This window comes from Aptenodytes patagonicus, chromosome 7 (assembly GCF_965638725.1).
Source record: "Aptenodytes patagonicus chromosome 7, bAptPat1.pri.cur, whole genome shotgun sequence".
Taxonomy (NCBI): domain Eukaryota; kingdom Metazoa; phylum Chordata; class Aves; order Sphenisciformes; family Spheniscidae; genus Aptenodytes; species Aptenodytes patagonicus.
The window spans coordinates 33,288,900-33,771,563 of record NC_134955.1 but is presented as its reverse complement, the minus strand read 5'-3'; the positions used below and the strand labels follow the sequence as shown (position 1 = coordinate 33,771,563).

Genomic DNA, 482,664 nt, shown 5'->3' with positions numbered 1-482,664 from the left:
GGTCAGCTGAAGAAGGAAGCGGATGAAAAGCACGTGGTGGATACAGCACAAGCAACAGAACAGCACGGCAGCTCCCCAGGCTGGGCTTTACCCAGGGGTGGGTGAGCTGGCACAGGTAAAATAAGAGCTCAACAGACTTTATATGTCCAAATTAAAACAGCGATGATAGCCGTGAGAGCTGCACTTTAAGCCTCCCCAGACAGCATTTGGGGGATTTTGTAATTTTTCTTTCAGTGTTACACGCGTGTGCTCTGGGCTCCCCGGCTGGTGGGCAGTGGCAGCAGTAGCTGCTCTTGGTGGCTGTTGGCACGGCCGGAGGACAGAAGGACTAGCAAGCTTGTCGGGAGCCCGGCCTCAGGGTTTCTTGCCCATCTTTTTCACGCCTTTCCCCAAAGCCATGGTGAAGAGAAGGTGGGTAATGAGGCAGGAGGTCAGATGCTTGTTGGCTTCAAACCCAACACCTTTCACCCACGGGGAGCTCCCACCAGCAAAGCTCCTGCTGCTCCTCTGAGAAGGATCCTCCTTCTCTGCCTTACATGTATACACATTTATATAGAGATATAGATATCTGATAAACATTTTGTATGAAAATAAATACATCATCTGTGTGTTAAGGACCATCATCACTCTCATCTAGTCACCTGCTATAATGTTACATCTCTTTTTTGTCCATGACAACCTTGTTCCCATTGCTTTTTTCCTAACCCACGGACACTTCTTCCCTGCCTCCTGGGGCAGCAGAAAGCACTGCAGCAGGTAGAGACATACCTTTTGGCAGCCCCTCTCTTACTTGCCGCCTCCCAAGGTTTGGCTTATTATAGGGAACTTTATGAAGAAAATGCTTCCCTTTACAGCACCTGTTTCTTGATAGAAGAAATTCTCTCACCTCTGTGCCTGGCAAGATCATGGAGCAGATCCTCCTGGAAACTATGCTAAGGCACATGGAAAATAAGGAGGTGATTGATGACAGCCAACATAGCTTCACTAAGGGCAAATCGTGCCTGAACAAATTTGGTGGCCTTCTACAACGGGGTTACAGCATTGGTGAATAAGGGAAGGCCAACAGACATCATCTACCTGGACTTGTGCAAAGCATTTGACATTGTCCCGCACGACATCCTTGTCTCTAAATTGGAGAGACATGGATTTGACGGATGGACCACTCAGTGGATAAGAAATGGGCTGGATGGTCACACTCAAAGTGTTGCGGTCAATGGCTCGATGTCCAAGTGGAGACTAGTGACGACTGGCGCCCCTCAGGGGTTGGTATTGGGACTGGCGCTGTTTAACATCTTTGTCGGCGACTTGGACAGTGTGATTGAGTGCACCCTCAGCAACTTTGCCGATGACACCAAGATGTGTGGTGCGGTCGACATGCTGGAGGGAAGGGATGCCATCCAGAGGGACCTGGACAGGCTTGAGAGGTGGGCCCGTGCGAAACTCTTGAAGTTCAGGGCCAAGTGCAAGGTCCTGCACATGGGTTGGGGCAATCCCAAGCACAAATACAGACTGGGCAGAGAATGGATTGAGAGCAGCCCTGAGGAGAAGGACTTGGGGGTGTTGGTTGATGAGAAGCTCAACGTGACCCGGCAATGTGTGTTTACAGCCCAGAAAGCCAACTGCATCCTGGGCTGCATCAAAAGAAGCGTGACCAGCAGGTCAAGGGAGGTGATTCTGCCCCTCTACTCCACTCTCATGAGACACCACCTGGAGTACTGCATCCAGCTCTGGGGCCCCCAACATAAGAAGGACCATGGACCTGTTGGAGCGAGTCCAGAGGAGGGCCACGGAGGTAATCAGAGGGCTGGAGCACCTCTCCTATGAAGACAGGCTGAGAGAGTTGGGTTGTTCAGCCTGGAGAAGAGAAGGCTCTGGGGAGACCTTATAGCAGCCTTCCAGTACCTGAAGGGGGCCTACAAGAAAGCTGGAGAGGGACTTTTTATGAGGGCATGTAGTGATAGGACAAGGGGTAATGGCTTTAAACTGAAAGAGGGTAGATTTAGGCTAGATATAAGGAAGAAATTTTTTACGCTGAGGGTGGTGAAACACTGGCACAGGTTGCCCAGAGAGGTGGTGGATGCCCCATCCCTGGAAACATTCCAGGTCAGGTTGGACGGGGCTCTGAGCAACCTGATCTAGTTGAAGATGTCCCTGTCCATGGCAGGGGGGTTGGAACTAGATGATCTTTAAGGTCCCTTCCAACCAAACCATTCTATGATTCTATGATCTTCATCTTGAAAGCACTTTACAAAGAGTAAAGTTTTAACATCCTCTTCCAGGGCTCTCAATTAAGAAATATGTTTCTAGATAGCACTGTTTATATAGATATAGGTATAGTTTTTATTTATTTTTATTACCAACCCAACATTTCAATTTGCAGCCATTGATGTAATTCATGACATATTCTTGTGGTGTTTTTTTTTTTTTTCCCTTAAAAAGAAATGAACTTCAAATGAAAAGGATGCCTTTTTGTCTGTCTGGTGTTCCTAAAAGGTACTCAAGAAGACACAGTGGCAGTTTTTAAGCCCGTACCTTTCAATGGCCTGAAGACCACCAGTGAGATGTGGGCGCTGTGAAAACTGGGGTAGCAAACAAGTGAAAGGGTAGCCACGCCACAGCTCGGGATGGGATGGTGCTGGGAACAAACGGGCACGCCATCCGGGGTTTCCTGAATTCATTTCCACCTCCGAGTAGGAAGACTGCACAGCAAACCCATCACCATCCCAAGGAGCCGGTACCGCGTTCCCTGGCCCCCTCGCTCCCCCCAGGGCAGACTATTCCTGGGTAGCCATTTATTTCTTTATCGGTTGTAAATTAACATAATTTTCTCTCCCTGCAGTACGACAAGCTCGAAGTTAATTATACAAAGAGAAATGCCATAGTCAAAATATACATGATACATATTATATTAGAGGGTTGGGGTTTGTTTGGTTTTTTTTTCCTCCTTTTTTTCTTAGCCGAGGCAGGTGATTGAGATGCTACATGCTCCAGCCTTTGTCACTGAATGTGTGTGTGTGTCTGTGTTTGTATTAAAAATATATCAGTCTTGTGATGTTCTTAAAAAAGAAAGAAATGGAAGGCGGCGAGGGCGGAAACGAGTAATAGTGAAAAAGTTCTTTGACTGTGTCACAGTCTTTTGTGGCTTCAAAAAATACACATGTTCAATTCCAGCACTGACGGCAGCTTGAAGCTTTAGAGTAGATTTTTAACATTTTTCTGTTTTAGTAGTAAAAAAGAAAAAAAAAAAAAAAAGCAGTGTGCCTCCCCCAAACCAAAAAGCAACAAGCAAACGAAAGAAAAAAAAAAATCAAATTCCTGATCAGACTTCTGCAATTCCCAACCAGTGAAAATAAGAAAGTATCTCCTTACAATGGAGGGGTGCTCAGGAGGAAAGCAGACAAGCCCCTATGGGAGAGGTGACCTTTGGAGATGGCTGAAACGTCTTAATCTCATTGAATGGGGCCAGCGGCTGGGTTTATTGTGTTTTGTTTTATTTCAACACTTGCCATTGTTGCTTTCTTTTGTATCATTTTGGGTGGGTTTAGTTTGTTTGTTTTTTTCCCTCTGTGATGGTTTTGCCCTTCTTGGCACCCAGCCATCCAACCATCTGGGCAGCGGCGGCCCCTGATGGACAGCTGTCCCCTCCGGTGAAACCGTGCTTCCAGGACCGGTGTCCAGTGAGGTAACGGAGAAGGGGATCCCTCCCCCGGCAGCACCGTCCCTCCACCGCCTAAAACCCCTTGATGTAGCAATAGGCCTCCAGGGTGGCGAAGAGGATGTACAGCAGCCAGAGGCTAATGAAGAGCAACGTCGTGGCCAGTTTGCACCCCCGGGGGCCGCCCAGCTCCCCCCCGATGTGGGGCCGCCGGCGGTAGAGGAGGACACTGATGCAGATGAAGGCGAAGATGGTGAAGAGGGTGACGGAGAAGGCCAGGGTGCCTGCTGACACCTGGAACTCCTGCCCCTGTGACGCCCAGTAGATCGCCGCCACTGACCATGCCAGCCCGATGCCCAGGAAGACGTTGACGGCGTTGCTGCCCGTGACGTTGCTGATGGAGGCGTCAGCGTACACGTCCTGGATGGCCGCAGCTTTGCTGGCGAATGTGTCTGGGGTTGGGGGAGGAGGGAAGGAGAAATTACTGGGAGTCCAACAGGAGAAACGGGCAACCCTTCATGTCTGGAGGACAAGGGAGCCTCAGGTGTGGCACTGGCTAGGTTGGGACATGGATCTCTCCTGGTGCACAATCCCCCTCCCGGGTCCAGGGACCCCATGTTGCCACCAAGTGGGGTGCAGACCTTGCCTGGGGACAGGGCACTGTGGAGCCCCTTGCCAGCCTGAACCCCATCCCCATGATGGAGCTGCTCCCGTGGGACAGGAGAACCACCAGAGGACTTTCCTCCCACCCCATCCCCTCTCTGTGGCTACCCCACCTGGTACGGAAGTGCCGAAGGCAACAAAGACGACGGCGGTCACTGAGTCCTTGAGGCCGATGGTGCAGCCAAAGTGGGAGGCAAGGTCGCCAATGACGGCTGTGAGCATGCCAATGATGAGGATGGAGACGACGAAGCAGGCCCAGCCGTTGCAGTACTCAGTGGGGGGCACGCAGGCAAACAGCACCTTCCAGAAGACGGTCAGGAAGTGCATCACATAGTCGAAGCAGGACGGCAGGCGCTCCTCACCGGACTCATCCTCGTCCTCATCACCTGCTGCACACAACGTGGAAGAAGAGATCCAGCGCTCATGATGGGTCAGGTCAAGATTACGGGGGTGGGCTGCAGCCTGTGCTTGGCCCCTCTCTCAGGGCTCCAGGGATGCTGCTCACCTGGGACAAGGTGGTGTGGTGCTGGCCACAACAGTGGGCTCAGGGCACCCCAGGTCCCTCAGTGATGGGTGAGGCTTGGCAAGAGGGGTGCCTCCCAGGACACCCCAGAGCCTGCAGGGCTGGGGAGTGGCAGAGCGGTGCATTGTGCCCACAGAGGGGCAGCCCCATCCCATCCCTGTTCCCATCCACAGGCAGTCACATAGTATGTAGTCAGCCTGAGGAGATCACTGTTGAGGAGCACCATGAAGTCACACAGCCAAGTGATGTTTTGGGGGGGTAAAATAGCAGAAAGTGATAGAACTGGGAAACTGGAGTGACCTTGTGGTTCTCCCGCACCAGAGGACAGGCTGGTCACCAGCAGCGCCCCAGTAAGAAACTTCTCATCTGTGTGAGGGTATCAACAACAGCGCTGCAGCCCCTTGGAGGGGTTCCCTCCTTAGCGTGGTGGGCCAGGTCAGCCCCAAGGCTGGAAGCACTGCTGGTCTTTGTGCAGATACAGGATTGATGGAAATAAATTGGTAAAAGAGAAAGCAGGTAGGGAGCACTGAGCAAATGGCACAGGAAGGAGAGAGATGGAGGAAGAGAGAAGCAGGCCTGCTTGCTACAAGGACGGAAGTACTGTTTCCACAGAAGCAGTTTCTCTTGATTGCTAGAAAGAAGAAAACTGAATACCCTGCACCTCTTCTTTCATGTCAGAAGAAGCCCTTGTGGCCACTGGTGACAGCTCCCACTCAGCTGCCTGCCTGCCTGCTTCCCACACTACGGCTGGGTGGAAAACAGGCCTTCAGGAAAGATGCCAGACCACCAAGGAAAGGTTCAGAAAGATGCCTGAGTGTCATTAATGGCATGGACATGTCTAAAATGTCTGCTCCACGGCTGCCTGGCTCTGGAAGCGGTGAGCTCTCTCAAGCTCCCTGGGCAACAGCTGGCAGGTCTTTAGACCTTTCCCTCCACCAGCTGCTGCCTCATGGGGCAAGACCTCCTGTCCATATGTGGTAACCTTCCCTACTCCCAGAGTCTCTACTGGCCGTGGCAGACAGGACATCTTCCAGCAGCAGGAGCTACCTGAACAGGACAGCACTGGGCTCACCAGGAGCCAGCAGCCCAGCCAGGATGGGATTTTGCTGCCTGTACGCTGCTCATCAGACCACTGAAGCAGCAGGAGCACCGCCAGCAGAAGTCAAGTCTTTGAAAACTGGCGTCCTGGATGGCTCCACACCAAAAGATGGATCTCCTGGGCTCCCAGCTAATGCATCTGCAAAAGCCCAATATATTTGGAGCAGAGGAGCTCTTTGGACTGGCTTTGCTGATGACCACCACACACGCAACAGCCGAGCATCACTGACCAGGCAGACGCTGTCTCCTGAGCCCAGACAGATCTCATCCCAGGCTGCATGAACCCTGGGGATGCTGGTGTGGGTTTTCTGATGTCCCCCTCACCTGCGCTGACGGTAATGGCCTCCATGAACTGGTCCCTCCAGGAATGTGTCCCTACAACCAAAGCCAGGTTTGTCTTCTTAATCAGCTTGTCCACGGTGCTCTGTTGTGGGAATAAAGATGCACAGCAATTAAACTGGCTGCTAGCAGGCAAAGCTGATCTTGCAGTACACTGTGGTCTCACAGACCCTTCCCAAACTGTTTAGGTGCCACAAGCGCTCTCCTACCAGTCAGATGAGGCCATGACTGGAGTTGAGCCCACCTTCTCCCCGGACAGGCTGACCCAAACCTCAGCAGAGCCTGCTTCATTGCCACCCCTTACTCCAGAGGAGGCTCCTTCCTTTGCCCCTGTCTCACCAGAGATAGCTTTGCTCCTGCCTTCTCCTGCACACTGGCTTCTTCTGCTTCCAGCAGGGCTCCCTTGTCTCCCTCCCTTCACCTCCGCCTACCAGCAGCTACATCCCCTAGCACTTCTTGTAGGCTTCCCCCATACTTTATTGCATTGCATACTCCTTTTCATCTTCCAGCAGCCCTTTCCCTGCACATGTGGCCACCCCCAGCCTCCTCAGTTCTGCTTTCCATGGCTGTTCTTCAGTGCCACACAGCTTTCCCCTCCTGGAGGACACCTGGGACAACTACTGACCTTGAACTCATAGGACTCCTCAATGATGACTTCTAGTTTGGGATGCTCGCCAAGTATTGGTTTGCCCATCTCTGCAATTCTCTTGGCTTCCTCCTCTTCAACCGTCAGCTTCCTCTCAGCCACCTCTGTGGAAGCAAGGTCAACACCAAGCTGTAGACAGCAGCCCTGGAGCACCAGGCCACCACAGGGGCTTGTCTGCAGGGTCTGAGCATGAGCTTGTGCAGCCCCTTCACAGGTTGCTAAGCTCACGCAGTGATTTGGGGGGCAGTGGTGGGGTGTTGGACCACAGAAACAAAGGACCAAGATTTCTGAATATCAGTTGGTCACCAAGAACATACACAACATGGTTTTAATTTATTAAAAAAAAAAAAAAACCCTGAATATTTCTTCAGCCTGCATTGGTGCTCTTGGATGACATACGCCCTCCCATCATCCCTGCAGCAGCCACATCTCTGGGGAGAGTACCTCCCCCGAGGTACCGATTCATTCTGCCATTTGGCACAAGTGTCCTTTAAGACAGCTTTAACGCCCTGGCCTGTTTCCTGGTTTGAATGAACAAGAGACAGGATCTTTTTATTCCCCTTTGATTAGAAAATCACTGTTGGCACTCTGTGTTACTCAGTGCTTGATCTAACGCTCAGATAGACACACAAGTCATAACCACACACGCAAACACGTACTTGTTCCTAGCATTTGGAAAAAGGAGCAGGAAGAAGTAAGTCAGGAGCCAAGTGGGTTTTTGCTTTCCTGTTACTGGATGTTTAGTTTCTGCTGGAGGACCAGGAGCCCAGGTGAGCAAATGCCACCATGGGGCAGGAGGGGTGCCCCGTGGGACTGCCCGGGAGGTGCAGCATGCTGAGACGACTCTGTGTTGGGATCACCTTGCTGATGCCCCAGTAAACCCAGCGAGGTGCCCGGGGAGGTTCTGGTTGCCCAGGTGGGAAGGAGCACCCCAACCAGGAGGAAGGGTGCCCTGGCACTGTCCCCAGCCCTAACTCAGGTCTCTTCTCCCACCCATACACCCAAGTGCAGGCACGTGCCAGTGGGCTCTCTGAAAAGCCTTGTCATCTCAAGAAAGAAGCTGGGTTTCCCCTGCTTTCCTGTGCCTGACCAGTCAGGGTGTACCAGCTGCAGCACGGGGCCCAGCTGAGCCTGGGAGTGAGAGCTGGAGCACTGCAGAACCTGGGTGTGTGTGTGTGTGTGTGTGTGTGTATCACAAACGTAGAGCATCTTGTTCCTGCTGAGCAGTGGGTCAGATGTTACCCAAGGTTTCCTGTAGAGTTTACAAACACCCCAGGTAATGCCTCAGATGTAATTAATCCCATGTGGGCTCCAGCAGATCTCATACTCTGTACCAAAAATCACACAGAAATTATAAAGTCCCAGTGAAATCTAGTTATAAATTCTGCCTTCTCTTCATCAACACAGCTAGATTGATTGCAAAGACTGTAAGCCTTGCAAGTCTTGCAGAGTTTATACAATACATAACAGCTTCTGTGGCAGGTGACATTATTATAACCAATGACAGAAGCAGAAGCAGCTACATCCATCATTTGAAATCAATGACGTACATCAAAACCATCACTGCCTAGCTCAAAGACAGTGTACTCTGGATTTGGGAATCCCCAAAAGTTTACAAATACTGAGACAGGGGAGAACAGCACCTGGAGAAGAAGGCGGGCAGTGCGGCTGGGCAATGCAGGATGCCAGGGGGGTAAAGGGGGCAACCGCAGGCAAAGGCCAAGCAAGCACAGAGGGGAGGAGGCAGCTGAGCTGTGGAAGTGCGGAAACAGGGGTGAAACTGGACAAAATGTTCTGCATTATGCTGCGCTTGGAGACATGAACATGATCATCAAGAACAAGATTCAAGTTACTTATATTCACTTGAGCAGGGAGTTAGATGAAATCTACATCGTCTTTTCCAAGACAGAGATCGAGAAAGTCCAGTCTCTGCCTCTACCTGGAAGTGTATGAAGATGACAAGCTGTATCCATCGTTGAAAATGCAGGTGCTTACACATCAGTTGCCGTACCATGTACATGGCTCGCTTCTGTCTGAGCTCCCCCATAACCTGAAGCTCAGGGGAAGAGGCACCCTCAGCTCTGCAAGGCCCAGCTTGCCATATGAGCTGAATGTGTGCTGACATGTGCTGACAGTACTGAGCTGAGCAAAAGCACAGCAGCCATCCCAGCAGGGTTGCAAACCCCGGACTCGGGGATAGTCTGGCTCACTACAACCTTCGCAGGGAAGTAACTACATCAGAAAAGCTGCGGTCGCAGCTGGTGGCGTGGTCACAGCTGGTGGCACGGTCCCTTGGGCTGTCGCCTACTGGCTGCAGTTGCATAGCACAGAAAGCAAATGTCTGGAATCAGAAGAGCTGCCCTGAAGATGGGGAATATTGAGCAGAATTTCCTCAGTTCAACAACTGCAGGAGAAACGCAACGAAGCCTCAGTCCCCACTTTAACTGATTTGACGAAAGCCTTTGGCATGGTAAGACAATACGGAGCCTCATGCAGATATTAGCTATCTAGGCAAGGCTGAGCTGCAGGCAGGTCTGTAAGCACACACAGTGCAGAATGCCTTCTCCTCCCTGTAGGGAGCGGTATCCAACATGGCTTTATCCCAGAACCTGGCAAGTTGCTCATGCTGGTTTATGTACCTATGCCAGGCAGGACAGCGTGAGACCCGATACCCTCCTCTGAGGAGGGACACCTGCTCCATCTCTTCCGACTGTTTGCCAGGTCCAAGGCTGTCGAGCAGGCTGCATGGGAACCCCCGTGTCCATGGCCAGGGGCAGGACTTTTGACTGCTGGCAGGTGGCTTAATTGTCTCTTCAAGCCACTTGTGGATCACCTGCTGATTTGATGAGCATGGCAATCACTTGCCAGGCAGCTCTTAGTGTAAATCAAGTGACACGTCCATGTCCAGGAGTGGACAGATTGCTCTAAACCCAGGGGCTGGACCCAGGGTGAGTGTGGGACCGGGCACTCCACCAAAGTGAAGGCACTGTGGGGCTTGCGCTATTTCAGAGGGTACCTTGTCAGTGGAAGAAGTGCCACCAGAGGCACCTTCAAGCCCTAGGTAGGCCACTCACAGTGAAGGGACAAGCTGGCCAGCGATGGAGACCTGCAGTGGGCTGACAGCACATCCACCAAGACATGAATAATGGAGGCCCTGCTGTCACCACCAGCTCCTTTGCAGTGAATATGGTGAACTGGGGCGCAGAGAGAAGAAATATGGTTGCCGAAGAAGGCACGTCAAGGGTGTCCTATGGGGGCAGCTGATTGAACACCACTGCCAGGCTAAGTCTTTCAATGTCAGCTGCAAGCAAACCACAGGAGAACAGGCATAGGCAGCATCTCCAAATGGGTACCTCACAGAAATGTTAATAGAGGAAGCTTGCAGATAATGAAAAAAAGGAGGTAATTCCTTCATGCCTCATTAAAAAGCAGCCACATTTGTGAATGTGCAACAGGAAAGCAAAGTGCAGAAACCTAACAAACTTCAAAGGTGCAGCTGAAAACATTGAACCTGCCATTGTATTTTCACTGTGCCTCTATCCTAATGTAGGAGAGAGAGTTTGAGTCACATACCAATATTGTGCTGGATCTTGCTCAATGCACTCATGCAAACGATCCATAGGTGCCACATACCAGGCTGCTGATTGCCCTCTGAAGGTAAAGCAGTGCCATATGTGGTAGGAAGGACAAGCTTAAGAGTCCAGTTGATGTGTCTCTTGCCCCAGTCTATACTTGCCATACAATTAAGGGGCGAGTTAAGCCCCTCCAAAGAGCAATACAAAGCACGTACATGAATCTGCCACTTCTCCTCACCTACCATTTAGGACACTTGAGCACCCTGTAGCATGAATCAGTGCCAACCTCTGCAAAACACCAGACGCCAACCTTAACCTGCTCCAGGCCTGCTGGGTTTATCTGTTCCCATGGGATGCTGAGACTGAGTTGAGCCCTGTGTGTACAGATCCAACAGCTGAGAGGGAATAAACGCTTGCAACATCCCAATGGCAGAACACATTCCTGATGCTCCTACCTTTCAGGGAAGCACTTCAGCCAGCAGCACAGTGCACCAGCCTGCCTTCCAAGGCACAGGAGGCCACTGTCTCTGCAGCAAGCGTGGGGCATGCTCCCACACGGGCTATGGTAGCCACAGGCCCCCATCTCCTGAGGGACCGGGTGTAGGGATGGGGGTCTTGGAGGTCTCCTCCAAGAAGCAGGGACAGGTGAGGTGTGTCACACATCACCCTGGTGCGTTAGCTTGCAAAGAAGACTATCAAGGGCTGTGATAAATAAAACATGGGGGGCAGGGGGGAGAGACAGACTTCTAATTTGGAAGGTCAAGTCTGTCAAGGTGAACGCTGCTAAGCTGCAGCTTAATTATTAACTAGCCTGATTTCTGTTTGTATGACCATCAGTACCTACTTTTCAATGCGGATTGCAACCTGGACTCCCTGCTGTCAACCCTAATTAAGCCTGTTAAGGTCTGTCTACGTCCAGCAAGAAAAGGAGCTTGTCAGGACCTCCTGGGCTGCCTCCACCTCCTCCCTGGGAAGGGGAAGGTGGGAAGAGAAAGGTCCCCTAAACCCTGCCTGCTCTGGCACATAGGTGTGTGCTACCATTGAGTGCTAGGAACCTATCTGGGCTACAGGAGCATGCACAGACTGCTAAGGCTAGCCAAGCTGGGGCTGCTGTGCCAGGTGCTGCACCAAGGTACTCTGCTCCTTGTGCCAGGGAGCCCACGGGTTGAGGAGATGCTACAAGCAGGGGAGACAAACAGGTCTGGTAAGATCAAAGGCTGGGTGGGAGGAATGAGAATGAAGTCCACTTTTGCCCAGGCTGTAGCAATGGCCACCGCTGACACCCGCTAGACGCTGGACCCAACACTTGCTTGCAGGAAGTGAGGAGAGGGTTTTGGTTAAACCACTCCATGTTCTCACTTACTCTGCCTCATTCAGGGTCAGTTCAGACCCTTAAAGGTAGGACAGACGAGGGGGGGGGGCAGCAGCTCCTACTTACGGTCCTGCCACTGCCGTGCTCTGCAGCCCTACTGGGCATGTCCCTGCCATGCTCACTCAGCTCTCTCACCGGCAGAACGACTTACGCCTGCAGGGCCATCCTGGGACTCAATCTGCAGCTATTTGCAAAGCGCTTTCCAACTACACATGATAGGCAGTTTCTTGGGCTCAAAATACTGTAAGCAGATCCCCTCCTCCTCTTATTTTTTCCAGGGGAAAGGGAACACTGAGCAGTGTTCCCACATCATGCATTGCTCCTGGAAGGTAGGTACTCCACCAGTGCTTGCTAGCTCAACCTCCTTAAAACCGGAGGGACCAAATGGGAACTGGACATTGTCTGTGGCCCTCTGGACACATCATAAATCAAAGCTCATTTCCATGGGGTAATCTGGCCACTACACCTTCTGAGCTGAAACAGTCAATGGGAAGGCCCTGTAACAGTTAGAGGGGTAGCTACCCATCTCCTCGGTAATGCTGCAAGACTACCAAACAGCCACGGACCAGTTTGTATTCCCTGTCACTTGCTGAATAGATTGGATTAAAACCAACAATGTATTCATGAAAGATTGCTATGAAGGCCATTTCACACCCCTCGAGCTATCTCATCTCCATCCATTTCTAGAGCGGGCATGTATCTGCGTGAAGGTCACCCCTTCTGGGGACTGCGCTGCTAGGAAGAAATTAAAACGACAATTAAAATGAGATTTTTTTTGTTGTGGCTCAAGAAAATATGATCCTGGCTAAACAAAGTAAACAGCGAGCATGAATGAGTTCCTCTCTCCAGAGTGCTGTCAAGCCGTCAGTCACAACTGGGGAAGACTGCTGGCTAAAAGACACTCTGGCTTTTGAGGTTAGCATATGGATATGCCCTTTACTGAAACACATGCACATGCACAAGCACCGGCAGCCTGGGGTGCTTTCTAAAATGGGAGGAATCTGCTTACTTAGCCCTGGAGGCTATTTTTGAGGCGTGATACATCCATATACATGCCCTAGCGTCCTTACTGCTAACTGGGAAACACTGCACATTCATGAGAGGGAGGCTAAGGCACAGGGCTGGGAACTGCGCATTATTCCACTGCTGGCTCTGCCTTGAGATTGCTGTTGACATGACCGTCCCCAACAGGCCAGTTCAACTGGTGTCTCTGCTCCCCAGTCTTTCCCACTGCAAAGTGGACCCATGAGTTTTAACGCATAAGTAAAGAAACATATTTAGAAATATTTTCTTTGATCTGACTGAATATGTGGAAATGAGGGTAGAGAAGTATCTACCAGTTAGATAATTCCTCATCCCTTTAAAGATCTGAACCTCCTGAGCCCAAAAACTTGCAAGCCAAGGCTCTGCTCAGGCTTTCGGTGACTTTTGCAAAGGCTGGAAAGACCACCAGAGCAGCTTGCCCACTGCTGGCAATGGCAGGGACAACTGGAGTAGCTATGCACTTTGGTATTTACCTGTAAAAACAGTATAGGGAGCCAATACAAAAGGTTACACATCAGAGCAGTTAAAAAACCCAGCTTTGACTCTCAAGTCACTCCACAGCCACCCTGTACTACTGTGGCCCTCTGCAGCCCCAACAGCTGGCACTGGACACTTGGCCATGCAAGCCTTTCAAAAGCTTTGCACAGCCTTGCAAGTCTGACTCAGAGAGCCCATTTGGAGGAAACAAACGCTGAGCTGAACCTGTGCCAAAGGCTCTCCCCTGCCTAGTTACTTTGCCTTGTCTAAAATTCACAGCCCTGTTTTCCCAGGAAAGGCTCTGCAAGGCGGGGGTGAGGGCAGAGCCAGCGTCTCCCATTTACCCCCAGGGAAGGGCTGCTGGGACAAGAGAGGCGTTTTCACTTGGGCTTATCCATCTGGGCATCCCAGGGCTTCTGCAAAGAGATGGGGCCACCGCAGTGAGTGGGGGCCGTGCTGCTGCTGGTCCTGCAGGAGCCGCCGAAGAGGTGCTACAGGAGGGCGAACGCCCCAGGGCTGCGGAGGAGAGGCAGGGTGCCCAGCGGTCCCAGGGACGCAGCCCCAGGGAAAGGGGTGCTGCCCGGGAAAAGCTGTGCAAGCTGCTCTGGGAGAGAGGGGATAAGGAGCGGGACCGACAGATTCCACTGAAATGTTCAATAATGCAGTTTTTTTACAAAGATTCCTGTGCATCTGTGTAATCTAAATCTAACATGACACGGACTAAATGAGGACGTCACTTCTCTCCCTGTGGATTAGCCGTGATCGCTGCTGAGTGACACTCCAGCACGTGCCTCTGCGGCGAGAGGGGCTCTGCTCACCGGCCGGCCGCTAGCTTGAAGCACGCGCAGGGGCTGAGCACCGCAAGCTTGAACCACGGGCCAAGCACGCCACGTACACACAGAGGGCACCCCGGGGCAGCCCGGCAAGGGGGGCACCCCAGGAACCCCCCCGCCCAGACAGAGAGGAGGCTTTTCTTTATTAACTGGAAAGCAATTTTCCATATCTGGTGACAAAGTTCTCCAGTAACAGCTGCCAAAAGCCATCAGGCCGGATCACAACAGAGGGAGGAAAGTTATGTTATTTTAATAGAAATTATTTGGTTCCCAGGGTTCTGATCAAATTAGGCAGCTACTGAATTAAAGCAATGAAATTACTGAGAAGGAGGCTGTGCTCAACTTATTTTCTGTCCTCCCGGACCTGAAGAAGTAACAAAAAGGGAAACATCCAAACCACTCAGAGGAGTTTTCCGTAAACACCCTAAGCTGATATTTGGGGAGCTGGGGACTTCTGCCTGCCATGAGCAGTTTCCTAATTAGCCCAATATCCGATGGGCTCAGGCCATCCCCTGCACAGCAGATTTGGCATCCTCCGAAAAGGAGCAGAGATTGAAGATTGCGCGGCAGATGCTGCTCCTTTGATCTGCAGCACAGCTCAGGCATGATGAACACTTTCGTTTTCAGCTCTGCTTGCAAATCTGTCAGACTGGAGCTCCTCTCTGCACCCTGTGTGCCTGCCCTTATCTTTTGACAAATGTTTCTTTAGTGCAAATTCAACGGTAATCATATCTGAAACTGAAGGAATAAGAAAAGTACAGGAGTTGTACATCACACCGCAGTGGGATCAAGAGAGACTGGCACAACGGGGATTTCGGGCAAGGAAGCGGGGGCTCAGTATTAAGGGGACAGGAGATGAAGAGTGCAGAGCCAGAGCTGAGGGTGAGGACGGAAATGGTGCTGATGCTTATCGTGCCCTGGTAGCACTGCCCTGGCACTGAGTGCACCCCTGGGACCCCCCAAGGGCGGGAGGTGGAGAGCACCCAAGTTCATGCACTGAGGGGTGATGCATGGCCTGATCCTGCATGGGAAGGGGACACCTGCACAGCCCTGCACCCTCACCCACCCCAGACAACACCACCCCGCACCCCAGGAGTGCCACCCCCTGCAGAAAAGCCCCGTGCTCCCCGGTGCATCAGCACAACCCAAGCCCCAGAGCTGCCCGAGGAGAGGGTCGAGTCACAGCCCCAGACCAGCCAGAGCTGCATGTTCTGCTTTGCAACCCTGTCCGGGTCACTTCCCAAAACCCCAGGGAAAAATCTGGAATATGGGGAAGGCTCTTAGAAGTCAGTCAGTCACTGTCATGTTCTTAATGCATTGCTCTTAACCAGTTCCTGCTGGACGTGAACACCATGAGCTGGGGTTGTCGACAACACAGCAAACAGAAACATGAGAGGCTGACCAAAGGGGACAAAAACAGAGCCAGAGCAAGCAGAGGAAAGGAGAAAAAGCACTTACCTTGGGTGAGCAGCAGGGCTGTGGGGAGAGAAGAACACGAGAAAGACAGGAAGAGAGAAGAAAAGAGGGAAAAAGTTAATATCCCAGGGGAAAAGCGGTTTTGCAGATGGCAGCTGTCAGTGAGCAATGGATGTGGTGCAAGGCAGCGTGCGAGCTAGCTGGGGCTGCACGCTGGGAGCAGGCTGGGGAGTAGACCCTGTGGCAGCGAGACAGGGAGGAGGCTGGCAAGCACCGGGGCACTGGCCCCCCAAAGTCACCCCCCCACCCACCCAAGCGAAGGCAGAGAGGTGGGATGCAGGCGGGGAGCAGCACAGAGGGGAAGGGAAAAGTGGAGGGGACAGTTACGCTTGCCATTGGGGCCTGACGTGACCCAAACTGACCTGAAGGCACAGGGGGTGCCCCTGCTTCAGCCGGGAGTGTGTGGTTGTGGCAGGGCTTGGTACAACTGGGGAGGCCCTTGTAAACCCGTGGGTGGCTGAGAAGAGAGGGTGGCCATGGGCAGCTCACTAAGAGCATCATCAGGGGAAGGTGTTGATAAAAGGGGTGCTGGCCTCCAGTGTGAAACAGGGCAGGGGGTAACGTGGCCGTGTATCATCCCCTGGGATGCCCTGGCTCGCCTCCACCTATCTTGCGCCTCACAGGTGCTGAGGAGCACAGACACACGTAAAGCATCACTGCTTTGAGTCCTCCTGGGTCTCTTTGCTCCCAATTGCAGGTCTGCCCGACAGTGCTGCATGGGCACATGCCGTGCAATATCATCGCTGCAAGATGCAACTGCCGCCTGGGAAATGTGACTGTGTGGTCCTGTGAGATTAGAGGTGGGGGAAATGGAGGAGAAGGGGGCAAAGGTCGTTGCAAGGGATGACCTTACCCTGACTTTACAGGCACAGCCCAGCCCTCTTGCTGCCTTGGGCAGTGACCTCCTGGCCCGCCCCTGCCTTGATTTACCCATTCCCTGGAGCTGTCACAAAGAAACATCTGGCTGGATCTCTCTTAGGTGTTATCCCTAGAAAGCCACAGCCTGCATCCAAGTTTCAAACTAACTCCAGGAAAGTCCGTATACCAAAAATTCCAAACCCTCTTTAAGAGGGGCCAAGCACCAGCTCTGTGCCTTAGCTTTGACTTCTACCTGTCCTTCAAACAGCAAACTGGTCCCTGAAGACTTGGTTGCATGCGATGACGGTCTTGTAATTACTAACACATTATCATGCACTTTTAGTCTCAGAAGCTTAAAACTCTGTACAAAGACTGAGTCAGTATTAACAGCCCCATTTGACAGATGGTGAAGCAAGCAAAGAGAGGCTAAAGGGAACATTTTGTAAACTCAGAAGTGGGCTGGAGTCCAAAAGTGCTAATTTACCCAGGCTTGCCGGTTCAGTTCTCTGAAAAGCAGGCACTTTTATACAGAGGCACCTAATTGTATCTGTGCTGGTTTGAAAGTGATTTCCTAAGCAATTCGTCAAAGGTCACACAGCGCAGAGCTGGGGGCAGAGCTGGGGAAAGTAATCCTGAGTCCTGGCTCCCAGTCGCATCTCTGCTCCGTTGGGCAGCACCCACGGGCACAGCTTTCCCAACAGCATGTGGAGAGGCATCGGCCCAGTCAAGATCTTCATCCACCTATCCATCTCCCTGGCTGGAAATACCTTGGGCACTCAGGGAGATCTCCCTTGTCTGTGCAGACAGGTAGAGGCACAGTGAAAGGGGAAGGGGCAATGAAGAGGCTCCTTATTGAGCATACCTCGTGTTTCAGGGTCAATTCCTTTTGAGAGTCAAAAACCTTTGGGGGAACCATTCGTGAATATGTTCTGCAGCACGCACAGTGCCACAGAGCCCCAAGAAGCACACAACCTGCTCTGCCCGCACAACCTCCTGTCCTCCACACAGCTCTGCCTGGAAGTCTCCAGCAGGCCTGTCACTGCTCCTTGTAGCGCCAATCTTGAGTCTCCTTGTAGCTCCATCCTGCTGCAGCTCCATGCTAACCTGTGGCCTCCTTACTATTCCATGGTCTTCTGGTTCTCCAGACAATGTGGAGAAATTTAATTTGCCTTTGCAATTACAAGCATTAGTACAATGGGTCGATTCGGTGTTCAAATTTAATATAACGAAATATTACTGTGCCCCTAAGCTACTGTGGTTATTAAAAAAAATCGTTGGTTCCTCATGTTTTTTAAAACTGTTATTCTAGTGCTCTGGGATTTGAATTTATTTTTTTCCCTGTTTGCTTTTGAGCCTGCAAAAGAACTATTTTTCTCCCTTTCACTTATGATATGATACATGAGTATTTGAAGAAGCCTATAAAGCTATGAATGAAACATCAAGAATACAGCATGCAGAAAGCCAAGGGATTATTTTGTCTTTATATTTCTGAGTGAATGCTGTGCATGCAAGCAAGAAAATGATTTCATGGACTAAAGCTTCCTTCCTGCACATGCATCTGCTAATGTGCCCTTAGCTGTGACCTGTAATGTTTCCTGACAGTCCATCTGGGGATGCTGTACGTGTACCAGCCCCGCCAATGGCCCCTGTGCTGTTCCCATCCCACAAGCCTCCCTCCGCTGCCCCCAGCCTGAGCTGCATCCCTCCATTGCTCACCAGGGCACCTCTCTTCCTCCTGCACTCCTCTACTGCACGTCACGCTCCTCATGGGGCCAAGCCAGGCCACCTCATTGCTGTTGGCATCTCAGGTAGTCTCAGAGGCTTGACATGTGTATTCTTACAGGGAGCTGCTAAAATCAACTCTGCAGTCAAATCCAAAATAGCAGTCCCAAGTACCCCTCACCTAACCCTTTCACGGCATAAGCGCAGACACACACCTGTGCCCCCAGACAGGGTAGGTGACCCAAAGGCTTCAGCTCTAGATCCCAGTTCCTCCTTTACTGGGATTTCTCTGCCCTGCAGGCCTGGGTTTTACTAGGCAAAGTCAAAATTGTGTGCATGAACACTGCTTCCCCTGCCACCCCTGAAACTGAACAATTTAGACCTCAATTTAGCTGCTAAAAAAGCTGATTACTAACAACCGTTTTCAGCTGCATGTTTTCAATGTACTTTGGGGTGAAATCCTGCTGTGATGTGCATGTTGGTGCCGGGTACAGATCAGGAATTGAAGTCATAGAATCACAGAATCATAGAATAGTTTGGGTTGGAAGGGACCTCTAAAGGTCATCTAGTCCAGCCCCCCTGCCGTGGGCAGGGACATCTTCAACTAAATCAGGTTGCTCAGAGCCCCGTCCAACCTGGCCTTGAATGTTTCCAGGGATGGGGCATCCACCACCTCTCTGGGCAACCTGTGCCAGTGTTTCACCACTCTCAGCGTAAAAAATTTCTTCCTTATATCTAGTCTAAATCTACCCCCCTTTAGTTTAAAGCCATTCCCCCTTGTCCTGTCGCAACAGGCCCTGCTAAAAAGTTTGCCGCCATCTTTTTTATAAGCCCCCTTTAAGTACTGATAGGCCGCAACAAGGTCTCCCCGAAGCCTTCTCTTCTCTAGGCTGAACAACCCCAACTCTCTCAAGCCTTTCTTTATAGGAGAGGTATTCTATCCCCCTGATCATTTTCGTGGCCCTCTTCTGGACCTGCTCCAACAGGTCCATGTCTTTCTTATGCTGAGGGCTCCAGAGCTGGATGCAGTACTCCAGGTGGGGTCTCACCAGAGCAGAACAGAGGGGCAGAATCACCTCCCTCGACCTGCTGGCCACGCTTCTTTTGGTGCAGCCCAGGATACGATTGACCTTCTGGGCTGCGAGCGCACATTGCCGGCTCATGTCCAGCTTTTCATCCACCAGTACCCCCAAGTCCTTCTCGGCAGGGCTGCTCTCAATCCCTTCATCCCCCAGCCTGTATTGATACCAGGGGTTGCCCCAACCCCGGTGCAGGACCTTCCACTTGGCCTTGTTAAACCTCATGAGGTTCACATGGGCCCACTTCTTGAGCTTGTCCAGGTCCCTCTGGATGGCATCCCGTCCCTCTGGTGTGTCGACCGCACCACTCAGCTTGGTGTCATCTGCAAACTTGCTGAGGGCGCACTCGATCCCACTGTCTATGTCATTGATGAAGATACTGAACAGTACCGGTCCCAATATGGACCCCTGTGGGACGCCACTAGTCACCAATCTCCATCTGGACATTGAGCCGTTGACCACTACCCTCTGGATGCGACCGTCTAACCAATTCCTCACCCACCGAACAGTCCACCCGTCAAATCCATACCTCTCCAGTTTAGAGAGAAGGATGTTGGGGGGGACCGTGTCAAAGGCCTTACAGAGGTCCAGATAGATGACATCTGTAGCTCTTCCTGTGTCCACTGATGTAGTCACTCCATCATAGAAGGCCACTAGGTTGGTCAGGCAGGACTTGCCCTTGGTGAAGCCATGCTGGCTGTCTCGAATCACCTCCCTGTCCTCCATGTGCCTTAGCATAGCTTCCAGGAGGATCTGCTCCATGATCTTCCAGGCACAGAGGTGAGACTGACTGGCCTGCAGTTCCCCGGGTCTTCCTTTTTTCCCTTTTTAAAAATGGGGGTTATGTTCCCCCTTTTCCAGTCAGTGGGAACTTCTCCGGACTGCCATGACTTCTCAAATACGATGGATAGTGGCTTAGCAACTTCATCCGCCAGTTCCTTTAGGACCTGCGATGGATCTCATCGGGTCCCATGGACTTGTGCATCTTCAGGTGCCTTAGATGGTCTCGAACCTGATGTTCTCCCACAGTGCACAGCTCTTCATTCTCCCAGTAAGTCCCTCCTGCTTTAACTCTAGCGAGGCCAAAGAAGGTTAAACCAAGAGGAACTGGGCTTGGGATGGGAGCAGACCAGAAATCAGGCAATCCTGTAAATCCCGTGCTAAATGTGTGTCCCAGCCTTTTTCTAAACAGTGAAATACCTTTTTCTGCTGTTTACCTCAGAGAGAGATTTGACCACGCTGCATGCTTTATTCTGGACTCATTCTTCATTAACATAAACCTTTTCTAATCAATATCCCTAAAGACTCCAGGAAGCCACTGTGTAGATAAGAGGATCCTTGTTAAAGGCCTGGGATTTACAGAGTGAGCTGAAATGAGGAAGAGGAGGCTGGATTTTGAGGAGACCCTCAGTCACACAACAGGGCAGTCACAGGCAGAAAAAGGCATGGAGAACACATTGCCTGCACCCCATGTGCACCCAAAGGAGCTCAGTGACCATGCAAACCGTGGGCTCAGTTCCCCCAGGTAGGGATCCCCCATCTTCCAGATATAACTGTCCACAGGCTCTGCCTCCAGATTTGCTCACTGAGGTGAGCAAACTGTTTCCCTAATAGACTGTGGAGAGCTATAAACATTTTTTTTTAATAGGCTAAACAAGGCAGAGATTTTGCAGCATTAACCTGAATGCTGTTATTACTGAAGTCAATAGCAAAGCTCTTGCAGACTCCAAAAGACTTCTCTCCGTCAGGAGAATCAGCAGCATTCAGCTTAATCACAGAGCTGCAAGCAAATTATTAAACCTTCGGGAAGGAGGTAACAGCAATCTAACATTTCTTTGCTACTCCCGTCAGCAGCTGATGGAAGGAGTTTCTCAGCATCTGCCCACATTTCAGAAAACTGCAGCACGTGTTGCTCACCTATTGATGCAGCTTATCTTATCCAGGCATGGACCTTTGTACCGAGTCACATCATTTCATCAATATTTTGATATAGATAACTTGCTGGATCAATCCATGCTAGGAATCATTCTTCCTTTGCAGTTTAATCCTTACCCTGCGACTCCCAGCCACATCTGGGGCACAAAGCTTTCCCATCAGGGATGCTGACACTTGATTAAAAGGAGATGTGTTATGAGATTTGTCCACACCAGTTGACTCTGTGCTGGGAGGGCTGAGAGGACTTCAGACAAAATCTTCCCAAGCCAGGTCATGCCAGCAAGCTGTTTAATAGTGCTTGCTAGCCATCTGTGCTCCAGTTTCCAGTGAAGTCGTATCTTGTGGGAGACATGCTTTCTGAAGCAAAATTTTGCATGAAGAATGTTGGTCCCTTTTACAAAGCATAACCCTCAAGACTCAGCCTTCACACACCAGCCCTGACCTTCCACCACTGCCACGAGCAGACTCCCAATTACCCTCATGAAACATAATTTTCCAAATGCTATTTTCACCATTACCTGCTACCGAAGTAGCCTCACTTGCCATTTGGGCTCCATCAACACCAAGGTTAACCACAATTTAAGCAGAAGACCGATTTTATCCAGGGAAAGCAAAGCAAGCTCTTCTCCTGTAATCCAGGACTGCAGACAAAGTGTGAAAGCTAATGCGTGAAGAAAGTATTTCTCCAAAATCCTGCTGGGCTGAGAGCAGCAAAATCCTTGGTCCGAGTTGTGAGCTGACACGATACCAGAGCTGCTATAAGAGCAAGAGTCAAATCAACAGACAGCATCTTGTCATAAAGGAAAAGACTCGTTTCACTGCAGGAACACTTAAAAAAGGTGCTGAAAAAAGGATGGCCAGAAAGGTGGCTCAGGGTGCTGGGAGGTTTCAAAGCCCTGCAGTGCCCAGTAGACAGGGATTCAGTTTACGTGACCGCACATACAGAGGAAAGGTGAGACAAGAAGGATTCAGAGATTAATTTCTTAAAAACAGAGAAGACAAAAAAATCAGGAAACCTGGGAAATGTCCAGAAGGATACAGAAAAGCAACATTTACTGTCTTTGCCAAGCAAAGAATGGGAGTCTCCCTCTGATTTCTTTTTACTCATTCGCTTCGATATAACTGGCTTGCGGCAAACGCCATCTTTGCTAGTGTTCTTTGCATCTGATATGCCACTACTGAGTCAGTATCGGTCTTCATCACAGACCGGGCTGGCAAGATACCCATCTCAGATCTATTCTCATCTCTTTGAATTATTGGAGCACATCAACAAAAAGAGCTGCTAAAGTAAAACTACTTGATGTGATTTGTTTGGATGATCAGAAAGGCTTTGAAAAACTCCAGCTGCAGAAAGCAGTTGGTGAAAAAGAATAAATGGGCTGCAAGACAAAGTTTGGTATTGCAGATGTAACATTTACATAGGGGGAAACTAAAGAACAGGAGTAAGTGGTGCACTCTCCTTATGGCAAGGGTTAACAACTGAGTGCCCCAAGGCTCAAAGCAGCACGGGACTGATATAATTGGGGATGAACAGTGAAGAGCAGCATCTGCAGATGATGCAAAATGTTTCAGTCAAAAGGCTGTTTCAGTGGCTGTTACGCGTTGTGCAAGCCCAGAGCAACCCAAAGACAGGAATTCATGTTTGGACCACAGAGGTACCTTCCTGAGTAGAGATGTTTTTCCCCGGTAAGGCGCTCGCAGGTGCAAACAGCAAGAGCAATAGGATGAATTTTCTGTTGAGCTCTGGCCCTCACAGAGACCCTCCTGGAGATACACAGCCTCACCTAATTGTGCAGCCCAAGACAAGGTCATTCCCCTCTACCCCACAGCTCTGGTCAGGGCAAGCAGACATTCCTTTAACTGGTAGCGACTGCTTTGTACCGGCACATGTATGGGACAGCGCAGCCAGTAATGCAAATCAACCATATGGTAGCAAACCCTGCTCCCGCCTGCTATCCTCTTTCGCTGCCTGTCTATCAGAAACCGCTGCCACCGCAGCCAGCAGCAGTGTGGATACCCTCAGGGACAGCACAGGGGATTTTAATAGCATGGGGCTCCAGACCAAGTTCTGCATCCAAAATAAACCGTCCAAACTCTGCCCCAGGCTGGTTTGAGAAGCACACATCTATTCCCCTGATCACCAGCCCTGCCGTTAGCTCTGCCTGCCCTTCAGGGCACCACTTTTCATCACTGATTTCATCACTGCTACCTAGCTTGTGTCCTTAAGGTGAGGTCCTGGGGTGAGTGCAGGCCCTCGCAGGAAGCTGTGATAGTGCAGGCATGACTGCGATAGACTGGCTGTCTCTGAGCAATCCGGATCACAGATTACTTCCAAACACAACTGCCAGTCAGCTGTGGCACCCAACACTGCCCTGCTCCCAACAGGGTCAGAAGAGATGTTTGGAAGACACCATGAAGAGCCATCTGAGAACATCCGATACTCCTACAGCACCTTGGGCACCAGCTCAGTGTGACAGAGCTAACTGGGGAGTAACAACAAAATGAGGACACACCGTCAAGAAAACCATGTCTTTTGCGGTGCTGGAAACAAATGCGTGGGTAGCCAAAACCCAGAGAGACTCTTCATCAAAAGCAACCCAGCCTGAACCTCCCAGGAGAGGCAGGAGCTGTGCTTTGCCCTCGCCATGTGAGTCACGTGGGGACCCATTCATCACTGCAACAAAACCAAGTGAAGTCCCAGCTAGGCAGCTGTGGTTTGGGATTTTCCCCCCGGCTATGGGTGCGGGGCAATGGCAGCATCCGTGCAGCGCTGCGGGGGCCCGTTTGCACCGAGGCAGCTGTGCTGACCTTGCAGCCCACAGGGCTGTATTGGTTCTGCATGTGCTTTGCAATAAATAAACCATCCGAACTCTGCCCCTGCAACGGCGCGATGACGGCAGGAACACGTGTGCGGGAGTCAGCGTGAGTGTCCCTTCCTGACACTGTACGGCAGGTCGCATGCCTCCCCAAGCGTGTGCGAGCCCATGCGCATCCCAGGCTGCCTCCTCTCCGCTGGGAGCCAGCTGCTCACACCTGTGCCCTGTGAAGCTGCTGGCAACAGCATCTGCTGTTGATCAGTCCCGATGCTCTGCATGGGAAAGCCTCGCGTAGCTCCTTATTCTTCATCCCAGGCACACGGTACGCTCGTCGGAGATGCCACGGCGTGAAGCACTACGGAGCTGAGGATCTTTCCAGATGCCCTGGAATTAGTGTAGCGACTGTGCCACCTTGTGCCAGCAACATTTACAAATGCATTTTAATCTTCTGCCTTTTAGATTTTAAAACCATGGTGCTCTCGCTCTGACTTTTCTCTAATGAGGGCAACCAGGGCTCAGCATCTCCTCCTTGGCATGGTCCGTCAGTTCCTCTGGGTAAAGAGGGTCCATCTGAGGGTGTGCCCTCACCTCCGGCGGGGGAAGCGGCTGGTCTGCAGGCTCTGTGCTGCAGATCATTTAGTCCGGCTCCGATCTCCTCTCTGCCTGTTGCAAACCAGACAGTCCCACTGACTCCACCTGAGCTGGTGTAAATGAGACACCCACAATGCGGCAAACTGGCATCATGGTCCTAATAATAACGAGGACATTTTACAACTGAACCACCTTAAGGGCTATTTGGATTTTTTTCAAACACGTGTTCTTATTCAGCCAGATGCAACGTGGCCTATACGGGAAAAAGAAATGCAGGACTTCACAAAAATCAGCCTGATCCCGAGTCTGTATCCTGAAGCTCACTGGTTTAGAAAAGGACACATGGCTCAGAGAGCAGACAACTGAGCAGAAACTTCAGTGCGATGCTCCAAACTACCAAGTGCATAAGCAGAAGAGAGCCAGAGGCAGGTGATTTTCCTCCTGTACCTGGTGAGATGGTGGTGGGAGCCCCGTGGATGGGGAAGGGGCACATGCAGAGAGGAGACCCCGGGGTGATTCTAGGGCTGAAGACTTTGCTGACACAGATTCAAAGGGCTTAATCTCCTTAAACTTCCAAGAAGAAATCTGAGTGTAATATGGCTATAGTGAGCAGGTACCTACACAGAAGGTACAGTACACTATATAGTTCTTTCATCTGATGGAGAAAAGTAGGAAAATAACTAGCGGTTTCACCTGAGGCCAGACAACTTCTACCTAGAAGCCGTGCTCACATCTATACCCTGGAGGGCAATTAACTGCTAGGACATACCCCCATGGGATATGGCAGGTTGGTCACTGCTTCCACTCAAGGGCAGTTGGACTTCAGTGAAACCTGAGGGCCTGTGCTTGGCACACAGTGAAACCTAATGTCCCTCATTGCCTGCAGGCTGCAGGAGATGGTCTAATGGCATTAAACTATGAATCCTCTTTGAGTTTACATTTTACAAATCCACGGATGCTATATGACATTGTCATGCTAATGCAAGCTGTGTCTATCCTGATCATCCTGCAGAGCCGTGCATGGGAGCTCGGACTGGCCAGAGGGCAGCTGCTGTGCTGGCCAGATAAGAGACAGGAGACGTTTCAGCAAGGGAAAGCTGTGCGATGCATGGGCAACTGCCAGGTGTTCCCATCACCTGCAGCAGCACATGGGAGCAGAAATAAGCCCGTGGGCACACACGTCTGTCTCTACGTGTGTGGAGACACCCAGAAGGTGGATTTGAATTCCCTTCTGTAAAGTGCTTCTGTTTAAAGCTTGGCCCTCCCGGGCCACCCCAAAGCTGGTGAAGCCAATGGCAAGCTTCACTCAGTGACAAAGGGGTCAAACACGTACAGGACAAGGACAAAGACACATCTAGGCAAGGCACGGCCATAAATCGGGGTTTATTCCCACTATAATCCTGCTCTGCTGGGAGATCCTGGGCCTCACTGCTGATGAAGCAGGACCTCAGCAGAGCTCCACACGCTCTACACAACAGGCTGTGATTGTTTGCGACACATTAAGAGCGTTTTCAGATGAAATACATGGAAAACCATTTTTAAAAATAAAAGCAAAACGAGATACCTCACACCTTCCCCCTTCTCCCATGGGCTTTTCACTGCGCCTCATAGGGACCCAAGAGCACCAAGGCAATGCCACTGGCAGGCAACAACAGAGGGAAGGACAGGGGGGCAGACAGGAGGAGCCAAAGGGGCAGCCGTGCATTACGCCCTTCTCTTGCCTTTCACATTCCCCAAGGTCCTGGCAAAGGAGCAGGAGAGGGGAGAACAGCAAAGGTGTGTTCAGAACAAAACCAGATCAAGACAAGGAAACCCAATCAAAATAATACAGCCTCCGAGGCTCAAGCATTGCACAAAAGGAGGATCAGAAGTAAGCTGGGCTCTAAAAGGCAGAGATGACACCGAAACAGAGTGAGGGCGAGAATACAAGAGGGCAGAGAATTGATCCATCTACAGGAGGAGGAGAAAAGGAAGGAGGGGAAGGAGGGGAAAGAGGATTATATTTTCTGGATTTGGGGTTTGGAGACTCGATTCTGATTTTTTTCTTTTTTTCATTTTTTTTCATAAAGGATCTCACACCTGATATTCCTCGTTCCATCCATTTCGGTTCACCAAGGGCAATGAAGAAATTCTCCTGCCTTTCGTATTCCTCCTCATCTACTATCTTAACCCTTATGGTCTTCCTGTAGGGACAACAAGAGAGACAACTGTGTACAGCGGGTCGGCTGGCCAGAGGCGAGGCGGCGGCAGCAGCAGCGGCGGTGCGGGCTCCTGGCACACAGCCCCTTCCCCGGCAGGGCGGTGCGCGTCGGCCTGCCTGTTGGACACGGGGCATCCGTCGCAGCTGCTCCCTGGGGAGCGGGAGGGTGTTAGGGGGAGAGGAGGCTGGCAAGGGGGTGAGGAGGGAGGGGAAAGGGGGAGGAGGACCTTGCTGATGGTTAGTGGAAGGCGACTTCTGCAGCACATTTTTTTCAGTGTCACATGGTAATGGAAAAGGTATCGGCTGCCTGGAAATCACCAGGGACCACCCTGGGGTACCCACTGCATTTTAGCTGGAAAATCAATTGCTTCTGCAACCCTCACAATTAATAAAAAATCTGCAGGGACTCTGGGCTGGGAGCCTGAGGAGAAGAGAGAGATGGGCACTCACAGACACATTCCCCAGTGGGGTAGAGGTGGGTCTCTGCCAGCAGGCTACAGCTCTGTCAGCTGCAAAGGAGGCTGATAGTTCTAATTTCCATTTTTAAAATGGCACATCTTATTGCTTTTTCTCCTCGGTAGCATCTGCCTCTTCCCCCTGACCTGTTCCCCAAGCAGCTTTCCCGGGAGCAGACAGCTTTGCTGGGACCTCGCGGGGGACACAATGGGACTAAAATGCCTCCGGGGCTCAAATGGAAATACCCTGGGCACCGGAGCGGGGCTGGCCCCTTCTCCCTGCTGCCAGCTCGCCTGGCTCCCTCCAGCATCCCTGCAATGCACACAGCTCCTGTCAGCCCTCAGGTGAACCAAAGCGGGGCGTCAGCTCCTCCCTGACCTCATCTCCTGCTCCCAGAGCTGCTCTGCAGCAACCGGACCGGGAGCTGCACAGCCTTTGCCGAGTCCTTCTCAGAAGCTATAGGAGCTGTTTCTCTGCCAGGCCTCAATTCCTGTCTTTTTCTAACACAGGTCTGACTGGGACACCCCGTAGGACCAGGGCTGGGCGATGATCTCCTGAGATGCTGGATGTGTTTCTAGCCAGCATCTTCCCGCTGACACTACAAAATTTGCTTGGACTCTCCAGTGGGAATGGCAGAAGGTCCCTCTCAAGCCGCCACAGAAATATGGACATGTGGGACTGCTCTCCATCATTCTTTCTCTGCCCCCCCTTGCCACTTTGCCTCCCCCTGGCCCCAGCATCACTCTCCCTCCATGGGTACCATGTGACACGGTGTGTGCGCACAGCAGTGTTTAGGGCAGAGCGGTTGGAGACAGAGAGACATCAGAGGAAAAGGAGAAGAGGAGGAAGGAGATGGAAGAGAAGAGGAAAGAATAACGTTAATGTTAGTCTGCAGGGCCAGTACTACACCTTTCTGTAAACTCATATCCACCATGCGGGGGCTCATCAGCTCAATGAAGAAATTCTTGTTTTTTTCATACTCCTCATCATCAATTACCTTGATGTGAACTGTTTTGCTGTGGACGGAAAAATAGTAAGTGTCATAAAGGGGAGAAGGGAACAGAGAAGCAACAGTGGAGGAAGGTAAAGAGTTGAATGGGGACATTAGAGAGTCAAAGTTTTCTCACCCACTGGACAAGTTCAACATGGCCCTTGAGAAAGGCTAAAGCCTCACTCCTGCAAGTGACAATGGCCAATTTTCTGTTTAACCCAAAGGCATGATGACAGGCCACACTGTGCAAAGCAAAGTTAGATAAAAATAGCTCTGATCCCCCAGCAAACCAGCGAGGGGCTCACAAGCTGCCAGCACGGTGGCTCACAGCTCAGTGTGCGGGCAATGAGGTCTGATGGCCAGCAGGCTTCCCTCACCCTGCTACCCACCCCCCCCCCACACACACACACATGCAAAAGCAGACGCACAAGCACACACACCCCACAGGCACCGTCCTGCTGCCTCCCTGCTGGCAACACCCACCTGCCAGGCAGACACCCACTCACCGCACGGGCCATGGGGAAACCCTGCAACCTGCAGCTCTGATATAATTCACATCAGAGAGAACCCTAGGTGATGTGACTTCATCAGCTGCTGAAGGGACAGCTTCATCAGCCTGCTCTGAGAGGTGCTAGCTGCTGGAGCAGCCGAGCAGCACATCCTCTGTCTCTCCTTAGGCAAATTTCTTACGAGTTCTTGGAGCATTTTGTAGGAAAAGAAGAGAAAAGCTCACTGTGCCATGGTTTCTTTCACAGCAAATACATGCCTTATGCAGCGGTCACCGTCCCTCAGCTTTTGCACGCAAACAGAACAAGGGAAATGAGTTGAAGGCTCTGCCAATGCGCCACCTCCTTCCAGCCAGGGCTGCACTGGCTGTCGCGGGCTGAAAACGACCCCTGTGTTCCCCTCGCTTTCTTGGTGGCTGCAAGTCTTCATGCAGTCTCATCCCTCACTCATGACAGAAGGGATTGGTGCTTTTATTCCGGGCTGATCTCACACCCTCTTAAATGCAACATTATCTGCACGTGCACTGATAAGCACATACAATTATATGCTTGTATAAAGGCAACCACTCTAAAGGCACATGCGCTTGCCATCTTGGGGCTCCTGGACTTCTAGTCAGCCCCAATTCCAAGCTGGAACTGTATTTTTTAAATGAAAAGTCAGTTCCACTTAAAAAGCATTTCTCTTACCCCAAAACAACCCCCAAGAGCCACCAGGCCAGCTGCCCCTCCTGCCGGTGAATGACCCCCACTTCCCACAGCTCTGTGCCCACACGTGGCCCCGCGGCTACGGCCTGCCCTTGCTCTTTGCTCATCCTCGATGTTCAGATCAGTCCCTGGTGCATTTTGTGCACAACCAGTCTTTGCTGGGGATGGAAAGGAGGAGAAAAGCAGGACTGGCAATCACAGAGTCTAGAAAAATAGCCCCAAGCTTCAAATCCCTATGTGCCTCAGCCGATAGCCCTTGGCATTAAATATACCCAGTATCTTTGATCCTACAGCGCTGCAGAGAATGAGCAGTCCATCCCGGCATCCTGGGGATGCTGCGATCCCCATCCTGGGGATGCTGCTACTGCCAGCAGCCCCCTGAAAATCACCATTTCACAACGGAGAATAGGATGGTTGATTAATTGTCATTGCTGCAGCTTGCATTCCTACTGATATCACTAATGACCACAAAATTATCCAGCCCTCCTCCAATTTGACTCTCAAGTCATAACTGCTCCTGCACTCTGACTAGGGAAATCCCATTCCCTTTGCTGGCTCTTGTTTTTGGCTTGGTCCCAAACCCCGTCTTTCAAATGATGGTATACGGGATAGGGGGAAGAGTTTGGACAATCTCTGCTATATCCATCAGTGCAGGAATATGCAAGAAAAATCACCTCTAATTCTTCTTTCTAAGATAAGTCAGCTTTATTTTTGCCGGTGCTTGTTCTACCCATACCCTGCGCTAATGCCAGCAAGCCTCCTTTCCCTTCTCCAGACCCTTTCAATCTCTGCTAATCCAGCCTGAAGGACGTAGGATTTTTAAATTATGTATCTGGTGTCAATGTTGGTGCTTGGCTAAGTCTTCATCACGACGATTTTGTTGCATCTTCTTTGGAGATGTTGACTGAATTTGGCTTTTGAACCAGATGTTGTCTGGGCCTCTGGTACTTTGCAAAGCTTGTTCAATTTGCTGAGTTAAACCTACAGCTGATTCATAGCTCTGATCTTTTCCTTGCTCATATACTACAAAACAGAAGGTGGGATTTTCAAAAGCAGCCAGTGCTTCCTGAACATGGGTTGCTTTTAAAAATCCTATTCATAATTACCATTGCTTATGGTTTTTCCATTCTAGGAGCTCCAAATTACTCAGTATTGCTTGTCTGCAAAAATTTGGAAAAAAACCCACAGACCTTGTTTGCTGGGGGCCAGCGTAGGTATCACGACAAAGCTATTCTAAGGCTTTATGCAATGAATATTATGCATGCACATGATTTGAGTTTGCTTTCATACAGCAACTTTCTTGTCCTTTCTTTCTTTCTTTTTTTTTATGAGGTGGCTCTCCTGTCTCCATGAGTGGTGTGTGCGCACACCAGAGCAGAGGAGAAATGCTCGTTTAATGAGGACGTGTGCCTGCCAGATGATCTCCCCGGCCATGTGCTGTTTTATGTAAAGCCTGATTTCACGCGAGCCCCTCATCTGTGCGATGAATACTCAGAGCTGTGGACTCAAGGAATAATGACTCACTGCGTGCACATTTTGTTAAGTACAGAGAGCTCTATACAGCCTACTAAGTAGTCCCACAGCAGTGAGATTTCCTTAGAGTAGTCTTTTTTTAATGTTTAAAAAAAAATGTCAAGAAAGAGGAAGAAAACGTGGTGGGGATCCATAGGGAGGATGCACGGTAAAATGCTGGCTTTGCAAAGCAAGTCCCCTTGGGACAGGAAACCGAGAGAGCAAACTCTCTGGACTCAGCTCTGCGGCAAACTGGACCATTACCACACACTCAAGGCTCAGGTGGCTTTTCAAAAAAGAGTGTCTGAATTTGGTGACCAATCCAGTAAATTCCTGGTTTCCTCCTTCGCTACGAGCCATAGGAAGAAAAGGACCTTTTACCTGGCTCTGAAACAGGTGAGGGGAAGAACTTCCACAGACCAAAGCTGTAGGTGCCCTGCACGGACACAGGCAGGACCTTGCACCCCTCACCCAACCTGACTGAATCCCAAAAGAGGAGGAGGTGCCTGACCTCCCCAGCTTTGCTGAGAGGTGTTGAGTGCTCGCTCGGCAGGTCCACCGCACCGTGAAAGCTTTGGGGACCCAGCGCAGGAGCCCAGAGGTGTGGGCTGTGTGGTGTGGGGACCCTGGCACCATCCGTGGCTGGGTGGTGTGGGATGGAGAGCTCCAGCCAAACTGCAGCTGCTGCCCGCTCTTGCTCCAGAGTCAGCGCGTTGCCAGACCTCCCCGTGCAAGGAGAAAAGGAGCACGGCAGTGACACTGGGAGGTGGGTGAGGGCTCACAGACCCAGTGCCAGATAACGGGGAGCAGTTAACTTTTCGCTGGGGTTCTGCAGCAGAGGGAAGAGCAGCATCCCCACTCCCAGGTTGCTCTGCAGCCTGCAAGGATGGGGATGCAGGGCTGGGCTTGCTCCCTTGCGGGGAAGTGCCCTTCTCTCAGCTGGCTGGCTGCTCCAGTGACTGTCACTGCAGAAAGGTCAGTGCTGACGGAGGGCGGTTGCGGTGGCCTGTCAGGCCACCCCTCCCAGCTCACCGCGGCTGGTGGGGGCTGCCCTTTCCCGGGCTCTGCAGCTTCCCTAGCCACCGCGAGCAGCTCGCTCCTCTCCAGGGCTATGAAAGCAACCGTAACTACAACTGCATCCTGAGCTATCGTAAATCGTCTGGAGTCCAAAGCACAGATTGCTCCCACGCAATCTCATCTCTCACCTGCAGCCACACTGAGAGCTACCTCCTCGGAAGGCATGGAGAGCAGAGGAGATGGATGGGGAGAAGGACTGGAGCATAACACCGCCCCGGGAAGACATCACGTTAATGCGAGAGATGCGACAGGAGGACACTGAGAGGCAGAGAGTGCCCGGGAGCAGGAGGCTTGGGAACATTTTGCTGCAAGAACATCCTGACAGCTTCTTGAAATTAATGGAGGCAGAGGCCGGCATGAGGGGGGCTGGTGGCACAGCAGCCCTGACGGGCACGCTCACCACGATGGGAAGCAAGGGATCTGAAGCCCACCTTGCTCAGCCGAGCAGCTTTCATTCCCCAGCCTCTGGCCGCTCCGTGTGGGGAAAGGAGGACACTTTCCAGCCTTCCCATTTCTCTCGGACATCTTCCTCATGGCCAAGACGTACCTCAGACAGCTCGAAAGTGGAGAACAACAGAGGCCATCCAAAAGACTCTCCTGGCAATCAACTGCCTTCATTAAATGCCACTGGGAGCTGGCAGTGAGGAGTCACTCTGCAAACCCCAAAGCCCCACGTCCAGCACCAAGCCACAGCATAGTCCAATCTCAAGCCCCGCATGAGTACATTGGTGGGAAGAGCTCTTTAATTCAGGCCTTGGTGGTGTTTTCAGGAGACTGAGCAATGCTTTCAGTTTGGGCTGTGATGCAACAGGGCAAGCCGAGAGCCAGCGTTCCCGGGGATCACCTGCCATACAGAAGTCAGGATAGCTGCTCGCTCTCTCCTTTTTCTCTGGGGTCATTGCAAGCTGCCACCAACAGCCCTCAGCTGATGGCAGTCCGGGCTCTCCTTTCAACATGCACTTAGAAACAATCACTGGTTTTAAAAGTTAGGGATGGGAAAGCTCCTCTCGGGAGCAACATTAAGTATGAGATTTCCCGGGTAAGCAACAGAAGATGAAATGAATAGACATCGATCTTCTCCTAAAGGACTTTGTGCACATGTTGTTGCTAAATTCCCGGTCTGGGAAGTACAGAGGATAATCTATAAAATCATTTTATTTGACAACACGTCCGCTTCCAACACATAAGGCAACAACTGGATGGTTATTTAATTAATGTGCTAGAAAATATTGAGTATCTCTCTGTGTGGAGACTCTCATTTGCAGGAATTATTGCCAAGGAGGTTAAGAGGATGTGTCTGCGTGACTTTGGAATGTGAAATAAGGCTCAGCTCTAAAAACAGCATCAGGAGATGTCACATAGTGTATACCACTGAAACAGGCAGGGCTGTGCAAGGGCAGGATTTACAGTCCCCGGAGGGATGCTGTTAGCCTGGATGGAAAGCATCCAGGACAGCAAGGTAAACATCCCTGGGACAGTGAGAAGTACTAGGAGATCTTTAGTAACTCATTAATGTGAATCATTAGCACATACACCTTGGGTCAAGCCACAGCGTTCTTGACACATCTTGATATACCCAAATCCTCATCTGATTTGCTGTGGGTGCAGGTCCCTGCAGCATGAATTTCAAAGTGCGTGGTGCCAGTCTGACTCTTCCCCAGAGCTCTGCACTGGGCTGGGATTTCAACATGAAACTACAAATAGGACCTATTTGCTCTGCCAGATGATCTCGTTGAGAAGTCCTACTGCAGAAATGCTGACTAGGTAAGATGTCAACATCTGAGGCAAACCAGAGGGGATTAAATAAGGCTATGCATAGTGGAGAGCTGTCGTTGCCCAGCTCACTGGGAGGCAGATATTTAACAGAGCAACGTGACAGCACTGGCAGACAAGGTGAAGAAGCCAGCAAAAGGAGCCCTGATATGATGCGCACGGTCACATGGAGTTGCGCATCAAGTAACCCAGGGTGGGACAAGCTGAGCCATTTTGAAGCAAAGGATTAGGCTGTCACATAGCACAGACAAAGACGGGAGGTGTTTGAGGAGGAGAATCATTAGATCCCAAAGCAGATTCACTAAACTCACCAAGGAGATGATGAGTGATCTTAATTTCAACAGGAAACCATGGTAATTTAGGAACCTATCCAAAGTATGACCAAGACAGACAGGTTGCACATTGAGCTTAAGCTCATGCTCATGCAAGAAGATTTTTGGCTCCCACGGGGATTACGGAGGGAGGAACAGGTTTTGAAGCATCCAGCTGCAGCCTCTGGTCATGGTCACAGTTTGTTCTAGCAGCCAGGTCAGAATTGAAGGTGCCTTTAAGGTCAGAGCAGACGTTGGTACCAATTACCTAAGCAGATGTCAACAGGATAGATGAACTGTCACGATAGAGTTTCAAGCAGGTCATTGATGTGCAAGTTGCTGATGTATGAGTTACAGAAGAACTGGTGCTAGTACAGGAGCTGGAGACAAGCCATTGCGGGCCAATTTCCAGGAACTGGCTGTGTCATTCATGAGGCCGTTGGAAGAGAAGCTGTGCAAGTGCCATCCCACTCTGTGCAGCAAGCGCATGGGGAACAGCCTGGACCACTTCACTACCAGACCAGTTGGCTGTAAAGTGTCATAGACAGAAGCACCCCCAGAAATGGGATTTTTTCTCTCTTGTCTTCAAGTTGACCTATGGGATAACCAGATGATAACTAGTTATCATCTTATCTTTAAAATGGGGTTCTCTGCACTGCTAATCACTATTCTACACTTAGAATACCTATGTATTTCTCCAGGCAAGCCTGAAGCCATCCAAGCAAGTCACTTGATACTTCTGTGCTTCAGTTTCTATATCCATGCAGTGGCTGTGATCCTTATTTCTCACAGGGATTTGATAGGGGACAGTCCCTACTTGCTTTGAACTCCTAAGGTGGAAGATGTTGCAGTGATGCAGCCATAAGGAGGGTGAGGGAAGAGAGCAGAGCGAGCTTGAAGTGGTGGTGGAAGCGCCACTTATTCACATGAGTATCAACTTATTCTGCTTCATCTGATTTGGTTCTCATTTGAAGGGAGCTGTGCCTTTCTCTAGAGCACCTCCTCTTCCTTGCTGAAGTTCCTTTATGCCATTAGGGAGCCAAAAGACCTTAGAAAACAGGGCTGGAAGCAACTGCACTCAGCTATCACCCTGTCTCTGGGCAGGGCCAGTCCCACCAAGCCATTCCTGGCAGGTAGGTGGTTGCCCAACTGTTTTTTGAAAGCTTCATGGTAGAGATGGTTTCTTTCCCCATATTTCAACTCTTAACCCCTAGAAAGTCCTTCGTAACATCCACCCAGACTGACAAGGTGTAACTTGCTTGGGAGGGGAAGGGGAAGAAGCCTTTGGCGCTGCCTCCCGGCACACGTAGCAAGGAGGGCTCCCTATGCCCCTGCTGTCCCTCCCCACACAGGCAGGGGCTGGGACCTGTCCAGGCGATGTAGAGTCCTTCTGCGTGCCCCTACCCCTGCCATGCGTGCAGCACACGGGGCACCTCCGCTCCGTTCCTGCGAGGGCCAGGGCCAGAAACATCCATCTCCACTACAGCAGGTCACAGGGAGGGGGGAAAAGGTCGGCTGAGAAAGACACTGTGCAAGAAGTGGCCATAGCCTGAGGCGGAGACCAGGGCCCCAGTCCGAAACCCTGCACGCCCCTCCATGCCCATCTCCCTGGGACTGTGTGGGACCCTGCTCGGGATCGCCAGCAGCTCAGGAGCTCTGCCTGGCTGTCTGTCGGTGGTGCAGTTTGGTCACGTCACACCAGGTCTTCATAAGGGATAAAGGAGGAAATATTGACACAGAAAGGCAATTTCCCTTTGTCTATTCCCCATGTAATCTTGGCTAATTAGTAAATTGGCTCATGTTTCAATTAGAACTATTGAAAATGCTTTAGTAGCTGACACATGATAATTAAAGGGACATAGCCAAGACTAAAGCCGTATTTTTTAAAGTCTTTACTTGTATCGGAAAACTTCAAAGTGTTACCAGTAAAAGATGTATAGGGATAGCTGGTAAAAAAATAAATTTAAAAAAAATTGCCTTCCTCCATCCTGGATGGCAAAACTAAGCACTTTGTGCTTGTGGTCAGCTTCACTTTTTAATTTGTGCTCGTTTTCTGCCACAGCAGCCCAGCCCTCACGTCCCACTGCCATGCAACCCTGCAAAGAGACATGTAATGCTGCCGACTTCGCATGACAGCATTTCACACCTACTTTGTACCAGTGCAAACAACTGTACCAGCAATGAGAAATCAGAGCTGCTAAGTTGCAGGCAGGTGAGGCCATTAAGCACTGTCACGCCTTGCAAAAAAATCCTTAAGTATGTGGTACTTTATTCAGGGCAACTCAAGAGATGTGGTATATCCACGTCTCAGCCACGGGAATCAGCACCGGAGCTAGTAAATGGCAAATGTCTCACATTCAACTTGGAAGCCCTGATGAGCTGGAAAAGGCACAAAAAAATGCTCAGGGAGTCTCCTTAATGCAGTCAGCCCTGCCAGGCAAGCAGGTTTCCAATGCATTCGGTATTTCACTTTGTTCAAACATGATAAAATGCTCTAATACAGAGAGTTCTTGAGGCAAAGACACCACAATTTGGTTTTAAGAATTTCTGCAAAGAGGGGAAAACCACAGTTTGTTAAATCCCCTTTCTCTCAGCTGAGTCCATGCTGCTGATCAGCTGAGTTGAGATATTTAAGGTGGGTTGTACAAGCATAATAGCCCAGCTCCACAGGTTTTTTCCTTTATTCATCTTAATAAGGCTATTTTTTTTTTCTGTTAAACATTTTCAGGTTCAGCTATAATCTTTGTTTAAGTTCCTCTTAAAAAAGAAATCTAGGGGATCTGTGCATCACCTTCCAGACTGTTGGCTCCAAATACTGAAGCTGTGTGTACAGACACAAGCGGGCCCTTGCCTGACCTGCTGCAGGTCAGCTTTTTCTTGCTGACCCTACGAGACTTGATGCTTCAGGGCCAGGGGACAGCAGACAAAGCCTCGACAGCCTGTGGAGCTATTTGTTGAGGTCTGTACAATAAGCACTTGTCTTGTACAAGTAATAATTCAACTTGACAGCCCATGAAACCAGACAGTTCTGGTGGGTATCAGCCTGGTGTAGGTGCAAAGCAGTGCCAGGGCCCTGGGCATGGACGTTTCTCTCCTCCCTATCTTGGGCAGGTTCCCAGGGGAACAGCTTAACTGAGAAAATGCTGTGCCCTTTTTCTCTCAGAAAGGAATTTTAAAAGGAGCAAAACCTCAGCCACAACCCCACCGTAGGCACACAGTACAAAATTTAAGAAAAAGTAGAGGATGGAAAAAGAAGGAAGGAAGAGAATTTATTTCTTACTAAAGGTCTTTGAATTTTCCTGCTTCCAGCTTAGTCTAACACACCGCAACAAAAGCCTATGATGTTAAAACCATCATGGATGTTGATGGCCAAACGAAGTATTGGAGACGCTTTTGTTTGCTCTAGAGAATGGCTCCAAAACTTGACCGGGTGCAGGGGTGGGAGCACCCTGGACAGCAGAGGGTAGGCTGGACTACCTCAAAGCCCCTTGAGATGTCCTGAGCAAACATGAAACTGGCATTCAGCTGGAAGTGACCCCCCGTCCCACCACAGTGCTCCCGAATCCCACCTGCAAGACACTCTTTGCTGGCTGGTATTAGCAGCCCAGTGCTTCAAGCCGTTGCCCCTGGTTTTAGACTTTTCGCTGAAGGCATGGAGATTTGGAAGCTATATTTAGATGTCTTCTCTATTCTCCAGCAACAAGGTTGCCATGGAGATGCTGGCATGGACGAGAAGGTAGGGGCAGAGGGGGAGGGGAAGTTGAAGAATGAGAAGTGCCAGATTCAAAACAACCTTCACCAGCCCAGGAAGGCTTTAAATTCCTTGTAGGGCAAAAATTGCCAGAGGTTGTTAGCTGAAATGAGCCCCCGGCACTGCCCGATAGCGTGGCCCTGCCACGCATTGCTCAGTGCTTTGTCACGGCAGGTTTGAAGAGAGTCAAGTGGCTGGCCTTTGGGCACTGTTCTTTTGGGAGAACATGCTCCCATCGACCTGAGCTCGCTGCCCCGGAGTGTGCGCTGAGCACCAATCCCTGCCTCAGCTCATCACTCCTGTGAGTGCTGATAACCACCTGCACCCTCAGGTCATCCACCCCTTGACATCCTGAGGACAACCACCCATGTCCTTCTCTCTGGTCACAGCTCTGGAGGGCTGCATGCCACCTGCTGCTGGCTGTAGCTCAGCCGAGCTCTATGCAACTTCTTTGATCTCTTTTCAGAATTCAGTTCTCTGAACTCCCAATGGATTTGCAAAATCTTCTGATGTGGCGTGCCCAAAACCGAACCTGCACTGCCACATTGCATCCCAGCAGAGACACACTAGCCGCTGCTGCCTGAGTGCCAAAAGCAGCCCTCTGGGAGCTCCACTCAAGTCCTACTGCTGCCGTGCTGCTTCACAAACTCATATTGACTCTGTACTTGGCCAGCTCCTGGCATAGCTGGGGTGGCTTTGTCTCAGACAGGGAGCCACAGCTGGGGACAGAGCTGCCCAAGCCTCCCCCGCAGGGTGAGCAAGGACACGCTGGCACACTGGGGATGAGCCACCCAGCACAGGAGAGGAGGCTGATGGCCATGGAGACCTCAGCTTGCTGATCCTACTGCCACAGGAGCCAGGCTGTGGTGGGAGTGAAGGTGGCCACTGCCAGCAGGGATTAGAGACCCTTAATCTCCCCCATGACATATTCACATCCCCCAGGCTGGCATCAGCCACAGGCCCAGCCCAGATGTGCACTGCCAGCAGAGATTCGCACCTACTGCCCACAACACTGCTCTTTCCAGCACAGACAACATAGGTGGAGACCAAGGGCTCCTCTTAACATGGCTGTTCCCAAGGCTTGCTGTCCTACACTTGATGCACTTGCAATGAAATTTGGCTTTCCAAGAAAGATCAGAATAGTCCTCCTACTTCCCAGCGTGGGAGCTGGCATGTCTCAACCTCCCACACCTGCCTAGACCTCCTTCCTGGCTCCTGCACGTGACAGCATCCCCAGATTTCAGTGCCCAAAGCACATCAAAAACAGTGGGGAGTGAAGCAAACTTTCCCATTGCCAACCCCTCCGGACATCACCCTCCCTTGCCCTGCTCTTCCCACACACACACACACACACTGACGGTGCTTTCAGCTCAGCAGGGCTGTGTTCAGCCCAGCCACTGGAGTTGCACTACATTCAGCGGAGCAGCAAGGCAGCAATCTGTAGGAAATTAATGAGCTGCAAACAATGCTGTGCAGCTGCCAGCCTGAAATGAGCCCGCTCTGCACGCTGCAGATACAATTATTATATATGAACAAAAGGAGCTGGAGTTGGAGCCGGCGTGCTTTCGCTCTGGTCACAGCCTTCTTGTGACCAAGATAAGGGACAGCATGCTGAATTGCCACAGCAACATCAAAGTTGCATATCCAATCATTTATACAGAGCCAAGATATTGCATCTTTATCCAAGGCCCTGTGCATTTGTTTGGGCTCACTGATTTCTTCTCTTCTGTAGCACTGAAAATAAGGTAGAGGATACTCCGTTACATCATTTCATTTCACTCTTTGGGGCTGTTTTAATTCCATTTCTAACTGAATAAAAACACACTGGGAAAACCAAACAGGGCCATTCGTTAGCTTCCAGGAGCTAATGCCTCGGGAGGAGCTGCAGGTTCCCGGGAGAAGGCCAGCCCTGCTGGGCTTGTACTTCCAGAATCCAGAGCTTTGGACCATAAAAAAGCCACCTCCTTATTCATAAACTGAACAAAAATCATGTCATCAGCCAGCTTTGCAGCAAAGAAGGGTGCTTCAGAAGGGTTAAGTCTAGGAGCAGGGCAACCTTAAAGCCTCGTTTAATTCCGTCAGTGACCCAGCTTCAACTCCCAAAGAGCCGGGCTGCCGGGCGCCCTCCTGCCTCCCCACAGCTGGTCCCCTCGCAGGACAGCCCGGCTCAGCCAGAGACAGGAACAAGTGCTGCATGCTGGCATGACCACATCAAACAGACCAAACAGACCACAGCCTGTGCAGCCCTCACCCGCCCAAGTGGGTCTCTTTTAATCAACATAGTCCTCTATCATCTTACTGCTATAATTTCCACCCTAACACTTAGTTCCATCTCAGCCTTCACATGTGGATCCAGCTTTGTGGGAAGTGCTTCTGGCAAACAACCAATCCACATCAGAGACGGCTTGAACTCCTCCTGGGGTCCCTGGTTGACAGACAGGAGTCTCCTCATGCCCTCTCTACCCTGTGGCAAGAGTTAGCGCCAAGGCCCTTCACCCATCCTAAAAGCTTGCCCTACCCTCATCCCAACAAGCTCCTCAGCTCTTGTTCCCCTTCTTGCTGTCTAAGCCCTCCTATTACAACTCCCTCAATACCTCAGACCTTAATAAATGATGCTCTGTCTTCTCCCTTCCAAGTTTTGATAGCACCACTGAAGAACTGTTTGACTTGACCCGTCCTGACAAAGCCAGCCACGATCCTGATGCACTTTGGCGTATATCCCATCAAACTCCCACTGAATGTTGGGTTTGCAGGCTGGTCTCACACACTTCTCTCCATCTGGTTAGAACCATAACCTGATAATAAAAAATAACCATCCTCCCAGCCCTGGTCTTCCACCTAGCGTGGTAGCGGGTACAGCACCCTTCAGCCCAGCATCAGTAAACATGTCCTCAGGGGTTTAGTAACATGACACAACTGCTCTGAAGGCTAAAACCTCATGCAGACCTCTACAGTGAATACCTTGTGGCTTCAGAGGAGGGGCTGTTGTTTAATGAGCTCCTCCTTTGTCCTCCTAGCTCTCTCACCTTAAAAATGTAACTCCCTGACTCCATCATGAGTCTTTCCCATTATAGGACCTACAAGACTTTTTAGGACTTGAAATCCCAAGATAAAGAGCTTCTGAAGAAAAAGGAAAAGGTGCGCTTGATTTTTTTTGAGCCGATTTTGATTTTTTTCTGAAAGGAGGTCCCATCCCAGCTCTCTGCCCAGCCAGTACATAATTGGGTTGCAATCCCATTGGTGCCTGAGCATCGCTCCCTCCCCGTCCCCTGCTCCAGCCTCCGCTTTCTTCCAGCTTGCTTCACATATGCCCTGCAGTGAGTGTCAGCGGTCTTACAAGGAAACTGCTATACACCGGGGAGACTGTCAGGAGCGGGAGCCTTCTGCTCTGTCTGTCTGTTTACCGGGGTGTCTGTCTGTGTTTATCAGTGGCTTATTCTATTTTTCAGATACTGTTCCCAGCTCTGCTCCTTGCCATCACGCTCCCCCCCCAGAAAGGCACTGGTGTAAAATGTATGCTGAGAAATAAACTCTCTCTAAATGCTAAAAGCCCCCCAAACTGATGCCGATTGCCCACAAACTGGATCTGAACATGCGCCTCGTTGGTCTGACGTTCTTCCCTGGCTTCACACCCGTGGGTAGGCTGCACTTATCTTTGCTCTCCAGAAGCAGAGAGGATATCAAAGACTTGTTTGGCTTCATAGGCAGCAATCAGCTGGAGCAGCCGGGAATGAAACACAGGAGCGAGAGCCCCCCCAGTCACTCCCCAGGCACTTGCCCGGCCTCCCCACTGCCAGGGAACACCCCTCACACCTGGGGCTGCTGCCGGAGCGGCGCAGCGCTGGCTCCACGCCAGAGCACAGCAGCCTATTTCTGTCCCGTGACCCATTTGCAGCAGCATTGCTGGCGCACAGAGGCTGCAAGAGCACAAGAAGTGCCCCGGGCCTGCCAAGTCCCTACCCCACACGTGCCCTCCTGCATGGGTGGGCGCCACCAAGCAGTGAGCTCAATGGCTTGGGTCTTTGAATCCAGAGTCGGGGCCTGAGCAAGAGCCAGAGGAAGACATTTAGGGCTTTCTGAAGTAGTCTAGCAGCCCCCTTCAACTCAAGCTGTGCAAGACTCAAAATCATGGCACTAGACTAGGAGAAATGAGGCTGCCTGGGCAAAATACCACTTGCCCTACTCTCATAGCAAGACTGAAGGTGAGTTGCACATCCTACAATAGTAGAGGAGAGCCTGTGAACACCTGCAAACCACAGGCACTGACTTTTTCATGGTCCTAATGTTGAGAAGGGTCTGCAGAGCCAGCCTTGAAGCTGGAAATAACTCCCCATGGAGGACTTAGAGATGGTCTGCTGCAGAGAGAGCCTGCAGCTGCAAAAGCTGGCTTTGTCAGCCACACTCGCCTACAGAGAACCAGGTCACATCCCATTTCCAGCAAATTAGAAATAATCCTTTTTTTTGTTGTTGGTGGTTTTTTTTAATGTTTATTTACCAGTTGGTGCCTCCTGCAGAGACAGACATTTGGAGATCTGTGACTGTGGAAAAAGGAGAAAAAAAAGCTTCTGATGATGCTGCCATCCCTTTAAAAAGCAATGATAGTAACAGTCCCTACTAGCCCTTGGAGCTTCACATATGACTCTGCTCTGACGGAGTGTGACTGTACAGGATGGCAGCATTGGGCTCTATTTTAATTTTAGCCCAACTGCTCCAGATCAAATTTTCACAGCCTCCAAAGAAAGAGATGGCTTTTATTAGAGACAAGAGTTACTAGTTTACAGTCAAGCTGGACTCTTTCCTTCTCATGCGTCAGCACAAGTAACAACAGTTTTGCAGGCTAGATGAGGCTCTCCTGGCCATCTGTGAGACCCACTGAAGACTGAAAGATTGCCCAGGTGTAATTCAGGATAAAATCTGGTTTTTGGAGCATTTAGCACTGCTGGGATTCAGTGCTCAGAGAGAGAGAGAGAGGGCCCAGCCCCATGTTTTGAGCCAAGAAATCTTGATAGTGCTGAGACACTAAAACCTCCTCTTTTTTTGTCTTCCACTGCCAGCAAATCTGATTTGAATTGACCAGGAGTGAATATGTGGGGTGTGTTGGGTTTTTTTTTTTGTTGTTGTTTACAGTGAGTGCAGATTTCAGATCTTTCAGTGCCTTGTGTTCCTCAAACAGGGAGATGGGCTCAAATTCAGTCCTTCCAAAAATGGAATTTTTGCAAGATTGCACCCAAGATTGGATTCACCCTGAGCACCCGTGACACCATCTAGTTCCATTTCCTTTTTTTGGGGGGCTATGCACTTATATGTGGCATCGCTTTCCAAAAAAATATTCATGACTAGGAGTGCAGTGCTGCCCTTCAGCTCAGCTCAGATGAGTTTCTTCCTACTCAGGGAAGGGCAGGTGAAGGTTTTGCTCAAGTCAAGAGAGTTTTTTTATTTTTAGTCTAATCTAAAGAGACCCCCATTCTTTGGAGCCCCTGGTGCTCTGCAGAACTATGCCACCACCCAAAAGCTTGCTTGGCCATTAAGACCAGCTCCGTTCGCTGCATCTCCCCCATGCTCAGCTCTAGCAACACCGGGGGCTGCCAAGGGCTGCCTGGCCTGAGAGAGCTTACCCAAGCGCGACATGTCTTTTGGCCAGTGGTGGTTCCCGGCAGGCCTCCATCAAGGCAAGATGTAAGGCACTTATCCCCATCCCATCCCGCCCCCTTATGCAGCCACCGCCAGATAAAAATACAGCCGTAGCCCCTGCAGCCCCGGCGAGATGCAGATTTAATGAGGCTTCCATGGCAACGGGCTTCATTTTGGCAGCGACCAGGATGCAAGGGACAGGGATGCTTGGGGGAGAGATCCTCCTCGGCCAGGGGAGAGCTGCATGGTTAAAAGCTTGCGGCAATGGGGTTTGAGGTTTTTTCCTTGCTGGTATTAATAAAATTGCTGAGCATTCGGTTCAGTTAGCTGTAGCCAAAGAGGCAAGCTGTGTAGTATTTTTAACAGACAAACCTGGACCTATTTCTGTCATGAGGATAAATATTTACTAGTCAGCCTTAATTAAACTCAATAACTCACAGGCAGAAATGTTAAAATAGGGATAAATCAAGGAGCCTGTTTCAGTCTACCAATACTATAAACATCCTTTTCAGTAAAAACGGGCTCCTGCCAGAGCTCACAAAATACAGTGGCAGATACGGAGCCAGGAGACCTGAGGACACGGAGGAAGTGGTGTTGGTTGGTGTTTCATGGATGAAGTCCTCTGTGCCAGTGCAGGGGGGAAAGAAAAAACCAAACAGAAAAAAACCAAAACTGATGAAAAATCTGGGATAGAAAGATGTTGTAAGCCTGGCTTTCAAAGAAGAATAAAACTGAGACTATTGCCTCCTGTTCTCCATACTGATCCTCCTACACTGTGTGTAAGGATACATGCTGGCCAAAATCCCACTTTGGTGTGCATAGCTCTAAGTATTAGATCAGCAGGGTCTGTCCTGTGGCTGACGGGTGTTTAGGGATCAATGGATTATTTCTGTGAAATGTGGAAAGTACCTCAGAAAAGCTAGCCTCTTACTAGTTGGCTAAATTTGCTATTCAGAGGGTGACACCTTTGCTGGAAAATGCTCATGGGGTCACAGATCAAAGCTCCTGTTTCCATTATAAATGTACAGTATTTTTCCAAAATGCAGTTTGTTTTCAGGAATTTCTTCTTGTTTCATTTACAGAGTAATACACAACCCTGTACTGGGACACTACTTCCTATCAAGGGACCAAAAAGAATAGAAGCAACTCAAAAAATACAGGTAAATATTAACATTTGCACTTCAGTCACGAGAAACTGAGGCATGGAAAAATTTCATGGGGAAAGGGAATGCCCAGCCTCCACCCAAATCTACATATTTGGCACTAGGAACATAAAAATCAAGGCCCTCAGAATTGCAGCTTGTTATTGAAAATTCTGGTGAAAATCAAGTGCCTATAAAGAAAGCACCCCTAAAATCAAGCACCCCAGCCAGGCGCCCAAACCTTGTTTGAACCCCATATATCTGAATGTTAAAGACAAAAATCACTGTTTCCTACTTCTTTTGGCTCAGCTCCTCATATTCAGGCATCCTTCAATTCAGAGCAATCTGCCCAGTACCCTTCTCCAGAACAAGCCATTCCTGGTGATGTGAAAAATCATCACTTGGAGGCACCTAACCCTTGTATAAGCTGATTTTGTATACATTAGCTCCCATCAGTTATGTGTCTCCTGCTAAACCAGGTTCATGTCCTGTTATAAGCCTACTGAAACACAGCATGAAGCATTTCACAAACTGTAACAGCAAATCCGCCCCACAGAAAGTGCCTGCTGCTAGGATGAAACGTGGTGCGTGTTAAACCACACACAGCACCAAAACCGATGCCACAAATTAAGATGCCGAAGCCACCGGGGAAATTTAGGGACATAAAATGTCATCACCCATGCAGAAAACTGGCCACTGCTGCTTGCTAATGCAGCAGTGTCTCCAGCACTGCAGCAGCCCTGGTCCTGACCACCTGTGGTCATCAAGCTGGAAAGAAAATGCCACCTGTTCAAGCATCCCCCTTCCTTCCTCCCTTCCTGCTTCTCATGTCACAAGGCTGCTTGGCTGCAGCCTTGCCATCAATCTCCTCCCGAGCTGCACGCAGAGGGGTTGATGGGACCTCCCAGCCTCTGTGGCACCAGGCTCATGCTGGGTCAGTAAAGCCCGTCTCTGGAGCTCGCTCTGGTCTCCTCTCTGGAAAGGTGATGGATATACAGGTTAGCTCAGACAGACCTGCTTTCTCAGGAAACCATAGTTTGAACCATAGCGGTCACGTCCTCAAGATTTTTCTCCTTTCCCCTTGAGAGCTCTATTAAAAATAACTTTTGATGTGAAACAGGCCTGGGCAGTCATTTTGCCTTGTACAGTGATGCAATTCAAAACCAAACTCATTACCCCACTGAGTTCTGAAATAAATGAGTGAACATCAAGGCTCTGTATGTCCTTCTCTGGGATGACAGTGCGAGGGAGGAGCTGGTGCAGCATCTCCTTGATCAAAGGAGGTGCCTGGGCTGCTGGAGCGCAGCACTGGTGGGGAATGGGTAAGTCAGCCATGTCCACACCTTCACTTAGATGAAGGCCAAGTTCAGTTTAAAATTACAGCACAATCCAATATCATTCCCCATAACATGGAGTTAAATTATGAATGGCACACAGTGAGAGCATAGGCCTCTTCCATTTCAAGCTCCTCAGCTTAACCTAGATTTCCTAATCAGAGGGATCTCAGCACTGGAGATGCCACCATGCGGTCCTTGCTCTGCCTCTGCCAGTGCCCTCCTTTGTGACTCCAAGGAAGTCACTTCTTTCCCTGCTTGTAAAATGGGAACAAGCGCTCCTTTGCCTCTGAAGCACGTCATAAGCATGAATGCATTAATATTTCAAGACGCTTCAATATTGTGGGGGAGAGAATGCTTGAAATGCATAAATAAATAGAAGCAAGGTTTTTAAGGAGAGGTAATATGCTTTACTAGCTCAACTAATATTGCTGTATGAGCTGCTGAGCATAAGGGATTTGTGGTCAAAATGTAATCAGTTTCAAATTTAGGATTTCTGTTTAAGACTGTAAAAAGGTTTGCATTGCCTCAAATTGCCTTTTCCTGGGAACTCACACTAATCAGCTGGGCTCATATTTCCTCTCCCTAGAGACTTTGCCACTCTCATATCCTTAGGCCATCACAGTTTGCAACAACATAAATAGCTAATTAACTTTTTACTTAAAAGTAAGAAAGCAATCAAGCCGGCATCCTCATCAGCTTCTGGAAACACTTCAGCTCTCCACCACGGCTCTGGCTTCAGACAACCTAAGATGCAACCTAAAATATTTGCTGCAACAATATATTCCACCATTACTGCACCGTATTTGTAGCTCCAGTCATAGGGAAGGCAGCACACAGAGAGATAATTTGCCCTATAATCACCCGCCTTGCTACACAAGATCATACAACCTGGTGAAACAAACACTAACTTACAGAAAATGGCAAGACATGGAACTTAACAATAATAGGCCAAACCCTTAAGAAGGTTCTTGAGCGTCTGTTCAGTCCTCACCAGGACTGAGGAGAGCCTGCCTGAGAAAAACTCCTGTAAAAACCGAGCTCAGTCTCACAGCAAGGATAGGTATTAGCTTTTAGGAAATACGAAGGTGCTCCCGGTCTCTTTAAAAGAGCAGAGCCCAGGTGAGTCTACCAAGGACGTCAGAAAAGCACAGTATGTTTGGACATGAGCTGTCATGCTGCAGGAACCAGAACCACATAAGCCATCAGAGAGACTGCCCTACAGAGTGAAGGGCCCTACCCTGGAGAACAGGAGTGGAGAAGATGCCCCAGAGCACCCCCAAAGCACCACCTCTCCTGCCTGCTCTCCTCCAGCCATGCTGCTGAGCACTGTCATTCCCAGACAGACTGGAAATTTTGCTTTACTATATATACAAAATAAGAGAAAGCCTTTTTTAGCCTGAAAGCTACTCTCGCAGGCTTTGCATGTGGGTTGTTTTCACGCCTCACAGTGAGGCAGATAATTCTGGCAGGTTTCCACCTCACCAGGCAGCTCAGCCACCTGGCCTCAGACATCCTCTATGCTTTTTTGTGTTCTCTCCCTTTCCAGGATTTTTCCCTAGGGATGCTTTTAGCAGGACAGTCTTCCTGGACACTGGCCCCATTTTCCTTCTCTTCCCGGCTCCGCTTCCAGCAGTTCCCGTGCAAGGCTCTCTGGATGCCCAGGAGGACCAACACGGGACCAGCCAGCAGCACAGAGGCAGGCAGGGAGCAGCCTGTAAGGGGGACGAAGCTGTCAAGAGAGGACAAGCTCAGCTGCCATGGACCTTCTCTCTCTGCTGGCAGGAAGGTGTCTCACAGCGTGACACCAAGGCAGGGACACACGGCACGTAACCTGAACAAAGGCTGGGGTCAGCTCAGCTCCTTAGTCCACTCAGGAGCCCTGCTGCGTCCCCAGCTCTCACAACCCAAAAAGTCAGCAAATCTGTCAAGAATGATAAAACCTAGCCACGCACCCTTAGACCTCTGCTTCTTACCAATTAAGAAGCTCTCTGGCAGAGCTTACTGGCTTGCTGTGAATAGGAAGGCCACAGCCATTTCAAGCAATCTGGTCTCTTAGAGGACCCTTAACGTCCTAATGCCTCACACGCTTTCATGCATTTACCCTTGCAGCATGCCAGTGAGACGGGAACCAAAGGAAGAATTAAGGCAGGAGCTGTGGCTCACACCCACAGTGCCCAGCAGGCACCGCAGAGCTCCTGTGGCTCCCATATGGGGAGAAGATCCTCCCCTAGACAAGGGCTCCTGTAGATGGCAGCTAGGGATGGAAAATGATGCCTGAACACTGCCAGGGTCTAATGCCTCCAGCCAGATTGCTCAGAGAGATTTCAGTGGCTGAAACTCCCACCCCATAAAGCAGAAGCGTACGTAGCTTCCCATGGCTGCACCAGCCCACCAGGAATGAACCCCTCTGAGCAGGGCCACATTGGCTCCTGGACAGAAACCCAATGCAGCCTGGACCACCAGAGTTAGAGCTGAACTTACTGAACAGGCGTGTCTTTAAACCTACCAGCTGAGAACTAGGCCGCCTGCTTCTTGTCTGGAGCCCAGAGAGAGCGCTCAAAGCTGGGACCAAGGTTTGGAGAAGGTGCTATGGTTTTGAACCACTTGCAAATGCATCTCTACTACTTTACTGCTCTTCAAACATAAGTAACATGTGGGCAAGGAGGAGTCAAGCTTTGCCTTGTATTTGGCTTGATTTTCAAGAGCTCGTAAGATGACTATAGATAGAGAGAAGTATTTTTTTTGTTATTTTGTCTTATGAATAGGCACACAATCTGGTGCGCTGGCTGCAAAGGGAAGTCTGTAGTAGATTACATCCTCCTTGCAGGCTGTTGTTGCATTTGGGTCATGCAACAGGAGAGGAAAGAGGGATAATAAAATCATTGCACTTTTTTTTAAAAAAAAAAATACTCTAGATTGTAGAGAATGAGCTAGAGATGAAGCTTCTGTTAAAGCATGCTTAACAAGCAACTTTACTCTGCATCTCACATGGAAGTGATTCTCTCATCTGAGTCCTGATCATGTCTGAAGAACAGCCTGCCAGAAGTACCAAAGGTGACAGATTTGTAATGTATGTCTTGGATAAAAGCCTATCTTCTGCATAAGGTAGCCAAGAGACGACACCTAAACTGAGCCTCGTCTTATTACCCAAAATGAAGACATCTATAGGCAGAAGAGCCCTGTTAGCTATTGTTTTGTGAAAGGGAAGGAAAAATAACCTCTGTGATGGGAGAGGAGGAAACATTAGACAAAGGCTAAAGCAGCAACAGCAGAATACCTACAGGATGAGTAAGAAACAGGATTCAGTCTATGCAAATATCTGGCTCTCACCATGTTCTCTTATCCCAGCCAGCTCAATCCTGGGGCTAGGGACCAAGGGGAAGGTTTGCTTTTGTCCTTTTGCATTTCGTTTTTCAAGCTAACTGCCCAGGTTAAAAGGGGCACCATATATCTAAATTGTCAAAAGGAAAATCATTAGCTTGAAGCCCTAAAGAAGACACTCCTGCGGGTGCATCCCACATTACTGCTAGCGTGCCATGCTCGCTTCCCACCCCGTGTCAGAAACCTACCCGCTGCTTTAACATCATTTTCTGAAGAAGCTGAGCATGAACTCATGAAAGAGACCCTGTCTGTTAAGCTCAATGGGAGGAAAAAAAATCTCACATAAATGTAGTGAAGTTGTGTCCACTCCTACATACACCCAAGGAGCCTGCCACGCTCCCTAAGAGTAACTTCTGTTTGTCGCAAGGTGGATCTGCAGTCTCTTTTCTCCTAAGCCCCAACACAACAGGCTGCGAGGCTGAGTTTATTGCTCTGTCTGGTATCTTCTCATTTGGCTCTAATCCCCTCCAATATATATGCAGTATTTCAAATGCTCTTGCAGAGATGGGGCTCTTCTGAAGACCTGACATTTTTATAGTCCTGGCAAGCCATCCATTTCTATTTAATTTAGTTCTTGACACAAATAAATATATGCACTGAGATTTACATATGGGTAGACTGGCCAATATTTTCAGGCTTGCATGCTGAGGGCTGGATCTGTACTGCAATCACTGCTGTAACTATAGGTGGTGTCAAGCTACTCATGTTGGCTATCACCAGCTAGATTGCGGGGTGCTAGCAACATAGCCACAGCAGTGCTGAGCTCCTCACAGGCTAAAAGCTACCTGCAAATCTAAGGAAAAATTAATTGACTGTATTACTCTCCAAGCTACTGCAACTGTTTTAAAATTCTCAGGTCTCCTTCTACAAGCTGCAGTCACAGCACAGACATGCCCAGAATTAAAGGCCTAAAATAGAGGTTTTATCCTTTCTGCACCCCAACTGCCCCCCAAGATGCTGCGTAGACACAGCTCCCGCTTTCTCTTCACATTTATAGTCTTGTTACCTCTGCTTGAGAGTTTTGGCTGTAGCTCCTCCAGACTGCTCACTAAAGTGCACAAAACCCCTGCCAGCCCTGGATGGAGGGTCTCCTTGATGTCAGGACCTAGCTGGTGCCTACACTACCATGGCTGCCTCTGTTATCACTGCAGCAGGGGAAGGGAGGGCTGGACCGGGCAGCACTTGTTCTTTCCGCAACTGGCACCAGTTAGGACAGCCCCTGCCTGCTCCCACCTGGGTTAAGGGGTGAAAATCAGCATTCAGGGAAGTGGTGGGAGGGTCTACTCAACCTCTCCTCACTCCATGGGGCTGTGCTTGAACTCTTAGTGGGTGCTCTCTGGGTTGGTATTTTCATTTCCTAGCTGGATATAAAATTGTTTCTTCACAGAGCTCTGTCACGGTGCCAAGTGCAGAGCTCCATGGCTACAGGCAGGAGTTGACTTTTCCTTGCTAGCAGCACTGCAATGGAAAGGGACAAAAGCAAAGGGAGAGAGCAGGTTCAGGAGGCTTGTGGCTATGTGGAAGATGGGTACATAAGTGATTTCCTAGGAAAAGTGCTAGACTGGCTTTGAGAAAAACAAGGAAACAGAGCTCAAAGCTGTGAAAGCAGAGGCATGATCAGCACACTGCCTTCTTCATCTGTTCTGTGCCCCATCAGCCAAGCCCAGGACTCCAGATGTAATCCTGAAACCCTGCTGGTGCGATTCAGAGCTGCTCTTCTCCCATGGCTCCTGGGGAGCACCCTCCAGGCAGCAGCCTTGCGTGGGATGCTGGGCGCTGGTGTGCCTGGGTACCAGTAACCATTTCTCTTTGCTTTGTGACCTTTACTGGGGACCACAGCGTAGTGGAGGGTGACCAACTGATGAATACTTATTTCTTACTCACACACTGAATGTTTTTACCCTGGTGTAGGTGAATGTACTGAATGAGACTGGAACTGCACCTGGGGAGAAACAACCACAGGCACCAGTACATGCTGGGGTGCCTGGCTGGAAAGCAGCTTGGCAGAAGAAGACCTGGTGGTCACAAAGTTGACCATGAGCCAGCAATGTGCCCTTGTGGCAAAGAAGGCCAATGGTATCCTGGGCTGCATTAGGAGGTGTATTGCCACCAGGTTGAGGTAGGTGATTCTTCCCTTCTACTCAGTACTGCTGAGGCCACACCTGGAGTACTGTGTCCAGTTCTGGGCTCCCCAGTACAAGAGAGACATGGACATACTGGAGAGAATCCAACCAAGGACCACGAAGATGATTATGGGACTGGAGCATCTCACCCATGAGGAAAGAGCTGGGACTGTTCAGCCTGGAGAAGAGAAGGGTCAAGGGGATCTCATCAATATATATAAATAACTGAAGAGAGGGTGCAAAGGGGATAGAGCCAGGATCTTTTCAGTGGTGCCCACTGACAGGACAAGACGCAATGGGCACACACTGAAACACATGAGGTTCCCTCTGAACATCAGGAAACACTTTTTTACTGTGAGGGTGACTGAGCACTGGCACAGGTTGCCCGGAGGGGTTGTGGAGTCTCCATCCTTGGAGACAGTTGAAAGCCATCTGGACAAGGTCCTGGGCAACTGGGTCTAGGTGGCCCTACTTGAGCAGGGGGATTGGACCAGATGACCTCCAGAGGTCCCTTCCAGCAACTCTATGATTCTGTGAATAAGCAGGACACTAAGATGTCAAGTGCTCTAGAAATGAGCAGTGTGAGATTCCTCCCTCCAAAGGCATAACCATTCCCCAAAGAGCACAGCAAACCAGAAATGGCACAGCAATGGTGGCATATGCTGGAAATACTGTGAGAAAACTAATACAAGCAGAGTATGTGCAAGCTGACGCTGTGTCTGGGACTCGTGCAACAGCCTGTAAGACTCGAGATGATGATAGCAATAATGTCTCTGGCTGCGAGCTCGGTTGCACTGGCCTCCATGTGTGTAATCAACACATTGGTACCTACCTCCTTCAGTCCTGAAAATGCTTGCTATCCCACTGTATAAACACAGGGAACGGCCTCCCTGCTGCTCCCCTGATTCAATGACATGTCCACAGGGGAAAGAGGATCGGGGACCCCTGTTCTGAGATGGATTAAACCACTGGCTGGACTTCCATGAGCAGATTAAGTGAAATGACTGTCTATCCCTCTGTTCTGAAAGGAAAATACAACCTGCTCATTATGAAGGCTGAAAATCATTGAGAGAAAAGTCAAACCTTGCACTCCTGAGATCTTGAACTAGAACAGCCAATGCAGAGCAGTAAAAGGATGCTAAATATTTCAGTGATTGAAAGAACACGAAGGCTGTTATTAAAAATCCATATGGCAGACAGTGGCTCTTAGACTGTGGTCTGTGGAGCACCGGTGGCCTGCAGAGCGTCCCTACGTGGTCGCCAGACTGGCTGCTGTCGCAATGGCAAAGCATCTGTCACTTTTTAAACAGTGACCTGCACTGCTCTTTCTACTCCCGTCCAAGATTCAAGAAGTTTCCCAAGCCTATTTTTGACCAGCTGGGCTAAAAGAGAGCCTGAGCCTGTCTGTCTGCACCAGGCTCTCCTGTGGGCCCTTTTCACGGCTGATTTGAAACATGTAAAGGGAGCCACAAAAAATGCCAGGCAGTGGACTACAAATCATGCAAGGAGCACTGCAACTCATCTATCAAAGGGTCTGTAAAGAAAGTAAGCAAACAGCACAAGCGTCATGTTGGGCAGGGTGCTCTAATCAGGCAGCCGTGCCCACTGCACCGAAGACTTTCACCTCATACTCTTCCTATGTTTGCCAATATTTCCTTTTTAAATAATTAGCCCTGGCATTGTATTTACCTCAGGGAAGGAATGGGGTCAAGAACTGAGAGGCTGGAAGAGGAAGATGATGGGGAAGTTAAAGATGTCAAGAGGATCAGCTCAAGGAAATCCCCAGTTGCCATCCTGGTGGATAATTTTCAAAAGCAAAAGAAGAGGAATTCCCAAACCCCTGTCATTTTCAGCTCACTTTGAAGAGCTCCCTTACATGGTTATCCTGAATAGATGCATCTCTGATAGAAAAACCTGACCTGAAATCTTGTAAGAACAAGGTCTCTTATGTTTCTTTAACTTCAGGGACAGAAAATCCACATGAGCAGCCTTCATCTATTCAGGGTCTGCGGTCTGCGAGTGCCTTCTAGCCCTTCATTAGCAACGTGACTAACGCTTGTCACGTGTGCTTTATCACTCCCATCCTCCTCACGGGCTCTGGATGCAGAAGGCTCTGGATGCAGCAGAGTTTTGTCTTGATAGGGTTTAGTGGTTTGCTTTTTCCAAGGTACTTGCTGCTGTGTGGTCCTGTCAGCCGCAGCAAGCTGCAGGAAGGTACCCTGCATTTAGAGAGGGAGGTGGCAATGTCTGGGGAGGTCCCTTGCTCCTGTGGGAAGTCACTCCGCTGCCTGGCACGGGCTGCGCCTGGCAGAGCGAATGTCACAGCACCTTGGCATTTACAGTTCAAGCCTGGGGAGAATTAACCACAAGCATCACAGTAACGTGTTTTTGATCCTGAGCATGGGATTAGATTGGGAGATGCCTCTTGCTGGAAGAGAGGACACCTATGCCTAACAAACCAGAGGATGTTCCAGGATGCTGTGCCAAACACCTCATGTGCCTAAGCACAACCTGCAGTGGGCTAATCTCACCTGGCGCATCAGAACAGGCTAGCTCAACACTAATTAATTCTTGAATCTCCTTCCTGATACACGTAGTTTTAAATCAGGCATCTGAATGAAGACAGGGCTGTTAAGACGGGAATCTATCCGTGGGTAGCATGTAAAGAGTTTTGTTTCTTTCTTCTCCACCTGGGCAAATGACATCATGAAAATCCCAGCTACTTCGACTGGGTGACCGGAGGCACTAGGTGACCTTATCTCTCAACCAATCTTTGCAGTGGCTCCATCGCCCTCCCCCACCGTGCTAGGGATGGCAGAGCAGCGCCGCTGGCATGCAGAGTGAGTCAGCAGCCCTGCAGCTCCCCTATCATGGAAATGCTCCTGCTCCCACAGCCTCACTGCTCACAGCTTTGCAACTAAGATGGGGCACCCCACCTTTGACAAAAAAGTGCCTTACAAGGAGGCAGGTCCTCTAATGCAACCAACACTCCAGTCAAAATTGCTCTGTCTGAGCCAGGGTATATGTAGAGAGCTGGTCCCGACCGCAGGCAGCCTGCAAGAGCCTCGCTGCAGGCTCCCCTCTCCAGTCACCAGAGAGATGAGCCACCTTTCCTCCCACTCGCAGGTCCTGCAGGGCTCTCTGGGCAATGGTGGGATGGTCACGCAGTATTTCTGAGAAGTTGACATCAGTCAGTGAACGAATGGTGTTTTTTGAGTTTCTCAGCCAGCGCTCCTGGGAGTAAAATGTTATTATAGCAAGAAAAAAACCGCTCTCTGAACTTTTGTTGCTAGCATCTGAACTGAACCCCACTCCTGAGATTTCAAAGGAGTTTCTTTAGCTTTTTAACTTTTCACTGCTCTTTGCATTTTCACGCCTGGACAGTGAAAAGGCTAAGTAGACTAACACTGTTTTCACAGTGTGTGGATCGTGTTCAGCATCATCCTGGCAATGCCAGGCCTCTTGAAGTGAAGTTCCAGCCTCAGCCTCTCTGAAGAGGTCTGAACTCATTTAAACACTCCAATTCTGGCTACGCTTTTAATCAAATCCTTTGAGATCACCTTTAGGGCTCGCTGCCTTTGTTCTGCAGCCAGGAGCATGTCCCATGCCTTTACGCTGCTCTGACTTCAGCCATAGTCAGTGGCTCTTTTCAGACTGAGCAGCACTACCCAGTAAAGACCAAAACCAATGCTTCTGTATTTGCTTTGTATGGTACCAGCTAGTCCTGCAATAATGAGGTCTCCACTGCATTTTCATCACAGCTCAGCTATTGTGCATCACTGGTCCTCTCATGAGGGTATTTCTGAGAGAAGGTGGGCTGAACTCTGCCCCATCACTGACGGAGGTGGTGTGGTTTTTTGCCTACCTCTCCCAATGTCCCCTACAAGATCTGGATGCCTCTAAAAGGAGTTAAACTCCCTGATGGACTTCTGTGGTTTCACCTCCTCTCCAGGCTAGCAACCAGTGTCTTCTACTGGCCACTCACCTTCTCACCAACGGAGATGTCACCAGGAAAGCACACTCCTTTGTATCTTGCATAGGAGGTATTGAGAGTTTCATAACATTGACTCAAGGAAATACTCACCACAGAATTACATGTACTACTTCCAGGGAGTTTGTATTTGTTCTTACTGACTTTGTCCACACAAGAAATTGTAGTGGTTTAACTAAAATGGTGTTAAAATCTGACAGCCTTAAACTGGTGCAAACCACAGTAGAGACACTAAGTAGATCCTTGGGTTACATATATGTTTAAAGAAACAACGTAATTAGTTAAAATTTTGTTCCTTGGTGTACAAACAAGCTACAAGGCTAATCTAGTATTAACATCCAGATTTGCAAAAAGCAATAGCCTGTTTAAGGGTTATCTGTGCCGGATCTGACTGTTGATCAGCCTTTTAAACAACAGCATATTATGATCACTATCAGCAGAAATGGCTGTATAAAATGTAAAAATATTAATATATTCCCATCAGTCTTTAAAGATCCAGCTTATACTTTTGAAATTCATATTGGCCTCAGAATTAGACTCTACATATCCATCCCCTGCTGTAAATTCACTCCTGAAATCAAATCTGACAGTGGCATGGAGTTTAATTTGATCTTGTGACTCTCTCTGGTATTTGCTACTATGCTAACACTTTACATTCTGGACAACATATTAAGCTGTGATATAACATCAGGGTCACACAGAGACGAGTAAGAAGCAATATGAGAGTCGGTGAGTACCCTGATCCTTCGCTGCTGCCCGTGCTTTGAGTTATTCATATGCTGCAAGGGCAGAAAGATGATACGATTTCTGCTTAGAAGCCTGAACCGTGGTGCGATAATCAGACGCCAAAGGTTAGTTTTAGTCTAGCGCAGAGGTGACTGCTGAAAAATCACCCAGAAAACTCCGACCCAGAGGGTTGGGGTGGAAGAGAGATGCACCTGGTGTTCAAGTACAAGTACCCCGGTGGGCTGCACGTACAAACCTTTGGCAGCTCATATAAAGCAGTCATCTACACATACGCCTACTCATCCCTGTGGTGCAGACTTCCAGATAAGAGGTAGTGCTGTTCTATAGTACAAATGATAGGTGTGGAGGCACACACAGCAATGCATGCTAACAGAGTGTACCAACACTGATACGAACATGCTCAAACATCACCCTCATCAGGAGACACAGGATCTCCTGCCCGCCCACACTGTTTCCTCCAGGAGAGGATGTGCCGGTGTGACAGCCTGCAGTGCCTCCGGCGGCAGCATCAGCCACTGATGGGGGAAGGATGGGGGCCAGCCTGGGGCAGGGGGTGAACATTAGGCAGAATATCTTCTTTCCTCCTTGTTCCTGCCGAGGAGGCCAGGGTGAAGAGGAAAGGAAGGAAGGAGGAGGCAGAAGGACCCTGGATCCATCAAACCAGGTGGCCTCCACAGGCTTGGCCTTGGACAGAGCGATGGGAAACTTGCATATGCAGAAAACCATCTGTTTGGCCTAAACTCTGAGGATTGAAACCAACAGCAGGAGAGAAAAATGAAGGAGTCTGTGAGGTCTTTATGGTATAGACCCATCCATGCTGCAGTTACACTCAGATGGAAGGGCTGAAAGACAACAGCTTGGTACCGCTGTACAGATGGGGCTCCACTGCCGCTCCACCCTTCTCGGTGCGAAGGAGAGGGACAGGTCTGAGCCACAGAAAAGGAACTATACCTCACAAGGGGAACAGCATTCAATTCCCACAAACAAACAAAAAAGAAAGAGAAGAGGAAGCCTTGTCCCCAGTGTCTACATCAGACGAGTTTGGGCAGAGCTGGGTTATTAACAACTCCAAGAGAGGGCTCTCAGAGGGCTCTTTCCACAAACTTTCATCTGGGATACCTGCCCAGGAACAGACAGCACTCATGCAGATTCTTCCTCCCTCCTATCGTCATTTATTTAGGACTCCTCTTTGAACAACCTATCCTCAGTCACCCAGAGAGGAGAGCACTCACAAAGATAACTATGGTGCATTTTCCAGATGCAGAGCCAAACCTACTGGAAACTCAAAGAGACTGCAGATCTCATGTTTTGATTCCTTATTTCAGAGCAAGGATGCTCAGATCTGGATCTAGAGTGGCCAGAAGTGTAGGGCTGTTGGCCTCTGGGTTGCTCTTGTTGGACAAGCATGTGACAACATTGGGTCACTGCAGAGGGAAGCAACCCTGGCTTGCATGGCACTGGACACAGCAACTGCTGGTGATCTGGGCCAAGCACTGAGGGACAGACCTGAGGGCACTCTCTGGAGCATTTGGCACCTGGAAGACTAAGAAAAAAAATTCTCTTAACAAGCTTCTTAGCTTCTCCCTCCTGGACATTTTTGGCTGTCATGAATGTGAAATAAGCCTTTTCTGTAAAGATGCAGATGACGCGGCTCGCAAAATCTTTCCTTGAACGCGGTCAGGAAAAACTAAGGAAAGGGAAAGAAGAGCCATTTCCGTGGGCTGCTTTGGTCCTCTTTGCATCGCCCACCGTGCAGGGCCCAGAGCGAGCTGCCCCACCTCCCTGTGCTCCAGGCTGGCTGGCTGATGAGACCTGCTGTGAAGGAGCAAGCTAGAAGCAGCCTCAGTGGAGCCTCCCAAAACCAGCTCTTCTCCAGAGCCTCAGCAGGAACCTTCATCCTCTCCTTCATCAGGGAGCTGCTTTTCAGCTGAGGCTCTTGCTCCCTGGTCCCTGCTTGAGCTACACCGCAGGCTTGTGTGCATCGCAGCTGTGCCTGGCTGCGCATACCCCACTGATGCAGCCCAGACCCTGAGCCACTCCCCATCCCTGTCTCATCGCCACAGACCTCTCCTCCCGCACATCACAGCTTTTCCACCACCGAGCAGTGCTCAACCTGAGCAGCTGATGTTCACCACTGACATTACACACCACTGAGCCCTCCAGGTCCAGGCACATGCAGGCAGCTTGTTCTGCCTTCTGGGCATCAGAAAGCAGGACGCTAAAACACGTATGGACACACGTGCTTTCTGCTGCATCCTCCCACATGCCGTGCCAGATGACCACCCGCAGCAGTAAGGCAGTCCTTGCAACTTAGGCTTGATATTACCCATCCCTGGTTTCCAAAGGTGATGTCTGGTCTGGGAATGGGCGAGTCTAACAGGTCAGTAAGGCATTCCAAGGTGCCTTCAGGAAAACAGGACATTTATAAAACATAACTGTCTGGAATATCAGCTGTATTGCACATCATCGCACTAGCTGCTTCTTGCTCACACCCAGGTAAACAAAGAAGCCAAGAGTGCGCAGCCATTTCATTTTATTAATTAAAGTGACTGGCATTTATACAGCACCAAAGCACTTTGCAAATCTTAATTAAGCTTCACAGCAGCCCTGCGAGGTGAAACGTGTTCCCATTTACAAACAGCAAAAAATGAGACACAGTGAAGTAAGCGACCTGCCAGTACGCTCAGGAGCTCAGTGGAAAAAAATGGGAAAGAATCCAAGACCCAGCTGCCTTCCCACCCCTTTCCCTAGTCGCTGCTCCCCACTCCATGCTGCCCCGTGGCTTTAACCCTGACCGGACACCACAGGGACCTCTAGCCCAAGCAGCCACACACGGGCGGGAGTAACACCAGCACAAAAAGCTGAAATGTTCTCCAATGCCTAAGAGATGCCTCAGGGATCTATAAAGATTTTATTATTTTTCATATATTGAAACAGGTGGAGAATCTACAGCCAAGGCTTCAGTACGCCTCTAAAGTTCATTTCACACTGCCCAGGGCCACTGATTTTTATTGCACTAATGCTGGAGAAGACTAATACTGGGTGTCTGGGAACAGAGTTATTCCCGCTGAGGAACGTCCCCAGCAGCCAGGGGAGAAGCAGGGAGACCCTGTCCTCACCAGCTTGCCTGCCCTGTCCCCAGGGGGAGCCCCCATGCATGCTCCCCATGGTCACACCGGTGCCGGGGCAGCACCAGACCCAGCGGGGGAGCTGCCCGCAGTGGCCCTGCCCAGGCGCCACAGCCATCTGCAGCCATCAGCATCGGGGGACAGACGGCAAGGTGGCCAAGGTATGGAGGGGTAGAGGGGAAAGGGGGAAACGCACCACTTGGAACAGCACTGGGGGAGAGTCTCGTTGGTTCGGGGGGAGGAGGAGGAATGGGGAACAGGCAGCTTGATGCTCTACGGCCATAGCAGGGTTCTGTTCCCATCTCTCTTCGCGTGGGACCTCACGCTGCGAGAGCAGTGCTCTGGAAGCTAACGCCTGCCTGAGGGAAACAAGCCTGACAGATATTTTGCACAAATAATTGAATTATTTTTAGATGCTCAACACATCCACTCGCAAGACAGCTAGCCACAAACAGATCTTGCAGCCCCTTACTAATCTACTGAAACAGCTAATCTCCTTAACCCATTACTCATGAATAATGGGAGACACATGATTTCCTTTGCAAAGGCATTGCACCTCGTTACTTCTACTCCAGACACTGTGCCCAAAGGAAGGGGATCTGCCTCTTTTTTGTCTGTTTTTTATTTTATTGAAGGGAAGGGCGGGTCCAGATAGGATGCCAGCAGAGAGGGACCAGGACCAACCATGTGGGGAAGTGCTCCTACAGCAGAAAGACCTTTCCTTCCTTCCCTCCTTTGCTGTTTCTTGCAGCTTGACATATGCACAGGCATGATTCATCCCTGCCAAAGTGAAACAGGGTCATCAGCAGCCATCCCAAAAGCATGATAGCTGGGTTGAGGGAGGAGAGGTTATTGTCCAAGTGTCTCTAAGAGCTCCAAGCTTAAAAGCCAAAGGCTTGGTTTGGCTGAGCATGGAAAAGAAACCCCTGCAATCACCTTCTGTTTTTCTTTGACTTTTCATTACTTTCACTAGAACAGTCTGAAGCATCTTATTTTGAAAGACAGCTCTGTCTCAGTGCTCCGCATATACCGTCTATGCTCAGTTCTGCCCTCACCCTTCCCAAGAGCGAGGGTAGGATCCTTCACAAGGGCAAGGGTAGGGTCTGATTCCCAAAGGCTGTATCGTCACCTTTTTGTCTACAATGCATGCTTTAAACAGCAGGTCTCTAAAATCTTACCAGTTGAAGTAAACCTGTGAGGTAAACAGCATATGGGAAAAAATCCCTAAATACATGCATATACACACTCACACAAAGCTCAGGGGAGACAGGGGCTGTATCTTGGGCTTTCTTTTCTCCACATAGCCAGGACACAAAGATAATATCCTGATATTTCAGTGCTGCTGAGGAAATATCCCAGCAAATATGAGTTTGGTTGTATTTCAACCAGCTCTATCAGCAAATCTGCAAAATTCCTAGAACTGGGACAAAAAGGATCACACAACATATTCACAGTGGCACACAGATGTTGCTGCATCCAGAAGAGATTCAGGAATTGCCCAGCCACGGATGCTGGTATGGCTGTATCAGTTCTGCTGCTAAATGCTTTGGAAAAACCTCTCAACTTCTGCAAAACAGAGAGTTGTGCTTTTCTAAAGCCCTCATTGCATAATACTTCCATATAATCACATACCTGGGTGAATTTCTAGCACAGTTATGGTGTAGAGGCACGGGCCGGGGGGGGGGGTAATATTTCTGTGTCTCATGCAATTTGCATAATGGATCCACAAAGGGCTATGATTTATTGTAACAGCATGCCCCGACCTGAGCATATCCCTGCTCTGCTGCTGGGAGAACCTGTGCTGAGTTCGGCCAACCCAGCCCTGAAGTGGCCCAGCAAAACTAGCAACGAGCCCTGCCAGTGCACACCAGTATATACCAGTGCACACCAGTGCAGAGGAGAAGGCCTGGCCCTTCCCAACATCTGGCCACAGCACCGCAATCCTGCTTTATCAACAAACATCCACCAAAAAGTCTCAAAGTTATCCAAGTCCAAGCTCAGGCCAAGGTGCACTGAAGCGAATGCCAAAGTTAGCCCTGACTTTTGCAGAGACAGCACAAGTCCCATAGCTGGCAGTGGGTCTGCAGCAACAAATCTAATTTATAGATTACTTTTCCAAATTCAGCAATATTTTCAACATAATTACAGCAGTACAAGGCTCAGTGTTCACGTCTTAGAAGATCTTTAGGCATCCTACTATCTGTGTATGTGTACTGTTACCCCTGCTGCTGTGGCAAGTGAATCCAGTTTTGCTCTTTATGGAGAGCCTGTTTGCCAACAAGTGGTTTTACCCATCTGGAAACCTGGACCTGAAGAAAACCCTCTGAGATGCAGTACCAACAAATTAAACTGTTCCCTCTGGAATGACTACAGCTTTTTTTCCTAACCTGAAAAAAAATAAAGCCACCACTATAAGATGGGGGTGGTTTTTTTTTCAAAAGCTTTTCCATACTATTCAAAGAATCACCAAAATGGGCGAACAGTCTAATGAACCACAGATTTTCCACCAGTTTGCAGAAGAGCACAACAAAGCATCTGCTCTGTCCTTTCCATCTCAGTTTTGTAAGACTAAGGCATCTAAGAAGATTTCAGCTTGTTAGGATTGTCACAGTAGTACCTCTCACCAGCAACAAAGTAAAAATTAATGTTAAATTACCATTAATATTTAAAATAAGTTATTCTATTCCATGCTCCTCTGTTTGTGAGGAGATCAGGGTAATCTCTCTGAGGATTTCCAGTTGGCTTCCCTGCCAGGGCATCTGCTAGATGGGAACTGATATTCTCCAGCACTTGATCTTGTTCAATATTACAGCATCTGAAACATGGTTGAGATGCATGGTTTCTTCAAAGAAGTCCTTGCCTGGGACTTCTGAGTGGGAAATGTAGTTGGATTATAGCTAAAAATTACAGATTTTGGAGCAAGGAAGGGTCCTTTTTCTGGCTTGCCCTTTCCAGCAGCCTGCCCTGTCTGGGGGTGTCCTGACATGAGTGCTGCTCCCCCATCTGACTGCACACCCTGGCTCCCCACACCTCTCCCTCTTGCTCTGCCAAAGCTGACCTGACAAGCGCAAAGTCTCCTACCCGCCGCTCCGCTCCCTGCACAGGGCTGCTCGCCGGGATCCTGGGCTTCTTCCCACGCCTCCCACTGATGAGGGCACCGCTGACACCTTCTGACCTTGCCCGCAGCCAAAGGAAATTGAAATGTAGAAGCTGTGACTCATGGGGAGAGCAAAATGCAACACTGCCTGCAGCTCGCTGCTTCTCCAGCCTTGATGCACGGCTGGGATCACTGGGGAGCAACGAGCTAGACATTTCCCTGCCAGACCTTGCCTCTTTCACAACCAAGTGTCTCCTCTGCGAGACTGCAATGTTTCCCCACTGAAATATTCCCCCCCCACAGCGAGGGGGAATAGTGCCGGTGCACACCAGCCACTAGAAAAGAGTCTGGGGATGGTCTGGCAAAGGGACGAATAGTCCTAGGCAAAATTGATGCTTGGTTGAAGCCATGCAAATACCCCTTTAGAATAACTGCTCAGCAGCATCCCTAAAAGCAAACCTCCCCTGCATGCTGGGTCCCCTCAGAGGGTGCCCCAAAGACAACCTCACATCTCCCCTGCCCTGATCCTGTTAGCACCCTACGGAGGCAGTGGATGCTTGGCCTCTTCCCAGGAAGGACCTCCAGCCAGTGACGACTGAAGGCCCCCTGCCCGGGACAGCTGGACCCCCACATCCCCAGGCACCCCAGTGCAGGGACAGCCCCAGCCCCGGCCCATCCCCAGCCCCAGCAAACCGTGCAGGCATCTGGCACACAGTGACTGCTCTACAGTAATTAGGTTGCGGTCAGAAACAAAGCGATGGCCTTTGACTGGAGGTGTCAGGGGCCAGCTGGTCGAGCTGTGCTAGTGTACTGCTGCATATTGACCCTCTCCCCTGGCCCGGCGCCCACATGGCCTGAGCAGCTGGCTACGCATAGGTGAGACTTAGGGGGATGCCCCGGAGGACACTGGCCCAGGATGGGAAGGAGAGAGGCTTCCATGTGATATGCAGCAGAGGGACATAGGGACCTGCACAGCCACAAGCAGTGGCAGAATGTCCCCTCCTGCTGGTCCAGGCACCAGCATCTGGTGGCCACTGCCACTGCACAGGAGGCAGCCGAGGAGCAGAGACACGCAGCTGCCAACAGACACCATGCCATGCTGCAACAACCACCATCCTGAACGGTGGTGGAAGCAGGACACAAGCCCCTCGCAGTGCCTGGCGTGCAGGGGCGAAGCAGCTCTCCAGAGAGATCTCCTCCCACTTACACATTTTCTGCCAAGCCAGTGTATGAGTGCAGGTGTCCAGAGATGAAGGTACAAGGCCAGGGTGTCACCACACATTGCAACAGTATTAATCAAACCCTTCTCACATCGTACTGGAAACGCAGAGCCGCCTCCCCTGGCATGCAGCACTGCCAGCGAGGTGCCTGCTGTCTTCACAGCCCGGGTGTCCCCTGTGAAAAATCCCAATGCATCAACTCATCGGGGTTAAACAGGCCACCAAAGGGTTAAAGTCAGAGAGGCTACTGCAAAGTAGATATGAGACACAGCTCATCCTGAATACACTGGAGGGTAAAAACCTCAGGGAGGCTTTTGCTGAAAAATCTTAATAGGATCAGCCTATGGGATCCACTTTCACTCAGAGGTCAGTGCCCACGTATCAGCTAGCAAAGGGGCCAGGTGCCCTCCCTGCACCAGGCTGGCTACAAGATGTCCCCTACAGCCCTGGGGAGCCCACAGCTTCGCCTCTCCTCGACCTGGTCCTTCTTAGCAGGATCCAGGCAAGCTGCTCCCAGGCTCCCAGCTTTCCCTGATCGGCAGGCTGGCTGGAGGCCCAGATCTTGCCTTCACACTGCCCAGTGTACCAGCTGGCCCTCGTATGGGGCACAGGTGAAATTTCATTTATTGCAATGGCTGTTAAACAAGATCCAACAAAGAAGCTCCACTTGCACTTCTTTGGCTCCCTCCTCATATCCAGCATTATTTTATTCTATGGAAATAAGCCTGCAGGGATCATTTCATTTATGCTGCTTAGCACTACCAACTCCAATAATGTGATTCCTCATTTCCATCACCAAGGGATGTAAATTTGCCCCATAGAGCCCATGATCCACCCACAAAACTCGCACCTGAGCCAGACAGAAGAGGAGCAGAGGGAAGAAGATAATGGCTGGGACAATCTAAAATAACAGAAAAATCCAGGAGGAGAAGAACAGTGAAGAAAGGGAGCAGGAATAATCTGCAATGCCACCTTACAGATTCTTCAAGTTAAGCTGAAAAATGCCGTATTTCAAAAATCCCCCCTGACCTGGGCACACCTCTAGCCACTGCGTTTTGCCCCCGGACCCCTGCTGCATTCATAATGAAACATGAACAAAAGCATTGAGAAGAGGCCTGTGGAGCTGGGATGCTGGAGTGTCATAGCTCATCACAGGGAGGAGAAAAAAACACCCTGGAGCTCTGACAGCTCAGCTCTGCATGTCATGTCAGTGTCCATTGAGGAAAGCGTGCACAGGAGATGTCTCAGTATAAAAACCACTGTACACAAAAAAAGCCATGTTGGGGGAGGTGGGAGGGGGGAGCTCAAGGGGCCAGTGGAGATATTTCAGAGAGGAATGAAAGATTCCGTTTCAAGCTACCTAGAAGATTAAAGTCAAAAAGACCATGTCTAGTTGTACAGCTTCCTACCAAGGACTGAAATTCCTTTTCCATCTCATTTTCCACAATGTTGGCGGCCAAAGTATCATGCATGATATTTGTGCTGTGGTTAACACCCTTCCAGGAGGTGGGGAAGCACTCAGGTTTGGAGCAGCAGGCTCGGGGCAATGCGTACGTCTGAACAGTGACACCAAACTTTTGTGACCCAAGCCTGACTTCCCAAGGGAGAAAAGGGCACCCTGTGGGGTGCTCATGCAGAGCTTGCTCCTGGCTAAGAGCCACTGATATGGTGAGTGGCATCAGCATCCCTTTTTAGCACAAAACAGCTGAAAGTGGATGTACCCAAACCCAGCAATGCATGGTGCATGCAGGACCTGATGAGGGAACGAAGGGAGAAAAGCTGGGACTATTCCTCACCACTTGCAATTTGGGGACCAAATAGTTACAGATCCATTACAGCATGTCTCCCGCCTGCAGCTCCTGGTCTGACTGGTGCCATCACAACTGCCATAGAATGTTGTCTCCTTTGAACTTCAGGCATTCACCACGTAAGAGCTCACCATGAGAACTGGGACAAGGTAAATGTTTTCAAAACAGTTTCCAGGGCCTGGGTAGTTCAGAGAGTTGCCAGCAGACCTGGTGGGACTTTCATCTTGAAGTTGCTGGTTCCTACACAGCCTCACTAGGAAGGCACACTGATAGCTGATGGCCAACTTGGGGTCCATCTCACATATAAACGAGTATGACATCTCAGAAAAAAAGAGCAAGCTTCAAAGAGGCAATAGACATGCTGAGCATACCAAAGAGATGCAGTTAAAAATAACTAATGCTAGAAATGCTGTGTAAAGCAAACGTTACACCAATCTCCAAGAGTGACGTTTTAGAAGATAGTTGTGGAAGCAGTCCTTTATATAGCCACAGTGAAGTTTTGTGCAGTTCCCTATGTCTCAGAGGGGCGGAAACAATTTTGAGATCTCTGCCTGGTATTTGCTGTCGAGGTAATGTCTCCTAGAAGTGCCTCCTGAGATCTTCAAAAAGGCAGAGAGTGAAGGCATCCCAGGCAATCACTCTACCTCCTCATCTGCGGTTGTCACCACCAGCTGTGCCTGCTTTTCCGAGGAAAAGCCAGCTGGAATTCCTTACTTCCCAGAATGTGCTAGACGGGCCCTGTCTTTACCCTACCTCCCACAACAGAATAGCAGACGTCTGCCACATTGAGCAGGTGACCTGTTTGATCCACCTCGACATCCTGGCAGTGCCCAATTCCAGCTGGTTTGGGCACGGTGCCTGCAGCACGCCCACCTGTGTTAGAGGTCTCTAAACAGTCTTTGCTCTCTCCTGGCTGGCATTCAGCTCCTATCTTGAAGCTTGAGGACTCTCTTCCATCCTAATTTGTACAACTGCTGATGCTATTCTTATTCAGAGAAATGTCTAATTCATAGAAATGTTGTTCACAAATGGGAGTAAAAGGCCTTGTACACTGGAGGAGAAGCTACTACCAAACACAGGGTCGCAGCAGAGCTCACCCTCCCTTCCCGCTGCAGCCCCATCCGTCATGGCTTTGCTATCCTGATGCCATTGTCTGCCAGGCCATATCCACCTATTCCCTCCTCCCCATTATGCTGGTTTTTGCTGGGGTAGAGTTAATTTTCTTCACAGTAGCTAGTATGGGGTGATGTTTTGGATTTGTGCTGGAGACAGCGTTGATAACACAGGGATGTTTTCGTTACTGCTGAGCAGTGCTTACACAGAGTCAAGGCCTTTTCTGCTTCTCACACCACCCCACCAGCGAGCAGGCTGGGGGTGCACAAGAAGCTGGGAGGGGACACAGCTGGGACAGGTGACCCCAACTGACCAAAGGGATATTCCACACCATATGACGTCATGCTCAGCATATATAAAGCTGCGGGAAGAAGAAGGAAGGGGGGGACGTTCAGAGTGATGGCGTTTGTCTTCCCAAGTAACCGTTACGCGTGACGGAGCCCTGCTTTCCTGGGGATGGCTGAACACCTGCCTGCCGATGGGAAGGAGTGAATGAATTCCTTGTTTTGCTTTGCTGGCGTGCGCAGCTTTTGCTTTACCTGTTAAACTGTCTTTATCTCAACCCATGAGTTTTCTCACTTTTACCCTTCTGATTCTCTCCCCCATCCCACCAGGTGGGGGGGGAGTGAGTGAGCAGCTGTGTGGTGCTTAGTTGCTGGCTGGGGTTAAACCACAGCACCCATCCTTTTTCACTAGTCTCTTTCCTTGGGCTATCTCCAGGCCCCAGGCAGATCCACAGACCGATCTAACCCATTCAGTTTGAGAAAGAAAATCTCTTCTCCCCAACTCCTCTCCCAAAAGCCCCAACGCTCTCTCCAGTCTCTTCCCAACTGTCTCAGTGTCTCTTCAACTGTCTGATTATTGATGTTGCACAACACTGAAGCCAGATTTGGCACCTAAAGACTCCTCCAAGAATTATCCAGCCCCACCGCCTCACTCAGGTGACCGCAGGAGAAAACAAGAAACTCTTGTTCCTTTCCTTGTAGGATCTCTGGGGAGTTGTTCACACATCCCTTGCTCGCCCCAGCAGTGACTCTCAGCAGCTCAGAGGATTTTTGGAACAGATTAGTCATACCCAGTGCCTCAGGTACTCTGCCTGCATGCAGCTTTTTGGGGATGGCATCCCCATCTGATTTCTCAGAAGACCTACACAGCTAAGTCCAGGCTGTGTCAGCAGCACAGCTAAACCAGAGGTGGCAATTGAGCCACCTCCTCCAAACTACTTCCAAAACCTTCATGGACACAGACAAGCAAGGGTGAGACAGAGAGTGAGAGGAAAAGTGGGAGGAGGGAATAAGGAGCAGTGAGACACAGGAGAATTTAGGGAGTTGCTTTGTGCTGTTCCCCGAAGGGAGCATCACACTTGTCCAGGCTTACATTACACTGGGAGGCAAGACAGAGAAAAAGAGAAGATAGGTGATGCAGGCCTGGCCTCACAGACACTCCTCTCTATGGAGCACTGCTAGCATGGGGACAAACTTCTTTGATTCTATGAGCTGTTGACTGTCATGAGCCCATCGTGTATGGATGGAGGAGATCCCACTGCAAGGGGAGGCACCCTGCCAACCCCTGTGAGCATGGCTGTGTGACGTACCAGCATCACTGCTGCGTGGGGAGTCACCAACAGCTCTGCAGACACACAGGGCACCACAGTGCCTCCCATCACCCCGGTCATTTGCGGCTGGGGAGAAGCATGTTGTGAATGTGCAAATGCCAGTCCCAAGGTCTCCTGGGTCTGTAAGGGGACTAGTGCCAAGACAGCGCATGTGACAGCAGTGGAGGGCACGTCCTGTTTGATAACCTCCCTACTGTCCTCCATCCAGGGAAGAGCATAGCTCTCTCCTTACTCCATCTTCAAACCAAGGCTCGGTAGAAATAAAATGTCCCCTTAGTCACACCAGGAGGTTTCCTAATTAGCCAAATTATCTTCCAAAAATAGGATTACCAGTAGTATATTTCAAAATGTTATCTGGGTATGAAAAAGGATATTTTTAGCATGTTACAGACTTCACAGTTCTTCAATAAACTTAGAGAGCTCGACAAGCACTAGGGAAGTCCTGGCTCCCCCAGACAGAGGGGTGACAAAGACAACTTGGATGGAACAGCAGAAAGGCATAGGGTCATTTGCAGGAGCCAGGTAAGGCTGAATTCAGGTATATCAGGACAGATGGATCTCCAACAGCTTCATTATAGAGCATGTATTATAAAGTATGATAAACAGGCACCTTCTCACAGGCAGGGTGTGAAGTGAATAGTCCTTAGGCCTGAGAGTTTGTGCTCAACAGCCAGTGCACCTTGGCAGAGGCAGGCAATGCTCTCTCCTGGAGAGCATTGGGAGAGGCCAGAAGAGAGGACAAGGAGGACTTACAGTGGCACAAAGCCAAGAGGAAGGGGTGAGAGCAGGAAAAGCAGCCACAGTAGGTATACCTTCAGCCTCACCAAACAGGGAAAGTTTTGCTGACCACAGTGCTAATTGCAGAGAGAGATGAGACCCACTTGTAACTGGCTAGGAAAGGAGGCAGAAGTAAGGGCTGGAAAGAATGATCTACCAGCATAGGCTGGCAGGACCTAGAGAAGGTGGCAGAGACAGTCATGGACCAGTGGTCCTGGGACCAAATCTATCACTCCACACTACCTAGAACTGGAAAGGCCTCAAGCTGGAGTACAGGGTCCAGTTCAGGGTGCTGCACCTCAAGAGAGACATGGACCAAATGGAAGAAGTCCACAGAAGAGCAAAGAGAACAACTGGAGGGTGAGCAGGACTGGTTTATTTGAAGAAAAGTTAAAAGGAACTGGGATTACCCTACAGAAGAGGAGAATACAGAAGGGGAAGTGCAACTTTCAGGCACAGCATTCAAGGATGCTGTGTAAAAGGCTAATTTAGGAAGAACCAAGGGAAGAAAGGATCTGGGAAAAATGTATTTTCCATGTCCTCAGTGGTCAGAATAAACAATACGAGGCTGGAGTTGGAGCAAGGTCAGCTTAGCTTAAAAATTAGGAACATCTTTCTAAGGGGTTAGGATAGTGAAGACCTACAAGAGATTGCCTAGGGATATTGTAGATGCCTCTGCACAAAAGATCTTCAAGAACAGGCTGGAAAAACATCTGTCAGAAATTACATAGGTGCAAGTGGATCTGCCTTAGGCTGAGAAGATGTTGCATGGTGCATCTGTTAGATGGCCATGTTATGGCCATGTTTCTCAGCTAAGCAAGCAACAGTTGTCGTGCTTAGCTTGGGACAGCAAAAGAGGGATATTTCTCTCTTCAGATGGATCATCTCTTGAACTTCATAGAGAGTCAGCCTCCACAAACTGAGCTTTTTCTCCATGGGTAATTCACCAAGAGCCATCTCCTTGCCTGCCTGCCCTCCTCTGTAAGACAGGGCACTGCATTGACTGCAGTTGTTGGGAGGCAGGCTGGCACCAGGGGAGTGAGAAATCTCTTCCAAGTTAAAGCAGCCATTAATGTTGACTGCTGATGGTAAACTACAACAGCAAAGTAGTGGCATTCTCCTCTATAAACACCAGAGCCAACAGAGGATGAGCAACAAGGCTAATTTGAGAGCTGGCTAGTTAGGAGAAGAAAAAGCCCTTTGCTTACCCGGCTTGACCTCAAAAAGCCAGAGCACTACACTGTGTGCACTGTGGTAGAGATGCTGTCAATCACCTCCTCCGCCAAGAAGTTTGGCCCCACCGTTCAGGTGAGACTGACTATGAATTAAGGATGTGAGAATTGGTTTCACAGAGCTGAGATCCATGTCCATTTTTGTAGCATCACCAGTTTTAGAACATCATTAAGAATCTGACGTTTTTTACATTTCCCACCTATTTCTTTTCATTTTCTCTTGCAAACAAACTGCTAGATCCTGGCCAGAAATGCAGTGTGCTGAAATCTAATTTGAAAAGATATTCTTGCTTCTATCTGAATTACTAGAAGAAGTATCCAAATTTCACAAGAGACAGGAATGTCTCTTCTAGGTGTGGAGCCTGCGTACACATCCATGAGGGAGAAGAAATGAGAGGAGCATAGGGAGAGGACACAGACCTCTGTGTGGGTCTCTCCTGTCTAAGGATGGGGGGTCAGACTGCAAGGATGCTTTGTTATGAGTGCAGAGCCATATTCTGAAGGGTTCCTTAAGGTGGTAATTAAGGGAAATTTAAGCCAGAAGGATGAGATACAAGCCACATCAATACCTTTCATGCCACGATGGAGATTCTCATCTAACCTGCTAGACTTAGGGGGATGGGGTGGGTGAGAAATTACATTCATTGAGAAATCCAAGGAAAGGATCTCTTACAGGCAGACCTCTCTATTGTTTGTCTGACCTGGACTGCAGGCTAGAGGTTTTATGATTTACTAGCAACTGAGAACAGCACTCTAGCCTTACCTTAACAGCAGGATGTTGCTAGCTGTAGGGATCCCTGGACTTCACTTTGTTGACACAGTTCTGATGCGCCATGGCAAAAATAAAGAGACGAGACATTGTCATTCTTCCCAGCCCAGAATAATCCAAGTGACACACATCCCCTAGCATGTTCTTACTGAGGGGTCTGAGAAAGCATGTCCAAAAGAAAATCAGAGGGGGATGTAGTTGTGTATGCATGTGCTCAAGTTAAGAAGTGCAAGTGTTACACTGCAGCCTTGCATTTAAGTGTAACAAAGTGGGAAGATCTGCATAGAGAACCCTGGTAGATTTACTGCCTTATAGCTTTTTTTGAAAAAAGCTATTCGTAAGTATTTCAAATACTATTTACAATGTTTTGGTGGGTATTGAATACTTATTTACTACAAAATTATACAGCATGCTCTCTCTGAAGGCTGGTGGGAAGGACCGTTGACACTTAGGCTCAGAGCTGACATCCATGTGATGACCCTGAGGTTTGACTGCATTAATGCTTTCTGGACAGATAGCTGCGGCCTGCGCTCCAGCTGTGCTGCAGGAGGAGAGGCACGGTGCAGTGCTACGCATAACTGTGTCCCCTCTCTCCCACCCCTCCAGCTGCGCAGGCTGGACCCCACAGCACTCTCGAAGCCAAGGGCCATGGCCCTCCAGGACATATGACTGCTGATGCCGCTGCCTTTGCTCCAGCCATGACGGTCCCCTCTCCATGCTGCAGGAAGCGCTAGTGCCAAAGGGCAGGAATCTCATGGAGGAAATTTGGGAGAGCCCCTTGCCAGCACTGGCAGTCACCTCCTCCAGGCAACATGAATTTTACCTGTGCCACTCCCTGACACACAGCCATCTAATGTATTTTTTCAAAAATCCTCCAATGACAGAGACCGCACAAGCCCCACAGGCTATCCACTCTGGAGTTTAAACATCCCAACGGAAGCAGGGGAAGAACGGGGATTTCATTGCTATCACAGCACTGCTATCACCTCTAATTAGATGCTGCCGTGTGCTGCAGCACTGGGGGCTGCCAGGGCCAGCCCCACTAGGCTGCAGGGAAATGTGCCACGCACCAGCCCCACTGATTACATACACTGCTTTTGAGAAACAGAGAACAATTTTTTAAACAGGAAAAAATTAGTAAGCCTAAAAACAAAGATAGTTTGGGCTTTGGGACTGTAGATTAAAAAACAAACAAACAAAAACCTGTCTAAAATGAAGCAGCTAGCTGGTAACCCCCCAGAAGCCAGGCAGCTGTGCATCGCATTGGTGCCAGCCAGGACATTTCAGGGTAGGTTTTTCTTCTGTCAGATTTATATTATTCCCAGCTTGCTGAAGATCTGCAAAGTCGCACTGACCCGAGCCCTGGAGAAGCAGATGACCCATCTTGCTCGGCTGCACCGAGGCTGTAAGCCCAGCTCTGTCTTGAAGCTGAGCTCTGTCTGGTCGTGGGTCTGTGGAGCAGCAATGATGCCACAGGGACTGGGCTGGATCCCCACTGGGGACTCGGCGCTCTGCTCACCGATGCTGGTCCACCTCCCGCTTCAGATTTACTGCTACTTCTGGCAGTCTATGAAAGCCTGCAAAGCACTAGGCAGGAAGCCTCCCCTCTCCATCCCCTCCCACCCTTCCAGCTAGAAAGATCCGGGAAGATTTATTACAGCAATAAAAACAAAAGAGACGGAAAGATACGGGGGAGTCTCCAAGCCAGGCAGTGCTTCAATAAAGCCCAAGCAGCCTCTTGAGGGGATGCTGATCTCTGGGAGAGACCACACCAAACGGCAGCAAGCAATTCATCTGCTGGAAGGGGAAATGTCAGCCCACGCTCATGTGATACCCCAGCAGGAGGGCAGGAGAGATAATTCAAAACAGGAGGGAGTATCAGGCTCTGGGTTTTTAAAGCCCCTGAGTGGAAAAGCAACCAGATGGGATGGGAGATGCTCAAGCAGGGGAGCCAAGACACAGCCACGCAAGAGCACTTCCACCCTCCTACTCAGGCCCAGGCCATGGTGATAACCATTGCTCTGGTCCCAAAACTTCACCCATGGCACGGCACAGCACTGCCCGCTCTCCCAGGACAGTGTGGCTCTGAGGGGCTGCACAGTCCCCATGTCACCATGTGCCTTGCACTGCTTGCTGCAGGCAGAGATAATACGGAAACTCCTCTGTGGGAGCCGTTTACTCACCTCTGCTTCTACTTGGCAGGAGGGACAATCAATAAAACCAAACTCCAGTCCCTCCTTCCCAGCCCCCAGGGTCCTTTACTGAAGCCCTCAGATAGGTAGGACATGAGATCAAGTCTCCCTTGTTGCTGTCCTTGCTCGGGACAGGCACCATGCAGCGCTTGCAGGTCCTCGCCTCCCTTCACAAAGCCCCTGCAGATCCACACACTCCCGCACTGGGACCTACCCACAGGCAGCCCGAAATTCCCTGGTAAACGTGCTCCGCACCCAGATCTCCACCACCCTCAGCACCCAGACTGGCTCCTCATGGCGAGGCTGGCACCCACCAACCCTCTCCCTGGACAGATGTATGTGCGGTGTAATGCCACGGCAAGGGCTGTGCTTTTGCATTTAAGGAGAAAGAAGAGAAACCCTTTAAGCCTGAGAAAGAAAGAAGGAAAGAGAAAATATGTTCCTTTAGGAGGAAGAAGGAAGGAGGGTTTTGTAGCAGAGAAAAGCCCTAGAGAGCCTGGAGGCTTCAGTCCCGTTCTCCCCTCTGCAGAGCATCATGGTTTAACTTCACAAAACTGCCTCCTTGCCTTAGTTTCATCTGCAAAACGGGGTGTTAGATCTGTAAGGGATGCTAGAAAGTGCCACTGAAGAGCAAAGTTGCTGCTCTTACACATACTGTAAGGCAGGCTCCCTCCCTGCCTGCAGTAGGGTCCCTGCCCTGCTGCCTCCCGACCTAGACCGGGTGGCTCCACGGCAGGACATCAGACTGGGGCTCAGATACTTTAAGAGTGTCCTTTTACTGCTTAGGATTTTCACACCCACAGAAACAGATGTTCCCTGAGATTAGCCACCAGTTACCCTGAAATTACTTTTAACTCAAGCCTGGATTTCCACAAGGTAAGGCAACACGCAAATCTGAGTTAAAAGCTATTCTGTACCCCAAATCTTGCCCCAGATACAGATGCGCATTCACATCTGCATTTTCTGACAACACAGAAACAGGATTTATGCCTGCACATAACCAACCAGCATGCCCTCAATGACTCTAGATAAAGTGGGCCTAAGGGTCTACACTGGGGTTGCATTGATCAGCCCCCTGTCCCATCTCAAAGATCTCAGGATACAACAGCAGCTTCACTCCAGGACCGCCGCATTTCAAGAGAACAGGAGGGAACACAGGGTACTTTGTTAAGTTGCACAGCACTAAAACACAGTAACCCCTTCCAACACTGATTTACCTGGTACTGTTGACTAGACAAAAGCAACTATCAAAAATCAGGTAGAGAATAAATAAAGGAGGAAGCAATTTTCAGTCCTCATTTTCAATAAGTAAATGTATCTGTGCTCTTAAATAATTGATTAATTCTGCCCCCCATGCAAAGCTCTTCAGTTCACCTTTAAGAGAGATTGATGAGTTAGAGTCCAGCATCCCAAAAGCAAATCTCCGCTCCCCACGCAAGAGGCAATAATTCAGCACAGCTACACTGCCATCAGTCATGCTTCTCATCTTCCCAGTGCACCTTTCCTGTCACTCCCTGGCAGAGGGAAATGGATGGCAGATGCTCCCCGCTATGCCAGTTTTGGGGTAGGAAAGATAGAAAAGGGGTGACCTTGCAAACACTGCCAGGAAGCCACATGTGTCTAGCTCAGAGATGGCTGGTGGTCTCCTTCGTGACTGCCTGACTTTGCTAATTAGATGCTATGAATGTTAGAGGGAGACATATTTAGGTCCCCAGAGTGTGGTTAGTGTTAGAGGGACTCTGTAATTTGTTTTTTGTTGTTGTTGCTGGGTTTTTAGTTTGGGTTTTTTTCCCCCCCAATGGTTCCCATATGAAATAGACTCACTCTTCAAGTCAAAGGATTAGTTTTTATTTTTTTATTTGTTAACTGCCACTTCTGCAAGCCCAGCCTAGGATCTGAGAGTCAGACAGATGCTGATAGACAAACCAGAAGGCATCCCAGTCTACTTTTCCATAGCTATCCTGTTTGTGGAAGACTCAGAATAACTTACCCATGCTTGCTGCACGAACAGAGGTGATTCACACAGAGAGACCAGACCTTAGATAACATTAAAGCTGCAAAGTTGGTAGAGGAAGGGAAAGGACAATTATTTTTTTTAAGTCCTGTATCCATCATGTCCCCAGTGGCTCTGTGTACAGCACAGCTAGGGAAGTACAGCATGCCATGTAGTCAACATCGTGTCGACAGCTCTCCCACAGCCACCGAGCCCACCTCTAGCAGCATCCCAGCACCATGGTGGGAAACCCAGCCACTGAGCCTGGAGAAGCCAGGGCACCATTTCCCACCACTCTTCCAGCACTGGCACCTGATGGTGAAGGGGCAGATCTCAGGGGCTGTGCCCTCTCCAGCAGGCTGGAGCAGGACCCCTCTCTGCCAGGGGAGAACTCATACCAAACCCTACGGGGATTTTCACAAGGCTTTGAGTTGCCACATTAGCCTCTGCTTACTCTGTCCAGCTGTCTATTTTAAACCAAGCACAAATGCGGTCCTTCAGCAAAGAAATGCTCCTATTGATCAAGCCTCCATCTGAAGAAAAGGCTGTTCTTCTCCCCTTACCTCTTCGAACAAGCCCATTAACTTTACTCCAGTTATGAAGAGACACCTCACGCCTGCAGACATGTCCAAGCTAGGCAGTATCCATACCAGGAGAGTGGGGAAAGTACAGGTCCTCACAGTAGCACATGACCTCATGCAAGTGAGAAGTAGCAGCTCAGTTTCCAAAAATTATGTGTTTTAACTACACACAGTGAAATTTATAACACAGGTAGGAACATTTAGATAGTTGTTCAAACATTTCTTTCTTTAAGAAATACAGTATGGAGATTGCTTGGCTGGCAATGCCCTAAAAGTAAAATTTAAAAGATCTCTCCTTCCATCTGAAACAAAATGTTCTTCTATGCTTAACATATAAATAAATACATTAGACCCAGGGGTGTAATGCAGCAGATGATTTCACTCCATTCAGTCCAACGCCAAGTGATAGTTTTCTGCATTACTACTGAAAGATGCTAAGCTGTGAGCTAATGTGTAGCTCAATGAATGTACTTGAAAAACCTATTTGGTCCCCAGAAGGAAGAGATGCTCAGTCCAGTGTGGACCACGACACTGAAGATGCCCCACCTTAAACGAATTTTGGATTCTGCATTCCCCTGATCTCAGCCCATGCCATTACATATGTCTAAGGACCTGATCCTACAGAGTTCTGCTGAAGCCAGTGCCCTGTCATACTGACACCCAATGCAAGGACAGATGCCTTCAGCTTCATCCCTACCTACAGCTGGGCAGGCTGCTAAGGCAGCAGTCTCTTCTGACTTGGTTTCAGTCTTCTTCAAAAATCACTCTTCCTCCTCCTATGTGTCCCTTATTAGGGCATAGATGCTCCGTTCCGGGCCTCCCTGGAACAGAGCAGTGCAACAAGCAGTGACCAGGGACAAAGACCCAGGGCAAGAGACTTTCCATGGTAATGCAGCATTAGAAGAGATAATGGCTGCTACATTACACCTATTTTGCATGTGGGGAAACTGAGGTACAGAGCAGTGATGTGCCTTCCCCACGGCTGCACAGCAAACCAGAGGCAGGTCCAGGAGAAGAAGCCAGCTTCCCCCATCTCACGTGCTACAAAGCAATAGTTGGAAAAGGGAACCAGGCAGGTCTGCAGTAGCCACAGGCATGTTAGCAACAGATTTTAAACAGATTTTCCTGCTTGCAACTGCCTCAGCTGCCCTGTCAGCACTCCCAGCTCACCAAGTCTGGCCAGTTGAACCACCACTGCACAGCCTTTAGGCTAAATTGGGAACCTTGGTCCTGGGCTGGACTAGGTGCCTTCACACACCCTTTCACCACTGTTTTACCGCTGGGACTGCTAGTAACTGAGCAGAGCCACTTCCTAAACTATTCCCCTTAGAGCTGCATCGTATAAGGCTGTTAAGCATGGCCAAAATGGGAAAAGATGCTCAACTGTATCACTGTTGGGAAAAAATCCCAACAGAAATTATATCTGATCTAATACTAGCCTACTCAGTTCTGGCAAACAGAGACATAATAAACGTCTGATTTCCTTTTTTGCCAGTGAAGGTGGATTTTGCCCCGGCAGTTGCTGGGAGCTCAGCATGACAGACCCGTGTCAGGCTGAAATCCAAGCTGCGCCTGTACCGACTGCTGAGAAGCTCTGCCATTGCCAGAGCTCGGGGGTTCTCCTGGGTGCCCCGGTAAAATGGCACAGTCCCACATGGCAATTCAAAGTGTTGTTTGCCAGTTTCTTTGAGGACTGTAGACTTACTGCAGCCTGTCTGCTCCCCCCCAACTTCTAGGTTTAGCAGGAAGAAGGACACATGCTCCAGACATCACATAAGAAAACTGCAATCCAGCAACACTGGGAAGGGCTCATGTGCCTGGGCACGCTCCAGAAAATTAAGCTGAATTAATTAGGAGTGGGAAATTAAGGCATGAGAAAGCCCTGTGTGGACGCTCACGCTCTGAAGTAACATGACCTCAGTTCAGTTTAGCTTAATCTTCCTGCAAAGGCAATTAGGCTAGAGTAAGGCCCCGGGAATGAGATCATCCACACAAGGATTTAACAGACTTTAACTAATGTCTGCAGACAATCCCTCAGTCAATAAAAATACAACTGGCCCAGCCTGGTTTCGAGAGACTCGAGTCTGCCTGTGCTCAGTGCACGGCCACCAACCTAGACACCAGTGGCACTGCGCTCCCGTTTTGTTCCTTTTTCAAGTTTCCCAGTTTCTGGGCATATCTTCATCTCTACGCTGAGAACCAAATATTGTAACAACTACCAGAAACTTCACGTCCATCATCACGGCAAAGGCAAGAGCCACCATGAACTTCCTGGAGAACAGCATGGCCATAGCCTGGACTCAACCACTCCAAACATACAGTTGCTACCGATACAGCTACAGGGTGTTTAAATAGCTATGAACCACAGTGGCCTTGCTCTACCCCACCAGCTCTGGTCAGCAGAGAACATTTCTACATGCCAGCCTATCACTATTATTTGGATGTTATTTTATTATTTTGTTGCGCTAAGATAAGCGCTTGTTTCTTGATTGCAATAGTAAATCAAGAGAAAGACGTTTGCACTTAGCCATTTGGGGGGGAGGGGGGAAGGATCCCCACTAAAAAGCATGATTTGATTTTGCTACGGAAAGTGATGCTTGAGCCTGCGGTCTTAGCTCAGTAGTGTTCTGGCACACGTACTACATCAACCAAATTAAGGGGCAATATCAAAGAGAACACTATGATGGCAGAATTAATTTTGTCCCATGGCATGACAGAGATGCTTACCCAAAGGTAATTCTTTCTCTTTACACACGGTGCAGACATCAACAACATAACCACATCTTGTTATGTAAATACCACAAAGCCACATTATATCGGTAAGTGCAATACCTCTCAGTACAGCGAATCGCTTTATATTACAGACAGAACTTCTCAGAGTCATTAATGAGAAAAGAGTTTAGTACACCGCTCTTACACAACATACTAGAAATTAAATATAACAGCACATAATAAAAGAGAACCGCTGCAGGCATATTTAGGCCACCTAAGTTTTGCAGCTAAAATAGCTGTGAAGTTAATTGTTTCACTCCAAAGCAGAGTGCTAAAGGACAGTGAATGGCATAATACACAGCCGTTGACTTGGAAGGGAATTTTTGCCTAAAAGGCTTAGAGCAGCAGCTTTCAACCTGCCATTTTGATGGCAGATTGCAGACTGCTCCTGAGCGATTCACAAAAGGTTACTGCGAAAAACAACATTGCTATACACTATAAAACAAAGTCAGACATTTCTAAAGGGGCTTATATAACCCCCCTAGAATATTTTGAAGGTGCCACAAATTGAGAAGGGCTGAACAACCCTGTATGAGGGACTGTCCTGGTTTCGGCAGGGATAGAGTTAATTTCCTTCCTAGTAGCTGGTACAGTGCTGTGTTTTGGATTTAGGGTGAGAACAAAGTTGATAACACACCGATGTTTTAGTTGTTGCTACGTAGTGCTTACACTAGTCAAGGACTTTTCAGCTTCCCATGCTCTGCCAACTGAGAAGGCTGGAGGTGCACAAGAAGCTGGGAGGGGGCACAGCCAGGACAGCTGACCCAAACTGGCCAAAGGGACATTCCATACCATGTGACGTCATGCTCAGTATTTAAAGCTGGGGGAAGAAGAAGGAAGGGGGGGACGTTTGGAGTGATGGCGTTTGTCTTCCCAAGTAACTGTTACGCGTGATGGAGCCCTGCTTTCCTGGGGATGGCTGAACACCTGCCTGTCGATGGGAAGGAGTGAATGAATTCCTTGTTTTGCTTTGCTTGCGTGCACGGCTTTTGCTTTACCTGTTAAACTGTCTTTATCTCAACCCATGAGTTTTCTCACTTTTACCCTTCCGATTCTCTCCCCCATCCCACCGGGGGGGAGTGAGCGAGCGGCTGCGTGGTGCTCAGTTGCTGACTGAGGTTAAACCACAACAGGGACAAACTCCTTATTTTATTCTGCCTGCTTTGCACCAGCGTAACTGTCTCTATGAGAAGGGAGCATCTTCTGACGTATACCGTTTCAGTAGAAATTAAGAAAGAATTAGGCATAGGTCAATTCAGCTGTACATGGCAGGATCAGGATAATTAAATTGGTAAGAGTACAGTGGACTGCAAAAATCCAACAAGATGTTTCACATAGGAAGCTCTGCATGTAGAAGACACAGAGTACATTTGATTAGCAGATAAACAGTTTGTAATTGTGTAATTAAATATCATTTTATAACTATAAACACTGGGGGCAGAATTAATGTTCTGCTTGGCATTATTGACTTCTAGGACTTAATCATACAAATGGAACATTCTCTTAACAAGATTTTTTTAAAATAGCCTTTCTTGGGTTTAAATGGAGAATGCAAGAGAAGAAAGGCGGCTCTCCATCTCAGGGAAGGATTTCGCACAAAAACACCCTCCATTGGATGTGCCACATGGTTGCTCCGGGCAGCTGTGCTCAGGAGGCCACAGGACAGAGGTGCACCCCTGCAGATCCCCTTAGCGAGCATCTTGCCCCAGCTCCTGCTCCAGGCAGCCAGTGCAGGCGTGGGTTACTGGGTCACGGCATAGCCACGCTCAGCTCCACGCAGTTTACTACAGAAAAAACGTAATCCTAACAGTGGAAAGGAAGGCTAAGGAGAAGCAAAGCAGGAAGGGCTGTAACACATGGTATTCATGAACATCTATATCTGAAACTTAGCCGTGTCCAAAAGTCTCTGTTTCGTGCAGTTCCCATGGCTGAACACAATTCAGCAACCACTAGTGCAGAACAAAGCTATGTTCCCTGCCTGATGCCAAAAGTGCCATCAAATGTCTGTCCTGCTTACGTGTACTGAGCATTAAACACCATTTAGCTGGGCCCAGTGATGTCCCAATTTGTCACTAATGGTCCTGCGTCAGGGTGCAGCACTCCGTGCTCTGCACAGCTAACTAGCAATGGCAGGAGGTAGCTTGGCCCTCCCAGCATCAAGTCTAATTCAGGAAAGAGCAGAAGGAAACAGGATGGTCTCCCCTCCATATTCCGGCTTCCAGTCATGAGGAACTTAGGGACCTTCTGCGCCCCGGTCTGTATCCCATCTGTATCACGCATCCAGCGTGCTGAACAGGGGCTGTATGAGAGACTGCCCTTTCTAATCTCCCAAAACTCACTTACTGGAGGTGACACTGACATTATGTATTATGTTCCTCAGCTTTTCTTATATTTGCATTACTTGCCAATCCTGGCTCCTTTCTCCAAGGACTTTTAAAGCATATGAAGCAGAGATGCACCTGGCGGTGAAAACACAAGCGAATTGAGAAATGAAGGAGGGCTAGAGAAGGAGAGGAGGTAAAAGATGCATACAAGAGTATATGCAGAGAAAAAGAGACAGAAAAAAAATAATTAAACTCCATCTGGCTTCTTTCTAGAAAAATGGAGGCTTGGTCCTATTCCCAACTGCACAAGCCCCTATTGTTTAAATGAAGAATCAGTATTCAAATAGTGAGGGCAGTCAGCCCCACTGTACAATACCCAGTTGTTCTCCATCCTCCCAAGGCATGTTTGATGAATTCAGTCAATGCTGCTAACCTTAGGCTGGAGCATGGGTGGCTCTGTCACAGGATGGCACAGCTTACACCGCGCCAGTACCAAAAGCACTAATTTCAAGACTGATCTCTTCTAGCATTTGTCCGATAGCACAACAAGCTGCCATGCCAATACCCAGTACCCAGAGCATCCCCTCTGGGATTTGCAGGCTGCAATTAGCAGGTGAATGTGCCACCTTCCCTGGGGCTGATGAAAGCACCTCTGTCCCTATTGATTGCCAATCAATAGCCACTTCCTATCTCTCCCTCTCAGTTTCTGCAGTAGCAAATAAGAGTGGCAGACTGATAAGATCCTGTTATCAGTGCACCAGCAAAATGGGATTCTAGATCTAATCTCTGATGTCACATTTCCAACCCTGATCACTGAGATTTAACCCCTCTGATGACTGAAGTACGTAGCCACAGCTGTAAGACTTGCAAGAAAACTTCCCAGTCTCCATCCAGGCCAAGAAAGCCAATGGAAGAGCCAAATTCCTGCTCCCACTGAAACCCAGGGAGAGCAGGAACAACCACAGGAAAGGCCCCTAATGGTGGGGATTACCGTTTCCTGCATCTCCTCATTGCTTCCTATCGTACTTCCAATTTACTGCAAGAAACAAAAATGCTGTGCAGCCAAAGGGGTCTAAACTGCCATTTTATTCCATTTTTCACAAAGAAACACCACCAAAAAAATTAAGGCTCCCAAAGAATCTCTCACACATTCATCTTCTGGGCCTGTGAAATCTCCACACCCCCTCAGCTAGGAAAAGAAAGTCCTTCCACTCCACAGGGGGCTTAAATATTTCAGTGCTTACTTACACTCCAGTCCTGGCAGACCTTGGTTAAAATCTCATGTAAATAGCCCAATTTCATGGCTATTTACCAACATGTCCTCATGGCACATGGCCATCTAGAGACACCTGGACTGCCTGAGAAGGGAAGCTTTACATAAGCTGCCATGACTGCATGGCTTCGGCTCTTCCAACCGACCAAGTTCAAATGACATGGAAGTAACTTTGCCAACAAAACAGCAAATATCAGCAAAGAGATGGTTAACGCAACTCCCGCCACCCGCTCTAACTGTGGGAGTCTTTCTATCACATGTAAGAGGCTTGAGCTCAGGGCCTCAGAGAACTACTCTATTTAAAATCAAATGTTAACAGAAAAAAGAAGGACAAGAAATTCAACCAGACATCAGGGTTGAAAGACAGCCAGGCTGGCTGTTACATTACGCCACATGAAATACATGATATCTGAGATCTCAAGAAGATGGTGCTTCTCCCCTCCTTATCATTAGCACTTTTTTTGACTATTATTTCTGGAATGTTTCTCCTGCTTTTTCTCCCTTTCTGCCAAATGCCTGCCAAATCTGCTACAACGCCAGTATCTGGAAGAGAAACCTGCTCTGGGGTCACCACTGGCTGGACCCCAGCCAGTTTTACACAACAGCGTAGCCCAGGGGCGCTTGCTTCTGCCCCAACCTCAGCGTGTACCGGACTCTTAAAATTTAGAAATACCACCCAAAGGTCAAAGCAACAGATCACCAGGAGAGTATGTTGCTGTATGTCTTCGGCCATTTCCAGAAGCCAACAATGTCTGCATACGGCTGTGCAAATGGAAAACCAGCAACACATGGTGAGTACATATCACAGGTAGCCATCATGCAAAGAGACATCCTCTAATGCCACCCAGGGGGTTCAGCAAGGAGGACACTTGCCGGACTGGGATATAAGCTGCTACCGCAGGGCTGTGCTCTCCCTGGGAGCTCTGCTATGTGTCTAGTAACCAACACCTCAGCTGGTCAGCATCTAAGAGCACTTGCCTGTTTCAGATGAGAAAAAGGCACAAAATGGACATTGGGTGGGAAATTCTAGCTCACCAGCTTTGCCTGGACATCCCACAGAGCAGGGGAGAAGGTGGGCAGCCCAGGGAGACCTTCCCTTGACATCCCAGTGAGGGCCAGAGCCGCTTCCATCTTTTACACGGAATAAACCTCTGCCACTGCCTGCAAAATCCCAAATCAGTAGCAGTGACTTACTGAGCTAATATTTAAGATGTGCTATGCTGCTGACTCATGTCCACAGGGACCCCACATGTCCATGGGGTCTTACAGGGCCCACCCTGGGCAGCAACAGCCATTGAGACAGGAACACCATGGGGGCACATAACTGTGTGCGTGAGCATAACTTCTGGGGATCAGTTACAGAAGGGCGCTTAGAAATTTGTAGTTGAACATCAGCAACATGTAGGTGTCCAGCACTGTGGTTTCGCCACTGTGTTGCTGATATTGATCCTCCTTATGTAGTTCACTGATTGCTGGTTAATTATACGTTGCTGATAAATCAATGCACTGCTTCAATCCTGATTTGGTTTAAACTACACGAACTGAGCAGTTTTTCCGTGCAGCACAGCTCCTTCCCTGCAGAGCCACTCCCAGCCAACTGGCCCCCAGCCCACACCTGGGCAATGGCTGACCCCATCCCAGGCACCAGACCCGCATTTCTCTTGCCTACCTTCCCGAGGCCCCTGTTGGCCCATGTCGTGGTTTAACCTCAGTCAGCAACTGAGCACCACGCAGCCGCTCGCTCACTTACACCACCCACCCCACCCCCCCCCCCCCCCAGTGGGATGGGGAGAGAATTGGAAGAGCACAAGTGAAAAAAACTCGTGGGTTGAGATAAAGACAGTTTAACAGGTAAAGCAAAAGCCGCACACACAAGCAAAGCAAAACAAGGAATTCATTCACTCCTTCCCATCGGCAGGCAGGTGTTCAGCCATCCCCAGGAAAGCAGGGCTCCATCACGCGTAACGGTTACTTGGGAAGACAAACGCCATCACTCCAAACGTCCCCCCCTTCCTTCTTCTTCCCCCAGCTTTAAATACTGAGCATGACGTCATATGGTATGGAATGTCCCTTTGGCCAGTTTGGGTCAGCTGTCCTGGCTGTGCCCCCTCCCAGCTTCTTGTGCACCTCCAGCCTTCTCAGTCGGCAGAGCATGGGAAACTGAAAAGTCCTTGACTAGTGTAAGCACTACCTAGCAACAACTAAAACATCGGTGAGTTATCAGCATTGTTCTCACCCTAAATTCAAAACAGCACTGTACCAGCTACTAGGAAGGAAATTAACTCTATCCCTGCCGAAACCAGGACAGCCCATTTCTGCTGCACACCGAGGCCCCTCCAGCCAGCAACCCATACTCCAGCGTACCAACCTTCCCCTTGGACCACGGTCCCCATGGGCTCACTGGGGCAGGGCTGCATGTCACCCCATCATCCCTGGCATGGATGAAGATGCTGAACTGTTCAGGCCTTACGTTGACTCCTCAAGGTTGTGACTAGGAACTGGCTACCCGTTAAACCTCAGAGCACTGACTACCACACCTTTTCAGCCTGACAGACCAGACAGCTTTTTAATTTCTCTTGTAGTCACCTATCAAGGCTGTATCTCCCCAGTCTGGCTATAACGATACTATGGGAGAACATGTCAAAAACCAAAAGCCAAGGTAAATGACACCCACTGCTCTCTCCATGGCCACTGACTCAGGCATCTCATCACAGAAAGTAATCATGTTAGTCAGGCATGATCTGCTATGGTAAATTCATGCTGACTGCTCCCAGTCACTGTCCTGTACCTGGAAATAGCACAGTCTAACATATATCCACTCCAAGTTGGTTGTCCTTCACTGTAAAAAAGCTTTTCCTTGTAGGTTCTCAGGCTGGTCAAGTCTAAAAGCAATTTAAAGTTGCTAAGGGAGCCTAACGGTCTCTGGAGAGAGGCTTGGGTGAGTAAGGGCTTATTGCACAAGTTGAGATGGGCACGCATCCATGTCACACACCCTAATGTCAGCTAACAAGCAGGCTGCGAGCGAGACCCTGCCACCTTTATGGATGGGTCTTCAGTCTCCACAATTCACAGAGGTACTCAACAGGGTCTGGGAGCAGGTCCTTATTGGGGACAGTATGGGCAGCATGAGTGGAGGAGACAGTGGCACCACCTCCTGCCCACAACATACATGGTGTGCATGTGACAGAGAGAGGGGACCGTGAGACCAGTTGTTGCAAACAGGTAAAAACAGGTCAATATTTCCACAGCTGCTAAGGGGTTAGCAAGAGGTTGATGCTTTAAATGGCAGGGCTCTGGTGAGACACCACATCCCTGCAGGAGCCTCACAGCAATTGCTGACATGCAGATCCAAGCGGGCTCCTTGGAGAGGGCTGCGGAAGCCCAGGGTGGTGGGGGGCAGCAGTGCCGCAGCATGGCGTAAAGCCCACCAACCTATCTCTGTTCCCAAAGAGGATCGACGTGCCCCGTCTGGGCACAGTGACTGAAGCATCTCAGAGGCAACCCTGGACAGGTCACCCAAGGGAGGGTTTGTCCCCAGTGCCTGGTGCTACTCAGTGGCTGTGCGGGAAGGCAGGCTGTGATTTCCACAGCAGTGGTGCTCTTGCTGAAGAAAAGCATGCATTTTGCATCCCTGCATCCCAGCCATGCCGACCCCCCTGCTCTCCAGAGCCTGTGTTTTCAACCGAGCACCACACAAACTCTCTCTCATCACCCATCCAGCACTGAAGGATGCTCAGCGCCCAGGCGCTCACACCTCAGTCACTCTACGCTCCCCAAGAGTGGCTCACCCCTCCTCGTGGGACGGGCATGCTGCTGCCGACCATGCCAGCCCCAAACCTGCCCGACCCAGGCACCCCCTCACCCTGATCACCCCCTGCCCTATGGTACCACTGCTGCAGGCTGCCAAACACAGGCGTGCCTACAGGCACTGGCTTTTGCTTGGTAGATAAAATGTTCATCCTGCCCAATTTGTTGAGCTATTTGGGATCCCTCCATATGAAAGGAGAAATATAACCACAAAATACCTTTAATTGATACAAGAAACTGCCTGAGGTAACCAAATAATATTACCTCAATATTCCTCAAGCACTCTCCATGCTCTGCCTACAGGAGGTCAGATAACCTTGGGCGTGCTACTGTCCCACGACCTTGTCACAGAAAAAGCACGTAACTGTTTCCAAGGCCAAGTGAAGCACAAGCCAGCTGGTAAGAGGGGTTTCCCTAGGAACAGAAAACCAAGGTGTTACTCCACAATGACTTCCTTGTGCAAATGCAGGTGAGCAGTGAGTTACTCCAGAGCTGTGGTGAAAACACAATCCTAATGCAGCCAGGGAAGAGCCTGCCACAACCGTTTGCCCAAGTTTCTCTCCTGCTCTAGACAAGGATATGGTGCTTGAGAGCCACCAGGATTTACACGATGGTTCAACATTTTCTTTCATGCCAAATCTCTTGCTTTGCTGCAATATTTGGAGTTGGGGATCATCATTACAGATACCTAGATGCCAAGAGGGAAGGAGAAGATGTGCATGGGGAAAAATACTGCTTCTCTCTTTGCTCCAAGTCATATGCAGATACTGAAAAAGATCAGATGGCTTCCCAGTGTGACCTGAAGCATTCACTGGAAATAGGTAGTGGGAGGAAGTAGGCTCCAAGGTGCTATGTTGGGTTTTTTTTGGGGGGAGGGGCAGGAGCAGAGACAGCAGCAGGGAAAGAGCTGGAAGCAGAAAACGGCTCCTCCTTCCCTTGGCTTGCCTCAGCAAGGCTGAAAGTTTCTTCTCCTACCAGTTAGTGGAGGAAGAACTAGGAGACACATTTCAATCCACCTCCAAGACGTCCCCACTGACTGAAGTCCTGGTTGAAGTACCGGCCTTGCAACAAGAAACCAAGGCCCTGTGGTTCTCAGCAAGTAACTCTCATCCATTTCTTTTTCTCATTACAACCACCTTATTCTCTATCTGCCTTTCTCCAAAATACTTAGCAATTCACAGCTAAGCTCCTTCGAGCCCTGGACATACCTCCACCAGGGCCCTGCTGGCCAGTGATTCCCCATGTAATTGTCCCCAAGGAAAGAACACCACCATCTAAACACACCTCTGCTCCACCTTTGGTGATTCACCCCCAAAACGCCAGTCAAGGACACACACTGAGATTCAGATCCATTGCCTTCAAGGTCAGCACAATGTTCTCCTGCCTCCTAACGGGAGCAAACCTCACTCACCCGCTGCCTCCATCATCTCTCAAAGGTCCCTTCCCTGCCCTCTTCCCTGCTTCCATCTTGTATTCCAGAGGTGTCCAGCTCACTCAGAGCTCTGGGATTTGAGGGCAAAGTGACACCTAGGCACTGGCAGACAGCAACGCAACAGTACTCACAGCAACCACAATCTTGTGACAAGTAGATGAGTTAATTATTTGTGTGGGCGGATGAACCTTCTGGGAAAACCGTCTGAAGCTGCTGAACTACAGGAGGGTTGGGGGCAGTACAGTCTCGGCAGACCTGTACAGACTAGGGGTATCCTTTGATCACAAGGCAGCTGACACTGTTTCCCAGTGGACTTCTACTGTGGGGAAGGAAATTCCTCCATGTGATTTCTTTAGGTACTCAAACTCACTCCAAGGCCCCACCCTGCCCTCCCTCTCTGGTTTTCTGCAGATTGATTTAAGCTGATGCCTCCGGTGAGAGTTAATTGGAATTACAGTATCCCATGGAAGTCCCCTATGCGGTGGTCAAGTTCGGTGTTCCTCACTTCTAGCCTTAAAACTGTTTCAGATTCTGTGATGTTGCTGTTCACACTGGAGGTGGCTGCATTTCAACAGGCACTACAATTACTTCTCTCTCCAGAGTATATCAACTTGTATCAAAATTTTACAGGGTATCAGCAGGAAGGTAGGACAGTGCCTATTATGGAGCTCAATCCCTTCAGCACACTCTGCATCACAGGCTATTACTACCCAACAAGGGGCAAAAAGACAAGTTTAAAGGGTTAAAGAAAACTTCCCATCCTTCAAAATTCCTGGGAAGCTTCAAAGACCAAACCAGTCAGAGAGGATGGCGAGGGTGGAGGTGAGCAGCCCCAGTTGGAGCGGTCCGAGGGTTGGGAAGAGGGATGCAGAGGCGGCAATGCTCACGTGCCGCTAACAGGTTTATTCCACTGGCAGGGATTCCCTTCAGAAGCATTTGGGTAAGTGCTGTACACCACCAAGTTCAATCTGCGCTAAGCAGATTAGTTCCTTACCAGTGAAAGGTTCTGGGCAGCAACAGAGAGTTGCTCACCATGTGATACGAGGGGGCTGTCATTACGTTTCATAGATATGATATAATTATATGCTCCCTGGAGGGCACTTCTAATTGAATTATAGGGTGTCTCACAAGTATTCTGGGCAGTGGTTTGAGGAAGCTCTCACCGCCCAGAACAAGATAGAGATACCCTTTAATTCCATTAGATGTACCCTCCAGGGAGCGGGCTGTTACTCTGTGCAGCAATTCGCTTTAAAAAAAAAAAAATCATCTCCCCCCAAAATTGTAAGGGAGGTGCCCTTAGCAGAAGTTTGTTGTTGCTATGTACTTGTTCCTCGGGCCTCTCCTCCGCAAGCTCGCAGCCCCATGAAACTCCCTCGCCTGCCACCCAGGACATCCCTGCACCGCAAGGGAGAAATCCCTCGCCAAGGGCAGTTGCCATCCCCTGCCCAGGTGGCTGCTGAGCTCCCTTCCCAGCATGGGGTCAGGAGATACGGTGCCGCATGAGGTGTCACATGCCAGGCTATATGTATGAGGGAGGTCTCAGCCTCCTTAAGAAAGACCCTGAGAAGCGATCCCCAAAGGCAAGGCATTAATAATCCCAGGCCAGGCCAAACAGGGGCTCCAGTCATTACAGCGCACGCTGGCGAGATTTCCCCCCTCAGCCTGCCCATCCAGTCATCCTGCCTTCAAATGCTCCAGAGCTGCAAACAGCTACCCTGGTCCCTCAGACAGCCAGAGTGACCCCGGGACAAGTCAGCTCGCCTCCCTGAGGCTGGCCATGCTTCCATCGCTTGGGCACCCAAAGCTATGCTTCCAGGGGCCTATTTCAACCCTTGGATTTTGCTCTCTGTTTTAGTCCACACTCATTCAGTTTTAACTTGTGAGCCACATCTTTCCAGAGGAGCTGCAGCACTGAGCTTGCAAAATCAGCTGCCCTGCTGTGCCAGCACAGCCTGCCTGCAGGCAACACACCAGGGACCAGCACCCCTAAACCGCCTCTGCACCGTGACACCTCACCTCCTCAGGCTCCTGACCAGCCAGAAGCACTGCACAGGGACACATGTGGGACCTACTGCCCCCCACAGAGCTCAAGGAAGAAAAAAAACCTACCTGTCCACATACTGATGCTCTCCCAGCACCAAAAGCAACAGCTCCTCTGCTCTTTACCCTCTCCTCTGGGGGCTGTGCACCAGGGAAACCACCCAGCACTTCTCTCCTGCGCCGACACCGCTGTCTACAACTTACTGTCAAGCCAGGGGAGATGTGACATCTGTTATGCCTTTTTTTGCTTCTCTGTACCATACAAAGGATGGGATAATCAGGCCCCGGAGCTTTTTTCTGTTTTTTAGTCACCTCAAGGGAAAGCCAGCACCAGCTGCCCACCACAAAGTCTAATGATCTACTGAAACTGCCATCAGCTCTGACTCCCACAGACCACGTCTAGCACTGCTCCACTCGTCAGGCTGCAAAAAGAGCAAGAAAGACAGTTATGCCAAGAACTTGCTAATTATAGAAAATGAAGACCTTCCTATAAGACAGGCACCACGGTTGCCGCCGAGATAAAGCACACACAGCTCCTCACACTTCCACAGTGCTATAGCCTCACACACCAGCAGTAGCCAGGCATCTGATACGCTCCACCCTGCTACAGCTTTCAGGTATTGCTTTGCAGGATACAGCTGATCAAACCCTGGGACCCCAACTGCTAGGCAAGCAGTTATTGCTCATACATAGTCCATTCACTGCAATTTTGCATTATTCACAGCTCTGCCCACCTCCGGTGGTGTCAGCTAACAGGACACATCTGGGAAAAACTGCCAATTCACATGTTCCCCCCCCCCCCCAACTCCACTACAGGAAGAGAAAACTACTGTGAGCTATCAAAGCTAACCACAATCCACCCCAAAATAAAGAAGCATTTCTGATGTCTTAGAAAACAGAGTGCTCAGTGCTTATTTATTCTTGCACAGTCAATACATTGGTCCTGGCACATCCTTCCTAAACAGCATTGTGGTCCAGTTGTCTTTACTGAGGGAGGTGGACATAGCAGTATTAAGCCAAAACTCTCAAGCAAATGAGGGAAAGGAGAAAACAACCCAGGAGGAAAGACAGGTAAAGCAGAGATAAGCAGAGCAGAATTTCTACATTAAATATTGATAACTTTATCATGCTTTTTTCTCTAAAGGATAAAAGCAGAGCAGCATGGTGCTCAGGTGGGGATTTCTGAGGGTAGGATGCATTTGGCTTGCTTATCTCATGGAAAGAAAAACAGAGGCACAAAAGGTAATTCCTACTCCATTTCACTTTAACAACATACTTTTACACGGAGCACAAAAGAGGCACAGCAGCAGATAAACCATCTACGACACACTCAGCACAACAGCCGCAGCACAGGCAGGAGCAACCACTCCTGGAAACTCTGGAGAGGCGAACGGGGGAGAGAGAAAAACCCTCTTTCCTCCCCAGCACCTAAAAACACCGAAGGAGATCTTCCACAGTCTAACAGAAGGACCAGATCAGAGCTATGGCTTTTGCTCACAGGGGGTAGAGCATCAAGCCCTTTATACCCAGAAGGACTCCACGCCAGCACCTGGAAGGAGAGCAGCAGGACATAATGGAGGCTGTCAGGGATCTGATGTCCGGAGGCAGGTTTCCAGGCACTGCAGTCCAGCCCTAGGGCTGCACAAACTCCACGTGAGGCTACTCAGGCTTAGAGGCAGGTCAGCAGACATCTCTGTTGGCCTCCTAATGACAGGTCCTGCAAACCCTGGCAGGAAGAACTGGTCCTATCTGATGTTCAGACTTCCACCCCCCTGCCCTTCCAGTGCAACCCATCGAGCAGCCGAGGCCTGCTCGACAACCAGGACTGGCTTCAGCTGAAATGCTTGCAGCAGTACATGCTGGCATGCAGGCAGAGACTTGAGGGGCCTCATCTGTCAACAGCCCATCTGCTAAGACAGCTGTAAATACGTACCAGTCCACATTCCTCCCAGCTTTAAATCTGCTGTTTTCACTGAAGCTAAATGGAGGATGAACTTGGTCCCCAGTGCTTCTATCAGCTAGCATAGCAAATTCTCTTATCACCTTTTATCCTGACATGAGGTAAATAAGAAACAAGCCACACTGCTAGCAACAGGTAAATCATCTCTTATTTGAAACAGCTGCCACCTTCCACCAGGATCAGCTGCTTCTATTTAGCCACAACAAAAACATGCTGGAGGACCTCTGGCTGGGGAAATTTTAGACTCTGCTGTTCTCCTCATCTCATTTAGAAAAGGATAAGCCCATATTTATGGGCTTTCAGAAACTTTGCTGGCACTCTGATCTGTTAGAAGTCAGAGACACATTACAATGATGCTGTAAGTAATGTTCCCACTGTGGGTTAAAAAAAACCCAGCACATACTTGGCACGATGCATGGTCTATCAAGCCTTGCCACCAGCATCTCTTCTTATGCCCTGAAGCTGCATCATTCAAACTGTGCCTCTTCCTCCTTCTTATAGGTGGGAAACAAATATGACCCGTGCCTCTGAAAACCGGTGTGTAAAGGGCATGATGTCTAAGCCACTCATTTGCAAAGGTGCTCCCTACGTAAGTCAGTATGAGTAAATGAGGCAAAGCTCACCAAAGCCACAGTAGACTTGTTTTATCTTGGATCAGTTCTGGTCTGTTTGTTTGTAAACCCAAAACTTGGTTGTATCATTTGGCAGGGTGAATTTCCCTGTGTTTGCTCTAAACTAGGAATATCACTGCCCTCTCTGATACCTCCCAGAACATCCCTTCCAAAGGCTTCTTCAGGAACCCATGAGCTTCCCAGGGACTTCTCTGCTAGATCAGAGCACACACCAGCTCTGAAGAGCCAATCTCTACCACATGCCTCTCTTTTGAGCTGGGGTCCCAGGCCTCCCCTGTTTAATGCTGTCACATAACCTCATACAAATGCCTCCTTTGATGGGCAAGAAGTCACAGTCTCCGAGACAGGATGTCATTTGTCCTTCTTCATGGACAGATGGCAAGTATGTCCCACCAACACCTGTCAACAGGACTATCTGAGAAGGTAAAGGTCAGCTCAGGGCTTCTCTTCTTCCCAGGATGGTGCCACAGTCTCGCATTTCTGCAGGCTGATTTTACATGTGCTCCAGGAACAGTCCCCTGATGCCTTACATTGATCCCCTGCAGGTCACATCACCTAGATCTCACAGCAGGACTACAATAGAAACCCAGAGCGTGCGCATGTGTGTGTGTGTAAAGGACTTCAGTTAAATTAGAAACTGGTACTGTTAAGAACACTGACATGAGAATTTCACAGCAAGAAGCAAATATGACAGCCTTTCACCACTGGCAACATAGTGGGGGGAAGTTTTTTTAACTGGAGGACAGCTGCTACTGTTTCCCCTTAATCCGAATTAAAATAGGAATCAAGAATTTCTCATTTATGTGGAGGTGTAGGAAGAGAAAGCCAGAAGGGGCTTACTCACTGATAGAAACAAACTGGAGAAGAGTTTGGAGGATTCACTCTCAAGTTCAATCTCAAGAAGGCTCTAATGGGAAGGAAGCATGTCCTGAGAGAAGCAAACCATCAGCCTCACAAAACAAATTCTCATTGCCTGGAGTCCCACTAATTAGTCTTAATTTTTTGAGGGCTGTTCTCCTCGGAGCCCAGAGCCTTAGGATCAGTGCATGGTGTATGAGAGCTGTTGAACAACAGTTCAGACTAGATTACCAAAATAATTTTGTTATGACCTCGGTCATTAATTGGAGTCATCACAGCTGAGATAAATAAACCAAGGTCTGCAGATGCAGCACACCTCCATGTCATGTGACCAAAACTTAATTTAGGAAAATGAGCACCCAAAACCGCAGTTACTGTTGACAGCTTGGGGCAATAGTAAGATATTGCAGCTACTGCCTATACCTGTACCAACCTGATTCGCGATGGCTGGGGAGAGGCCAGTGAATCTGCATAAATTCACTGTGGTCCTGAGTAACAGGAAATTGCAAGCTTGATGTACACAGACCTTCTTCTGGATAGAGCACAGGCCAGCAGTTCAGGGAGATCAGTTTTATTCCGGTCTTTGCCTCTGATCTGCTGGGTAATCCAGAGGGAAGAGAAGTTGCTTTCTCTGTATTTTTTCTCCCATCTGCAAAATGGGAATAATGTCCCTCAATCTCCTTTGCAGAGTGCTATGAGATCTACTGATGAAACACCATGCAAAAGAGCTAAGTATCATTAATAGCATTCCCCTCAAAATGCCACAACCGTGACCGCGTAGGTGATCAAATTAAAAAAATTAAGTTGACAGTTTCCTCAAGCGCTGAATGGCAAAAAGGAAGGACAATTAATTACACCAAACCTCAGTATGACGTCCTTCAAACAGAAAACCACCATTCACCTTTCTCCACTATCACCTTCACCAGATCTGCTGGGGGAAGCTAACAGCCACCACGGCAGGACCACGAGCAAGGGGTTAGGGCCCAGGTATCTCTGTGTCCAAGCGTGGGCGGACAGGAGAAGGAAGGGATACTGACCTTGCCACCAAACAAGGGTGGCACAACACACAGGAGAGAGGGCGGCAGCAGCAGCATGTGGTGGCTGCCTGAGGCAGTTGTTAACCACCAGCCTTGGGGCACCAACCTGAGCTTGACCCAGACAGGACCACCTCTGGCCTTCACATGCATACATACACGCACACTCCATGAGCCCCCCTGCCAGAAAATGCCTGAAGCCCCCAACAGGAAGAAATGCATGTGGTTTTCCACTGCTCAGTGTCACGGCAGCACTTTGGAAGACCAGCCCCACCAAGCTAAGCACGCACTCAGAAACAGCCCAAGGTTCACAGTGACTCCATGGAGCAGCCACACACGCAGCAGCCTGGGGGCTTCTCTGGGGAGAAGCAGACAAGGAGAGGCAACACACAACTTGCACACAATGTCCTGCCCAAATCCTAAAGGCAAAAAAAAGAAAATCTCACTGCCTATCGAGACAGGCTTAATACGTTCATCTTCAGCAGTCTCTGTACAAATGGAGGAGACAGCCCTTCTGTTATTGAGAGCTCTGCCTAACACACACATAGATAAGTGACTGTAGGTTTCCACATGTTACCAAAGTTCAGCCATGCTGACTTTGCGAAGAGGCTTTGCAGGCCATTTAATACCAGTTAACACCACAGCATCTCTCAACACCCAGTTCCTTCCTGAGCCACAGGCAATACTCTGAGAACTACGGACTCAGGGAAGATGGCTATACCTCTAGTGGCCTTCAGGTCCTGCAAGTCATTGAGCAACCAGCAACAAAGGCAAGTAACAAAGTAGATCTCTTGGCCTAAACCTTAACTCAGTATAGCTGCTGCAAGTGACATTGCCACAGCAGAACTTGTCACTTTATTTTCTAGCTGGCATATCAATTAGCTACTGGTAACTTGTGTATCTTCCTAAACTTTCTAAAGCAAGACCTAGACAAATTTCCATATGAATTTAAACAGAGAAAATTTAAATTAAATTTAATGACTTGCTGGGAGTTCCCTTTATTATGCAAAAAGAAAATCCTTTAAAACCCAATTAACTTTTTGCTGCTGGCTCCTAATGATTTCTTTATTGCTTGGACATGATAAAGCAGCTGGGTCAATCATTCTTCTACATTTTCATACCTCCAAGAACCTAACATTTATTTCCATACAAAATCATTTAATAGAAAAGTGTTTGGTCATCTTGAAAAAACTAAACAAAACAAAACAAAAAATATCTAAGTTTTGGACTTGATTTTTTGAGAGTTTCCTTTTGGTCAACAAGAGAGCTAGGATTCTGCTTCAGCTGCTTAGGTCGTATCTGACACTCACTGGAGCAGGAGTTCAGAAATAACAAATGTATTGAAAAAGAGGCAGCATAATCAAATATTTGAGACCTGATCAATTCCATTCTCAACAGATGACAGTATTCAAGATTATATGGCTTGATTTATAGCTATCCAACACCCATACACATCCATACGCACACACACGCTGCATGGGAACATATTTCAGTAATAACGGCATTGTTTCAAGCCTCTTCATCTCAGCCTGCTTTCTCTTGTGCTCCCACCCAAACGTGAGTAAGGAAACTTTGACCGTGTTAGTCTAGAAAGAATCACAGAGGCAATAAGCAAGAGCCGGCGGCAGGATCCACTTCCCTCGCATTCTATAATGTTTGCATCAACTCATCTTTTTTTAGTCCCACATATTTTAGGGAAAGCCTCTTAAAAACAACCCTGAGATAAATATAACAAGATAAAATAAACTAAGTGAAGACCCCTTCTCCATTTAGTTTTCAGAGAAAGCGCTTTTCCTTGGCCCTGGGGATTTGGTAGACGGCAGTGCCTCTCCTATAGTTTAATCTCAAGGATGCTGTGTAATCCAGTGCCCCTCAGATTAATCTAGCCATTGCTACACTTAAGGAGACCAACCTACAAACTACTTGCAGATCGCCTGCCACTGCAGAATGCAAGCTGAAGTTTTTTAATTCATGTGTCAGAGAACGAGCTGAGAGTGTGAACTGAAGCTTTTACTCTCCTCCAGTTTATACTGATCAGTGCTCCTGTGTGGCTGCAGTTCTGCGGATCCTTAGCATACATGCATAGCCACACCAAAGCTTAGCACTGTCTTATGTGTTTGCAAGATGCTGTTAATACATTTCCTTCCTCCACGAGTCAAAAATCTTTTCAAAGTGACTCTATGAGGAGAATGACAAGGTTAAAGCAGTGAGGTAGGCAGGACTCCATCCACGAGCAGCTCCTACACCACCATGGAAACTAGAGCCCAAGTTTTACCTTTCCTAAGCGAGGGCCTAATCAGTAGGCTGAAGTGGGGAGCACGTAACTTCTCACTGCTTTCTGACCCCCTGTCCTTAGCATTGTCTACCGACCATCTTAGTCTTCCTGCTTTCCCCTCTATTCTGCACCAGGCTTTGTGGACCCTCAGTCCCCGCTTCAGTGCTCGTGGGATGTCAGTACCTCATGGCGGATCCCCCTTGGTGGCAAGGCATTTAAGAGGCAGGGCCTCAAATATTCAGCCAGGCAACCCCCTGGCTGTTTGATGGACCCAGTGTCTTCATACAGCCTTGTACCAAGCAATACCATAACCAGTCACTCATATGCTGCCCTCTGGGTCAGCAAAATTGTCCCAAACACCCTATCCACCCATCTTCCCAAACTGGGCTGACCAAAACTAGATAGTGTTTGTTGGAATAGTAGCATTATGGGTCTGAACTCCAAATTCAGACCTGAATCACCTCAGAAATGTTTGCAGCCTAAATATTTGCTCAAAATTATTTTTCTGCATTCAGATTTAGAATGCAAAAAAGGAAGAAGAGATTAAACCCACCCATTACTGCTTCCAGGTTTCTACAGCTGCTCGCACCTCACAGAAGAGCTGACAAAGTACAGCAACTCACTTGTGTTCACTGAATTTAAAGGCCAAGGGCTGATTACTGAAAACTACCTGGAGATTTAAAATGAAACCCGGGACTGAATAAAGGCAGCTGCTGGCTGACATGATCTCCCTCCTTGTTAGGCTTATTAGTTTGATTAAGTGCTACGTTGAGCCAGCTACACTAATTCTAGCTTCAAAAGAAATTAATCTCTGCTAGCCACATGGTCTCCATGGCCACTGTGGCTAGCAGGCTTTGTTCCCAGCAGTCTTCTAATGCAAAAGTGAAAGTCACATTAATGCATTAGGTGTGGGCACAGTTTTAAGTACACCACAAATGTCTCATCTGTGCTGTAGGGCATCTTCTCTGGGTCACAAACCACAGTGTTAAGCAACCTACAAATACTTGTTTTCTCTACTGCGTTCATTTTCATTAGAGTCTGTCCCACAAGGATGCATATGGTCCTGCTGAACATGACTTGTTTTAACCCAAGTGAAGCAACTATGTGGGTATGCTCTGACCTTCTGTCACACTTTTCAAAGACAAAAAGTAGTCTTCCATCATCCAGAAGATGAAAGGAAGGGAGTACAGTTTGGAGTAAGATGGCTCACGGGCTTATTCTCTGGTACCCCAAACCTGCTGGCCTTTCACTGATGGGTCTTTTTCAAGCAAGAAAGGTCTCTTCTTCAAGACCTGGCTGAAGCAAGGTAGTGCTTGTTATATTTTAGGTAGTCTACTCACAAGAGACTGTAACCACACAGCTGACATTCTTCACTTTTTTTAGAGAAATCAGCTTGCGGCTCAATTAAGGATGCATGGCCCATCTCCCTGAAAAGGCCGGATGAGGACAGCTGATCCTCTTCCATCTCTGATAGTGGCTGAACCCAGCCAACCAGGAGCTTCTCTGCCTTTAATAGGAAGAACACGTACTTATAATCAAGCTTCAGGACTGTGGATATTAGCTGGATAAAATGGTTTAGTGGGCTAAGGCAGAAGGTGCTATTGAATTAGGGCATCCCTACTCCATAGCATTTAATATATTAACATCCTTTTGGGTACTGTATTGGGAGGCTTGGTACAAAGATTTCCTTTCTCTGATGCCAGTTGCAAGTCTGCAGAATTCTTCCTGTGATGGCTCAAGTGATTAGGTGTTAACAAGAAGAACCTAGGCACTTAACACTAGGGAGTTTTAGCACCAGGTTCACACCCCCCTCCCTCTCCCTACTCAGCTAAGGGATTTTTCTCATTCCCTACTAATGTTAACAGCAGGTACTTAAAGCAATTAGACATTATCACCTCTCTGGTCTTTATTACTTCCTAGCTTTGTATCAGCTACTTTGCACGCAATAAAAAGGCTGAATTAACAGGACTGGTGCAGACAATTCTGCTTCCTTTCTTTATTCTGTATGAAAACACTGGGTCATGGAGCCACATGGACAGGGGGTGAGCTGCAGTGCTTTAGACCATTATTGCCAATTGCCACGGTATTTTACAAGGGGAAAAACCACAGGTAGTAAAAGAACAGACATAGGGAGATCTTAGAGAAGGTGACGTGGGGAATATGGGTAGACCATAGGGACATAAAGGCTGGAAGGATTTCACAAGTCCAGCAGAACAGCTTGCAGCTGTGCCTATGCTGTGAATTAGCTGCCACAGGGACCTATAAGTTGCACAGGTAGCATAGGGACACAGGTATGATGCGTTGCTCCTGTTAAAATAAAGCCCCATGTCTACTGAGCAGCTCTTGCTTGCCTGGGAATAACTGTTGTAAAATTTTCATCTAGGGGTTGCAATAAATTCCTGGGCACTCTATGTTTGGAGTTCAAAAAGAGGCTTTCCCATATTTGCCCAGCCAGGTAAAAGCTCACCCTTTTTCTTCTCTCTCTACCTTAACTCTCCATTAACCCTTAGCTTTAGTACAGAACCTCAGAGAATTATGTATTTTCCTCCTATTCCCCCCACCCCCAGTATTTCTAAGCCTCACTTTGTCATTCCCAAGAGGGAAGGGACAAGAGCTTTGAGCTCTTAAATCCTGCTGTCGGTTCTTGCCTGAAAGAGGTAAGTAAGGAACTGAAGGAAAGCTGAAGAAAGGAGCCCGTCCCTTGTCAGCATTCACCTGTAATGGATGCAAAATGTGGGGTTAAACACCAAAACTAGACCCAGGAACAGAAGCAAATGGGGTACTTACACAGTTTCATCATTCTTGAACTCCAACTCCCCGTAAGTGTCTTCAAAGTCTTCTCCACCTCCTTTCGCTGTCCCTTCTACTGTCCTGAATGGCACTATGACTGTACCCCGAGCACCTGATGTCCTTAGGACTTTGACTTCCATCACACCAATGCTCTCACTGACATGTATAACATCACACTCAAATGTGAAGATGCCAGCATGGTCATCATCCAGTATAGTCACTGTGGCCACACAAGGAGAAGCCAATATGGCCTTTGGATATGGGGAGTTACTGAGCTCTGGAGGTTCCTCACTCTCCACCACACGGAGGTTACTGAGCCGCACAAAGAAATGCTCATCTTCCTCAAAGATGTCATCATCAATAATTCCCACTGAGAACTCCTTCTGGGTCTCCCCTGATTTCAAGACAACAGTCCCCTCTGTGAACTCATAGTCAGCACCAGCATTGGCAGAGCCATCCTCTGTTTTATAGTCCACATAGATGGTCTTGGACATGTCTCCTCCTTTCCGCACCACTGTCAGGAGAACGGCACCACAGTTCTCAAGACACTGGTAGGAGCACGGGTCAAAATAAATTTTGGAGATGAATTCCTCAGGTTCATCTGGCCGCACCTCATGCAAGCTGTTGCTCTTCTTGGCTTGCTCAGCTGCATGCTTCTTCAGAATATTGCCAGCTCCCGTCATCATTCTGGTAGCTTGAATGCGATAAAAGGCTCTGCTCTTTTGCTGATGAGACAAGGCATAGTAGTTAGCCATCTCTACCAGCTGGTCCAAGTCCTTTTCTGGATGCTTTTGCTTCAGGTCCTTAAGGATCCGGATCATCTCTTTGCGAGATTCATCTACCTCCTTCCCCTCCACAGTCACTAAGTTTCCATCCAGAAAGTGGGAGTTCATCATCTTGCCATCCATCTCAATTCCCTTAGGGTGATCACCTTCTGATTCTATGATAATGCCCCTGTGCTTGTCAGTACGGTACTTTTTGTGCATATACTTATAGAAAAGCAGACGTCTATCTGCTATCCAAGCCAGAAGGACGCAAAGTGGAAAGAAGAAAAGTGTGAGCAGACCTTCCCAGACCTGAACCACACCTGGAGAGAAGACAGCAAGGATCATGTACAACCAGATGTAAGCAAAGATGCTCCATGCAGCTGTGACAAAGAAAACCCTCAGGTGTTTTATCTTTCTGGTTTCCCCATCAGGGATCACATAGACACAGATGGCAATGATGATAAACATATTGAAAGCAGCGCTGCCAACAATTGTAGATGGCCCCAGGTCTCCAGCTATGAATCCATGCCCACACACTTCTATCAGAGACAGAAGGATCTCAGGAGCAGAGGAGCCCAGAGCCATGAGGGTCAAGTTGGAAACAGTTTCATTCCAAATCCGAATGGTGGTCGTTGTGGTCTCTCCATTGGGTTTCTTAATCGTGATTTCTTTCTCTTGCGATGTAATGACCTCTATAGATGCCATGAAACGATCTGCAATGATGGAGACTCCAAGGAACATGTAGATCAGTGCTACAAAGTATACGATAACACGGGCAATTTTGTCCCCAAGGGATGGGTTTTCTGGGTACCATATTGGCAGGATAACACCTTCCTTGCAGTCAAAAGATCCTGAACACGAGCTGTTTTGTACTGAACTGGTTGAGTCTCCCGTCAGGCCAGCATCCACCTGCAAACCATGCAAAAACAGCACAAAAGTAACCAGCCCAAAATGGAGGAAGGCCGAGGTGACAGGCTGCAAGCTTAACCACGCCATACACAAGATGCAACTTCCACTGTGTAGATCCAAAAAGGCCGAGAACCTGAAACAAACAAAACAGAGAGGGGGGAGGGAAGCATGAGAGAAAAGGAAGATGCAACATTTACCCAAACGCACTTCAGTATCTCACCACTGAAGAGTACCGGTAGAGATGCAGGGGTTGTCTCTCTGTCACTTTGAAGAAGGTATTTAGCAGGGACTCTAACAAACTGCAGCATTTACATGCCCAGCAGATGAAGATCAATTGCTAGAAAAGTAACTCAGAGGAAAAGTGTATCTATATAATAGCCCCCTCTTGACCTACAACATGTGCACTAGGAGTACTGAGTGCTCAGCTGCCACTCACCTAATGATGCCATGGTGTTCCCCAGCACACAGCACTTCAAGTCAACACAAGAAACCAAATCTAAAGGCTTCCCTGTCTCACCACCCAGGGGATAATACAAGTCAAGGAATCACTAGCAACACAAGAAGCACTATTAAAGGCCAGTGAGCAATCTCCAAATCTCCATTTGTTGGACATAATTCAGTTACAAATTTTGGAGTACACTGGTGGCCAAACCATCCCCACAGCCAGCCCCTCCTAATAGGCTCCAGAAGGGTCCTAGGGCTCCCCTAAGCTTCTGAGGCACAGGGCCTCCACGTTAGGAGGTAAAGATATCAGCCCAGAAATAAGGCAGAGGACTCATGTGCTTGTCAAAGCACCAAAGGCCGTTTTCCACTAGCCTTTCCATTGTGATCCGGACAATCACATTTTACATCAATAATCCTGCTTTTAAATGGTCACAGAAACCTACAAAACCACCACAGTTAGAAAAAGCTGTGCTCATGAACCCAGAAGATAGAGCAAAATGCATGTACCCACCAACATTCCCTCTGCATCCCTAAGAAACTGATATATTTTCAAATACCCTCTAAAATGAAAGTAATCTCTAACCTAAAATACCATGCAAAAACAAAGGAGCTGATCGATGTATCACACAGATTTGGCATATCACTGCCCAATAATGCCTTCTATTACTTATGGACTACATCGCTGTAGGGCTTGCACCACTTAAAATTGGATTCTGAACCCTTCACATTGTCACGGATCACACTATTCTCCTTCCTTCATAACAGGCCACTGCAAGAATTTGGTCTCAGGCTTAGCTGACAAATCACGTTTGTGAGTCCAGACACAGCCAAGTATCTCACAGGAAACATCAAACTTAATAGTGGCATTATCTACAGCACTTGGAAGGTTCAAGAGCCTTAACTCCCACTAACTTTCATTGAGGTTTGTACTGCCAAATCAGTAGGGCTGGGATTCATTTCCCCTACTGTAACTATCTAAATCTTGGGCAGTAAGTTAAATGAAGTCACTTAAGCTCCCTTTGTAGTCAGAGGAAAGAGACAGTCACTTCCAGGGGACGATCCTTCCTGTCCCACCCTGTTATGACCCAAAAGATGTATTAAAGAGACATATCTCCAGAAGGGATTTTGTCCCTTCCCATCTCCCTTCATGGTGTATAGAGGGAGCCCAGTCAGCCAATTTAGAGCAGATGCCTAACCTTCAGATGGTGGCAGTTTGAAGAGATGAACTGGCCCCTCAACACTCGAGGAGGTTCCTCCCCTCTCCCTTGCACTGTGAATATTCCAGGCAACATTTTAATGTTATCAGCATTAACAAATGCATCTTGAATGGCTATTTTATCATCATGTTGTGTCACTCGCCTCTTTCCAAAAGCAGGTGCAATCTTCCTGATATCAACAAACACGTTTTCAACTTTCAGATAAAAATCTATAAAGACAAGCAAAACAGGAAGGAAAGCGTGAACAAGGACTGCAAATGAACAAAACCACTCCTGACAAAGCATGGCAGAGGGGAGAGAATTGATTATGCAGTATCAGGATCACAAATCCATATCTGACACCCTTGATATGAAAAAACAATCCACTTCTTCATGCTACCTGGACTAATTCAGAAGAGACAGATTCTCCCACATTAGTCTACTTATCTTCTCTCTCTAGTGCCTACTTATCTGCCTGTCTACCCTAGCCCCGGTGCCTGACCGAGCCCCCGGGGATCAGAGGGACCTCGGCCCTAGTGAGAGCTGTTAGCCGGCCCCAGCCTTTGAATTCTCTTTAAAACGCCTCACTGCCTGCTTAGCTCAGGGTCACAGGGAAGACTGAGCTACCCAGCACATACAACTTGGGTTCAGTTTGACACTCCCATTGTGTTTTCCCTCCCGCTCGGCATGGTATTTTACCAGATCTCTGGCTGCAGGATGTTGGGAAATCCCTGAGAAAGGGCCAGTGAACATGTGCAGAGGGACTATGAGCAGCAAGTCCAGGATCTCTGGGCTGGAAGGGAGATGTGTGCACATGCACAGTAAAGATGACACATTCCAGGTGCCTCTGACTCAAGGTGCACATAGAGACCAACTGCACAAGCACAGCAGCTCCAAAAACACCCTGGGCACATCAGAGCATACTTTTCCATACTGCAAGTGCTGGCAGGTATCCACCAACCTCTTGACACTTCCAGCTCCCAGCTCCTACTTAACTGTACAGCAGCCAGTAGGTGCTGTGTCTTCCAAGATCAGCCATGTAGAATCGGCTGACAGAAAGACAGGAGTAATTTCAAAAGCAGCTACATGACTCAAGAACCTAAATTTGATTTCAAAAATTACTTAAGAGTCTAAGTATCACTTAAATTCAAAGTCTTGTCTAGGAATAGTACAATGACTAAACCGCCCTCTGAAATAAATCATTGCTACCACCAACCTCCCTCTCTGTGGGACAACCACCTTCTGTAATGAACACTATCTGTCTACCTTCTGTAATTCCGTGAGGGTTTCTATTGCTAGCCATTCCTCAACACACTCCAGGACCTTGCCAGTCCTTCTTAAATTTTTAATTTGATTTTAAGCAGAGGGTACTTTTATTATTATTCCTCAAACTAATCGTATATTATTTCAAAAACAACCTCTACCAGGGTAGCTTCTGTTTACGTGTTCGGACCTCCAAACTCAGGCTATGAGTTGTAGACTAAAATCTCAGAATTCAGGAATACTTTTCTTCACTGGTTTTCACTTGCTTTGACGAACATTTTAACGTTAAGTGGAGGTCACAATCATTTTCTAAAATGATACAATAATGACCTGATCCTGCAATTCTTTGACACAGATAAGACTCCCCAGTGGGATCAACAGGAACTTTGCCCACAGACACACTGTCTAATAAGATCTTAATATGTGTTCATTAACATGAAAAGCATTAACATAACCAATCTGAAAAACACAGTGAAGCATTCTTACTGTCATCCCCCACTTAGGAACTGGTGCAAAAGTGCTTTACAACATAGAATAAAACTATTAAATTTTAAAACTGCTGTTAATAAAACATTGAGGTAACAGTTTTAACATTCAGATGACAGAGGATAGAGGAGTTAAAACTCACTCTGTAGCTCTAGGTCAGCAAGGTTGCTTATACAAGGTGCAAGTTTGCCCTCAGATGTATCTACTAAACTCAGTCCAGAAATCACTGGAGGGAATCTACGTAGCTCCGGCCTGCCCAGAGTGAAGTAGACACATCCCCTATCCCTCCTCTAAGTAGCAGCACTGATCTCAGCAGGGCTAACTGTGACAAGAGCCACCCTTCAGCGCGAGTCCTGCTCTGAGGATTGAGCCTCCAGGCAGGCTTGCAACACAGCCCTGAGTCACTGCTAGTTACCCAGGAGCCGTCACGGTGTCAATCCTCCGACGCCAGTGCGACAAAACACATCCACATCTGGCGCAGAGGTGTCATTCCAGCAACGTCACTGCCCTGGCCCTGCGGGATGCAAACACAGGAGGCTGCAGCAACAGAGAAAAGTCAGTTGGTACTGGGTGATCTTCAGCTTTATACCATTAGGATCATGATTTCCACTACCTCTTTGCTATCAGACATCATTTTCTCCCATAGGTCTCTGCCCTGCTATTACTATCACATTGAATACATGCAAGTAAGGGCAGTGGTACTGCATGAAGTGTCCCCCTATCTGGTAGGATAAGTTCGAAGCATACAATCAATGCAAAAGGGAGACAAAAAGCTGAATGCATCTATGCAACAGAATGAGCTAGTGTTCAGTAGCAAGGCTCTGGGAAGATGCATAACTGTTATTTTAGGGAGAATGCCTTCTTCTACAAGAGTTGACAATGGCCACGCGATCCATAAATCCATAAGTAGCACCCATAAATAAAAAGATCAGTTCTTGAAATACTGCTGGAGGCAGTCCAGAAAGTAGCATGGACCATGCTTGTCACAATTGAGCCTGCAATAGAAAATTAGTTTTAGACAACTATCAAACTCCTTACATTTTTCGTAACAACTGCGTTTCAGAAGACTGATGGTTTGTCTGCTGTGGACCTATAGCGAGGTAGGAAGCTGGGAAGGCTATACTGATTCCTTATAATTTACCTTTTTGTATACAACTGCTCACATGACTCTAATGGCAAGGATACTTTCAAAAGGAAGCATTCACAAGAAACCAAATCAAGAGGCAGGATAACACAGTGATGGCTGCTAACAGGCAACCTCCACATACCAAGTTCCCAAGATGACTGCTCAGTAAATACAAAACGGAAGGCAAACCTCTAAGTCCCTATGAATTTCTTATTTAGGCAAAATTCCCCTTAAGCCATCATAAAAACTAGAACCTTTGGATTTGACCTGCAAATAAGATTAGGTTGTCTGGCACCTCTCTCTCCTTCCCACCCCCCCAAATAAATCAGACACACGGAGTACATCTGTGGCCATAAATCCTCTCTCCCCTGACTCTAGACTGGCCAGGAAAGGCTGCTGATTAGATCTGAGCATGGGGTGAGCCCTGTTCAGGCGTGGGCGCTGTGCGAGGGCCAGACAGAGACATCTCAAGATCAAGGGTTTTGTTTACTCAACAAGCATCTGTCCCAGAACAGAGCAGACACAGCGCTGCTATTAGCGCCATCTTATAGCCCCGCTCTGAAGCTGGAGGAGACAGAAATAGGGTTCAGCTTAATAACAGGGCCTCACATTCCTCAGCTCCAACACACATAAAAGCTTTTCAATTGAGCACACAGGTTTTTTGATAAGCATCAGCAAAAATTGAAATTATAGCCTTTCTGCCAAAGAACACAAATAACTGAGTTTTAACAGAAGAGGTATTATACCTAATTCACACTCCTCCCTCCCCCAAAATAAAAGCATAACAGAACATTTAATACAAAATGAAGCATATTTTTCAATCGTCTCCATTCAAACGCTATTGAGCCCTTTGCTCATTGCTACGAGAGTACCCAGAGTGCAAGTTAAGATTTACCTGCAAGTCAAAAGCCAGAGCAGTGTAATTAGATCCATTTTGTCAGACAAATACAAGTTTCCAAGCACAGACCTGGTCTTAAACCGTCACACTGATGGCATGCGCCTATCTGATACGAGCACAACCATGGACCCCAAGCTGACTTTACATAGGTTACTGCACAGCAATAGGTAGTTTAGCTCCCTACTACCACACCAGCTAGGTTTTATGAGGAAAAAAGGACTGTAACTCATACTTAGGCCATGACAGATCCCCGCAGTACAGCTCTATGGAAAAGTTATGGCGGGGAGCCATAGGTGCTTGTTGCTTTGCACTTCACAGTAAACATGCCAAAACCCAGAATTAGCTGCCTACAGAATAACCCCCTCGGTGTGTGTCAAAAGGAGCCTTTTTTTCTCTCAAGATCATGCAAAAAGCTACCATAAAAAAACCAGCTCTCATAGCAAGTCTTTTAATATTTACAAGCTGGTGTCTCTACTAATTTGAGTAGTTCCTACCATTCTAGCATGGTAAATGGGTGTTAATTGACGTAATGACTCAAGTCTACTAATTCCTTATAGAAATGCTGCAGTGACGGGATGCAGTTACATTTGGTGATCCCAGGGGCTGACCCAAACAGAGCACAAGTCTGTGTACGGCTAGGAGCAACCTCCCAACACTCAACTTGCCCCGGGGAACTGGTCCATGATGTTTTTTCTGTATTTTAGTATCCATGATGCTCCTGGAGAAGCAGTGCCATACATAGCTAACCCATAAAGATGCCCCTACTTAATTGTCCCCTTCCAATACCACACCAGCTGCACTTGACTGGCCGGGCATTTTACATCCTCACTCTCACCCCAGCTGAAAAATATCTGTACGGGATAGATGGATATATATGGATATAGGAGCTGTGGTTTATGCTCTGTGCACAGATACGTAAAGGAGGAGGAGGCAGACACTGAAGGAAACCCTTCAGCGGGCAGCCACAGCCATGCTCCTGAGAGCCATCCTTATTTATGGTGCGGGCTAGCACAGCCTTCTTGGGAGCCGCGGCACACTTGCTCTTCCATTCCCCATACACATCCGTATGTCTGAGATTCCTCAGGCTAAGGGACAGCAAGTGTTACCCTTTCCATTTTTTTCGCCCAGAACTGTAGCCTTTTTTACATTCAGAAGACAAAACCTGGTATTTAGGCTGACATACAGACTAGTAGTGGCCATCCTCCTGCTTAAAAAGCAGTATTGTCTGCTCTGATATAGATGGCTTTTTTTCTTTTCATTAATATTACACAATCTCACTGTTGGTTTTCTGAACGGTGTTTTGTAGCACTTTCGAGTGGCCAGTTCACACGGGAGATACAAGGGACTTCTGGAGGTCATCTGGTCCAACCCCCCTGCTCGACCAGGGCCACCTAAAGCCAGTTGCCCAGGACCACGTCCAGTTGGCTTTTGAATATCCAGAGGATATTCAAGGACGAAGGATGGAGTCTCCAAAACCTCTCTGGGCAACCTGTGCCAGTGCTCAGTCACCCTCAGAGTAAAAAAGTAAAAAAGTGCAGGTATGGAGTCCAAGCCTGCTCGTGACAACCACATCCAGTGTTAGTGCACTCAGGGCACTCGGTACAAACTGCACTGGGACCTCACTGTAGCGCTTCGGTGGCAACCGCACGCACATTTGGAAAAAAGTCACTGTCCTGACCTTTTGGAAGTCACTGGGAAGCCTCCATTGCACACTTATAGGCAGATCTTCAAATATCAGTCTTTTTATTGCATTTAGAGGTTTTTCTAAACACAATTAAAGCCTTTAGGTGCTTGAATACCAGTGCACGTCTGAAAACACCATTCTTTGCAGCCTGAATGGCCTCAAATTGAGAGGGCAGGTACCTTCAAGTGCCTTCTTCAGGCCCTTGATTTTATGCCTATGATGTGAAAGGCCCAGTGAAGAGGCTGAAAGTCCTTCCTTTGAGGTTTAGGAGGCTGAGGGAAATAAAGAAGTGGAGTTACTGGGTCACCCACTCGGTGGCCCCCCTGCCTGTTCCACAGACTGCAGCTGATGGAGACAACCCAGAGCAGCCACCCAGCAACGCATGGGGTTGCAATAGGTGCTGACTCCTCTGCTGCACCTTCAAGGCACCGGTTTTCATCGCTCTCTTTCTGGTTTATAAAGAGCAGCAAAGACCATTTGGGAAGGGGGTTGGGGAAGGGAAAAAAAAATATTTCAGTGGTGTGAGGAAAACTTCTCATCAGTAAAAGACATTTTATGTACTGCCCGTGGCAGCACACAGGGTGTGTTATTTACTGCCTCTGCTTCACGGACATATTATACTGCTGGTTCAGGTGCCACCATCAGAGTGCAACTTATCACCTAGTGACTCACAGCATCCTAGAGGAAAGGTGACAGCAGCAACTCGTGACATTTCTTTAGTAGCACTCTGGTGACAGATCTGCAACAGCTACAATTAAAGACCCTAGGATTTGTTGTCAAGAGTGCATTTGTGCTGCAGAGCCAGTAGTTATTTGTACACAGAGGCGGGCTAAGTGGTAAATAAGAGAGGAAAAGGTGTTGTAGTCACATCTCACCCTCTTTAGATCCAGAATTAGTTAAGAAAAATACAAGTTTTCTGACAGAAAACACTCATTTGAGGCAAATGAAACAAACCATGTGATGTGTGGGACTTGATGCAACAAGTAGCCGGGCAGGGAGCCCTTCCCCTGCCGGCTCATGGGCTCCTGGGGCAGCCACCAGCCAGCCACGCTGGGTGCTAACCCCGGCAGCTGGGACACGTACTGCTCTGATCCTCCAGAAATGGGCCTGTTTCTTTCTTAACTTTTCCTCCAAGGAAAAAGAAAATTTCTGACTTTTTTTTTGGTCTGAATACAGAAAAAAATACGTTTTTACCAAAAATGCCACATCACACACATCAGAAATTATAAGCCCTCCACAAGTCTATTCATAAGGGCTTGTACCTGGCATGGTGAGAAAGAAAATATTTAAAAAGTGAATGGAAGGCAGAAGCAGCACAAACAGGGCAGTGGGAAACCAGGCAGAAAACAGGGAGGGGAGAAGAGGAGGAGAAGGCTACGCTTCAGAAATCATCTTCACCGCTGCAGTGGAGAACAAGTGGCTTGTCATTTGTAATGTTAGACCGAAGACTTCTACGCTGCTTTGTGCGATGGGCACAGAAATGGCATAGATAGGAAAGGCTCTCGCTTAGCTCAATTAGCACAGGTTTCACAGAATTAGTCAGACCAGAGCCAGAAGAGGTGCCTGGTCCATGCCTCACGGGCCACTGCTGCATTGTTCCCTTGTGAACATTATTTCCTAACACTTTGTCCAGCCCAGTTTTAAATTACCCAAGTGATGGCATTTCCACAACTTCCCATATAGACTCTGCCACAATGTAATTTATCTCAGAGGTTTTAGCCGTCTTCCTTATATTTAGGATGAAATTAAGAAAATTTATGCTGCTAGTTCTCATTATCCTGTCCTTGGAGCACTCTCAGCCATCCTCCTCCCTGCCTGAGATTTACATGCTTCAGATACTTGTAAATAGCTGTTCTCCTCCACAGTTATTCTTTGGCCAAAGCACACAAATTTATTTTAATCTTTATAAATTAGCCCAGGCTGCCCTTTAATCATTTATCTTGATCTTCTCCTGGTTCTCCATCTTCAAGGTGGTCAGAAGCAGCCGGGTATCTGTGAGCATCATACCTCAGTGCCTGTTCCCACCAAAACCAGCAGCAGATCTGCTCTTGTTGGAGCAGGCAAGCTGAGCCTGGGCAGTGAAGTCTCACCCCTCAGCTCTGCCATACAACAGGTTTTCATGAGGTACTGGACTGTTGCAAAGATTAAATCTAGATTTAACAAGCTCGCTGTGTTGCTCACTTTCGAAGGTCTCTCCGCCTGTTTGCTGTGTCCCCAGCGTGGTGGGGCTTGCGTGAGGTGTGCCGTGCTGACTGGCGTGTGTAGAAGGAAAGCAGAGATTTCCAGAGTTTCAACCACAAAGTCAGGGTCTCCAGCTGAGAGGAGGGAAATACACTGTAACATGCTCACTGCTGCTGCAGATCTGAGCACAGCAGGGGACCCGCTGAGCTATGGGTTATCCTCAAAATACCTCCCACTTCACTTGGAAGGTGCCAAAACCTGTAAATTTATCCATTTGAATATAGTTATCAAGTAAGATTTCAACTCAGCACCCTCACCCACAGCACCCTCACCCTTTACTGACACATATCCCCACGTATCTTTTATTGACAATTTAGATATCTCAATCCTTCAGTGTTTTTTCAGCTGTTAATTCTGCAACTGCTTTAAAAAAAAATAAAACCTCACATCTACCATGATTAATTCATTCTTCGTAAGTCCAGGCTGTTTATTGCTCTTTGTTCATTTATGCACTAGCTGTTTACAGATTCTCTCTTAATATTAGCTCTGTTATTTGCTACAGACTCAAGTCATATAGTAATTTCAGAGATGACATGGACAACAAACAGTGGAAGCTGAGCTGCTACGGCAATTACCGTAAGTGGCAGCAGTCTGCCGGCTATCTGCTGCCCCACCTTCATTTCTTCTGCCCCCACCCTCTGACGGCTTTCCTTGTGGGCTGTATAAAGCCATATGCCACTCTGATCTCTATAGCACAGACAGACGGAGATTTGTTCTTCACTATGGCATTACCAGAAAGGATTATTCACCTTTTTCCTTCCAGTCTGTGTTTCAACTGCAGTTCTGCCCTCCCTGGCTGGCTGCCCCACTCTGTCCTCTCAAGGGTAGGTAATCCGAAATATCGTCTGGAGCTAGTCACCCTCAATACCCACATCTTCTCTCACTGTTACAGCACCACTGACTTCCTTCTCTGCCCCATCCATTGTCTCAACGTGTCTCAGATATTTCACCAAGGGAGTCACAAAGGACCAGATTTCACAGGGTAGTTAGAAGCTTAATGGAGCAGCTCTTTAACCCACTTGGACACCTTGACCCCACTGAAATCACAGATTTTCCACTGGACACCTAAACATGATTTAAAAATCCTGCAGAAAACCAAACAGATGACTATGAGAGGGCACTGCTATCTTCTCCAGAGAAAGACATGAGGTTTATTTCTTGGTTCCTGCCAAGAGCACTGGGCAGGTCCCACACCCAAAAGGCATAGGGCTAAGCCAGGTAAATACGTGACTTGATCCTTCAAGAAAATTCAAAAAATCAAGATTACCTATATGCGTATGCCACCTTGGAAGCAGTGCATACAACAAAGCACCTTGTCTGAAAAGGATGAGGCTCCTCCCTTGCCATTTCTAACATGCCTGCAATGATACTCCTCTAATTCCCAGCAGTCAGTAAGTCTTAACTTAGACACTGGTGAGAAGCATTTGAAAACTGGATGCAGGGCATCGTGTATCAGAAGAATTTCCTAGCAAAGTACATAATAATCATGCTGTTGTTTATCTCCAAAGTGGAAAAAATAAGCAGAGCACTGCTTACACCAGCTTCCCTCCCTTGACCCTCCCCTCCAAAAGCCTCCTTTTACACAAACTCATCTTAAAAGTGAGGACTATCTCTCCAGCCCAGTCAACTTGCATACCATCAGCTGAAGGCTGGCAAGAAAGAAGAGAGAGAGGGACCTTAGGAGCAGATTTTCTCTGGCGTAAATCAGCATAGGTCCAATGAGCCCAAGTCAGCAGAGCCAGCTTATTCTACTGGAAGAGCTGCCTGAGGAGCTTTGGCAACATTTCATATAACATAAACCTCCAAAAGGAAAGCTTCATCTATTTCCTCTTTGCAACTCACGTCACACACATCAGCTGGGGGGCATCTGCCTGCTTCCTCCATACCAACTGTATTCCCGTCCATCCTGCCTTGGTTCCTCCCTTCTCCCAGTGCTCCATGTTGGCCCCGGATTTGCTACAACTAGTCCTGCCAACAGGAGCAGCTGAGTCATGGGAGATGACCGCATCAGCCAAATGCACTGAAACGAGACAAGGGAAGAAGAAAATCCTCCATCCCCCCACAACCCCAGACCCCAGCAAACAAGGCCTGGAGTCTCTCGTCTCCACCACGTGCCCAGTGTCACCTTGGATCAGCATCCTGAAGTGCCTCATCCTGGAGGTACAATGACAGGAGTCACTGGCTTAATGTAGGTGCTTGGATAACATGCTCATCCCATGCAGCCACCCGCTGCACGGTCTATTTAAGCCACCGAGGCAAAGAGAGAGGGCAGCCTCTATCCTGCCACTGCGGGGCACAGCCTCCCTTATTGATGCTAGTAGTCCCACATTTCCATCAGTTTTACTGAGGAGCTCGAGTCCCCTTCAGGCACTGCAGAAATTATCTTTCCATCCATTTCTGCAAAGAGAAGATTAAAACTGAGAGGCACTCTACTTGCTTTGAAGTCCACATCTCTCCTAAGACAAAGCTAAGGCAAGAAAATTGCAGGGTCCCTGTCTTACTGGGAGTTTCTTACTGCTCCCTCAGCCCAGAAAGCCCAGCTGTACTTCTGTGGTGGTGCCCTGAACCCAGCTCTCCCTGGCAGCACTGATGACAGTAACTCCTGTCATCTTGGAAACCTGTCACAAGTGATGGAAAAACCTGCTTTGCCCAGAACAGGAGCAACAGTCCCCAAACACCAGTGGGTGAGGAGCAGTGGGACGGGGAGACTGTTACCCCTGGCAGAGCCACCATTACTATTTAGTTCAGGTCAGTGACACAAACAGGTAAAAGAACAAGCACAAAAGGTCTTTGACAAAAGGACGGCCACTTTAAAGACATGCAAAGCCTTGAAATGAATCCATTTTGCTGTGGAAGCTCAATGAGCAGACAAATGAATAAAAATGGGTTTTCAATGAATTTGAGCCCTGTATCCCAACAACCCTCCACTCTGCAGTAATCCTTCTTCTGCCCATTCTCCCTGCCCTCTGCTCTCCCCGCAGACAGGCACGCAAACACTTCCATGCCCCTTCCCCTGACACTTTCTCCCACAGCAACCCCTGTGGTCCTTCCCATACCCAGCTACCAGCCAAGCGAGAGGCAACACATACTGCAGCCCCTTCTGAGCCCCCTGTGCCGGCCAGCCGGTCAGCAAGCCACCAGCACCTCTGGTGCACATTTCATGAAGTGCATAAGAACATGGCATCTGAGAGACCACCACCCTTTTGTCCTAGGTGATTGCAGCCAGCCCGCCATGCCTGATAGCTGTTGGCTCCCATACAGATACTTGCAAATTATGACCATGCCACCTCTTCGTGCTCTCTTTGCAATGGTAAACAGATGAGGTTTCTGGAATCCTCCATGACCAAGCACAACTCCCACGTCCCCTCCCTCAGCCTTCTCCGGGAAATCAGCTTTGGTCAGAGGGACAGAGCTGGTCAACCAGGCCAAAAGAAGTTTGAGGTTAACACCAACAGAAAGCTCCCAGACTCGGGGTATTTTATCTAGTGAGCACTGGAAACTTTTTAAATTCTATGCTATGCATTTGTGCAATCTGTGGAACCCAATGCCATAGGAAATAAATTAAGGTAAGTACTGGAAGACTCAAAGGAAAACTAGATGTGCATGGAAATACTCAAAATATCCATAGGTTCACCAGCCAGGATGCATCCCTCCTCTTGCTCCAGAGCATATTTCAACCACTTGTTTACCGTTTTTTGTGAAACTTGCTAATGTGTATGTACAGCGAAAGTTGGAAAGGCTCTTCTCAACTGAGCATCTGCTTCCTGACTGGGCCAACCTCTTGCTTTGTCCCAGCAGCCAAGCCCATATGGACCTGAGAGACAGGCAGAAAGCCACGCAGAGAGGATAAATGGGGGGTTGAACATGTGAGGGATGCTGTTAAAAGACTGGGAAGCTAGAAGGCATGGAATTGTTGTGGGAAGTGGGGAGTTGGGGTAGTTACTGGGGAATCATGAAGAAATCTATATATTTCTATATATTTCTGAAGGAAAAGCAGAGGAGGGAAAAGGCCAGAGTTGGGGAAAGGAGGAATGGGATGCACGAAGCAGCAAGGAGATGGATCTAGGCAGGCAACAAGCAAGCCGGCAGATTTTTGGGAGTGACGTAGGTGCACCAAGTGCAGCTGAGCAACTTCTCACCTTCAGTCCACCGGTGTGATTCCCCAGAGGGGAGGCAGCTGAAGGTTAAGCTGTGCTTTCTGCCTGGCACAAGAACACAGTGCAGCCAATGGGTAAAACTGCCTACTTACTTAAAAGCAAACCCCAACACTGCCAGGAGGGACAGGCTTTATTTTTAGCTGGGACACCAGCAGGGTCACTGCTGGTGCTGCATTTCCCCACAGAAGCCAGGGTTTCATGAAGTGTGCTGTGTGCAACAGGGTCACTGCAGGGGAAACATCTGTCAGGTCAGCTTTGGGGAGATGGATTATTTAAGTTAGAGAAAAGGAAACATTTACTAGAAGAAGTGAACCTGAAACTACTCTAGAAGGTTAAAATGGAAGGAAAAAATGATGCTTAAAGAGTGGGAGCAGGTGGTAATTTATGTGAGGGCAACATCTAGTGCACCCATCTCCAAGATGCTCAGACAGGAGAATACCCCATCACGTCTAACTCCAGCAGCATCCCCTCTGCTTGCCTCCTATGACACAAGCTTTGAAAGGCTCATTCTTGTCTGGGGGCTGACAAAACAAAAGCAGCAGCATGTCATTATTCCCCATCTGGATCCTTCGCAAAGGAAAAGCACACACGGAGAGACCCACCTTGCCTTGCACCTTGAAGACAACAGGACTGAGACCTCCACCTCACTCTGGTCCTCAGGTCTTCCCATGGGGACCCCCAGTTAGCCTCGAGGCAGGCAGCTCCCCCAGGACTCACATACTGGCTAAGTACAGCACCCTCAACGAGCGCAGGGCAGCAGCACAAACTTAGCCCGCTGCGGCCTCATGAGGACAAGGAGTCAGGTCCTTCCTGGCTAGTGGGTTTCATGGGTGCAAACCTAATAAAACAGTTGGCACTGCTCCCACTTGCACTGCCAGGGAATGCAGTCTGGAGGCTTCAACATGGAGAGATTGTTGTTGATGAAGTGCTGAGTGCTAGTGTGAAGCTTTCAAGGGACTTGAAAGAACTGAGAGCGGAGGGGAAGTTCTCATTTTATTCTCTTCTTGAGGAACCTGAGTCCATTTGGCATGTTGCATCTGAGAAATAGCTTGGCCTAGACTCTCTGATTTTTTTTTTTTTTTAAATCAGGATCAACCCCTGTGCATGTTCTTGGGAAGATTTTATATTAAAAATTATTTTGTCTTTTTTTTCTTGCTGATTCTTGGGCCTCTTAATAGCTTAAGAAGTGCTTTGCAAACCCCATCACTCTTAGGTTCTTTGCAACTAATTTGCATTCAGGACTATCCATCTCATCAAGAGCAGACTTCAAGGCTGAACCAACTCCAAGCCTTAACCGCTGCAGGCAATTCAGGCAGCAGCTTTACAGGTGGAAGCAGGGCTTCTTAAGCCAACCTGAACATTTTCCACCTCTGGTCGTTTGTTACCACTCTGCACTAGCTCTCCCTTTTTTGTTGGCGTTAACTGTTTGCATGACTATGCCATGAATAAGGACCAGGAACTGATGTGGCTGAAAAGCATGCTGAACCCACCACCTGGCCACACGTGCCACTGGGCCAGTACCCTGCAGGGGGTGGGACAGGAGCAGGAACAAGCAGCCAGGGTGGGAAGGCTGTAGAAACCAAGGTACAAATGACAAGCACGGCAGGGGCATTAGCTGTATGGGCAGGGGCAGGTTTGCCTCTCGCAGCAGTGAATCCTGCAACACCTCCTGGACCACTTAACAGCCTTGTCCTGCTACGCAAAGGCAGAGTCACATCTCCACCTCCATTTTTCCCAACCAACATGCGTGTTCAAGGGTCACTGAGTAATCCCAACCAAAACCATGGAAGAGGATAGAGGTGCTTATTAAGGTGAACTTTAAGCTCAACATCAAAATATTACACCAAGGAAGGTCCACCTCAAGGTGGTAAACCAAGACATCCAGGCCTTAATGCCCCAAAACAAATTTTCCTGACAGCAAACAGTATGGAGGGCAAAAGGATGGCTTCTTTACACAGAGCATTACTCCGAGTCCCCATCTGTCACCAGCCGGGGTGGGCCAGCAATGCATGGCGGAGGCAGCGCTGCCTTCCCCAATTTGGGTGTGGGGAGCTGTGGCACTGGGGCAGCAGTGGGTTTCACAGCTTGCCTGGACCCTGGTGACAGACTCCCTCCTACCACTACTCGCATTGAGGGTAGCTAGGACACATCCAGAGTGAGCTGCAGCCCGACCACAGAGCAAGGTGCAGACATGCTCTAGCTCTCCCTGCTTTTGCCCCCGTTCTGGCCCAGGGAAGGAAACCAGCTTTCACCAGCATGCAGCATACGAAATGGCAGCGCGTCTTGCAGTGTCGGCACTGGAGGCCCCTGTTCACTCCTGGACATGTCACCTTCAACACAACCTCAGCAGTCAGATCTAAGTGCCCTCTCACAGGTACATCCCTCCATCGCTACATTTCTTTTGATTAAAACTGTATTCTGCTTTGCTGGTGGAGAGTGCTGCTGTTTGCTTTGAGCCAGCCTCCAAGTACCAGCCTAGGAGAGGGTGACGATGAAAGCAGTGGCAATGCAGCCTCATGTGTCTATAATTTCTAAAACTCTCTGACACCTCCCTGGTTGCAAAACATGCCCAGCAGCATAGGATATTTAGTATTTCTGATTGCTCTTGACCTGGCTGTCTCTGCTGCTGTCCTGAGTTAGGAGGCTGAGGTAAAAAGACAGCCGAGTAGAGGAAGGCAGCAAACAGAGCAAGTCCAGTTTTGCAGCCTTGAAATAATCTGCTAGTGAATGGAAATGCTGAATGGAAACAGAAGCTTCTCCCTAAATCTGAGTGCTCTGGAAAAGCTCCCTGTTTTATTATGACAGAAAATCCTCATTGGAGTGTTTAGTTAGAAAACAAGCTATCATAAAAGAAATGTTAAGAGCCCTAAGCTCCCCTCTCTCCCATGATGTCAACTGTCAGAGACATCAGCAACAGCTCAGCTGTGTAATCAAAGGCTCCAGCAAGCGGATTTAAAGACAGAATTACCAGAAAATTGAGAGTTGAAGGAGTATGGGGGCATGATCACCACCTGTTTATAAATGTGTCTTATGGGGTGAACTAATTACTTTACGATGCTGTACAAGAGGAACAACAGCACCCAGGTCTTCTCACTGCAACACTGGCAAGATGAGGTGGTGGTGGTACCTTCAGAATGGCATGACACATTCCTGCCGCCTGATGCCTTGCTATTCCTGCAAAACCCTGTGACAGAAATGCCTAGAGGGGGGACTGGGAGGCCATCGTGCTGAACTTTGCGCACACACATCCATGATGGCCCTCAACCAGAGTTTACAGTTTAAAGCATTAAGGCAGAGAGAGCAGAGGGGAAGGAGGGAAGCCAACTACTGTCTGTACCATGTTAGTCCCCAGGCAGCCCAGCAGCCCACTCAAGCTCCAGGAGACTCGAGGTGGTTCCCAGATTTCATTCTGGAGGTGTGCAGGGACAGCAAGCTTGTCTTCAGCCTCAAACCCCACAGCCCCACATCACTGAAATCATCAAATGTAGGACCAGTACAGAAGGTGGTTTAAAGGTGCCCCAAGAACAGCTTGTGATCTCATGTATCTCTCAATGCACAAAACTCTTCAGGACAGAGACTATCATTTATTAGACATCTGTATGGCACTTCAAAACATGGGCCCCCACCTGGGCTGATGCCTTTAGGAGTTACCGTTATCTAAACATTAAATCAACAACAGTATTAATCTATGCCACAATACCTAAACACAGTGGGTGATGGTAGACAAAGTGTCACAACTATCAATTTCCTGGCTTCAGACATTTTTTTTTCCATATTAAGAAGATTTTTTTTGTCTGTGTAATTTAATTTCCTTCACTTTTTTTAAATACAGAATTAGATATTACTGCGTGATTAAAAAAAAAAAAAAGAAAAGAAATTTGGCTGGCAATCAAAGCCATCTTTTTAACTGTTGAAGCACATGAAAGGCACCTGAAACATGACAGCAACAAAGAACAAGGAACTATTTGTCAACGCCACTTGGTCATTGGGGAAGCTTAGGGGAGGAGACTGATGCTGTTTGTTTAAAACAAGCAAACAAAAACCTGACAGACAGACCATTTATGTGTATAGTGCTTCAATTGAAAATATTGGTGGAGGGAATACATCTTAACTTGGTTTCTAATAAAAGTGCTGACACACTCTGTTATGGCACTTCCCTACCTTGGGGATGGAGGATGCCTATTGCAGGAAGGACCCCCTGAAGATGGCTTCAGGACATCTGAAACCGAGGGATGCATGTGCGATCAGGCATGACATGGCAGCGGGTCAGCCCAGGACCTTAGAAAAACCCTTTCCTGTCCTACCAGCCATACCATAGGATCTGCCACACACAGACCAGCCTCATCTAACTTCAGCCCCACCAGCTCCAGAAGGTGGCAGAGGAAGCAGGGAAGCCAGGTTCGTCCCTGGGTGCCTCTTTCCGTCCTACAAGCCAGCCAAGCTGAGGAGCAGTGCCCTGAGTGCGCCACGCAGAATGACGGCCCATGAGTCCCAACGACAAAGTGGTCCCCGGTCGGATGGGGCAGCTCCTGCTCTCACATCAGCCCAGCAAGAGCCTGTGGAGCACAGTGTGGTGCATGACCCAGGCCATGCTTGGTGTCCAGCTCCATGTGTGCTCTCCTGTTCTGGGTGCTGGTGTTCAAGACAGCGCAGAGCATGCTTCCCACGCTGCCCAGGGCGATGGAAAGGACTATCCTGCCTGGCGATGGCATCTGCAATCCCAGGCGCCATCCTCTCAGGTGGCAGCTTTGCAGAGGAAGGGGGCAATTCCTCTGGAAGGGACAAGTGCTATGCAGAGTCGCGTTAGGATGGCTATACATCCACCTTCCCTCTCGCACCCTGTCACCCACTAATTATTGCAACCGTGTCCTCACCAAATCCCCATGCAGGTAGAAAAATATCATTAACGATACAGATGAGACCCAGGGAGAGGAAACAACGTGCCCAGCAGCATGCTGGAGGCTTGCCAGAGACTGGGAGCCTACCTGCATCTCTAGTGCCCTCACACAGGACCTCAGCAGCAGGATTACCAGAATCTGTCATACCTTGGGCATTTGGGAAATGCTTGAACCACCCACTTACTAGAATAGGACTCACATTTGGCTTGGGGAAAAAAAATAGGCTGCTATACCGCACCTTTTACCTAGGGCTCTCTATCGATTCACATTCAGTCCTCTTCTTCCCCACCCTGGTTGATATTACATCCTTTATTTTACAATAGGGGGGTAACCGATTTGACTGCCATCACATTGCATGCTCACAGCAGAACTGAGGGCTCCTGGGCTGCTCTTGCTCCTCCCCAGCCGGCCCTCGGCAGTAGCTGGACGTGCTCTTTCCTAACATCACTACTTCTGCTCAGGAAACAAGTCTTGTTCCAGATGACCACAGGAGCCTGAACGTAAGCACCAAACACAACTTACTTTCTTAGCTAAACCACGATCAGGGTAAACAAACACCTGCAACAGCAGCGGATGGAGCAGGATTAGGGACTCCCTAGAAATGCCTGTGCCGCGGCGGAGCGATGCCTCTCCCTGCTGCACCAAACCTACGGAGCACCTTCAAGGCCTCTGTGTCTCAGCAGTCCCCCAAAGCCAGCTCTGCTCTCCCGGGCCTCCCGCCAGGCTCCCAGAGAGCACGGGATGAGTGCTATTGAACGGGAAGATGCCGCTGACTGTTACCTAAGTCTTCCAGCCCTGTCCTCGCAACAAAATCACCCTTTTGCTCTATGAAGAGATGCGAGGAATTAAAGGAATATAGATATAAGCACGAGGAGGGGGGGACGTGCATAAGGCACCCCTTCTCACCCCCACAGTTCCTCCAGCATCTCACCTTAAATCTGAAACAGATTTTTAGGGTGAAATCCCCAGAACAAGCCCAGGAACAAACCAAGAGCCAGGAACCCAACCATTACGCTACAGCTCCACTTGGGGGGGAGGAGGGGGAAGTGGCCATAGCCTCACGTTTTAGAACAACAGTAAAAAAACCCCAAAACACTTGCAACGGTTTCATCTCCGACCCAGGGTGATCGATACTTTAGACACAGGTGAAAAAAATAAAGCCCTGAAGCAAGGCTGGGAGGGAGGCAGAGTATGAAATTACCCAACATTTAGGTCAGCTCGTATGTGTGCGCGTGTGTGTATCATTTCTCTCCCCCTGCCAGTCGGGGGCTGCGGGGGCCCCGCAAGCGGCCCCGTGCCCTATTTAGGGCAGAGCCTGGCGCAGCAGCTATATTTGACACCCGGGGTAAACAAGCCGGCCTCGGCGGACGGAGCGCGACAGCTGCCCGGTACGGCGGCCCCGGCGCCCCCGCCCCGCGGCCGGGGCTGGCCCGGGCCGGCCCGGCCCCCCCGGCGGAAAAAAAAGAAAAAATTAAAAAAAAAGAAAATGTTTAAAAAAAGGAAATTTATAGCACTGCATGAGAGGTGCTTCCCCCGCCCGGCAGCCCCGGGCGGAGCCGCCCCCCCGTGCCCCCCGGCATCCCTGCGGGCCGCGCCGAGGCGAGCCGTGCCGAGCCGGGGCACCCCCGCCCGGCGGCGGGACGGATCCCGGGGCCCCCGCGCACGGTGCCGCGGGCTCGGGCTGCTCCCTGCCGCGCACGCCCCGCCGGAGCCCGGCGGCTCCCACCGCTCGCTGCCTCCCTCCCTCCGCCAGGCCCCGGCCCCGCAGCGCCCGGCCCGGCCCGGCGTCCCCTTCCCGGCGCGCATCCATCCCGCAGCGCCCGCTCCGCGCCGTATGCAAAGCCCTCCCCCCGCAGCACACACACACGCACCCACACATACACACACACGGAGCCGCCGCGGCTCCGGGAAAACGGCACGAACGAAGCGAGCTCCCAGCGCCTGGGCAACGTGAAATCGCCTTCCCCCCCTCCAGCCCGCAGATGAGCCTGCAAAGAGCCCTCCGCCCCCCCAGCACCCCCGGCTCCACGGCCATTCGCACGCAAGGCATGAAGCCCCACTTGATAGCAGGAAACTTAACCGCCAGCCTTGCGTCTCCTGCGGAGCAGGGGGGAGCACCCTCTTACTTACCCCTTCTGGTTGCTTTCCTGACTTTTTTTTGGAGGGTCGGGCGGGGAGGGGGGGGGCTCCGCTGGCTCCCCAGTACAAATCCTTCCGGTTCCTAAAGGGAGCTCATCGCATCTCCCGGTGATTCACCGACGGTGTGTGCGGGTACGGGGGGGGTTCGCCTTTGCATGTCAGTCCAAGTTGCCTTGCTCGCTACAAAACCTGTGCTCTCTTTTGCAGCTGTCAGGGTGAGCGGGGAGGTGCATCTGGAAAAGGGGGTGGGGGTGGAGGTAAAATGTTGATAAATCCACCAGCCTTGATCTTCAGCTCCGTGCGGTGGAGTTCGGGGAGGGAAGGGAGATCTGGCGAAGGGGGAGGAGGCCGAGGAGGACGGAGATGAATGGGGGTCGAGGGAGGGGGGAAGAGAAAATAGATTGTACCCCAGATTGTCACTGAATCTGCTGGGCTTCCCCTGCTCCCGCTCTCACACCATCGGGGCTCGGTCCAGGCTTCCCAGCATTACGGTGCACGGCAAAGCGCTGAGCCTGATTTCTGGGAGCCAGCGGGGTTTGCACAACTGCAGCAAGAAGCCAAATCAAAAAGCCAATCTGCGAGTCTCCAAACTCCACGTCACCCTATCAGCTGGGAGCGAGAGCTGCAACAGAATTACAAGCCATGCATATTTATTCTTCCGAATCCAGGGGGGGATTTTCAGATCGTTTAAAGCAAGGCACGACGAAGCCAGAGCAAACCTTTTCCAAAATAAAGGCATGTAATGCGCACACACTCACACACACACATCTCTATGAGATCTCCGTGGGTATATATAGATAGAAATATACACTCACTGAGCAGCGATCACTCCTGTACCCTCCAAGTATATTGACTTGACTTTGTGTATTTCAAGCAAGGGAGGGGGAGAACACAGCAGTTGAGCCTCAGAGCAGAAGATATTGATTGCATATCTGAAATTTAAAGCATCTGCCAACACTTCTGAGAGATTAAATACAGGCAATGTAATTACACAGGCAGAGTTGGTCCTGGTATCCATTTGAAGCTGCATGCTTTGGTTTGTGCTTGCAGAAACCACCCAGTCATTTTTTTTAACCAAAGTCAAATAACAAGTTGTGAGACAGCAAGTCATTTTAAGGTAAAAAATACACATTGCCTCCAAACTTGCTATTTGGCTTTGGCAGAAGATGGCTGGGGGCTGGTTTCCAGGGCGGTGGAACCGGACAGTAGCTTTATGCCTTGCACAAGACACATCATGATGTTTGCACACAGGTTTGTCTCGCCTTGTGATCCCTTCTGTTTTCGCTACAGCAGTTACGGGCAGACGTGTGTCTCCAAGAGATTTACCTTCTGGCGTGGCTTGTACATACATACAAGCCCATGTACTATACAGCAACGATCCCTGATACAGGGCCATTCTGCCAAAGGATGGGCTGTTTCATCCTCCAGAGAGAAGCTGTCCCCACTCCGTTGTCCCTGGTGACTCCCTTTACCTCGTGAGGTGATAAGAGAGCAGAAGCTTCCTGGTGAGACTCGAGCACATGTGCAAGTGCAAACCATCCCTGTCAAAGGCAGCTGGGTGAACTGCCACAAGAAACCTGAGCCCGAGTCCTACACTGGGCAACAGCTTTTACCTCAACCAGGTACAGGCAGGAGATGTACAACAAGGGAAGGGGAAAGGGCAGCAAAACGGTTACTGGGAGGGTGACATGTGAAATAGTTCCATCTACTTCATGTTGCTAAAAACGGGTAAGGAAAGCTGCAGACGGACTGTGGTCCCCTGCAGGAAAGTGTAGACCACCACGTCCCTGAAAGTCAGCTGGTATGTTCTGGTTATGGCTCCACAGGGCAGCCCCTGGCCCCACACCTCAGCACAGAAGTGATCCAGAGACCTGGAAGAGCAGTTACCCATTCTGGTCTGGCTACTTACTGTTATTAGTTAGAGGAAACCCAGAGACAGAGGGGCAGCCGGGGGAGGTCACGAGGGGACATGGTTGCTGCCAGGTGGGATGAACAAGTAGAAGATGGCAGCACAGAAGATTGCAGAACATCCCGTGGGTCCCAGACTCAGCCCTGTATCTCCCCAAATATTATCTGCTGCTCCTGCTGTCCCCAAATAACCCAAGCAAGGCAGTGTACCAGGTGGGAACATGGCACGTGGGCCAGAGGACAAAGCGAGATCTAACACGTGCCAAGGTGCCTGAGCTCGGGTGCCGGCCAGCCCTGCACAGGGCTGCACGCCTGGATGATGCTTCTGTGTGACTTCAGGGAGGGGAAGGGCTTCCCGGCGCCTGGGGGCACACAGGAACATGCGCACGTGTGGGCCAAGGCGTTAAAATGCCCAACAGTCCCACTGGAGCTCTGGAAGAGCCCTTATTAACATTGACATATAAAATCAACAGTGCAGCATCAATGGCTGAAACCCAAGACTGGGTGTATGCAGGGACCCTGGTGCTGGCCAGTGTCACCCGATCTCCAGGCAGCCATCTCCAAACCTCACACCCCTGCCAGGGGGAACAGACCCCAAGGGTGGCAGCTCTCCAGTCCCCTCCAACATCGAGGGAAGGAAACTGCACCGGCCAGCATAGGGGAACTCTCCCAACCCATGGCTCGTTGTCAGGCAGTTCCAAACAACTGCTTGTGTTTAAGGCTGGGCGAGAGCAGGTCTGGAGTGGAGGAACAGTGGTACAAACTGCTCATCAGCGGGAACAAGCCCTGGGGGGGACACACAAATTTACAGTTGACAATAACTTAAGACAGACAGAGCTCTTTATTGTACACAGATGTTTTGTTTCACCTCATCTCCTCAACTCAATACATAAAATCATGCCTAACACATTTAAGAAATGCTCCCAGGCATTTCCCTCTTTCCTTCCCTTCCATATGGGTCTGGTCTTACGTTGCTCAGTTCAGGCAGAAATTGTACATCACAAGAGAGAGTATATGATATTTTTTTATCTCCTTAGTCTTAAAGGTGTGTTTGCAAGGTACTAACCTGGGATTAAAGCATCCAAACCCTTTACATAATAATACATTAAAAAAAAACCCCAACAAACCCCAACTTCTTGTTTATGTTCGCTTTAGCAAATAAAATACAGGGATTTCAAGCTCCTGGGCTTCTTAGCACAATCTCACTAAACAAGCCTGGATGTCAGTTTTTAATGAATACCAAGATCACTTGTTTCAAGTGTTCCCTCACCTAAACCAAAACCACTGGAAGACTATCAAATCCTAATGTATTGAAGGAACACACGCTATTTCTTTCATAAAAGCTTTTCCCTCTGTGAATGACAAGCATAATTAATAATTACAATGTGCAGCAACAAAAAAAAAAATATAAAATTTGTAAAGCAAAACCCATTCCCCTCCAGACTCCTTCATGATCACCTGAAACCCAAATCACAGGTAGGCAACGTTGCTCACGAACCAGAAAGGCATCAGTTGGGTGCTTTTCCCCATGAGCAATCAGGACCTTAGTCCCGCTCTCAAACCTGTCTCCAAGCTCTTGAGATTTGGAGTGGAACAAGAAATGCAGGCTTTGCTCTTCCTTTCCTTGTCCACCTAAGATTAGAGAAGATTTTTCTAACTTAATCCACAGTTTCAGCATCCCATGGCTTCAGTCTTCTGCTGGCAACCGTGCTGATAATAAAGATGCTGACAGCAGAATGTAGCCGACAGCAGCACTGTCGATAAAGACAACGTGCATAACAGGCATCGACTTGCTCTGCCAGGCTGTCATCTATTGACATAAAAACCTGCCAGTGTTCTACAAGTTCTGGAAAAAACTCTGGGAGTGTGTTAGCCAAGTCAGAAAGGACCTATTCTTTCCCCTTCGCCCACCAGCTATGCACTTAGCATGTATGGGTAAGAATTTCACACAGTTGCCATCCAAAATTTCAGGCGGATATGGCCATATTACTGCTATATTATGGCAGACATCACAAGCTGCAGGTTTGGCTTCTCCTTGGAAAATTTCTAGCTGAGCAAGGCCAGTAGGAATTGCTCCCACCATCTTGCTGTCCTCCCCCAATCTTTCAGCCCTTGGCCTAATGACCCAAGAATGGCCACAAACACTATCTACATTTGCCCTTGTTGCTTGAATACAAGCAGCCCAACTGCTCCTGACCCAAAGTTTGTATCTAAGGGCCTGGCACAGCCCCCTTCTCTCATTCAAGATTTGGTCTCAGTGAACCTGGGTCATGTGTCAGGCTATTTTTTCATAGCTTTGCTTTTCCTCCCTCATCAGCTTTCATCAGGTGCAGCTGATCACATTCGTGTCAGAAGAGATGGAATAATGTGACATTTATTAGTATGATGCATCTGCAGAGCCTTGAAATGAAGTTCCAAATATGAGAAAAAATTACTTTCTAGGGGAAAGAGGAAAGGAGCCACCATGTAGGAGGCAGCTTCAAGGCTATCCATGATTACAGAGCAAATGAACCCAGTTTAAATGTAAAATTCTTTGCTTCCCCCCCCCCCAAAAGCCTGCTTTGCAAACATGACTACAGCTCTGAGAGCCAAGCTGGGCTTTACACACACATCCTCAACAGTGCACAAGATCCTATGGGACAAGCCATGGGACACCTGGGACAGTCCATGCTCTTCTCGTGGCACTTCCCGTGACCAGTGGGCAATTCCTCCACAGGTCCTAGCAGATGGGTTTCTGCCACAGATGCACAAAGAAGGATGAAGCATTGCTCATTCTTTGTGTGTCCTTTGCGCACTGACCAGGAAGGCGTGAAATATGGGTTTAATCTCTCTGATCCACAGATGTGGCTGTGACAGGTGTAGGTTGTGATAAGATCCTCTAGTCTCATTGCAGAGCTTCCCAGGAGGTTTAGTCTGGGGTCAGAGGCCATGTTCCTCAGGTTTGGCTCAGAAGGAAGGGCGGTTCCTTGTGCGATCATCTTCACCATTGCAACTGAGTGCAGAGCAATGTAGAGACAAGCCCACGTGTAAGTGACTGATACCACAAACATGTCCTGGTCTGGGCTTGCCAAGGGTATTCTGTGTAAGTGAACATGGACCTAAAGGAACTTAACGCAGCATTCAAACACCATGTACAACCACCCCAAAAATTAAAAAAAAACCTAACTAAAGATAACAGCTAGTCACTGGGAGTCCAGGGCAACTCAAACCCTTGAAAACTTTGGATGAGAAATGACATCTTCCAAAGAATCCACCTGACAATGGAGGGTGAGGGCACGCCTCACAACCAGATTTTGATCATGGTGGAACCCAGGACACATGTTAATTCCAAATTTTTCCATTTTAGTATTGGCTTCAGAAACTGTGTTGATCCATAGATGGACCACTGCAGGGTGCAGAGAAAGTAGACATCTGTGGTGGAGCATACCCGCTCAGGACAAACACCCTGGGGCAAGGCCTGGCAAGCCAGTGCATCCTGGAGCAGGCAACAAGCACTCATTCAAAGGGGATTTTTCCAGCATTTTAAATGCCAACCACAGGTGCTGTTCAGGGGGACCTTGTCATGTTGAGGAGCTCTGAGGCTTTCCTTCTTTGTTGGCATCTTAAAGAAATAGCTCAATAGCAACTGTTACAAACTGGGGTATATGGTTTTGGAGGGGTTTTATAACATAAGTTTTTTCCAGGAAGGACCAATGGGACTCTCTTGCTTACAGCATCAGGGTGACCAGGACAGAGGTCACAAGCAGATCCAGAAGGTCCCTTTCAACTGCAGTGACTAGTAGTTAGCAACCAGCACCAACGCTGCTGGCAATACACCCATTTTCTCAGACGCAGAACAAGTACACAAGGCTCAGATTACAGCCACGGACTGGATCTGCTCCTCTCCCCACTCTCACTGAGGACCAAGAAGCCTGGCCTCAGAGAAGGAGGTCTGGCATGACAGACGACAGCAACAGATATTAGCATGGTAAGAAGCCTGCAAGCATATCGGCACATTCTGATGGGTTCTCATATGTGCCTTACAAAGCCCTAGAAGAGGATTTGGCTCCCAAAGTTGTCAATTTATTTAACAGCTTCCCAAAATAATTTTGAATTCAAAAAAATCAATGGGAAAAGCTCATATTTCATTGATTTTGAAACCCAACAAAGACAAAAATCGATTGTACCTCTACTACTCTTGTTTCCCCGTTAAACACTGGCACCGAGCTTTTTTCTTCTGCTTCCTGCACCACATGCTGGTTAATAACATGAAAAAATCCACGTTTCTAAAACTAAGCCAGCTCTTCACGGAGAGGAGCATTCACAGCAATTCTAGAGCAGCAGCTGGTGCTTCAGCCAAGCGCCATGCACAGGCTGGCTTTCTCATGCCTCTCTCAAAGTCTTCCCCCTTCATTTTGTGCCTGCACCTTCAAATTCCGGATAAGCTACTCCACGGCCAGCAAGCTTGCTAACAGGCTAAATTGTGCTGCTGCTGGTAATGAAAAACGGTTAGGGTTATGTTATATTGCAGATAGCATATAGGTAGCAGGAGCATGTTGTCCCCTGTATTGGCTTCCAGTTTCTAAGGGTCTTCCACACCATCAGCCGTTCAAACTCTCCCACCCATTTTGCAGCCCAGGTGGCCAATGGACCCACAGCTACCCTGCAGCCACCTGCCTGCACTAGCAGAGCCCAGCACAGGGCTCAGCTCGCAGGCATGAAAACGCTGGTGCGGTTGTGGGTGTCCCTGCCCTTAACCTCACGGCAGTTTCTGTAGGGGCCGCAAACGGTTTCAGGCTACGGTTTGTCTCCACTTTGAGCATGCAGGATGCCAGACCTGAAAGCCCCCAACCTCAGGGGATGTTACCAGACAGCACAACTACAGACCTTGATAGCACAGCCCAATGGGGATAACAATAAATGCTGGATAAAGATAGAATAAGATTTTACTATTCCCCTAAGGTCAATGTAATAATTTTCTTAGCAAAACAGCTGAGACCTACTAAAAAAAAAAGTCTCCTATGCAATAGTGTCTCTTCCTTTAAAAATCTGGGACAAAGTGAAAAGTGCCAGATTGACTCTTTCCCCTGAGCAGTTAGAAGAAAGCCATGCTTCCCTCCAGGAGACTCTGATCCTGGTTTATAAAAGTCAGGGGGAAAAAGGAACTACAAAGTAAATTAACATCAGCTGTTAATGAAAGTTAACAGTTTAATTAAAGGAGTGAATGGCTTGTGCATGGAGAGATTGGAGAGAAGCATCTGTGTCTAGGATACACGTGGCCTCTGTCCAGGTCCGGCAGGACCCAGGAAACACGTATGGGACGAGCACTCCTGGTGCAGGGTCTGACCCCAAACTGCTCTGGTGAGGATGGTAGGGCAGAGACAGTCTCCCTGGGAAGAGGCCTGCCATAGGGACTCCACACAAGGTCCGCCACCACCCTCAGCACTGAAGCCTTGACTTTAAGTCTCTAGTTATGTCGCCGAACTGTCCTTCTGATATGTGTCATGTTTTTGGATTGAGTGATAAAACATTGGTTATCCTTTAAAGTATTAATTTATTCAGGTTGTCCTAGAAGTTGAGTTTACAAGAGTATTATCCCTTGTTTCAATGTTTAAAAAAAAATGCACAACCACAAAAGGACATAGGCGCACGCAACATATACCTATATATGCTTAGACCCTGCTGAACACAACCCGCTTGTCCTAGGCACACCATCACAGCCTGAAGCAGTCCCACAGTATCTCTCTGACAACAGGATCCCACCCTCAGAGTAGTCAAAAGGATTCAGATGGAAGGAAGTTAATTTGTGGAGGAGAAAAGCACACTCAGACACGTGCACAAAAGACAGGGTGGTCTTTTATAGCCCAGCTTTTCTTTTTAAAGGGGTTTCTTTTCCACACAATTTGTATTTTGTCCTGTACTTTGTACACAGTCCTACCTTCAGCCTTTGCCACTTTCTGTACACCACCTCCCACCCGTTCGTGCCTCTTGCCACACACGCTCTTTAAACCACCCTTTGTGTTGTTGCTGTGGGGATGTGGGTTTAGCTGTTGCTCTTTGTCAACACATCACATAAACTGTGTGCTTGGAGCAGCTCTTTCTCTCTATGATAACTAATTTGTGTCCCATAACTTGCAGAAGGAGTTTCGCTCTGGAGATAATAGGTGGAATAACTGGGAACGGCAGAAGCACTTCAGCCTGGAGAGTCTCGGTCTGCCCATCTCTGGCCCTCAGCATCCTCCTGGTGCTCCTGGCACAGGGAGGCTGTGGCCATTTTGCACAGCCTCTGGTCTGTGCGGTTTTTCACATTCATTTTTGCACTGCTGGCCATCTTGCATCTACAGAGAAATATCTCCCACTTCCAGGAGTACCAGTCACACGGGGCTGCTCACAGAATTGCTTTCCAAATACACCAACCTCATCCCAAGGGCCGCAAGCAGAAACACCATGTAGAAAAAACACCTCATCTCTGCATGCTGGTAGGAGATTTGTCAAGGTTCACAGCTGCAGCAGCCACCTGAACCACGTTTGACAGGAGCGGCTGGACATCACTCAGCACAGCTGGGCAGACAAGACCCAGCTGGCAACACTCAGTGTCTCACAGTAGAGCCCTAACAGACTGGGTGCTTCCCTCAGCCCAGGCATCCTGAGCCTCTCCTTCCTCCTGCCATCTGCCTTATTTCTCACAACTGGGAAATTAAGAGTTTGGGAACTGCTACCCGGCCACCAAATTTCCCTGCAGTGGGTTAGCAGGTCTGAGAGCTACGGGAGGGACCATCAGACGAGCACAGATAGGTACCTGCTGGCAAAGGAAGACCACACAGCCTCCTTGCCTCAGGAACCCAACCCAGAAGTCCCAACAGAGCTCTCAGCAGGTATCATACATGCAGATTAAGTGCCAACCCCACAAGACCTTTACAAAGGCTAAACCACAAGAAGATGCCATTTACCTTAATGGGAAGAGCAGCAGAACTTCATGCAAACACCAGAGCTCAGAGGAAAACAAGCCCCAAAGGTAGGCAGCACACAGAAGCTAGAGGCAGAGCCGTGTTCCCTGCAGTGCTGGCAGGAGCTGAAGAAGCAGCTTTGTGGTGCTCGGGGAGGCCTAGCTCACCTGCGCAGCCAGCAGGTGCGTGCTCAGAGCAGGCTGCTCAGCAGGGTGGTGACAAGCTGCAGGTGGGGTCCAGCCCCCTGGGAGCATGCTGCCTCCCCAGTGCTGGTACCTCTGTGGAGGGCAATGGGTGCGGGGAGCAGGTCCTGGTTCAGATACCTGCCTTTTCCATACCCTAGGAGCGTCCTGCAGGAGTCCTTCTGGGGTGGCAGAGCCCTCACCCCTGTCCTGCCATCAGCCCCCCTCCTCCTGGGGACAAGGAGCATCTGTGAACCCATATGAGCTCCCCAGCTGCTGCCTCCACATGGTGTTCACTGCCCCAGCTTGCACTCAGCTCACATCTGCTGCATCCAAGGTCCTCAGAAGGGCCTGGATTTACTCTTGAACTGGAAGTCAAAAGTACTGACAATGCCAGAAGCAATTTCCAGATACATCTCCCAGTCATCACCCGTGCAGCAGAACAGGCTCCTGAGTCCCAGCAGTGTGCAGACCAAGTCACTTCACTGGGAGCCAGGAGACCTGCTGCTCCCAGCCCTGCCCTAGCTTACTCTGGGAGCTTCAGCAGCACCAGGCAACTCCTCAAATGCAATGGGGCATTACTCATCTCCCAAGGCTGCTGCAAGGGCTAATTGCTTAATACTTGGTTGCAATGCCCTCCAGAGGATGAAGGTGTGGTTCAGCACACTCATTATGTGGCTCATTACAGAAGTTAGTATTTACTAGACAAAGAAAATGGCATCCCAGAAGCGGCAGCATGGCGAAGCAGCCTCCTTCCCTAGCATCATGTGCTTTTGCTCACACTGCAAGAGCAGCAGGGCCTGCGGTGCTTGGATTACCTTTCAGCTGGTTCTGCTATGAACTGCTGCACTCCCCCTTCAGCTGCTGTCCCTACTGCCATTGTCTCACAGGTTTCAGCTGCATCTAGAAATGGACTGAGCCCTTACTTAGTATGGTTATATTCCCATGGCATTCCACTTAACATCTTTCCAGTGCCTCTTCAAGTACTTTCTTGTTACTGAAAAGGAGGGTGGAGGGAAGACTCCATGTCCTACAGGGCACAGGCAGAGTGCTGTGACTGCTACCAGGGGACTCGGGCTAGCCAAGCCATCAGCTGCCACAGCCACCCCTGGGGAAAAGGCCAAGACTCTCCTCCAGTGGCTGGTGGAGCATTATCCCCTCTGCATCTCCCCTCTGCCCAACGCTATCCTGCGGATCATCATGCCTCCAGGCTGCCGTCTGTCAGCTACTGCACTCAGAAGCCTGGCAGCAAGTCCCTGGCTCCCCTGGGCTGGGTCACTGCCAGACCCACCGTAGGCACCCAGAGGAGGTGAAGGGCATAGCTCCCCCTCCACATGCTGTAAGGGTTTTAATCCCGTCCCTGTAAGGGTGTGCAGGGACAAAAGCAGGCAATAGAGCCATGAGGTGAAGCTCATTTCATCATGCCTTCAGAAAGACAGAAACTAGGAACCACCCTTTATCTAGCCTCTGCATAGACGCATTTTCATCCTCATTTCTTCATTGGTGGCTTCATGGTTTACTGCCTTCATGAGACAGAGAGCTGCTGCCATGCGGTCAGGGGACAGGCTGCAAGAGCAGCTCCCTTGTTGGACTTGTTTGGTGGGTGTATTGAGATTTTAAGTCCTTTGCCAGCTTCCACAAACAATGAATGTATGTTCAAAAAAGGGAAAAAAATAAAAGAGAAAAAAAGATATTATTAGAAGGAGCAAAGCCTCAATGAGTCCCATCACCTCCCCCAGCTGCTGCTGTGTCTAATCATTTTCATAGTGTATCAGGAAGTGCAAAATCAGCGACTAATTTTATGACTGCGATTTTCATCACAGAAGGTAGGGGCATGAAACCTTTCTCTCCTGAATGCAATTGCAACTGCAGGTTCATTCTCAGCAACTGAGTCTCCCCCCTTACCCCAGGTACCACTGGGGAAAGCGATGAGACAAAACACTCCAAACCAGGTCACCTCTTTTCTTTGATGGAAACATGCAGATGAGTGCCAGTACAGAAACCTCCCAGGATGCTGAGATGCTGAGCAGGGGAAGTTCCCTTCACAGATTTCTCACCAGCACACAGTAAATAAGACATGTTGCACACTTCCTCCAGAGCTCTGCTGCCTGGAAAAGGCTTTTGCACCTCTCGGCAGCAGCAAGGGTAGAGTTCTGAGCCCAGGCGCCCCGGCTATGAAGCATCTAGCACCCAGACTCAGCCTCCAGCCACTGTCTTAACTGTCCGAGCATTGCACTGCTCTCAGCCAGGTCAAGGGTCTCCACATCTTGTAGGACCAATTCAGAAAACACAAACTCATGAACTTTGGACAGCCTTCTCTGGGCTGTTGGAGAACCTGAGGACAATCCGTCCTCACCCCCATCCACAGCTGCCAATGGGGGACCTCTCCCTCACCCAATGCATTTACAGAGACAAGAGCAACGAGGTCCTGACCAGCCCAATGTTACTGCAGCACACAGAGGGAGATGCTGAGAGCTTCCAGTTACTTTAGCAGAGTACAGGTTTTGATGAGATCAAGCCAAATCCTGTTCCTATGAAAATTAACTTGAACTTTGTCACTGTGAGCAGTATAGTCCACGCTACACTACGAGAGCTGCTGAAGAGCCTGGAGAAGCAGTGCAGAGCAGTGGAGGGCAAGAAGCGAAGCATGCTGTGTCCAACACCTTCCAAGGGGAATTTGCAGAAGCAGAATGACATTTGAACATCACAGCCACCAGCTCCCTCGCGGAGTATAACAGACCTTTAACGACAACTGCTGAGTTGATGTCTCCTACTAAAAGGCAAGATCACAGGCAAACAGGTCATTGGTTTGCTCCTGACCTTGAGCTGGACTGGAAGCTATTGCAGTCCCACTGGCGCTGTCTCAGCCTCTCAAAGAGAAGAGTGCAACATGCATGGAGACCTCCTGACAGAGCCTGCAGACCTTCTTGCACACTGCAGGACCTCCTCCTTCGCACGCCACCCTGGCATTACACTCTGACTGTGTATTATTTAATGAAGCAGGTGGGGAACGGGATTACCTGAGGCAGCAACAATTCTCCTGCTTCCCTGGCATGGGATGGTGTTAGCCAGCACAGGTGAAGTGACAGTCCCACAAGGCACCTGCCTCAACCCTGTCCAGAAGGGAGGGCTAGCGTGGGCCAGGTTAGCACATGTGCGTACAGGTACTGCTTGGTTTCCACCAGTGTCCAAACTGGACTGAGCGGATCAGAGCACTGGGACAGAGAGAAACCCTTGAGCCAGGATACAAAACTAAATCAAAGTTTTATGGGCTAGGAGGAAAGGGGAAGTACTTCAAAGACTGCAAAGCATTAATTTTCCTTTTTTTCCTTCCCCCTTGTTTTAATATGATGGATCACCTGATAACGACAGGCGGTCGCTCTGACGTGTACACCCAGGATAAAGGAGAGCAGGAAATTGGATCTGAGGCTCTATACTGTATTTCAGTGAGTTCTGGGGCCACCAGAAAGAGACACTTGGTCAGATTGCTAATGCCATCGCGTTCCCCACAGCCGCAGACATGCGGTCCGGTGTTCAATTTCCTGCCTTCACTTGTTGTGTCTAGTGCGCAGCCAAAGAACAGGAGTATGAAGTGTATCTGATTTAGAGATGTACATGAATGAGGCACAAGCTCTGGCTACAGTAGAAAATTGAACTGTTGATGAAAATGGTTTTCATCCAGGAGCCTCCTTCTCCTCTCCCTGCCTTCCCCATTCTCTTGTCTGAGGCTTAAGGTCACAACTATTGCCTCTTTCACCAAGACATCGATGAACTGCTTCAGTACTTGCTTTTCTAGCCCCACTTTTTCTGCCCACTGCAAGGAAAGCTCTCTCAAGGTGCACAAAGCCCCTTCCCCTCTCCCTTCCTCCCTGTCCCAGCTGCTCTGCACCATGGCGAAGGTAATACTCTGAGCACACCACCTTAGCTACCTTCACTCTGCCGCCTTCTGCATCCTACAGCAAAATCTGGTTTGCCTGCTGAAGGGAACAGAGAAGGGAGGGGGACCACAGCAGGGCAGGGGTAGATTTTCTAATACATGGTGAAATATCCTTTGGGTTCAGATCTGGCCTTGCTGTTGGGACATTGGGAATCCGTTCCTGCTGTGGGCTTTGCTGGGACCTCAAAGCCAAATCCCATCAGACACTTCCTCAGCCATTAGGCAGGCAGGAGGGCGCTCTTCCAGAAGAACCATGAGACTTGCAGGTGCAAAGCCAAACCCTGATGTGGCACTGGGGCACTAAGTCCTGGATCCTACCCTGCTGATATTTTGAAAGATATGAATCCTGTGAATCCCAGCCTGGAGAAAGGCATTGCTACTGGTGCCTCTCTCTGAACTGGACTCAAACAGCTTCATATCCTAGAGGTTTTGGAGTCCGGACCCTGATTTACAGCCCTCACTCATCTCTTGCTACAGACAGCTATTTGCACTTCTAGATTACAGCCTGGATCAAAGACAGATGCAGTGAAATACTCAGGCAAGGATTTTGCTCAAGTACAGCCAGCCCTAAGCAAAATACCCTGGCTACTTTATGAAAACAGCATATTTTTATTTTAGATCTATGGGCTGGACAAGCACCTGAACATGCATGAGTTTAAATTGCTTCCCAGCTTTGGGGGATCTGCACTACATCCCACTGAAAAGCTATTTTAATTGCCACACCACCTGGAAAACCACCCAGCAGTAATATTCCTTGCCTTGCTGGCCCATCAGGCTGGACTGTAACAGACAAGATATTGATGCAGCAACCTGATGTAATCAAGAGCTATAAAAGGCAAAGCAGTAAATCATTTGGATGCAAGTCTGTCTGTGCACTTAGCTGTTCTTTATGTTTTCTAAAACATCCAATAAACAAAATTGCATTTAACTATTAACAGTCACACAGCAATTTTCCTTGCAAAACTTGCACTCTCACAGACAACGGGTGGTGGTGGGGAAGGAACATGGCTGGGAAGTAGGTCAAGGAAGTGTCCAGAATTAAGAATTATTTTTCTTTTTTTTCTTTCCTGCAGGTGGGTCATCTGAAACTTATCTCACTGTTGAGCACAGCTGTTGGAAAAGGTGGCGCTCTCTGCTCCTAGGGTTAAAGAGTCAACCACAGTCTTTACTGAGCTTTCCCTCAGTGCTCTTAGGACTGACCGCCAAGCCCGCTTGTAAGACCTAAAATGAGAGCCACAGCTCTGAGGGAAGCTTGTGCAACACTAACTGGAAATGAAGAGTTAGGACCATCAAGACCTGCCTTAGAGGGCAGGAGTTGCCTGGGCAGAGGTAAAAATGCTGGCTGCAGCTTTCCTCCTGAGCAGGAACTGGCATTCCCCAGACCTGTGAGTTCAGGTAAGCTAGAGAAAAGCACACAAGGGCAGTAGCAAAAGAGGTTCTCTACAGGACCAGGAGACCAGAGTCCTCTCCGCAGCACAGAAGTGGGTCATGGTCCCCTCCCTGCCAGGGACTCAGTATTTCAGCACAACCCATGGAAACACAAAGCCGCCTTATAGATTTCAGATACACTAAAGCACATTTTTGTTCCAGCCCATAAGACGAGCTTTGCTTTTCCTCTGCATCTCAAGACTCTGGTTTCCAAATAAAGAATCAGTCAAGATATATAGCGGGTAAATGAGATCAATAATTCCTATCAGCTTTTAAAGTGACTAAAGAGACAGCTGAGGAGCTGGAAAGAACCATAGATTAGGCAGAAATTGAGGCATTTTCTCAGCAGCTGTTTTACCAGAATTCCTGAGAAGCAGGGGAAGACAGAGCCTTTTTCTTTACCTACCTGGTCTCAGCAATAAGACAAACCCTGAAGCCTCAGGAGAGAGAAAACAGTACCAGCAGCTCAGGCTTTCCTTAAAAACTGGACCACCTCACCAGCCTCACGCCAGCAAATTTGTTGCAGGTGAGTGCTATCAAACCAGCCAGGTCTCCAGGTGGGTGATTGGTGGCCAAGTGTCCCTGACAGCTGTGGAGCTACTTTAACTTACTCCAGCTGAAAATTTTCCCCACTGGCTGACATTTAACTGCCTTCTTCAGGATTTATCAAGAAGTCAGGCACTTTAGGTGACTCATCACCAGCTAAGCTGGAGCCAGCCAGAGCTGTCACACTGCGCGGTACTCCGGCTGCCCAGAGAGGCTGTCAGTAACGCAGAGTGACCAGATCCTCCCTTGCCTTATTAACCTGGGCATCAGTGGCATGTTGCAGGTCATCAGTCAGGTTGGATAAACCCCTCCTGTGGACTAGAGGTGTGGATGATGAGGAGCCTCTCCCTCTGTATTGCAATGGGGCAATGTTCATACTAACACCACAGCAAAATCCAGTTACACCAGGGTGCATTCAGAGCAGTCCAACTGGCTTGCGCGCAGCTACACCAGGATAAATAGGAAGAAAATCCCTCATTATAATCACCTGTCAAATAACTTGCACCTTCCCCCACTTTCCTCCACTGCCTTTATAGCCTGTCTGTCTGTCTCCCTGTCAGCCTGCTCTTGATTTTCAATGGATTTGTCATATATTTAGACTGAGGATAAAGCCTACATGTGAGCAGGTGAATTGGAGGCAGCAGGCCAGTACCCCACAAAGCCTGGAGGAGGAGGTGATATGTGCTCCCAAAGGAGCTGGGCACTGTGGTCAGCAGCAGGTTCTTCATCGCCAGGCTCTGATAACACACCCATGTCTGCGTACAACAGATATTTTACTCCATGGGCCTCATTCCTTCTCCTTCTGGTCCCAAATGCCAGGCCTGGACCATGGGCATTTCTCACCAGAGAGCAGCAGGGTGCATTTAGAGATGAACACAGCAGAGCCAGCTGGGCCAGAAGCCAGTCCAGCCTTCTGGATCCCCGAGAACGATAAACAGGACAATAAACAGCTGTGTTCCAGATGGTGCCACAGCTCACACATGGCGCCAGGAAGGATCCAGTCCAGCAAAGCTCTGGCCAGGTGGGCGAAGGGAAGGTTTTGCCTTGGGAGTTACACCAAGGGGTCCAGGGCAGCACTGCCTGACATTAATATGCTTGGCACAGCATTAAAAAGAGGAGCAAATGGGATAGGAGGCCAAAGGCAGCAGCCTTGATGTAGGACATGAAAGGAGATATTTACTATCAGAAGATCAGAGACAAGGAGGCACCTCTGTAAAATAAAAACGAATGGCTATGGTAGAGGGTTCAGCTGCCGAACAACTGCGTGATGGGCAAGAATTTGGAAAGAGCTGCTTCTCTCTCAAAGACACACACCCCCGCACCCACCTTTCCCTGGCTTATTCCAGAGAGAGGAATTAGACAGGAAGGAGATGTGGGATGAAGCTGTGTTCAAACAACAGAGCTGCTAAAAGCTGTGGAAAACTGAATTGAGTGCACAGGATGAATTGAACAATAACACTGAAGCGACACAGAGTTTGCCACTGGGATCTCTGGAGTGAAAAAAAAAATGGAAATTACTCAGTGTGGGTAGGCGATCCTCTGTTTGAATAGTGGAAGCAGCATTTTTAGGCTTACTCCGAGAGTCATATTAGTCCAAGGGCACTGAAGGTAGTGTGCATTTTGTAGGCCAGGGATCTTCCATTCCAGTGCAGGCTGGAGCGAGCGCCTGCTCCAAAGGTGTCTTTTCAAGTAAGTGGTTCAGTTGTACCTAAATACCAGACATACTGTAGGTGACACCATTAAATTATTGTCCAAGCTGGTTTGCGCTGTACTAGAGAGAAAATAAACTGTAAACAGCTCATTGCTGCAGAAAGCAAGGGTGTGTACCAGCCACAATGATCCTTGGGAGAAGATGAACTGCAAAGAAAATCTTTGCAAACTACACAAATCACCCGGAGTCACTCCATCCACCATGGAAATGAAATGGTCTGGAGGAGCACAGCAAAGATTTCATTAGATGTAACCATGCCACCACTTTAGGACAGGAGCTGAAGAATGCAACATCCAAATTGCACTGGGGGATGTGTTTCTGCAGATAAAGGGAAATCAGCATCACTGAACTTGGCTAGGAGAAGGCTCTTAGGGCACTGTGGGATTTTAGACCTGGAAGTATCTGCACAGACAAGTGAAGTTTAGCAGGAGCCAAGACCTGGATAAAGTCAGCTCCCACATGTCGAGTTGTGGGAGCAACTAGCCACTGGTACAATGCATTCTGGAACACGGCTAGCTTTCGGTAACTTAAGGTTTTAAAAATAATATCTAATATTTTTAACTGATCTGCTCTATTTCAAGCAGAAGTTTTAGGCCTGAGGCAGGGATTACTCAATGTGTTTAGATGGTGTGGCTTGTGCAAGAAGACAGCCTGGAGGAGGTACAGCTCTCTTCCAAGATTTTGTGACGATACCGACATCAGAACAGAGGAATCCTGAATGACCCCTGTGGTTTGTTTGCATAGCACGTGCACAAGACACCATCTCTTACAGCTCTGCTCGAGTAGCTGCACGTCCTTCTGTCCCTGCAACGTGGGCAGAGGAAGAGCTACCCACAGGAGTGGGTCCATGCAGTGGGTCAGGCCTACCGCCACATCCTACCTGCAATAACACCTTGCTGAGCCCAAAGGGGGAGATGGTGGTACAAGAGACACCACGAAGGGTCAGGCCCAGTCTGGGCAAGGGAGAAAGGAGCACAGAGCAAGCACACCTATAAAGAAAAAGAGGAAAAAAGGGAGAAAGAATGAGAGAGAACGAGAGAGAACAAGGAAAAAAAGAGAGCGGGCACATGAAAAAGTGAAATCGCCTTCTCTGAGCTTTGGCTAATTGGCCCTGAAAAGGCAGTGTGAATCTTTAGAAGAAAAGGATAACCTGCCTGCCTCTTGCATTTAAAAAAATCACACAAACACCAAATGGGTTTTAGCTCCTTAACCTACATTCCTCATCTTTACAAGTATAGGTCATGTAGACATAACAAGAAAGACGAGAGGGGTGACAAGAAAGGATAGTTACACAGCACTCCTTTCCTTAGGAGGCAATACATCTTTCCCCTGGCCACTCTCATGCCGAAGCCAAAGCTTGCCAAAATCACATGGGGAGAAGGTGACCTCTCCCTCTGAAAAGCACTGTTTGGGAGACACCAACATCTAGGAGCTGATGGACGCGGGACATTGCCTGCTGCCGTTATCAGTTCAGACCCATTCCTGCTCAGGAGCTCCCTGCCTGCCACAGTCCGGGTATCTGAGCAAAATGATCTTCCTGGCCTCATTCTGCAGATGGTTGTCTCCGGTGGAAGGCTGTGGTCACAGTGGCCAGTCAGCCCTCTTAATTCGTAGCCTTCAATACTGGTTTAACCATAAGGGAGGGGCAGCTTGCATTGCCCCAGTGCTGTCCCTCCAGGACACTGATAGCAATTTGGAGAAACCGCTGGCAGGGGAGGTATGCGAGGGCTTCGGTTTGCAAAGCTGAGCTTGCTAAAGAACAAGTAGTCCTTGGCTGGGGATGGTTTTGGGACACAGCCCCACCGGCAGCTGGGCTGAGAATGACCATGGCTGGCTGCTTCCCAACCCACCCACGGAGGGAAAGATCCCTTGAAGAAAGGCTTGCAGTTGAAGGACAGCCAGGATTTGCCCCCGTGCAACATTTAAATAAGCTTCTCCAGCTATATTTGGACCTCTGAAATGCTCCCATGTTTTGAGATGGCTTTCCAGAGCAATGAAGTGTTCCTATGGGTCTGTATGCTCCGTCTCTCCTCCTGTCTCAGTTACCCTTTGATCCCAGAGGCTGGAAACATTACCCGGGCAGAACAAGACAAGAAAAGAAGTAATTTGCCCATGTTGTTAGGGAAATGGAAGCAGGACATCAAGCCCCAGCCCTTCAAATGGTTATCTTTGAGTACATCATTCTTAATTACATACTTAAGCGAAGCCTAGAGTAATTTAGTAAGTTAAGCATGTAATTCCACTTTAACTGATGGGTAGGTCCCTAAAGCAAATGCTTATGTGTACGCAGGGCTGCTCCCTAACTTGGCCAAGACTCGCTGGGGAGCTGGAGAGGCCTTGCTCAGGCAGCATTGGGGATGCTTTAGCAAGGTACCGTACCGGTGTGCACACAAGTGGACAACAAAGGCATGCCCTAAATTTGTACGACAATCTCAAGTCACCAAGAGAGCAACTCTGGATGAGAATAACCCACTTTTACTAGAAGAAAGGTAGATGGAGGGACAGATGCAGGCTGAGGAGGGCTGCCCAGCCCCATCCACGCACTGTAGCAGGCAGCCCTAAAGCCTCCCCAGCAACTCTGCATCTCTCCATCTGCCAGCACGCTCCAGCAGCCAGCCAGCTCACCTCTTCTCACCCCAGCACAGCTGTGCTGCAAGGAGTTTGTTGCACAAACCTGTCTACTTCTTAGTTTCACCGCCTATAAAATTAGGTTAAAAATAGACATCCACCTTTAGAAAAATATCTGGAGATCCTTAGGTGAGTGCTGTGCAAACAGAAATTGTCGTCATTAACAACCAGGTAAGATGAAAGAAGTTAGGGGGGGACATCTATGCTGACCCTTTTGATGGGTCTATTGCCTGGGGGGAAAGAAAGGTAATCTATTAAAGCCACATTTACTCTTTGAAAAACTTCCTCATCTCTGATCAGGCTTAAAAAAAAAAAAAAAAAAAAAAGTAACAAGCAACGCTGGGCAGGCAGCCTGCCTGTGGCTGCCTCTGAACCTGCACTCCTCCCCAGGTGCTGAAGGACTGTCACCTAGCCCTGGGAGACAGGGGCAGAGCACACATCTTGTCTCGGGAGCTCCCAGGGCAGCACAGTCGCTGCAGGACCAGGCTGCCTTCCAGCCCAGGTCAGCTTCCTCCACTGATGTGGAGCCTTGCGGGCTTGCTGCTCTCAGAGGGAGCCCCCACACTCTGGGGAATGTGAAGTTTTCCATTTCTGCCTTCAGTCAAGTCACAAAGCTGTGTATCAAGTGAAGATACATAAGACAGAGGAGAAAGCCAGCACCGTGGCTTAATCTTATGGGTGGCTGTCGTGCAGCAGGAGGTAGCATAAACATGAGACCAAAGTCTTGGCACACTGAAGAAACATCACACTTCTGCTGGTGCCAGTACAACGGAGCATGGATTTAATATAACGCTCAAGGGAAGAAGCAGAAAGAGGTGAGGGTTGTCCACCACTCTCAGGCACATAAAGGAGGCTCCTGGACAACAGGACCTGTTTAAAAGATTAAAGCACTAATTGCACATCCACCTTGTTCAGTAAGGAAGGTCACCTAAGCCACAGATGGCACCTTCACCAAGGCACAGAGAGCTGGCAGGGAATGGCCTGGCGTGCGACAGTCAACCTTCCTCAAGCAATTGTATTTCTCCTGCTTCTTTACCTGCCAGGGGTGAAAACATCCCACTTGGCACTGAATAGTGTGCTGAAAAACTAGTGCAAACCAGCTGGTGCCTTCATGCCCCTGCCGGAGCTGAGCTGGGGGGCACAGGGTGAACAGCTACAAGTGACCTCTAACCGTTTAAGCTGCATGCTAACAGCACCAAGGAATTTACCCACTGCAGAGGATCATTGTTCTGGGTATTGTGTAAGTGCAGAGAAACTAGTTTTTGCCTTCTTGCCAGCCTATAAAGGCTAGGCAAAGGGTGGGAATAGAGGGGTATTATTCCCTTTTCCTGGATGTAGCAGAGCAATGACATGATCTATCTGTGATTACAGAGGGAGGCTGTGACAGACCTTTTCTACCTCCTTAGTAAGTAAGGGACAATTTCTTTCAAGAGCAGCATCAGTAATTTCTCCAAGGCCAATAGTCAGTTCAAACTAGACAGCACAAATGCTCATTGGCATTTCAGAGGTGAACAGCAAATAACATTCATTGTTGAACAGATGTCCTCCTCTCTTCCTTGTGTTAGATCTGCTTTCTTCTTAGGCAAAAAGATAAAAGAAAAAGGCATTGCTAAGTAGCTGCCATTAAGGCATGCGATGTCACCTTGCCAGGGCTGTCTACCCTCTGGGCAGGACTCTGGGTAAACATCCCAAAGCATTTTGCATGTGCTGGGTTTTATTCCGGCTGGATATAATTTGGAGGGTAGAATCACCTGGGAAGAAACGCGTGAGGAGACAGCCAGCAGAGATGCATGAAGGAGGAAGCCAAATGAAACTGAGGAGCCGGGAGGGGGAGGAAGCGTGCAGCAGGGAGGAGATGGGTCTGCCCTGACCAGCGCCAATATCACTCAGTCAATGCGTGAGTCAGTCAACCCACTTTGAGCATGACATTTCTCTTGGTAGAACATGTCCTCTCCCCAGTTCCTCGCTCCAACGCACTGATGCTTTCATTTCAAAAGGTGACATTATTACAAGGGATGCTAAAAATACACAGGGGCTTTCATTCCACTCCCCCGTTTCTGGTAGAACAGAATTTCCAGTTAGCCAACAAACAGTTATTTAATCTGAAAGGCGTTCAGGGGGACGAAAGCGTTTCTTTTCATTATCTCCTTCCTTTACACAACACTAGCAACCAAGGCTCAAACTTACAGCCCAGTCTAGTTCTCTGGATGACTGCCAGTTAGGGTCTCTTCCCTTTGCCTGGGCTGAGGGAGGGCTTTCTCCTGCTCATCCTTCAATCTGCCAGCCCTTCAGCATGATTAAAGGTCTAGCCCAGTAGTGCCCAAATTTCCCATGCTGTTGGCCACCTTAGCTACTCTCTGAGGCCCTCACAGCCTGTTCCTTGCCATAAGACTGAGTATACAGCAGACACACAGAGCTGGGGTTCATCACATGTGCAGCAGCCAGATGTTCCCCCAAAACACAAGCCTCCCAGTAGATAGGCACCACAAAAGCCCTGCCAACTGCCTGCCGCTCCTGGGTGGCCCTGGGGAGAGAGGGACCTGGGGACCAGTGCACAAGGCTGGGTAAGTTGTCCTTCCAGGGGATGCAGCTCATGGATGCATAGATCAGGTGCTCCAATACTCATTCCAGACCAGAGATGAATGTCCAATCAGTCTCTATTTCACAAAGCCAGCTTAGCTTTTAAAACCAGGAGGTTTTATATAACAGAGAGTTAATTATACAAATGTTAAACTTTTCTTGCTCCAAGTGTTCAATGTACTTGCAATTCTTCTAAAAAAAAAAAAAAGAAATTATCAGCCTATGGATGAAATCAGACAGACTTTATGCAGGGAAGCTCTTCAAACTGATGGGAAAGTATTTAATAAAATTACAGTTTATTCATGTAACATTAAGTCACTATAAACTTTCTCTAGCTTTAAATGCTTTTACCTCACATCTGAAACATTCTCTTTTTCTGCTATGGTTTGAAAGACATATCCAAATACTAAGTTACAGTAATTCCTGCTTGTGCGTTAGGTATTCAAAATAGAAGCCTTAATTGCAAGCTGCAAATGCTATAAACAGCAGGCAATAAATCTCAACAAGAGAGGATCAAAAGGGAAGAAAACCCAGTAACATGGTTGTTTTTATCTAAAACCAGGACACATTAGTCTGGTACAAGACCTCAGTTGCTAGAGGAAGAATTTTACCTCAAGCAACAGATTCTATGAAACACTTCTGCATTAGGAAGATTAAGAAAATACAAACATTTCTACTCAGGATCATTGCCAGTATCCCAAAACTCAGGGACTGACATTGGCTTTTCATTGTTCTTTTAGAAGAAAATGCCCTTATGCCTCTGATTTGTACGCACAAAAGTGCGGGACTGTTGAAAGATTCTTCTTTTAATAACCACTCCAAAACTTTCATTTCAAAATTTCATAGAAGAAATTGATGACTGAAAGCATTTTAACCACGTCTTTTGTGGTCCCCAAATTTTTGATTCTCTTAAAATCAGACACTCTTACACATCGGAAAACCCTTTTGAGGTGGATGTTTTGTAGCAGCATGCGAGCCTCATATAACAACTTCATAGTGAGGTCAGGTGAAGGGGACATCTTTATGTACAAAACCAGCACACTCACTTTGTGTTCTAGTTACTGATCAGAGATCTTTTAAGTATAAAACTTGTATTAGGGGCTAATGTATTACTCCTTCGGGAATGTGGAAGCGAGTTCCTTAGTAAACTCAGAAACATAAGTCACCTCTCCAGAAAAATTAAGAAGCGGGAAGATAACTTTCTGTTTCGATTACAGGCTATGAGAATTCATTACTTTTTAAGAGATGACTATAACATAAAGACACTTTCACATGTGCTTGGACCAACTGAAACAGTTTTTCAGCTCCTATGAAACAAAGTAAAAAATGAACTGAATATATGTAATGTATATTTTGTGTGTGTGTGTGTGTGTGTATAAATGCTAAGAGAGATTAAAAAAAGCTCCAAAGACATTCTGCGGAGGTGCTGCCACAAGGACAGAGAGGTAGAGGCTGCATCCTCTCCGCCCCCTGAACAGACTGCCTGTTCATGGTGAAGGAGTCCTGCCAGGACAGAGGCACTGAGCTGTGGCACCCATGGAAGACTGACAGCAACGCTGCCAGGCCCTCACTGCACGGTATATTCCATTTCTACAGAAGCTTGAAGAAAACAGATGTTTTTCTTCCACTGAGCAACCAGTTGTGCCCTGCCCTCCCAGCAGAGAGGCTCACCGCTCCGTGTGGTGTGCCCGCTTTCGCCACCATTGCTTACCCCAGCCCGCCTGTGGCTCTGCAGCAAGCCAGCAGTGCAAAGCAGCTGCTTCCCAGGTCAGCACTATTTCCTGACACGAAAACATCCCCTGACCGCAACATCAGAAGGAGCAAGAGGCTGGCAAATGGGGCCAGCGGCTAGCATGACACTTCTCCAGTTCAGCTTCTAATGGGATAATGAAGTGCGATTTCAGGTAGTAACAGCTTCTGTTAGACATTGCAAGCCTGAGGCCATGTACTCACAGGGAGAAAGAAGCTATTCTCAGTAAACAGATTTCACTTGGACTGAAAATTTTCAGCGTTTATTTGCTGACTTGTTTCAGGAAAGCTGTTTCAGTGGCTTCCCTGCCATAATTGATTCAAATACTTTTGCTAATTATTTGGAACACAGTAGAGATTTGCCCAGCTGCTGCAGTTATCTGGGATTTACCAAACAAGAGTCACCAACTGGTAAATGCAGTTCTTCTGTCAGGGAACTCATCGGATTACTTACACTGGAGCAAGGCTCACTGCCACAAATGGAAATGAGGGCTTTGCTGTCCCCTAAGGATAGCCCAAATGCTCCTAGGTCTATTCAAAGCTCTTCAAAGAGACACAGAGAGAGACAGAGATTGCCTTCAAAGTAACTGTGGTTTATTATTTATTTCTACCTTTTCCTTTTTTAGTAACAAAAGTCATAATTATTAATCATTATTGTTTTGAGTGAATCTAATTGCAGTGTTCCCTAAAGCATAGCAACACTCCCTCCACGCTCAGCCAACCGAAACAGAAAAATCACATCCCAAAAATAGCAGCAGGAGACAGTGAACAAGACCTGGCCTCCCACAACTTGTGCCATTAGACCAGACAGACCTTTGAGATAAAATCAGCTGGGAGACTAAGACTCCGGAAGACATTGCTACCTTCCCACAGAAGTCAGCCAGAGGTTTCCTGCAGCAGAAGTCTCCTACATCCCTCCCTATGCCAAGGGATGTATTGCTGGCTGGTGCTGCCCCAAAAGAGGTTTTGGGGGGTACTCGGCCAGCCCTCCCTAGGTGGAAGGCAAATTCACAATATCCTCCACGTACCTCCTCTACAAAGGGTAGCTGCAGAGACAATGGTGGAGTTCTTAAATGATCTTCCCCAGCACAAAGACTGGAAGATACCCTGTAGTTACAGGGTTTGATGTGGGAATTCTGGAGTGAAATTCCTTTACTTATACACAAGGTTCCACTATATCATTTTATGGTCTGCTTCCAGAGATAATATATATGATTTCCTGTTCTATGAGTGACTTTGGCAAAAAAAACCCAACCCACCCCATGCATCATGTAATTACACTGACGCAACTATTCCATATAGTCCCTGAGGTAGGTCCACTACAGAAAGCAAACCAGGGACTGCTCTGAAAACAATTTGCTAGAAAAACATGCACAGATCTCTGGCCAAAATCTGCTAGTGGAGAGCTCCTCACTTGGAGGTTAGACTGCTGCAGTTGCATCAGGATGAAAAACAAACTGGGAAGGAAGGGACGCACCACCTGCATTGTATCACAGGCTCTAACAGCAGCACCCATCTCCTGTCACAGCAGTTAGAATGGGTCACAGCTCAGGAAGGCAAGGCATGAAAAAACCCAGTGTCCCAACAAAATCCCAGATCAAAAGGCATCCAAAGGTTTTTATCTGCGACATCAGCATCTTCCCCCTGTTCTGACTGCCTAACAAACTCTTTTTCATTGCAAATTAATAGTTCTGTGTATAAAAGCCAGGATTAGGTAAGGTCTTCAGGCACTAAATCTGGCTGGCAATTACACCGTCCCTTGTGGATACTTAGCTTTGGATTTAGGAAGTTTACAACTACCAAAACTAGAAAGATATGGACATATTATCACTCTATTATCATCACAGCATTTTAAGGTCTTCCTGTGTAAAAGACGTTTTTTGCCTGGTCCCAGAACCTGACTGATGCAAGGGTGCAATGCTCTCAGAGGACTTACCTGTGTTGTCTTCTTCCAAAAAATTTTGGTTTTATATTTCCTCTAAAGTAACAAAAAAAAAAAAAAAGGAAGGAATCTCCTGTTACAGATAAATGGTTTTTGTTGGCCTTCAATTTAAGGGAACCAAGCCACCAGCTGCATTGCAATTTCTCCCACTCTAGAAAGCAGAGGCCCACCTGGCTTTTGAAACAGAAATAATTCAGGCCCATGCATCTCAGCTGTACTTGCAAGGCATGTTAAAGGGGACCTGACTTCTAAAAGCTGCCAGGTCTCTTAAAGAGCAGGAATGATAGTAGTTATAGATGGAAAAGGGCTAGGAGGTCACTGAGCCCAGCCTGATGCCAGGGCAGGATAGAGTCCCCGAAGAGACAACATGTCAAGACTTCAACTGATACTACACTTGATTTTAGCCAAAAGGCCACGAAGTGATAATGGGAAGGGGACTGAGGATAAAAGCGACTGGCAGCTGCCTCTGTGCGCTCTGCAGAGGAGGTTCAGGCAAACCTCTTTGGAATAATACTTAGAATTTATCATGTTAGGCAGATGGTATTTGACTTGCTGCTCTTAATGCATAATCCTGAAAGGTCTATGCCAGTTCTCTACTGTAATAATAATGCTGTTTTGCATGTTACAAGAAACCTGAAGCAGCATCAATAAAGTAGTCTCACAGGGCCAGTTTGCTGGCACACTGTTCATGCCCTTGCTGTACACAAGGTTATCTTTAATGGCAGAAAATATCTTTTTATTGCTCCCTGTTGACTTGGAGGAAACTATGGATCCTCTGACCTTATTGCCCATACAACATGAGCTTTGGCTGAAGGATGGTCTAAGCAAAACTTTGCTTTTGAAGTAGGAAAGATGTATTCCCTTAGCTTATTTCATCCAGCATTCAGTCCTGCCCCAGAAAGTCTGTAGTAAGACTTCCCCTTGTCTGTGCCATGATTCCCCTCCTCAGAAAGGTAGCTTAGATACATCCCGGTAACGCCGGGATTGCAATTTCTATCTAAACACCAGTATGACAGAGTAAGATATTTGCTGATCTTTGTAATAGTAATTTACTGAGATAATATTTATTTAAGCTGTCAAGAAACTCAGCAGGTTCTCAAGAGAAAGAAGAAATAATAAATTAAAGAATTATGGCAACATCAGAGCTGCCCTAATTTTCAAACTCATTCAGAGCCTGTAACCCTGTCCCAGAGGGTTCAGGGAGAGAAGCTGGAAGGCACTAGCAGAGGAACACAGGCCCTCGCTGTTTTTGCAAGCACCCATCCAAAGGTTTTGTCTTAACTTCCATGGAAGCCAGAAGTGGAGTTCCCCAGGCTGCTTACTGAGGAGACTTCTTGGGATCCAGCTCACCCAAAGCTAGCCTTATAAAGGCAAAGTGATCAAAACTCATCATCTAAGTGCCTTCCAAGATCAGTGGAAGGGAAGAAGCAGTGGAGCACAATTCAACACCCACCTTGGTAGACATCTACCTTTGAATGAGGTGATCACTGTCTGCATGTGCCGTGATGTTAATGTTTGCCTAGACACTTGATTTCTATGGAGCTACCATGTCTGCTGGTAGGAAAATGAATTCTCTTCTGTGTAACCTGGGCAGGCAATCACTGCCAGGGTGAACATTTAAAAATTTGATCAAACTGCATTCAACTTCATCTTGATTTAAAGGGTGATAAAAATAAAACATACGATTGTGCCGTCTATTATTCCAGCACAACCGATAAGGATGTTTGCACTTCACAGGGAGCACACAGACCAAAAGGCCCATTATAAGAAATGTGCAATCTCAGACTTCTGTATTGAAAATATGCATTTAACTTTAATCACATCTACAGCTCAGCCAGAATGTCTGCAACGCAAAAAAGCATCTGCAGTGGGGTGGATAGCCAAATGATGGTAAGACATTACTCTACAATTGGATGGACTGTAGTCGCTTCAAATATATATGAACGTGAGTAGGACTGGAGTCTTTCCGTCTTTGATTGCCAATTTGTTGCTAGACAAGTAACTTAAAATGATGGAAACCCTAGACCTAGCACTTAAATAGGGACAATGCCTTTTTTTAGACTGGGAACAATGTTGGGTTTCTTCTTATTATATTACAACATGTAAGCATGCTGTTTGAATATCTAATAAAAAATGACATTATTTAAGATGAACTAAACAGAAATAAATTTAGGTTGTAGCATTAGCGAAAGCAGGGAGGAAGGGGAACTAGGTTTTCGAGGCAACTTCATCAGTTTATGTAAAAGTTACAATGTCATTACCTGGGATAGCAGAAGATTGGATGCAGTAAGGGGTAGGTCTTTTCTTACAAGTTACTGAGTAGCAAAATCCATTGTTAAATTGCAAGCAGGCAACTTCCCCAATGCAGGTGTGCGCATCTGGTGGGGAGAATGCTGGCGTACGCAGCCGCAGAGGTGTGCAGTCACACACTCGTCAGCAAGCAGGATCAGCATTCACCAATTAACTAAGGAATTGACTGGCACAGCTGATAAAAGGTCTTGCACAATACTTTTTTCTTTTTAATCTGGTTGATTTGAGATTTTGCAACCTGTCGTTTGCAACCTGTTCGTTGAGAGGGTTCTATTTTGATAGATCTTTACTCTTACTGTGAACACTTTTTGTGAAAAGGTTTGGAAACTGTTGAAACATTTTGTGCTGACAGTCTTTTAAGTGAAAAAGGCGCTTTTAAGATCAGTGGTCGTTTTTCATTTCCAAACTTAAGCTACCTGAGGAAAAAGAATCAAGAATGGAAAAACATGAAAAGCAAAATAAAACATTGCAGTTCACCCAAATAAAAGTATTTCTAAAACCACTAGCTTGCAAAATATTATACTTGACTTTTCATTCTGACTTGAGTATTTTTTGAGCTCAAAAACTTTTCCTGAGACAGAAACAATTTTCCTTCCGACGCTATCCAGAGGGACCAGTCAGAAAGAACACTGTTTTCTATTACTATTTTTGTCCCTAAGCTTTTTTCTTTCCACATCTCTTCTCTTCTTTTCTTTCCTTTTTTTCACTTTCACTTTCTTTCCTTTTCTTTCTTAAAATGCCCTATCTATTGCAAAACAGAAGAAACTTGAGCCTAGAAGCCAAGATTCTTTGCTCTTGCTCTCCTCTTTTCCTCTGTTTATTCAGGAGTACGAAAAGGGCTATATTAAGCTGAAATTTTATTCTGCTGTCCTCTGTTCAACAAAAGATAGTCCACTAAAGCCACTAAATCACAGATAACACTTCTCTGGGCAACATTATTAGTAACTGACAGCTGGTGATGGATGAAGATCTCATCTTTTAAAGAAAAAAAGTACATTTAATTTCCTTTGTACATAAAATAGAGAGCACAGCATTGTGTATCTAAAGATAAAAAGAGACCCAGTGTATGCCGGGTGCCATACTTAAAGGGGATAGAATACTGGGTCTGTGTTTCTGAGCTTACATTTTACAGGATATCTTCAAATTAATTTAGAAACCACTATTCTTCAATTCTTGGTAGACAATGAACTTTAAAAAAAAGAGGGTGACATTTTACAGCCAGCTCCATTAGAAAAGAGCAGCTCAGAGAATGAGCTGCTACTTTTTAGGAGGAACACTGGAAGACAGGACAGAAAGAGGAGAATGGCTGTGTAGGGCAGAGAGATGGGTTTACCCCTGATTCTGCCTGGGATTAAGCCGTACTCCTGGGAGCCACTGGGCTTCCTCGAGGGTGGTACCACAATGGATTTGGTACTGAACATGCACAACGGAGTTGGTATTGAACATCAAGAATCTCATCAACTACCTTGAAAAAGACGTGTGCATAAATTTCTTCTACAGAAGCACTGGCAATACACAGTACTCCCTTATTTCTGGCTTTTGTGGTTTTGTTTTTTTCTTTCACAAATGACCTGTGACTATGACACATTCTCTGCTTTTCTTTCCGCATTTGCAATGTATAACCATATTTTACATGCCCTTTCTGCAGCACTACCAGCTGCTGCTTTGGTTGAATTTAATTTTAACACACCTCCCAAGCAGCACGGAGATGGTGAGGGTGAAACTTTAATTGCCTGTCTGTGTTAAGCAAGACAGTTAAAAATGCAGTTAAAGCACATGTTCAACAAGAAAATATGGTCGGTTTGATTCCAGTGGTATGAAAGACTGCTTTGGTCTCCTGGGCGGAGGAGAAGTTTAAGAAAAACATCTGCATGGAGTTTTTGTTTCTAAGTCTAGAGACTATTTGTGCCTTGGCTGAGTCTGGCTGCAAGTCCTTGTAGGAAAAGAAGGCCTAACAGTGAGCAATTACCTTCCTTTGATCAAAACCTTCTAGTTAGCTAGTCTAAAATAGAGTGGAAATTTTTTTGTGAACCTTACTCCACTGAAGGATGAAAAGAGGTTTTCCACTGAAAACACAGAACAAAAAGCAGTCTTTTTAAACATAAAATTTTATGGAAAATTCTGTGACCATCTTCATGTAAAAATAGTTATTCTGCTTTCCCTAAGACTTCAGATCATTCCCTTCTTTTCTGTTTCTTTATTCTTATTTGTTTCCAGTGGACATAAAGTAGTTAGTAGCAAAGGACAATACTAGGCTTTCCCATTTCTTACAGAAAGAAAAGCCTCTGGAAAATACAAGATATAAAAATTAAACTTGCCCTGGAGTTGGGCTGGAAATTCAAACATAGTGGCTCACAGCAAATGCAAGATCATCAAGAAGTACCAAGGTCTATGTAGTTATTTCAGAAGGTGAAACCTACTGCTTTAAGTTTCACCTGTACACAGGCACGTACAGTTAAACAAAAAATGTCCATGTAAAACATCCAATGAACAGTGACCTTTAAATCACTCCAGGTTGCTGCTTCTCTGTGAAGAAATGGATTTCTCCCTCTGCTTTTTGGGATTGGTCCCCAGCTGCTGATGGGGTATTTCAAGTTGTTTTTCAGAAGTTTCTGCATTCTATATTCTGGTCTAAAACTCCCATCACTCATCTCTTACTATGCCATAACCTACCTTTTTTGGGTAGCTGGAGCCATTTTCAAGACCTTGGAGAATCACTATTGGCAAGATTGTTCTCTGCACCTTCATTCTAAGTGTTTTTAATGCCCAGCTGCTCATCCAAATGCATTTAGGAGCTTTGAAATTCAACTGCTATACTATTGAGCAGGTTTTGAAACCTTTTTTGGATCACAGTAGCTACAGCTTTTGCTAAGCTTCTCCTTCATCTGTGTCACAGCTGAACTAAGATATTGAGCATTTTCTCTTTTGGGTCATCCGTGAATCTGCAAATTTGAAGTGCTATAGGAGAAACAAACTCAATTAGCAGGATCTGCAAGGCTAATCTCATACAAAGATCTGGTTAGCATTTTGGGCTGCAGATAGCTGCCGCTGGGAACCATCCAGCCAGATACCTACTGGTGCTACACTGAGCTCTCCCTATTCCTGGAGACAGGTGCCCCGGATTCCCTCCACTTGTATGCCCTACTGCTTTTCTTGTTATGGAAGATCCCTGAGACCAACCTTGCCACAGTTTCTTTGAGAGATAAACACTTTCTCTTTTACTGTCAAACAGGTATTTTAAAACTGATTTTTTAGTCCGCGTACTCACAGACACCTAGCCAGACTTCCTTCTTTTATTTCTAATTTCAGCAATGCTGACTAGAAGATCTGGCTTCTTCGGTGTTCTCTTTTACCCCTTTAATACTTCACACCTCTCGCTAGAGCCTTGTTTTCATTCCCCTCAGACCGGTATATGCCAGTAGCCAAAGAGGATGCAAAAATGTCAATCAGTGTCTCAGACTGACAATTGCATTTAATTACCTCTGACCCCCCCAGCCACAGATGTTTGGAATAATGATTCAGGAATTCAACAAGGTTGTCCCCAGGTGCCTTAGGGATAACCAGAAGTGCTGTAACATGGCTTTCAAAAGGATAGTTCAAATAAGCAGCCAAACTAAGCATGAGTCCTGAACCAATAGAAGTTTGCCTCTCTTGCTAAGTGTTGTGAACTATAATTCTCCACGTTTCTGGAGTGCCTTCTACTTTAGGATGCATGACAACTTAAGAGAGTTCAATTGACTCTCAACATGCCTTTCATAAGTATTATTTCCAATTCACTGGCTAAGAAAAGCACAACATAAAACATGAAGCCATTGTCCAAGTGCATAGCAATAAAGAGAAATTGCTGAAATAGCTCTCCCCATTTTATGAAAAGTACAGCTTCTGTACCTGCCAAAAGTTATTGTTGTGATTTTTTTTTTTTTAATTCATAAATGAGTCAGCAACATTAAAAAAAAAAAAGGTGGGAATTTTTTTAGTGGACTGTCAATAGATATGGTCTGTCTCTTAAAAGGGAAGTTGAAGAGAAGGGCAAGTTGGAAAGTTTTCCAACTGCATGTCAGTGTTTCTCAGAGATGCTAAGATAAATCCATCACCTTCCAGAGATGCCACTTCAAAGGTAGTTACAAACATGCCCCTAGAAGCTACAGGAAATTTAGTGCCTATAAAAAAGGGAGGGGTGGGAGACGCCACTACCAGCAAGCAAACAACTAAAACTGGGTCCTAAGTTACGACATAAAAAGTGTTCTCCATAGAAGTAATTATTTACAACTACATTCCAGACCTGCTGAAATAAGATGACCATTCCCAAAATAGTCTTTGTTGGATATCAAATTACTAAAAATACACAGGGCATTTCAGTAAGTGTTTTGTTCATCAAGAAAACTGATAAACCTAAGGGCTTCATGAAAGAGAAATATCTTTGCTTCTTCCCCTGGGGGAAGGGGTAGCTTTTCCTACACGTGTTGTTCCTAGAAAGCCATGTGTTTATTTCAGAGGCAGTGTTGGTCCATGTTGTGAGCCAATGTTGCAAGACTGGGAGCTGATCATGCCTCTTCATATGCAAAGCAATGGCAGCTTCCCCTCTCCTTCAATCAAGGCTGGGAAAAGGAAGACGTGTATCCTCTGGAAAAGACATAGTGAATTTGCAGAGTCCACACAAGATGGGTCTATACCGGGGAATGTAAAGAAACATTTCCAGTAGTCCAGCGAGTACCATAACAGTAGCAGTGATGCTGCAGGAGCCCTAACTCAGAGAATACTCTGTCAGTGTAGTCAATGCATTGATGTCCTTTGAGCAATCAATCTTGCTGCTGTCAGTGGAACTGCACCAGAATTTGAATTTAAGGTTGAAAAAATGCTTAAGAAGGTATGCAGTTTTAATTCTTATTTGTCCTATTTTATATCTTATTTGCCTAAGAATGTTGTTTTATCTTTTAGGTAAAACTAATAACAAAACAATTAAACCCATTTCCTTCTTGTCTAGGTCTAGCACAGCTTAATGCCTCCATATTGTAGTTTTTCGGTTGTTTCCCTATAGCATTTATAATTACCTCACTCTTGCATTGCTCCTCTCCTGGATGGTTTAATTTGTTAGTACATTTATTTAGAACCAAAGATACAGATGATATTGAACAGGGAAACACACAAACACATGGCTCCAACCTTGTTCCAGATAACATGCAACACTTTCTGATGGTCTTTGCAACTCTATCAGAAGAAAACATGCACAAAACATGACTAAGATATTTCATGTAATGCTTTATGAATTGCTTTACAACTCTTTAAAAATCAGTGCCGATTCTTCTTCCTGAGAGAAAGACTGGACCTCATCACTGAGAGACTTAAGAAAATTAAGTGCTGAGGGAAGATTTACATGAGGACAAGGAAGCTACCCTAAATAAAGTGTCCAAAAGGACATTTAGATTGCATTTGACACGTCTTGAGGAGAGGAATAAGACCACACCTCCTCCAAAGAGTTCCAAAAGGATTTGCACATAGGTGTCACGGAATGCTTTGAAACTACAATCTTCTGTTAATCTGTGCTCTACTACTCCGTTCCCCTGAAGAGGAGTTTTACAAGCCTGTTGTAACACCTTATCAAAAGCTTCATTTCATCTGAAAAATTGACTACATGCTTCTTCATTGAACTGTCTCAGCAGAAGGGTCCTGAATGTTAGCATGGTTTCCTCTAACAGCAAACATTTAGCACACAGACAAATATAAAAAGACAAGCATTTCAGAAGAATTTATCAAAAGATAAAAAATTTCTGTGCACGTGCACAAATATACATGTAATAATACATCTAAGATGAGCTTTGCCACTATAGAGCGGTTCAAGAAGATTGTGCTACAATACTTGCCCACAGAGAAACAGCACAGCTCTTAGTGAGGAAGAACTCTTCCAACTTAAACTGAGAAGTTCCAGTGCAAGGGTCCTGCCTGCACGAAGGTATCAATAAACTAATCACAAAAACCTAACCACAGCTAAACAAATGTTATTTGACCAATTACCAGCTGACACTCTGTACATGCCTCTGTACAGTCAAGCTCCTGGAACTGAAACACAAGAATATTATTTAGCCAAAAACGGACTCACTGTTCCGAACAGCTCATAGGCCTGTGGAGTCCCTTCCAAGCTTAAGAGCCAGAAGTCACGCAGGGGCTCCCTGAAGCAGCATTTATCTGGTCACACACATTTAGATGACAGCACTGTTGCTCTCATTAGGACAACAACTTCTGGTACTGACAAGTGACTCCTGCAATGTTATTCCTTGCTGAAGCATCTCAGTTTTGAACGCTAGGGATTGAAAAAAAATGGGATATTCTCAGTAGAATAATCAGCTATTTTTTTAATTGATAATTCATATATACAGCCTGTGGAACTCTGTGCAAATGGATGCAAACAAAGAGCTTCATATAATACAGTGCCTTTTGGATTGATCTCACAGTTACTTATATACACAACGGCATGAATTGCTCAGTGCAATCCCCTCCTCCCATGTCTGTTCCTGACACTGGATTAAAAAATAAGACAGTCCAGCCTGAGACTTCTTTTTTTTTGTGCAGAGGCACCAAAGTAGGCTTGCTCAGTCACTCTCTCTTGAGACGGAGAGCCTCCCGCCGTTGCTTCTGAACAGTCCTGGAATCTTCCCACAGACGGGGTCCTCTGATGTTCTCCCAGTTATCCAAGTCAGACTTTTCCAGCTTCTGCAGATAAACAGCAAAAATAACAGTGTCACCTTGACAGCCCCATGATTTAAAGTATGTATTATTCTAAATTGTTTTCTTTTTGCACGAGAAACTCAGTATCACTATTGGGTTGATGAACTTTCACCTACCCTACAAAAGAAGTTCAACAAGGAAAAAAAATTTGGGAGTTATCCATATAGCTACATAAATGACTAGGGTGGGCCTTACTGCATCTGCTTATCAAAAGATACATAACATGTAGGACAGGAAGCGCTACAGCATCTGAACACCACTGAAGATACCTTGCATTCACTTTTTCTTTCTTCTCGCAGCTTGTTTTCCAGATCTGTTCTTCAACTGCAAGTCTGCCAAGTACTGAAGTAGTAGGAATGATAAGCATTGGTATAGCTCAAACAGAAGATTAGTAATTAGTAACCTGAAAAATCCCGTCAGCACAGATACAAAGCATACTGGAAAAGATGAATTATCTAGCACAAAGAGAGACAGTAACAGTGCAATCCCCTTCAACGCGTGTGGTTTTAACTTGAGAGAGGTATGTGATGCTTTCTGCTGCCGAGTTTCTCATGGCACCGAACCATCACAGATAGGGGTCTCACTAAGTCACACATGAGATACACTAACTGGTCAAACTGTCAGATACTTAAAAACTATCTAGATTTTATTTACCTTCTTGCCTATTCCTATCATCCCCACTCAGAAGTACCAATGACTGCAGTATTTATCTAGCCTTAGAGGCGCACGAAAATGAAGAACAGGCGCCCTCCTGACCTCACCTACCAAACTGCTGCAGTTGAAGAAGACAAACATATACTGCCCCTTCACAGTCCTACTGGCAGAGACATAGAAGTCCCTTCCCAGCAGACACAGACCTCAAGTCACACATACCAGCCTGCAGTCTGCAACGGCACATCAGACACGACGGGGCTCTGCCAACAGGAGACTGAGGAGAGAGTCTGCACCACTGCCAGAACAGGGCTATTCTACATGCTACTGAAGAGGGCAATACTGCATACCATTAATGATACGTACTGCAGTGGGGCTTAAACCTCTGATTTGTGATCAGGGCCTCATCTCAGCAAATGCTGTAAAAATACACCAGAAAATACTTAACCCTGCCCTGAGCCTGTGGTCTAATTTGCCTGCCATCAATCCTCCAAATAAATGGCAAATAGTGAGGGACTTGAATAATAGTCACAGAATAATTCAACAGCTAGAACAGAAGAGACCTGCTGCTATTAGTTCATGTTATGTAAAAGTTTTCTGCCTGTTCTACAATTGAGGAAATTGCAATGAGGTTAGTCAGATATCAAAAGAAATTAGGCAACATTCAACAGAAGATATATGAGAACACATGCACAAAGAGCAGACTTTCACAAGGCAGGAGCAACTGAATTTTTCATACAGTGGAGTTGGCATAGGTCTTTCTGAAGAATTGTCTTCACTACTTTATACATCTTTTGATTAGCTGGTACTTCATTTCAACTGGAAGGGATCTGAGCTGACATGGAAGGAAGGAGAAGGAGGAAAGGCACCCATCACCCCACGCAGCAGCAACTGTCCACTCTGATTGCAAATTCAGAATTTAAAATCTGATTCTAATGGAATCTTCAAGGAAACTACACTGAAAATAACCTTGTGCTTTAGCAGAAGGGAAACATGCTGATTTTATTAAACACAAAGGTTCCACACAGCTGTGAGGATCTAAACTATTCCCAAAGGTGCTCAGCTCCCAAAGTCTGAACAAGAATCAACATTTAACATCTATACAACAAAACTTGTAGTATCTAAAGATAGGCTACATAAAGAAGTCTATCAAAAGAGACATGCATACTGTAGATCTTTACCAAAAATTCATATTAATCTGCCCCTGAAATTTCACAAAGGCTTTACAGAGAGGATGTTTGTCCAAAACAGGAAATATTTCAAAACTATACAATCTAAACAAACCAGTACAAGAAAGTATTTTGGCGGTTTCCAATGGAAAGCGTAAAGGTATATGGAAAAAACACTCTGATATAGTGACAGAATAAAACAACCAAGGGTTATGTACAGTAAATGGCATTGCCTCAAACTATAGAACAGATGAGATCTGTTGACAGAGTTAATTTCTGTCAATCAAAATACAAAGAATTAAAGATTCTAATGAATACATAGACTGTATTTTTATTTTTTATTCTCATTATATTTATAGAGATCATTAACATTTTGTGTCATATATAAAGATTGTTTTTGATACCTTGCTGCAATTCAAGAAGAAAGCACCTTCCTTACTGGCACATGACAGTATCTGCAAAAATGAGTAGTTTACGGGACACGTATCTGTTCAGTCATCAGAAGGCAGCATGATTAGACAATCTAATTTTCTAAACTGATGCTATCAAGTTTTGAAAGGATAGAGGACTCCTGTTGCATGTGGATAAGCATAAGAAGGAATATCACTGGTGAAAGGGGACCCGAAAATCTGTTCTGCAATGCTTTCCTACTGTATAGCTATTTTCACATGTATCTACCTGTGCTGGTTTTGGCTGGGATAGTTATTTTTATTCACAGTAGCTAGTATGGGGCTGTGTTTTGGATTTGTGCTGGAAACAGTGTTGATAACACAGGGATGTTTTTGTTACTGCTGAGCAGTGCTTACACAGAGTCAAGGCCTTTTCTGCCTCTCACACCACCCCACCAGCGAGAGCAGGCTGGGGGTGCACAAGAAGTTGGGAGGGGACACAGCTGGGACAGGTGACCCCAACTGACCAAAGGGGCATTCCACACCATATGACGTCATGCTCAGCATATAAAGCTGGGGGAAGAAGAAGGAAGGGGGGGATGTTCGGGGCGATGGTGTTTGTCTTCCCAAGTAACCGTTACGCGTGACGGAGCCCTGCTTTCCTGGGGATGGCTGAACACCTGCCTGCCGATGGGAAGGAGTGAATGAATTCCTTGTTTTGCTTTGCTTGTGTGCACGGCTTTTGCTTTACCTGTTAAACTGTCTTTAGCTCAACCCACGAGTTTTTCTCACTTTAACCCTTCCGATTTTGTCCCCCAATCCCACCGGGGGGGGACGGGGACTGAGCGAGCAGCTGTGTGGTGCTTAGTTGCCAGCCCAGGCTACACCACAACACTACCTCACATACAACTAAATAAAACCTAACCTTTTTGCTTGGTCACTGACATGAAAATTCTTACAACAGTATCACCCTAGAATAAATGACTACATTAGATGTAGGCCAAAGACACGTACATAGCTACATTTTAAATGAATCTTAGTGCCGAGAAGGAGACCAAACTGACAGTCCTTCTATGGATTAGGTGCAGCACAAGCTGCAAAGTTACACAGCTCCTTCAGATTGCCTGAGCTGTACAGTGAGAATCCAGGCAAGCAGCTAGTTCTGCTCCCAGATGAAGTCAACCTCTTTCATTCAAACTGGTTGGGCCTTTTTAATTTCTTATTTTATTTCTCTTTAGCCACCTGGACTCTGCCCACCTAACTTCATGGAGACATCACATAAAGATGGTAAACTACTTCCAGCTTTTGAAAGCCATATGATCCAGCAGTCTAAAAACCAAAAAGCTTTTTCTCCCAATTCAAATGTACTAAATAGTCAGTCATTGGAAACTACAATGAAATGTAATCAGATCAGACCAGCACCACTATTCCTGCTTGTCTCAAATAGCCCAAAGGATATTGAAAATTAGCTGTTTAAAGTAAGATCAGTGTAGTACATTAAATCTACTGATTCACTTCCTAAATCAGCTAAACTGCCTCTTAAAAGTACTGGACTGGCAGAAGCTGTAAATTCAAGAAAAAAATGCAGCTATGCAAACAGGCACAGTGAAGAAAAAAGAAAGTTAAACTGTTTGCCACACACTTGACTTTTAAGACTTTTGTTAAACAGCTTGCCTGGCGCAAAGGTACCGATAAGGATGTAAAGAGACCTTCACTTCTTCATTGCTGGTTCAAATGCCTGGCTTGATATTAAGTAAAAGCCATAATCCTCTGTCAGCCTTAAAATAAAATAAAATCTAAAAAAGAGTTTGAATTCTACTCTTGCAGGATAGTCTTCATGCCACAATAAACAAACTGAAATCTGCAGAAATTCATTTAGAGCTATTGGTGCTCAGGCCGAGTTAAATCGGGGTGGTCACTTGCAAAAAATGTTTGGCTTTAGTCTCTGTTTCCCACGTGTGAAAGGAGGGATAAGAAAATCCTGTTTACTTTACAGGTTGATGCAATAGCTTCTGTGATGAGCGCCACAGAAAGAAATTACTCTAATTCAGAGAGACAATTATTTCCCATCATTATAGTAAGCAAACCAATTTGCAGATAAAAGATGAACCAGGGAAGAATATCCTCATGGCTGAAAGATGCAGTGAAAGAAATGCATTAAACCAGTCTGGTTTTGCAAGGGTGTCAAAACAGCTTGAAGACCATAAAAGATACATTGAGGAACTCTATGATGACATATAGATGCAGAGGTACAGAATTAAGGCTAATACTGAATCTGCTGTCTTGTGTGTGACTGAAAATCTTAACTTTATCTCCACACCAATACGGCCTTATTGTTTTTTTAACAACTCTTTCCCAGAGCCACCTTTTTGACATCTCATTTTCTTAATATAAACTTGGTGTTACTCACTTTGTTTAGGATGTGACATAATTTAATATCTGCGATTAGTGATTTAATAATCTGTGATTTAATAGCCCATGATTAGTGATTTAATCCTCAGATTAAAAAGAAGTATTTTTTCCAACTAGAGAATGTTTTAGTTTTTATGTTATTAGTATACAAGCAAGTCAGCAAGCAGCATACTATGGCCAGAATAAGGGGGTTTTGTCATTAGGGGAAGAAATGGGTTTTTTTTTTTTTGCATGTAAGCATCCAGAGAGCTGCTGCTCTTTTTGGCTTTGCGGAAGACTGGCAAAAACCACAATGATGAAACCAACAGAGGTTTTGTTTCTAACTTCAGTGGGATCCAATACCATTCACCTATGGCACAATTAATTAACCCATGGTAATTAAAAGACTCTTTCCCCATAGGTTATTTTCCCTTTAGTTATGCCAGTTCAGCACTATGTGGGGCTGTGCCCCAATCAGAAAAATGAAATTCATTAGGAAAACAAATACATACTGTTTATGAATGAACCCTATTTGAGTATAAGACTATGCAAACACTTGAACCGGCACAGCTGAAGGAATCATTGGGCGGAGCGAGAACAGAAACATCTTTAGGTGGCTATGTTGTAAAAGATGTGTATCAAGGAACTGCACCACCGATTTGTCTGTGCATCATTTTCCCACTTTGAAGAATGAGAAGACTTGCCTCCATCTCAGAGGTGTCACAGAGTTTAATTAATGTTCGCAGAGTACTCTCATAGTTTTGTGTGAAGATGCTATAGTGATACAAATTACTCAGTAAACCAAACAATTATAGCACATTAAAACTACATGATTATACAGCCTGGAATTTTTAAAATAACAGAAAATAACATTAGGCAGATAGACTTCCATCTAGGAATTAGGGTTTGCCATGATTTCCTCCCAAATAACAAGCAGTTTCCCTTCCTAAAATGAAGAATGTCTTAAAAACCACATTAAAATCTCAGAGGATAACCCAGTGCCATTTATGCATTACACCTGCATCACCCAAGATGGACTTCTCGGTCCAAAGGATTCACAAGCTCTACGAGTAAAGTCTAGAGAACTCATGCATGGGTCATTTACTTTCAGCTTATCTTCTTTTCTTGAGCAAAAATGAAACTCTGAAACATCCAACATAAAGAATAGCATGAGTGCAATAGTACGCCTTCAAGATCAAACGTCCAAAATTCAGCAAATTCCACTTTTAATTAAGCAATGAAGTACATTTAGGGTAGTTTTCATTTCCCTTGTATATGGAAGTTTTATCAAGCTACGGTTAATGTGCCCCAGAAAGAGAAGTGCTGCTTATTAAGGTTTATCTCTGAATTTACAGCTTGGGAAACCTAGCCAAGTTAATAGGACCAAGGAATTTCCCAACTTTGAGTTGGGATCTTGCCAACTTTGTATCATATTAAACTTTGTAAAGGTATGTCCTAGTTACTGCAGCAGAATCCTTTAGAAGAGGAGCAGGCAGGGACAGACTTTTGGGATGTTTGCAGGCTCTTTTTCAGCTATATAAAGGTGAGCTTGGCTGAAGGGGATATGTGACCTTTTACAGCGCAGGAGTGCAGTAAGTGCAAAAAAATGACAGTTCTGTGGCTGGTAGGAAGATCATATGGATTTCCACAGCATGTCCCTGTCTGGAGCATACAAAAGCCTCCTGACACTACAGAGAAGGTTTATTTCAAACATCTTGCTAAGACTATGAATACTTGGAAGTGTGGACAATTTGCCTCTATCCTGGCCTCAGTTAGTTCAGGTAACATTCACACAGAGTTAGTGTAGTTTAGGACTTCTGTTTCTTATCTACACTTTCCTGCTGATTTTCCACTCATCTCTCTTCCAGAACTTGCTTGTCAATTTATATGCTGAAACAGAATGCTTTCCTCTGTGTAGAAACTATGGTTTGGGCTAAATGTTAACAGAGCAACCTCAATCCTTTCAGCCATAGTTTTTTCAGTGACATCAGTGGCTACTGTTTGATTTGTGCTGTTGGGCAAATTTCTCATAGGAAAAAAAAATCATCCTGTTTCTTCTCTGTGGCTAACATCCCCTGTCTATTTGATAAGGATAGTAATATGAGTGTTAGTCCCCTGCTATACTGCCAGTGACAGTAAAGCTACTTCTCAGCAATACTGCTGAATGTACAGTACACAAATAACTTGCAAATAAATCTACCTTTCAATCTATCAGAACCAACAGGTCTTCAAAATCAAATCAGAAAGACTTCTGAGAAGGATCAAGGCACCTATCTAAATTTTTACAAGAATGAAGAGGAAGTTTTAGAAGGTAAGGTCTGGGGTCTTTCTATGGTTGGAGGGTATTTTGGTTTTGAACTGCATTGTGCTTAAAGACTCTTTCTTTATTTTCATGTTAGAGCTGTAAGATGGCACAGCGGGACACTGGCTGTCCAGTGACTTGCTGGGAAGTTGCCATGAACAAGATGGAGTATTACATATTGAATTGCCAACAGCATTTCCCTCAGCCCCTGAACTTCTCAGTGATGTCTCCCAGTTATACTTGGGCAAAACTCAAGTCTTACCAAATATACGATGAAGTCAGGGGTTGAAATAGGGAACTTTCCCATTCAGTTTTTTAAAGTTTGATTATTTAGTTAAAAAGTGTGCAAACTCCATGGTCAGTCTCCACCATCATCTTGCATCTCACTTTTCCGTTTGATCAGTAAGCCTCTTAGGACAGACAGTGACCCACTCTCTGACAGTAACTTGCTACTGCATACAGTATAGTTTGAGCATTAAATAAAGATGGGTAACAATAATTTGAGAAGCAAAGAACATGCGAGAATTGTATAACAATCTTTTAAAGTATTTCAGATTTAGCCTGAGTGTCCATGTGGGCATCATCTGGAAGTATGCTGGTAGTCACAGAATATTCCAGATAGCGTTTATGAAATTGGCCCCCAAAAAAAGAAAAAAAAGCCAAGAAAAACAAACAGGAGGATATTCTTGCAAAAATCCACTTTGCCTGGTTGCTGAGACAAAAGCTTCCTTCAAAACTATCTGTTTTGCTTTATCCTTTTCAGAGGCAGTCAATGAGAGAAATGTATACAGCCTCAGCTATGTAGCTAAATTCTGATACACTATACTACAGTTACTTCAGAGATGTTTCATACCAAAGATCTAGCAATTCCCCACTGGGAGCCCATTAGTGTGACAGAAGGGCTTAAGATTTCCACCTAGTCAGCTGCATAAGAAAATGCTCCCAGTACTGCCTGGTAGAAGCTAGCAGCATCCCTTAGGACAATAAATGAAAGAATTCAGCCATGCTGCGTGGATACCACTTTCTCTACTCAAACTTCTTTTTGTGACTGAGACAACACACAGTGTCAGCCCTAACATGGTAAGAGTTGGTTGGTTCCTCTGAGATTAAAAAAAAAGCATACACAGAGTGCAAGCAGCTACAAAGGATTCTATTTTGGAGAGAGAAGAAAGGGTGAGGAGAAGAGATTATTTATAACAGGCATTTGTACGTCCTGACCATGTTTGCTGTCTGGTTGCACTGTTAATTGCCTCACTTCGTTTTCCATCTATGAGAAAGCAGTGTCTTCTTATGGGATAAGAAAAGTGCAAATGCAACACACATGAAAGAAACAGCTCACAGTTAAGGAAAATCCTGTGCCAAGAGATATGTTATAAACATGACCAGGAAAGAATTTACAGGACTATTCAATAAAGGTTAATTCCAGAAAAATGACCAGTAAAAGGCGATACCCTGTGAACTTTCCTCTGGAGGCTAAATATCTGTCTTCCTGCAAGAAGGCTTTTCCACCAGAACTCTTCCTGTGCCGTAACCATCACCAAATTCCACCTTCTTGTGCTTCTTTGATCACATTTTGAACTCTGGCACACAAGACTTTTGAGATGTCAATAAGAAGAGAAGCAAACTATAACTTGGCTATGGACTGTACATCCACTCAGAATAAAACGCCTAGCACAAACTATTTTAACTAAAATCCTTTCCTGGTCTTACCCATGGCAGTTTCCATTAATGATAAACTAACACCACTTTGTCCTTCTCTACGAAACATTAAGTGATGAAGACTCACAGTGAATTAAAGACTCTCAAGACCATTTTACATGTGAATAAACTGAAATGCAAGAAACTCCACTCACCCCAGACACAACCTGGAAGACAGTCGGAATCTAATGGCTAGGCTGGACAACGCACCGACAAAGAAGAGAGCATGGAAGGGACAGAGCGATTAAAGGGGGAAAGAATAATATCTCAACCTCATTTAGTGTCACAACAGTCACTAAGAAGGGATTTTTTCCCCCAACATCTTCGTCATCTCTCGAACAGCTCAAGGTATTTAGCCACTAGTATCTTCACAGACGCTGAAGTAAATCAATTCAGTACACTCATCTGTTAATTCTTAAACAACAAAATCGGTAATCATCTGGTACTGATAATGGCAGCAACAAGATACTTGCAGATTTCAACTACTGGCATTCAGGAATCACCTTCCTTCTAGAGTAGCCCTCATGTCCACACACTTCGATGCATCTATTTAATACTATAAATGACTATGTTACTACACTGTCCCTTCCTGAAAAAATATTTCATCCATCCTGCTGGCACTACAATCCCCAAAGTTAAGTCAAACGAGCATTAAGTGGCTTGAATCTTTTTTAGAAGAGCTTATTCAAATTCTTCTTTACTCTTAAAACAATAAATATACAGGTTATATTCCCAAGCCACCCCTCCATATAGCTGATTTTACTTTTTGTACTGTCCTGAATAAACATTTTAATACTGCAATTACAACACTTTTGCTGTAATTCTCAGGACAAACAGTTACACAACTTTTGTCCAGAGCTAATGTTGACCTTTTGTTGTTTATCAAATTATGAGGAACAAAAACTGCTCAATATTCATATACTTTAAGCCAGGCAAGCAGCATTCTCTAGACTGACTATTCGCAGACCAGCATATTCCCTCACTTATCCCATGCTGAGTCCAATAGCTTGCAACCATTTGAAGGAAAACTTTATTACAGTTTTGATATTCTGAGACACAGAGAACCCCTTTTTCTTGCTGTTGCGTTCAAATGATGTCCCCATCTATTAATAATAGACCTTACTTCTAATTTTAGAATCTTTGCTGCAATTAAAAAAAAAAATCTTCAGTAGCTAGCACTTTCTTCTTATGAAGGTATTTATACATAACTAACATTCTTTTTGGTACCTTTAAAAAGATTTAAATCTTTAAGTTTCTTTTAAGGCATTTTCTCGAGCCCTAAGTTAATATATTCAGCCTGTTCTGCAACCTATCCCATTTTTAAAGCCCTGTTCAAAATGTGGACACCAGAAGTAGATCCAGCATTTCAGTACTAGCCTCATCAGTGCCACACTTAGAAGTAAAATCCCCTCTTCCTACCATCATTCCTGTTTATATTCATAAAGACTGAATTAGCTCTTTGTGCCACAGCATCGCAGTAGAAGATCAGTCTGAATTATTTATTCACTGACTCCTAAATCTTTTCCAGAGTTGCTGCTTTCCATAATGCAGTCCACTCCGGCCTGCATTTCCAGTTTTTTAAACAAAGAACTTTGGCTATTTTAAAAGGTACTTTGCTCATTTAATGGGCCCAGATTACTAAGTAGTAGGAACAGCTCTCTGTCCCTGCCTTGCCATACTTTTACTATTTCAATACTTTCTGAATACTGATGTGCAACTTGCACATCAGTAGTGATTTTACAATTTCTTCCATATCACTGAAAAAAGTATTCAATATTGCCCAGATACATCCCAAATCTCACAGAACACTTAAAAATATCACCTTCCTGCCCAGTGATGATTCCCAGAGAACCATCATTCCCAGATTGAGATTTTCAGCAGCCACTGAAGTCTTCCAAGCATTTTCTTGGAACTCGGCTATAAACCATCAGAGCTTAATAGATATTAATAACATCTTGTTTGGTTATCAGGGGTTTGGGACTACATCCCTTGTCTCTTCTGATTTGAATACAAAGGACTGTTTTCTCTAAAAGAAATACAAATACATTTTTTGAATGTTGCTACTTCGCCAATGTGGTTACTCACGATTTTACATCCTCATTATTTTATTCTTAGTTTGCTGCAACACCATTCTCTTACCCACATCCTTGTCAGCTTACTTATCAGACAACTCTCTGATGTCCTTAGCATCTTTTATCAATCTTCTCTGCTTCATAACTTCTCATTCACTGTTTCCATAGCAATCCTTCACATTTTTTATTTATTGTGATATTTTTTTCCTCTGCCTTCAATTGCCATTAGTTCCCACTGGATATCACATATTTGATTCAAACTTAACTGATTTTCCCATTGTAAAATGTTAATAAATTCTTCTTAAAGATGTTTTTATTTGCTTGAAAAACCCTAAACAACAATTCCTTATTTTGGGGTCTAATGTAACTGACTGAGGCCAGATTTTTTAGTGTGTACTAGACCATTAATTTCACAGAAGTACTGAAACCAAGTGCTAGAATAAGGAATGTTATTTTGAGATTGCATTTAAGCCAATGAAAAGTAACGTACTGTGATTGTTAAACATCCATGAGAATGTTTTTCACTCATCACATTAATCAGTTTTTTATCCCCCTCTTTCAAACAATATTTCTGTGCTTCCAAATCAAATACTCTAGGCTTTTGTCACAGGTCAAACACTCGACATTTTTTACAGTGTGTTCTACAAGGCCCAGCTCAGCAGCAGAACTACATTCACATTAGTACCGGTGTCACTAGTGGACAGAGCCATGATTTATTAGGCAAAGGGGAACAGCAAGGACTAACTGGCCATATGAGGACATTTAAGTGTGTGAGAGGAATGCATAAACAATGGAGAACACATACAAAGGTAGCTTGCTCCTCTGGCATGTCCCAAGGCACAAGATAAATGTTGTTACTAACAGATCTGAGATACAAGAAATGCAGTACAAATTACACATGCGAATTCTTTCATCCTCAAAATAGTATCCTGGCCAGAAATACTCCTATATGAAATAAAGTAAATTTTCTATAGTTTGAGAAGATATAATTTAGTAAATTAGAAGGTGAGAAAATGTCTTCATGTTAATTTCCTCACAGTAAATTGATCAAATCTTTGATTACAACCTTTTTCATCACCACCACCACACTGGAGACAAAATGCAGACTTCAACATGTTTGAAATATCGGAAATGTCTTTATCTTTTGCAATATGCCCATAAAGGTGTATGCTTATAGCAGAAATTACGACATTCTAAAAGAATTCAGTATGTATTCAATATGTACATTTCTGTAAGGACAGTAAGATATTTTTTAAAGTCTTAGGGAGGGCCAATAGACATTTGCATGCATCAGGCACCCATGCTTCAAAAAAGCTGGCTTGGTATCCTCAGTAACAGCTGCAGATACAGCGCTAATAATATTGTAAAATAAGGCTTTACATATCAAAACAGCAACTTTTTTTTTAACTGCCCTTGATCTCTTATCGTACCATATTTAGTAACAGCCACCAGTGTAATCCTCCAATGTGACCTATATATAGAATTAGAAGATGTTCTTAAGAGCTGTACTTTGGACAAGTAAAAAATATAGAAAGGGGAAAAAACCTCACCAAAACCACCCTAGCCTGGAACACATGGGGTCCACAGAAAACTACTCTCCTAAATGTCAGCTGTAACTCAGTGATTGGTTAGATTTTGTCCACCAGAATATAGAGGTAACATTGACTAAAATTGTCACACGCACAGCGCAGAGCCTGCGAAGGATGTGCATGACTGCTGGTAGTTCCATAAGTTTCACTGAAGCAAGAAATCAATATGCCTAGTGCTTGCAAGTTGGTGCCGGCAGTAAAGTATACATTGAGATTAGAGTTCAAAACAATAATCTGAATCTTTTTTCACTACGTGGAAATGCAAATCCATTTGTTTTGTTGAACTGGTCTGCCCTCTATAACACCCAAACACTACTTTGGAAGAATTTCGGCTGGGGAACTCTCTGCAGTTTAGATTAAGAAAAAGTAAGATTGCTTCTGTCATTTCTACCGGTCAGGAAGGAGCCTCATTACCCAAACAGGCTTGTAATATGTTGTTATGCCAGTTGTATTTTATTACCATTGATTTATCCATAAAGCTAATGCAATTATGGCCATTTAAATATTATCCTTCAACTATTTACTTATCTTCTGGAGAGAAAGCAAGGCATATCTGAATACTGATCAGTTGATGTTGAGGTTAGGTAGTGAGTTAAACAGAGAAGATGTGGTTCTTTTTACTGCTTATGGTTCTTCCACATAAATAAATCAGAGCAGCCTTGCAGTATATTCTATGGAAAGTGAGATACACAATAATCCCAGAGGCAATCAGAACTTAATGGATTTGATGATTTGAGATTCCATTGGAGCTTTCCGTATGTACTCAGGGATCAAATCTTTTTTAGACCATAAAACACAGTTCTTTGTAGAAGGGGGATGGCCCAAAACTGTTTGCAATAATGGTAAAATGCTATCACAAACCTGGCACGTAGGCAGATGTTCTGTGAAATTAGGCATGTAAAAATACAAAAGGTGAGTTTTATTTTTATTTCAGACAAACCACAAAAGAGTAATATAATAGAAAGGTTTTATTAGTAAGACCATGTACTGCCATTTGGACACCTAAGTATGAGAGCTATGGGTGCAATCAAGCTCTTCAAAGGCTTGTGTCAGGAATATGGTATGGGAAGAAAAAGAAAACCTGTGTTCAGCATAAAGACCACAGAGCTAGATAAAGTGTCAGCTGTGCATTTGATCCAAGTAATTTTAAAACATTAAAAGTTATCTTAAATAGGTTTATCCTTTGTTTCTGGATACAGGGAGGCTTTTTCCAGTTTTCCTAACATGGCTTTTTGCATGTTAGGATATTAAACTGGCCAAAACAGCCATTTTGGAGCTCAGTAATGTTTGGAGAAAATACATTGTTGAGGAAAGAATTAAATATTTCTCTATAAAATTTTCTGAAATAGTGAAAAAGGAACAGCAGTTGTTTGAAAGATACACATAAATTTCAGAAGAAAGAAATAACAGAAAGCACATCAAGCACATTGTTCTGTAATTTGGTCTAAAGATCATCAAAACCTATGTAGTAGAAGTGTTGACATATACATATACACATTCCATCTAAGGCCAACATCAGCTCTACATTTATAGACTAGGTTAACCACAGAAATAGTGGAATTTATTTGTACCACTGTACTTGGCACCTGGACATCAAAGTAAAGCTGTGTTCAGAAAGAAGCACTGCATGTTCAAAAACCTTTCTTTACATAAAACCTTGTTTTTATTGGACATCAGTGAGTCAAAGGCAGATGGCTGATCTAATTTTAGTTAGGGACAGATACAACCCACCAGCAGCCAGGGTAATCAAGGGTAGCCAAGGCTATGAGCCCCAAGCGACAAACTTATTTTACCTCATATTCAGATTCCAGTGTCACAGTGTTCTGTTTTAATTTTTCTTTCAAAGCTGGATCAACCTGCAAGACAAACAAGAATATAGCAAAAACGTTTGCTTTTAAGAATTTTTTTTTTAAAAGAAATCCCTCAAATAAACTAAATATTGGTACATGCAAACCCTCCTTTCCTCTAAATGAGTTTATGTGCTGTTTGTTCAGATACCAGAATGATGAACACAGTACAAGAATAGGGCTGAAAAGAGGTCAACAGCCAAACTTTTCAAATCAAAAAGGAAGCACATTTGTAACTAGCCCTGCACTTGCATTACCTTACATACTTAAACCTGTAACTTTCTGAAACTGTCAAACCAAAAAAGCCTCAAACAAATGAAACAAGAAAGACCAAGACAGACAAAATTGTGATCACATTACATATTTTACTCCTGAATGTTGTGTTCAGTGCATAGGTATACAATATATTCTGGTTTTCAAAGTCTAAGCATGAGTCAAACTTCCAATTTTCTGGTGAACACACAGCTCTTTCCTAGTTTTGATTCTGTACCGACAATGCTGGCGATTCCTGCCACCTTTCAGAGAAGTTTGTTCAAAGAACAAATCTAAGAACAGAAATGTCAGTGAACCATAGCAGATGTGTTCCACGTTTTAACTTCTTCTGAGCCCAGAAGAAGTTATGTTCATTCCTGCCTTTGCTAAGTAACATCTGTCTCCCACAGGCCTAAGAGTAGAAGCAAAGGGGAAAAAGACAATTAGCATTCTTCATGCTTAGAGAAAGCGTTTTACGTTCTCCTCAAACAGACATCAGCCACATATGCAGTATTCAGACACAGTCTTTAAGCTAATCAATTAAAATATCAAATAAATCCACCATGAGAAAACATTCTCACTTTTAGACCTTAAATACAACCAATGTTACAACAAACCAGATGTGTAAGGAGACTGGTAATGTGTTTAGTTCTACATCCACGGTGCAATAGTCCCACTATGACTAGTTCAGTGAAGAAAAGTTGTTATTCTTAATTTACTTCTTCTTGATCTGAATGAAAAGGGTTCAGTTACCCTCGTCACAACCAACCTCAAATGCCTATAAGCAGTCTAGAAAAGAAAAAGGAGGGAACACAAGTTATAGAATTTGCCTGGTCAATGAGAAGATCCACCTTCAAATTCTGCCCCAACACAAGCTCCTGATCCTCAGAGATACTTAAAATACACGCCTACTATCTGTATTGATGGGAATTGCTCTGAGGAATTTCCCTAGGCCATAATGTTCCCCTTGATTACAGACACTGCCTGCTAGTTAGTATGTGAGACCTCAATTCCTAAGGACGCTCAGACAGGCAAGTCTAACACCATCTGTGCATGGCCAGAGGTTTGATTTCCCTATCTGATCAGAGATCTGGCCATAGAAATACATGCATTTGCAACCTCCAGATTCATTACACTTGGGAACTAAGCCAAAACATCTAAAATGGTTAAAGTTTGTACAGGATACAGCTCCCACCTTCTTTCTAATTAAAAAAACCAACTTGTAAAACAAGGTACTGTCTCTGCACTGACCCTCTACATCAAATAAAAAATAAAATGCTACATCTCTGCCTTGGCATTCAAGGCCTCCATAGAACTGCCCTTCATTAAAGATGGCTTGCATCTCTTCTTCTGCGACCATGACCTCCAACAGCAGCCATGCTTCATTAGAACAACAAACCCATCCATCACATGTGCAGAAATGCGAACTCTTTGGGCAGCCAGACAGGCTTTGGAGCTTGCTTTCACAGAGGTAAGAGTGATTGTGGACCTCACTGTATTCAGAACTAAATGCAATCATTATTTGTTATGCTTGGTGTTCTCACAATACACATATGGACAAGGGGAAATAAATGCTCCAGCAAGTAAAGAAGCAAGAGAGTTTTATTTCCTCCTGCGTTTTCCCTTCATTTAATAATAAGGCACCCAAGATAACATGGTTGGAGCAGCATTTTTACTTAATTAACCACAGCCAGAATTTAACTTACAAAGACAGCTCAATATCCCCATTATCAAATTTTATTTTAGCAATTTTTAGTGTGTTTGTTTAATGTGTGGTGTTTGCATGGCCACATTTGTGCAAGGTAAAGAGAAACAAGCAGTGAAGTTACTGCCGCTTCTTCTCCCTTCCAGGCCCTTCTGTCCCCAGACTTCCTCGTGTATTCATTCTCCTCTGCCTGCACAAAGGGAGAAGACTAGCTAAAACTGAGACACAGCATCCCAATACTCATAACTGTTTGATGCTGTAACGTTAATATTGACAAAAATGTAGAAATGAAAGAGGCTGGTTTAAATTTCTCAGGAAAACATTATCCTGTAAATGAGAAATGAAGAGAAACTGCTTCTTCTTTAGAAGCAGGAATTTTATTCAGCAAATTAACTTACCAAAAAAGAGTAGTTAAACCCTGTTTTGAGGGCAAACTATACACACATCTTGGCAAGCTCTTCATATTTAACATACAGGCACATGAAAGACTTAAGTCCACGCTGCAGATCTCATTATTTTGCTCAAAGTTCCACCAAAAAAAAAAAGGGGGGGGGAGCAAGTATGTATTTCCTCTTATCTTTACCTTTTTTGTTCCCTACGTACTTACCCACGTAGAATAATTTCAACATACTTGACTCCACACAGAAATTGAGTCACCTGCACGTTCTAAAGCTTTGGTTGCAAACCCCTGCTTTTCAGTTGCCAAATGGAGACAGATAGGTTACAAATTGTTTTCAGAACCAATATGGCAGTTGAGAAAAAGTATATTATAAAGTTCTGTTTCCACAGTGTTTGTACCATGCTGCACTATCTTTGCAACATCACAAGAACAGAAAAAGGAAAACAGAATGGTGCTATTTTCATTCTGAAAAGGCAGATAAACATCAATATTAGCCACGATCACAGATCATAACCAGGGACACTTAAAATGCGGGCAGAGCCAGGAAAGTGCCCATGCCAAAGTGGTAGCCCCTTTATATTAGACATCTGCCACAAGATCCAAATACAAACACATACATTTTGCTTCCACAATGACTGCTATGCCAACACACGTACTGCCAAATGAGCTACAAGTATTCAGCTATGTACGGGCAAATGAATCATCAGCTAAATTATGAATACAAATCTCTATTAGTAAATATGATGGGGGCAGCAGACAATGCCCAAATGCCATAACAGTCTGGCAGTGTCCTCTGCACCGTTATTTAGGAGGCAGGAAGGAACAGAAAACAATATCCCTTTACACTAGAGGACTCCTCCATGTCAGGCAAAATCTCAGATGGTCCTTTAAGATCCATTTAAATTCAAGCTTTGTCTCTAAATAGGGAATTCAAAGATGTGTTGACTTATAATTACAGCATAACTTCACATTAAATTCTTATTGAAAAACTATTGAAATACTTGATGCAAGTATTCAGACAGTTTTCATGAGATGCTGTCTGCAAGGCTTCAAAACCAATACTGTAAACATAATTTTTCAAGCCTTCAGTATTTTTTTTTCTGGGGTGTGGTTTTTTTTTTTTCCCCCTATGTAGCACTTGCGGCAAAAATGAATGGAACATTTCTGAGTATTTTGCACTATACAGGCTTATTTCATATTACATCAATTGGAAGTGTAAGGGCAGGTATATAGACAAATCTCAAAAAAGGTTTAAGAACAAAGTTTTCAAATTAGAATTTTGTCCCATTTCACATTCCGCTGTTCCTTCAGATTTACCCTTACTTAACTTCAAAAGGTTCCCAAAGATACAGACTTTAAACAAAATTCTTAGGTTGCTAAAAGTAACAGGGGTTAAGCACAAAAGTATTCTTAGAAAACTTAGTAGGCAGCTATTTGAGGCTGTAAGTACCTAAAAACCATTTAAAATGTGGCTGCCACTTCTCATTTTAAGGCTGACATTTCAGTTTTTCAATTAGAACCTGGACAGAATTTCTAGGTGGAAAAAAAGGTGCACCTCGGGGTGCAGACAAGGGGCATCACTTCAGAGCAAAGCAGGAATACCTGGTGCTTGCAGCCCCTACCAAACCAGGGACTCCTGCAGTGCAATGTGATAAACTGTTGGCCTTCTCTACACTCGTTTCAGTAAAGGGAAATTTTTGTTTGTGACACAAATATTTCTGGTACAGTTACAAACCTAAATGTGCTGCTACTAAAAAAATTCTCTAGGTAACAATTTTGCACTGATCCTCAGTGACCACAGTTCATTTCGGTTCAGAAGCAAATAATACAGACAGAGAGCAACTGTGAAATTTGTGAATGTCACTAACTTTACCTCTAAGATATGGAAAGCTCTTCCACAAAGGAAACCAAAGAACACCATCACTATCCCCTTTTGATGTTCAGAGGGATGGAACACCTCTCCTATGAGGAAAGGCTGAGAGCTGGGGTTATTCAGCCTGGAGAAGAGGCTCCAGGGAGACCCGATTGTGGCATTTCATTACTTAAATGGGGCTTGTAAGAAAGATGGGGACAGACTTTTTAGTAGGGCCTGTTGCGACAGGACAAGGGGGAATGGTTTTAAACTAAAACCGGGTAGATTCAGACTAGATATAAGGAAGAAATTTTTTTACAATGAGGGTGGTGAAACACTGGAACAGGTTGCCCAGAGAGGTGGTAGATTCAAGGTCAGGCTTGACGGGGCTCTGAGCAACCTGATCTAGTTGAAGATGTCCCTGATCATTGCAGGGGGGTTGGACTAGATGACCTTTAAAGGTCCCTTCCAACCCAAACTATTCTATGATTCTATGAAACACAGGAATACAAAGCAGATTATCAGAGTCAATCCTGTTCAGCATTCAGAGAGGAGGAGCAAGTTGATTCACGTTCTAATTTTCAGGGTAGCATCCCTGTCGTCCACAATACACGTATGCCTGGATCTGTAATTTAAATAGTCCACTTTCACAAGCAGTCTCTCTCTCAGCTACAACCATTATTATTTATTTGTCCACTTACTATTTGTGGCCATGGGTTTTAGCGCAAACAAAGTCTTGAATATATTACATCTTCTAAAATTAAGGGTTCTACTACTACACAAGGAAACTGTCAGGAGACAACCACGTAATGAGAAGAGGACTGTGCTTTCAACAGTCTCCTCTCACATAAGTCAGTGCAGTAAGTTGTATACTTGTGTCCAGAGACTGGCATGTACTGACCAAATATTTGTATGCCAAAGTCTTATAAAACTTTCCCTCCAGCAAGCATTTCCAGAAGGCGGTAGAAGATGTTTCTACCCTAAAACTAGTTAGTTATTTTTACTAAAATATGAGTATCCTTTCCCACCCTATCCTCCACAAAATAATATCCCACTGAGAAAGATTTCAGCTTTTACTTTGGAAATGGGGAAGGATGATGGCTTGAATATAATGAGCAGGAATTAAGCTTTTTTTTATTTTTCATCTGCTCACACCAGCATAAATAGATGGGACACAATTCTCCTGCAGTATCCACAACACAGAGAGTCCACAAAATGACTGTTTATATGAAATTCTTCATTTTGTTCTCCCCACCCATTTTTTAAGCTTAGAATAAACCAGAACCGCCAGTTTTGGCTCTCCAATAGAATATCTTCTTTGAAAACATTTATCATATTCCTAACTCCTCTAAATGGAAAATCAGTAATCTTGCGTGGATCAGCCAACTTTAATCATCCTTGAGAAGAAAAGACTCCCATAAATTGTTACAAAAGTCTGTGTCATAAATATTCCAAATTGTGGCTTATGAGCAGAGTGAGAAGCTGTAGACAAGAGAGGATAAACCCCAGAACTCAGGAAATGCAGTGTAAACTACAGCCAAGCTGAGTGCCGTTTCACTTAAGGAATTAAAGGAACACAGCTTGTAAAGGTTGTAAAGTACAACAAAGGTTGTACTTATGCCAAACTCTTTGGCATACAGTCTTCGGTAACAGAGAAGGGCAAGGCAAAACATAGCATTTTGTGCAACTTCATTCACAACATCCTTTAACTACATTATTTATAATATTTAACACATGAAAAACACTTAGGTAAGGCTACTGCATACGCTTGGATAGGAATACTTCTGAATACTGGGGAGGCAGCTGAGACTAGATGCAAAACCTGGCTTTGTGTCCTTTGACACTTTCCTAAGATCTGCATAGAACACAGACAGTTAAACAAAAAAATATTTCATGCAGCCTCTGACGGAAATCAATGCAGACATTTCCAAAGGAGCAATATAAAATCTTCTTACAGCAGCAGTTCCCAGAGTTACGGTACATGGTGCACCAGTGATATCTCAAAATCCAAATCTTCCACTTGCTTCCAGATGGATCAAAAAAAGACCTACAATCCCAAACTCTGGACCATACATTTTCTCATGATAATGCCATGGGAAATGCAAGTTATTACATTAAGTTAAAAGCTAATACGACAACCAAACCATCCCATACTTCAGCAAGCACTTAAGCATACCTAGATTTCTCAGATATAAGGTCATCAAAACTAACAAGGGTTCTACAGCTTTCAGTTCCAAGAATAATGTACTCAAGCATTTAATCAATGATTTGCATGCTTTTGCATCCAGCTTGATTTGCAGGTGCACATTTATTTATTTGATTTATAAAACATAAATTAATGCCTTAAACCTTGCTCTGAGTATGCTAGTATAAATTTCATTTCACAGTAAAATTCAGTGCAAAAACTGTTCCTGCTGGTATAAAATAAAATATTCCAACAGAGAAAAAAACCCCACATCTCTGGAACTAACAGCAAGACCCTTGGTGTTTTTGAAAGGTCCCCGCAAGGAAAAGCAAATTTTGCTGCATGCATAAAGATGAACCAGCACAATGTATAGACCCAACCACACCTCTCACCTTAAAGTCAGAATGGCAGAGCTCTCCAATACAGGATCTGAAAGCTGGCATTCCTGGACTTTGCTACATCTTAGTTTCCCTGCAACCCAACAGTACAAAGGGAGGAACTTGCTAAGTATTCTGTGCAGTTTTTCCCAAATTTCCTTTTCACTTTCTTCCAAACACGAAACAAAAGCGTAAGACCTCCCAGGTGAATTGGGTAGAACATGCTGAAGATCCATGGTGTAAACTATGCAAGAAAGGCAAGAGTGGTTCAGCCTGATTTACTATCAGAGGATTTAATGCATTTATTTATCATCACAGAAAGGGGTGAAAAGTAAGGCAGTAACATGTTCTTTCCTGTGGGCCAAAATGTGGACCACTGGTCACAAAGATTCTTAGCCTGGAACAAGAGTTGCAGAATTTGCTGAGTCGGCCGTCACAAAACATTGACAGAGAAAACAGCAAAAGGAGTAAGACGCCTATTTTAAAAACATGAAAAGACAATTTCTCAAGGTGCCTTTGTAAAGCCTCTTTACTATGCTATACCTGTCCTGCTGCAGCCACTTAAACTTCATGAAATACAGGACATAAACTAAACACCCTTAAGGTACAGTTCAGAAAAAGGAAATGTTACATAAAGCAGTACTTACAAAATTCCTCCTCTTCTCCTCAAAGTGTGGGTATAATTTATGAAAAATTAATGAAATTACTAAAAGATTTTAAGTTCTTAAATATCAGTTTCATCATCCCTCAACTTATATGTGAGCTCTTTGCAACGTTTTAACAAACCTCTCAAAATCCCTTAAAATGCATCTGCTGTTAATATATATATTTGACATTTACATTTTCAAACACGTTTTCTGCGTATTTCAGTTAATCCATCACCATGTTATATAGTTTCTATTAGTACAGCATTAACCAATGTATGCAGATGGAAAGTCCAATTCTAATATGAAAAATGTTAAACTCCTGCATTCAAAATCATGGGATCTTTATTGGTAAAAGCAAAAGCTTTTACTTTGAATAAAAGTTGCACAAATACAAAAGGAACTTTAATAAGAGTTCTTGAATATTTACTAAAGAATGATTTGCTATCTCCAAATTATAGGGTTAATTGCTTCCATCTGCACCAACTTTCTGAGAGTAATGGACATGCCAGTGAAAGCATACCTAAGGTATATGTAAGGGCTCACATAGAGTGTGAGTTTGTGATGCCAGTATTTAAGGAAAAAAAAACCTTTTTGCTGCTAAACGGAAGATACTTAATAGCAGGAAATAATAAAGATGAAATACAACTTTTGGATGCAACTCCTGCAGAATCAACATTTTTTACCATATTTTTAAAAGATTGCTTTTGAATGGCTATGTGCCTACTACCCAAGTTAAAGCTGGAAAAAGAGTGCACATACAGTTTAAGCTTTTCCTTATCATTCCCTTAGTCATATCCTAACTCTGGACAGAATCAACCTCGTTGTGGTAACTCCAAAAAACAGAAAGGTCACTTAAGTTTCTGTTAAAAGCAAGTAACTTCAAGAGAGAAATCGTGAACTGGCAGTTGAAGCCAGCATGCAAGCAGACTATGTTCCTCTTGTCTTATCTTTTCATTGCTGTCAGAATAGGATTGGAGAAGGTGTCCTCTTTAGTTCTGTGCTTCAGCGGATATACCTGTGTTCACGTGTTCACTGACTGTTCAGTTAGGCTCATCCTGGTAAACTAGTCCTGGTAGCAGCTTATTTTAACAATATAGCAAAACCAAAGGCACCATACAATATCTAAACCACTATCTTTTGCTTGGTATATCAGTTCAGAAACACAAAGGAATTCATTTAAAGGGAAAAGTCTATCTCATAGGAGACCAAACCTTAAAGCTTCAATAAAAGCACTGAAGCTTCAATAAAACAACCACCACCACCCCTCAAAAAAAACCTCAAACCCAAAAAACCCCAACCAACCAACCTTCTTATGTAGGAACAGAGATAGTCTGATTCTTCAAATGTCATATAAACACATAATACAGTTAAAAGAATGCACAAGCACACTTACAGATTAGGAATGCTTTCCTTAATCAAACTTAAACATATATAAATATATATGCATTTTTTTTTCTTTTCTAAATGCGTAAGTTAATGCCTAAACTCTGTCTTGAGCCATGTGAAAATATACTTGCTACCCTCATACAAACAAGTCCAGCTTTCGCAAACCAACACCAAGAAAATATACATTAAAATTTTTGCTGACTCAAAATAATCAACAATATAAAACAAAACCAAAAAGTCTGTTTTAACCCTAAAAATTGTTTTTAATTATGTTTTAAAATGTCTTTTTTATTTTTAATAAAAATCTCAAAACTTTCTGTAAGTACTGAAACAAATTTTCACTTTTTTATGTCTATTTGAACAGAAACAATTTTCAGAATTCAGTGCGAACTTATCAAAATTGCTTTGGTTGTCCTGAAACTGTGTTCTGCAAATAAATTACATATTTAGAAACCCTCCAACTATCAAATTCTAGTAAGTGCCATCCTAATTCTGCCGGTGTTAAAGGAATCAACACTTCTCATTCTACAATTCACATAGCTTTTATGTAAAAATACTTTCCACACTGACATCTAGTGAAGTTTTACAGTAAGAAGAAAAAGCCTATTCTAATACTTTGCACTTACAGAAAGCTTTTCATTTTCCAAATTACCTATATTTTAGATTACTAGAATTTGCAACACATTTGTACATCATGCACTATTTTCTTTTGAAAGATATTTTGCCACTATTTTTAATAAACCACGTTTACCTGCCAAACGCTCAAACATTCTGATGGATACATTAGAGAAAGTTATAATGATATGAACTGGTGCAATTAAATTTAAAACATGAGCAGCAAAGTTACTGTTTTCCTATTATGCCAGATGTACTTATGTCCTGGTTTCGGCTGGGATAGAGTTAATTTTCTTCCTAGTAGCGGGTACAGTGCTGTGTTTTGGATTGAGGATGAGAACAATGCTGATAACACACTGATGTTTTAGTTGTTGCTAGGTAGTGCTTACACTAGTCAAGGACTTTTCAGCTTCCCATGTTCTACCGACTGAGAAGGCTGGAGGTGCACAAGAAGCTGGGAGGGGGCACAGCCAGGACAGCTGACCCAAACTGGCCCAAGGGGTATTCCATATCATGTGACGTCATGCTCGGTACATAAACTGGGGGAAAGCTGGCCGGGGGGCCGCTGCTCAGGGACTGGGTGGGCATCGGTCGGCGGGTGGTGAGCAATTGCACTGTGCATCACTTGCTTTGTATATTTTTTTATTATTATTATTGTTATTATTTTATTTCAATTATTAAGCTGTTCTTATCTCAGCTCACGAGTTTTCTCACTTTTACTCTTCCGGTTCTCTCCCCCATCCCACTGGGGCGGGGAGAGTGAGCGAGCGGCTCTGTGGTGCTCAGTTGCCGGCTGAGGTTAAACCACGACAACTTATAAGGGCTAAACATCCAACATTAACAAAACAATTCTACCAAATTCAGTGGGAATTATGAATGAAAAAGATTTTAATTCATACATTTTAGATATTAATACGACCAGTCATCTCTCTTCTCTATGCAGTATCCAGAAAGCTTGTATTCCTACATTCTCTCCGTAACCAATGAAGAAAGAGAGGTTCCTCTGGGAATACCTAAATTAGTCTCCTGCTCTGAATCATCCCAGAGCTTATGCTTGGTAGGCTTTATGAATAGCACACATAGTCTTTGAGGGTGCAGAAGTGGAAGGACTGTTAGAGAGAGCTTGTGAATTTCTTGACCCCATAGGTGCCCAACTACTTGCACAGAGACAACATACAATCTCAGATACCTTCTACCCTCCTTGAGCTGCACTCCAGGGAGGCAAGATATGATGTTGTACCAGCTACAACATTAATTTCAGCACTCATTAAGGTTCTAAAGGCAAAGTCTCATTTTTATGCCTCATCAAAAAAAGACAGTTAAGCACTGCCTGACACAACATACAGGAGGTTCAGTGCTGACTCCAGGGAAAATATATCACCTATTGAATGACAGGTGAACCTATAAATGCTTTCTGCAGTGACAGATATTTGAAGAGAGACAGATTACACATTTTCCCTTCTCATTAGTGGTTGTACTCCAGATACGAGTTTGGGCTCTGCTTTTTCAGACTGCCACATAGCTGTAGTTTGCAACAGAACCAACTGACTTGAGTCTTTCTAGCCTCAAAACACAAAGGAGAAGAAAGGGAAGGTCCATCTAGACAGAGATCGCACTTAAAACGGAAACACTCCTGGGCAAAGTGTTTTCAACACTTTCTTGGTAAAAACTGTAGTGATCTACAAGTCAAGAAGTGCAGATAATCCTGGTCTAGGGACTGGGACCCCAGTACTTCTGTTTGAGCTTCAATCTGCTGACACCATGGCTATTGGCTTCACAAGATGAGTCTGGAAAGCTAGATGTCTTCTGGTGCTTGAGGGAGGTGAAGGTAAAAACAGCTGGATATTAAATTATGTTTTGGCTAAAATCTGCCTGAAGCTAAATTACACACTTGTAATCACGTCAATTGCAAGGCAAAAATACTAGTAATTAATTGTGGCAATGTGACAGGATTTAAAGCAACCAAACAATTCTTGGTAGTATACAAAATGTAAAAATCTGAAATCTATCAACATTTTATGTACGGAAATTAGTTCCACTTGCAATGGCATCAGAATGAGTTTTTCCAGTTAATAACCTTCTCTTCATCTGAATCTAATCTTGACAACAGAAACACCATCAAGAATTATGAAATGGAGAAATGGCTTCTGTTTAAAACAAGGAACTCTTCATACTTGCACTCTATTTTGTATTTTATCACAGAGAAGCACAATAATCTGAGGTAAGGCTGCCAGATGACCAGGTTTCTCCAGACACAGACCTTTTTTCCAAACAGAAATTCTATCCAGGCAAAAAAAAAAGACAAATTTGGTCATTTGCCTGGAATTTCCAGATGCTGGGCAGCATAGTCAGGTGGTAGCTCTAATGTGGCTGCTTGATGCTTGGAAATTCTGGACAATGTATATCCACCAGGACTTTCGTGCATCTGAACAAAGTTACCTTGTGTGCAGAACATACCTAGCATGCTTCCTTTACTGAGTGCTCCCGAGTAAGACATGCCAGATAGGGTCCAAATTCTGTCCTGAATTTCCTGCACATAAATATGAGAGCCCTCACATGAAGCACTCACTCTAAAGCAATCTTCTAAGCGCATCCACAACTTGTATACGAAAATGAGAAAGCTGGAACAATGCATAGGGCCACCAAGGTATTTACTAGTTCAAGATAGGTAAATAGCAATGGGCACGTATGTGTTAGTACACACATCTAAAGATTCAGAACTAGATTTACAGGGACCTAGCACCTGGTTGTGTAGCAAAATCCACAGCCTGAATTAGACTTCTGGAATAAAAAAACCCAAAAACAAAAAAAAAAAAAACCAAGCAAGAGAAGATTTAGATGCTTAGAAAGGGGATACACACTGGGCAGCAATTAGAGCAGCAGTAACTACAGACAGACAGCAGGAAAGGCTGAAGAATTTGTCTTCATTCCACATCTCTAACTACTAGACAACTTATCCTGAGATTCAAGAAGATACCTCCTTCCAGTTAGGATTCAGTCTTTAGCCATCTCAGAGTGAGGTGGACCAGGTTTTATTTGTTTGTTTTAAAGAAAAAGAACAAATCCCTCATTTCAGAGAAAGAACAATTCCCTGAAAAAAGGGGGCCCAGCTTCAAGATGTTTAATATCGAATACTCATTTGATAAAAATACAGAAATTCTAAATGGCATAGAAATTAAAAACCAGGTTTCCCCTACTTCACATATATAATCTAACCACTGGGTCACAATCACATTTTCTGCCTCATTCTTCCAATTTCTTAAATATTCCATACAGAGATGAGTTTTAAAAAGGAAAGCTGATAATGCCTTCAGCTCCAGGCAATCTACAAATTTATGGTTACTGGATGTTTCCCAGAGAAAGGAGATGTGCCTTGAAACTCTCATCCACATCCTGGGTACCTGCCCTCTGGCTGAACCAGCAGGTCACAGGAAGCAGCATCCCTACTTCTACGGCCATTTTGTATGAAGCCTCACAAGTTGTACTCAACAGCTCACTTAGCAGCGCTCACATCTCAGCTAACACAGATCGAGGAACACCTATTTAATAGAGCCTAAAAGATTTTCTATATATTTAATAGATGCCACGCTATGCAGCACCATGAAAACTATGGTAGTAGAGAGTTTGGCCGAAAGCAGAGTCTTAGGCACGTCAAGGATCTTCAGTCCAAAAGCTAATACATCCAGGCAGCCGCAGAATGAAAGTTTTAAGAATCAAAACTTTAGATCTAGACAGATATTAAGCCCCTGAAACTTCAAGTCAATTTTTCCAATCTTTATAAAAGGTGCAAGACCTCTCTGCCTCTCAGAGATGTGCTGGTTTTGATTCAATGATCTTTATTAATGTATCCTTACACACAGGATATAGCATGACATCCTAGCATGGATGGCAGAAAAACCCTGCAATTTCTACAGTAGTAGTAACAACTGCATACATGGAAACTGATAGGTAAGGGCTTTTCTTCCCCACAAAAACCCCAAAAAAACCTTATAAAAAAAAGCTTGACAAGGATTCAGTGAAACACTTTACCATGGAAACCCTGAATATTATTATTTAGGGTCTCTGGCCAAACTCAGTATCATTAACAATACCTTTTCATATGCACTGCAAAAAAATTATGCTGGCATGATATTACAAGATTGAAACTAAAGATTCATTTAAAAACCAGATATTTCAAAGTTAAAAATTAGTACAGCTTTAATTCTTCATCAGCGAACACATATACTACCAAAATAATCTCTGTATTGCTATTATTAACATCATCACATCCAGATTTAATGAGACTGTCCCAACTTTTAACAACCGTATTATGATTTTGAGAGCCCATACCTGTTTCAGGTTATTAATAGAAGTCTTCTGGTATTGACAGGTCTCCTGGTTTCATCAGAACAGGCTAGATGGCCTTGGTCCCATTTTTTTCAACTTGATATAAGATGGTATGAAAGGGCAGGTATGGGCAATACCTTATCTCCAGGTTGTCCTACAGTGCTTTAAGCTCTTTGTGGTGACAATAAGCAGTAGGTCTAGGTGGATCCAATCACTGGAAACCATTCAAAAGCATACAAACAGTGTCAGCCTCAGAACGCAGCAACAAAAATCTTACACTGAACTCCAGACTGACTCAGTATTTGCCTTTTACACAAAAATGGTGGTTAATTTGCTAAACTGAAAGGATGTCTGAAAAATGAAAACATACACCTCTGTCTGGTATCAGCAAATTCTGTAAGCAGCTCTTTAGAGACAAAGTGGGGAAGTCATCTAAGCTCAAGCAAAATGGATTGGTTTTTGCTGAAATCAGTGCAAAAACATGAACCCAACACCAGCAGCTGAACCTCAAAATCTTCCAGAATAGCATGGATAAAGAGCTCATTTCCATACAATCCCTCTGGACTGAAATGAAACAAGAGAGAAAACTGACATCTGAACATTGGGTACCACCACAATAGAGAGTATGAAAAGCTCTGCTACCCTTTCATTTCTGTGCCATATTGCAGGACTGAAATTACTACCTTGGATGATTCTGAACCATGGTTAAAAGATGTAACAAGTTCCAAATTCCCCCTGCCAACAGAAACAAAGACACTATAAGGGTACCTGCTTAGCCATCAATCAGGAGCCAGGCTGCCTCACTTAACATCCAATTCTAAAACCCTCCACTAAGCACGCCATGCTTGAAAGCAAGGTCTGCTTTAATTTCGCAAAATGCGCTTCATTACATAAAGATAAATGACTGACAAAGATCTTTTTTTTTTTCCTTTCCTATAAGCAATCATGAATGTATGCCTCTCACATTCTCTAAAGCACCAAACAACGTTTTAGTGTATTATTTTCTTAATTTTTGGAGGACCTAGGGCCAAGCTCCTTAATTAATTTAGTCTTTGAAAATCAACTAAATCTACTTACACAAGGAAATTAGCCAAAGTTTGTCTTCATTAGACTTGAGACTCAGGCCAATCTGACCTGCTTAAGGAAAAAAAAGAAGAAATAATAATCACCAACATCAATCCCTTGCCACGCTGTGCTTGTGTAATTAGCTTACTGAAACCAATTAAATGCATGAAGATGCATTTATAAATAAATAAATGCTAAGAGGCTAGATGAGAAGACTTAATTATTCTTCCAAGTTCAGTGACAGACACTAAAATGATTCCACATTCCCCTGCTGACAAATTTAGAAACGGTACCTTTCCCATCCAAAAAATTCCACCAGACACCAATTAAAGATATTTTGATTTGATTTTGTTCACACTCAAATCAAACAGGATCTTTTTAATACAACCTCCCATTAAAAAAATCATAGAGGAAACTCTCCAGAATCACATAATACCTCAGACACAAACAACGGATTAAATAAGAGTTCCTCTACCTTCAAGCCATCTGCTAGTTTGCCAATGAAGCTCCACGGAAAGACTATTTAGGGTGGGCTTCATCTCACCTGATTTTAGTCATCTAAACTTTTGACTTGAAGCATAAAGTCTCTGTTTAGGCTCCTCCTACAGTCAGCTGAATAGAGATGGGCATTTCTAGAGAAAATAAATCCCACTTTAAGATATGTGTCCAAAAACCTAACTCATCTGCACCTTAAGTTAGGCAGAGGTTTATCTCACCTACCATTCCCTGGTCAAATTAAATATAAATATATTCATACACTAAGGATGGTACTCATCTCACTGAAATGTGGTAATAATAAAGTGTTGAGCTCAATCTCTCTACTTTTCCATTGGTCAAAAGAGAACAACATCTTTCTCAAGCATATATTTTAAAATTGAATGAAGCATATTATGGGGGCATTTCTCTCTCAAACCACCTATACGGGCTGCCTGGATAGCTATCTCAAACCAAGCATTTCATTTAAGACAATGGAAACATGAGCAAGATGAATCCCTGACTTAGTGCACAGCACCACAAACATATATTTAGATTTAGCTGAGCAGATACTGAGTTTAGACTTCACTTCCTTAACTCTAATAATACAAATAACCCATTTAGAGTATTTTTAGTAATAACAGTGTTAATTTAAATTGTCCTTAGCATTGGTAGGGGGTGTTGGCACACCAGGAAGTCTAGGGGATGAGTCTAAATCCACTTGGAACAAAATCAAGCAGAAAGCCTGCAGAACACAGAAGATAACTGAGGGCATGGAACAACCTGGGCTGGCAGCTATAGCGTTAAGTCCATTAGTTGTCATTAGAACAAAATACACCACCATGGGCTTGCCAGTCCAGTCTTTGGGAACACCAAGGTGTAATATGATTTCAAGCACGGATACTTATCCATTAAGAACTGCAATAAAAATACCTTGCAACTTTCAGTCAGTTGAACAATTTGGGGGAAGAAAGTTAAAAACACACCTATACATCCAGCTACAATACTGTTTGCTATCTCAGTTATCTTAGTATCTTTGATAGCTTTGCAAATAGAGCAAATACTGTCTTCTAACACAGATGCAGGTCCTCAAATAAGATAAACAAGACAGCTTGCAGTAAACCAGCTCTATCTAGCACTAGTAGCTTGCAATATGTTTAATGATGAGGACAATCTGCTGACATTCCACAACTATAAGTAAAAAATAGCATTATTTGTGTAATTTTAAATGCTATAGACATATTCAGAAGTTTAGGTGATTCTTTTTTAAAATCTTCAGCTCATATGAAATACATTATTAAAAGGAAGAAAATGATGTGACATATAGAAACATGACAGATTGTTCAGAAACCATACTAACTTTACAATAACCTTTTAAATTACATTTAATTCTGTAATGCTTCTTTTTCAGAAAAAAAACCCCACAACAAACCAAAAAAACAAACCAAACTTCTGCTGGGGCACAGAAATCCCATCAAGGTGGAGTTCATAGGCAGGTAAAATAGAAGCAATAACCAACGGACAATTTTAGTTGTAATACTTCAGGGCATGCCTATGTGTGCAACTCCTGTAGACATACCTGAGCTAGTTTACATAATGACAGTAATATCAATGTGCCAACCAGCAACACAGCATGGTCTTGTCCAGTCACTCGCAAATTTATTCCCCTTTTTGGGTGGATGCTGCAAACTCATTTAAACACTCTGCTGCTGCAGTTGTCACCATCTCAACTCAACAGTTTGAAACAAACTGCAGTATGTCTGTGAACCAGAGCAATGTTTCGACTGCAACACAAAAGCATTCTAATAGGCAGATACCACTTACTTCTCAACTATCCACTTGTAATAATGAGAAAATGCTGGACTGATTTCCTGGACCTTCCTGAAGCAAATGACAGTTATGTTCTCCCCTGATATAAAAGGCCTCATGGAAACTTGTCAGTTCTCTGCTCCTGTTTCTTCCTAAACTATTTCACCCTGACCCAAAACACTTGAATTAATGGATCTCACCTGAGGAAATGTTTTTTTAAATAATCATTTGAATTTAAATAATTCCTTCTATTTGCATTAATTAACTTTCCTGTTCCCTATGTAAAGCAGAGCAGCATTAATTATCTCCCTTTTACAGGCTGAGCAAGTGAGACTCACTAAAATTCAGTGACTTGCTCATAGGCAGAGAGGAGCTCCATGGTAGAGGAGGGAACTGAAGCAAGAACCTGAACAAGATGGAAATAAAATTTTCAGTCAGATCAGTGGAATTTATTTAAATTGCATGCTGCTGTGGGTCTCCTGACACCCATTTGTGAGCTTCAAGACACAATGTTAAAGGACAACACCAGGGACCCACCAACAATATTCTAAAACTGTAATACTGAGTATAACCAACCAGACAGTCAACACACTTAAATCACTATCAAGCCCAATTCTGAGAACAGCTGTAAACCAGTAAAAGGTCAGAGTGTCATAAGTCATCATATTAGCCTTCTTTTCTCTTCCACCCCTCCTTCTTTTCTTTTTCAAAGGACAGCAAAGCTTCCAGGATAATCCTCTACGCACCATACGTGCTCTTCTTCCCAACTCTGAGGTCTAGGATTATAAAATGAAAGCTGAGATCCTCACAGTTCTATCGTTTCATGAGTTAGGACTTCAAGACACCAAGTAAATGCAATAAATGAGAATTGACAATGGCAACACTAACACCTTGCAGATGTCTACAAGCAACGTCTCATGGGTAATTACATGCCAGTCAACTGGTCAAAAAGATTAGCTAAGGAGCTCAAAACACTGCCATTCCCTTTACAGAAATTTTAAAGGCAATCTACTCTGTCTGCATAAAGAAAGCTTTACGCTCCTAGCACACTTACTGAGTATGCTTCACACCACCACCATCACTCCTTTTACACTCTTTCCGGGTTTACAGTTTTATTGCTCATAGAGGATGGCATTCTGAAACAACAGGTCACGCATGTATTTTCATTTTCAATTGGAGTTTAACTCTGCAGTGCCACGCCATGGTCATTCATACTTTAATGTACAACAGCTGATTCAAGGGTAAAACTCACATACGAGAAAAGATTGAACTTCTGTCATTTTGACTCTTCACTGCCTCTACTTTCTGCCTCAGTAAGACAGAAAACATTATTATTCTCATTTCTTAGCATTCTAACTTTTGGGGTGCACTTACTTTGCACAGGACAAAGGAAAAGTGAACAGGATCAACATAATTTGTAAACACTAAAGAGGTCAGTATAGTAACACTGTGGTACATAATCCACAGCAGGAACTATTTGCAGACTTCAAAGGCTAACTGATGTTTTCTTTCCTGACAAAATGACCTAGAGATTCTAGCTTTCCTGGAAGTGCTTCTGCTGCACGTTACCCTGGAGGAACTTGCTCAGTCCTATCCCCTCCCCATACTCTGAGAACTTGCCTCGCAAGAATACTTCTTCAACAAAGCAGTTTTGGAGCTTACAAACTCTATTTTATTAGTCTAAATGGTTTGCTGATGGCCTAAGAGCCTAGATTTTCCCAGGTAGTTAATATGTTGCTTCTCTTCAACCCTCTACAGTAACTATCAGCCAATAGTACAGACCATTCCACATGTCCAAGATTCTTATATCCAAAATTAGATCTGAATCAGCAAGTCTCTACCATGCCTTGAACGTCAACAATGGGCACACAGTAAATAAAAATAATTTATTATAATATACTTGAAAGGAAACATTTTCTGTATATTTAATAGAAGTCACATTTTCTGTAAAAAAACCTCCTTAAATAAACATCTCTATTCAATTACATACACAACGAGAAGTAAGACAAAGAAAGAGTCTAGTTTTCCCTTTGAGAATAAAGGCATTTGGAACGATGCCTATACAAACCTACTCATCTCTTCTCCATTAATTCCACATGATTTTCCCGTAAGCATACCTGGTTTTCTATAACCAATTGTGATTTGCATAAATTCTTCCCAGAAAAGAAACAATTACCTAACCTAATGATTTCTCCATTAACGGACATTTTGGCAACAATAGATGACGGAGAAATCCTTGATTAGTTTCAGGAGAATTCTGACTAGCATAAACAGGCATTTACATCAATAAGAGTCTCAGCGTTCGCTTTAAACGCAGAACATTCAGTGTGCTGAGGGAATATGACTGATTTAGGTATCCTGAGTAAATTAAGGTGTACCCAAAATGTTTTTTTGCTTTTGCAAGAGATGGACATATACAAAGCCCTGATGTCCAAAGATGCTATTCTGAATGGATAAAACTTCTGTTCTGGAGATGCTAATAGCCCCTCACCAACTGCAGCTCTAGGCTCTGTCTCTATCCTACACATTGGCTGAGCCTTAGCCCAAGATCCCAAGCCACAGCCCAGACGAACAAGAGGACAGAATTCCTTTTGCAGCCCCTTCCCAGCCCCACTCCAGCTACAGCTCTAGGCTCTGTCTCTCTCCCAAACCTAATCCTAGCCTCAGCCCAATGCATCACCACCAAACTGTACTCCCCCAAAAGTCCAAACCACCATTTTCTCTTGAATTTTAATTCCTTTATCAAGGAACGTTCTTCAAAAGCCAGTTTGACATTACTAACATAGGCATTATCACTAATGCAGCTTTTGCTCATTAAGCCACAAGAATACAAAGAGGAAGTGGCAGTTAACCCCTCAGTCACTGAAACACAGATACTAGTTCTACTATAACACTTCCTTCGAAATACCACCGTCAACTGAGAACTCGCCTACTAACGTGGTTTCTGTCTCAGCACAATGAGAATGGTTAGACTGAAAAAGGAAAAGGACAAATAATTTTGAAGAGAAGGGATCATAGCTTAGCATTTGAAATGTAGTAGAGATGTACCGCAAAAGGATCGTCTAAGTCCTTGTCTATCTAGCAGTTGAATTAGCAAGAAAACAAGTTTAGGAGTCATGCTTGCAAAAGGGGGCATACTATAGTCTGCACATCCTTAAAACATGATCAAAAAAGATAGGTACTCAGGTATTACAAATCCTAGCCTACTTTTGGATGGGTTGCTTAACTTTTTACAACCTCCATTTTTTCAGCAGTAAAATGGAAATAATAATCCTGACTTTTCGGACGGTAAGGCTATGAAGGTTAATTCATTTAAATTCCATGAAAGTCTTTTGAGCTCCTTGTATGAAAAGTGTTATTTAATTAAACATTGTTATTATTCCAAAGGAGCAACCGTAACAAAAAAATCCTGTTTATTTTATTGCCTATTGCAATTTGCATGTAACTGTCCAACCCCCCAAAAGGAGTGCTTGTCCCTGTTCTGATAAGGACTTGTGCTAGTCAAAGTGTATTATATGAGAAAAGCATACTCTACTCCAACACAAAAACATTTTAACCAGTGAAAAATTAAACAGAAGTTATGACCATCAGGATTTTTAATAGTGTTTTTAAATTACTTAATGTTCTTTTCCTGAGTTTCATGTACATTTTAAACTAGGTTTGTTTCTCTTTATCAGCTAAAAGACATTCTAATCTCTTTTGACGTCTTATTTAATGAATTAGAATGGTTCTTAACTCTATTTTTATAGACATAGAAACAGAAACTAATGGAACACATTGCTTTGATTTGTCTGTCTACAAACGAGCCCAAAGTTGTGTTGCTAGTTCTCAACCAATACTGCATTGTTCTTTATTTAAATTTAATCTATTCCTAAATAAAAACATAATGAAAAGAAAAAGAAAACACAAAAGAGATGCTGCAGCCTTAAGTAATACCGCTTAGAGCAGAATGCAGATGTCCTCTTTTAGCTTTTCAGAGCTTAAGAACTCCAGGGTGCAGTAGCTTACCCTCAGAGCTTTCATGTACTACTGTCTAATTCGATGACGCTTCAGTTGATTATAAATGCCGGGACAAGGAGTCTCATAGATCTGAACGAGCACAACTATTACCGGGTTTTTTCCCTGGGCTGCGGTCACAGTGCAGATCATGGAGGCCAAATGTAATTCACTGAATATCAATCTGACCAAAAAACTGACAGAAACACAACAGGCAAATTCTTGCCCCTGCTGTGATCCCCATCTGGTTGGAGAAAAACTTAAATGCTCCAACTGGTTCTAAAAGCCCAGGACTGATAGAAAATAACTACCCAGAAGACAGCACTGGAGAACAGATTTGTAAGATTACTCTCCCCTGTCTATGGGCTATGTCAAATACAGGACTGAGCAGGAGTGGGCCACATGGTGCTTCAAAGGCTGCAGCGAGGTATGCAACACAAGGAACAATGAGGAATGATTAAAGTAATTTAGATGGCTCACAACAAGAGTCTAAGACAAAACAAGGGGGTCTCCAAGCTGTCTCTCAACAGCTCAGGATCTCAAAGATTTGACCACAGTAGAAAGCCACAGTGTCCAGAGTCGTACACAAATATTTTTTTTATATAAAGTGCCATATAGTCTTTAAAAAAGCTTCATGCCACCTGCCAGTCAGCAGCACCGAGACTAGAAAGCCCCTCTGCATTGCAATGGCAGACCTGCATATTACAAAGTTAGGGAAAGCAAGCCAGTATTACTTTCTGCTGAACTGACATGCTCCTTTCAGATCATTTCCTATACAATTTGAAACAAGTGTTACCCTTGGAGGTGTAAGTAGCGCTAGTAAGCAACCTATTTCCCTCATTCAGAGCATTTCCAGTTCGTTTAAAGAAAGGCTTCTTCCATATAGTACATTCTGACTTCCTGAGTAAAGACTAGCTCCTGTTTTTTTCACAGACCTTAAAGAGCAGGATGTAGCACAATGTTAAAGGTATCTGCTTATTGCCAAGCCCCGAAAACCATCTAACATTATATACTCAATGCCAAGTATTGTTTGAAAACAGAAACTTTTAAAATATCAGTTTTCTTAGTCTAAATCAGATACAATATCTTTGTAATAACCTCCTTTTAGATGTACTACACTTCTTTCTCGGGATTCAGAATTGCCACTTATAATCAACCAAAGGAACAAAATTTTTCTATTACTTACATTGATCCGTTTCACAGACGGTAAAAGGATTCATCATCATGTCAGCCCCTTACCTACACTACTCACTGCCTAAGACCCTCAGCTGTAGCCCAGGGCCCAGTGGTGAAAGGCAAATCCCCAATACCAGTGGCTTGCTTGTCCTAGCAATCCTTTAGAAGACAGTACATAAGCAAAATGAAATTAAAAGTAAAGAAAACTATTTCAACTACCTTGCCATGTAGTTTGTGAACATCGTATCTTATTTGAGCAAATTCCCGGAGTCCAAAAGATCCTCCAACAAGATATAGCTGAAAACGAAAACAGACATGTTAGGACTACTACGAAAAAGAACACTTCACATACTGACCCAATTCAGTTAGTGAAGGACCCTACTATTCTTCCAACAGAAGCACCAGGAAATGAAGAAAATAATCAATTGGAAGACATGCATAGGAGAAGAGGGAGTATATGTCAAGTCAGAGCCTTCTTCCACTCTCTGGGTCTGGATTTCACAAATTTCCTCCTTCGTACAAAGACAGCTGCTTCATGACTCACGTTTTCTAGGGACTTCCTCTCCTCTTACCCCTTCTTTCCCTCCCCATACAGCTTCCTGACATAACTGCAGCAAAGGAACCTTTACCTCGCCGCCACAGGGTTTATTCTCATAATTTTCAAACTCTATGGGGAAGTAACAATGCTACATTGACTTACTCCGATGTCTGTGGGTAAGAGATCTAATTAAGCTTCTGAACAGACCAGCTGATTGGAGCTGTGGTTCAATGATATGTTATCACATAGGCTAAGAAATCATATCCAGCCCACCTGCACTTTTATTAAGTGCCTCCTTAGTTGTCTTGCAATTCCCTCCACACCTGTGAAGCTTATGAACAAGAATAATAAAGGGAGAAATGGGGGGGGGGGGAACCTTCATATCCACGTAAAGAAATTGTTAAATTATTCTTTCTTATGACAGAGGGATATCATAAAACTGTGTATGTATTTTTACCATTAAAAATGGACAGACCAACCAAAAGATCAAGTAATGTTAACAAACACCCTTAAGAACTTGAAAATTAGCTTAGAAATCTAGCTACTCTGTGGAAGAATCAGGCCTCTTGCTCCTGCTCTGATGTGACAGACTCCATCTACTGTTCTCTGTTAAGGCAGATGCACAGGAGGCCAAAAGGCTTCACACATCTAGAGATGCACATCTAAGGAACGTGGAAGCATGAGGAAGCTCTAAGGACCTGAGTGGAAAAAAAAACCCAACACCACCCCCCCCCCCCCTATTTTATCACACCACATTGCTGTTACAGTCCTTCATTACAGGCTGTTGCTGCACTGGTAACTGTTTTCTGCACAATGCTGGCGGATTTCTTGCTACATACTAAGTTTGCAGCAATGGCCCGTGTCCAAGAATTGTTATAATTATGCTGCACAGGTAGTCAAAATGTATGTTCTTTCCAAAAAGTATGCCATCTGAAGTTCAGGTCACTGAGGCCGCAAAGCCATATTCATTCAATTTAAACTAAAAAACAAAACCAAAAACAAACCCCAAACGCCAAAAAAAACCCCTTCTACATTTATTCCTTCTAAAAATTGCAGGACTATGTGATTTCCCATCAAGCAGGTAAAACTACTCACAACCACATGAACGCGCTCCCCACACACACTTAGATGCTGGTATGTTACAGACCAGTACCCAGGAACTAATGTGCTCTGTTCGCAGAACAGGCAACCCTTCACCAATAGCCAAGAGTTAAAGGCTCCACAGTCTCTTTCTGGGCCTGGCCCTTTCGATAAGCCTAAGAATCTAGCTGATAATTAGAAACAAATAGATAATAGAAACAAAATTTTGTGATATGAACATCTAGCTGCTAGGCCACAGAACTCTGACTTCAGAAAGCCAATCAAAAAATCATCATGTGGTAGCAAGTTAACTTTCAGCAACTAGAAATTTGACCTACCAAAAATTGGATGGCACCATACTTGTATCATAACTGTTCAAGGAATTAATGATGCTCTTGCAAATATTGAATCATCAAAATACACAATAGAAAAAAAGGTATTCGTATAAAGGGGGGGGGGAAGTCTTCCTCATGTGTCAGTATTTTGGTAAGAAAGAATAACAGGAAACAGAAAATATTCAAAATAGTTAAAAAGAACCTGAAAATTATTCAAGATTTATTCAGTCAAAGCAGAAGATTTGTCAGCTGAAGATATGGTAACACATAATGCTGAAAGTCTCAAGGATCAGACTATAATTGAATTGTAATATGGTTGACACCTCAGCATAAGTTTTCATTAGCTGATCTTCTTTAACTCCTAACAAGTATTATGTCAATTAACAGCCAATGAGTTAACTTAACAAACTTCCAGTCCTAACGAACAGAAATCAGAAGCGCTATAGACAAGTATACAGCTGTTACAAATCACACCTTATTGCCTTTGTGTATATTAGCATGTTGTCAAAGAGTGGCTATGGTGGAGCAAAAGCAACTGCACTAGAAATGGTTCAGTACACAGTTGTTAAACTAGGCAGAAAGTAGCACTTACTTGTGACATCAATTAAAAATTAGTTTGCCCAACAACAAACTTGCATGAAGTATATACCGTTGCGAGATGCAATATGAACAAGTGGAAGACCTTTAAGTGGCCTGTTCCTCATAACCCAACTATTATTTAACATAATGAAAATGTACACTGTGGCTTACGAAGCCATGCTCTAAGCTAAAAAAAAAATATTACATTCTTTAGCTTTCATCATTCAAAACTATGTAATGTACACTGTAACTAAGCGAAATCAAGAGAAAGTTGTTGCATGAAATAAGTCATGTGCTACTCATTTTGTCTCATCACATGCTATCACTTGTTTGACAGCAACCATTATACAGTGCATTTTACATCTGCAGCTATATGCAGCTATATACATGATAAAGGAGTTGATACACACACACACCTCTCAGTTCCCTTAGACAGATTTTGGCCTGAGACTGTAATTTTACTCACATCACCTTTACACTACAAAAGGGAAAAAACCACTTGGTTTCTGATGCACTTCTGCTCTTCATACAGCATAAGCAGTATAGCTAGCCTGGCAAGTTGGCACATTTTGCTTATCAGGCATTACCAGTATAGTTGCCTTTACACTTCCAATACTGCAATGGTTGATTCATCTTACGATGAAACATCAATTAGGTTGCGTCTGAGTCAAAGCACATTGATGCTGTAAAAAATTACAAATGCCACTGAAATATTACACAGTGTAATGCTGGAAGGTTAGGATTAAGATTAAATAATTTTCAAAAGCACACAATACACACAAAAATATAAATAATATGTTTACAATGTTACTTAACCAATGTTCTAAAGTACCAAACATGGTGTCTAAGACTTCATTGCAAAACCGGACCAGAATCAGTCATATTCAGCACTTACTTAATCAACCAACAGCGTGTCAATACAGTTAGCTGACAACCCTGAGCATGAATTGCCTTGATCTACACAAACCAGAGCAGCAGTGGACAGCTATTCAGTCAATTAGATTTTTGAAAACTGTGTTCAAAAGCCAATAAAAGAACGTATAAATGAGTTTATGCAACTATAATAGCATTAAAATTAGTAAAGGACTCAGTGACCGACAATGCATTGAGTGGAAATACTAGTCTCAGTTTAAGTGTTTCCTTTCTCTTTTTTGCATTATGAGGGAAGATGTCCTCACTACCTTCATTTAAGTTAACTGTATTTAAAGGGAAGAATGCATACGTACAAACCACAATGAAGCATCAAGAGTCACCAGTCAAAATAGTTAGAAGCGGGATAAGACTCAAAAATTCCAGCAACATTATCACCTTGTTGGCTTTGCATATTCTGTATGTCTCACATACATTTCTAGTTTCCCAATTTGTAAAACAGAGATAATGTCTACATTCCTTGCAAAACACTCTTCAGTTAAAAAAGCACTACAATGGATGAATTTGCTCAATGTAAGCCAAGGGCAACAGTGAAGTCCAGTATGTTCCACCCACTAGTCCAGACATAAAAGAGACAGTAGAAGCTATTCAGGATGCCATATAAATAAAACAGTTAGGTTGGCAATATTCTAATGAAGTCAGGCTCAAGTTCACTCTCCAGTTAACTGAAAGGGGAAAAGTAATGCCACATATAACGAAAATTAAAATGTATTTTTCTTCATTCCAATTTTAGGATCATACAGATATTTAACTGACATTATAAAATGTTAAGGCATTGGCATCTGAAGAGTACTCAAGCTGGAAAGTTCAAATATACCTGCATTCTTTCACTGTGAGGGAACTATTCGTTTTATATGCTTCAGAATGTGGAGCAAAAAACGTTATTATGTAGTGAACATCATCTGTCTAGTTACCCAGATGCATACAGCGGATTGATGAAGTGATAATAACATCTCACTTTTTCCTTTACACCTGAAGTTTACCTTAGGAAGGCAAAAATCATAAAACATACTAGTTAGCCAGCACTTAACACCAAAGCAAACAGCTTAACAGCACCGCTAGCACAACCCCCCATTAAAGATCTCACATTGGATTATTCCTTTATGTTTCAATGAGTACACAAAAAAAACCCTACAATGTTGCAATGCAGTTAAGCATGCACGGAAGACTTGCATGTTGCAAAACAAAATGAAAGACAGGATGTGACATAAGAGCACCATCTGTCACATACACTCAGCAACCTCAATAAATGTTTTATATAAAAAAATGACACAAAATTCTCTTTAATAACATTCTTTTAAAAATTCTATTTGTTCACCTCGCCATTGGGAAGTATGTTATGCAATCAGTTATGGATGGCATCAGACTGATCCCTTGAACTGCATCTCAGGATGGGAAATAGAATCATAGAATCATAGAATCATAGAATCATTGAGGTTGGAAAAGACCTCTAAGATCATCGAGTCCAACCGTCAACCCAACACCACCATGCCCACTAAACCATGTCTCTAAGCGCCTCATCTACACGTCTTTCAAATACCTCCAGATACTTGTATTTGTCACCGACACTACAGTGAGATGTTCACTGAGGACTTGTAACAGCAGAACAACTTGGGACTTACCGCAGATCCCTACTCTTTTAGTTTCCTGCATAATCTAAAGCAGCCATCTTCAGTTCCTTGGGTTACAAAATAACAAGAAACTGCTTCTCTGGCAGGACCAGCAATTTGCGTATTACAGGCGTCCCTGTTAAGAGAAAGCCATTCTTGCTATAGTACCAATTGTGAAAGCCACATTACAAAATCACATTTGTCATAAATCCCTAAATTAACCAAATCACAGTATTTAGTGCTGGCAACACAGATTATGCAGTGGTGGAAAATGTTATGATACATAACACTGAAGAAGAAACATGGTAATTTTCTAACCTCTTCTTCAAGACTGCCGCTGCAAAACACTCCAGCTATTCATCAGGAGCTTCGAAACTAGAACAGTCATGTGAATGATTTTATTTTAGTTTGCAGTGATCACGGTAAAAAGGGTTTTGGGGTTTCCTTTTTAAAGAACTGTCATATGTGCAAGACTGATGAAAGATGGCAATTTGACAGCCCAGAAGACCAAAGTCTCTTATTTGTTCCCTAAATAAAGTAGCAGGGGAAACCACCAGTCCCAGAAAGACCCAGGCAAGTCATCTTAACCTGAAGCGCCCCCCTCTGCCAGCTCTAACTCTCAAGAGTTTATTTCCCACAGTCATTCCAGTACTTGGCTCTAACGCTGAAACTGCTGAGAAGAGAGAAAAACAGTGCAGAAGTTTCTTCTCAGAAACTTACTAAATCCTCTCCCCACCCTTGATGGGAGCAGAAGAGGGTCTACCTTTTCTTCTTGTCTGCAACAAATGGAAATCATTTTCAGTTCAGATCAGAGGCCTCTTTTGGGGGAAAACAGAAACCAAAACTATGCATCCCTTAGTAGTTATTTCATTCAAAAGCACAACAAGTAAGAGAATGCACTGACTTAATACATATACTAGAATTCACAAACTGTAGAAAGACTGCACTGCATTACATTCAAAAATAGATGAAATACACCAGTAGACGACCGCATGGATACCATGCTGGCAACCTGGGACAGCAGCTGGTATAAACTGGAGCCAATAGTAACTGACCAATAAAGCAGAAGAGTGTAGTTTTCACAGCATGTAGAACTCTGTGCAGAATATTAAACTTGACCCAAGGTATCAGGTTAATTGGCTCGGTATAAAGTATGTTGAAAGCAATGATTTTAAAGATTGCAAATACGAATGGCTACAGGCCAGAGTACCACAAAAACTGTCCGCATCCTTGCAATGCTACTGTTCAATGTCTTAGGAAGAAAACAAAACCTTTGTTTATTAAAATGTCCACTTCATAACAGGTTGGAAAGCACAGAAAATGCATTTAATAGAAACCAATCTAAGAACAATGCAGAAGAGACAGAAACCCATGTTTCTCAGCGTGAGCACTAGTGAAAAAGGGCATTTTCAGCCACAGCATCGTCATTTTGCATTACACACATTGCTTGGGCTGGTCAGATGACAAGGGAATTTCACTCAAGCAGCTGCAGCTGTTCGAAAAACAAGTCTGCCTGGTGGTCAAGCTGCAGTTTCTGAACACCACCTTTTCTTTCTTCATAAGCTTCTAAAAGCCGAAATTTCAATTCCTTATTAAAATTATCATTCCCACTACTCACAGGTTCAAATCTAGCCAAGGTACATTACAATAAGAAACTGTTTACACCTCATGGCAACCTGCTGTTCTTGTGATGTGTTAGGCCCAGCTCAAAACACCAATAAACTGAAACATGCATTAAAGAACATAAAAAGAACTACTAGTTCTTCACTACTAGTCAAGGAATATTTCCCTATTGACAACGCTGGACAGGGGATGAAGGTGAAATGTACTTTAGAATAAATATTAATCTTACATCTTTTACCTTCACCACCCCTTGAAGAAGGTGGAGACTTAGAGCAGGACCAAACACACAAAGTAAAACCAGGCAAGTCTGTACTTACGTTCCTGTTCTGAGGCTCAACACAGAACCTCAGTTCCACTGAGTGCCAGATCAGTCCATTCTAACAGCATTAAACAATGCAAATACACTCTTTATGCTTTAAAATGAAACAGAGGGGAAATCTGGAGTACTAAAGATTGCCTGTTTGTTTGTCTAACATTTATCTGGAAAATAGTACTCCAAGATTAAGAATCAAAAGAAAAGTTTAAGGCGTTGACTCAAAAGATGAGCTCAGAAATTTTAAGGCCTGACAGTCAACTGAAAGATGGAAGTCAGCTAATTCAGACTGCACAAACTGGAGTCCACAGAAGCCCATTCAGTTTGAACACACTGGCTTCCACTCTGGCACAAACAGTTTCAGGGGGTGGTTTTGTCTGGAACAGCTCCACACTCCGCTGTGGATTCAAACACACACAGATGAACAGGAGATGCAAAGCAGAAGCGCAGCAGAAGTCAAAGACATATCTCATCATAAGCGTAGAGACCCAATATTTATAATACAAGTCACTGAAGCATAAAAGCAGCACTCTGTGATTCGCTGATTGGAAGCAACCATTTTAGAATTCTAAAAACAGTTTTGTATTTATTGCTCTTCTGGGCTACAAATGTAATACTTGGGATTTTTACAGGCAATCAAAATTTATCTACAAATATTAGAAGTCAGAATTCTCTTCTCATGGGCAAATGTTAACTTCTATTAATCTCTCAAAAGCATATTAACATTTAAATCAACTGTTCTGCATGTGTCAAATTTTGTTGTAAAGTTACATGAAGTAATAGATATTAATAAAAGCCCCGCAATTCAATACTATGAATTGTTCAAGCCGATAATGTGAATGATGTTAACAATAACACTGACATATCTAAAAGTGAAAAATACTGATTGTAGTAATCCTTTTTCAAACAATATCAGAAGATAATGTAGTAAGTTTCTACACATAGACACTGATGGCAACAATAGATCTCAGAAACATGATTACTCCTGAGAAGAATTTTCCGTATTTCTCAGTGTTCATATCATCTTTTATGATGGAGGGCAGATCCTCCAGAATCCGTGGGAAGAAGGCGTGCCTTGTATTCAGCATACCCCAGGACTCAGAATTCAGCAGCTTTATATGAAATTAATTTGGTATGTTGTATTTAAAGAAATCTTTGGAAAGTTAGTTACTTAAATACATTTAAATGATAAAAACATCATTTCCCTACCCATTAACCCTGTAAAACTTTCACTTTCGGTGACTCAGAGCACAATAAAATACCATTTCACAATATTTGCAGAACATTTATGAGCATCAGTCATGGCTTCCAGATGACCCTGACTTCACCAGTGAACAAAACTAATTCACAGACATGTAATTTCATGTCCTGATGTCTGGGAAAGGTGTTTTGTTTTGTTTTGTTTTGTCTGTCAAAAAGGTTGAGAGACAACTGGTTCATTAACAAGGGCCTGAGATGCCACTGACCTTCTCTAATGGTGCCTGGAAGCACGGACCACATTGCTGCAGCATTGCTAGGGACTCTCTAATCTGACCTTTTTTCTTGTCCTGTACATGACAGGCATTCTTGGCATCTCTTGACAAAGCGTTTATCAAAGTAAACTTGCACTGTTCAAGGCAGCAATGTAGATGGCATTGTAGTACAGTCTGTGTGCATAAGCACTGATGGAAATAGATTTTAGAAACATACTTATTCACAGAAAAATCTTTCACTGTTCCAAGCTACCCCCGTCTTCTCTTTTGGCAACACTAGACACAGCACGTAAAACACCAAAGACAAGATCCAGAAGGAGAAGCAAAGTACTTGTAAAAGTACAGTCATTACAGAATGAGGAAAAAAAACCCCGAAAAATGAAAAGAAGTCAAAATCTACAGCTATAGATATGGAGAATGTTGCAACATACTGCAAATTTGAAACTTACAGCACTACATATATAGTGCAATCTACTTACTTTAGGTATGCAATAAAAATCACCCAATGAGCCACAGAATATATTTCCTGTCTCCTAAGACACCACTTCAGATCCTCAGAATTTATTTTTTCCCTTGTAACATGTTGACAGCAGAACTGGAACTGCATCTATACATTCCTTTTGCAACTTAGAGAGCATGAAAGATTCTTGTCTAGAATCGGACAGAGACAGAACCACAAACACAAGTTTTAGAGAGTGGTGTGAGCACATGAAATGTTTTTTAACCGGTGTTTTAAAACTGTTACTGCTTTGCAATTTTGAAATCCAAACATATTTCCTCAATGATGTAGAATCACCATTTACACTTGTCTGAAAAAATAACTTCCAGCAACCTTCAAACATTCTAACTGCACTAGAGAAGTAACCTTACATGTTCAGTGTCTCATAAGGAAGGTATGACGCTGGATCCACAAGCTGTAATACCAAAGAGCCTTCCTCTCTCAGAAGCATCACAGCGGCAGTAGGACATTGACAGACACATCCCTTTTGGTCAGGTAGAGTTGACTGTGGAATATAAAGCAGCAGTGACTGAAGCTCTTCTTCTATAACAGAACCAAATATCCTAAAGACTTGTAAGTTAAGCTTCATGTGATAAGGAAAGAGTTCCCATTATCATGATAAGAAACGGAGATGTCAATATAGCTGACAAAGATGTTTAAGTTACCACAGAGGCTGCGCAGCCCTCCATCATAACAGCAAATTTTACAGATACATCTGTAAGGTCGCTGGAGTTCATCCCAACACCTCCACAGATGTTACCATCTTTACCGATGCTTTAGCACTACTCACCCTGTAGCACTCAAGCTGTTAAGATACTCCATGCCAGGTTACATCACTCTCTCCTGCATGCTTACTGTTTTACGCCATGCAGAGATATCTTATCTGCGAAGTTTAGAGAGTTAAAGGAAACATTCACAAATCAAGGTTTCCTGCAGGTTTAATTCCTACCCTGTACAGTCTTGTTGGTGCTCACAAAAAAATACTCTATCTTCTGAGAAAGCATGACTGAAAACTGATTTATACACCTTACTCTGAAAGCTGTTGTCAGTTTGAGGTTTAAAGATCAATGAAGAAAATGCCTTCTGCACTGAAATATTCTAACAGCCCCAGGCCCAAAAGAACAAAGAAAAAACAATCAAGATAATTTACACTAAAAAGTAAGAAATATTTTTAATATATATTTGTGCGTGTGTGTGTATAATGAGACTCATCTGTCTTTGAATCATGATCTCTTTAACCTTGGAGCCTTTAAAAAAAGTGGCACAGGGATTTTTCATTCAAATATGTAGTGTAAGAAGGGAAGATATGAAAGCCGTTTGATTTTTTTTTCCCATAAAAAAAGCAAATGCGGTACTGATGAAAAGTCCAGCAGTACTGAAGAATAAAGTCCTGTACCTGTCTAGTGAAATAAATGATGTACAGGATGCAAGAATCTAACAGAAACCTTTGGTTTCAGTATTACCAATAAATTCAGCAGAATTTAAAGGGTTACAAAAACATGCTCCTTCTGATTCTGTGCATAGATTCAGTGTCTTTTCTGCTGTAATTGATCTTTTAGCACAATTCTGTTCAGCTTCAGAGATGCTTTCAGAGTTCAATAGACATCTGGGGAACTAACAAGAATTGCATGAATTCTCCTTTTTCTTAATCCTTGGGACGCCTTTGGGTAGCAACACAGAAACATTCTGAAGTATTCACAGGGGAGAATAATTTTAAGGCAGGGAGACATGAAACCCTGGAAAGAAATATAATAGAATATTTTTCTATATAATATTGCCTCTGGAGGAAAGAGCTCTGCGATAACAGAAATGGAATGAAATTAGGCAGTACAAAGTCAAAGAAACCAGTTTCAAAAATGTCTGCTATGACCTATGGCAAATCATGCAAAAACACTAGGAGGGCCAAAAGGACAACCACAGGTCTACCTTGGCCTGGGAAGCTGAAGTCCTAGCTCCAGCACTGAAGCAGAACTGAGAAAATCTACGCCACTGCTGCCAGATGGTTGCTCAACCTCTCCTTAAAAACCCTAAGTATGTATCACGAGTGCTCTTTCCTAACAAAGAGCAATATTTTCTTAACATCTGATCTAAAACTCATTTATTTTGGTACTTCTTTCCCAAGCTATGAAAAGCAATCATCACTCTCAATATATGATGTACAGAACTTCTCAGACGTTTCTAAAATAAACTAAGCCAATTCCTTCAGGCATTCCTTAAAGGTGGAATTTCTGCTGTATCTTTTATGTTGCTCTCCTCTAGACTTTACAGTTTGTCTTCATCATCTCTACAGTGGCACCACAAAGCTGGAAAATTACTCCAGCTGAGGACTTTGAGTAGACTGGAAGAGTTCTGTTCCATGGTTTACTTTACTTTTGACAAGTTTCTCTGTCTTATAATGACATTTCTCTTTATTCACAATATTACAGCCCACATTATTTCTGCAGGACCCACCCCATCTAAGATACCTTTCAATTTGGAAGGCACTGGATAACTACATTTTATAATATTTTTTCAATCCATTGAGAACACGAATGATAAGAAGCATACCTTTGCCATACTTTCACTGAAGTGCAATTCTCACAGGGAAGGTAATGTAGAAAGCTTTATCAAAGTCGAGATCTTGTGTATCAGTTGCATCTCCTCACCTACTATACCAGTTAACCTATCAAATATCAAATCTGATATATTTATTATTGAAAAGCAACGGTGACTCTTTTCTCCACCAGGTCACCACCTCTAAGTATCTATAATTTAATCACACAATATTTTCCCCAAACCTTTTATGGAGTTAAAATTCAGCTGGAGAGTACTAAACTGCCTGGGTTCCCCTCATTTTGAAAGAGAAGTAGCAAACCTCAAATAATTACATAAACAATAGGACTGTGACCTAAAACTATATCCAACCTTAAACATCTAAGAAGGGTGTTATTAAACTAAAGAATAACTCAAGTTATTGAGTGTCAGAACACTCAAAAAATGACATGAAAAATTAGAAAGCAAAATAAATTCAGTCTAAACATGAAAGCAGCAAAGCTCTGGACAGCCTTTTAGGTATACATGCATGCAGCAGGATATCTGAACAGCTGTACCACTATGCTTGATCACTTTATGAAAGGTGTTATATGAAGAGCTTGTCTGCAATATCAGGGAGTGGAGTTGCTGATGCAAATGATTCCTACAGTCCTGGTATTATCACACTAGTTTGTTGGTTCGTTTGGGTTTTTTAAATTTGTTTTCATCTCTTACAAATGTCTTCATCAATATTTTGAGAAAAGATACTTTAGTGTATTCAACTGCATGAATATTTCCACTTCAAGTCCTTACTCTAGAACCTCCGTAATACCACTTTAAAATAAATGGCCCTAAACTTTTTTAACTCTAACAAGTGTCACTGTTCTTCTTCGGACCACTCCATTTTTCTGAGGCATGCTGCTGAATATTTGAGGAGGATGACACTAATTTCTCTAGTAGTATTATAAAAATGTTGGAATTATCCTTAGCCCTACTCTTTATCCACCTTGATATTTGCTTACTTTTTCTAAACCAATTGTATATATGGAAAATGAGACATGAATTGCATAAACAGAAGCCACGCTGTCCTGGCTGCTGCTTTTGTCTTCCTTCCTGAGTTTTTATCCCTAAGTCCATCTGAGTTGTTTAATTTTTTTTATAGTGCGCACAGGTACTTAGGATAGGCGAGTGCAATCTATTCTGCTGTCTGTCTTACAATTTTGTTTTATTCCTTTGACTTTATTGATCTTTTCTAACCTCGACTATTCTAAATAGTTATGCCTCACCTATCACTTTGAGCACAACCGTAACTATAACCCATCACCTCATTTAACTCAAATTCTGTCCATTTATTTAGATGTACAAGTTATCAGACCAACACTGCCGTTGCAGTTTAAAATCCGTTGAAAAGCCAAATAAAGTTAGACAAACACATAAGCAGTGTTTTAAAGAAAAAACACCAAGATGCATTTTCTTGCACCTGTTAGCTAAGAGTATCTTCAAGAGTGTGCTTTATAACCCTCTCCCTGACCTCCAAAGGCCACCGCTGAACCTGCGGGCAGAACGGGGCACACGGCTCCCGCCCTCCCTTCACCTCCTCTCCGGGCACACGCCAGTCCCCTGCAGGCCCTGACACGCGTGGGAGACAGAAGCACCGTCCACCCGCTAACACAAATCCCCCTCCTCCTCCCTGCCAGCGTAAATTCATCTGCCGCTGGCCCCCTGACACCAACAGAGACCTCCCCGCGGTGTGCCGGCCCCACGCCGCCTCCCTGCCCCGCCCAGCGCACGGCCCGGGCCGCGCCCTCAGGGAGCCAGACCCCCCCTCCCGTCCCTCCGCCAGCGGCGGGACCGTGGCATCCCCGGAGCCCGCTCGCCCCCACGGGGTGCCGCCGGGGTGGGGCCTGGCGTCGCACCGGCCCGCCCCCAGGCCGCGCCTCCTCCCCGGTGCCGGTGTCGTGTGTCCCCCCCCCCCCCGCGGTGCTCACCAACAGGGGGACCCCGAAGGTCATCGTGCGGCCCCGCCACAGCTTCCGGAGCCTCTCCATCCCCCTCCCTCCCCATAGGCCCCGGGCGGCGCCACCCGCCTCCGGCCCGGCCTCAGCGCTTCCGGCGGGGCGCGGGTCCTGCCGCCACAGCGGCCCGCTCCGCCGCGGCAACGCGCCCGGGGAAACCGGGTTCCGCTGTGGTGCCTGCGTCCCGCGCTCCCCCCTGTGCGCCCGTGGGATATTTGGCAGAAGGGGTTGTCTTGGGCAGAGGGGACCTCGGCATCCAGCCAGCCACCACCTGTGCAGCGCGGCCGGGCGTAGCGAGCTCCTACCCCCGTTCCTCCAGACGTAGCTGATGGCTTGTTGAAATAATCCACATGAAATAGCGCGGTCAGACTCGCTCAGCGAGCCAGGTGCTTTGCCTGACACGGCTGCTGCGGCCACGTTACCAGTTATAAAGCCACAGGGTACTTCTAGGTTATACACACGCGCGCACACACACACGTATTGCAAAAGCTCTTTGAATTAACGGGCGTTTGTTGAACATACACAACCGGTATGCTGGTACCAGGCTGGCCTGTGAATGGTTTCATACACCCCACTGGCCTTCCTGAGGAGAAATGTTTGTCAGGGAGCATGTCCCCGTGTCCCACACCAGCTGTAGCTAAGCTGCTTAGATTTTATATAGCTTCCACTGTATCTATGGGAAGAAAAGGATGGGGCTGGAGCCATGCTGTCACCTGCAAAAGTATGCAGCTAGGATTTAAGGCCAGGGGATGCCAGTAGCAGCATGTGTGTGCTGAGAGGGGAATCGAGGCTTAAAATGATCTGGCTCCATGGCCGCCAAACCTGGGCTGTCCTGAAGCCCCTCTGAGGTTTCTGCCACTGTTTTTTTCATCCGCCACCTATGGCGTGTGGAATGAAATCTCCCCACCCATTATTCCTCCTGGAAGCTTTTTTGTGCAAACATGCTGTTTTTGTTAGGTGTTTGTATCACACATAGCACAGTGGTGTTCTCATTTTTGGATTAGGGCTGCTGCACATTATGCTGTTATTCTTACTGTTGATTACTTTTGGTACCTGTGAATGCCCGTTCATTAATATCACAAAACATTGTACGTGTATATTGTGCTATTATATTAAGGTAATTACATCCACGAGTGGCAGTTCAGTCTGTCTATATTCCAGGACTGAAAATTCAAAGTTAGTGACTACAGCACAGTCCCTAATGGTGAGATGAAAGCACCGTCCACAAAACCGCAGTAACCCAGGCCTGACTCTGAATTATCCTATTAAGACAAAATTCCCTTTGGATGTGTATGGGGAAGGGGAAGAGGAATTCACCTTCAGTAAATGCCGCCTTTAGAGAAGAAGACTCTTAAGATAACCCTGAGGCTAATGAGGAGCTCAGTGCTAACATGTGGCCAGGTGGTTTGCCACAGGAAGTCCTTCAGGAGAAGTTCCCTTCAAGAACCTCAAAGGTGAAAGACGAACATGTTTCCCTGGACAAATCCATTCCAGCAGACAGAGGAAAAGCCTACAGTGGATAGTTTGAAGAAATGAAGGCTCATGCTGTGCATAATGAAGAAAAATCCATGCGAGCATCAATAGCTGCCACAGCATTCCCAGCAGTGAAGAGAATGCTATTCCACCTGTCAGCAAGGCGACGATTGCCTTTTCTTGCTTGAGGAGCTCTAGGTAATGCAGTCTGGAGCCTAGAGAAGATTTAGCACTGCATATACCTATTTTGTAAGGACTTCCAGCAATAAAGATGTATTTCACCTATGTAGGGTTATTAGCCTCACTGAGCATACCTATCTGTTTTGTGCTGAACATTTTACAAAGACTTTCAAGTGAGAGGTCTTGACTCAGATTTCTAACATTTTTCTGTGTTCTGAACTTCCTTTTGTGCTTCTGTGGGGTATCTGGTAAAAGGACTTGGCTTGGGTAAAGTGGACCTCAAAGGCAAAAATCTGCCACTTTGCAAAATCATGATCAAATGATGACTAGTACAAATGACTGACTAGCTCACTGAATCTCAACAGAGCTAGGGATTTCACCTCCCTCCACACATCGGAAAAGTCAGCCTGCAGGACTGAGGTCAGGGACATTTCAGGAAAGCAAGTGGCATGGAGAGACTAAGAGCTTCTGCAGCTTACACCTGGGATATCTTGGCAGGGTGGGAGGGAAAGCAGGGCTGAAATAGCAGGAAACATTGTCATTCAGGATTGGTAAGCATGGAGGGCACCACTGGAGAGAAACATAGGCAGCCTCTGCTGTCTCCAGTGAGAGCTGAAGGCTATGTTAGTATTCACCCAGTGGATGAGCAGAACTTAGCCAGCTGAATCTTTACTTGTAAAAAGAGACAAGCCAGCTCAACAATGTTAAGCTGCACATGCAGTCCCCACTAGCTTTTGTAGGTGAACACAAATCTTTACTGAGGGCTGCCTTCTGTAATTTTGACCTTTCCATCAAAGCTCATGGATTAAAGCAGTTGTGAAGGCCTGGCCACTAGCCACGTCTTTCATTCTGTAGCCTGTTTTCCTAAGGAAAGAAGATTGCCATGATCATATGGCCTGTTTTCCTGCATTGTTATCCCTTATCCCAATCACATTGGACCCCCAAAAACATTTATAGCCTTTTCAAAACAAAGCTGGCTACAACAGCGCTAATGGACACTCTTACTCTGAGATTTAGAGCCATTAGTCATTCATTCCTGCTAGTAATTAAATGTGCCGTGCCATCCACTCAAACACCTCTCAGCTACAGCCACATGTGCAATGGTGGAGAGCTGACATGTTAGAGATAAGAGCAAATATTCTCCAGGCATAGGCTGCAATGTTTTCACATATTACTGTAGCCAAAGGCTCTGCCGTGCTCTGGTAGCCTGTGGCAATGGCAGAGTGGAGCTGGGAGAATGAAAGCTGCTCTTTTAAATACTTCCTGAGTCACTACACAGCCTTTCCACAACCCAAATCATTGCCTGATGGTGAACATAGCAGGGACAAAGTGGAACAGGGCACCTGCTGCCTCAACTCAAAGAGTAATTTAAAACCATTTGAAAATGAAACACTGATGATTACATCCTTTGGTCTTCTCCATTAATCACATCAAGGAGTTGGTGGAGGTACTTTACTTAAGTTTTCTGAACATGTCAATAAGCTACCACATATATACAAACTGAAATGAGAAGAAAATCAAACACATATAATAAGAAGATAAGCGAACATTATTGCAATCCAGTGGCCACTAACTTGTTCTGAGAGCCTCTCCAGCCTAGAGACAAATAAACAGAACTGAAGAATAAAAATATAACGTAGCAGGAAACGACTGCTTCTTGAGTACCTCAATAACACAAAAGCGACATGGGTGTGAATTCCAGAAATGCGAACTCTCAGCCGGGAGCAATGAGAGCAAGAGAACAGGTCTGTGTCCATCCCCACGCTGTGCTGGGACTGGGATGAACTATCACAGAGCACAAGCTCGGTGCTGGGGGACCAGCTCGCCCAGAACCTCTGAAAGCACAACTGTCCCTTTTAAAACTGCGTAAGAGTTTGAGAGATACAGGCCTCAAATCACAGACTCGGGAAGAGGAAGCCAACTGACAAAAAAAAAATCAGTAAGAATAATCTCCTGAAATTAAAAGAGTTGCTATTATAGATACAGGCATGCTGAGAAGAGAGGTTATTACTTACCTCTTTCCTCTCACCCTAACTTTCCCTAGAAACAGTTTGTATTGTAACTCTAATATTCCAGCATTAGGCTAACCTCACCTTCAGTCTTACTGTCCCACCTGAGTACTATTAGCTCTCTGCTAGAGACATAACCCACAGCTGCTGATGCCCATGTGCAGAGTTGGTGCCCTCTCATTCCAACTTTTAAAAGGGCACCAAAAGTCCTGGCAGTAAGCAGAAGGGTTAAGAGTTTGTGCCAGTGCCACGGGGTGCTCTTGTTAAGATTCGTAAGCTGCTCTTTTGTTTTCACTGATAACTGTTGGTATCTAAAATTTTCCCATGGTGTTATGCTCTAAAACAGCAAGAGAAAGCAAATGTGTAACTAAATACAAATATGATATAATTACATAATAACAACAGTAATTTTGTAATAATTGGAAGGATAAGAAAAGTGCCTAAAACAAACATGCAGTGCCAGAGATGAACAGTAAATTAGACTTTTAAAATGTCTTAAAGTTTAATAATCTAAAATGCTGTTAAATTACAGAGGTAAAGCTATCATCAATATATATTTTATTTCCACAGTGTCCCTTTGTTCTTGTCATTGTTGGTTGGTCACCTTGAACAGAGAGGGGTGGGGAGAAACGCTTTTGAAGACTGGAATATATTCTGGTTTTGATTTACAACAGAGGTTTGATGCCTCCTTGATGTGACCCCTACTGTCATAAAGAAATGGACAAACATAAAAGTAGATAAACAAACATCTGGCTTTTATGACATTGTCAGCTCATCCCAAGTGTTGTTCCCAATACTTTAAGCACATATTCATGTCCCCCAGGAGGCTGAATGTAGCTTTCTTGTCGGGGTTACCATACAGCCAGTTAAGCATTTTTTACTTTGTGAAATACTGTGAGAGGGTTTTCCATGTGAAACGTGCCTCTGGAGCCCTAGTTCTCTCCTAGATGTATACATGGTGCTTTACCTGGAGCTCAGGTGCAGAGCGGAAACACAAGGGTGATGGCTGGCTGGCTTTTGTCACATCAGTGTTTCTGACTGCAGTTTTCCTGGCCTAGACAAAAGCTCTGGGAAAGCCTCTTCTCACTTTCCTCCAGAGAAGGACCTAAAAAGAGATTTTAAAATTCACTGCACATAATGTGCTGCTGGCTATTGGCAGGCACCCTGGGAGCTTCAGACAAATGAAGCTTGCATTGCTGGTTTAGGCTGCAATGACCATGACTGCAGGGGAATAGAGAGTGCAACAGTACATTGTGTAACATGGTTTCTGGGCAGCAGGATGGAGAAGAGGATGGAAATCTTATTAAACATCCCTGGACAAGCCAGGGTAATCAAGATCAGTGCTGGACTGGATACCAGGAGCTGCAGAATTGCTCACAATGCAGTATTGGCTGTGAGTAGCCAAGGTTAATAAGGAACATGACTTTAGTTCAGTATAGAACTTGCAGCAATTTGTTCAGAGGATGAAAATGAGAGGTGTGTTGTAAAGGTTTTGTTGCCCAAACATGCATCACTTCAGGAGCCGGTGGAGTGAGGCCATCCTGTGAGTTATATTTCCATCCAATAGATCTCTCCAAAGCCTCCTGCTTCACTAAGAGCGTGCACATGTAACAAACCATTAAGCGCTGTCTGTGCAGACATGATGTACATCATAGCCAAGACCTTCAGCCCTGAAAGCACACACTTCTGTATACCTGAGCTAAAGAAACAGCTGGTTGGACTTAGCATGCTATTGCGACCAATAAAAGGAAAAAAACACCCATCTTAAGGGCTTGTACTTCTTTCTGGGTGGAGGGTGGAAGTCCTGACTTGGTAGTAGCTGTTGGGAACAGCATTTCCAAAGTGGCAACCCCCTCTCAACACTGTGCCTGTTCCTTTTTCATCCTTCTTTGTGTAGCCAAGAGGAGTTGCAAGGGAGAGAGGGGGGCTGGATTTCCCCTTTGATTCTCTCCTACATCTTCTGACTAGAACTCCTAGTGAGATAATTGAGTGGGAGAGTTGGTGTACATGTCCTTTCCTCCTCCTCTGCTTTCTCATCAGATTTCAGAATGAGCATAAATACATCCAAGGAACAGATTCTTGTCAAGAGCCAGCCTGGAGAGGCCAGTGAGCCAGCTGTGCCCATTTTTCATGCCACTGAAATAGTGCACACAACGGAAGGCACCATGGTGGCCCATGCATTGGAAGGGTCATCCATGCTTTCCAGATGTGGCCCTAAGTTTCCCCCTCCACCTCCAAAAAGGGAGGAGAAGAAAACAGGTTGACATTCTTTGGGTTCACCACTTATTTTTTATGTTCTTGGATTGGCTCGAAAATAGGCTGGGGAAGGATGGCTCTGGAGCCACATTTTAGGACTGTGAGTGCAGGAGGAAAAACTGAAGGAAATAGTGACCTTCCCAACAGATTCTCTCTCCTCCTCCTTGTGCTCAGGAGGGCCATTCCCCCAAAGACAGCCAGCAAATGTCAGCTAGGAGAGAGATTCCCCAGGGAATCTGGGGAAAAAAAGGAAACCAGGAACGCTGCCTAGAATTAGGGTAACTGAGAGGGGTCTGTGCCAAAAAGCACGAATATAGTCAACAGTCATCTCTGCACCTACTTAGTAGCTGCCTCTAAGCACTAGCCCTATCCTTTTTTTGACCCCAAAGAAAAGCCATGGTAACACATTCATTTTCTAGGTTCTTTGTTATTATTTTCAAGAGCAGGACATTCATTGGAGCTCTTAAATTTGAGTACTGAAAATTGGTGGTTGTAGAACAGCAGCACCTTTCATTTGTCCTTCACGTGAGTTAGAAACCTGGTAATTACAAAAGGGGTGGGGCTGAGTGGAGCTTGTTGCTGGTCTAAGAGATGAGAAGGTTGAGTTCTGGCTCTGCTTCCTTCACTGGGTGTGGGCAGGAGATTTGTCATAGGGGAATGGCAAATCCAGCCAAAATAGAGAGGAGGCTGCTGGGCTCACATGGAAGGGGGAAGAGATAAAAAGATAAAACAGTTCCAGAGAAGGAACATCACAGTATGGTGCCCCTCTGCCCGTACGCTTGCTCTCATGCCCAAGAGAGCCAGCAGTTCTCCATGGATCAAGGAGCATGGGGGCTCTGGGAGGAGAATCCAGTTAGTTGCCACACTCCTCAGTTCAGCGTTGGGGTTCACAGTCATTTTGCCGAGCAACTCTAGTGGCAGCCCTTGGAAAAGGGACTGAAGCTTCACCTCCTTAGTAGAAAGGGTCTTCCCTCCCCTGTGTTGTTCATTGAAGAAGAGAAGAGAGAAACCAAGGGGTGCGAAAGGGTGTGAGAAAGAAATAGTACAAGAGAGAGAAGGGTGTTGTTTGAGGGCATACTGGGCACAGTTTAGACCCGGGTATGTCTACAGGTTCGCGATGTGCCTGAGGCTGAGGGGGCTGCGGAGGTGGAGGGGGACTCCTCATCCGTTGTGTCCCCCTGCTCCTCCTTGTGTAGGCCGAGACTGATGTGGCTCTGCAGTGCTGCTGGGGTCAGCCACTCCTTGGGGAGGCAGCTCTGGAGGAAGGGGATGCACGAGCTGAAGTAGGCCAGGCGATTCACCCAGCGGGGGATCTCTTTCCCACATAGTATCTGTGGAGCAAACCGAAAAGGAGCATGATTAATAATACCAAAACATATGCGTGGTGGCAATGTCATCCTCATCTGCACCACCACCTCAGCAGGGTGAATTCCCTGTTGCTCAGAAGAGAGCTGTTTGAAATGTAGGGAGCACCTTCTGCAGTCAGAAACAGCTATAAATGCAAATGACTACACAACTGCTCGACAAGCACAGAGAGCCCTGCCAGCCATAGCCCTTGTCAGCATCATAGCAGAGACCGGGGAAAACAGTTCATGGCCCTCAATGGCTTTGGCCACTCTGTTCTCCAGGCAGTCCATGGGTAAAAGGACAGGCCTGCTGGTGCTTCCCAACCAAGACAATGACACTCATTTTCCAAGTAGCTCAAAAATTTTGGAAAAATATTTAGGCTGTTGCTGGCCAGACCTTGAGGAGCCCAGAAGCTAAACCTGACTAGGTGGATGGAGATGCCTGAGAAGCTGTTCTTGCTGCTCACTTTTTTCCTCGGGCTGACACACTGGGTCAGTCAAGTTACAGTATCTGGGAGTCCTTTTCCTATCCTAGCACATCACCCTTTAATTTCTCCTCATATGGTATTTCCTAAATGTGGGAAAGCAAGCAACAAACAGAAAAATATTAGCTTCTCACCAGGCTTGTGTTTCATCATAGATGCTCCTGGCACTGATTTGGGTTACACTCTGCTAGCACAGATATTGTTTTCCAAGGTAATCTCATATTCAGCACAATGAAACAACCTGCTGCATACAGCAGCTCCTTTCTGCTGTAGCATTTGACTACACATATATACAGGTGCCAGATTTTAGTAGCTGTATCTGGCTTAGGCCACATAAGGAAAGTTTCCCTTTACATTTTAACATTTCCATTACCAAACACGGAACAGGCACATGGAACTGATCAGCCGGGGTGCCTCAAGAGCCTGTCTTTAGTAAATATACTGCCTGTGTACACCAGTATACTAGAGCCTGAAGTCTGTGGCAGGTACAGTAGTCATAATACCTGAATTCTCCTTCCCTCCCAGCGCTGTCTCCCATGGAGCAAGACAGGCAGGGAGGAAACTCCACCCCACAGACCTTGTCCCACAATTTACATGGATTAGCGGTTCCAGGGTTGTCCATACTGCACCTTCTGCCAATACTAAATTCCTTTGCTCTTCCTCCCACCCTCTTCCCGTCTAAAGCTACACTTAATTTAATACTAATTACTGCAGAAACTAAGAGGGTGTTTGTCTGTAATCCACTAAGGAGATTATTTGGTGAGATGTCTGTTACTGACAATGGAAATGCAGTGCTTAGAGGTTTCAAGAGATTTTCAGGGAGCATGACTGGAGCAGTTGCTAGAGGATGGGCTGTGCCGCATCGTAGTTGTTACGGCTGACGACCAGCTGGTCCTTCATGCGTATGGCCTGAGCAGAATGATCTAAGCCCCACTCCAACAGTCACCTTGAAGATAAGGGAATTAGCTTGCTCCAGCAGCATGGAGTTTCCAATGAGGTGCGGAGAAGGCGGCAAACCTGTGACTGTGCTAATTTGACTACAGAACTCACTTTATTTTGACATGCATTGTTTGAAAATCAATGTGTGAAACTGAAGACATTATCATTAGGTATCAGAGAATGAGCAGAGCCATTTAGCTGCCAAAATTACTTGCAAGCGTAGACTGTTCTTTACCTAATACACCCCAAGGACTTTAATTTCAGTTCTTACAAGTGCTGCATTCTACTTAACCTCAGATACAGCTATCTGGATCTGTACTTTTGAAATTTTTAATCTGGGGACAATTACTTTATTAGCAATTCTTTATCTCCATCCAGATCCCTGGTTTCCATTGCTAGAGCTATTGCCTGAGCCTATAAGCAGATAACCTCTCCACTTCCCTTTAAGACTCACTCATAGAAAATTTGCTGATCCATTTGATTTTCTCACCAGACATATCTGATCATTTTCACAAGAATACTGTTGAATTTTTTAAACTGTATTCAATATGTTCTACTTGAACATTGAACCTGAGCCACAGACAAAAAATGCAGCACAATTGCCTCTAGGTTTTGTAGCATTTTTCTTTCTTCCTCTCCAGGAACTTAGGCAACATATTGCCAGTGTAGAAAGTGACTCGGTTTAGGCTTCTTGTGATGTATATGCGTGCACATGAGTTTAGTTCTCAAGCAGTCATAAGTCTTAATAAAGACTTCCCCCCAGATATTAATAGGAAAACAAAACCAGGGAATGATTCTTCAGAAAATTAGCTGAAACAACAGAACAGCACAAGATAAGACTGCCTGAAATTGAAATACTGTTCTTAAGAGTTGGCTTTCTTTTCTAAGCAGATCCCCTAGTGACTGAAATAGTACTTCCCAATGTGGAAGCAATGCTGAGATGTTTGCCTTTTGTTTATGGGAGCTTCTTCACCCAGAATGAATCAGTGAGGCAAGGAAGAGCCAGAAAAAGAATGGAGATGTGTGGGCATCAGGCCATCAATCAGCAAAGGGCAGTTTGTGGAGCTTAAGGATAATGATGAAGTCAAAGTGGTTTCTGTTTCCTCAGTTATACTTGTCCTCGCCTCTTGTCAGTGAAGCCTCGATACTATTCCACAGCAAAACACAATGCTCAACAGGAGCAAAAGGGCAATGGCAGGGAATGCCACTAACGCTACAGCCTGCTCCTGTATTTTTCACTCCTTGCCATAAAGCATATTGTGCTGGAGCATCCAGCAGTACTTAGCTAATGGAGAAACATCAAATAAACCTGACTGCAATGGGATTAAACCAACTGAGTTTAAATAAAACAGCACAAGCAAGATGAAGTGGGTGTTTTCCAATTGCATATGAAGACACAGAAAAAATCTACCTACTGCAGCTCTTCAGGGCAATTCTCAACTGAAAACCTCACACTGGAACAATAAACTCACAGAAGCCTGTTACCATCCGTTGTTTCCACCAGCAGAACTCTTTTTTAGAGGTTTTTATAGTTTAGGATTTTAGGGGTTTTTTTTCTTGTTTGCCAAACAAGTGGGGTTTTCTCTTTTGAAGGGGGTAAACTTCTCTGTGATGGATCATGTACTTGTCCTGTCAGACTTAGCAGATGATAAACTGTTATGGGTTAGAAATCACTGGTCCTGACCAACATATCAGATTGTCTTGTTACCATCCCTTCAGGAAACTTAGCATACCTGTAGTAGAGCCTGAGCTTGACGCTTGACAAGAAAGCAGCTGAGCCTCTTAAGCTGACAGGAGAAAGAACTTTAAAGAAATGAACAGAGTCACAGAAGGGCTAAGCCTATGTGAGATAGAAGTCTGAAAGGTAGCTCAGGGTTTAGTTATAGCTTCTCTGAGGCAGAAGAGTGTTTGGGATGGGAAACCCTGCGGAGTACATGAGAGGCTGGACTACTGGCAGCAAAGCCTGGAACACCTCAGCCCATGTAGGGCTTCCCTAAGCTTTGCAAACCTCCTTTAAGTAGCGTCCAGCTATCATTGCCGAGCATAGCTCTTCCTCATCTTTCTGTCACTGTCAGGTCCCTGAAGGTTTGAGTTATTCTCACAGAGGCAGCCGGTCCCTGGCACAGACTGAAATCCAGCATTTTGGATAGCGAGGGCAGCTTGTGATTGCCCACCAAGAGACCTGTCCCCGTTTCAGGCAGAAACTTCGGCGGAGGCTGCATGTACTTACAGCTTCCACTGAGCGGCACCTCGTGATAGAGAGCCAAGTCTCCCATAGCTGCAGCTGCTTCTGGGGACTCTGCCTAAGAGCTGCGAATGACCCAGCTGGTATCTGCAGAGTCAAGTGGAAACAGCAGTTCAGACATCCGTGGCTGAAACCAAACGTGAGGGAGAAATGGGAGATGACAGTTTGGCTGCTATTTCTGGGCAGCTGTCAAATCCACACCAGGATTTCAACTCATCAAGAAACAACTAATTTGGGATACAAAAAGATCCTCTGAGCACCTTAAGCTGTGTCATCTTCCACTAAACAGTCACTGGTTAAAATGTACAAACTGCCCTGGGAGTAAGGACTGCACCCCGTCACTCTTCCCTCCTCTAAGTGCCATAAGAACTAGGCTTCATTGCTCAACAAGGCCTTAAAGCTCCCTGCAAAGCTTTACTCTGTGCAGGGGAGCAGCCTAGCAGCTGGGAAACATGGGTTTAAATGGAAGGCCACAATGGAAGAAGCTGAGTCTTCTGCCTTCTAGAGGACAACGCTATCAATGTGCTGCATTTTGTGAGGGCTTTGGGTCTTTGGGCACATGCTAGACATTGTCTGAGATAGTCTAACAGGCTGAGCCCCTTTCAAAATAAAGTGAAGGGCTGATTAGTTGTAGATCCTAAGAGAGAAAGCTCTTGAATGCAATAGGTACTGCGCTGTGCTGGATGATGTAATTGGGGCAATTCAGGCCATGCACAGAAGTATAACTCAAGGCACTTAGGAATTTTTTTTTTAAGTGAGCCTTTCCAAAGGCACCATGTAGTGCTCCGATCCATGAAAATCAAGATGAGCAGAGGCAACATTACATTCCTCAAACAATACATGCTAATTACTTCAATTCTTGTCTTCAAACTGAGGCTCGGAGAGTTCAGCACTGAATGTCTGCTGAACCACCCACTGCCACTTCCACTTAGCAGCCTTGCTAAAAATGAGGTGGTGTCCACATGGGGCATGTATCCATTTGAGCTACTGTACAGTATTCCCCTTGGTGTGTCTTAGAGAATGCAAAGGGCTTTTATTGGCGCCTGAGGAGTCTAACACACCCCAGAGCACTTTAAGAGCAAAGCCTTTAGAGCCCAAGGGGAATCTTTCCAGTGCTTGCATGAGTTGGCTCCTACGAGGCCTAGGCAATATAGCATAGATGATGCTTATCAGAATTTCAGAATAAGGCCATTAGATACAAACCAGCACATCTGCCCAGGCAAAGCTTGCAGGCTGTGCTAGGGTAGCCAAAAACCATATGTAGAAAGAGAAGCATGGCAATGTGATGAAATTAGTACTTGGACACATCTGGAATAAACCATTAACCCAATGCACAGGGACATCTTTTTTACCACCTTGCAAAAACTAAACTGGTAGTACAACTGCCCAGTGCTGGCAGAGATAAGGGAGTCTTGAGTGCATCAGCAAGGAACATACCTCTAGCTCTGCACTCCTGATCAGCTGCTGCATATGGCATATATGCTGGAAATAATATTCCTGAAAGAGAACGGACATACAGCCTTCGCAACACACCTGAAAGCACAGTCTAACCTTGGCGGAGTTGGCATGCTAGGCTCAATTGCTTGAAACAGATTTATTGTATAGTTACTGTGTAAAAATGACAATTTCTACTCTAGGGAATATAAGTAGCCTGTGGAGATCAACAGAATAGATGAGGGGGCCACTTCACTGGGCCGTGAAGCTGCATGCAGCATGCATTCAGCAGAGCCAGGAATGGCCTGCATCTTGCATGGGAAAGGGTACAGCTGAGAGACTGTAGATGAGGCTGAATGAGCTCAGTAATGAGGCTGCGTTCTGGGAGGTAGTATCCCAAGTCAAAGGCAGGAAGGGAAAAACCTTTTAAATTAATTTAAGCAACTGTCTAAAATGCCCCCATTCTCCTATGCAATCCCTTTTTGTTCCACAGCAGGCAGGGTACTGCCACTCCTACGGGTCCTCCCCAGGACTGCGGGCATTTCTCCCATTTAAAGCAGAAGAAGCACCTGCACTGTCTCCCTGAGACGAGCCAGGAGTGAGAAAAAGGGAAAGCATTGAAAGGAGGGACTAATACCCACGGTCTTGCTCCCCTTTTGATGCTAGTGGGAACGTGTCAGTCACCTCTGTGGTCCTGCGGCGGAAGGACAGAGCTGCCTCTATACAGGAGTCTGCATGCAGAGAGATGCCAAGAACAGAGATGATGGAGTAGATAGCTCTGGGTCAAACGAGGCAGCTGGCTTATAGCACCTCAGCACTCACAGGACTATTTCAGCTTCACTGGCCAGGCCACCAGTGGAGAGGCATGGTGGCTGCAAATGTGAAATCTTGATGAACCACATTCAGAGCTGAATTTTGAGTGGCATCGCTGATAAGTTATGTACCAACACTGGAGTACGGCAATACCCTCTTTGAGCATGAAGTTCCTTGTAACCAGCACTTACACGTACAGCCAGCAGCTGCAGAATGACAAGGTAGGCAGCAAGTGGCCTCATAACAGATGACCATTTTGGGAATACTAAGTATAATTAAGTCTGGGCTCGTTAGTGACATTTCAAATAATGACTCTCCCACCAAATGAATGAGCAACTGCAATTCATTCATATTATCATGATGGCGTGAAGAGGAACTGCCTTCTCCTAGCAGGTGCTGTTTCGAGACCAGTGGCTGAGAACAGCTGCTGCCTAATAGGGTCGTCCTTTCCAGTGTTATGGACATGCTGAACATGACCAGGCCAACCCATATGCATAGAGGGATGGACATCAAGAGTATCTATTTTCTCCTGAATAGCTAACCAAGAAAATCCTGTGTTTCAGTCTCAAGCCTTGTTTCCTAACATTAGTGAGCAGCAGGTTACTGCGGATGGAGATACGATGAGAAGAGAGAGTCCAGGAACTCACAGGAACAGGGAAAGACCTTCTGTCTGGCAGTGTTGGCAGGACTCCTAAGCAAAAGGTTCCAGTCTCTAAAGCCTAACAACACACTTAGACAGTTCATTTACACTCCTGACACTTTCCATTTATCAACAGGCAGCTGGTGAAAAGGACAGGGTTTTTCCTTGCCATCTTCATTCGTGGAAAGGAGGCATCTGTTCTCAGGCATTTGCACACACAGAGACTCAAAGGCTCCATGATGGTGCGACTAGAGATGAATTCCCCAGATAGCACAAACTAACTTAACTCCTGCTTATTTATAACAGGTAAGGACAGGGGGCTTTTGGTTTGGGAAGACAGATGCAAAGAGCAGATAAAATAAAATAGATGGTGCAAAACACCCACATTTACACCAGCCCCGAAGAGCTTGAGGGTTGGTTTTTTTTCCAAATTCACTCTTAAAATATCTTCACATTTAATCTTTTTGGCTAGATGGATCACTTTAAAGGGAAAACCTGAAATAACTGCAGAGGCACATGTGGCAAAATCAGACCATTTTCAAAAAAAGTTGAAAAGATGTGCGAAAAACTTGCCCTGGGGGTGGTGGTGGTGTGGTGATTTCTGTTTCAAATTACTTGCCACCTCATACTATTCCCCTGCACACATAGATAGATAGGGGAAATAGGATGGACTGAGAGAGCTGAAAGATCCATATAAGAGTTATTCCACTAATTGTTTTTGTTGGGCTATAAGACTCATTCAGGATAGCAAGGCTAGAAAGGTTAATGATGGGAACAGATGTTTATATTTTTATAGCAGTCTTTATTCCAAGGACTTCCCAAATACTTAATAAATTTTAACTAATACACAAACTACACCTAGAAATCTCATTTTGCCATGGCAGAGAAGCCACATCTGGAATGCAATATAGCAGTTTATTAACCGCATGCAGTCAAAATTGTGCATAGTTACAGGCAGAAACAAGAGAAAAAGTGACATCCATCTGAAACCATGAGGATAATTTAAGGGTGCAGGATGCCTTTATTAATAAGCTTCTTCTAAACATATGTGGCAGTTAAAAACCAGAAAACAAACACAGCCTGTTCGCCATAGAGCTAACAACATTCAAAGGCTGCTGCAATGAAGCAAGTCTTTCCATCAGCTTCAGTGAGGACTGGCTCAGGTGCCAGGAAATAAAGCTGTCCTAACGTTCTTTCATGCCCTGTAGTTGGTTTTTTGTTTGTTTGTTCATTTCCTTCTCTCCTTTCTGTCTGTTGGGAGCATTGTGTCCCCTGCCATTAACAGAATTGCACATAGGCTTTTACGCAACAAAACACCTATCTCCTCCTCTACAACAGAGGCAACTGAAAAGCAATTGTTGACTAAGGAAAACACAGGTCTTACTGTCTACTGTCTACTGTCTTACTTGTCTACTTAGGATCTCCTGAAGACTGGTTTATAAAAGCTTCTGCTGCTTTTGACTGTGACTCAAATGCCACCTGAAGCTCCCTTCTCTGGTGTTTAATCCTTTCTCTCTGACAGCTTTCATGCTAAGAAGAGCTTCCTAGTTTTTAATAACATTATGATGAGAACTCACGTGTGCCTGGGGATGGACCTGGAAAGCTTTAGGCCTGAATTATTCACTGATGATTAAAAAACTGCCCTCGTTTGGTCTTTGATTCAGCAAACCTACCTTTTTCAGAGAATTTACTGAAAGTCAAGCTCCTCTAAGGAAAGGAGGATTCTGATGTAAGTTTGTTATATGCTGTCAGCTGTGCCTTGGCTGAAAAAGGACAGGTGAATAGCCAGAGAGAAAAGAATATGCACTGGCTACCATCTCCTGTCACTTCAGCACAACTCCACACCCTCTACCAGTAAAGTAAGATCTGTCTGTTCTACCAAAGCTCCAACCACATTGACAAAAGACAACCAAGACAGCCACACCATCAGGGAAGTATACATCAGACATAGCTCTAAAACCAATCACAGGCGTATCTTACACTGCACTTCAGTTACGAGATGCGTATTTTCTGCTATCACACTGATACACAATGACAAAGCCTCTCTCTGCTACTATCAATAGGACAGATCTTTACCAATAATACAAAGAAAAGGGGAAAGAAGCCCTAGCATCCAGCCTAGATGTGATCCGCATGCAAGCAAGCCTGATTGCGCCAAGATCATCCCCTGCCTCCCAAGGAAATTCAGATTGTGTGGCTTCACCAAGCATTTCCATCCAATCCGGCATGCACGTTTAATAATATCACTGTGGTGTCAGCATCAATAGTTGGTATGCTAGATGCCTACTTCAGTCCTCTGTAACCATCAGGTTGCAGGATTCACTGTGCAGACTCCATCTGTTAATCTTCAAGGTATTTCCTATTGGAGACCATCCTTTTAGGCTGATTTGAGAGAGTCCTGCTGTCTTCGGGAGACTGGGAGCTATTTACCTCCCAGGTTGAGCATTGCAGTGCTGCAGCTCTGAGACTCTGGCTGCAAAGCATTTGACTGTGACAGGGTCCATAATCCCTGCCCTGTAGGAGCCAGCCTCATCTAGGATGCTAAAGAATTTTCCAAGGCTGACCTAAGCCACCTCAGATGCTTAGGAGACTCTCTTCCCCTCCTGTGTCAACAAAGAATGGGCCAAGCTCGCTTCATTAGCCACCAGGCCTATTTTCCAAGGCCCCTTCAGCCCAAGAACAAGACCCCCAGTTCCCCAAAATATTTTTCTCTCTCTGGAAATTTCTGCAAATCCTACAACTTCAAAATGAGCTTCTAAAACTACAAGCACACGAATTCTGATTTAGGCCTCTCTCTTCTCCTGCTGAAATGTGTTGTCTCTCTGTTTATGTAAATCATTAAAGTAGAACAGTTCCCACAGGAGACGCTGAGGGACTCCTTGCTCCAGAACATCTTGTAGCTGATATTCAGGAGAATTTTTGCTGAAATATAGGAGAAAAGGTAAATAAATCTTTAGTCCAACTTGCTCTCCCACACCTCAGCAAGCTTCTCTCTATCCAGGAAGCTCTGTTACTTGCAGATGAGTATGTCTCACCAGCTAAACGTTCTGTTTGAACCCACAAAATGTCCTAGCAAAAGTTTTAATAAAACTGTCAGATCCCTCTAAAAGGCTCTGCTTTTGATGACCTGGTTTACTCTGAAAATCCTACTTCAGCTCTAATAATTAGTTCAAATTTTAGCCATTTACCCAGACGGCATCTCCGAGCACTGTCCCGTGGATCCAATCCTTTGGATCAAGAAATGCTGAGAAATAAGGAAACAGATCCTTTAATATTTAGAGGAATAAAGGGGTGAAAAGGATCAGTGGGTACAAAAGGAAGCTGGATAATGGGATACCAATCTGTTTTCCTCAAGGGTTTTTAATCCCTGAAATCCAAATGACCTTAAAGAGCCTTCTGAAGAATGATCACATGTGGATGTGAACCGTGCACACCAACTTCAGAGTTGGTTCTAGTCTTTTTTAATAACTTTCTCTGGGTATAAGAGAAAGTTGTGATAATTTAGGAAGCAAATAGGGATGTTTAACTGTGCTTCACCATACTTCGTCATGCAGCCAAATTCTGCTTTCAGTGACTCTAGGGGAATTCATATCAGATCACTCAGGTGTTCCTGAGCCAGGTTTGTCCCAGGGACTGCTGCAGATTCTCTGACCATGCTCTTAGAGATCCAGACAGGTCCTACTAACACAGACCCAGCCTTCTCCTGCCTGCCTTCTCCTTTTAATAAAAAAAAAAAAAAAGTAGGGTAGTTTTAGAGCAGCTGCAAGACAGATAAGTAACTCCAGGCTGGGAAACTGCTACAAAATACAGAGGGTTTTGACCTTTTCTGGTACTTAAGATAAATTACGCATACAAATCAGAAAGAAATCATTCCCCTTTCAAGAAGAGGGAGGAAAGACATGATAAAAGAAGAAAACCTTCTGTCACTGCTGTCCTCAGGTAAAGTTCCACCATCAACAATTTTTAAGGTGAATCAAATCAGTGCATCTCAATTCATTTCCTAATTAGGATGAGCATCAACTTCATATCTTGTCAAAAGGGCCCATAAGACCCACTGACTTTATTGCTATTCCACCACTGGTAAGGTTAGTGGGGAATAAAAGGGGCTATCTTCCCTGGTGCTCAGAAGCCACACTTCTTTGATGTCATGTGTCCTAAAGCAAGGTTCTGAAGAGTTTCCTTAAATCGGGATCATTCCAGTTGCTTGGCAGTAATCACATTGATGAAGGGAGAAGGAGTGGTTTCCTTGAGTCATTTCACTTATCTTCCAGTTCTGGTGCTGATTCAAAGGTGTTTTTCTCCCTTCCCGTGGTGATTTGCCCTTTTCTGAGACATGCTGTAGCAACTGTCATCACTCTAGTAAGAACACAGCTCCATAGCTTATCTTAGACAGGAAACTTCAGAAGCATGGAAAATTGCTGTGGGAAGTCAAATGAGTCATCTTCTGTTTGTGAATGCACTAAGCAGCAAAAGCTTTTTCAGAGTCTTTAAGCTGCAGTGACATGGTGTGATCCTTACACTCAATACTGAGGAATATTGCCAGACTGGAGAAGAACCTGGAAGCAGGAAACCTTCATCCTCCCTCTGATCCTCTAGTTACTGCTATCTTCTCTAAAGGAGCTGTCCTCAGGCACTGTACACTCACCATACTTCTACGCAGCAGCAGGGCTCATATTCTTATATGCCCATATTTGAACCTCTGGCAGTCAACCTTTCTCCTTTACACGTGTTTGGGGGTACAAGCTGTGCCAAGTTTGCGTTTGCCTTGCCTAGTATCTGCCTTCCACAAGCCCACATTGTGTTGTAGAGTTGCAGGGCAATCATGAGCCATGCTCTCGCATTGAAAATTGCCCTCTGACAGCAATTTCACAGTTCCCTATATCTGCATGCACCTACCCTTATCTATGTCCAAAGAACAGTCTTGGTGACAAAGAGTGCGTAACTGCATGTCTTTCTTGGCACCTCGTGGCACACTTCCTTGTGATCCACTGCTGCAGTGACAAGTGCTCCTGCAAAGCAGTGGCATGGCTGGGACCTCAAACCTGCGGGTCCTTGCAGGGTAACTTATAGCCCAGGAATTACTTCGAGTTTGGCTTTTTCCTGAAAGCACAAATGTATTCCTCTCCCTTTGTGTCTGCTTTACAGCAATTTGTAACTTCTGTCCTTTTGCTATCTCACATCTCCTTGTTCTGAAAAATCAGGGAATTCAACGAATCACATCATGGAAAGAACTAATTATTTTAGCCTTTCTTTTTGTTTTAAAAGCTTTTTCTAATGTTCAAAAGCCAATATTTTTTCCATCTGGCAGAGTTTAAGTAGCCTCTTTCATCAGCCAGGGCAACTCATAAAGAACACAAATATTTTACAACTCCTTGAAGGGCCATTTGAACATATTGATGTAAGTATACATGGGGAATTGTTAGGCAGATAGTGACTTAACAAAGGATGATCAAACAGAAGGACTTCACCCAATATTGATGTGGTCCTAACTGAATTCCCCACACATGCATAACCTTATCAGAATGCCAAAATCCCTGCTGTGTGCCAGCAGCATTACCTGCCTGGAGTACTGACACGCGGAAAGGCACAGAAGCTCAGAACAGGATGGGAAGTTTGGGCTGTGCTACTGATGACCTGACTGATTTTTCTTTGCAGAAGTTGCAGGCAGAAGTCCTGCAAAAGGATTGCCCATCCTCCTGGACAGTTTCTTCAGAGACCGTGGTACTAATACTACTTGACTTTGGTGTCTGTCAACATAAGCAACATGAAATGAACAAGCTTCTTGTAGGCAAATTGCTAATCCCAGTTTGACGAACCTCTTCATTTTAACCCCCGAACAATTTGCTTAAGTGGTTTATAAATATAGGTACAATGGGACCATGTTGCAGGAGTTAGGGTTGCCCCAGGCACTCTAGATTTTCACTGCTTAGATCAAGCTTCCCTCACCTTCCCACACTGACATAGATGGTGAAGGTAAAGGGAGACCACAAAGGGGTATTAAGTGGCGTGTGTACCAGCGACCTTAAATTGAAACTGGGCAAACGCACAGGGGGTGCATTCGATTTCTCTCCCATGACTATCCACTAGGAAATTCTGCCCTGCTTTATATCAGAACTTCTTTCAAAACTAATTAAGATGGTGTGTGGCACTTACTAGGCAGAGACTTATGCTCTCTGGTAGTTCCTCTCTTCTTAAATACCCCAAAGTTCCCCGATGAAGAAGAATTTCTCAGGAAATCCGCAGGAAGAGACTCCTGATCATGCAGCATATCCACTGAATCGCTCACTAGGAAAGCTGCCGTGAAATAGCATTGGAGAAGATGAAGTCTGAACTGTTGCTGCTGAAACTGGAGCATTCTCTGTTTTCTTTCCACAGGAGCTGCTTTGTGAATAGACCCAACCATGCCTCTTTGATCCAGTGGCTGCTCATTAGAAGTCCATAGGGAACTGGCAAAGCAGGAAGAGATCTAAGTCTTGAGCAAGTATGAATATGCTTGGCAGTCTGCAGTAGGGAGTAAGGAAAATTCAGAGCTAAGTGCCAATGAGGGAGTAACAAAGCCCCTTGCAGCTTACAAGTGAATGTGAGCAGGAAGATCAGAAGACTCAGAAGAGATGCATAGCACTGTAGGGAGAGGCTCAATGCCACAGCAGCACGCAATTAGGCTGCAACGGCGCTGCAAAATGAGTTTTTTCAGAGGTAGATAGCAGGTCAAAGGCATGCCCAGTGGTTAAGTAGAGCTTATCTGCCTGTGCTGTGCTTATCTGAGTTGCTGCAGTCCAGGGATTTTTCAAGATGCATGGCCAAATGGCATAGTCATGAACAGAGGTCTGGACATGCCCCTAACCATTAGCAGTCAGTCTGCATTGCCTACTTAGACCACAAATTTTATAACTGTTAAAGATAACAGTTACCAGTTATCATGGTGGGACCTGAGGCATCACTGTATTAAACATAAATTTGACAGAAAAATCATTCATAAACAGATATAGATGAAAGATTTCTGGATGGGTGTTCTGTTTGCTGAGAAAACACTGATAAAGGACAAGAAAACAAAAACTTTGAAAGTAAAGACTGGCTCCTGTGGCTTCAGCAGTCCTTCTGAGGACAGGGAATCTGACTTACAGGTCCTGGCAATTGGACATGCGGCCGTTGTCTCACGGTGTGATCCTGAGAAAGCTGATCTGGGAGGGAGAGCCAGCCTTATACCTCCTTCCCATTCCCTCTGCAGAATCGTGACCTCAGCCAGCAGGACATGTGGCTACATCTGCCCTTGGTCCGTGTGACCAGATGGTATCTTCCCAACCCATGGCCCAGCCACCAGGGCAACATCTGTATGGATACTAATTAGCAAGCCCACAGCCAGATGAAGAAATCAAGGTGGCCAAACACAGCTACCTGGCACATGGCCGTACAGGCAAATATCAAGGCCTGCCAGACAGATTTGTGTAAACACACATTAACTCATACATCACCACATGGCTATAAAGCTCTAGCTCTGGTTTTGCGTGCTGATACAGAACAATACAAGCTATAAACCAGGTAATTAACCTTGGCAGATAAGAGAGCTGTCATCAACATTTCAGAGCCCTTTTTAAAGGCAGGAAAGAACCCCGCATACAAGGGGAGATACTTAGGCACAGAGCAGGGATGTGACTTGCCTGGCATTAGTCAGGAGGCTCAGAACAACCACCTCCTGAGCTCACCACACTGCTTATGCCCCTGGGCAGAAAGGCCTAAAGGGCTGTAGGGAGCAGAGCTGGTCGTTCCCTCTTTCACGCTAAAAATTAGCCTCCACCCCCACTCCCTTCTGTGGTGAAAGGGCATTGCTGTACCGATAGCATCACCTTTCAGTTGGGCTACAGCAACAGAGGAACCAAGAATTTATACTCAAAATCCTTGGCTGCCTGTTGTGTGGCTGCAGTTAAATCCCAGTTCCAGTGAGCAATTTTATTCTGTTGAACAAAACTTCTACATCTTTTCTTCTAAGTCTTTGAATACTTTTTCCAGTTTCCTGTCTTTAACTGCCACATAACATAGCTATGCATAAATAGATGCTAATTGTTATTATTGCTGTTTCACAGATGAAAAGTCTGAAGGAAAGGGCAATACAGACACTAAACAGACTCGTCTCAGAATTAGTTTTAGGGCACAAATATCAGTTCTGTTTTCTGCCCTCTATGGTGACACATATCTACACAATCATGAGAGCCACTCATCATGCAGTCAACACGTTCTGTGCACTATAAGGCTGTACCTTATAGCTCTATATGGTAGGGTCTGGTGCTTTCTAATGTGATGGGTTTTGTTTTAACAGGAACTAGAGCAAGAAAAAAAAAAAAAGCACCAAGGCTATAAAGTTAAGCAAGCATTCAGGTGATGGGAAATGAGAATAGAAACTTTCATTGCTTTCAGTTCAAGCAGGTTCTGTCTCAACAGATTTCAAGCAGTCGTTCCTCCAAGAGGTCAGAAGTATTCCAGGATACGCTGTGCTACTTCTCACCCAGCTCCAAAACCCAGTGATTGCCAAATTACTCTGTTTACCAGAAAGGATGGAGACATCTGTCATAAGGCAGCCACATGTATTTCTCATGTTACTGACTGAGGCATGTTGAGTGGCTAGGACTTTTGCTTACTGTCTTAACACCAGCTATTTCTTTAAGAATTTCAGCTCCCATTTTCTGTATCTTGATGCTAGAGACCATCCAGGGCCTTCTGCTTCGGGGCCTGAAGTGCACCTCCTCTGGTTTTGCATTTGTAATACTTTACAGAGGGGCGATAAACACAGGCATATGTGAAGAGTAACAGCAACAAAAAATCCTGCTTGCCTATGAAGGGTTTATTTAAACCGACCCAAATCCTGAGTAAATTCTGCTTCTGGGAGCAGAAGTGTCAGAACTAGCCATTTAGGCTTTTGGTTTATTATCTGGACAGGATATGGGGCAGTGAATGAGCACACAGAATCCACCAAGAAAGCTCTTGCAGGAAAACTTAACCCTAAATTCCACTCCTGTAAAGATGTTCACTGAAGGCGCAATTTAAAGCAAAATTTAAAATATGCTAGTAGTCTTTTATTAAGATCTCTTACTTGACTTGTGTTTGGAAGGTTGGACGAGGAAGGGGCAGTGAGGGGTCCACTGATACGTAGCAGCAGAATCAGGGAAGAATGGCTTTGAGCTTATGGCTTGGACATGAGACAGAAATTTTACATATCAAAATATGTAGTAAGCGATGACCTTATTTCACTGCTGCAGGTAAAGGGGATTTTTTAGCTTTCACTAATAATCACACAAATTTCTCCTGGGTTTCCTTCATCGTTTTTAAAGTTCCCATTTTCTGTTGTAGCAATTTGATTCTTTGACTCTAAAATAGTAGTGTAGCTAACATTGATTTGATCACTGTACTGCTTGAAACTTCATTCTCTGTTTGTACCAACACAATTCCTTCCTGTTTATTTTTATTTGCTGACATTTACAGAAAGGACTCAGTCATTTTCTTTTTCTATAATTAGCAAGGATGAAACCGATAGAGAACTGGTTTTCCTAACAGCCTAAGCAGGTCCCTTGTAAATAAATTGCTGGTTCTCAGATTCACTAGGGATTTTCTTACAAAATCATACAGTATTTTTTCTACATAATCTCATCTCACTCGGGATCCGTGACGGGCCTGTTTGGGGATGAATGGACACTTGTGGCAAAAGAGGTTATTGGCATAGGACTCTTGCCCCATATGATGAAGAAAGGCGAGAGTTGTGTAATGAATGAGGATGGGGACTCCGCAAGAGAAATGAAAGTTTCACTGTTAAAGCAGTTGAAATCTATTGTCAAGAATCATATTCTCACCTCGTGTTTGCCAGAAACACCCATGGAAAGCACAGAAACAGTTTTTATGGAAGGTCACTTCCATTTTGTGCTTTTCATGTCTTTTTCTGGCACTGGGTCAAGATCCTGAATTCAGATTTACACAAATGCTGAATACTCACACCTTAATTGAAACACACTTTAAACATCTAATCTGGAGGGTGAGGAAAAAGGCAGCTTCCCCCCAAAAAAAATTCAGATCTTCGGGAATCGAAAATCAGTTATCCCAAATTAGCAGATAATTGGGATAAATTTGTGCTTCTCTGCGATTCAGTTCTCTCTGAAGAAAAATAACAGCTCTGTTATAATTCAGTGTGTTTCTGTGAACATGAAAATGAATAAGCACCAAAGATGTCTATGAGAAAATCAATACTTTTTTAAAATGGGTTTTGGATGGTGCACGTTAAATAAGGAAAAGGGACACCCACTTCCTGAATACTGCAAATTTTTGTTTGCAGAACACCGATAAGCCATTTTTATCCCTTTGCAGATCATGTAGGGTTATTTGTGCTTGTTGTTAAAATGATGCACATTTGCATGCTAGCCAGGTCTGTCCTTCCAATTCCTGCTCAGCGCCTATTCAGTGAACCAAAATGCAGGCACTCCTAATTTCTCACATAGTTTAGACCAAACTCATGATAAACCTGCTGCATCTCCACCTCCTGATCCCATCCCTTTCAACAGCAAAGGGCTTACAAAAATATTAAGGGCAGATTCAGGAGGTTTGGCTACGGGGTCTGGCCTGGCAGGCTGTGCTGACCCCAGTTCCCTTTCTGTAAGCACTACCACCGATCTGAAGCAGGAAAAAAAGAAAAAAAAAAAAAAAAATAGCTGTGCCCACCTCAGCCAGAGCAGCAGAGAAGTGATTACAGTTCTTGTGCATCAGGTGGTACGCGTTGCCTTTGTACTCCTTGCCCAGCTCTTCCATAATCTTATCCACGTCCTCTTCTGTAAAGTCTGTAGTGCCCAAGGCAATGGATTCTCTAGTTAAAAACAACACACACAACAGGAAACATGGAAGGATACAGTGAAGACAGTGTTACGTACCCAGGGAAAAGGAAATGATCAGACATTGGCAAGAAGGACAGGCTTAAAACATGGACATGTATGTCTGGGGCTATCAGAGACTCTCACTAACAAAATGGCACAGTAATATCCCCAGCTTATCCATAAAGGTTATATCCAGGTTACAGCACAGGCAACAGCCCCAAGAGCTTCCTGCTCACCACCAGGGAAGTCTCAGCTTTGGGGGTCTGCTCCCACTCTGCCCATCGCCCCTCAATAGAAACTTCCAGTAGGACAGAGGAGATGATTTTCTCATGATGGAGAAGGTTTCCGTGGGGTGGACCAGGAAAGAGCAGACCAAGAACTTCATGCAGAAACCTATTGCTTCTCCCAATATTCACTCAATAGTGCTCATGGTTCTAAAAGTCTCCAACAACCCTCAACATAAACTGGCAGTCTGGGAAGGTCAAGCCCCACTTGCCACGGGCAGTTCCTTGACCCACAGCCCCACAGTCTGAGCACCTTGAACAACACGTTAATGCAACATCCGCTCAGACTGCCCTAGCAGCTGGCCTGTCCCTTGTGACGGAGTAGCAATAAACACACGAGATGATGACTTCTGGTACTCTGTGCAGTATCCAGAAATAGGTGATACTCATAAAAAGACTAGGTTTTGTTTTTTCCCCTGTGCACTGGCTCTGTGTAACACACAGTTACTCCCATTCTTGCTGACAGGTGAAACTAGGAGCACAGAAAACAAAGAAAATGGGAAAAGAGAACTGCATTCATTTGTAAGTATGCTTTTAAACCCTGCCAAACACAGTTCAGCACTGTTCCCTGTTTGGTGTACACGATCTTTTATCCACCTCCAAAATCCCTGCAGGGCTGCCTTTGAACCAGGATCATGTACAGGATGCAGTGAGGGCGCTTATGAGGAGAGGGAAAGGGTGACCCAGAGGAAAGGACTTCCCTGCTCCCCCTATACCAATGGCTACCGGGGGTAGAGGGGAAGAGGTAGAAAAGGGCCCTTACTTGAATTTAAAGGTCTCGCCAAGTTCTACCGCACTGCCAGGTGTGATCTCGAAAATCCCACTGAAAGGGTAGGGATGCCCTCCATAGGCAAACTCTGACAAGGAAAGAAACAGATTGTGAGTAATTGAATGAACGCGATGTCAGAAAAAAGTCTATGGCAGCTGTCTGCACAGCTCAGCATCAGCACCAGGGGCCAAGCTATTGCCACCATCGGTTTCAGTCAGACTCTGAAAGCCATTTTCTCTGTCTGGTTACCTATCAGCCCAAGGATACCCTCACAGCCTCCCTCCATGCTAGCACTACTGCTTTCCCACAGCGCCAGGAAAACTCTCCGAGTCTGTCTCTGTGCCCATCCAGGTGGCTTCCTCTCAGTGGAAAGTTCTGTGGTGGAGACATCTACAAACACTACAGGAGACTGTCGCTGGTGGTACTGAGCTGGAAGAAGTCTTTTCTGGAGTAGGGAGAAATCAGGTCTTCTTCCAGAGGGATTTACAGGCAGCGACCGGGAATTCTTTGCAGAAAGCCAAGCTGATTGTGCTCTGCTGCCTCAGCATGCGAGTTGAGCCAGGAGGTCCCTCCATGTCATACAGGCCATCTTGCATGGCCTGTGAAACACAGCCTGTAGACCTCATGGTGTCAGGCATGCCATCCCACACAGCCTGTGAAAACTTCTGTGCTCGAGATGGAACATGGTACCCCAGGGGGTTTAATCTACTGCATGGCACTGGCTAAAAATACCATGAGTGAGCTATCCCAAGTCATTCCCATTTAACGCTGAAGAAGGAAACGGAAAGTCTGTGATGCTAGTCTGTCCTTCACTGTACTACAACTGTTTTCCCAGATCCCCTGACTGCTCCTTTTGCAATGGGTGCTCTAATCAGCTTCAATCCCATCCAGACCATTTCAAGAGTCTTACAAGACATTTTCTTTTCCTTGTAACTCTGCTGTTTCAAAAGAACAGTTTCCAAGATCTGGAAATCCAGATTCCAAGATTTCTAGACCATAGACGTTCATAAAGAATTACTGCAAAATGGATTTACTCTGACACAGAATTAGCACAGACATGCATATGCAGCTTGCAAGACAACTGCTGATCCACCTCTCTCTTCCCCCTTCCCCACGTCTCCCCTTCTCTCTCCCCCTCCTTCACTGCAGAACATATTTCCAACATCGCTTGGTCCCTCCTATCAGCCATCCTGCTACATACCTGCACAAGCTATAGAGGCTGCAGTTACATGCTGAAAATAAGAAGGGCTACATGGTTCATGACAGAACTGCACGAGTTCCTGCTGGACTCCACAATGGACTCTAAAAAGAGAACCGGCTGAGTTTTTCACTCCTCAAAACATTCCTTGCCAAAAGCTAAAAGTTTGAGGTGCTTTTCCATATCAGACTAGCCATACAGTTGTCCCCATGTTCTGCAGGTAGTGAAAAGGAAATACTTCATACCTCTGCCGTAGATCTCGATGCCAGAGTGGAAGACACCAATCCCCAAGGTGGAGGTGTATTCATTTATCCAGTACTACAGTAAAAGAAAAGCCACATTTGGAAGCATTAGCAGAAAAGAAACACACTATCTTGGTCTAGGATACCTCCCCCATCTCCTGTCCTCAGAGTAGCTTCTCTTAAGGACAAGAGTGATTTTGAAATTATCTTGAGACAAACAAATTGAGACTCCTTACAGACCAACAGAAGTGGGCACTGTGTTTGTACAGCTGACTGGGATTAGGTCTCCAAAAAATGCTCATCTAGTACTTTCCACGTAAGGCATTTCCCCGTATTCCCTGATATAACTGGACCTGAACTTGCATAAATCCAGCTGCTACAGGACATGTGATTATTTGTCTGTCTTCTCACTTAAATAGCTGACACTGAGACAGTTTTACCAATTCACTTGTCTTATCTGATCTTCAAAATCTTGAGTTAAAGAATCCCCAAATATTTTCTGCACACCATTTTACATCACCTCCCAACATCTACTTTTTATTAAGTTGTTTTTAGGCAATGAGATCTTGGAGACAGAGATCCATTCCTCCCATAGGTCAGAGGAGCACCATTTAGTAGTTATCTATATGACACTGGTAACTGCTTTACAGAAAAAAAGAAGCTCCGGGCATACTAGTCAACGTTTTGCTTAGAGGCACCATATATTATCAAACGTCATTTCCAGAAGGGACAAGGGCTTGCTGCTCCAAAATTAGGTCCAAGGTGACCACAACTTCACCCAAGTCAAAGGCAAGTTTTCAAGAGGAGCTGTTAAGTGACTTCATTGCTCTGGAGTCCAGCACTTCCCCGGTACATTTAGATCAGAGGAATACTGCAGTCCAGTGCATGCAAACGACGCTCCTCCACCAAGCGCTGCTCACTGTTTCCACCATACCATGAAGGACAGTGCAGACACCCTAACAAGTCCCAACTAAGCTAATTCTGGAGTAGGAAACCGTACAGCCATGCCAGGGCAGTGCTGCATTGAAGATAATTAGCCCTGCTCAGCACCAGTATTTATTAGGTTAGCTGCAGAGCTGTGCTGCTACAGAAATGATGTTTTCAGGCAATGAGTGGAAACTGCCCATGCCTGGTATATTTACAGTTCACTTACAGCTACTGTGCAGTGAAGATGCATCTGTAGTAACTCAGAGCAACTGAATTCTTATTTTAATCAAGCACTGCAAGAAAAGTGAGTGTTGTTCATTTGTCCCCATACAATGACATGACAGATTCATTCAGCTAAAATTCTTTTGGGTCTGGTAGCTGCTTCTGGTGGAGCCAGAATAAGCTGCACCTTCCCTGGTGTCTAGTGTCACTGAGCTGCCACAGTATGAGTGAGAACCCCTCTGCTGTCAGGTAACCAGAGGTCTGGCATGCTCCATCTACTTTCCTCACACTGCTTGCTTATGTATTTTTGATGACTGCAGTAGCTCTGTAGATCACCTAGAAATGCTTTCTATGCTTTCTACTGTGGAAAAACACAGTAGCTTTGATGTGAAAAGTGCAGTCCCGAGCCTGACTTAATGTATGGCCAGTCTTGATACCTTAAACCATGTCCCCCAAAATGCTTGCCTCTGGCAGTACAGCAGTCCCCTTTCCCTCCAGAAAATGCTGTAATGCTTCTTGTTCTTGGTGAGTTTTGGTATCACAAATGACGTATTACTGCAGGAAGGCAGCAAACCACCTGACCCCAGCTGGACTCTGCCCACTACTCTCTTCAGACCTTGTATAACCTCCACTTACCTCTTCACTTGAATTATGCAAACTCTTGTTTTTAGGATACATCAGAGCACTGGACTGGAGGTAGGTCAGGTAGCTCTCAACCTCTGCCAGCGCATTAGCAGTGAACCCCCTGTTGAACACCATGCCTGGTATTTAGGGACATGATGTGACCTTGCCTTCTGCTGCCCTTCTCCACAGATCTCTGTTGCCCTGTCCTCTGCAGCAGGAATATCCCTGCTCTGACTGGGGAAGAAGATACAGAGGTGGAGGCTGCATACAGGAGCCCATATGACACCAGCCACATCTGCTGAGGAGACCAAAGCCTGTCTCCCATGGACACATAGTTCAGTTCTTTGATCTCCCAAATCTCATGGGTTAAATCCTCAGACTCTCAGGTAGTCTCAGTAAGCTTCAGAGAACCACTGCTTTCTACAGAGTCCCACTGTAACAACTCCCAGAGGATATGGTAAGTAGGTTGTCTTCTTTCCTCAGGCTGAGCTATTGTCTCACAGCAACAATATAAGCACAACATGCCCAGGTCAAGCCAGCTGCTTTGCTTAGAGGAGTAACTAATAGAAAGAGAAGGGAGACATTTTAAATTAGAAATGCTCTTGCCAGTTATCAAAGTCAGGGCTATCTGCAGAGGCTGGTCTGCATCAAGCTTTGTATTTCAAACAAGAAAGTTAAACGGAAAGCCACTTTCAGCTATAGCTTTTTCCTTCTCCATGTTAAAGTTTATGTTGGATCCAAACAACAAATAAGCAAACAAGCAGGGAAAACCAAACCTCTCCTTGATTACCATGTTAGAATAATGCACGGAGACCTGTTCACCTCATATGTGCACAGCACTGTTAGAACACAAGTCCTCCCTGTCCCCCATCTGCCTGCACCGCTCGTGTTCCCAGCACAGAGCCACAGCCCCCAAAACCCACCCTGCCCGACAGAAGGAGCCAAAAGCCGGTCTGCAGGACAGCTCTGGAAACACAAATGATGAGGAGGCCCCACCAGAGATAAAGGAGAGATGAGCAAAAGTATTTCTCTGGCTGATACCAGGTGTTACGACCATCACATGGACCTTTCTGTATTTAAATGGTGTATTTTTCACTATGAATCCCTTTAATGAACTATTATGGACTGAACTGCAACAACCTCAACCATTCCTGAATTTGAACTGAACAGAAGCTGTACTGGTTTAGTACTTTCCTTCAAATAACTTCAATAACACAAGGGCATTATTGAAGTGGGATCTGATTTGCATCTTCGTTCACTGCAAATAAAATTTTTCAGTATTATCTATAAGCAAGACCAAAATGCAAAGCAGCTCTGAATCATGGCTGCTACTGTCCTCATCTCACCCCTGTCTCCAGGGTGCTGCAGAATCTGCCTCCGGTGTGCGAATGAACACGCAGTGAATGCCTCACGGCACTTCGGCACAGCCCACAGCTTGTCTCGGGAGGAAGCTATGCTAAAGTGAACTTGTCAGTCACTTGCTGAGCTGGAAGAGAGAATCCAAGCCAGATTTGAAACCAGGTTTGTACACACATGCATGAGCTGGCCTCGTTTTCCAAGAGGTTTGCAATTCTGAGCATAAGAACAGCAGCAACAGTCAGCAAATACTCATCTCTGGAGTAAATTGGCTATTGCTTAGATTAAAAACAAATATCTGCAGCCTGTTCTGAGTCAGATGGAAGAGCCAGCAGTATCTTAAAGGGAGCTGTGATTCATGCCGGCATCGCATGCTGCCTGCAAAATTGTGCCGTAAACCCTACACAAAGGGACTTGGAGCATTCTGTCTCATTTCCATCTTCAACAGAGAACAGCTCAGAAGTGAAGAGAGGCAGGGAGGAAAGCTAACCAGACTGCAGCTGCTTCACAAAAGCAGCAGATAGCCCAGGACTCAAAATTCAAACCCAGAGAGGAACCTCTTTGCATTTAGAGTTTGTAGTGTACCCATTAAGAGCTTTTAATGCAGGTCCCTGACTAAGTAGAATTTGAAATTTTCCAGTTTTTATTCAAGCCTTCCCTGATTTCCTGGTTGGTTTGGTTCAGAGATCAAAGTTTCTGCTGAGATGGTTTAGACTTTGGGAGATACTCTGCGTCAGTTGTTGTTATTCACTTCATTTATCCATCTTTCACACAGAAGTAGAAGTTAAAGTCTCACCGGGACAGTGAACCATGCCCTAACTTTCCAGAAAGGAAAGAAACTAAAAAGCTTCATTATATTGATATGCTTCTGGTAGGTCTAGGATGGAGAAGCAGATGGTGTCATCTATAGTAATAATACATAGATTATTACTATTACATAGTAATAATACTAGCAGATTATGTCATCCTGGGACTTTTCAGAGCAGGAGTTCCTGGGAACTCCTACCAGAAACATGGGTTTCCAGACAGGAGAGGCCCATCCATGTAACCACTAACTTCTGCCATCAATTAATATCATACTATAACATTGAAGTTTCTATCACTAACTTTCTCTTTACCTCCCTACTTCAGACCATTATTTTCTATGGTGTATCACCAAAATCCTTCCTGCATAACTGTGCTGAGCACCTTAACTAACCAGCTCCCTATAGGCTGGAGACAAGACCACCTCTGTGGCTAATCTCAGATATTACTCTCTTTGAGCAGCCAACACACTAAGCAATATTCCATTTATCACCCTAGTACAGACTGGATATTCCACTCCACCACATCCATCCACTGCTGAACAGACACTAACCCATCCTTTCTTATGATCAGTATAAACACATAGAAAAGAAATCCACTGGGACTTGCTAAACAAATCTGGTTTCAGCAAATAGTTGCAAACTCTGAGTATTCAAAGGAAGTGTTCTAGATCCTTGCTATGCTCTTCTACCCTTCACTAGTATCACACTACCATCACACACAATCATCGTCTGAGCCAGAATACCAGGCTAGACTGGGGTTTTGTTCTGACCTAGCCTAATTGCTCTGATGTTTGTGCATGACCACACACACTACTTTGAAAAGGACACCTTTACCAAGGATGGGTGCAGATGATGAACCAGTAACTAACTTAACCATACCTCCTCTCAAAGCACCATCTGCATATAATTCAGTAGGAATACTTCCTTTTCCCTGGCAAAGCTTTGTTTCTAGAAGCAAGAGAATAACAGTAAAGGAGGACCAGAGCTACAGATGGTATTCTGACACTGCAAGTGAGCAAGGACCATGTTAAGGGACTGAAGGTAATGGCCAAACCACCTCACCCTCTGCTAGTCTTCAGATCATGGAGCACTTCTGGCAACACAGGTCGAATAACAGACTGTCTGCCCTACCACCTAGGTTTGATTTTAATCCTTTCCTCTTTGACAGCCAAGTCACACACCGTAACACCAAGCTCTTCTTTGTAGAGATGATGTCTCCTCTCTGTAGGATGCTCTGTAGGAGATTGCTCACCGCAGAAGAGACCCTTGGCTCAACAAATCCAAGTTGGAGGACACCCAGGGCTCCAGATGCTAACTAGTGTGCTCCATGAAAGGGGTCAGACTGGCAAGGAGCATCTCTTCACACCTCTGCCTTTATTAGATATACTGTGTAAAGTCTTTTCCCAGAGGCTTAGTCCTGGCCTTGGCAGTGCTTGTCCCCTGCGGTCAACTTACCTAGGCAGCCTCATGAAAACATGGAGAGGAGTGTGTGTACTAATAAATGCACTGATCTATCATATCTCAAACACCAGGAAGTTTCTCTGCTATGTTAAAGCTCAACACAAAAGCCAGTATTAAAGGCAACATCAGATTGATGCAGGAGACCAGCCAGGGAGCATCAAAGTAATATCTCAGCATTATTTTCTGAGATGTGTTGATCCAGATGTGAAATATGAGAGCACAAAAGATGAAGCTAGAGAACATCACTTCAGGAAACCAGCGAGTGAAATCCCAGCCCTACATGGTCAAGTGCAAAACACTTAGCAACTTCAGAAGAGTTTCACTTTCCCCCAATACATTTTTCTAAACCAGGATCCAGAATCTTGGGCCCACAGAGATGGAAGGAGAGAGCCCAAACCAGATCACAGACTTTACTCCCTGAGTAATGCTCGCAGTGGTGAAGGAAGCATTACCATAACTACAGACATGCAAGACAGAGGCCTTCCCGCAGATCTTTGCCAAGGCGCTTCAGTCGTATTGCAGCAGTGCTCACTTACGTCCCACAGCCCTAGCCACACACACAGTTTTGCCAATGTGTCTCAGTCCTTCCGCTGTTCACCCCTTCTGACCTGGAGCTCTGGTAATAAAAACTCACTATCATGTGGAATGACATCAAATTATACAGCACGGCTGCTATTAGTAAGTTTTCTTTAGCAACTGGATGAGACCCAAGCTCATTTCAGTGTGACCTGTGTCTCTTACACTCAGTTCTCCAGAGGTCCAAGGCTTGTATATTAACCAAGCCTGAAATGCTATTTTCCTAATATACTGTGAACACAGATTAAGCAGGAAAGGATTTAAATGCATGTGGGCAGAACAGAAACTAAAAAAAGAATCTTAACAGAGTATTGAGGAGTGATGACACATACCTGTCTTTGGTACTTCATACCTGGAAAAAGCTATCTGGGTGGGTCCTCACTCCAGCACAGGCAGAGCACTACTCTTCCTGGCTGGAGAATCCCCTCCTGTGCCAGGTCCTCTTCGCTGTTGGCAAAAGCTATCAATCTGCAAGTCATGGGCCAGGGTGTGACAGCCCGTCGGGTCACTCCAAACCCAATTAGCCAAAAGCACCTGCTTTAGTCAGGTATGCTAACTTTCACTTAAAAGGCCAGATAGTGTTAAAGAAACTAAATAGTGCAGTAAACAGGTCTCTGTTTATAAACAGGCTCAGCCTCCAGCTGCAATAGGCAATAGCTTGCAAGGCTCAAGAAAAATAGTTCTCAGATTGTGGTCACTGGCATATTTGCAAAAACAACCCAACTGGCAGAACTGATCAAAGCTTGAGCAACTACAGGGTTTCTTCCAGGAGAGCATCCAAGTGCTGAGAAATCTGCAGCTTCAATGCAGCCAGAGAGCTTGATGTAGCTCTGATGAAGCAGGGATACAGGGTTATACAAGGACCCCACTCAAGGCCCCCACTTCAGACTTGGACTGGGACACTTCAGACTTGGACCAGGACAGGAGAACTGGCTGGAGAATAGACATCTGAGGAGCAGAGTCACATTACAGAAAGAAGAAAAAGACAAGGCATCTCTTGGCATGCAACTGACTCTGCTCTGCTGCATTTTGAATGAAAGGAGCTTCTGCCAAGGACACTTCTCCACCCTTCAGGTTAATACACTCTAATAGACCAGGAATTTCCTGGGAAATGACAGCCTGAAATTTACAACTTATACTGCTAAACGTATTTGCTCATTCCCTCATGCAAACCCACAAATGCTAAGAGAAGAGACACAAGGCAAGATGCTCAGCTGCAACCTTGAGAGGAACGACAGGCGAAGCCTCTGTAGGACTACGACAGCCAACTCTGTCTCAGCAGCTCTTCCATTTCAGCTAGGTTCTGCTCTGCAAAGGATCTTTTCCTCTTAGGTTGGCCTAAATACATTCCTGAGCTGTCTCTTCAGGAGGAATTTCTTTGGAGGTTGCTGTGGCTTTTCAGACACTATAATATGCTTCTGAATTGCCTGATGCGTGAGCCAACAGTAAAATCTTTGCAATCATGAAGCATAAAGAGCTTATTTCAGTGGCTTCTAAAATGCTGTATGTGGATTAAAAACTGATGCTGCTGCTGAGGGAGAGTTGGAAATCTACTTATGCTTCGATGTTGTGACGCAATGCGATTTTACTGGAAGGATAGCAGGACAGAAGAAAATATTAATCATGCTGTGGAAAGGAAACAGTATGCATTTCAGCAGTTAACTTTTGGGTGTGTCTGGAATATTTGTAATTAAAAATCAAAAACAAGATTTAGCTGTGAGAATGGGATACCTTCAGTGTTTCCACTTACAGCCTCATCCTACAAAAGGGCAGGCACAGTCCTGGCTCAATATACTGGTATTACTTGAAGTCTCTTATAATTTTCTGTTTTTTCCATTACTTGTTCCACTTTCTACCCTGTTGCACTGACAGCAGGCGTTGTCCTGAGCAGAGCTTCCTTCCTGCAGCCGCATCTGGGAGGAATTTTACCACTGTGTATCTTTTGCTTCAAGCCATACACATTTGTAGCCTGCTATACAGAAGGTAGCTGATCCAGCATGCTCTCCATTAAATACAGTTGACTCTTGCTGGGGACAGTGAACGCTCATCCAACGTGTTTCAGAGCTTGAGTGGGAACCTGCCTTACCAACAGAGATATAGGGCAACTAGCTGGCTAAATTAAGCAACTATTTGCTGTCCCTGCAGAATGAACGTCCCTGTCTCTTCTGTTTGCAAGTTGACACAGAAGCCAGCAGAAGTTAATCCACCAGCCCAAAGGTTTGTCACACCAGTCATGACACTAATGGCCCAGCTTGGGTGTCTGTGTACACAGCATGGTATTTGTAGTAGATTGTGCCATATGAGAAGCAATATGCCATTTTTCCAACCTCCACCTTCTTCCCTTAACCTCAGTCCTGACTGTGCCTGAAAGAGTCAGCTGAAGGGGCCGGGGTGGGACTGTGGACATCAAACAGAAATCACTGAGGGGAGTTGCTGGAGATGGGTGCAGCACGTGCCAGTGCTGGCAGCCCGTCCCAGTCAGTGGTCTCATAATAATCCCTGCAGAAGGACTATCCATGCTACTGCATACCACTTCACATGCTGTATCTATCTCCTTAGTTTTGACAACCTTCATGTACAATCTTAATCTCAAGTATATGGAGCCAGAAAAAAGTGTCCATTTGCAGGATTACACTGAAGTGTATTTACTCAGGGAACGTGCCTGAGAAACTTGGATGTGTTATAAACTTAGCAAAGTGCCAATGCCTTTGCCTTAGATGCATTCACAATGACAAATTGAGAGGTATTCAAAAAGAACAGCAGCAAAATGCTCAGGGAAATGGCGAGACTGACTTATAAGAGAATTAATTCTGAAGAATTAATAGCTTGGCAAAGCAATGACTACAGATGTCAAATTTGCAAACATTTGAAGGGCTGACATGAATTATGAGAGAAGACTTCTTAAGAATGATATGAAAGGATTCAAGTAGGGGTAACATGCTCAGCTTAAAAAGAAGAGAGACTTTGGCTAAGTGTTTAGAAGTTTCCTGGCAGTAAGAAAGCACAAGAAAACATTTGTGTAACTGAGAGCCAGATATCAAAAAAGCCTTAGCATGCCTGTGCAGGACAGAGCATTGAGTGGTCTGAAATGTTTTCCTCTGCTAATGTCTAGGAGACTATTAACATCCTCAGCTGAGCATATTTCAGACCCTGCACACCTATGTGCACTGCGAGCCCTCAGCCCAGTCTTCAGAGCATGTCAGGAAGTAGGCTTCCCATCAAAGAAGATTCAGGTGACTTGAAAAAAAACATAGGGAGATAAATAACCTACACTGTGGTTCACCAGGAGATAGCTGAAGCACAGTGCAGATGCTTTGGCTCTGGAACTAGCTTGGCCCTGACATGCCTGGCAGGGTCAGAATTATGGCCTCAGGGCTTTCTGTCCTTCATCTTGCAGGAAAGATGTAACTTAGAACTGTAATAATTAATAAATAGGGCTGTTAAATGATTTCTCAGATGTGGAGTAATGCCGTGGCTAGGCCCTGCTCAGACCAAGAAACATTAATACCTCCTTCTCCTTGTTGGTAAGGATCCTTGCTGTCTTCTGTGGACCTCTACCAGTCTTTCTCTCCAAAGAAGACACTAGCCCTGTCCCAATGTCCAGCATTACAGAGGGAAAACAGACATTTAGTGCATCCTTTGAAAATGCACTCCAGTCTACATATCAATCTTGCCTAGGCCAAAACATCTGCCTTTGTTCAGAGAATCGGGCTGCAGGTAACATGCACTCCAAGCCCTCCACAGAACGGCTGATTGCCTAACAGCTGTAGCATGTTCCTGAAGTGCTGAAAAGCACAGTCCATCTCTCTGCTCTGGCAGATAGGTAGCAGGGATTTGAACTTCAGCCTGTCGTATCGAAGATGAACACCCTAACCACCAACTATAGCTTCTCCATCAAAGTGATGCATGCACATGTAAACAGCTCCAGCAGGGGAGATTGAGAGAGATCCATGCCACCAAATGAACTGGCAGTGAAGACTTTTCTACCAAGGGCTCATCTAGATCCCTGCTCAGGTTCCTCAATTTCTCTCCCATAGTAGCAAAATACTAATATGACACTGATTCTTCTGCACTGGCTTGCTCTCTCTTAAGGTGCTCCTGCCTGGCCAAACACAAATACCTACTTTTTTGCTATCTCAGGCACACCAACAGTCCATGCCTGACCACCTAAGGCAGATTTCTTGGGATCTCTTCTCGGGTTTCTAATGAGAACATCTAAAACACTAATGTCTTTCAAACTATGGCATAGTTTGAAACACAGTAGTTTGAAGCACCCTCCACTATGCTGTCTCCATTCATAAGTAACTCAGGAACAAAGTATTGCTCAGCAGGATTCAATTCATAGGCACAGCCATCAGAGCCTTTGGGGGAGAAAATTAATACCTATGACAAAAAAAAGTCTGTCTGCTCATCCTGTTAACAAGGGGCAGAGCTCCATGGCTCGTTGGACTGGAGCATCTGCTCTTCTTCCTGAATGGTGTTTCTTTCAGTTACCCTCTGACAGTTACTCAGACCTGCCAGGTGATCCAGACAAACATACTCAATCCTCATTTCATATCATAAGGCTTGCTTACCTGCCAAGATCAGTCTGCCTTTTCACCAAACCATATCTAGTCAGTGGTAGGGGAAAGGAGAATCATCTCCGAAGTGCCAGGCTGTGACCATTCTGAAGGGATGGGATGCAATAGGCTAACAATAAAGCCCCTATTGTCAGAGATATGACCTTGAAAATTTTGATCAGCTGCATGCAGGCCACTTTCAACTTTCTTTTGGCAGGAACATTCCCTTAAGTGCTGCCATCTGAAGGCATACTGTGCTGAGGTAGAACAGGAATGGGGAGAAAAAAATCTCAGAGATGACTACCAAGTGGAAGGAATTAGGAATCAAGCTTGACTCAGAGCTAGAAATTTCTGTAAAGATGAAAGGATTAAAAACCAAAAAGAAACAAAGCAAGGGGAGAGAGAGCAAGAGAGAGCGCGCAGGTTCTTCATCATCTGGCTCTTTGCCTATCCCTGGAGAAGTAAAGCTCTCTGATGTAATACTAGAGGGGAAAGTTGCTCAGGAATTGCTGCTCTGGAAACCATGAGGCTGAAGATTGTTCCTATGCATGGCAGAGAAGGCAACTATTGAAGAATACACTTTCTATAAATTTAAAGATATACTCAAAGGTTTGTTTTGGGGTTTTTTTATGGTCTCAGATTAGGTGATTCAACAAGACTCTGCTTCTCTACTTTGCAATCCTTCCTAGGATTTCAAAATACTTTACAAGCATTAAATTGTTAAGCCTCGCAGCATTTGTGTGAAGCAGGAAGACATTCTTCATTTTAGAGGTAGGGGGAAGAAAATACCAGCATACAGCTTGTGCTATGACTATGAAGACAGAGCAAATCGGGAGCAGAGATGAGCTCAACATCCTGGCTCAAAGGTTAACAATCCAACACCACTTCCATACTGCCCACCAAAAAGAAGTGATCTACAGGACTGTCTCAAGGTTTGTTGAAGTGGAAAGGAGTGAGGCTGATCCACCACAGCTCCTCTTCTGAAAAAGGCTATCACAGTGGCTTCCTTTGCCAAAGACTCTATAACCTACTGAAAAACTAACATCCTACTTGACAAACAGAATTAGAGAAGAAGAAAATGGAGGAGGCTTTTTAAAAGTTTCAGCTGTGATTTTTCAGTTTGGGTTGTGTCCTGACAAATTCTAGCCTTAAAAGTCAAACCTCTTACTGACAACACTATACTCATATTTGCATTACAACCCGATTCTTTAATGCTTTCACCAAGGCCAACAGCCTCCTAGATACACAAGGCAGGGACATCTACTCTCTTTATAACAAGAAAGTATAAGAAACTAGTTAAAACAGCTTCTGACTTCTGCCAAGTTCCTACATGGATAACTACTTGGGGAAGACTGAGGTAACAACAAAGTCATTGTAATTACAGCCGTCACAAAGGGATAAGAAGTCCCTTTATGATGTCATAGAAGGATCAAGAACACCACAGGCAATGGAATAAATAGTCCTTTTGTTCCATCCCATTAATGCAGAGCACAATAACATATTGTTTTCAACCTGTTGTGCAGAGACCCAAGGGAGACAGCAGACTGCTTCAAAGGAATCTGCAGGCTGGCAGGCTTACATTTGTTAGACAAAAGCTGACATCTTCAGTAGGAAAAAAAAAATAAAAATGAGAGGCACACAGACTTTAAAGGAAAGAAAATTATTGCCCAAAAGAAAGCAGAAAAAAAAATCTTGGGTTCAAACAGGAAGTGGAAGCATGTTCAAGCATCCACAGACAAACTACTGATGGAGGACAATCCCATAGCTAGGATGTCAAACAAGGACTTGGGAGGCTCATATTCCCTGCTCTGCTATGGATGTACTACAGACTTACTTTGGACCAGGTCAAAACTAAAATTTTATCAGGATGTTACTACATTCAAATTCAAAACTGTGATCCTCCAAATTCTTCAAATTCCCACTTACCCTGAAGTGTTTAACACCATCAGTATCAGCGATCTGAACGCAAGACCTTCCCAGTCCACTACAGCTAAAACAGGTGGGCTCCATACACAGATAATGAGAATTGCCACAGAGATGGGGATCCCAGCTCTCCTCTCCAGCACTGATTGTTTGCTGCTGGAACTCCATGGACATAGGCCTCACCCTGGGGTTCCTAATGGCAGCAATAGCACCTCATAGTCAGGAGTTAAACCTAACCACAAGCAAATCTGGATCCCTACAGAAAATAAAAGAAGAAAGTAACACTCCTCAGATCTCCTCTCCATGCAAGTGCTATGTAAGGCCAAAATCCAGTCCAGCACTTGCATGTCATATTGGCATGTAAATTCTCACTCCCTGTCTCATTCCCACTCACTTGCCAAAAACAGTTGTGCCTGTCCTGTGAGCCAACAGCAGCAGCAGCAGCAAAGAGCAAGGTGGGGGTCTGTTTGCACCTAAGGAATCTATACTCCATGCTAGCTTTGGTGGCACATGTTCAAAATACCTCCCGGCGCCCATGATAGAAATTAGCCACGTGCCATTAACATTAGTTTGCTACTGGGTGGGGGGGAATCAATATTTATCTCTAAGCTTCTGCGAAGGCATTCTTCTCCAGCATGGATGGGGGAAACCCTTTCACGATGTGAGCTTTTTTCCTGGAGAGTTTCCAGGGGCCATGCCTGACTGGCAGTGTGCCTAACCGGCTTAGCTTAGAAAAATACTGGGAAATACAGATTGCCTCAGCTAGTGACTTGTTCTTTTTTCCCTACAGTGCTTTGTCCTGTCTTCGATAAAACTCTTCAAATACAGTGCCAATTTCACACAGTGTCTCATCGCTCTGCATTATCTTTTCCTACAAGAAAAAGGATATGAGTGTATTTTTGCCATAATCATACACCCTCTCTGCTATTCCAGCAAAATTACCAAAGAATTGCATTGCGGTGATGTCTCCAGATTAGAATTTAAGGGATAAAACAGAAAGCAAGGGACTTGAATATAGCAGTGATAAAATATTGTTGTGCCATGGAGATTCAAATACACCTTCCCCCAAAAACCCAGTTTCTGCCCGTCTGAAGAAGACAATAAAAGAATAGAGCAAGGATCATTTCCTTGAGAAGGGAACAGTCTAAAGAAGGGACAGCTGTATAACCTAGCCCAATGCCAAATTGGGTTGTTGGAATAATTATCTTCTACAAAGCACAAAACTGATATAAAAATAGCAGTCAGGGAAGTTCAGATAGAAACTTGTTTGTAACCCATGACCCAAGGGCTTCTATGCTGAGTGATTTTAGCACTGTTTAAAATGACCAAAGATACTGACCACTAATAGTTTTGGAAATGAGTAATCATTTCTGATTGTCAGCATTTAGCTATTGCATGCTGACAAACTGCTTTAAGGATACTTTTGCCACACACACACACACCCCCAATATGAAGATGCAACAGAATGATTAATATGTGCAGCATGCCATGACAGCTGGGAAAGAATTAAAAAGCTGTGGGAGTATCTTAATGACTGTGATGTAATGTGTTCTACTCTGGTTTGTCTGGGGGCTACAGGGGATTTTTATTCCCCCCCCCCCCCCCCGAGGATTCCCACTGTCTTTATTTAATGAGCAGAATTGGACATGCAGCTCTGAAATACCATTTAATAGCCATCCCTTGCTGAAAGACAGAGATGAAGGTTAGCAGTAGTGCCTGGCAACAAATCATCAGCGTTTAGTACTATGAAGATACTGGTTTGGGTGAAAACCATTTCAGATTAAAATGTGGGTGTTTGTCCCTTCAAAGGGACAGCCTCTGTGCTTGCTTCTCCCAAGGGTCACACACACCCTTGCACAGGGAGAGGCACAAACATGCCAGTGCAGCTTCTTTGCAAAACACAAAATCTACTCTTTCTTACTTCTCCTTGCCCCCACCCTCTAAACAGCACAGCCCATACAAGACCAGCATTGGAATATCATTTGGGCTGCCCTAAATATTTGCTGCCTTCTGGGCACAGTAATAATTTTACACTTGTGCTAAAGCAAAACTTCTGTGCTAGTCCACTGTGTGTTGCATACATCTAGAAACAGACCTGAAATGACCCTAGTGATTCAGCCAACTGGTTTCTTCATGGACATGCGTCTTACAGTATCTCCACATCTGAAATGTACCCAGTGAGATCAGGGATTGAAGGGGAAGAAGGAAGATAAAGAAATACTTCAGTAAGATCAAGGAGGAGAATTTGTCTTATGTAGCATGTTTCACTGGGAATATTTCTTCCCCTTCCTCCCCCCCATTTGCATTTATTTCTATAAAAATCCATTAGATACTGCAACTGCATCTTGGCTCCTATTTATCTTAGTGAAAAGAGAAATGATTGTGTATTGCATGCAATACCACGGCATGCAAATGGTATTGTCTGCCAGATCCCTTAGAGACCTGGCAAAAAATTCTCCTGCGCACAGAGTAGACATCTAATCTGAACTGTGGCCAGGGTAATGTAAGAGAAAGAGGTAAGCACTGTAAATGCCTCATGTAGCTCACAACATCCTCTAATATCAAAGATATCTTCTCTCAGATTAAACTATCCCCCTGGTTTAGCCCTTTTAAGAACCTTCTAGATGCCCAGGTATCTATTGTAGGAAAACAAGGCCTTATTCAGCCCTAGCTGACAATGGCCCACCACCTTTCTCAAAAGCAGATTGTAACTCATTTTTAGGAGTGAAGAAGCACACTCCAAGTACATCCCCATTTTGATTAGTACCAAAAATAAGAGCCCGTGCTCTTAATAATAGGACACTACACGCGTAAGTCATATTCCATACTCACCCAAAAATGCTTCCCAGAGAACCAAAGACCTAAAAAAAATCACCACACTCTTTCCAAAGTGATCCATAGGGCAGGAGAACAAGAGCAGAACTCCATACAATCAGGCCCAGCTTAGATATGGGCACAACTCCCACAAGAGATGAAGGATATTGTACAACAGATGTGGATCTCAGTTCTCCTGAGTTGCTTTTCTTTAAGTTCACTCATGCAAACTAGGGAATACAAATGGTCATAAACCTATAAATTAAGCTAATTATCCTGCAGACCAAGAGAAAAGAAAGATTTCTATTCCTGTATAACAGGGAAGTATCTGGACACTCCAGCAATGAAAGTCATGCAAGCGATGAATGGATAGGTCTGAGACCATTCAGTTCCCACTCCATACATCTGCCTTCTCACAAGTTAGATGGACGCATGCAAGAGGTAAACAGATTCATCAAACAAATATGATCAGCATCCCAGCCTGAGATATATTTAATCTCATACGAAACTTTCGTTTGCTCTGTGAAGTATGAGTTCAGTAGCATTTATGTAATTCATTTTACTGCGCTTCCCTGTAACACCTCAAAAATCTTGCTCAGCCTCTCTAACTGGAAGAGACCAAAAAGAGATTAAAAAAATCTAGTCAGTACAAAACTTCACAGAGGAAACAAAGTTGTATTTGACTAGACGTTATGACCAAAGGAATGTTTGCATCAGTGGGAGATCTCATCTTGGAAGGGGTTAGGGTCGCCAGATGGAGTTAAAAAAACAATCACTGTTTGCATGCATCCTATCAGATCTAGATGAAAAGTAGCTCATAATCTCTTTGGAGCCAGAAGTCTCCCTCTTGTTCCCATTTGTACAGTGTCGTCATGAAATATAGCAGAATCCCAGTTCATGGCTGGGGCACATAGTTGGTATCACAAATAACTCACTAACAGCAAGACAAGGCAGACACCAGCATGCTGTAAGCAGGAGAGCGTTACTTCATTCCACAGGAGAACATAGATAAAACTTGCGCAAGCAAATAGGATATATTTGCTCATGCATCACATGTACAAACATAAATACAGTCTGTACGTATACAATGAAGTCTTAGAGAACAGCAGCGTTTTAACTCTCTGGTTTACATGAGGTGTCCCGCTAGCGATAAGCAAACATGCCCAAGAGTGTGTACAAAGCCAACCATGGAGAGACTGACAATCAGCCTCCTTTCACATATGCTATTTTAGTCATCAAGCCTAGAAACAGGCTCGGTATTGCAACAAAAGTGCAGCACTATAGATTTGTCGTTGGCAAGTCTCCTTATGGGAACAATGTTCTCCTAATCATCCTCCTCCAGAACATGGTCACTTGCACAGGAGTGCTGCTGAATCCCTAGAGATGCCTGTGCTTTCTGTGGTAATAGTTAGCCTGCTCAGAGGACAGCCTCCTTCAGCAAGTAAATTACAAAAAGAGGCAAATTTCTTAACTCTCTCCCAGCTTACTTTATCCTCCAAGGTGTATTTGTACATTGTGAACCATGAGAGTAAATACACAGCTTGATTTGCTACCCTTCAGCAGCAGCAACTTCCAGGTAACCAAGCAAGAAAACAGTGCTGGATATATAAATACTAGCCACCAATGCATCTTTTTCCTCTCTCTTTGTAAAAAAACACCACACACTGTGACATGAGCTTCATTTCTATTTTGTGTAATCTTGTAGCCATGGTTGCTACCTCACTTGAATGCTAATACCATTGGAGTTTGGGCACCCATGCTTGCAAATACCTTCTTTGCTTTCCCTTCCAACTCCATCCTAGCAAGGCACAGGCTCTTTTTCATCTGTGTGATCAGATGGCAATACACAGCGGATGTGAGCAAGACCAGCCTGATGCTGAATCGTTGTGTTGGTGCCAGTTCTAAAGAAAAACACCCCCTCCGGGAGAAAGAATACAGACTAGGTTCAGCAGAGAAATGGGATGGAGAATAACATGCTTCACATCACAAGTGATCCTTTGGAAGATGGTTGAAGAAAACAGGAATCAGTCTTGAGTTTTAAAGCCTTAAAAGCACCCAAGCTTTTGGAAGCACCCAGATGCTTCTTTTCTTTGGAGCGTGGAACTGCTTGGCATTGTAGCACTCAAAGCTTAGTTCAAGCACATTCACATTAGACAACATGAACGCAGAATTTCAGGTGGAAAACCCCAAGGTATCCAGCAGAGACCACTGCAGACAGAGAGCTCTCTTACTGATCATTCCTCATCCAATTTGTCTCAGAACCCTGTACTTTCAAAAGCAGGTGAAAACATTGTCACTTTTAGCTTCTAGATAGACCTAAAAAAGATAAGGATAGCCTCTCCAGTAACATTTAGCTATTTCTTCAATCCTTCCTCCAACATGTCAGAAAAGTCTGTAGGGCCAAATGATAGCAAAGCTGTGAAAGGAAAACTCAGACCTGACACAGCTGTTGCAGAGAAAATAAATTAAATTTTTGCATCAGAACTTTCTTGTTTCCACCAAAAGAAAACTGGTGAGATTCCCATGCCTGAACCTCCCACTTTTATTTTTGGAGAAGGAGTAGGAAGAGTGAGGAAATCAGAAGAGGCTCTGTTTAAAGTTGACATGGATGAGTGTATGATACAGACAGATAGAATTGGCCCTGGAGGATTCCAGGGGCAGAACAACACTTACCCAAGAGTAACAGAGGAACCGCAGGGGCAGAATAGCTGAATTACTAATGATCATGGGCAGCCTCTCATGTAAAATGTCTCTGGGACCTGAGCACCAGAAGGTAGCAACTGTAATGCTAATCTTCAAGCAGAGGTCCACATGAGAGCCAGGGAATTACAAGTCTGCAAGCCTGGCATCTAGACTGGATTAATTAGTAGAAGTGATAACAAAAGATATCATTAACGGACAATAAACATGATCTTTTGGGTAAGGGTCAACATGACTTCTGCGAGGGGAGGTCCTGTGACACCCACCTCTTGGTATTCTTTGGAGAAATCAGTGATCTCACTGACATAGTTAACGTATTTCAAAAATGTTTTTGATTACATTCTTCAGAAAATGTCTTTAAGGATGTAACTAATCATGAGACAAAGAGATACGGTGGGGTTCTGCAGGTGGCATGAAAAAAGTAGATACGACTTGACTGTTCTGTCAGATATAAAACCTATCAAGAGGAAGCCATTTAAAAAAAAAAAAAAAAGAAAGAAAGAAAAAAAAAAGGACTTGGCTTTTCACCACTAGGTAGTAGACCTGCAAACTCCCTGGCAAGGGATGTTGATACAAAAGGTTACATTTGTTCAAGAGAACTGAATGGAAGAAAGAGCCATCGGGGATTAGTAAAGAGGCAAAGGTCAAGCTCAGAGAAGCCCCAGAGCTGAAAATGTTTGGAAGCTGTGAAAGTGTTAGAAGGAAATGTCATATATGCTCATGCTGCTGTCTCCAACAGTGGCCACAAGCAGGCACTGAGGGAAGAATAATAATATTGGACTAGATGGACCCCTGGTCTGAGCCAGTTTGGCCTTTCTTATGTTCGTGTGTTCTTCTGTGTGAAGAAGAATGAAAACATTGAAAAGAAGCCTTGAAAATGAGTTCTCCCATCATAACACAGTGATTTAAAAAAAAAAAAAGGAACAGAGAGGTTTTATTTCCCAGACGAGAGGGAAAGATAAAGAGAGGACCTATTTCAAACACCCATCTGAAAGACTCTGGGCAAGCCTTATGAACGACTGGAAGAGAATCTGCCTCACGCTTTGATAGTCAGGATACAGTTTAAGCAAAGGTTTTGAGATGACATTGTAATTGCCCAATTAGCTCTTGCGTGCAAAAGGGATTCTCTTGCATTTATCCATAGCCAGCAGGGCAGAAATCCAAAGCTTTCTGCCCACTGTGGATTTGCTCTTCCAATTCATCAGGATTAATTTCTTCACCACCCACACAATTCTCTGAATCTCTTCCTCCCCTCCCTGCCCCATTGCCACCTGTCAAAGTTATAAAGAAGATGATTGGTGCTTCTTAAAAGCAGCACAGAGCATCTTCATCCGTCTATTTACTGACAGATGCTTTTACCCCGCCTCCTTTGCTAGACTAGTTCTTTCCAAAAGCCTGCAGTCTGTCAAGCTGTCCCCAGAGCACATATGTGCATGCAGTGTTTAACCACATCACCTCCTGTAACCCTAACGTGTAATGTAACTGTGTTCCTATCCCCCCAAAATCCTGGGTACCATTTTATTTTGACAAGTCCCAAGTAAAACACAAGAAGATTTTCAAATCTATTGGCCATCAAATTAAATTATAACCTGTGTAAACTGGCCAGCATAAAGACTTCAGGCTGGCCCAGAGCAATTGTTTTTATTTCTAAAGCAGAGGATAAATTTTGGTAGATTAACAGGCATGCAATCCTGTTGTCGAGTCATTGGGCAGAACTAGGACTGACTGTTTCTCCTTACCTCTTCCTGTCTCAGTCCAAGGCTTGTACAGAGTCATGGGAAATAAGGGGGGCATTAATCTTTCATGCTCTGGCTCATCTACCCCTGTTTACTAAGTGACATCTTTTCAGAAAGCCTCTTGAATTATATTGCCAGAGCTGCTCTGTAAATTAATTGGTTTGGGAAGAACCATCTCTGATCCTGTTGGCATCACAGTACAACATAAAATCCTAGGAGTTTTCTTTCAAATTGGAAATCATGTTAGCAACAGAAAGCCTGCACTTCCATTTTAAAAAGACTGAGTGCTGGAAGAGTGCTTCTGACCCACAGTTCCTTCCAGTGCTGGAAGCTATCTGAACTCCATCAAAGGGGAGCACAGGTAAACTTGGAAGCCTCAATAAAACACTTTGCTTTGAAACATCTATCACAGTCCTTAAAAAGAAATCAGAGCATTTTCAGCAGCCACAGCTGGAGAAGAGGAAGAACAGTCTCACAAACATAGCTCCACATCAAAACCCAAGAGACGGCACAGCAACAAGGCACCTAATCATAGAATATCTCAAGTTGGAAGGGACCCATAAGGATCATCAAGTCCAACTCCCTGCTCCTCGCAGGACTACCTAAAACTAAACCATAATGACTAAGAGCGTCATCCTGATGCTCCTTGAACTCTGACAGGCTTCAAGGTGGTGGTGCTGTGACCACTTCCCTGGGGAGCCTGTTCCAGTGGCCAACCACCCTCTCAGTGAAGAACTTTTTCCTAAAGTCCAATCTGAACTTCCCCTGGTGCAGCTTCATTCCATTTCCTCGTGTCCTAGAATCAGATGAGCCAGCCTCTCTGCATGCCAGCACTTCAGCTGCAGAGTGGGAATTTTCCTTCTCCAGAGAAATACTGGGAAGTACACTGGAGAAGACTGAGAAAGGATCATGCACTGGAGTGGAGAAGGCTAGACAGATCTCTTGGGTACCCTCCTCTTCCAGTGCCTGCAATGGCAGCACAACATGGAGATACTCATATTTGCTTTAAACTGGCAAGTACCATCAGCAGGCTCCAGAGCACAGAACTGCTCAGTGGGAGCTAACATATCCTGGCAAGAAGCATGGCACACAGCCCCCTCGTGCTGCGTTGTTTTCTTACCCACTGTTTCTGCATCCTCAATCCCTTGAACAATATCCACCTTGCTGCAACATGTGTGTCTGCAATTTGCACACCGTCATCTTGAGTTGCTTGGGCTTTCCTGACAGAATTAAATGAATAGCAAATTGAGTGCTCTCTTTCCCTCCCCTTGCTTCACTCTCCCCTTTCTTTTGTACATGCTGAAGTAAAAAGCTTCTTCTGAATCAGATTTCAGCTGTCACAAAGCCAGCAGTTTTCTCTGAGGCAGTCTGGGTGCTAATGACAGAAATAGCAGCTGCTATATGCGGTCAAAGGGCAGTAAAAGCCAAGGCCAGGAGCAGGTGTGGGGGCTGACTGGTTGCAGAACCTCCCCACCCTCCACAGGCAGGCTCTGGTGGGGAAGGGAGGGGGACCACCACCTCCTGATTGACAGGAAGGCCAGGGACAGCCGCTGAGGCAGCAGGAGTGAGGTTGCAACAGGGCATGTGCTTACGTGGGCAGAGGTCAGGAGGGTGCTGCCAGCAGGATGCAGGGTTGCTGCCCCTCAGCCCACCGCCCAGAAACCCTGCTGCTGCCTCCCATTCCTATGGGAGTCACATCAACCCAGGCAGTTAGATCTCAGATGCCAAAGAAGTGGCTAGGGTTTTAACCTCCCAAGCATCCCACAAGCATCTCCTCCCACCCCACCAAGAGCACTCTTTCCCTTCTTACAGGTGAGACAACCGGAGGCAAAGAGATTGAAGTGACTTGCTAGAAGTGCGATTGAGGTGGGAACTAGGACTGAAGCTTTGGTATTTCTCTTTCTCAACATCCAGTGCTTTACTCAAAATGAAGGTTTGGTTGTTCTTGGCTAGGGTCCAAGGACGTGCTTTGTTGGCAGCATTACACAATCTATTTAGAGCTTTTTGATTCCCACATGTTCAAAGCACTTGTACTTTTCACAAAACATTGTGGTGTCGTTGAACACGATGTTATGTTTGAACTGAAAGGAGGAAAAAAACATCTCCATCTATTATTACATGTAAATAAGAGTTGGTCTCCTACAATAATGCTATCTTATTAGAGAATGAAATAAGAGTGAGCTTGACCCTAGCTGTGCTAATTAGTGACGATCCATCATCAATTTACTGAGACAAAAAAGCATCCTGTCAGATCCACCATCATTTCTTTCACTCTGCATGAAGGCATCCTGGGGTAGAAGGAAGGATGGAGGAGAACACAGAAGTACCTGAAGACTTAAGGATGTCATAGGGACACTAAAGAGCACAGTTTAAGTCATGTGTATGATCCTGTTTTAATGGGTTCACTTACCCACATCACCCAAGACTTCCCACAGTAGGATTTTAAATGGTGGCAGGAAAGTGTAATACTGCCTCCAGTTGTCAGCTTCAGCAACTTATTAGAAACATGCTCTTACTGGAGAGAGCCTTCAGAGTACTCCAGAAAACTTTTGCAAAGGACACACAGGCTGGCAGTGTTTCGTGAGAGCTACCACTGTGACAAGTGCCAGCTGCAGACTTCGCAAGATAGTTCAGTGAAGGTATCTTGCGCCACATTGCTAAGAGAGGACCTTTCTTTTTTATTTGGGTGATCTTAAGAGTATGACATTATTTAAAATGTTTCTTCTGCAGACAGGCAGAAGAAAACAAATTTATTCCTTGTAAAAACTGCCCTGATGAGTGGAAAGCAGCCAGGATTTAAGTTTGTTTTCAGACCTGCTTCAATGTATGTTATCAAAACTAAACCAGAAATAAAGTGCCAGTGCCATTCCATTGCCACTAGAATAGTCCCAGCTAGAAGCTGGGGGTGACGTTCTCATGTCTGAATACTCACAACAGTAAGAAGTGCCTTGATACAAGCTGAGTGATTTTCTTCTTCTTTCATGCCTACTCTCTGGTCTGTCTGCTCAATCTCTCTCTTTTAGACTAGCCTGCAACCTGAATACAGGGAGCAGGCAAGCCCTAGAGCCCCACACAAGCTCATGTGTCTCACTGTTTCTAGAGCAATGGTAAGCAGCAGCATCCCAAAGAGAGGCACAACAGCCAGCCAGCCAGCCAGCCAACAGTCACAGGAAATTAGTTGTGCCCCCCAGGACTTAAGAGCCCCCCGGGTATCTTTCAAGGGAGCTAAATACGTAGGTGTTTTTCCTAGTAGGTGCTCATAATGGGCAATATACCTATACTGCAGTAGCATTACAGTTCTAGACGTACCCAATGGTACAGCACCAGTACTGTTGCAGGATCCATGATACAAGCTTAACTTTCTCTTCTGGTTTCCCAATTCACACATTTATTGCCCCTGCTAGCACCAGGTCATCTGGTGCAGGGCTCAGATGAGATAACTATCACTTCTGGGTGCTTAAGTTCTTTGACAGAACAACAACTTTACAAATAATGAGTGGCAGGACACTAAAACCTTTATGAATCGACTGATAAAACAGTTCTCCATGCTTCATGGGCAGTTCAGATGCTTGACATAAGGGATATTGTGATGATTAATAATTAATTGGCTGGAGACACTGAGAGCCCAAGGACAGATGCCTCCCATCTGCAAGCTCTGGGAGCTGAGGCTGCACTTTGCAGGAGGGAGGGAGGGGAGGTGGTAGGGCGAAAAGGTGACAAGGTTGATGTGCCCCTGGAAGTCAGCAGCCTTTTCAAGACACACTGCCTTTTGTCTCCCAACACAGAAGAAGGTATTATCCTGCACTTCTCCAGGTGGCTTTCACTACCCTAGTCACTGGGGGACCAGAGCAGCAATGATCCCTGCCAGTTCCTGGTGACAACTCACCTAAATGAGATGCATCATTAGAAGCTACATTCATGTATTTAATAGGCTTTAACATCAGCGTTAATGAGACACGTCTGAGACCTCAAGAGAGGTAACAGACAGCTGGAAACATGCTTTGAAGTCCTGTGGGTATGAGAAGTAGAATTCAAGTTCAGAGGTACCAAGTACAGGATTTTTAAGCACTGACATGTTAGAGACTATAAAATTGTTCTTTACACTAACTTTAAAATCTCCATCTGCATAAATTTGTTTGATCCAGCAACAGCTTTTACTGTATCAAGATTATCCAAAACAGCAGCTGCAATAGGCGCTGAACTGCACATCTCAAAGTAATTACACATTACAAAGGGAATCCTTGAAGCATTTCAATAATATGCCATATTACAAACAGCACTTAAAAAGCCACAGATGGACGTGTGAGCCTCCTAGCATAACTTTACTGCAGAGATGGATTTTGAAGATAGGATGTTATTTTTACTCCAGCTTGCTTCCTGCTTCCTTGCCTTTCTCTCAGAAGTAGAGGGTGTTTTAAAGAGTGTTGAAAAAGTCCAAGTTCTGGTTGGTCCTGTGGGGTTGAAGACTGTGAAAGGGAGAAGTATAAGGAGTCTCACCTTCCCCATCCCCCTTTTCTCTTGCCTCCCGATGCGGCTCTCAGATGAAGTGTTCCTTCCCATTAGCTCTGCCTGAATACAAGGGACAGAAGGGTATGCTCAGCAGTCAGGGGGACGTGTGACCAATCCAATTAACAGGGTGCTGGGATGACCACCTTTCTGTCCTCCCTTGCCCCCCACGGGGTGTCCTGCCTGCTTGCCTGGCTTTGCCAAGGCCTCTGGCTACCATGACGCAGAGCGTCTCCTGCCAGCAGCACTCTGCCCAAGGGAGGAGACAGAATTTGGCCCAGACAATAAACCCAAGTGAAATTTGCATGGATCCACATGGTTTGCATTTGTTTATCCTTCCAGAGGCTTTTGCTCAGCAGAAGTCACAGCTCTCTTTTGCTTGTATTATGAGACCCATAGGGAAAAAAAGGATCTGTAGTACTTCCTTTCTTCTGGTCCCAAGAACGCCTGAGCTTGAAATGGACCCATTTAGTTTGCCCCTCTCTCTCTGATCTGTTTCTTCTTGGCTTACACTGGAATTAATCTGTTCTGTTTCAGTTCAGTACAACACATTCCTCAGTGCATTGGCCCCCAATACTCTTGCAGTAGCAAGCACAAGAGGCACAGTGCTCCAGCAGCAGAAAATAGAAGAGGTCTATTCCACATCCCAAAGAACTGCCAAAGAGAAGATAGCCAGCTGCCTTGGATAACGAGCAGCCGTAAAAATTAGAGTGAACAAGGGCACAGCAAATGGCACGGCAATCAAGAACAATGAATGTTAGAACTGGAGACAGATGGTGGGAGGATTTCATCGTGGGACATGCATTTTTAGCTCTGGCCTCCACAGATTTGGAAACCTCCAGCACTGCCTTCCCACCTTTCCACAATGCCTCCATCACAGGGGTGCTCTAAAGATGCACTAGCCTGTGTATTCTTAGTGCTGGGACAGACTCAGAAAAAAGGCTGCACGCGTAATTGACTCTCCAGGTTAGGCAGCCAGTTAAGGAGGAAAGGGCAGAAGAGATCCTCTCAGGGCAACAAAACCTGACATCTTTTGAAAAATGCCCTGGATGGAAACAAAGCAATAGAAGGAGGAAAGAGCAAGGCTGGCCTCTACTTACCAGGAGGAGCAGCTGCTTTCTGCTTGTACCTGATAGCCAGGAGTCCAGACGCTTGTCCAGGAGGGTACAGACCAACTTTCTAACCACCTCAGGCTGCCGGATGGGATTTGCCTCTCCACCTGCCTCAGAGGGAAGCAGCCTGGTCACCCTCATAGTGTATCTGGAGTCAGGCCTTCTCAGTCCTTCGTGGTGAAGCAGTTTTCTTTCATATAAAGTAAAGAAAAGGTTCCTTTCATATAAAATACATGTTCAGTGGGCCAGAGAACAAGTGTGAGTAACACTATAGCCTGGCTCCAGCCTGGACATCCTCCTGGAACAGCTAGGATCCACTCTTCTGCTAAGTGAATATTTCAAACGCAAACTAAATGTTTTGACACGAGGCCCAGAACAACCAAATCCAGAGTTTCCTGCTGTCTGCTTCTATGGCAGACCTGCGTGAAGGGGCAGTTGTGTTCGAGTGTCTCAGGGATTTTAACCAGGTCTCTGTCACTCCAGATGCATCAGCACAGATGGTAGAAGTCAAATGCTTCAGATGGTAGAAGTCAAATGCAGAACTACTACTGATCCTCCCCCAGCACATAAGTACCGCTCGTGTCAGAACCTCTGGGCATGTCATGCCATCTCAAATGCTCTAAAATATTCAAGACATCTCTACAAAGTTGATAGCTATGAAACAGGATCCATGAGGGAAGAGTCCTGGACCTTTCCTGAGAGGCAGCCAGAGGTAAGATGGATATCCTAAAATGGCCCTTGATGTCTGAGCTTAGGCAGCTGAACAGAGCCTTTCATTTTCTAGATAAGTGATTTGCTAAGAAAGCAAATCACTCAGCCCTGCCTGGAAATACCTACAACCTAGGCCTCTTCTTATGCAACTAGAAGCAGCCTGCTGAGGCTCTTGGCCCAAGTACTGCCCAAGAGTGCAGGTTAATGACAGAGGTAATGACTTATCAGATTAGTCCCATGCTTAACCTCTTGGTCTTCTCTTTCTGTCACTTCTCACATTCACCAGGCTAATCCAGAGCTAGGGGAAATGACAAATACAGGGCAATTATAGAATCATCTGCTCCAAGTAGTCCCAAACAGAGCAAGACACACAGATGAGCCAAGAACAGATGTCTAGAAGAACACCATGTACCTAGGGAAAGCTAACCTGTGGCAAAGCCTATAATTCACTCTAGAAGGCAACACTGAGCTCCTCATGCACTCTAAAGCCTGAGGCAGCAATCAGCATCTAAGAAGCTTTTTTTCTTGCATCAGTATCCAGTATAAATCAATCACTAGCAGAAGATATGGAAGAGAACAGCAAAGGGGTTGATAGTTCCTTGTGGGTTTAAGTAAGACTGCATGGAAAGCACAGTAACAGATCCATGGTTGAAGGTTCAGCAAACCATGTTATCAACAGAGCTTACGCTGTGCCAGGTCCTCCATCTCCCAGAGATGTGGATCTATCAGTAGTCACATGGCATTCGACCCATGCGTTTACCCACATGATGAAGGCACTTACTAAACAGGCTGAACTGCTTTCAGCATTTCTAGCATCTGACACTTGCTTCTGTAGATAAGCATTCCTACCTATCAGAGATCATTTGTAACCCACAGCATTTCTTCTTCCCTTATCATCGCTTTTCCAGACACCTTAAGGTTCATTGCTGAAAAACTAAGTTATCAATTAAAACAATTTTCCACTCTTAGGACATCATAGCCTCATATTTTGTTCTGAGATGAGAAGTCTCACAGATTCACGTGCTGATTACATAAAGCTCTGAAGTGAGGAGATATCTACTTTCACTCCTCCAGATCCTTCATACTCAAGAACATCCAGTGTTTACCTAGAATGGTGTCAAACAGTTTTTTCTTTCCTAACAGTTTGAGTCCATTTGCTAGAGAAAGAATCATCAGACTTGTGAATTTTGCTTTTCTTCCCCAGCAGAAATATAGATCTTTATGTATTGATTGATCTCTGCCTCCCTCCCCAGCTTCAGCTACGTCATCTTGGCATAATGACAGGAACAAGAGAGAAACAAACAAACAAACAGAGAATTAGAATAAGGGCAACCCAGGTCACTAACATAGCTTTCGGCCCTAGGACACCCATTTAAATTCAGTCCATTGCACTAATGCACAACTATATACCTGCCCATCACCACACTTAGAAATGAATCTGACAGCTGTTCCAACTTAGTAGCTCTGTTTCCATCACTAGTGCTCAGCTCTCCACAGCAGAAGCTCCCACCGCATGCATAACTGGTCCCTGTGGGCTGCCTCAGTGGGAAGCTGGATGACCAGCTGAGCCATGACACCAGAGCAGCTCAACCTATAAACCAGGGATGAGGAACAAAAGGCAGAAGGGTCTGCTTTGTTACTACCAGCGTAAATTTATTTGGTAGGAGAGTGACAGTCTCCAGTACTGTCAAGTACTGTACGCATCAGCTTTCATCTATACTAAGAGGGTTTTGTTTGGTTTTGGGTTTTGTTTGTTTGTTTGTTTTAAAGAATAGCCAAGTGACACTAGGGACCTTGACAGCCTAATGAGCCAGGGGCTAAATCTTGCTGACAGAAGTGTCATGTTCTAAAATGAGTCTGCCTTGCTGTTCGGGGAAACTGCAAAAAGCACAGAGAAAATTCACTGGAAACCAGCTTCCATATGGTTTCAAGAGGAAACGATCATTTCTCTGAGTTGCTCAGAGACAGGCCAGGAGATTGTGACTTTGCCTGTAGATGGGGTTAAAGGACAACTTCCAGTAGCAGCAAAAGTTTTCTGTATCTCTAGGTTAGAGCTGACCTTACCTTGAGCCCCTGGGCTTACACCTGAAATCCTGCCCATAAGACTCCTGACTCCACAAGAGTTCAGGCTGCCTTGAAATGAGTACTTAAGAGAGACTAAGTCAGATTGTCATCTGCAGGAACCGACTCAAGAGCGCTGATGTGGGAACTGGGCTAATGACAGGACCTGTGAAGCTTTGCTCCAGAAGCAGAGTTCACACATTTTTTACGCTGTGTTAGCTTTCCTAGGTTCTCCTCACTCGTAAGGGTTTCTTATATTTGCTGATGTAAAGGAGAGCATGTTGTGGGGCAGTTTTCCTAGCGCATGCAGGACTAGCAGAAATGAGAACTCCCGCGTTGCCCTGGATGAGTCAGTTCAAGTCAGTCCACTGGGCAACACAGCACTGGTTCAATGAGCTTGCTGATGGGATGAATACTGTAGCTGGAGATAGCAATGCTCTGTGTACAGTCAAGAGACAGCTCTTAAAACATCTTATGCATAAGCATAGAGTAGTCAGCTAAAGGACTGCAGTGCTGGAGAAGATCAGCAGTAACATGGACAGGTAGCCAGCTTGTCACCCTGACAACATCAAAACAGACTGTTCCCCTGATGGATAGCACATCTCCAGGCTGTTGCTAAGACAACAGAAATTCATTTATTACGCATAAATGGGCACACTTCATCACTGGACTTATTAACCCAGGCCATGCCACTTACTCTTTAGCTTCTTAATAGGTTTAGATCAGATGCCATGTTTGGATTCCTTCTTCTTGAAGGAATGGACTCATCTGCAGCTCAGTGTATTAGTTTTTTTATCTTTTCTTCCTCCAATTGATTTCCTCTCTCCAAAGATACAAGAGAGAAGGGATGTCTAGTTGCATTTCATCATTTTCTCACAGGCTTGAACCAGGCACTGACTACAACACAGTGCTCTGCATCACCAAACTGCTTTCCTTTTCCCTCTGCTCCTGAGTTCAAGCAGGACAAGGCAGCAATCTCACTCTATGACTGGCCTGCCTGAGGTCAGCCTGTTGTCACTCAAATTAAATTGATGCAGTCCAGGAGGAAAAGAGAAGCAGAAACAAAGCCTAGTCTTCCTTACCTGCACACACTGCCAGGCTGCTCAGCCTGATTTATTTGAAAAACTCTAATGTCCTGCCATCATATTTGCCATAACACCTTTTTTTTTTTTTTTTTTAGTCAAGAGCACTTGCACTGGGAAATGTTGCATCCAAGAAAAGTGAAGCAGTCTGGATGGCCCTCTCGTATCTGGGGCTCAGGACTCTGCTGAAATCCAGCGAGAGCAGCTTTCTCTGCCTCCTCTCACATTCACAGCAGTGGTCTATCTGGTCTCTCTGGCCTCTAACCAAGAGTCTTCCCAGAGAGTTTTTGGGCCCATAATAACAAATATCATAGTATGACATTACTGTTACAGATTTTGCAGTGGGACCATTACTACATTGACTGGTTGTAAACCCCAGACCTATTATGCATCATAAGCATAGTTTAACAGTCAACACTCAGTCCTACAAAGAAACCAGCACAAAAGGACAGTTAAAAGCTCCAGGAAGGCACAGAGAACAAGCATCTGAGATCTACCTGATCCCTCACACTACCGCCTGTGACCAGCACTATGTTCAACCACTCTTAGAAACAAAGACAGTTTGGCACTTATATAGGGCATAAGTGGGGAAACCCACTACTAGACACCAGGCACCTGCTACCTCACCATTCTGTTTTGTTACCCAGTACGCTATACTAAACCATATGCTATATATAAACCATATCAAATATGGTTTGAAGACAGCGGAATAAGGTTCTGGATAAATGAAGAGTCAGTGATAAAGTAAAATCCCAAGACCAAAATCTTCCCCTTTTCCTTCAACAATTTAAGGATTTACCTTTGGCCTCACCCCCACAACAAGCCTGTGAAGAAAATAAGAGACCCCAGATCTTCCTTAGCTAGGGCTTATTCATGGGAGAGGGAATTCTTATGAGCTTTGAGAGTGGCCACAGAATAAATAAGAATATGATACACCTACCAAGCCCTTCCAAGAACATGGTAAACTTTTGAGTGAACAGTGTGTTTTAGAGAATTGAAATGATTCAGATTTGGCAAATAGTTTTGGCCAGAGATGTTTGGCAAATATTTTAAGGAAGAGTCAAAACATTTCATTTAATGTGTTTTAAAAAGTGGTGATTTTGTTTCAGAACAACTTTTTTTATATACATATTAGGAGTTGCCAGAATTTAATTAAAATCTCCCAAAGGCAATATTTCGTATTTTGCTCTCCATTTGTTAAATACATTCAGTTTGGCCAACACATGACAGAGGAAAAAGAAAGAGGAGATCCTAGTGACTCTCTATCACTCAATCTTTCAGGACCACAAGTTCCTCTATTGACTTAGAGCATCTCTTCAGCTCATTGCAGCAAGAAACTCCACAGCTATCAACCTACTTGACGAAAAAGCCGCCTTGCTTTCCAAGTGGGTTCTTAGAATACCAAATAGTCAGGTGATGCCGCACTTCTCCACACATAGCAGCTCACAAACAACTAATGAATAGTGCAGCGATGGGACCACCACCTGCAATAGGATATCTCACTCTTCTGACTAAGTGAGCTGAGAACATCTGAGACCTCTACTAACAGTAATCACAAACATGTTGACATTTTTCTGAGTAACTAGACTTATTATTTTCTCCAGAGAGATAATAAAATATTCCATGATCTAGTCAGTGCTTAAAACAATCACTTCACAGAATGAAGTGCTCTGCTTGCAATCCTGTTGCTGCTTCTAAAATATTCTCAAAGGCTCCTTATGTACTGAAGCTAGAGGTACAAAGCACCCCTATTCCTTCAGTCCCAAAGCATTTAATTATAGTGGCCAAGAGTCTCGCTCTCTCTTTTCCACTTGTGTAGGAAGCCAAAAAGGGATGCTAGGATGGTAAGTCTGCGCTGGTTTTCAATGGTACACACAGGTCATCACCTCCAAATCACATGCGAGCAATGGATGTTAAAGCAAAATGCTGAAAATGACAAAGCTGAAAAGAGCAAAAGGAAAAGTTACTCCCACCTCCATAATACTACTTTGTATCAGAGAAGTTGGCTTAAAGCACTAAAGTTTTATGCATTCATTCTGTGGCCATACAGACCCTCTAGCTTTATGTCTTTCCTCACAGATAGCTGGTGTGTCCTCTTCACGCAGGGACTCTCTCACAATCCTTTTCTCAGAGCACATAAAATAAACAAAACCCAACTTTCATCCTGGGCCAGGGTCTGCTGCAGAGACCCACATACAGGTTCCCACACCACAACTGCTTGTCCAAAAATCCTACCTACCTCCTGCCAGCCCTCAGTCCCTGAGTCCAGCTCTATGTAGAAGCAACTGTAAGATGACAGACGTTTGTAGAGCCAGGTGGAAACCTCATCAGACCTCTTCTCCCCACCTAAGCCACTCACAGGCTGTGATCATCTTCTGATCAGCCTCTACTGGGAGACCACCAGCTGATTGGCTACACAGAGCATGGTCAGTGTTTCTTGGTGGTACAACTGAAACTACTTCTCCTCTTTCACGGAGGAAGATAAACTCATTACAAACCCTTACGGTTTGTAACACCACCTTCCTCCTTCTATCCCTCCCCAGAAATGCCGCCTTCTGTGCAGATGCAGCCTCCCAGGATGCTCTGTTCCACTGTGCCAATAAAAATCAGGAGTGAGATTCATGTTCCTGGAACTGTTAGAAACTACATGCATGACTATAAGCTTTTACGTCCTCAGCCCAAAATGCCACCCCTACTTCAACACAGGCTGCTTGCCATAATATCACAAACATAAAACAGGGGCCTTTATCACTGCTGTGGAGACAAGAACGCTATTGTGTTTGTTTTTCTGTCAGGGCCACTTGGATGATCCGCTCAGTGGTGTGATGGAGAAATCAAATCAATGACACCATCACCCACTGATCAGTGAAGCAAGAGAGACCCCAGTCAGTCACCTGCACAGCCACCCTTTGCCATCTGCCATTTTGCCTTCAGCCATTTAGCTGGCAAATTATATAAATTATATAAAGAACTGAAAGAATATGGGAGGACCGTTATAAATAATTACATTTTGGCTACCTCTCTGAAGTTGGAAGTCACAGGGAAAAATCTCAGAGCTAGTGCATCTACAGTGACCTGAACCTTATTTCCCTCTCATTCACTCCAGAGAGGATGACAAGTAATGTCAGTGGAATCAATGGAATAACAGTGGGACAAGGCTGAGAAAGAGACTCACCCCTCTTGTCCAAACAGACCCTACATCATCGCTCCCTGGCTCCCTGCTGACCAGGGCTCTCGTTCTCCTCTGCAGCACATCTCAGGGGCTCATTTTCCCCAGCATAAAGAGTAAGCGAAAATACCAGTAGATCAAAATGACGGTTTTGTATGTTATCAGCTGCAAAGACAGTGGAAATTCAGGACAACCATAACTGTAATAAAAGACGGACAGCAGTGATATGAATATCTTTGCTTTTAATTTGATAGCATGAATGTGCTATGCAATAAGCTGAAAATATTATGAGAGCCTCCAACTTGAATCTCGGCCAAGCGAACTATTTTTAGTGGAATGTGTTTAGCTTGCTTGTTAAAGATTTAAACCTAGGCAATAATTGCCATTACTCTTCTGTCTGGTTTAAGTAGGCAACATTTATTATTGTACAGTGATTAAGTCAACTATTCCAAAGTAAACCACAAAGACCTAAAGTGATGAGGAAACAGGGTGATATCCTGGCTGAAGAAAGTCAACCCTGTGATCTAAGTAGGATCTGATCCACCATAAACAGCTTATTAAGGCAGAGTGGAGGGAAGAGAGCTGCAAGTTGTGAAGGGGTATTTGATTTATCCCTCTGAAGACAAAGTGATAACTGACTGATCAGAGCAAACTCTGTCATAGATTTTATAGACCCAGTTATTCCATGCAGGTCTCCGAACAGCTGTGGGCTTAGACTAAGTCCATGCGAGAGCTGGATTCAGACTGGGAAAGAGATTCATCCATGATCAAACTCGTGATCCATGTTGTCATTCTGTGTTCACGCTTATGCCTTAAATCAGAGTTCAGTATCCTGCACACTCACTCTTTAAAATGTCCTGGCTGAGCAGCAATGTTCTCCTGCCCTGTCTGTTTTGCAAGTGTACAGGTGTGTACAAGCTCTTCAGCAACAGATAAAACAGGGTATAATCACCCTGCATGCTGGGGGTGAGGGAAGTTGCTTTTGATGATGGTATTCTGAACACTTGGAATACCCAGTGATTTTTGCTCAATTCTTTTATGCTGAAGAAAATAAGTCTACAAATAGATCTACCTGCTTCAGCTATTTGTGCAAAACACCTCATTAAATAGAAGCACTTTTTTCCTAAAGAAGCCTGGTACATATCCAATGGGTAAAAGGATAAATGGCTATAATCTTAGAATACACAAGACTACACAGAGTGGGTATTTCATAGCTGCACAAAGCCCGTAATTGAACTTCTGCCCTAGGGGTAAGTTTTCCTGCAGCGTAAGTGCTTCCAGATGCCATACAGGGGTCATGTTCCTTGTCAGGAAAGCAGAGCTTTACATCCAGTTAATTGTTATCCCCAGCTGTCTTTTTTTTTTTCCTTGAGACTAGTTTTCCAACAGTCATTCAAGCGAATGTGCTCATTTCCCAGTTCCCCCGCAATTCCCCACCACAGTGTAACAAAGTGCAGATTTTGCATGGCTACATTCCAAACTCCATGGTGTTAAAATCATAGCAGCAATGGAAAAGCATGTAGCCTCAATAATCATAATGTAGGACTTGAACTAGAGGTGACTCAGTGGTAGTCAAACAGATGCTATATGAAAATAGAACAGTTCCTGTGTACGGAGCATTAACTTGTGGTTAACCCATGGAGTTAGTACTCACACATGAAGGTTTTCATGGCTTGCTAAGCAGCAAAAATTACTCAGTCTGAATTAAACTCATGATCTCAATTCAGTTCACTGTGTCTGGGCGTCCATCTCAGAACACAGTGACCATGAACAGCAAGTCCCTTCTCCCATAATTCCTTTGGGCTTCATCTTTGGTGTCAATTGCACGAAAAAAGGCAAAGACCATGTCCATCCAGTATTCGGATCTCTTCAGCTCAGAAGCAAAATATTTACTGATTTGGGACAGCTCAACAGTGGCTGAGAGAGGAAAGTTCAGACCACAACCGGCTGCAGAACAAACTAAAAAAATTGCAAGGAAGACAGTAGATATAATAAAAGGGCAACACAACCCCTTTATCTTCCTCAAAATATTAATGAGAAACTTTTGTGTGTGCATTTGCAATGCCAGTCACTTGTTACCAAGCACTAGCTACCACCTGCTTGGGTTACCAGACCTGCTGAAGACCTGTTGCTGGTTGAAGAACAGCTTGGGGGAGTTCACAGTTCAGGCTGCCAAGCAACTGACCATTAAACATTCAAGACCAAAGTCTAGGGAAGGATTTTACACCAACTTGCTCAACTTTACCGATAATAGCTCTGGAAGAGGCAGCTTCAAGCCATTGTAGTTGTGCTTTTCAGACTGTCCTTCAATACAGATACAGTCCTACCTAAATAGCCCTTACCACTCCCTCTTCCCTCAGAAAACAGCCCAGCTTTTTTAGTCAACAAAAGATCATTTTGTAATAAGAAGAGGTTTGACAGGTACAGCAACCCACTCCTAATCTCTTTGGTGTCTATTCTCTGGATTCCCCCAAGAGGGAAACCCACACTATTCTGTGGGCTTCCTGTTGAAAGTCGTCACTGCTTGATGACAAAAACCAAATGTATGTCATAAACTGAAAGGTCTGGAGCTAGATATTTAGAGTTCAGTCAGCACCTGGGCCTCATAAGGTTATATTTTCTCCAGCAAAGTTCACTAAATTTTTCGAAGGTCTGAAAACTACTTTTTTTTTAATCATTAGTTCATAAACAAAAACCAGAGGGGAAGTACATCATCATCAAAATGTTCCTCATCTGAACACGCCTCTCCTAAGCTTCTGTTGGACCAGAAAGCAAACAGGTTGTGCCAAGCCGTCTTCTCTTTGGGGGCTTGTGCCAAGGCTAGGATTTGGATCTTCTGATTTGTTAGCACAGATAATTCCCACTCACATTTCCCCTTGCGAGAGGAGGGCAAGGAAAGCCACTTGCTACACTGTGAACTTTCAGGAAACATTGCCGAGCAGCATGCCCCTGTGCTCCTCACTGTGCTGAAACTTCACCAGTTCAGACAATTTCTTACTCCTGTTGTTGCAATTAACCTCAGAGAAAATTATTAACTACGATCTTACGCATATGAGGGACTGATCCAGGTTATTAGCCTAGAAACTATGTCGTTACTGCAATTTTACAGTTGTTTCTCCTCCCTGGATGAAATCCTGACCCCTTCCCCACAGCCTGGCAGTGCTTGCTCACTCAAAATTAAAGGACAATTAGCTCCAACAAAGAGAGAGGTAATCACATCTCCTTCCTTAACTGGGACACTGGAAATTAAAAAGTCCTCCCCTCACCCAGTGCTGCTCCTGAAAGATCCTGCAGAAGATCGGGCACAGCTTTACCTGTAATCTGGCCCAATAAGCAAAACGTTTCAAAGAAAAAAGCCGGGGTCAGCACCATCTCTGAGAGCCAGAACATGACATGCTTGGATGAGGAGTTTGGGGGGGTGGGGATCAGCCTCTCTGGGGATCTGTGCTTGGCCTCTCTTCATACAGTGCCTGCCTCCAAGCACAAACTCCCACCCGGCCCCACTGCCCCCCCCATCAGTGCTGTTTCATACTCACCATGTCATAAACATTCAGAATCACCGGTTCATTTGCCATTGTTGATTGCCGTAGAGGCTGGATTAAAACCTTTCAGTCCCTGCCAGATGTGTGCTGCTGCCCCCAGGGTATGCTTTTACCCTGAGCCAGATAGAAGGAAATGCCTCATCCCACAGTCTCCGAAGGAAGGAGCGTGGAGAGAGGAGGAAAGGAGAGAATTCTCACGGCTGGCAGGGGTAAAGTTTCTTACAGGGAGGCAGGAAGGCTTGGGCTGGGTTTGCTGGTTGTATAGGGTTTATTTTACCCCTCCACAGCGCGACAGATCCGAGGTTTCTTTCTAACTCTGTAGCGCACGTCGGGGTCTGTAGACTCATACACCACTGTAACCAGGCACCGTCCAAGCTTGTAAATCCCGATCCACAGAAGACAAACAGACTCCGAGCCCAGAGATAAGCCCTCTTCTGGCTCCGAGAGAGGCGGGTGGCAGCGCGTGTGGGGGGATCTCGGCGTCCTTCTCGGCAGAGCGGCGTGCTGCTACAGCAGAGGGCTGCCAGCAAGACGCAGTGGAGCGGGGCACCAAGGCACGGAGCAGGTCCGGAGCCGGGCGCCGTCGTCCCTCCCGCGGGCAGAGCTCGGCGGCGCCCCGCGCCCTGGCCCGCCGGGAGCCGGGAGCTGTCCGCGGTGCTGAGGCTCGGCCCGCGGTGCCCAGGCTCGGCCCGCGGTGCCCAGGCTCGGCCCGCGGTGCCCAGGCTCGGCCCGCGCTCAGGCGCTCCGGGGCGGGCTCTCCGCCCCTGGCAGGACTTCACGAAGAGGCTGTGCCAGAGGGGCTCCGGCGCGGGGCTCGGCGGTGGGAGGAAGAAGAGGAAGGGGCTTGCCGCCCCCGGGGCAGAGGGGGGATGCTGCAACCCCCATCCTGCCCACAGGCGTGCAGGCAGACCTGGCGTCGGCGCCGAAGTTAGCGGGCAGTTCTCCGCGGGAGATAGCTCGGGATTACCCGGCGCCGGGGCTGGAGGGAGGAAGATGCCGAGCGGGCGATGTTTCCAGGCACGGTGCGGGGCCGGGGCCGGGCACCCCCGGCTATGCGTGCTCCGCTCTCCGCCAGGGTCAGTCCTTATTTCGGGATCAGCTCGTCCCGAGCCGGGCAGCCCCTACTGACTGACAGCCGGGGGAACCTACCCCGTCCTCTACTGGCTGGATGCGTCTCTGCATATGGCACACGGTGGGAGGGCGGGGAAGGGACGAAGCGACTGGGCAGGGCGAGTAGTTTCACTTCTGGCAGCGGCAGGGTCTGGAGTTTCTTCCGTCCTGGAGCTACTTTACACTCGTGTGAGGCCCGGGCAGCTCTGCAACGTCTTGCCAGCAAACGCTCCCCTCTGACCTGCATGCCAGAGTCAATGATAAAATCCACTGCGGTAAATGCATCTTCCTTTTGCTCCTCCTCTCTCTTTAGAGGGAGAGCAGGGTCTGTGATGGTGCTGGGAAAGGGTGCAGCCGGGGGGGGGGGTGGGTGTCCTGCACCCAGAGATTTGCAGTGGTGTGGGAATTAGCACGCTGACCTTAAACATTCAGACACTGCAGACTCTTTCTGAAGCAGCCCAAAAGGAAAAAAAAAAAAAAAAAAAAAAGAAGCAGGGATGACCTCATCTGAGTTGGAGGCGTAGCTGAGGCTCTCTGCCAGCTCACAGCCAACCAGATCTGAATGAAAATTGCAGGGAGCCCGTTACATCAGCAAAGCCCAGCATGCCCCAGCCCTTCCCGATACTGTCTTCAGCCGCATGGGAACCATCCCGTCCGGGAGAAGGGCTCACCTCTCTTTGTCAGGAGTGGAAGGACAAGACCATGGAGCTGCAGCCTTGTAAATGACTTGTTACACAGCGTGCAAGAGGATTTGCGGTGGAGGCAAGCAGCACAAAAGGAAAGTGAGTCCACGTCTTGCATAGCTAAGTGCCAGCCTGACAGAGTCAGACATAAAACTTTGCCCCCAGCCAGTGTCAAAAGAGACCAAGAACTGCTTTGCCGTAACGGTATGTACTTTCATTTTGAAAGGGCAAAGCCACAGCTTGGGCTTGGGCATGCAGCGTGGCAGGGACTTCAGCACAGTAATTTCATCTGGGCTAGTCATTCCATGGGTGGGGTAGGCAATTCCACACATATGGCACAGGGGGGAGGCCAGCATCCCAACCACCCACCCCCGGGCCCTCCAACCCACCAACTCCAACTTCCCTGTTAGGCGCCTTTAACCATCTGACTCAGCAGCCTCGGCCTGCAGGAGCAGTTTGTTCAGGTGGGAAAAGATGCCTCCTCCTCCGCGCTACCATCTCAGAGTCCAGATACTGCTCAGAGGATAGATTGAGCCCCCATCATCATTTTAAAGACTGCGAAGCAATGAAAAGCTCCCTCTATAAGGGGCTAAGCACCATCATTCATGCCCTAACTTGTAAACCAAACCTCCTACTGAATCCCACAGGGCTCCTGCTAAACTGTCAAAGATACCCTGAGATTGTCACTTTTGGCTGTGTCCTGCTCTGGTGATGGTGATGTTTTAAGGAGACTTGAAAGGAGAGGGAATAGCTGATATTAGACCAGCTGATGTAATTGGTAAAGAAAAGCAGCACACAAGCTCTTCCCACACTTGTCCACATGCTTACTTGCTAAATTAACTCCAATGTCTGCTGTGCCCAGAGTTCACTAAAATAAATTAAGAGACTTAAACCAGATCTGCATTCCAGGGACAGACATCTAAAAATACCTAGGATTTGGGAAAGGCGACAGGCAGCCACAGGCTTAGATACTTTGTCCTGTAAACATTTCTAAAATAATCACCTAAGGGGGAAAAAAAAAAAAGCTATAAATTAAGACCAGAATTCCACTTCTAAATTTTAGAGATAGAAGAGGAAAAAAAATTTAAAGTTAAAAGCTTGTCTTTCAACTCATCTTCTTGCTTTAAAAGATCAAAGCCAGTCTAAATGTGCATTTGCTATTTAAAGGACTTCTCCTGTAGGAGAGACAGTAAATGTCACTTGCACATTAAGACCTGGATTCACTCCTCCTAACTTGAAACGTAACTGCAAGAGCTACATTACGAATGCTGTTGCTCTAGGCTCCCTTTTCTTCCCCTTCATGGAAAGAAGTTGTTCCACATGGTGACTTAGCCTTATCAGTGTTTTGATGATCTTTGGAAGTTCCTTTTTCTACCCCATTCTATTCTAGGCGACTTAGCGTAACTCCAGATAGAAGGGATCAGTCTGAATACAAATGTCCTAACATTAATATAAGCTGTTTAACAGTCACATAAACTTTTTACAAGGCTTGGCTTGCTTTGGTCTCTGTTAAAGTGTTTCATCAACAGCTCAAGCCGATACCAGTCAAGAAACTGAATTGTTCCATTTCAAGTGCGTAAGTACAATCCTGCAGATAGCCCTGCTGCCAACAGGCATCATAGTCCGAGTCTTGCCCTGTAAAAGCATTAAAATTTAAATGAATTGCAAATACAGAGGAAAAGGAAGATTCTTCTTACTACTGATTACAGCAGCTGGAACTAGAGCTTTGGGATCCGTTTTGAATTCTTCTTTTAACCACTTATGCTACTTTTAGGACATAGGACTGTCGTGGTTTAACCTCAGTCGGCAACTGAGCACCACACAGCCGCTCGCTCACTCCCCCCCTCCCCGGTGGGATGGGGGAGAGAATTGGTAGAGTAGAAGTGAGAAAACTCATGGGTTGAGATAAAAACAGTTTAATAATTGAAATAAAATAATAACAATAATAATAATGTAATAATAATAATAATATACAAAGCAAGTGATGCACAGTGCAATTGCTCACCACCCGCCCAGCCAGTCCCCAAGCAGCGGCCCCCCCGGCCAGCTTTCCCCCAGTTTATGTACCGAGCATGATGTCACATGGTATGGAATGTCCCTTGGGCCAGTTTGGGTCAGCTGTCCTGGCTGTGCCCCCTCCCAGCTTCTTGTGCACCTCCAGCCTTCTCAGTCGGTAGAGCATGGGAAGCTGAAGAGTCCTTGACCAGTGTAAGCACTACCTAGCCACAACTAAAACATCGGTGCGTTATCAACATTATTCTCATCCTCAATCCAAAACACAGCACTGTACCAGCTACTAGGAAGGAAATTAACTCTATCCCTGCCGAAACCAGGACAAGCAGAAACACACATTTTTCCCACACATACGCCTAAAGCTAGAGAACACCTTCAGTCACATTTAAACAGCCTGTTGCAAGGCCTGATTTTCTGAGATTCTTCACATCCCTAGCACTCCCTTCAAATGGATTCATGTATTTGAGTTTAATTGCAGTCATCCACACTTACTATTCATGACAGAAATAAGTGTGCATCTTTGAGGGTCACTGTCTAAAGCAGACAATGTGGTCTTACATGTGTTCTTAGATTAAGAAAGAGGTGAAGTGAGAAGGGTTAAAAGGAGAATTATGCCACCATCCAGCATGGATTAGAAAACCAAGAATCGGGTACAACCTTCAGTAATTGCCTGGTACATTAACCAAGGCAGTAGCTGAGAGCTTCAGCCACCTCCTCCAGGTCCCAGACACAAAAGTGGCAGCGCTGGGCACTGTAAACAGTGCTGTGACATTCCACTGGGGACAAGAACAAAAGAACAGCAGTGCAAGAGAGAACTAATGGATGTATTAGAGATGATGGTTGTATCCGAGGGTCTGTCTACTTGTGTTGCTATTCAGGAATTCTAGTTTAAATTAACACCTTTCCTTAATTTACCCTCATGCACTTTCAAAGACTCCTTAGCAACCCAGTAGACAATGGGGCTTTCAAGCCTGTTTCACAGCGGGGCTGCCCAGTTTAAACTTCAAGACACGTAATGGTCTTATCCCCATAACAGGTACACCACCCCTGGCTGTCCATTATACTTTTTGACAACTTATCATTTTGGATTGTATATAGTGCTTTTGCCCGTGTCAAGTTGTCATTATTATCCCATTCTAGTACATTAGCCAAGACTATCCTTTTTAAAGGAAGTATAAAATGGCCTTTTAAAAAGTAGAGATGGTATTTTTTCAGGTCCCTGAGAATGGTGGAGGGTATTTGAGAATGTAGAGATGTACGTGCTAGAGCTTTGTAGCCTTATTCCAGGAGTGTCACAGGAGGCATTTTGATTGAAAGAGTTTTATCTCACTTCTACCCGAGACATTTGCATATACCAAGGACCTGACTGATTCTGGTCTGACTTGAGTGTAGGATACAGGAAAAAATGGGGAGAGAAAATCAGCACAGGATGCCAGCAATGGCAGAGGGCTTGTGCTTTGCCCTATGTAAGGCAATATGTGAAATATTTAACTTGATTGCACCACAAAGGAAAGAACAACATTCAAATTGGATGATTTCAACCATTTAAAAGATTTTATCCAAGACTGTGGGGATCTGTAGCTGAAAGCTAGGTGCATGTTAGTAGCTGGGGGAAACAAAAATAACATTTGCATTGAATTCCTCATTGAGTCACTCTTGATTTTGCATTTGTCTCCCTTCTCATTGCAGCTACACTTCCCAACTTTTGAGTATTAGGTTGTTTGTCAGAGAGCAACGAAGGCTGGCAGCTCCTGAAGGGATGGGAACCTGAGTGCAATAACATGGCTAGCAAGGCAGGAACTTCACTATCATAGAATCATAGAATGGTTTGGGTTGGAAGGGACCTTAAAGATCATCTAGTCCAACCCCCCTGCCATGGGCAGGGACACCTTCCACTAGACCAGGTTGCTCAAAGCCCCATCCAGCCTGGCCTTAAACACTTCCAGGGATGGGGCATCCACAACTTCTCTGGGCAACCTGTTCCAGTGCCTCACCACCCTCATAGTGAAGAATTTCTTCCTTATATCCAATCTAAATCTACCCTCTTTCAGTTTAAAGCCATTACCCCTTGTCCTATCACTACATGCCCTCATAAAAAGTCCCTCTCCAGCTTTCTTGTAGGCCCCCTTCAGGTACTGGAAGGCTGCTATAAGGTCTCCCCGGAGCCTTCTCTTCTCCAGGCTGAACAACCCCAACTCTCTCAGCCTGTCTTCACAGGAGAGGTGCTCCAGCCCTCTGATCATCTCCGTGGCCCTCCTCTGGACTCACTCCAACAGGTCCATGTCCAGGGCTCTGTCCCACAGCCCATGAACAAGGTGCGCAGGGCAGGCCTGGAGATGGCCACCACATTCAGCCAAGAGTCCAAATCATCAGGCAAGTTCATGGGGATAAAGCCGGTCCAAAGTCAAGCTGGGACATCAGCCCATGGGTCGGGCCCAGCAGGGCAGGACTGGAGACCAGCATCCTACCACTTTGCTGGGGCAGGGACTTAAGGCCCTGGACTGGGCTGAAATGGTGCTCCTGGGCCATGGGCAGGCCCCAGGGGAGTACAGGACTCTATCACCTCTGTTTACATAAAGCAACACTGTCAACTGATAGCCAAGTAACGTACATAGAGACTTTCAACCTGGAAACTGGGATGAAAATGCTGAACATTCATGTTCATTCTGATGCTAAGGATTAGGCAAGTAGTTGCTGTTATTGTTATTATTATTATTACAAATTCACAGCACAAACAATAATGGTTCAAGAGCAGCCAATGCATGCAGTTAAAGAGAGAGTACACAGTAATTTGTGTTGTATATCTGAGGAGCTAAGCAGGTTTAGTTTCAGAGGGTTTTTCCATCAGCAACATCTTCCGATTATTTATTTGCATTATGTTATAATAAAGTTTAGAAGCTGCAGGGGGGAGCAGGGACCCGTTATTGGACACTATATGAAAACACAGGAGGTGACTGCACCTACTCAATGAAAGGTGGTAATTTAAAGAGATGGTACAGGTGAATGGCAAGAGAAAAGATACATCATCAACCCTGTGTCATAGAGGTATGGGGAAGCAAAGCGGCCAGATTTCAGCCAAAGAGCAAATCTGCTGTACAGTCAGGACCAAAGAGAACTGAAGAGAGGCGCAATGCCATGCTTGTAGAGAAGCAGATAGGAACTGACATCATAAGCTGCGATCCAAAAAGCCAGATGCTGCTTAACCCTGAATGTGTCTAAGCTGCCTCCCTCTTGGACCAGGACAATCTTTGTCCCCCTGCTGAGCATGCCCAAAACTACTCCAACCAAGGCACCATGGTTCGTCGCTCCTGTTGCAGTCCAGAAAATCAGCATGGTGGCCCATAGTACCCGCAGATGACTTGATCTGCCTGATGTCCTCTGATCCCTCCTACCACATGCTGGCAGCTGAACACAGAATCCAGAAGAAAAGGCCAAGCTCCTTCGAAAACACACTGCTGGGGGCCACTGACTGCTTTTTGTATAATCACCTGTTAGTTAGATTACAGGGAACTGGAAACCTGGGCTCTCTTAGTCCTGCAGATTTAAAGCTCACCCCATCAAGGAAAGCACCCAAACGTTCAGATTACAGAGCTGGTGTAGGCACCTTACATCCTTCTTGCTCACCACACAGCAAAGGATGCAAGACCCCTGGGCTCCATTCCCAAATGCATTTAACATTGGGTGAAGACAATCCACAGAAAAGGAGATGGGAGCTCCAGCACTTGTTCCCAGACATGTTCCCTAGCTACTAAGTTACACTGTTCCAGCACCCTCAAGCTGCCTGTTGATTAGCGTCCAGGCATTAAATGCCCAGGTATTATGTCTTTTTTTCAGCCAGGCTGGGTATCATATTCTGCATCTGCATCATAGCTGCAGTCCAGTCATTCTAGAAAAGTTTTCAAAGCTAGTGGTACAGGATATTCATTAAAGAGATGCATATAAGCATCATAAGCTATTCACAGAATTTAGGTATTCCTTATTCTATACCTAAGCTTCTCTGTGCAGTCCTTTCATAGAACCTGAACATAAAGGAAATGAAGAAATCACAAAAATATCAAAAGGTGTCTCAAAACTAGTCCTAATTTTTAACTTTTTCATTGAGGTTTTTTTATTGTATGTGCAAAGTATGGTAAAATACAACTTACAAGCCAGTCTTACAGCTTGGTAACAGTGGTTAGTAACTACAAGTGCTCCACTGATACAATCTTTACCATGATTGTATTAATTTCTTTACAAATCACAGTGGTTGGTTGTTTGGGTTTTTTTTCAGAATACAAAAACTTAATTCCCTTTTCTTATTTTACTTGACATAGCCTCACGTTGGATGATTAGCCAGCTGATACAATAGTATGCTGCGATTCCAGGGGCTATTATAGCATCCAGACAACACAAGCAACCTTTTAGCTTCTGAAACAACACACCAAAACCCACATCTGATGGCAGGTGCATCCACAAGTGCCTTCTGATAGGTTCAAGACTACTATGCTCTACTGACCGGCACCACCTATAGGTACCTCAATGCTAGCTTTAGTTGGTTCATTTTTTGACTAGTTTTGACCCCTACCACTCGAAAACCTCTGTTAATTTTAAAGAGTGAGATATCAATCTGCGCCTAAGCAAAGATGGTAGCTCTCTAACCTCCCTGGAGTACCTCGTCCCTTGTTTGGTTTGATACAGCGAGTGGGCAGCTCATTCCCTCAAAACAACAGGGGGGTATGGCTTCAGTGTTAGACCCTTCAGTCGATTCATTGGATCTCTGAATGTGGATAGCATTTTACAGCTTTACAAGGCTTAGTGATGGGTTTTGTTTAACCTGATATACTCTGTAAGGCATACCCGGGGAGCTCTAACAGGCCCTTGCACGTAATGTGTATGAGCAAACAGGCTGTGGCCAACCATTAGGCATGTGTATGCTACTCAGCCGATTCTTTATCTAGTCAAGCCAAAACCCACTGCAGTACCTTCTCAAACAAAACTGTTCACACATAAAAAGGTCATCAAACAGTGAAGGAATTTCTGTTGATAAAGAGGAAAATCTGGCAGGATTTGGAGATAGAACTCAATAGATTTTTTTCCCCCTCACTCCTACCACCCCCAAATTTGCATAAGCCTGCTGTGGTACACATAACATAATCTGGCTACCAATGTTTTTGAATACTGCTATAATGTAAGCTGAAATCTGTATCAAACAAAACCAGTAATGGTGTCCCACATCCCACCCACATTTGTTGAGCTTAGTTTGAGGTCTTACTTGGCAATGACAAATTAATTGAAAGAGCCCACTGCACAAAGGCAGCCTGTGGCAGTGCACGTTTTCCATTTTCTGCCTATTTTTGTTCACACCACGAGACTGGCCCCAGGTTTAGTCACCATTTGCATTCAGTCTTTCACAAAGGACCTATGTGCTAAACTCTTTCAAGTCGAAATGCAGGAAGATTCTGGTTAACGGTGCCAAAACAAAAAGCTGTGTGTGTGTTTCTACAGAGCTACAGAAAACCAAAGCTTCAGATTAAATACAGTTGTTATTTAGGAAGGCAGAAGCTATCACAGATGTCTTGGAAGTGTATTGGTCAGAAATGGATTATTTGAATTTATCTTCCCCATCACTTACTAACAATCCTGTAACACAGAAGTCAGATCAACATTTGAACAGCAAGCAAAAAATGTGAACCTAGCCAGCCAAAGGGTGCGGAAAAAACAATTCTGTCTTGCAACAGTGATAGAGAAGATTCAACTGACAGGTAGGGCGCAGAGGCTGGGAGAGGCACAGAGGCCTCTTGCAAAGTTGGTGGAGCTCGTGGATGTAAGGACATGTTTCTTACCCTTCACTAACCTCCTGCATCCAACCTGATTTTGGGATGCTGTTCCCACCCTGCATCCTTGCTAATGTCTCAATCTCTTCCTCCAATTCCAGGAGCATGGCTCCCCATGAAACGCAGCCAAACGGCTATCCTGTGGTAAATAGTCTCCAAATCCAAGTACACCGACTTCCTCTCACCCAATGAAGAATCAGGGAAGAAGGAGGAATGGAACAGCAGCAGCCCTGGCTCCCCAAGGCATGCGTGGGCAGGGTAGGCAGCAGAGCCTTGGTTTCCCTTTCTCAGGACCATTTTTCCCCTCAGCAGTCTGCCCTGGGACCTGCCCGCAGATGGAAGCCAATTCTACATGACTTCTTCAGGTAGCAGAGATACTAATATCAGCATCCCAGCAGAACTCCATTTTCTGCCTTAATTTCCCCACATACTTTTAACTCGTCAATGCTATGAAATGCCACAAAGTACTACTAACCGCTCCAACTTCACCACAGAGATGGCAACTCCTGACAGGACTACTATCAATAGTCTCTGAATCACTTTGAGATGAATCAGACTGTTAAAATATTTAATAGTCATGCACCAGCTTGGCTGCTTCCTTACCAAGCTCAGACCTCACAAATTATGAGTAATACTTGCATTGAACAAGGAACTAACATTTTAAAGAAAAATAATCTCTATTTCTCCCCTGTTTTTCCCCCCCGTGTCTAATACCAGGGCAACAATTTTCAGAGTGCTGATGAAAATCTTCTGATGAGATTGAATTATTGTATCTTTAAACAAAGGGGAAAAAAGATCATTACATGAATGTTTTCCAAGTTGTTTCTACCTTTCTAAATATTCACGCCATACTTCCTGCTCTCCAAAGGATGAGGAGGCTAGGTGGCACTGCAGGCTAATGGACTAGCTTATTATTATAGGAATTAATTAAGTGAATTTGGTGATCTTATCAACAAGCTCCATGGCTAATATAGATTTCTCCAACCCTCAATCACTGAAAAATTGAAGGCAACAGGCCTAAGTATATAATTTTGCAAGGTCAGTCCTGGAATGAATAGCCAACAGGAGCCCACTTTTGCTGAAGTACTGCTCATCCTTATAACTTTGCTTGAAGTAATGGAGTAAGTATATAAAAATGTCAATATTGCTTCAGACACATATCAGAGTTTGCCTGTTCTGCCAGTTCCTCACTGTAGGTGTCATGAACACTAAAGCACACACATTCCCACCTACAGCCATAACCTAGCCTAACAGAGACAGTGATACCTGCTTCTTTCTGGTTAAAGCCCTGAAATAAAATTAAAAATAAAATAATAAAATAAAATAGCATCATTCTTCCTGTGTTGCCTACTCTACCTAAGCAGTATGCCAGTATCGGAGGCCTATCTATGTTCCTATTAGGAAAAAATGGTATCAGTAAAGGTGTTACGCAGGTACAGTCCTGCTGGCTCACAAAAATATACACAAGGTCCTACTTCCGCCGACAAAGCAAAACCCCATAGCGGACTTGCTCCTCCCGGCGAACTCTGTGCCTTGCTCCGTCAGCATCATTCCTGACACCTTCTCTCTCAGTCTCATACCCTGCCACGCACACATGCACGTGCCTCTTTGGTTCTCTGCATTTTCAAACGCTCCCAGACCACATGCTTTAGCCTTGCTCAGGCCCCATCTTAGAGCATACTGCCTGTTGATCACTTCCACTGTCTCCAGTTATTTTATTCCACAAAGAGATTTCATTTATCTTTCTGCACGTCTTGAAAAAATACATAGTGCCTGCCTTGCCCCTGCTTGCATCTTTGCACAGCAGTAATCAGAGTCACCTTCTATAACAACAATTCTCATGTATAAAATAACCGCAAGGAAGGATCTCCAGCTCTGAATTAGGGTGAAGATGTTAGTTTGAAGGACAGGCATTTCTAGAATAAAAGCTCCTGCATGATTACTACTTAGAAAATGACTCCTTATTGAAAAGCAAAATACACCCTTAGCAGTATTCTAACAGAGGCAGGGTAAATACAAGACACAGCACTTGGGAGTACAACAATAGATTGAGACAGCAAAATTTTCCAGCTTCTCAAATTTGACACTCCCACTTGTATAGTGTAATTTTTCTTCCATGCTTTATGACTTACATTTTGACTGTCATGTGTTAAATTTAAGACTATGGCATGCCTTACAATGATATGAGGATTGTACCTTTCAGTCTCCCAATAGATCTTGTCTAAAGAACCTGGGGACTTAAATTATGCCATCTGCTCTTTCATCTGCTCCTTCATCTGCTCCAATAGGATAACCCTGTAATCCTTAAAGCACGTCACACCTGCTACCTTGATTTCACATGCACTTTTGTTGCAGTGACACCAGCATATACGGCAAAACCTTAGCATCATTGCACTTAACTCAAGAGACAAAATGGTTGTCCTTACGCTAAGGCTCCAAAGATACCAGTTATACCCAGACTGCACTCGTGCACTTCATATAGCTGTGGACTTACTGGAGCAGAAGGGTCTTAACCCCCACCTCAGCCCTCTCCCTTTCTCCTACCAGGGGGCTGTGAATTCCCAGACCAGCACCCCTCTTCCTTTCTAACTCCTCATCTCACCTACCAGATGTGGGGAATGGCAGAAAAAGTGACAGTGCTGTGGCAGGAGAAAAGGAGATGAGCAAAACCCTCTTCTTGGGCAGAATTTGCTGAGTAGGAGACAGGCTGATGTGGCTCCCACAGGGTCTGTAACAGAGCCCTGGGGTAAGAAGTGCGCAGGAAGAAATAGCCTCTACATATCACCCCTACCCCCCAACCAGCACCACTGTCCTTTCTCACCAACAGGACAATATCCTTCCGCTCTTCTGTTTTCTGCTCTTATCCATTTTCTTCCCAGGTTCCTCTTGCCACAGAAGTCATAGAATCATTAAGGTTGGAAAAGTCCTCTAAGATCATTGAGTTCAACCGTCAACCCAACACCACCATGCCCACTAAACCATGTCCCTAAGCGCCTCATCTACACGTCTTTTAAATACTTCCAGGGATGGTGACTCAACCACTTCCCTGGGCAGCCTGTTCCAATGTTTAACCACTCTTTCAGTAAAGAAATTTTTCCTCATGTCCAAATCATCTTTGAGTCCAAGGGGGTTGGACTCTGGAGAACAAGTCTTACGAGGAGCGGCTGAGGGAACTGGGGATGTTTAGCTTGGAGAAAAGGAGGCTGAGGGGAGACCTCATCGCTCTCTACAACTACCTGAAAGGAGGTTGTAGCGAGGTGGGTGTTGGTCTCTTCTCCCAAGTAACAAGCGATAGGACGAGAGGAAACGGCCTCAAGTTGTGCCAGGGGAGGTTTAGATTGGATGTAAGGAAAAATGTCTTTACTGAAAGAGTGGTTAAACATTGGAAGAGGCTGCCCAGGGAAGTGGTGGAGTCCCCATCCCTGGAGGTATTTAAAAGACGTGTAGATGCGGCACTTAGGGACATGGTTTAGTGGGCATGGTGGTGTTGGGTCGACGGTTGGACTCAATGATCTTAGAGGTCTTTTCCAACCTTAATGATTCTATGATTCTATGAACCAGGTTTATTAGAACTGAAAAGAAATGTCTGATGAAACTGAAAATACTGTCATGGACATTTTTCCTCAAAGGTGTTCAGGGTTTCATTAAATATATATGCATGTGGGTGTATATTCATATGTACATATAGATTCACATACATATTAAAAAATCCAACTTTTGGCAAGAGTTCAGTGCGTTGTTGTTCTCACTTTGCTAAAATCCTCTTACCCGCTCCCCAGAGTCTCTCCATGGACAACAGAGAAGAAGGAAATTTGCTGCTTTTGGTAAATCCCACCGACACTGAGTGGGAAATCAAAGTTTCCTGAAAAAAAACCCCTAGCCTTTTGGATGAAAAAGCCAGTTTTTACTAAAAACACATTATGGCAGAACAACTCCTGTCATTATAAAGAAAGGAACCACTTGCAAAATGGAATCCCAGCAGGCGCTCAACCTTTCTCCTTCCTCAGCTTAAAAGCATCCCAGCCTCATCAAGCATCAAGGCCTCAACGAATTCATCCTTACAAATTTAAGCAGCACAACTCCACCTTTAGCCACCAATTCACATGCATACACATCCTCTCTCTCCTATTCAGAGAGCTGTCATGCTAATAAATGCAAGGGGGTTAGCTATATTTTGTATTCCAGACATACTCCAAAGGGGCTCTTGAGATCTCGCTATGCTGATGGAATTCAGCTTGGCCTCATTTGCAGCTGTTACTGAGATCCCAGATGGAATCAGATACAGGTCAGGTGTTTTCCATTATATTGAACTGCATTGCTTTTGAAATCTCTCTGCTAATCACATCTCTTGTACATGGTATGAGAAGAGAGATTCAGATGCCAGATTCTGAAAAATGTTGGTTTTTTTAAAGGAAATTTCTTAAAATCTGCTTAGTGGCATCCCCTGACCCTGCCACTCAGTTAAACTCATCCAACCCAGAATTGTATCCTGACCCCAGCAGCTGAGGGACAGCCAGCAATATCCTTTGCACCAGTTCAGCTATGTTTCTGCCAAGATACACCTGTAACAACCCAGAACAATTCAGAACACCTGAATTTTGCATCTATGAAACTCATTGCTAGCAGTAAGGTGACTTTCACATATAAGGTCTTTTTAGATATGCATAGGGTGTGTAACAGCACAGGAATAATCCTACCTTCCATTCCAACACGGTTTTCATCAGGGCGACATCCCCATCTCCCTTGTATCCACCCCGTTACTCATCACTGGCCAAAGATGAGCTTACCTTCCCTGGAACTACAATGAAAGAGGGGATCAGTCATTCCTATAGGAACTAAAGAATCCACAACAGAATATAATCTGAAGAGTTCCCTATAAACTGCCCTGTGTTGCCTCATCACAGCTGTAGGAATCTGTGAGAGAGGCAGCATTCAGAAAGAAGAAAGTAGGATAGTTCAAAAACACCATCCAGCAGAGTGCCTGAGGTTACAGAGATTGGCTCAGGACCACAACTTCTTTGTGGTACACAGCAGCACAGCAGTGGCAGTCAATGGCTGTAGGTAGAGCAGATAGGCAAGAGACAAGGATCTTGGAGGAAAGAGACAGAATATGGAGCTACAGGAATCAAGGTGCAGCCATCAGAGGCAAGTTTCACATGTGCATGAAGACCAGCGCTACGTACTGTGCTGTGCACAATGGCACCTCTGTCCACTCAGGACTACTAGGGACGCATCTTGGTACAGATGCTTGCCACATCTTGAAGCTGCAGTTTTCCTTCATGTGTGTTCTAGTGGAACAGTTACAGAGTCAAAATACTCTGGTAATCTAATCTTTAGATGTACTCAACAAGGGTCATGCCCTGTCCAATGTCTGACTTGCTCAGGCCAAGCTACAAGGAAACCAGTACCTTCACTCTCATTCATACCAATCCCATCCTTCTGTTGTGCCTGGCCCAAAGCATACTTTGTTCTTTCATACAGTCAGTAAGACTGAGCGATACACAGGTCTTAGAGTTACGATGGTCCATGTACCTGGAGTCTTCCAATCTCATTGAGTTACACTAGTTTCTCAGGTGAAGGGAGAAAATACATAGGCTCAGCAGGAAAAATTCTGTGCTGTGTTTCTAGTGGATACAGCATATTCTCTGGAGGGTGCTCCACTAGCAGTGCTGCAAGCATAATGCCATTTTCCATTTTCTTCCCACCTCCCCTTTGATCAGCCCACGGTCACACAGACCCTCACTTTTGACCAAGTTTGCTGAGTGCAACTGTCCCTGCCCAAAAGGAGTGGGGGGCACTTCTCTCTGCTCCTCTCTCAAAAGTCAGCACCAGGGCTGTTGGATTTATCCCCAGAATAAGCTCTGTGTTGATAGCAGTGAGAGGCTAAAAGAGACCAGGAGATGTGAAAACTCTCCAGGGAACCATTTCAGAGCCAGGTCCCCTAGGAAAGCTTTTGCCTCTCTCAGAGAAGCCCTGGAAGGTCAGGGGATGAAAGCTTTGCATCAGATAATCTCTGCTCAGCCTGAATGTCTGAAACTTCTTCTGTTTGCTGGAAAAAGGCCAGGCCAGAGCTCTGAGCACTGACAGGAGAAACCCATTCCCACTCAGGTAGGAAGTCAAAGTCAGCAAGAGCAGACAGAGGACACAGACAGAAACGTTTTGCCTTCTGGCAACTCAGTTCTAACCCAGCTCACGTTGTGCCTCCGAACTACCCAGGTGACAGATGTGTTCTGCTTATTGCTTACTAGAAGAGCGCCAAAGAGAAAGGATTCACTGATCATACCCTCTCCCTTCTCCACTACCAAAGAAAATGCTATTTACCTAAATGAGGAGGAGGTATTCAACCACACAAGACAGCTACAGGATGGGTGCTCAAGGAACCGATACACTCAATTGAGCAATGCAGAGTGTGTACATATAAAACAGAAGCCTATTTCCTCAATAAACCATACCTGCCAAGCAAAATATCTTGTTCTAACACATGGTGTCTTTGACATTTACCTTCAGTCGTGAGGAGACTTACAATTCACAAGTGCCATAACCATGCATGATTCATCAGCTGTCTCCACAGGACTGAAAAATAAATCAGATTGAAACCAGTATCTATTTTATAGATGCTTATTAACTCATTATTTAATGTGCCAAGTTTATTTTGCTTTGCGTAGTCGAAGGGGTTTTTTAGGATTTTTGTTTATTTTGTATACAGCTTGAAAGCACTTTGCCATAAAATGAATTACACCTTAAAAGTGCTTTCCTGCTCAGAATTCATGTTGTTTGCTTTGCTTTTTAAAAACAATGTCCCTCTCCTAATAGACTGAAACTATGAACAGAAGCCCCACAGAATTCAGAAGCAAAAGCAGACCCAAAAGACACAGGGAGCAGATCAGATTTTAGTGCTAAGAAACAGCAGCAATTTCACAGGTCTGGGAATCACAGCATGGGGGAAAGAGGAAGCGTCCTGCCACACCTGGAGAGGAACGCAAGGTGTAGGGAAGGAAGGAAGAGCCCATGTGCCAGCCTAATGTGGGTGATGAGGTGCAGTCCAACTCTGCAAGGTGCTGAGGGCCTCTTGGACAGTGGTGAGAACATCTTGTGGTGCCAAGTCTCTGGTCACTGAAGCCTACATACCCCTGTAATATAATGCTCTTAAAAAGGAATTGCAAACGATTCTCCCCAGAAAAGAAGAAAGAATGCCCCTATTCTCCCTGCTACCGGGCTTTCTTGCAGTTTTCAGCGTGTGCCCACTTGGCTGATGCCCACTTAGCCTAGCTGAACTCACCATGCTGTTTATAGACAGTAGCAAAGGCTGGATGTGGCCATGATTCTGGGGGGCAGGACAGAATAGGCCGTGGGCAGCAGCCCCTCTGTCGTGCAACACAGACTGCATCACCATGCACACGCTGCTACATAGAGGTGAGCCCTGCCAGTGCCTCTACTGATCCCCAAACAGCAAACATGCTTCCTGTGAGGCTTTGACTCACAGGCTGTAAGTGAGCAGCACTGCTACACGTTTTAGAGGAGCTCGTAAAAACCGTAATTCCTTTTCATGTCCTGAAAACCTGGAGCACAGTGACAGCTTGCTCTGAGCACTGCCGAAAGTCCATTCGGTAAAATTTCACTGGCACGCGGGTCCAGACAGCCCCAGTCTCCGCTTCCTCTGCCCTTCCAACCCCAGAGTGCTGTAAAGGCTCTGATTACTTCTGCTCTGGTTCTAGATGGCTGGGTACCAAAACCCAGGGGCACTAGGTGTCATCCGCAGGATTGGCATTGCATGGCCACTCCATCACAGGGGAGGAATAAGAGATCCCAGGAGGAGAAGCTAACAGGGGCCGAAGTAGAGCCCTTAGCATCTCAGTGCAGGCAGCAGCAGCTGCAGTATTCTGGCATGCCCCAGCACTAAAAATAGTTGCGACTGTGGAAGAGCTGTTTTGTTGACACATGCCACCATATAACTTGACACATGCCGAGCTGGCCTTACCCACTATTGCTTACAGCAGCCGTGTTTATAGCTGCAACCTAGGAGGTATTTTAGGATTAAATCCAAAGTCTGTCACCAAATGCCGACAGGGACACACGCTCTCATACCTTGCACATCTAAACATCAAGTTTTGAATAGTTCTCAGAAAAAGGGATTTTGTAGGTAGTCCATATATAGTACAGGCACGCAGAAGTCCATATATTTAAGCTGTACCTTTGCAGGGGATGCTTATAAACATAAAGCTGAGTGCATGAAAACGGACATGAAGTAGTTGTCAGCCAGAAGGGACAGCTTTCAAATACTATCACTCCTGGTTTAACTTTCGTTAAAAATCACAGGATAAAATGGCTCCCATACAACTGTGGTGCTATGAGAAGGAACCACTTCCAGTGCAGGTATCTCCTAATAGACAGCAATATTCTAAAGAGGAACTCAGATTATCAAACTCATGTAGCTCTATTCCACTTAATTTAAACATTACTAGTAATTAGGGAACCCCACTGGCTTCCCTCCTCCCTCCCTCCTGATCCTCCCCATCCTTGAAATTCAAATTTGAACCGCCCTGAAGCGTGGAGCGTGTTTCAACTCTGGATTCATTTCAAACCAGTAGGCACATAGAGCCAAGCAATGGAGTTTGGATTGAAACTCCAATCAAAACTTCTTTAAAGTTCAGGAGAGTAGGACTGAGATCTGAAACTTGGAGTATTCACCTCCACTCACAGATAACTAAGGACATATTCAGCCTTTCAATGCCTTTCAATCACATCAAGAATGAATTTGTCACATTAGACCTGGTAAATCTGCACAATTTAAATCTGGGGCCAAATAAAGGTAACAGTTACCGAACATTTTCACCTTATTGGCATATTCATTGTAAAATATCTTTTTTTATCCTATAACTGGGAACAGTCCAAGCTAAGGAAACTCTCAGCAGACAAAAAAAGAATGGATTGAAGCATTAATATAGATATGTCAGAAAAACAGTCTGCAGAGTGAGGGTCCAACAAAAGACACCAACAGCAGGAGGGATTAGATACAAATATATTGGAAATCAAACCATGGAACACTAGTATCTAACTCCATAGTTGTCAAACCTACTTCCCCCCCCCCAACTCTCTCTCATTTGTGGAAAACTTGCTAGGCTAAAAGAAGGGCATTGCATTAAAGCCAGATAAGAGAGGCAACCACGATGTCCCTCTTTTTTTCTTCTTGAAGTAATCCAGAATCAGCAACTAAGCAGCTCTTTCAGTCCTAGTTCTGCAAACTGGACCATCTTTTACCATTTTTTTCTGGAAAATAAATAAACAAATTTCAAAAAGACATTTTAAAACCTTAGACCACGTTTTCTGCATTTGTATGCATTACATTGATCAGCTCTGGTAGAAGGTTTAGCATGAGCAATATCTCACCTCATTAAATCCAGCTACCCTGCGAGCTCAAAATGCACTCTGTGCCAATGTTAGCAATGCTACTGCGATTCTACCACTGTGCTGTTGAATTCAGGAGAGACTCCAGCCTGTGCTTCTGCCCATTAGGAAGACTGCCAGCTGCTTATTTGCCTCCAACCTTCCTGTTGCCATAACTGTTGATGTTTGAAAGAGGGAAAGATAAAGACAAGGAAAGGAGAGGGCATTTTGTGGATAAAAGAACCTTATCTGCCAATGTTCTTAAGTGATCTCCAATTCTGAACAAGATACAAGAGTGAAACAACGTGGAAATGGAAAGGAGCTGTTAGAACACCACTAATTACTTGGTTCTCCACAGAAATAAGATGACTACCCCTAAGGGATGCATGTATTACTCCCCCAACACTACAGGGTCGCTATAGCTTTATTAAATTGTCCCAGAAGACAAAGCACTACCTGTTGGGAGCTCTTCCACTTGCTTCACTGCAATATTACCAGATCACTCCTTCCTGAATCTTTCTGGGTGCTGCCATCTGTAAAGGGTTGGCTTTGACTGCTATACAATTTCAGAGCTTATAGGAGCCACAAAAACCCAGTCAGTGACTTTTCGATGAGCTGAGCACTGACAGCTGCCCAGAAGAGTTCCTTAAAAAGAAACACAGTGCCTTCCAGGAGGAGTCTTTTGGGTTGGCGCTCTTCTGACCTGCAAAACATCAGCAAAAACACTAGAGAGTTAGTGCAGCTTTCCTTTGGCACCTCAACCAAAAATCATAGTCTCTCTTAAGATCAGCTTCTGTTTCGGAGGACAGGAGCGTAGAAAACACTGTATGATGTTCCAAAAAAGCACAGGGAGGAATCTGGAGAACTGTAAGCAGAAAAAGTCTTACTTTTCCTCCTGGTAAATCTGAGTGGTGGGAGAAGAAGAAAAACTGAAGTTCATGCAGGAGTGAAGCAACTAAGAGTCTCTACCCAGAGCTCTCTTGCAGGAGGAGGGACCGGAGCTCTCTCTTTGGAACAACCTTTGCATTCAATGACACGTTGCCAGCCACATCAGCACCCTGAAGCATATCTCCATGTGTGGAAGTTTAGCTGACTTGAAGCTTGATAATAAAGGTAAGAACCTATCATAATCAACATAATACGTACTGAAACTAGTAGAAAAACTAGGACTTATTATTTAAGATGCTATCTGAAAGAGTTTAGCAGTCTCCATTCCAAACATGAGCATATGTCACTGCCCAAAACAAAGGCATTTCTGGGGCTGTCCAGGGACTCTAGAAAAGGGGCTAAGGTATACGTTGCTTTTGGTAGAGGGCTGCATGTACACAGCTGCAGGAGAGTGAGGGAGGAGTCCAGAGAAACACCACAGGAACTAGCACAGAGTAGGAGAAGCAAGCAAAAAAACTGACAGAACAAGGCTCGGAGAATAATTCAGCAAGGGAGTTTTGGGGTGAGATCTGGGTATCTCCTTGAAAGAGACAAGGAGAGGGCACTACCTGCTGTAGTAGATGAGAAAAGGACCTTGAATATTTTTGTAAATTGGAAGGTAACATCAAAGATTCCTAATTTTACCATCAATTTCTTTAGTATAAACAACCCAAAGGGATTTGGACTGTGAGCAGCAAAGGATGAGGCCTAGACGTTGAACTTTCAAGTGACTAGATACACAGTAAAAACATGCAGCCTTATTAAGACCAGCATCTCTTCCAGAGAACTGGAAAACAAGTTTGTTTTACCTAATTTTAAAAGGCTCAGATAGTAATCTGGGCAAGTTAGACCTTGCTCGCCTTCTTAATAAATCAGCTGAATAGCTCCTAGAAGAATCCTAAAGACACCCCTACAGGATTACGGTGCAAAGAAAAAGCATCCTCTATTGTAATTCTTTGATTGTATCAATAAAACAGTTAGCAGGAGAGAACTAGTGACCAACTTCTATTTTTGGAAGTCATCTAGCAAAGCTCTTCATGGTGCAGTAATGAATAATTATTGTTTGAGCTGCAAGAAGTACAATTCAACCATTCTGATCTATGACTGGGCAGAAAAATGGGAATAAACGAACAATTTTCCTCAATGACAGGTGGTCAACAGCAGGATCCATCAAATTTCAACACTTGGATGTATTTTGTCTAAAATACATGCTAGTGAACTGGAAGAGAAGACAAGCAATACGATAGCAGTATTTCAAGTGATACCATTACATAGAAAAGCAAATTTTATACTGGGAGGTGATACCTTTTATTTGACTAATGGATACAGCTGGTAGAAAACAGCCAGCATCTAGGCATGCTAACTCTCTTCCAACCTGCCTGTCTGTTTTCAATTCTGTTAGCTGATCAAATAAAAGGATAATAACATCTCCCCATGAAACTTGCCATACTTGTATCTGTAGATAAAGATGTTTATAGCAGCACTACCAGCAACAGTATTTAGGAGGAGGACTTTCAGAGGGACCTTGATGCTTCAAAACCTAAGGTAATGACTAATTACAGAGGTTTATAAAAAAGACCATCTCCTCCACGCCTCCTGTGGGGTCCATTGCATCTTCATCTGAAACAGCCAGTGCTGGTCCCAGATGCAGACCGGAACTAGAATCAGGCCCGAACTGGAAGGATCCCTGAACTGTTCCAGAGCAGCAGTGCTTCCATCCCTATTACTCTCATGATACACACTCTACTTAGATCATCACTGACTCTTCTTCTAACATAGGCTTTTTTAGTATCACCTTATAAAAAGATGATTTTACCCACATCCCTCCACTACTACATTTCTTTTGCCAGTAACAGAAGTAGCACTCAGGCTTCAAAACAGGCATCTGCCCCTTAGTAGAAAAACACGTTATGTGCTGACATACCTCACCTGCAAGACGAATTCCCACAGCTCAGAAATTCAGTTCGTTTATTTATTAAGCAACTAGTTAACTTTAAATTCAGCATAGGTAAAAACACAGCAAGAAGTGATAATTGGGACTTAAAGATATACTCAGCTCGTACTGAATACGAGCTTAAAATATAAAAATCACTTAGCAGGTTTTCTAGTTAATGGCTTAATTTTCCCTTCTGCTAAGCCTCTAGTTTAGTAGAAAGTATCACTTAGCTAGTTCAACCACTAGCTCTCCTGTTGAGAAATTGTTGTTCAAATATCCAAGAGGGTTGATCAAGCTTTCTCACTAACTTCCAGAAAGCACAAAGCAGCTTTGTATTGTTAATAGCAAGGGTTGTAACCAAGAACCATTCGGGAAGCCAAGTATACTTCTTCCTGCAGCATTTCCCTGGCAGGAAAGCTAGTACGCAAATTTTGTTTCCATTCCAGACAAAAATTTACTCCTCTATGGCCAGAACAGCAGAGTTTCATGAAAGGGGTACTAAGATAGAGTTCGTCTTGTCTTCTAGGCAAGAATTTGGCTACAGAAGACATCAAAAGCTCTAGATTTTCATGGTGTGTTTTTATAGCTTGGGCTACTAATGGGCAAAAGAGCACCTAAATATACTTCATATTGATGACTCTTCCATTAATTCAGTATTCTAGGGGTACTACTATAGCAGGATTTGTGGCCCAATGCATATGCTATGGGATATAGCCAAACCTCTTTGCACTTGAGAGCAGATCTTCATTGCCGCAGGGCAGGTGTGCCTTTCCCTGAGCTCCTAGAAGCATCTGAGGCACCTTTTGCAACAGCTGACTGGAGGCAAACTTACCTATGTGAAGGTCCCTTCCATTCAAAGACAGGGCAGGACTTCAACAGAAGCTCTGCAAATCAAAAAAACAGCAGGGATTTGGATAAAGACCAGAGTCCTAGGATGGTCGGTGTCTATGAACTATTGCTTAGAGAGCTGTGGCACTGTCCACTTACGTAAGCTTTTCAACGTCTCCACTCTGAACAAACACTTGGTCCAGCTATGTCTGTTTGAATTTGTATGACGTTTGGACCCAGTTCCCTAGTTTGGAGTTGTCCCTCCTATGGAAAAGTTCATTATTATCATCCTGAAAGAAGCACAATCAATGCAGCCTCTTCTAAAAGGGGGGAACTGCAGTTTAGGCAGTGAAAGAAGTGAAAGGCAAGAAGAACACCCCCTCTCTTTGACACAGATAACTCCACCGACAGGCAGATTTTCCTTCTGGTGTGTATAACTAGACACTTCTGATGTGTCACTTATTCTGGTTTGCAAAGCTGAAGATGTGCTGGCTAAAATATTAAAGCTCTCCATTCTTCTGCCCTCTTCCTGCTCTTTTAAGGTTATTTCAATAATCGACACGTATCCTCTTAGCCAAGGGAAAACAATACAGCCAGTCATGGATTCTGGCATAAAATCATCTTGCTGGAGACCCTCTCCATGCAGCCATGTGTGCCAGCAGCTGCAAACAAGTGGCTATGAGCATCAGCTCTTGAACAGTCTGTGTTGTTAAAGTCTAGGGATAAATACACAGGCCCCCAAATGATAAGCTTAAACCATACTAACAACTGTTTGAGAAAGAGTTCCTTCATCAATAATAGCTATTAGCACATCCGAGTCTGACTCATCTCTTTCACCATCTGCGACAACATGTCATTTGCATTAATCCCTCATTTTCCTTGCTCCACATTCTTCTTAGCATTCATGCTTCCCAGCTTGCAGGAACATTTGTCTGACCCTTCCCCATAAAACAACCACCATCAACACGTGTATTTAGATGAGCCACTGATCATAACCAAGAACACTGCACTGATTTGATATTGCCATCTTGGGAACCAATGAATTGAGAATTGCTAACAAATCACTAATGCTCAGTGATTATATCTTCAACAGGCAGTGACTGTATAGATGGGTCATTTCTGTGTGTACACAGTATTACTTCATTTTTTTTCATCCCTACCCTACTACACGCTTAAAAATATGTTCAGATAGCGAAAATATATCAAGTGCCCTCCTGAAAAGTATGGGGGCTAAACCACACAAATACTATGCATCAGAAAGAATTTACCAGGGCAACTGTTAAATGACAAAAATACGCCATTACCAGTGGTTTCACAAAACAAGCATCCTTTTAACACCTTAGATTTAATCCATACAAGAGATGTACGGAATACCTTTAAAAGGCAAGTCAAGCAATTCGAATCCATCTCTGAATCAGAATCTCAAGAGGACAGCTTTGGGGCACACTAGGATTTCCCTCCTGCTAACCCATTCCTGTCCCACAGGTGATAATTACCTCTCTGCCTTTCAGTAAGGGCAAATAGAGATCTCTTCTCCACAAGGAAAAAACCCTTTTCTCTCTCAAGTTGTCTATCTGATTAACATAAGAAAGTTAAATTCAGAGGCAATGCATCGGCCTGTATTTAGTCTCAAGTTTGTGGTTTCCATTTCAGGCTTGAAAATGTTCTTGTGTCCCTCCAGTGCATGGAGAAGCTGGTGACAGGCAGAAAACTTTCAGAATTAGGTGGAGAAAGGTCACATATGTTTTGCTGATGGCCCAGCAAATAAGCAATATATTTCAGGCATTGAAAAAATCACTAGAAGGCTATAGCAAAGTTTTAGAGAACAGTTTCCAGTTTGGTGCTCTTAAAATAGATCAGCATTTGACAAGCAAGAGAGACAACTCTCTACCATCCTCCTTCTCCTCCTACCTGCCCCCACTGCCAGGAGAAGCGTGGTGGGAACACTGGCCTAACGTTGTTTTTCTTTTCTCAACACAAGACATTTCATCCTCTGTATCTCCTGTTGTTAAGCTCTGAATCAGAAATGGCCGCCCCTATTAAAGGGCAACCTACAATCTCACCTCTAAAATATTAAATATCACAACTGTCAGAACCTATTTCAGTCAGTTGAAGCTGTTGAGAGCAAATCCCTTTAACCACTTTGAAATCAAGGGCATGTTGGCTTTATGCAAAAAATAAGCCTGCATTTTGGGAAAGCAGGGCCTGCTTCTCAAAGAATCAGCACAGATATTCACAAGACATTGACCGAGGCACAGGCAAACAGTGCCATAAGGTGGCCCAAACCTCGTCCTTTAGCAACAACTGTTGAGTCCTCGAGGTTATCCAAACCGTCCTCCCTCTCCAGTCAATCTTTTATAATCAGTGCCTTTCACGTCCAGCCCACACCTCCATGCTGCGGTGTTCACCTTGAGCAACACCATACATGTTCTGATGCCAGCATTTAAAATAGCACTTAGAGACGGCAGTAGCAGAGTACAGTGGTTTTCCTGAAACAGCATTTTGACTACTTTTTTTTTTTTTTTTAAACCACAGCCACAGAAGTCCGTGTGCTGGATTGTGTTCGGTTTTATTTTCCAGCTTCATACCACAGCTTCAGAACTGCATGTTCTCATTCAGCTGATCAGTGCTCTTACATCCTCCATTTAGGATTTTTGTAAGTATTTATACACTACAAACAAATTCAGTAGCCAAAATGGGACATACCAGCAGTTCAAGGAGAGATTAATTAAAGCTTGCCAAGCAGGGAGAACTTGAATACGGAATGCAAAGGCTTTTTCCTCCTCATCCCAGCACGTCTAAATGTTCACACAAGAACATCTGAAGTCCTGTTTCAACCTCTGAGCGAAATGCAGTGGAGCCCATAAACCACTGTGCTGTATAATTTCAGTCCAGATTCAAACACGGCCTTTTAATTACGATTAGAAGGAAGTTAACAGTTTGATCAGATTCCTTGACAATGTCTATGCAACACTTCCTCAGTGGTTTACAGTTAACTGGCAAAGCTGGTACCGCTGTTAGGGAAAAAAATCAAGCAATTTAAGAAAAAGGACTTAAGACTGAAATTTCTTTGCAGAACTGTGACCTTCAAGCGCGGGGCTGGCAGACAAACTGGCTTTTTGTGGCACTCTTGCTGCAATTCAGCCACATGGCATGTGACAGCTCAGCTAGGACTCAGAAGCCCCACACTGCTGCAGGGACTTGGGTGAAGGGGCCGAGGAGCTTGGTTTCTGCAGGGAAGCTCCCAGTGTAGAGGAGGACTGCTATGCCAGGCAGACCGCATCTCTGCCATGCGTCCCACTGATATCCACCCTACTTCTGCAGGACCTCTGCACCTTTTCTGGCCTTACTTCCTACCTGATTTCTGCTCCCTTCCCATGTGACCCCAACGTGGCAAAGCCAAGAATACGTGAATACTTCCCTTGTATAAGAGCACTTTACAGCCAAAGGCATTATCTTTGCAATTAGAGTGTGTGACCAGCATGCCTTTTTGTGCATCAGCTGACAACAGTCTGTAGAGGAGCATAAGCAGAGCTACGTAAAGTCTTCTCTAAATTCACCAGAAACCCTTCTGAACAGTATTATTTACACAATGAAAGACGAAAAAAATCCACATAATCATGGATTACTACTCACCTTTTAAAATAAAATTTCTGAACCATATTCCCAAACTTCGTACTATACTTGCTATATTTAGAAAGAAGGAAGTGAAAGAAGCCCTAAATATTACAATTCTTTTATCCCCTTTCCTTCCATGTTATATTGTTTCAGTGATTTAGAAGTTTACTAAAACATGCTGAGGAGCAACGAATGCAAAAGACCATTTGGCGTAACTGTGAACCCACTATTTCACGTGTTGCATTTGGACTCCCATGCAGCCTAAGTGAGTATGTACTTAAGTGAGACAGCAAGTATTTCACCAGTTAAGCAAGTAATTTCTTTCATACAGTCTCCAGTTTAACCTGGGAATCCCCAAGCTAACAATTTTTAACACCAGATTGCTAGTATCTCAATCATTCTAGATTTAAAAAACAACTTTAAGAACCCAAGCATTTTCCTGCACTAATGAACGTTAAATAACCACAGAATCATCTAACTTAGACTATTTCCCATTTAACAGCTTGATGTCCTTCAATTAATGTCAGCAATCTACCTTGAAAACTGTCTATGAACTCTAAATTTTAAGTGATTCAGGGAAACAGAGCTTCTAGTCTATTTGCATGAATGTTATTAACATCCAAAGTAGCTCTAATGGTTCATCAAGTGCTTATTACTAGTTAGACTAAAGTAGCTGAAGCAGGTGGCTGTGTCAAAGATGAAAAAACAGCATGGCTTATACCCTATGCTGCTACTTCTCCATTCCCAGAAAACACTGTGTTTAAATCAGCCAGCCCCAGTTGTGTTCCCCGACTTCCCCCACACACACCCCCCAGCCCAAGCAGTCCTACTGGACCGGGTTTGGCCATCATTTCTTTTAAATCTCATTTCCTTTTCTTTAGGAGCACACTTCCCTCACACACTCATTATGAATAAGAACAAACAGGTTTTCTTCAGCCCTTCTTTTCTCATGCACTCTAAGACTCTCCCAAAAACCTTTCCCAGAGATGATGTTAGCCACGGATACATAGACAACCCTGCTCTCAAGCACAAGTACAGCTGTCTTTCCAAAACTCTGCTTGCCTTTGCTAAACCTTCTCTCTTCTTTCTCTGGAAATACTCTGTCCCAGCAGAAGAAGGACATGCTTAGCGTAAACTGCACTTCTGCTGCACTTTCCTAAGTAGTGGATACATAGTCATCTGGCTGGTGAGCCCTAAGATCTGCCTATCCTGTCCATCCAACCCACAGCAGGAGATGGAGTACAGGTCTAATGTGGACTGCCATGCTCTAACAACTGGAAACATCTTTTCTCCCAGCACCACCACGATCAGGAACTTGGAAAGGTGAGACAGACACATCGTAAGGGCAAAAAAGGCAGGCCTGGAGCTGGGAGTTGTCATGACATCAACACAGGTCTTCAGAGGCATTCACAAAACTGGAATCCAGCCCTTATTGCTGTAGAGACTGGACCATCCTGCTCAAAATATCGATACTTAGCAAGAGCCTCTAGTGTGCACATAATCACAGAGCGAAGCTCTTAGGGCTTCTTTGGGCTCAGTTCAGAGCTGATCAGAGCCTCTTACTGCTCTAACTGCACAGCCTCCACTACCTCAGAGGAGAACACACTCGTGCTTGGTGTTCTGGTGATCTGTCCTCCAACACCTGACAAACCAGCCAGAACAAGAGCAGTCGCAGAACCAAGTGACAACATTCATTTCCAAAGGGAAGAGAAAAGAAAAGGAGTAAGTAACACCAAGTTCAATAGCTAGTTCAGAGCAACTAAGGGGACACAGTTGAATTAACAAATATCAGTATCTGCTGACACCGAGCAAAAGCAGCAATTTTTCCATGACAATTGCTTTTGTGTCACGGCAAAAAATGCAAGCCAGGCACAAATGCTAGGCTGCTGAGAGGTGGTGAAGAGGGGTGAGAGGGGAGAGAACTTTACCAAAGGGAAACATGTCTGGAAGACTTGGAGACAAACACAAGCATGAAAGCTTGGTGAACACTCTCCAATCAGTCACATGCCACTTTGAATAATTACCCTGCATACTTAGCACAGTTACTCTTCTTTTAAGAGTGCTGGCCTAGGAAAGTTGTTTTTGGCAGCCAGGTAAGAGATATACAGCTCGCTCTACAGTGAAGTTTGCCTGCAATCAGTTACAGCTGCAGTAGCAAGGACAAAGGCTTTCAAATTTGACAAGGAAAGCCATTTTGAGTCTGCACAACATTGCTCTTCATTTAAACCAGCGCACGTTCCCATTGTACGTGGATCCTCCTTCAAGGAAGCTTTGAAAGGCCTGGAGTCCCCCTCAGCTGCACATGGGGAGAGACAGAGCAGAGCTCCAGAGAGGACACGTGCCAAGCACAGCAGCACAGATGCAGCATGAGCCTGCCTAAAGCTAGTCATGAGGAAAACACTGAGGACAAGGGTATAGTTAAGGCCCTCCTTCAGACTTCTCCACGTAACCCTTCCCTTGGGCCCCCAGCCTGTGGGACACTGTCCCATTAGTAAGCTCTTTCCTTCAACCTGAGTAGAGGAAAATGACTTCCAGAGGTAAACCCCACGTCAATAAATGAGGAAAGAGGAGGGGAGGGAGACTGGCTCATAAAGCTCACCTGACCTGATTACTACCCTTGTATCAGCTTCTGCCAGCAAGAGACCAGATGAAGTTTACTGACCATTCAGATGTAATCTACTTAGTACTATGCAACATGCTGATACATGTATTTTTAAAAAATCAATGCTATACTCTATCAAAATGCATCCATTAAACAGACAAAGAATCCAATAATCAGGAGATACCAACAGTTACTGAAAAATCGTAACCGTGGGGGGAAGTTGCCTCTGTACCAAACTCCATTCAGTATTTTCACCAATGATCTGGCAGAAGACAAAACCAGTACTGCTAAAAATAGTGGGCTGGTAAATAATACAGCAGACAAGGCAGAGAGAGAGGCATCTGGGCCTGTCAGTGTGTGCAGCCAACTCAAATAGGAGATGCAGTCATTCAACAAAACGCAAAGTCAGACACCTTCACCCATACCATGCAGGTCACATCTGGGTATGGACGAGGATTTAGAAGTCAGAATATACAGGCGCTTAACACTCATTTCTAGTGTCACACTGTGGCCAAAAGGGATTGCTCTTTTGTTCTACAAACTGGAATTAAGAGAATTTACCTCTTATGTGGCAATGGTGTTTATTCTGTGGTTTACAGATTCCTTAGGGCACTTGAGAAAGCAAACAAAGAGGGGAAAAGCTGTATACCACTTCTAAGAGATTCATAAAAGTTATTGAAGAGAAGCCAGCTCTTAGGTGTTGGCTTAAATTTGCTCTGCAGGTGTCTGCACCTTCATCAAAAAAAATTTAAGGGTTTGCAGATAAAAATGATATGGAAAACTTCTAGTATATGGCATTGGTATGCTCAATAGTGAGACTCTGCAGGTGGTTGGGGTGTTCTGCATTTTACAAAGCAATACAGAAACACCGGAAAGGGTGCAGGAAACCACAGAAACTACTCCAAGAGAGAAAGTATCTTACACTGAGAATCTTAAAGGGCTCAGTTGGCTTCATTTCTTAAAAATAACGTGAGAGGTAAGGCAATTACAACACACAAATCCCCTTCACAGGGAGGGACAATCAGCTATTAGAGGCCTCTTTAATCTAGCACAGAACAACCTAACAAACCAGTTGTTGGAACCTAAAGGCAAACTGAAAGCAAGGCACCTTTCCCTCCCACACCCTCCTTTCTAGTTTGTTTTAATTAAAAAGTGTCAGAAGTAGTGCATCTTCTTATCTTCAGATCAAGTCTGGCTGCTCTTTCCCACTGTTATGCCTAAATCAAATACATATTATTAGCAGATACAATTCAGGAGACTCGGTGAGACACCAATGCCTAGAATATCCAGGAAGACAAACTAGATGGATTTGTCTTTAAACTATGAATATGAAAATCCAAGGCTTCAGCAGGTCAGTAAGTTCACAGTAAGATTGAGGGAACAGAAGAGAATAGGAGAGAAACATGGGGATTTAAGAGTTTCAGCTGCCCTCAGTATTAATGGCAAATGAGTTCTTAAAAAAACCAAACTTATAAATTACAGTTAGGATGCTTTTTAAGTTTCTCTTCAAGATTTCAACTTACCTTTTTTCAAAAGCCAGAGATTTAAGTTCTAACAAAAGCTAAAACTCTCTCTGATCACTTGCATTTACTGTTGCGTAGGACAACTGTCCTCACGAGATGTTCTTTTAATTCACTTCTGCAATGACAGAAAATGTATATACAGCATTCAGTGTAAAGATGAAACTCAAGGCTACAGAAACCACATGGTGGAAGAGACTTTGGAAAATGCACAAAGTTTAGGTGAGACAGTCCAGCTGTTGAGAGAAAGTAATACGAGCCACAGCTCACAGCAGAGTTTGGGGTTGAGGTGTATTTTCCACAAGGATTTTGTCAATAAATGGGACAAGAGGTGGCTGGGGATTGGAAAAGTGATTGTTTGGTACTCCTCAGACACTGGTTTGAAGGTGGCAGACACAGAAAGGTGTTCCTGAGGGTTAGACTGGATAGTTTAAATTCTGAGTAAAAACTACTATTCAGACTTCTGGAAAAGCCACTGAGTTAATGCTGTGGTATTAAAATTATTCAGTAGTTGTGAAAAGAAATCCAAAGGAACAGTATGCACCAGAAGGGCCTTTTCTTGCTCAGTAAGCCACATCAATTATCTGGGCACTGGATACAACCCTCCCCCTGTAACAAACTGCCTGCAACACAGATGGCAATCATGTCTGAACAGTATCAAAATCCCAAAGCTGAAAGGTAAAAAAAACCCCACAACACCCAAAGGCTTTGCTTTCTCTGCTTACTTCAATGGGAAATGAGTAAAACTAACCACTCCCTTCTGCAAATCCTCATCCTCCCAGCCTGTTCCACATCCTCCCTCTCACAGAAACTTGACTCGAGGCTAACAAGAGGTTTGTCCCAGACAGACCTTTTTCTTACTGTCTGCATCTTTATTCTGATGGATGGGATACAACAGCATCAAGTTCTAATCGTCCCTCTTAATACACACACGTGCTCCACGTGGACACCACAGCCAAATATTCAGAGCAGGTTACAGACAAGCAAGCTGGTTCATGCTGCATCTGCAAAGATCTGTCCGAACAGCAGCCCTTATGCTATCAGGCATAACTGGTTTGCAGGCCAAGGCAAGTCACTGCATGCATCGGCCCAGGCCATCCAACACCAGTATATGTTCACCAAACCTCAAGTCTGTTCCCAAAGTCCCCTAAGAACATTGAGCAAAATTCCTCCCGTTTCCTCTTCCCCTTACACTAGAGCAGTTTATAGGCCAAAGCAAGATTTCACATGGTCTAAGTGCCCTGAAACGCCATGGTGATTTAGGAACGTCATGTATAACAGCATACCATTTCTATCTCCAGCAGACGGCAGGAATACAGCCCTGGGCAAACACACAACAATGCCAAATACATCAGCAATGTCCTGCTAGAATAATAAAGAATAGAGATAAGTAAAGCACCAAGACACCAGTTTTCCTCTGTTTGAATACATATATTGCATATGTGATTTTTTTTTTTTTTTTTTTTGGCATCATACAAACCAGACCATGCATTTTGCTTTTCTTTTACAAAAACAACAAAACACATTGATTTCTTGGAAACAAGAGAAACAGTTCTTACCCCACAGAGCTCATGTCAGCTGGGGCATTAAAAAACCCATTCAAATCACAGTGAGGTGATGAGACCCTGCAGGTAAATTCAGCAATACACTTTCCAGAGCAAGGGTCTCTCTTTTTGGTTCTACTCTCTAAGCCTTAGCCTGGCTTATACCTGCCAGTCTACCTCCTGAACATCACATCAGTCTTCACAAACAAGCAATAGCCAGGATGATCCCAGCCTGCTCTCGGCTTCCCCCTTTCAATCATCGTAAGATTTTCTGAATGCAGAAAGCAAGTTAGCTGCTACAGAAAACTTTATCTAAAGTATTCCCCATGCAAAAAATAACCCCCAAAACAGACTTGTAACCCGAGAGATACAGACTTCAACCCACTTGACGGATGGAGGGACTATTGCTTCATTACTAATTTAAAGACTCTTCTGCAGCTTCAGCACACCCAAATCTCTTGCCACTGCTTACCCTTGTGATTCAATTGTCTGCCTCTCTCTCTGGTATGCTAGCATTTTGTGGAAAGCTTTCTCTTGCAACTCTGACCCAAGAATGAGCAGTCATTCTGACAATCCAAGTCTTTTTCTAGCAGCAGGCTATCTTATATCTTTCCAGAACTAGTAGAACACCTCACCAATACTGCATATTACTGTTAAATCAGCAGCTACACTGATGATTTTACCTGTGAAACCACAGGTTAAATTTTATACATTTTTCTTAAGGCATTTATTTAGCAACAACCAACAAAAATTCAATGGAAAAAATAATATACCCTTCACATGGCTTCTCTTTATTCATGGTTCAGCCAGGGATCATTAGTTTCAAGAAAAATTCAGTGGAAACAAGGCAAAGCCTCTAGTAAATGTTTTTGATTTAAAACCCAACCCCCACGCCCTTTGACCAAAAGTCACATCTTAAAACATGGAATACATGAGTGTGTTTGAAAGTTCATGGTGCAAAATAGAGGGGGATGGCAAAACCTCCTCAGATTAGTCAAAAACAGAACTATCCCATTCTATACATGAACAGTCACATCCCTTCCTCTGCTTCCATCCACCCTGCAACAAAATCAATATATAAAGAACAGCAGCAGCAGCTTTATGATAGGCAATGATCCTTTTTGACATCAGTCTGTGATAAGATCGTTGATTCTCTATCTTTAAATTATGTCATAGCTGTGTAAAATATGCAGTGATATCCAAAATGTGAACTCTTCACATCCGCTGTCGATACCTCAGCAAGATCCAGACCGCTGCTGCAGCAAGCGCCAGGCCTGGCACAAGAATGGCTGCTAGAGGAAGCCCACCTGGTTCTCCATCGCCTCGATGACCCACAGGGCCATTTTGTGGCTGCAACTACAAGGAAAAAAAAGTATTTGTGTCAGAGCCCATCACAGGAGAGCCCCCAGTTCTGTGTCAGGACCAGGTGGTTCTGTAAGGATGTGCAAGATGGTTTCCCCAGGTACCTGTACACTCAGGAGGGTTAGAACGGCTTTGGATGGACTTTTATTGCAGGGTACCCAGTCACTACCAGGCACCCTCATGTGTCTCTGCCACTCTGTAAACTAGGACTGTAACAGCTGGAGCAGGGTACGTCTCATACAGCAGAAGCAATGACACACACATACCCAGTCATCCCTTGATGCACTTCCCACCACACCATTTCCTGGTGTCTTTATCAGGAAAAGGGCATCGCTAATTCTCTCTATTTTCCTTACCTGCCCTGTACGCTGGTCCAGAAGATTTAATCCTTTTATTAAGGGAGCAGAAAAGGGGCCTCAACCCACCTCTCCCCACCAGCATGCTTCAGGCTGATCAGTATTTCCTTCACCAATTTCAGTGCTAGCCAGGGATGTTCAAATTACAACGGTGGATTAAGGATTCCTCTCTTTCTATATCCAAAATGCTGCCAGTATATTTAAACTATAGCAGCCCACATTTGTTCCTTTGTGGTGGGCTGCACACACGTCTCAACACTAACATAAGTGACAACCTCTGAAACAACAGGGGAGTGTTGTCTCCAGTAAGATTTTGGCCTCTGAAACAAAACTGGAGAACTTGAGATTCTGTCTTCACAGACAAACCTTTACCTCTAAGAAAGGAGATCTGTGAGAAAACACACCATACTCCAGCAAAACAAAGACCCCGGGACTTCTCCAAACTCACCTCTTTACTGATACTGTTACAAACAATTAATGCACGGATGATTACAGCCGTGGTCAACTAGAGAAGGCCATAGTTCAAACAAAATCTTTATATGCATAATTCACACTAAGCACCTGGACATAGTATTTTTCTGCCTCATGAAATAGAAAGCTATCAATCATAGAAACCAGTCTAAACTGAGCCAGAAATAACCCTAAGAAAAACGTAAAACATACCCTGCGCTGAATTTTCAGAGACACGTCACAGCCTGCATTCCTGAACAGTTCCACAGCATCCTTGTGCCGCAAATCCTTCAAGTCTCTGCCATTGACCTAGCAAAAAGGAAAAGGAGAACCAGTTGCTGAAGGGCAAAAAGCAAATTTTTGATGACGCAGGCTAACATAGGAAGAACAGGAGATAAAAATCTTCCTCTTTCACAAAATTCTGCATTTGGGGCATGAGACTGTAATTAGCAAGATCCATACTCATCCATTTGTATTACAGATGTATTTTTCTCATGTTATCTCTCAACATGTAAACTCCAAGCCAAAACACAGAGGTACTGAAAAAAAACACCTAGAAGCAAAATCAGAATATAAGACGACAGTTTTGTCAACAGCAGCTTCTTATGCTGTTGCTTTACTGGAAACAAATCAAAGGGCTAATGAAAATAAAAGAGCAGCTACAGCAAAATTATTATTACGAGTCTCTTTCCCACATTGTTCCCTCTACTGGTCTACCTTTGAAACCCTTCTGTTTGAAAGAGTGTTGTGAACATACATTTAAAAGCATATTGATGTAACAAAACAAAACAAAAAAGACTTACATACATACTGGCATCCACTTAAAAGTGTTAGGATTTTTCTTAATTTGAAATAATATCTCATGGCAGAAGTTTTTATAACCTACTTGATTTCATTCACTAACTGATGATATTCATCCTAGTTTTTCTTTTTCATCCCTATTACCCCTAATTGTATCCCTTGAGATCACATCCAGTACCTCTCTTCTCTTGATATTTAGACTCCCCAAACACAAGTATGTAAATATTAAACTGTCAAGAAAAGATAGGATAATATTCTGTTTAACTTAGTATCATTTTCTGGATCCGTAATAGGCTCCAAGTAGTGCAAGGCACTCTATAGAGGCTAAAAAGATTACATGTGGAACATAATGAGCAAGCATAAAATAAAATCAAGGAATATTAAAAGATCATGTATCACACTAGGAGAGGCTACTTCTTCACTCATCACTTTGTAAAGCATACTGTCTTGTATGATTGCCAACTGTCTGAAGAACCATGGGGACTGAACCTCAGTCACTTTAAAACATTTTTCTAAAAGGAGAAGCAGTCTGTATTACTCCTGATGAGCTGCAATGAATAGTTTTATGGCCTAGAAGTTTTATAGCCTAAAAGTCCCCTTGAGCACAAGGATCAGTAATCACTGACTACCAGTCAAAAAATGGAAACTTAGAGGTGGGAGACTGATTCCTTTTATTTACATGTGCGTAAATGACGATCCATTGTGGGCAAGAGAAGGTCTGATGGATTCTAAAACCTTACAGAGCAAGTCACTGAGGAAATACAAACGCAGCACCAAGGAGTGCTTCTGAGACAAGTCAAGAAGGCAGAAGAGATGGGCCCATGTGTAGAGGCACTCATCTCCCTGGTGCTCAAAGCTGTCCCCAGACCCCCAAGATAGCCGCTTCCATAGAGTTTCCTCAGCATCATGTAACTGCATTCATCACATCCTTCTTCCTCTCTGTGCACTGCGACGGCAAACCTGCATCTCATATCACATCACTGATCACAGCACTTCAAGAACACACGGGGAGACAGAAGAAAGGGCTTACCGCTAAAATTTTATCTCCTTCTTGTAATCGGCCATCAAGGTAAGCTGCCCCATCCTTTTTGATCCGGCTGACATAGATGCTGCTGTCATTGGAAACGTACTGCTGATCTGTCCCACCAACAATGTTGAAGCCCAGCCCTAAGGTAAGCCAAAGAGAAAGCTGATGAGAAAAAGCTCAAAGCTTCAGACATTATTGCTGTTGTTGGAGACTGTACCCTCCCACGTTGTCCTGTTTTCTCCACAGTACTGAAACTCACAGCACACGTATCTGCATCAGCCTTTCCCAGCGTCACTATCTAGAAAAGTTATTCTCATGAAACTCATCTTGAAAGCAGAGGAGAGACCCTGAATGCCTGAGGGCCCAGATGCTTCACTCCGTATAGCATCCGTGAGCTGTTTTCAGGTGGGTGTTGGGGAATACTGAGGGACATGCCATTGTTTCTGAGATGCCGATTTAGCCCTCAGCAGGAATACGCCTCTTCAGCACAGCATGAAAGGAAAGCATTCTGCATTTCACAGGAGGCTATAGTAAATCATTACCTTTGACCAACAAGAAATCATGCCTGACAGGCGTTTCATGAGCTGGGAAACAGAGTTTGGAAAGGCAAGGAGCGTTAGACCCTGTCTACAGATGAGGAAACAGGCAAGAGGAGCTGTGCTACCAGCTCGAGGGCACCTAGAGCTCAGAAGGCTCCCCTTCCACATCTAAGGAGCTGGAACTGGCATCCTTCAACTCCAAGAATGAGATTAGCTTAGATGCAGCTACTTCAAATTGTATGTAATCACTTTGTTCTGTTTCAGGAATTCAAAACACAACAGGAAATAAAGACAAAGTTCTCTAATTTAAAGCAAACCAAAAAGGAATACACATACATTACACAGAACTGATGCCTACTTAACATTTTTGTTATGTTTCATATTGTTCTTTAAAGTAAGCCTCGATTACAGATCTCTAGCTGGAACCAGCTGCTGGATTAAAGTGCCGTTAAAGATTAAGACTTCTTGTTTCATCGAAATCCAAAAGAACAAATTGAATTCAAAATCTGGAAAACCACGTGTTACAAGAGCACATTCCCCATTGCACATGCAGCTAAGTTGCTCTGTAAATAATAATGCATGACAAGGGATGGGAAAGATTCCCTAATAAGAGGCTTGCAATGAAAAAAGAAAGAAAAGTCAAGGAAAAAGAAAAAAAAAAATACAATCAAAGTAAATGGAGAAAAAAAACCCACCTTTTTTTCCTGACATAAACCAGTCATCCAAAACCTATTGTCAAGAACAGCTGAAGGCAAATTCTCCCCACATTCAGCCAGGCTGGTTTATTTATTTTCTCTTTCTTGCTTGCTTTCTCTCAAAGTTGGGACTAGAAACTTTGAGAAGGAGAGTTGCAAATGAAAGTAAAACCACCTTGTGCCTGCTGGGAAGCAGCATTTTAAATCAGTCATAGGAGATCAAAGGATGTACAAGATGAGTCATGCTATTTTAAGTGTGCATCTACAGCTGGGAAGTAAAGAAATATTAACAGCAATCTTGTCACATCTTTTTTTTTTCTCCCCTTCCCCTGTCCCCTTCAGACAAACAAGGAAGAAAATGGAAGCTGCAGCAGATTGAAGAAACACTGACATTTCAGCTAGACTAATATCTATTCCAAGAAGGGACAGTTGTGCACAATAACACACCTTTTGGTGGGAATTAAAAAAAATAAAACCCACAAACCTAAAAATTATTTGCCGTGAAGCCAATAACCTGGGAACAGGGGGAATCGATACTGCAGAAAGTATAAGGTTTAATCAACATTTATTAAAAAGCCAGAAAGAAGGAATCAGAGTTTCAGAGTACATTGATTCTCTCTCACACATATAAAAGCCTCAAAATATATATATATATATATATGAAAAAAGTACAGATTTTGCAAGTTTTCACCCACGATTGGAAAAATAATGAAAAGTCACAGCTTTCATCAGCAGAGGCAACATGAGATAGGAGCAGATCTTCGTGACAAAAAGAGGCAGCAGTTCATGCCGGACCAAGATAAGTATTCACAGGGCTTTTCCACTGTGTCTTTCCTTTCCAGCACTTAAACTTCCACTCTGGCTAAAAATATCTTCCCTATCATTCCTTCAGCTCTCTGCTATTCTCCCGCTTCCAGTTCATGCAGCCATAGAAAGAGGCACAGCAGAATAGGGAGAAAAGGAGCAAGGGAAAGAAGAGAGCACATGGCACTAAATCCCTTGTCTACAAGGGACCAGAAGTGGAATGGCAGAGCTTTAAAAGCAGGCTCTGGGCTAAACTTCTGACTCTCCCTGAGGCTGCAGACCTCCCTATGCCTCATTTACCTCCCTGAAACAGAGTCCCTCAAAAAGACATTAAAAAAATCATGATTGGCAGAATTAGGAAAAGAGAGATTGAATAATATTGCAAATGGAACTGATTAAGTTATTTAGTTTTCCATAAAACCAGATTTTTCTGCCTAATTTCAGCCTAGTACTTGAGAAGGAAGTTTGAAAAAGAGACATACGCAAACTGTTTTGCCACTGTAAATACGTTCACCTCCTCAGCAAATTTTTGCCAGAGATGTTTAGCATCAGACCTATTTTAAAAAGTTGCAGTCAAAACTCCGATTAGAGAGATTACGGGATTACACTGTGCTTTACAGATAACAGTGTTTTGTTCCTTCCTTAATAATAATTCACAAGGTAAACGCATCAAGGTCGTAAGGGGCTGTAGGACCTTCAAATCAAGTGACATTGTTAGAAATCTAACTCTAAAAATACACAGCCCATCTTAATGATGGGATAAATGCTGCTCATGGTAATCAGATTTAAATTGCCATGGCCACATTCAACACCTCTCAACTCTGCCCTTCAACATCCCCTTCCACCTCCCTCAAAATTTTAGGTTCCCAAATGTATGGAGACAGCTTTCCCATCGGAACCAGCTTCTTTTAGCAAATAATTTTCACTGACAAGCATGGCTTCATTAGCCTGAGCTTGTGGCTGCACAGGCAGGGCTATGCAGCTTTCAGACCAGTGGCCGCTCTGGTGAGCAGGAGAGGCAGAAGGCTGCCCACTGGTCTCACCCTTTGGGTTGAGATCACTGGCACGGGGGCCAGGACTGACCCCAGCCCTGCATGGAAACAACCTTCACCCTGGAGAAAGGAACATGACACGTACGCCAACGATATGGGTGCTGCGGGTCCCTGGGAGGCCATGGAGCCAAGGCTGGCCAGCTGCTCCACCCAGCAGTTGCACGGACAGAAGAGCTGCCACGTTTTCTTTCATGCTCATTTTAATTAAAGAGAAGGGCTCACGCACCAAAGTACAGCTCTAGCTCCAAAACCTCCCCGGAGCCTGTGGTTCTCTGGAGCCAGGGTTTTGCTCCGGAGCCATATGTTTGGTTCTAACTTGCTGCGCTTCTGAAAGCGTGGTTTGAATAGAATCATAAGTCCTGTAAAAATACGAGGGCGGACAAGCATCTGCAGGCTTCCATGAGAGCACACGCTACTGTGACAGGAAAAGCAAAGCCAAAAGAACGTCCCACAGACTGCCCTGTTCCCTCTGCCTTCCAGTCAGCGCTCCTCTCGCTCACCACCCCGAAGCCCTCTCTAAAGCTACCCCGAAACACCTAACACGAAGCTGACAGTATAAGGTACGGTCACTTTGACTAATGTTTTATCGAAACGCCCCCTAATTTTGGGTATCCAACACGGCTGAGTACTGAGCACCTGCCATCTCATTCGAAAGCAACCGGAGCTGCACTGGAGATGGCAACTCCTGGGAAAAACCAAATTTGAGTTGTTTCATCCGAGACACCAGCCGCAGGCGGTGCTCCTGGCCGCTCTTCTCGCAGAAGACAAAGCCGGACCCAGCTAGCTCTCCCTCACGCAGGTCACCGGCTTTCCCCGCAGCTGTGTGTCCGCCACGGGCGATTTCCACGGGCACGCCGTGGCAGGAGAGGCCGCTCGGGCCGGGAACCTCAGGGCTGCCGCACAAGTCCCCGGGAGCGGGCACCGTGCTCACCGTCCTCACCGCCGGGACCCTCCCGCCGCCGCCGCCCCAGTGCCCGCTAAGGCCCCCGTCACAACCCCCGCGCTCCCACTCCGGCCTCCCCGCCCCGCCGGGGGCTGCGCAGGCCTCGGCGCGGCTGCCCCGGCCCGGGAGGCGCCGAGGGCCCGGCGGGGGTACGGCGTCCGCCCCCGCCTTACCTGAGGGTCTGCGAGTGAGGCTGATGACCTCCTCGGAAAAGCCGCCGCCCGCCACGCTGCCGTTCATGCTGCTGCCTGAAGGTGAAGTCGGCACCCGGGGCAGCCGCTTTCGTTTCCTCGGCCGCCGCCGCCGCCGGAGGGCCGCGCCGCGGAGCGCTGGGAGTTGTAGTCCGCGCCCGGCCGCGCCGCGGCGCCCGGGGACGGGGCCCCGCTGCCAGCCAGCGCCCCCGGCTCGCCGCGGGCACCCGCGCCCAGGGAGGAGCACCGGTGCCCAGCGCCCGCCTCAGCCCGCGGGACCCGGCCCTCACAGCCGGTCGGGGGGCCACAGCGGCTGTGCCATCAGGAGCAGTGCCACTACGCGCCTGGAGAGCGGTACATCCTTCAGGCTGAGGGCCCGGGAGCTGCGGCCGCCTGCGGAACGGGGCTTCTCCCCCCGGCCCACTAATGCCCACTGGGATGGGCTCTCACGGCAGAGACGTTAGAGGACTGGGCCCTGCGGAACCCTCCCTCCCTGCCTGCCTGCCGGGGCTGCACAACAGCAGTGTCCTCCTGCCCACAGCCGCCTTCCCCTGCCCCTGCCCAGCGTCGTTGCCTGGCCTCGATTGTGGAGGTGGGTTTCTCGTTAAGGTTAAGGAGAGGGTGATGTTTTTCTAGGGTGGGAGTAGCAAATAAATGGAGATATGCATGACCTGCTCCCAGCCCTTTTAACTGGAGTGGATGGACCACACAACAAACTATGACAAGCTGATCAGACAGTGATGGGCAGAAGCAAAAGCCCAGTGCAGCTACGTAGCACAGAGGGCATCCATGCCAACTCCTAGTCATCCTGCAATGCGATACAGAGGTAGCACTGGTGCATAGTAACTCTGTTATTGCATAATTACAAACAACAAATAGCACATGGAACCGCTGTGCTGACCAACACCGCTGGGAACAATGAATACTTAACTGTGTCCTGCAGAAGGTGTTCAATTTCCTCAAAAATCTACAGAACAGATAATTACTTAGCAACAAAAGGCAAAGTAGTCCAACTTTCTAAGAGAGGAACCACTTGAACTCAGGACTCCTGTACCTCAGGGAGTTCTTGAACCAATAGATTATTGGGAAAAAGACAGCAAGGCAAAATTTATCCCCATTTATTTCCTTATTAAACTTCATCCTTATCTATTTCAGCGCATGCTACAAGTGTGGCAATACAGATAATGACAACAGGGAACGATGAACCTGTGCAACTGAATCACCTAACCGCTTGGCACTGCTGGGACACCCATGTCTGCACGCTGCAGGAACTTTTCTGAAGAAAGCGAGGACCAGGTGCTCTGGTCTTCAGTGTTACACTACTGATTTGTTTGTTCTCTATTGCAGTATGGATGACATTTTTTACTGTATTCATTCCAAGATCATCTACACTTTTGGATTCCTGAATTTAATAGGGAGAGCCAGCCTGGGTGCTGGATCTCTGGGTTAGAGGAAGAGTGTGCCACATGCCTTAATACTACAACGCTAATGCTTAGCGCTCAACTGTTAGAACACCTGCCTCAGAGGTGGGAGACAAGCATTACACCTGCAATGATGAACAAAACCATAGCTTGTCTATCACAGGAGGACTTCTTAAACCATTTAAGCCCAGCGTTTCACACCTGTTTCAGTCCAGTTTCCACAGTTACGTTGTCCTGGATATCTCTACTTACTTTTTGCCACTGGTTAAGAACACTGGAAAGCAAAACTTGTACAATGGCCATCAACTATTTTTTCTCCAAATGCAGGTTCTACTAATACCATACTTGGCACACTCCTTGAAGATACTGCTTAGAAGCAGTTTTAATGTATTTCAGAGATGACAGTCTTGGCTTAGAACAAAAATGATTTTATCTTGATCCAAGATAACTGCAATATTAAGAGTTTTTTTAAAAATCTGTTTAGCCAGGAAGAGATTTCAAACAAGAAACATGGGTAAATCATTTTTACTTACTCCTAGGCAGCTCCAGGCTTCACCCACCACTACTGACCCACCACGTGTTAACCCACCTAAGACTTAATACCTTGGTGCTCTGGCACAAACCATTTCATGGGTCTTCATAGTCAGACACTTCCCTCCAGCACAGTTTCACATACTAGACTGACCAACATCTCTTGGGAGATGCTGCAGCAGCATTTGCAGGCTGCCTCTTCCATGTTCAAGTGACTTCTACATTAGCCAAGTTCTCGCATCTGTTTAAAACATTTTAAAAGGCAATTAAAACTAGGAGGAAAAAAAGGGGGGGAAGCCGGAAAGACTAGGACTGAACTTAGACTTGCACCTTCATACCACAACAGAGTAGTGGGATGTTTCTAACAGACCACCAGAAGTTTCAAGTTATTCGTTGCTATGGTGAAATCAGAAACAACAAAATTTTCAAGGAGAAAACCTTAGCGAGGAAGCTCACACATTTTATAAAACATAGACTAAGTTTGTTGGGATGCATGTTTGTCTTGCTCATACGGCCTGAGCAGAAATAGAAGAAAAGCGTACAGAAATACTCCTGTCCAAAGCTTGCTGAAAGCCTCCTCCCAATTAACAGTCATGGTTTTTTAGATCATCTTTAAGCATAGAGAAAAATGGAAACTACAGCATGTTATTGCTTTGTCTCTTCCAAAACTGCATTTGCAAGTAAGCTTTCTAGCCTAAATTGTGCTTTCGTTTACACCTCTGCCTCTTCAGTATGCAAGTCTGTAAATAAGAACTGACTCTAAATGTTTCTCTGGTCTCAGCATCTATCTATCTATACTTGGCAATTTATGGTATACTATCAATCAACAGCAGGCCATCAAGGTGGCAGCCTGAGACTTCTGCCACTGATGTTTACGTATTTAAAAAGCAAAATAAAAAAAGTCTGCCAGTACTTACCAGTTGTACATAGCTAGTTAGAAGGTGCTGGGTGTAGTGCTTGTGTTAACTTCTATCTCCATCCTTCACCTAATCCACATCCCCCTTGTTTGTCACATAACCCTTGCTTCTCACACCTGAATTAAGATTCCTATTTCTCTGAGGGGAAAAAAACCCACCCTCTTTTCTGCACACTGCCCTCCCCCCCCCCCCAAAAAAAAAAAGGTCTCTGGTTATAAGGAATAAATTTGGGGTGTTAGTCAAGGGGCAGTTAGCTTGTCTTTTGACATAAATGCAGGATCAAGTTTTCTTCATCTAATCAAAACCATCCATGTTCTATCAAGATTACAAGCGTAGACTGCTGAACAATGTGTTACCTCATTTCCCCAGACAAATATAGGTAACAATTTAAGGACCCATTTGCTTTAGACAAAAAGCCATGAAGAACTGTGAATCACATCCTTTGTATTTCACTCCAATCATAATGTAACCTGCCCTTTTTGGATGCAGAACACAATCATTTTAAAAAAAACATACAGGAAAATGTGTATTCTAAAAACATGTATGTCATACTTGGGAGGCAGCAAGAGTTTACCGTCATCATTTGCAGAGTCACCAACATCTTTCTTCCCAAATGTTTCAAGTGTTGGGGTACTTATCCTGCCTTTATAGAATGTTTGCTAAAAATGCGGTATTTGCTTTCCAAATGCAAATAATTCTTTTGGTAGCAGACAAGTGCATTATAGCCCTTAATCCAGAAACACCAGTCCTTTAAAATAAAGTTTTCACTGTAAATCTGGACTACAGACTCCTCTTTATGCTGATCTAGTCACTGCTATACTATAAATAATAAAAATAAAATGTATTGAATGGTATTTCCACATCCCTTGTGCTTTTTCCGTAAGTTAGACACATTTTATCTCCTGTTAAAAACTGGAAAATACAATGCTTCTGCACGGCGTTCCATACAGCTGCAAGGACACATTCAATAATAGCTTACAAAGCAATCGCGTATTAAACAAAGAACTCCCCCCACCCCACCGAGATAGTTAAAATAAAACGCCTATCAAATATTGCTGGAACTCTAGTTGGGGGAGACTTGCAGAGTAGTACCAAGTATTTTAGCAATCCAGTTAACTTGTGCAGCCTCACAGACAGCTACTAGCAACAATAAAATACATAGCACTTCTCAGAAGAACCCAGCAGTCAAGGCATTGGAAAGTCTCCAGAAAAGACAGACAATTTGTTCTTGTGAAATGTCAGGTTTGGTGTCACTACACTCTTGACGTATATCTGATGGTTCAGAAATGTAATGCTTACTGGCGTGATCTGGATAATACTTCTCTACCATGTCACAAGATGAAGACCCTGTTCCCTGTGATCTACCTCCCTCCTGAAGGACTACTCCCTGGAAACAGCTGGAGGGGCTTCCACCACAGACACCTGCAATCTCACTGCAATACCTGTTTCTTGCCTGCTTGCATGTCACAGATGTGAATTAAATGGAGACTGCAAGAGCCATTTTTTCTTTGGTTATTAATGAATGACAGAAGCAAGATGTTCACAAACATCTCTCTCCCTGAATTGGAGAAAACATTAGATGAAGGAGTAAATTGGAGCAAATAATTTATTTACACCTGTTTTAAGAAGTTTGCATTTGTAAACTGTTGATATGAAGCATAAAAGCTATACCTAGTTTACCTAACCACTTCAGTTTAAAAGCTCAAGGTGCAAAGAAAAAAAGAACAGCATGCCTTACTGCCTGTATTTATTAACTTAAAATAAACAAAGATAACATTTACTCTGCATTTAATGATATCACATGAGATTAGAACTATTCAGGATGTGTTGAATTATTTTGATGAGTTATCAGCTGGCTCTGCTCAAGGGAGATTTCCCCAGGAGCATCCAAAGCTACTGCTCGTTGGTCTTTCACAAATGCTTTGACTCACCAGCAGGTGTTCTCCTTTAGGAACCACTGGCTTTTCCAGTATTTGAAACAACTGCTATCTTCTTCTGTGGAATCGGGCCTTTTTCCTCCTAAGCCATCCCACTATTTCCCATTTATAACATATGGTAAGGGTTACTCCAAGGATACAGAGAAAAGGAAGACTAAGTAGTGTTACTCCTATTTTTGCTCTCTGAAAAATCTCCCTGGCTGGAGGGGGTCCACTGTCAACACTACCTCCAAATCCTTCCCATTCACAATATGGAGGAGCCCAGCCATACCTGCAGTGACAGTTCTTACGATTGTTACACACTCCTCTGTCATGACACTTTGTCATGTTACAGTCGTAGTTCAGCAGTGATATGCTGGTACATGTCCTGTTTATACAAAGCATATCACTACCACACGGCGTGCCATCTTCCACAGCCCCCACGTCAGCCATTGGCATCCCTACGTGATAGTCGAGACCCCAACACTTTTTATCTGCAACAGGGGTTTGGACTAGCGTTACGTGGTTCTGCAAGAAAGGCAATTTGTCTATGTTTTCACACTGGATCCTACCACATAAGATATTCTCAATACTGCATTTTGTAAAATGGATATTGTTACGAATACCACAATTCCCAAATCGGTCACCTCGAGTATTCACTGCTTTGAAGCAATCTAAAGGACCAGCCCTGGCTTGTTTGCCAAAGAGATGCTGGCACTGTTTACTGTGGGAAGAACATTTTCCTCGATAGCAATAAGCACCACCTTTGCAAGGGGTCCCATCTTGTATGTACACATCTGGCGGGCACCGAGGCGAAGTCCCGTTGCAATACTCTGGCAGGTCACAGTTGCCAGTACTTGCTCTGCAGAGCGTTCCTGCTGGAAGGACCTGACAGCTCTTGCAGCATTTTCCAGAAGCACAGACTGAACCTGCAGTAAATGTACAGTTCAGGTGACAACAAGGATCCTTTCTGCAGTTTGATTCTGAACCACAGTCACATTGCTCTCTGCTTTCTACTATCTTATTCCCACAGTATTCACGCTTCATTGTGTAGAAAGTACCGGGTGCTGGTGGCTGACGAATGCAGCCGGCGCCACGTCCAAGCATATCAAAGTAGTCTTTGTAACTGCAGTCACTAAACGCATCGGTGTCGACATCACTTTCATACATAATGCATTTCTTTCGTCTGCATTTACAGCCCCGTTCATCATGGCGCATCCCAAGAGCATGGCCCAGCTCGTGGACAAATGTGGTAATAAATGAGGACAACTTCCTATCAGTGAAGGAAGCAACTGCTGATGACCACTGGTTATCACACATGGACCCTAGAAATGTCAATCCCAGGCTCCTTCCAAAGCTCTGAAATGCAAATAAGTGAGCGGTATCATGACGCATCCGTGGAGACAGGTCTGACTTCCGCCATTTGTTAAAGTCGTCAAGTGCCTTGTTGATAGAGTTAGTAATGTTTATAAGGTTGCTTTTGGTCCAGATCTCCAATCCCACAAGAAACAGCCGAACAGAAAGCTGTTCGTACAGAGAGTCCCCAATGTTGATGATTTCTATTACTTGCCTCAAGACTTCAGATTCATTCCTGCCCGACTTCACAAAGCGCACATTGTCCACAACCACTACTATCTTCACGTACCTGACGTGCGTCCACCAATCCTTCAGCATCTCCTCCTCCTCCACCCGGGGGGCCTTGAACCAGGGCAGCAAAGCCTTTTGGTGCTCCAGCTCCTCTGGGGTCAGCCCACAGGTGGGGCCTGCAGGGTTGTTGGCCTCCTCCATGCGGTAGAGGATGTGCCGGAAGGCTGGATCATCGGCGATGGGCTCGATCTCGTAGGTGCCATCCTCCACCCAGAGCACACCGCGGAGGCCCCTGCCGCAGGTGCCGAGGGCCACCAGGGAGCCGGGGCTCCCCTGCACCTCACCCTGGTAGAAGCAGTTGTCCTGCACAAAGGGGTGCTCCTCCCAGCGGGCCCCATCCTTGCCATAGGTGACCAAGGTGAAGGGGTGGGAGATCAGCCCCCGCCTGGGCCACAGGCGCAGCACCCGCGGCCGCCCCTCCACCTCCAGCCAGTAGGAGACAGCCAGGGGGTTGGTGTTGGAACGGGGGCTCAACTGCCGTGGCACCGTCACCCATGTGGCAGTGACGCGCAGCTCCCCGGACAGGTCCCCTGAGGTGGCAGGGCCCCTGGCCAGGCCCAGCAGCACCAGCAGCCCCAGCAGCACCCCCATCGCCGCTGCCCGGTGCCACCCCACGCCCTGCTTTGTGAGGGGATGGAGCCTGGAAGGGCCCCGCCCGGGGGGAACCACCCCAAGGCCTCCAACTGCCCCTCGGTGGGGAGGGCCACAGCTGGGGAGGAGCAGTGGCATTATGGCCCCCTTCGCCTTCCCCCTATGGAAACGGCACCCCACTGCCTAGGGTTACACCTCAGAGGGCTGCGAGGGTGCCTTGTTACATCCATCCCCCCGCTCTTTGAGCATGTACAGAGGCTCTTGTGGGGAGGAACAAATAAATTAGCCTAACACAAGCACATTCCCAGCTTCTTTGTAATCTTCATTTTCAAATAAATGGGTGTTTCTCCTTCTGAGCAGACATAGCGAGGAGGGGCCACGGCTCAGCTTCACGCTCCTTGTCACGGATGTTTGTGTTGAGCAGAGGGATCATTTGGTTAGACCACAAGGGAGAAAAATCTGTTTTAATAGCTCAAATGTTGGCTTTTGCTTTGTTCACTTTTTTTATTAAAGGGTAATTTGTGAGTGTAGATCAGGAACAGGCTATTTCAGCTCAAAAGAGTATTTGGAAAAGCTTGGGGTCAGAAATGAAAAAGTACAGAAATACTAGTCTCCTAGCTGGTTACTAGGACATAGCACTCCTTGGTGCCCCTTCTTAGCATGTGCCTTACTATAGCTACTACAGCTACACACACACACACACCAAGAAAAAAGGTAGAACCAGGGAGGAATTCACTTCCACTATGTTCAATAATATAGAGGCAAACTAATAGCACCAAGTATAAAAGCATAAAGCCTATCTACGCCACAGCTGCTACATACCTACAGCAATGTGCCTTAATTACAGACCACTGATGCAACAGCTGTTTTCCCACACCATGGCCTTTCTAACGGTTTGTGCTCGCAGACCACTGGGAAGAGAGAGCTTACAGGTATGTGTACCCCTTGGCTGCCATCCCTGTTTTAGGGAACAGATCCATCAAGACAAAGCTATAAGACAGTGATCTGGATTGTGGTAAGACAGGATGTCCTGTACAGCACAGCTATGCACACTGGTTTTTTGGCACATAGTGCTGGGATTTGACATAGCCACAGCTGTTATCTTTTGGGAACTCTTCACAACTTTTTTTTCAGCACTGAAAGCACGTCTGGGATGAAGTCCAACCTGCTGTGGCCCTTATGCTTTCTCAGCTGCAGGAGGTGCACCCTCCCACCACCACCCCATCTCCATCTCGGGTATCCTGCCTTTCAGCACCAACTTCTGGGTGCTGACCATCACCCTAGCACGGGCAGCAACACTTAACATTTCAAACTGCCCAAGACAGGCACTGCCCCTCAGGAGGCTGAGCAGTGAGAGAAGCAGCTGGCAGAGTGCTCAGAGCCTCCCTCTGCTGCCTCATGCCCCAGGGTCCTGAGTGGGCTGGTACCTTGAGCTGGGCACATGGCAGGCCTAACCAACAGCTGTGCAGGTTACCAACAGTTGTCCAAAGGGGCTTCAGATTCTGTGAAGTGGCACCTTGCTCATTCATTGCAAGTGTGGCCAGCATTAGTAGTGTACACCTTGTAATACAGTACCTCAGATTAAAGGAATATAAACAGGAGGACACCTGCTTCTATTCTATTAGGAACTATTCTCTAGATACCCATCTGGAAAGATCTTTCTAGATATCCATAATTGTATATTGTCTGAAATTTATTACTGCTTTACCTAAAAGTGAACTCACGACCTGTGTTAGCCTTAGATTTACTTTCTTATTAGCTTTAATTTTAAAATTGTAGCAAGTATTTTCTGTGAAGTCTTTTATGTGCAGTTAGTTATGAATAATTGTCCACTACTTTTCAAGTATCAGTTTTGCATTCCAGGGCTGTGAACTACGTCAGATTATGTCTTTTGAAATAAATACAACTCAGACCACAATAACTATAATAGAAAAATCCTGTTACATAATCTTTGTGTGCAGTATCCGTAGCACTATTTTTAAACATATACTTCTGCTGTGTGACCACTCCTTAAGTTATAGAAAAGGCCCTACTAAATCACTCTACCAACTTGCTAGAGCCATATCTCCCCCCCCCCTCCCCCCCCCGAAGTTGCCTACTACTTTCTTTCTCTTTTAATATAAATGTAACTATGTAGTTAGGACTAGAAAGTACTCTGGATCCATTGTTGAACTCATGGCAGGTTATTCTTTGGGGAAGTGTCAACATAAGTTTGCAACACTGTGTTGAGCACCTAAGCAAGCCCTTCAGCCTTGAGGTTACATAAAAAGGGATGACACTGTTGTGCTCAGGTTACCAGAGCCTTGTACTTCTGTACTCTGATCAGGTAAAGATCAAAGGGGAGGGAGGGAAAGATTCCCATTATATGACAATGAACAGGTTGGAAGAAAAAAATGACTGACCTTACAGTAGAGCAGGGAAAAAATATCACAGTAATCTGTAGCTACTTCAACTGCAGAAACATTTGTCTGGCAGGTGTAACTGGCTTTCCCATGATTCATCAGTGTTTTTCAAGGGTTTTTTTTTCAATCTTGTAGCCCCCTAAAATTTCCAGTGAAGGTGCAAGCTCCTATAGAATTGAATCCTACCAGGAAGAGGTTTACTTCTCACTTACCTTCTGTTAAGTGTTTAAGAACAAGTCACAGACCCCCAGCAGCCTTGTGGATCGCAGTTTGAAATCCACTTTCCTGGCAGAAAGAAATGAAGCGTTCTGATTGTTTAGAGATCAATAATACATCATAACTCATCCCACTGTGAAAATTTCTCCCCACCACCCATCCATCTATGATCCACATTAGGCTACAGAAGGACACTTGTCACGTAAGTGACCATTTGTTTGTACTATGCATGATTGCAGGACCGAAGCCACACTTTATCAAAAATTCACCTTCCTCTCCAAGAAAAAAGAAAAACTATCTTGAACACCTCGCTATCATCATTTGCTTTGCAAATGAAAAAATATCAAAAAAAATTGATAAAGTGTATCACATCAGCTTTTGTTCAGAAGCCATCTGTTGGTTCAGTGAAGCCACAATCTATTTGCATAACATGTCTTCACCATTTTTCTCACAGGGAACTTCCATGTCTCAAAATAAAGCTAATCTCTCCCCTTTGCCTTGTCCCTCCTATTGCCTATACCCTTCTAACCTCGCTCCAAGTACAGCTTGCTTTGGCAAACAACACGTACTGACTGTCCAAATGGCACCTAGCTGTCCAAATGGCACCTAGCTTTCTTTGCTAGGAAAAGGTTACCAAAATCCGAAGTGTGGGGGCACAGTGTCAAAGAGGAATGGGCGAGAATAACACATAGCCTGGTCAGACCTTACTTAGTGAAGAGTTGAAAAAGACAGTATTTCCGCTGCATCTGAGACACCACTAGCTTTACACAGTGAATTGAGGTAGCTAGACTGCCCCTCTTCCGACAATCTGGCCAGATTTTTGCATGTATGTGTATGTATATGCACATGTATATACACGTATGCATATCTGTTCAGGTGTATACACACATTTATACGTACTTTCAGACTCTCAGGAGAATGTTTCTGTTAGAGTTCTAGGTCATTTTTAGCTCCTGCTACCCTGTGATTTAGGCCAAGAAAAGCCCTTTCGAAGTCTGAATCGTTATTATCTAAGAGCAAAAGTAGAGAGAGCTCTCCTGTACAACCAAATCTCTCCTTTACACAAAACAAAGTGACACACAGGGCAAATTTTGGAACTGCTTGCTTATTTCCCTTTCATCTATAAGCTTTACAAATACTGACGGTCCTTTGAAGGACTTTGGCTCAGGCACCAAACCAAGAGACAGTGTATAAATACCAGAGAGTAAAGGCTTCGATTCTCATACACTGAAAAACATTACTGACTAGAAGATAGCTGCTTAACAGCTTTTTGACAGTACATTACTTGGAGTTTAACAGTAATATCTGACATAACGTCACTTGAGTAAGTTAATATCAAAGCTCACTTAACTGATAAAATTATTTTAGAGTATCTTGTCAGCAAGTAACAGGATCAGAAGATATTTCAGCCCCTCATTCGGCAAACCTTCAGCATTGAAGGACAGCTACTAAGAAATCGACACACTCATTGGTAACATCCCTTACTGCTTTGTAATATAATTCTCTCAGGAAAAGATCATTCCCCTGGAAAAGGCTTATCACATTCAAATGCATTGTTTCATGCATGGAAGCCATTTCCTATCCTCTCAATAGCTTAGATGCTGGCACTTGTAACTCAGATGGGATCAGACCAGAAGTCCATCCTTTTTAATGCTCTCTGACACCAGCCAATACCAGACATTTCTGCAGAAAGCAAAAAGGCTGTTAAGAGATGCAGATGTGAGGACAGTCTGCCCCCTTCAAGTTCCACCCTCATTTCTGAATCAGCTCAAATTCTGAGCATTGAGTATAATGATTCAGTCTAAATGTAACTCCAATTCAGCTTCATTAACTTGTCCCCTGTACTACAAGACAGAACAAGAGTTCTCTACTTTCCTACTTGCTTCACCGTACTCAGTTTTATAAAGACTCAATATTTGTCTTTTCTTTCATAAGGAGCTAAAGTCTTGGTCTTCCCAGTGGCTTCATAGGAGAAACTTTCTCCTACTCATTTTATTGCCCTTCTTCAAACCTCTCTACTTTAGAATTCTTTTTCAGACATTGAGCTGTACAAAACACTGTTTCAGGTGAAGCCCAGTGAATGATCGAATACTTTGCTCATAGTATCTGTTCTAGCATCCATTTTTGACCACAGCTGTACGTGCCTTCAGCAATAAGCAAGATATCTTCTGCTAGTAATGTTAAATCTTTCCTTGGTGTGCGAGTAGTTAATTTTTCTCCCTCAGAAAAAAAAACCAACACCCTAGATCTTCATTACAGTGCAGTCTAGTCATCTTTCTCACTTATGTTTTTCCAAACAACATACAGGTTCTTAGTAATATGAATAACTACAGAGAAATTAAACTCCTTTAATGGCCGTTTCCAAGGACTTTATTCTGAACATCAAAAATCCAGCAAGGACTCTTGAGGTTCCTCACCACTCATGCCTCATTTCTGGAGATCCCTCTTTCCATCATGGGGGTGGATGAGATGATGGCTTTGGTGCTTCTTGAGCTCCTTGCTTTCAGAGGAATTTCTTTAATACAAGAAAGAATCAACACCCTTTTGTTCTAAGTGTATTCACACTACCTTGTAATTATTCAATGCTGAATAATTAGCTCTGTCTTGTTTTAGGCATCCCAGAATAACTGCTTTCTATATCTTCACTTGATTTAAGAGTTCACAGTAGCTTATTATCTACTGCTATCAACATTTGGAGAAACAGCTGTTCAAACTTGACCCACATGGTATGAAATAAAGCTAATACACACTTAAGTACACCAATATATGAATTTTAGGTCTGTATCTGCATCAACAGCAAACAGCTATTGGCTTATCTACATCTTTAACGTTACAGCTTTGGATTACAGGACAAAAGTTACATGGGTCTTTCCATCATTCAATAGCTACCCAGAGCTGTTTATTAGTTACTGAAACAGAAAAAGGGTCTCTTATAACCTCAAAACAAATTTGACACAGCTATCTATGCATATCTTAGTCTTCCTTCCTATCTACATTTTGTTTGCTATGTACAGACCTTTTTCTTGCTTACTACAGTTTACTAGAAGAAAGCAGGTAACAGTTGTGAAAAGAAAGCAAGCTGTTTCAAGGGTTGCTCCATTACTTCAATGAAAAAACAAAACCAATAGTCATTTCTTTGCAACGGATGACTTCTAATTTTTCTGAAAAAAAAAAAGGTTTGTGTAAGCAACATGCTTAAATAGCAAAGTGTATAGCTGTCAGTGATGTTTCTCTTCCACTGCCCTACCTCCTCAGGTCTAAAAGGCAGATGACTAACCAAGGTGATCAGATGCAGCAAGAAAGTGCTAGAAGAAAGTGCTAGAAGCACAGAAGAAGAGATGCAATTTATATACCTGAGTTACAGTGGAAAAAAAAGGAGAAATATAAACAGCTTCACTGAGTGTGCAACAGCAAGACATTTTAGCCTGTTTTATGTCATCAATCTCTTTCACAGAACACTAGCTTTTATTATAAAAACCAGCTTAGCCATTAAGTAAAATGAGTGCCTAGGAACATTTAGACACCGAGAGCAGTGTGACATCTAATTACATGGATTTCAGCCTCCAGTTATCAAATCTTTTATCTGTATCCCAAGCATACTAAAGGCACAGCAATTTATAGCAGGCAGCCTAAATCCTTTAGTTGAACTTTTCTTCCTCAAAATAGCACACAATATATTCCAATATCCAAGTAAAAAAATGCTGCCAGCACATATGGCATATTTGCTACTAACAAAGTAAGCATTTAAGAAAGGCATTCCAGCAGCCAGGAGTTTTATTTGCCAAGAATTCAGATTTTTTTTTATATAAAAGTTTTTCCTTTTTACATAGGAAACCAAGACACATGGGATGCAAAAGTTTGTAAAGATTTCAGGAGGCTGCAAAATATGTCCATGTAAAAACCATTCTCAGAAGCCAACATTCAAAATAAGATGAAGACTGAAAACACTTTCTTTAAGGCAGCTCACATCCTGACATTAACACTTGCGTGACAGGTTTCTACAGAAAAAGCTGTTACAGGGACTTCAGTCCCTGAATCGTCAGTCTCGGTTGAAGAGCTTAAATATAAAGAAAGGGGAGCAAGAATCGCCTGTTTTCCAGGTACTGCCTAATCCAGATGTGTAACAACTTCTCCCTTCACTGGAGTCTCATCCGTTTTTCAGGTGGTCCTTTAGCGCCAGCACTCTGCTGAGCATTCTTTACAGTCTCTTTTTCCTCTGGCTTGACAGCTTCAGGGGCTGGTTCCGGTTCCTTCTTGATTTGATCCACTTAAGAAGTACAGTAAAAGAAAGTTAAACCTCCAATTTTTATTCCTAAAATACTGTTCAGAGTACTCAGAAAATATTGTTGATATCAAAGGGGCAAAATTAATTTCAAAGGTATAAGAATAACCAAGGACTAAATTCATACCTATACAGGTGAAAAAGTGGAATAGATTGAGGAGATACAGTTCATGATTTTCCTGTTTTGAGGTTGCTCACGATCAACTCAAAGCCTTCACATACTTTCTTGAGCTTGTAGCACCATGCAAAAATCACTAAGATGCTGGACTGACCAAACTGTTCCCTCATTCACCCTTTTACCCTCCTCCTGCTTTCAAAGACCATTTCCTGCATTTGGACCTTCAGGCAATACAGTTTTACAGACAGAAAGGGCAGGAGTAGAATAGACATTTTTTCAACTTCACTTTGGCTGTCACAGAGAACTCTTACCTAGTACTTTGCACAATTAGGCAATGCCATAATTCCTAACCACCTCAGTAGCAGCAGCAAGGAACTTATATGGCAACTGGAAGACACTGCTATATAGAGCCTATTTTTTAAGTCTTGTGAGAATATCAGAGTTTTACCTGGGATAGGCTTTTCTCCAGGCTTTTGCTGTGGGGGAGGAAAGAACAAAAAAAAACATCAGTGGAACGAAAGTCATAATTCTTAACCCTTCCTACTATGCACTTAGGAATATAAACCAAGCAACGAGCCCTTCTATGTAAGAGTTGAGGGTAGAAGGGATCACTAAATACATTTTAAACAAAATCCAATTAACATTTTATAACATCCAGTTTTTCCTCTGACAAGTGAAAAGCGCTAAAACAAGAAATGCACAGTTAGCCAGTCGTTCCCACATCTGAGGAGTAAACAGTTTTGTGAGATGCTGTAAACATCGTTTCCTTTGCTCCCAAGCAGAAGACCTGCTGGAACAAATGGCTACTAGAGACGATCAGAGGTAATCACAACAACTTCACAGAATGCCAAGAATTTCCACGCTAATTAATAAGCCTCCAGAAAAATGGAGTAACTAAAACAAAATAGCTGTGGTGGCTTTTAATTGAGCTCACAAAGCAGGAAATTGGAAGCAGCAGCAAAATTTGATAGCTGACAAGAACAGACCCTCTGCGATTAGATAAGGAATTTGTATAACAAAATTTGCCCTCGTAGTTTTGCCAAGGTCTTAATGACTCCTGCAATTACAGAGGGGAATCCTGCACTCCAATCAGAGCCTTCCATTTCAAATTTATTATCTAATCCATGTTACCATTGCACAAAGCACACAAAATTCCCATTCAGTTTCAGCTGTTTAAGTACTTATGACTGCCTTAACTACTAAGTTACAGTAATACTATGACTTATAAGTGTCATACCTGAACAAATCTGGGTGGAAACTTTTGTCTTAGGTCTAAAAGCAAAGCATCTACCCGTTGCCTTTGGAAAATAGAACTTGGTTCTTCTTTCTTCTTGGCTTTTGGTTTAGCTTTCTCTGCAAGTCACAGAAATGTAAGAGAAAGCTGTATTAAAAGTTCTGTTCTCTTAGCAGCTCTTTGTTGTATGACAAGTTGGTATTTGTCTCTCCTCTAAACTTCACCTACATTTTCCCTTCGACATCAGTTATTTTTGTGGAAGACAGGTTAAGGACAATTCTTACCTCCTGACAAACTGGTTTGGCTTCTTAAAATGTACTTTGGTCTCCAGCGGGTTGAAGAGTTGCCCGCTTTGTTGACACACACGGCTCACCATTTTCATTTCCCACCCATGCCTCGATGTTCATTCCCACCAGCACAGAAGAGCAAGATTCCTTCCACCTGACAGGGAGCACTAACTTACCCTTCAGACAGAAAGACACTTAACCTCATCTCTACACCATTGCTGTGCATTGCCTCAAGCTTCTCCCTACATTACCTTCCCTCTCCCAAAGTACACAGGAACAACTAGGAATCATACCTCGTTCTTCTTGATCTTTGAAATGCCACCAGTAGCCCTTGGATGGGTGATAGCGACAGTAGGACATAGCTTCTTCAAAAGCAGACTGAATTCCATGCACCGCAGTGAGCTTTCAGAACAAGAACATAAGGCAGTGTTCAGAATTTAAGGAGAAAATACAGTATAAATTTTTGAAAGCAGGGATTTTAAAATTAGCGTTCTATGTTCATTTTTGTTCTGGGAAGGGAACTTGGGACATCCAGTTTTGCACCAAGAATGTAATCTCTTTAACAGGCTCTTACAAGACCTTTTCTGAATTGCTTTTCTAAACTGACAGAGAAAAGCTTGCAAAAGTAGTAGTTTACTAGAAGAAATCAAAACAAACCCAAGTATCCAATTTAAAAAGAAATACCACATTAAATGAGGCTTATGTTTTTAAGTTAAAGAGAAATATTACATTACTTTAACATTCCAAAGCAAGCTTCACGGAATATGTATTTAATTACTATTTCATATGTATTTGTCGTTTAATTTTTCTTTTGATTATTCAAACATCATGTCGTTCTGCCAATTGTGTGGCTTCAGTTATCCTGATCCTTTATCCTTAAACAACGTATTCTACTTTCTGGACCACATTGTACTCTCCCAGGATCTTTCATTTCCATGTGGGATGCACACCATATTAACCAGTGGGGTTTGTTTCAAGTTACTGTATGCTACACGAGATCTTTCCTCAAAACAGCGAAGGAGGGATTGAAACAGTCTGAGGAACAACCAAAAGTAAAAGCAGATACAAACTGGTATACATCAAATGCACAGAACACTTACAACTCTGGAGTTAATGACAGACCCTAAATCAGGTGCCTGATAAATCACTCCAGCAATAATATAGTAGTCGGCCAATGGAATAGCTGTGGAGAGAAAAAAAAAAGCAGGATCAGTTTAAAGCTCTATCTGAAGATTCTGTATTTGTTGCTGAATTTCAGTAGTAACAGCAGAAGTTGCAATATTCATCTCATCACCAAATTTTCTCTTTTTAATTTTTTCCTTCAAGGTGCTTTATTTGTACCCTAGCCACAGACTGATAAGAGGAAAAAACCCAAGGTCTGCTTTACAGATAGAAAAGCATCAGCTTTACGTCCCATCCTACTGCAAACAAATAATTGACCTTACAAGAGTTGGGGTTTTCAGAGCTACACAAGAGGAGTCAAGTGAACTGCACTGGAAGTAGTTCCACTTGCCTTTACTACCGGTAGAAACCCACAACGTAAGATCTCATTCTTCTGGCCTCAGCTTTCTTCAACTTGTACAATCCTCTTAGCTAGATTTCCCAGACCCAATAGCAGCTAAGCACACACATGGTATGCCTTTCTAAATTAATAACATTCTGCCAAAAAAAGACGACCTTCCAAAGGCATTTGATAAATCAGATTTGGAAGCTCTACTGACCCATCAAAAATTCTTGTTCATTAGAGCTGCAGTGCAGAGGAACATCATAACTGCCTCCGTAATACTCTGCCAAACATTCTTCAGCTGAGAAACTACAGCAATGCTATCAGCTTCACAATCCTAAGGATCTTAACCTGCGCACACATTTGTCCCAGTTCCTCCATCTGTATTAACACATTCTGTTTCAACCTTTTTACTGACAGGACCCAATTCATCCAGTACTTGCATTTTATGAAGCTTGGACACCTGCCTAAATTAACAGACCGAGACAGCTGGGTGCATATTACAGCCAGTACCCACCTCTCCTCAAAAGAAAGAGGATTCTCAGCATTTCTTTAAGACGTGGAGCAAGACACAGAACAGCAGCTTTACTGTCTCACAGCTCTGTACCAGAGCAGCCTACTTTCCTAGACAGGTAACTCTCCCTAACCATTGGATCTAAAGATTTTTCCAAAACCACTTCAAACAGGCAAAAACTGGGCTTAAAGAATTTAAAATATACTTTTTTTAAAAAAAAACCACAGAAGTCATAAGACAGGCCTGCACCAGTTCTACCTGAGTACTCAACACTTGCTGTGAACTCATTAAATTTTAGTTTTCCATCCTCATTCTCATGTCTCAAATACGCTAATATTTGTACCATGATAAAATGAAACACAAGTAACATTTGAGCTAGGGAACTATGTGACTCAAGCAAGGTATCTAGCCCAAACTGTACAGTCACAATGGGAGAAACATTACCAGTCCCAGTTAAGTTCCACCAAACACACTTTTGTATTACAGTGAAAGTCTGCACACACATATTGTGGAAGTCCCAACTCTACTCTTGATCTAAAAAGTGTCAAAACAGGAAATTAAGTGCTGCATAATATTTCCATGGTCACCTTTTGAAAGCTAGATTCAAAACCTTTAATAAAGAAACAACTCTAAAAATCTATTAAAAGGAGGAATCACGTATGTTCTTTTTCAGTATGCAACTGCAATATAACGAGGCCATTACCCAATATAAGCAAGTAAGAAGCATTGCTAGACAAGGCAAACTCCTGCACAAGACCAAAATGCATGTGCAGAGCCTAAGTCACTAAAAAAAAGTTAAGAAATAACTAGCATTAAACCTGCCTTTCTTTTCTGTAAAGCTTACTCTGAAATAACCAGATTATTTTACACATACATGCAGTAAACACAGAAGACAGTCCAATAACTATTGAAATGCGGTTACTTTTTTAATTAATCACACATGCACAAAGAAATTTAAGGTTAAAAGGAAATAATGAAGATGGTTGCACGCAAATGGAAAAAACCTAAGGTATTTCATTTAAAACTTGGAAAGGTCATCAGTGACACTGTGAGGAGTGGTGCAATTGTCGCAAGATTCCCTCACGGTTCCAAAACACTCAGTTCTCAGAGGAATAACCAAAACAACAAGCATTTGCTTGTTTGCAACGTGCAGTATCTCATGGTCATTTTTCACATGGGTCATCATCCTCTGCTGACAAGATCCTACTCAGCAGTATAACCAATCCACAGTTGAAGGTGGAAATAGTACAAAATAAGAAAGTGACATGACACAAACAGAAGCATGAATGATCCCTCTCCCTGACTAACTCAAATCATGGTTCAGCAAAATAAATAAATAAATCACATACTAGCCACTTCAGATGATTAGCTCAAATTGAACTAAGCTCATCAGCCCCAAGCAAGGATATCGTTAGCCTTATATTCCAATAATTAAAATGAAAACTCTGGCATAGCCTAACAGATAAATACAACATAGCATGAATGCTGTTACCAATTTCCCATGGCAAAATATACCACAGGGCAGCACTTACTCATTGCACTCTTCACATTTCACCACAAGATGGCAATCCCTGCTATTAGCACACTAGAGATCACTCTGATAGACAAAATATCTCCACCCCACCACAAAGCCTCATACCCTTTTATTTAGATTTAAGAAAAAGACAGAAAAGGGGAACCAGAAGTGCTTAAACACGAATTAGGAACAGATAAAAGCGACTAGCTGATCGTCCTTCTCAACAGTGACAAGAACTGAGTGACCTTACCTTGTGTTGGAGATTGCCTTTGCTGCTTCCGGATAATGAAAAGAATGGGCTCTTGAGCATGAAGAAGGATGTACTCCACCCCAACCATCTGGCTGAAAAAGAAGCAACCAGAATAAACATCTTCCTCAAAGTAGAATCTGTAGGATGTGAAGAGCTACCAATGGCCTGGCAGTAAGGGATGAAGTTCTGATGCTTTGGAAGCTCTTCAATATAATGTGCAGTAAATAAAGGCATGGGATTTCCTGAGCTAGCTATCAAAACCTAGCTGCATACACAAAGGGAGTTACAACAACCTGACACAACATCTAAGTAGAACATGTTAGCAAACAAATAAATAGCAAGAAAGATAACACAATCTATCATCATAGAGATGTCATTTAAACACAGAAACAAAGGACCAGTGTATGATGTGGCCATCTGTGTGTCCGATGTGAAAGCCCCTCCACAACCACATCTGAGCACAAGCGACTTTACCAATGAACTTTTAGCTCAGCTTGCACACTCCCTATCATATTGTGGAGTCTTTAAATAGTTCTCAAATACCTCACTTGTGCTCAGTGTAGCAGATGGGGAACTGCAAAGAAAGTTAACTTGCACATGCTGCAATCTCATTACACAACCATCTGTGATCAGTTTATTTACAACGCTCACTACTTTTATTATCCATACTAAAAAGCCAGCTCTTTGGAGGAATTATATACTAATTATTGCACATAGTCAGCGGGATATGGAAACACAAACTATTTATGAACTCTACTATCCCCTAACATAAACCCTATTCACCACAGAAAAACATTTAACTACATTACCATTACTCGGGTTCTGTTGAGCTGGGAAGATGAAAGGACAGCTTTTCTAATTCGGAGAAATATCTAAAAGGTGATTTACTGGAATCTCAGGATATACATGGAATCCTTCATGCTTAACACCTCCTTGAAATGGCGTAAGAGGAAGTAGAAGACATCCAAATACAAAAAAGCTGGGCTCCCTGGCAAGTGGTGGGACTAAAAAGCACAGAACAGAAGGAGGTTTCCAGCATGCTTCCATTCAACCATCAAAGCCTCTGGATGGAGGGACAAAGGACACTGCACAGGAAGCAGTTCCAAATTACAACTTACTTCAAATGGTCCAAGGTCATCCGCTGCATTTTGACGACTTCATTGTTACATGTTCGGTCATAGAACGGGTTACTTCGCTCCGAGAAATAGTCCAACACACTCCCATTGTTTAATATTGGAATCCAGGAGCTGTCAACCCAGGAAATTCCTAAGAGATTATCTGAGAAGGGAAATCTACGCTGAGTACCAAATCAGCCAGAAACACTACAAATACCTCCAAGAGTGAATTGCTACCATTAAAAATGTGTTTCACAGAGTTCAAATAATAATTGATAACCTTTAACCTTCTGAAGTTCTGCTGTAGGTACTCAATAGAAATACAGTCTTTTTTTGTTATTGCACTTTTCTTTCCTTGACCACTAGCTGCTGGTATACTTTTATGTCTCAAGAATGTGAGTAGGGTCTGTGTGCCCATGTGTGTGAGCTGTGTTGGTGGGAGTTAATTAGCTCTGATACTGCATATAATACTACCATACTGCATCTACCCAGTAGTATTATATACAGTTTATGAACCACAGCATTAGCTGAGTAGAAAGACAATCCAAAGCATGGGTCCTTTTGAAAGCTAGGTCTCAGTTTAGTAAATTCAACTTACTTACCAAAGTTAGGATCAGTTACAGGGGGGGAAAAAAAGTGATACACCCCACACTAAATCTAAGCCTGGCCATGTTTAAAACAGTTTATTTCTTACAAAATTAGTTTCCAAGCTGAAACTATAATAGTGAAAATAGGTAAAACACTGCAGAGATCTATTAATTAAACCAAGAGTTTTCTTTTGCTAAAGTCAATGAATAAACTACTGAGTGAAACAAAATAGTGGCATTGTTAACATTTCTAAGATGTTCTGTTATTAAAATATGTACCTATATGATATCATAGCAGCTGATACTGTTGTGTTTCAAAGATTTTTTTTTTTTACATGGGTGAAATCTATAATAAACAAAAAAAACCAAAACAGCAGACACAAAAATGCTATCTTTGGGCAGATGTTTCCCAGTAGTATCGAACAACAGGTTCTGTTCCTGACTCTACAATTAATCTGCCAAATTGCCTTCAGCAAATTCCTTATTCCATAACTCAAGTGGATATTACAGAAATCTAACTACAGAGTATTAACAATTACTTAAAATAGCAAGCTTTTTAAATGAAATATGTTCTATAACCTGCAAATCATTATATGCCAGATAAGTTCCTACAGATTTGGGGACATTTGAATTAAAATCCCTGGATTTTATTATCACACTGCAGCAAAATGATGTTCCTCAAGCAGACCAAAGAAACCAGTGTCAACAATCACTTCTACATTCAACAAATCTGCTAACATTGAAGATCCATGAGGCACCTTGAAAAGCACCCTGAAATTCATCCATTTTAAACTGCAGCAGCAGCAAATAGAATTCCCAAGACACAAGAAAGCAGGAAACAAAGGCATGCATTGTTTAGAATTAAAAAGACATAAGTGACAAGAAGTCATTGAAAACTGACTGAAGAACTGAAATTCCCTTCTCACAGGAACCACTCCCTTACATTCATGCATTATATACATACCCAGAACTCCCACTTATCATTCCACTGTGAATATTTTACTTCTCAACAACTCTGCATGCTCAAGGATGACTGGATCAGTTCCAAAAATGTCAGCTCATATACTATTAGCAGCTTCTAATAAAGTAACACTAGCTGCCCAGCAAACCAGGAAAAACAGCAGCGTAAACAGTCATGCGTAAATCATTTTGCCTCGTTAATCTCAGAATTGCCAGCCTAACTCTTTCATAGAACAGGGGGGAAAAAACAAAAGTCTAGAGGCATTCATGTTGTTTCACATACACTAGTCTCTCTCCTCACTACAAAAAAGGAAATCTCAGAAACACAGCACTAAGACCCATTATTAAGCACTTAAGTTGCAGTAGCACTGATTATTCTAAATGCCTCTCAAAACCAAAAGACAAGCTTTCCTTCCCAACAAAACCAAAATCTTAAGTGCTTGCATTTTTGCCATCATAAATTCTCATATTACATTTCAAATACAAACTTTTCTTGCTTGTATGATTAACAGTAACTACATTTCTCACGAGGAATGTCAGGCAAGCTTCATATATATATATATAGTCTATGTATATAGACTGATAAACGTATCGCAAAATGGAATATAAAGTTGGGCTCTAAGGCTCAATTATCCATAGCTGCTTAGTGCCAATATTTATAACTGCCTTTATAACTAGCAAGATTGTTCTCTTAAACTGTTCTTGGAAAAAAGGGGAGGAAGAACAAAACCAGCCATGAACCTGACATGCCCGTTATTCCCACTAAGAAGGGAGTACTTCTGTTTATTTTGGGTATGAGAAAGAAAGAATGGTGTTCCTGCTTCCCTGTTCCTTTCAAAAAAAGGACATCTTGTTCAAAGCATTTTTTGTGGAATTTGCATCACAGATGCAAAAGTAAAGTCCTTGTGACAACACTGCCAATCTGCCATGAATGTCAGGACAATTTGGGAGACAAGCCAGCAAACCATGGCAAAAAATAACAGGAGACCAATTCACACAGTGCGCTGTAACTGGCCTTGCTGGCTGGATAGCCCAACACTAGGCTTTGGCAAACTGAGAGGAACGGTAAAATAGTTTGATAGCTTAAAAATAGAAGTATGCTTCAAACTCAACTTAATATATTGAACCGTATAAGACAGAAGACTTTGAGGGAGCTTAAATGATGTGGATTAAGACAGAAGGTTCTCACACCAGCTAATAACTTAATACAGCACTCCTGCCATTAATTGTCCAAATAGCTCCTTGCTGCAATCTGAAACAAGGCAGTCAGAAAAGCAAACAGGACTGCAGACATCATTAAGTAAGAATTTGAAAAAAAAAAAAGGAGAAAACATCTGTGGCATTATCAAAATTAACCCCTCACAAGCTTTCCCTAAATATCTGCTCTTGGTCATTCCCTGAAACTCCACCACACAGGCTTTTGGCGTGATTCCATTCAAAATCATTTGGAAAAAATTGGAGAAAAATAATTTCCTTTCTCATGCCCTCTCAACCCCCTCTTCCCCTCTCAAAGTTCAAACTCTTCACAGTAATTTAACCTGTATTTTGTTTACAATGTAAACCTTCTTTAATACTTCATTCAAATATCACCGCTGCTTCTTCAAAACATTCTCTCTTTCTATTCATATCCCTGAATTCTCACCCAAACCTTTCTTGTTCTCAGTTACTTCAGCTTTCTCCCGGGCTTTTCTAACACCTGGCCTGCATCATCACATCCACCCGAAGCACTGTTAAGATTACCAGCCTAACTCACTGCTTTGGTCTCGTGAAAGTCCCACACGCGCCAGTGTTTCCCACTTTCCTCCACACTTCAGAGCTAGAACTCTCTTTTTCAGCTGTTCCCTTATGTTACTGTCTCACCCCTGGACCTCCTTATTCCATCTGAAAAGGCAGAAGTGTACCAGAAGGGAGGCTTGTTTTTCCCAGGTGGCCCTGAACGCACCCTCCTAGCCTGCCTCACATCCAAGAAAACTGCTTTTTGGTCAGTTTTTCCTCCCAGTTCCTTCTCAAGACATAGATGCTCTAGCAACGCTACTAAACTCTCTTGTGCAGAGTTTCCAGAGACACACAAACAAACTTAGTTTGGGCCCCGTTGCCCCTACAGAGCACTAATAAAGGAAGCAGCTCTATTATCCTCGCGCCTCTGGCCACACCTCATCGTCCAGAAACCTGGGCGCTCCTCGGAGCGAACACTATTAGCACAGCAACCTCCAACCAGCCAGGACGGTGGCCATTACACCAACCTCCTCCCTCAGCCGCAGCTGCCCGGGGCAGCCAGGCCCGCCGCGCTCTGCCCCACGGAGGGAGCTCGCCCCTTCGCGCTCCCCGCGGCGCCCGGACGCTCCGCGCCCGCTCAGCCCACGGCGGGAGGGCCCGCAGCTCGACACGGAGGCGGCCCCCCCAGGGTCCGGAGCCGCGGGAAGCGCGCCAGGGCCGCTAGCGGGGAGCCCCGGGCACCCACACACGCCCCGGCCCTACCTCGGATATCCACAGCCGCCATGGCCGCGCCGCGCACTTCCGCCCGGCGCCCCGGCAGGGGGGAGGCGGCGCGGACAGGAAGCGGGGTAGAGCGGCGCCGGCAACAGAGACGGGAGAAGAGAGGAGGGGCGGGGCGGGGGCGGGGCCTCCGGCAGCGGGGCGGGGCTAGCCGGGATGAAGGCGGTCCTCGGTCAGGCCTGCCGTGCGGTGAGGTAAGGTGGGGTGCGGTGCGGTGCGGTGCGGTGCGGTGCGGTGCGGTGCGGTGCGGTGCGGTGCGGTGCGGTGGAGTGGAGTGGAGTGGAGTGGAGTGGAGTGGAGTGGAGTGGAGTGGAGTGGGGTGGAGTGGGGTGGGGTGGGGTGGGGTGGGGTGGGGGTGGGAGAACGTCCTTCGTCCCAGCACGCAGTCGCTGGCCGGGGAAACATGAGTGTGAAGCGAAGGGTTGTGCTGCCCCAGCCTCCCACCATAACCGCCAGGTGACCTGCTCTTCACCCATGAGTGATGCATAACCAGAACCACGGCATTAGTGACAAAAACTAAATGCATTTTTAATGCTAATTCTGAGCTGTTTGTTCAAAAACAGAGATACAGGCGTTTTACAATCGTTTTCACCTCATCTTGGCCCTCTGGTGATCGCCGGTTGCTTTCGAAGTCAAAGAGATGTGGGCTGCAGGTTCCTGCTGCGCATCACACCCATCCTGGCCGAGCTGGCTGGGGTAGCCCTGATTTAGATTGCCGTGTGGGAATAATATGGGATGTTTGAGATCACACCGTCAGAACACCGCATGGTTCCTGTCCTGAGGTTTGGTCCTTGGCATTTTGACTCTTAAGTGATATCACCGGTCATTTATAGGGTGAAGAACAACATTCAGCGGGTGGAAGAATATACGTACACTGAAGATTAACAAGCTTTTTATCTAGACTGACAACCACAATCTACCAATCTGCTGTACAGAGCGCCCAATACCCCCACGTCCCGCTAGCGTAGCTCCACACGCCCGTCTCGCCTGAGCCTTTGCGGAGGGCTGCCGAGATCAGCCGTTCCCTCGCTGGGAGCAGCAGGGTCTGTGAAGTGAGCCTGGAGGTTATCACCTCGCTGATGTCATGTCGGGGTGGTAACTGGTGATGGAATTTCTTCCCCTTCTGTTAGAGACGTGTATAGTGTGTATAAAGTACAGGGAGGGGATATGATTATTGTACGAGAGCAATCAAAAGGTTAGGGCAAACCAGAGCTGACACTGCTTATTTGCTCTTTATTCAGTCCTCTTGTACCGATGCATTAGGAGACAGACTTTAATTGCATAACCACATACTCTTCTTTTTTTTTTCCCCAGGATTCCTGTCTCGTTCAATGTTAGAGTCACTGTATGACTTGCGGATATACTGGGTTTGTTCTCTGCGAAGGAGAGCTGCCTGCAGAACACTTGCTTTACGTGTTTCAGGCGTTGAAAGATGTCAATGTACCAAGTGAAGGTTACAGAAAGTGACAAGACCAAAGAGTTAAGGCAGAAGAATGCTGCTTTGGAGAACTGGACTCTATTCTTGCCAGTGATATAGTCGTACATTATATTAATGATGTTTTTTTCAACCTAATATTTCACAGTTGTCCAGTAATTTCAGTTCCTCATTTGTTGGAGACTGACACCAGGGATCCGATTTATAGATGTGCTGGTCCCTCGCTGCAAATAAATTTATGGTCGTCATGCTTTGTGTGTTTTATAATTCTCTGCACTCTGAGAAGTCAAGTTCTATGAAATCTCTCTCAGTTTAAGCACGCAAAATAAGATTTTTGTAATCTCTCTGCCTCAAGGCTGCATCTCTAAAAGGGGGGTGATAACAGGTCCCTTAGCTCTGAGTAGTTTATGAAAATAAATTTAATAACGTCTGCAGAAATATAATGATGCTGGGGTGGCTAGTGTCACGAGGCAATTAATAATCCCCTCTTCGAAAAAGAATTTTCTTAAAGTGCAAAAAATAAGTAAAAAAAATTGAACAGTAGAAGAAAACAAAGTACTGAACAGATGAGCACTGTCCATCCTTAACGCTAAACGCAGAAGAAAGCTATGAAAACATGGCACTTGGTAGGCTTTAATGGCACAACTACATTAAAAATCAAAGCTAACCTTAATTTTTCAATTTTCTCATTTCTGAGTGCTTGTCTTTGTTACTGAGATAATATTCTGTGTAATACATTTTTCCACTGGGTAATTCACATGTGCGCACACTGCAGATGCCCATTCATTAGTCAACTGCTACTTGTTAGCAGTTTCTACCTTTGCCAAGCACACCTCTCTAGCATTATCTGCAGCAGAGTGTTTCCAAATAATACTACGATAGGTTGCCATTCTAAACCCGATATTTAAATATCCCCGTAATGAACAATCCTCCTGGAGAGTAGAAATGCCAACAGATATAACAGCCACCCTTCTGGAGCATCTCTGATGCCCTGTCTCATTCTATTTTTGTGCAAACCATTTCTCTTCAGTAGCAAATGGGAACTCAACCTCCATTTTAATTATTCATGTTGTCCATCTTTCCTGCTGACTCTGCACCTCTCCTCAGCAAGTATGTCTTGGATGAGCGAGGGGCTGGAAAGCAAAGACTCCTGGATGGGAAATAATGGGGTTTGATGGCTTACAATAAGTCTTCAATTACATGGTGAGACTAGCCAAAGCACTGCTGGAAAGAATTGTTCATCTGGTAACATTTTCACCTTCCACTGCAGCATAAAAGTCTAGGGATTTTTCACTCGGCTTCCTCTAAAGGGAGAGTCCTAATGAGTATTGCGGTTCTGTCCTTGTTAGCAGGAGGTGTGGATTACAGATGGAGAGCTAATGAAAGCTATCAGGTAAAATGAGGAATTTATGCGTGCTGCTTTTAATGCCAAAGAAAGGCACCTTAAGCAATGAATATTTAGACATATTCACTCCATTTGTGTGTTTTAAAAATGCATAAAATACTTGGATAAAAACCGGCACCTTTTCATGCCCCGGTGTTTGGATGTCATTTAGTGTCACCCTCCCCCCAGTGGAATTATTTTTATGTATTTCTCTGATCAGAGCTAATGAGGAATCTCATCCTACTATGCCCCCCTCTGCTAGGCACTACACATGCACACACCAAAAGAGACTGCCCCTAATTTACAATGTTCGTTATCTCCAGTGGATGCAGGATTGGTAGCGCTGAGCACTCCACGTTATGGGTACAGTGGGGACACTACCAAGGACTCCCTTTATAGTCTCAAATAAACACAGCTAAATTGAGAGGACTACGTCTACAAATGGAAGGAAAACCATCACTGTGCACATCTCTAGCAGTCCGCGGAGACGGAACAACTAAACCAGCTATAGGCCATCAGGTGAAAAGTGTTGTGTATGTATCCTTATCATTATACTCTGGGCAGTTTCCAAAACATATTAGAGGCTGCTGAACAAGGAGATCATCACAGCGCGTTGGATTCTGCCAACCTGCATCTGAACTCGCAGATTAATAGTAAAAAGCTCCAAGTCCCATTCCGTGTTCTGGGCAAATCTGGTTCTGCAGTGAAGCACAAGGGAGATTTAAATTCCTGTGCTAATGCAAAATTGCTGGGCTTGAATTACTTATGAGTGATTTGCTACTGGTTTTATAGTAAACAGGAATGGGAAAATGTTCTTTTAAATGCTTATCTTCTGGTTTGGGGGAAAGACATCAAAAAATGAACAAACCAGTGATAGATAATTATGAGCAATGCAAGGAAAACACTGAAATCACAAAATTTTAAAGGGGGAAGGGAAGGTTTGAGTGGGCTACTATGAGTTGATCCCCCTTATTTTGTTTTAACATTTTTGCTGGTGAAGTTTCCTTCTTTCCACCCTGAAAACAATGGCAACGTTACCAGTACCTTCAGATGGCACTACAAATGCAGTCATTTACAGAATAGCTTCCAGCAGGCCTCAAAAGCCATCGTTGAATCATGCTTTAGAAACCCATAGCACAGCCAAATTGCAAAATTCTGGTTTTTAAATCCTTAATCAGGCACTTTTGCTGACTTCAAAGTCTGCTAATTTCTCTTTTCGTGCAGTGCATCTGCCTGTACTTTTCCTTTTCCCAAGATGCTGTTTTCTGCACAGTTTTTATAAATACCTCTAATCACATGCATTGACTATAGAAAAAAATAGCCAGGCTTGTGTGCTCTTTTTTTCTGCTGGAAAAATGCCACGGGGAAGATCTAACTAAAGTGGCTGCAACGATGGCTGCAGCTGGTGCCCTCTTCAAAACTGGGTCCCCCCTCGTTGCTCTCAGCTCTTGGCTGCGAAGAACAGAGAAGCTGGGGGACAGTGAGAAGAGTGATGCTCCCGGCATCCGCAGAGCACTTTAGGACATCTCATAGTGCTTTATTGGAGTCATCTGTTCGAAGGGATGGGGAAAAAAAAAAGATAAAACCTTGCTAACAGTCTAAAAGCTTCCTGAAAACAATTAATCTCCCAATAAACCCCAAAAGGCTATCTGTCAAGAAGTTAATAAAGACGAAATGTCAGGATGCCACATGGCTGCTAACAACTGCAGGCGGGAGGGGAAATGAGCTCGCAAGCAAAGAAGCACCAGCTATGTCATCTCACGCATGATCACGTATTAGAACCGCACTGAAGCTCTGGATGCTGGCTTTTGTGTTTCCGCAGGCATCTCTGATCTTAGCATCTCTGCTGCTGCATTGGCATTATCAATGCAAAAGCCCACAACAGAGAAGGATGCAACAAGTTTGCCCCTCACTACAAGAAGGACATCGAGGTGTTAGAGCGCGTCCAGAGAAGGGCAACGAGGCTGGTGAGGGGTCTGGAGAACAAGTCTTATGAGGAGCGGCTGAGGGAACTGGGGTTGTTTAGCCTGGAGAAAAGGAGGCTGAGGGGAGACCTCATCGCTCTCTACAACTACCTGAAAGGAGGTTGTAGTGAGGTGGGTGTCGGTCTCTTCTCCCAAGTAACTAGCGATAGGACGAGAGGAAACGGCCTCACGTTGCACCAGGGGAGGTTTAGATTGGACATGAGGAAAAATGTCTTTACTGAAAGAGTGGTTAAACATTGGAACAGGCTGCCCAGGGAAGTGGTTGAGTCCCCATCCCTGGAGGTATTTAAAAGACGAGTAGATGCGGCACTTAGGGACATGGTTTAGTGGGCATGGTGGTGTTGGGTCGATGGTTGGACTCGATGATCTTAGAGGTCTTTTCCAACCTTAATGATTCTATGATTCTATGATTCTAAGTCCAATCTGCAGGTCTTGGATCACCCAGAGGGGTCTGGTGGGAGAAGCAGAAGCTGCCCCGTGTCCCAAGAGCTGCACGCGTCAGATCCAGACCGATGTCCAGGAAGAGGCAGATTGAGCTGTCAGGTAACCCCAGAGCACAGCCCCCATCCTGCACGGCTCTGCTTGTCTGCATTTGTTTGCTGGATTGGGAGACAACTGGTGTTTTATTTCCACCCGGTTTCCAAAGGGAAGATCAGGGCCCTGGAGCACAGCCCTGGCCCTGCTCGCTGCCAACGAGCAGGCAGTGAGTGACCGCTTACAGCCAAGGCTTGCCCGGGAGAGGGAAGGGAAGAAAAGCAAAGCAATCGCCTCCCTGTGCATCCTCTGTATTGCACATACCTAATAATCTAATAATCCCAATCTCCAGACCGCACTACAGACTTAGCATTTGTAGAATGCCTCTTGGTAAGCTTTGCATGCCATCATTTTACCATGCGTTATAAACCCTAATATGGCCAAATTGCGAAGTCCTTGATTTTTATGCCCTTAGTCAGGCACTTGGCTGATCTGAAAGAAGGTTTTAATAAAAGAAGAGTCTCTCTAGTCTGATGAATGAAATCAGGATTTGCTTTCCTGGTTTACTGTATTTTCTATTAAAAAACAGGGCTTTGGTTTGGCAGTGAGCCCTGTGCTACCCAGTGGGAGGATGCAAAACATGGACAGGCTGACCAGATCAGGAAGTGAAAAAGAAATGCTTAATTTCATTTTTTCAAGATTGGAGAGAGCTGCAAAATCCAACAAGCAGCATCGGTGGCAGAACATGAACAAAACCTCTAAAAATCTCTCTGCTTGAACAACCCCAAGCCTTATAATGCTTAAAATAAAGGGGTTTATTTCATTTCAGTGAAGAATTTTCATCTCTGCTCTGTCCATTTAGTTACATACCTTTTTTTTTCCTGCACTTTCTGTCTACCTAAAACAGATTTCCTCACCTACTGTGAAATCTTAATGTTCTCACTCCATCACTGTCTCAGGCAGCTAATTGGCCAGGCAGGTCCTTGATTGGATCCCTTCTTCCCCGCTCTCCTTTCACATTATTTTTTCCTACTGGTGGTTGCTTGGTAACCCTAACTCCTCTGCTTCCTTTCCAGGAATTTTATGTGTTCCCCCCCAACAGGTAGTGATAAAAAAATATTATTTCCATCCTGACTGCTATGTCACTTCTTCATCTGTGCCTCCACACTACGCAATGTTGAAGGCAGACAAGTCACCCAAGCATTGACCCCAGGCAAGCTATCTCCACATAGCCAGGGCTGCTCATCCCTGCACCCAGAGAGAGAGAATTAATGCTCATGACTGAGCTAACCTAAGGTGGGGAACTTGGTGCATTTGCTGGGCCTGTGAAAAATGAACTATAGCAAAGTGTTCTTTCTCTGCCGGGTAATACTGCATTATCGAAGGTTATTTGCGAGGTAGTTGGACACTGTTTTGAGCAGAGGAAAGTTCCAGTTTGGTAGAAGTGGCATGAGCTTATGGGGGCCTTTCAGCTCAACAGCTACATGGGGCTTTTGCCTGCTTAGTCTGCACAAGGCATTTTCAGAGAGGAGATTTACTCAGTGACTGCAAGTGTGGCTGAGAAGGTATGGGTTCCTATTCCTTTCCATTCAGAAGCTGCTGCGGAGGGCATCACTATAGGCTTCACCTTGCTGCCCTACAGCCTCTAAGCTACAAGGTCCTCTACATGGTAGGAAACTACTAGTGAATCAGTGCTCAGCATGGGCACTGGGAACTAATACAGATGCATAAGTCTGCTCAAATAGTTCTGGACTGCAATTTGCAGAGCAATCCTATTCTCAGGAGCATCCATCCCTTCTCCTGCAGGAGTAGCAAAATTCCTATTACAGGCTGCATTAAAAAAGGATGGGTTTTCCTCCCCTAATACAGATTATCTCATCTTTGGCTTCAGTATGGTCCCAAAGAAGCAAGGCTGATCCCTTGGGTATTAGAAAAATATCAGCCGATCATGCTGGTTCCACACTCTCCATCATCAGAGACTCAGATCAGTCTTGCTCTGCCACTTCACAGAAACTTATAGAGGCTGTACTTGTGACCCGGCCCTCACAATGTACAAAGCTGGAAACAATCTAGCTTGGCAAGAGGACACTTTCCAGTACATCTTGCACATGAGAGAAATCTTCATCTGGGGATATTCTCTCGACCAGATCAGCCAAGAGTGGGCCAGTTGTGAGTATTTTACATCAGACTTTGATAGGAAAGAGTAGGTTAAATTAATTAAGCTCACATCACAGAGATTCAGCATGTGCTTCAAACAAGTGAAAAACCTGCACTGATACCAGAGCTTCATCTGTATAATTGAAAGTGCCACAGCACCTCTCTGCTTTGCAGATCATACTGAAGTCTGTAGGTATGTGGCAACTAACAGAATATGCTGGGATAGTTGCACATCCAGCAAAGAACTAGTCATGTTTTTCTGTTGGTGCAATGGAGAGTGGAGCAAGGACACTTACAGATTAACAAGCAAAAGATCTTATGTGATCATTCCCCCCACTCCCCTCTCCCTTTGTTGAAGAGGAAAAAATCAGGATAGCAAGGCAGGAGATACACGAATATAGCTGATCTACTGGAGAGAAGCCAAAACAGCAAAGCCAGGCATGTGTTTCTATAGTACTTAGCGCAGTGGGGCTCCACTGGGACTCAGAAGCTATCATAATCCAGCGATAAATAATGATAATAGGAACATCAGAAGATGAATACAGACAAGCTATATATCCTACAAATCTGTCAAAAATAAACATTTACCATCAGCAATTCACCACATGACTGACCTTCATAGCTTGATTCAGTGCCATGAAGTGCAGACTGTTGTCTGAGGGAACAGAAAGTAAGGCAGGGCAACGAGCACCCTCCGTCAATCGGGCTGTTTCTCCAGGACAGGCTTCCCCAGTATGGGACAAATCAGCAGCAAAGTGTTTCATTCACATATTGAGCACTGCATCTGTAAAAAATTGCATCTGTAAGAAATTGCATATCTGCCCAGCAGAAAATGCCCTTACATAATCAGCCTGCGCTCCATACTGACAAAGGACATCATGAGCCTTACCAAGCTATACGGTCTTGTTCACCCAGCCCCAAAATGTATCATTAACCCTTGTTTAGTCTCTGCCACATTACCAAATCTCTCAATCATGTTAAATTTTTTGTTTATTCCAAGTTATAACAAGATTTGGATTTAAGGAAGGTTGAGCTAAATGAGTTTCCTTGCCTTTGTAAATCCACTATCAGAGCTGTGGCGAAAGCAATATCCTTCAGACTTAGGCTCCAGGTTGACTGGAGTATCTTTTCCATCCATATTATCCATCTATGCAACTCAGGATGGTTGTTCCTTCCTAAAAGGGAAAGGTGAGTGGAGAGGAACATTTTATGGCTTCTGACTTACTAGTCTTTGAGACGAAACCTTGGACTCCATTCTGGGCAGAATAACTGGTCATTTCGAACTGTATCTCAGGTGAGTATCAAGGATACAGAAGCTGTAGCTCCAATTTTTATATTGCTCATGGCTTTTCTACTTTGTCATCCGCAGTGGCTTTTACGGCAGATCACGTCTCCTCTGTCTTTGAACATTTACAATAGTGGACATGGAAAACTGTATTCATCACAAATTTCTCTCTCCGTATGAGTCTCATTTGTTAAAATTCATGTCTACCTATGTTTTATAGTCATTATTTATCAGATTTATCAGTGTATTTTAAAATCCCTTTCAGTCTGTCCACAGGAAAAATACAGAATATATTAAATGTTGTAAATCCTTGGGTTTCACCCCAAAGATCTCAGGCCCTTCCAGTCAGGAGACATTGACTTTCCCATTTGTGAATACTACGTTTCTGAATCCTGACTACCTTTCACTGCTGATGGAGTGGAAGTGACTATATACGGCATTTGTTTTCCAGATACTAATGGTATCATATCCCATACCAATTTTCCATGCAACAGTTTGTCTCAATGACATCCAGAATCTAGTTCTTTTTAGGAGCTGTGTTTCTCATTTCTGTAACCCTGAGACCTCAGTCAGTTGAGCAGATAAACACTGGATTTATGAGTGCAAGGGTATGTCAGAATATCACCTCTCAAACAGAAGAAAAAAAATCATTTATGAAGCTACAAAGATGTTGCTGCTTATCCAGTCTGTCTACACAAATCAACCTTTTCATAAAGTATTTGCTGCGATATAAAAGTGACCTACTTGCTTTCAATCTATAGAAGACTGCGTGTTACACAAGGATCTGATTTGTAACTTGAGCATGACACTAAATGATTGTATCAACTCCTATATCCTTAATGCAGGCCAAGTATCTCATTTCAGCATCTGTCCTAATTTTAAAGCACTCTTAATGCATATGGTAAATATTTAGAAGCAAGTTTCTAAGTACTTTGTCCGTGCCTGTCATCTCTTCATTCCCTCTTTCACTAGTAAAATGCTAAAAACACATCATACATTGATAAGGTGGCTTCATATGTACACTGATATTGGCCCTAGCCCCCAACGCCCTGTAAGGGACGCAGCTGAGAAGTCTCATCCCAGCAGGTGGTGCTGCGGGACATGTCAGAGGGGCTGGTCCTTGGGAGAAGTGGGAGAGACTCAGGGGAGAGGGGTGGGAAGGTAATTTGGCTGAGATGCACAAAGGTGTTGCTAAGAGGTTGGACTTTAACCTCGGCCCCCTGTCACCTGTCCTGTGTCACACTCCCAAAGGTGTGTGGCATGCTGCAGGGGTCAGTCCCTGAAATCAGCAGCTTCGAGAGCCCTGTGCTGCTCATGAGCATGTGTTCACCTATTTTGTGTTATCAGCTGATGGGTTTGTGGCAGTGCCTCCTGTTCTCATGGTTACCTATCTACAGAGGGCATCACCTAAGAATAATCTGAGTAAACTGCGTGGCTTATGCGGAGCCCTTTGCATCTAGTAATGTAAGATATAGATAGATAGATAGATAGATAGATATGAGTTACTGTAGGAAGAACCCTTAAACACAAAGAAAAAAGAACACTCAGTAAACTAAAACAAATACTAAATGGGTTAGCAAGTAAACAGCACGAAGACAATTGTGACATACCCCATTACTCCCATCAGACTGGCCCAATTCCCACCATCCCCAAAGCCTCCCGATACAGAATGAGCGATCTTGCTAATAAGGTCAAGCATAGCTTATTCTTCTAACTGCTCTGCATTTTTCAGTACTGGTATTTCTAAGCCTAGCACTGTGATGAGAACAGTCAAATAATTGTGCAACTCCATAAAGGAAGGCAACAGCCCAGTGAGAGGTTTTTCTAGGCTGATCCTCATGAGCAAAGCATCCTTAATTGAAAACCAATGGACTAAGAATTAAATGAAATCTGGATACTGAAGTCAGTGGGTAGTTGATAGGAGGTGCAATCAGAGAAGCAAACAGAGGCATGGTCAATGAGTAATGTCATAAATCTGTATTAATACTGATATTTTTGTTTTAGAAGAAAAGTGTCCATTTCCTTTCTGTTCAGTCAGTGTAGATTTGGTTGATAGAAATCATGAGAATAATAAGGGCAAGAAAAGCCTGGTTTCAGATGAATTCCTCATACACTGCACCTGACCTTGGCATGAGAAAATCCTAGAGAGCTGCAAAGTCTGTTATCTACTGTAGATTTGGCAGGTTTGCAGATAGGTTCTCAGGAAGTCTGTCCCATATGCCCACGTACTTCACTGGCATATGCACAGACCTCTGAATTTATGCAACAGGGATTCTGCAAGTCCATCTTTTGTAGAAGGGGTGTCTTACTGACTTTAGCTGGACCAGATCAAGCCCCTACAACTTTTTGTCCCTGTGTTGTGGTTTAACCTCAGCCAGCAACTGAGCACCACACAGCCACTCGCTCACTCCCCCCGCCCCGGTGGGATGGGGGAGAGAATTGGAAGAATAAAAGTGAGAAAACTCATGGGTTGAGAGAATAACAGTTTAATAATTGAAATAAAATAAAGTAAAATAGGAACAATAATAGAATATACAAAGCAAGTGATGCACGATGCAATTGCTCACCACCCGCCGACCAATGCCCAACCAGTCCCCGAGCAGCGGCCCCCTGGCCAGCTTTTTTCTAGCTTATATACTGAGCATGACGTCACATGGTATGGAATACCCCTTGGGCCAGTTTGGGTCAGCTGTCCTGGCTGTGCCCCCTCCCAGCTTCTTGTGCACCTCCAGCCTTCTCAGTCGGCAGAGCATGGGAAGCTGAAAAGTCCCTGGCTAGTGTAAGCACTACTTAGCAACAACTAAAACATCGGTGTGTTATCAACATTGGTCTCCTCCTAAATCCAACACACAGCACTGTACCAGCTACTAGGAAGAAAATTAACTCTATCCCAGCCAAAACCAGGACACTCTGTTTAGAAAATGAGTTTTCTCCTTAACCACCTTTCTCCACTGTGCCCATCTTGGTAAGTTTGGTTACTCATCTGGGAATAATATCTCCATTTTTTATTTGTAGAGATCCACACCTTTGGAGTCTTGACTACAATCCACCTCTGGTACAATCTGGAAAAGATTTGTCTGAAGAAAACAGTGAGTTAGGGCTCAGACAAACTCTGCTTGCTATTCCTGTCACAGGGATTACTAAAAAAAGGCTGACCATTTTTTTAATTAACTTAGGATTAAATTGGCTTCTCCAGAGAACAGTCATCTGGATACCAAATGCTACCTGTAGGGTGATGACAGATAAAAGGGTTTTGCGCATTTTGCCTGTTTATGCCTCAGCATGGATTTTTCACTGCCACTGACATTTAGCTTTGCTTCCTCACTCTTGTGCTGCTGTGTCCCTGCTCTAGAAATCCTGATTCGTACAGGTGTACCAGCCACCAGCTCATCTTTCAAGAAGTTGCACCAGCTCCATCTTCAAACATCCATCGCTTCCTCACTGAAGTGCAAAGGTACTGGTTTTAGTACAGTATTTTCCATTTTCTTCCTCATCCATGACATCTTTTTAGTTAATCTTTTCCTCTTTCCACTCTGTCTCTGTTCTTTCATATTCTCACTACCTCTGATTTCAAAGCTCCTGTTCAGCTCCTTCTCTGGAGCATCCATCTGATGCTCTCTAGATCACTGAGTCTCCATTTTTCAAATCCCTGCTAGAAATATATTTTCTCCTTTCCCTAGCTAGATTTAACTGCTATCTGCCTTGAAACCATGCACTATTTTACAGAAACATTGGATTGGAATAAAAAAATTACTTCCAGACTCCACATCCAACATTAATCAGGACTATATCTCTGTTTTTAATAAATAATATATATTTTATATATTAAAGTTTTAAAATAAGTCGTTATGAAGGAAGAAACACATTATTGATGTATTAAGACAGGAAGCTTATAGCTGCCGTCCAAGACAAAGGAATTTCCAGCTTTAGATGCTCAAAACAGCATTTTCCCATAGTTCTCTGACAACATGTGCTATATTTTTTAATGATTTTCATACTCTGATCCTCTAAGGCAAGTGCAGGGTAGGGAAAGAGGATCATGAATGTAGCTTACAATGGCTCTCTTTTTTGAGAAATTTGGAAACACTGCATTGAAACTACCTTCTTTTACCTGGTGTATTCTAATGGAATGTATTTTATATTGCCCTAACAGTCATATACAAAGTATTTCAAACTTTCTGTCATTTAACGTTGTATTACCTGAGGGACACAACTTGTACAAGATACTTTCTCCAGAGCAAAACTGACCCATGTTACAGCTTGCCCACATTTTAGATGGCCTAATTTAGAAATAGCCCAAGTAGAGCTGCATGAGAGTAATGCTGAAAATGATACTTTATAATGGCAACTGTTTATTTTAAGAACGAAAGTCTTTGGATTGTATTCCCGTTGCTGCTGATTTAGCTAAGGACTCTAATTCCTGTGTGTGTAAGTACACGTACACGTATAGGTATGCAGGACATGCATTTTTGCATTCACCAAGGACATTTCATCAAAAGTCTTCACATATTGCCTGTCAATGATGTTTGGGAGCCAAGCCACCAGGCCAAGGAACATTTCACTGTTACACAAAATGCAGAAGTGAATTAGGAAATCATAGAAAAGGCACAGAAAAGGCCCAAGGCAGGGAGCAACAAGGAAAAAATCTCAAAACATTAGAGAAAACTCAAATGCCAAGACAGCAGCCAAAATCTCCTCAACACCAGGAAGCCTTCCTTTCCTGAGCTGCCAGGAGAGTCCTGCTCAGGGCTAAGAAATTATTGTGACAGCTGTGCACAGACAAGTAGGGCCATAAAGACTGCTCTTCAGACTCTCCTCAGGGCGATCTTGTTAATATAATCTGTGCACAACAGCTTATGGGGAACAAAACACCTTTTCAAAGAGTATAACAATGCGACAACAGTGTGTTGCGGGAACCACTAAATAAATTTTCTGCAGTGAAATCCTCTGTGAGCTTCGATTAAATAGTGATAGTGCTAACCTCTACATGTCCACACTTGGGACCTTACATTTGCAATATCACGTGGCCCCTCTAAATGAGTCTGAAAGGCTTTCATAGATCAAGGTCCATTAGAATTTCTCTTCTCCGTGCAGGATGAAGTAATGATGTTTCCTCGCTTAAGGTTCACTTAAGCTCCCAGTATACAGAGAGTTATACTGATACCACACCGTACCGGCCACCGTCCATCACTGCAGTGTCCTGGGAGATGAGGTCTGGCCTGGAAAGCTGCCTGGATGGGGAACAGAACCATTTTTGCAACAAAAGAAGAAAGCCGAGAACCTCACATGAACTGCTGGCAGGATGCTACTAGGATCACGCACAGATGGTAAGCCTGTGACCATGCTGCCTGGGGCTTTGTGCTCACCAGACTTCACAAATTTGTTTCTAGCAAATCTGGGATTGCATGTCCTCAGGAAAACCCCACATGTTGCAGGATGATGAATGTTGGGGATGCAGCAAGAAGCGTTCCTCTTTCAGAGCCTTTCTCCCTTTTTCTGCAATATCACCCATGCATGTGGCAAATGACCTTAAAGATCTCCAGTTTCCACTGCAGCTTTCACTCAAGTGGTTTCACTCAAGCACTTCTTTAGATACAAGAATCCCCATGCTCAGAAATGGATCTGTCTCTAGGATGAAGTGAGCCATCTGCTTAGCTGTACGCTGCAGCACCCTCAGCATGTTAGGAGAGAGAGAAAAGCAAGCAGAATAACCATATCCAATTGGAAAAGCAAGTGCGAATGCATTTACACTGAAATTTGACCCAGGCCCTGCAGCTTACACTTCAAACTCAATAACAGCACAAGCATATTAAAGGTCAGGAGCACAAAACACCTTCATCTCACCTCTCTTCCAAAGATAGCATAGCTAACTGAGCTGCAGGGCCTGCCAGTCTGCTGACAGAATGCCTAAGTACTCTCTTAGGGGAGAGTACCATTTACTGCATCATCAGTCACACTTCCTGAAATAGCCTTTTTCTCCTTGGAGGCCACTAATCTGATCACCATCAGGGATCATCACTTGCAGGGACTTTTGAGACCAGGCAGGAAAACAGTAGAAACTTTCCCTTTGACATCAGCCCCGTCAGGAACGTCCAGCACAGCAAGAGTCTTCCCAGAGACCAGGGTTTGGTACCCATCAGGAACGACAAAGTTGGTAGGCATTGAATCTTCACCTTAATGAAGATTGCCCCATGACATAGAATCATAGAATCATTGAGGTTGGAAAAGACCTCTAAGATCATTGAGTTCAACCGTCAACCCAACACCACCATGCCCACTAAACCATGTCCCTAAGCGCCGCATCTACTCGTCTTTTAAATACCTCCAGGGATGGGGACTCAACCACTTCCCTGGGCAGCCTCTTCCAATGTTTAACCGCTCTTTCAGTAAAGACATTTTTCCTCAGGTGCAATCTAAACCTCCCCTGGCACAACTTGAGGCCGTTTCCTCTCGTCCTATCGCTAGTTACTTGGGAGAAGAGACCAACACCCACCTCACTACAACCTCCTTTCAGGTAGTTGTAGAGAGCGATGAGGTCTCCCCTCAGCCTCCTTTTCTCCAGGCTAAACAACCCCAATTCCCTCAGCCGCTCCTCAGAAGACTTGTTCTCCAGACCCCTCACCAGCCTCATTGCCCTTCTCTGGACACGCTCCAGCACCTCAACGTCCTTCTTGTAGTGAGGGGCCCAAAACTGAACACAGTATTCGAGGTGCGGCCTCACCAGGGCCGAGTACAGAAGAGTACAGGGATCTCGCTAGGTCGTGCAGAGAAGAAATGAGAAAGGCAAAAGCCCAGCTAGAACGCAATCTGGCCGCTGTCGTTAAAGACAACAAAAAAAGTTTTTACAAATATATTAATGACAAGAAGAGAGCCAAGGAGAATCTCCATCCTTTATTGGATGCGGGGGGGAACATTGTCACTGAAGATGAGGAAAAGGCTGAGGTACTCAATGCCTTTTTTGCCTCAGTCTTTAACAGGCAGACCAGTTATCCTCAGGGTACTCGGCCCCCCGAGCTGGAAGACAGGGACGGCGAGCAGGATGAACCCCCCATAATCCAAGAGGAAGCAGTCAATGACCTGCTACGCCACCTGGACACTCACAAGTCTATGGGGCCGGATGGGATCCACCCGAGAGTGCTGAGGGAGCTGGCGGAGGTGCTCGCCAAGCCGCTCTCCATCATTTATCAGCAGTCCTGGTTAACGGGGGAGGTCCCGGACGACTGGAGGCTTGCCAATGTGACGCCCATCTACAAGAAGGGCCGGAAGGAGGATCTGGGGAAAGACAATAAAAACAGACGCCACGTGTGAGACAATTCACGTAAGTTCTGGTTTCCAAAGACGTTGCCAAACGAGGAACTTTCCAGACAACTCTGCTTGTTGTGAGATCTTAACTCCTTCGCACGTCACTGGAACAGATATTAAAAAGGCAGCCGCTTCTCAGGCAGGTCTGCTTGCTCTGTAAAATTAGTGCTCACAGTTTTTCTCTTGCAGTTCAGCTGTAAGAAGGGTTGGGAATAGCTGTGCCTCGCACTATCTGGCTGTCGCACAAACCAAGCAATTAGAAGCACAAGCGTCCCCATTTGCTCCCACACTTCATTTTTAATCTCATAAACAAAGATTGAGCCACAAAACTGAGAGAGAGACATATTTTTTCAAGCTTAGGGGTAGCTAGATGCACATTTGATGTGTGTCTATATGTTACCATGAGAGAATTCAGCTGAATGAGAGTTACAGCCATATGTGTGAGTTCAGCCCAGGGGTGCTGGTGTTAGTTATGTAGGTAATGGGCAAGTGATGATAAATATGCACTTATCCTGGAGTGCAGTTGCAGTCACTGCTTCATCCTGAAGGTGTAAGCGTGACGTAAAGACTAGGTAACAGTCCTAATGTGGACACATAAACTGAGCAGGCTTTACTGCTGGTGGTCACTGGATGGCATTTCTCTTCTGAGTGCCAGCAATTCAAGATTTATGGGGAGCCAGTGCATTTTAGGATTCTTTTTATGTTGTTCAGTAATTCAATTTCCAGTAACACTCACATACTGTTTGATTAGACTCAAACCCAAGTGACTTACTCCACACTCCTGTACAGTGGCATGCCAAGTGTCACCTGGTCCACCTCTTGGAGTTAAGTGATCTTTACTAAGCTTGAACTACTTGCCATTTACCTGGGCAGTAAGAGGATGCCAGACACGAGCAGCCCTGCAGTAACTTCTTCTGTGCAGTCTTTTATTCCCCACTAATGCTGCACAATATGCAGTCTTTCAGCATTACAGGAATGAGTGTCTTCACCTTCATGAAGGGTCAGAGCAGGCACCCTGCCAGTCGTGGTGGAGCAGCTGATGCACAGTAACTCAAGCCCATACTGCTGTGGCACAGCATTAAGCAGTTCTGCAAGTCCCCCTGGGGCAGTAGTAACTGGGACGATGGAGCGAGGGTCTGCTTCCTTAGGGTCTCAGTAAAAGCGTTGTTCTCAAGTCAGATCTAGGTCACTGCTAACTCAAAAACCTCACACCATGCTCCTTCGCCTGGCGTAGACGTGCCTTCAGAATTAGGACAGCCTTGGATGCTGGTAGATAAGGTAGAGGAAAAATGAGGGCTGAAAGGTATAGGAGTGCCTACTGTGCAATTCTCAATATCTGCCTGATAAGAGGGATGTGGGTGTGTTTTTTTCCAGATCTACTCTTTTCACACACAATAGAGGAATCAACCTCACTGCTCTTCAGTCCAGCCTGAGTAAAGTGCAAGAGTTTTCCCAGAACACTGGGGTTCACTTGAGAGATTATAGCTGCAGCCTGCAGATGGGCTGTCAACAACCGATTTTAAGAGATTAAAAGTGTTTCTCAAACTTTGTTGGCAGCATTCCCTTCCAGTGCGACCGTTCCGCAAATCGGAGTACTCATTTTTAATTAAAGTGCAAAAAGAAACACTGGGAATGATGATAAATGGTTTTGATTTGGCCCATCCTGGGCCCTTTAGCCTCCATGGCTAAGCCTCTTAGTTAGCAATTTGTTATCGTCTTTATGAAAAAGAAAGAAAGAATCCAGTATGCTAAAAACAGAATTTGGAACAGTCATTTTAATTCTGAACAGCTGTTCTGTTTAACCATCTACCTCTTAATATTCTTTATCAGCAAACATTTCTGTGACAAAGATACTACTTGTATACGTGCCCAAGGAATGGCTTGTCTCGGAGACACTCTTATTTGCCTGCAAATGTTTCTGTTCACTATTCTTCCTTGATTGTATACTGTTCCTGGGAAATTCATTGTAGTCCTGATTAACCATTCTCAACCAGGCAATCAGCAGGCATCAAACAGCCCAGCAGCATCAATTGACCAATAACACAACCCAGACCGTGGAAGAAAACACGTGCACAATACTCTCTAAGTGAAGTGTGTTGCATTTGATGAATACCTGTAAACACAGGATCTCTTGTGCTAAAAGGAATTGTTGACTGCAACAAATGATATGGAAAGATCAAAGGAATTTGTACCAAGATGGCAACCTTTTGTTGCATACGATTTTACTTCCCTTTCCTCTCTTCCTCAGATATAACCACATAAGACAATCTCCCAAGCAAAGGATTTCAGAGACATCTCTGCTTTTGTTTTCCCAGGTCTTTCAGAAGCTCTGTCTCTTCTTTTCCCTGTACATGGACGAAAGGCTGTGGTGCAGAGCTTTACATACGATTTGGAAATAAATAATGGATGATTGACGAAGCTGGTGACAGACTGTAGCAGCAGCAGCTGTGTGTGCTGGAAGCTCGCTGCGGCTTGGGAATTCTGCAGCTGAACGGAGGCAGTGAGGGATATCTTCTCCCATTCACAAGGGCTTGACACCATTTTCATCACAATCTGGTTTTGGCCCATTCAGAAAGGGGTGAGGCTTGTGGTTTGCCCCTATAAGTATTCATGAAGGACTTGATGAAACAATTCTCACATGGCCAACAGTCCCATCAACGCCAATGAATGCACAAGGAGAACCGGACTGAGGTCTTACAGGCGATACTGCTTTCCAAATTGATATCTGGTTTTGAATGTGTATAGACTTGAGTCCTCATAGCGGCCCTTAAAGTTTCAGTTTATAAAAATCTCACCCAACAGCATAAATGCTACAGCAAATTCACATCCGGCTAGAAAAATGCATCACCAGAGCCTGGGTGCCCAGCCTCCTTAGCTCTCCTCAGAAGCCTTTCCAGTTTCCTTATAGCACTGTCCTGAAATGTGAGGAATCTGTCCTACACCTGCCTGTAAATTAATCATCCTATTGGGCAGGCACAATCACAGCTAGAGGAAGGTCTGAAGATTTCACAGGTACGTGTCCAGTATCTTTCTCAATACTTACAGTTTCACCCAAGAACACATCTCCCAACCATGAACAGGACCCCACAAAGACAATTTTCTTCAGGTAAGCTGTGAGCAGGAAATTATGGTTTAGTGAGTCACAGATCCTAAAATATCCCTATGAAGCATGTGACCGCTGCATCATCACCATCATCATCACCATCATCATCATCATCATCATCATCATCAGGCAATGCAAGTGTACACTTTTGGAATGTGCTGGGGAAATCTCAGTGTGGAGGAGGAGAGACAGGCACACCCAGGCAGTTTTAGACACTCACGGCACCTAGGGGCATCCAGACAGACAGGCACGCCCCTTCTATTACAGAATGAGACAGATAAGCACGTTCTGCTTCTACGGACAAAAAACCTCACCGTTGGACAAAAGACAGGCATGACAGCTAATACTGACCAATACCATGACCTCATCTCATGGCATACAGATAATGACTGCAAACTGACTTCATTTTATCTGAATGTATACCTTATTTCACAGTCGAGCGTATCTATATAATATATAAACCTAGTCCTGATGCTTTCAGATTCCTGTCATGTTTTCAAGCTGGATATCATTAGAGGTGTTGACCATCTGCAAGGCTGTACGGGGAGTCTAGTGGGCCCCAGGCAGCTGAAATCTAGATCTGGACATCATGTCATATGTTAAATGAAATGTGAGGTATCTCTCAAGTACAAACCTTGTCTGACTTGGAAAGGCAATAGCTTCTCGTGTTTTCCCTCAAGCACCACGTTCCCCTGGAAAAAGAAACAAACAAAAGCGGTCCCTTTCAAGAACGGTCAATGTGGTGACCCTGTGACTGACGTTGTGATGTTTCCTAAATATTTTACTGCAGCCAACACATTACTTAGCTCCTTTCTAGGAGGAAGGAGCTGATGGGCTAAACTGACCTTTGCCGGTCATCCTGCACAAATCTTATGGCAACTTTAAATTCTCTGGCTGACAGATCCAGCTCTCAGCTGAGGGATACTGTTTGGTATCAACATAGAGTCTAAGTTGGCCAACAAACAGCAATCATTCAGACACTTCTGTTATCGTCTATTTTGGGATTTACACAGTTGTGACATTCCTTTTCATATTCACCAGCAATCTGTCAGGAAGAGAGCTTGGACATTTCTGGAAGAACTACAAGATGGAAAACTCATTTGGGTGCTTAGGCAACATTCGGGACTAAGCCACAGTTTGGTATATTCAGTATAGTTTATAATGTGAGGAGCACACAGTTTTGTCAATATTTTGTGACCTTTTCTGACCACATCTGCACCCATATTGGCAGTGACCACTGCCAGACTCTTCTGTAAGAAAACAACAGCTTTGCATAGCTTGTTTCAGGCATCCACTGTTGGCCAGTAACCAAAGGAAGAAATCTCAAAGATTTCCTTAAAGCTAATGCATAGGGGGGGAGAGAAGGAAAAGTCACCTATGTCTCAGTGCCCCCTATACCATGTATGTCCATGGGCTCAGGCAAACTCTGAAAGAGGGAAGCAACATCAACTCCCAGTGTCACTTTGCTGCACCACCCTCCAAGAAACCAGCCCCTTCTTCGATTTCTTCTGCAGCTGCTCAGATCTGAGGAACTAAACCTCTGTGGCAATCTCCTTTCCTCTGGCAAAGTCAGCATTCCAGCACAAGAGACATACATTGTCCTTGTGAATTCTCCTGAACAGCAATCAATAACGGTATGACGAAACCTCTGAAGTTACTTAAACTTACTTTGTGCATTATGACTAACAGACAGATTAAAAAATGACCCAGCAGGAATTTTCCTTCCTTATTTTTTATGTTCCACACATCAATTTCACTCTAGTTACTGTGACTAATACTCACCACCACCACACCCACCCCCCAGGATTTCCTGATTCTAGATCACGCATACTTTGAGCAAGATTCGTAAGTAACTTATCTTATTCTTGGCTTGAGGTACATGAAAATGCTGAGCATCCATTTTCATAAAGTAAGATTTTGTGAAGATGTGTCTCGTAGGGCACCTGGAAATCAAAGCACTTGAAATCATGTAATCATTACTGAATATCTTAGCTCTAGTTTCTCCCATGCAAGTATTTTCAAAATTATACTTTTATCACAAGTATGATGCTATTTGCTTCTCCTTGAGGCTCTGGCTCTTAGGGTCAAGTGAGTAGGTATATATCTGTACCACACTGTGACCACAACCTCAGTAAGGTCCAGAAACCTAGCAGCAGCGGACTCACATTACCGATGCATAGAGCCCAACTTATTAGCCCTGCTAACAAGGAATTAGCCAGGCACCAGTTCCAGACCTGCATTAATACCTTTACATGGAGCTGTGCTGCACAGCTATCCCAGTTTGCCCAGCACTGCACCACCACATGCCATCACACTAGGCTGGACCTATCTCGAAGGGAAACTCAAGTCTCCATTTTAAAATGTCCTCCTGGTTGCAGGGGGAAGTTTGAACACATTGTGCCACAGCTGCAGCTTTACCATGTAAAAGTTACATGGGTAATGAAAAGACACCTCCCAGTATATTACTGAGAAAAAAAACCTCACTATATTCTCATCCATCCTCTAATTTTTAAGCATGAGGTACGACCTACAAAATACCTTGGCACAACAATGCACCCAAAATACATCAAACTGCTCCAATACACAATGCAGACATGGAGTTGGCACCTAACAAAGCCAAGCCAGGTGCTGAGAGCAGTTCTTCCACTGTTTGTCTGCACAAGGAGAGCCACTCCCCACTGATACCCCCAAACTAGGAAATGTTCCAGGCATCAGTGAGCACCGACCCATTTTTCAGCAGCGCATGGGAAAACCTGATTCAGGAAAATCAAAGTCCCCGAGTGGCTGGTGCCAGGGCAGTTGCCGGGCCTTCGCTTTTGCTGTCCTGATGCAGAGGACACAGCAGGCTTGTTTGCCTGGCGCTTGTTTGCCCAGCGATACGGAGTACACGCACCAAAACACCTTGAGGGACCATGAGCAGGTGTAGGTGGTTGGATGGCCACTGGTGGGATCTGGGAGAGGCGAGGGAGAAGGGAAATTGGGGTGAGGAGGGGAAAGGAGGAGATGGGATGCCAGCCTGCAGACAGGGACTTGAGACCCTAAGGTGCAGGAGGGCAAGGCACAGGGAGGGGAAGGGACTCGGCTACCGGGGGCTGGAGGGAGCCCAGTCTGAGGGAGAGCGGGAGGGTGGGTGGCGGGGTCTGTGGGGATGGCCGGCCTGGGGAACAGAGGGGCCGGCATGCACTCGCCCCTTGCCGGGCCAGCTGGAGGGCAGGTACTGGAGCCGGTGCGTGCCCACACCGCGGCCTCGCCCCCGCCGCCCCACGCTGCGCTGCGCTGGGCGGGGGTCGCGGCGGTGCGGGGGGCGGCGGTGCCCGCGGCGGGCGGCTGGTGGCGGGGGCGGGCGGAGGCGGGCGCCCCGCGGGCTGCGGGGCGGGGAGGAGGAGCGGCGGCCGCCGGAGGATGGGAGCGAGCGGCGGAGCCGGGGAGCGGCGCGGGGGCAAGGCCGGGAGCGCGGCGGCGGGCGCCGCGGCATCGCCCGCGTAGGGCGGCGCGGGAGCCGGGCGGCGCCGCGGCCATGGAGAGGGCGAGCCCGGCGGCGGGGAAGCTGAACGCCGGCGGCCGCGGGGCGGGCGATGGGCACGGCCCCGCGGGGGGAGCCCAGCCGCGGGCGGCGGCGGGCGGCGCGGAGCCGGGCGAGCTCATCGGGCGGGCGCTGGATTTCAAGAGCGAAGGGGCGCAGTGCTACAAGGACAAGAAATTCCGGGAGGCCATCGGCAAGTACCACCGCGCCCTGCTGGAGCTCAAGGCGCTGCTGCTGCTGCTGAGCCAGGAGCCGGCCGGGCAGCGCCCTCCAGCCGCCGCCGCCGCCGCCGCCGCCGCGGGGCTCAGCGAGGAGCAGCGGCAGGCGGTGGAGGCCATCGAGGTTGACTGCTACAACAGCCTGGCAGGTCAGCGGGGCCGCGGGGCGTGGGGCGGCGGGGTCCCCCCACCTTCGCCGCGCACATCTCCCTTCCCCTCCGCAACACAGCCCTGCCTCACTTCTCTGCCCATTTAGTCCCCTTTCCTTCCGTTGTCTTCCATTTTTATTTTTGTTCTCACGTTTGGCACAGAAGTGCTGCCGGTGCCCGGCTCGGTGCCCGGCTGCCTTGGGTAGCGCTGGGGAGGGGGCGCACGGCCAGGCCGCTCCTTGCGCTTCGGCTCGTCTGCAGCCCCGCGGCCCCCCAGCCCTTCCCCGGGGCTGCTCCTGCCGCCGCTGATTAATCCCCGTGTCCTCTTCCCCTGGGAGACAGGTGCTGAGGCAGCGGTGCGTACGTGGGATGCTCAGACTTAGAGAAATTGTGGCTCGTGAACTGGCCAAGATCGTTTTTCCCTTAGCCCGAGATGTCCTTCAGTCCCTTCACCACGGCTCCAGTTCTGGTGCCTGTAATTAACAGTATTACAGAGAGAGAGGCTCCTTCTACCACATTTGATGTAAGAAGGGGGAAGGGTTTGGGCGCTGCTGCAATAGCTCCAAATAGTACTAGATATAAAAAGAATTTTTTGGCCTCTTAGTAATGAAAGTTGAAAGCAAATACAGCACTGGCTTTTCGCTAGCCGCCAGTCACCACTGTGGTCAGTAGACATTTGATCATCACTGCCTTTGCTCCCTGCCATCTGTTTGGAAGCGCTGCAGGAAGATGGAGGGGAGGGGTGGGGGGTTTAACTACTTTGTAGTCTGATTCTGAAGTCCTTACAGAGACAGAACTCCTGTTGACTTCAAGGAGCTTTACCCAAGCAAGAACTGCAGGATCAGAGGTTATTTTTGGTCCCTAGCAGCGCATGGATTTTTTCTTTCCAAGCCTGAAAGCATCTCTAAAACAAAACCTTGTGCCTAGGTACATACAGGGAAGTGAGTGTTCATAACCTGGACAAGGTGCACAAAATGACAACATTAGTAAAGCTCTGCTCTTTTCCAGAAGGGTGAAGGGTCACTCGTTACCCTTTATAGTCTCAGGGGGAAAAAATGGTGAGAATCAGGACCTTAGTGTGTCAGCTGTCACCATCACTTGGCTTTTGGCTTTCTAGGCAGAGTTGGTGAGCTTTGTTTCCTGTTGTCTAGTGCTAAAAGAGATGCAGAATAAAGCAAATGGTTTGAAACACCAAGCCGGAATCTTCTCTTGTCTTAAATCCATGTCTGTTATTCTCGATGTGCCTTTTGGGATGTAATGGGGGGCACAATTTACCCTTTCATCATGTTTTCAAATACTTGTCCTTCAAAAGCCTGTTGAAATCGCACAGAGGGAGAGGCAGGTGAGATTCCAGAGCGATACCGTAATTGCAGAGCTGTAATTTTGTCTCTTTCCAAATTTCTGTTCACACGTTTATTAAAATCCATTGTATTTGGCAAGGATCATTTAGATTGGCAGGGTTATACAAAGAGCTCATAATACTCTAAACAATATAGCTTGGCGAGTTCCTGGGCTTGAAAAAGTACTCACAGGAAATATCTCTGCTAGATACAAATGAGACGCGGTAGGTAGAAGGTAAATGAAGTGGGAGGGAGGGATGCAATTTGCTTCTGTGGTGCTTTCTGCTGAGCACACAAGTTCCACTTGCTAGAAATGTGTCCGCTCCTGCTGACAGAATTGTCCTGTGTAATGGTCATTGTCCAGCTCATTTATTTACTGTTTGAGGTTTTTGCAGGGAATTTTTTTTCACTGTTGGTTGTTTTTGATCTTGTCAGCAGTGGCAATCAGACAGTGTGAGAAACGTGCTCCATCTTTAACCTAGATTTGAACAGATTTTTTCCTAAATTTAACCAGTGTGAACACAGGAGGAGATGAGTATAATTAACCCTGGAGTTGCAAGCAGTGCTTTTCCTGGGATAACCTCACAGCAGGTCAAGGTGTCATTTTGCACAGCCGGTTGTCACATGTTTTCAGTAGATGGCACGTACAGAGCAGAGAACAGCATTTGTCTCAGAAATGCGTAGCTTCATGTGTGTCTGCTGGGCTGTCTGCAAGCAATTTTAAAGAAATGCCTGCATGCTGGAGAGGGGAGTGTGCAGTTAAACTGGAAGTGCAGTGTTGCTACTCCTAGCCCAGTCCCAGAGCTCCCATTCTAACAGGAGGATCTGTGAATTCATGTCTGAAGGGAAGGGAAGAGGGGGGAGGGACTTTCCCCAGAACTGTCGTAATAATTGGTATACCTTTCTAATAGCAACTTCAAGAGGTGCAGCAGTGGGACTTCATTTTCTAAGTGTGGTGTACCAGAAGCCACCAGTTTCCTTACACAGTGAGCTCTAGCAGAGGCACCAGCGCATACTGTTAGCGTGGAAGTCACTGTTATTCGACATGGGGAGGAGAGGAGATGCAGGGAGTTTTGCTTCTGAGCACTGAATGGGTGCCTAGAGCTGTTTTTAAGATAAATAAATCTGCATAGTGCAGAGAGCATAACAGCAGTACATCTTAATTGTAGAGAAGGCAGTTTTTCACTTAGCTCTGATTTATACCCGATAGCATTAGCAGCTGTCATCTGAGTGTCCTTATTATCAAGTTCTTTTAGCACCTCCGCTTACTCCCTAAGCTTAGCGTTGAAGAAGCCCACCTTGCTTTTGCACTGTCGTTTTTCATGTGGCCACCACACATCCACCTGTTAGAGATGTTTTGCATCACAAATATAAATGCACGCACACACAATTACTTGTTCAGATGCAGCGTACCAGTCAGAGGAGAGCATCAACCATAGATAAATATGTACTTAGCCAAATAAGCAGGTGAGAAATATACACCCAAAGGGGATTTGGGGCAATCTCATGGGTGAAGGCTAGGGTTGGTTGGTTTGGGTTTTTTTTAATTCTTACTCACTGATTACGTGAGTAAGAACATGTGGGCAAACACTAACTGTTGTCAGTGCCTGTATTGCCTTGCAGAATGTAAATTTAGGCACAGATGTGCACACAGATTCTTGTTTAGCTCTGCTTCTTTTGTAGAGCACCTTCAACAGGCAATTTTCATACTACGAGGTGTGATGGCCAACTCTTGTATTTAATCAGAGCCCCACAATATTCGCTGTGTTTTCTAAATTTCCCTGTTGTGGAGCTGTGTGGCACTCCCACAACCTAAATTATTTAGCCTGTTTCAAAGGATCCCAAATCTGCTGGTTTTTAAATTCTTGTGGGGTTTTTTTTTTTTAATTTTAAATCGGCCTAGGATTTTCACCACTTGGCATTGGCAGTGCTGCTCACATTTCTTTCACTAAGCTACTAGCTGGGCTTCAGTTTAAGCTCCAAGAGTTTTGCCTTAAAGGGACTCCCCCTCACATCTGCAAAATCCAGTGCTGCTGCGTTCTTACATGGACCTGCCGATACCCCTTCATTTTACCACAAGCCTCTCTGATAAATGTCACCAGATGCAAGAGCAGCAGCGCGGTCGAGGCTCCCAGAAGCTGCTAGGGTAGGCAAAGAAAAAGCCTACCAACCGCATACAGCCTCGTGGAATGAATGCAGGGCTGTAAGGCAAACAGTCCTTTCTTTATGACTCACTGACGGTCTCTGACCTTGAGGAAGTCACTTGACCTCTTTTTGCCTCTCTCAGCCCTATTGAAAAATAAAGAACAGGGACCACAATCTCATCCTGATGATGCATTCAACTGAGTTTCCCCCAAGTCAGTGGTTTATGTTCTTTTAAAAAAAGATGAACGTATAAAGAATGCCTGCGGAAAAGCAAACTGGCCAAATATCCGTCAGGTCTCAGTCTCCTTTCCACTCCTATAGCATCTTTGATCTAGAAGAAGCTTAAATGCTTTATGTACTGCATGCAACCATTACTCTCATTAAATGCAATGATCCCTTTATTCCAGCATTACTGCCTAAAAGTTTACAGGATCAAAAGGACTATGTCTGCTCTGCGGAGAGAAACAAGTCCTAGTCGTTCCAAAGCAGCAAAATGCTAAGGGTAAGCATAGTTTTAAGCTGTTCCGGTGAGGGAATGTTGCAGTGTGATAAGCAAACCTTTGTTGGTTTTCCTAAGCACGCAGAAATGCTAGAGCTAATCCTGGCAGGAGAAACAGAACCAGAGAGAGAACTGGGGATGAGGAGCGGTGCTGGGGGATCTGGGTTTCTAATCCTCCCTCTCTGTGCCAACCAGTTGTATTATCTTCACCAAATCTTTTCATTCTTTGAACTTCAGTTTATCCATCTGCGTTTATGACCTCTTGGGAGTACAGGAAGGCTTTGTTAATTACATGAATGTAAATTAAGTGTAATGCATTTATATACCTGTTCAGGTGTGTTTAGTCTAGTATGGGAGTCTCGGCAGGAGGGCACACATACCTGCACAGAATATTACAAAATGTAGCCATCCAAGATAAGTCTCAGCCTGTATAATGAGGTTTGGCCTCCTACGCTGGCAGAAATGTGCACTGGTACCGTTCATGACTATGCGAAGGTCATAGCGACAGGCCCACAAACCGTGGCACTTCCAGCAGCGTAGGAACCTCCTAGCACCCTCGGGCTCCAGACAGGGATGTGGGTACTACTCCCAGCTGTCACAGGTTGCACAGACGTTGGTGAGTAGTCCCACTGAGAAATCCAAGTAAAAATACTTATAATACTTAATCCAAGTAAAAATATAACTAAACATGAGAAAAGCTGGTAAAACTTGTCTCCACTGACCACCCACTAGGACGCCTCACAAGGAGTGTCTGCTAAAATCCCATCCCAGTATATAGCGTTAACAAGTACAGCCTCTACCAGGACACATGGTGCTGTGGGTGTTAAAGCAGTCTTGGATTGTTGCTTGATGTGAAGCTTTTTTTTATGTGCTGCATCAACAAAAAAATACCCTCTGTAAGGGTGCCATGCAATGGGAAAGAGAGACAGCAGCAAACAGAGCAGGATGTGGTCTGCACCTTCACTGATTGAGGTGGGAGTTTCCCGACACTCTTGGTTTAGATAAGTCTATTCAGCCAGAGTGCATGGGAATATCGTGTTTTACAGGCCTGATGCAATTACTGCTCCAGGTAGGTGCAATTGCAGCAGAGAATAAACACAGATGACCATGTGCGGTTTTTTAGTGATAGGCCCAAACCCTGACATGTATTTAAGAAAGAGGTGGGATTTGAAACCATTGTCACAAATTTCTCTTTAGAAATACTCTGTATTTACCTATTCCCTTTTATTTTGGAGGACAAAATTCTCCCTGTTGAGGGAGGAGTTTCTTGTGCATTGAGAGGATGGGATGGAAATACATCCAGATGCTGGGGGGGGGGGGGGGGGGGGGCGGGAGGGAGGAAGAGAAAGGATGGCAAGCTGCCTCCAAACTTGGTTTAAGTGATACATGTCTGACAGCATCTCTCTTGGTGAGGCAGGAGATGCGTTTTCCTCTATATATGTCACTGTTCTTCCCAAGCCTTTTCAAAACTTGAGGGTCTGGTGGAGTTTTTTTGCAGCCATTTCTACCACATGTGTAATTCCCTTTGCATGAGGAGAAGCCTGTCCCAGCTGACTTGTCACCATTTTCCTGAGAGTATTGGGAAAGTATAGAGCCCCTTGCCAGAATGCCCCGAGGAGCTGCAGTCTTGGTGAGCTGAGATCCGTCCAAGTCTAGCTACAGCTCACCATGGGAGATAAAGCAGGAGATGTCAAAAATCAAAAAGCTTCCTCAAGAACAGAGTGGTGGTTAATTTGTTTACCTAAAGAGTACTGGTTGTTCTCCACCTTGAGAACACTGTTATGTTTTCTGAGAGTTCTGTAGTAGCACGTCCTGCCAGCTTTACTCCATCGTCTTCTGAAATGCTGTCCTGGAGTTTCCTCCAGCGAAAGTCCTGCAACGAGTCACAGCCTCTTACACCTCCACAGGTTTCCATCAGTGCTGTGCTGAAGATGGTTCAGCTGGTTCGATAAAACCTGGTGTCAAAATCAAAGCTGGTTCCCAGTCTATTGCTAAATACACCCATGAGCTCCATGGTTACCTCCTTTTCTGAGAGCTGGGCCACCTCTGCAGGTTTCAGCAGGTGGAGCATCCTTCTCTTCCTCCTGTTCACTTAGGCTCAGACCCAGAAATTTCTAACCCAACTCCAGACCTGTTTCTCCAGCCTTTCTCCTAGAACTGCTTATCATCAGTTCAGCAGCACATCCCCAGTTCCTCATCAGTGTCCTCTGAGAGTGCAACTGATGCTTCAAGAATGGAGGGTCATTAGAAGTTTTCACATTAGGATTTTAGGATGACATCTAATGCACACCTGATAAAGGAGGTGGCTGTGAGGAAAGGAACAGTAAAAATAAACAGTATAAATAAAAGGGGAGGTCTAAATGTTGCCAGATCCCAGTTTCTTCTTGACATTGTGCCATCTCAAAGAAAATAACATACAAAGGACTATGAGGAAACAAAATGAAGAAAGGGAGAAAATACATAATGAAGTTTTGAGAAAATTTACAGGCTATTTATTTCCTTCTTTGTTCTCTCACTTCATGGATGAGAGACTGATATAGAAGGAAGACAACTGTTTATTAATGTTGTTTTCAGCTTCCTCAGGCGACCATACCAATGACTAATACTGAGGGTTAAAAATGCTTTGAAAAATAGTCAATGTTAACTATCATTAACTAGAAAGTTGTTACTAATGGCTGCTCAGGAATCTGTCTCCTTTTGTTCATTCCTGCACTGCATCTTGGATGGGAAACAGTGAGCTTAGGACATTGATCGATGAATGCAGGTAAATCTTGTGGTGGCGTGGAGCGTTACTATTCTGTCCTCTTTAACAAAGGTTGTAGAGTCAGTGCGGTTTCTGGAAGCTTTGCTGGAATTGCTGAAGGTAGCTTCAGCTGGGGGCACACTCACTTGTGTGAGGCTGGGAGGTGGTGGTAGGACACTGTAGCTTGCCCTGTTCTTATACGCTGGCCTAGGTATTGGCGACCATTGAAGGTGGGGTTGGAGTAGAAAGTCTGTCTCAGTATAGCCATTCGGAGTTCAGGACACTGCTAGAAACAATACTAAGACAATTCATGGAAGTGAATTAGGCACAGTCACGTTTGCTCTCTGTGATAACCCATGGCAGAAGCGACAGCTGGGAGCAATGATCTTTAGCTGTCATAGCTTGACGTGCCAGAGCTCATCTGTTACTATCCATAGGCAATAGCTAATGTCATGATCTTTGCTTCAAAATCCACTCCATTCTCCCCACTCTCCAAAATTCTTAACACGCCATTGCCCTGAGGCTCATAGGCTGGATAGCACCATCTGCTTCTCCTTGGCTTTGTCCTGTGTACCCAGTTCTCCCATCACGTTTCTCAGCTCAGGACTCAGGGCTGCTTACACAGTCCGTGCCTTTCCCCCTTTGAATTCTTCTACTCACTCTCCCAGTTGCAGTGCAGCCATGTCAGACTTTTTGACCTCTCAGACAAAGTTTTGTCCCTTTCCAGGCTTCCCCCATCTCTGTTCTGCCAGTGAGGTCCTCTCATCCCCTTTGTTCTCATATTCTGCCCGGCAGCACCTTGGTGCACCTGATTCCTTTGAGCTGATTTTGCCTGCGGTATATTAGTTCAGGATGGACCTTCTCTCCCTTCCTGGCTCTCCTCAAGGCCCATCTCTGCTGTGACACCTACAGGAAGCCAGTCATTTGGTGCTGGTTAGCTATTTATGTATAACAAGGAGGAGCACCTCTCCACAACAGTGTGTACACGTGCAAGCATGTGACTATATTCCATATCTTCACATCCTTTGTCATTCACCTTCATAGATTACCAACTCGTCTGATCAGGGGCATGAATTTTAACACATGCTTGTCCTATGTAGCCATGATCACAGCTTTGCCTGTCACAGCAGCACGTCCTCATCTTTAAAGCCCTAGGCTGTGTAAATCACCACCCCAGAATGGTTCTGCAACAGCCTCCCAAAAGGAGTCAGGGGAAAAAGCAGTCTCGTGCTGTTTGCAACTCTAGCAGTTGTGGATCTGTTTGCCAAAGAACCCAGAATTGCCTGACAAGTCCTGTGTCCCAAGGTCCTGACTTTATCATGACATCTCAGTCCTATTCACTCATATGTACCATCAACAAAGCAGGAACTGCAAGTCTGTACGTGTCCCTAGGTGGAGAGAGCAACCATCCTTAGGCTGCTGCATAAGCCTTTCAGGATGCAGGACACCGATCGTTGGTTGCAAGGCTACAGCATTTTTCCTTCTCCAATACATCCACATTTGACAAGTCAAATCCCTGCCCTACTAAAGCGAATACTTTTCTAGCCACTGTTCAGTATTGCCTTTCTTTCTTTAATAGGAGCACTGCCCATTGCATTTACTTGCTGCCAGTTTAAGGGGCTGTCATGTAGATTGTTCTGCATCAATGGCAACAGCAACTCCTTTCATATCAGAGTGGCAGGCAGCAAAACTCTGCTAATCTAGCCGTCAATCTAGTTGCCTGGGAGCTGCTGGAAAGGAGCAGCTGGGTCAGCCAGCAAAGAGCCACCAAACTAGTTTTCCTCAAATTTTGATTCCAAAGCTCCTGTGATGCCCTGATTACAACTGTCAGTTTTCATGCCTCTGGTGTTACTCTGGCCCGGCCACATCAGGGACATCTAAACAGCTCATTTCCTACTTGAGGAAACTCAAGTGAAGTATCATCTACCTTGCTATAAGTCATCTTATTCTGTAAAGCAAGAGGGTTCAGGGCCCTCTTCGTAGAACCTAATCAGGCAGTGGTGGAAATTTGCTACCTGTCTGATGCATCTGTAAGGCTTAGCCTAACATGCGAAGACTGACTTCAGATCAGCCCAGTTGGATGCTGCTTATCTTAGGTCTTTTCCAAATTGAAAGGCTTAGTTCTTGACTCCAGGCAGCAGAGCTGTTTACTGCTATCTGAAGCAGATGGAGGGGAGAATACAAAACAAGCAGTGGGGTATCTTTGCCCTGCACATTCCCCAGTGTAGTGTGTGGGAGAGGAAATTTACTCCTGGAAGCAAATTAAAAGCAGAGGAAGCATCTGGAACTTGAAAATTTATGTCAGACCTTTAGTGCTTCCTTTGGCTATTCCTGGGCTGATGTGACTAACAAACATCTGCCTCCGGTGTGCTGTGCTGTCCCTACAGTCACCATCTAATTCACAAATTCACTCTGATACGAAAAGCATCTTTATCATATAACGAACGGTCTTTCAACCAACTGCAGGGAAGATGCTGTGCGAATTCCTCTGCTCCACTTCTGCACCTAGAGAGGAAAAGGGCAGAAAGATTTATGTTTCATCCACTCTTTCAGAGTATAAATGGGCCCCATAGAACGACCATAGTCTCTCCTGAACAGGAGCTGCCCCGGGATATCATCACCCCACCCAGCTGATCTTGCAGAAGCAGAACGATGAGGAGTCTGTTATGATGCTCTGGAAAACCACCATAAGTCAGCCCTAGCCACTGCTCTGCAAAAGCACCTTTTTTCTTGTCTAGTGCTTCAAAAAGAATCAAATCAGAGTCTCTGCCCCATGTCTGTAGCAATGATTCTCTCATCAAACAGTGTGGTGCAAAGTTAAGCCTCAACTCCTTTAGTCACCATATTTTTTTAGTACTAGCATAATTCAAATCCTAGATTACTATCCTCTTAAATGCTTTGCAGTGATTAATTGCTTAAGACATGGTAGTGCGTTCAAGTTGCAAGGAAACAGAGCAGCGTAAGATCCTCACCTATATTGGAAGTACAAAGAAAATGTATACATTTTCCTTTATACATTCTCTAACTACTGTGATGGAGCTCAAACTGAGGCAGCTCAAGAGCTTTGCTCATGGGGGGGGGTGTCAATTAAATTAATAGATTAATACAAAATAATTTTTAAAACCCAGGGCTGATTAACTTGGAGTACAGTGCCAGAAGGTATCATAGAGTTAAAGAACCTAATAAGGTTAGAAAAGAAGGCTTAGACACATAACTAATCAGAACATTCACTGCTGTATTAGATAGGATAAAAACTGTAAAGCCAATACTACATTTTCATGCTTAAGAACCACTGCTAACTGGTTTGGATTTATGAATAAAATTCTCCGAGATTTTCATGTCCCTGCCCATGGCCATGTCACATAAATGACTCTGTCATCCTGTGATCAGCTAGCATATTCACATCTTTTTCCTCTTTGGTTGTTTCCAGCTCATGAGCTCACAAATTCTACCAGAAGTTCCTATCAGTCCCAAAGAGCATGGTCTTAAATTTTGCATTATCGACTTCCATCCCAAATAAATTTACTGCTGTCCACCAGGTCATGTAGTTCTTTTTATATGACATTGTCATCTTCATCCCTTTTAACAGTACCTTCCAACTTCACACTGTCAGTAGGGCACTCCTACATCAGGGGCATTAACAAAAACACTAAACAAGCTCAATTCTGAAATTAATTCCTGAGGTATTCTACTAGCAGTCTCTATTTGCAGACCAATATGCTCGTCAGCAGAACCCATTTCAGCTTCTTTAGCCACCACGTAATTCCTACACTCTGTCTTCATCTTCCCTAGCTTAACCAAAAAGGCACAGTCAAGACAGAGAATTGTATTACTGGCCTGATCCAGCACAATGATTTGGGTGTCCCTGGTGCCTGGAAACAAGCTCCCTACTTGGGGTGGAAGTTACCTTCCACGTGTTCCAAATAGGGCACGCACTCCTTCCTCATTCCTCCACTGCCAGCAATGCATTGCAAAGACGTGGTTTATGAAGGGTTTGGGAATGATCTGAGATCTTTGCCTGAAGCGCTTTGCCACAGTTTATATCAAAGAGAAGACGTCTTATTAGAGGGCTGGTTTGTATGCTCCTGCACAGTTCAAACCCTGACTTTGTCAAGCAAATAATATACTGAATCATCCCTCTGGTCTTTAGTTTATTCATTTTCAGCCTGATTTCCAAAGGAAATGAGTCATAAGCAAGTATGTTTTCTGTGGTCTGCCTGTCAGTCCCCTGTCAATAACTTTCAGACCTATTGGCCAGCTAGATTTGATGGAGGGACAGATGTCTTAATGGTACTAAGTTTATACAGTACAAATGGAGAGCAGGGAAGAGGCAAGGACGCTAGAGGCCCAACTACACAAAAGGGTAATGCTTAAGCTCACTTTACATCGTCCGTCAAAGCTCAGCCAGGTGACACAGCCTGACACAGCCAGGGTTAATTGGCTCTGTTGCTGACAAACCACTCTTCTGTGTAAGTTTTAGTGCGTTTTTAAGGAAAATAAGGTTTCAAGAGCTTTGTTTTATACCTCTCTCTCTGCAGTTAGTTAGGAAACAGTTGACTCGGGCATCATCTGCCTCTTTGATTCTGTCAGTTTTTCTCCTCTCCATCCCTCTCACAGAGGCCATAAAGGTTTCTGTCTGTTTCAAAACATCATTAAAATGGAAAGGCTTTGGGCTACACTGGACCTGGATAAAACACGTGAATGGGTTATTATTTTAATGAAGGAAATGTTCCTCCCCATTTGACCTCTCCATCTTGCCAGATGAGTTTTTTCAGCAAGGGAGAGTTCAAGGAAAAACCAAAAGCCTTTCAGTCCCTATCAATTATACATGGCATGAATACACAAGGAGGTGGCCCCAGAGACAGCCTACTCTCCACCCCTTAGCGGACTCTGCCATTGTCAGCTCTTTCACGTGTCCTGGGAGGTGAACTGTGAGCCACCACAGGGCACAGCACACAGATGTTAGGCAGCCACGTCATCCTGCCCTGTTTGTGGTACAGGATAAAGTGCTAGCTTTCATCCCAAATTGAGCGTGCTGCAGTAAGCCAGGCTTGAGGCAATCGTGGCATGCACAACTGTCAGTGACTTCATTTGAGAGCCTTCAAGCTGTTCCAGCTGCATTTCACAGTACTGCTGTCAGCTGTTTGAACCACTATGAGCAAAGGATGCTTTACCCTTCAGTAGAGAAGGCAGCTTGAAATCCATCACTTCCTCCAAAGCATCTCCCTACTTAGAGAAATCCCCTCCTTGTCTCAGACGGGTTTAAAAAAAAGAAAAACCCCATCATTCCATTATGACCTTAATTTCACTGTATAATATACTCTGGTAAGAATCATAAAATATTTGATAGCACTTGTTAGAGCTGGACTACGGTTGAACTCCAGGCACTTAACCGGATGATTGTCACCATCTGATGTTGCTGATCTCTGATAAAATTCTATGTACTTTTTCCTTGTGAAAACGACTCGAGACCAGATTCCTCCAGTGGGTGACAACAGCAACAGGAGGCCAGAGGAGGAAAGGGTACAATGTAGAGAGGTGCCATAGTGAGAGACTAAGGGAACACAAGGTGAACAAAAGCAAACAGCAAGGAAGGTGCAGTGGAATAAATAGCAGCTGGAACAGTTGATCTGAAGGCCAAACATATCTAAGGTCATATTGAGTGGACTAGACTGGACTAGCTGAGTACTGATTTTAAAAGATAAAGACAGGTCAAAGATTACTAGATAAATATAAAGTCAGAGAGGAAGAAACCTCCAGGGGATTTAACCTGGCAGATCAAGAAAAACAGCCTTGGCAAAAACAAACAGAAGGGACTTCCACCTCTTCTAACATGGCTGGCAGGAGGAGCTAGTATTTATGGATATTATAGAATCAAAATGATCTAGTAGTTAAAAGCTGACTGACGCTCTTGCTCTACCAGCGCTTTGCCAGAACTTTACTCCTACTTCTCCTGGCTGGGAAAATCAAAGGCATGGAGATTAGAAGATGCAATATGAAGATCATCTCCACCTTAAGCTCTTATTTTGGTAGAACAAAGACTTGCTGGTACACAGCTGGGGACAGATTTTGGCTTCAGAAAACAATTCTTGTTTGCTTGACATCTAGGTTTTAACTACTTCTTTAATACTACCAAAGCTAAGAATTTTCAGTAAGCCTCTGGTTTTGGTTTGACGGACCAGTAACTACAGGAACTGGTAGGTCAAAATACTCTTTTAAAACAGAAGCTATGAGGATCAGATGAAAAGTTTGATGAAATTCCTTGCTTTTCAAAGCTTTGGCCCTTTGAAGGAAAACTGCAGTATTAGATCACTGGATTTGTGACAAAAAGAAGCATAAATCACCACAAACTTGCCTTAAAGTAGCTTAAGAATCATTTAGAAATAATGAACACTTCTAAAGAACTGCACTCTTGAAAATTAGAAGAGTCTGAAATACGGGAACGTAAACACACAGCAAAGGCAGAAATCATTCATGCCTGCTCTTACTTAAGTGCTTACATATTCACATGTCTGGCTAGGATGTTGCTCTGACATCCTCCAACAGGACCTTCTGATAGGAATTAGCACTAAATGGCAGTTGCCAAGATGAACTGAGGACCATTCATGCTCCGAGTGTTAATAGGACAATAACAGGACTGCAGAGCTGAACAGCAATTCAAGTCTTCTACCCGTACCCATGCGTGGTACAAGGGCACAGATAAGACATATCCCAGGGAACGTTTGCTTAAGCTGTTCTTAAACACTTCCAAAGCTAGGATCCTTCACAACTTCTCCAAGCAGTCTCTTGCAATGCTTCACTCTCTTCACTTCTAGAAAGTTCTTCCTAGCTGAAATGTAAGCCCTCTTCTTACTTCCCGAGTACAAGAACAGATTGCATCCTGGTTATACCCTTCTTTGCATTACAAGTTTGGGTTTTTTTTTTTCTTTTTACATATATAAACACTGTTACTCTATCTTCCCTCACAGTCTTCTCGAGGGCTTATATTCTGTCTTCTCTGGACCACTTGTTATTGTCAGGGTCCTTCTGTGGATTACATCCGCATTTTCTTTCAAGATTGGCATCCAAAATGAGACACAGTACTCTCACGTCTTGCAAACTGCTTCTTTTCATACATGCTGGTGTGCATTTTTCTTCATTAACAGTATAGTATAGCCTTGGTGACTTCAGCTGGTGATCCACTTCACTCCCCAGATCCTTTTCAGCAGAATTGCTCTCCAAACAACTGTTCCCCTGCTGTACTTACACAGTGGGTTTTTTCCTGCCTAATTGTAGGACCTTTCACTTGCCCCTGTTGAATTGCATCCTAGTTTTATCAGGACACTGCCAGCTTGTGGGGATCCTTTGGAATTCTACCCCCATCTTCCAACATATGCCAGCTCCTCACATCTTGGTGTTATCTGCAAATTGGCAAGGCAGTCTGCAGTCTGTCATTTAGGTCTTTATTGACAATACTAAATACCATGGGGCCTAGGACAGATCAGTGCAGAACCCTGCTTAATATTGTCTTTCACTTTGTTAACAGAGTTAAGTCTATTAATTTAGACTGTTCTCCTTCAATTTGCTTAAGAAAATGTCACTAGAATTTGTCATTTGACTAGTGTAAAAGCCAAGATATGTAACATCTACTGTTTCTCCTTTATCTTCAAGATTGATCACTCTATCGCAGACTGAAGTTAAACTGATTTGTTCTGACAGCTCACATTAGCAGTTTCTTACCTCCTTGTTATCAGCCCTGTGCACTTCAAGGGATGGCAATAGGCAGAGTCCTAGGGTGGGCTGCCAGCCACAAAAAGCCTGACACACAGGCTCAGCAGCTCCTTTGAGAACTACTAGATGCCTCTTAACGTGCGTGATGGTGGAAGCATCAGCATACTTCAGTCACTACTACTGTCTCTCTCTCCTAGAAGAGCTAATTGGAACTGTGAAATCAGGGTCTTTCTTCTGGAAGAGGTATGAAAGATGCAAGAACAACAGAGAACTGAAGGAGACCATGCTATGTATTGGGAGGAAGGCATGGCCAAGAAGGCAGGATGGGAAGAAGGGGAGGGCGGCTTGGAAGAGGTGGCTTTCTTTGGGCTCTCCAAACATTTGTGGATCCACACCTCATTTAGCATTAATCCGTCCCTACAGAGAGAGACAACCTGTCATACAGTTTGGATTTTAATTTTCCACGTTTCCCCGCAAGCAGAAACATACGGGCATATTTAGGCCTTTTTGGTACCTGGAGAGGAATAAATGAGAGCCACCGGCTGGAAAGTTGTACTGTCATTCTGATATTCCCTTTTCATCCCATTAAGGTTGTCCGGGAACTAGGAGTCAGCTGATCAGATTATTGCCAGACATTATCAAGCTGTCTATAATTAGCTTTTTATTGGTGAGAAGCCAGAAAATCCTCTTTGTTTGCAAGCTTGGACTATAGAGAAAGAAAAGAAATATTTCATGGAAGAGATTGTTTGGAAACTGCATATCCTAATTAGTTTCTCAGCCTTGTAGTGAAACTGCATGCGGCATTTGTCTGAAAAAAGAAAAAAAGACGCTTTAAACATCCTCTTTTGAGGAAAGCTGGGTTGCATTCTTGAAAGGTGCAGCACACATGGAGCTCAGTGCAGATATGGATGCTATACCACCTCTGCTCTGTTCCCTTGGTGTGGGCTTCTTACATTCCCACACATTATATGGCTCTTTTTAGTGCCATTCTGGATTGAAAATTTAACACAGGTTAAAACATAGGTTAAAAATTGGGCTATGCCATCCACATGTAAGCTGTGCAGTCTGCACACTCAGGATCAATAACTTCAGCTTCAGAGAAATTTGGATAAGCATTCCAGTAGTCCAGATCTTTTTATGATGTACATTAAAATTACAGTAGTTTAAGTCCAAGGTGACTTTTATTCTAAGATAACCCTTTGCATTTGCAGCATCATCTTACGAAACATTTTACCTGATTCATTTTAGAAGTTAATAATTTAAATTACTAACATATGGCTGAAATTTTCAATGTCATGTAGTAATGGTATCCCCTTTAATTCCTCCAGTGGACGCCATAAGCTCTATGTGCTCGTTGTAAACACCATTTACACAGACTGCAGCACACAGAGATTAGTGATACATCCATTAGTGGGATGGTTAGAAGATCACAGTCTATTCCAAGGCAAACATTTTTCCTTTTCTTCCTCCTGGTTTTTTGTTTGGTTGGTTGGTTGGGTTTTTTTGTTATATCCCAATAATTTTTCTTCTCAAACACTTAAATCAAACCAAAACTTATCACTATCATGTTTTCTCTTTTCTGAGGAAGAGCATCACCGTGAAGGATGCCAAGCCTTCTGAAGTAACAGAAGTATGAGACTCTCCTAGTCTGCCCTATTATTTCGAGTCTTAAAGAGTTACGAGAACAAAGCCTGTTCAATGATATATAAAGGTCTTAATCAAATGTCTGAATAAAACCCTGAAGCAGTTATATGAAAGCATCAATCATGTGTTTTCCAAAATAGAACCAGAGCAAGAATATGCACCATCTTCCCACGATCTAAACAGATTTTAAGTGAGCTGCTGGTTGCTATACTTAGGGTGGGATCATATCAGAAAGCAAAGTATTTTGCAGAGTTTAATTGTGGTTATTTCTGGGAATGACACTGTCAGTTTGTGAACTGCACATTGAGTTTGTAGTGGTTGGAGTACACTTACTAGGACATAATAATCCACATAGGCTGTTAAACTCCAGTGGTAGAATCAAGTAAATACAGTAAAGAGGGAATATCTACTTCAGGTTTAAGCAGTAATGGGATTAGCTACTTCTCTCTGCTCTGCAACCAAACAAATCAATATAGGCTGTTGGTTTTTTTTTTTAAACCACTGGTTGTCTGGAACAGTCTCGTTAGCCTTGCCCACCCACTCAGTGAAAGTGGGCCAAGTGCACTAATACATTTTTGGAAGGCAAATCTAATATCCCCTAGATTTTTAGTCTAAGGGGTGGAAAGCAAAGGTCATTTGGATTCAGACCCTTTTGCATGGGTATACGAGAGTGGTTCAACCACATGACTTGCTATTAGCTCTTCCATAGGACACCTGCTCTAGTCTCCAGGGAATATTTGCAAGGGTTAGCTTTAAGCACTGCAGGTTAGTATCCCTTGGTGAGTATACTCAACAGAGAAAAAGGTGATTCAGAGCAGGAATGTGATTGTGGTTAAGTGATCGGCTAGAGGAGCTGCTCTCATACACACCTAGGGAGACTAGTTTCCTCTGCTTGGATTTCACTGCTGTAAATGCTCCTCCTGGTCCTCAGGCTAGCTGCACTGTGTCTCTATGTCCTTAGCACCTTGTCCCACACTCTTAACTCCACTTCTCCCCCTAGAATTTGCCCCCTCAATAGACCTCAACTCCCCACTCATACATCCCTTTCACCACCCCAACAGTTCTGTGCCTCTGTCCTCATGTGTGTTTCAGCCCCGGTCTCCTCCCCTTGCAAACATCTGTCTCCCTGTCTTTCTGTCATAACTAAGACAACCCCACTCAGCTTGGTTTCCACTTTCTGCTCTTCTTTCTTCCTGTAACCAGTGAGCCAATAAGAAAATTTTCTTGCTCTCTCAGTTTACAAATCCCCGCTTTTTCCTAGATTGGATTGTGCCCAGGGTGGACCAAATATTCAATGGATTTGGGTACCAAATTCTAAGGCATCTCTACTTAGAGTGCTGTATGCAGTACTATAGTGGTTTTATTTTCAACAGGTTATCAGCTGGCCAGCTATAGATTACCCCGGGGATAACAGAAGGCACCTGCTTGACACAAATATCTGCCAGATTTCCGTTTGCAAAGCCAAATGATGAGAGGGCATGAGACAAATCTGAAGAGATAGTCACCAGAGATCTTTAACAAGGGAAAAATGAGATATGTTTCCCTAGTCTGTTTTTCAAAAATACCTGAACAGTCTTGCCTGACATTTTCCAAAAGCAGACATTGAAGGCAGACATTGCACATGGAATATTTTAGTCCAAAAACTTAAAAGACCAACAAAAGTTATAAGGAGCTGACTCTCTCCTACACTGGAAGGCACAAGGCAGTCTTAAAAATAGGCAGCGCTACCAGCTTACCTGGGTGATAGCGAACTGCAAACAAGACAGGAGTTTGTGAAATACCAACTTGCAACCCAAGATATTCCTGTAGGGCAAGGGCATTTTCATCTCTCAGAACAATAGCAAATGGAATTCCTGTTATGACTAACACAACATGCTGAGCCCAAGGAACATGCCACGGGGTAAGGATATTCTAATGTTGTTTGCACAGTAATTTGGCTCACTCTTTTAAGTGTTCTCTAACACGGATAGATCTTGAGCCTTGCCTACAGCGGGAATTTAGCCACTGCTATAAACTGTGTCCGGAGGATTGTTCTGGCGTGCAGATTTACCCTTTGGGGAAAATTGCCAGGTAGGCAAGGCTCTTGATATTATTGTTCAAAATCTCCATGTTAAAACCCGTACATCCTACTTCCAGACTTAGTTCTTAGCTCAGCCAAAATTAGAAGCCAGAAGTTCAGGCCAAACTGAGCTATTTGCATAACCTGCAGAGGTATTCACACAGAAGGGGTTTCTCTAGTAAGATGCTAACTGACAGCACAACTGAACTTCATTTTGAGGGCTCAGAGAACAGCTATACAAGTGAGAAAAGCTGAAAAACACGGGGTTTTTTAGTAAGAGACTCCAGGCACTTCTTTATGCAGGCTATTAAAGAGAAGGTGAAGGAATGACTTGATCGGAGTCTCAGAGTACCAATGCAATAAGCAAACACAAAATTTTCAGGGTAGCAAACGTGTGGCTAGTTATTGCACCAGTGGCTAGTAATTGCAGCTAAACAAAGTATCAGTATAGAAACGTAGTGACATTTCTTAAACAATGAAAGTAATTAACCTTTGGGAGAAAAAGGGCTGTCATGGATCCTTTCTCACTGGCACCTGTAAAGCGTAGATATCTTCCTGAAAGATACTCTGGAATTAAAAATTAATTCAGGATGCAATAAAGTAGAATCCAAAACCCTCAACTGCCAGGATTGTAGTTACAACTTCCCACCATTGCTAACCACAGCTACTGGTAAAGGTTAAAGGTGTAGATGTATTTTGGCTCTACATGTGCTTTAATCTTTGTTTTGCCTAACCTTGTGCTGAGCAGGACCACACAAATTAGCTCTAATGGTACAGTTATCTACTGGTACCAGATCTGTACTGCACCTCTCAAGTTGTTGCAACTCATGGAACTGGCTGGCATAGATTGAGTCCACAAATTAAAACTTAGAAATTTAGGCTTAACACTCCTCTTATGATGAAAAAGAGCCAAACTTCCTATTTCCTTGCTTAAACATCAACAGTCAGTTGGGAAGCGTGATGGACAGGGCCCTCCATTGCAGCTAATAGCATTAACTTTCTCCCCCTCCCCATAGCACATTTCCCCCCGTAGTTTCAAAACGGCTTATTTTACAGCAGACAGGGACTCTTCACCACCATGTGACATACAAGGTTTTAAAAATTAGGAGTTACTTATTGCTTAAGCTGACACAATAAATCAGCTGCCAAATTGAGGATGATAACCAAGTACGATGGATAACGATCGCACGCTGCGGGGAAGCAGGACACCCCTACATTCTGAGCTGGAGAGATGTAGCCACCAGATGCTGTATTACAATGACAACGAGACCTGCAGGGAATGGGTGACTGTGGGTTTGCATCTGCAAGTAAAGGGCACCCTTCTAATCGCCAAAGAGCAACTAGAGATGGTGCTGTGCAGGATCAAGCCCATTCAGTTTCAAGAAAGCAAGAGGAGGAGGAGGAGCTGCATAAACCTCTTGATACGGTCTCTTTGAGTGAGCCCTGTTCCTCAGAAGGATTCACTGGGGGCCTGTTATGAACCGAGAAGGAGGGTGATGAGGTGTTTGATGTGGTAAACAAACACTCCCAGCCAGAGATGCACATGTCTGTTTAGGAAAGCAACACGTTCTCAAAACAATTCTCCCCTGACTGAATTAGGTAGGAAGTACAAGGATTCCATGTCTCTTCCATTTCTTAAAGCTGAATTACTAACAGCCTCAATATTTGCATGGAACCACAGTCCATTAAGATCATTTCAGTCCACCAAGAACTGAAAGCACGCACCTCTAAATATTTATAAGGGAGATACTCCCTCCAGGTTCATTTCCAACAGCCGCTTCCAATGCTGGCTCTCCAAATGGCCAACTCTTCCAGCAGAACTGTTTCCTGCACATCCATCTGCCTGCTTTGTTCAGATAAACACGCGCCTCTCCTGCTAGCCATGTGGTACTGACTTCTCTCTGCTGCGTGCACAGTTAATGGGGATGCCCTGCAGAACCTTTGCTGTGAGCGTGAGTCACAGAGAGAACCCAGCTGGATATCTGGAAGCCCATTTGGGTTTATGAATTAGCAGGATGTGGGAGACTTTCTTTTCTTTTAAACCAATCCATGAAGCAAGTCCAATATGGAGTTACTGAGTTAATATACATGAGTAGACTGCCTGTCATTTTTCAGTCATTTCTATGACTCTAACTGGAAATACCAAGTAGTAAATGAACAGAGAGACTGAAATCCACCCCCCCTAGTTGCTCTGAAAGGCAGTTTCACAGAACGTGAAAGGCTGGATCAGATTGGCAGCGTGCAGAAAACTACTGCCACTGCTCTACATGCTACTGGTCAGCAGATAAACAAAGCAATCCCATTTCCAGGGCTGTGAAGCCAGCAGTAAATTTACACAGCCATCTTTTTAATAGCTTTGAAGAATAAAGGAAAACAAAGCACAGTCATTTCAAGCTCCGTTAGAGAAAAAAAAATCAATGTTTGACAAATAGGAAGGGACAAATTCTGGATAAGGAAATGCTACTAAGCTTTTGGAAACATATGTGTTTTTTAACTGGCGATCAAATAGCGAGCGACCAGATGCCTTTGAAATACCTATGCACTTTAATGGCAGGAGCTGTTAAAATATATGGAGAGTCCATCATTAAAGCAAATGGGACAAAGCTCTCATTAGTAATTACTGTGTTACTCAACCAAACGTAGCAGCAGTGGTGCTAGTTCTGCAGTCCTTGCTCAACACATCTGTACCATCAATTCTCTACTGGTAAAAGCCTGTTTATGATTGTTCCCAGTTAGCTATTTAAGCTTTAAACATGTACTTGGGTTAGGAACGTATTCTGTCCATGTTAACTGATCATAGGCCCGGACTAATTTAGGTTGGAAGGAATCTCTGGAGGTCATCTAGCCAACCTCCTGCTCATGAAATGTAAAGTGAGATACAGAGAGTGTGCAGGGCTTACTCTAGGGGCGCAGGGGAAGGGGATCAAGAACTGTATCATATTCCTGACCCAGCATCATACCCTCTCAGCTGCAGGCTGCAGTTACCATGCAAAAAATGAAGTCTGGCTGTTCATTGGTGACACCTGAACTGTGACAACTTGGATTTCCAGGAGCAGTGGGTCTCCTTGCCAGAGACACACTGAGTAACACCACCTGCCATGGGAAATTTCTCTCCATGCCCTGGCACTTGACACTGCCAGCCCCTGAACTGATCTTTGCAGCAGCATCCTGCCTGCCTTCCCCAAATCGTGTCATTCCCAAAGTTGCCTCCGGTTGCAGCACCAGGTGGGACAGCACAACTTTCTTCATTTTCCCAAAGACTGTGACTGCACCATGTCCTATTCTTGTCAGTGTTCCCCAAACCATTCTTAATGCCCAATATGCCTAATGAAGTTTAGCCCACCAGAGTAAGCACTACAGTAAGCCACGAACAGGGCTGTAAAGCATGCCTCAAGGATCTCCCCCTTCCCTCTTTATTTCACTCCTAGTTGTGGGAAACTCGCTATGGGGATTTCCCTTAGGAATTCAGTAGAACTGACCTCTCGGAATGAACTTGTGTTGCAATACTTTTTGCAGAAAGCACACAGCCTAGCACATTTGTTCCTTGTAGTACAGCTCCAGGTCTCTCTGGTTTGCTAGCAGCACATTCCAACAGAGCAGAGTCCCTTGTTGTTTCCTATAGCAAAACTCCATACAGGACCTCCTGGATAAAAGGCAATTACATATTATTTGTAAATCTAACAGCCTTGGATTAACCCAAATACAAAATTTGATCCAATTTAGTCCCTTTTTTTCCTTGTCAGATAACTGTTTGACTGCCTTTTTGTACTTTCCTGAGCTCCAGCCCTCAGTCTGAGAAGCTATTTTACTACAAACGAAGCCAGTTGCTGCTACGAGACCGTACAGCGTTCCCGCTCTGCGGAGGGGTGTTTACGTTCTTGCTTTCTCCCCCCGGCCCCCTGGAGCAAACACAATCTCTTCACTTTGCAATGCCAAAAATAGAAGCGTTGGTATTTAAATTGTGAACAATCGAGTTTGGCAAACAATCCGTATGACTGCACCCTTTCTGAATCACGGGATTGAGTCATTTCCCTCACCTAAGCTGCTCTCTTCCCCCGTGCAGATTGCAGGAGCAGGGAGAAATACGGCACTAATGTTCTCCTGTCTGTGTGTCTTCCCAACCCCCCCACCCCCGTCCCCTGCAGCCTGCCTGCTCCAGGCCGAGCTGGTGAATTACGAGCGAGTCAAGGAGTACTGCCTCAAAGTGCTTCAGAAAGAAGGTGAGAACTTCAAGGCGCTCTATCGATCAGGAGTGGCATTTTACCACCTGGGCGACTTCAACAAGGCTCTCTACTACCTGAAAGAGGCAAGATCCCGCCAGCCGACAGGTATGGGGGGAAGCGGGGACATGGCTTTGCATTGAGCGTTTTTGCATTTCTTTTCATGAGACTTAGTCTGTCCCTGACTTGATTGCGTTGATTTCCACAGGGATGAGCATGACTCACGGTATCCTTTGCCATACTCCCCTTCAAGCACTCTCTCGTACTGCAGCAAGGTTGCAGTGCCCAGAGATTAACCACTGCCAAGGCTGCAGCACAACCTGGAAGATAACAGTATTGCTGGAATGCTGTCTGTGTGGAGGGGATCCTGCCTCTCTTTCCCTCCCTAGTTTATTTTTGAAGAAGAAAGCAGGATGGGGAAGAGTGGATCCCGACCGCTACATTTTCTGACTCTAAGAACAAGCTTTTTCCCCTTAGCAAAGTCAGGACACTATTTGTAATCCCCAGTAGCCACGCCTTCTACCGTCTCAGTAAAGAGTTAGTATTTTAATTTGATCAAAGAGACAGACATTTACTCACAAAACATTCATCAAGGATACTTCAACTTTTGCCATGAAATCAGCCAAGTATCTGTCATCCATGTGTCAAACCCCAACAATTCATTTTGGGACAGCAAAGAAATTATATATTCAAACAACTTGGCCTTGCCAGAGCAACCACCTTTATGCTAACCTACCCAACCTCAAAAGGTGGGTAGAAGGCCACGATGCAGAGACAGTGCTTTTATTTTTCTAAGAACTGCCTAATAGGGAGATAAAAACACACTATTGTTTAAACCATTTCTGTTAAAAGGAGAGAATTTTCTAATACGCCAAGAAAAATTAAAGGATCACGAGAAAGCAAAACAGAAGCCATGTGCAAAGAAAACCCCACAGAACAGCTCTTCCACCTGAACCTGAGAGGGAGGAGTAAGAACTGGGCATGAAACAGGAGTGAGCCTGGGCCCTGGTAGAGCACGGTGGAGCTGATGTTCGTTGAACTAGAGGAGGCAAGGGAGGCTGAGCTGGCTGTGGTTGGTGTCCTACAGGCATTGGCCCTGCAGGGCTCCTGCGGTGGCTGTGTGCTGGAGGAGTACCAGGGAGGGTGCGCTTAGGGGTGTGCTGGGATCTCCTTCCTCTTCCACCTCCCGTAAGGGTGCCTGGTCCCATCTGCCGCGCGTGGCCACGGGCTCCGGGCAGTCTGACAGCACAGCTGTGCACCCCACACTCCCCGAGCAAATGTGCTTAAAAGCTCAGTTTAGCCTGTTTTAGTTTACAGCGTGCCCTTCTGCTTTCAGCCCTTGCCAGAACCAGGAAATGGAGAAGCCTATGCAAGAGAAAAAATAAACGGTGGAAAATAAGAAGTTATCTTAACCTTGAAGTTCTGACTAGGCTCAGATGTGAAAAAGTCCTTTCAGCTGAACCACTTTGCTTCCATTTTTAAAATATGTATTTCTGTGCTCCCCACCCCCCCCAGTGATACTATTTATTTGGTATCCCTCATTGCTTCTTGAAATAAATACTAATTTATTCAACAGCAACAGCTTCAAATACCACAGCTTGCTGCAAAAACATACCAGAAAGTGTCCCCAAAGGCCTTTAATGTATACAAAAACAGTTCTGGCCTTCAGCTCTGCATCAGAGACTTTTCCCTGTTATTGTTAGGCCATTCAAGGCCATTGTTCCACTGTGTTATTTATGATTATGGAAAACTTGAAGGATATTCAGGGGGAAAGAAGCAAATAGATACAGTAAAAAAGGATGCGGCTGTTAAAATGCAGCAGTAGAAATCAGGTAACACTATCAAGAATCATTATGTGACCTAGAATAAGTGAGTGTCTCCACTTTCAGTGTCTCCATCTGCAAAATGCAATTGTTTTCCTTTATCTGAGGTTTCACTACACTCAGTGGTAAAAGCATTTGGTTATTATTACAGTCATGTTTTGTGTGTTCTTTTTTTTTCTAATAAGGAATGGTTTTGGCACAAATCATTGGCAGTTATTCTCTTTGGTGGAGGAGATTTTAAACGATAGAGAGGAATTAGCTAGCAAAGGGTTTTACTGTTCTAAAGGGCTGTCAGCACAGCAAATCCCTTATGGCTATTTACTGCCTGACAAGGATGAGGGTTAGGTCTGGCCTGATTTCTTATGCTACCGCCAAACAAAAAAATCACAAAAGCAGATGGAAATAACACAAGATAATTGTATAACCTTCCTTACTAAGAGAGAGGGAAGCCGCCGTTAAGTTGTGCAAAGCACACATGCAGCCCTCCATGAACTCTGTGTCCAGAGGCTGGTGCAGCATGGGCAGCCAAACATACCCTTACCTTCAAGCCTTGTTCAGCTCTTTCCCACCGGTGGGGCCACATTATCAAGGTAGGTACTGACTGGGATTGAGACCAGACCGTCAGCTGTCCTGGTAATATCAAACACCCACAGTTAGTCTCTGCTGGCCCTGTGCTGAAAGCTCACATTCAGACACCACGCAGACTGCACGTACGAGCCAGATTTCCCATGCTGCATGGAGCGGGCTCACGGCTGAGCTCAGGAGCTGCCTTCCTGAAGACCTGCAACTCAGAAGTCCTGGGAACAAAACCCAGGCCACGGTGTCTACACAGCAGATAAGCAACTGGGCTCTGAAACTACAGGGAGAAGCAGAAATGACCTGTAAAACAGCAGGAGGCCACTCTGCACAAGGACACAGGCACAGCCCTCACAGCCAGGAGATGTTCCCATTGCAGCTTTGCCAGCATCTCTTTGTACGAGTCTGACCAGTCACCTGACTCGTCCTCACCTGTTATTACCACATCAGCAGAAGGGGATCACTTCTTGCTCCCTGAGAGATGAGAGCCTTCTCTTCATTAACATTTACATTTAGCTTTGAAATACTTCTGCCGGCAGAGCTAGTATGGTGCAATACTATTTGATGGAAAAGACTTGACAAAGATAGGGTTCCACTTCTGTAAACAGAGTGCTGCTCTCATTACTTCTCTTTGGTAAAATAGTGGCCCTCAAAAAGGAAGCAAAACATGCCAAAACCTGCCCGGGAGATTTATAACCAACTGGCAATGGGAGTATCTCCTGCCCCCTATCAGGCTACACGTTATTTTGCCCTGGCTTCCCAGGCATGTGGAGATCTCCCAGGCGAGTGAAGCTGTGCTATCAGCAGCTAGCTACCTTACCCGCAAGCCTAAGGGAGCTGGCAACCTTTCATTGCCCAATTATGCACCGAACCCACCTCTGTCCCCTCAGCCAGGCGTCGAGTCCCTGCAGGCCCAGGCAGGTGTGATTTCCTAACATGCCTACACAGTTAACACTTATCACCTGCACAAAGTGTGAACCTCAGCAGCGGGGACGTTTACCCAGGCTGCAGCCCGTCAAAGCCTAGAAGGGCACAGAGCAGAGAGATTGCAGTGAGGTGCAGGCAGCACAGCAAGACTCTGGCCGGGCTATGGGCCCTGCCTTTACGCTGCTGGGCATTAGCCACCTGTCTGCCACACGCATGGATTTTATTTTAGGCCTAAAATTCAGCCCATCAACTGAATTTCTTCGCTTTGGGAGGCTGCGCAACTAAAACCAATTCTGTTTTTAAAAAAGCTGCTTTAAAATTTGCTAGGCTGGTATGAAATGCTAATGCATGAACAGCCCAGGATTCTGGTGCACCTTGTGTAACACAAGCAACAGCAGAACTTCTTGGCTCATTAAGAATGCCCCAAACGGGTCAAGTAACTTAATCACTGAATCCCACCCTCCAGACTGACTAGGATGATGCAGTTGAACCTGCAGAAGACTCAGCAGGGAGACCCACCTCACCAGAGACACCTTGAGAAGTCACAACAGTATTGTCACAGCTCACTGCTACCCCATGGCATGTTTGTGGAGAGCTCTGTGTGAAGGGAAACCGATCCGTCTCCCACTGTCTCAGCTCTGCCTGAGGGCACAACAGGGATGTCCCCTTCTCATGTTTAAAGGAAACTTTGCACCCACAACTGCTTTGGTGGGTGCAATACCCACACTTGCTAGTGCTGGACATGTTACCAGTAATTTGCTCATCTCTGAAAGCTCAAGCACTTCTCATTTCCCTAGCTGGTGTGGGGCACATCGCTGTTTGGATGAGGAGGAGACAAGATTGCCCTCTGACTGTGGACTGCTGTGCACTTCAGATTGATTTCTGAGGATCTAATAACTTAAATGGACTAAGCCCTGTTTGGCTGGCTGAGTAAGGCTGTGAGCAAAGAACCATTTTTCAATCAATACATAAGTGAAAGTGGCTATTTTTTTGCTTGCTTGCTTCTGATACCACATGGCTTTTGCCACTACATGGGTGCCATGTGCGTGGGAAGTCACCCTCGTGATAGTAAATCGACACGATTTGAGAAAGGACTGACCATGACTGCAGAATCACGAGGTCTGTCTGGAGATACATACTTGTTTAGATCAACCTGTGCTTCAGGGTGAACAGGTTCCCTCACTGCTGGGGCCAGGAGGTAAAACAAAACTCAAACGTTCTGTGTGCTGTATTGATGCACTGAAATACTGGAAGGAAAAAGAGGGCTCAGCTTACCACCTGCACAGTACTGGGATCTCACAGCTCTCTACAGGGATGAAGCAGTGGTTCTCTGCCCCTAGGAACTTCATTGTCCAGAATTTCCAAGCATCAAGCAGCCACATTAGAGCTACCACCTGACTATGCTGCCCAGCATCTGGAAATTAGACAGGATAGACAAGGCAGTATGCAGCATACCACATATGACAAAAATGCAGATAGAGTGTCATGGTGGAAGGACTTCCAAATACGAAATTTAAGGAAAACAAGGGTACAAAGAGAATGTGAGGGATGCTCTTCCCAATTCAACTCATCATGGGAAAATGTGAGAAGAGTGAAATAGGCTGTAAAAGGGATAGGAGGGCAAAAAGGCAGAGCGTAACTGTACACAAGATGTCTTTAGAGGCTTGCATGCAGGCACGGAGGGAAGGGAAGCCATTCCACAAGCATGGGTAGGGATGACCTGGATAGTTTCAACTGTGTGAATTCAAATGTGCTGACCAAGAGTAATCAGAGAGAAGGTAAAAACTAGCTGTCGTGGTTTAACCTCAGTTGGCAACTGAGGACCACACAGCTGCTTGCTCACTCCCCCACCCACCCACCCAGTGGGATGGGAGAGAGAATTGGAAGAGTAGAAGTGAGAAAAACTCGTGGGTTGAGATAAAAACAGTTTAATAATTGAAATAAAATAATAACAATAATAATAATAATAATGTAATAATAATAATAATATACAAAGCAAGTGATGCACAATGCAATTGCTCACCACCCGCCCAGCCAGTCCCCAAGCAGCGGCCCCCCCGGCCAGCTTTCCCCCAGTTTATGTACCGAGCATGATGTCACATGATATGGAATACCCCTTGGACCAGTTTGGGTCAGCGGTCCTGGCTGTGCCCCCTCCCAGCTTCTTGTGCACCTCCAGCCTTCTCAGTCGGCAGAGCATGGGAAGCTGAAAAGTCCTTGTCTAGTGTAAGCACTACCTAGCAACAACTAAAACATCGGTGTGTTATCAACATTGGTCTCCTCCTAAATCCAACACACAGCACTGTACCAGCTACTAGGAAGAAAATTAACTCTATCCCTGCCGAAACCAGGACACTAGCTGAGGCGAGATCTTGAGCAGCAGGGATGGGCACAAATCTGACCAGATTCTCCAAAACCAAAGCAGAAGGGTTTGGTTCAGAGCCCCTTCCAGCTGATGCTGTTCCTGCAGGCAGCGCTGGAGCCATGTTGCTCCCCAGGTGATATACCAAGGATGAAGGTGCAGTGTGTCTGTCTTTCACAGGGACTTGTAACAACCGTACGTGTATGTGTGTGCTCTTTCCCTGCAGATACCAATGTCATACGATATATCCAGCTGACAGAGATGAAGCTCAGCAGATGTTCCCAGAGAGAGAAAGAAGCCTTGTGAAAATGAAGCCACTTCAGCTGAAATGCCCAAGGGGGAACATTTCCTTCCTAGAAGCCCATTTGGTGGATTTTCCTGTTTGCTCTGCCTCATCCTCATCTCCTCATCCATCCACTCTCCCTTGCTCTTCATTGAATCCCAGTTTTGAAAAAAGAGACTTAGACACTGGATAGGGCTGCTTGCCAACCATGGTAATACCCCTTCCCTGTGGCAGGAGAGCACAATGGCTACAGCTGGCCTTGTTCCAAGACTGGAAATCTGGAGTAGGCAATGCTGGGGGACCTTTCTGGTCCTGAGCTGACTGCCTATTGCCCTTAGGGAAGCAACCACCAGAACAACAACTTCCTGACCAGGCAAGTTGGAGGCAAACAACTTCTGCTCTGAGTGATCACTGGAGCTTGGAAGAGCTAAGAAACCAAGAGAGCCACTGGTCATTTCACAGGGGATAGCAAATGCCTTTTTATCATCAGTTCCCTCTGCCTGCTTCTCCAGTGTGTGTTATCAGTCTCCAGTGAGAGCTCACACGCTCCCAGTCTAATGCCAGTGAAAACTGTTTCTAAACATCCTCTTAATGAAAGCACAGAGCACCCTACAACCCCCCCGCAGAGCTGTCCTGGTGCCAGAGGAGAAGGCTGTGGGCTACCACAGAATGCTGAACGGTCTGTGAAAGCGTGGTGTACAGTATGAGGGAAAAACTGTGAAATAATTCATTAAAGGCAAATAAAAATTATTAATAGGCAACAAGTCCAGGCATTGCTTTTCAAAGGGAACTCTTGGGTTCCCCGTGTCCAGACAGGCAACATTGCCTGGTGGGGGGCAGCATGGGGTGGGGAACAAAGGACGTCTCCATTCTTATCTTGGCTCTGCCAATGCCTTGCTGTGGGATCTTGGGCAAGTCACTTAGCCTCTCTGTGCCTCGGTTTCCCCATCTGTACACTGGGGATAATAATACTTCCCTACCTCGCAGGGGTGTTGTGAGGATGTATTAGTTAATGTTTGTAAGTAACAGTACAGTGATGTACAGTGCTAAGTATTATTAGTACATTGGGTTGAGGTCTTGATTCTCCCACCTTGTGTTGGTGCTTCCTGTGTCCTGTTTTTTCTTTTGTAGGAGAACATGGTGCTGACAAACAGGGCAGGACCAACAGCTTTGGAGCCTATTTCAGCAGCCCATAGGGCCTGTTTAGACCTCCTCCAGCAGTCTGATCACTTCTAAGAGCTCAGGCTCCTTGGCTCAAGGGTCCTTTTCTGAAACTGCCAGTAACGGGATCAGTAAGTGCCACAAACACATTTCCAGTGTGACTGCCCCATCAGTGGCCCACAGGGACCTGCTCCCAGTTGCAGGTTGTACATGAGTGGTCTCATCCCATGGTGGTCAGTGTGAAGTGAGTGTACCCAGAGATACTTTGCTCGGCCCTCAGCTGAAACATGGAAATTGAAACACAGAGAGCTGAACAGACAAAGTTCAGCCAAGTGCTTTGGTCCCAGTGGATGTGGTGTCCGCAGACAGTTGGCTACGGCATCCCACATTCCAGCTGTGGTATCTCGCCACATTTTTCTCTAGCCAAAATTTGAAAGAGTTGATAGAGAAACATCAAGAGAAAAGGCAAATCTCTATCATTGTCTCTGAAAAAAATGAAGTTGTATTCTTTAGCTCAGGGACACATCCAGCCCACATTGGGGGTGGTGAAGAGACCATCTCAAAGTGGCATGTAAGTCTCTGAGATAAGGTGGACCTACATAAGTTGCGTGAAACTTATATTACCTGTGATGGCACCAGAAGTTCATGTTCCTCAGGTGGGTGGTGGAAAGCAGCTGCTTCCCAAAATCGAGAACACTGTGTGCAGCTACTGTGAAGGAAAGGGCTGTGTACTGGAGGCAGCACAGTCACCTTCTTCAGGTGGCCCATGCTTCATACATCTGTGCCAGAAATAGCAAGCACCTCTGCCCACCACTACGCACGTCTAAGCAATAAATGAGGCTACAGCTGCTACTGGGACAACAATTGAGTTAAAGAGGACAAATGAGGGAATTCTGTAGGTAATTGTGAACTAGACCAGAAAAAAAGGTTAGGCAGAGGTGTGCTTGGGTGCATGTAAGGTATTCCTGGTACTGTATAAAACACAGAGCTAATAAGATGCCGCTTCTCAGGCACATGCATTTCTCCATATCCTAAATACATCACAGCACACAGCAAATTCAAATAGTGGTGACTCCCCCCCCCGTCATATTGCTCATGACAGTTCATCCCACAGCTGCGTGTGTCTCTTCACTAGGAGTGAAATGAGGATTCATCCTGCAGGCCATGCAGGAGGAGAGGATACCACCTACACAAACAGTCTCTGCCCCAGGAAAGCTCAGGCGAGCAGAGGCAGGCTTGTTACTCATGACCTTAATGTAAGAGAAAGGGCATTTTCCAGTCACTGGAGATGTAGGTCCATGGACTGTCACTTTGTCAGGAAACAATCTTAGCCCTCGCAATGGCTTCACTGATATACTGTCACTGCATCAATCCCGTGTATACATTAGTATAAAAAGGGCACAGCAGACTCCAAAATACAGTCTTCTCAGTTCTTAGCCTCTTTCCCTCCAGGAACATTGCAAAGTGTGGGGGAAAGTGGGCATTTTGTGAATGTGCATATGAAAAAGATCTCGGAGAGCCTCCAAGTGCTACGCAACAACCTACTTTCTGCAGAAAATGGTTGTCCTTACGTAGCTTGACACTCAGGGTACCTGCAAGCAGTGCACAGTCACACCAGGAGCTGGAAGAAGGAAGTCGCCAAAGAGAAAACAGAGTCAGGGACTGTTTTGCCAGCTATTTAGCATCTGTGTGTTTCTACAGTGACACAGAGCTTGAGCGAAACATGGACAAAACTCCAGGTGGGCGCCCTCCACATGTCAAGGAGAGAGACAGCAGCAATGCCGCCAAAGCCAACAGAGCTTGTGTGGACTGCACTCTCCCCATAGTAGCCAGCTCTGCCTTGCAGTATCAAACATCTCAGTAGAGTTTGCAGTCTAATTGCACTCAGTAGAGTGCAGACACATCACCACTTCTACTGTATGTGTCAGGGGAGTAGGGAAGAGCCTTTGAAACTTCCTAAAAGGCTTTGTCTTCTGCAGAAAGAAGGAGAAGGCATATTTGACTTCCAGCACATTAAGGGGCTCTTCAGCTCTAGAGGAGCAAGGCCCTAAAAGACCATGGGCAAGTTTATCTCCTGGCCACTGCTGAATTTAAGAATACCCAAGGGAGAAACTTGTGGTTTTGTTCAAGAACTGCCTTAATGGGAAACAGAAGAATGAAATAAGGATTGGCCGTAAAGGGGAGAACCTGTTATCAAGCCCCCAAGAAAGAGGTCTATGTATACAACAAAACCCTCCAGAGTAGAGTTACACACCTTTTCCAGTGAGTGGTTCTTAACAGCCAGGTGTGGAGGTGTGGGCAGAGGCCACCCAATCCCACCCAAGGTACCCAGCCATTGCTGTAGGGGGTTGGAGAGACAGAGAAGGACACTCTGTTGGAAGTGGTCATGTCCACTACAAGTTGATGGTATTTTTCTGTGGAGCAGTCAAATGGCAACATGAGAATACACATCCTGGAAGCCAAAACAAGCAAACAAGGCTTTAGCTCAGCCAGGTGGTATATGCGTATGTCCTCAACACATGGTACATACGGGAATGAACACAGGCCCCTCCAGGTACCCAGCAGGGCTAAAATGTCTCCAGTGCAATGGGAAGTGAGCCCATTCGCCCATCACATGTGAAAACAACAGGAACAAAATGGCATGGCAGATGCCAGGCAGAGCAGTAGGAAAGCTGACAGCAAGCAAAAACTGAGGTTGAAATGAGAGAGGGATGAGCTGATCATGGGATACAAAATACAAACCAAACCCAGGTTCATGGGCAGAATGAGAATTGAACTAGAAAAAACCTGGCCAAAGGCTTAGTCACATTATTTGCAGTTCATAACAAGACCCAGTTTTAACTGGCAGGATACACAGCAGGAAAAAGGGCAGTAAGATTAGAGGTGATTTTCCAGCTGGAGGGCACAAAAGAGGGGGAGGCTTCCTTCCTCCAGCACAATCATTTTTAAAAGTGTGAGAAGACAAACACATGCTGGCTGCAGAATTTTTCCAAATGTGTGTTAACCATTGCAGTTGGTAAAAGTGGCCTGGACAGGGTGGAGAAGTCTTTGTTTAAATTAAGACGACGGTATGACTGGTTTCCAGAACTGACAGGAAAGCAAAGATCTGGCTATTCTTGCTTGCTAGTGAACCCAGGAGCCCGTAAGATGAAGAGGAGGATCTTGAGTGCAGAGCAACCCCCTTCGCCGTGCATCTCAGTTTTGCTTTCCCAGAATTTCTCTGCAAGTTTCAGCTGTGTAAATGTTCTCCCGAAACTACAGCCCAGCAGGCCCAGGAACGGCTGTGTTCTTGTGATGCTTCACGTGAGATCTCCAGAGGCTTTGTCTGCATTGTTTTCTTTATGCTCAATCCCTTGATGATACCCTGACTCTTTCTTTTTCCAAGGGGCAGGAGAAGGGAAGGGGGAGAGTATGCACTGGGAAATCAAACCAAATTCACACAGGACCTGCTGACTACCCCTCTTCTCTGCTCGTTTATTCACCTTTTCTTCTACACCCTGAAGCACACTGATGTTCGTCCCAAGTTTCTACTGTGAAACTCCTTGCTCTGCACAGTAGTTTAGAGGCTTGGGCAGGGGTTACTTAAATAAGGAAGAACAGTGGTGGGCCAGTGTGCCACCCAGATGCGATGCTTGGGAGGGTGCAGTAAATTATCAGGTTCCTTAATACTATCCATGGGCTCACATAACCAATTAGTAGGACTTTGTATCGCTGCAGCTGGTATGAGATGGTTTCCAGAGATTGTTCTGAGTTGATCTTCTTAGGAGTTCCTCGGTTACTAAATGCTGCAGGCTATACTACCACACCAATAACAGCCTCAATGCTGCCTCAGTGAAGGTGATGAAAAGCCAAGACATCCTCCTGGCTCCTCTCACACCTACAATTTAAGGAAGGTAAATTCATGGATACTTGATAAGAAGATGAGAGGAAACCTGTGGCAATACGTGACTTTAGTAGCCTGTGAGGTGGAAGGGGGTGTAAGTAGTCCCACAGATGTAGGGAGGGGAAAAAAAACCCTCTCTTTTGCTTCCCAGAGACAGATGCTCCCTCTGTCACTGCAAGGGGCCAGCTCAAACTGTGTTCAGCTGGGAGAGCTGTGCCTGCAGCAACTGTTTCCAGTAGTGCTTGTGGTGGGGAATCAGGAAATAAATAGACTGTGTAGTGCCCAGGAAATTACCTTGTGTATTGGGTTTGCGTGGCAAGGTTTTGGTAGTGGGGGGGCTACAGGGGGGCTTCTGTGAGAAGCTTCTAGAAACTTCCTCTATGTCAAATGGAGCCAATGCCAGCCGGCTCCAAGATGGACCTGCCGCTGGCCAAGTCCGAGCCCACCAGCGACGGTGGTAGCGCCTCTGGGATAATGTATCTAAGAAGGGGAAAAAAAAAACCCTGCGGAACGGCAACTGCAGCCAAAGAGAGGAGCGAGAATATGGGAGAGAAACAGCTCTGCAGACACCAAGGTCAGTGAAGAAGGAGGGGGAGGGGAGGAGGTGCTCCAGGCGCCAGAGCAGAGATTCCCCTGCAGCCCGTGGTGAAGACCATGGTGAGGCAGGCTGTCCCCCTGCAGCCCATGGAAGTTAATGGTGGAGTAGATAGCCAACTGCAGCCCATGGAGGACCCCACGCTGGAGCAGGTGGATGCCCGAAGAAGGCTGTGACCCCGTGGGAAGCCCACGCTGGAGCAGGCTCTTGGCAGGACCTGTGGACCCGTGGAGAGAGGAGCCCATGCTGGAGCAGGTTTGCTGGCAGGACTTGTGACCCCGTGGGGGACCCACGCTGGAGCAGTCTTTTCCTGAAGGACTGCACCCCGTGGAAAGGACCCACGCTGGAGCAGTTCATGAAGAACTGCAGCCCGTGGGAAGGACTCATGTGGAGAAGTTCACGGAGGACTGTCTCCCGCGGGAGGGACCCCACGCTGGAGCAGAAAAGAGAGTGAGGAGTCCTCCCCCTGAGGAGGAGGGAGCAGCAGAAACAACATGTGATGAACTGACCGCAACCCCCATTCCCTGTCCCCCTGCGTGGCTGGGGAGGAGGAGGTAGAGAATTCAGGAGTGAAGTTGAGCCTGGGAAGAAGGGAGGGGTAGGGGAACGTGTTTTTAAGATTTGCTTTTATTTCTCATTATCCTACTCTGATTTGATTGGTAATAAATTAAACTAATTTCCCCAAGTCGAGCCTGTTTTGCCCGTGACGGTAACTGGTGAGTGATCTCTCCCCGTCCTTATCTCGACCCACGAGCCTTTCATTATATTTTCTCTCCCCTGCCCAGCTGAGGAGGGGAGTGATAGAGCTGCTTTGGTGCGCACCTGGCATCCAGCTAGGGTCAACCCACCACACCTTGTTACCCTAGTTTCATGCTCACTCCTTATCCTATGGAAAGCATCTGTTGTGTTACATGGACAGGTAAGAGGGCAAGGAGGAGAAGAGGGTATGCGGCAGGATGGAAAGAAACACAATACACCTTTTTCCCCCTCTTCCTAACAGAACTGTACAGGAGCAAATTCACTGAAGGGCCTGCAAATTTTTTTTCACTTGCTAATATGAGGACCCGTTTAGCAGGTTGACTCGTCCACCGCAAACTGGGAGCTCCTGAATTTCCCTCCTCCACTTTGCAATGAGCAGCGAGTGCCAGGGCTGCCTTTGTGCCGGGGCTGCCTCTGCCAGGCACAGCAGCCAGCACTGCGCTTCCCCCTGCCCCGGGACCTCCTGCTTTCCCTGCTGCCTGCTTCGGACAAGCTCCAGATCTGCTTCTTGCCTGCTACAGCTGTGCTGTAGTGCAGGCACACGGGCCGAACAAGCAGATGGATTTTTTTTCCTTATGTAGCAAAATTACTATTTGTGTTTGTTGGGGGAAAATGATCTGGCTGTAGCTGTGAGCCCCGTGTACAGCACTGTTCAACCATGGCAGTGGCAAATGAAGCTGCTCTACAAGAGAGGCTGACTTCACAGGCCCTACCCACAGCCTTTCTCCTTCCTTTATCGCCAGCCAAGTTTTATAAATAGCAGCAGCTCTGCAACAACTAACTTCCACAACTTTTGTTTCCTTCCAGAGGGCTCCCCTTCACTCCATTTTGCCCGCCAGGGAGGGTGAACCTGTGCCAGCTCATAGCTACCTCTGGCAACTCCCCATCACTGCTGAGGAAATAACCTGTAACGTAGCCAGGTGGAACTGGCAGGGGCATTAGGGAATAAAAGGACAAATTTGGCTGGGGCTTTGGGGCCAACACGGATCCTCATACAAATAGCGCCACCAGATCTGCAGTAATTACACGTGCCCAGATGCCTGTGATACACGGCACTCATGAAAGCTCCCTGTTGCCCACCACAGCCTACAGAGGTGATGGGAGATTAGCTCAGAGGAAGGGTGAATCACCAGTGTACTTTCTTCATTATACTATTTTCTCCTCAGAGCTGAGCTAACAGAAGCATATGAGCATATGTTCTCTTGTCTATTGTCAGAGCTACAAATCAAAACTGTGATTCATATGAAACTGTACATTTTCCGTATTAGACCCTAGCTTACCTCAGTACTGTAAAGGTTTGGTGTTAACTACTGTGAAATACTGACATCCAAAATGCAAAATGTGAGCACTGAAGATGACAGAAAAGCTTTGTATAAAGAACTCTGCCAAGAAAAAAAAAAATCACTTTGAAAGGAAAGGAAAAAGTCCTGGTTACTAGTAACAGAAGCTAGATTTAATATTAAATCATCTCGACCAGCGACTTTGTTTGCAGCATTTACGGAGGCATTCCTCAGTCTATGCATGTGTGAGTGTGCGTGCATGTGGGTGTATGTGGGGTGCAGCCCTGAGGGCAGAAATGTACGAGGCAGAGCTGGACCAGACCTTGTCCTGCTGTCCAGTCCATCCCACAGCAGGACCTGCTCTAGCTCAACCAGTCCTGACACCGTTTTACTGACTACTTGACTCGTTTGAAATGAGAGCAGGGCAAATGTCTGGTTACCGATTACTGCTTTTATGAGTTCCCAGTTCTGCAGGCTTTCATCTAGCCATGAATCTGCAGTGAACATAACTGCTTACACACACTCCCCGTGCAGGGAGAGGAGGGAGAAGATATCCAAAGGGAAGTGAGAGCTTCACTGAATGTGGAAACCAGCCTGAGTGAAAAGTCTCACGACAAATCAACCAAAGCAGATCCAATTCACAGCCCGGGATCCTGTTTGGTGAGAAAGGGGAGTTTTGGTGGGAAAAGGAACAGAGGAGAAAGAGACACAGATACCCATAGCTGAAAGTCTGAAGGGCCTGGCAGGAGCTCTGATGCCAGGGTGGAGGAGGGATTTTTGGAATGGGAGACACAACAAGGAGTGAAACACAAGAGAAAGAGGAAATAGAGAAATGGAATACGGTAGAAAAATGAAAAGATGGAGCTGATAGCAAGTATTCCCACCCATGACACAAGTAGGTCTTTTGCCAAGTAGGACTTGGGCATCTGGGTGACCAGATCCTACCACAGTTCTGACCCTGGAGACAGAGGGAGGAAGAGTGAGACTGATATCTTCCTGATGACACAAGGAGGAGAATTCAGGCAGTGGCTGTGTGCTGGACCTGTAAATGCTGATCCCTTTCTTTTGCCTTTGTATTGCTTTCCATACGGTGAACCAAGAGACAGACCAACTGCCTTGCCTTAATGTATTTTTCAACACATGACAGCACCATCAGAGCAGGGGGGACAGGGACAACATGCATAGGGCCATCATTTTAAGACCTGCATTGACTGGAAGTTGTAACCCACCTTCATTATGTGGTTCGGGGACAGAGTTATTTTGAGACCTGAAACAAAGCAAATGAGGGCTTTTTTCCAAGGCTGAGAAGGGAGTTTCGTTTTCTTGATGACTTCAGATTCCAGCCCTTCTGCCAAAGTTGTCCATAAAGCAGGCTGCTGTTCTAGTTTGGTGGGGGGAGATTTTTGCTGTCAACGCCTCTGCTTCAGCAGCGATTCAAACTCAGATGCAGTCGCACTGTGTTTCTCCTGCAGCAGCATCTTAAACTCTTGTTCTAGACAGAAACTGTTGCTGAGCATGCGATACTACAATAAAAATGTATTTTAATGGCTGCTAGGAAAAAAAAGTACATATTCAGATTACCCAGAATGAAACAGATGGATTAAGCGTTTCTCTGATTTTCCTTAGCAAAGACAACTGGGGAATTTACAGATGGGAACACAAAGATTTTCACTTTCTTAACCAACAATGGATGGTTGTCAGCCAGTCTGACTGCCAGTGTTGTCCTCATTTCGTGATGGCAGCCCAAAGAAAGCAGCTTAGTATGGCCTGGAACAGCCTCAGGGGAAGGTCACATGCTGGATGGACTGTGGCATCAGCTCCCTGAAAAGGGCTGGTGGTAGAGCTACAGACCCTGCAGACTTCCTCCACTTCACACAACAGCAATACTGGGTTACAGCAAATCTTTTGGCATCAGATAAAACCCAGCTGTTTCATATTACCTCCTACAAACTTCTGGTTAAAAAAATGGCCACATGCAAATGGCATATTCCTTCACTCAGAGCTGGTCTCCCGCATCTTGCTGGGGCTGAATTAGATCCAACCAACAGCTTGCTGAATTCAGTAGGTTATCTCTGAGGCTTGGCTGCCTGTTGGCAAGCTCTAAGCATTGACTCAGTGAGAGCACAGAAGCCCATTCCCTGAAATAAGCTTAGCAAGCCAAGATGCAAGCCCTTTCACGGGGTCCTTTAGATGGCCTCTGGCTGAGCGAGATATAGGGCCTGTGCCAGGATGCTCACAAAAAGTCAGGTCTCGGCATCAGTTGGGCAGAACAGATGTGTGACCCATTTGTGGTCCAGAGGCCAATCTCTGACATCAGCTCCGCAAGCTGCGGGGGTGGCTCATGTAGCCAGGGCTGACCTCTGAGTTGCTAACAACTCTCACGGTTTTTGACTCTCCCAGTCTTTGGTGCTGGGACTGCACTGTCATCCTGAGGTAGAGGTAGGTCCCTGTTTCTAAAAGCCCTTTAAAACCTGAGTAGTAAGGACTCCAAATATCAACAGGCAAATTGTAAAAATCCATGAGTGTTTTTAAGCTCTCATGATTCAGAGGGGCTCAGCTCATCACTTCTTAATGTTTGTGGCAGGCAATGCTGCCTGCTGAGGTATCACACAGGCCTGGACTTTCATATAGGCATAGAAAAATAGCTAGCCAGTCAGTGGCCCAGCAAAATGGAAGAGCTGAGCAAGAGAAAAGCCTGCCTTGAACATCACCAAACCAACGTGTCACAGCAGCACCCCAAACTTAAGTTTTCACCTCAACCTGGTGAGCTCAAGTTGCAATTCAGCAGACTTAAGGCTATCAGTTTGGGAGATTTGCTTGACTTCTGGAAAATTATTTCCATATGAGAGAAGAAGATTAAAAGCTGTACGCAGGAATAGGGTCTGAATCTACAGATTACAGGTAACTGCACAGCTTGACTCTCAGATCAGCAGCTGGGAATACAACAGTGTCAGTCCGGGAAATCCTATAATTTATAGCATACACAGTCAAAATTCAAATCAACAGAAAAATGAGGAACCCCACAGCATCATTAGTACAGGTTCCCATTATAAAATGAGCTCCATTTTTCTTCTCAAGCAATGCATCTTCTTCTAAGACACATGCTGTTGTTGAGAGACATCTCTCATTTTCAGTGTTCTGGGACAGCCGTTTCCCACTTCACCTGTTATGAGTCTAGAGACTGATGTGGAGCTCTAGGGATCCCAAATGTTTACATCTCTGTGATCCAATGTCAGATGGACTGTTAACTAATGAAAGATGGCTGTCTAATATAAAGATGGGATCTCTCCTTTTCACTCATCACCAGTATAAATACAGATTCCCTGCAGGGACTTCACAGCTCTGTTCATGATGAGCAAGCCAAGCTATGTCATCTCACGCCATAAACCTGAGGAAGTACCAACTCTGAAAATAGGACTGGAAGAGATCCTCAAGAGAGCATCTACATCACCCCATTGCCTTAAGGCAATTAGGTCAGATAAAGTTAAACTGCTCCTGAGAGATATTTATCTAACCTGTTCTTAAAAGCCTCCTACAACAGAATACCACTGCCTTCATAGATGGAAAGTTAAGAGACTTCTTACTAAAGCTTAAACTAAGCCTTCTTTACAGTGATTTAAACCAATTACTTCTTGTTTCAGCTACAGTAGATATGACCAAAAAATTATTCTCTTGCTTTGCAGCAATTCCTGATCTTTGTGAAAGGCTCTTCTCTAGGACTATGATCTTTCAGCTTCCATCAACATTTCTGCAACTCAGCAAGTTTTCTGGCTCCTTGCTTGTTCTCCTCACTCTCCTCTGGATTTCTTCCAGGTGGTTTACATCTTTATTGGAGTGCAGTGATGAAAGCAGGACAGTTCTCCAGGTGTGGCTTTCCAGCGCAACATAGAGCAGAAGCATTATTTCAGAAGTCCTATATACTATAGGCCTACTTATATATTCTTTGCACTAGCAAGACATCGTTGACTCATGTTCAAGTCTCGCCCCAGACTTTGACTCATCCCAGTTTTTCTTCAGCTGTGTTGCCATCAGATCCTTTTGTGCCTGTGCAGCCAACATTCCTTACTGAGTTGCATCGTATTTGATTGAGAAACTATTAGATTCTAGGAAATCAGAAATCACAATTCTTTTCCCACAGAAAGAACAGATCTGTATCTCTCTGCTTTTTAAAGGATACATGTGGTCAAATTTTAAGAAAAAGCGAAAGTAAGACTTGGCATAAAGTACCAGCTTTCAGGTGGGGGAAAATCAATATACCTGTTCCACTTTTGTAGTATTGCTAACACGTTCTACAGCTGCCTAAGCTCTGCAGTGATTTAGCAGCTAAGAAAAACACTACTTGACAGTTGAGAGTCACAGTCTGTTGGGAGCATCGCTCACACTTTTCTTTCAGCAGGCAAAGCAGCTCCTTCTGCTCTTTTAGATTACCTTGCAGAGTCAGGCACATTCAGATCATCCAAAACAAGTAGAATTAATAATGCCTGAGCACGATGGGAGCATTCAAGAACAATGGCACAAATATTGAGAGCTAGTGTGTTGTTCATCACACCCTGCAAGTTTTTTTCCCCAGCATCCCCCAGTCAGGCAGAAGATAGATGTTTCTTTCAAAACCTTCTAAGCAGAGGTCACAGGCAATGCAACCCGTAGATCTGAATCCCCAGCTCTCCTGGGTGTCTTGGTTTTTTAGCAGCTCATGCACCTGACCACAAACAGAAAACCAGAAGATGCTCAACAGAAATGAAAAAAAAGGAAATTGTTAATCTATGTCCAGGTTCCAGTGAAGATTATGCCTTGGATACTCTTCTTTTCTTTTCTTCATAGATTTTTATCCTGTACTCACAGGTAGTGAGTTGCTCAGTGTCATCCAGAAAGACATTTGCTTTCCATTTGCTCTTTCCCAACAGTAGAAAGCATGTGCAACAGAGGACTCGGTTTGGTAGGTCATGGGATTTGAACGCACACATTCCAGTGTTTCCTTCTTTAATGAACACTGGAGAAACGTGTCCCACACAAGTCGCAAGTAGTATGAAGTTTCTGAAGGCATTGAAGTGATGTTAGTGATCTCCTAACATCACTGAACATCTAATTCCAGGGCAAAGCCAGCTTTGAATTGGATCTGATGCTCTATGGGAGACCTGTGGCAAGAGCAGAGTCAAATCTGTAGCTGCTTGGTTACATCGAACCAGGCTGTAGGATGCTGCTAGAACTCCCCACCCATTGCAGGCTCCATGCCCAGGTTCATGTTAAAAGGTGTTAATTGCTGAGACCAGATCATTGCTTGCAGAGTAGGTAGGTCCCTCACTCTCCAAGACTATCAGTGGTGGCATAAAGCCTATTATGTGTGCTGCTATGTGAGATCTTCAGACAAGCACGGGTTCCAAGTGTACCTTTGAAGTGCAGGTGAAGTGCCCAGGCACAAACATGCAGCATCCACCTTCATTGAATAGTGTGTTGCACATATAAACTCAGCCTGTGCTCATAACCCGAGTTGGTGGGGTTCAGCTTCTGCCCAGAGAGGAAATAATCCAAACACTCACCACTCTTGACAGCAGCAGTGAGCTAAAGACATCTAAAAAAATGTTAAGTATCCATGGGAAATCCATGGGAATTTAGCCTGAAAATGTGGGCTGGATCCAGACAAATGTTGGCATCTCCTCAAGGCATTGAAGGAAATAATGCTGATTAAAGTAGCTGAGGATCTGGCACATGGCTACATTGCTGAAAAGTAGCTCAGAGGGGAAGAAAAGTTGTGCAGAGCAGTAGAAGCTGGACTTCTCTTCTAGTTCTGCAGCTCCCTCTTTTACTTGGCCCATGTCAGAGAGCTGTGCTGAGCCTCATTTCTCACGGCATTGAACTAGCCCCATCTTCTATTGCTGGGTATAGAAGAATTCAGCAAATAATGTTTCCAGCACACTTTTGAAGGGACTCTATGAGCATGAAGTATTGTTGCCGCTGTTGTTAGAAACAAGAACACAGTCTGCTCCTGAATAATTCATTTGATGTGAAAAACAGCCAGCGAGTTGTTGAACAAAAATGCTGTACAATGAGACATAATTACATAGCGGTTACAGGGAGCAGGATACAGATGGAGCTCTCAGGTTGGCTGGCGGTGACGTCAGGCCACAGACAAGCGCGGATGTGTGTTGGGTTGCATACTTCATTTTCTGAATTATTATAACACTTTGCCTTTAATCTTTGAGATATCAAAGGACTATCTGATTTGGACAGAAAGGGGATTCTGGTGGAGAAAGGGGATTCAATGATGTCCCCAGCTTTTTTGGTACTTGACCTTTCTGGTAAGAGTGTAGAAGCAGTAACTGGTGCTGACCCGGGGGTACTGACCTGTCGCAGCAATACTGTTTTTCCTGGCAGGAGGAACGGGGAGAGCGGCTCATTCCCAACAAACACGCCATGTTGTGGACACCAAAGCTTTCTGTGGCAGTTTTTTAAAATGCCAAGGAGATTCCCTACCTCAGAGAGCTGTTTGAAAAAAAATACCAGGAAGCGCAGAGCCCAGCCTGCAGTGTGGGAGCTCTAGAGCCAAGTCTCTGTTCTTCATCAAATCACACAGAAAACCTCCCTCTGCGCTGGCTTGGGAAGAAAACCCATTCCTGTCCCAAAGGTTATATCCTTTCCTCACACAGGGTCAATCATTGGCTTGAAACTGGATACGAGGCCTCAAAAACTGCTGCAAAACTGTACTATCATTTATGTGCACAGAGCTGCGGTGCCCTGATTCTTGTCCAGGGGCTGTGAAAGCTTTCAGTGTACCAGCAAAAAACAGGCACTAAACCAAAAACTAAACTAGAAACTGAGACCTACTTCAGCTCACTTGTCATCAGAGTAAACAAAACCCAGAACTTCCAGATACTGCTGACGGATTCAAGCCTGGGTTAAGACACTGAAAGACAAAAGTCCCTCCTGCATCACAGGTCTCTGGCTAATTCTGGCCTGTGAGCCAGATTCAAGGGATGGGGAGCCTGGAAGATATGGGTGGCTTGGAGCCAGGGAGAGAAAGTGGAACATGAGAAGAGGCTTTACCATGCATTTTCTTTATAATAGCCAAAATACCCTTCTGTTCTTTCTCATATATCCTAGAGAGAGCACAACTGAAGTGTGAAGAACTGCTTAATGGATTTAGTAATAGTATTGATCTTCTGTCATTTAAAAAGGGACTCCGAGCTTAATCAGATCTGTAGAAGTGTCTCATTATTTACTTTGCCAAAGGAAAGGATTAGATATCAGAAAGAAAAGGCCCTTCAGCAGGCATGGGTTTGCTCTGCAGGATGAAAATCCATCCGTTTACTCTTACCCATATATGTATTTAAATGGGAAAGAATCCAAACAACTCGCCATGAGATTCTGCCTGGAGGAATTAATACAGCAGCAATAAACAGAGGTAGACTCAGCAATGCAGCAAACTGGCTCTTAGCTTTTCAACACCCTGATTTAGGTCCATAATCTGGTCACCTAAGCCTTAACAGTAGAAATTGTATTGCTGGTAACAGAGACAGACTGAACAAGTTTTCACCTTCTGAGGTGCCTTCCTGCTACTGAGGTACAAAGCAATGTTTACTTGCAAGCTGAACACGTCTGACTGGGAAGTGACACTGAGAAAGAATAAACCCGAAACCCCCTGATGCCAGTTTTACAGTCACCTTAGAGACAACAGAAAATTGGCTCATCGCACTGTTGCCCGTAATGCCTCCTCAGGAAACACTGAGATAGTTTCATTTCCTTGACACTTGAAGCCGTAACTCCCCGATCCGTCTTTCAGGGTGGCTGCAGATGAGACGGCTGGTTTGTGTATCTGTGTTGTGGCACTACTGAAGCTGTGCTGACACGGTGTAGAGGCTGGAGAATTGGCTAGTCAACATGAGCTGGCTCTACCAGAAGTGAGCAAAATATGTCAGGTTGAACAGAAACAGTGACTTTGCAATGAGAATTTTTTTGTTAACATCTCAGAAATTCTTAATATATTCCGGGATAGGCACATACACATATATACTTGCAGGATAACTACAATGAATAATCTGGTTTGATCTGGCTTGCAGGAGATAGATACCTTAAACAGCTAATCCAATTCCACGCAAACTCTACACCAATTTCTACTGCTGAATCCCACAAACAATAGAGGGAATTCAAGAACTTCTGTATTTCCCATCACTGGAAAGATTTCTCATTAGTTTTCTTTTATGTACTTCTTTTTGGAGACTTTTACTTAAAACACCTCGCTATTTAATATAGGAAGCTTGCAGGTGGCTTGCTTTCTTGGATCAATGTTGATCTACCTCGATCAGCACTGCCATTGTACTTGTTCATCCTGATCCACTCTTGCCCTTAGTCGTGGGTTTGCCATTGCCCTGGCAGGTTTGCAGAGAAGATAATGGACCGTTATTTGGGATATTTGGGACCTGGAGGTTTTGGACATCCCCTGTCTCCCAAACACGTATGTGAGGAAAGCAAGGCGCACAAAACCAAATGACCAAGAAGGTGTTAATCCTTTCATTTTCTAACAGTAAGGAATGTTCTTCCAGGTGGGTTAGCAGGTGAGCAGGGTATCTGCTTGGAACAGCGCAGGCAGGCCACCCCAACGCGACCTTCAAAGCACGGGAACATCGCTTTCTGAATCAGAGGCAACTTCAGTGTGGCAGGAAGAGCCGCTGCCAAATTTTAAGAGAAGCCTGAAAGCGGCTGTCAAGCCCGCAGCCTGTGCCACAGCGGCAGAGAGCAGCAGTGGGTGCACGGCTCTGCCACGGGGAGCTCTGGCGTTTGAGAGACGTCCCCCCAGGCTGGTGGCGCGCTCCCAGGGCGAACGGGCAAGCTGGCAGTGACTGCCGGGGAGGCGGAGGGCAAGGAGGAAGGGACGGTGGGAGTGTAATTTCCCATTCCTTGTATAACCAGTGGATTTCACCCGGCAGTCACTGGCGGATGATAAATTTAGCAGAAAAGGAACACCTTTTTTTTTACTGTTCCTATTAAGAAGGTGACAGCATTGGAAAGGTGCTATTTATTATTTACCTACACTGCAGTATGTTACATACTTTAGTCTGACATTAGCGTTCAGTATCTCAGAGATATTTTAAGAAGCCTGTACCTTTGAAATTCTGATGTAGATCCAAAAATCTCTCAGAGGCAGGAGCATCCAGCAGCTGCAAATACATTTTCCGATTACAGGAGTCCCAAGTGAAGAGCAGCTTTATCTAAAAAGAGAACTTTTCCCTTATGCTCAACCATCTATTTCGTACAATAATTGAATGTCTGCTGAAAAACTGTCTTGTCATCTGTTGCAATAAAAAGAATATGTTTGATCATAGCTTGGCTGTGCTTACTGAAATGCTGCAGCCCGCAGCCTCGAGGGCAGAAAGCAAGACAACTTCCTTCTCAGAGCACCCCTCGTTCATACAGAAATGTTTTGGTCCCCTTGCAGGTTTTTCCTACAGTGCCAGAGCCCTTCCCTCCCTGAGGCAAAAAAGTCTTCAAGCTCTGCTTGAAGCTCTGCTTCCGCTGTCAGAGTATTTCTTACAGGGGTAACTTGGGCTTTCTATCAGGTTTGTAACCTCCTCCCCAGATTCCATGCTCTGTATTATATCCACAATTGATTACAAAAAGAGATGGAATTTTTTACTTCTGCTGTTCAGTCTGAACCCTACTGACTTAGCAGGAGTGGGGGAGATGTGGTGAATTCATCTTAGCTTGTATCATCTCTGCACTGCACATTTTTAGCTGTAGGAGGACCCACCATTTTATGAAAGCAAACTACTGCAGCATGATCCAGAAAGCAGCTAAATGCTTTACTTCTATTTTTTCATTTGTCATCACATTTAATCTAAATAAAGTCTGAAAACAGATATTCCCCAGAAGTGTAGAAAAATCAGCAAAAGTAAACTGCCTTTTTTAGAACTGTAATCTATAAGAAGCAAGTGTCACTAGGAGTGTTAATATCATTAGGAGTGAGGAGAGAATTTTGTTTTGGTTTTAATTCATGATTTTGTGAAGCTGAGAAGTGTACCACAGTTGCTCTGGGTTGTTCTCTAGTGGCTGCTGCGATGCCAGCTATAACTCCCTCTCGGAAACTGTAAAGAATGGATGTGCTGTTCTGAGCTGGGTGCGGATGCCTCCCCAACACACACATGCTTGGGTGCACGTGTGGGAAAGGACGTGAATGCTCAGGCACATACACACACTTCAGAGGTATTTTATATTTCCTTCAAACTTATCCCATCTGCAAAAGGAGATTGTTGAATCCTGGCCTCTGAAGCTCAGTGCATAGCTATTCCAGACTTTCCTTGGCTATTTGCTCCCTCACTTAAACTGATTTTAGTTCTACATCAGACTTCCCCTCATGTAGATTAAGTTCATCAAGTTTTGCTTTGACCTGGGGGACCCAACGACACCAACAGATCCTTGGTCTCTTTCATGGCCCCTGCTCTCCATCTCAGAGAAGCATGTCTCTCCTCAGCCATTTTTCACCAGCTCAGCTATTCCCGCTCTGCCCTCAGTCCTACCCCTAGGCAGTATGACTGGAGTGCCAAACCTTTTACATTTTGTTGTTCTTTGGTATGAGCCTGAGGTTGTTTATTGGAGTGATACCCAGAATATCATCTGTCTTTGTTGAAGGCACATAGGTAAGAGAGGGAAAGGGCACAGTGAGAGAAGGACATGCCCAGGAAAATATGGCGTCTCTTCCTCCCCTTGCTGTTCAAGGCGAGATGCTTCTCTCCTCTCCTTTAGTTTAAAGTTGTGCCAAGGTCTTGACTTGCCTCTCTCTTTCCTATCTACAGGTGCAGTTAGAAGGGAGGATGTTATCTAATCTAGCACGCTAACCATCTATCTGTTAGGGGAGGTCAGAAATTATTTTCCTCTCCTTGTCCCCAGCTGGAGCTAGAACAGCAAGACGACTGGGTATAAGAAGGATGTATTCACCCCATAATGCCAATCCGAAGGGCATTAAATGGGAACAAGGCTTAGAAATCAGCACCGAGTAGCTGTTATGAACACCTGGTACTTCACAAAGTGAAGCCCATCTCCAATGTGCAGAAGAGCATCAAAGACCAGCCTCCAGGGTAAGGGCAGTTCCAGAATATACTATGCACAAAGGCAAAAGCACCTTTAGTTCCCCGGGCTCCCATCCCCTCACTCATTTCCCCTCCAGCGGAGGACACATTACCTTACAACGACAGCTCGCGACTTAAGTCCATCGCTTCTGTATCATTCACCTCCTTTAGCTGCTATGCTGGGCCCTACGTGGCATTGAGCTGTAAAGCAGGGCAGGACTTTTCTTCCCCAGGTTATGAAGGGGAGCCCTGCCCCTTTCTTCACCAAAAGGTATTTTGCCATTTTCCCTTTTATGTTAGCATTCGTTGTTAATCCACAGGCAACTCTATTTCCAGCCTCAGATTCTTTTCTGAGGTTCTGCTTCTCAACCAAGGAGCATTTCCCTGCTCCTTTCATGTCTGTAAAGCTTATTCCTTTCATTTGAATCAATACAGCTTTATTTAGGATGGCATCTTTCATAGAAACTGCATCCTCAAATGCCTGTGAATAACTCCAGATCATGGCCTGTATCTGGGACAAATTACTGCAAGCAGTAAATATCATATGGAGTGAAAACATTCAATCACGCTATATTTGTTTCACTAAACCTCAGGTTATTGATTCCTTACCTTTTCTGCAGCTCATAGATTTCATATCTGCGTACTTTTCCTCTCCCCTCAAACACTGGTATTACCTAGCTTTGTCCTTTATGCAGGTCTGATTACAGCCACATGAAATCCTGAGGAAGGAAGATGCTCTCGATTAAAATATGTGCCCAGCCTATATTCGCAATGGGAATTTGATATGCCCAGCTAGATAGCTCTCTACCTCCCAGTATATCCAATCTCATTAGTTCCACCTCATTTATCTATAGTATTCTTATTCAGAAGAGGTTCTGAGCGTTGATCCCAGGATATCAGCACTGGTGTGTAACGTGCTACTGTAAGAAGTACCAGTATCATACACTGAAGGACTAGTACCTGCCCCCAAAAGGACGCTTTAAGCCTAGACTTGTCTAGTCTTCCCAGGTCAGTAACATCAGGCAAATGGCCAAACTGTACTAGGAAGAGGATGAAAGGCATATAGGTGGCCTCCTGGAGGGCACTAAAAGGAAAAATCATGGTTCTTCCCCAGCAAAGCTTCAGAGACAGCTATATGCTCTCCCTATGCATTCTGTGGCAACCTCCCAGCCACCGCCTCCCTGTCTCCACACACACTGATGCAGAGGTACCAATACTGACTTTTCCAGAGGCGTCTCCTGTACGCTGAGGATTGTCCCCTGGAAATGTGAGCAAACTAGAGGGCAAAATGGGAAGAAGAGCCTCTGGCATTGAGATTTGGTTGTTTTTATATGACCAGAGTGTGTGAGAACAAGGATTAAAAAGTATTAGCACATGCAGTGAAAACTAGAAGGAGCAAAGACCCCACGTACTCTGATCCCACAATGATTTGGGTCCCCTCAGGACTCACCGATGTTAAGGACAAGTCGCTCACCCTGCCCACCAGATTGTGTGGCAGATAACCACCATCTGCCACAGATTACCAGCACCCGGCTGAATCCCCGGGTCTGGTGGGCTCAGGGTGCCCAATGCACTTGTCCCAAGGGCCGGGAGACCCCACCACCCCCAAGATGGGGGGGCAGTAAAGACTGCACAGAGATCATCTCTGGTGGCGTGCATAAAGGAACCCACTGCTCGGATTACGTGGGCTCGGCACTCCGGTTCAGGGATGCTACGTGTAACGTACAGCACCGTTGAGGAATGCTGACACTCGCTGGATATTTTAAGCTTTGACCAAGAGAAATGCTTTATCATTCTGTACTCACACACCTGTCAGTAACTTCCCTTTTATCAACTAAAGCCCATGAAACTCACAACAAAACATTTGACTGATCCTCTGGGTAGAATGCAACATTTTCTTCGGAAACAATTTTCGAAAACCAAAAATAGCCTCAACTTCTGTATGTCATTTTTCTTCTTAATGGGCCATTAAAAGGCTGGTTCTTGTGCTACATTACTCAGTACCTAGCTATAGCATTCATCACTTTCCTGGTAGTGCTGCTCTCACTGGAGCATCCTGTGCTTCCCTATAGACCTCTAGAGATATCCAGCCATTTTGTTTCAATATCATTATCCTTGCTAACAACTGAATGTAATTGTCCAAGAGAGCAAGCTAATGTATACCTCAAGCGAAAAACACTTGTAGAAAATCGAAGAAGAGAGCTGTGGCCAGAAGAGGGAATTAAAAGGCAGGACTCCCAGGCTCTACTTTCAGTCCTGCTTAGAGCTTGCACCTTGGGAAAGATTTTTTAACCTCCTTTTGCCTCAGTTTCTGAACTGTAGAATGACCTATGGAAGAGGCTTGTTTGGAATATTATACAGTGTTTGCAAAGATCCTGGATTTAAGCTGCTAAGTGCACACACACAAAAGTCTGCACTTCCTATGCCCCTTAATCACAACACTTTCATCCCAAAATGGCGATTCTACCCATTTCCTTCTTCTACCCTCCATCCTCAAATTTTTCTTCCTCTGAGTTTTTCCTCCTTTTTGGTTATTATGTGCACTCATTTAAATTGCAGCCAGAGACATCTGTAGTGGATGTTAGGAAAGCAATTCTAACAGGAAAGATAGCGAGGTGATGATCATTTTCCTCAGGAAATAAGCACGTAGAAATGCCTGCCCCACAATTACTTTGTGTAGTTGCCAAGTGTTCCTGATCCTCAGGCCACACGGCTGGAAAGGAGGTCACGGCAGTGCACTGCCATGGTTTCATGTCCTTACTGTCAGAGTTGCTTCGCTGTCGTCTCTCAGCTTTCCTGCCTGCAGCATATGCCATTTATCTCTCATCCTTCAGCAAGCAGCTTTGCTCTGCCTCCACCAGCTCCTGCACCCGCGGCCAGGAACGACGACGTGCTGCATGGCCTTGCTGAGTCAGAGACCCCACCCTCATATAGATGTGTGCATGCAGTTCCCTTCCTTGGAGGAACACAACTTGCTTCAGCGATCTGCACTTATCTGGCTCTCTCCTTGACTCTAGAGAAAACAAAAGCTCTTGGTTTTGAGATGAGTTATGGCTTTAACCACCTCAAAGATGTGTAAGGGTAGCCAAAACACAATTCACAACTCACTGACGTAATTTAGCCAGTGAACAACTTACAGAAACCAGAAGGGCCAGGAAGACATTTTGGGGAGCTGGAAGCACATAATCTGCACATAATTTTGCATTTGAATCCTGATGCTCACTTCCAGAGGACATCAGCACAAGCCTTAGCCTGTGCCTGGGACAAAACTGACAAAAGGCTGAGCCTTGATAGAGAGAAACAGAAGAAAAAAAAATCAGAAAGGAAAAACCACTACAGAAACAAATGTAAGCAGCTGCAAGAACAAAGCCCGGTTCTGTGACGGTCATATGCTCACCTTGGTTATTATTTTGTACCTAGTTACCAGTCTGTGATTGGCGCCTATATATACAGAAAGTCAGCTCAGCTGGAAATAGATGTGATCTATACCAATTAGTATCTCATCCGCTAGAAAATACAGAAAAAGGCACAGCCACATAAGCTAGCAGATGAGGCGCTGGAAACGCATCCGAGAAGGTTGGGTGGGAATCAGGAAACTGAATGGGTACACATGGAAGCAAGAGGAGGGCGGGAAGGGTATATAGGGAGCACGTGGGGAGCTCATCGCTCCCAGCATTAGCAACGGGACATAGGGTTTCACGGTGCCCAGTCACCAGACTGGGATGTGCAGGCATCCTTCTGTCTGACCACTCACTCTTGACCTATGTGTAAGGCTGCTTTGGATGCGAGAACAGGGAACACCAAAAGCCCAGTGGCATCTGAGAAAGCCGGCATTTTGCAGCTTTTGAAGGCAGTAAGTGCATGCTGGTGAGTCGCCAAATGACTACTGTAAAATTCAAGCCCTCGGTGAAATGCAATTTCCGCACAAGCTGCATGCCGGGTGATGAGAGGGCAGCAAGGTGCAGGGACTGAGCACACACCTGCTCCCTGCCGACCTGCATCTCCCCACCCTGCCTGTGTGACACAGGCCAGAGCCCAGCCAATTCCTCCCCAGGATCCTTTATAGCATCGTCTCTTCCCTGTGGAGCCCCGCTCCGGTGCAGTTCAGAGTGCAGAATCCAGATGGGAGCTCTGGATGTTTTCCTTTCTATCCACAGAAGCCCTTTTATCTTTCAGCTGCCAAAGAGGCATGTGGATCCTGACAGGAAAACAATCAGCAAGTCTCACTATCAGCCAGAGACATCAGGGACACAGGCATGTTTAAGCCTCGCTCCTGTTCCCAGCCCTTATCTGCCCGTATGCAGCTGTGTAACCCTTGGAAGAGCCCGAGCTGCGCCCTCACCCTGTGCTACGTCCGGGGTCGAGATCGGCAAACTGCCCAGATCCGCTCCGAGATTGCTATCTGGTGTAACACCCTGGGAACAGCCCTGCCCTTTCGCCATCTCGGATGAGTGACAAGGGGCGTTGCATGGAAAGGGAGTTGTGACACCCGTGGGGCCCCTCGCGACCTGTCACCTGCTAGCGCTGTTCTTCCCACTTCCCCTTCATCTGCACTGAACTGGCACCAAGTGAGCCATGTCAGAGACTGCTTCTTGGCTAATAACCATGCAAGAAACTCTTCATCTATTTTTAAATAAAGGCTGAGTACTCTGAAAGATGAGGGACTGGGGCAAGGAATATAACTAAAAACATAAAATGGGAAAGAAAATACACACATGTTCCCGGGGTCTTCCAATACAGGCTCCAGAAAGGTTATGGAAGATGGGCACATCCACTTTCTGCTGATGTTCAGAGCTGCTGCACGGTCCTGAAGATAAGGACCTTTCAGCCCTGGGATAGATGCCTTCAGCCTGTCTGGGCAGTGTCCTTCAGTTCTACCCAGCAGCAAGGCAACTAGCAGTAAAAAGAGCATATAATCAGCCGTAATTAAAACCCACCACCACCATCACACCTACCAGCAAAGGGAAAGGCTTCAGAGACAAGATGTCCCCTGCTCCCACAGAGAAGTCTCTATCCTCATAAGCCTCCTAAGAGGGGGCAGGAGCCCTTTGCTTGCAGGGAAGAAAACTGCGGGTCATGCGCGTTAACAAAGGCTTACCAAGCAATTGTGTGGCTGGGCTGGGAGCAGGTCTGTGCAACGCCCCATTTGTAATGCCCAGGTAAAACATCCTTCAGGTGTACAACAGGTCTTGAATGGGGTGGTGGCTTCTGCCTTGTGACTGACTAGGGGAACGAAAATCTATATAGCACAGAGCCACCCAGTGCCTGGTGCCGAAGAGTGACTGCTGGTTACCACATGGCCCAAAGCAAATTAAACCCAATGGCCTGTCTGAGCAAGGCTTCTTTTCCACCTTGTCTAATGCCCGTGCAGTAAAGGAAGAGTTTTATGTTTTGTCTGTCACTGACACAACATAGCACTGAGACATAGATGTGGTAAATTTTCTCGGGCATTAAGGTGACAAAATGAAACAGTCACTGCAGCAAATTTTGTCCTTCAAGTTCTTAAGCAGGACACAGACCATCACAGCCTGAGTCATCCAGCCTCACAGCAGCACAAACTTGCTGTCTATACCCTGGGTTGCCTTTTTACGGAAAACCCACCTCCTTACCAGCTTGTCATGGCACAAAGCCTTTAGCAATTAATAATATATCATCTGCACTGGTAGGAACATCCCCTATAGTTTGAGGATGCAAACAGTTTCTTCCCGGCAATCCACCGTGCAGCTGCCAGAGGCTACCAATCTGAGGCGGAGCCTCGGTGTTATTTTAAGCCCTGTACGCAGCTGCAGCAGCACTGTGGTCGCCAAAACCCTTCCTTCTAGAAAGGAAGTATGGTGACTTTCACAGTACTATCCCAGCAGTATAGTGACTTTCAGGGAGATCAAGTGTCGACTCTTTCCCAGCGTGTCGTGAGGATAAAATTAATCCACGCTTTAGCACAGCTGGTGAAGAATCCTATACACCTTGCATGTTCAAATCCATGTATTTTGCCTGTCCCTTTAACTCTAAATTTAATACACATCCCTCAAACTCCAGCCTGATGCCAGGACCTTGTTCATTCCTGTCACAGAACAAATATGTGGCACAGTCACTGAGCTGCATTAAAAGCCAAAGGTAGGGACACACCTATAAGTGAAGATGAATGAGGTCTTCGAGGGATAGGAGGTCGGTGTCAGACTGACACAGAGCAGAATGCCAAGAAGAATTTGTGCATTTCTGATTCACCTGTGGCTAGGTAGCCAGCCCCTCTGCACGCCTGCACGGACCCAGGTGTGGGCCTCAGAGTGATTTTCCAGTTTATTGTTTTTCTGATGAGAATTGAGGTGGAGAGCTCCAGACACACAGAGAGAGCATTGATGCTATGGGGTCCAACTGTGGCTAACGGTGACACCCCAGGAGTACAACCCATGCAGTAGGAGTGCTACACGCACACATGTGCTCTTCCACACATAGGCAAGAGCAAGCAAAGGAAACACACAGGTGTGCTGCACTTACTGAGGGCTCTGTACTGCTTGCAAGCTTGGTGATGTGCACACATACCTGAGAAGAGTGATTGAGACAAGGGCTCTGCTTCAGGGTGACCAAGTGCCTCTGGCCAAGTCCTGCTGCTTTTCTGCTCCCCTGCCTGCGTACCAGGTACCTCGGTATAACAGTAGCAGATGCCAGGCAAACGCCCTTGAACGACAAGAAAAGCAATACCGTTCCTAAGGGATGGGGGAGCGGAGGCTGCGAGTGCAGACTCCCCCCCCACCGCTCACTCACGCCCCGCGGTACCTCCACGCTCCCTCCCAAAGGACACCCCACCCAGGGCGGGAGCCGGATCTGCACCCCCTGTGGCTCTCAGGGGGGCTGCAGGGCCCGAGCAGCTTAACCCGCTGTCCCATCAAAGCCTCAGGTGAGATGTGAATAGACCCAACTGTGGGTCGCAGGCAGTACCTGCAAAACCTTTCAGGATGCCAGCAGAGAGGTTTACCTCCCCATATGCACAGTCACCACGGGACACAAACCCAAACAGCCTCTGGTTTAACTACCCATCAAGAGAAACACTCAACTACCATCTCAGTCAATTTAGCAAAGGGTCACTTTAGATAAAACAAAACTGAACAAAGGTGAGAGCCTTGCATAATCTAAATCACATTTACTCCCACACACAGAGTAAATAAAAAAATATCTGGTATATTGTGCACCACGGTCTACTGAGAAGTATGTGTATAATAAATGTACCCATTCTAAAAGCAGTTAAAGGAGGGGTGTAATGAGCCGTGTAGGAACCACATCAGGAAGATGAATCCAAGCGCTCGGCCAGCTCTAAGGTCTCCCCAGCTTCCGTCTGCTTTCCTATGGTGGATCTTGGCAGTCAATACTCGCAAACTGAAGCAGACCCATTGGCAAAGAAAATGGCCATATGAGTTATAGGACTAGGTGATGGCACTTAAAGTGATGGCTTGCATAGTGCTTCAGTCACAAAGAGAGGCTGATGGGGATGTTGCTGACCAGCATGCCTTCCTCTCAGCTGCTTTTGTTTAGAATATATACAGGCAACATCCTGATGCACACCAAAACCTTTGGAGAAGAATAAGCTTACAAACGGTCTGCTACGAGGTTAAGACTGCCAGTCTGAGATGGAGCCCAAAGTGGTAAGAACTGCATCAAAATGAGGTGGTTTGGATGTGTCATACAGCCCTGAGGCGAATTTTCTATTGGATGAGAAAAAACAGGAGTTGCACAGAGCTGGTCAGGTCCTCGGATTTCCTTAGCCATGTCATCCCAAAGCTCTGCTCTTATTCTAGAAAGCTTGCGTGCAAGCTTGCCATTACCCAACCACTGTATGGTTTAGATGAGGAAAGGAAAACCTTTTCCAATACTGTTGTGGTTTAACCCCAGCCGGCAACTAAGCACCACACAGCCACTTGCTCAGTCCTCCCCAGCAGGATGGGGGAGGGAATCGAAAGAGTAAAAGTGAGAAAACTCGTGGGTTGAGATAAAGACAGTTTAACAGGTAAAACAAAAGCCGCGCACGCAAGCAAAGCAAAACAAGGAATTCATTCACTCCTTCCCATCGGCAGGCAGGTGTTCAGCCATCCCCAGGAAAGCAGGGCTCCATCACACGTAACGGTTACTTGGGAAGACAAACACCATCACTCCAAACGTCCCCCCCTTCCTCCTTCTTCCCCCAGCTTTATATGCTGAGCATGACGTCATATGGTGTGGAATATCCCTTTGGTCAGTTGGGGTCACCTGTCCTGGCTGTGTCCCCTCCCAACTTCTTGTGCACCCCCAGCCTGCTCGCTGGTGGGGTGGTGTGAGAGGCAGAAAAGGCCTTGACTCTGTGTAAGCACTGCTCAGCAGTAACTAGAATATCCCTGTGTATCAATGCTGTTTCCAGCATAAATCCAAAACACAGCCCCATACTAGCTACTAGGAAGAAAATTAACTCTATCCCAGCCAAAACCAGCAAAATACTTAACATTATTGATGCTCAAAGGCTCTCATGGCAGCTTCTGCCTTGGCCCTCCCTAGTCCCAAAAGCCCTGTTGTTCTGGAGAGATATTAGATAACATTCAGGATTACATCCTGAAGACTGTGCAGATACAAGTCCAGAAAAGACTTGCAGAAGTAGCAGGCTATTACAGCAAATTCCTAGGCTCTCCAGACACTTTCAGTTTGGCACTGTCCAACAACATTTTTTAAGAAAATCTATTCCATGTATAGTTGGATGGGAAAGAATTTGTGATCAAGAGATAAGCAACAGTTTTTGTGGCAGCTATTTAAGTTGAGGAACCCTGAAGACTCAGTTGCTGTGATGCCATTTCAGAATCAAGAGCAGATAACATTGATTCCTCATCTATGTGTCTAGGCAGGAGGAGAATGATGGACGTTGCTTGAAATAGCACTGCTCGAAGGTATGTGTATAATCAGGGAGAAAAAAGTGGCTGCCCTACCTTGCATGTAATTTGTGAAGGGAAAAATACTTCAGGCTAACCTAGAAGAGCTGACATGGGGCTGCAAAAACAGCATGGTCCTAATGTCAGAATTGCATGCAGGTGAGAAATCAGTTGGCACAGTTATGACAGACTGCTCCAGAGAAAGCTTTCTGATTGCAGAAAAGGAGCTTGGATTATAAAGATGGAAAATTGCATGGAGGAGGAGAAAGCCAGCAGAGAATCGTTTTTAATCTCAGCTGTTTGTATTGGAGACACTAAGCACTGAGGGTGCAGGAGCGGCTTCTTCCACAAGACTCTGCAAAAGCTGAGGTTCTGAAATGCCCAGCGGTAGTGAAAGCTCCTGGGTCCTGGCCCTCCTCTCTAACAACTGCACTTGATTACAATAATGAACTACAGAACTAGACAAACACAAACCAAGATAATCATGAACTATAATGGATTTGTCATTGGATAGGCGTCTGACCCCCTGAGTACCCAACAGCTTCTGTAACTTCTTTTCCCCCTTCTACAGGGGGAAACAGCCCCCCTTCTAGGCTGCTTGGGCTCAAGGACAGCTCAGAGAGATGCAACTTAAAATTAAGGAAACCAACATGTTACAGCTATAACCTTGATACCACTGAAGATAATTGCCACCAACAGCAATGGCATAGACAGGCTCTTCAGAAAACCTTCACTTGCTGTGTGACTACATGGATGGTTTTACTAGATGAATAGAATAATAAATAAATATATGAGTAGAATAATAAAGCTATGTATGCATACCTGGAAGTTTTGCTCATGAGTTAGCAACTTTACTGGTGCAATGCCTTCTAAGGAGGGAATTTGTTTTTGCCTTGGGCAGGTCTGAATTTAAAATCCTTTCAGTGCTGACTTGAGATAGTCCTGAAACTGCCCCCCAAACAACAAATGCAAAAGTAGCAGAAATTACAGCTGTGCTACAGAGCCTGCCTGAAAGGCTCTTCCTGCCCAGAGACACCACTGACATTTGCTTGTTTGGAAGAATATGCAGTGAGATAATTGAGCCTATAGAGGCAAGGTTCTCACTCAGTTTGGCAGGGGCTGAGACCCAAAGCTGATGATGGGGCATCTCTCTCTGCTGCCATACCTGCTTCTTGTCACTCTAGTCATTTACCCTGCTCCTTCTACCCTCAAATACAGAGATGCAAATTCTGCCTTTTTTTCACAGGAGATAGGTTTGGTCTTTCTTGGAAACCTCCTTTCTCTGGCTTCAAAATCACCTTGAGCAGATCAGTATTTCAGGGTTGGCTTGCTTTTCTACTCAAGCAGAGTAGGAACTGGACTCTCCTCCACCAATGCTGCAACACGTTAACAGGGGAGCAGCTACCAGTCACCCATGGAGCGAAGATGGCACAGCAGCAGAGGCAAGTACAGAGACTTTAAGGCAATGGACCTAGAAGGCTCGTTTAGGAGGGCTCTGGGGGCAGAAGCTTTGGACAGGGTGGAAGATAAGAAGTTTGAATTGAGTGAGTGAGGGTAGTCCTGGAAAAGGGCAGAGACGCAGCCCCTGTGAAGAGTGAGGGCTCCATTTTAGGATAAGGAGGAAACTGAGACTATGCTGAATGTGGAGGTCTTTGGGACAAGAGTGATCGGAAGTTAGGACCCCAAGTTCTGTTTTGCTGAAGGAAACCAGCTGCATGATCAGGTATCAGCCAGGGTATTTCCTCTTCTGTAACAACTCTGCTGGTTTCTCCTTATTTCCTGTAGCATCCCAGCAAAGCTCTGACTCACATTCTCCTCGGTGCTGGTTCCTGTTCCTCTCATCCCTTCTCTTCTGTGGGTAGACAAAACATAAAGAAACCACCTCCCACCTTTCCCCTCCTCCACCCCCCCCAAGCTCAGAACTCTTCCTTTGCTCCAGTTTCTCCAGTCACAAGTCATCATCACAATCCATATCAAGAACAATTCTCCTTTAGAATGCACACCAGCTTAGAAGATCCTCTTACCTCTGAGTCCTGCAGGATCTGGTGATAGACATGGGGATATCTGTACAGAAAACTAAAGAGCCGGATACAACTGCAGGAAGATCACCAAAAATGCCAGACTGCTGCAAAAATAGTAAGCTCTTTGTACAATGATGAGGCTCCTTTTGGAGAACACGATGGCATACGACATTCACATCCATCAGAGCTGGTTCTTTTAATATTGTCTGCTATCTGTGACAGGTAACCCCATTCATCCTTTTTTGAATATTCAAACCCATGTTTTATTATTAAAGTTAAGATGCTAGAGCATGGTTTTGGTAGAAAGGAATAAACATCAGAGCAAATTTTGCAGGCATGAAGTATACAGGCTTTGGTTATATTTAGTAATGTGATTATGGTTTTGTTCTACTTTGTGTTGGAGTGCTATCAGTTGATCCTGCCTCTTTTCATTCCACTTGGATTTGTTCTTTGTTAAATTAATGAGGACTTAACAGAAAGTAAATCACATGCCATTTAATAAGGTTTCCGATTAAGTAGTAAAGAGCCACAAATCATGTTGAAGTCTACTTGAAAGCCCCACAGCTTTCCTCATCCTTAGTCACAGTTGTTTCCTGAGCAAACTGTTGTGTCAGTTGTGTCCAAGCATGAAGATAAAGCTTGTTAACCCTTGTTAAGATACTCCGATGTTTGTTGTTGCCATGTTCACTCCAGCATTTCTTCTAAAGCCTAGTCTCCTTGAGCCTGATACCATTTTGCCTGCAAACCTCTCATGTTACGATTAACGAGGTTCTTGCCAAGCCTAGCTTTAGTGGGACAGCCTCTCCCTTTTCTCCCATATAAGAAGGGCCAAGCATGTCAAAATTTCACTAGAAACAACAGATTAATTTATCATATGAGCTGCAACTGCATCATGTAGGAAAGCCTGGGCTCTTTCCCCTTAATCTGCTTAGCCTTGGAAGGCTATCAGAAGTTTTATCAAGGTATGCGGTGGGCTTTCAGAGCACCACTTACATGTACTATTCCAGCACATGCCATCTGAGGAACATATGTAACACATGATGATTTCCTCACTTGACTGTATTTACAGCTGAACGCCCATGTAAGATTTGTCCTGTAGAATTTGTATACCCAACCCTTGCCTACACATCAACAACTGAAAAACTACTCAGCCGAAAACATCTGCTGGTATGTTTATTCTGTATCCATGCTGACCCTGGCAGCTTTCATTTAGGATCTTCACTCTCTGCTAGAAGTGGTTAGATTCCCCTGCTTAGAAAACTTCTAGTTTTATTTTTACGTTCAGGCCCGGTCCCTTGTGTTCCTATCATTTTCTACACAAGCTGCATTCGCCAGCAGAAGTTTATCATCTGCCTTGATGCATCTAGATTTTCACTCCTGATGAGGCCAGCTTGAACATTATGGTAACCTCATGGTTGTGACAGGTGAGTAAGTTGTCCTAGAAAATCTGATTCTTTCAGAACAGAATCCTACTCTGCAAAACATTACAGAAGGTAGAAATAAAATATTTGTTTTAGTTTGAGGCATTCAGAATTTGGGGGAAGGGAGGGGAAAGAGTTTGAAAGATAATCCATTGCAAGACACCTTTTGTTAAAACAAGTGAACAGGCAATTCATTTTGCATGCCATTATTTCTGACTAAACTGAATTGACTGCCTGTCCACTCTCCTCCCAGCCTATCACAAAAACCCCATCACTACAGCAGTTTGAGTGGAATATATGACTAATGATACTCTACCTATGCATCGTTCAGTCTCCATATCTGCTGGAAGGGTGTAGGATTTCTTCCATGTAACCACATTACAGAAAAATTTCTTTTCAAAGGAAATTATGAAACTTAAGTCCTTGTAGTGCATAGTCCTTCATCAGTGAAACTGCATTTCTTAAAGCAGAGAAATGTGAAATGATGGCTTGGTGGCAGAGAAGAGCAAAGGCACAACCTAGGAATCAAAACCATGTTGTTCTGGCTTTCACACTGACAGTAGATGAAAGACAGCTTGGAAATATCTTTATTCAAGCAACTGTGTCTCACTGAATGATGTGGCAGGGACAAAGGCACAGCATCAGAAGTGAATCTAAACCATCTGTTAAATGTCATCATGCACAAAACGTGTTACTGCATTAGCTCCAGATCCAGGCATTCAGATTCACATTCTGGCTGGGATACTAAATAAAGAGTAGAAAAATCTTAAGCTAACAGAATAGAAATATTAACCTTAATAAAAATAGTATGCAATTAATTACCCTGTTCAGAGAAAAGCCAGAAGGGGGTTGGCAGACAGGTACTGTGTGCCAAGACTGATACTAAGCTGTCTGGGGTTTTGCAAAAAGAGACTTCAAAAACCCTATGGAGGACACAGAGCTGGAACAGCTGATCAGGACCAAGATGCCTAGCAGTGAAACATAAACTTCTTGTGGCACTGGGAAAAATTCTGAATTCCTCAGAGCAAGGTAATGCCACTGCTATTCTAAATACCTGCTCAAAATTACTTGAAGCAAAAAACCAAGAACTCAAGGCCTAAAGACGATCACTTTTATAACAGTTTTATTCAAGTCTGTGTGCTCTAGTGTTGAGACAAGGCCTAGATCAGCATTACACTGTAATACAATAATTTTAGCCATTGAACCAAGCCTGCTTGGCATCCTTGGTTTACAATTTACAGTACATCCAAAAAAAGAGCAAAGAGAAAAGAAATCCCAAAACGCCAACAACTTTCATTAGCTCTTTGCTTCACTTAAATATTGTTCTAGAACATAAAATAATTTAATACAAAAAAGAACTGTAATCCAAATACACATAATACATTGACACAGAACAGAGGAAAGTTACAGTAGATTATGCACAAGAGTATTCAGTTGATGTGTTACCTACAGTGAAACAAACTGGACATTAATATAATTTAACTATTTAAGCCCAAGAGGGTCAGAGGCAACAAGTCCCGGTCACAAATAAAGCTTTTTAAAAAATAATGCAATCATCTTTTCCTCTAAGCTTACTGCTGTACAGAAGTTAAAGGAAGGCTCCAACAAATCACTTAATTTGACAACATTTCATCACACAAACAAGAAAAACTTGGTGGCCTCCGTTATTTTACTCAACTCTGAGGTACATTACCATTTGCTAATGTAACTGCTTCATTGCAGGTTCTTCGGGCAAAACATACCTTCAGGTGCTACTTCCATAGCAACAGACTTTTGAACACCATGAACAGAAGAGAAGACATACACAGGTCTCCAAAAACAGACTGAAATACTTAAGTTGTAAGATGAATCCCAGTCCTGCAGAGTTTGGAGTTCCTTATGAAGTACCCAACACCCTCCACACAGTGATTTCAACACAAGCAGGAACTATCCCATATCTCAAAAGAACAGACATGGGGGCATGATCTTACACTAGAGTTATCTACTCACCTGGTTCTTCAGATTTACAACATTGTACTTAGGAAAGTCAAGTCACTGATTTTTGCATCTGGCTTTAAATAGAAGCAGGAGCAGATCCACAATTAATAAGGCAAAAGAAAGAAGTAGCTTATAAAAAGAGGGAGGAAATACATTCTCTGGCTGAGAAATCCTTGGACTTTCAAAGCCACAGAAGAGACATTGTTAAAAGCACAGGTATTTTCCCTGATTACTCCACCGCTGTTGCCCTGCCCACTCCATATAAGCCTCTCAACTTAAGTCAGGCAAAATATCTTGGATATTTCCAGCTTGTCCTGAATTTATGACAAAGAAATCATATATACCAGCACGAAGTGCTGCGCCAACAGCTGACAACCAAGAACCCAAGAACTCTAGTAACAGTGGCGGATGTTGATCACTGCTGAACTTGTCAGGTCTGTCCACCAGCCCGGAGGGATGCATTTTTGAAATGAGAAAAAACACCTGAGAAAACGCCTCAGGTTAAACTGACATTTGCACATACAACCTCCACGCACCACTTACTGCCCCGCTACAGCTAACAATCTGCTAATGCAGAAGTCATTGCTCTTTCCTCCTGTGTCAGAAAACATTCTCAAAGCTTACCCTGTTTATGGTAAGAATTAGCAGTCAAATAGGCATGGCATGTGCAGTCATGGAAAGGCCACAAGAGTCAGCAATCAAACCAGCATTTACCCAAAGACTTGTGAAGGAACTCTTTCCTCAGGTAAATCGACTCTTTCCTCTGACAAAGTACAGAGCCTGGTCCTTCACCATTAATCTCTACAGGACAATCCCCCAATTGAGAGCTTTGCTGAATTGGGGTCCTGTGCATTTTCACCCACAGATACATTCCACTGACTTCAGTGATGTTTAAGTATGTGATGAAGAACTTTCTTGAATTGAGGCCTCTTCCCTTTCAACTTAAAAGTTAATTACCCTAAATATGAACTTTTACTCCTAGATGTTCTTGGCTTTATGGGGTTTCTTATTATAACTGCCAAATACAAGGGGCACTGGTGCCTACTGACTTTAAGTGTTATCTAGGTATATTCTCCACTTCGAATTTAGCCATCCCCCAAAGAGAACTATGTTGCACAAGAATGGATTTTACTCTCTGCAAAGAGCACTGGCCAAACTCAACCATTCAACTGGCAGACACTTGTATGCTTTCTTTTTTCTTCCTTTTTTTTCTTGCCGTGGCTTTATTCTTTACAGTCTAGGATTCCTGGATGTTATGGTTGTCAACCTTGAAAACGGAGCAATGGCAGAACTGATGCAGTAACATCTGCTTGAGATGCAGTGTGAAAAAGTCAGCTCAGAGGTATTAGCTGCCCTATTCAGATAAAAATGCTAACCCTGTTCACATTGTAAGAGCTGCTGACTAAAGACGCAAGACAGAAGAACAAGCCTACTGTGAATATCTGGGCAATCAGTCGAGGGTGACAACCCATTTTGTGACACAGACTGGGCCTGGGAGAAAACACATTACCCAAGTTGAGAAGTGGCCACATCCAAGTAACCCAAGTTGAGAAGCGGCCACATTCACAAATTCCAGTAGAACCCAAGGAAGAAGCTCAGTTCTCCTCCAGCTGTAGTTAAACTCAATAAGCTCAGTGTGCAACTGAGCTATGCCAAACAGTAATCAGAGGCCAGGTTTGTTCTGAAACTCAATGAGGAGAAACCAAGTACAAGGGTTCCCAAAGAACTTGTTCATTTATATACTGAAATCTGCTGCTAGCAGCATTCTTTGATCAATGAAGCTTGGAAAAACACCAGCATGTCTTCCTGCTCCATTATAACCTCTACTGCTAAGACAGCGAGAGACAAAAGCATCAGGACATGGCTAGAACAATGTTTCTTCTTTCTCAGACCCAAATGTCTCTCTTCAAGACAAGGAGGTTAGCTTTATCCAACTTCAACATCTGTTCTTGAGAAAATGCTCAATTGGAAGAATCAAGGTAGAACAGGGAGACAGTGTCAATCACTCTGAAATAGCATATATAAAATGCATTATTCTGGTCTTAAATTGGGGTTTCAGCCAACAACTTTTGAACACAATGTAGGTTCTCACTAGCTATCCCGGAAGCTAAAATTTGAGCATGGACAAGATCCTGAATAACAAACGGCCTTTTTCCCCTGCCAACATGATTATTTTTCAAATAATTTATTTTAAGCAAATAAAGCTTTGGCATTCCTCCTGCAGATTTGTTTTAAGCCCCCTTTTGCTAGCTGTGCATCCATCTGACCCATCAACTACAGGCCTAACAGTAGCCCAACTTCAAGCTGAGCTTATAAATCCACTACATTACACACTAAAAATGTGTCATGGTTTAATATTAGCTATATTGGGCTGTCTGCACATTATTAGCATTCAGATACAATAAGGACTGTATTAGGATCTGATATGTTAGGAAAACAACATTGCAAATACAAGGGAAACAATCAGGATTGTGTGTAGGTCCACACTTTAAGAGCACACGAGATTATTTAAAAAAAAAAAATCTGTTTTCAAAAAACAGACCTTCACTTTTAAAAGCAGTAGTGACCAATATGAAATCACCACCTTTTGGTCTGTGGACAATCAGCTCTTCCACAGGTCAGAAACCATCAAGAAAAATGCCCTGCCTTGTCATTTATTGTTTATTTTGGAGGCATACGTAGTAAAAGCAAGTATAATCTTAACTTATAAAACTGAATTGCTGGTTTTATTTTTCCATCAGGAAATTGCATGTCAAAGAGCCAAATACAAGTGTTTGTCTCTGTCCTCCCATCATTCCAGCCTCAACTGCCTACCTAGAGCAATTCTTACCAAAACTTATGCTTTCTTCCCACTCCATCTCTACAAATGAGGTAGCTCAGGGTAAAATAAAACAAACCAACTGGAAATTAAGTAACTACACATTCCTCATTCTTTACCAATTTACCTATGATGCCAAGAGATTACCAAGCAGCTAGTATCCCTCTGTCTTTTGACTGCTTATTACATTAAGAAGGGTAATTTCACTCTTTTATTCGCTATTTCCTGCCAACCTCAGCTTTCACTTCTCCCAGTTGTGTCTTATGCTTCTAGCTTGAAAACATTTTAGGTCAAAGCACACCTAAAAACATATATTGGTTTCTGTCTTAGGGCCCCAAGTACTATGTTAACAAGAATTAATAACCGATAAAGATGGAATAGGGGCAGAATTCTAATCAAGAGATAAGGAGAGCCAGCATTCCACAAGGGTGTACACACATCAGTAAATGGGAGGACATGAAATGTACTGTGCTGGTATTTGGCTTGATGTGTGATGAAGAACGCTACAGTACTGAAAGCTACAACCAGGAGTTCCCTCCAAAGAACAACCTCAGGCCCTAGCAAGGAGGCATGCGAGATAGAAGGCACCTAGGAATACAGGGTGTGCCTAATACATACATATGTATTTCACCAGGCTAAAAAAAAAACCCACCAAACTAAAAAAACCCCAAACAGTCCAAGAAGCCATTCTCAGTAGGAAAATTATGTTCCTGGTCATTTAGAACCAAAGAAAAAAGATTTTTCACTCATGTACAGAAGGAGATGAAATGTGTTTCTTGTATACAAACATCAATGAAATGCTGAAGACTTTCCAGTTGCAAAAAGGGAGATCGTTGTTAGAGAGGAACAATAATAATTCTGGTAGCTACATCAGTCCCCACCACCCAGTCACCAGTGGGAAGTTACCTTTTAATCAAGCACAGACACCTCTTAGCCAGGGAATGACTATTTTTAACATACAAAAATAAAGCTGATGTAGGTCTTTTCAGAAGCTGTATTCAATCTCTGACCAATGCTTAAAAAAGCTGAGCATGAAAAAAAACAAAAGCAAATGGGCATTTTAACTACAGCATGTGACTTTCTACTAGTGCGTTCAATAGAGGGAGCAGCAGAATAAGCTATAAATGCATTTCTATACTGCCTCGCGAAATTGTGAAAGTAGGGCTGAGGAAACAATAAATGTAAGTTCTTCTTAAGACTCTCTTGTTTGTTAACCACAAAAAAGAAAATCTAAGCCACAAACTGGATTGGAAATAGAAGGAAAAAAAAAAGATATAAAAAATTGGTTAAAGATCCATTCTGTCCAGCTAGATACAATACCACTGGCTGTGCAAACCACCATATTCTAATCTTACAATAAGAAACTTAACAGAAAAACAGGAAGGCATTATTTTCTAAAGATACCTTAAATATATGGTCAACCAAAGGTTTATGAAGCCTGAAAGTTACCCTCTGTGACAGCATGAGTACGTTTTCATTCTCTTTGCACACACATGCTGTATTTATTGCTTGTTTGCAAATATGTTTTAACACATGCCTATCCCCTTACTCTCAATGTCCAGTTTTACCCAAATTATAGCCTTAAGTGAGTTATAAATACGGAAGCTAAGAAACTGTTCTGCAGTAACAGGATAAGGATCAGAAATCTTCATTTCCAAATATAGGCGTCCTTGTTTCCTACTGAAAAAAAAGAAGCCAAAAGGAGGACCTGTATCACTGTGCAAGATATAAGCCTCCTTATTTGCCATGGAGTTGGTAAGAGTTCTTGAGAATGGAAACGCATGGAAAAGGTTAGAAAGCAATAAGCACTTTTTCCAAGAAGAAAGCTTTCAAAAGTCCCAAAAGAAACAAAACCATTAATACTAGCTTAAAATTACTTACAAAAGTAACAGGCTATCATTGAATTTTGGGATACAGTATTAGGTTTGGTTCCATACATCTAATGGGACTCCAGCTCCCATATTCATCCCACAGAGATGAATTAAGTTTCAAATAAAAGTTAACCTCAAGATAGAAAGGTGACTCAAGATAGGAGGTTTCCTGTCATTTTCTATTTAACAGAACACTCCAGGCAAAGACCTTTCTTTACTTGACCATTACTGCCTCACCTTCAACAGAATGAGAGGTACCCGGTTTCGTGACAAATCGAAGTAACGTCTCTATGCAGTGCTGTCCATAAAGTCTTAAGATAACAGCATGCTATGAAGAGGAAGGCAACTACTCCCATTCCTAGAGGTACAGAAAAATACTTCGTCATAAAAGCATGTCAAACCAGAACCAGCCTTTCCACATCAATAATGAAAAATTCACTTTGAAAATACTCATTCTGTTAGAAAACCATTACAAAGAGTATTTTCACTGATGTTCCCTGCCCCATACTGAATATCAACCCATTGCAATAATAATCTGAAGGAAGAAAAAAACCCAAACTATAAAAAGTTACATTTGCACCTCTGAAAAGGATTGAAAGGAGATAAGACCTACTTGCTGGCAAAACAGAGCATTGTGCAGTCCATAGGAAGCAACAGTATTAGAAAAAATTCATAACTATTATCACCTTAGTTTTGATACAAAAGCTTTCTTCTCTCTACCTGTCCACTCAATCTCTGTGAAACCAGTAGAAATGTATAAAAAAATTTGTCATTTTTTGCACTGGTTGCTACGTCTATGCTTTCCCCCATTTTACAGGAAAAACAAACAGGCTAGAAGGATAGCATACTTTGAAGGGCTGGCAAACTTTCTTCTATTTCCTAAATCAGCACATCAGTTACATAAATTAGTGATACATACTGCCAGCTGACTATCTGAAAGAAAATACATATATATTTCCAGACCAGAAAAATTTTTTTCAGCAACAATCTTACTACTATTACCATCGGTTAAAAAATTTGTCACTTCCTCTTTGCAAGTCCTGTAATTACTTTAACACATTTTACCCCATTCTTTTGCCATTATGTTTTAGACTGCTCAGTGATTTTGTGCTCTCATGTTATCTTTTTCTCATTTTCTCAGAAAAAAAAAAGTGCAACTTATTCAGATATTTAGGAAACAATACATTTATTAGGATTTTTTTATAGCAAGACTTTCACCACTTTCCTCAAGAACACTGCTAGAAAGGTATGTCAATCAACAATATTCTGAAACTTTTGTCTCCCTGACAAATGGGAACACTAGTAACCAGTAGAAAAAAGATTTGTGAGCTGACAGGCTCATATCTTCTCAGTATCTAGCGGACTACAGTGAAGCGCTCCTTTGGAAATTTGGAGCACCTCAGCTCCCACAGCTGGAAAGGAAAAAACCCAACAGATTAAGAAAGGAGAGAAATCAAGCCGGGATGGGATAGATGGATATAGGGAGAGGTTACGAGCTAGCTTAAACATGCACATAGCCTCTGGGCCACAGGACACCAGCTGCAACAGCTTTTGGGATGCATAAGGTAAAACACCTGACAACTCTTTGCCTTCAGAGCCCCCTCTGCCTGCCAGAGAATACCCCACCACCTGCTAAAGCCAATAGCTTTGTTCCTACAACAGACTCCTCTTGCCTGATACCTCAGGTTAGCCACAGGGCTCCCAACTGGAAGACAGTTATGGGTTGATGCTCAAAGACTACCTCATTTTATTTCACATGCTAGATTCAATGAAGATAATTGCATCCAAGGAGTGTTTAAAAAAAAACCAAAACCAAACACCAAAACATTATGCTTCTACCTAGTCTTTCTGGCAGCTTTGTAATAGAGAATATCTACATTGGAAACCCTGCCCTGGACCCTTGACTCCTTGTCATCTGTCCTACCCAGTTCCTTTGATGTAGCAATGTCCATTTGGTGTTAGGGAAGATGCTCTTCAGAGCAAAATACTTCTAAATAGGTCAGCTACACACCACTTTCACCAAGTGATTATCTAAAAGGGAGAGAGGGGGAATGGGTTTTGATACTTCATCCTCAACTTTCCTAAGCAAGAGGTGACAGAACAACTTGGCTTTACAGCTGTCTTGCCTGCTGGGAACTTGACAGAAGCCTTACGGTTCACTTGGTGAAAGCAACTGGCCAACTATCAGAAAGTTTAGTGGGCTGAGTTAAAACAATGTGACCTAGAAAGGTAACCTCCCATTCCATGCAAGTAAATGGATTTTAAAGATTTCTGTTTGAATGGAGCTATTCCAGGTGATGTCTTTGCAGAGCAGATGATGCTTCCTCTGACATTTGTAATGATACTTTTTGGATAGGAAACACTACTTCAGAACAGCTGATCCAGTTCCGTTTCAGACTTTTTAAAATGTTAAGGGAGACTATGAAAAATAGATAGTTTTAATCTCCTGCTTTTAAGTCCCTCTGATACAGCCTCTGACTGGGCTTTCCTTGAGTTTGCTTCTATAGCACAATCTAAATTAACCATCTGTTTGGGTGAGTTTTGCCTTTTTTTTAGTCTCTGGAGCGCAAACTGAGTTTTCAGAAATGGAAAGCAAAAGGATGAGTGCTTAAGAAATCAATAATGCTAAAGGTCTACTTTTACATTTCTGACACTTTTGGTAAGTTTTCTTTTTAAAGTATCTTAGCCCCACATCAGAATACCTTGCCTACACAGTCAACAGTCTATCCAGCTTCAGCAGCTAGTGTAACATCATTAAGGCTAGGTCTGGAGTATTCAATGGGGAAGGCAGCAAAAAGTAATTCTGCCATTTAGCACATTTCATGGAATGTGATAAACAAGAAATGCGTGACCTTTCTACATGAAAACATACTGTAATTGCTTGAAAAAAAAAGGGTGCACTTGACTAATGGCAACATGCTGGTTTTAGCCCTCAAACAGAATTAAAAAAAACCTTAAGTACAGTACTTCCCCACACATGCTGGTTTTTAACATCAGCTTACAAACATCTAAACACACAGGTTCTCTGTGCTGACAGCTGCAAGAAAGTATTCAGCTACACTGCCTTCACAACAGGACTGGACTGCCCTAACAGCTTGAGCACTGCATTGGCAGCACTGTCAAATCAGTTATTTGCACCCAAATGGTCAGTAGATTAGCAAAATGAGCACAGATCTGTACAAAAAGAGTGAACAGATATGCTGTACCCTGCATTAGAACAGACTACCCTATTACACTCATATAAAGGCCACATCCCTTATTTATAATGCCAAAACTGGGGAAGAGTGAAGCTCTCATTAAAGCCAGTAAGATACACCTGCAGAGGCACAGACACACTCACAGTCTCTGTAGGGACAACCGTGAGCACAGGCACACCCTATTTGTGTGACTTCCTCCTTCAAGACAGGGGTCTGTTCTTGCTCCAGAGTTAGGAGTTTTTACATATTTGAACAAGAATAAAGTTTTACATGTCTATAGTGCCTTTCACTCAAAGATCTCAAGGACTTTATACCTATTACATATGTCCCAACCCCTCCCCCCTGTGAGGTAGGTATTATTCCTATTATTTACAGATGGGGAAATTCAGGCACAGAGGTTACATTATTTGCCCAAGGTCACACAGTGAGTCAGTGACAAAATAAAACAGAATCCAGATGTTCTGATTCCTGTTTGCACAATCCAACTAATAACAAGCCTCAATTTCAAAAGAGCCTTAAACAAGTATCAGCGTGCATACGAACAGTCTTGGGTTTCAAGGGCCACTCCTAAAAAGCGTAAGAAAGGAAGAAAAACAGAAATGAAAAAAAAAGAGTGAGGGGACACATAACTTACTTCTGCAAGCCAACACAGCTTTAAAGAAAGAGTTCCTACTAATTCCCTTCCCAAAGCTGAGGCAGCTTGACTACGAGCCTGGGATACAAGGGGTGGGAAAAGGAGGCTGATGTAACCAAAGTGTGAAATAAAAAGGCAAGCTAGAGTAAACAGCCATACCATAAACCTTCATCTTTTTGAAAGCACAGGGTCATAGAAAAATAGGGCTGAGAGGGACCTCAAGAGATCACTGAAGTCCATCTAACCTGCCTTGAAGCCAGGATCAACTACGCCTACACGTTCCCAGCAGTCTAGTTAGTCTGTTCTCAAAGACCTCCATCAGTGGAGATGCCATGCCCGTCCTCTGCAATCTGTTCCACCTTGCACTATGAGATGAGCAAAAGAGGACAAGCGAGTCTAATATAGCTACTTCTGCTCCTTCAGTGGGGGTACCATGATTCCCAGGCCTATCTAATGATCTGAACACATTTCAGAGAAGGTAGTTTCCAGATATTTACTTGTTTCTGTCCTGGATTCCTTGGGAAAACATCAAACACTGGTGTCTGCTGTAGTGTAATATTTGAGTTTTGAAAATACTGATTAATACCAGGATAGATACCAATATACTTACTGCAAGTGCCAAATCCTACAAGGTCAGTAACAAAGACTTTGATATGATAATTTTAGCTCATTGCAGATTCAAACTGCAATAAGAGGGCAGGGAAGACTACAGAAAAACCCCACGGCAAAAGTCAGCAGCTTGGAGTTGCCAAGTTTCATCCAACTGCAGACAAAAATCAGGCAGTCGAACAACACATCTTCAGCAGAGGCAGCACCATATGATCTCTGTAGCATCCCTCCATCTAATCTGTCTTCAAAGTGCATTCTCAGTGCAAAAAGTAGGATTGAATTTAGAGGGGCTCACTGTCCCCAGTGGATTTCATACTATGACCAGAATTCTTGCTTGAGTTCATATGCTGCAGCTTTGTGTGTGTTAAGTTCACTTCTGCATAGCGGAATGGTGCTGTCCTGGCTCTGCCCCTCAGCATCTATGTCCAACAGTGTCCGTTCCTCTACAGGAAGACCCACCTGGAAAGGAAGCAGTGCAGGCAGTCCAGGTCTCTCTTCTACAGTGCTGCTGCTACTAGCAAAACAAGAGTCCAGATTGCTTGGAGTATCAGTACTTGAACTGTTGGCAGAAGATTCACCCTTGGCGTTGCTGGGTGACACAAACCACCAGGGATCAAGCCGCTGCCGACTGGCTGCAGGACGTGGCCGGGGCAGGAACTCCAATGTCTTGGGTCTTTCCAGTGTGGGGTCCTGCTGTGCATTCCATCGTCTCGGGGTTGGAGGAAAAACAAGGTTGGGGTCTGGCAGGCGAGGGACCTCATTGGGATCTCTACTTGGACTAGGTGTTTTTAATACACCTATCCAAAACAGAGAATGTAAGAGAAGAGGGAAACATGTTAGATGTCACTGCTAAATGGTTCCAACAGATCTTAGTTTATTGTATGCACACTGTGAAAACATTTTCAAAGCAGAAAGCCTCCATTCAGATTCTACAAACACTGTATCTTCAAGATTACACCAATCTGAAGTGAATAACTGGCTTCTTTATCCCTACACTGTTCTCAACACATTGCAAGACACCTGTTTCGCTGCCCTAGCACAAGCAGCAAGTTTTGTTCATTCTCTCATTTGCTTTCTTCAGTTTTCAGACTGGAGAGCATGGATTTGACATCCTACCAGAGGTGAGGACTCTCCAAATCCTTCAGAGGGCACATTACCCATTAACAGCTTGAATGGATCAGGGAGACACTTGCACAGCAGGATGTGTGACACCTGTTTGCAGCGAGCAGGACCAACTTCCTGGAAGAGCCATTTAACACTACCTACTGCGGACGCTTCCTGGTTTGGTTTTGTTTAGGGGTGGGGGATGGTGTTTGGGTGTTTTGGTTTGGTTTTTTTATAAACACAACATAACTTTTAAATTTTCATGAATACCATTTTACTGAGTATTCTCAGCTGCATTAACCCACATTTTACTGCAGGCTGCCATTCAACAGACAACCTCACATTTTGTTTTTACCATTGGGGAAAGACTAATTAAATCAGATTTTAATTTGTTATTCTAGTCCTTTTTTTTCTCTGAATTACTAGGGCAAGAAAACAGGAAAGCATTTTTTAAGTTATCAAGTCACAGCCACTCCTAAAGACTGCAACAGTGAGAACACTACCTACCCAGGAAGATCCCTCTTGCTTGCAAAGGAATAAGAGCAACAGTGGCACAGCCCCAAACTGCTTTAGAGATCCAGTTTTCACTGCCTTAAAGATCAGAATTTACTTTGAAATTGTAACAGCAATACAAACAAGTGTATAATGGCAATGGAGATGGAATCCCGAGGAAGTGCTAAAAATGCGCAATATTTGTACTTTGGTACCATCTTTGTCTAAGAAACAATACTACACTCTGCCTCGCAGCACCAGGGAGCAGAGAGAGTTCCTTAGCGCAGAGATGCTGGAATAGAGACCTTTACTGCATTATTCTGTTCATTATTTGTGTTAAGATAGCATCCGTAAGCTCTCTTGTGGGCTGATCACCACAATGGATGCTGTATAAGCAACATGTTTACTTCCTAACAAGTAATTATAGTGTTTGGGTCTTTATTCTGGAGAGGAAAAGGAAGATGGCTGAAAACCTACCTGCTCCCAGTGCTCCAGTTAAACAGCTACTGGAAGGGCATCCACTGGTTGGGCACCCATTGACAACTAGTCCACTCCCTTTGATGGCACCATCAGAAGGTGTGCGCCTGTGCCCGCTTTGCTGGGTGTGGGAAGAGACCGTCACATGTGTGGGAGTCAGGGACTGGTTGGGGTCTTGTTTGAACCTCTCGATCTGGACATTGACTAGTGGGTTGGTAATGGCTGGCAAGGGAGCCTTGACTGTCACTGGGCTGACAGGCATTTCATACACCACAATCTCATCGCTGTCTGAGCGCAGCAGGGACCGAGTGGAATTACATTCGGAAATGGAAGACAGGGAAAGAAGGGTGAGGGATGTGGATGGCTCGCCTAGCAACAACATGGGATCCTCTTTCTTGAAGATCTTTCGGGAAGGTGGACTAGTGCTTCTGCGTGGGCGTCCAGCTCTCTGGAAAATGCTGTCACGCTTCTTCTTCTCTTCCTTGGGTGCCTCTGGCTCCTCCTCAATCAGCAGCTGACACTTCCCTGCTTCTAACAGATCAAAACCCAGGCCTGCAGCAGCCAGCACTGCTCCACAGCCAAGCAATGCAACCTCACATCGCTTGTGGTGGGAGCCACTACGTTTGAGGCTGTTAGTGGGTGTCAGCTGTGGGGTACTAGTAGCAGAGTTCACAGGGGTGGACTCCTCATTGGCATCACTAGAAGGGCCATCCCAGTCTTCATTCTTCTGAAATGGGATGCAGAGGTACGACTGATTGTGCCCAGGTGAAGGGTGCGCTTTGCCCTCCCCATTAAGACATTCGCTGTCTTCATCATCTAGAAAGCAAATGTAAACAGACTTTGCATGGATGTAACGTTTTCACTGGCAAATTTCACCATCTTACAAATATACATGAAAATAAGCTTCTCCTCAGAAGATGCAACTGTCCTCATCGCAAGCATCATTCACCAACAGCCAAATATTCACAGGCTATTGTCTCCAAAGCAGATAGGCTGAGATAAGTAACAAGACAAACACTATCAAAGTGGAAGAAATTAGTGACACATTAATCTATTTGGGATCAACTGCAGAACAGCATTTCAGAAGCAATCTGTACCTCTGTCCTGGTTTCCACTGGGACAGAGTTAATTTTCTTCCTAGTAGCTGGTACAGTGCTGTGTTTTGGATTTAGGATGAGAACAATGTTGATAACACACCGATGTTTTAGTTGTTGCGAAGTAGTGCTTACACTAGTCAAGGACTTTTCAGCTTCTCATGCTCTACCAACTGAGGAGGCTGGAGGTGCACAAGAAGCTGGGAGGGGGCACAGCCAGGACAGCTGACCCAAACTGGCCCAAGGGGTATTCCATACCATGTGACGTCATGCTCAGTATATAAGCTGGGGGGAGTTGGCCGGGGGGCAGTGATCACTGCTTGGAGACTGGCTGGGTGTCAGTCGGCGAGCAGTTGCATCACCTCTTGTTTTTTGGGGGGGTTGGGTTTTTTTGGTTTTTTTTTTTCCTTCCTAGGTTTTGTTCCCCTCTCTCTCTTTGTTTTACTTTCCATTACAATTTATTATTGTTGTTGTTGTTATTATATTATTTCAAATATTAAACTGTTCTTATCTCAACCCACAATTTTTCTTACTTTTGCTCTTCTGATTCTCTCCCCCATCCCACCGGGGGGGTGTGGGGGGGAAAGTGAGTGAGTGGCCGTGTGGTGCTTAGTTGCTGACTGGGGTTAAACCACAATAACCTCAGATACTTCTAGAGTAAATTTGTATGTTTGGGAGTGAGGAGCAAAAGGCAGGAAAATTATAAGGATCTCTCCTTGCAAGTGAAGGTGTAACCATGCTGCACATGTAAATATCATTAACAGGAAAGGAGCTGAGAGGTAGCATGGAGCTAGAGGGGAATTAAGAGAAGCTTGTTAGCTTGACAGATAAGAAGCACAAGCAGAGAAGTGAACAAAAAGAAAATCCAGAAGGAGAAAGTAGTTACTTCACGAAGAATAAAAGAAAAATGGATACCACCAAAATGAGAACATTACTGTAAGGTACCAGGTAAAGGTCAGGAAAGGAGAGGTTCATCCAAACATGAATGGAAGTGGGGATGAGAATATAAAGTCCAGGGAATTCCTTTACCCATCTCTGCTAAGCTGGTGAATCCTGGAAAAGCAGGTGCAGTTCTCTGGATCTTCCCAAGGTTCGGTGCACTGGATGACCACTGTTTGTATCCTTCTACCAGAGCTTTCAGACTGAAATAGTAGAAAGATGGGAGAAAATGTACCATGCTCACAACCAATTTTCATTCCCCCTTCTATATTCTCTATCGCTTTACTTTGGGTATGCATGTATCCATCTCTAATTACATAGATTTGAAGTCTTCCCACAGCAAGACATTTTGCAACATCTTTACAGCACCTTAAAATACAAAAAAAAGTCAAAAAGTCCCCTCATTTGTTACACCATGGCAGTCAAAAGACCTCTGCTGATAACCAACAGCTATGAAAGCAGAATAATAGAAAACACCACTACAAAGATCAGATGAAACATTTTCTTTTTAAACCAAGGCAAACCTACCATGGCAGGTAAAAAATAAAGTGCTTAGCAGGAGGAGGGGAAAAATATCTCCAAAAACATTTCCATGTGAAATATAAATGAACAATGAAAGTCAAAGATCACCCACTGGGACAATAATATGCTAAAGTCATTGTAACAGTGAAGTCATGCTTCTATATTATAAAGCCCAACATTTCTCCTCTAAAGAAAACACTGCATTGAAGTACAGTTAAAAGCATAAGTTCTAGATTATGGAAAAATAGGTAACTAAAATCATAAATCATGTCATTGTTTCTCTTACTTACAGACAAAACCACCCAAAACCCACAAAAACAAACAAGTGAAAAACCCCAAACCAAATTCCTACTTTGACATCACCTGCGTATGTCACCAGGCACCCAAGCTTATTAGTAGTCCTCGTTCATAGGTATTTATTACCATCATCCTATTTGTTCCCTGCAGTACTTTCATGACATCAGAAACAACTTTAGTAAGCAACACAACTTTCTGACATATCAACACTTAGCAAAAAGTTTTATTGTTCAGTTATCAATACAGTCTGAACTGGAAGATTTCTGGTGCCTTTCTCCAAACTCCAACGTGAAACACATCATAGTGTTGGTGAAAAGCTAACATACACTTAGGATAGACAGAAATTGAATGAAAGGTGTAAAAAGATGTATGGATAGTCTGAATGATCTCAACTAGACACACAAGAGCATCGACTTATTATTGAAAGAACAGAAAACTTAGGAGATGAGACCTCTTCCAGCTCCATTACTAACTTGCATTGTTCTTTGATAAAACACACAATTCATTACAATCCTTCCCTTGCAGAGAAAGAAGGATATGAGCATACAGAAATTATGTCTCATGATTCTTATTTTTTCTACCAGAATCACTCTGCATTTCTAAGATGGCTTCCATTGCAGGATTTCAAAGTTTTGTATCTTTTTTTTTTGCCTTGGTATGTATTTTTCCTCTATTCTCTACCTAACTGGGATGCCCTACTTGTCACCAAACTATATTGCTATAGCAAGGTCACAAGGCCTAAACCTGATTCAGCACATGTTCAGTTGGTTGATGACCATGCTATAGGCATTACAATAAAAGTATCCTGTGCAGTTCTCAACTGTCTTGAAAGTCCATGATTTTCCATCATAGTATCCTGCTATGAACTTCAATCCAGACAGCACAGTGCTGAATTCTACTTGTCAAGACATACAACCACACAGTTTTACAACAGAGATGCAATTCAGTGTGTGGGTCTGTTCTGATTTACTCCCTCCATATTATACTCAGCTATGCAACACAACCCACCAAATAATGTATGTTGTATCTAAATTATCCATGTGTAGAACATGCATAGTTAGGATAAATACTATAAATAGAGCAGCATATTAAGGGAAAGTTGGTGAGTAAAAACAAACCATGTTAGTAGTGTGATCACCTCCAAAAGTAAATGTCAAAGTTCCTACAATATGGGTAGACAACTATTGAGGAAGGGAGCATTTCCATGGAGCTAGGAAAACACATACTCTGTTCTCTATATGCAGAGATAGCAAAGTTGTAAGTGATAGGCAGCAATTATCTTCAGTTTCGCCTTCACTTTACAGTCATAGTTATCTAAAGGGTCTTGGGAATTGCCCTTTATTGTACAGCAGGACACAACAACTTAGTTTGCTTCCTTATGACTTCTCAGAGCAATCTTCCCTTGCAAAAAACAGACTGAAGATTTGCTGTTACTGACAAAGCGCAGCTCAATCTGAACAGAAAGATAAATAGCTACCAGAATAATTTCAAGGCCTGCCACATTCGCCTCAAGGTTCTAAAATCTTCATCCTTCCCTTCTGTTTTTCGCTCCTTCTCTCTCCCCCCCAAATTACAAGCAGACCCTGAAGACCTGTGCAGAGGATAGCTGCACATCCTCTTAATTAGACAGTAGCGTGCATTTGAAAACAATTCAAAACATGCTGACTTAGAGTACATTCCTACTACAGCAGTATTACCTGTTACTGCTCCAAGGAAAGAGCAACTGGAATGATTTGAAAGCAGCAGCAGCAAAACTGTATATTTTAGTCACCAGCATGACAATTCAGGAACCTAAAGACTTCTTACCTGTAATCTATTTAGATTAAATAACAGGAAGGTTATTACTCTGTTTGTTGTATTATGGTTGAGTTACTTCTCTGTTGCCTTTTTCTATTGGGAAGTCAAAAGCACCTCTCTTCAGGAGTGATAAGGTGACAAGGCTTATTTGCTCAGCAAATTGCAAAAAGCTTCCCTACAACTGTAAGACAGCATCTGGTGTCTTAATACCATTCTGTAACGCTATGTTGAGGCATTAATACAATACTGTCATGAATAAAAAGTGTCTGCTCCCAGGCTCACCCCTATTTAGCTTGCAAGATTTTAAGAGATAAATGCTAAAGGGCTATGACTACCCCACATGCAGTGTCACCTTCCATAAAATCAGTAACACCACCAGCATGAAAACTTAAACAGGGTAAAGATCACCCATGTCATAGTAACAGTCAGACTAATCAATGCCAAGTTTAAAGACAATTAAGACTTCACCATATATCCTTGAGAATATACCACAAAATCACAACTGAACTGTCACAACACTAGTCCAACATAAAGCTTCATCCAGTCTCTGCAATTCAGCACAGCAACCTTCTGCTGCTGTGCATATTCCGTATGCTCAAAGATAAATGCAGAAGGGTGAATAATCACTGTATAATATTTTCATGACTGCCTTTACTTGGTGTTAATTACAGGTCAGTTTACTCATGCTAGAGAATTTCACTGCAATTCCCACAATGTAATTCTTGCATAAATTTCAAATTACCTCCTGTGGACAACACATGGAAAGTGATAAAAAAAGATGAAGATTCAAGTTCCCTTGATCAAAAAGTCATGTACGCAGCTGGAATAGCAGCACTGCTGCTACCAGTACAGTGTCATGGAGAAGACTTGAACTGGACTTTTCTATCCTAAATTTAGCTCTTCACTTTACCCCAATTTTTATCCCCCTACCCTCTAAAATTAGAATTAAAAAATACTAAAAATAGCAAGCACTCTCTCTTTTGAGTCACTAACATTTACTGAAACTCTGCTCCCTTTAAATTAAAGTCTGCAGTCTGGCATGATCTCAGCAGGAAGCAGTAGTTCATTGTATGTTAACCATACTGCCTTCTCAGAAACACTATCATGTTTCAGATACTCTGCAAAATGCCATAGCTGTATTGAGTCTCCCTGGAAAAGGTGACGAATACTGTAGAACATCTCAGAGAGAACAGGATAGTTTTAAGAGCAACCATGGTTAGCAAGCAACTCCTTTCCAGCTGTCTGTGCCCAAAAGCAATTCAGTGCTTCAGACTGTACAATAATGAACAGAAAACTGAAGAGCTTTATTCCCAGAATTGTAAGAACATGATTTCAAGGTAGAAGTGTTTTTCTACCAGCTTCAGTGATCTCCTGCCCTTTTATATAATGATTGTAAAGTGTGACACCTGTTTTAATTCTGTAGAATACTATACTTCATCTATAACATAGGTAAAGCATAGGCAGCAGTCAAAGAAGCTTCCTCCACGCTGCCCTGTTAGCATGTCAGGAGTACCTTTGATGGAGAACATATTTTAATGTCATTAGAACACTTAGATCCAGGCCCTCTTGCAGAGGCCTGCAATAGTGATGCATTATGTAAACATCTATTTTCCAGGAATTTCACACCTGAGCACATAATATTAAAGATAAATTATAACCAGTTATTTTATTTTCCCTGTTTAAAAATATGGCAAGGGTCAAACTATCAATTTAGCAGGGGAAAAAGCTTCAAACTCCACTAAAAATCACGAGGCATTCAAACCTCTTAGAAGATCAAAATACTCCTATGTTTAACACAGCATTTTGGCAATGATCCATTGGAGTCCTGGTATAAATAATTCACATATGAAAAAAAAAAAGAAGCCACAGAACAAGAATCTATAGAAATAGAGGTACAACCTGTATCTCTGCTAAAATCACTTTCAGGATGTATTCACTCAAGGTACGTGTCCTTTTCAAAAGCCTGAAGAGAAGATATTTGCCTGGCTCTACCGGATACTTTTTAAATAATAACATTTAAGACAAGAAAAAGTATAGCTGGGAGTTGTAAAAGAGAAGTAGTTTCAGATATGATATGAAACTACAGAAAGTTGAGCCTGAAAATAAAGAAAAGCTACTAGAGAAACAGTTTTGCACAGCTAAGAAGTTCTACTGCTTACAAATACACATAACAAGGTAATAGCAGACAGTGAAAGCATCAGTCCATGCTGGATCTCTAGCAAGGGATTGAATGCAATGCAGTTGTGTAATCTCTTCTGAATCTCTAACATCTCTGGTACAGCAAGTAAGTTTGGAAGCAGAAGCGTTTGCAAGAGGATAGCAAATTTCCTGTGAGCCAGCTCATAACCAGTTTTAGAACCTGGAAGCCAGTCTGGTTCCAGGCCCTCTCTTACCCATCTTCTCCTGCACCTAGCTCCTTGTGACAAAGTGAGCTCGGTCCCCAGGTGCGTCCCTTTTTCTTCTGGCCTCTCTTCTCTTCTTCCTCTCCTTCCTCCTTTGGAAGGACTGAGCTTCGTCCCCACGTTTTACTGCTTTCAGCAGGAGTCACTTCACAAGTGGGAAGAACAGTGGAAAATGGGAAACAAAAACAGATACACAAATTAAAGAATTGGTTCCATAGCAACATAAGGAATAAAATATAGGCCGGAACAGGAATAGTAATGAAAACATCCATTCAGGCTTCTTTCCCATAATTCTGATCATTTATCAACACAGATCTAACAACCAGATCCCTTCAAAATTAGTACAGATAGGCTTTACAGCTTTATTCCATCACTAGTTTCTCTTTTTTAGAGCCACCAGTTTGATACCAGACACACAAGTGTCATGATATCCAATACAAACACTACACATTAACTAACATCCCTTTCATACTTCTAATACATGCTTGTCTGCCTAATTCTGGTTTTTTTTGGGAACACTATTTTCATGACAAGCACCCTTGTTTTTCTTCCCTTCCAACAGTAACCGAATCCACTTCAATAATGTTTCACAGATCTATTCTGCAAATTAGTATTTTTAAAAATTAACCCGTACACCTAAGGAACGTATTTTCTATACAATCAAACAGCAATATTTCAAGAACTTGGGTAATTAAGGTTTGGACTCCAAAGAAGGTGATACTCCCCCCCATCACCAACACACTCCATTTTTCTCTCTAAATGCATACATGCAGGGCACAAGGCAAACATTTTAGGAACTTTTTTTTTTTTACAGTCCTGTCCTAGATATGGAATCTTGGCATCTTACCACGCTGACAGACTGCACATTTCCCAAATTCAATACTACATTGAGCTCCTTACACTGTATGGCCCTGAGTCTGGGAATAATGGTAGGGCTTGCAGGAGGGCTGGAACAGCTACTGATCAAGCTTTTCCTTTTATCCATCGTTGGAGAAGCCTGCACAGTGAATTTATGCTGGAAATCTGTTTATCAAAAGAAAAAGAAAAAAAATCAAGACAAAAGCAGAAAGACACAGTTAAAATTCTTTTTTTAATATAAGAAAAAAGAAATAATAATTTATGATAACTTTCAAAGAGTACAATTTACAGGATCTATGTAGAAATGAAGTTTTACAGCTAATTGCTATCCCCCCATCATACATGCAGTTACTTCAGAACAAAGATGTGCGCTCACACTCATGAAGGTATTTCTTCTTAGTGTATGTATGAGATACATACACACGTAGATCCCCATGTGTTGACTGACATTTATGCCAAAGTATATCCCTGTATAAATTCCTTTCACCTTATCTCTCAGTTTCTTAATCTAAGCAAAACCACCAGCAATAGATGTTTACAGACCTGAAGAAAGGCATAGTTAACATGCACGTTTTATCATCATTGCTCTTCTGAACAGCCCATCTCTCTCAGAAAACAAAGAATATAGTGTAAGACATCATCCTTAATGATAACCCTTAGGTGATTTACAAAACCCACACTTTTATTCTTTTACAAATTTGAATCTCCATACAGAATCCACAGCAGAAAATCACCATCTTCACTCTTAAGACTGACTTCCCTGACACCTTCTTCAAGGAGGGCGGTATTAGAGGTCACTTGTGTGTTAATATGAGTTCACATATGAACTAGCAATGTAGGGTTGTAGTCTCACAGCTATCAATGTATTTTTGATAATTTTTAGATTGTTGCACCAAAAAAACCAGTAGATTATAGTTTCTGCTGCACCATTATGTAAAATAATCCCAGAGCGAGAACCTCCACCATTTTTATGTACACCCTTTATTAAACTGATCATTTTGAGTATTAACATGTTAAACTGCAACATCAACATTTTTATGTGAACCATATACAGCCATTGACTAACAAACATGTAACACCTCAAATTTACTTCTAGCCTTCATACAGCATTCCCCAGCCTTGAAACTTTGGGGAATGCTAGCCACAAGAGCATCAAATTTAGTTTCTTGATCCCAAAGAGGCATGTTTTTCCCAAAGTACATCCAATACTTTCTAATGCGTAAGTATCAGTAGAAAGGAGCTACCAAAGCTACAGGTTCGCCTGTTCCTCCCATTTCACCTGACACAGCCTAACACGTCACCAACCTGAAGGCAGGCTGATATGATTGCCATCTTTTAACTTGAGGCGGTTCCTCTTGAACTTTCCCATGCGTTTCTTCACCCGAGGCTTCTCCTGACACAGCTGGTGGATGATGATGTTGAGCTCCCTTTCCAGGATGTCAATCTCGCGTTCTGCCAGCTCCTGTTCCCGCCTTCGTAGCAACTCCTCATGGTTCTTCTGTTCAACAGCAGCACGAGTCAGCTCTTCTTCCCATGTGCGCAGCTCCTACAGGGAGATAAGAAAGGAGAAACAAAAAGCTACCTTGTGACCTGCGGGTTAAGACTAACATTGCTGCTGTACCTTCAGAATAGGTAATGACTTGTGCTCACAGCACTGCTAGTGCCACTGTCTAAAGGCTCAGCTGAAAGCCAAAAACCTAAAACAATCCTCAAGAACTTCTACGCTTGCCATTCAAGGCCTTTCATATCAGTATTAAAATTTGGACATCAGCACTTGTGAGGCCACACCTGGAATCCTGTGTCCAGTTCTGGGCTCTCCAGTACAAGACAGACATGGACATACTGGAGAGAGTCCAACGAATGGATGATTAAGAGACTGGAGCATCTCTTCTATGAGGAAGGGCTGAGAGATGGGACTGTTTATCCTTTAGCAAAGAGAAGGCTTGGGTGGGGGAGAAGGGGGATCTTATCAGTGTATATAAAAGCCTGAAGGAAAGGTGCAAGGAAGATAGAGCCAGGCTCTTTTCAGCGATGCCCAGTGACAGGACAAGAGGCAATGGGCACACACTGGAACACAGGAGATTCCCTCTGAACAACACTTTTCTACTGTGAGCATTACCAAGCACTGGCACGGGTTGTGGAGTCTCCCTCCTTGGAGATATTCAAAAGCCATCTGGACATGGTTCGGGGCAACTGGCTCTAGGTGGCCCTGCTTGAGTAGGGGAGTTGGACCACACGACCTCCAGAGGTCCCTTCCAGCCTCGACCACTCTGATTCTGTGAAAAGGCACTGAATCCTAAATTCAGTGTCATGAGAAAAATATGCTGGATATCTGACATGAACATGTTTACAAGAGCCATTGGAGAGTACCATGCATATGGGAACCCATTTTGGAAGATTTATTCATAACGCTGAACAGAATTAATCCTTGTTTTCCTGTTCAGTAAGTACCTATGTTAACTTCAGTATTGACTTAAACTGTTTAAAAATAACCTTGCCATCTCATGCATCATAAAATAGCAAAAAACACAGCTCTAACAAAAATGAATGAAGAAAACATCATCAGGAGGTCATTCCCACCATTTTCCGCCAAGCATGGCTGCTCCTTAGGCATAAAGATGCATGAGGCAAACTTTTCAATCTTTCCCTTGTTGACAAAATGAATCAACTGAAACTGTCCTTGAGATCACAAAATGTCTTCTCACTGCACTCCTCTCCTCTCACCACAAGGATATAAGAATTCAGCGCTCAGAATAACTATCTCCAGCTGGCTAATTCCACTGCAGAAGGTAAAAACTGAAGAACTCAAGTTAAACTTCAGATAGATTATCAGACAGATAATTTAGTTTAGATTTTTTTTTTTTAAATAACATCATTGTTACCTGTACATCACCACAGAGGTTTGGTACATTTTACTCATGAGGTGAATAGGATATAAAATTCTCTTTCCTCATTGCTACAGAGGAATACAGTACTCAAAACCTGAGGGCAGTCTAGCTACTACTGTTTGTCTGTTGAAATTTCTGGTTTTCAAAAACTGTTCCAACACAGTTACGCCGGGACAATAGCAGCAGGGAAATGCCTATTAGCTATTTTATTTTTCCCCAAAAGCTACTATAATATGTGAATAGAAATGTTTTAAGCATTGTTGTAGGACTTCTCTCCTCTGCCCCAAGGTGTCCTTTTTTTTCTGCTTCCTAAATCCAACTTCTGAGCCTAAATCAAGTTGGCTGCTTATTACGAATTTATTTTTAAGCAAGAGACAGTGAACTTTGAAAAATACTATTAGTGATTCCACTGCAGTATTTCACATGAACAACTGTAAAGACAGTCTCTGTAAGGACCTTAATATAGATGCAGCAAGCTGTGCTTTCTGCAAGTATGCTTGAAGAAAACTTCAGCTTTTTCACTTCTACTCTGAGGCTGATGATCGCAATTCCTTTTATTCCTGCTAGCATTTTTGTTTCCTGCTATTTACCCAGATGGACTTCAATTATAACAGTTATTGGACCATTCCCCTAATAGCACTCATGTTTATTATAGTCTATCCACTTTGGCTGTGCTCAAAACATGGAAAATGCAAATCTGACAGAACCAAAGCTGCAATGTTTGCTAGAGTATATATGGTGAAACTCTCTCTCCTACTTTTATTGTTAACAGTTATCATTGGGCTTCTCAATTAAGATGTTAACAGTGAAATAGTTATTAGATGCATTTAACAATGAAGACAACTCATCATAGCAGTTTGCGCAGCGTATAATGGAAGCTCACTACAATATTAGAAAGAGTAGCAGCTCAAAATGCAGATACTTATTTTACTCATGATTCTGCCCTTGTGTACATTACAACCTGCCATTGATTTGGGGACTTATTACAAGCTCCAGTAAAGCACACACAAAATTAACTCTGGGATGCACTAAACAATGATCCCTGTTTGAATTATAAAATGGGAAAATTATAATCCAGAGCGCACAATCATGGGGTGTTTTTCTCTACTTACCTTTTCTTTGGCTCTGAGCTGATCAAACATCTCTTGGATCTCTTGTTTCCAGTCTTCCTGCAGGGAGTGGAAGGAATCTTTGGGCATTTCAAAGAAACCAGACTCTTCTATGGCAGTGAGATGGTCTAGGATACTGGCAAAGGAAGGTCGTGAGTGTGGGTCAGGGTTCCAACAATCTAGAATAGGACAAAGACAAGCAACTGTTAAGCATCTCTTAGTACGGAGGTTTGAGAGGATAAGTAGTACTTTACTGATCCCCAGTGGCTAAGAGTGGCATGCACACTCTCTGTGTTACCCCATCTTTCCCATTTCCCACTTGTATTGACTATTGTCTGATCGTAAGTCAAGTATGGAATTCACGCTTTCATGCTTATACAATATCCAACATCACTTAACATCTTGAACTACCTGGTCTCTAGGTTCTATTGCAATAATATGCCAAGTGAAAGAGAGGTTTACTAATTTTACAGAAAGTTACATTTTCAAACATATATTAAAAAATCATAAATAGTTTCCTTAAATATTTTGCTTTAAGTTGTATGTGCTCACAGAGTGGAAATACTATGCAAGACTTTTGCAAACAGTTCTTTTATCACACTTACACTGCAGAGTTAACAGTCACACTGCAGAAGGATATCTATCAGAGCTCTTTCTAATGCCAAACTCTAATACTAAGCTGAGTCATTATGAATCTCTTCCATAGAACTGAAAATCTCTCCTGCAAAGCAGACTGGGCATAACTTGAGTGAAAATAGGAGATTCAAGTAAATAATGACATCAAATAGTGCATTTGGAGTTTTCTTACTTTTAAGGGTTCTTTCTTATTTGAGAGAAAAATTGTTTGATCAGACTTTTTTCTTTTGCTTTTAAGAGAAACCTCAGATAAACAAGCTTTTTCATTTACAGTCTAATGCAATGGCTTACCCAAGTACAGAGCTCTAAAAACGCAGAATTTAAGGTACCCATCTTACCACATGAGGCAACTCAACTAGCAATAGTACAAAAAGGTACTCCTTTTACAGTAATGGGAATTGAACATTGAAAACAGAAACGGAAATAGAAAATGGTATGAAGTAATATCTCAAGCTACAAAATCATTAAGAACGTGTTTTTAAAAAGCCATTAAGTCAAAACGTTTGACTTAACAACACTTTTGAATAGGAAATTCTTACTCGTTCAGTCCTCCCTCTTACTTCACCCTTATTTCTACTCCTGCAGAAAACGTCACTTTCTCATTCTATATTGTCCCATACTGACACTTACACAGGTTCTTGTTCAGCAAGCATCCTTATTCTCTTTAGTACTGCTAGACTCCTGCATGCCAAAAATTGAGAAGAACCAAACAGAAAAACTTAGCATTCAAGTATATTTCTAGGGAATACAGCTTTTGTGCATGAGTGGAAGAAACTAACACATGGGTCTTTCTCAATATGCTCATACTATCATTGCTCTTAATGGTCACTGGATTTAAAGACACACATTACTGCAGCACGAGGCAAGAGTTATAGAAGTGTTCTAAAGTTTCCTAGACCTTACAGCTGGAAAAAAGGAAGCCTTCTTAAAAAAAATTTTGGTGATGTCCTAAAAAGACATTCATTCATCAGTTCTGTGGATTGAAATACACTAAGGAGCAGCTGTAATTAAAAATAAATAACACTTCACAAAATCTGTGCAACTGCTGAGGTTTAGTTTTGCAGGTCTTTGATTTTAGCACTACTGAGATTTTGCATTTGCGAGCTTTGGTTTCAAAACTGCTGGTATCAAGATGCTGGAATTTAAGCATCTGTTCAGGTTCCAGGAGGCATAAGCTGGAACACATTTGTATTTACGGATTTCAAATTGCTTCTCTTATCAAAATAGAGAACTGAGGATGTTAAAGAGTGCTCTGAAGGTCCCCTGCTGCTGACCAATTAGTAGCAATGGGTGATACAGCTGGACTGTCAGTGCCATAATCCCTGCCTCTTTACCCCAGGTTTTAAGCATGGCAAAGCAAACATGACCCAAAGTAAAACAAAATGCTGCAGCCAGCCAAATGCATGAATGAGTGAACAGGATAACTATGCAGGTGGCCCGTGGCTTTTATTTTCCCAGGCCTAGATCTGCCATTATTTGCACTAATGAGGACAGTTGTAACATACAAGTCTTTTCTGTGAAGAGGGAAATTTCAGCTTTGCTGTCTCAGTGAAGACCACCAGGGCAGTAATTCAAAAGTAAAAGCAGCGTTAGGGGAACAAGAGTTCACCCGAGACAGGAAACAGCCTGTTTGAAAAACAGTTTTGGTGAAGGGGCAGAAAGTAATTGTTTTCTTGTTCTCTTCTTCCCCCCTGCGCATGGAGAAGCCAAGCGTTCCAAAGCCATGTGGGTGCTCACCCCTGCGCTGCTGGGTTCAAGCACAGGCCATATGCCTCTACCTGACTTTCTCAGAGGGCATTATTTTTAACCCCAGCAGCAGATACCTCACTTATATTTAAGAAATCCAGGGTCCTTGTTTTAGGGAACCATGTCAAAATAAACTGCCCTGGCGCAACACTGAGCTAGTAGTTCCATTAACTCTTTCAGATGCAGTTTCTGGCTTTACATTGTTTCCAAGCTACTATACCTGCAACTCTACTGCTCTTTACTATCCAGTAGGATGGGTTTTTTTAGCACAACAGTACATGAAATTTTCTACTTTAACTTAACTGAAGCCTGTAACCTACAGAGAAGACCAGAAAAATGCAAAGTATTCTAAAAGCAGAGAAATCCATCAGAAACATTTTCTTGCATGAATCAAATTCCTTTCTTGGGGCTAAAAACACCACCAGAGACCACAGAATATCAGCTCTATGTTCAGACTCATTCTTTGCTCACTAAGACTATAAACCATGTTTGATTTCTCTTTACCTGAGTTTTCTTTCTGCCAGATTGGTATAAAAATGTTTATTACATATAGACACCTGGAAATCCTTGGGAATAGGGGCACTGAAAAAAAAAAACATTTAAAGGTACTAGTGTGAGAGGGGGAGGGAAGGAAGGAGGGAGGGAGGAACAACTGAAGCTCAGAAGATATGTAAGTAGTTGCAATAGCCAGCAGAGCAGGTGACATAGGTACACCCCAAAAGCTACCTCACAGAGTCGTTTTTAATGAACTACAGCAGCTCTGGTGACAAACTCCTGTATTTCTTTCATCCATATATAGCTCACCTTGGGCATGAGTTATCTCCACACACAACGCAGAAAATCACATCATTCTGACTGAAAATTTGGGTTGTTTTCAAGTGTCAAAGCCACATTCAAACCCTCTCCCCGAAATGTCAGTAGGATGAAGTTTCATTCCAAATCAATCTGACACTACCTAGCAAGATGTTCAAGCTATGGATTTCAAAACAAGTTGAAGACTTCAAACTAGACCAAAATATGTGAAGTTTTGGTGTTTGTGAGTCTGCACTACTAGAAAACAACAGCTAGATGATGACAGTAATAGCCCCCATTTTCCTATAAAGCCAGTTGATAAAAAAAGGGCAGGGAAATTTCTTTCACATACTACTCCTGTAATAGAGTAACTGTCACAGCACACTAACAGCCAAGCCTAGCTCCCATAATAACTTGCACCATTGAATAAAGCCATTTGAGAAATCTGTGCTCTTAGGTATCAAAACCAACGCAAAGAGGCAATACTCAACAGCATTCTAGAAACAGCACCAACCATACTCACACCACAGCTGGCTTACCTTCCATGAGTTTGGCAAAAGGCTCTGGACACGTGGAAGGGATTGGAAGAGCAAGTTTATTCATGGCAACACCATATGCTACTGCAAGACCATCAATTCCTCGGAATGGTACTTCTCCTGTTAGCAGTTCCCAAAGCAGCACGCCGTAACTACCAGGAGGAAAACAGAAAGAGAGAATAGGTGTTTGACTTTAACACAGTCTTTGTTAAGCAACAAGAAAGTACCTGAACCTATCAGGGTAAGTGTGGTACGCTGAAGAAATTGCAGTTTTCTGGACAAGCTCATCATGGCTGCCAAGCTGGCAAAGTGCCTTATTTTACCTGCTTTTTTTAATAGGACTGAGATAAGATGCCATTTTCGCCTTTTAGACAAAAATCATTTTCTCCCTGGAAACTGGGAACAATCTGAAAAACATTAACATAAATCTTCTAATTTAGCAAATTTCAAAACAGAACCCAGGGAAACTCTCAAATGTGAAGGAGGGTTGTTTGGCGAGTTGTGATTTTTAAAAATAAGTGAAAAATACTTCTTCAGAATTAGGCTGTTCTTCAGATGTTCTGTGAAATATTAACTATGAAGTTATGGAAATAGTTCCAGGACTGTTCTTCCCCCAGGTATATGACAAACAACGTATCATCAGAATATTCTCTCTACTTCTAGGAAACCTGAGCCAGAGACGGCTTCTTCATAGTTAGTGACCTGACAGTTTTTTCTTCCATTGATCTGTCTTATTCTCTTCTGAACCCATTTACCATCCACTATGTTCTGTAGTAGCGAGTTCCACAAATTTAATGACGCATTGCCAGAAAATACTTCCATGTGTTTGTTTTGAGCTTATCACTTGGTAATTTCATTTGCTTCCCTGTAGCTCTTTCAATACAAGGAAGAGTGAACATATGTTCCCTATTAGCTCCTTCCATGCCATCCATGATTTCACAGGCTACCACTACATCCTACCTAAATCATCTTCTTTCCAGCCCCCAAAATCCTAATCTAGCTAAATCCTAGTCTACTTAGTCTCCTGAACAGAAGCCATTTCATATCTTTCATTGACCTTGACATCTTCTGTACCATCTCATTCCATTGAAACCTTTTATGTTGGAATGACCAAAATCACATAAGTTTTAAAGATATGGGGAGAGGCACAATATTTCCTGTTTTCTTCTTTATTTCTTTTCTATTAAATTTTAATTTGCTACTTGCCTTTCTGACTCCTTACAAAATGAGCTAGGTTACTCACAGTAACTCTAATATCTTTTTACTGAATCATAATAGTAAAATTTAGAGCCCATAATTGTACATGTGAAATTCTCCCATGGGTACTACTTTGTATTTGTTACCATTTTATCTATTTTATCATTCAGTATAACAAAACTTTTCCTTAGCTCTCTACAGTAGATTAATTTTTTCTTATCCTGAATAACTTGGTATCATCAACAAGTGTTACCTAAGCATTTATTGCTTTTTCAAATCTCTTATCATTATGTTGAACACAAAATTCCCCACCAAGAAAACCGATGTATTCCTTTAGTAATTAAGAATTGACTAAGTGATGGGAAACAGACTTGCCCTCTTCTCCCACATCAATTTACTTTCTTTAAAAGCTTTTGATGAAAGATTTTGTTGAAAGTTTTTACAAATCCAAATATGGTATAAGCAATCTTATCACTTGTCCACATGCTCAATAACTCCTTCAAGAATTTTCATTTTTTCACATAGTATGATTTCATTCTACAAAAGCTGACTCTTCCCCAGATATTCTCATATGTCCACCAGCTCCTCGCTCTTAGTGCTGTTTCTACCATTTAGTAGAACTGAAAATCAGACTTGCTGATCCTCAGGAAGCTCTTTTAAGACCTGTCATCATGTTTGCTGCCTTCCATTTCTCTGGTATTAAGGCAGCTTTAAGCAACAGATTACACAGCACAGCTATTAACTCAGCTGGCTCGCTCACGTTCCTGTAGAAGTCCTGGGTGTTACTGTAAATCCCAGCAATTTGTTACTGTTCATTTTATCAGTCAGTTTTAACACCTCTGTGGACAGTACTTCAGTATGAGATGTCCTCCAGCTCAGCTCCTTTAAAGAGAAATTTTCAGCTTAAAAAGCCTCTCTTTGCTCCATTCTAGCAGACACAAGTCACTTACTAAGTTTTTTCTGCTATAGCCTTATCTTCTTTGCACTCTTACATCTTGGTCACCTCTATGCCGTATGTTCTCCTGCAGGGTTCTCACCTGTGCTGCATTTGAAAGCGATTTATTTGTTTTTATGCTTTTCACAAGACTCTCCTCAAAACCCTTTTAATCTTCTTAAGTGCTGGCAAGTCAAACGTAAAACACTCAAGTCCATGCCTAATTTTCATTTGGATACAGGTTCAACTCTTTGAAGTAGTCAACTTTTCAGTAGTCTCTTCTACATCATCATCTTCATTCATTTAAAGTCTTTCCTAAGCATTTGCTCTGAGCTTTAACATAGTGTCCTTAAAAGATATCCATGTTGCGCGTTCCCCTTTTGTTGTTTTACACAAAATTTCTCAATGTTTTCATTAATCTCCTTGAGATTAAACACTACTGTAATGGACTAATTTTTCTTAATTGCTTTTGCAGAGATATTGAATCTAAGTATACATATATTTTGACTAAGTATACATATATTTTGACCATGGTCATATTGTACAGTTTTGAAGGCCTCCTAAGCACACCTGAAGACCAAATAAAAACTGCTTGTCCTCTTAAGAGCTCCCTGAATAGCTGCTCCATGAAACAGTCATTTCTGAAGCTAAAAGATTAATCTCTTCTTGTTTCAAATCAACAATTGCCCTATCCATTTGAGAGTAATCAAAATTTTCATTATCGCAACCTGTACTCTTGCAATCTCCCCCCAACCCCGCCAAGTCTATACATTCATTGTACCTGCTGCCACCTTAGTTGGACAGTCTTAATACTACTTTTCCTATTTAGATATGGAATTTCAGTCACTAGAGATTCCACCTTTGCTGCTAACACAGTTAGTTTATTAAGCAAAATATCATACTTTTTCACTTATACAATCTTTTGCATTTTTCCTATGTAATTCATACTCTTGGTATTATAATGATAATTATAATTGAGAACCTTGATGGAAAGAAATAATCAATTTCTTACTGTCTCAAGAGCCTCATTTGAAAAAAATAAACAGGAGTTTAAGGATTTCCCATTTTCTTTTTGGCCTCCTAGGATTCATAAGACACTCAAAGGAAATGAATACTGAACTGAATATATATTTGGCCTGTCTAAATCTGATTGATTGTTCATGTTACTCTTCAGTTTGGATGCATGTGTTGCTATCAAAAGGTAGGAGAAACTACCGAAGAGTTGTGTTAATACTTTACCACGAGTGCTGGAGAAAGCATATATTAGCTATTTCTCTTAATGGAACAGTCAGGAAAGCACTATTGATGTGCTCAAAGCATTTCTTCTGCAGGCTAATTTTTAAAAGACAAAGGAACGGACAGATTGGAGTTTCTTCTAACATGACACTAGAAGTATGTATTGCAGAAAAGGTCACTTTGTTTGTGACAAAACTGAATGCCACCTCTTCCTCACATACCTACAGTTCATTGCTGAGAATACTGCTTCCACAGAACTAGGGAAACACTGCTTTGTGGCATTTGAACAACAATCATCCCAAGTGATTAAACAGCAAGAAAGGTGCTGAACAGTGTTTTCCATTAGCTCTCAAGGAGGGGATTGGCAATTACAAAGGAAAAAGCCAGAGACAGAAGAGATTTATACAAAAAAGGTGTAAGAAGAGTCAAGGGCCTCTCATTCTCAACAGGGAGGAAGAAAAACTGATCGAGCTCATTTATTTTTCCAGCACCCAGTAGTAATTTTTGGACTTTAATTACAAAATGAACCATGTGATACAAACCATGCGTCCAAGTCAACTGACACTTGTATGAATAATTAACCATCTCCCAGTGATCCAGTAATCCCTTAAGCCATTTAACATCAGGTTCAATCCTACACACTGGATTTTCAGGGAGAGGGAGGCTGGAGGTCTGCAGGATTTCACACGTGATTTTGCCATCTCCTTTGTAAGTCTGTGAACTTAGAGAAAAACAGTAATTTCTTCTCACTGTTATTGTTCAATGGCATTTATACCATAGGTTCCTCTTATCCATCTCCCTAGGTTCAGCACCTTCCATGAGAAAGGAACTATCAGCCCAACAAGGAGATCCCAGCAACAACAGAAAGTAGAATATTACTTTTGTTAAGGAAAAAACTTCATTACATTTTAATGGCTATTAACAGTGAGCATTTTGCATGTTATTGGACTGGCAGTTCCAGAGATGACATTTCCTGCTTATTTCACAACAGTCAGTTGCATACACTTCTCCCACATGAGCTTCTACCAATATTGCTAGTCAACATTTGTCTGCCAGGTACTGAAGTCTTGCCAGTGCTTCATTACACACAGAAGACTACAGAAGCCTGGAAGCAGTCAGTTGTGGATGGAAGTGCTTGCCAACACTTGATTCAAATGAAATATTCTAATGACTGAAGTTCCTACACCCAACACTGAATGCCTGAAACATCCTGATCTGCTAATCAGATGGTTTTAAGTAGTTCTGGTATTCCATTCCCAAATGAAAATTAAATTCCTAATTATTTCACTGGTCTCAGAGTAGATACATCTTAAAAGCATGTAAATTGAAGAACACAGGGAACTCAGATGAAGGTTGTATGGTAGCTTAACATGATTAGAATGCGGAATACAGACAACACGATTGTCTTTTAAGCAGCACAAGTCAAAAATGAAGCGTGCGGCAAACAAGAAATACATTTAAGCAGTTAAAATGACAGGGAAATTTGAATTATATGCCTACTAACATTAGCTTGCTGTACAGTACTGGATAAGCTGCAATATCTGTGGTTCAACTTCCCCCCTGTAAATCCAAAGCAAATATGTAACTCTCTTCTCAAACACGTAAATAGATTTACAGGAACTGACATATTTAAATAAAACCATGGCTTCTTTGTCCTCTGTACAGTATAAGCACAAGGTTTCTGCTGTAGATCTAAAGCTTGCGGGTGCAGCACAGCAAAATTCATAGCAACAATTTTTCACTAGCAAGATGTACTAAGTACTGTTATTATCAACAAGCTTTACAGTGGCCCAGACCCTGGTGATAGACACCAGTGTGTGGGAGCATTCCTCAGCCTTTTAAGTTCTTTGTCAACCCTCCTTTAGAATGGGACAAAAAAAACCAACCAAACAAAAAAAAAACACAGATTGAGTTTTTTAAATGGAGCTTGCTACATGTTTTGAAAGGAATTGTATGAAGCAGTTATTTATGATGAGATGAGACTGACTCAGGAAATTTCAGTCCTGGCAAGCATTTTCTTCACCTGTTTGTGCAGCGAGAACACAAGCAGAACAAGATTCTTGCTAAAAGGCTGGGCAACAATTCAGCCAGCAGTATTATTCTAATAAGATTTAAAGAAAAGGTGTTGAAGTAAAAGGGTTTGTGAACGTTAGAGACAGAGACAGCCAATTTTGCTGATGCTGCACAGGCTAACTGGAAGGTTGTCAGGCAAAAAACTCAACTCCAGTGACTAACCAAGAGGTTGAAGTGGACAAGAGGAGGGGCAAGTCTAATAGGATAAAAAAAGTTCATCCTGTTAAGAATATCAAGTTGCATCCTTGGGTGGGGACAGGATTTATTACACATGTCCATGACTGCTTTTATAAAATCCAGTGCTTACAATCACTGACACACTAGTAGTGACCGCACTGCAAGTATTTGTCCTCTGCATACATGCCTCAAACACCATGTTCTTTTCAGCTTATTTAACTATGACTCAAGGTTTTGGCCACCAGAGAGAGAAGGCTTATTCAGAGAGAGTGTAACAGCTCTCTTAATGGTGACGACCCTCTGTTTAAGGAAGAGCACTGAGAGGAACTCAACCTGTTTTCAAGGGAAGATTGGTAACTATAAAAAGAGCAAGTGATGAAGGAATCTTAAAAATAGAAATATAGTATTCTGAAAAACCAACAAATAATTTGTTATTTACAATCCTTAAGTCCTGAAGTAATTCAAAGTCCTTAAGTCAATGACCAAACTGGTATTTTTGCACAGGTATAGAGGCACTTGAAATACCTTCATGAAAATCACCAACTGACCTATTAAGTCTTATCTTTTCTAAAATGGGGTCATACTGGTACAGAACATCTACTGCTCTGTTCACAGCGTGCCTGGATTATTAGTTACAGTCACAGGGAATTTGTTTCCCCCTTCCCTTCTCCCTCTCTTCCAGGTTACCCTTAAAGGGCCACTCCTGGCACTGTTTCAGAGAAGAGCAAATTGAGGTTTGAGCTTGACAAACTGTGTACAAACCAGTACTGTCATCATGTGCACAGAAAAGGTGCAGAGCCTTGAGGTTTTCATTTCTGCCAGACTTCACTCAAAATAAAAGCCTGGTTCTTGCTCAGTTCGTCTCAGATTAACTACAGAGGCTACCACATTTAATTACAGAGTCAGAATTTTATCCACACCATTAGTGTGCAAAATACAAGTTCACAGACTTATCACAAGGCAATACATTATCTATTCAGCAAAACTGGATAAGGAAAATGAAAATCCCCACACCAAATCTCTGCCATAACAGCCAAACAATTCTACTAGCTGGGATATTTCTTTATCCTGACAGATTTCACAGCATGCACACTTGTGTGGGAGCATTACTGGCCAGTGACAGAATCTTACTGCTCTGAAGACAAAGTCACCCTGACATTTCAATACCTCTCTCCCCACAGGAAAACCAAAATTCCATCTACTTCATCTGTTGCAGATGTTCAGTACTAATTCTATGTCACACAGCATCCAGAAAAGTCACTGTCCTAGAGCTATTTGCTGAATTCTGGATTTACCAATTCACTTAATGGTCGTATTCAAACTCAAGTTTCTGGAAGTCTATGGGCCGACCCTTATGCTCCTCCCCACCACAGTAGCTTCTGTTCTCAAAAATCCCAGTGCATGAATGGAAAATACAATATATACATGCAAATTACTACTTATGTATTACATATTCATATGAACCTAGAGATGTATTATTTTATGTGAAAGACTAGAAAGGTGGAAATAATTCACAAGATTATTATGCAAGTGAAAAACATTGTATTCAGGCTGCAACTGCATGGGGAATTCGATTAGGTACAGTGTTTGTGTACAAATACATCAGTGACAGACTACTACCAAAACATAAAATGATCTTACTGTTGGTAAAACAGTAAAAAAGTAGTAATTTTAAGTACATCACAGATTGTTTTATGGCCTTTGATTATGTCAGCCAACAGCCAAAACAAGCACAAAAAGTTTGTTTTAGATAAAGCAGAGGGAATTGAGATTATGAATCCTAGGATAATCTGAACATAAACTTATAGAACAAAAATTTAGGGGGATGCAGGAGCTGGTCCACCACTTTCTACAGTTAAAAAAAGTTTACAATTAATACAAAGTAGTCTGAGAGTCTGATAGATGGAAAGCTGGTGGATAAAGTTTTCTTAAGACCTGAATTTTAATATTTGGTTCACCATTACCCATTTTTAAACATAAAAGAGGTTTCCTGGCAGGTCTAGTTACTCTTTAGTATCCAATCACTTAATGCCAAATCAATACCTCCACACATCGCTGCCTTTGGAGAACATTGAGGAGCGGATGACCTCAGGAGCCATCCAGGCATATGTCCCAGCCGCACTCATTTTGGTAGTTTTATGCCATTCCCTGGCCAAGCCGAAATCCGTGATCTTCAATATCTTGTTGCTCAGATCTCCATTTTCCACCTTTTCGAGTATCAGTACTGGAGAAAAGGGGGGCGGGGGGAGGGGAATAAAAGGTATGCAGAGTAAAGCTAGTATTTATGCAAAAAAGATCCTCCCGGACATCTCCCAAATTTCAAGATTCTCCCTGACTTAGTTATTCAAACATACCACACTCCATTACAAGTTATTTCAAGGTGATCCCTTCATCTGACAAGTGAACAGCTGTCGAGCAAATAATTTCAAATTTAACCAAAATACCAAGCCCAGAGAACAAATAGATAATGACATAATTATTTAATATAGTGCCTAGTGTCATTCTGTATAATAATTCTCTGCTAAGAGGAAGTGAACCACTGTAACTTCTAGAAATCCAGATAAGGGAAGACATTTCCTCATTAATCCTCTCTCAGCAAGCCTGTAGTAGCATCTTTTTCTTGAACTACTTAGAGGACTTTTTTTTAAATCCAGATACACACACAGGGTGGATATATCCTTCATGTAAATATGTTCGGAGTGGAAGCTCTATGTACACAGATTTTTTCTTTTTTTAAGTCACAATTAAAAAAAAGATTGATGATCAGTAATAACATGCCCAAATCAAGACTTCATATACACCACCATGTTATAGATTCCCTCCCCCATCATTATGAAACTATTTTTTTAGTTAAGCTGCCAAAGTTTCTACCACGTTTCAGTGGCAAAGGAGTCTATACCCAAGAACTTTAAAAAACCTTGAGACAGAACTCAAGAATGCTTTGCTATAAGGCACATCTCCTCTTTACCCAGAAAGCTGTACTGTCACACCACTGTGAAATGAGTGTAAACCAGAGGCCAGAAGTATCCACTCTGCTTTAGCAGCGCCTCATTATCCTCTTTATCTTAATGTAAAGTGACCACACAAGTTGCGCCAGCAATGTAACATCAAGCAATAGGTTATAATAGCCCACTAACCTTCCATAACTAACGTAGCCATAAGCCTGTGAAATGGTTTTCAGCCACTTTGTAAAGGGCCACAAAGAAAAAAATATTTGTATTACCATTAGTCCAATGACTTCACAGCAAGAGGCATCAAGCCACTAATACACCATCATTATGCAGCTACTCTGTTTTTAATGTCATTACAGACACAGGTTCTTAGAAAACAAGAGGGGTTTTTTTTCCCCTTTTCTATGCATATATGTGTGAATTGCAAAAAAAAAAAACCCCTACAACCAAACAATCATGGATCATAACAAAACCTATAAAAGGCAAAAGCCTTGCAAAAATTACAGTACACACAAAAATCATCTTCAGGACCATTTTTAGCAGTCCATGAAAAGACTCAAGTATCAGTCTCAAGCTAACACAGCTTTTTTTTTTTTGCTTTTTTTTTTTGCGGGGGGGGGTGGGGGTGGGGGGTGGCGGGGCGGAATCTTACATTCATTCTCATACATCCCTCCAGTAATCAAAATGGAATTTGCTGTGAAATAAAAGCCTAAAGTGTTATTCAAATCCTTCTGCATAATAAGTAATATACATCTAAATGTTAAAATACTGCATTTACTTTTATTAAAGTTAAACAAACTGTCTGTTCTCTTAAAGTTAAAAAAAATCAGTTACGCTTTCTACAAGGCTTCAGAATTCACAAAACACTACTTCATTAAAGATTTTTGTGGGGCAACTCAAGTTGTGAATGAACTAGACTTTTGGTTAAGCTCTTGGTTCTTGCTTCTTTTGCAAAATTCCTTTCTAACATTACCAAATGTTCCATTTTCCTAATTGCAGAGGAAGGAGGAGTTTGAGGCCTAGAGTTACTATTCTCTTCATTCGGGCAAAAGCATATGTATTTTTAGAGCCACACTTCAGTGTAGAAGAGAACCACCACAAGAAACAAAGGTACAGAAGGCTTCCTTTGTGCCTTTTCTTCTAGTAAGCCCAACTTTTTTCCTTCTTTCTAGCAGATGAAGAACTGCTAAGAGAAATTGCTAATAAGTCACCCATTGATTGCAAGAGTGAAAAAACTTCCTAGAATATACGTACTAAGTTTCTTCTTCTAGCATGTACCCACTCTGCGTAAAGAGCTGGCAGAATAATAAAATCTAATTTTAAATTTAAATGCACTAATATAGAGATATACAGGGAAGTTGTAAAGGTAAAGTAAAACTTTGAAACAAGAAAACATGGGCTTGGGGTTTTTTTGCTTCCCTCTATAAGCACAGTAAGCAACAAGCAATTTTGTTGTTCACAAGGTAGATCATATTCTGTCTGAAAAAGTTCAATAGCAGGACAGAGAGCCAGATATCACAGTTGGGTTGTATACACCTTCCTGGCAAGAGGTTATTTAAATCTAATTACCTCGATTTGTATTAAGTTCTCACAGAACAATAGGTACTTACACAGATCTTTTGTATCCATGAACTTGTTTCTTTTGTCAGGTGTAGGCTAAGTAAGGTAAGTTACCATGACAAAAGACCACAGAGAAGGACAGTGAAAGAGTTGAATTTATTGCAAGTCCTTGATTCTTTAGTTACCTTGGCTCCCCTGCTATTTCCTTGCAATAACTGCTTGGGATAATAAACCTGCAACCCAGAATTGTAAAAATTAATTTTAAGAATCATATCTCTCTCCAGCATCTGTTTCAGTTCTCCTTATCTTGGTCAGTATCAACAGGCTCACTTGTAACTGCTAGGAGTCTCCCTAGCCCATCTGTCATTTTCAAACCAAAAACCTTGACTCTCCCTCTTGTGTTTGCTCAGATTTCAATGAAGAATCTTATAAATAGGTGAAATATGAATTCCTTTCAGTTTCCTCCTTAAAAGTCTCTTTTATGGAGAACACAAGCCAGGTTGCTAGGACACTGCAAATGCATTTTACTCATGCATCATGGTCTCATTTGCTTGTGAGCTTTATCTACAATCAGTTATTGCCTCTTGTTTAATACTTTGAGTGCAAGTTCTCTTCAAGTGCTATTTCTTCTGCACTCATATTACTCTACCACAATACAAAACACAAATAAGCAACATACCTCCTACACTTACAGAGTTAACATACCTTTCCATCTTTGAATAGATTTGATCACTCAGGACAGAGCTAACAGTGGCCAGATGATCAGCCTAACAAAAAAAGTTCAGACACAAATATAGAGCACCTACACCAAAAACTCAGCTAATCTACCAAGACAGTAAATCTTCTCATTCTGGTCTGTTGATTTAAAAGATCTGCATGAGATAAAGAGGTTTAAAAAAAAAAGGTAGAAAATTGAATTGAAAATCTTTCACATTCTCAGCCTTAAAAAGAGAAAATGTTTGGCAGCAAAGATACTGGGCCTAGTTTTCAGGCAACCAGGGAAGAACGAGAGCCGAATCAGGAGGGACATGAAGAATGTGTGTCAGCTTGTTAGTGGTGGATCACCGTTTCCCCATTCCAGCAGGGCCCATGCAAGAAATCTCTTCCTGTGTGCATGCACAGAGCCAGTCAAGTTGTAGATGAAGGTGTGCTATGTACTGCTGCTCCTAACAACTCAAAAACATCCTTTTCCTCTGTAGCACAGGCTAAAAGGTGATCTTTAAGTAGCATGGGTAGGAGCCAACTGGCAGTGTGCAAAAGGGACCGGTGAAGCAAACCGGGTATTACAAGCACATTCAGACAGCTTTGAGGATCCAACTGCTACAGTAAAACAACTTCATACAGCAAATCACCAATACCATGTTCTTTGCCTACTGCAAGTGCGAAGCAAAGCATGGTGGCTTAAACTAGCATTAAAAATTGTTAGCAACTTTAGGTGAAGGGTATCATGAACATGTGTACTTACAGGAGTAATAATCCAGAAGTACTCACATACATTTTCGTATATTCCTGAAAGACTTGGAACTTATCCTCTGGAAAATAAGCATTTGACAACGAGAAATTAATTACAGCTCAGATGAATTCTGTCCAGCAAGACAGCTCTTCCATATCTCAGGGTGTCCCAGCTGAGACAACAAGAAAGGAATATGATCCAAATAGGCCTCGGTATCGCCTAGCAAGACTTTCCCTGGATCAGGCAGTCATCCAGATACAGGTACTTATGATTTACATGTGTAATTTCAACTACTAAAAATTTATTCAGAACTTTATTACCACAAGGACTCTCGAGAATCATTACTGATAATGATTCAACACCACTGTTTAATTTCTTGAGAGCCAGGCAGACTGCAAGTGCTGAAAGACAACAGTCAATTAAGACACGTTAGGTCTGAGCTTAGAGAGATACTAACATAGAAATTAAACACTGGGCCTCCTCTTATCTAGGTTACGATGAAGACCAGTCTTTCTTTGAAATAAAAATGTCTATTGAGGTTCCTCCATATTCTTTGAGAACACCTTTGGCACCTTACAAGAAGCATCAAGGACATTTTCATATCAGACTCTTGTAAGAAAGCTTCCTGAAGTACAGAGAAAGAAGTAGGCACCATATAAACAAAGGGGTGGGTTAGGTAACCAAAGGCAATAAGCCAACACTTACTGGTTTGATGATGAGACAGACTAACTAGCAGAATAGTATAAGGCAGAATTCAAAGACCATTTGATAAGACTCGGTCTGGTGCAGTCCTTAGTCATACTGTCTGACATCACAGCAAGTAAATTAACAACTGCGCATTGCTAGAGATGAGAAAACTTATCATTGTTGTATTTTCAGTACTTTTTAACACAAGTTTCCATCTATGTGATTCTTTGGCTTCTGCTCAGGACAAAACAAGTTGCAGTAATAAAGAGGAAAGGCAGCTTACTGCCACTGCGTGGCTTGCTTTCATCACTAACTTGAGAGCATTTTTAGTCATCTCTGAGTAGTTCAGAGTTATAGGTGGCAGTTGGTAGCCTACTCTCTGAAGATTTAGGATACCCTACGCTTGGGACTTTGATACTTCATGGACAACTACCATCATGCTCACAATACTGACTGCAGCACCCAGGCCTGTAAGACCATCGCAGCTACTAAACAGCCTTTCTTAATTGTGTCCTTTAATTTGTCTTTGTTGCCATGAGTGAACTCAGCAATCAAGATCCATATTATCAGAGAATCATCCTTAGTCAACAAGTCCTGGCATTTACCCCTTCAGAATCACAGTAATGTGGAATTTCCACAAGAACAAGTCCAGTTGCTTAAGATATGGTTTGATTTAGTTGTTTTGACTATTGAAGCAGTAGTTAAGAGGCTAGAGCCAAAGCAGACCGATAAAGTTTACAAAGAGCATCTGCAGTACATTCTGCAGATCATTGAATGCTGGCCATTAACCAGATCTTTCACCAGGTCTAATACTCTTCAGTTAGTAGGCAACACCAGATGCTGAAACAGAAGTGTCATTAGAGACTTTACTGATACAACTGAAGTTTCTCATTCCAGTCTCAATCTGCACAAAGAGTGATGGGGACTTAACTCAGCCAATGCTGGTACGACTTAAAGATGGTTTCTTAGTAAGGGAGGGAAAAGAACTGAGGATGTACCCAAGATCCTCTGATCCTTGTTTGCGATTTCAGCTAGCAGCTTTTCTAGCAGAGTTAGAAGTGATGGAAATCAACTTCTTGAGGTCAGGTGAAGCTGGTTTACCTTCTCTAGTTTAAGTATCATTCTGTATGTGTATTAATAGCTAGCAGGCTTTTGACAGAATCCAATGTCAGTCTTACTGAAAGTAATCAAATCTTTAGAAGTACACAGATCCCAGTGATAACAGATCCTAAAGGGGATGATTCTCAATTTCATGAGTCACAGTTGTATAGCAGTGACATCAAGAAGAATGAGGTTGGGTTTTTTTTTTCTAAGCCAGGGCCAACTCAGATGCTTTTGTGGTTTAAACAAAGATTTGTACTGAAAATAGACCTCACAGAAACAGACCCACTGAAGTATGACTGACACAATGGTATCTGACACTGTCAGCTCTTCCCCCTGCTCCACCCCATTCCACATTATTATGCTTTACTAGAAAGACAAAAACATCTTAGTATTCAAAGCAATACAAAAAGCAACCTGATTAAGATTTCCAAGATACCATTATACCCTTCAGCCTTCATGTAGTTGCTACTACTGGATCTTCAGTTCTGTTTTGTCATCACAAGTCATTATGGAGATGCCTGCTCTGTGAGGCACTCGACAGTGCAGGATTATTTAATAGAAGGACAGAGTTAAGGCTGCTGTTGGTCTAATGAGACCTTTAAGGACAGTTCCAAAGGTGGAGCTTCGTGTTAGAACATTGAACTTTCACTAGCAACTCATGAACTTGCACTGGTGTGTTTAGGATTGGGACTATATGTATCTAGCACTATTCTATGCCCTTTCAGAAGGAGAAATCCCTGCAGTGAAAACACTGAAACCTGCAGCTTTAAAATTTTGTTAGTGCAGACATCCTGTATTAGTACCCAAAACCACCAGTTAGTTCTAAGTAGACAAAACAGAGGATCAAATGCATTCTGAAGGAATACAGACTGAAGTTAAAAAAATTAACAGATTAAATGCTAGCCAAGTTTCAACCCTGCCATAACCTAAAGATAAAACTACAAAAGGGCTGCCCTGGAGGCAAGTGATAAACATTTCTATAGAGATGAAATTCTGTCTTGCATGCATGAGATAGATGCACACCTACCACAGCCTCATATGTTCAACAGGTGAATTTCTTTCCCTTCCCCCTCCTCATGGATCATTACAGTGAAAGCTGGCTTGGATGAAACAAACTCACAGCATCTCAGAAGGCAGTGTTCCTAGGCTCCAAACATAATCAGAAAAGACAAAACCTCTCCAGAAGGGGATTCCAAGCATAAGTCTAATATACATGCTCTGAATTACTCTCTACAGGAGCCTCTCTTGACTGGAGGCACATCTGTGCTAAGTGCCCAAACTCAAACCACATGAATCTCTGTGGTCTGGTATAAGCAAGCAATTTCAATTACAGAAGTTCCCCAACACACCAGATGTCAGAGAGCCATCTGGTGAAAACCAATTTACTCATAGTTGCAAGATTATCTCAGTGTTCCGAACTTTTTTTAAATTAAGTTTTCAGAAATATATTGTTCTTTTAGTAGGACAGCTAATGTAAGTCAAATTGGTACTACTGTTAAATCAGTCTTAAATAAAACTGTCCCTTGGCCCACAAAGGCAGCTGGAGGTCATAATTCATTGCATCTTGCACCACTCACCTTAATGATCACTGAATTAATTGAAAAGTCAATGGTGAACAGCTTTGTTGAACACACAAAGCCTTACTGCAAGGAGGACCTCATTTCCAGATATTAAACAGCTGTATTTTCATTACTCATGCATCTACCAAAAAGACATCAGATCAGATATACAAATACACCATAGCCAGGTAAAGATAGGGGTATAAAGCTGTATATCCTTTGATCTATTTGTACCTACATTTTAATAAACCCTAAGAGGGCTGGGTAAACCACATCTAACATGTCAGTATCACTCCTGCTTCTTAGTCATTGCAGTAACAGGTTTAAAACTGCTGAGCAAACTTTGTTTTGGGAATATTCTCAACTTTATTATAGTGTTCCAATGCAAATAACTGCACTGTTAATATATTTTTCATTCTGCTTAACCCAACTTATTTCTATTACAAAATTTTTTTCCTCTTTCCAATTATGCTAGAAGCACTAATTGGTCTGGATCTTTCCTTCTGCCAGAATATACACATTTCTATCCCTTACCTTTAATTTTCTTCTTCTCAAACGCATCCATTCTTCCAAACACACTCCTCTACCCTACATAAACAGATAAACCATCCGCACTGAGTCTTTCAATCCGATCACTAAAATAAACATGATAAAACTTTACTTAGGTTCTAAGTTGGTCACTTTATAAAACCTCAGTAATACACTTCCTATGTTTCACCCAGCACCATACTACCTCCAGCATGCATGAAAAGATAGTTTAAAGAGGTAGATCACTTTCACAGAAGGAAAGTTTTCACAAGGGAAATTAAGAAAATTTTTTTTGGCAACAAAGTTAACAGCTGCTGTTTTAATCCTCTGTTCTGCTCATATTACACCAGCAGAGCCAGAAAACATGTTACAACCTCCTCTCACAAACACAAACTTCCCCTGGAAGGCAGTAACACTGTCAGATTTTTTTGCTTGTTTCTTTTGGGAGGGTTATTTTAGTTTTCAGCTACACTTTTGGACAGTTAGGACAGCATTCTTAGTCTCCAGTGGGCCAAAGTAGTGGGAAAGAGCAAGTAGGGAAAAATAAACACTTTAACCCATGCTGATCCAGTTGCTAGTAACGTCAAAGAACTGGTAGGAAGCAGCTCCTCATTTCATCTCACTGTCAAAATTAAGCGACAAGGCAGCAAAATACGGTCATATAATTGCCGCCTTCTGGTTTCTCAGCCTAGAGAAAGGATTAGGTTTATCTGCATAGTGTAGTGCTGAACAGCATGCTCCTTTGCTTTGCTTCTGCTAAAAGCTGACTCATCACTTCAGAAGCAGAACAACATTCAGGAAAGAACTACTACAGCATGATCACCCACAGCAAAAATAGCCCATTTTTATATATGAAGGTAAAGGGGCTGCTGTCTGCTGCACAAAATAGTATGAACAGCCAGGCATGCCAAAATTTTCTGGCTGTACTGGCTTCAGCTCCTTCAACTACTCTGCTATTGTATTCCCAATTTATTTAGCACATAGCACACCAAGAAAATAAAGAACTTCCTGACTTAAGTGGCAAAAGTTAGTAACGACAGAATACCAAGGAAAGCAAGATTACCTTGCGATACCACTGCAATAGTTAACCAGCAAACTGCCCATCACCCCCGTATTTCATGACAATAGCTGTATCAGCAACTTCATGCTCCCCTTCCCAGTCCAGAGTGTGTGTATTAAGAAACACAAGAGAAACTGCAAAAAAATCCAAGACAGTCTCTTGTATGGTCGATCCAGCTTACAGTTCACACCAAGTCATTTAACTGTGCATGATGCTACCCAGTAAGCCTGGCACACAAGAACAGAAATCTATTAGCTAATGGACATCAAGCCTGCTGGAAATGGTTACAATCATTAAGTGAAGGGAGAAATAAAAAAAAATAAGAGAGGGACTGAGTGCAATGAGAACTGAAAGCATACAGGAAGAAATACAAAAGGGAGCAGGCTGGAAGACAAGGATCCCTACTGTAAGGGAAAAAAGCTGCATTTGTTGTCTGCAGTACACCAGGATATATCTCCGACTTGATGGATGATTGCTGGCTTCACATTTAACTTCCATATAACTTTTCCTCAACTGAGACAATACAGGCAGTATTTTAGTGCCAGAATACCTGCCATTCTTTTATTTAAATACTACAGTTCTAGGCAGACCATGAAACAACGGGGCTACTACCTAGCTATAAAGCAACATTAACTCATGTTCTATTGTTATATTTTGAAGCTTTGTCAACAGTGTTTCTAGCGTGCTAGGGTGAAGAGTGGTGCTTTGAAACAGGTTGGGAGAACAATCTGAAGAAAGTATCAGAAGCTTGTTTGCCAGAAACTTAAGAAAATCTTGATTATGAAGGTAGTTCAAGTTAGCCTGAGCTTAAAGAGAGCTCCCGAACCTAGAGACAGAGCGGGTGGCAGAGGTCCCAGGTGAGGCCCTGACTGTGAACTACCAAACAGACAGAGCAACTTGATGACGTAGAGTTGAGAAGGCCTGAAAAACCCAAAGGTGGTGGAAATATCTGAATACCTGTCAGTGTCAGTGCACTTCAGTAGTTCTGTTTCAGTCTTCACGAACATTAGGACTGCTGTGGTTCAAACGTGCTGTGGGTCGAATGCTTTGCCATCCAAGATTCCAGGAATGAAGAAAGCAGTTGTATCAAGACATGAGGAAAAACTCCAGCAAAAGGATTTAGCCTGCAAGCACATCCCACTCACACCCATTCCCAAGAGCTCCTACTCATTATTTTGTGCTGTACTCTGTCTCCTTAGAGCCACATCAGCTGGTTACACAGTCCAAGAGCTAGATAGCAGCAACAGCGATGGGTGGGTGAGAGTGACAAGAAGAAGGACTATAAACATGATAAATGTCATCTTTGTTATTTTACTTGGTGTAGAAACATTTAATTCTAATATTTAAATCACTAAGTAGCCATCCAACTACCTGCACAGACTTAGTGAAGTTTCTTCACTGATCTCCCATATTCTTATCTGGACTCTCAACTAGATTTCTCCTTTAGTCCCAACGCTTCACCATATTTATTCTTATTTTGTTAGACTGAAGAGAAGTGAGAAGACCACTACTTAAGACCTCAAAGGCTGAAAAAGGAATTCAAATTCACACGGAATGATGCTACTCTACCTAACTTACCTTTTCTTTCCCACAACAATACCATGCATTTTTGCTGCAGTTGGGTGTTTTTGCAGATCACTCCAGAGCAACTCAACCACCTATAGACACAACAGCCTAGTACTAGATTTGTTTTCCCATAGGCCTTTTCTCATCTGGTATTGTACGATCACTGTTTTCAACAGCAGTAAGGTCAACAGGCAGCTACAAAGAGGGGAAGTAATGCTTACCCTGTCATAGCTGGAGTGTGAAAGACCATTGCTGCAGTTGAGTACTCATTGTGGGTGGGAATATCGGACACATTTTATTTCTTCCTCCATCCTGCAAACAGAACAGCTAACTGTGGCTTCACTTACCAAAATGCAAAATGGCAAAAGTTTTGTCAGATAGTGGATAAGCATCAGCCCATCCACTTCCTCCATTTAGGTAAGTCAAGTACTGTAAGGAGATGTATCAGATACCGAGTCCATCGAATCCCAGGTGCAAGAGCTTTACAGAAAGAAAAGAACAGAGTAAAACCTTTACGGAAACCAATGCTTTTTCACTCTGAGATCCTTAAATGCAAAACACAAGCAGGGTTTCAGTTCTAAAAGCTGCGAGGCTTTTCCATGGTAGGATTTAAGAGCAATCCAGACCTGTATGAGGAGGTACTACCATTAAACTTCTCCCTACCAGCAATACAGCAGAAGTCTCAAGTGCAAGAGTTGAAGGAAACAGAGAATATTTCCATTTCAAAACAATTCCAAGTTTATCATAAAATTGCTTTACACAAGTTTCAGAAGTCAGCTAAAGGCTTACTGAAGCTGAAGGTGTGCCAGAGAGGAAAAAAAGTCTGATTAATATCACAGGATCCAGACTCTCCCACACACCCATGGCAGAATGTGTCCAAAACCGAGCCAATCTGTTACAGGAAACCTTGTCTTGAACAAAATCTCCTCACTCAACCCCGTATGTTTTCTAAGGGTTTGTTTTTCAGACCACAGAATAAAGTTATCCAAGCTAGGACAGCTCTGAAGGCACTTTCTGAGAAATTCTACTCCTAGAGAACTTCTACTCCTAGCCAGAGGGTCCATGAACACTAAAATATTAATACTACACTTAAATTTTAATTTCTTCCCTGACACACACACCCTGGGATTTCACAGTTGGGACAGCCAATTTCAGTTTACAGTATTTTTTTGTACTCATCTCCCCACAATCTAGGTATAAATCTTTGCTTTGTCCAAATCCCTTTGACTGCCTTCTAGATCTGTTTTCAGTCCACACACTTTCAACTACTAGGAGGCTGTGAAATTCATGCAAATGTGGATTTATTTTTTTAAACGAAGACTAATTCAGAAAAATGAGATAAGCATCTTTGATCTCTTGCATGGGCCAAATACTACTTTTTATACTTGTTTTTATCTGAAAAATGAATAAAAACTTCCACTGTACTCTGAAGAAACACAATGCATTCTGAAATCTTCAGGGTTCTTATTTAGAAGGTACTATAGTAATAACAAATATTAACCATAGTCCTGTAGTTTTTGAACAGTCCTTATTTGAAGGAGAAAAGTATCCATAGATAAAACAAAAATGTTCTTGCATAGAAGATGGCTTCGCTGAACTTACTATGATTGTTCCAATCCCATTTTCCCCTCCCATGAATAAGTGACACTTCCCAAGATACATTTCAGCTCAGATGGTGGTGGCGGGAAATACTGGATGTTAGAGAAAAAGATAGCCTTAATATATTGCTTCACGCTGCTGCATTGTCTGAGAGGCATGCTCTCAGAGAGCCAGAACCTAGCTAGTAAGTCTGCAGTTTGCCTAACAAGTCAAAAAAGCAGCGTTATTGCAAAGGGGACAAGGGACTGAGCTTACCACGTGTTCCTTTTTCTAATTATTAAGTCCTATTGGCAGTACAACGGCACACTGCCTTGAGGACAGAACTAAGCTTTTGGGAAAGGATTTAAAAAACTCGCTCCAAAATGAGACCTCATATTGTAGCGGTTTGCCAAAAATCTAATTTGCAATTTTAGCTCTACCCTCCATAGTCAGCCAGCGCAGCTTTGCTTCACAAGTATCCAGATAATGAGCAATCTGTTCTTGATCCTGCATTCAAAGTACTTAAAGTGATTAACAGATCTGCACATGGACTGAGTCCGGGCTTTCTGCATGCAGCCTTTACCTACCTTCTGTTGGGTACTCTGCCGTTCATTTCAGTAGGACTGCATCTTTATTCTAATATTTGTTTGTGGTGCAGAAGGCTAAGTGTTGCATAAGATCCTGTAGAGCACAGAATTTAAGACTCACTCAAAACTTCACATCTTAGAAGGAAAAACAAAGAATACAAATATTGTCTCTAGTAATAAGAAAATATTTTCTCTCTTTTATTACTAACCATCCAGCAACAACACATTTAAAAAAAATATATACACCTTGGAAGCAAAAGCTTTTTAATTATTGGGTACGCGTGAGGGTTCAGCAAATCCATAAAGCTAGCCGACTGTCCTCTTCTATCAACCTAGAGGAGGTGATGGATGTGACAGCACAGCAGTTCTTGGATTTTAAGCCGTGCAGCACAGTGACTCTAAAGAGCTAATGCATAATGGGGGAGGGGATAGGAAAGGCCTCCAGAGCCATGATATATTTAGAATCGATCCTTTCACCTAGCCAAGCTGAAAAAAGTGTTATCGCTTTAGTGATCTGGTACAAAACACTTTGAATGCTCCTGGAGAACACTCAGGTGAGTTTCCTGGAAAAATTGAGCTGTTCACCTCTGGTTTCAGACTAAATCCTACCATACTGCTTACATTGGAATGGATTATTGTACTCTTCATAATCAGTTAAATGCTCCAAGGAAAAAAAAAATAGTTACATCTGTACCCAACACAGTGCTTTGCCAAATCGTATCAGTTTGAAACCTTGCAACAAATCAAGAACTGTATTAGGCAACAACAAAAAAAGAAAAGGGAAGAGTAGAATCACATAAATGACATTCATTGTCACTCGAGACTGTCTGAAGAGAGATTCAATAATAATGCTGGTTCAGTGGGAGCCATTTCCAGGCAAATAGAAACATGAAATTCATGATGAAAAAAGTAACACAGAACTGTTTTGCTTTGGCTTCAATTAAGACATCTCTATGAAACAGTCAATAACACCAAGTACTAGTCATTCCTGGAACAGGCTGGTACTCCACAATCTAGAAGGTAAGGAAGACATAAAAACTTCACAGGCAGCAGCACAAACCACACCAGAAGCTGGGTTTTTTGGTGGTTTGTGTTCTTTTTTTTTTTTTAAACCACATTTAATTAAAAAAAATTAAAAAAAAAGCAGAGGCATATTTCTTAGAACAAATGTTAAGAGGCTCCGAGATGCACAATCAACAACAAGCTACAGCTGACAGCAGTGAAATTCAGACTTTCTTGAATACTGCAGTTTTACCTTAAGCTGAGCAGAACAAGTTGCCAGCTGCTGAGAAAGAGGGTGGTCCTGCACTGTTGCACATGAAAGTCCATGCAAGATAACAGCTCATGCAGTAAAGCTATCAGAAAGCTGTTCACTTTTTGAAGTGTTAGATTTCTGTTAGTTTTTTGACCCAGCTTACTCTGTGATCAAAGAGTGTAAGTGACTACACAGTACCCTGGTAAAGCATTAGGAATATCCCCCAGTTACCAGATGACCATAATTGTATCAAAGCCACACATTATGTGACTGATTACATCAAACAAGAAAAAGCAAATCAATAAATCCAAGGGCAAGACTGACAACACTTCAACAAGCAGAATTAGGCATATGGAGTTCTATTAATCAAAGTTATGGGATTTTTCTTATTTTCAGGATCCTTGAACAATGCAAAGTCAAAAAGCAACAAAAGACTACTGTCTCTAACACCTTTTCCTAGGCCCATACTCAAACAGGAGAAACAACAGGAAATCCTGTAATACTTTTGTGGCAGGTAGACCACATGGCATGGTTCACATACATCCCACTGCCCTTACACTTACCATCTTTACAGCCATTATCCATACTAGCACTTCTTTATAGTACCCCAAGAACCCTCCAGGGATCTCCAATTTAAGCACAGCACTTGATGCAATAAGCAAAATCTTAGTGGCAGAAATATTTACCTGTTACTAGTAAATGGAGCTATTGGCACACTGACTATTGTTTGCTATGCATCTAAACAATAAGTCTATAAATCAGCAAGGTTGAAGCCATGCTCACATTTTAAATGAAGGTTTCCAGCTGTAATACAAACAGCAAACCTTAACATTTCTCAACAGCCAAAGCAAATTCCAGAAGCCTGTTTGATGAAGCATCAGAGGAAGATGTTGTACAGATAACTAGGAGCTTGGCTTGTAGCTCTAAAAATCATCCAGGACTTAAGTAGTACAGCATTCAAAGCACATACAGGATTTCAGAGATAATTTGGAATCTATATGTGCATTAGATGAAATTTGGTGTTTTGGGAGGGCACTTTTGTTTTTAATAAAAAATGGTGTTATAATAAATGCTTGAGTAATATAACACAAACAGCTACAACTACTACAGTAGTAACACAAACAGCTCATAGGAGGGCTGCCTACCCTCTGGCTACTTTCTTCTGAAGAGAACCCTACATGATGCTGCACCATGCTGCCATTACCACCGTAATGACTCTTCTACAGGCTGGGACCCAAAGATTTACTATTATGCGAGTGAGTCCTCTTCTCCCTGATCTTAAGAAACACTGATGAAACCAAACAACATAATTATAAATCCTTATACATTGCAATAGTTTCTCTTCTTAGTGCATGAGGTCCGTTACCTTTTCTTTTTCGTATCTAGAAAAAGTTCAGGTCTGAGGAAGGCCGAATTTACCTTTCCATTAGCAGTCGGACAATTAAGAAGCAATTATCAGATATGCCAGTCCACTCTGGCAACCTTTTGGAAATCAAAGTCACATCAATCTAACTGAAACTATCCTAGAATCAGAAAGTAAACGTGTACCAAAAAGCAGCTTCTTAAAATCACATGCTACATCCTGTATTCTTTCAAACAGCTTAAGGCTTTCCTTGTCTTGTCATATGGGAATATGCACCATCTTCAAAATGGGATATTACTTAAAAGTAAAGAATCATCTTGGGTGATGAATCATCACTTCAAAGAGCAAGACTGTGCTTAACTTCTGATGCTCCAAGAGTGAGTTTGTTTGCTTTGGATTATGTCGAAATTCTGTAAGGAATTGTTTGATGAGAAAAGCAAAAGTGAAGCTGCTGACAGAAATCTCTCAAAATTCAAATTAAGTTTATTGACGTGGGAGCAACGCCAAAAAAAAAAGGTGGAGCTGCAAAAGTTAGTCTAGCTTCCTGGAAATGCCACAACAAGGCTGTTCTCACTCTTGACTTGCTACTTAGAAATTTCCGGAAAAAAGTCACAAATTTATCCCAGCTCTGTCACAGATGGTCAGACAGTGAATTCATGGGAGCAGCACACAGATGCCTAGGTATACCTCCTGCATGACAGTGCTCAGGTCTGCTCGCATCTGTTCTATGGTTCCATATGCACAATTTGGAGAAAGTGCTTAGTGTCATAACTCTTGGTTATTTTTTTTCTTAGGAGCAGAAAGAACCCTGCAGGAAAACATATGCAGTGGCACAAAGACATGAAAAGGATATTAGCTAGGTTTTTAAAAGTAATAGACACAATTTCACTTCTTAAAAGTGAGAGGAACTCTTTCCATTCTTGTCTACAAAGATAAGGGATTCCATCTGTGAAATTGCCTTTTTGCTACTTGGTGTGGGCAGGAGAATACAAGTGTTCTTGTGGACATCAAACTTATTCCATAAAGTCTTTCTGGTTTTGACTTGCAATTAACAGTGAAAACATCAATTCATATTCAACTAAATACAGGGAGATATATTTTCATTTTGGAACTCTCAGAAATCTACTAAAACATAATGAAAATAAGACTGCAGCATGAAAGCATCTGTCAAACCTCTCAGAGAGGAAAGTAGTTGCACTAATCTAGACAAGCTAAGGATAAAAAAAAAGTAAACTGTCACCCCACTTCTGTGAATTCCTGGTGTCTCAACAGCTTAAAAATTAGTATCACTTTCAGGTATAATTTACATCTTCTGAACTAATAACACATGAAATTAAAATATTTTTTTCATTCAGTTCAACAAAAAGTTATAGTATTACTGGCATGAATTTCATCATCATATTACCACATGCAAAAAAGTATAGTTATTTAGAATTTTTTTTTTAACCACAATACAAGTGACCAGGATATCAGCACAAAGGCTAATACTCTGGGGAAACAGAGAAATAAGCAGAGTAACCAGGAATTATGCACCATTAGCAATATCGTATAGCATGTCCATAGAATCAGATAATTGCTTAAGGGCAGAACCTAAAAAGTCATCTTTAATCACCCTTAGGAGTATATTCAGACTGTTTGAAAGGCTTTATTTCTACTGTACACACTTTTTAAACCTAAAAATAAAAAAGAAGAGGTTTACTGAGTTTTGCTCTCTGAACTGAGACAGAGAACATCTGCATAAAATTAATCTCCCAGCTGTTGTCCCCCCCCCCAAAAAAAAAATCTCACATTTCTATCACTTTCCTCTGACAGGGCAAGGGAGCACCCAACTAAGGCCAGATCAATTATTCATCCAGTGTAAAGCATCCAGATGACATTGAAATAGTTTCACTATACTTTACATGAAGCATTACTCACACTCATTTAATTGCACTGACAAAGGAAATCCATTCTGATAGAAGGTACAACATGGGAGAGTTAGTCAGCAAATTACACTGAAGTACGAGAAGCAGCAATAATAGTGCAGACTTCCAAACTGCTCTGCCAACACACTTTAAGCAGAGCCTGGAAGAGCTCTCCTCTACGACACTGCCAGACAGAGGAAGAGGTTTACATTAAGTACTTTTCCTTCTCTGAAAAGACCAACAGAAGAGCGTCAATTATGAATGGATTGGGATGTGAATACTGCAACAAGGAATAAGACAACAAACCACATGTTATCAAGACTGATAGGTAACATTCAAGTCCTGTTATCCTTGGGTTGGATTTGAACTAGTTGCAAGGAATCCCTGCTTCTAAATTCTGCCTGTACTTCAAAAAAATAAACAAGGAATATTGTCCTAGGAACAACTATCCAGAGACCATGTGAAAGCCAGCTCTATTAGTATCTTTATGAACAGAAAAAGGCTTAACAACTGCATAAAATAAATAAGCAAAGCTATAGCAGAGTTTGGAATTCTTTAGAAAGCTAGAGCTTTGAATCTCAGGATACCACAAGCTTACCTTGGTGGTCCAAAAAGTAGGAGAGGTGAACACCTTCAAAGAACTGGAAGGGAAGAACTACTGACTTGACTGAATCAGAATTGTTGGGGTTTGAGCTCTGTCCTTACCTCTTTCTTTGACCTTGACCATGCCACTTTGCTGTTAATCTTCTGTGCCACTTTGTGGAACACAAACATGGTGACTTTTATAAAGCACTTTGCTAACTGGCATGAACACCCTCAGCAAAATCTTTCAATGTAGTACAAATAACAAAGGTATTTTGCTGAGCCAGTCAAAAAAAAGAGCAAATATGCTTTTGCTAGTTCTCTGCAGCATTAGTTAACTGGCATTATTCCTATAGCAATGCTGGCATATCTAACATTGACACACAAATAGAAACAAAACAGGACCAGCTTCATTATTTACAATACTTCACTAAAACCAACCGGACTACCCTTTTTGATCCTAAGCATTATATGCCAAGCATCCTCCTCCGGCCAGAAACGAAACTCAAGTCACAGATAAGAGAAAGGGAAACTCTGCGAGCTGTGCTAAACACAGTGATGTTGAGTTCAGTGGGCATTCCTAGTTGCTTTTTTTCGATAGCTCAGCATTTAGATTATTTAGGAGCCTTCACATTGGGAGAGGCCTACTACCAAGTCTGTAACATACGCTCAGTGGAGCACCAACATGCAGCTGAAGAGGGAAAGGTTAGCAATATCACCAGATGAAGAGAAGAAAAAGAAGCCAGAGAGGATTCTGTCAGATTAATAAGATTAGTTTTCATATGGAATAAATTAAATCTCTTGAATCAAATGCCAAAAAAAAGAGAAATACTTATCTCCTCACACAGCAGAACAAAATAGCTTTCCTGAGTTATCTTCTCTCTCCTGTGTAGTTATATGACTGACATGCGAGTTGGTAATACCACTGGAACACTCGCCTACCAGACTCACTGCCAACTGAACTGACACTGAGCAGAAGAATTTCAGGGTCTCTAAAAGTAAATCACAGGTGTGCTATTTGTTCTGTAAAGATCTTTATGTACTCATTTCCTCATAGCATCCCCAAAGCAATGAAACAGGCAGTCCTCAGAACCTCCAAGATTAACAATAAAAATCTGCCTCAAACAAACACATACTTAAAACATACAGGGCACTTTTCTTACACTCTAAATGTATTAGCATTAAACGTAAAGTTATGATAATGAAAAGGAGAAAAAAAAGAAGGAAAATGATGGAACAGAAAAAAACGTCCACCTTTTTGCTTAAAGGAAGGAAAACAAACAATTGGTTTGGAAAGTGCTTTTTGACAAGGAGCATCTCAAAAAACAGACACCTCTGGAATCTTCAAATCATCCCCTGAAGTTCAGTCCCTATATAAGACGAAGTTACCTCCCAAAGCAATCAAAACCTTCTGTTCTTTACTATGCCATCAGAAATGTTGAGAACTATTCTGAGCATTGTTTTGGTACCTACTACTTGAGTACACAAAGCTGTAATAGTTTGGGTTAAAAAGGATTTTTTTTTCAAATCCTTATACATATATAATGGGGTAATTTCTCAGACTTGTATTAACATGCCCACTGGATGTATTTTACTGTTCAAATAACGTGACCTTCTTAAAAGGTTCATCATGAAGTACTGTCCTTGTGCATTCTGTATCTGCCTAAATATAGTCAGACATCTGAAAGCAAGGCATTCTCTGATTTTCTTCTATTCTAGTAGAAAATTTGATTTTAAATAAGGCAACTCTTGTTCTTTCCCACTCCCTCATCTTGTTCCCTAACTCCCAAACTAACTCACCCTGCAGCTTCAGATGGATAGTGCAGGTCCCAGCTGGTGCTTGAAGGCAAGATGGGTTGTATGAGAATCACTATCTATTACTAAACATAGGCAGTACCAATCAGTAGATCAATACAGCTGATGCTCCCATGACAGCTCTACTGTACTTGTAGATGTTTAGTACATGAAAGAAATGTGTCTGCAAGAATCTTTTCCAAGTTCTTGCAAGCAGAAGCTGTTCCTTCTCCAGAGACACATCACTGCCTATCAGTTGGTGGGTGGTAACTTGTGCAAAGAAAATGCTACAAGCTTGTAATTCTACAGGCACAAAGCTAACGTAACTTGTTCTCGATTATCCACAGTAATTGAGAAAACTCAAACATCAGAAAAAACCACAGAAAATGCAAACCATATATAAACCAGGATGCAAAAACGTACTTAGTCCACTAATCTTTACAAAACTTGTAAAAAGCTTTCCACAGAAAACAGAGCAGAGAAATTTCCAAGATGCTTATTACATATAATGGAAAAGAGATTTCAGCAATGCAGTGACAGAGTATTCAAGAAAGACATGACTTGGGCAGTCCAAAGTTGTTTATCCTACAGATAACCATGAGTTAAGTCTACCTGCATGTATAGGTAATATACACTTTCTTTGGGGAAAAAAAAAAAAACCAAACAGAAAAGACTGACAGTCCCTCCCCCCCCCCAAAAGAGCTCCACCATTGTCATAATCTAATATTTATGATACTTGCTTTATAGATACACCCAGAAAAGAACATATATTTTCAAATGTTTAAAATTGTATACATTTTTAAAAATTTCTCTTCCACCACACACCACAGAATGAAGACCTGTATATTGCCAAACTAAAGTAAACAGCTGTTGTAATATGTCAAGCCCATACCCGATACTAATTCATCTTATTTCAAAACAGAGTTACAAAACAATTAATTTTCCTTAAAATATCTGAAGTACTTCCCTCCAGTACCAGCTCCTACATTCATCTAGTTTCCCAAATGTAAAACTGCTTTCCGCAGACTTAGCTGGGCTAGAATTGTCCTATACCCATCATTTCTGGTCTAGATCTTATGGTATCTTTGGTCAAGACCACCACGTAAATTCTCTACCTCTCCCCTCCAGACATAGGACGTCTTTGAATCCTTCCACAGGCATTCCCACTCATTCTTCCTCTTCCTTTACTATTGCTTCCTCCAAAATGAGGAGAATTCTAGTAATATATGTAGCAAAACCCTCAACATCTCACTGACAATTTACAGTGCAGCACAATTACATACTGCTGATTCACTGTGACAAGAGACATTTACTCTTGCTGCTGACAGTACAGATGTTTTCTAGCATCCATATCTGTGTTTGGTTGGTGACACTGTGCACTGGTGTCCCTCTAGTTGGCCTGGTTCTCTGGTTGATATGTTTCCCTTTTACAACTAGCAGTCTTTAGTCTGAATAAAACAGTGAAATAGCAGGAGCTAACAGCTTTTTATCTTAGCAGTAACTTTCATTCTAAACCTCAAAAATGTTCAGATCACATTAAGCAATAAAGTCTTAATGGCCTGTTAGCAAAACAAGCAAGTAAATATTTTCTTAGGTAAGGAGGAAAGGCCCAACACTTAAAGGCAACTATTTTCTTATTCACAGCTGCAGCCAGTCATCCATTAACCAAGCCAATCAATCCTTCATTTTACAGCATTTATCAATATGCCCATATATACTGCCATCTCTAAGGGAAGGCTTTAGATATTAGGAAATCTTTATAGACGTTAAGATTGCTTTACTCTAACAAAAAGGGAAACTTTTAATAGTATAGAATAATATTACAGAAACTAATTTGAAAGCTCTCATAGTTCCTATTTTCAAACTCACTAACAAGAGTTAATAATACTTTTTTTTCCCTTCACAAACTATGTAAATTCACTGCCACAAGATTTGAGGCCAAAAAAAATAGGAAGATTCTGCAAGGCCTGGAAATTTCCAGCATTGTAATGGTTAATGCTAGCTCTAGTGAATCTATTTAAGATATTAAAATTCCCATCTGTCAGACCTCTTTGCTAGATGTTACTGCCCTCAAAGCAAAAGAGAACATGTGCCTGCAACCCAGCCACCCAGTTCATAGCGCTTCTTATTAACTCAAGCCATAGACAAAAATGAGTTTGTACTAACACACCTATCTAAACCACTGCAGCCAACATGCAGCTACATGTTTGCTCTTGCCATCTAGACATAGACAAGCAGAGAAAAAGGCTCAACAGCTGCATGCAGGCATCAGGAAAGGAGATGATGATCCTTAAACCACTGCAGCAGTTTGCTCCCACACTCATAAATAAAGTTCTATGCATGTGTTTGACTTCAAGGCAATTTTAAGTTTGGATAAACAGACACACCACAAAAACAATACTCAAGTGGCAGACAATAATGCTATTACTATTACAGAGTAGCTATTCACCATGATTTCCAGAATCGTAACTACCAAAGTTCAGTCCCCATGCTCTAATGGGTCAGCTGCATCCCATGTAAAGAACCACAAACATCAGCTGAAGTCCTGGGTGTACAAGGGCGCCCACTGGGACAATTCATTTACCTGAGTTAATGCTTCTGTCAACACCAGCTCTATGAGGGATAGAGAGAAGATCCAATTCAGCAGGGATGGGTTAAATCTCCCATAGAGATTTTTCAAGGAAAACAGGCTTGCATCTCCTCTATACAGCAAAATCTAGCAAGTAAAATGAAAGCTTGGGAGCATTTATCTTTCCAAAGGAGCACTTATCCTTCCAAAAAGTGGAAGAATACACATTTTAAGTTCAACAAGACTTTCCAACATACAGGAGTCTGCTGAAATGCCAATAAAACTGAGACACTGTACATATATGAACTACTAGAGAAGTATGCTCCATTTACAGTTGCTTTTGCATCCAATCATTTAAGTTGCTTCTACAAAGTGAAAGCAGTTACATGTTTCCTGTGGTCTGTAGCACCATATTGTAGAAAAAGAAACCCCTCTGGGATTGAATTAGAGGATACAGTGGTTCACAAGAAAGGATTGCTAAGTTAACATTACTCTCCTCTTTTCTTTGTATGATTTCTTTCCAAAACCGTATCCCAGCACCCTGGCTGTTCACTGTGTAGCACTTACTGTTGCTGGACTTCAGGTCACGGTGAATTATGGGAACAATTGCTTCCTCATGCAGGTAGTTCATCCCCCTCGCAATCTGTACTGCCCAGTTCACTAGTATGTCAGGAGGTATCCTTTTACCAGACAACACTCTATTTAGCGATCCTCCACGGGCAAACTCCATGATCAAGCAAAGATTAGGTTCCTTCAAACACACGCCCCTGAGGGCAATGATGTTGGGATGCTTTAACATTGCAAAGAGCTTGGCCTCTTGGCGGACATTCTCAATGGTCTGGCTGATGTCCTCATCAGGGTCATAGCGAGCTGCCTTGACAGCAACCTCATCTCCTATCCATATAGCTCGATACACTTTTCCGAAGCCCCCTATGCCAATGATTTCCTCCAGAACAAGCTCTGAGAAGTCGATCTCCAGGACTAGGGAAAAAGGAAAAAAAAAGTGTAAACATTTAGCAACTACACAGCTGAAGGTCCATGTTGCCCAACATCACCCTTACCCTTGGAAGAAGGACCAATTTTCACTCCAAAACAATACAAATGAAAGCAGCAGTCCCTTCTGACAATCTTTCATTGCCAAATAGTGTGGTAAAACAGATCTTGCAGTATCATAAAACCTGTATGAAGTACCCACAGTGAATGGTGATGAATTTGACCTAATGGTGGTGAATGACACACTTAATAAAATAGCCTCCTTTTAACACACTTAAACCCTTGTAACACTGAAAACCCCTTAAGGATAAACCCTCATTTCCCGCCCTCAATGACAGTACAAGATTCCAAAAAAAGAAAAACACACTCACAGGCTAATCTTCACCGACTTCACTATACAGTGCTTAATGTGACATAGCTAAAATTCAACACAAAATGCATCTGCTCCTGCATTTGTCCTTTATTTCAATGTCTCTTATTCAGCTGCCACTAACAATCTTTTAGTCCTTCCCAAATCACACTTATTCTTCCACACCTCTACAAGCTTTGCATATTCATTCCCCACAAGAGATCTGTTAACCAATTCTAACACAACTGACAATAGTGTGACAAACAGATGGATCAGACCATATACTGAGTATGCAGAGCTAGCAATAAGAAAAACATTTTTTGATTAATGCATACTGCATTTTTATTACAGAAACTATATGAAATAACAGAATCATCATTTTCCATTCCCATGCACTCACAGCTATACTTTACAGGCTTCCACTGTAACTGGTGGCTACTTGGCATTGTATAGTAAAACACTACAGATGCAGGTGTCTTAATTCAGCATATAAATTGCATCTGGAGCAAAAGCGGTGAGAAAATGTACAGTTATAGAGGATACACTAAACATAGTTTATGCTCACAGCTGGCCAAAAGAACCCATCCAATACTGACTAATGTAGAATGGAAAACCCACATACTGACCGATGAAAACATGCTGACATGGCTGAATTTGTAGTAGTGGTAGGCCACTGGTGAGATACCATTGATGCTATTCTGTCTGATATTTTGGTGGTTACCACTTACAGTCAAAGAAATTTTTTAAAGTTTTAAAAGAAAAATGCCATGATGCAAGGATTTAAGCAGAAAGTCACCAAGACTTTTAATACTTTCCTGCATTTGAAATGCCAGATCTGACATGGTTCCCCTGCTCTGTCTAGTAGAAAGGAATGTAAGTCTGTAATGGACTTACTTGATGTACGTATTAATTCAGAGTACTGTATTATATTACTGGGGCTTGTAGTTATCGATTGTATACATAAAACTCCCCATTGTTTTTAAAAGAAATTACGTAGTCATACAAGGCAAGGGAGCAGGTTAGATCCCGCTTAAGTAAAATATTTTACTTATTCCAATCAAATGTCATTCCTAAGTATAAGTCTATAGTACAAGACGCTGTCACAAAACTGTATGGAGTTAATACGAACTCTACTGTCCACAGCTGCAGACTTTTTTGGGGTTTTTTTTGACCAAGCTCTATCTTCCCTGAACATGATTTTTAAAAGTCTGGCTTACTTTTCTAAGTCGGTCAAACCTATGAGCTAGGAGTTGACAACATATAGGGATTATATCATCAGCCTTCCTATGCAGTACAGCCAATAAATTCAAATCCTTAGCTACTGTAATAAGGATACCTGTGCTCTTTTTCCTAGTGTTCCATGAACAAAAGATTGATGGGAAACAAGATAGAAAACTGACCAGGAGAGTCTTCCCAAAGGAGGAAAGGCCCTTTCCAGTCCAGAACACAAAAAGAATTTATTTGTCTGTTACTGCAAGTACATCTTTTGGGTAACGCTCTGAACTTCAAGGATTTACGCAACAGAGAAGGTTTCGCTCCTATAGCAGCAGCCTTGGTGTTCAAATGCTTATGAGCTAGAGATTACTAGAAAAGATGAAGGAGTAGATTCTGACCAGGAACACTGAAATTTTAGAACAAGACTGTAATGACAATAACTCCAGATATGAGACTACCCTGTCGCTGAGAACACACGAAAGGAGCTGCTCTGGTATTTCTCACTGACAAAAGAGCTAAAGAAATCATATGCTGAGTCCTATCACCTTCAGTCAGTAGAATTTCAGCACTGGTAGAACGCTCCCTTCACCTGCTCCTAGGGACAAGGTCAACTGAAAGACTGAAAACCAACAAACGCGTAAGCCACAAAGCGAGATCGACAGACCGTCCCCCGAGCTCCCGACACGCGACATTCCGGTGGCGTTCACAACCCGTGCTTTCCTCGGGCATTTCACGGATTCAGAAGGCGCTCAAGAGCCGTTGAGCGAGCGCTCCCCGCCGGCCCGCAGCTCAGCGGGGGAGAGGAGCGGCGCGGCGGCGGGCAGCTCCGGCGGTGCTGAAGGGACAGCTCCGGCGGCGGCGGCGGGCCGGCCCCGCGGGCAGCGCCCGGCCCGGCCCGACACCCCCCCCCGCCGCCCGCCCGCGCTTTGCCCGGCTGCCGGCGCAGAAAAGGAGTGCGACAGGAAGGTGGCAGGCAGGAGGAGGAGATGGGCAAAGGAGAACCGAAGACACGGAAAGCAAAACTCCTTCTGTATGCTGTCACCCATTTTCCTTCAGAAAACACACACCCCTGCTGGATGCACGAATAAACACCTCTGGGACGTGAAACAGTGAGATTTATGCTTCCAGATGAAATTTAATGGGTTACACTGCAAGTTATTTTGTAAAGAAAGTTTTCTTTTATTTGCAAGTACGATCTTAGCTTTACTTTGAAAATGTATGTTTCTTTAAGGCAGACCGGCCAGCTCACCCTCACGGTGAGATTAATCAGAAAAAAAACAACTCATCTTCAGAAAAGTTTTGTTGTTTTTTTTTTTTTAAAAGGTATTTTGTGTTGAATTAGTTTCTTCGTTCTCACAGACTTCGTTATTCAGCTACATTAGTGCACAAAATACTTGTTTTTCTTCACCTTTCTAAACACACTAACCCCTTCTCTAAATTCCAATTTGATTTGGCAGACATGCTGTACTGGACTGTAAGGGCAACGGGAATGTTTAACATGCATTTTTTGCCTTAGAATTTAAGAACTGAAGTGCTACCGTTCCTCTGGGGACCAATAAGGAGTTACAGAGCCTGTACACCATGAACCAGTGGCCATGTTGACAACTGCAAAGTAGTTGCTGTTTAATCAGCATTTATTATACCCTACGATTAAGCTATTTAATCCAGTCTGTAGTGTGTAAGAGCCCATAGCGCAGATGAGGGTCCTTCAATTTCTCCCACCACTGACAGCCTCAATAGGCTACTTTTATCATTCATGGCACCCCCACTGAGGTAAGATTCAAGCACACTACGTGGATGGCTGAAAGACAGCATGCAATTACTAGCTATACTACTACAGCTCTCAGTGGAAGCAGACTCTCTAGGACTTTAACCCCATCAAATATGAAGATTAACTTTAGGAAAGCAACTAAAAATAGCTCCTGCGCTGAGGTGCATACGTCTGGAATGACACCTTGCATTACTCCTGCAAAACTTTAATACTTCATAGTCCAATAAGCAAGTTAACAGTAGACTGTTATTCCAAACAGCTATCAAACTAACATCACCAGCTCTAAAAGCGGGTATCATTCTGTTGTGGTTTTACACCTTGCAAAGGGATTTCTAACATTAAACTTGAAAATCCAATTCCACAGCAACCACCTCTACACCCTGTCCAAACTGCATTGTTTCTTTAAAAAAAGAAACACACTCCTTTAGCATATTAAAAACTTATTGGAGGGCAACAAATTCTACCCTGTCATGAACGTATGGTTGATGACTTGAGAGAACAGAAGTAGCATAGTCCTGTTGTGGCACTAGAAGGGTAAGACAAGGATAAAGGGGGAAGGTGCAACTCCACAACTGTTCCTGAACTGTGAACCACAGAAAGTGCAATAAGGCAGGAGAATCCATAGTCAAAAAAGCCTGCACTTGAACAGTCAAAACAGGAGATGAGTTGAGGCTTCAAGAAGTTCTGTAGAAATGGTTCTCCTAACTATCTCAAAGGCAAAACCTAAATAAGCAGTCACAGTGTTTTCTGCATGTGTGGAAAAAAAAAATAATTTCTCTATACTGTTCCAGCATGAAAGAAAGCACCACCACTGCCCAACCCAGCCCCTTCACAATCCCGAGGGCAATACTACGAATTACTGAGTTTTTACCTAAATGCTTTCAAGCAGAGCATAGAATAAGAAAAAAGCTATTAGTTGTATTCCTTGGAGATACGTCCTAGATAGGACAAAGCATCTTTTTACTCCTTCTACTTTCCAGAAAAGCCTACTACTCTGAAGATTTTTCTCTGCCCCTCCAAAAAAAGCTCTATTCTTGCCTGAATTGTCACTAGTGATAGACAAACAGGATCTAGAAACAGTCATTCCACACTGTTTCTCTTTCCACAATTGTACATAGTGGCTAAAAAAAATGTAGAGATGAAACAGCCCTATTCTCTGACTCCAACAAAGGCTTCAAAACTGCGCTGAAGTTCACAGAAACAAACCAATCCCTTCATTCCTTCAGCATCACAACTTAGTCAAGCAACCCTCGGGTAGGCCCAGATACCCAAACTTGGATAAAACTCATTCACAGGTATTTTAGAACAGAATTTGTAAGAAGGCAAAGGGCTAAGGAGGAACCTGGTAACACAAGTCAGCTTAGGAATTTTTAAGTCAGAAGTAATAAGCTTTTGCTTAGAAGAAGGGAAGATATCGAGCACGTATTAGCAGTGAATCAACATTGCAGAAAGCAACTGCTTCCTATCCAGCAACCTCTCCTTACGGATGTTATCTTAAAGGGAGAGTCACCAGAACCCCCGGTGACTCCACCACTGCCTAGCCACCAAGCTTCAGCCGTTTGGTGAAAATTTATCAGCCCCTGGAAACACAGGACTTAACAACGGGAAGCAGCTCCTGGCGTCGACGAAACGCTAACACACTGAGCTAGGTTCGGTCTCCCCGGAGAGAAGCGCTGGCCCGGAAGACAGAAGGGCACTGGAGCAGCAGGAATGCGGCTGCGGGTGGGAAGGCGAACCGGACCGGAGAACAGGGCCGGGGCGGCCCTGGCCCAGCCGAGCGGGGCCGCCGGCCTGGGGCAGCCCCAGGCCGTGAGAGGCCGGGCCGCCGCAGCCCCCGCCGCTCCCGCGCCAAGGGCCACCGCAGCGCCCGCTCGCCCCCGCCCCCTCCGCCGCCGGCCGGGCCCCGCGGCCTCCCACAGCCGCTCCCCACCGGGCTGGGCCTCCCCCCGCCGCGGCGGTCCCGGCTCCCGTCAGGGCCAACGGAAGGGCCGGGCCGGGCCTGCCTCCGCGCCGGCGGCGGTCCCGCCTCCCCTCAGGGCGCTCGGGAGGGCCGGGCCGGGGCTCCCCCCACAGCATCCCGGCAGTCCCGGCTCCCGCTGGTCCCGTTCCCCGCCGGCCCCAGCCCCCGACCAAGGCCCAGAGGAGGGCCGGGCCCGGGTCTCTCCCCACCTCCCCGACTCCCTCCCGCCGGGTGGCGGCGAGAGGTCGCGCCAAGCCCCCCGCCCCGGGCCCGGGCCGCCTTACGCTGTATGGCGGGGGGCGGCGGGTAGCGGGCCCGCAGCTCCGGGCCGCCCCCCTGCACGCCGCTGCTCACGTAGTTGCTGGGGAAGATGCCGACGCGCTGGTCGATCTTGCCCGTCCACCAGCCCTCGTCGCCGGACACGTGCGAGTCCCGGGACAGCACCTGCACCACGTCCCCCGGCCGCAGGCTCAGCTCGTCCTCGCCGCACGCCTCGTACTCGAAGACGGCGGTCCAGAGCGGCCCGCCGCCCGGCGGCTCCCCGCCGCCCGCGCCCTCCTGGCTGAGCTCTGTGAGGGGCTCCATGGCGAGGCTGCTCCATAGGGGGAGGCGCCCGCGGCAGCCGGGCGCTGCGGGGGGCGGCGGGGCCGGTACCGCCGCCTATTGTTCATGCGGCCCGGCGCCTGCCGGCAGCAGGTGCCGCCGCCGGGGGGGGGGGCCCGGCGCGGGGCCGCCTCAGCCCAGCGCGGGAAGAGGCGAGGGCAGGCAGCGCGTGCCGCCGAGCCGCCGCCGCATCCCCCCCCTCCTCCTCCGCCTCGCCCGCCTCCGCCTGCCGCCGCGGCCGCGCATCCCGGAGCCACCTGACTCTCTGGCAGCTTCGGCGGCGGGAGGGGAGGGCAGGGGAGGCTCCGCCTCCCCGCCGCCATTGGCCGGCGCTACCGCCCGTCAACACCGCCCTCACCTGATTGAGGTCCCTCGCCCTCTTGGCCACGCCCCCTCCCCGCCCAGCCCCTCGCCCCGGAGTCTCGCACTCACCGGTATCCCCCCAATTGGCCCCCGTCTCGTCAGCTTTCGCTTCCCATTGGGCCTCGCGGCGCCTGTTAGTTAAGCGCTCCAAGCTCCGCCTTCCCTGCCGCTTCTCATTGGCTGGGGAAGGGGCATGACACGGGAGAGGGCCGAGGGTGGGGCGACTGGGTGGGCGGGGCGACCTTCGCCTGCCGGCGGCCCGAGGGCTGGGCCGCGCGGGGCGCTGCTGGCCAGCGGCGGGGCGGGCGCCGCCAGCTGCGCTGAGGCGACACCTGAGGGCAGGCCGGGCCGGGCCTGCCACCGGCACCGCGGAGCGGCTCAGCGGTCCCGGGGGAAACACCGCTGCTCTCTCCTTAACAGTCGCCGTGCCTTGCCGCGGCCGCTGCCGGGCGTCGAGGGCCGCTCCGCCGCCTGCCGATGCCCTCCCCCCGCTCCCGGGCGCCGGGGTCCCGCCCGGGCCTCCCGAGGCCCGCTGAGCCAGGCCGGGTCTCCTGTGGGTGCAGGCGGTTGGGATTTAGGATGACGGCCGTGTGTCGCCAGAGCTGCTTGTCCTGGCACGTTTTCCGCTCTTCCTGGGCCACCGGAGCGGCCCGCGCAGCACGCTGCCCGCCGGCCCCCCCCGTCCCGCCTGCACCCTGAGGGACCGTCATAGCTCTGGTGTAGCCGCCTGGAACGGGGGCTTAGGCCAGAAACCAAATGAAAGCAGGGGCCAGGACAGTCTTTGTTTTGAGTTATTCCATCCGGTCAGCCTGTACTTCAACACGGGTGTTACCTGATTTTTGTACAAGGTGAACGTGGGTGCATCCCTGCTGAACGCCTGTATTAAAAATTAAACAACAGAATTTATTTCTCACTCTTGTAGTCCATGTATACTGTCTTGATTCTGAAAATACAAGTTCCTTCGCCCTGCAACCGACATTTTTACAGCTTGGGAAGATACCAGACCTTGTAAACAGAATCTGTTTGT

At 44.6% G+C, this 482,664-nt stretch overlaps 8 protein-coding genes and 2 long non-coding RNA genes across 20 annotated transcripts; 3 read left to right on the top strand and 7 right to left on the bottom strand.

The window, feature by feature from the left end:
- Positions 1 to 2,316: 2,316 nt before the first annotated feature.
- SLC8A3 (solute carrier family 8 member A3) lies at positions 2,317 to 155,311 on the bottom strand. Of its 9 annotated transcripts, none has more exons than XM_076344774.1 (8): positions 155,211 to 155,311; positions 99,056 to 100,867; positions 28,268 to 28,374; positions 15,684 to 15,701; positions 6,904 to 7,028; positions 6,264 to 6,363; positions 4,432 to 4,707; positions 2,317 to 4,107 (listed from the first exon to the last, which is right to left on the bottom strand). In XM_076344774.1, exons 1-8 carry the CDS (start codon positions 155,225 to 155,227, stop codon positions 3,731 to 3,733), a joined length of 2,832 nt encoding a protein of 943 aa, XP_076200889.1. In that variant the 5' UTR covers positions 155,228 to 155,311; the 3' UTR covers positions 2,317 to 3,730. The 9 variants fall into 9 exon arrangements, with proteins under 9 accessions (XP_076200889.1, XP_076200891.1, XP_076200890.1 ...); XM_076344776.1 differs by having other exon boundaries at positions 4,432 to 4,704; XM_076344775.1 differs by lacking the exon at positions 28,268 to 28,374 and adding an exon at positions 26,782 to 26,885.
- Positions 155,312 to 155,443: 132 nt separating this feature from the next.
- Positions 155,444 to 205,771, bottom strand: COX16 (cytochrome c oxidase assembly factor COX16). The gene is made up of 4 exons (XM_076344786.1): positions 205,688 to 205,771; positions 192,429 to 192,506; positions 169,891 to 169,953; positions 155,444 to 155,821 (listed from the first exon to the last, which is right to left on the bottom strand). The coding sequence occupies exons 1-4, from the start codon at positions 205,745 to 205,747 to the stop codon at positions 155,705 to 155,707; spliced, it is 318 nt and encodes a 105-aa protein (XP_076200901.1). The 5' UTR covers positions 205,748 to 205,771; the 3' UTR covers positions 155,444 to 155,704.
- Positions 205,772 to 209,861: 4,090 nt separating this feature from the next.
- On the bottom strand, positions 209,862 to 269,385 carry LOC143163434 (deubiquitinase DESI2-like). Its single transcript, XM_076344784.1, has 5 exons — positions 268,756 to 269,385; positions 232,878 to 232,950; positions 231,429 to 231,522; positions 230,233 to 230,374; positions 209,862 to 212,963 (listed from the first exon to the last, which is right to left on the bottom strand). The coding sequence occupies exons 1-5, from the start codon at positions 268,792 to 268,794 to the stop codon at positions 212,721 to 212,723; spliced, it is 591 nt and encodes a 196-aa protein (XP_076200899.1). The 5' UTR covers positions 268,795 to 269,385; the 3' UTR covers positions 209,862 to 212,720.
- A 32,124-nt stretch (positions 269,386 to 301,509) lies between these two features.
- SYNJ2BP (synaptojanin 2 binding protein) lies at positions 301,510 to 309,080 on the bottom strand. Its single transcript, XM_076344785.1, has 4 exons — positions 308,942 to 309,080; positions 304,739 to 304,875; positions 303,121 to 303,216; positions 301,510 to 302,095 (listed from the first exon to the last, which is right to left on the bottom strand). The coding sequence occupies exons 1-4, from the start codon at positions 309,006 to 309,008 to the stop codon at positions 301,955 to 301,957; spliced, it is 441 nt and encodes a 146-aa protein (XP_076200900.1). The 5' UTR covers positions 309,009 to 309,080; the 3' UTR covers positions 301,510 to 301,954.
- Positions 309,081 to 309,198: 118 nt separating this feature from the next.
- Positions 309,199 to 312,682, top strand: LOC143163432 (uncharacterized). The gene is made up of 2 exons (XR_012995902.1): positions 309,199 to 309,551; positions 310,115 to 312,682. It is a non-coding gene; the product is annotated as an uncharacterized LOC143163432 (long non-coding RNA).
- Positions 312,683 to 313,441: 759 nt separating this feature from the next.
- LOC143163431 (disintegrin and metalloproteinase domain-containing protein 20-like) lies at positions 313,442 to 316,077 on the bottom strand. The gene is given in 2 exon segments (XM_076344773.1): positions 313,442 to 313,842; positions 313,844 to 316,077. Coding segments are annotated over 2 exon segments (2,226 nt in total). The 5' UTR covers positions 315,983 to 316,077; the 3' UTR covers positions 313,442 to 313,755.
- Positions 316,078 to 320,952: 4,875 nt separating this feature from the next.
- MED6 (mediator complex subunit 6) lies at positions 320,953 to 333,533 on the bottom strand. Its single transcript, XM_076344771.1, has 8 exons — positions 333,446 to 333,533; positions 329,424 to 329,583; positions 328,306 to 328,397; positions 325,622 to 325,704; positions 324,815 to 324,923; positions 324,238 to 324,353; positions 323,449 to 323,476; positions 320,953 to 322,867 (listed from the first exon to the last, which is right to left on the bottom strand). The coding sequence occupies exons 1-8, from the start codon at positions 333,465 to 333,467 to the stop codon at positions 322,737 to 322,739; spliced, it is 741 nt and encodes a 246-aa protein (XP_076200886.1). The 5' UTR covers positions 333,468 to 333,533; the 3' UTR covers positions 320,953 to 322,736.
- A 71-nt stretch (positions 333,534 to 333,604) lies between these two features.
- LOC143162836 (uncharacterized) lies at positions 333,605 to 335,139 on the top strand. The gene is made up of 3 exons (XR_012995800.1): positions 333,605 to 333,657; positions 334,027 to 334,245; positions 334,778 to 335,139. It is a non-coding gene; the product is annotated as an uncharacterized LOC143162836 (long non-coding RNA).
- Positions 335,140 to 356,105: 20,966 nt separating this feature from the next.
- Positions 356,106 to 391,133, top strand: TTC9 (tetratricopeptide repeat domain 9). The gene is made up of 3 exons (XM_076344770.1): positions 356,106 to 356,478; positions 378,764 to 378,946; positions 384,753 to 391,133. The coding sequence occupies exons 1-3, from the start codon at positions 356,106 to 356,108 to the stop codon at positions 384,830 to 384,832; spliced, it is 636 nt and encodes a 211-aa protein (XP_076200885.1). The 3' UTR covers positions 384,833 to 391,133.
- A 25,840-nt stretch (positions 391,134 to 416,973) lies between these two features.
- On the bottom strand, positions 416,974 to 481,285 carry MAP3K9 (mitogen-activated protein kinase kinase kinase 9). Of its 3 annotated transcripts, XM_076344769.1 has the most exons (12): positions 480,956 to 481,285; positions 474,951 to 475,364; positions 452,327 to 452,507; positions 444,670 to 444,818; positions 440,960 to 441,135; positions 438,265 to 438,505; positions 437,002 to 437,124; positions 436,093 to 436,246; positions 431,174 to 431,286; positions 429,051 to 429,866; positions 427,437 to 427,774; positions 416,974 to 422,895 (listed from the first exon to the last, which is right to left on the bottom strand). In XM_076344769.1, the coding sequence occupies exons 1-12, from the start codon at positions 481,254 to 481,256 to the stop codon at positions 422,884 to 422,886; spliced, it is 3,018 nt and encodes a 1,005-aa protein (XP_076200884.1). In that variant the 5' UTR covers positions 481,257 to 481,285; the 3' UTR covers positions 416,974 to 422,883. The 3 variants fall into 3 exon arrangements, with proteins under 3 accessions (XP_076200884.1, XP_076200882.1, XP_076200883.1); XM_076344767.1 differs by having other exon boundaries at positions 416,974 to 427,774; XM_076344768.1 differs by having other exon boundaries at positions 416,974 to 427,774; positions 481,026 to 481,285.
- Between the last annotated feature and the right edge of the window lie 1,379 nt (positions 481,286 to 482,664).

Bases quoted from the DNA above. Each gene is read 5' to 3' on its own strand.
- TTC9 (XM_076344770.1), top strand. From the start codon at position 356,106: ATGGAGAGGGCGAGCCCGGCGGCGGGGAAGCTGAACGCCGGCGGCCGC. The intron at 356,479-378,763 runs GTCAGCGGGGCC...CGTCCCCTGCAG, and splicing joins CTGCTACAACAGCCTGGCAG to CCTGCCTGCTCCAGGCCGAG. The intron at 378,947-384,752 runs GTATGGGGGGAA...CTTTCCCTGCAG, and splicing joins AAGATCCCGCCAGCCGACAG to ATACCAATGTCATACGATAT.
- COX16 (XM_076344786.1), bottom strand. From the start codon at position 205,747: ATGGAGAGGCTCCGGAAGCTGTGGCGGGGCCGCACGATGACCTTCGGG. The intron at 192,507-205,687 runs GTGAGCACCGCG...TTTCGTTTTCAG, and splicing joins CCTTCGGGGTCCCCCTGTTG to CTATATCTTGTTGGAGGATC. The intron at 169,954-192,428 runs GTAGTTGAAATA...TTTGTCTTGCAG, and splicing joins TTCACAAACTACATGGCAAG to GTTGATCCAGCTTTGAAAGA.
- MAP3K9 (XM_076344767.1), bottom strand. From the start codon at position 481,256: ATGGAGCCCCTCACAGAGCTCAGCCAGGAGGGCGCGGGCGGCGGGGAG. The intron at 441,136-444,669 runs GTAAGCCAGCTG...GTCCTATTCTAG, and splicing joins TTTTGCCAAACTCATGGAAG to ATTGTTGGAACCCTGACCCA. The intron at 431,287-436,092 runs GTAAGAGAGGGC...CTACTATTTCAG, and splicing joins CTAGGTGCAGGAGAAGATGG to TCTGAAAGCTCTGGTAGAAG.
- LOC143163434 (XM_076344784.1), bottom strand. From the start codon at position 268,794: ATGGCAAATGAACCGGTGATTCTGAATGTTTATGACATG. The intron at 232,951-268,755 runs GTGAGTATGAAA...CTTTTACTGTAG, and splicing joins TTCTGAATGTTTATGACATG to TACTGGATAAATGAATACAC. The intron at 212,964-230,232 runs GTGGGCACAGCT...TTTGCTCCACAG, and splicing joins TCTCTGCTGCTCTGGCTGAG to ATACTATGTGGGAAAGAGAT.
- SYNJ2BP (XM_076344785.1), bottom strand. From the start codon at position 309,008: ATGAACGGCAGCGTGGCGGGCGGCGGCTTTTCCGAGGAGGTCATCAGC. The intron at 304,876-308,941 runs GTAAGGCGGGGG...GGCTTACCTTAG, and splicing joins CCTCACTCGCAGACCCTCAG to GGCTGGGCTTCAACATTGTT. The intron at 302,096-303,120 runs GTATGTTTTACG...TTTTCCTTGTAG, and splicing joins CTCTGAAAATTCAGCGCAGG to TTGCAGCCACAAAATGGCCC.
- MED6 (XM_076344771.1), bottom strand. From the start codon at position 333,467: ATGGCGGCTGTGGATATCCGAG. The intron at 325,705-328,305 runs GTAAGGTCACTC...TTCTCTCCACAG, and splicing joins AAGGCAATCTCCAACACAAG to CTATTCCATTGGCCGACTAC. The intron at 324,354-324,814 runs GTATGATTCCTA...TGTGACTTGCAG, and splicing joins CAAAGATCAAGAAGAACGAG to AGAAAGCTAAACCAAAAGCC.
- SLC8A3 (XM_076344774.1), bottom strand. The intron at 6,364-6,903 runs GTCAGTAGTTGT...TTCCCACAACAG, and splicing joins AGGAGTCCTATGAGTTCAAG to AGCACCGTGGACAAGCTGAT. The intron at 4,708-6,263 runs GTGAGGGGGACA...CGTTGTGTGCAG, and splicing joins GGCCATTACCGTCAGCGCAG to CAGGTGATGAGGACGAGGAT.